The sequence below is a fragment of the Camelus dromedarius genome, chromosome 19, assembly GCF_036321535.1.
Source record: "Camelus dromedarius isolate mCamDro1 chromosome 19, mCamDro1.pat, whole genome shotgun sequence".
Taxonomy (NCBI): Eukaryota; Metazoa; Chordata; class Mammalia; order Artiodactyla; family Camelidae; genus Camelus; species Camelus dromedarius.
Genome location: NC_087454.1, coordinates 6867601 through 7444316, shown reverse-complemented (window position 1 = coordinate 7444316; position 576716 = coordinate 6867601). Strand labels below are relative to the sequence as shown.

At 41.7% G+C, this 576716-nt stretch overlaps 3 protein-coding genes and 2 long non-coding RNA genes across 6 annotated transcripts in view; 2 read left to right on the top strand and 3 right to left on the bottom strand.

Moving 5' to 3' along the window:
* Positions 1-4083, bottom strand: part of LOC135318575 (uncharacterized) — a 6544-nt gene extending 2461 nt beyond the window's left edge. The window contains exon 1 of the long non-coding RNA XR_010376739.1: positions 4037-4083. This is a non-coding gene — a long non-coding RNA (uncharacterized LOC135318575). The remainder of the gene's footprint in view (positions 1-4036) is intronic.
* A 79458-nt stretch (positions 4084-83541) lies between these two features.
* ADTRP (androgen dependent TFPI regulating protein) lies at positions 83542-147773 on the top strand. The gene is given in 8 exon segments (XM_064476074.1): positions 83542-83698; positions 90367-90378; positions 98908-98945; positions 100119-100253; positions 101801-101902; positions 124309-124424; positions 135361-135512; positions 147022-147773. Coding segments are annotated over 8 exon segments (747 nt in total). The 3' UTR covers positions 147057-147773.
* A 42993-nt stretch (positions 147774-190766) lies between these two features.
* LOC135318574 (uncharacterized) lies at positions 190767-209838 on the bottom strand. Its single transcript, XR_010376738.1, has 4 exons — positions 209749-209838; positions 205281-205332; positions 191880-191963; positions 190767-191214 (listed from the first exon to the last, which is right to left on the bottom strand). It is a non-coding gene; the product is annotated as an uncharacterized LOC135318574 (long non-coding RNA).
* Positions 209839-259964: 50126 nt separating this feature from the next.
* Positions 259965-288842, bottom strand: TMEM170B (transmembrane protein 170B). The gene is made up of 3 exons (XM_031435196.2): positions 288180-288842; positions 274799-274969; positions 259965-267938 (listed from the first exon to the last, which is right to left on the bottom strand). Exons 1-3 carry the CDS (start codon positions 288490-288492, stop codon positions 267808-267810), a joined length of 615 nt encoding a protein of 204 aa, XP_031291056.2. The 5' UTR covers positions 288493-288842; the 3' UTR covers positions 259965-267807.
* A 362-nt stretch (positions 288843-289204) lies between these two features.
* Positions 289205-553322, top strand: NEDD9 (neural precursor cell expressed, developmentally down-regulated 9). Of its 2 annotated transcripts, XM_010995812.3 has the most exons (13): positions 289205-289304; positions 324580-324634; positions 327011-327127; positions 365755-365835; positions 365959-366097; positions 385285-385631; positions 445896-446083; positions 524150-524596; positions 544092-544193; positions 544672-544773; positions 545556-546803; positions 548123-548212; positions 551013-553322. In XM_010995812.3, exons 7-13 carry the CDS (start codon positions 446072-446074, stop codon positions 551520-551522), a joined length of 2511 nt encoding a protein of 836 aa, XP_010994114.1. In that variant the 5' UTR covers positions 289205-289304; positions 324580-324634; positions 327011-327127; positions 365755-365835; positions 365959-366097; positions 385285-385631; positions 445896-446071; the 3' UTR covers positions 551523-553322. The 2 variants fall into 2 exon arrangements, with proteins under 2 accessions (XP_010994114.1, XP_010994039.1); XM_010995737.3 differs by lacking the exons at positions 289205-289304; positions 324580-324634; positions 327011-327127; ... (2 more) ...; positions 385285-385631; positions 445896-446083 and adding an exon at positions 505606-505788.
* Positions 553323-576716: the final 23394 nt, after the last annotated feature.

Below are 576716 nucleotides of genomic sequence, written 5' to 3'. Positions count from 1 at the left end.
TCATTATCATCATCTCTGAATGGAGGTGTAATCATAAGAACCCTTTCAAATTCCTCAGCCTCATTTGTGCTCACATACAGTTTATCATATTCTTTTCTTTTTAAAAGCTTTATTGTTTTTGAAAAATTGCTGAATGTTCGTTGTTAAAATTCAAGCAACATGGAAATAACATAAAGTAAAAATCACCCTAGATTCTGCCATTCAGAGGAAACCATTATTAAAATTTCAATGAACATCCTTTCAGACATTTCCCTATTTTATATACACATGTAGATACATGCATATCATTTTGTATAAATGGAGTGTAACTATTTATACTGTTCTATGTATTTTATTTATAGTCACTATTGAACTTTTTTCCATGTCAGTTTATAATTTATTCCTCATTTTAATGTTTTCATAGATCCTTACAGACATGTCCCATATATAACCCTTTGCTGTAAATATTTATGTTGTTCTGCAATTTTTTCTAATCTAAACAATGATATAGTGAAGACTCTTGTGCATATAATATTTTGCACTATGACGTATCTCCTTGGGGTAAATTCCTAGAAGTGAAAATAACTGGTGTCAAAGGATTCACACAATAATATATTTTCATACATATTTTGATACTCATGACAACTGGCTGTAATCAATTCACACTGACAGCGCAGGAGAGTTTTCTACTTTGTCTTCCGTCATAACATCATCACCGAGCCTGAGAATATTTTGGCGGGGTGGGGGTGGGGGGGCTGCTAATTCCCGAGCTGAGTGAATAATAAATTAGCAGCAGTTTTTAGACATTGCTTTCTTGTCAGCATTGTGGAGGTTATCACCTTCATTTCTCTTGTCACTATTCTGCTCCTTTGTTTTCATCATCTGAATGAGATGATTTCACTGAATTATCACACACAAGGATTTTATGACAGTCAATTTATATGAGCACCTGAACCCATTATACAGCATAATTCATACTTGATATGACGTGACAGTTGCTAGCTGACTGCACTGGCATTCCTTTAGAGAAGACAATTGCTCAACAGGAATCATTCTGAATCAATTAATCGAGCCACAGTTCAGCTGTAATGCTGTGACAGTCTGTCACCAGGAAAAAGGAAGTACTAGAACATTCGGCCCCATACCTGTGCCCACATAGTTTTACACTGCTGAGCTCATGAAGGCCATTAGGTCGACAGGAATGTTATCCATCTAACACCCTCAGCCTCCCACAGTGGATTTGGGAAAAGCAGGCTCTTTTCCTTTGATTTTTATCTGCTAGAGTGGGTATAGTGAATTTAAATACATACATCTATATATATTTCTGTGGTAAGAATATAATTGGATGAGTGTATAGCAATTCATGAAAAATAAAAAATTGATTTCTGGTGTGACTATGACCTTGGGAAATTAGAATATGTTAATTAGCTATGAAATCTGCCTTAAGGGTCTCAGAAAAATGAGATTTGAAAAGGTATACAGGAATAAAGAGATATTTTAGAAATGATGGTGGGGACTTCAGTAAAGGACACAGACCAGGTCTCAAAAATTTAATGGATTTTTCTCCTATGTCAGATCCAGCGTCTTCTTAATCACTGGCTTTGCCTCTACAGCCTTGAAAATAATCTTCTCTGTGGTCTTAATCAAGCCAACTCAGACTCATGGGCCATCCATAATCCCAGTACTAATGTCTGAGTCCCACCCTTGGAGATTCTGAATTCCCTTTCTGGAATGTGGCCTGTGCAGCAGCATTTTAAAAAAGTGACATGAAGTCAAAATTACAAAAAAACTGATTTGGATGAAGAAAGACATTCAATATGAATGATCAAATGCAAAGTATTTTTGAAACTCCTTCAGTTTTTTTCTGTATCTCATTCAATCCAACCAGTTAAAAATCCTCCCGTTACTCTAAGTACTTACATATCTTTTACATTTAAAAGCAGCTACATTACCCATGAATTAAGAGAACAGACTTTTTACAGTGAAAGGATACCGTACAGGTAATTTTCCTATTGCTACTCCTGACAGGGTAAATCTAGAGTAGGAGTTCTCAAACATCACTATGCATATGAACCACCTGGGGAGTTTATTAAAACTGAGATTACCAAATCAAACTCCTAGAGATTAGGATTTCAAGGCTGGGAGGAAGCCTGGTAATCTGCTTTTGCATTGTGCACCCCAGTGATTCCGAATTCAAGGGATTATGAACCACACTTTGCAAACACTGAATTGTAGGGTCTAGACCTGCTATAAACTGGATCGTGGTTCCCCATTTAGCAGACTTTCTGAAGACCTGGAAGAGCAATTTAAGAAATGTGAAAATGACTGTAGCATGCTTTCTTTTGTTTCCAACAAACAGGCTCATATATAAATTCTCACTTATCCTTACTAGCCTTCAGATAGCTGCCTGAAGTTCACTGTCAAGGAAGAAATGCATAGAAGGGAAAACAATCATATACAGCTCAAAGTTTAAAAGGGTAAAGGGTATGAGAATGAAGGAAACGATGCAAATAAATGTGGGACATGTAAATTGACTAGAAGAGATACAGAGAAACAGAAAACAAACTTTTGTTTTATCTGCCAATGGCAGGCAGGAAGGTAAAATAAAATCTAACTCGGGATATTTCAGGTAGCACACAATTGATGAAACACCCATTCAAAACTGGCTTAAGCCAAAATCAATGTATTGACTCAATTACTAGGAAGACTAATAATGGGCAAGGGTAGCTTCAGGCATTACCTTCTTTAGGCTTTAAGTATATTGTCCTTTTGCTCCTTTCTATGGCACTCTCACCTTTGAATTAGTCCTAATCCAGGTAGCGTGTGTTGCTGTCAGTAGATCCAGACTTTCTCCAGATGGTCCAAGCAGCTACAAGTGTTAAATCTTCATGTCATTAAAACTAGTGGAAAAGAAAGTCTGGTTCTCTACCTTTCCCAGTTGGCTCCCTAAAACCTATTATTGGCTGTGAATATGAACCAATCATTATGGCCAGGGCATGGGATTTACTTACTGGCCTAAAGACCAAGGTGACCCCATTGCTGGGGCTGGCAGTGGACTCAACTCTATCTGGAGGCACATGGACTGATGAGGGAGTGGCGTGATTTTCCAGAGGAAAGTCTGTTAGCAAAGAGCAGGCAATGTATGTGGTCTACTTAGTGACTAAAAACCTTGACTGTCCGTTGGAAGTAATGTTCACTGAAAATCATCTTCTCCACGGCAGTCAGTTTGCTTCAGAGCACATCGAAACATCTTTGAGAACTTAAGGAGTAAGAGCTACTTCAAGATTTTTTCCTGTACAAAAAAGGATGAGGCCTGAAGCAAAGGATTATGGGCTGACAACTTGGTTTTGACCCCCCTGAGCAAATGTGGGATTAATTTAAATTTAACAAAAGACAGAACTTAATAACTAAAGGTTTCCTGTTCCTCAAACCCCAGAAAATATAAATTGGCATTTCTGTTGACATTTTGAAGCATGAAATGTGCACAGAAGAGTGAGAAGTGATTCCTGTGTCAAAGAGAAGTTTACAGAATTTCCATACATTCCCCGCTCCCTCAGCCTCCCAACTTCCAAAGCATGTCTAGAAGACAATTCAAAATAACACATCTTCCTAAAAAGTAGCCATAGCCCAAATAAGCACATTTTTATGAGTTTCTTCATCTATTTCAGCTGTCATTTAAGGGCCTTTATCTCCATCTTGTCTGCATTACTTCTTGTTGGTTTAAAAATGTCCCTTTTCTGACAAATTCTACAGTTATTTGTTAAATTCTATTATTACTTGTTCTAAAAATGATTTATAGAGACGTACAGAATATGTAATTATTTATATCTTAATACATTAAGACATAAGATAAAAATAAAAGAGAGTGATCTAGTAAAATAAAAATAAGTACCGGGAAAATCAAATCAAATCAAAGGAGATGTTAGTCTACAATAGGTGGGCCACTAAGAAGGGCACAGCTTTCAGAAAACCACGGATATGACATGACTGTGAACTTTCCAGTAGCCAACAAAAAAAGAGGAGATGCAATTATTTATCTGATTCATAAAATACTTACAAGGTCAAGACATAACTTTTCCTGCTACTATGTGCTAAAAGAATTTCTTTCCACGGGTCCTTGGCAAGAAGAACCTGTATAATGATTCAGTGGATGGAGTCCTTGGTTAGATCAAGAAAGCATGTCCAACACCAAACTTCACAGGTTTGTTTCTCACAATGCACGTAAAAGCAGGCTGATACTATAATCACAAAAAAAAAAAAAAAAAAAAAAAGGACTATTAAAAGAAGTTCTATGGTGCTAAACAGAAAAGAGCAGAGTTCAACCTGATGGTCTGGCTTAATCCTGGAGAAAGTTTAAATTACTCAGAGGAGTAAACTGCATGTATATCAGGCAACCCTCAGTAAATATTATTTCTCTTTCTGGACTCTTAACAACATTGAGTAGCAGTAATTTTGAGGTTAGCTATATTGTTAATCTCCTCACAGAAGTCCTGGAATGTCTTAATTATTAAATATAAATCTATGTACTTTAAAAGTCAGCCTAGTTGAGGGGTGGGCTGCTATCACTTACGAACTTTCAGAAGTCTATTGGAAAGCTAGCTACCTTCAGCCTACTTTTGTGAGCCTGAATACTCCTTGAAAAATATTTTGGAAGTCAAGTTTCTTTCTACTGATACGAACTTTCTGATAAACTTAAAAAGAAAATTTGCACACAATTCATGGGCTTTAAAATCAGTTTACAAATCTTATTCTATTTCAGAAGTCTAGCAAATTTTATCAGTTACTTTCAAGGGATTTTCGAATTCAGTTTGGTTATGTTTATACATTTAGCCAAAATGTTTAAACCTTCAAACATTGCATTTATAAATTTGACATGTTTAATTCTGTCTTAAAATACATGTATTTCAATTGTCCCCAAAATTGATACTGGACAGATGAGACTGATAGCAGTTTTTAGTCCCACACACTCACAGACTGAGGGAGAATATTGCACACCATGCAGGGCTACCAGGGGGTTGCACATGGGAACAGAGTGAACCACCAAGGGCTGGAGGCAGGCATTGCAGTATCAAGAGGACGGGTGCCCCCTGGTTCCCACAGGATAATGTGATTGGTTTGTTTGAATAATTCCACAGCTGGCAGGGAACTGAAACCTACTACTCAGGGATATGCAAGAACTACAGCTGTTCCTCTTGGTAAGAAGGGTTGTTTGGCTAGGGGACCTTATTAACAATAGTAGAGTGGGGAAGGGAACTTGTGGTTAGGCCAGATGAGGCCTTCTCAACTTCACCAGATGTTAAGTCAGCACATAATATTGGTCCTTAATCTAGGTGTCACACCACATTTTGATTATTTTAAATTTACCGAGGTTGTATTATGACTCAGGATGTGGTCTATCTTGGTCTGTGTTCCATGGACACTTGAAAAGTGTATTCTGCTGTTAGATGAAATGTTCTATAGATGTCAAATAGATTCTGCTGGTTAATAGTATTGTTCAGTATTTCAATATCCATGTTGATTTTTCTATTTGTACTATAAATTGTTGAAATAGAGATGTTAAACCTCCAAATAATTGTGGATTTGTCTCTTTCTCCTTTCAATTCTATCATTTTTTGCTTTATAAATTTTACAGCTTTATTGTTTGGTGTGTACACATTTAGGATTATTCTGGCTTCTTGGTGAAACTTTTATTATAAATAACCCTTCCTGTCTGATACTCTTCTTTGTTCTACAGTTTACTTTATCTGACATTTACATAGCCATTCCTGATTGTTTTTTGATTAATGTTTGCATAATATATATATTTTCCATTCTTTTTACTTTTAACATGACTTAGATCACTACATTTGAAATGCCTTTCTTACAGACAGCATAGAGTTGGGTCAAGCTTTTTTCTTTTTTATCCATTCTGTCAAGCTTTGCCTTTTAATTGGTGTATTTAGACCATTTACATTTACTATAATTATTGATTTGTTAGGCTTCAGTCTGCCATTTTTAATTTTGTTTTCTTTTTGTTCCCTTTGCTTTCATTACTTTTTCTTGACTCTGGGTGTTAACTGTACATTTTTAGAATTCATTTCTATTGATTTATAGCATTTATGACGGTATCTCTTTGCAAAAAACTTAAGTGGTTGCTCAAGGTATAAAATTATACACACATGACACATTTCACAGTCTACTGGCATTACCATTTTATCAGTTTGAGTGAAGTGCAGAAACCTTACCTTCCTTTACATTCTCTTACCCTCCCCCATTTATAATATAATTGTCTTAAAACTTCCTCTACCTTCTTTTAGAGCCATATGAAACAGTGTCGTAATTTTTGTTTTAGTCCTCAAACATGATTTAAAGGACTTGAAAGAAGAAAAGTCTATGGTATTTGCCTGTATTTTTGCTTACTGTATTCTTTCTTTCTTCCTGATATTCCATGATTCATTCTTTTATTGTTTGCCTGTTTAGAGAGTTTCTTTTGGCCATTCTTTTAGGGTAGGTTTGCTGGCAACAAATTCTCTTAGTTCTTCTTCAGCTGAGAATGCATTAATTTACCCTTCATTCCTTAAGGATATTTTCACTGAAGATAGGATGCTGAGTTGACAGTTTTTTTAATTTCAGCACTTAAAAAATTGTGGCATTCCTTCTGACCTCTTTGGTTTATGATGAGAACTCCACTATCCTTTGAATTGTTCTTTCCCTACAGGTAAGGAGTTGTTTCTTTCTTCCTACTTTTAACATTCTTCTGTGTTTTTAGCTTCCAGAAGTTTGACTATATGTTTCGGTATGTATCTCTTTGAGTTCATCTTGTTTAGAATCCACTCAGCTTCTTCAAGTTGTAGGTTTATGTCTTTTGCCAAAGTTTGAACATTTTTAGCTATTATTCCTTTGAGTATTTTTTTCAGTCCCACCTTCCTTCTCCTCTCCTTTCAGGACTCCAATGACATAGACATTAGATCTCCGGTTAATAATCCTACAGATCCTTGAGATTTGTTCATCTTTTTCTCAGTCCATTTTCACTCTTTTGTTAAGACTGTATAATTCCTTCTCTATCTTCAAGTTTACTTCATTCCTTCTTATATTTCCTCCATTCTTCTTTTGAGCCCATCCATTGAGTTTTTAATTTTAGTCACTGTATTTTCAGTTCTAAAATTCCCATTTGGTTCTACATTATAGCTCCTATTTCTTTGCTGAAACTTTCTACTTCTTAGCTGAGATGCTTTTTTTTTTTTCATTTCTTGAAGGATTTTTATGATAGTTCCTTTATAATCTTTGTCAAAACATTCTAACATGTCTGTCATCTCAGTGTTGGCATCTATTAATTGTATTTTTAATTCAGTATGAGATCTTCCTGTTTCTAGGTATGAGTGATTTTAAACTGAAACTGAACTGTGTGAGTATTATGAGATTTTTTGGATCTCATTTAAGTCTTTTCTTTTAGCAAGATTTTTCTGACACCACTTTGGGAGAAGATTCAAAGAGACCTGTTATTGCAGGTGGGTGGAGAAGTCCAGGTTCTTCACTCAGCCTCTGTTGACATCCAAGGGAGGGGACTCCTCATTATTGCTGGATTGGTGGGTGTTCTGGCTTCCCCTAGGCCTCCACACATACCTTTGTGAGTACTTCTGAGAAGGGGAGGATTGTATTACTGCTCCACATGTGATCTTCACTGACAGCCTGGTGGAGGGTGGCCTCATTACCACTGGGTGGTGGTCAAAGTCCTGATTCTTCTCTGTGCTTCCTCAGATATCACCCCATCAGGAAGCAGGAGAAGTGCCTTACTATAGAATGGAAGTGAGATTCCAGAATCTCCACTTGGTCTATACTGATACTCAAGGGAGGCACACATCACTGCCCATTGGGGATGGAAGTCCTGGGTTCCTGCTCAACCTTCTCTGCCATCACCCTTGGAAGGAGGTTGGGGCATCTCATTACAGCTTGACAAAGATAGAAGTCTAGGTTCTCAACTTAGCCTTTGCTGGTGTGGGTGGGGTATGGCCACAGATTTTTTTTCCACTTGTGGTATTTGACTATAGTAGAGTGCTTTTTTTCTAAAAGTTTTTGGTCTTGCTAGACTGCCCCTTTTCTGGTCCTTTGGCTCAAGAGACCAGACTTTTGTAGGGGCTTTTAAAAATTCTGCGTTTGTTGATATTTCTGGGTTGTTGACTTCTTTACCACCCAGTTTGGAATATACGGAGCAAAAAGAAAATGTAGGGAACTTACCACAATGTCAATCCTTGGGAGCTGAGGTTACTAGCTGTTCTACCTTCTTCTCTCCACCTTTTAGAGTCTTCTGCTTATATTTATTTCATATATAATGTACAGGGTTTTTAGTTGTACTTAGTGGGAAAAATAGGGAAAAGTATGTCTACTCCATCGTTCTGTAAGTGGAAGTGCCCCATCAAGTCCTTTTGATTGTACCCCTTAATTAGAGGAAATCCTTGGTTTTCATAAGTATTGGGTTCCCATGTAAGAAGTCCCTAATTCCTGAATACACACTAATTATAAATATAGCATACCATAAAATATATCTCATATTTTCAATATATTTTACAGTAGTATGTATTGTATACACAAAATACTATAGAACAGATTAGATTTTATCACATACACACACATATATATGTATGTGTGGGTGTATATATATACACACATACATACATACATACATATATATATATGTATATATGTTATTAATAATACAAAATATACTCTGTGGAAGCAATGAGGTGCTGATGAGGTTTCCTGCCATGGGGAGAATAATGTGTGATGGCTCCAGCTGCCATCCCTTGGATCCACCATCACATTCACACTAAGTCCATGCTTCCTGTGGGCTGCTCCCAGCTAATGACTGAGCACAATAGGGATACTAACACAAGCCCATTCCTGAGATCTTGGGGCTCCTCTGATTGGTGACATTGATTCAAAGACTCCTCAACAGTCTGACTGAACCTTTCTTGGAACTCTGCTACATTCCAAGACTCTTTCTACTCAATCTGCCTTTCTTTTTCCCTCCTCCATGAGTGTCAGATCTGCACTGCGGTCTGAAGGCTTTGCCTGTACACTCTGGTTCTCTCCTTTCTTCCTCACAGGCATTTTCCTCATGTACAGCCAGTCTCACCTTAACGTATACTTTTTGGAGGACCCAAGCTAATACAATCATCCAGTGTTTTATATATCTAGATCTAAATCTTTGATCTAGATCCAGATATAAGTATAGATCTAGATGATCTAGTGTTACAGTACATAACACTATATAACAGATAAAACTATGAATATAAATACATGTGTCAAACAGGACAATTTGACAACTACCAATATCACTGATGTGACAGTTTTATCTGTTATGTGTAAGGTATACAACAGGGATAATGTAGCTTATCAACATGTCAACCCACATGCCCAAACATGGTTCAAATTCATGCCCCATAAACATTAGATTCTTATGTCATCAAACTTTACAGTTAATCATAGATTTCTAAAAAACAAAGGTCTATACAGTATTGTCTAATAGAACTTTCTATAAATGTTGATATGTCTTATATCTTCGCTGTCCAATAAAGTAGACATTAGCTAAGTGTGACTATTGAACACATGAAATACGGTCAGTGTGACTATGCAATTTTTAATAATACTTAAATTTTTAATGATATTTACTTTTAATTAATTAAAATTAAAATTTAAGTAGCCACATTTAAATTTAAATATGGTAGCTAGTGGCTACCATATTGAGTGTGGGCCGTAGTAGTTCACAAATCCTTACCCTACCTCCATCCCAAGGATCACTGACTGAGTCAGGCCTTCATGCTCACATATCTGGACTATTACATACAATAGCTTTCTAAATCTTTTCCATGTTTACCATTTGGCCTTTAAGTTGCCACCAGGATGTTTGCTCTAAAATACAAAATCATGTCAATTCCCTTAAAAAGAAAAAGCATCCCAGAATCTTGGGACTGTGACTTACTCACTTGCTGTATTCTCTCCATTTCCCCTACACCTGGCACCATACATACCTGGCAGCTTTTAGGCCTAATAAATGTCTATTGGGAGAAAAATGAACATATTTTGACAGTAAGGCATTCTCAGGATAGCTTGCCTTAAATTACCCTATTTTGGAGGGTTTAAGGCCTTTTGGCAAGGTAATGAAAGATTAATTTGGGGAGGTAACCTAAACAGATGTCTATCCTCCACTTCCCCACCTCCACTCCCCAAAGCATAATCTTTATGAGACTTATTACATGCTGGTGAGCGGAACTTCTTTTCAAGCATCCATCACAGTGTATTACCAACACAGTGGTAAGGGGAAGAAATGTATTTCTGTACCTCTCCCAAAATGGCCCTTTGTGAAACACCACCATGGAACCATGGGTAAATGCTAAGAAAATACAGTTTTCAAGAAGGGAAAATCACATTTGCAAAACATATATGCAATTTTTTAAGCCCAGTAAATCATTTCACTAATAAATCTATTGTTTTCCTTAGTAAAGCTTTCCCTGTTCTTCATAAGGCAAAACATGACGCAAAGGACTACTGTCAATAGCAAAGCTTATTTAGCTTAAACGTGACCCCCTCCCCCCATATATTTTTAGTATTAGCAGTAATTCCACGTCTCAGGGACAAACACACACACACAAACACACACACACACACACACACACCCCAGCCATGAGTGTATATTTGAATACAGAAGGTCTTCAGATGAGCACATGGAGTTTTCTCTCTGCCTCCCCTCCAGCTACCTCCTGTTTTCATCCCATCAGTGGGTCTTCCCATAAGACAACATCCCCTCTCTGCAATCACAGTCTTCTCTATAGGAGATGCACTTGGTTTCTCAGCTCAGTGAACTCACCGTGTTTCAGGGAGGAGGATTTAATTGCAGGGTTTCACATTTTCAAAGAAAATGTTTAGACTGGGAGGGATCAGCCATATTAGAGAAATGTGGCTTGCTCAAAAATGAGTGGCATAAATCCCCTGCTTTTTGCTAGCAGGGATCTCAGGGAGAAACTCTCTGGCTTTTATTGAAATAATCCATATTTGATTACTTTTTTTTTCAAACAAGTGCTTGATTTACTTGGAATCCAGTTGTGAGGTCTGATGCACAGTCAGATAAGTCTGCAACTGCACATGTGGTTCATGTGCACGTGATGGGATAATCCTATAACTTACTGCAAAGCTGGCTCCTAAATATTTTTGCACACAGCAATAACATTTAATTATTTTGTAACTTGCAATTATGACTCTGACTGTTCTAAATCCTTTGCCTTGCTTCACCATTAGTGACAAAGTTGTACTGTTTTAATTCAGCTCAGGCATGAAAGATGATATTATTACTATTATCATCATCATCATCCTTTACTTGACCAGAGGCTAAGGAAGACATTTGTCTAATAAAGCCAACAGCAAATGGCAGGAAGCAAAATGTCACCCACAGGGGCCTGTTTATTGGAAGCACACTAACGTAAAGTGGGAAGAAACAGCACCACCTGCAATTATACATCAAGCTCTCATTTTCCATTCTGGTGCATCAACATTCAGCCAGTAAGTCTCACTTTCTTGTGCATCTCACTAGCTTTATGCTTCAGTTCAGACAGCAGAATTCCCCAACTTGGCCTCCCACCATCCTTTAACTTTTTGTCATAACTGCATAGCAAAGCTGTTATTATCTTCCTCCTTTAAAAAGGCCCAGTGGAAGTTCCTTACCCCATCTGTTAGAAACCGGATGTGCTTATTGGCAGACTGACGCATATAATGCTGCCATGTATACATTTATTTCCATTGTGAATGTCTTTACTTGACACATTTTGAGGAGAGCAAACTGTTACACTGGGGCAGATTAATGATTTCCTTGTCAATGGGACAGTGATGTAAGGTTGTAATAAGGACATATTTGTAAAATCTCTGCATGCTTGAAAAAGGCCAGATACAAAAGAGTATATACTATCTGATTCCTCCTGTACAGAGTTCAAAAAAAAAAAAAAAAAAAAGCAGAAAAAGAAAACAGGTGTTAGAAGTTAGGGTAGTGATTACTCCTGAGGGGCCAGACTGGGAAAGAGCATGAGAGGGGCTTCTGGGTGCTGAGCATGTCCTGTTTCTTGATCTGAATAATAGTTACATGGGTGTGGTCCCTTTGTGAAGATGTATGGAGCTGTACACTTAGGATATGTGCACTTTTGGCTTGTATGATATACTTCAACCAGAGGTTGACATTTACACTAAACCATACTAAAAATATGCTAAAAAATGTTCTCCATACAGGTCGTCAGAATAGTAAGTATTTGAGGGTTTGGATCTAAGGGAATCTGCATATAGAACACAGGATGTTCTTGCTGTTTTTTGTCTTTACCATGTCTTATGACTATTAAACACCAAAACAAGACACTCTAAGTGACCAGTCACAGTCCTTTTTCTGAGACCATAAGCCAATTGCTTACTTTCCAGGTATAAAAACATGAATAAAATGCAATAAATTTTCTAAAAAGTACTCTACGGCCGAGGGAGCTCCAGGAATAAACGCCAGGGCCTCTACCCATCCAGAGAGCCATTTTAAAGAATACTTCCAGCCACCCTCAACCCAACTGCCACCAAATGGTTGAGCTGAAGGGGAAAAATCCATGCGTACTGCAAAACCCGAGAGCAGGAAGTCAGAAAGCATGGGTAATGATATTTACTCAGAGCCGGATTCACATCCTACTTAACTCCACAGGAATTCTCAACAGTTGGTCTCAACAACTCCAGCAATTCTGAGCCTCATTAACCTATTTGCAGGTGCTCTGCTTTCTGAGCTGCCTGTGTTCAGAGGAAAAAACATTTTCAAAATCCTCTGATGCAGCCTGCCGCCTCAGTTCTGAGGTAATCATGACGTTTTTCAGGGCTCTTAGATAGGAAATGAAAGCTTTGGGTGATTCTAAAGTGGCAAGTTTTAAAATTAGTAATCCAATCAAACATTTAATGTGAAACACACTGTAACTGGAGAGAGACATGCTAAGTAAACAGTCTTCTTGAATGGGTGGGCAAACCTGCCTAGGCTACTATTTATGAAATTAAGCTGTGCTAAAACTCTCAAATATCTAAACCATTGAGGACAGACAAGAGAGAATGAGAGCATTTCCTCATGTCCTTCCTTTATTTCTTAGGACATATGTCTGTATTTTTCTGCTGAATCTCCAACTGGGATTCCTGAGTTAAACTGCTCTGTCCAATGAGGCTAAACCCTAGGGAGCTGGGCAACTCTTGTTCAGTGAATTCTATTATGGGTTGCCTTAGAGAATCACATTATTTCTAAAGTGCAAGAACTGCAAAATGTTTTGCTGGGTACACTTCTTTTTGAGACATTTTAGGATTTGCAAATTTCCCTCTTTTCCTCTGTAAAAGATTTAGTCTTGAATTCACCCTTTATAGTGGGGTCTCTGCTATACCATAACTTTGTTATAACAAGGTCTTTCCCAGAATTTGCAGGAATGAATTTCTTGGACACAGGTCAAGACCATCCTGCCGTATGCTAACTTCTATGCTGCCCAAAAAGGGGTTGGAGACAGTCTGTTGGCTATTAATCACCATTCTGCTCTAGTTTCTAAATATGTCCTTACTAAGAGTCACCTTACAAATAACCTCTCTCAGGAATATTTAAGAACTAACTCTTTTGATATCTTAAAATCTGAAGCTTTCCCTGAGAGTGTTTAGGTAGAAGCTTAGACAATCCAGGGGAAATGACTCGACCATATTTTTGTGGACTTGGAAGGAGGGTGGTCAATCATACTCTGTTTTCTTGGAGGAAATATGGGTTCTAGTTCTTAGCAGAGCAAGGGTTGGGACACAGGTCTGTGGATTCTTATTCCAGAGATGCTACCACTAGATCAGACCCCATCTTGTCATGTATTTATTGTTGCAAAACCAACCTATACCGATCTTCTGGAAGCTGGAGTAAATAATCTGCAAATTCTTGGCAGTCACAGGATTACAGGATTAAATATAGAGACAGGTAGCACTGCACAGAGACTTGGCGTTTTTCTGCCAATACCCTGCACAGATTCCTTGTTGGATTGAAAGAACCACTGAAAAGTTAGGAGACTATTCTTTGCTGCTATGCCTTCATATTGGTCTCTTAGTGCTACTTTATTCACATAACACTGACCCTACATCCTGTAAACAGCTTTCAATATATTTAGTAGTACTGAGTAAAGCAAAACTAGATGGAGAAATGTTTACCTCACCAAAAGAAATAGCCTTTGTTTTGTTCGAAAGGACAGTCTGAAGTAGATTTCATCAGTTTTGCATCTGAAGGAATATAACTTGACTTTGATGGTTCAGATGTAGCTTCCATTAAGAGGAGTAAAGTTCAGGCTTCATGCTGAGGAGAAAATAACTATGTATATCTGAGGCTGCTTTGCCTAGAAAGAGGAGAGAAATGAGTTAGGTGATACTGTGATTGAAGACTGTACACCAAGGAAGATGACTGCCTACCTAACTGATGAAAGACACGTGTGGCTGAGTGAATCAGCTTTTGCCATCGACCTGAGCTAACTGCTTCATCTGTGGTGTGAACTACAACTTTTGGGTCTTTGGCCACTTGTAACATAAACTGATTATGATCTATCTGTTGGATCCACTGAATATTTAGACGTATCTAAAGTAACTGTACTGTGAAATAAAAGGTAAATTAATCATTGCCTTCAGTGAAACAACTTTAGTTTGAAGCTCAGATAAAACCTTTCAGCTCATCTCAGCATACAAACCAATCCTCATGAAGGCCTACAAACGGCACACAATCTGGCCCAGGCGACAGCTTGCACCACCCTCTTCCTTGCTTACTCTGTCCTGGCAGTCACAGCCCCGCAGGGTCACTGAACACCCCAAGTGTGCACCCCTCTTCCTCAGGGTCCTATTGTCCTAGTTGCTCCTTTTGCATGGACCATCCCCCCAAACTCCCATACTTACCTGGCTCACCTTTTCACTTCCTTCTTTCTTCACTCAAATGTAACCTCAGCGAGGCCTACTCTGCCCACTCGTTTAAAATGACACACACTTCTGCTTCCCCCTCCTACTGAATACGGAATTGACTGCACTCATCTCCGCAACCACAGTCTGCTTGAATTTTTCCCCAATGCACTCTCACTATTCTAAAAAGTTATAATACTCATTTAGTCACTGTGTTGACTTTAGATTGTCTCCTTTTTCTCCACTAGAATTTAAGTTGTCAAAGCAACAGGGATTTTTATTTGTTTTGTCCACAGATGAATCTGAAGAAGCTTGAACGATGCCCAACACAGAGCAGTCACTCAGTATATATTTGCTGAATAAATGAATGAACAGTTGAATCTGTTTGAACATTGGTAAAGAACTGGGTGCACAGAAAACTAAGCAGTAAAAATGTGAGTTGATCACTACCACCTTTAGAAAAAACCAAAAAGTTGTCTGAGAAAGGAAATACAAGCTTAGTTCAGAAATGAACAGTATTTATATGATCAAAATAAGTGCTGAATATTGATTAAATAAACATTTTAGCTTTATTGGGAAGGTGAAGAGAGAGGAGGGAAAGGTGATACTGATGTGAAAGAGCTAAATCCTGACTTACTAAACAGAAAATAAACAAATAATGTCTAAAATTAATAACTGAGAAATCTCAGAGAAATTATGTTAATTTAGAAAAATGGATGTAAATACCAGAGATACAATGAAAATGTCAAAGTATTGTTTCCAGGAGAGTGGGGAGGAGTGGAGTTAGGGACTGATGTTTTTTGTTATAAAATACATTACTGTTTGAGTGTGTGCATACTACCTTGATAGAAATAAAAATAAGCATTTCCTACAAGTACCTTTTTCAGAAGGTACTACATTTCTTTCCATATTCTTTTTAACTTTTCTCTTAAAAGAATACTTTTAGATAATTATTTCTATTTATTCTATAAAATGTAATATTAGATATCAAAGTATTAAATTACTAGATTAGTGAAAACCTATTTAAATTGTTTTAAGTACATCTCAGAGACAATGGCTAACTATTTTCAATGTTGGCTGGATGTTAAGATTTTTAAAATAATGTGTTTGCAGGGTTAAGTTTCAATTTGCTATTATTAGCAAAGATGTAGCTTAATATCCAAAAAAGGAGAAAGTAAATTGAAGAAAAACAAATAAGTGAGTTCAGAAAATGTGAGGATTTTCTTTTGGCTGAAAGTTACAATGTCATTTAAGCCAGTCAATGACTCATTCTGGACATACCGCTATATGTCATGAGTGAACTTTATTTAAAACAAACAAAAAATAGCAACAATAAAAGTCACTAAACACACACATATGTATAAATATAAATAAATGATAGATGTATATAAAAATTATTTTTCTGGCATATTGATTCCAAGCACAGAAAATTAAGCCTCATATTCCAACATCCAGAAAATGTCTCCATGTATCATGAAAAGACTTTGAAAGACCCATCCAGAATGTCTGATTACCTGCAAGTGCACTTTGAGTATGCTCTCAGAATTGTGAGCCATCTAACAAATAGCATATTACCATCAACTGAATCATTTAAAGTGATCTTCAAAGGAGCATGTTATATATTTACCTACTTATAATAATCTCTATATGTATGTTTTGAGATAGTTGGATTGCTTTCTGAATATTAAGGTAAACACACACTTGTGTAGACAGATACAGATATGTGGACACAATTACATGGACACCACACACACATGTGTATAGAGATATGTGTACATGAGTGTATTACTTTTAGTTATTACCTAGCAACAGGTTGGCATGTGATAAAGCTTTTAATGTAATATAAAGCTTTTAATTCAATCAGCTTGTGGACATAATTCATAGATGTACATAACACAGAATGTAAATTATTTAAGGTAATAAATTATTTATGATGATTTCAATAGGTAGTTATACTTTATTTTGTTATAAAATTAACATTTTTATATTTTACCTTAAAAGGTATGATGAGGTCTTTCAAAATACAGCTGTGTGCTTACTCCTAGCATAGCAGTCATTGCCTAATATTGTGATTGACTGCTTTCTCAGTGCCTGATTCATAGTTGTAATTCAATTTGTGCAAAGAAAGGGAAGGAAGAAAGGGAGGGAGTAAAGAAGAGAGAGAGAAGGAAAGAAAGAGAGAAAAGAAAGAAATGAGGTACATCCCCAGAGTGAATAATTTGGGTGTCTTATTTAATAAAGGTGAGAGTCACATGGCTAATACAAAACAAAAAGCTATTACCTTATTGTTACTTTTGAGCAGCAAATTTTCCAGGCTGTGTTGTGAGTGGAAAACTCAAGTGAAAAACACTATGTTCTTCTGGAGACTTACAGACTGACTCCTGCATTAAACAGAGAGTACACAGAGAATCAAATTAGAGTGATCCAAGGAAGGCCAAACAATCTCTAAGAGGACTATAAGAGTTCTAGAGGGACAGTGTAAAGCATGACTTTAATTTAATGGGACAACAAACTGGTGAGCACTGTGGCATCAGGCAAACAAATCTGGTACAAGATGGGCACCATGTGTTGAAAAGGGATTGCTGAGTTTTTGGTTCCATCCTTGTACAGTGGTTTCTACTTAACATTACTATACTGTGTCAAGTGACTGGACAGAATAAAGCCAGGTGACCCAGTCTGGCACTTCACATATACAAGATGCATTCACTCAAAATTAGATGAGTAAGACCACCGGAGTCTTTCAGGAATTGGGAAGATAAGGCAGTTTTCACAGACCAAAGGAGGCATATCCTGGGTCCAAAGGCTAGTGTGGCAGTGCTGAAGAATGCAGGCAAAGCCCCTGGGATAAAAGTCAGGAACCCGGCAGATGTGAGCAAAGGGAAGCAACAGCAAGACTCCACTGTGAGACAGAACCAGAGCCTCTCAGTACCTTCAGGAATCCTCTTGTGCTCTTGATGGTGCATAAGATGGACTCTTTCTGTGAAGGCAAAGAGGCCCACGTGGCCAATGAACAGCGAGAGCAACAGGGAAAAGCTCTTCCGAAAACTGTACTGTTGGGATCATCTCTCATGGTGAAGATGGGGGAGCTGTAGAAACAAGGGGAAATTAAGCTGCTTTTAAATTTGTAAACTTTTTTCAGTCTGTTTTCAACCCAGAACTAGTAAGAGGTAGACTGTTCCATGGTTGTAGAGAAGCTGAACCAGATGCAGCCCCAGGCCCATAATTCCACTTCTTCATAACAGCTCTCTTGCTTTATACCTGGTCCAGCAATGAGACTTGTGGAAAATAGACCATCTAGTTCTCCCCCCTATTAATAGAAAGTCCTCCTTCTAGTGTCCACCTTCAGCTCTTTAAGATGTGTGCTGGCAACCCCATTAGCGTACAGGACAAATCCCACTGCAGCAAATTCTCAATGTCCTAAAATCTGGCTGCATTGAATATTGCTTGAAATGAGAGGCCTGAAGATCAAGAACATTCTTATGACGATGGTATCTATCATAATGTTACTTGACCTGTGTTAATATTGGTGCTTAGGTAGAGAAAACCTTGAAGATTATATTTTATGCCATCTTTTATTGAACCCGGCTAGATTTAACTTTATTCTTCCTGCATTTAGGGCTGGCACTTTGGCTTCAGATCAGATTTTCTTCCCAGTTTTTCAAGCACTGACTCTGTGCTATAGTGTTTGGGTTGCAAATATTGCAAGGGAAGGCTAAACACAAACAAAATGTCTCACCGATTAAATGTCAGAGTATGGTTTGCTTCCTGAAACTCAGCGAGAGGAGCCAGAGGCCTGGGCTCTGTGCCCAACTCTTCCCGCGACATTCAAGGTGACCTTGGGGGGAAATGATTTAACTGTTTCCTGCCTTACAGGCTGTGACACTTGGGGACATTGTAAACATACCGTTGAAGTTTGTGGGTTCTTTGCAGATTTTCAGCCAGTGACAGCATGGCGTTACATGGACTTCTCCCTTTCCTCTGTCCACATGTCAAAATGGGTGCTAGATACTAGGCAGTTCTGGTATTAATGGTATCAATGACAGCATTATCTTTCAGAAGTAAAAGTAATGAGTGCTTTTTCTTGTACTAATTTTTAAAAATATTTATTTTTCCTGGACTAAGCCCAGCATGCCTACCATTGGTAAAAAGCACAACTTCTCCATCCCCTGTATTATCACACAGTGAACTGGATAAGAACTTGAACTAGAGTCTGACTGCCTGTGTGACCCTACTTTGGCAGATTACTTAACATCTTGTGCCTCAGTTTCTTTCTCTTCAGTTCAAACTGTAAAAACAACAACAACGAAAGCTGTATCCATCTCACAGGCTTGCTGTGAGGACAAATTAGTTCACACATTTAAAGTGCTTGGAACCATGCCTGACACTTAGTAAGCATTTGATAAATGCTAACCCTCACTGTTGTCATTCTTGTTATTATTATGATTAACCCTCGGAGAGAGAACATGATGCTAAATTTAGAAAATAAGGAATTGGTTGTCCAAGGTGGAATGAGAAAGAAAGTCAGTTATAAAAAAGAAAAGTGTTGCTTTAAGACAGAAAGTGGGAAGAGGCAATGGATCTTTGTCAGTCAGTGGAGCAGGAACCAACCCATGGTTAGATGCCCTCCAAGAATCGTAAGGACAGTGTTAAACACTTCATGACACATTTGACCTCATCCTGTACCCAAGGCAGCAGGTGTCTCCTCCTTTGTTGAAAGCAGGAAATTCAGCTTCAACCAGGAGAAAAGGTTTAATTCAGACTGGGGCTGTAGCCTAATCAGGCAGGTGCCTTACATGTAGTGAGCCAGGCCCACTGCCATCAGATCTCTGTGCAGCTGTGTCCAGTCAATGATCGAATGTGTGCTATGTTCCACTTAGAGCAGGATCTTGCTCCGCAGTACAGCTGTTCTCACCTTCACTAGGACTAACCAGGCCTGCCTTTGATGCAGGGCTCAGATTCCATCCTCAGATTTGCCACAGGTTGACCCATAACCCTAAAGATCCCTTTCTGTGACTAACACTGATCATGTCTCAGGGAAATAGCTCCATCATACGTCCTTGAAGCAGTAGGTAGGTGTATCTGACTGCTGAGGAGATTTGGGGGATGCCCTGCTATTGACAGAGACAAATACGACTTCAGAGTGTAGGGAGAGTTTAAGGGGTGGAATCATTTGGAGGAGAGAAAAGACAAATTAATGAACTTGTCAAATTCTTCTATTCTTGGACAATAAAACATTGCTTCCCGGGGTTGCCCAGTATCCATTTTCTTACTTCTCTTCCTGCTCCAATTTGTGGTTCTCGAAGCACTCAGGAATTAGCAAAGCCTTTTAATCAGTTGCACATAGTGGCTATAAGACATTCTGCTATGTTAAATGGTTCATATTTATTTATATAGAAACAGGTATAAATTTATGTAGGTCTAGATGTAACCTGGGTGCTATCAACTCTTTATGCTGGCAACTTGGATGAATACCGAAAGCTAGAATTATAAGTAGTTTTTATAAAAATACTTAATATATTTAAAAGGTCAAGTTTATTTAAATACTTTTTATTTTAAAAATTGATATTGATTAATCATAATTTCTATTTAAATAATTTTAATTATTCATTTAGATTTTATAAATCGTAAGTTTTATTTTCTTTTAATTTTGGCAGATAATTTAAATTATTTTAGAAGAAAAATAATAAAATATATGAAAATAATTTTCATTTTTCTACTTAAAAATTTATTTTAATTTGTTTTTAGATAAAATATATTGATATTTTGCATATACTACACACATTTAATTTTTAATACAGTTTTAATCCTTTGGTTTATTCCTGACCATAGAACAAATTATATGAATATCTTTATTGTAACAACATTATTGGTGTCTTTGCTAAAATGAAGTCAAGAAAAAAAAACCATATAGAATAGATATATAATAATGCACAAATTATGTATGTCTTTACTGCTTATCCAAACATTGCCAGCCTATCTGTAGGACATCAAGATATCCACAATAATATGAATTTTGTTTTCTTTGATATTTCTTTTGATATTTTAAATAAGAATTCTTAGGTATTTAAAAACCATTGCTTTGCATATCTTCTTTCATTATGTCATTATGAATGGGTATTTATTAGGGTAGGACGTTAGTACCATCGATTCTCATTATTTGTGGTAGTTTTTTGTCCTATGAAGTCCCCTAGAACACTGAGTTAGTGAATACCAAACTATTGCCCTAAGGGAAATAGATGGTTAGGTACCTGTGAGCCTCTGGTTACAAAATTTTCATCAACCAATCAATATATAACTTTGTTTTATGTGTGTTTCTGTTTAAAGACACTTTATTTAACATATTTTGTTGACTCATTAACATTGAACAGCCCTATAACTCATGCTTGAAAGAAGTTCATCTTACACACTTTTTAAAGGCCCATCACAGCCTTCTTGCACTGAGGAACAATAGACAGCACTTCACCACTATGCTTGGAAGCCATTTTAAATAGTGAAATTACCAAATTGCATAAAAATGTGAAAAACATGGCACTAAATAAACAATGAAAAGGACATTTGTTTACAGTCTGAGAGCTGAAACAAGATGGCAGAGCACTGCCTTGTTCAACCTCAGCTGGGAATGTACACTTTAGGCAACTCAAATCTTCAAATATCTGATAAGGAATTAACACATAGAATATACAGAGAACCCCTACAACTCAAAAACAACAACAAAACAACCTGATTTTAAAAACTGACAAAGGGCTTTTAGGCATTTCTCCAAAGAAGATATTCAAATGGCCAGCAGCATGTAAAAACATCACTAATCACCAGAGAAATGCAAATCAAACCGATGATATCATCACACACTCATCAGAAAGACTATACATAAAAAAACACTCATAAAATAACAAATGTTGGTGAGACAGAATGCTTGTGCACAGTTGATGGGAATGCAAGCTGGTGCAACCATTATGGAAAACAGTATGTTAGTTCCTCAAAAAATTAAACAAGAATTATCATATGACCCAGAAACCTACTTCTAGGTATATACTAAAAAGAACTGAAAGGATCTTTAAGAGATATTTGCACACCCATTTTCATTGCAACATTATTCACAATAGTCAAGAGGTGGGAATGACTTTGATGTCTACTGACAGACAAAAGAATAAACAAAATATGGTGTGTGTATATATATATATATATATATATATACACACACACACAATGGAATACTATTCAGCTTTTAAAAGGGAAGACAATCCTGTCATATACTACATGTTGGATGAACCTTGAGGACATAAGGCTAAGTGAAATAAGCTGTTACAAACAGACAAATACTGTCTGATTCCATTTATATGGGGTATCTAAAGTAGTTAAACTCATAAAAACAGAAAGTAGAATAGAGACTGCCAGGGTCTGAGGGGAGGGGAAAATGGAGAGTTGTTAAAAATAAAGGTTATTTTTTATTTTGTTATTAAAATAAAAGCATTATGTAAAAAAGATACAAGTCTTCTGTAAATGAGTAGATAGTACTGGCTAGCCTTCCATCCTAATCTTTATAAAATGAAATACATCTACAGAAATCTCATTGACCCTTAGGAAAACTTTCCTTACATGAAGTAAGAAAATGTTTCAGTCAATATAATGAAGACCTGAGCTGTTGTTTACCAGGGATGATTAAAAACAGGCTAAAAGATCAGTTAGTAGGAAACTTGTAAGAGGGATTTAGTCATGAATGGATAATGAAGATACAGAGTCTTCAAGATCAACATCATTATTATCTATAAAAATTTCAACTTTCTCTTCATTTTTGGTTTAGTTTTCAGAAGTTATCTTAATACTAACTTATTTTTCATAATGCCTCCAGGAAAATATCAAGAATAATAGTTAAAAGGGATTTGTATCAAGTTCTGTAATTCTGTATTTCTTGAATTACCTTTTTTGGACAGTATCTATTGACATCTATTGTGAAAATTAAGGCTTTTGCTTCAACATATTATCTTGCTTACATGCACCATTTCATGACTATCTTTTCATTAGTCATAGATCTTTTACTGCCAAAGTTTGTAACATTTCAATTCAATTAGTAACCTTTAATTAATTAATTAATCACATGCTTTGTTAGATATTTATTCTAAAGGAGATCCTGTGCCACTAATTTTGCTGCTCTGAAGAGAATGTCCAATGGACAACTATTTGATTCTTTTAAAATCTGTTTCCAGCCTCGCTCACCTCGTCTAGGTCACATTTCATTGTTACTGTCTTGTGTCTCATGTTATTCTTTTTTGAAAATACCTTTATTTCTAGAGTATCCCTTCAGATAGTATTTTCATCTGAGATGTATGAGCAGTGCATTTTTTGTGTCACTGCATATCAGGAAATGTTTTTATTTGACCATTGTACTTTAATGATTATTTGGCTGGGTAGAGAATTCAAGGACCGAGGTCAGTTTCCATCAGAACTTTGAATGTTTTGCCACCTCGGCTTTTAGAGCCCCTAGTGTTGCTAATGGAAAGCCTGATACCAATTTGATTTTCATCTCTTGGCACGTGGCCAGTTTTCCTTCCTCTCTTGGGAAGTTTTTAGGCTTTTCTATTAGTTCTTTGGAATTCTGACATTGCTTATCAATTTGGATCCGGGGTATATTTTTGCTATTTTTGTTCATCCAACTGCTTAACCCTCAGTAGACGGTTTTCATATGAAGACTTCTATCTTTTTCCAACTCAAAACAACTATGTGAAGTATGACTATCATTCTCAATTTACAAATTAGGTTTAGAGAGATAAACCAATCTGCCCCAGGTCACTGCCTGTTTTCTCCACTGTGCTATATACTCTTAGTGACTTAAAATAAACCCGAAGGCCACACTTAAGATTACTTTTGGTCAAAAATATAGAACACTTTGATTTTAGATTTAGAAAGTTGAATAGTTGTTGCCTTGAAATTTTGGTGTTCATATCAATAATGATTAGTAAGTTGATGAGTTCATATTTACAAGTTCTACTATTTAAAAAAATGAGAACTACTTGAATAGTTACACCCTCATGGGACCGACCCCTCTCTGACTATACCTCAAGCAAATCACTTCTTTTGTAGGGCCTTAAGGGTAGGAATGAAGTAGAAGTAGTGGAAATAGGATTTTCTGGAGGAAGCAAGAGTAGAATTTGGGGTTCATCCTCTAATCAAAACTTCCCTGTTAGTAGAGGGAAAAGGTAGGCTAAAATATATATTTATATAGCTATAGATACAGATATGTAAAGAATTCATAGCTTATTTTTAAAAAGCAAATGAAATAATAAATTGATAGAGGCAAGACCATGTGCCCTCAACATGAGACAGATCATCAAGAATTTATTATGACTCATAATATTTTTAAGCCAGGGATTTCCCTAAGGTCATGTTGCAAACCAGTGGTAGAGTAAATAATAAGTATTTTTTAAAAGATATCAAATTCCTTTCCCATCATATCAACTGAAGACATATTTCCTTGCCTCATTTCTCCATAGGCAGTCAGGAAAGTTGCCACGACTAACAAGGAAAGCACCAAATTCTCTCTTATCATATTGAGCTTTTTGAGCCATGAGTAATATGAGCTGGAGTCTCCCACTCAAACTGGTGGTCAGTTCTTTGACTAGACACACACAGAAATGGGGGGACGTTGTGTATTCAGAACAAAAGGATCATAAGTCGAAAGGCCATTGGTAATTGTTCTGGTCTATTATGGGTGGAATTCTCTGTTGAACAGAATAAAACGTAGTGTTGTGATACATAACCAAGATACTCTTTATCAGGGTCTCTCAGCCTTGGCACTACTGAAATTTGGAACCAGGTAACTGTTTTCTGCGGGAGGCTGTCCCGGGTATTACAGAATGTTTTGCAATGCCCCTGGCCTTACTCACTAGATGCCAGTTGTGAGATTGACAAGTGTCTTTCAGACACCACCAACTGTCCCCCTCTGGGGTGGAAAACTGACCCCGGTTGGGGACCATTGTTCTACACAGATTTAATAGAAAACATTTTTTAGTAAATAACTCTGGAAAATACATAACAAGTTTTCTAAAATACATTCTGCTTTTCACACTGAAGTCTTTGCAGAGTATGTGTTAAAACATAAACATTTCAGGCTCTGGAAAGAAGCAAAGAATCTTTGTATAAATACAGTGAACCACTGGGACCATCAGATAGCAATACTGAAATATACAAAGTAAAATTCCGTGTGTGGCATGAGAAATAATTTTCTGAGAAGATTATTAATCTTAGCCTTGTGTTACTAATAACACAAATACAGCAATTTATTTCTCTGTTCATGTCTTTATGCTACATAATGTCTAAACATGATTTGAAAAAACATATTCTTACTTTGAAAACAGAACAACTATTTGTAAAGATGATTCCATCAGCAGGATGCTCTGGTTGGCGCTCCCTAACTTCTATTTTTGCTGATAGGAGTGGCTGCCTTGAAAAAGAGACACTGAACTTTAGAATGTGTTGAATCTCTTTTGCTGCACATTTTTGCCTGGATAAATTTGTTTAATGGTCATAACTTATGCCCTGAAAGATAATCTAGTGCCAAATGTTTGGAAGGTAAATGAATTACTCAGTCTAACAAGGAGGCTGAAATAGACAGTTTCCAAAAAAGTATTTGAATTTTTTGATTGTGGCCTAATACTGACATTTCTTACTTCAGTTTACTATATGGACAGTGGAATGTTGCCTAAGTTGCCTATAAAAGGAATTTTCTGTTATTTTAACACTGACCCAATCTCTCTTTCCTCGACAGGGATCTAGGGGTGGTGAGAATGTAATAAAATGTAAAAAGTTTCTAGTGAAAGAAAGGGAATTTTAAGTGAAAATGGCTATTTGTAAGTCCAAAGTGTTTTTCTACATTAAGTTTTTAAATGGCGTTAGATCCTTATATATAAATAAATAAATGTATGTGCATATAAATGAATGTATCTGCACATATTTTATATGTGTAATACATATTATACTTTTTAAAAATATATATACATATATATATAATACACACACACGTATGTATATGTGTATATATCTGGTCTCTTTAACAACATGTAGTCCTGAAAAACCACTATTACAGAGCCTCATGGAAGATGGATATTGTTTAATTTGTGGGGTGGTGGGATTAGGAGTAAAATTGTTCCATTTATTAGTATTTCAATAACACTTCCATAAAGCTATCTACGAAGTCAGTTGTTCAATCAATTCATCAATCAGCCAGTCAGTCTCAGGGGGCCTGCAGGTCTACAGGAGGATAAAGTTCCTGAGCTTCCTGAAGGAACATGTGTCCAAAGCTTATATGGGGAAAAAACCCACCAACCCAGGAATCAAGATTAAAAGTCTCTTCTTTGGCCAGCATTTCTTAATATTTAGAGACTCTTATTTAGAGGAGGGATAAACAAGGAATATGTATATCCCCCAACAGAGTAGAGAAAACACAAAAAGCATGTTGCTAATAGCAGGACAAAGATGAGAAGCAAAGTAAGGAAGAAAGCTAACATAAAATGAAAGGAGGGTGTGCCTGACAGAAGTTCAAGGCTTTGATAAACTCCAAAGAATCCCTTTTCAGGCCTCTGCCCTGCCTAACCTATAAGAAAGGGAAAGGGCGTCCTTTCCTTTCTCTGGGCTCAGAAAATAGAAAATTCAATAGAAAACTTGAAATGAAGAAGCAGCAAAGGTTATGCTGCTTCTTTCATAATAGAGAGTAGCTTCAAATGAAGCCTTGTGGAGAAAATCCAGAAATATTCCTAAAAATACATAAATAACATTTCCTTGAGATGCTCTTGCACCAAGGAAAGCAAACAAAGGAACTAGTGTGTTTCATATCGGGCTTTCAAACTAGAGCTGTTTGAGAACCCATCAGCTGTCTTCTGCAAGCCACGGAAGGGAGAGCAGCTTACTTCCCCTGCAGGGGAGGGGGGCGGGGGTGGGGTGGGGAGGGAGATTCACTTCTACCTTTTAACACTGCTCCCTCCTCTCCTTCACACTCGCTCAGCACTGCTGCAGTGAAATAGAAGGAACTTGATGCTCTCTGGAAACCCCAAGTAAAATGCATCTGTTTTACACACCTCTAACATTCTACGTGTGAAATACTGGCTATAAATATATGAAGCAACGGACTTAAAATGTTTTTTAAACCAAAATGTGTTATGCAAAGTGGAGTTATTAATATCAGGAATAATAACCCATCTAAAGACCTGATAACCAAAAGTTTAAAGCTAACTCTACTGTTAGTAGGAAATGTTTCTGAAAGAAACACAAAGGTTCAGCATAACATATTCTGTGTGTTCATGTCTTTGGTGATTGTTTTCATTCATGCAGTCATTTGTACATTCAACCATGTAATCAATTATCCATGTCTGTAAATAACTATTAAGAATCTTTAGGTCAACAAAATTCTCTCTGGTCCTCCCACATTTCCCACCACTTCCACCGTATCTCCATCCACCACTTTCTCTACACTATTAGGGTAAAAGTAGATTCCAGCTTGGACTAAAAAAAGAACTGCTCAGATTCCCTCTTGAAAAGACTTTGTGAAACAAACAAACAAATATTTCAGGAAAAACAGAGTACAGAGTACAGTCTATGATGTACCAGTTTCTACTGTGTTTTAAGTCCTCCTAAAACTTAGTGGCTTAAAACAACAACCACTCATTAGCTAATGATTCTGACACAGCAATCTGGACTGGGCTCAGCAGAGCAGTTATGCTGGTCTCGTCTGGGCTGACTCCGTCACCTTTGGTCAGTGGGCAGGTGGTTGAGAGGCTGCTTAGTCTAGGAGGGCCTTACTCACCTGTTTGCTTACTGGTGCTCACTGTGGGCTGGAGTGAGAAGTGTCACTGGGCCAAGTGTCTCCAACAAAATAGCCCAGGCTTATAGTGTATGTATATAGATATGAGCTTTATATGTATATATATAAAAAGATAGCCCAGGTTCTGGCAACTTCAGGATTCCCAGGGGCAGCAATAGAGAAAACTCTGACAGGCAAGTACTTTTCAAGTCTCTGCTTTGGTTAAAGGAACATCTATAGCTATGCCCAATCAAGAGGCTGAGAAATAAACTCTCGATGGGAGATGCTCCCAAATCATACTGCAAAAGAGTGTGCATAAAAGAATGGGAGAAGTATCGGGGCACTTTTTTGCAACTTACCATATATGGCTACTGGTATATTTTTCAAATGGAGGTTAGGAGGCACATTAGTGAAGTTCATTCAGGCCAATCTCCCATCATAAGATTGAATCAACACCATATTCTAAGTGGTTTTCCAATCATTGCTGTGATTATTTAAATCCCTTGCTTATAATAAAATGGGATTGTATTCACGTAACTTTCATCTACTGGTGTCAGCACTACCTGTGAGCTCAGACACACAGACTTTCTGATGTGTAAGATGGTGGCCTTGCCCCTTGGGCCATCCCTTCTACAGGCTGTTCATTTCAGGTCCTTCCACTTTAATTCATTAGATATGGTTGCAACACCTTCAGTGTTCTACTTGCTCTCCTCCACCTTTGCCCCAACTTGAAAATCTGATGCCAACTTGAGCCAAAAGCAATATTCCAGGTGTGATCCACCAGCATCCAACCCATATTCTTTACTTCCATTAAGGAAGCCTTGGATCGCTCTGTTAACTAGGATTATATATGCAGCCACAAATTTCCCCAACTTATACAAAGATATTGTTGTGGAAGAAGATACAAATCCTTATATTCTTGTTAAATTTTATTTTACAATATTGATCCCATTTTTCCCTATTGCTGAGTCCTTTCAGGATCCTTACATTGGCTTGCAAAGTATTTTGATGACACAGATGTAAGCCATGAATTCAGTCAATGTGCTTTCTGGATCTTCATTCAAGTGTTGGATAAACTACTGAACAAGACAGGGCTGAGATCAAAATTCTAGGGCAGGCCACTAGGAACTTACTTTCCAACTAACTGGTACCAAGACAACTGGTCCAATGATACCGCCATCTTGTGTCTATCTTTTATGTGTCTACCTCACTCAAGGATGGAGGAGTGGAAACTTTGTCAAATTCATCACTAAAATCTAGGTGCATGGTGTCTATTTCATTCTTTTCATTCACCAGACTGGTTAACTTGCCTCACAAGAAGTAAGATTAGAGTGATTCCTGGTGAAAACAACTTCCTTTTACCAAATCTTCATAAGATATCCCTAAATGTTTCTGAGACTGACATTAATCTAACCAGTCTACGTTAAAAACCAGAGTGCTTCTCTTATCTGATTTCCTTGTACTTTTTCTGTGTTCTACTGTTTATTTCCCAAAGAACATTGACAGTAGGTTCAGGTGAATATTCAGTAAGCTCTCTCTGCCTCTCCTGGGATATTATTCCCCTAGGCTAATAAACCCACTCATTAGGCAGCTGCATATGCCTTTTGCTTACCTCAGGTATCAAAATGCACATACAAATTCATTCCTCCATCCAACCCGTATTTATTAAACACCTACTATGTCTTAGGCACTGGAGCCTTTAGCTAGAGGGCTGTCTGTGAATGAGCATGTCTAGAAATAAAACCAAAGAATTGTTGTTTACGCCATGCTTTGGAGTTTGGTATTCTTCTATACACAGCAGAGATCTGTTGACTATTATCAAAGCAGGAAAGTGATATAATCAAATCTGTAGATGAAACAGATTGCTCTAGAAGAAGTTTAGAGGCTGATGTACAGGTGCAAGTTAGGAGACTCTTGTAGTAAAACAAGAGACAAATAGTGAAGAGCTAAATTAAAACAGTGGTAGTGAAGACAAAAATGAGACACATTTAAAAATGGAATACATTTAGGAATGGAAAGATCTTAGCAACTGATTGAATAGGATGGGAGTGAGAAACAAGGTCCTAGGATAACTATCCTTAGTTTATGGCTCAATTAGTTGGATGGATGGTTGGAAATTTACTGAGAAAGGGAATAGGTTATTGATTTTATGTTACTATTTCCAGGGCTACACATATTTTATTAAATCTAAATTATGTTGAGAATTTCCTAGGGAGTCACCATCATTTTCCAGGTCTCTTTTCTCTTTCTTATTACTTGATGTCTATTGTGATTGTATAATCAGGCAAAAATATTCTAGAATATCCAAAAACTCTTGAATTGCTTGCCCCCTTTAGTATTTCATTTGGTTGATATACCTTAATATTTTTCTTAGAAATTTTAAAATCAGTCTTTCATTTGACCATGTTCTACCTTCCTCACTCTGGTTACCAAGAATTCACTCTCTCTTAAAGTTCCCATCACATCACTTTACCAGTAAATTTCTCTGAATCTGAAAAAGATCTAGATTACTTTGTTTACCTTTTGGGACATAAAATGATCAGCAGCCAGTCTGGAATTTCTCTGCTTTTTTGCTGAATGAGATTTAGAGCTGATATCTTGATGCTTAAAGTCCATCATTGCTCACTTATGTTTCTTGCTTTTGTGTCAATTTTATGATTTGTTTCAAAAGCACAGTTATCTATTTCCTACACCTGGCCAAGAAGTCTGTGGAATACAATTCTATCACTTACGTATCTGAGGAAGACACTGGATCAGACTTGTAGAAATTTCAAGCCTAGAAAGGACTGGAGATCCCACCTAATGCTCCCTTTACAGTTAAAGTAAACCAAAGTCCAGGAAGATTATGTGATTTGTGTAAGCTCACACAACTGGTTAGTTAGGGGCATAGCCAGGGCTAGAACATATGTCTCCTGACGTTTAGTCAAGATATGTATTATGTTTTTCCCTTGGCAGGAATTCAGACACTAGGACTTAAGAAAAGAATTCAGGGTATTCTACTTCTAGCACTGCAGGAGCCCAACGACACACTAAGAATATAACATAAAAGTGTATTATTCTGTGACGCTGCGAAGATGTCCTTATATAGTAATAGGTAGATTCTTGGGTACTGATGCAACCAGCTACATTTTTCAATCTAAAGAGCCCACATAGCTCTTTGACCCAATAGCTTTCTTACTCCTAGGAAGTTACACTGACCACTGGAGAGACCTCTGTGAAAACCCATGACAGCATCAAGAGTGTCCACTCACTGTGTCATTGATCATTTCTGTTTCCTTTTGTACTGCTTTATCTGGTTCAGTAGCAAACTAAAAGAAAGTGACATTTAAGCAAGCCCAAGTTGTTATTCTTGTTCATCTCTAAACTTGAACCAGTGCCTTGTGGTCATGTCTATTTCAGGGGAGTTCCAGAAAGTCCCCTTTCACCAGTGTTCCCTGTAAGCAGGGTACCAACTATATCTAACAAAAAGAAAAACATAGTAAAATAAATAAAGAAAAATAGCTCCAACAGAGAGAGGGGTCACACACAGCCTTTGCCTGTAAAAGCTCTGTTTAGAAGCCATTGAGTCTGAGCAGATGGAGGTGACTCAAAAGATGACCCATGTGCCATGCTCTAGCCTGTCGTTGGTTGCACTATGAGTACTGCCAGATGAGCTATCACACCTAACTAGACTGCAAGGGTGGCTTCCAACAACTGTTCCTGAGCAGAAAGAGCCCCATCTGGAAGATATCAGCCCACCTGCCTGATGGAGATGTTGTAACTGACTCTGAGGGGAGAACTCTGAGTTGGCCATGCCATTGGAGACCTTGGACCCTAGACGGCCAAGAAATAATGTGAGGATCCAGCATCAGAGTGTGGTGCCAGGCTCACACAGCTTGCCCTTGGTTAAAGCTCCTTTCCTCTGGGACATCGGAGTATTCTTGTTGGACCAGAAAATACTACAGATAAAATGGCATTTCCATATGCTGTCTGCAAAACAGACAGCAGCCACTGAATTTCCATCCTTTTCATTCTACTTCCTTAGGACAACTGAAATGAAACAACCTCGGCTCTAATATGAAGAACACTCAAGTTTGGAAAGGGAGGAATGTGGCACCTCCACCACTTTACCCCCACCCTCATCCCAATTATTAACCTAAGATGTTCTTTCTATAAGTGATTTGTTATTAGGGCCAGTAATCTGAAAGTGAGAGTGAAAGCTGGAGGCTAGAGTCCTCAAATCTTATTTCCTGCTCTGTTTTGGCTTATTGTCCCATCAGAGGTTCCCTGACAAAGACATCTGAATACAGATGCCACAAGTCACTTGCCCATTGATAAAGGGTTGCAATACAATACTGCTTCTTTTTAAAGTGAATACATTTTTTTTAATGTTGAAGAGAAGAGATAAAAGTTTATATTATTCATCCTTCTACCTTATAATAGCATTTTAGTTCTTTTGAAAGACATAATATGACAACACTATACACATTGCTAATTTATTTCTTCAAGCTTACTTTGATCTCTTAAAGAACTATGAGCCACCTGAGATATACCAGCAAGTTGCCCAAGGTCTATGTCCACATAACCTGAATCCGTGAGAGTATTACATTCTTTCGCTCTTTCTCAATAGAACTGGTCCTGCAAGTCAAGTTCTTTGGGAATTGGAGAACAATGCATCCACAGTTCACATAACTTTAAAATGAAAATTGGTTTAGAATATCCATGGAAATGTGTGGTAGGACAATAATTTTCCATCTCATTGTCAATTTGGGTTTTAATCCTTCTCTTCTTGGGGTATACAGGGTATTTTAAATTCTGCCAAGGTAATATCTTAGGGTCCTAGGGAAAAAAACCTGAGCTCAAGTGACACAACCTTTCTTTGTTCACCTAGCACTTGAACTTTCCCCTAAAATAATCAGATTAGATGATCTCGGTGTCAAGTACTTATATTGGCTAGTTGATGCCAACCATCTACCTATAAAGTGGTAGATCTCCTCAAAGTTAGTGACTTTGGCAGGACATCAGTTCTCATCCAATTCTAATCAGCTGTGTCCAGAGAAAACACAGTAACAGATTTTACTTCCCGAGCCAAGGATCCTGTGCAAGTCAGAATCAATGAGACAGGACAAAGGATTTAGGGCCAATTCTTAGAAGGGTGTGTGTCATGCAGGCACATATGACTTCATGAACTCTTCCTTATTGTATCTATTATCCCTGCACCCCTGTGACCACCAACTCACTCAAGTCCAGCTACTATTTAAAATCACCTAAGCCTAGACTGCAGAAGAGATTTCTATGATTGCAACACCTGATCTTGCTACACATTTTGAAAAGAAGGTCATCAAAGGATTTACCCATTAGAGCACCCCTCTGAAGCCCAGCAGAGAAAGTTTCAAGTGGCCTTGTGATTTCCCAGATAAAAGGGATGACAGAAGTGCAAATTATTGGCATTAAATGGGAAAGAACACTGGAAGATCAAGTGTAGTTTGGGAGAAATTAAAACTGAGAACAAAGGAAAGGAAATTAAATTCAGGTCTGTTCCTTAAAAGGATGGATTCTGATTTTGATCTCGAAAAAAAAAGTTTTCGAGGAAAGGCTGTTTCCAATACTATCCATCTTCTAACCTTTTATAATGTCTTTCATCTATTGAATGATTTGGAGAGAAGGAGGGAGTTGATGGCGATGAAGCAATTATTAGACTTAATATTTTAAAATAATAGCTTGTTCATATAAAATAATGGCAGTTCTACAAACCTGTCTCAAATATCTAGGTCAGTGCGAATAAAGAGCAAAAAATATTAACTTGCAGAAGTAAAACAAAACAGCAGCAACAAATTTATCATTATTATTCTAATATGACTCTCTTGCTTTTTATCTCCCTCATAGTGGTATCATGTTTCATTTCAGGTAGGAAACATAAACTATGTAGACACCAGAAGGGGCGGTATTGTCATAACTGAACTCTTTCAAGAATTACTGTGTGGCTCTCCCTCCTTTCCTCTTCTTTTCAGCCTCTCTGGGGAATTCCAGGAGGGACACTGTCAGTCAGATTGACAGTTAGACGTAATGTAGCAACAGTTTAGACTGCAAGCTCGGTTTGCAAGTGTTGTAGTCAATGCCCTCATTAATAAAATTTGAGACTATTTCTCCCAAAGCAACTGCCTAGAATAAACAAAATATTTTTAAAAATTCAACATTAGTCTTAATGAACAGAGTTTTCAAAAACACAGTTTTCCCTAGTGGTCAGGGCACAGAGTTGTGAGGCCAAGGACCACCTCCTCTGCTTCAGTTTCTCCAACAGTAATGGAGATAAAATCATCTGCCCTGGCTCTCTATAAGGTGCAAAGAAATTAAATAAGGTAAAAGATGTGATGATTCTCTGGAAAATTCTAATTCATAAACATTTAGGAAGGGTGCAGCACCCATAATACTTTTGTGTCCATATGGCTGTAATCTGTAATGAAGAAACCCACTGTAGATGTTAGAATGATTACAAGCAGTACCAGCCTTAGACAAAGTGGGAAGTAATGAGGCATTATTTTGGGTACCACTTCTTCAAGGCTTCCTAGTGAAAACCAGTTTTCTTCACTCTGCTCCACCAAACGCAGATACAACAGTATTCCCCACTCATTGTCCCCCACTTGTCCTTGTTGCCCTTTAAAGCATTTTTTATGTCATGACTCTTCAAAGCAATTCAGGATGCTGTGATAATGGTTTCATATGCCATTCTCACCCAGGTCTTTTTAGCATTTTAACATGGAACAGTATCTTAATCCACAGGAATGACTCTAAGGACAGAGGTCTTGGGTTCCTATTAATTCACTCATTACTGTGTTCTTCAAGCTTCTGATCACTGATTCAACAAATATTTACTGAGTGTTGACTATATGCCAGGCAATGAGCTAAAATTGGAAATGCAACTGAGAACAAGGGGAACATGGTCTGGGCCCTCATTAAGCTGACTTGGAAACAGGCATCCCATCCAAATAGAGATGAGGTCCCTTCATGTGATGAGGGCTCTGATGGAGCAGCCTCTGACACTGTGGGAGGCTTCTAAGTCTTGGGACAGGCTATTTGGGAGACTCTGACACAGTGTGTAGGTTTGATGCCTACTACCTAAGAGAGTGATGTCTTTCTTAATCTATAAATGAGGCCAGGTCTGCTCAGAAGAAACTAATTGGAAAAGGAGAAACAGTACTGGATTGGGAGTCAAACACCAAAAGTGGAGTCTCAGTTCTGCTTGAACAGTTATGTGTCTCTGGAGAATTCACTCAACTTCTCTGAGACTCAACTTCCTCCTCTGCAAAAAAACCAGGGCAGAATAGGTGATTTTTGTGGTCTTCATCAGCTTTATACTTTTATATCAAAGTGTTTTTCTAATATCTAAATTAACCCTTTCAAGTCTAAGGTCCAAAATACAGTTCTCTTTGAATATTTACAAAGGGTAAAGTTCATCATCTACCTATTTTTTTTCAGTGAAGTTATTTCTTGGCCACTGTTCATTGCTGTACCTGTAACTTTCTTGGAAAATCTGATGTATGGGCCTTGCTCAAGTGAGTGATAAGCCTGTGTTCTCTGTTGCTTTCCCACAGTCACTGAAGAAGAGTCTGATAACCAACCTGGAAAGCTTAACAAAGCCTGGTTCTTCCTGTCAGATGTCTTATTACGTCAGGATCAGAATGCCTAGATCCACTGCACACGGCAAATGTAATGAACCTAGACAGAGGGGGTAATGGGAAACATTAAAGGAAATAATAATTCTAAAACAGATAAGTACACATTGTCATGCAAACTTTCCTTATTGTCTGGCTTTAAAAAACACGATCCTAATAGAACCAAATTAAAATGACAACTTTTCTTAGGCCAATAATTATAAAAAATGAAAGGCATTCTAAATGGCACTTGAGCCAATGCCTGCACTTTAGAGATGAGGAAATTGAGGATCAGATAGGATAAAATGTTTTGGCCAAGAACCCACAGCTGGTTGGAAGCAGGCCAAGACCAGAATTCAGATTTTCTGATTCCCAGGCTCCGGGGTTCTTTGTCTCCCTTACCTTGCTACCTACCTGAGATTGTACCATTTGTCTTTAAGCGGTAGGTATTCCAAAGTGACCACAGTCTCTCTTGCAGTCTGTTCTGGTTCCTCACTTCTGGAGAGGAAGGAGGATTTCCTTATTCATCCTTAAATTTGCCACCAAGTCTTCAGATCATTCAGCACTCATTCTGTGGGTGGCTGGCCTCTGTTCCTGGCCTCTGGAAATCCCATTTCCTTTATTGTCTGTTTTCTTCATGGTCTAACAGTGCCCCTACTTTCAACCAAATGCATCCAAGTTCAACACAGAGCAAGAGTGCTGAAGAACCAGTTAGGAGAGTTGTTTCCCCACCATATGTTATTTTTTGTGTTTTCAGGCATCTCTTAAAATTTGGATGCCGTCTCTGTGGAACAAATGCCAGAGCCATGTGTAGAACCATGAAGGCCAGAGACAGTTCCCCGTGCCAGGTCGGTAATGCCTCTGGTTGCGTTGGGGCCTGGCCCAGCCCTTTTAATGTTCCCTTGCTCTTCAGAGGGCATGCTGAAAGACAGGCCTGGAAGGTGACCAGTTCCACAGCCTGAGCTACAGCACCTGTTTCCTCCTCTACCAGTGAATGGTCTACCCACAGGAGGGAAAATGAATGCTGTGCCAACTTTCTTTTCCGAGTATGAGGGACATAGGTTTTAATTAAAATGATATTTTGGAAATTCACCTTCATTTTCTCTGAGAGAGGAAATGTGCCCCTGTTCTGCATTCTCTTTAAGATGAATCAGCAAATACTTGGCACATACATTACAGGAAAAAAGTCAATAAACCACAACAAGAACAAGATAAATGGATGGTCATACTGACCCAAGTAGAACAAAGACTGTTTCAACCCCCACCCCCAACACATACTTACCTTCAGGAGTTTTTAACTATGTGAATGGCACTACATTAGCAGTTTTTGTGATATCTGAATTCCAAAATTAGGGCGGATTTACACATAGAAAATATAGTGCTATCTAAGCAAGAGGAGAAAAAGCAAGCAGTAATGTATCCTATGCCTGGTCTGACACAGTGCTTCCAAAGGCCAGGTCACCCACCTGTCAGTTATTTTAGGAAGAGAGATGCTGGCAGCAGCTGGGACTCTGCCATAAATAACCTGCCCACCAGTGTTCTAACACTGAGCCCTTCTTGTCACATCTTCCTCTCTAAGAGAGCTTGATTTTGGACGTACTGCAGGTGACCAACGATGAAGGCTGCCATCTTCTTACCGCCCCTTCCACTCGCAAGCTGGCTGCTGGCTGCAAAGGACTTCCCACTGTTGCAGAGTCAAAGGCGCAGCAAATGCAAATAATCACCATGACTGTGGAGGCCACTGATAATCCATTAAATGATTAAACCCACTCATGTTTCAAAATCTTCCAGTAACTCACTACCATCAATTTTAACCTAAAAAATCCCAATGTTGGTTTCTGTAGCTCCCAAAGTTCCCAGCCTTCCCATGATTCGGCCTCCTGCCTCCTACAGCTGCGTTGGCTCCTTCTTGATTGTATCTGATTCTTGATCCACCAACCAATGGCTTTCCTATTACAGGAAGAGCTCAGCATCCTCCTCCTCCCCAAAGGCCTCCCTATCACACAAACTGGAAGACTCTTAACCTGGGATGTGCATTATACATAAGTGTGTACAGGTACGCATGCATTTTCTGTGCCATGGCCATTTGTAGGTAGGCTCACCTGCACAGTGCTAAAGAAAATTCAAGTCATTCAAAATCATGACATGAATGAATTTACCCTCAAGACTGGCATCAAAACGGCAACACAAACACACACCCTGATCCAAGTGATAGCTTCAGCTGCTGCCCTAAAGAGTCTTTCAAAAGTCAGCAAAAGAAGGTTCCTTCACAAGGAGGCTCAAGTATCTTTTATATATCTTACCTTTTTTTTTGAGACATAATTGACATATAACATTAGTTTCAAGTATACAACATAATGATTTGATATTTGTATGTATTCCAAAATGACCACCACAAAACATCCACCACTACACAAAGTTGCAAATTTTTTTTCTTTTGATGAGAACTTTTAAGATCTGTATTAGCAACTTTCAAATATACAATATAATATTAATAACTGAGCCACCATGATGTACAGTGTGTCCTCATGACTTAGTTATTTTATAACTGCAACTTTGTACCTCTGACCACCTTCAACCATTTCACCCACCACTCTGCCTCTGGCAACCACCAATCTGTTCTCTGTATCAGAGTTCAGTCTTTTTTTTTTTTAATTCCACATATAAGTGAGATCATAAGATATTTGTCTTTCTCAGAAGTCTGATTTATTTCACTTAGCATAATGCCCTCTATACTAAATTGCTTAGCTCTCAGAGTTGCATAACTTTTGTTGCTAGAGCCCTTTCAGACACAAAAAAAGTGTCAGTGAACAACAATTTGGGGGCTTTGATTGACATTGTTTCTCCCAATATGGACATCTGCAGATAAAAGAACCACAGACAGAAATGTCTTTATATATGAGATCAAGCACCATTTTTACTCCACTTCTGTGGATAATATTTAATCACTGTATACAAAATCTGCAATAAGATTCACATCATCTTTAAATTATCCTACTACAGAGTCTTGTCCTTAAGAGGGTACTCAATAAATGCTTGTTGAAGCAGCCATGGAGAATTTAGTTTGCAAGAAATCTAAGTGATTGTCAACAAGCTCAGCAGACCTCAGTGGGAACCTGTACTAGCTATCTGATTTCCCAATAGGAATTAAATATTCAACCTCACCTTGGCTTTCTTTTCTATAGATTTCAAGAAGATCTTAATGGCTTTGGAGTTTCAGGGTCAGCCTTTCCTTAAATTGCTTTTCTTTTATGCTGAGCATTTATAGCTTTAAAAGATACTAAGCATATTCACATAACCATTCTATTTGACTTTATAAGAAGAGAGTTATGGTCATGGAAGTTTTTTTTTTTTTCCTATTAACAGAATGTAAGGGAGGATTTTCTGATAATTGTCTAGTTAACTAAGGGTCAGTGAAATGGATTAAACATGCCATTGACTTTTGACATCGCAGAAACATGTATACTTCTGAACTGGTGTCCTACATCCTTTCCTTCTAGGAGCAAACAACTAATTTCCAAAACTGGTTTAAAGTAGTATTTAACAATGATAGTCATTATTTTTAGGCAGAATTTTTGATGTTGTTTTCAATTAGTTCAAGTTATGTTTATCTATTTCTTGAGTGGAAGATAAAACTCCATGAATGAGTAACAGTGATGAGTGTCAGTTAGTTTGAGCATTTATTTGGCAATCAAGTAAGAATCCCATGAAAATTTGTCATTAGACCATAAGCACCATATCCCGTTCCTGTGCTTCCAATGTCTCTTCCAGACACAGACACATGTGTTAATGGGCTTCTACATGACACTTGCGGAAAGGGTGGATCCATGGAGTGCTGGGCTTTTAGCAATTCAGGGAGGCAGAATGTAAATAGAATCGCCAGTTTGGCTGTACCCATTTAATAGTTTTGAGTAGCTGCTGTGAGAGTTGTACAGACCCACCAAGTGTAGAGGAGGCAGTGAGGACAGTGACCACATCCCTGTGTGACCTTCTGCCACATGCAGAACTCTTAATAGGCAGAAACCTCCAAGATAACTCTCCGCTTTGTGTCAGTCCTCCTGACCTCCATGAAGTAGAGGTCCTTGTGTCTACCTGAACAACAGAGATCACCGGCAGGACCAGGGCAGTTACTCAACTCAGTGCAGTTAAAAAGTCAGTTTACTGAAATATCCAGATCAGCAACTCACACTCCCACGCCACTGATTCTACTGAACTACACAAGGACAGTGTCTTTCTTATCCAAGACTGTACTTTAGCACCCAGTACAATGGCTGCCACAGAACAGGCATTCAGCAGATTTCAACTGGATGACTTGCACGAGCTGTTGGGTAGGAGTAAAGAAACTCCAGTATCTTATTTCCACAACTGCTAAAGTTCACAGCTGTCAGGCCCTTAAGCTCCAAGGTCAGCCCTGGAAGGGCAGCTGTTAGAGGCTGCAGCATTCACCCAGGCTTATGCTTAATCTTTGACCATTCCCTCTAAGCCCATTGCTGAATGGGGCTCCTTCTAATATCTTCCACGACATCAGTGTGGTCAGAATTGCCCAGCGCTTTCTGCTAAAGCTAGTGTTCTTTGGCTAATGCTGGAGTGTGTCTTGGCTTGGACTGATGTCTATGCCTAATGTGATAACGTGCTTAAATGCCGGCTCACGTTTTCTTTTCATCTTAATATTACTCAGAACTCTCTTGGGAGTTTACTCTTTTGTGACTGTGCAACAGCTAGTTGATTTTTCTCTCTTTCTACATTAGTGGTGAAAAGGAGATGTTTTCTCATTCACACCACTTAAGCCAGGGAAAAATACTCATTTTTGGTTGTGTATTAAAGTTACACTATTAGTACAAGTCTAGAAAAAATTTAAAGTCAAAATATGTCTCTAATATTATATGAAAGTATATGTGAGGAATTTATATGAGAAATACTATAGCACATCTACCTAGTGGTTAAGTCAGAGAACAGAAATCAGAGACCTATGCAGGACATCTATACATAATAGGATAGCTGGTGATCGCTGGCACATCAGCTAGCCTCCCTGTAACTTTTTGTTGCAAAGGTGACTAACCCTTTACTCATTCGTCTGGTTAGTAGACTAAGACTACCCCCTGCCCACCTGAGAGCTCTGCTCTGAAGAGATGCCATCGTTCTGCGCCCCAACCCGTCAGGCTCTATGAAGACAGGAGCACGTCTGCCCTCCTGATTAGTGGGAACACAGCACCTGTTCCCTGGCCTGGTGCTCAAGGAATATCTGTTGAATCCGTTTAATGAATGCTTGCAATGCCAAATATGCCTGACAAATCTTTCCTTACTCTAGACAGAGTTACAAGTTTGTTCTACTCAAATAAGTTTGTTATGGATTCTGTAGGAAGGAAAACAGTATCAGTTCAATAGTCCCCTCACCCCTACCTCCGCCTTGGTGAATAAGGAAAAAAAATTTTTCGTAGTGTAAATAGGCAAATATAGACATTAAACATTATTAAAATTCAATTGTTCCTAATTGAGTTCAATAAAATTGTTTCTCACTTTAAAAATCAGAGAACATTTCTTACTTACTTGGCAGTCACTTTCAACACTTCAGAATAAAGTACTGGATTGATACAAAGAATCTTAGAGAAACATATGGAAATTAAATAATTGAACACCGTCATATCAAACTGACTGACTTAAAGAAACTAGTGCCTATTCTTTTCCACACTGTGCTAATTTACTATTCTAATCACCTAGAGTGTGCATTCAACAAATATCATAGCTTCATGTGTCACAAGCTTCATTTTCCCCGACACTGACCTTGGATTAACCCTTCACCTTTCACTTACAGCTAATTAAATCCAGTGACATGTCCGTGAGTCACTCTTCACTGAAATATTTAGTGAGGGTCTTAAATTCCTTCATACTTGTCCCAACCGCTATGCCTACTTCCCCATCATACATCTGCTTCAGTGTCACAATATTTTGTCAAAAAACTACCTCACTGCCATGGTAACATCATAAACCCTCCCTTGCCCTCCTCTTCAAGGAGTTTATAAAAATCCAGCTGTAAAAGTTGGCCATCGGCTGTGTAAGCTCGTTGTTTTATGTGTGGTAGTTAACCTCTTTTTCCCTTTCTTTCCTCACTGCTCAGACTCCTAAACCACTCATTTAAAAATATTTACAAAGTAATTTAACATTTATTTAGCCATCAAAGAGGAAACTGGAGTTGAGCTCAAGTTGACTTTTCTTACTACCATACTGCTTTCTAAGGTTAAAATTGTCACTTTTTTTTTTCTTTTTACCATCTGGGTGAGCTCAGCTGAAATCAGGAGTTCATTTTTCATCCCCCTCTCATTTCCGCTTGCTTGGAAGTCTTCACTTCCCTGAGTTCCTTTTGAATTCAGTGAGAGCCCCATATATAGGAAAAATACAGAAGCATTCATGGGAAAGGGGGCAGGCGTGGGAGGAACAAATCATTCCAACACAGTTAATTGCCATTTTACTGGAACCCACTTAACTCCACTTGCAATGGGGTGAAGTTGTTCCTTTTATTATTTTTTTCAAAGAAGTTACCTAAGGTATCTGTTTCTCCATTATTCTTAACAGTTTTTTCTTTTCACTGGTTTGGGCACTTGTATGGAATTCCCATTTATCCTTATCCTAAATTTAGATAAGGTTGAGTGAGGTTATACCACTCACAGTACACAGAGTTGACAAAGGGACATCTCCTAAAGAAAGGAAGATTTTAAAGTTTTTTTTTTCTTAAATAAAATCAGATTTGTCAGGTGAAGAGAGAAAAATCCAAGAAACAGTCAACCAATATCTAGTGGACTTATTTTGAGTTAGTCTTTGAAAGCATATAAATATATAAGTACAGAAATGTTAATTATATGAGATTTGATAAGTTAGATGCCCTTGAGCAAAATTCAGTGGGAGGTTTTGATACAATTATCACTTAGGCTAGTATACTTCAGGACAAACACAGAATGTGTATAACTAAATAGTTCCTAGTGAAAGGAGCCTGAATGGTCAGAATTGCATCTCTAAGTCAACAGTGGAGGTGGGCTGCCTTTGGGCAAATATACACAGGGTCTATTCTGAGGTTGGCAAGCTAAGGTGTGTGTGTTCAAGATGCATATGGAGTGATTCTCAGTGGAATGAACAAGCAGCCCAGGCACAGTCACAACACTGGTGAGGTCCATGAGCTTGTCTTGGAACGTTCCAGTCTTCCATTACCCCTGTCTCTCTCCCTTGCTTATTAGCACAACACTCGATACCTAGAGTAGATGCTCAAAGTATGTATTCTTTGCAAATGATTTGATTTTACCGCTTTCATTTCTAATTAGTAATAATTAGTAATGTATTATCTCAGAACTGTATAATTACATCTAAAATCTAGACAGTTGCAGTATCTTGAAACTGTTCACCATAGCTCAATAAATGAACAACTCACCTCAGACTGAAAAAAAAATTCCCCTCTCCTACACTAGCAGTGTGTGGTAATAACATCAAGAGTCCTTAATCATAAAATGACAGAGTCTCAGAATGCTTGCAATAGAGATGGTTATCAGTTAACTTTAAAAGATTATTTTCATGCACTCTGCAGCTTGGAATTCCCCCCCTTCCCCTGCCACCTTGATGTCAAGAGGAGCTATACATGTGGGTCAGCTCTGTAAAGGGCCACACAAGTTAATCTGAGATTACCCTGGAAATTCCCTCCTATGGGTGCGGTGGTACAGCGGAATGACAGGTGATTTTTATGGGGTAAATATGTTTCAATACAACAAACATTCTAAACAAGAAAAAAATTAGCACCAACACCATATACTTCTCAAGGTCTGTTATATTTCAGGCAGAGGCAAGTGCATGGAGAAGTCAAGTCAACACTTTTGATCTACTGATAAAAAACTGAGAGTTTTCTGTGTATTAGTGGGATGAAGTTATGTGGGTGGATGAGCTCACATAGAAAGAATATGGAGTGAGAAAGGAAGATCAAGGTCAAAGTCTTAAGGAACTCCAGCATTTGACTGTTGGAGAGTAAAAGATAAGCTTGAAACTAGGTCTCCAAAAAGTGGTCAGAGGAGGAGGAGAAAAATTAGGAACACGTGTGGGTTGCAGAAACCCAGAAAAGGGTTTCAAGAAGATAAGTGTGACTAATACTCTTGAATTCTCATGTATGGTCAAGTAAAATAAACAAAGGAAAAAATTATTTAGCATATTATGGACTGAGGTTATGTTCCCCCAAATTCAAATGTGGAAGCCCTACTGCCCTATGCAATTGTTTTTGGAGAGAGGGCCTTTAAAGATATATTTAAAGTTAAATGAGTCACAAGGGCGGGGCCTTATCCAATATGCCTGGTGTCCTTGTAGGAAGAGGAAGAGACTCAGGGATGCATACACATAGAGTAAAGGCCATGTGAGGACACAGGGAGAAGGTGGCCGAGTATAAGCCATGCAGAGAGGCCTCAGGAGAAAACAAACTTGCTGGCACCTTGATGTTGGATTTTCAGCCTTCCAGAACTGTAAGAAAATACATTTCTGTTGTTTAAGCCACTTAGGTCTTTTGTTATGGCAGCCCTAGCAGACTAATACAAGCAACAGTGGTCTTAAATGATCTATGATAAAGTTGTTTTGGGGAGAGATGGAGGTGAAAAACAGGAGATGAGTAAAGAGAGACAGGGATCAGAGCTAACTTTTCAAGAAATTTGAATGTGAAGAGAATAAGAGAGGGTGATAAGCTGGAGAAACGTGCGGTTTCTAAACTTCAACATTAGCAAATAATGAATGAGCTCATCTATGCAAAAGTCACATTAAAAACACAAAATATTTCTCTGATTAAAGAGCAGAATTAGAATATAGTCATAAGAGAAACAATACTAAAGGTGGTAAGTCAAGAACAGTATCACTTATTGAGCAATTTATATAAGCCAAGTTATGAGTGTCATGCTTTATAGATTTTATATAGTTTTATCTTCACAGCATAGTGCCTGCAATCTACCAGGTATTCAATACACATTTACTACTAAATAACAAAGACTCTGTAAAATAGATATTATTATTATTCCCAATTTACTGCCCATTTATATATGAGGAAATTAAGACTCACATAGTTTAAATAACTTATCCAAGGTTTATGTGGCTCTAAGGCCTAATCAATGATGTAGACATGTCCAAAGGAAAATGCTTTAATACAAAATGAGAGGTCAGAAAGGCAAAAACTGAGTGTACTTTTATACTGCTGTCCAGGAGAAAGGATACAGGTCCGTGGCGCTATTGGCCTTGGAGAGCACAATCAGCTCTTGGAAAAAGGAGCAGGAGGCTCCAGGCTTCTGGTGATGGAAGGCCATACCACCATTCACCCCCTACCCAGGATCTGGGGACCAGACTGTGAACCTTGTAGACTCCTATAAGAACTCCCAGGAAGAAGGAAAGCTATTGGAGGGTTCTAAGCAGAGGAATTTTACCATCTCATAAAAGTTTGCTAGGGCTGCCAAAACAAAATATCACAGACTGGGTGGTTTAAACCACAGAAATGTATTTTCTTACAGTTCTGGAGGCTGGAAGTCCAAAAGCAAGGTGCCAGCAGGGTTGGCTTCTCTTGAGACCTCTCTCCTTGGCTTGCAGATGGCTGCCTTCTTCCTGTGTCCTCACATGGTCATCCCACTGTGTACTGTCTTTGTCCTAATCTCTTCTCTTTAGAAGGGTGCCAATAATATCGGATTAGGGCCCACCCTCAGTTCTAAAATGAATTAAAATACTGAACTATAAAGACCCCATCTCTAAATACAGACATTTTTCGGAGGTAATGAGGCTTAGGGCTTCAACATATGAATTTTAGGGGGACACAATTTAGTTCATAACACCTCACATGTTTAACATGAACTGGGCTGCTGGGATGAGAACAGACTATGGAGCTGTAGGGACACAAGGATGCAAGAAGGGAGAGCAGTGGTGGTTGTTCAGTCTGAGGTGACAGCATAGCTGACGTGGTAATAAGAGTTTGCACTTGGGAAATATCTTAAGAGCTGAGCTGAAAGAAACTGCTTTTGAATTGAGTACAGACTACAAAAGAAAGAAGTTCAAGAAAATCTCCAGGGCTTTTGGCCTGAGTAGCTAGAAGGATGAAGTTGCCATTCCCAGAGATGGGCAGATTATGGAGCAAGTAGACTGAGGTGGGAGGATTAGGGATTCTGTTTAGGACATTAAGTCTGAGATGCCTATTGGACATCTAAATAAAGATGTCAAGCAGGTATTTGAACACGAGCCTGGAATTTGCAGTAGAGGTGTAGGCTGGAGAAAAATTTTGGAGTCATTACTATATATATATATATATATAGTGTTAAAAAAAAAACAAGAGGCTGTATGAAACTGCTGAGGGGAGTAGATAGAAAAAAAAAAAGTCCAAGAGTTGAGTTCTGGAGCACAGCAATGATAAGAGGTCAAATGCATGAGGAAGAACAAGCAAGAGAGACAAAGAACGAATGGCCAGGGAGGTAAGAGGAAACCCAGTCTTGTGGTGCTTGGAAGCCAGGTGATGTCATTGTTTCTGGAGCAGAGGAAGTGTTTGCCAATTGCTATGGATAGTTCAGTAAGATGAGGACTGAGATCTGACCACTAGATTCAGCAATGTGGAGGTCTCTGGTGACTTTGAATACTTGTTTGCTTAATGTGAGTCATTGCTTAAGAGCTTAATCAACTCTGGGGCCCTTAAAAGTTGAGTTTGTGGATCAAACTGCAGAGGGCCTGATGCTAAGGAAAATGTAATCCTCATGGCCTGACTACATGTCCAGCTGCCCTCTCTAGGTACTCTGCTGCCTCTTTCCCATTCAAACCACAACAACTGCTCTGTGTCTCAAAGATAAGATTGGACATACAGTCAACACAACTTGGTTTTTAAGGTCTCTGAAGTCTCAAGTTTTTATTTCTGTTGTCATTAAATGCTATTACAGTGCTTGGCACATAGCAGACAATCCATAAATACCAAATGAATGGATTAAAAATGAAAGTTGTTGGGTAAATAGATATTAACCAACAAATGATTAGTTTTCTTCCTCTACTCTGTGTTAATCCAAACCCTCCAACAAGAGACCCCAGGATGAGGTTTTCCAAAGGGAGATGTCTTTGGGAGAAAGATAGGGATGGAGGCAGAAAAGGCTGGAAGAGCCACCCTACCTTGGAGAAGAGAAGGAAGGTGAGTAGAAGCACCTTAGACTGCAGTGCAGTTTTAAGAAAGCACTGGCAAAGTTACTGGAGGAATCCTTGAGCCACAGATGCCCATCAGAAGAGTCTTCGTCTTCCAGGAAGGGGCCTGACTTGTAACTCTGTCTACCTCAATCACTGGCTGGGAGCAGCCCATGGGAAGCATGGCCTTGGTACCAAAGTGGTGGTGTATTTCTGAGTATGTAGCTGGGGCTGTTGGTCAATTATGTCACCTATAGCAAAGATCAGAGAGACATTTTTCAAAGCCACTTCCTATCCCATATTTATGTGTACCTTCCTACTCAATATTTTATATAAATGAGTGGATATAAATAAAATTCCAAAGGAAATTTGAAAAATTGTCTTTTTCAGAGTCTCTAGTCAACTACCCGAATATCCATAACATTACTCAGTTAAATAAGTCAACTAATGACAACAAACTGTAATTCAGGCAACTGAGGATGGGTATACAATTAATCTTTGATCATAAATGTCTAAAACACTGCCACTGCCTCATAAAATGATGATTTCATATCCTTTAGTAGAAGATAAGGTAAATGAAAAAGACAAAGAACACACTCTCTGTTCTGCTTCCCATTTATCCTGTTAGTTACTAGCCTTGAATTAGCTCAGACCCCAGCTTGCCTCTTCCTCTTCCATTCCAGTCCTCTTCCCACGCAGAAGTTCCTGTCAAGGTGACTTCTTGGATTGCTGCTCAGCATCTTCCCCAGAAAATCAAACAAAGCCAATTGTTCTGAATCTATTTTTCAAAGGAAACCTTCCATCCATGAATGCACACTTGTGTTTTTATAAAAATGTGATTCAATAACCACGTACTAAGAACATATTTCTTACAAGATAGGTATTGATGAGTCAAAAGTTAATGATTTTTTTTAATACAGGGAAGTCTGAAGGAGAACATCTGGCCTGCTCTTCTCAACACTGTGCACTGTTCATTTTCCAAAGAAGTAAACTGAGTCACGGGATAAAGAATGATTTCGTTTTCACATTTTCTTTTGAATTGATATCAAAGTCAGAAAACTCAGATTTTCTAATCCTGCACTACACTTGACTGCTGCACTGAGACTGCACCACTTCTACAGGCCAAGCACACCTGAGAATCAGGCATTGTGCATGATAGGATAAAGAACTGTACTTCCGAAACTGAATATTGATTCTTCGTGGTCTGTCATATTAGACACACCATTTCATTTAAATGAAGCAATTTCCTTTCAGTGTTGCAGAAGGAAAAAAAATAGGTACAGGACGGATTTTCTGTCTCCATTACTTATGTGAGAACTTTATTTTTAATTTACCAGTAACCATGTTAGTCTCAGCTTTTATCATTCTCCCTAGGAATATCTGTGCATTTAGGATTTAAGGTGGGAAGGAAAGAGAATCACAGATCAGGGAAAAACTGGATTTTTTTCTTAGGGTGAAGAAAGCCAAGAATTAATAACTACATAATGGATTTTGTCATTAGCCTTTTTTTCCCTAAGAATTGAAAACTCAACTGTCCCTATACAGGTAGCATTGACACCAACATCTACTGTTTCTAAAGATGAAATAAAAACTGTATAGAACCTCATTTACTTCATTAAAGTGTTCATTTACTGGGAATTTTCATTATTCCATGCTAAGAGTGATCCAGAGGGGTTAAAACAATTTTCTCACGTCTTCGTAAGACCATTCCTATTTTGGAGCTTCAAGGTCATAGACTCACAGTCTTAGGAAGGTCCCTAAGATGTATCACCTGCTATTTTGTTCAATACTGAAATGGTCAAAACACAGCTTGGAGATAACAATCAGATCCTTAGGTCAAGATTGCTGCAGCAAGTTTGAAAATGGCTACTCTAAACTGTGGTGATTAGATGTTATACTATGTTCTTTAAAAGACTTGATACAAAACTAACACACACAGATATATGAATCCTGAAAAAAAAAATCTGTCAATTTTATTTCATGCAATAAATTACTATTCTTTTAAATGTGGCCTCTGCTCAGTAACACTAGTGAATTCTGGTTCACATCCTTATTTAGATTGGCCACACTTATTGGAATTCTATGGGCAGAATTAAACCTAGATTTCCTGTACAGATGAAAATCTGTATAATCTTTCGTCTAGTTTACAAAGACCTCAGAAAGAGAGATAATGGAAGTTTTGTTCCAGAAAGTTGTTCCTCCATTTTTCCTTCTTTTCAGTGATTCTTATTTCCTTAAAAGTGTTTGTTTGTTTTTTTGCTTTTTAACAAACTTACATGAGTGCCTTGATTAGGGAGCTTCTCCACCAACTTTCCAGGCTGCAATAATCATCATCTTATGGTTTACACAAAGATCTTATATTGCAGACTTAAATAACCTGAAAGGTTCTCTTCTTATTTATTCATGTAATATATTAGGTCAGTATCCACCTCAGGCGAGGCCCAAACTCGGTGCTGTGGAGAAGGCCTGCAATTGATGCAGGTCGAGAGTCTCTCGGGCAGTAGTGGCACATGGCCTCAAACTGCAGGACACTCCTCTGTGCTTGTTTCAGCTTGACGCTCCTCTCTTATGTTTGCTTAATTCTCCTCACATTGATAGCAAAGAACAGAAAGAAAGGAGTGGGGAAGGCCTTCCCCTGACTCTTTCTTCAGTCTTTCTTTAAGAAAACTTTTTAGAAGCCAGGAAACTTTTCCTAGAAGCCCTCCAGAGCTTTCCCCTATTTTTTGAATAGCCAGAATTTGGTTCTAAGATCACTGCTAAAACTATCACTGGTAAAAGAATGGGATTACAATGTTTGGCTTAGACGAACCATTTCAGATGAAGAAGCTATTGAGAAATCAACCAGAAGAGCTAAAGCAGGTATGTAAACAAGTCATAAAGTGCAAGATAGAAAGGGCTGAACCATCAGAGAGACACAATTAAAATGTTTTGGATGTTAAACCTGGAGAATTTATTTCCATCTGGGGATTAAGAAAAAACTGCCTTCTGAATTGAAGACGGGAATTAGGCACAAGAGAATGAAAAAAGCATTTTAATTTGCAGTCAAGAGATGGCAATGGGAAAGAACGAAACATATATAAAGTTACAAGATACATCTGGCTGAGATAAAAGGTATATGAAGGTATATCAGTTAAAAGGTATTTCAGTTAGATTTTGCTATGATAACAAATAAGCCCCACATCTCAGAAGTTTATAACCACAACAATTTTTGTCTTGCTCACAGATCTGCCGGTTGTCTGTAGCTTTGTTTGGCCCTGCTTCAGGTGTCTTCCTATTCTGGGAACCAGACTGAACCTCTATCAGAAATATGCTCCTCTTGTGGCAGAGGGTAGAAATCCAAACCTACAGTGAAGTCTCAGGGGCCCAGCGGGCTAGGGGATGTTGAGTTACTCCCTCGGGATGAAGCTGACGTCACATCGTCTTGTGCCTCTTACCACTGAGAGGAACAAGGGCTGGCGGGAATCTTTGGATTCTGGAGGTAGCACACTCCACAGTAAGTTTCTGTTCTAATCAATTTAGTGAGGTATTATCAACTTAGTAAGCCAGACAGTTTTGCCAGGGGTTGAAAGCAAGAGAAGGACCTGCAACATACCCAGATTACTACATAAGCTGCTCTAGAACTTGGATGCTTTGATCTAGTAGATCAGATGGTCAATGAAGTGTCTGAGATGCCAGACAGAGTATGTGAAAACCTGGACAGGACAATCACTATGCAGACCTTTAGGAGCTGGATAAATAGCTATGTCCTCTTTTGTAGACCAACCACTACTCTTCTTGTGAAAAACAGCTCCTGGCTTGCTACCGGTAAAGAACGAATGTTTGACCATGGAAACCAAATTACCATCAATCAGACTGTAACTGCCTCCACAAAATAATGGCCTCTCCTTCTCCCTTATAAATCTTGTGCAAATAATTCACGTTGGCAAACTGTAACCTGGAGAAATATGGAATAAAGTTTTGAAGAAATGTTATCCCTGGCGTCTCTATAATGCAGAGGCCCCAGGAAGGATGGTAGTGATGCTGGATTGGCAAAGGGAGATGAGACTGGAAAGACAGACTGACTCAATCACAGAGGGCCTAGAGGGCCTTAAATGCTATACCTAGAGAAAAAGCAATAGGGAGTCTTTTAAGGTTTTGGGTAAAAGCGTGGCACAATCAGGGATGCACTCTGAAGCTCTTTCAAGTTCTCTGTACACAGAAATGTCACAGGGGGACCCAACAGAGTCCTAACACCTACCCCTTATCTGTGATCTTCTGTGCCTGACACTGAAATATATCATTTTATTTAATCTTTAGACTTAAATCCTTTTAGTCCTTTATATATTATTCTTGCAAGGTAGACTTTATCATCTCTATTTCTAAGACAAGGAAACTGAGACTCACGACAGGTTAAGGAACTCGCTCTTCTTCCCCCAGCTAATCAGATGTAGAACCTGGTACCTAAGCAGGTTTTCCTGATTTTGGCATCTGAATGTGTCCACTATGTAAGACTGTCTCTCCCTGTGGACTAAGGCATGGAGATAGGAGCCCTACAGCCAGAAAAAGTTCAGGGCAGGCAAGTCTGAGGGGCTGACAGCTCCTTTTTGCCTTCATTCATTAATTTATTCCTCCATTCAACACATCACTAGGGATTACAGGTTAGTCAATTTAGAAGAGAGCTGAAGGGCACTATTTTAGCAGGCCTTAAACTGTGGCTCTTCTGATGTTGTGTTTAACTTGGGTCCAAGTGAATTAAACCCAATTATGACTACTGATTAACTATCACCTCCATTACAGTTTAAACTCCAAGAGGGTACAACTATGTCTATTGTGTTTCCAGTGCCTAGCACATAGCAATTTCTCATTAAAGATTTGACGAGTAAATGTGGGAGTGACTGTGTAACTGGCTGAATGAATCAGAACCACAGAGAATTTACTTCTGTGGTGGTCGTGGGAATCAGCTGGTAGTCTTTCTCTCGCTGATGAGACTGGTTATTTAAACCCGGGGCATGAGCTCTCCCTCACACCCTCCAGATTAAGAGCTAAAAATGCCTAATAACTCTTTTCCGGCCTCAGAGTTCCTGCTAATACCTAGCCAGAAGCAAAACAGACACTTCAGTCATCGTGGTATTCTCCCAATGACAAACCTCCGAAGATCCTCCATTTGACGCCGAACTTTAGCATAACATATAAGGCCTCTTTGAGAGTCTGTCTTCAGACCATCTTTGCAGCTTTCTTTCCATCACTTACCTCCAGCTCCCCAACCCTCCGGATACTACACTCCATCCATAGGGGACTATCTGCAATTCCTTACGGACTCTGGGCCCTCCTCCATTTCTCCACCAAAACGCCAACTTACCCTTCAAGACACAGCAGCTGAAAAACCGTCTTGATCGTCACACCTCGTTTAGAGCTGTCGCACCTTCTGAGATCAATGACACTTCGTTTATAGCTCTCTTCCCCTACTGCATTCGGATTAGGTATTTCCACGTTTATGGCTCCCCAAACATCAGAGGGCTCTGAAGTGAGGCTTTGTTTTTGCAGATGATTCCTAGAGAGGCAGCCAGCACGTCATAGGTGTTCAGCAAATGGTAGTTGGACGAATAAGATTACGGAGTGAGTGATTAGAGGTTTCTGCGCGGCCACCAGGCTTCAGTCCAGGCTTCTTTGCCTGGGTGTTCATGCTGGTTACAGATGGTTCCATGGACTTGTGTCTGCCACTGCAAGCAAAGGAGAAACTTTCCATAAATGCCCAGTGTTTAGGTTGTATCTTTTCTGTCACAGAACCATCCTCCGCTGGTGCTGGTAACCTGGGGTGGTATGTCGGAGTTTCCCCAGGAGATCATCCTCCGGAAGAGACAGCAGTTTAAATCTGAGATGCTAGCCTTTGGATCAACCTGACCCGCTTTCACCCTGGCTTTGTTGTTCTGACTAACTTGCCCTGGTGTGCAGGCTAATTTATGAAAAGAGAAAACACACAGCTGATGATTATGTAAAACTGGTAACTGCATGCCATCACATCAAGGCACGTTCTAAAAGGGGGCAGCAATGATGTTCTTGTTTTTTGAAGTCCAATAATGTTGAGGATATGACCAGACATGCTCCCTTTCAGCTGAGAAATATTCCCCTCTCCTTTGCAGCAAGCAGGAGGATGACCGCAAACTTTCATCTTCCCTGACAAGATAACTCGGACATTTTCCTCAGGGAAAGGCAATTGATCATTTGGTTCTGCTCAAGGGTAACATGAAGTGTATAAAAGCACTCACAGGCCCCACTCTCTAGAGCCGCCTCCTTTGAACACAGTTGAGAACAGACAGGATGCTGTTCATTAGACAAGGAACCCACTTGTGATTTTTATTCCTAAAGACTCTTGAGTACTGGGAGCTATGACAAGAGGCCATTTCTGCTCTGTAATGCAGACCAAAAGCGCTCTTCTCAGGCCCCAGATGTGCCTCTAACCTAACCACTCTGCTCAATATTCATCTCTCTCCTCTCTGAACTTTTAAAAGCTCGTTCTGCCTGAAGCGTGCTGTAGAACATTTATTATAGATTACACTGGGTCATGCACTCTCCTCTTATGTTTCATGTTGTTTCAGGTAGATTTAAAACTTCTGAAGGACAGAGGATCCACCATATGCTTCTCTGGTAACTGCTAGAGTGTCTAATACAATGCTGAGTACATACATCATGCTCAATAAATAATTTGATTGATATATTCCCAAACACAAGATATAAAAAGGATTATGTGAGAGAAGATTAATCATACTATGTCAACTTATTTTTAGGCAACTTCATAAGACGCTATCACCAATTCCTAACTCAACAGTATTTCTTTTTGTAACCTAGATAACAAGCAATGTTCTGTGATCAATGACAGTTTCCTGTCAATCTGAAGCTGGTTCCCTCACTTGTGCTAACGAGACTGTTTTTTAATAATAAGATTAACATAGCACCACATTCTTGACCCTAACCGAGATACAGCTAGCTACCTGAGGAATCCTGCATGTCATTCTGCTGTCACACTTTAAAAATAGTTACTGAGAGCCAGAGGGACCTGCAGGAAAGCATTTGAAAGAGTAAAGTGATTGGATGCATTGTTTTAGGAAAACCAATACTACAATTCTTTACTCAGACTACAAAAAGGATAATAACAGATACAAAGTTTATATAATCACAAAGATGAAAACAGAGTGACCACAGAATTAGCTACTAAAAGCTGTAATTTTACCACCTAAAGACATCTGACAAACAGCAGGCTTGGAGAACCCCTCATGTAGTGATCATATGATTAAAAATATAAATAGATCTTAGAAGACTGGAATCAACTAATGGTACATAGAACAACAATATATTATTTAAGCAAATCAGGAACACTTGAGGTTCTTGTGCAAAAGACTAAATAAATTACCATGTCTTCTTGCAAAAATCTTACTTAACAGCCTTCTTAGACACGTAATATTGAAGGGATGAGCGGATTATGTTTCCCTATAATATGTTTTAAATTCTTATCCCCAGTTCAAAACTTTTTTTCTTCTCCTTGGATTCCTACAGAAGTTTATCTGTACCAAGAATATAGTAAATAATCTGTATATTTTCTGCCTTCTAGTATAATATGGATGTTATTTATCTTACTAGGTTTAGAGGTCCTTAATGACAGAAATAATGATAACGATAATGATATAACAAAAGCTAACATTTATTATACTTTTACTTTCTGCTGCGCTTTGGTGGGCTTCATCAATTCAGATTCGTTTAATTGCAATGCACTCATTTTTGTATGTCCATTAGGCCTAACAGCATTGGAATAAGAGTACCTGTGAAATCAACAAATGATAAGTAAGTTCAATGGTTTATTTTCCCTTTGAGTAACCTGGGAACATGGGCAGATCTTACTGAGATCCAAATACATGACTGGCTTCTCTCTTCCTTTAAAATTTTCAGAAGCCTCTTCTATCAGGCAGGAAATGTCACATCTTCTGATGTCACATTTTCCTTCCAGTCCCTAGTGCAGTGGTAGCTACCTAATAGGTTCTAGGAAAATGCCCATTGATTTAAATATTCCACAGCACCAATTATGAAAAGTGACTTAGCATAAGAAATGATGATAGCCTAAGAACATTGCCGTGGGTATATAAAACTATATATAATATAATTCACATGTTTCAAATAAGCCCTGTAATGAGTTTGAGAGGTCCTGTGTGTTTCTAACTAATTTGACTAAATCTTTGAAAGTGGGTGGGCTCTAAAATGCCTGGTTCTGAAACATTTTAATACCATGAAAATAGTAAAAGAGAAACTGTTACTATTAACACTCTAAAAGGCTTAAAAATAAGTCACAAACATCCTAAAGAAACTCCCAGTCTTGGGGAAATTATTAACTTGTGAGTAATGTGAAGACATTCTCAATAGATTCCCAGCTACATATCCCATTGTCTCCACTGTTTACTCTTTAATTTAAGTGAATCCATCCCATATTTCTCATGGACTCCCAAATACATAGAATGGCCCCATTAAAAACAATTCTTCTTCCTACTCTCCTCTCTGTCCTGCCCCTCACCCCTTCTAGCACCAGTGTGGCACTTTCCTGGGGTTACAGTCTCCTAAGGGAACTTGCCCTGGGGAATGGAGGTTGTGAGCAAGGGGGCTGGGTAGTACGAAGCAAGGAAACCATGGCAAGTTTGAGCTCCCTCACTACCCTGAAAAGTTCTGAAATGGCCTATCTTCATAACAATTTATGGAAGTTGCCCCAAAGAGGAAGGTGAAGAGTTTTCTCCTTTTCTGATGAGGGGAATCTTAAATACTGGTCTCAGAGTTTGCCTGTTTTTCTTTTTTTTTTTTTTTGGTGGTGGGCGTTAAGTCAAGATGGCTGAATTCCCAAACTTTCTGGATTTACGTGAAAGTTCTCAGCCTCTACCCAAGCTTTTTCTCTGCCAAGTGGTGTGATAAAACTTGTGAGAACAGGTTTTCCTTGTGAGGTAGCTGATGCATCTGCACCCATTTCTGGCAGGAAACCAAAGTAAAAAAGGATTTGTAGAAACCTTACAAATATCGTAAGGATCTTGATACGAATTTGCTTTAGGAGTTGAATGATCAAGGGAACGTGATTTTTGTTTGACCTTTATCCAAGCAGTTTCTCCCTATCACAGCACTCACACTTAGCTGTAATTCAGCTTATCCAGCCAGGACCCAGGCAAACCACTTTTATTTAGATGAATTGTAAGACTTTTACCAATTCAACATGATCAGCATGTGGCCTAGGAGGTGTTTTTCAACAATGAAATTCCATAATAACAAAGCCTTAGAACTGTGTAAGCAACAGAGATTTCAAAGGCCTTTGATATAAGTTACCACTTTTAATACTAGGAGAGAACTGCTCCAACTGTTTAATAAATTCATTGATCCTAATGTCTCAGTAGAAGAAACATTTTCTATTTTCCATCCTTTCTCTTTAATAAGAAAAAGAATCAAAGGGAAAATACATATTCTTGTCTTTCCTTCACAAATGAATAGAGGACACAGCTAGGTGTTGTACCCTCCAAAGGGCTAAGGTCTCAACTGGCCCTTGGTAGTGTCACCATGATCAGTTTTAACTCTTGCTTAACCCTCCAATCAGACCCATGGGAGCAGCCAGGAGGGCTGTCCGTCACTGAGAAGCTGGGTTCCCCACACCTTCCTCTTCTCGGTTCTGCTGTGAAAAGCCCACAGCTATCCAATATACCCTTGGTGGAGAATCCAAGCAAGCCTCAAGATCACCAACCAATGTAAACTTGTAAAGTGCTTTACTGGTTATCTCACTGAACTCTTAAAACAGTAGTTTTGGGGGAAAATATAATTACTTGCCAGTTTATAGATAAAAAGTCAGAATTTTAGTGAGATTAAAATAATTCACACAAAGTCAGGTAGAACTTGGATTGAACCCATGTCTCTTGGCTCATTGACAATGGAATAAATTCACCTTGCTATTCAAAGCATGGTCTGCGGACCAGGAGCATCAGCATCACCTGAGCGTTTGGTAGAAGCGCAGAGCCTTAGGCACTCCCCAGATCTACTGAATCAGCATTTTATCTAGATCCAAGGTGGTTTGTATGCACACTAATGTGTGACAAGTACTGCTCTACAATATAACTATCTCCAGCCAAGGGTAAGTTCAGCTGTGGCCCCAAATGCAGAGGGACCTAATGAGACGGATGTGTCCCTAGGAGGAATCTTACAGCAAGCTCACTCTAATTTTGTATTCTTCATTTACACTTAACCCCAAAATTGTAATCCCTCCAACTCATCCAAGTCTAGTGAAACAGAATCTCAACCTGTATGGAGCAGATGGACCTCTGTTCAATGCCTCTGCTTTGGGGAGGAGAGCGCTACTTTCATATGAATCTTTTTGCAGGCTCCTAATGAAAAACGGCTCATCATTCCTGTTAATGTTGGGGTCCTAGCTGATGTTGCTTTTGAGAAAACTCATTTAGCTTGAATACTATTGGAGATATTCATAGATAAGCAACATTGATTTTTGCCTGAACAAAAGATAACTGGTAGTTGTAAGGGATGGGAAAGAGTTGGGGAGGAGAGGGCTGTAAAGACACCCAAGGCTACCTCTGACTTCATTCCCCTGATCACTGAGCATCTCCTACAAGAGAGGGCTGAAAAGGCCACTCAGGGCCTATTTAAGGTGTCATAACCCAAATTAAAGTGTTTCTGGATTCTTTTCACCTTCTACTCTTCCCACGTTCCCATAGAAGCAGTCAGTAAACCAAATGGCATGATTTCAGAGATTGGGAAAGTTCAGTTATCCAAAATGTACCTCATACCCTTACCAACATCTGTCCTCCAATTACAGGAATTTCCATTAGTTAGTGTTTCTGCTCAAGGTTTTTTATTTTTTACAATTGGGACAGTACTCCTTTGCATGATGTAGCCTGGGGTGTTGGGACAGCTAGAAAATTCAAAATGCTAACTGATGCTGGTGGCTGTCTGGGAGCTCAACTGGGCTACTAGCTGGGAGCTTCAGTTATCCTTCATCTGGGCCTGTCCATGTATCTGCCCTGGCTTCCTAACAGTATGGTGGCTGGATTCCAAGAAGGAGCCTTGCAAAAAGTAAAGGCAAGTAAAAGTTAAGACCTTGCGTTGAAAACACACAGTGTAATTACATAACATTTTATTAGTCAAGAGAGGTCACTGGGCCAGCCTAGATCCAAAGGGGTTAAGAAGGAAATAAGCTCCAACTTCTTATGAGAGATTGGCAAGATCATAGCACAAGAGGGCTGCAGAATGAGAAATATTGTTGTAGACACCTTGAAAACATAACCTACCATAGGGCATAGCCCTCTTGCATGGTATTTGAACTATTTTAAAAAGCAGGAAAAAGATTATGATATCTCCTTAATAAAACAGAGGGTGAGATGCCTGAAATTTTGATAGCTCTCCTATTATAGAGGTACATTTCTACTCAATGGATCCAACACATTCCTCATCAGGGTATAGGGTGGAGAAAGGTCAGGATTTGTTTTCACTACTAGATTGAAATTATCAATTGGTACTGCCAACTAACAGAGCATCCCAGTGATTACCCTATGGCAATACATTTTGTGCATTCCCCATTGCTAGCACTAGACTAGATATGGTGGGTTACACAGGAAGAAAAGAGCTAGTCCTTACCCTCCAGCACTTGCATACTTAGATGTATGTTTGAAATGAGAATCCCATTAGAATTGAGTTTCCAAAAGTCTACCTAGTCACATACATCTGAGAGTTATGGGAAATTTGCTTGAACCTATCAAGAGCTTAACAAACTCTTGAATCACTTAGGGAACAAACTAGGAATCACTTCTGGTCTTGCTACAATGCTTTAAAAGGGAGCAGTTAGTAGAACCTGATCTAGGGTGAGGTACAGACCACTCTTGTAGGAGAATGAGTCATAGGAGCAAAATCAAATTAAAATTGGAGGCTACATGGGGAGTGGAAAGGTTCAGAGAGAGAAGGTAGAATCCTGAGGATGTTGTCCAGGCATGTGACTTTCAGTTGCCTGGCCTCTTGCTACAATCAAGTGTAGTGTCAGAAGCTTTGTTGGATAATCTGAACCTGGACAAAAAGAATATTTTCAAGTACTTTATTATGATAAACTCTGGCAAGAGAAGAGCTGGCACTCTGTAAAATAATCTGGACATTTTTATCAAAGTGAGAGACAATAATATGATTTGTCTGTTGGCATAATATAAAATCTAGTCATTTTTTAAAATAAAAAAGTACTTAATTATGTAAGTGTCTTTATGGTAAGCATTCTTCCAAGATAGGGAAATGCTCAATGTCTCCAGATTTCTGGATAATCTTATACAGATTTATGACAATGATGAGATTTGACCTTCCCCTTCCCAACATGAAGTGTCTAGTACAAGCTTTCTATGTGGATTGACTGGTCACCCTTGGGTGTCCTAACTTGTGCAGGAGCAGCAAACATATAGTAGGCATTCAGCAATAGCTACTGAATGGATAATTGCATGATTGGAACAGACATAACAGATTAATTGGGTTTTCCAAGCCTCCCCATCTGCTCCCAGCTCCCAACTTACACACACACACACACCTACCATTTGAGTTGCCTTCAACGACCCAAGAGATTATAACTGGTTTCAGATCCTGAGGTATTTCAAACCAAAAGCATAGTAAATATCCCTAAATCAAAACCACACAGGCTGCATTCATTCAGTCTACTACTTTGGAAAAGTTGCTTTCCATAGCAAGACACTCAGCAGTTGTAAGGGCTCAAGTGGAAAATATTTGTAAAGGGAACAAAAAGCAAATGGTGTTGTGTTCGCCAATGACATCTTGGAGAACCAGTGGGTATTTAAAAGAGGGAAAACAAAGAGGCCTGATATTATAATATGCCTTTCTTTCAAGCACACACATACACACAACCAAAATGAGGCAAGCCCCTTTCAAGCGGACCACTTCTGGCAGAAATAATTGCTCTATACTTACTGCTGCTGGAGTTGTGGCCCAACAGGGGAATAGAAGGTACAAGGCAATGAAGTAAAGCTGCAAGGGGGACCAATGGGCACTGAACAATTTACAAAAGGCTCAGTTTGTTCTACCTGGAGAGACGAGTGTATATTTTAAAATATCACATTTAATTAACACTTGAAGAGAGGAACCTAATGGTGTGAACCTAATCACACCAGTGATTCCAGGCAGCTTTTGTATGAAACAGATGAAGGGGAAAAAACCTGATTAGGCACTGGCCTTAAGCACAGTTTCCTTGGATTTCCTTTTTCTTCTTTACCATATAATAACATGGCTGAAAATTAGTTCTGACAGCTAATCAGAGTGAGTGGCTCTTTCTTTTCCTGGAGTGGTTAACAAGCACTGTGCATTGTGCCAACACACCATACTGCTGAATGAATGTAGGAAGGAAAGAAATGATTAGTTATTTCACTGCAGGCAGTGCTGTACCTCCTTTCGGTTGAATCAGAGGGATTCTGTTATGTGTCTGAGGGCAATCTGAGAATGTCAGAATCCATCTCTGCTAATATGGTGGCTCCCCCTCCTACCTCCTGGCCCTTATGTACCGCCCCTGCCTCCCTGCACCCATCCCTCTCCAAAACCTCCCACTCGTAGTCACTTTTGCTTCTGATGGCACATTGGAAATCTGTACTATAAGGATGGAGTGTTGAACTAAATTTAGGTTGTTAAATGATAAAGGAGGAATTAGCTAAAGACAAAAGAACAAAATCAAACCCAACTCTCTAAGAGAAGAGCTTGAGACCCACAAGGTTGGCTAAAAACAGGACAAGTATTTGTGTGTAATGAGCCGATGTGAGTTAAGGCCATCCTAGGTGAGTGGGCAGGAGCTTCCTTCTCCAAAGAGTTTCCTTTACTTGGCTGAAGGGAGTTTGTGTGCCTTACCAAGAATTTTGTTTTTATAGTTTGGAATGCAAAAGAATGATTATTGCTAAAAGGACTGTGAAGGAATGGAATGGAGGTAAAGAGCTTTCAGATTCTCCACATAAAAGCTGTGAAAAGGGGTACAATGATTGCCCCAGCAATTAAAAATAACAGCAACAGCAAAAATGACCAAAAGGGAGGTATCTGGGCCAAACACAGCCCCCGGGATTTCAAAACCTGCCTTGAGCTGGGTCTCATTTGAAATCCCAAGGAATATCCCTGAGACTACAGTTCCTGGCATGCCCCCTTCCTAGGGAAGGACCCAGGGGAAAAGGCTCTGAGCTTATTAGGGCAACATACAAACCAAGACCTGAACTGTGGCAGCTCCCATTAAGCCGAGAGTAGCCATGTCCCAGAGAACAAGCTGGGGTGTTTGCTCATGTCCCAATTAGGCTCTTGGTTAGGCTCCTGGAAAGTTTCCCTTTTAAACTGTCCTTTGAGGGAGGAATGGGCACTCATATTCTCCAGTCCAGTTCTCGTTGGCCTTCTGGAGGGGGTTAAGCCCCTGAAACAAGAATGAACCTTTTTGAGCACAGATGTCCTGGCATTTTAGGGCTGTGTTTTACTATATCTATGCAAGAAGTTCAAAGAAAAAAAGAAAACCAAGTCTTCAAAATCAGTTTTAAAATGCACAGGCTGTATTTTGGCTGGATAACATTTGTTCTATCCTTTTTTAAAAAATTATTGTTATTTTGTGGTAAAATACACATAATAGAAAACTTGTATTTTAATCATTTAGAAGGGTCCAATCCAGTGGCATCAAGTAGATTCATAATGCTGCTCAACCGTCACCACTATCTAGTTCTAGAACTTTTTCACCACCGCAATAGGAATCTTGTACCCACTGGTAGTCACTCCATCATTTCCACCTCCCCCAGCACCTGGCATTCACCTGGCATTGATTTCTGTCTCTATAGACTTGCCTCTTCCTATATTTCATATAAATAGAATCATACAACATTTAGCCTTTTGTATCTGATTTCTTTCACTTTGTACAACGTTTTCGAGGTTCATCCTTGTTTCGGCATGGATCAGTACTTCATTCCTTCTATGGATGAATAATATTCCATTCTATGGATATACCCCATTTGGTTTATCCACCCATCGGCTGATGGACATTTGGGTAGTTTCCACCTTCTGCATATTGTGAATAATGCTGCTATGAACATTTGTGTACAAGTTTTTGTTTGAACACTTGTTTTCATTTCCTTTAAGTATATACCTTTGAGTGGAATTGATAGGTCCATAGGACAATTCCATATTTAACTTTTTAAGGGATTACTAATAACTATTTTCCATCAGGGCTATAGTATTTTACATTCCCACCAACAATGTATGAAATTTCCAATTTCTCAACATTCTCACCAACACTCGTTATTTTTCTGTGAATATGAAGTGGTATCTAATTGTGGTTTTGATTTCCGTTTCCTTAATGACTAAGGAGGTTGAGCATGTTTTCAAGTGCTTCTTGGCCATTGGTATCTCTTCTTTGGAGAAACAGTCATTCAAATAACTCTTGCTTATTTCAAAATTGGGTTCTTTTGCCTTTTTGTTGTTGATCTGTTTGTTGAAAATATTTAAATATTTTCTCCCATTTGGTAGGCTGTCTACTTACTCTTCATTGTCCTGTTTTTAAAGAGAAGATACCAAACAAAGCATCCACATGCTTTTAAGAGAGGAGTGCCAAATAGGACAGTAATAGCCATAAGAGTTCTGAGCTAAGGGAAGTCTCCTTGCTGTCACTTTTTTCTTTCCTGGCCTCTAGCGGGTAGTCCACATCCCAGTGTCTCCCTGAAATACTACAGCAACAGTAAATTGTGTAAAGACTCCACGTGCCAGACGGGGTGCCAAGTGCTTTAACTGCATTTTCTCCTCCCTGCGGCTACCCTGCAACCTAAGTGTTATTACTCCTATTTTATGGATAAGGAAGCTGAGGTGCAGAGGTATTAATGAATAACCAAATGTCTCAATGCTCCAAAGTAGCAGAGTCAGAATCCAAATTCAGGTCTGCCAGACCTCTTCCTACTCACAGGTTTGTTAACTTTTGTTCTGGGGAGCTTTAGGGCCTTCATGTAGGTGTCTCTCGGGCCTTCCTGGACATAGGAGGATCAGTGGAGAGTTTAGGTCTCTAGGACCAGCACCCACTCCAACCAGAGAAGATCTGCTTTGATCTCTTTTGTAATCTGGGGCTCAGGTGTAGGAATCTGAAAAAAAAAAGCAGCTTCCGGTGCTTTAAAAAAAAGTTTGAAAACCACTGCTAAATCATGCTGCTTCATGGGAGGTAAACCTAAAGCTCTTGTAACTTCTTGTGAAATAGAAGTTTAGTTAAAGGAAAATCAGTTCTAAATGGGAGTTGTTGTTTAATGGATATAAAGTTTCAGTCACGCTAAATTAATGAGTTCTATGCTATACAACATATGCCTACTGTTAACAGTACAGTGTTGTGTACTTAACATTTTGTTAAGACAGTAGATCTCATGTTAAGTGTTCTTACCACAAAAAAGCAATTTTTGTGTGTGTGTCTATTCATGGCTTGATAGCTCATTTCTTTTTTTCCCCCAACATTTTTTATTGAGTTATAGTCATTTTACAATGTTGTGTCCAATTCCAGTGTAGAGCACAATTTTTCAGTTATACATGAACATATGTATATTCACTGTCACATTGTTTTTTGCTGTGAGCTACCACAAGATCTTGTATATATTTCCCTGGGCTATACAGTATAATCTTGTTTATCTATTCTACATATGCCTGTCAGTATCTACAAATTTTGAACTCCCAGTCTATCCCTTCCCACCCTCCGCCCCCTTGGCAACCACAAGTTTGTATTCTATGTCTATGAGTCTGTTTCTGTTTTGTATTTATGTTCTTTTTTTTTTTTTTTTTTTTAAGATTCCACATATGAGCGATCTCATATGGTATTTTTCTTTCTCTTTCTGGCTTACTTCACTTAGAATGACATTCTCCTGGGACATCCATGTTGCTGCAAATGGCGTTATGTTGTCATTTTTATGGCTGAATAGTATTCCATTGTATAAATAGACCACATCTTCCTTATCCAGTCATCTGTTGATGGACATTCAGACTGTTTCCATGTCTTGGCTATTATAAATAGTGTTGCTATGAATATTGGGGTGCAGGTGTCTTTTTGAAGTAGGACTTCTTCGGGATATAAGCCCAGGAGCGGGATTCCTGGGTCATATGGTAAGTCTATTCCTAGTCTTTTGAGGAATCTCCATACTGTTTTCCACAGTGGCTGTACCAAACTGCAATCCCACCAGCAGTGTAGGAGGGTTCCCTTTTCTCCACAGCCTCTCCAGCATTTCTGACTGATGTAAGGTGATACCTCATTGTAATTTTGATTTGCATTTCTAAAAAAAACAATTTTTAGAAAGCCTAATGGACACAAGGAAAAGTTGGAAGGTGTTGGAAATGTCTATCATCTTGATTGTAGTGATGGTACCACAGGTGTTTGCATGTGTCTGAATTCATCAAATTGCACACATTAGTTATGTGCAGTTGTATATTGATTATAATGCAATAAAGCTTTTTTTTTTTTTTAAAAAAAGGAAAACCAGTTCTTAGCTTCATTGATAGCTGTTGTGTTGTGTTCACACCCCCCCCCAAAGACGTACACATTCTCCCTCCATTCCCTATTCCTATAAATTTCTACTTCAAGTGGATGATGCCAGCTCTAGAAGGAGTTGTCTCTGAACTCCCACACACACACACACACAAAAGTGGCTCTTGCCAGAGACTGCCCATACTTCCTGGCAGCCATGACTGTCACCATTCATCCATCAGGTATGCTGCCTGCTCACTTTGACAGCATTCTCTCAGCCAACCGGCCTCAGAGACCCTCCAAACCAGACCCTTTTTTCTTTTTTTCTTTTGCAGCCAGCAAAATGAGTTACCACCAACCTGCAAGGGAGACTTAGCACAATGACCGATGACGGTACTTAGGAAGAGAGCCATTCTGTAAAAATCACACAAGGTGAGGCCAAATCTTAAGAAAAACAGCTTGCAGGTGAGCATCCTCCTTGGAGAGGGCTGCATGGCCAGGTGAGGGCCGAAGGGCCTGCCCATTCCCAAGCAGCATTTCTGCTCTTTGGGGCAGAGCGGTCCCAGCAGGGTGGAGCTCTGGGCCAGAAATCCCCTGTACACAGGAAGTTGGGCTTGGTCTCGAGCTCCCTCCCTTCCCCCTTTAGGAAACCCCAGCAGCCTGAGGTGAGTTCCACAGACGTTAGAGTTGGCATCTGAGCTTCACTGCTGTGTGAAAATGAACAGTTGCTGAGAGGGTGAGGGGCCTTGCAGTGAGTAGGCAGGGACGTGGATTTGTGCTGCTTGCTTCTCAGAACTGCAACTTGGGTTTCTGAACATTTATTCTCTGTGCCAAGGAAGTGCTGCCAGATGTCTGCTCAATTACAGTTTCAGTGTGAAATCACACAGAGAGGTTTAATGTCATTTACTGCTTTGGTCAGAGATGACAAAGAGCTGATGGAGACCCTTCCTGGCCTCTAGATAAACTGAGATCTAAGAGCAGAATACCTTTTCATTCTCCACTTTTAGTTTCCTCAAACTTAAAACACTATGCAGGGCATCTTGTTTCCTTATGTTCTCAAAAGTTACCTAACTGATGGTGGGTATTTAATATCAAACTCCTATAAGGTAAATGATGCCTCCTGCCCCCTTAGGTCCTGACCATGACAGTTTGGGCCCAAACAAGCTGCAGACAGAAACTGCAGAGCAGTTGTCAGTAGGATGTCAGCATGATGTGTTTTCCAAAGCACTGAAAGACTTTCCTCACCTCTAAACCTTCCCCAGTGGCTTGCTCAAGCACCACTCCCCCTTCTGTAATCTAGCAAAATCTTTCTTAAAGTTCAAACCACTGAAGTCACTAGTAGGTTAGCCCACCAATATGGGACTGTTGCTGCCAGAGGGCCCCTGGTAAAGCACACACAGCACTGCAGACTCAGCTGCCGAGCGACCCCTCCCCGGAAGACCTAGGCCACATGAACTCCGTGGATTTGATTTAGAATGATCCCCAGTGTACTGTTCTCTCAGGACTGACAAGATTTCAATGAGCAGCAAATAAAAGATTATGCTTAAGAACATGCCTTATGTGAAGTCAGGAAACAAGAAACCCTCCTTTCTCACACCATAAGGGTCTCCCTAAAGCCCTCCTGCAACTCTGAACCTTCAAAACATAAACTGCAGGCAGCAGTTCAAAGCGATCACAGGGCACAATTGTATACAGTGGGTTAGATACACAAAATATGGGTAGTGCAAACATACTTGCTGAATTAACCATGGCTTGCCAAATTAATTTCTATAAGCAAAGAAAAGAAAGAAATTTTCTGACTAATTATGCTTATTGATTCTTCAAGGTCATGCCTCAAAACAAAGAAAAAAATGGTAGTTTGAAAACTGTAATAAGACTTTATGAAGAGCCTGTATCTGAAATGATGTTTTATTTCTATTCCAAAAATCACTACCATTCTCTTTATCAGTTAGCATATTTAGGATCCTACCTTCAGAACAACACCCTGTGTTCATGCTGGATACAGACAGGTTTGGATATGCTTAGGGTACGGAGAGCAGGTTCACCTAATTAGGGTCTATTTGCTGGGGCTGAAAAGGCTTCTAGGAAATAAAGCATTCATCTTCCTCTGCCTTCCCAATTTCATAACTCATGTGCAGCAAATAGCAAAATGTATAGTTGGAAGTCATATGCTGTTTGCGTTCTTTTGGTTTCCCAGTAATAAGCTTACCTCAGGACCAAGATTCACACCTGACCTAAATCTCATTATTAACTATGAATCAAGATGTCCAATTTAAACAATTGTCTTTTTGAAGGGGAGAAATGGCACAGTTGTTAATGAGATATGAATTTACAAATAATTCTTTGGAGGTATAAGATTAAAAAGGTATGATTTCTAAAGGATTTAATTTATCAAAGATGGATACATTCAAAACAAGTTTCCTCTTTGAGAGAAAGAAAACCAGTTCTAAGTGTTTAGCCTCATAGACAGAAACCTGGTGCTGCATCTGCTCACATCTACACACACATTCACACACTCCCTCCCTCCATTTCTCCATTCCTAGCAACTCTGTGACAAAGATCATGCTTCTGAGCAGTTGTCACCATGTAATAAAGTAGAGATTTTTTTACTCACTACTGAGGGTGCATTGGTGATCACCCATTCCCACTGTCTCCTCCAATATTTCTGGAGATATGAATAAGGTCCGATTGTAGACTGCCTGCATGGGGTGTGAGTCTTATTACAAATGCTGATTCTTCCCAAACCTATTGAAACAGAATCTCCTGGGGTGGAATCAGGAATTTGGTAACAAGATTCCCAACTAATTCTTATGCACAATGAAGTTTGGTAACCACTGACAGCAAGACTGCAAATAAACTGGTTCATAAAGGAACCAGACCTAAGGCCTTGATTTCATTCTAATATTTATCTCAGCAACTGTAGCTTTAGTCTTCACCATCATCCTCCAATGACCCAATGACAAGAAAAAGAAATGCCCAAGAGTGGATTAAATAAAAATCTAAGTAATAAATGCTAGAATGCTGAGATAGGGTAATTTTTAACTCTCCTTAATGACACAAAGACACCCAAGATATCATTACTTTTAAGGCCACTGTGATTCAGGTAACCAGTATGACTGACATTAAAAATACATTTTAATACGGATGCCAGTTTAGGTCAAATGAACTAGAGATATGAGAAAAGCAAATAAAATAAAACAAAATAAAAAGTGGACTTCTTCAAAACATAAAAACATGTTTTATCAAAATGTATGGAAACAGTAATTACCAATAAATATACATATGCTGGGGACACAGCTCAACATTTTTGCTGATACAGATACACAATCAAAAGTGTCTGGAGACCACTGCTTTATTTCATTCCTTCAGCATCTTGATAGTTGAGATCAATCAGGAAAACTTAAAAATTATAATATGATGCTAATATATGGTCCTATGTGACCTCTCTTAGAATTATCTGTATTTTAATAAAGCATAGTGTTTACCCTAGAGGAATTCAATTCACTGGTGAGTTTCAGGCACTCTGGTTGGCAGGTAGATAAGATGTTGGGGTAGAGAAGCCTTTCCCAGGAGAAGCAGATCCAAGAAAAAACTTCTAAGGGTTCTTAACTGCACTCTTACCTGGAAGAGGAAGTCAAGGCAGTTGTGATTTTTCGTGAACTCACCAGTTATCTTCCACTTTCCCACGTGAGTGGGATTCAAAATATTGTCATCAGGTTACTGGTATTTTCCTACAGTAGTTTGAGGATGAGTGTCTTGTTGGTGTGTTCTATATTTATATTTTTATTGCAGTTTTAAATTGACTACTTCAGTTTTAAGAATCAACTCTGTTATCTCATCAATTCATTCATTTGAAACAATATTTTACTTGAATTTTGCTTGGGAAGGAAAAAATCTCAGTTCTTTATATTGCCTCTCCATTTCTCTCCCTTTGACTCTACACTATGACTAGCACATGTATAATTCTCACTTCCAAAAATGCCAAACATATTTTACATACAAAAGGATCTATTTTAGGGTGACTAGCTGTCCTAGTTTGCCTGGGATTGTCTTGTTTTAACAATGAAAGTCCTGCATCCCAGGAAGCCCCTCAGTCCTGAGCAAACCAGGACAGTTGTTCACCCAGAGCTGCACTACCCAATATGGTGGCCACTAGCCACGTGAGGCTAGTCAAATCTCAATTAAGTTAAAATAAATAAAACAATTCCTCAGTTGCACTACCCATATTTCAAGGGCTTAATAACTACATGTGGCTTGTGGCTATCTTACTGGACAGCAGAGATATAAAAACCTCCATCACTGCAGAAGTTTTGTTGGATAGTGCTGAGCTAGAGGGTATTTCCAGCAATTACCTAGAACTAACATCTTTTAAAACAGTACCCTCGTCAATCACCAGTTGGTTGAGCAAACTCACGTGATGGGGCCTGCCATCTCAGTGAATACACAGAGTATGCTGGCTCAGCAAAGCCTCAGTGAAAACTTGTTTTTCAGAGTTCGCATTTCCTGATGCATCAGGCTTCTGGAACTATGCCCGCAATCTTCCTAACTCCCAGGAATTTAAAAACAGTTGTTGGCATTTAGTGAAAATGGGGACATGGCATAAGAAACATTTAACATGCCAGCAAGAAAAGACAATTTGACCCCTTTTAAATTGTGTCCATAAAGCATGCAGGTCACACTAATTTTGTTCTCATTTGTAGATTTTCCCTTGATGTGCAGCACAGCAGAGAGGATAGCTGAGTTAGAGCTGAAGGATGATATATGCATGAGGAAAACTATGTTTGGAATGGGTCGCATCCGTACCCCCAGCACCAGTTGGATGGAGCAACAGGACTTCTCTTACAAAGTGGGCAAGAGTCATGGAGAGCACAGCACTTTGGCAACATTCCTTTCCCCCCAAGGCAAAGGCGAATTCGAAACAGAAACAGAAACAAATTCCCTGTCAGTTTGAAGATTCACTGCGGAAAGATCTAATTGTGAGCACAGGGACTTGTTTTATAAAATGTTACTGAGCACCTAATGTGGTCGCTACTCTTGAGCCATTCATGGTCTAGTAGGGGAGATGAATATGCTCACTGATGTTTAAAAGGTAATGTAACAATGATTATTTGTGAAGATAGTGATAGTGATGATGATGATGATGATGATGATGATGATGATGATGACGATGATGATGATGACGATGACGACTAATATTTACTGGGAGCTTTCCAGGTGGCAAGCTCTGAGTGCTTTACATGAAGAAGTACAAGAAAAATACTTTGGGAATATAGATGATGGAATGATCCCCAGGTGAAAATATAACACATTATTTTTCAAAATTTCTGGGAAATTTAGCATACAAACAAAGCAAAACTCTCATACATTATTTGAAATAGTAGCACAGTAGAGCAATTTTGATAATGGGTTTTTTTTAAATAATCTTTTTATTTTGGAATGATTTTAGATTCAAGGAATAGTTGCAAGGCAAGTACACAGAGTCCCCATATGATAATGGGTTTCTGAGTTAGACAGAAATGGCTTCAAGTCCCCAGTTTGTTATTTATTATTGTGTCCTTGGATAATTATTTAACCACTCATACCCTCAGGTGTGGCTTCCTGAATTGTAAAATGGCACAACAGTACTTGCTTTAGAGGGTTGTAGGGAAGAAAAAATTGAGAGAATATGTGCAAAGTGCTTTGGTCATGCATGGGCCATTTATGTGCTTAATACACATTAGCACATCATTGTTTATGTGCATGATATATCTGTTTTAACAAATTAATGAAAATCATGTTATAGTAATTTTAAATGGCCAATGTCTAATAATTACAGTTTTAGTTCTTCAGAGGGTAAGTTCCATTTCCTTCCTTATCTTGTTCCTTTTCTTAGGCAGTTGAAGGTGCTCTCAGTTCTAATCCTCACCCAGGCTCAGTGCATACCAGGCCAAATGGATCTACCATCATTTGGTCTCACATGGTCAACATGTCTCTTCCCACTTAAAGAAGTGGAGGGAAGATGGAGTGTGTATACCCACTGTCTTAGACAGCTTAGGCTTTTATAACAGAAATACCATAGACTGGGTGGAGAAATTTGTTTTGGAGGCTGGAAGTCCAAGATTGAGGTGTCAACAGATCCAGTGTCCAGTAAGAACCCACTTCCTGGCTTGCAGATAGCTGTCTTCTCATTGTATCCTTACAAGGCAGAGAGAGAGAGAGAGAGGAAGCCAACTCTCTCCTGTCTCTTCTTATAAGAGCAGTAATTCCATCGTGAGGGCTCTATCCTCATGACCTATTTACACCCCAAAAGCCCCCATCTCCAAATACCATCAAACTGGGGACGTGAATTTTGTGAGGACACAAACATTCAGTCCATAGCATCCATCCAGGATGGGGAGCTGAAACGTTCTGCTCTGACTATTTAATGCAAGCTCACTGAGGGCTCCCAGAGCACCTCCTCAGAAGCTATAGGCCTGAGTACAGGGACTCCCTCTTCTGTAGAGTTTGTGAATGAGCTGTAACTCAGCATCCCTTTGTCTCCCTGCTGAGCTGGGGATGGGAGTGGAAGGGCAGAGAAAATGGGAGACGAAAGGACTTCTTCCCCTTTCTTTCTGTTTTATGATCTCAGAGGTACTGAGGGTTGTTCCCCTACTTCCCAAACACAGAGAACTCCTAGGATATTTGGGCCTCTGTGTGGTCCATTAGAGTCATGCACACTTACCTCCATCACTGATTAACAATCACTCTGGTATCTGATTTCTTAAGAAGAAAATATTTCTAATTAGACAGTATTTGCTTTATGCATTCAAATTAGTTTTCTGAGGCTTCAAAATTTGGTAACCAGTTGAACACACTTTAATTTTTCCATATTTCTCTCTGTTACCAGAAGGCACTTTTAATGATCACTCAGCATCCCCCTGGATCAAAACAAAGATACCAGCCAACTCCACAATGAGTGTTTGCTCTTCTTCCTACCCACCCTTGCTTACATAAACCTGCCCCCATACATACACACACACGCACACAAAGACACACAGACACAGACACACACACAAAAAGAGGTGATGATAATCCACAAACCTTGGACTTTAGGTCTATTTCAGTTGGTCTTTTCAATTCCTAAGAAACTTAGCAGGGGGCAGTGGGGAATTCTGAGTTGTTACAGTCTTAGTGGAAATCCCCAGGTCAAGAGAAATAACTTTTCTTTTCAGTTTAAAGCTAACTTTGGCCTTAAGAGAACTCTGAAATATGTTTCAAAATTGTTCCCATCAAATGTTTTCTGGAAAGAATTCAAGCTGCTTACAATGAAGAGTCTACTGATATATTTAGCACCCAAACCATGCCATTCTCCAGGGACACTGCAAAAGTTGTTCCTATAACCATACTTCCCAGTTGATTAGGTACTTGTTGAGAGTCAGGCAAGCATTCTGATCAGGTGGTGGCTGTGAGGAGTGACAGGCTGTGAGTACTCCCTATCATAAAACCTAAGGCTTATTGAGAACGTATGACCTTAAAGATCTATCCTCAGCACTTCACATGTCCTGTCTCATTCTATCTGCATCACCATGCTATGAGTTCGGCACTATTATTATCACCATTTTACAGTTGAAGAAACCAAGCACAGAGTTTCATTAACTTGCCCATGGTCACACAGGTGTGGAGAAGTGAAACTAGGATTTGAAGCAGGGTACACGACTTTGGAGCCCACACTCTTGGCCACTTTGCCTCTTTTCACTTTGGAGTCCATGCTTCTTTAGAAGCCAACATTTAATTGCAAACCAGATACCTCACCAAACGGGAAGCAATCTGAGGGCCACTCAAATCATCCACAATCCAAACATTTCCTCAGTCATCTTCTCTCTCATAGTATCCCCATAAAGATGCCACTGATGGTAGAAAAATGGCATAGCCAGGACTGAGGGCTGGGTTTTCCTACTTGGCACTTTGCCCAGTGGCTTCTAGGCCAAGTGTGTTCTGTCTTAGCTCCTGAGCCAGTGCTCACTTTGAAAGCTACAGCCAGATTGATGGAAACAGGGATGCTCACACTGACTCCACTAAAAAGCCAAAAACGATGTGAAAACTGTTTTATGTTATTACCACAATAAGGAGGGAATCATTAGGCTTACAGTGAAACATTCACTGTTTCCAAGAACACAAAAAAAGTCAGTTCCCCAGAACTTCAAGTAAGTTCACTGGCAAGGAAGTCTCACGATTTGAGGATAATCTTGAGGACAAGTGGCCAGGCTTCAGTTACTCCCTATGTAGGCCTTTTCCAAATCATTTTAACATCATTTCCTCTGAATCTTGGAAGGTGGGCAGAGAAGGGGAAAAGGCAGAATAACATGGGAAAAAAATTTGACGTCTTTAAAAACAAATATATAAAGGGTTGGTACTGGATCAGATGGTCAGGAAGAGACATTCCCTCTAACCAGCTGAGAAGCAGCTGTACTTCTGTCTCCAGGAGCTCACAATCTATAAAACATTCTTATCCTGAGCAGGCCAGGTTTCAAAGAAATCTACTGTTGTTGAAGGTAAGAGAGACATGCTGAAGTTACTCTGTATTGGCATGTGATTTATTAGGTACCAATAAAAACTGGAGTCACATTGAGTAGCCCAAAATGCTATGAATGGTCTAGAGGAGAACAGTGGAAAATGCACCTCAACCAACCAGATAATGTGAAGCAATTCTAGATGAATACTTAATATGTAATGATTCAGACTTGCTTGGCAGGCAGAAAATGCCAAGGAGGCCAACATATTTGACCTTAAACTTTAGTCATTTTGCAAACAAATGTTCTGTGAAGTTTCATTTCATTTTCATGCAGGTTGAGGATGGCATTTCTATTCAGAGGGCAGTCAAGTAAATGATTAACCAAAACAACTCCTTTTGGCCAAATGAGTCAACTCTGCAATAAACAATCTGGCAGTTCATATAGTTTTTTTTTGTTTGTTTGTTTTGTTTTTTGGGTTTTTTTTAGGAGTTTTTTTTTTGTTGTTGTTTTGTTTTGTTTTTGTTTGTTTGCTTGTTTTTTTTTTTTTTCAGAGCACAGCAATCTTCTTGCTTTTCTGAAACACTGTCCTATGTTTCCAGGCAGAAAAGCAAAAACTTTCAAAAGGTCATATGATGTCATTTCAGCAATGCAGAAATAAGAAGAAAACCAACTAACAGGAAAAAAGATGTATCTGATAACAATCTTTGGCAGATGTCTTAAAGCAGAATATATAAACATGCATACTATATATGCAATGCTAAGAGGATTTCACATTGAAACTTGATAGCTGCAATTCTTTAATAAAGACCACTTGTTTGTCAAGGGCTAGATTAACCTCTGAGCTGAGTTATACTGGAAATCAAATTCTGTTTCACTGTTAGAGCCATTATCAATATCCTCCCTGAATACAGGTTTGGGATGTAGTAAGAGGTAAATAAGGCTTTTCTTCATCTCAACCCAAATGAATTAGTGCATGTATACACAGACTGGGATCCTAAAGTGCTTCCATAAGGCTTTAGGGAAGAATATATTCCCCAATCCCCACAGGTCTATGGCCTATTCTACACGGAAGACATCAAATTCTGGTTTCTATAGATTAATGGTCCTTACCTGGGGGTGATCTTATTCCTAGGGATTTTGGGTAGTGTCTGGAGATATTTTTGGTCATCATATTGAAAGTCTCAGTGGCACTGAATAAACAAAGCAATCAAGGTAGATCACAAGGTTTAGGAAATTAAATTGTCATTGGAACCATAGCATACAAAAGTCATGCCAGGACCTGTAGGCTAACCTTAAACAGGGTAACTGATTGCTAAAATAAAAAGTCTCTGAGTCCTATTTATCTCTTTAAGAGAATAATCAAAATGTCTAGGATACAACTGTAGATCCTGGCCATACCAAGAACAATAAAAAGCACAGCTTGAATAAAAAAAGATAACTGCCACCAACACAAAAATGAATCAGATATTGGAATTATCTGACATAGATTTTAAGGAAGTTATTATAAAAATGCTTTAATGAACAATTGCAAATTCTCTTGAAACAAATGAAAAATAGAAAATATCAACAAAGAAACAGAAGCTATAAAAAGAACCAAATTGAAACTATAGAACTGAAAGATACAGTAACAGAAATAAAACCTTACTGGATGAGCTCAATAGTAGAGTGGAGATAACAGAAGATAGAATCAACAAATTTCATGAGCAATTTGCTCAAGTTGAAAACCAGAGAGAAAACAGACTGAAAAAAACATTAACAGAGCCTCAGGGAACTGTGGGACAACAATTAAAGGTCCAAAATTCGTATCATTAGAATCCCAGAAGGAGAGCAGAAAAAGAGTTAGATTGAAAGAGTACTCAAAAAACTGGCTGAAAATTTCTCAAATTTCGTGAAAGATGTAAATCTACAGATTTAAGAAACTGCACAATCTTCAAATATGATAAACCAAAGAAATTCAAGCCAGAACACAGCATAAATAAACTTCTGAAAACTAAAAACAGCCTTTAAAGCAACAAGAGAGAAATGACACATTAACCATAAGGGAACACAAATTCAAATAAAAGCACATTTCTTATCTGAAACCATGGAGGCCAGAAGGAAATTACACAGTATTTTTCAAGTGCTGAGAGAAAAGAACTGTCAACAGTGAATTCTATATCTCACAAAACTATTCTTCAGGAATGAAAGGGAAATAAAGACATTCTCAGATGAAGGAAAACTTAAAGAATTTTGTTACTAGCAGACTTGCCCTTAAAAAATGGCTAAAGGAGATACAGTCAGCCCTCTATATCTATGGGCTCCACATCTGCAGATTCAACTGCAAATCGAAAGTATTTGAAAAAAAATTCCAGAAAGTTCCAAAAACCAAAACTTGAATTTGCCACACAGCAATTATTTACATAACATTTACATTGTATTTACAACTATTTACAGGCATATCTCATTTTATTGCACTTTGCTTCATTGCACTTTGCACATTTTTTACAAATTGAAGATTTATGGCAACCCTGCATCAAGCAAGTCTGTCAGTGCCGTTTTCCCAAGAGCACTTGCTCACTTGGTGTATCTGTGTCACATCTTGATAATTCTCACAATATTTCTCATTATTGTTGTATTTGTTTGGTGATCTGTGATCAGTAATTTTTGAGTTTCTACTGCAATTCACTGAAGGCTCTAATGATGGTTAGTATTTTTAGCAATAAAGTATTTTTTATTTATGGTATGTACATTCTTTCAGAAATAATGCTATTGCACACTAAATAAACTATAGTATAGTACAAACATAACTTTTACATGCACTGGGAAAACAAAAAAAAACAGCATGTGATTCACTGTATTATGATATTTCCGTTATTGTGGTGGTCTGAAACTGAACACACAATATGTCCAAGGTGTGCCTGTACATAGCATTTATATTGTTTTAGGTGTTATGAGTAATCCAGAGAAGATTTAAAGTCTACAAAATGATGTACATAGGTTATATGCAAATACTACACCATTTTATATAAGAAACTTGAGTATCCTTGGATTTTGGTATCTGTAGGAGTCTTGGAACCAATGCCCCAAAGATCCTGAGGGATGATTGTAATTCAGACTGAAAGACAATGATAACAGATTGAAACTTGAAGCATTGGAAGGGATAAAAGGATAATGTAAAGAGCAGAAGTATGGTACATACAATAGACTAACTCTTCTCATGAGTTTTATAAATCATATTTAATGAGTAGAACAAAAATTATAACACCATCTGATTCTCAAGATTATGATATTTAAAAGTAGGAAAAGTAAAAGACTAAAATGGAAGTAAGGAGTCCACACTTCAATTGAAGTGGTAAATTGTTAATGCCAGTAGGCTTAATAAGTCACATGTATATTGTCATACCCAGAGCAATCACTAAGAAAACTATACAAAGAGGTACACTCAAAAATACTATAACTAAACCAAAGTGGAATCCTGAGAAGTGTTAATTACTTTTACAATTAATTAATTAGTTAATTAATTACAATTAATATACAGTAGACAAGAAAAGAGAACAGAAGTACAAAAAAACAAAACAAAACCAGAAGAAACAAAGAGAAAACAAATAATGAAATGAAATATTTAAGTCCTAATATATTAAACAACTACCGTAAGTGTAAATATCTAAATACAACAATTAAAAGGCAGAGACTGGGACAGTGGCTTAATAAAACCTCACAAGTCATCCAAGCTCTTTGTAAGAAACTCACCTTAATTTCAACAAAATATGTAGACTGACAGTAAAAAGATTAAAAAAAATGTACCATGTAAACATTAATTTAAAAAATAAGGAAAAATAATATTAATATTAGATAAGGTAGACTCTATCTGAGCAAATAAACTTACTAGAGACAAAGAGAAGTGCTGCATAATGTGTTAAGAGGATTAATCACCAGGAAGACACAATAATCCTAAATACATAAGTACCAAATAACAGTCTCAAATATGTAAATTAAAAACTGATAGAGCTGAAAGGAGAGACAGTCTAATCCATAATTATTGTTAGGGAATTCAATGCTGCCCTTTCAGCAAATTATAATTATTAGAAAGTCAGAAAATCAGAGTATAGTTTACGAATATAGATGACTCATAAATGGTACTATACAGGCTGCTAAAACAAGGTAACCCCCTGGTCTTCTTGCAGTGAATTTCCCAGGGAAACAGGCATTTATATGAGAGTTTCAGAAGACTGAAAATGGAATGTGCTGATTGAATCTGTACTGAAGACATTTTTTAACCTTGCTGATCAATTCAACATATAAAATCTATCTGAAATATCTGAGTTATGACAAAACTTACGCATTTCTGATTAACACAGCATTTTCAAAATGTGAAATCTGATGTAGAATCTAAAAAAGGCTTTCTTAGGTAGACAGTTTCTCTTTAATAACTTCATCAGATCTTACACAATCAAATATGCACAAACTAATTCAAGCAAGATATATTCATCTGAAAATTCTGGAACTTGGTATAAAACAAAGCAATTCAAGAAACAGTGAAAGCTCACTGGCTTGCCTGTTAAGAGACTTGTTTTCTGGTCATTGCTCTCCTGCAAACATCTGTGTGATTTGGGGCAAGTCCCTTAACCTCTATGAGCTTTAATTTTTCTCATTTGAAAGATGAAGAGGTTGAATTAACTGGCCTGAAAGGGTTCTTTCCTGCTTTAAACTTTTAAAACAATGTGAGTCAGTTTCATGCTTGTAAACAGGAAAAGTTCTTTGGCCTCCCAACTGAAAATGCACCATCAAAACTACCAACGGAGAACTCTGCTCCTCTGAGTGAGTACGAGAAGATCAACACAGAACATCGCATTCCACTGTGAAAGCAGAGCTAAAGATCCAAGAAAAGGCAGATCTGAATCAGGTTTCCCAATGCAACAAGCAAAGTGATGGGCCAGGAAAGTTCTCATTGATTAAATTAAAAAAAAAAAAAAAAAAAAAAAAAGGTTTGAATGCCTTTCCGAGTTGGCTTGGTTTGGTGGCTGTTCTCACCAAACAGACTTCAGATCAGAACCTTTAATAAATGTTCTAGTTTTTCAAAAGCAGGGCAGCCACAGTGACCTCTGAGAAAAACAAGTGCTCTTAGATGTTGTATAAACAATCCAATGAGTGAAACACTTCATTCTGTATGTACAACAATGGACAAGGGCTCCTAGGGATGCAAAGTCCACTGGAATGCAGTCTCCCTGATTCTTGGCTTCAACTGGGAATCACACACATTTAATTATTTCCAGAATCACCTACCTTTTATTGGGGAGAGAGCCTTTAGAAGACAGTGGGGATGATATTGACTTAGAAGCAGCAGGGCTTCTACAGAAATATGTACAGCACTGGGCGATGAGAGTGGTAACCCGGTGTCAGGAAACCCAAGGGTTAGAGAACCCCCACCCCAGGTAGATATTCGGAATACAATACCAGAACTGATCTATGCAAACAAATCTTTATTAGCATCTGGAATTTACCTGCTACCATAAATAGTGCTGAGGGTCCAGAGGTGTATCAGATAGATCCTGGAGGAGCTCACAGTCTGACTGGCTCCATCAGTTAGAGTTCCAGCAGGAAAAGGTAGCCCCACTCAGCTGGGAATTTAATAATGGGACAATTTACCAAAGGGAGGGTAAATCTAAGGGAGTCTACAAGGGCTGTAAATGGTACATATCAGCTCTAAAGGGAATGAGCCATCTCAAAATAGTTCTATTTAGATTAAGAGGGTAAGTGGAGTACTGATAAGTCCCATCAACATGTCTTGTATTGAAGTTTAAAATGAATAGGCCTTACTGGCTAGTTTGTTTAGCACCATTAGCTGGAGGAGGCCTCTACTTTGTTCCAGAATGAAACAATCCTCCCTCAACCTTTTCACTATACCCTCAAGAATTCTGAGCTCCACCATCCTCAATTCTTTCTCACCACTGTGCTACCTGCAGCCATCACTGTGGAGAGGGTCTTCCAACACCTTCCACTACGGTTGGCTTCAGGATATGTGTGGGAGTGGCTGTTTATCTCTGTGGGCTTGGGACTTCCTTCTAGGCTCTACAGAGGCCAGTCCTCATCAATTACTCCTTTAGTCCAGAAGATGTCCTGGCTTTAGGATGTGAGACAAATGCCACTCCAGATTTCCCAAGCCCTATTTCACACTTAAGGGAACTAACACTCCAGTGAGGCTGGTATCTGACCAGCTCAAGGTCATGGAATAGACTCAAGCCCAGGTTTGAGCCCCTGCTCTTTGTACCTCATCATTCTGTGACTGGCCTAGGAATGGGTTACAGTCTCTATCAGGTAAAACTGTTACCTGTGCTGGTGGCCATGACAACTTTACTCAGTGAGATTACATTAATTCTTATATTCTCCTACATGACATCTAGAGTCTCCCATGATTTACTCATTGCATTCATTTTTAACCCCATCTTCTGCATATTTAGAATGACAGAGTAATTTGCAGGATAATTTAGGCTCCATTAGTACGTTATGCATACCTCTATTATAGTACTTATCATGTCGTGCCATAATTTTTTGTTTACATATCTGTCACTGTCACTTGACTATGAATTCCTACAGGAATTAACCTATGTCTTACTCATCTTAGAATTCTTTCTCCTCCCCAGAACCCAGCAGCTGAACATTTTGAACATAGTGGGTTTTTAATGAATGAGCTGGCTTTATAGCAAGGCTCAGTAGTCAAGTACACCCAATTTGCACATACTCATTTATGCAACAGATATTTATTAAGTTCTCACTGTGTGCCTAGCACTATGCTAACCTCTAGGAATTCAAACACACCACCTGTGAACCCAGGGAGATAATGGCACACAAAAAAATTAATTCCTAGTTGTTGTAGACTGTTTCTCCAAAATTCATGAATTGAAACCTTAACCCCCAAAGTGATAGTATTAAGAGGTGGGAACTTATGAAGATGATTAGGTCATGAGACTGGAGCACTCATGATGGGATTAGGGCCTTTACAGAAGAGGCCCCAGAGAGATCTTTGGCCTTTTCTCACATGTGAGGACAACACAAGAAGATGACTGCCTACGAAGGAGGCTCTCTCCAGAAAGAATCTACTGGCAGGATAATCTGCAGGATAATTTAGGCTCCATTAGTGCGTTTGTTGTTTATGAGCTACTCAGTATATAGTATTTTTGTTACAGAACCCTTAATGGACCAAGGCACTTATCATCATGTAATTTGCAGAGATGCATGGGGTGTTAACGAAGACTAGAAGTGACTGTTTAATATAGCCTTGTTGAGGAGAGAGTCAGGGAAGGGTTCCTAGAGAAGGAAACTGATGAGGTGCATTTCAGAGTATGGTTATGAGATAACCAGTCAAAGACATGTTGAGAGGAGGCCACCAGGGAGAAGAAACAGTAGGAGTAAAGGCACTAGGACGTGACATAGCCAGGTATGGTTAGAAAACTACCAATCTGATGTTATAGGAGGAACATCAAGTAGGAGACAAGAGTGAGACTGGAAAGAGTACCAAAGCTAGATGGGAGTGGGCTCTTTCTCAAAAGTTATGGAACTTGGATGTTACTCTGTGACATTGATGCAGTAAAGGGACTTAAACTGGGGAGAGATGTGGTAAGACTGGTATTTTGGGTAGAATCACTCCCCGACCTGGTGAAGAACAGAGTTACAGAGTTGGAGGATAAGACTAGAATTAGGAAAACCAATCAGAAGACAGTTACTATAGTACTGGAAAGATATGGAGAAGATGTGACCTAGGGAAGTTGTGGAAGGGATGGAAAGAAGAGGACTGACTTGAGCTTGATTTGGGAGATGAACTTGGCAGGATTTGGTGGTTAGTTGGATTTGGAGAGTAAAGGAGAGAGAGGAAACAAGGAAGATTCCCAGGTGGAAGATGGGGCCATCCTCACAGACAGAGAACAGAGATGAATAGTCAGGTTTGGGGCAAGTTAGTGAGTTCATTTTAGACATCCCAAGTTTGAGGTGCATCTAACTAATTCAGGAAATGTCAAACAAGTAGTCAAAAATATGTCTGAAGCTTGATGAGGACAGGGAGAGGGCTGGGACAAGAGATATGAAAATTGTGATCATAAACTAGAAAGCAGTGGTAGAAACCATGTCACCAAAATCACTACAGTGAGTATGTCGTGTGCGATGGACAAAAGGTTGGACCAGTTCCCTGGGAAATACCAGCACATGAGGATCTGGCCAAGGAAAAGAACCTCACAAAAGAGACTGAGAAGGACAGTCAGAGCATGCTGGGAGTGTGGGGATTACCAGCCTTGCTCACACATGGCTTCCTCAGGGCCAGCTTCCCTGACCTCCTGACCACCCCAGGTCTGGTACTGGTACCCAATAAGTCCCTTGTGTTTGTCCTTCACAGAAGCTATGGTACATGTAAATTAATACCTGATAGTGTTATTATTTAATGTCTGCCCACCCGCACCCCTCGCTAGAATAATAAACTCTATGAGAGCAGGAATTAGATCTCTCTTAATACCTAGGAAATCCTAGAGACTAGCAAGTGCTTGGCAATTAGTAGTTGACTGATAGATACTTGTGAAATTAAAGAATGGTATTTCATACTCGAGAAGGTAGAGATTTTCAAAGAATGTCACTTTTAATAATCAAGTTATCTAGATACTGTTCAATGCCAAATGTAAAATGTGCTTGTTTTATATTTGTACTATTTCCCATGTAGCAAAATTAAATTTTTGTCAGTTTTTTCTTTAAGGTAATGAACATTTTTCTCCCATTTCTCCTGGAGATAATAGGAGGTCTCCAAATACTTGGGAGAATGGAGAAAGGTGGGATAATGGTAGAATTGTATTAGTTTGTAATATTGTGACACTGTCATTGTTCCCCAAAGCTACACCTGGTCTCAGAGTAGAAGACAGATGGCCAAAATGCTTCATAGAAATTTATCTGGTTATTCACCAGGGACAGAAATTATGATGTGAATATGGTCACAATTCAGAATTTCCTTTATGCAGTACTTTTGTGGAAAATTTTATAAGAAAATATATTGAATTAAGATATAACCTATTTTCTATTACAAATCCATATATATATAATATATACACATAAATGTATGTATATAACATACGTTATTACTTATTAAAGTGCTAACAGTTGGATTCCAGTGTCAAACAACTCTCTTACAAACACATTTAAATAATTGTATCAATATTTATGAGAGGCTTCATCTATAGGTATTAAGACCAATGCTCCCCCCCAAAAAATCCAAGTGTCAAAAGGCCAATATCTAGTTTTAGACACATAGATTTCAGAGATATAGGTCTTTGTCTCTTTCTTTTCCCATTTTTCCTCAAATCCTTACCCATCTGAAGAACTATGCTTGAGATTTTGTATAAAGGGATTAAAACCCCCTAAATTCTTAATGATGTTTACCATGAAAACACCCTGAAAGACATAGCACAATAACTCATATGTGCACCAAGTTTCAAAACATATCTGATCCTTTCCTGAGAGTTTTCTGATGGGAGAGATAAAGGAATAAAAGGGGCTCAGCAGAGAGTGGAGAAATACTGCAAAAGGAGTCTGAGGGTATGCAGGGCCAATGTTGTTTCATTGTGGTCAGGCACACTGGTTAGAGTGCAGACTGCAGCTCTGCCTGCCTCTTACTAGTTTTTGAATGCATCTATTTAGCAGCTTGGGCTTCAATCTCCTCATTTGAAAATGAGGGTCATAATAGCACTTACTTCATAGTGATGTTTAGAGTATTAAATGAGTCAATATGTGCAAAGCACTCAGAACAATGCTTGCCGTATAGTAAGTACTGTAACAGTATTAGCTCCTATTGTTATTTACCATTTTAACTTAGGCCATGGAGTTGTGTACAGGGTTTTATGCTTCCCATTTCGCAGATCACCCTCTCGTTTGGGAATGGTTACAATTCAGACTCCACATTACTGGCTCAGGCTTGATCTACCCCCATTTATAATTCCTGATGTTTGGGATCCAATGACTCTGAGGAAATAGGTTTGTTTTTGTTTTATACCCCATGCATAGCCTGCAGTTCTTTCTTCCAGTACTTATAAGCCCTGGTTAAAAATCACTGAACAGCACCAACTGCCGACTTATGTAACTGCATCAGGAGCATTTTCCTTAGGGGTTTGCTCAGAACCCTCTGAGTCAGTTACCCAGGGAAACGAGCTGGTGACGTCACAAGGTATCACATTTCCAGCTCTCTCAGGTCCCTTCTGTAGAGTGTGAGGCAGAGCCTCAGTTCTGAAAGCTTTGCCCAGCCTAAGCAAATTCTTGCCTTCTCCAAGGCAATGTAGAGACCCTCATTCTCTCCCAGCAATGTCTAAACCCAGGTATGTTGGGGAAGTGACCACACATCTTTTTCTGATTCTCTGACCACAGATCTCTTGCTTTGCTTCTTTCCTTCCAGGGAATAGAGATGCCTATGCAAGTGGAGTGTCCAGGACAGCTCTCCATAACTCTTGGTTCTCTAGGATATAGATAAAAAAATTGAAAAAAGAAAAAAAAAACCCCAAAAACCTAAACCCTGGGGCTGCTCCTTGGAGAATCAAGGGTTGTTTCAGGTTTTACAAGGCCTTGGAGGCCAAAGGAATAAGTTACAACACGCTTTTTCCTTCTATTTACTTCCCTCCATGAGCTAAACATGCCCACAAACTCTCCCTTCTGGTTTGTCAACCTGCTTTTCACTCTCTCAAGATACATTATGGCAACTTCTTTGTTCCGCCCAAATGAAAAGAAAATATGGCCATGATGGTATTTCATTAGAGTTTACTGGTGTTTAATGATAAGGTCATTTAGTCTTGTCTCCAACCCAGTCAAACAGTGCAAAGTACATTTCTTGCATTGCTCCCTGCCCTTTTCAAAGCCTATCATACTGATACTTATGCAAATCTGTGGATTACCTACTATTATCTAAATGAAGGCATCTGATAATCAGCAACAATCCTGTCTCCCAAGTTTATGAGGAAAGGAGCCTATGAGAGAAGCAAAATTCAGTCATGTTGAAACTCTCAGTCCCAGAAGGGCGTGTTTTACAGCTCTCTTCTGCTTTAGGACTTCAGCTGTGACCTGCAGAGGTATGCCAGAGAGAAGCTACTTGAGACATTTACAGTTCCCTGGTCAGAGCTAGCCATGACGCGGACTTCTACGTGCATATACCACTTTCTTGTTTTTAGCTGGTATGTCTTCCTCAATTTTCATATCTCACAACAAGTAGGGGATCCGCGGAAATCCAAACTCTTTATAAATGGTGGACAATGGAAGTACCTGACATTCCTGAATCTGGTAAGTTCATATGGCTGTATTGGGAAGCAATCTATTTGTCTATAATATCAGTGCCTCTACACATAGCAGCTTGATTTTATTAAATACAAAATTCCTTGTCTTTCTTCTTTGTCTGTGAGCTTTGGCTTTCTCTTTTATTTCACAACTTGCTCTGAAGAACCCAATTCAGGAGTTACTCATACCTACCTTTTGTACTGGCTAACTATTAAATGCTCTTTTGGAAAGAATCTTATCTTGAAGTTCTTCTCAAATGAGCCCAAATTGGGGACTAAATTAATGGTTTCACCATGGGATTGACTACAAAGGCAGAAAGGATTTTGAACTTTGCTTGGGGAAGTCTGGGGGGGGGGGGGAGCAGAGTGGTGTATGTTGCGTAGGAAGTGCAATTTCCAATGGAGGAATAATGCCATTTTACAGCACACACACAGTGACAGATTTACCTAAGAAATGCAAATACATTTTTCCATGTTCAGATCCCGCATCAAGTTTTTGTAGGCTCAGGTTTCATCTTAAGGACAAATCACCCGACCAAATGGCAAGTACACATTTTCAACTATTTACAAACCAATCACATCACTTGATCCCTTCTTGTTTTCCTAGCCCAGCTGACCACAATCTGATGAATGAAGTGATAAAGTGTGAATGAATGGGAGAAAAACAGATTTTTTAAAAATGTTTTGAGAATATTTTAAATTATTTTTAGAGTTAAAAGTTAAAAATGGTGCATCTTTGGGGATGCTAATTAATGTTTGAGACTTTTTTAACTTAAATGTAAGGTATCATATAAACATCTGATTTCAGAAACTGGACAAAATATTCCAATCCTATAGAATCATAATGCTAGGCAGAGGTAATGCCTAGGATTATGATTGATTGATTGATTGATTGATTGATTGATTGATTTATTAACATTTTTTATTGATTTATAATCATTTTACAATGTTGTGTCAAATTCCAGTGTTCAGCACAATTTTTCAGTTATTCATGGACATATACACACTCATTGTCACATTTTTTTCTCTGTGAGTTATCATAACATTTTGTGTATATTTCCCTGTACTATACAGTGTAATCTTGTTTATCTATTCTACAATTTTGAAATCCCAGGCTATCCCTTCCCACCCTCCACCCCCCTGGTAACCACAAGTCTGTATTCTCTGTCTGTGAGTCTATTTCTGTCCTGTATTTACGCTTTGTTTTTGTTTTTTAGATTCCACATATGAGCGATCTCATATGGTATTTTTCTTTCTCTTTCTGGCTTACTTCACTTAGAATGACATTCTCCAGGAGCATCCATGTTGCTGCAAATGGCATTATGTTGTCGGTTTTTATGGCTGAGTAGTATTCCATTGTATAAATATACCACCTCTTCTTTATCCAGTCACCTGTTGATGGACATTTAGGCTGTTTCCATGTTTTGGCTATTGTAAATAGTACTGCTATGAACATTGGGGTGCAGGTGTCATCCTGAAGTAGATTTCCTTCTGGATACAAGCCCAGGAGTGGGATTCCTGGGTCATATGGTAAGTCTATTCCTAGTCTTTTGAGGAATCTCCACACTGTTTTCCATAGTGGCTGCACCAAACTGCATTCCCACCAGCAGTGTAGGAGGGTTCCCATTTCTCCACAGCCTCTCCAGCATTTGTCATTTGTGGATTTTTGAATGACGGCCATTCTGACTGGTGTGAGGTGATACCTCATTGTAGTTTTGATTTGCATTTCTCTGATAATTAGTGATATTGAGCATTTTTTCATGTGCTTTTTGATCATTTGTATGTCTTCCTTGGAGAACTGCTTGTTTAGGTCTTCTGCCCATTTTTGGATCGGGTTGTTTATTTTTTTCTTATTGAGTCGTATGAGCTGCTTATATATTCTGGAGATCAAGCCTTTGTCGGTTTCAGTTGCAAAAATTTTCTCCCATTCCGTAGGTTTTCTTCTTGTTTTACTTCTGGTTTCCTCTGCTGTGCAGAAGCTTGTAAGTTTCATTAGGTCCCATTTGTTTATTCTTGCTTTTATTTCTTCTAGGAGAAAATTTTTTAAATGTATGTCAGATAATGTTTTGCCTATGTTTTCCTCTAGGAGGTTTATTGTATCTTGTCTTATGTTTAAGTCTTTAATCCATTTTGAGTTGATTTTTGTATATGGTGTAAGGGAGTGTTCTAGCTTCATTGTTTTACATGCTGCTGTCCAGTTTTCCCAACACCATTTGCTGAAGAGACTGTCTTTATTCCAATGTATATTCTTGCCTCCTTTGTCAAAGATGAGTTGACCAAAAGTTTGTGGGTTCATTTCTGGGCTCTCTATTCTGTTCCATTGGTCTATATGTAAGTTTTGGTACCAATACCATGCTGTCTTGATGACTGTAGCTCTATAGTATTGTCTGAAGTCTGGGAGAGTTATTCCTCCAGCCTCTTTCTTTCTCTTCAGTAATGCTTTGGCAATTCTAGGTCTTTGATGGTTCCATATGAATTTTATTATGATTTGTTCTAGTTCTGTGAAATATGTCCTGGGTAATTGGATAGGGATTGCATTAAATCTGTAGATTGCCTTGGGCAGTGTGACCATTTTAACAATATTGATTCTTCCAATCCAAGAGCATGGAATATCTTTCCATTTTTTAAAGTCTTCTTTAATTTCCTTCATCAATGGTTTATAGTTTTCTGTGTATAATTCTTTCACCTCCTTGGTTAGATTTATTCCCAGATATTTTATTACTTTGGGTGCTATTTTAAAGGGGATTGTTTCCTTACTTTCTTCTTCTGTTGATTTATCGTTAGTGTAAAGAAATGCAACTGATTTTTGAACGTTAATTTTGTAACCTGCTACCTTGCTGAATTCTTCAATCAGCTCTAGTAGCTTTTGTGTGGACCTTTTAGGGTTTTCTATATATAGTAACATGTCATCAGCATATAATGACGCTTTTACCTCTTCTTTTCCAATTTGGATCCCTTTTATTTCTTTCTCTTGCCTGACTGCTGTGGCTAGGACTTCCAGGACTATGTTGAATAGGAGTGGTGATAGTGGGCATCCTTGTCTTGTCCCAGATTTTAGTGGGAAGCTTTTGAGTTTTTCACCGTTGAGTACTATGCTGGCTGTAGGTTTGTCATATATAGCTTTTATTATGTTGAGATATGTTCCCTCTATACCCACTTTGGCGAGAGTTTTTATCATAAATGGGTGTTGAATTTTATCAAATGCTTTTTCTGCATCGATGGAGATGATCATGTGGTTTTTGTCCTTTCTCTTGTTGATGTGATGTATTACACTGATTGATTTGCGTATGTTGAACCAGCCTTGTGTCCCTGGGATGAACCCCACTTGGTCATGATGTATAATCTTTTTTGTGTGTTGTTGGGTTCTATTTGCTAAAATTTTGGTGAGGATTTTGGCGTCTATGTTCATCAGTGATATTGGCCTATAATTCTCTTTTTTTGTAGTGTCTTTGCCTGGTTTTGGTATCAGGGTGATGGTGGCTTCATAGAATGAGTTTGGGAGTATTCCCTCCTTTTCAATCGTCTGGAAGAGTTTGAGAAGGACTGGTATGAGTTCTTCTTTGTATGTTTGGTAGAATTCCCCGGTGAAGCCGTCCGGTCCTGGACTTTTATTTGTAGGGAGGTTTTTAATTGCTACTTCTATTTCCTTTCTAGTGATCGGATTGTTCAAGTGTTCAGATTCTTCTTGATTCAGTTTTGGTGGACAGTATGTCTCCAGAAACTTGTCCATCTCCTCTAGGTTATCCAGTTTGGTTCCATATAGTTTTTCATAATGTTCTCGTATGATATTCTGTATTTCTATTTTGTTTGTTGTAATTTCTCCATTTTCCTTTCTTATTTTGCTAATTTGTGCTCTCTCTTTTTTCTTCTTTGTGAGTTTGGCCAGAGGTTTGTCGATTTTATTTACTTTTTCAAAAAACCAGCTTTTGGTTTGGTTGATTTTTTCTATGGTCTTGTTAATCTCTATTGTATTTAATTCCTCTCTGATCTTTATTATTTCCTTCCTTCTGCTGCTTTTTGGGGCTTTTTGTTCTTCTTTTTCTAATTCATTCAGGTGGTGGGTTAAATTGTTTATTTGAGATTGTTCTTCTTTTTTGAAGAAGGCCTGTAACGCTATAAACTTCCCTCTTAGCACTGCCTTTGCTGTGTCCCACAGGTTTTGAGTGGTTGTGCTTTCATTATCATTTGTCTCAAGGTATTTTTTAATTTCAGCTTTGATTTCCTCATTGATCCATTGTTTTTTCAATAACATATTGTTTAATCTCCATGCTTTCCTTTTTTTCTCCTTTGTTTCTCTGTTGTTGATTTCCAGTTTCATGGCATTGTGGTCAGTAAAGATGCTTGAGATAATTTCTATCTTCTTAAAATTGTTGAGGTTTCTTTTGTGCCAAAGTACATGATCGATCCTGGAAAATGTTCCATGTGCACTTGAAAAGAATGTATATCCTATTTTGGGGGGGTGTAATGCTCTGAAAATATCCACCAAATCTAGTTTTTCTATTGTAGTATTTAATTTCTCTGTTGCCTTGTTTATTTTCTGTCTGGAAGATCTGTCTAGTGATGTTAATGCAGTGTGAAAATCTCCAACTATGATTGTATTCCCATCAATATCCCCCTTTATCTCTGTCAGTAATTCTTGTATGTACTTAGGTGCTCCTATATTGGGTGCATATATATTAACGAGTGTGATATCCTCATCTTGTATCACTCCTTTAAATCATTATAAAATGTCCTTCTTTATCTTTCTTTACGGCCTTTGTTTTAAAGTCTATTTTGTCTGAAATCAGTACTGCAACACCTGCTTTTTTGGCTTTTCCATTTGCATGGAATATCCTTTTCCATTCTTTCACTCTCAATCTATATGTGTCCTTCTCCCTAAAGTGGGTCTCTTGTATGCAGCATATTGAAGGTTCTTGCTTTATTATCCAGTCTGCCACTCTGTGTCTTTTGACTGGAGCATATAGTCCATTAACATTTACAGTAATTAATGATAGATGTGTGTTTATTGCCATTTTGAACTTATCTTTGCAGTTGAATTGGTATATCCTCTTTGTTCCTTTCTTCTTCCTTTTGTGGTTTGGTAATTTTCCTTTGTATTATCATGGACTTTATTTAATTTTTGTGACTCCTTTGTAAATTTTTGGCTTGTGGTTACCCTTTTTTGTAAATCTATCAACCCATTACTATAACTGTTTTTATTAAACTGATAGTAACATGATCTCAAACCCATCCTACTGTTAAAAAAAATTTTTAAAAAGAAAAAAAAAATATTCTATATTTCCCTGCCTCCCTCTCCCACTCTCAGTGATTTGTATGTCTTCTTTTATAATTTCATGTTTACTTTATTTGTAATTCATGAGTTATCACCTTTCCAGTTGTGTGTTTCTCATTTCTGTAGCATCCTGCTGCTTTTCTATTTAGAATAGCCCTTTCAATATTTCTTTTAGCATGGGTTTAGTATTGCTAAACTCCTGCAGCTTTTTTTTGTCTGTGAAACTCTTTATTTCTCCTTCTATCCTCAAGGATAGCCTTGCTGGATAAAGGATCCTAGGCTGCATCTTTTTTTCATTCAGGGCTTTGAATATATCTTGCCACTCCCTTCTGGCCTGTAGTGTTTGTGTAGAGAAATCAGCTGAGAGCCTTATGGGGGTTCCCTTGTAACTTACTCTTTGCTTTTCTCTTGCTGCCTTTAGAATCATTTCTTTATCCTTGACTCTGGCCATCTTGATTATGATATGTCTTGGTGTGGGTCTATTTGGGTTCTTCCTGTTTGGGACCCTCTGAGCTTCCTGTACTTGGATATCTGATTCCTTCTTTAAGTTTGGGAAGTTTTCAGTCATGATTTCTTCAAAAACCTTTTCAATCCCCTTTGATCTTTCTTCTCCTTCTGGGACCCCTATTATGCGAAGATTGGGACGCTTTATATTATCCCATAGGTCCCTTATGCTATTTTCATTATTTTTTATTTGCTTCTCTTGTAGTTCTTCTGAATGGGTGCTTTCTATTGCCCTGTCTTCTAGATCACTAATTTGTTCTTCTGCATTATCTAGTCGGCTTTGCACAGCTATTAGATCATTCCTCATCTCTGTCAATGAGTTTACCCATTCTACTTGGCTCTTCTTTATAGCTTCAATTTCATTTTTGACATATTTTATATCTCTAAACACTATCTCTTTTAATTCCTTCAGCAATTCGATCACTCCTTTTTTGAAATCTTGATCTAGTAGGCTATCGATGTCTATTTCGTTGATCTTTCTTTCAGGGGATTTCTCTTGTTCTTTTAATTGGGAAAGGTTTTTCTGCTGCTTCATCTTGCTCATACCTCTTTGGCACTGTGGTTTATGGAGTATCAGTTGTTTATTTTGGTCCTTAAGGATTTTATCTACCTGATGCCTATTTAGGAATAGAACTTAGGAAAAAAAGAAAAATAAATAAGAGAGAGAGAGAAAGAATTTTAAAAGAAGGGAGAAAGAGGGTTTGAAAACAGTGTATAATGAATAATAGAAGAGTGAGTTGAAGCAGAGTATTAATCGGGTTGAGACGTCCTTTTAAAACCTTTACAAAAAAAGGGGGGGGAGATGAATAGATGTATTTGAAACCTGTGTCTAATCAATAGCAGGACATCAAAACCCAAGAGAAATAGAAATGAATTAAGAAGTAAAGATTAAGAGAGTAATAGAAAATAGAACAGGTAAAAACAGATTTAAAAAAAAAAGGGGGGGGGGGGTTTGTCGGTGTTCTCCTGGAGTCTGTGTGCTTTTAATGTGAAGTCTTTCTGTCTTCGTCCTGTTTTAGAAGCTCAGCTTGCTGTTTTCAGAGGCCCTCCATTGGCGCCCTCTTCTGTGCTGCTCCCAGCACCTGTCGGCAAGCAGATCGCGCCTCCTCCTAACACTGGGTCAGGTGCAGCTCTCTGCTGTGGGCGGGCGGGTCGCTGCCCCTCCGGATGCCGCAGTCAGATGTTGCAGACTGGCCAGGTAGGAGGGCGGGTCGTGCCCCCTCCCAGCACCTCGGTCAGGGGCTGTGTTCCTGCCCCAAAGGCGGGGGGGGGGGGGCCGCTCTCCCTCTACCTGCACCGCCGGTAGTTCCGCTCTCTGTGCGGCTGCGCGCTCCGCCCTGGTCGGCGCTCCGCGGGTGGGCTCGGGGAAGACCGAGGGACAGCCCTGTCCCTGCTCCGAGCCAGAACCCAGCTCCTTGTTTGTCTTTGTGGAGCAAGTTCTCTGAGGGACCAGGATGGAAGGATCCTATCTGCCCCAGGCTGCAGGCCAGTCTCAGTCTGGCCTTTGAGGCTGCTAAGCCCTTCGGTGAGGATGTAGGTTTCGCCCCCACCCCCGCCTGAGTGCTCAGCGCGGAGGATATGGCGGCTGTGCCTGAGCCCCGCCTCTCTTCCCCTGAAAACTTTCCGCGGGTTTTCAGAGATGGGGGTGTGCACCCTTCCCCCGAGAGCACATCAACCTTGCTGTTTTATGGAGGGCCCAGGTTGTTCTGCCCTGTGCACCCACAGCCACGGCGCGCAGCCCCTTGCGTTCCCCCCGGGGCTGCCTCCGTGCAGCCACTTCCGTCCTCCGGCCGGCTTGTGCAGCCTGGCCCTGCCCGCCGCTGCCGGCCCGCATCTCAGGCTGGGTGTCGGGGGGACGCTCTGTGCCCGTTTAACTTAGTTCTGTTAGTCAAGGGCTGCTCTGTACAGATCCGAGCCTCGGAGGCTCCCCCTCCGTCCCTCTGGCCTCTCAGTTGGAGAGGGGAGACCCAGCGAGCGAGCGCCAGTCCTCCTTTGCCGCTCCCTCCCCGCGGGACCCGTCCCGCGCTGCTTTGCCTTTTGTTCTTTCTTTTTTCCTTTTCTCCTACCAGATTTTTGGCGTCTTTATCTTTTGAAGAGGGCGATGTTCTGTCGGAGATCCACAGGTGTTCTGGTTGGCTGAGTGGGTCTGTAGATGTGGGTCTTGGTGTATTTGTGGGAGAGGGTGACCTGCGAGCGTCCTTCTACTCCGCCATCTTCTCCGTCTCCTGATTTATTTATTATAAGAAAAAAATGACGCTCTGAAATGCTAAGGAGAGGAAATTCAGAAAGTTCAAATCAAAGAGGCCTGGAGGTTCTGCTTCCTCCTCTCTGGTACTTTGCTGGTCTTTGATTTTGGCCTGAAAGATCTGAGCCCTGAACCTAGCTCTACTGTGCTTGAAAAATATCAAGATGACTGCTTGTTTAAATCATAGAATTTAATGAAAACACAAACTAAAAATAGAAATAGTAACAAAAAATTTTTGTAGAATTAGAATAATACTGTAAAAATCTCAGCTTTATGTACCTATTAGCTTCATGTTCAGAAGAGTCAACTTAAAGTCATCAGTGTCTGTAGCCAGGATTGATGGTCTAATCAAACCCAGATTCTAGTATGGATGTCCCACCTCACTCACACTAAGCATGGGTAAGACAGATTCATCACCTACCCCAACAAACCAGCTCTCTTGACTTCTTAATTCTAGCTCAGTTACAGTCTCAGAGACACTCATCTGTCAAAGACATTGTTATTTCCTAGTGATAATCCCCTTTTTGTTCCCTGATTAATCAGCCACCAAATCCTATGTTTTTCCTTTTGCTAGGTTCATCCCTTTTCCCCCAATCCTACTTCCCCCTCGTTGCAGGCTCTTATTAATTTGTACCTAGATGATCAGATCATCTCTTCATTTTCCTCTCATTATCAATCCATCCAACTACCACTCAGATTTCAGATTAATCTTCCCAAAGCACTGTTTTTGGTTTTTTGTTTTAAACATCATGAGCCTGCTTGAGAAGTGTGATCTGCTACTCAAGAAACTGCAGTGGCTCCCTTCTACCTTATGAGACCAATTCCAGACTTTTGATTTAAGAGCTTACCTGCCTACCTAGCCTTCTGGCACTCCTCTCCCCAGGAAGGCTGCTCTGTTCTCCAGGAAGGCTTGTGTCTTCTCCAGTGTTGGTCCCTAGGCTTTTTCTGTCACTGCTCTATGCATATTACACTTTCCTTGAACGAAGGGCCTACCTGCTTCTCCAGTTTTCTGCTTTCATAGACCACTTGAAATCACATATTCTTAAACATCTCTGATTACCAACTCTAGCCCAAATTGGTTTTTCCTTTCTCTGAGGTTTTATAGCATCTCTCAGTCACTGTTTATGTGTAGTATTGTCTTCTTATTTCTACTCACACATGAATCTTAACATTGTAACCAAATTGTAAATGACTCCAAAACAGGAGTTTTCATCTCCTGGGTCCTTGCCAACCCTAGCATTCTACAATTTTTACATTGTATTTGATACAGTGGCTGGCAAAGATTACCCTCATAATAAAAACTGAGTGACCTGGTATGTTGACTGGACTTGACCTCAGATTCTTCTGCATTCCTGAGCAGTATAGTCTCTTCTGCCATCTTCTGGCCCCTGAAATGGGCAGAGAGGGCTTACCTGGGGCTGTTTCCTTTCTGCTCTCTGTTAGGTGCCATTTTGAAAGTGTGACTTAATGCAACATTTTCCAATTAGTGAATTTGGGATGAATGTGTTTTAGAGAATCAATTTAAGGACAGACTTCAAATAAGTTACTTTATGTGAAATATTGGGCCTTAAAATTTCTAACTCTTGAGGTCTTCTGGGCTGACTAATAGTTGTGTTTCTTAATGATTAATTAGTGTAATTAATTATTAACTAGTTAATGGTTGCATTTATAAAATCATAGAGATTTCAAAACTTGCTGTAACACTCAACTTTATATACGCTTATTGAAATCAGAATCCCATCCTGATTTCCAGGAAATTTATACCCCTCTTCTTTTAACAGCTTTAATTTCTAGTTGGCTGAATATCAGTTACAGCCCCTAAAAACAAAATCCACCTCAATGCAAGTCAGCATTCTAAATGTGCCCATTTCCTCCTGAAGCTACTCCAGGAGATTCAAAGGATTGATGCTTGGGGGTGGGATGAGCTGGTGTGATGGGGTGCCACTGAAAACTGGTCATGGTGACCAAGTCCTGCATAGTGCCTAAGGAGAATAAAGGAAGGAGAGGGGAGATGTGAGTCTCTGCCTAATGAGGGAGTAAACTGACCCCAGGGAAGAGGCAGCTAGTTCTCTGTTGGAAGGGGAAGACAATGTAACCTAGCAGTTATAAGCATGAGCTCTAGGATCATCAGCTCTCTGGGATGGTACCTCAGCTCCACCTGTACTGACACTGAGACAGGTATTTCTTTGTATCTTCTATTTCCAAATCTGTCAAATGGAAATAAAAACAGTGAATAGCCACAGAGTGACCATAAGGGATTAATGACCTGACATGAGGGAAGCATTCAGAATGGTGTAAGCAGTGGACGATGGAAAGAGAAGATGGGAGGGTGCTGGTGAGCTTCTAATCATCTCATCTTTGAGTAGAGCAGAGGCAGTGCAGAAGGGAAGGTGATTTTTGGGGACATCAGCTTCTCACTGAGCTCCATGGTTACTGGGTCATGGATCCAGGCAAGGATCACCCACCTGCTTCATTGCTTAAGTATCTCCCTCTGCAGGCTTCATGCTCCAACTTCCCAGCTAGAGGAGGATTGCTATGCAGCCATTGTTTTCCCTGTATAATAGCTGCCCAGGTGGATGCCCTCAGGCACTGGAGAAGTCCCAGAGGCAGACTGCAGGCTCAGGCAGAGGGCAGTGAATCCTCTGAATGAGGCAGCTCCCAGAAGCTGGTATGGAGACAAGGCAGTGCTGTGGACACCCTCAGGGTGCTCGTGCTGGCTCAGACTCCCAGTGCCTGTGTCTTCCACAAATGTTGTGGTCCCTCTTTTCTAACCACTCCACTTCTGTCCAGGGACAGTCCCTGACTCTGGGGAATGCAAGCTACGGGGAGGAGATGGAGGGAATTTTCAGCTGCAATTTAAACTGGCCTGCAGAATTCATACAGTTTGCAGGGTTTTTCTCTTTTTAAAAATAAATTTCCCTCTGAGACATGGTTAGAGGTGGTGCTTCATAACTGGGATCTCCAGGGGAGATGCTGGGTGGGCCCCTCCCTGTTTCCCTCACCCCACTTCACCAACATAGGCACAACCTTTCCTTTCCCTCTTTACAAAGGTGCCCAAGCCTCAGGCAGCTCTGACCTCATTTTCTTCAAGTTCTCAGGATGACAACAGCAACCTCATTACATAGGTCCTCAGGGATGGCAAGCAGGGCCAGGGGTAGAGAGATCCTTGAGGATGTTCCATTGTCCAAACTCCAAGGTAGCCCATGAACGTGAGAAGGCAGGGATCCATTTACAGTATTCAACACCCACTTCAGTATTTGGGGCTAACCTTTCATTTCCATCATTGGGTTAATATATTACTTTGTGGAACTCTTCAGCTCAGCAGAGTCAGAAATACACTTAACTGTCTATTCCACAAAAATGCTTAAGACCACTGTTTTTAGCTCTCAGATAGCTGAAAGAATGAGAGCTGACAGAAAAGAAGAGTCACTACCAGCACCCAAAATAAAATAGCTGTAATTTATTGAGCAACCATGATATAGCATTTTGGTAGGTTCTTTGCACACAGTATAGAGATAAGTGATTGAAGACCTAGCTTCTGAAGCCAGACTGCCTGGGTGCCACTTACCTACCGCGTGATCTTGAGTGAGTTACCTAACTTCTCTGTGCCTCAGTTTCCCCATATGTAGTGGGTACCGTCGTGTGGCACACAGATGCCCTCATCTCCCCAGTATGGAGTTACTCATTCCTTAGTTCCTGGAGAAGGAGTGTTGGCCACTGATGACCCACAGTTGAGCTCTTGTCCCAGAATTGTCCTCAGCAAAAGGTAGCTACCCAGACCAAGGCTTAGAGCCCTCCCTGGGGTTGCTACAACCAATGACTGGCTGATCTGGGGTACAAAGGCCAGGCTCCAGGACAATTCTGAAGGGGCAGCTCAGCTCCAGAGCTCCTTTGGGGATTAGCTAATCTCATGCAACTACACTGCCTTTCTGGATTTCCTGCTGCTCAGTCCTTCTCTCTGCCTCCCTCCTTTCTTCCCACAGATGTTCTGAGAGCATTTCTCAATGAACACTCTGCAGGCAGATCTCAGAATCTCAGATTCTGTTTGCCAAGGAACTTGACCTACATAATGTAAAATAGTAAATGTACAGAAAATGTTCCTCCTCCGCCTCTTTCTTCTTCCTAATAAAAACATATTAACATAGAGCCTGCTCTGGCCTGTACTGTGTCTAATTTCTCGCACCTAATAGGCATTCTGTGAATGCTGGCTGCATAAATAAATGATCAGAACATGATTCTAACTGGTAAGAGCCAATTTCTAGAAAACCCCACCCCACATGTCATGTAGACATGTAAGACAGTCTACCCCATGGCCATTCTACTGCTACCTTGAAGCCTGCTGTCATCAGCTACACAACACTGGCCAAGCATTCTTACAAATCTTCCTCCCAGCCCATCCCTCAATGTTCTTACTTTCTTCTCTTTTTTTCTTCATCATTCCAGCTTGTTCTTCATATCATTTCTTCACCTATGTTCTTTATTTCATTCTTTTATCTCTTTCATAAGCTAAGTGCACATGAATGATGGCTGAAATAGTATATGACATATAATACAGAATTATTTGGCAAGTCTTCCTCTACCTACACCAAATACCACCACCCTTACCACCACAGTCCCCTTGTACAGAATACTCATCACAATTAGTCCCCATGTGCTGTTTTATTCTGGATTAGTCTCCATGGCAAGTATTGCATCATTTCAAAGACAAGACCTGAGAAAGTCCCAGCCTGTCTGAGTCAGGCACGGAGAGCTGAGCTAGGCGCTGGATGACTTGACTCATCCAGTAAGAGTTGTAATATCTTGCTCAGGAAACTTGCGGAATCTCCCTCTCTGGAATTATTTTTTAAATGAAGAAATTCTCATTTCCTGGGATAGTTTAAGAGGGTTGTAGCTTAAAGCAAGGAAAATAAACTTGACAACTTAGAAAGGTTAAGCTTCTGTGATTTCAAGATTTTTGTGAGGACAGAAATGTAAAAACTAAATATTCTTTAGCTGTGGTTTCTTAAATTGCACTAATTATAAAAAAATTTAAATTCAGCTCTCCCAGGTGGTGAGTTTGTCAGCTAGTAACAAAAATGGAAGACAGCTAACAAACTTAGTTCAGCAGTATTTCAGAACAAGGCATAAAAGAACAAACAGAATGAGGGAAGAACTGGTAGAAAAGACAAATTGGAGAACAACAACACTGAAGTAACCCTTGCCCAGTAGATACCATTAGCTCTTCTTTTTTGAGCAGCCAAATTAGTTGAGAAATGTGAACACCTGTAATTTTATTGTAAGAGTCATAAAAGATGACCAGTTGTTACTGTCTTATTTTAATGTTGCTGCGTCAGTTTGCTGGGGCTGCCATGCCACAGACTGGGCGGCTTAAACAACAGAATTAATTTCCTCACAGTTCTGGAGGCCAGAAGTCCAAGATCAAGATGCTAGCAGGACTGATTTCTATGAGCCTCTCTCCTTGGCTTGTAGACACTACCTTCTCCTTGTGTCTGTGTGGGTCTGTGTCCCAATCTCCTCTTATAAGGACACCAGTCCTATAGGATTAGGGCCCATCCTACTGTCCTCATTTTAACTTAATCACCTCTCTAAAGATCCTATCCCCTATACAACCACTTTCTGAAGTACTGAGGGTCATAACTTCAACATATGAATTTTGGGGGGGATATAATTCAGTCCCTAACAGCTGCCATTTTCCCCCTTGGCTGTTCTTTCTGTGCATGTCTTATAAACACTCCAGTGTATTGTCCTTAGAGAATGAGCAGACCACTGTACAGTTTGATGAGCTGATCCAAATCTGTAGTTGAGACCCTCCAGGAAGCCTCCCCATTGAGTGAGTCAACGCTGGCTCCCTCTCCTTGCTCCCCAGATCTGCTGTGGTTTCAATGGGCCCCAGTTCTTGCCTATTTATTTTCTTCGCAACACCCTAGCCCCTCCTTCCTGAGCTCCAATGGGGGCGGGGGCTCCATAAATATTCCTTGTTGATACAGATGATGGCATGTCAGTATGGATTAAGATCAATGGAGACAAGGCTGCTTCATTCACACAGCTGGCATCTTTCCAATGTGGCATATGCCTGTGAAATAGTGTGTGAGCTGAGGGTGGAGGGGGAGATGTGATTGGCAAGTCTGTGGTGTGGAGCAAATTTCTATCGGTGAAGGAGAAGCCACGGAGGCTCTGAGTAATGTGTTCTTTTCCCCAGTCCAATTTCCACATTCTGTGACTGGGAAAGGCAAGAGAAAGTCAGGACAAGCTTGACTCATGTTGATGCTAGGAAGCTCTCATGAAGGAAAGTGGTCACATAGACTTCACATGCTGGGTGGAGGCAGCCTCTCCTCAAGGATGGAAAACCCAGCAGATGCTCAGTGCTCAGTGCGTGATTAATTGCTGTGTTGATACGACAGTGCAGGCCTCTTCATCCTAGGCCCAGGCCCCTTGCCTGTCCTTCCTAACTATAGCTGCTGCCTGTGGTGGCCTCAGGGGTGAGGTGAGAGCTTCTGGGGGAGAAGGGAGGAGGCAACTTCTTCTACCATCCATGTGCAAAGATTGCACTCCAAATTCTACAGCCCTTAGGGGCTGAGTGGCAAAAGTAAATGACAAGTATTGGGGTGGCAGCCTCTTTATGCGTTGAAAGCTGTTGCCCCCTCCCTGGGACACCCCTTTCTGGCTTAAAGCCTCCTCCTCCCTCAGGGGCCATGGGGTTCTTGAACACTTCTAGTTTTCCACCATCTGATCATTCTTTGCTATATTGCTTATTGCTGCCCGCTTAGCCCCTCTATCCCCTAGATGAGGGTATTTTCCCAGCATTTGCTTCTCATTTCTCTCCTCTCTGTCCTCTCTTCATTAATCTCATCCCACCACGGGGTTCACTCCCTGGATCTGCACGCCCCACCTCCTAGGTCTGCATTTCCAAATGGAAGTTCCTCTAGGCAAGTGGTTCTCAACCTTGGCTGCCCTGATTAGAATCACCTGAGAGAATTTTTAAAACTCCTGATGTCTAGGCTACACCTCAAGACCCATTAAATTAGAATCAAGGAGTCTGAGAATCAGGCATCAGTATTTTTTAAAATAATATTAAATTCTCCCACTTGGAGATAATGGTCTCTCTTCTGACCTGTGCTTTGTCTTTATTCTTAGAAACCTTGTTTTGTTTTGTTCTGTTTTGAAGTCTGGCTCAAGAAGCAGCCTCTGGGTTTCAAATCCTGGCTTTGACATTTATCAAACATGAGACTGTAGGCAAGTCTGTTCATCTCTCTGTGCCCTAGTTTACTCACCTGTAAAATGGGAAATGGAGAGGCAATAATAGGATTTAATCTCATAAAATTATTATAAGAAATTAAAAGCTTAGATCTTGTTAATGCCTGGCACATAACAAATAGAATTGAGTAGTCATTAAGATTTTTAAGTAATAAATTTATGTCTAATCCGGTGGCTCTAGAATTTTAGCATATATCAGGCTCACCTGGAGACTTTGGTACAAAATAAGTTCCTGGGCCCAATTCCTGGAGATTCTGATTCCATAGTCTGGGGGGCGGCACTTCGAACGCGCTTTGGGGTGCTGCTGGTGCTGCTGGTCTGAGGACCCAGCTGGGAGTACTGCTGGCCTAATCCATCTCTGAGTTCTCTTCTACCCACCCTTTCAGCCCTAGGAGATGCAGGAGGCTGGCTCTGCTAGAGCTTTGCTAGGGTTCAGAGCTCAGAGTTGGTTCCCCAGCAGCCAACTTTGCTAGTCATTAGTCCAGCCCTCCAGGTTCCAGAACTTGCCTGACTCATACTCTCAGAGCAGAGTCCAGGCTGTTACTTTTGTAGCAATCCAGAGCTTTCAAGAAACAGGACAGATTATGATGCAGTAACTCAAAACCAACCTTAACTCTGTATTGTTATGACCCTTGGCACAGAATGACAAGATGCCATTTTGTGCATCTCCCTCAGGAGAGCACAGAGCTCCTCCATGGTGCTCTTGATCCTGATTCTGGCTTCTCTAATGAGATTGCAGCACTAAGCATTAAAAAAATTTTTCTTCCTAGGAAGAGGCCAGAATATATCCACCATTGTGTCTGGATCTTTGCTCTTGGGCTGTTTATTTGGTTTTTCCCACCTCTGGGCTGCCAAGGTATCTATCTCATTACATTCTCTTTTTAAGCTATTTTGTTTCCATTTTAGCTCTACTCCATTACACTAAATACTGTACACATTATTATCCCCTAAACAACTTTACTCAATCAGTTTTAGCAAGCAAGGTCAGGGCCCAGTGAGCTGCAAGACCAGCCTTTGAATTGGCTCCCAACCAAAACAGCCAGCAGCCCCCTCCTTCTCAAATCAATATTGCTCCTGAGGGATAGTGCTTTACGTCAGTGAAGAATGTATTAATTAAAACAAATGAAAATGCCCTCATTTGTTGTAATGAATTTAGCTCTTGCAGGCCATTTTCTATGGGGTCGCCTGCCTGGAAGATGTGCTGAAAATAACTACAGGAAAAAAAGACATTAAGTTCGTAACTGCCTTCAGAGACCTGCTTTTCACCACACTGGTTTTTCCAATATCCACAGTAAGTGATAGAGATGTGCAAGTAATATACTACACAGAGCACATGGATGGACCCTTCTTCTGGGCTGTTTGGGACCCCTTTATTGTAATCAGGGCAACTGCATTTGCAAAACTGGACTGTCTGAGGACTGTTTCACATTGCCCAGTGTCTTCTGGAAATAAGGCACATTACTGACAAGATTTATCATTATCTTTTGTATTTTTGTGAATATTTGATATAAGATCTTTATTGATGTCTAACAGGGAAGACTGAAGACCCTTCTTAATCAAAATACAACTGCGATAACCTTGGTTCCATCAGGGTGATGGGAATGGAGGGTGCCGAGGAGGGAGATGACTCATTTCCCCTTATATACAGCTTGTTTTACTTGCTGCAATAAACATTTGTTACTTCTGCAAGTGGAAATCATAGAAAAAAAAAGGCATGAGAATCTTTAAAGTTGGCACATGGAAAAGACACCTGAGGAGAGGCAGATAGTCTACCTGAAATATCTGGTGTGGCACTCACAGTAGGTTCCCGATTCATTTCGTTAAATGAATGGACATTGGAAAGAAGCAAGACATATGCAAGGGACAGTAGGCTTGTTGCTGATACTGTCCACATTTCTATGGCATTGTTCAGTTCATGCTTTCATTCGTTAGTTAGAATGGCAACAAACAGATCAGGCACGCCAGCTGCCCAGCGGGGCTTATAATGAGAAATGACTACCTCTTTACACCTGCCATTGTTCTGTTTCCTACAGTATTGAGACATCAAACTTAAACCCAAGACAAAACTCTCCAAACGCTGATGAGTACTCAGAGAACAGAGTAAAGACTGGCATTCCAGCCTTACTTTTCAGGATGCCTCCTCCTCCGTGCCCATAAATCTTCTAAAGGCCAAGTTTTTATAACAATGGAGTTTACTCATTTTTTTAAAGCTTAGAAATTGTGCCTTTGGAATTTAAGAAGATAGGAAGATCAAAAGATTAATAGTTATTTCTATCTTGACTTTGACTTTGTAGCATAGAAGACAGACATTTTGAAAAGACAGCCAAGGGGTACAAGAGGATGGGAATCAATCCAAAATTCTGAGCAATAAAGAGATACAACTCTCAGTTAAGTAGGTTGTGAATTATCCTGGACACCTTTCACTTCTCTCCCCCAGCCTTCCTGCTTCCCCTTGCCACGCCTATTTAGAGAGTGGGTATGGAAAGTGTAAGACTCAAGCCACTCCATTTGGCTGCTCACAGCACTCCTGGTGAAAGCTTAGGGAGGAGAGAAGTCATTGGTTAAAATGAAATGACCTAATGGTCTACGAATCCTGTTTATCTATATTTTCTCTGCCTGCCCCGATGACAAATAAGTGATCCCTCTTTGGAATCCCCAGAGAGACTGGATGTTGTGCTTTTACAATAGTTTTTTTCCTTCATTTTACATTTCTATAATGTATATATAAGATGTTCTTAAGGCTGTTATCTTTTTATTTTGCTATGTTTCCTTGATTATCTTAAAAACCACTGATTGAAAATAAACCTAATGATGCTATTTTTGTGTTCTATTTTCCAGTTTGTATTTCTGTCATTCTGGAGCCTCTTTCTCTATGATCGAGAACTCGTGTACCCTAAGGCCCTGGATGATATCTTTCCAGTATGGTTGAATCATGCACTGGTGAGTGAGAGAAAAATTTAGTGACTATAGAAAGGTAATAGCCTCTATACTGAGAACTCCAAAGTGCCTTATTTATGTTTCCAAACTTCTCCTTAACCCCTCACATCCCATTCACTACCCTGTCTCCGTCCTGTCACTATTTATTTAAAGAGCACACTGAGAATACAAAATGAAGAAAAAGTGGTGCTGTAATTGGAATCACTGAGAACAGACCAGATGTCCAGGCAAGACTATCTGGCTGGTTGCTTATGAAGTCATTCAAAAGACATGAAACCATAAGGGCAGGCAACTTCTTGGAGGCTGCAGTCCTGAAAGAGAAGCAACTTCACCAAACAGCGTGGAATGAAATTTTGATCTAGGAATGGAATCAAGCAAGCTTTAAAAATAATCCACCCTGGATATTAACTAGACTTTTTGTGGTAATCATTTCACAATATATACAAATACCAAATCATTACGTTGTACACCTGAAACTCATACTCTATATGTCAATTAGATAAAAAAAAAAAAACAAAACCCACCTAAATGTCCAAAGCATATCTCATAGCTGAGAAGTAGCCTCTTAGCTAATGCTTGATCAGGACTATTTATCACAAATGGTTTACATATTCCTATGAATATGTTCCCATTTGGTTCCTTTATTCATGCATTTACTTTTGAGGGGCCAAAGAGTAAACAGAACCTGTTCTGAGATACTTGGATCGCTATACCTGAATACCACTAACAGTGACTTGAACAAGCAGAGTTGGAGCAAGGTTGTCTAGGTCTTGGATAAAGGAGGGGGTCTGAGTTACTGGCACTACATTCAAAGTACTTGCTCAGCTTCTCAATATTTACCAATGTATTTCCACATTAGTCAGGACTTCAGAAGTAGGTCTGAGAGTCTGTGAAGCAAATGACATTTAAAAACCAGGGGGAAATCACAAGGGCTCCTCAGGTTTACAGACTTTCTTCTACTCCCAACTTTTCCATTGTCTTAAAACACACAATTACCAATTTGGAAAAGCAGCTCAGTCCACTAATTTTGCTCCACCACATGCCCTCCCCCCAGAAAAACATACTTTCATTTTAAATATGTGTTCAGTGAGGTACTGATTATTAACTAAGGTATATAAGTTCTGATCTAGAGTTCAGAACAAAAACTATGTATTAAATAAGTCCCTTTCTCAGAGAACCCTCCTACTACCCTCTTTTTACCAGATCACCTCATCACTTTCCCAATTTCCAGTTAACATTAATCTGAGACCCATACATAGGGAATTTTCTGACCTTTTTATGGCACTTCACACTGTATTAAGCATGTTCCTCAAATATGAGCCAATTTAACTCACACAACCTAACTTAGACAACAACTACAACCCTGATTTTTCCAAATTAAAAAGATAAAAGCTCAGAAAGGTTAAGTGGTTTGCCTGGAGCCACTGAACTCATAAATGGGACAGTTAGGATTTACATTCAAAGCTCTTCCTTGCCTTATATAAAGTACAGAATTTGTTGTTCGATCTGGTTTCATAATTAACCAGGCAATCAAAAGGATGTCATTTCACTTGATTAACACAGCGAAGTGAGAATTCTCACTTAAAAAAAAATCCAGACTCCCCATCTGTATGCTAATAAGCCAAAACTATACTTCAGAAAATGAAGTAATTTGGGACAACTGATCAAGCTAGATGTTGCTAAAATAAAAAGGCAGAGTACTGAAAGTGTCTTTTATTTGGAGCCAAACACATACAACAAACACCTTTTCAAGGCTTTGTGAATTCATCTAGTAGTTTTCCTACAGCTATTACAAACTTCCTATCTCTTTGGGGTTCCATTTTCCATGTGGAAGTAGTTTTCTTCCAAATAGTTATAATGGTGATGCCTAGCATTTGTGACCTTGCTGAACAGTCACATATGAATTTTTGGTAATTTTGGAAGCAGACAGCTAGATAATGTACATCATAGCCATGAGCTAATAAGCAAGGCAGAAACTATACAACAGAGAACATAAAATATTTGTGTGCCTTTACAACCTAGGGGTTTCTTTTGACCCTATTCTTGTCTTTTGGTCAATCAAATAACCTGAATCTCTTAGAGACAAGGGGCCAGGGTCAAAGGAGGTGGGACAATGGTGAAAAAGAGATAAGAAGAGGAAGCAACCTGCCTTGGGTCAGACCCAGATTCTTCCATGATTCTGTTAATTTCATTGGAGAAACTCCCAACAGAACCATTTCTGGGGAAAATGTTGGCATCAGCAAAACCATCATTGGGTGTTCCCAGTATGGTTATTCCCCAAACTTCCACGTTTGCTTTTGGTGTCTGCTGCAAATCCAGTGTCCTCATGACTGCATCACATCCCTCTCTCCCAAATTGTGTCCCTTAATCTGGACATTTTCTTTTCTCGCTATTAAATACTCCTGGTCTATTACCTCAAGGAATGCTCTCTGTTAACATCTTAAATACTAGTATAAAAGTATATGGAAATGGTTGTTATTGGGTTAATTTACTAACACTTTCTACATTTTAACTGTGTCTTTCCATGACAACTCAAATGAGTAAATACTCGCAAACCAAAGTGGCAGCCAAAGTGATGATGGGCGGTCAGACAGGACACTTGGTAATAGATGCCTCCAAGGGGACCTGCTTTTAAAAGGAAACATTTCCTGTAATGTTCCTTTTTCTCTTTCACAATATAAGAATTCTTGCTGTACAAAGCCACAGTCATGCTTTCCTGAAAGGTTCTTTCATGTCACAACAGTCCTTATGTTTTCCTATTCTAGTCTTAGCTTTGGACTACTCTCCCTATTCCCATTTGTAATGCTGCCCTGGGTTTTATGAGTAGTATGTCAAATTAAGAAACACCTCTCTCCCCTTTAGCACAGTGTAGTTCTAAAACCTTCATGAGTCATCAAGTCTTTCAACTCCTCCCTGCCCAACCCTTCTAACCCATTAAAGACTTGCCACTGCAGTTTACACCATTCAAAGATCACTATCATCTCTAATGGACATTTTTCTATCCTTGCTTTGTATTCAAACCAAATAGTAACATCGGTGAAATATTTGCATCGACCATAGACAGACTGACTTATTCAAAGTAGATTAACCTGACTGTTTCATTGCTAAGCAGTTCTCCAGTCTTCATGAACAAAGAAAAAGAACAGCAAAGTATTCCTCCAGGTTTTGCCAGGAAAACATTAACTCCTCAGGTATTATCTAAATGACTACTAAAGATAGAACCAGAGCAGACAGATTTAAATAGCAGGAAAAGGACTCAGTAACCGAGGAAAATATCAGATCCTAACCTGAAGGGAGCTGGAAATCTTATTTCTCCAGAAATCAACCTGAATTGTTCAGAATGCCCCAAAGGAGGGGTGCAATAGACATGAGAACCCCCTCTACATTTGAAAATAGTACATGATTATTGAGCATATGTATACAAGCACCTTATTAACTATAAAGGACTGCACAGATAGTTATTATCATGTAAGACACTCAATCCATGATCACAGAGTTTTAGAACTGAAAAGGCTTTGTTTATATTCATGGAAATTTTAAAACCATCTGCTCTTAAGAGACAAGTCTTACCCTGAATCTTTAAATTGGAGCAAATACTAAATACAGCTACTTAGTTATTTAATGTGTTGTCATTTATTCACTTGAAAAAATAATTATTAAGTACCTACTATGTGGGTAACACCAGGATCAATATTTGACAAGGGTTTTGACTTCTGGCACCCTTAAATCTGGTTGAACCTAGTATACATGCACAAAGTTGAAATAATCAAAACATTGGTTAATACTAATACAAGACATTGGCATAGGTGGTCATGCAGCAGTATGTGATTACTGCCCAATGAACGACATAGAAGGAGGGCTGTATGTCCCTCGTGTCCTCGCCTGACTGTGACTGACATGTGGGTCATGACTGAACAATCTGGAAGGCCTTTGAGCCCTCTATAAGAGCATGCTGGGGAGTCAGAGTATCGAGGGAGTGAAACTCTAAACCTTCCAATTTCTTCTTCATGCATAGCATGCAAGATGTTGTCCACCACTAAATTCAGGCCCAGTCTCAGATTTTTCTCTCATACCTGTAAGCTTGCTGGGAAATTGTCAGGCTACTAGGTAGAAGGTAGGTGAGTCCTGATGACTAAAGGAGGTCACCTGTGTGCACATCAGCACCAGATGGCTGCCCTTTGCCCTCAAACATTACAAATCTCTCACTCATGCTTTCCTGGTTCCTCATCCCAGTACTTCTGGGCAGAGGAGACCCACAATCTACACATCTCTCAATAGCACAGTGGTTTTCAGCTTTTAGGAAATAGACCTCCTTGTGAATCTGAAGAAATCTATGAACCATTTCCTACAGAAAAAAACAAGTGCCCATAAAGTTTGCGTACAATTTTAGAAGGTTTATGGACCCTCAAAATTCCATTTATGGGCCTCAGGTTAAAACCTCATGACATACTGAGCATATACTTGAAAAGTGGGCCTCCGGATGAGTTCTAATGTTGAGTTCAAATAAGAGACAAAAATCAAGAATTATTCATGGGGGTGACAAGAGAAATATGAGGTATGGTTTCTAATCTCAAGAAATTTATAGTTACACCTATTCACAGACCTATTCCCACCCAGCCTTTTAACTTGCTAAAAGTAGAGGCTGTGTTCTGTAGCATCACTGGAAGAACATTTATGACAGCTAAAAAAGAAAAACAACCCCCTCCTCTCCGAAAGTCCATGTCTGAAAAGAAAGAAGGACCTAGTCAGGGTTCCTGTGGGGGACTCTGCCTCCCATGTACTTCTATTTCTATATGATGTAAGACATTAGCCAGAGTATGTTCTGCTGATACAGCAGCACTCTGGCCCATGTCACGCAGAGGCTGGTAAGTGAGATCCTTTGGAGGCTTGGACTAAGGGCATGGCAGTGGACTTGACGTGCTTGTGTTCAGTTCAGATCTTGAATATAGAGCCATCAGGATTCACTAAATTGTGGCAAAAAAGAAAAAAAAAAGAGAGAGAGAGATAAGATCATTAGCCTAAAACACAGGGAGGGGTATAGAGATGCTAGGGGAGGTCCAAGGATTGTGGAGGGGAAAACTGTTTCATTTGGACATATTTGAGATGCCTATTAGACTCAAAGTTTCCATGCAGAATAGGCAGTTGGACATATAAGTTTAGGGGAAATTTTTGGGTTGTTGACATAAATTTGGTTATCTTCACTGTAAATACTGTTTTTAAAGTTAAATAAGAACACCTAGGGAGTAAGGATGGTTAGAGGAGATAGCCCAGGACTAAGCCTTAGAACATTCCAACTTTCAGGGCTGGGGAGAAAAAGCAGCAGAATTCAACAAAAGGGGTTAAGAAGGAGGTGCCAATGAATTAGGAGGAAATCCAATGCAGTTTAGTCTCCTGCAAGTCAAGTATAAAAATGTTTCAAGAAAGGGGAAGTATTTCATGTCAAAAGCTGCTGAGAGGTCAAGAAGAACAACATTGTAAGATGAGTTGAGTTAAAAATTTCCATTGAATTCGGCAATATTAAACTCTCTAGTACAAAAACACTTTGATGAAGTGGTGGGGGAAGGTAGAGCCTTGGGAATAGTATTAGTTTCCTGATGCTGTTGTAACACAAACTTACTGGCTTAAAACAACACAAATTTATTATCTTATAGGTCTAGAGGTCAGAAGTTCAAAATAGGTCTTGTGGGATAAAAATCAATGTATCAGCAGAGCATTACTCCCTCTGGAAGATCTATAAGAAAAGTTTCATTACCTTTTCCACCTACAGTCTGTCTACATTCCTTGATTCGTGGCCTCTTCCTCCTTTCTCAACTCTGTTGTAAATTCTAAAATCTTCTCTGGCAATTTTCTACTCTAGACCAAGTCCACATTAGAAAGAGAAAATATGACTGCCAACAATGACCAGAAAATGGTGTTAGCAAATAACCTGTCATGTGAGGGAGGGAAGAGCTGCCCTAGTTAAGCCAATGACTGGATGCATCAACGGTGTAGCACACCAAAGATCCCTTTTCAGGGCATTGTTCCTAAAGTTCCTGAGAAAGAATGAAAATAGAATCATTCACCAAACCCTGATATTTACTTGGATTTTTTTTTTTCAAGGTTAATCACTACAGTGTTATTTATGAGTTGTCCTCTTGTTTTAAAACACTTTATTCATTCCATTCACTTCCTAATCTAAGGCAGGTTAGACTCTCTAAGGCATTTACTTGGGAAACACTGAGAAGTTAAAACTCAGCAGTGAAATCAGAAGCTAAACTGGGATTAGGAAGCAGAGTTAGCTGAGTAAGGACAATAAAGCCATCCTGCCCCTCAGGAAGTCTTAAGGTAAATAGAGGAGATTCTGATAATGAACTGCCAAAGGATTACCAGTCCACTTAAGGTTTTATATAACTTAGAACCAAGCAATCATAGCACCTGCTTTCTTCATCTCCTGAGAACAGGAACCAAAATGGTGAAATTGTATCTTTTTTTTTTTAATCCCAATTCAGAGAACTTCCAATGTGTGCTGAAGAGTAGCTTGCTTTTACAGTTTCATTATCCAGTGATGCTCTACCAATGGATTCTTTTTTAAATAGAAGAAAACAGCAGAAAATATATCCCTATTTCAAAATCAAAGTCAAAGGTTTCAATAATCAATCAAAAAAATTTTACATGTCTCCTAAGAAGTTACTGGGAATTTGAAAAACTGAAATCATTCGGTGCCCTTGAGGGTTTGCTAGCAGGTCTCCCCTCTGATGTAATTAATCCCCACTTGCATGGCAACCATGTGTAACATTACCAAGGGAAAGAATAACTGCACTGGAAAATAACCAGAATGTAGAAACTCACAACAGAGATCCGAAAACTCTCGAAATACCAAAAGAAATAAATAAAATCTAAGCGGATAAGGAAGAGCTAAAGTCCTATGATCTCAGAACAGAAGTGAAAATGCCCAAGAGCAACCTAGAGGTGGGCGAGATAGCCTTCTCTGTCAGATTCGAGTGGACATCCCCTTCCTGATTAGAGAGCCATCACAGAAAAGCCACTTTCACACTTCTAGTTGCTTCATAACCCCACAGACAGACACCAACAGCTGCAGAGTCCTGACCTGGAACAGGGAGCTGCTGACAGGCTCTCAACCAGCCCCCACAACTCCTTCCCTGGTCTCTTTATCTTCTCTGCCTATAAAGCAATCACTTGTGCCTAACTGGGAATTTCAGTTTGTCCAAGTCCTTATCTCACTCTCACCTCCAGGTCCTTGGATTACCAGCCAGCAGATGATTTCTGCAGGACATTATCTAGTCTACTTGATGGTCATTCCACTAGCCCACATATTACCCACCATCACATGGATTCCTAGCTCTCACATCCTATCTTAAGTTTTGAATCCTCAGCCCTGCCCTTCATTCCCATCTCTCAATCCACTGGGCACATTCATTTATATACTGGTACTTGCTTTGCCAACTGCTTCCTAAATCTCACCAACTCTTCCAACCTCCTACCAGTCTTACTTACATACCAGCTTCGTCCTGTTCCCATCACCTTCATGTATTCACTAGATCATCTATTTTCTCTAAAAGTTTATACTTAGAGCAAAGCTGAAGAGCGAGAACATGGGAACAAGAAAGAGCTCTTTCTCTATGGAGCTCACAACACTGAGCTGTGGGAGACTGGGGTGACTGCCAGAGTCTGTGAGAATGTGAGTAAAAAGTGAAGATCTTGCTCCTGTGCTCAGTGATTCTACACTAATCGCTTAGTATATACTTGCAGTCTTTTAACAACAGAGTGACATGTAAAAGGGCCCAGATGCCATTAAAGATTACCTCCACTAACACAAAGATCTATAGACATGTTGGCGCACACTACACTGATTCACTCAAAGAACCAGCTATCTAATTATGAATGTTCAAAAACAGAATAAAAAGCTGATGTTAGAAACAAGCCTGCTGATCAAGGGCAAGAGGGCAAAGCCATTGCTTGGAAGTGCTGTTTTTGCTATTGTCTTAGCACTTATGACTAACAGACAACAATACAGTGATATTTCCCTTCTTACCCAATTCATACTTGACAATAAATATTCTTTTGTAGCAATGATTGGCAGAGATACTAAACTTATCAAATAGTATTTAATAAAAGTCTTTTGTCACCAATCAACCCAGGGAGTTTAGTTTAAGGCTTATATGTGGGAACATTTTAATTAATATGCATACTTTTTTCTGAGATATTTTAAAATACTTTGCTAACCTAATAATGTCAGAGTTAGTGGCATTAAAATATCATAATGATCACAGAAATTGTAAGCCTAGCAAAAAAAAGTGCTTAATATTTGTTGAATGATATTTGACAACTGGAATATTAAGTTGCATATCCAATGATAATGACACTTGATCTTAGTGGGGTTTTTTTTGAGGTGGTGACTTTTACAGCATGGTTCAGACAGTCCAAGACATCTCCAGGTACAGGTCACCAGGAAATGGACTATCTGGTGAACCATATTCTATCTTCACAAATGTCCTTTCACATCTGTTAAGGTTTTTCTTGGGCTAAAAAGTTGGAAGGGATAAATTATTATGAAGAAAGGTATTGGAACTGGATCCCTCAAAATTAGATTGGGATGAGGGGAAGCAAAATTTCTTATCTCTGTGTCTCAGTTGTAAAAATGATTGATCTCAGCTGTTTTCTAAGAGCTAATTTTTGATTCCATGAAAATAATTGACTTAAGAACCAGGAAACGTCAATTCTGGCCCCATTTCCGCTATTGTCTTGCTTCGTGGTTTTAGAAAAGCTAATAGACCTACTCTGGGTATTGGTTCCTTAAAATAGGTGTGTTTACTGTTCTTAATTCTCAATGATGTTATTAAGAGCAAATAAAATAACATGTGTGCAACATAAAGTGCCGTCAGTGATATGTAACAACCTCTGCCACGTGTTGTCAGCTTGGAATCACCAACACCCCTTCTCTATTCTCTGTGTAACAGGGGATATGCCGAACCAACATACAGCTCCTAGAATTCCTTTCTCCATATGGTTCCAGGTGAGAGTCAGCCGATGAGAGGCACTCTCTTGAGACATGAAAGTGAGGAAGCAGTTTTTCCTAGTGGCAGCTGAGAACAGATGTGTGGGAAGATTGCAAACATGAGGTTAGCATTAGTTGCTGGACAAGCACCCAGGAATCACAGGCTTTACTACGAGCAGCAGAGTTCAAGGGAGGCAGCCCCTGGAGACTTGAGATTTGCCACTGCTTCTTGGCCAGCTCCCCCGAATCACCCCCTTCTAGCAGAAGTTTCCCTGACTTTTATTGCCCTACCCTTTCTAACAGCTGCCAAAGCTTCTAAAACCTTCATCCTTGGAATCCTTCAATGGGTTTCTGTGTTCCTGATGGGATCCTGGCTGATAACATAAATTCCTGCATCCTTCCAAATCATGCCCACAACTCTTAACATGAGGAGAAAGTTATCCATCTAAAGGAAACAAGGTCCTGAGTGACTTTCGTTTCTGGCTACAGAAAGCAACAGTAGCCTAAAACAAACAAACATACAAACATTACAAGACATGCAAAATGTTGAATAAAATATTTTTAAATGTTTAACTTACTGACAAAAAAAAAAAAAAAAGGAAATTCCCCAAAGGTAAAATAAAACAGAAGAGCTGAGAAAGAGAGTGAGGTTTAGGCAATATTTGAAGAGAGGAGCAGTGATTCTTTCTTGGAATATATGAAAAATTAATCTTCAAATTCAAGAAGTGCCAAAAGCGGGGAGGGTATAGCTCAGTGGTAGAACACATGCTTGGCATGCATGAGGTCATGGGTTTGATCCTCAGTGCCTCCATTAAATGAAAAATAATAATAATAAATAAGTAAACCTAATTACCTTCCCCCCAAACAAATAAAAAACAAAAATAAAAAAAAAGTGCCCCCAAAATGACACACAGGACACAGGGGAGACATATAGCCATTTGTATGACATCACAGACACCTTAAACAAAAAGATCCTAGAAGCAGCCAGGTTAATAAAACTGATTTCCCAAAAAGAAACTACTGTTAGACTGATAGCTGATTTCTCTATAGCAACATAGAAGCCAAGAGAAGTGGTATAACAACTTCAAAGTACTGAAGAAAAAGACTGCCACCCTATTTACTCTCTGAAAGTATTTTCTGAAACAGGGACAAAATAAAGTCATTTTCAGACACACTAAAACAGACATTATCACCCACAGACCCTCAGTAATGGGAAATGCTAAAGGCTGTACTTTAGGAAGAAGGAAAATGATCTCAAAAGGGAGGGATGAGATACCAAAAGCAATGGCAAGCAATTTGTTCAGTTTATGGTGATTTTTAACAAGAATGAATTAAAATCCTGGATGAAAACAGAATGTAAGTTGGGAGAGGGCTGACTGGAATTAAGGCATTCTAAAGCCCCCTGGATTGCTGGTGGGGAGGGGTTAGAAATAATGACTTACGTTAGCTGTAACCAAGTTAAATAAGCATGTTACGATGTCTAGAATAAGCACACAGAAATGGACTTTATGACTTCTGCAACAGTAGACGAGGAAATAATGAATAGGAAAAAAAAAACTGACAAAAATTCGAATCCACGGTCAGAAGCTGCTCTAGTGGAGAAAAGCATGGGACAGGACCTGGAAGGACATAGATTCAAATACATGAATACAGAAGTGGTTTATGGTGGAAGGATTAAGTTTGTGCAGGATTAAGTTACCTCCCTTCACCCCCTGGAAGCATTTCCAGTGTTCTTGAAGGCACACATCTCTAAATTATGCAACCAACCCCTAATTGAGCAATTCCAGTTACCATTCCATGTAGTCAGATATGGTGGGGGTGGGGAGGCAGTATGGGAAGGTCAGGATACACTTGAGAGGAAAATGCAGTTTCTAAAATACTCATTATAAAGGGGTAGGCATAAGCAAAAGTGGAGAACTAATGATTAAATCATCCTTTTTGTTCATCCCTTTATTAGGGACAAGAGGCCTGTTCCCTAAGGCTTATTCCACAGTTTGCTATTTAATAATACTAAATTGTGATTATAGATCAGTTTGGTGGCGTGTTCTCCTTTCTAATCCTGGCAGCTGTCCCTGGAGAGGAGGCCCTTAGTGTTTTCCAGCAATTAAGAAAAGGCTCTTGATCATAAAGTGATCTCTGGAGGTGACCACACTGCCTGCCTTCCATACCAGGCAATGCAACAATTAAGCACAAATTTGTATTATCTTATATTGTGCTGCATGCTGTGTACTATTCTCTGGTGAGAGGGAATTTTGTGACTTTTTGAGAAATTTTGTTTTATTTTTCCTAAGACCACGTTAAGGAAGTAAGCCACATTTCTGGGCAACAGGAAGACTTCTCAATGCCCCAGGCTTGCATTCCCAGGAGTGCAAAGGGTTCACTGAGCAAGCAGACTTGTCATCAATTTGTCTCACATGTAGGTTCCCAAATTTTACACTTACAAACTTGTCCAGATTTCCACCCACTCTTAGAGATTGTGGGACAGATGGCAATGGCAGTCATGGAGATATCTCAGTGTTAACTTTCTCCCAGAGCCCAGGGACTCCAAGGTGCAAGTCTAAAAATACTATGAACAGGAGGTTGAAACCCAAAGATACAGGAGACTGGACAAGGAACATGGGAGTCAGACTAGAAGGAAGAAGGAGTAATTTGAGACACGAGAGCAAGCTCTGTGCTCACCACATGTTCTTGACTCAAAACCAGGGGCACTGGTGTTCACATCTTAATACCTTTCCTTGACCTCTGACACATGTGATTACATATTTTTCTCAAAATATCCTCTTTCCTCTTTTACCTTACCTCCAGACTTTGTGACCACATCTCGTCAACTACCTTTGAAAGATGCTCTTCTTTTGCGCATCACTTAAATCAAGGATTCGCAAATGGGATTCATTTTGTTCTCCAGAGGACACATGGAAATATCTGGAGATAGTTTTGACTGTCACAACTGGGGGCAGGTAGGGGCTGCTGGCATCTAGTGAGTAGAAGCCAAGGATGCTGCCACCCATCCTACACTGCAGAGGCAGCCCTCCACAATAAAGAATTATCTATTCTTCAACATTAGTAGTTCAGAGATTGAGAAACCCTGGCTTAGCTATTGCTGTTCCACAGTGTTTACTTCTAGATCCTTTATCATTCTTCTCACTCAAACACTCTCTTTGGGTCCTCTCACCTACTGACACTAAAAAAACGTTCTGCACTCCGATGGCTCCTAAATCTCCATCTCCAGCTAGATTTCTCTTCTGAGCACCAAACTTGTGCATCTACCATCCTATAGGACTTCTTCAGTTTGATATCCTACAGGCAGCCCTTTTGTTTTCATTCTGTTTCACTTTTTGATTCTCAGAAAGAAAAATAATTGTTCATAATTTCAAAAGTAGTCTGTGATTATAGTTACCTGCTGTTAATAAAAGAAAATTATAATTTACTTTTATTTTGAAATAACCAAGCACAGCTTAAGTAGCATTCAATGAGATGAGACGACAGAGTTTGGGATGCCACAAAAGCTGCTGAAGAGAGCTCTTGAGTCTCTTCGGTGGGAAGGATTTTCACCTAGTGCACAAAGGAGAAGCAGGTCTTTGTGGTAAACAAGAACTTGTTCTCTTCCACTGTGGACTCCAAGGGCTCAACCCAGTGCTGCCTACTGCTGCCTAACACTTTCAGAGCCCCCACTACATAATGCTTTAGAACTAGCCTAGCATGTAACCTGTAGAGTTACAATATATATAAGTTGAAATTCATTAATTTTTTCTTTGCGTTCCAAGACCATATCTTAAAGACCTTTTAATTGCTTGGAGTGCTGAAACATAACTGCTTCTCATGAGATATTTGATGGACATCAAATGAGGGCATTTTCTGAGAAAACTTTTCCATTTCTTTTACTTCTAGGCCCCATTCCCAGCCATCTTCTCCCCTACTGGGAAGACCCCTACAGGGAGCTCATATGCCCCTCATACAAACTAACATACAGGCTAAATGCATTTGGGAAAATCTCCAGTGAGCAACCGCCATTCTTGCAGAACAGCTGGTGAATCCCTTTAGGAATAATATCCTGATGGGTCAGCAAGGGAAGGCCAGAGGCAGGAAGAAGAAAGTGTGGAAACTGGCCCACCACGGGATCAGTCACATGAAGAGTCTAGAACGTATGCCCTGGTGCGTATGCTTATAGGGTGCTTTCCTGAATCACTGTTCTCTCCTAGGGAAACCAGCTGCCTACACGTTCTGAATCCTTTATTGAAATCAAGATGAGGTATCTGAGAGGAACGGATGGTGCCCTGAGAGATGGTGGCTCTAAAGTAAAAGCAAATCCCTATGCTTCCAAAACTTTCTCTTTCTTGAAAAGAACAGTCTCTTTCCTCCAACTTGGAGCAGCTTTCCAGAGAGCTGCCCATCTGTCTATGTCTTAAAAACAAGTCTTCATGTGTGTGCTCTGTGGAGCCAGGCGCAGAAGCATGGAAGGATGGATTACAGATTGACATAAAGGAGGATATACAAAGAAGATATTGAGCAAAACTTGAGGAGTTTCAATCTGGCCCAATCTCAGAATGGAGGGCCATAGGCCAATGGGTCCCAAACAAAGAAAAGCCTTCACTGGCCAACTGTTTCCTAACTTCCTGCTTACTCCTGCAGGGCTGCAGGGTGGTGACATCCCTTTAGCAAGTCTACAGTTTAGTTGCCGGGATGTTGCCATGAGGCTGTTCTCAAGAGTCTCATTTTCTCACAGGTTTCCCTGTGACTCACAACACCCATTTTCAGGATTTGCGGTGCCATCTACAGCTATGGCTAAGGGTAAAGGTGACTAGCCTGAAGTGGGATTGACACTGCGGCCCTGCTAACCACTGGCACACCCTGATAATGCCAGTTGAGTCTGGCCTGCAGCTGTTATCCTGTCACTCCAGGATGCTGACTGTCTCCCAAGGCTATGTGAAAGAACTCTTCTTCCTCTTCTGCTCCACTCCACTGTTGCACTGATTCATTCATTAATGCCACAGAAATTAATTGGCCAGAGAGTTAAGCGCTGTGTTAGGAACTAGAGATGAAATGGTGGCAGCCCGGGCACCTGCCAGGAGGCAGTGATGTCTACGCTGAGTCCTGTAAAGTAAGAAGAAGGTGGAGGGGGCTCAAGGAAGGGAGGCGTAAGTGTGCACTGTATCAGTGATGTGAGAGAGGGAACTGTGGGTGGAGCGCAAAGTAATCTGGGAGTAAGGATAGGGTGAAGGTTGTAGGAGCAGGCAGCATGGTGTGGAAGTAAGATAGGACAGGTAACCAGACTACAAGGGACTTTGCAGGCCATATTAAAGGCTTAATTCTATTTTGTAACACATAGGTTCAAATGAAGAAAATCAGTCAAAAAGTATTCATTAATCAGAGGGTGGAGAGGAGTCCTGGAAAAATAGGAAATGAGAGCTTTGATCTCAAATTGTTTACAATCTAACTGAGAATAGAAAAGAAAAATACATGAAATTGAGACTAGAAAAATTAAAACTAAATGTAATTAAGCACTGAAGCATCTAGTGCAAATCAAAAGAGCCTGGAAGGACAGGAGAGAGTGAGCATCTCATGCAAAGGCAGGATGTGACATGGGTGTGTCATGCATGTGACACAGGCCCCAGAGATTGCAGAAAGGGCTGTGCATTCAGCTCTGAGAGACAGGGTGGTTCCCTTGGTCAGGCTTCTTATTTACAATAAAAGAATGTCAACATCACCGACTCTGAATTCCTCCAAGCATTTAGATCTCTGTATCATCAACAGTGTATAACACCTACACTCTCGGCTCTGAACAGAATAAAACGCTGGCTATTGTCTGACTCACAATTGGAACAAAAACAAACAATACCACCCATGGGGGAAATGGTATTTTTGGAGTCTCCCTACTGCTCTGATCATCAGAAGCTTACATGATTATAAAATATTATCTCCATACAGGCAGAATCCCCTTCAATAGATTGTGTTTTACTATTTTGCCTTCAAATTTTATCAGACTTTATCATTTTATGGAACTTAGATCTCTGAAATGTCTTGTTATAAGGACACTGTTGAGAGCACTGTCTACTGTTATTTAGTGTTCTCTAAATTAAATGCAATGGCAGGAATTTCTTTGAGGTCTAATTACTAGTGGAAAAACTTAATTTTCCCTAAAATAAGGAACTGTACACATTCAATCTCTCTTTTCACTCTGGTTGTCTGGAAAAGAATTGCTAAACTGGAATTTAAGCAGCAGCCCTGCAAACCTCTGGCTGGCACGTTCCTGTTTCAGAGTTCTCCTGGGTCCTGATTTCTTTCACATCTTCTCATGTCAATGTGTGTGCTTTTGGCTGGAAGGCATCTCAAAAGTGTGTGGATCTGGCTGGGAGAGAAGAATTAAAGAAAAGTTAGGTAAATGAAAAGAGGGAGGAATTATAGGCAGGCAAACAGAATGAAACACAATGAAGAGAACGGATTGAGCTGAAGGGAGGAAGCATGTTGAGATACTGTGGGAAATGGGAGAAAGGTGAGATCACATGAGTAGATAGTAGACTGAGTCAAAAGGGAGCCACAGAAGGTTTTGGGGGGGAATAGTAACTTGAAATTTGTTTTGTGAAGGTTGATCTGATTGCAATGTTGAGTAAATACCAAAATAGGAAAAAGCTATGGAGGTAATGCTGGGGAAGATAAAAGAACAGGCAGCTATGGGAAGTACCTGAGGGGGAAAGTGAATCAAGTTCGGATACGAGAAGGAAAGGAATGAGCCACTGATTATAACTGGTGTCTAGGGTGTTATTAGTGCTGGAGAGAGTTATACTAGAGGAAGGGATTCGAGTGCTTTAGAGAAGCAGGGAGAGAGGGGAGGAGAACAGAACGGGAAGAGGCAGATTTATTCCTCACTGTAGGGTCTTAAGATCCCAGATCTTTCTTTTGACTTAGTCTCAACTGGCTAGAATGTAAATGGCTACTTCTTCACCAAGCTGGACACCACCAAAGCTGACTAGCTTCCTAGAAGAATGATGCTTTGAAATGCTGGCTAAACTACATATTAACCAAAAGGACAACAGTGTAGTAAGTAAAAATCACTTAGAAACTCCCCTTAGAAGGTTAAGGAAGTTATCATTTAACCACCTGTTCAATTCACATACAAGTTCATAAATAATGCCATGGGTTTTCTTTATCAGCTCAATGGAGCATTCATTTCTCTTTTCAGGTCAGTAAAGATTATTCACATTTCTCTCAATATTTTTTTAGGCAAATTTTCAGACATAAAGCACAGTTGAAAGAATTTTACAGTGGCCACCTGTATTACCTGCCACTCAGGTTCTGCTATTAATAGTTCACTGTATTTGCTTTATCACAAGTCTGTGCATCTATCCGTCCAACAATTCATCTTACTTCTGGTGCATATCAGAGTAAATTGCAATCATTACTACTTTCCCACAGTAAATAAGACTATTGGTTTTTAACTTCTGTTCTCTGAATTTGTACCTAACCGGGCTGTGTCAGCCCACCTAAGTAGACTATGGAGATCAAAGAGAAGACTTTGGCTCTTTCCTGTGGTGGTTTATCTTCCCAATCCCTCATCCCCAGGCATTTGAACATTGACTCTTTAATTATAGTAGTGTCTTCTCTGTGCACTTGAGTTCCTAGAAAGTAGAAAAGGGAATTTTTACAAATCCAATTATCTTCCAAACTCTAGTATTTGAGATGAAAAAAGATTCCTGCAGGTGGTGCAGGTGGAAGAGTGAAAAAAAATCAGCCCCCTAGAAATGTAAGCAATATAGTGTATGTCTACATAGCCAGATTACCATATATTAGATTGACTTAAAGCAGAATTGCACCTTGAATAACACAGAGGCCACAGAGAATACAGATGGTGCCTGCTTTTGGATATAAAATATTCCCAGAAAGACAATCACCACTGAACCAAACTGCAGGAGTTAGAGGCAGAAAGTGCAGTGAGGGAAGTTGGTGAGGAGTGAGGTAAAATTTTTTAGCTGGCAAATGAGTATTATCAAAACCAGAGATCGCCCTACTAGGATTTACAAAACAATGATTACTGCGTGGTTTTACTGTGTGTAGTTTTCAAGCTCAAGGAATATGATCCAGCAGTGTAATAACAAGCCTGAGTGTAGTGGCATTCTGTTAAGGTTTGTTTTGCCTCCATTTAATGTCTGTTGTTGTATTTATGTTTAAGTTTTAATTGATGTTTTGACCATGTGTTTGCCCTAAGGAGATTTTGTGAAGGCTTTCATTTTTTAAATAAAAATTTTAAATGATATATTTAATATATAGTAAGCAAAAGTATACTCCTTAATGTACCCAGACATTAAGACAGCAAGAAAACTTGCTGGTATACTAAAACTTCATTTTAAAATATCTATCGATTAGCACCATAAACAAACCAAAGACATTATCTTAGAGACTTGGGGAAAAGAACCTGTTTGGGAAGAACCAATGTTAAGGAATTAATTCTCGGATCCAAGTGTTGCTTGAACAGAGGAAGGGAGGAGAAGACAAGCAACTTTGAAGTGGACAGTGTTCTATAAGCTCATTAGTAGAAACAGTATATGAAGGAGAAAGCCTCTTAATGACCAGTCAAAAGGTAGAAGCTGGCCTATTTATCTTGGGCAACTCAACACAAGAGGTAGTGCAATAAGGAAATGAAACAGAGGAAAGAGGCAGGGAGATTATTTTTAAATGTTATCATCTGATTTTTAAAAAGTAGCCTCTAAATTTCTTTCACTGGAGAAAATTAGCTGCTCTTGGACCCCCAAGAATCTTAGAGAGAGGAGTGTGACCATCCTTGCCTTCTGGAGTCAGTCTTTGGAGCCTGTATGACAAGGATGAAGAACTACTGGCTCCTTGGGTTATCTCAGTGATTGAAGCTTGCCTCTTTCTCAAGTCGGGCAAATGCATCCCATCATAAGTTTAGCTTCAGACACAGGGAAGCTGTTTATAGAAACTACTTATCTACTGGTATGAGACAAGTAAAAATAACTGCTCATTACTTTCCATGTCGCCACTCATGTAACCTTGTAGGAATTCTCTATGGGCTGGTAAATTTTAACACTTATTTACAAGGCTATTTTGCAACCAAGGAATCTAAAGTGCAATGATTATACTAATACTTAAATCAATCTTTCATGTTTATAGTTCTGTCTCCTAGACATTCAGATGAAAGTAGGCATCACACTGAGGACAAGAGGAAAAGGAGTAATTTGTAAAAAGGATGGGAAAAGAACAACACTGTCCTTTTAACCAGTGCTTTGGAATGAGGTATTTAAAGAAAAATCAAACAAAGTGATGGCTTAATTGACAAGGAAAGATAGTTTCCTTCCATCCCCTCTATTTACACATACTATTGTTTCAGCCTATGATGTTTTGTTTACTTTGGAAAGAAATATTTTACCCTCTTTGAGATAATTAATTTTTGTCAGCTTCACTGTTTATAAGGGAAACTGAGAAACTGTTAATTGAAATACAGAGTGAGTCACTGTTTTCAGTAATTTTTGGCAGCATTCTAATTTGTGTCAATCCCAGCCTAATTATTAGAGTTTTTTGGAAGCAGAAAGCATATTTGATTTTTTTACTAAATTTTTTTTCTTTTTAAAAAAATACGTGCTGCCTGACAAAGGTTATACAATTTATATCAACATAAGGTGAAATACCAGGAGGTTTACTGAGTCCCACCTGACTCTTCACAGTAGCTCCATGTTTAGAAAGCTCACAGAATGTAGCCTTCCTCCTTTTCTCATTCCCACCCCAAGCCCTGATCAAAAAAAAAAAAAAAAAGAAGTGATTCTTTTAAAGGTCTTTTAGCTGGTATTAAGCCACAGTATATGGCCCATCACTAATGACATCACTGAAGTAAACTTCTCAGAAGCCATCAGGGAGAATTCATTTGGAAATCCAATTGAATGTCACTTGCAAAGGGCAGGCTCCTAGAAGAGGTAACCAGTCATGCATTCCTGAGTTATTTGTTGTAAAAGCATTAATCACTGTGAACTCATCCGCTCCTAATGCAAACGCACTACACTATTCCACAAGAATTCTGTTCCAAATGGTCATTAATGTAAAGAACAGAAGTTGCTGACTGTGAGCAGGGATAATAAAATTTGTTAGATCAATGGCCAGTATAATGGGACTGCTAATGGTTCCTAGTACAAGTTGGATCCTCCTGGCTGTGGCCGAGTGAAGGCGGACTGAGAGGCAGGCAGCTATACTGGGCAGACAGCTGTGGCCTCTTGAAGTGACCTCTGGGTGAAAAGAACAATATTAATCCCAGAATATTGCTAGGGCTCCGAGGTGGCAATGGTTAGGAGCGTAGGCACTAGCTGTGGGCTGGGGAGGGAGCCGTGGGGCAGCCATGGGAATGGCCTTGCTATCACACTCCATCTGCCTGCAGGCCACAGGCCAGAGTGCATCTGGGCACCTGACGCTGTGGACATCCCACAACCTTGCCTCACCCCACTTCACTCCAGGCCACCAATGAGACAAGGGATGACAATCACAAGGCTAATGGTGACAGTCATAGCTAATGCTCACTGGAAGCTCTCCTGAGCTAAGGACTAAGCCCTTTACACACACTTATCTTAGTCCTCGGAGCGGTACTTCTATGACATGTGTACTATCTGTTGTCCCATTTTACAACTGAGGGAGCTGAAGTTCAAGACAGATTCAGTAACTAGTTTAAGGTCAGATTCGAAAATGTGTATCCCTAAACACCATGCTTTTTTCCTGGAAGGAGACACATAGAAACTGTAGCCTAAAATTAGACCAAAGAAATATGCAGGGTGTCACAGTGGGCCTGGAAGTCTTTACATATGTATGGCCAACCAGTAAGTATGTTTAGAGCCAACCTTGGACAAAGTCTATAAAAGCTGTGGTTTGTCTGCAATGCTGTTTCTCTAGGCTTTTCTATCAAAATGTGGGTGCCCAGGGCCTTTAAGAGGCCTAATTGCTCTGTGCCACCCAACTGCAGGTGTGACAGGGCCCTAGGAGGCTCCCCCTACCCAGTAATGTCCTATATTTAAGGCTTGTTCCTTCTCATCCCATCCCTGCTCCATCAAAACTTGTCACATTTCGATTTGCATTTCTCTGATAATTAGTGATATTGAACATATTTTTACGTGCCTATTGATCATTTGTATTTCTTCCTTGGAGAATTGCTTGTTTAGGTCTTTGGCCCATTTTTGGATTGGGTTGTTTGTTTTTTACTTATTAAGTCATATGAGCTGCTTATATATTCTGGAGATCAAGCCTTCGTCAGTTTCATTTATCTCACACCAGTCAGAATGGCCATCATTCAAAAATCCACAAATGACAAACGCTGGAGAGGCTGTGGAGAAAAGGGAACCCTCCTACACTGCTGGTGGGAATGCAGTTTGGTGCAGCCACCGTGGAAAACAGTATGGAGATTCCTCAAAAGACTAGGAATAGACTTACCATATGACCCAGGAATCCCATTCCTGGGCCTATATCCAGAAGGAACCCTACTTCAAAATGACACCTGCACTCCAATGTTCATGGCAGCACTATTTACAATAGCCAAGACTTGGAAACAGCCTAAATGTCCATCAGCAGATGACTGGATAAAGAAGATGTGGTCTATTTATACAATGGAATACTATTCAGCCATAAAAACAGACAACATAACGCCATTTGCAGCAACATGGGTGCTCCTGGAGAATGTCATTCTAAGTGAAGTAAGCCAGAAAGAGAAAGAAAAATACCATATGAGATCACTCATATGTGGAGTCTAAAAAAAAATAAGCCATAAATACAAAACAGAAACAGACTCATAGACATAGAATACAAACTTGTAGTTGTCAAGGGGGCAGGGGGTGGGGAGGGACAGATGGGATTTCAAAATGTAGAATAGATAAACAAGATTATACTGTATAGCACAGGGAAATATATACAAGATCTTATGGTAGCTCACAGAGAAAAAAATGTGACAATAAATATATACATATTCATGTATAACTGAAAAATTGTGCTCTACACTGGAATTTGACACAACATTGTAAAATAATTATAAATCAACAAAAAATGTTTAAAAAAAAAACTTGTCACATTTCTTGTCATTGAAAGGTGCTGATCTCCTGACTGCACCTTCGCTAGCTCACGTGGGAAGCTACTGGCTCCTGGGGATGCCTCTGAGTATAAAACTGGTATGAATGGCAGCAAAGGATGCCCAGAGCCAGTGCCCAGGGTTCCAGCAGCACAGCTTGGCATCGGAGCATGTCGACACGAACACTGTGACATTCCTAAGTCCCAGCCTATTGTAACTTAAGTGCTGACACAGCTGCCTCGGGGCTCAGGAAAAAGGATGGGAAGGAGCTTGCAGGTGGAGGCTATGGATGCAAGAGCCTGCCAAGAGCTGAGCAAACTGGGGAGCAGGAATGAAAGAGGAATGATAGCTATAAATGTAGAGAGGGTAAAATATTAACACTATGAGTTGTTACCAGTAAGTCAGAGTATGGCAGAGGGGACTTAAAAAATGTGTTTAATAAGTGAAAGGACATTGCACATAGATTCAAGTCACCTTTCTCAGACCAGTTCCCATCACCAGGAGAAGAATGGAACTCAGCAGCCTTTGCATCCAAAAACACCGCTATTCCTAAAGACTTTAGTTTCTTGATTATGTCATTTTTAAAACTCCAGTGTCAAGGGTTTGAAAGATGTGAGAAAAGAAATGGTTATGAAGCAGGGGATGAGGCAGGGAAGGAGTGGGGAGGACACTGAGGTTTCAGAGGGAGGTTCTCCCACAGCACCCACCACCTGTCAACAGGACAGTTAGGCAGTGTCACATGCAATGAAGGATGCAGAGATAGGCTATGTATGTTCTCAGCCCCTCCCTTGCAGAGTTTACGAATACACACCACAAGTGTTAGACTACACAGCACAAGGTATAAATGCAGCAGAACTGAGTGAGAGAAAGCAGCAAGAGGAGAAAATTCAGAGACAGCATCATGGAAGACTGCACTGGCTGCGAAGAACACGAACGATATAAATACAGGGGGAGAAGACACATTCCACACAGAGAGTTAAGGCGTGAGCAAAAGTGTGAGGATGAGAGCAAGCATGCTGAGTGCAAAGAATGAAGGAAACAGCCATGTTCTACGAAGGAGAGTGTGCATGTGCGTGAGTGCGTGTGAGTGTGGCCGTGTCAGAGTGGTGCATGTGTGTTAGGAGAGGGGAGCAGCGGGCAATAAGTAGGACCAGAGAGGGTGACAGCACATTACAAAGAACCTGGGTAGTCAGACAGAGGAGTTGGGGCCAGTATTGTAGGTGGTAGGTCCTTGGGCATCTAAGGAGTATGATCCGAGCCAAGTTTTGGAAAGTTGCTCTGGTATCTGCTTAAGAAGGTGGACTGGAGGGGGAAGAGTCAGCGGCACTGTATCATAACCGATACTATGACTTGTCATCTTTTTCCTTGCAGCACACATTCATATTGCCCTTCTCACTGGTCGAGGTCATCCTCAGGCCCCACTGCTATCCACTGAAGAAGAAAGGACTCACCTTGTTGACTGCTGCTATCGTTGCTTATGTCAGCAGGTAAGAAGTGCAGAGAGAATATCAACTTAGACTTGTCATTCTAGACTCTGAGGACTATTCCAGAAGAAGCATACTATTCTGTAGGAGTGCCTTTGTCTTGAGTTAACAGGGATTTTACCATCTTTAAATTTTCAGGAAAGAAGGTGTCTTATTGTTTGCTTTTGATACTCATGGAAACATCACATGTACAAGAATACGCAGGTGTGCGTGCATATACACACACAGAAAGTCACGAGTTCCCCTCTCCCTCTCATGAAAAATTAATCATTGTAAAGCTACACGTGTTACTTTCCCCAGGAAAACATTAATCTTTGGTTCCATTTGTAATTAAAACATCTTAATGGCTGAATGATCTCAGGCATCTAAATATATTCCATCTAAAAAGACATTTGACAGGTTGAGCATGTGAGGTTTGGTCCATTCCTGTTGCCTGTATCATTATGGGCCTATTTGAATCAACATCTGGCACTAGAGCACCCAGAGGGCATTTGAGCAATTGTCCAGGGGCCTGCAGAACAGCCTAGCTGGAGGCGTGAGAGATAATTTAAGTAGCTGGCCTAGATTTCATCATTCAGCCACCTGGCGACACTAATTCTCAGAAATGCTGCCCAATGTCTGTAATCAAGGGAGAGTGTGTGGCCTTCCACCCAGTGACTGGAAAACCCCTTTTCCATTCTATGGCCTTCTCACCCACGGCCATGCTCTTGCTCTACTGAGAGGAGCATGCCAAGCATAACACCTGCCGACTGGAAACTAGTCATGATGTTCCTTCTCTAGCCTAGACTCACATAAGCTTTTCAGGTCTGACAATCCGGGTAAGCCCCCAATCCCTATGTGGGGGGAAGTTTAACTCAGGGCAGTGCTCTGCCAGAGACAGAAGCCAGATAGCACATTGCAAAGGACCTAGGTTCTAGCAGGGCCTGCTTCATGGGCTTCCCTAGCCTTTGTCATAGAGCCAGTAACCTCTGTGATCAGAACTCAAGTGACGGTTCCTCCCCTAGCCTTTCCTTCCCTTCTGTGAGGTATGTTCCTCCTACCCTTCTGCACCTCTCTTTCCCTGAGTACCCAAAGTCTGTCTTGTTTCTCCTGTCTCGAAAAAAGCACTTGCTCAGTAAATCTACCCCAAGGCTCCAGTGATCTACACTGTTCTCTAGCCTGGGGCTTCTGCATCTTAACAAAGGACACTTTTAGAGAATAAGGTATAAGCTGGGGACCTACTGGTAGTTAAGGACTGGAGCACTGTGTTGAGAAGGATTCTGAGGCCCTACCAAAAGAGCTGTGCTATCGTTTAGCAATATCTGCCAATAGCATGTGAATGGAGATTGGTGGGATATGTGCCATGTATATTCCAAGTCTGACTTAACCCGAAGGAATAAATCCCTAAAGACAGAATATCTAGGACCTGGGGTGGGGTAAGAGTGTATACATAAAGATACTTCTTTCCATTGTATTTGTTGAGGAGAAGCAGTGTGGTAGTTGGTTGATTACGCACACGAATTTCCATACTCTGTTCTTAGGTGGACTTTGATTTACTCTTTCTAAGTATAAATTTTGGAGTTCATATATAAGATAGCACTTTTGGCCTATTAATTTTTTTCTACCTAAGGACTTGGAGGTTGATCATCAATCCTCATTGCTAACCTTTTTTGCTCTTTTTCTCCTCAGAAACCAAGAAGGTAAATAAAAGAGTATCTAACACTGCTGGTATTTGGCTGAAATTGTGGTGGCCATAAAGATGAGAAGCAGTGGTCAAGATGACTTGGCTCGCTGGCACATAGGCATCTGTTCTGACAGTGCAGGGAACCAGAGGGGTTAGAGAGAGGAGGGCCAACACCAAGCTCAGGAGGGACACATCATATGTCCATTCAGTTATTCACAGTGCCAGGCACTTGTACTGAGGATACAAGCCACTGGGCTGCTGTTAGGGTCTGTCTGGGAGGGAGGAAAGTACAGTAACAGAGGGAAGATGGGGTGATGAGACTGTAATAGGGATAAGCACAGGGTACTGTGGGATGTTGGAGGATTGCCTTCTTAAAGGAAGTGGTGTCTAAGCTGACACCCAAAGAACAAGTAAGAATAAGCTGAAAGAAACATGGAAAAGACCTTTATGCAGAGGGAACAGCATCTGCTAAAGGCTGGAGGAGCTAAGGGCATGCCTGAACTGAAGGACAGGGAAAATCTAGATCAAGAATTCACATCAGTGAGTTTGGACTTTTAAACTGAGGGCTAAGTTTTAGGCAGAGAAGTGAAATGATTTGGCTTCTGTAAGAAAGATTATTAAAAAGATGATTCTGGATGAAGTGTGGAAATTAGAGATGAACACGACAGGAAGGCCAGTTGGTGGCATATATAGTAACTCAGAAAAGTTGACATTAGCCCAAAGATGACAATGTCCATCAATCTGCAAACACAATCAGAGAGGGTGGACGGTGGAAGGAAACTTAGAGATCAACCAGCATTGAGAACCCGAAGCCTCAACGGGTTAAATGACATGTCCAAGGGCATGTGGCTGGGGAAAATAAAAACAGAGACCTAAACCAAGGACTTCTATCACCAAATTCAGTTCTGTTTCCAGTGCATTCAGATGGCCAGATATTTGTTCAGCTCCCTGCTTGTGTAGAGGGGTGAGTGTGAAGAAAGCTACCAATATCTCTACAGTGTAAAAGCTTTCATGATGTTATTGCTCCCAGCTCTGTGCTTAGGGTGGATGTTAAAAAGTGATGTAATGGAGCAAATGAAGGGAAGGGATGGAGACCTAGCACCAGTAGGAATGTGACTGGGTGGACCCTGGCAGGGAGCTAAAGTGGTTCACGATTTGGACCTTCTTATCATTAATGAAATAGTATACCAGCATTTTGACTATTAGGCCCCATTTTTGTTAGAATGAAACAAATAAACCTGTATGTGGGCATTTTATGCCGCCCATTGACTGAAACTTCCCTGTCTCTGTCTGTTTCATCATCAGGAGAGCTCAGACTCCTTCTGCTGACTGTCTCCACCCTTATGCAACACTCTGGGGCCCATGGGCCTTCACGGACACAGATGGCCAACAGCAAGTTCCACAAACTGTGGATATCCATGGAGATATTTTAGGGAAGTGGCTATGGGTCAGCTGTTAGGCGTGCCAGTTTGGACACTCAAATAGGGAAACAGCATAGCAGGAATGAGGTAAAGAATACGGTCCCAGACCAGAGAGAGCGTGAGAAACAAACATGAGTCAGAAAAATGGCAATAACCCTTTGCTGGAGAAGCTTTTCACTGCCAAAACCACGTTATAATGACCTAAAAATAGCCACGGAGAACATGGGGACTGCCTCATATATGGCACTTGCTTTTTGTTATTTTTCAGATTGCAAAATTGTAGGGCTGGCCCCTAAGTGGGAAAATAAAGCTTTGCAAAGTAGTAATAACTGTAGATCTTTCATTTCCTTTGGAAAGCATTAGTCATCTATAAATATGGTAGTTCACTCACTCCTCCCTTCTCTCTCAGCCCAGAACACATCACCTAGCTCTCTCTGAAGAAGTACTGAGGAGCAGAAAAATAGAAATGTTCCTAGTGCTGGTTCTTATTCATTCTTTTATTGAACAAATATTTCCCCTAACACAGGGCTGGTCCTGCTGGGAAAAGCAGTTATATAAGGCCAAGTCTCAGCCTGTAGGGGGCTTGTACTTAACAAGTGGAGATGAGCCACACATACAAATTACAAGAATACAAGACAGGAAGTGATAAAATGTCGTAACAAATACAAGAAGCCAACAGGAAGATGAGGAGGAAGCAGTTATGTTTGGCCACACAGTGCAGGAAGTACTTCATGAAAGGTGTCTTTGGATCTGGGCCCTGAAGATCCTGGGCTGGATGTGAGCAGCAAAAAAATGAGAGAAAGTGAACAACATAGCACAGTCTCAAAGCCAAGAGGGCACAGGTCACGTCAGAGCAATAGCCAGCAATCTGCTTTAGACAGACCTACTAGTGAAAGAGACTAACGGGAAATAACCCTGGAATTGCCGGCTCACAGAGGCTTGTGGATGGCAGGCTGGAGGAGGCCAAACACAGTATCAACAATGAGATTCAGTTGTTGCTGTTGTTTGTTTGGCATGGAGGTAGGAGTGAGAATTATTAGTAACACAGCCAGAGAGTTATGATTTTAAAAGGCTATCTTGTATCTTAACAATACTGCTTAAAATGGACTGAAGTGGCAAGATTTGGGAAGCAAAAGAGAATAAAGCAATATACAAATAAAGGTTAGTCAGAATATTCTTAAGCCATCTAATTCAGTCACAATGTTTTATTCTTCATCCATAGTTGTTTCACTGTTTCAGTGTCATCCCATGTCTGGGTGCTTGGAACACCCTTCTGCCTGGCCCAGTTCTCCAAGACCTCCATCTCTAAAGAGTTTTAATAATCCAGTGAGTGTTCACACACACCCATGTTGTACACTGTCCTGAGCATTGCTCTGCCACACAGACTGTAAAGCCACCATACCCCTCCTCCTGGACCAACACCTCGACCTGGCTCTGCTTTAAAGTTAGCATGCTGTCCTCAGTGCTGCCACTGCCCATTAGTCCCCAGTGTTGGTCGAAGCAGAACAGTGCTACTGGCCACTACAACAGCCCCAGCTGGCTTGTAGTGTACCACCCCCTTGCTCTTGGTAGACAAGAAATCTGCTGATGCTGTTCGTGTCACTGATAGTGTATAAGGTGTTGCATGCCAAGTGCAAGTGTCCCATAGATATGCAGCTATAACCCAGCCTGGAGGGAGTTATTTGTAAAATCACTTCTCAACGGCAGTTCCTATGGGGTGAGAGAGGTGATTCCTTTCTTCTATACTATACTCACTCAGGTGAGGTCCCACAGCAAAGTTGTCTGGACTCCCCCAGGTATAATTACCCTCTAAATTCATGCACCCATTTACACATACACACTTACACAAAGAGACATCTTACCCCTAGAAGACATTAAAAACTGCCAGGGGGTTAGACTAAGCTAAGTTCCAGGATTAGCCGCCTATTAAACCCAGCATCAACGATCCTCTCCTACTCCCCACTAGAGCACTATGTGAATTCCCTTCCAGAGCCACTGTTACCCTTTCCTGAAATATGACCTTCATCTGGAACCATCTAGAAGCACCATGGTTTTATAACCTAGAATCTTAGTGGGGATCAGAATCCCAGCCCGATTTTCCTGCTCAGCCCTCGTACAAATAATACATGAAAATAAATATGAAGACACCATGCAACTCCCCTTCTTATCAACATGTAGGGTCCAGGCCAGCCAGCATGCAAACTGAAGAGGGGTGGATGTGGAGAGTTAGGAGTATAAATGGTTACCTTCTTGTCCAAACCTCAGCCCCTGCTCACCCAAAATGCCTGTTACAGAAACGAGAAATAAGAACAACCTGAAGAAAGATTCAGCTGTACAATTAGGAATGAGGGACATACCTGAGACACTGAGACACACTGTTGATACAACAGGATAGGTTTTGTGGATTAACTGGCATGCAGTGAGCAAACAAAAAGGAAAAATCAAGGATAATTCTAAGAATTTTCAGCTGGTGGACTGGGAAGATGGTGATTCCATTAACAGATCTAGAGAAGTTAGGAAAGAAATGGTTTGGGGTATAACTAAAAAAGTCAGTTTAAAATCCCATACCTGGTCCCATTCCAAATGATCCTGAATAATGGGTTCAAGATACATCCTGGGCATCAGAATTTTTAAAGCCTCCAGGGCTATTTAATTTTTAGCCAAGGTTGAGAACCACTTGCCTAGAGAAACTTCCATTTGTAAATGCAGACCTGGCAGTCTCAAGGGAGGTGGAGCTGTGGAGATCCAGGGGATGAACCTAGTGATAAGATGACATTGTTGAAGAGAGGACAGAGGGAAGAGAAACAGGAAGCAAATGCTGGGGAAATGCCCTCATCTAAGGGATGGAGGGAGTAAGGAGGCAGCAAAATAGCAAAGAATAATCAGATGGTAGAAAACCAGGAATGTGCAAGAACCCTATGGTTCCTGAGAGAGGAGGAAGCTACCAGCCAGAATGGAGCATTCCAGGGAGAGTGGGCAACAGTTTTAAACACATGAAGAGGCTGCCATTCCAACAACTCTCAATATTGCTAATATTTCCAACATCCAGGTAAACTAACACTCTAGCTTCACAGTTTCTTTTCACTCCTTTTAAAAATTAATTTATTAATTTATACTTATTTTTTGTTTCACATAAAATTAATTTGAAAGTAAATCATGCTAGGAATTCATTTTTTAAGACAATGGTAGAAATTCACAACTTAATATCAAAAAGTCAGATTTAATTTTTGTAGCTTCTAAAGCTAGATGTTTTTAAATCTATTATTTGCACTTGATTAGGAGCAGTTTGCAGGGAGAAAGAGAAAATCCTGGAAGGCAGGTGAACTGGAGTGGGAGTTTCAAAAGCAGCACCAGGCTCAAGACCCACACTAAGGATTCACTCGGTTACTTTCAGTGTCAGAAGTCTTCTGCTAACTTGTTGAATTCATTTGCAAAATGTAAACGCAGGTAGTGCTTGCCCTCTGGCATCAAACGTAACTCACAGGGTTATTCATGAAGTCAGCATGAAAACATGGAACCAGAGGGTCCTTTTATTCTGCTTATTTTGCTGGACTAGAGAGATATGACAAGGATTAGCACTAAGAATTACATGCCTAAAGCTGACAAAACCCCTAGTTACCTACTAATCTTTAACCCACAGACTTCCACTATTTCCCTACTGATGAGACATAGCAAATACAAATTTCATGATAATCATTCGATGCTACAAAATTTAGGATGAGGAGATTACAAAAGATTAATTTTTGGCTACCAATTGGTGCCTGCCCAGCCTGACTCACATAGATGCATACTTGCAGACAGCTCCACATGTAATATTAACTGCTGAACTGAAGGTCAGAATCACTGGCCTCTTCAAAGTATTAATAAAGCGAGCATCCGGTTAACTAAAACTTGGAAGGCTACTGGTGACACTTGCCAGTTTTCAGAGGCTGTGGAGTTCTTGGTGGGTCAGGCAGCTGAGACCTATTTATATTGTAGCCACAGTGAACAGCAGTTAAAAGGAAACTTAGGTGCTGCTAGAGCCACCAAACAGCCATTCATTTAAAAATATAAAGAACTTGCCATGTTTCCAGCATTTGGGAAATGGATGCACATGATACGTAAAATCCTTGACCTAGCAGAGCTTCCAGGTTATGGAGAAAGACAGTCAAATATGCAACAAGGGTAAATTCATGGTAAGGGAAGCACATGGCATAAGAACCTAACTGAATGGGGGTGGGGGAAGGTACCTTTTCTAGAGAAATTAACTTTCAAGCTGAAATTCAAAGCATAAGTAAAATTCAGCCAGGGACAGAACAAGCAGTATGTCCCAGGAAGCAAAAAGGTCAGAGGTGTTCCAAGTAGACATGATAGCATGGGTGACAGCCCAGAAGCTGCAGAGCTTGGCCCATTCAAGAAATAGAAAGGGGTCCAAAATGGCTGGACTACAGATCTGAGGGTGGACAGGTGTTCAGGTGGGCAGGGCAGGTGGCCTGATAGGCCAGGTAAAGGAGTTTGAGTATCTTTCTAAAACAGTGGGGATCCACCGGGAGCAGGGGAGCACCATGAACAGATTTTGTTTTTTAGAAAGAACACTGGAGGACTGGTGACCTACTGGCCTGCTGTGTAGAAACACGGTTGACAGGAGCAAGAAAGCCCAGTGAGTAGACTATTACAGAAACCTAGGCGAGTTGGAGAAGCCTGGATTGAGATCATGAAATGAGTGCACAGCCAGAAATATTTAAATATGATTTCATGGGTTCCTATATGGGAGCTAGGGAAGAGCTGACATTGACTGAGATGAAGGACAGTGATAATTCAGTTGCAGAAGTGCTGAGTGCCTTTCCCTCCCTCACTCCCTTTCTTCCTTCCTCCCAATCCTCTTCCTTCTCTCCTTCCCTCCTTACCACCTGCTTCCCCTTTTCCTCCTCTCCATCTCTCCCCTTTTAGCATATATTCAGGCAAGCTATCCAGAGGTGACAGAACCTGAGCATGACTATCTCCTCACTCAGGCCTCTCTACTGACTGCCCTTCATTAAATGACTGCAATCTTGCCTGACACTCTGTGCTTACATTACTTTTCCCACTGTCAGTTAACATATCTATAACTTTCCTTGCACTTTATCTGTGAAAGTACAGACTTCAGACCTACCTCAGGAACTTCCCTTTACAAACCTTATGGAGGAAACAAAATGAAGTAAATAAACAGAAACTTTCCAGGCCTCCAGGGGAATGTCCTTATTTGTAGACTATCTTACATAAATGTGCATGGAAACTAGGAAGCCCTAATTTCAAGTCTATAAAGTAAACAAAGTGAACTAATTAATGCAACCAATTTGGAGTGTATTTAGATCTTCTCACTGACCCCAAACTCCTGGCCCTAGTTACTTGATATTCACGTTCTGTCCCTTATACTTTCCCCATCCTGTCATGAGAAGCAGCAATGCAGGAAACAAGTCTTGTGGATAGCCTTCTAAAATGCGTCCACGGGATACACAACTTTTAGAATTCCAGTATTAGTAACAATGATAATAATTATTACTTGTTTTCAATCTAGTATAATTTCGAATATATGAGTAGCATCTAGACAAATTTGGGGCAGCAGAGTGATACCAGCAGGGCCAGGATACCAAGGGCCAATCCTACATATGCACAACCCTAAGACTGATGCCTCCTTAAATTTTTTTACTATGGGAAAATACACATAACATAAAATTTACTATTTTTAAGTATACAGTTTAGTGGCTTTAAGGACATTCATGTTGTTGTGCAGCCATCACCACTATGCACCTCCAGAATGTTTTTCTTCCCAAATTGAAATTCTGTACCCCTTAAATATAAAAACTCCCTATTTCCCCCTTTTCCCTAGCCCCTGGCAACCATCATGCCACTTTCCATCTCTATGAATTTGATGATTCTAAGTATTTCATATAAGTGGAATCAAACAATATTTGTTCTTCTGTGACGCTTATTTCATCCAACATGTCCTCAAGGTTCATTCATATTGTAGCATGTGTCAGGATTTCCTTCCTTTCAAGTGCATAATATTCCACTGTGTGTATATACCTGTATCACATTTTATTTATCTGTTCATCCTTAGATGCTTCCATGTTTTAACTATTGTGAATGATGCTACTATGAACATTGGTATACAAATATCTCTTTGAGTCTTTGCTTTCAATTCTTTTGAGTATGTACCCAGAAATGGAATTGCAGTCACACCACTTTACATTTCCACCAACAGTGCACAAGGGTTCCAATTTCTCCACATCCTCTTCAACACTTGATATTTTCTGGATCTTTTTTTTATAGAAGATATTCTAATGGTTGTGAAGTGGTATCTCGTTGTTTTGATTTGCATTTCCCTAATGATTAGTGACATTGAGTATCTTTTCATGTGTTTATTGGCCATTTGTATATCTTCTTTAGAGAACTGTCTATTCAAGTCCTTTGTCCATTTTTAAGTGGATTGTTTATTTTTTCGTTGTTGAGTTCCAGGATTTGTTTATATATTCTGGATAATAATCCCTTATCAGATGTATGATTTGCAAATATTTTTCCCATTCTGTAAACTGCCTTTTTATTCTGTTGATTGTGTCATTTGATGTACAGAAATGGTCTTTTAAATTTTATGCTGTAGGTGCCTTCGTTGCTTCCCCCTAGTCCTAGCCTTGATATTAGCCCTTCTATCTTCCAATAAAGCATTTGACAGACTTAAAGTATTTGAAACAACCAAGATCTCACTTGGGTTCTGAAAGTTTCATTAAGCACAGAATTTCGTTCTTCCATCTGAACTCCTTTGACAACACAGGGTATTCAAATATGAATGTTGTTTCTAGGCTATCCTAATTGTTACAAGAGATGAACAGCCTCTGCTGACACAACTCCCATTGTATCATTCCTCAGAGAAGTTTTTAAAACGCTTATTAAGTGATTACAATGTGCCAGGCACTGTTCTATGTAATTTACGTGTGTTAAATTAAGTCCCTTAATGTTTACAATAGACTTGTAAGGTGTATGCTCTTTGCATTCCACAGTATACACCACAGTAGGGGGACAGAAAAGTTGAACACATTGGTGAAGGTAACATAGCTAGTAGGTAGCAGAACTAGAATTTGAATCACAGAAGACAAGTTCCACATTCTGTACTCTTTAGCAATAATAAACTGTAGCTGATACATCATCTTCCCCATATTTAATTTTAAAAGTTATTTCAGACTCTGGCATCTTCTGGTGCAGTTTGTTTCCAGAAAACTACATTTTAAGGCTTCATTTAGACATCATGGCTCCTCTCCTAGCATTGCTTTTCCTTCTCTTGGCTTACAGAAATGACTTACAATCTATCCTCACATGAGCAAGATGTGAGCCTTCTGTAGATCTATCCATTTCTAATTAACACTCTATCCATGGCTATATGCGTGAGCTAAAATCTGGGCCAATAATTAAACACCAGGCCTATTATATCAGAGTAATAATATTCACTCTCTGCCCCTCCTACCCCAACAGGCATGGAGAGCTAATGGAAAGCTACACTTAACTCTTAGGTACAGAAAAGCAAACCCCACTTGTCTGGCTGACAGTGAGCAAATGGCACCATCTTAGCAGGTTCAATGTCTCAGCAGGTCATAACTCTCAGGGAAAGAATAATTCATGTTCTTACATTGTTTGGCTAATGATATGTTCAATGTTCTCCCATATTCTTTCACCACCATTGAATTTTAATGGATTAGGTAAAAATAGTCAAGCCCAGTGCATGAAACAAATGTATGCTGTGTCTGTTTTTCATCTGCCTGGGCTTCAGAACTCCGCTGATCTTGAGGAGACTATGGCTTTTTCCCCTACTGTCCTAATCACTGTGACTTGTCATTTTCTGCAGGGTTCTATGGATCTACTCTGAGACGGGCACGTGGGTATATCCTGTGTTTGCCAAACTCAGTCTGATGGGTCTAGCAGCCTTCTTCTCTCTCAGCTACATCTTTATTGTCGGCATCTACCTATTTGGAGAGAAGCTCAACCACTGGAAATGGGGTCAGTTCACTTCTCTTTTACCTACAGAAACGCTTCTTAGTTATGCTCTCTCTACTCCTCCTGGACACAGAAGAATCTAGTCCAAAGCAGAAAACAGTGATGTTTGATGCCTTTGTCCAAAGTAGGTAAAGGAAAAGTCTAGGGGAAGTTCGTACTTTCCCAAAGGACCCCATCAAATTATCTTCTCCATTTCACCAACAACACCTTGTTTAACTTTAAGGCTAAAAATCATCTTGTTTAGAGAGCTTAGGACCCTGAGAGCAAGGTGTCACCATTCCCAGCATGAAAAAATGGACTCAGGGTCTCCCTCCCTTAAGTGAGGGACACAAGCTGTTAAATGTCAAAATTTCCTCTGAAAGAAATGTGTTCAGATGACCCTCTCAGCTCTTCCAACCCCAGCAGTGCCTTCCCTGATGAGTTCCCACTCGTCTCCCATTAGGCTGCTTCTCAACTTTCAGTAAACTGTTTACTAGGTAAAAGCACACCCTTACTTGAGATTGGAATTCTCACTTGGGGTTTCAGGCAATAGGAATATGTCAGTAAGCTAAGCTTTCTAATTATAGGTGGGCAGAACCACGTTGCTTCTTCATAAGAAAAATCTTAACTTAGTTGACTTTAAAATGCAAGATTTTACTCTCCTCTCTGCTTCCCCCACTAATCCTACTCCCAGAATATTTTTTGTTGGAAAAGTAACCACCAGAAAGTCAGGTTTCAAAATAACCATGATTTTTTTTACCTACCTAGGAGACATGCAGGAACCCCTCTCTGTTTTTGTACCTAAGGAAGGCAAGAGTCACATACAGTCCCCCACATCACACGCCCACATGCCATTCTGTTCTATCAAAATAGAAGTGGTATCTTCCGCCCAATCTATGAACTGGTGTGAAAACATAAGCCTGTGTATGAAAAAAAAGAAAAAGAGAGACAGTTTCAGAAGGTTCAGTACAAGAACCTTCTGAAACTGTCTCTCTTTTTCTTTTTTTTGTATATTTCTGAGAGGAGACTGAGATCCTGGAGAAATAAGCATGCAACTTGGCTTTTTCACATATTTTCTACTCTTAGAGAATTTAACTGGTTAAGAAAGTCTCAAAGGCAATATCCTCCTTGAAAGCAAACACTTTAAAAATGGAATACTAAAAATTACTCAAAAAAAATCAAGATTCCAAATCACAGGAAATTATCCAGAAAAAAAATGTGTTGACATTTCAGATGTGTTGACATCTAATTCCAACTAGTTTTGGCTCTGTGAAGTTCTGGGTAGATTTTTGATGCTTTCCCCAAATCTATATTTTTTAAAAAGGAAGCAAGAAACTAATCCATTTGAAACTTGGAAGAAAATGTGCTGAGAAAAATGGGATTACTCAGAGCTTAGAGAACAATAACTTTTTAAATCAATTGTATTGAGTTTGATAATTATTAATGTTTAAATTGATATTCTACAATGACTTTCAAACATCTACTGAATTAAAAAACAAAATTTTCACTATATTAATATATTGAGATCACTATTTTTTAATACTTTTTATTGATTTATAATCATTTTACAATGTTGTGTCAAATTCCAGTGTAGAGTACAATTTTTCAGTTATACATGAACATATATATATATATATATATTCATTGTCACATTTTTTTCTCTGTGAGCTACCATAACATCTTGTATACATTTCCCTGTGCTATACAGTATAATCTTGTTTATCTATTCTACAATTTTGAAATCCCAGTCTATCCCTTCCCACGCTCTGCCCCCTTGGCAACCACAAGTTTGTATCCTATGTCTGTGAGTCTGTTTCTGTTATGTATTTATGGTTTTTTTTTTTAGACTTCGCATATGAGCGATCTCATATGGTATTTTTCTTTCTCTTTCTGGCTTACTTCACTTAGAATGACATTCTCCAGGAGCACCCATGTTGCTGCAAATGGCGTTATGTTGTCTGTTTTTATGGCTGAATAGTATTCCATTGTATAAATAGACCACATCTTCTTTATCCAGTCATCTGCTGATGGACATTTAGGCTGTTTCCAAGTCTTGGCTATTGTAAATAGTGCTGCCATGAACATTGGAGTGCAGGTGTCATTTTGAAGTAGGGTTCCTTCTGGATATAGGCCCAGGAATGGGATTCCTGGGTCATATGGTAAGTCTATTCCTAGTCTTTTGAGGAATCTCCATACTGTTTTCCACAGTGGCTGCACCAAACTGCATTCTCACCAGCAGTGTAGGAGGGTTCCCTTTTCTCAACAGCCTCTCCAGCATTTGTCATTTGTAAATCAAAACTACAATGAAGTATCACCTCTCACCAGTCAGAATGGCTATCATTCAAAAATCCACAAATGAGATCACTATTTTCAACATGAAGCTCTGTTTAATATGCCTCATTGTTTAAGTACTATATCCAATTTTCCACTCCAATTAAGTCCCAAAGAGCAAACAGGCCGGCATCAACATGTGGACCTTCCTTTGCATCATGCGCATGTGAATGTTCATGTGAGTGACAGATACTACTATAAGTGGCTATGTGTCTCTCTCCTGTCTCTTGATTTTTAACTCCTTAAGATAGAATAGGTAAAAAGTCCTACACAGCATCAGAATAGGATCATAAATGTGTTAAATTTTGAAGATCTTAATTATAAATAGTTGAATACAAAATTAAAAGAGAAATTAGATCACTTAAAATTCCAATGGTAGTAAACACTTCAATTGCCTAAAACTAAACAGAACTATATATGTGCACACATTTTCTCATGTCCTTTTCTGGGAAAATACTGTAAGGCTTTCCTCAAATTACAGATGAAAATCTAAGCCTTTGAAATGGCACATAAGGGTCTCTGTGACTCAGTCCCTGTCTTGACTCTTGCTCTCCTTCTTCTAAACGAGTGCCCCAGCAACACCTAACTGCTTGTTTTCCCTACACATTGATGCTGTGGCTCCCCTCTATGGGCTCTGTCTCACTTTCCCCAGTCTCTGGCTGTCTCACACCATACACTCATTTCAACTCACCTCTTCCAGGAAGACTTCCCTAGTCTGCCTAGAAATTTGGTTTTACACTAAACCCTGAGTTTCTTAAGGGGTAGATCTTTAAATTCCCATTTCCATTGTCTTACCCAATGGATTAATCAATGCAAACAGAAGACAATCAAGGCCTCTTCTCTCTAGGTATTAAATGGAATTTTGTGCAAAAGTGTTCTGGAGACTGGTCAAGGAGTGACTCTAATAGCTGGAGATTAAAGGACTGGACAGGGAGTTTAAGGAGCATAGGAGGGTGATACCATGGTATAATGGTTTGAAAGTTGTTGAAAAAGAGATGAGAGAGATGAAACAGGGGGAAGAGCATTGGAATCAGAATTTTAAAAAACTAGGGTATGTCCCTCACCTGGCCATGAACCAACTATGTATCCTGTGTCAGTACACTTCAACTCCTCAGTGAAAGGATGATCTCTAAGAAGGGCAAACACATATCTTAGCTTGCCTAGGACAGTCCCGGTCAATGCCTGCTGTGCCAGTGTACATAGAGTGTAACACTATCCAGGCTTAGACAAGAAACTGTGTGCTCCCTCTATCTCTGATCCCTCTCCAAATCGTCTGTTCTGGATCTACAAATCTTTGGAAACACGTAAGTTGCCACCTACTCTGTCCAAATGCAGGGCTAACTCTATCTTCTCACCTTTTCCCACAGCCTGAGCTTCCTTGGATGAGTGCAGAAATTCAAAGGAGTGCTTTGGTGATGCAGTGGGAGGCAGTGGTTAAAGAGAAAAGTTCTGTGCCTGATTTGCCTGGATTCCACCCTTGGGCTTACTATTTATAGACCTGTGACCCTGGGCAAGGCACTCGATGTCTTTGTGTTCCAGTTTTCTCTTACACATCATGGAGACAATATTGGTTCTCTCCCCCTAGGATTCTGGAGGACCATAAATGATGGGATTTGTCAAATGTGAAGAACAGGGCCTAGCACATAGGGTTAGTCAATACTAATTTCATTCTCCTCTAGCAAAAATCAGTAGTTTCCTTTTCTATGTGGATATTCCAATCCTCCCCTTCAACTTTATGGATAAATTACCAGTTTTCCCAGCTGAAGGTGATTAAAAGTAACAACTACCTAACTGAATGCAAATTGACAGAGATGATGCAGTTCCTGAAGAACTAACAGAGTAAAATAGGAGGTCAGGGTATTTGAAGCTAGAATTAATTGGAATCTCTGCTTCTGAAATCCTGGTACACAGTGTGGCCCAGCTGGGAGTCACCAGCCAAATACCAAATGGTCAAGAAGTGTTAGTCAAGACCCATCTAATATATGGGTACCTCTCTAGTAGTAGTACTGGACCCTAACTGCACATCACAGAATCACTGGGGGAGTTCTAAGAATACTTACTCCCAGGTCCACACAAGACCAGTTAAATCTGTCTATGGAGATGGGCACTCAGCATGGGTATTTTTTAAAGGCTTCCCAGTTATTTTAATTTGCAGTCAGGGTCAAGAACCACTCACTGTAGAAGAATAGTGCTTCTCAAACTTGTATGTGTCTGCAAATCTTGTTAAAATGAGGATCACGTTAAAATGTAGATTCTCATTCAGTAGATATGGAGGGCAGCTTAGGATTTTGCTCTTCCCACATGTGCCCTAGAGAGGCTGATGCTTCCAGACTCCTCCCAGTTTAGATAATTATGTCTAAGCATCCTTGTCCAACGTGGTGTTCTCCCAAGCCACCTGCTGGGCTGAGAAGGGTGTTGGTTATGATGGTGACAGTTGCTGAATGTCTGCCTTCTACCTCCTCGTATGTCACAGCAGTGGGTGAAAATGAAGAGGACAGTGAGAAGGGAATAGGGAGTGATACGAAGAATCAAATATAAACTTGGAAAAGTGTGTGACATTCTCCAGGAGTACATAGATGCAGAGAGCTGGCCCTCTACACTGGGGAGACAAATGTTGTCAGGCCTGCAGGAAGGTCCTGCTGCCCTACAAGAAAGTGTTTGGCTCAAAAAGCTCTCAAGAAGTTCCAGACGGCCATCCTGCTTGACTTCTCATCATCTTATTCTCTGACCTTTGCTACCTTTTATGTGTCATGGGATGGAGGGCTGGACAAGCACTCAGTTATTGGGACCAGATACCCACTAGGAAAGAGTTAATTTCTACTTTTCATGTAGAGTTAGGTGGGACATTGATTTCAAACAATGATGGAAGCCAACAGGGAGAAGCAGTCTCTGGCAGATCACTGCAAACTTGACCCACCATGTCTAAGCATACAGGGATACTCCAGACAGATTATTTCCACCCTAATAGGGAGAAAGGGGCTGTCAAGGGATCTCAACATAGGCCCCCTTCTCTGCCACTTAAGTACTTAACTTTCTTTTTTGTTCATGATAAGACACAAGGATGCTGACACCAGGACACAAGGCCATCAGCAAGAAAAACCCAACCCACAAGATATAAACCCAAAAGATACATCAGGCACTGAAAGCGGCTAAGCCTCCATGCCAAACTGGAGAGCCTCTTATATGCAGGTGTAGCCAGAGAGGCAGTCAGCTTACCTGTAGTCCTTGAATCCTCTCCTTACATTCACATGAGGGATACATGCCAGGGGTCAAGCTATCCTTTGTCAGGGCCCAAGACAATAGATACTTTTCCTCCTAAGGATAGTTTATAAGCTGAAAAATCCCAATCTGGCCAAGTGACCTTGTGATGGTGCCTTGGGCAGAATTACATCAAAACCTTCCTTTAATACTATTTCAAGACCAAATTTTTTAAAGGAGATTTTATTGTTGAAAGCTGCTTAGAGGCCATCTAGTCTACCACCTTGGTTTTATCCATGAAAAAATTTGTTATAAGGTCTGTTTATTGCATGTTGTCCCTGATCAGTTCGTAACAAAAGAATATTACCATGAATTGATTCCACATGTATTTACAAAGCATGGTCCCACTGGGCAGCATTTAGTCAAGAACAAAAAAATATCTCCCTTTTGCCTTTCCTGTCCTAACTTCATCTTCCTAAACTCAACGAGAGTCCACTCAGGATTATTACCTCTCCCTCTTCCTCAGCCTCTTGTCCCACCAGGGTTTCTCCAGCCAGCCATCAACTACTCCTACTTCTGCACTGTGACTTGTGCTCATCAATGCTTAAATCTCATTCTTCTAACACCTTATATCCCCCCAAAATCTGCCTTCTTACCCTTTTCCAAGCCAAGACTCTAAAATTAGGCAGATGGTCTTCAAATTTTCAGTTCAAAGCTGAGCAGTAGCTTTTGTGACTGTAGAAACATAGGTGTAAATCTTTTTGAATAATATTTTTTCACTTATCCTGTGTTCCAACTATTGAAATAATAAGGTATATAATTACATATGCTGATGTTGATTAAAAGAATAGTTTCCCTTACTATGCCAGCAGAAAATGTTTGGATCCTGCACAAGAGGAACATTAAACGTTTGGCTTAAAATATCTTTGGTACTAACAGAGGATAAAGAAAGGACTACGATAAATCAGTGTAGGAGGAAGTCAAGATGGGATGACACTGGGTTCATCTCTCTTCATGAACACATCAATACTACAACTAATTACAGAGTGACTCTTGCTGAAATCGACCTGGGGACCAGCAAAATAGCTATTCTACAACCAAGACTGTAAGAAAGATCCACATGGAGTTGGATAGGAGGGGAGGAGAAGGATCTAGTCAGGACCCACACCCCTAGTGGGAGAAACAAAAAAGGAGGGGGATTATCAGGGATCCTCCCTAGGGAGCAAGGGGTTCGAGCCATGTATTAGGCACCTCAGCCCTGAGGTCAGACACTGGGAAGATAAGCCCCCTTAGCTTGTCTGGAAACCAGTGGGGCTTACTGAGGGCTATAAGAAACTGAGACTCTGCTCTTGAAGAGCACATGCACAGATTTGCTTACTTCCAATCACAACATAGACTGAAAACTGCCTAGGGACCGCCCCAGTGTGCCATGCCCCTCAGCCTATACCAGGCTCCTGCTCCAGCCCCTCTTGCTCCAGCGCTGCTCTCCTTTAAGGCAGAGGCTGCTGTTGCCAACAAGGGTGTGCACACTAGGAGAGAATGGAGGGGGCTTGGACTCCAGCCCTGCCTCTGACTAGGAAGGAGGCAACCATTACCAGCTCACGAATCTCTGCCCACAGTCTGGAGGGAGAGTACCGCCGCTGGAGTGTACATCCCTGTGCACACTATGGAGGGCATGAGGCCAGATCAGAGGCATGGTCCCAACCCAACCTCTAACCAAAGGTGCACACTGGGGAAAAAGTAAAACCAGCACAGAAGTGCAGCCCCAAGCCCTCAAGCCCCAGCCATGTCCTAAACCAAGATGGAGACTGCCATCATATCTAGGAGAAACCCAGCTCTCTCGGAGCTCCTGCTCCAGCCCTCTGCCCTGACTCCATTCCCAATAGAGCCACTGAGTATAGGAGAAGCCCCAGGCCATGCTCACTTCAAATCCAGCTGTCCCACCAAAGCCACTGGACTCACATAGACTGCACAGGGATGCTCCCACACAAGGACATGACATCAAGACCAGGATAGGCAACTGTTTCATCTGATTTCATACAGACAGAGAAAGTTAAACAAAATGGGAAGACAGAAGCATAAGTTTCTGATGAAAGAGACAAATAATTTACCTGATAAAGAGTTCAAAGCAATAGTAATGAATGCTATGTGAACTGGGGAAAAGAATAGATAAACACAGAATTTCAACAAAGAACTTGAAAATACAGAAAAGAACCAGTCAGAGCTGAAGAATACAATAAATGAAATGAAAAATACACTAAAGGGAATTACCAGCAGATTAGGTGATACAGAACAATGCATAAGCAATCTGGAAAATAGAATAATGGAAATCACCCAATCCAAACAACAAAAAGGAAAACAAATTTTAAAAAATTAGAACAGTCTAAGGAACCTCTGGGACAATACTGATAGTACTAACATTCACATTATAGGGATCCCAAAGCTACATCATACTGACACAAAAACAGACACATAGTTCAATGGAGCAGAATAGAGCCTAGAAAAAAACCCATGCACATAGAGTCAATTCATCTATGACAAAGGAGGAAAAAATATGCAATGGGGAAAAGACAGTCTATTCAATAAGTAGTCCTGGGGAAACTGGACAGCTAGATGTAAAAGAATGAAATTAGAGTATTTTCTCACACCATACAGAAAAATAAACTCAAGAGGGATTAAAGACTTAAATATAAGACCAGAAACCATAAAACTCCTAGAAGAAAACATATGCAGTACATTCTTTGACATAAATCTTAGCAATATTTTTCTGGATCTGTCTCCTCAGGCAAGGGAAACAAAAGTAAAAATAAACAAATGAGACTACATCAGATTAAACTTAAAAGCTTTGGCACAGTGAAGGAAACCATTAACAACATGAAAAGACAAACACAACATTATAAATCAATTATGCTTCAATTTAAAAAAATTGAAAAGACAACCTACTGAATAGAATATATTTGCAAATATTATATCTGATAAGGGGTTAATATCCAAAACATATTAAGAGTTCATAGAAATCAGTATCAAGAAAACAAACAACTCAATTTAAAAATGGACAGAAGACCTGAAAAGACATTTTGTCAAAGAAGAATTACAGGTGGCCAACAAGCACATGAAAAAATGCTCAATATCACTCACTAATCATCAGGGAAATTCAAATCAAAACTATACTGAGATATCACCTCACACCTATTAGAACAGCTATCATCAAAAAAGACAACAAATAATAAATGTTGATGAGGATGTGGAGAGAAGGAAACCCTAGTTCACATTGGTGGGAATGTAAATTGATTCCCCCCAAAATTAAAAATTGAACTACCAGCAATTTCACTCCTGGGTATATATCTGAAGAAAATTAAAACACTAATTTGAAAAGATATATGAATCCCAATATTTATAGTAGCATTATTTAAAACAGCGAAGATATGGAAGCAACCTAAGTTTCCACCAGCAGATGAATGGATAAAAAAGATGTGATACACACACACACTGCAATATTACTTAGTTATAAAAGAGAATTAAAATTTCCCATTTACAACAACAAGGGACAGACCTGGAGGGTATTATGCCTAGTAAAGTAAGCCAAAAAAAGAAAGACAAATACTGTATCTTTTCACTTATATGTGAACTCTAAAAAACAAACAAACAAACAAACAAAAAATAACAAAACAGGAAAAGACTCATAGATACAGAAAACAAATTAGTAGTTACCAGTGGGGAAAGGGGTGGAAGGAGGGGCTAAGATAGGGAAGGGGATTAAGGGGTACAGACTATTAGGTATAAAATAAGACACAAAGATACATAGCACAGAGAATATAACCAGTATTTCATAATTTTAAGTGGAGTATAATCTATAGAAATACTGAATCACTATTTTGTATACTTGAAGCTAACATAACACTGTAAATCAAGTAGACTTCAATAAAACAAAAACTAAAATATACAGAAGGAATCAGGGTGGACCTAACTCCCTAACCACCAACTAGAAGGGATTTCACCTGGAAAGACTCCCTTCAATGAGGAAAAGAGTGATGATAACAAGCAACACTATTTCCCAATCAGAGTTTGAAATCCATTTTGTGGATTTTGTTCAGGTAAGATAATATATTCAATTATTAAGTCAACACTTCCCTTATCTCCAGCCATACACTATGGAAACATGGTCTGAGATAAATTCTGAAGACTCAAAGAAGCCTAGAGACTGTTCAGCCCCATGAGAATTCAGGACTAAGGACCTATCCCCACCTGCTAGAAACAAAAGAAAAATATGATTTCTGTAGTATTCACACCATATACATCTTAACAGAATTAAATGACTGTTGGAGCTCCACACACAACCCATTTGGGGACGGTGTTCTCCAGCAAATTGGTGGGCATGTGGGAATGTCTTAGTGCTCCATCTAGCTGCGCGGTGCTGGACATGGGAGACTACAATCCAGTGGAAGGAGCTACCTGCTCTCCTCTCCCAGAGGAACTTCCCACCACCACTTCTGCTCCTGCTTCTGCTGTTCTCTCTAAGCCATTGTGTTCTGTTATTTCTTAACTGGAAAAAGGAATCTCCAATCCTTGGCACCTGGGGTTGGATAATTGAGGTCTGGATTACAGTTAGACCTGAAGTGCTCGTGGGGCTGATAACAACATGGATAAACAAAGTTTTAGGTGGCCTCAGAATGACTACAAGGGGAGCAAATATGAGAAGTTTGTACTGACCAAGCTTCTTGAACAGAAGGAAATGACTGTGTTATCTGAAAACTGATTCATTAAAGGCCCTAAGTGTATACTTCAGAAAAGAGAAGATACTGCACTTGTACTCAGAGACCTAATGTAGAGAAGACCTAACTGGGGAAAAGAGAATTCACATCAAAAATTTAAAAAAATAAGTAGAAGCATACATGAAAAGAACATGAAGCACGTAAAGCTGGATGAATCAGCAAGGCTTCAGTGAAGTGACTGGACGTAGTATGGATTGATGAGGAGTAGAAGAAGAAAGGAAAGGACTGTGCTTAAAAATTTTGAGAGACATGAATACAAGGGTGGCCATGAGGGCTGTGTAGTTAGGAGCTGACTGTCAAAGTTCATGTGATGAAGGGGTCACAGTAGGATTTGAGATCATCAGCACCATCTGAGAAGGGGAGCCCAGCAAAATAAAATTAGAAGATATTTAAAGTTTACTATCAAGGATATAACTGATGGAGCAGGCAGGGTCCGAAGGGTAAAGCATGGAACTGGGAGCATGAGACTGCTGTGGTAATACCAAGCCAAGACTACAGGGCTCTAGCGTCCAGAATGGATGAGATGAGGCAGAGCTGAAATAGTTTCAAAGTAGGATTGACTATGTTTGGCAATAGACAGGAAGGATAGAGTTTTAATGAAGTTTTAGAAGTTTTAAAGCTTATGCAAAGATTTATGATCATTAAATATGGAGATACCAATTGTTGGCTAAATGGAAGTCATTCTAGAAATTTAATGCTATGATTTCAGTAGAATAAACCCCTCTAATAAGCTTATTAAAAAACTAATCAATATGCCAGTATATAACTTTTCTAGCCAGGCTGATGAGCTGGTTTGGTGAGAGGTCACAGAATGGTTCCTAATTAGGTGAATACGCACTCTTCCACTCTCCTACTTTCTAATTTGATCTGCTTTCCTTAATTCCATCTGCAGAGTCTCAGAGTTTGTTGATGGACTGTGTTCAGCTTGCAAACAAACACATGGCCAAAAGCAACAGCCATCAGTGGCTCACATAAGATACTCAGATGCAAACAGCACTGTTGGTCAGCTGGTCAGCTGGCCAGCTGTGAGCCAAGCACCAAGTGGGGCAGCAGAGGTGTTCCTTCTTGCCCTTGTGGCAGTGCTTGTGGTTTTTCAGAACTCTTTAAAGTACATTTTCTTGCCTTGGGAAAAGTGTCCTCATCTTTCCACTGTTCTAAGTCAGGGTGAATGTCTGCCCACACAAGAATACCCATTAGGGAAGGCTGAGGTCTCTCTGTTCTTGTTTGTGCAGGTGACATGATGCAGCTGAGGAATAAGAGGAAGTGATTAGAAGCCATTTTCCAAGAACTGAGGACGAAGAAAACACAACAGTTTTTTTCATCTTTTCTTTTTTTTCTGGTGGGAGGGGGTAGAAGCAACATAGGAAGGTATAAAGGACAGGGAATGATATTTTAAATTTAATAAGAAGGTTATAAAGGTAGCTTAATTTGAGGACTCTTGGTTCTTTGAAGCTTTTACTGGACGTGCCCAAAACAACTCCTGCTGTCTCAGAATTTGTTACGTTTGTCTGACCTCTGTGGAGGATGGTCTGAGGTCAAATTCTGGCCAAAGAAACTCACAAAATGTGGTGTTAGAGAAAGTTTAGAGAGAAAAAGGAACTTAGGATCATCTAAATTCTTCACTTTACAGAGGAGAGTGCTGAGGACCTTGATGAGAAGTTACCTGCATGAGGCCAAAGAGTTAGTGTCAGAACCAAGACAACAGCTTTTGTCTCCCAGATCTTCTAACTCCCAGTCCTGTACCATTTTTGAAAAAATCCCAATTTTCCTAAAATCAAACACTTTCATAAGTTAGTTATTTTTCATGGATTGCTCATATATATTTTTTCCTCAGTCTAGACGGAAATGTAGGAAGATGGATGCTACTAAAGTTGTCTGTCTACCTAGTATAACAGCAAATTAGCTGGGGCAGTGAAAAAATAAATCCCAGAAAATATTGGGAAATCTGTTCTTCTTGTGAGCAAGCATTTGAGGAAAGTAAACAATGAACATAGTGACGCTGTCAAAGTCTCTTCCACTTTAATATAGATTACTTCATCAAATAAATGTTGCACATTTTACTTGGGGAGTGATCTGGATGGGAACTAATATGATTATGAGGACTGCTGAGACTGCTTTGGCACAAAGCACTGTGCTGAGTTAGTCTATGGTTTAACAAAGCTGATTGTCAGGTGATAATAACAAGTACATTCATAAACCCTGCTTTGATTTTCCTAGAAGATTCTTCTAGATTTTCATTTACAGACACATTGTGTAAAAAGCACAAATGACTAGTGGTAGGTAAAAATGTTCAGGTCCACTGATACGTCAACAGTCCCATGTGGGCTGGGGTGTGGGCACTGGAGTAAAATGTACTTGGGCTTCCCAACCTAACATTACACAGGAGAAATCTGGTTAAAACGGACACAAAGGTCAGTCCTTGGAAAGAAAGCAGAATATCCCAAAAGGGAAGGCAGTCTCAGGGAAGACTAAGACAGTCACCAAGAAACCTGCTCAATCCTCTACTCCTTTTCTATGATTATATAAATATGAACCTCAGGTCTTTTTGGATTGAGTTGGAATGCCACCTCTATTCCCACACCTGCTGCTTCTTGACTGCTCCAAGCACCTGGTCTCAGCAGGAGCCCAGAAGCAGCTGTCACAATGGAAATTCCCCAAATGTGAAGCCCGCAGGGGATCACCCAAATTTTCCACACCCCAAAGATGACTCGGCTGCACACTTCTCAGAGATATAGTAAGCTCTTGGCTGGGATGAGCCTGCAGATTTCTATTTGTGGCTTCACTGTCCCTAGGACCAAATTAAACCTTGATTGCTGCATGACTGGCCACCGTGCAATATCTATTCCAACACCAGAAATACCTCAGAACCATTTCCCGCTGAACACACACACATAAGCACACACTGCTTCCTTGGTGTTGCTGTAGCTTAAGAAAGGAGAAGCAACAAAACACTTGTAATGAACACTGACTAAACATTCATTAAAAAGGAGATGGTAATAGCTGCCTATCTAAGACTATGTGGTTAGAAAACAACAATACAAACCAAATGATGAAAAAACCAACAATAATATTTGTACTGTGTCATGTAATTTACAGTCATTCTGACCTCCATGACTTTATTTTATCCTCACAGAAGTGTTGTAAGTAAAAAATGTATATGTCCTAATTTTTCACATGGGCAAACAGTTTCTGATACTGGTGTGCTATTAACGTTTAAAATCCAACTCTCTGGAAAAAAGAAAAATTTAAGGCCCTGATTTATAGTGTTTGCCCATTGCCATGGTATAAACACTCCAACATGGTCTTTTTCACAATACCAACATATCACTGTCTGCAGAGTTAGGAAGAGAGACATACAACCACTGGATCCTCAAGAGTCTGTACAAGCTCACTCCAGCACACCACTGGGTTCAGAGGAAGGGAAATGACTGATTCAAGGTCACACAGATGGTTGATTCCCGAGACCATCTTCATTCCTCTTTATTAAAGACCTGGAAGGAACTGAGCATCCGAAAGCCTTTATTTAAAAAAGCAAAAATGTATGTATATCTTCAAGGCTAGACAAAAAAAGGGAGTAGGGGACCTTAACTTTGTGGAAACTCTCAGCCATACAGACAGGGGCAGGAACACCACCACTGCCTCATGGACTGGTCTATACCTGTGCTTATGTTCCAGACTTGCTATCTCACATGTGACGCCAATTTTGAATTTGAAGAGAAGACTTACCTTTTTTCCCTAAATAATACACAGCCCCATACTCCCTGCAAATGGGGCATACATTCTTAAGCTATTTTCAGCTCCTCTGCACCTACTCACTTGCAATACTTGTCATAACAGGAAGTCAGTTTCATATACTGTAATCCCCAAACATGTTGCGCCGGCATGTGGGGGGCACAAGGGGGATGAGGAAAGTATGGGGAGGCTGGGCCTCCCAGAAGGCCATCTGGGTAAGCACTGAACCTATCCTTAATCTGGGCATCCCCCCTCTGAGGGCACAAAGTGTCAGAAACCAGAATCCAAATATAGACACTGTTATCCTTTCTCATGCAGTCGGTGATTCCTTTTATTTTTTTTTAAATAAAACATTTGAGTAGGCAGCAAAGCCAGTAAGAACTGTTTATTTATAGCTGTGGATTTTCAATGCTGTATAAATTAGAAATCATTGCTGAATGAGGCCTGCGCCCACTCACACACGCAGGGCCGCTATCTGAGTCCTTTCACGCAGTTTGACTGTACACAGTCTAAAATGGGAGAAAATGACATGCTCCGAGTCAAATGATGGAGTCACAGCTAAACTGCAAAGCAGAAAACCAGCAATTATTTTTCCTCAGCACAATATGGGGAGTACGACAGGTACAATTATCCAATATTATTTAACGGCACCGGTTTGTGGTGTAGAAAGAAAATAAAGGTTTCTGTGTCTTGAAGAGAAAAAAAAAAGAGAAAGAACCTGCCTCCCGGCTCCTGTTTCTGTGGATTAAACTGTGTTATGTAAATTGAAACTGGCCTGGATTCCAAAAACAGAAGGAAGAACCACCTGGCTTCCTTGCCCTTGCTCCCCGGAAGCTTGCCACTTGCATCACCAGGGACTTCTGAGAAAGACCCCTCACCTTGGGGACCCTGAATATGCTCCTCAGAGGCAGTGGCTCCAGGTAAGACTGAGGGAAAGGCCGTGTTTCCTGAGCTCCTGTTCCTTAGAGGGAAACCTCTCCTGCATTGGCTCCCTCTCTCTCAGCTGAATTAAAATGAGGTGAAAGAGAGGGTGGCCCACAAGGAATAACTTCATTCCCTTGATTCAGGTCTCCCCTCTTTTGGCCTCTATAACATTTTTATTCCTACTCCCAAGCCCTTCCTTTACTGGTCATCCTACCTGGAAAGACCTCTCTTCTTCCAGCTACTATCAAATAAGTTGTCTTCCATGGCTTCAGACCCAACTTGAGTGCCACTTCCCAGTTCTCCTAAAAAGTTTTCTCTTACTTCCAGGTCATTGGGCTCTTCCCTTCTGTAAACTCCCATAGCAGGCCACATCAGCCCCAAACAGCATTCTATCACTTTCTTCTTCACCTCTCCTCCTTGGCTTTTATTTCCACAACAGAATGGAATGCTGAAAAGAACATAAGCTTCTGAACTAGACCAGATCTGAATTTAAATCCTGACTCCACCACTCACTATATTTATATAGAACGCGGGGAGAACAGTTTATTTTCCTGAGTCTTGGTTCCTTAAAGTCATAAGATAATACCTACTATGATTAAATAAGGTTACTTAAAGTGATAAACGCAAGTGCTTGGCATCCAAGATTTCCCATCCCACCTTGCTTGACTGCAAACTCCTTGAGAGCAGGGTCCACGTCTAGTTGTCTGTATCCAAGTAAAGCCTAAGTACCATTGGAAAGTACTGAAAGTACATACAGATTGACTTGAGGATTACTTATAAATTCTTACTCTTATAGGCGTCATCTCCAAATAGCTTCCTCCTTTCCCAGAAGCTGAGATTCCCAACATGAGACTCATTATCATTTACGATACTATCTCTATTTTAAATCCCAGACTACTATTAACAATGACAATCAAATTATAGTTTCACGTGATCTGGCAGTAGAAAGCTTATTGGTACAATGAGACACAGGACAAATAATTTTTGATAAAGAAAAAAAGGAGATGAGGGATGGCCTGAAAAAGACTGCATGCAGGTGACACTCCAGATAGGACTATAGGAATGACCTCGATTACCCCAAGGAGAACCCATGGGGTACTGGGGTCCAAGTTAGGGAGACCGATCTTTAAAACAGAGTGGGGGCGGGGAGGGGCACCAAAACCAAATCTTGTTTAGATCTGAATTTATTTTCCTTTAGGTGCCTGCTTACCCCTTCCTTACAGATGATATCTGCTGTCACTGAGGTCTGGTCTAGTATGACTCTCATTTCATCATAACCAAGGCTTCAGCCACTTCCATGGTATATGAGTAGAAGAAAGGGCCTCTACTGCCACCCAAAATATCTTGCCAATGTACCAAAATATAAAATTCTTCACTAGGAATAAAAAAGCCTTTCATTTTACATGGAGAGACAAATTTAACATGTAAATACTTATGAAAGAGGTGACCTATGGTCTTGTACTCATTCATGTTCAATCATCAATGAAGGATATTTGATGATTTAAAAGCAAGTTTTAACATGAGAGGAGGCATGCTTGGTAGACTAAAAATAGGGATATTGTGAGAAAAAGAATGGTACAGAAAGGATCAGCTACAGACTCAGAGGACAAACTTTGCCTAGTTCACAATGTTTTACCATATGTGCTGCCAAAAAGCGAACTGGGTATGTGTGTTTGACTCTCACCCCTCCCTGAGAGAACTAATCTATGGTTAGAGTACCCCCAAATAGAGTAGACAGTGATCCTGGCCACTGATGGGTCAGCAAAATTCTGTATGCCTTTGAAGGAGTGGAAAGAGGAGGCACAGCTGTGACATACCACATTTTATGATTTCAGTCTTGACTGGCTGGCACTAGAGGAATTCAGACTTGCTTTATGGCTGGGGAGAGAAGTTAGTGTTGGGTTGTCACCACTCTTAAGAAGAGAGGAGACAGCAAAGAGAAAAATGGATTCCATTGGCTCCTGAAGAAACTTCAGGCAGGGTGGAACTTCCCCAAAATTCCTTCTTACCCAAACATCTCATCAACCAGTCCCAAAGACCCTGAAGTGTTAACTAGAGACTGAAACTTATTAAGAACACACTGTGTTCTTTCTTGAGGGCAAGGAGTCTATCTTATTCATCACTGTATCCCACACACAAAGAACAGTGCATAATATAAAGTTAATTTTAAATACACATTTGACGCCCAGACAGATTTAAGTAACAGCCTCACTCTCTCATGATAGCATCAAAATTCAAACCCAGATCTATCCAACCCAAAAGCATCAATAGTTTCTACTCATTCAGTGGCTTTTAATATTTCCTGACTGATGCTTTCAGAAATATATTTTACATCATAGCTCAGTAGAAATACACACACAACATATGCACACACACTGTTAATACGTGTGATAGACCATTTTATTTTCTATCCTGTTATTTGCTATTCTATTATTTGAAAGATATCATGATAATTAAATTGATTTCTTAATCCAACAATAAGATTCCAACCAATAAGTTGAACAACACTGCACTCCAATGTATTGTAGGATTCATTCATTCATTGAACAAGTAATTGTAAAGTGCCTACTATGGTTTGGACCTGGCCATATGCACACCATGGCCTGAGAACAGGGACACGGTTGCCATTGCCCTGGCCATTTGTATTAGAGTTTAGGGCTTGCCTCCTTTTACCCTGCAGCACCTTTGGGAATGTAGAACTAAGCCTTGTTTTTCCAGCTCACTCTGTTAGCAGCTGCTCTACTAGACTCAGCTCCTCTGAGATGCTGACAGGAAGAAGAGAAAAAAACGCTTCCACTACAAGAGCTTACAAAACCTTCCGCTGAGGCTTAAGTGTGGCCTGAGCCAATATATTTGGTTACACTTTAGGGATTTGTTTTCACTCAACACCTAATTTTATTAAGATTCAAATTATGAAGTTAGATGATGTAGAGTTAGGAAAACAAATACTATATGACTTTTACTTTGCCAGGAATCTGGTACACGATTCTGAAAACTCTCAATCTGGGTGTGTTTTATTCCATTTGAAAATTTTTCTAACTAAATTCTAAAAGCACTCATGTTGACATTTTATGTAATGCATTAACTCAACTTTGCCAATTTTTCAAGTCACAGGGTTAAATAAAATTCTTGTAACTGTAAAATAGATTGCATTGGCACTGCCTATATTTTCTTCTACTAGATTTCCTGCCATCGTGAACTTTCAGTGTCCTCATATCACCAAACTAAGAGAAAGAGGCCAAGAGATGCCTGCAACCAATTCAGTCATAGCCTTCCTGCTCAGCAATGTGGATTTCTGGGTAAACCTCACATCAAGGAAAATAAAAGACCTTTTGCAAAATATCCTTCCAACTTACAGACGAACCTCTCTTGGGCCTGTCTGGGAGCCATCTTAGACCCTGGGCGTGGAACACAGGGATTACTTGTGTGACTGTATCAACAATGATAAAGGGAGACTGCTGTACATTCTAGTGGGTTTAATGAAAACGTCACGTGCACATGAATCTTGGTTCATAGATGCTTATGAGAGAGATTGAAAGCACAAATTCAGGGGAGGGTGTCCAAGGATGATAGCCAGGAAAGCTCTAAGCTATTTGTGTGTGCTTGTGTTTATGTGCATGTTACAAGGGGTCGTGCTTGTGTGGTTGAGATCAAAGGACAAGCAGTCCTTTCTTCCTGGTTGGTAGGTTGAGGTGCCAAGAGCAGGCAACACTTTGATTTTGACCTGCTGCCTTACTACCTCTCACCTTGCCCACTTCTGCACTCAGCACCTGCCATTTCACTTCATCTTTCACACAGTCACCTTTGAAAGGCCCTCAAAGTGCCAGGAACCCTGGGTCCTAGCACACAATATTATCAGACTAGGCTTTTTATCCAGGAAATAGAGCTGACCCCTGAACAATGCAGGGGTAGGGATGTCAACCCTCCACACAGTGCAAAATCTGTATCAATCAACCCTCCATATACAAGGTTCCTCTGTATTCATGGTTCTACATGCACAGATTCAAACCACAGCAGAACATGTGGTACTGTAGCAGTTACTATTGAAAAAAAAATCTGTGTAAAAGTCGACCCATGCAGTTCCAACTAGTATTATTCAAGGGCTAACTGTAGTCCAAAGAGCAGCTAGAGTGTATACAGCAGAGCTATTCAGTACTGCCTGCATACCTGGAGTCACCTGGGGAGCTTAGATCCCTCCTCCAGAGATTCTGAATTGTTCTAGGCTATGGATTAGGTACTGGGAATTTCAAAAACACTTCTAGGTCATTCAAATGTGTAGCTAAAGTTGGAAACACTGATATATGGGAATTCGGCTTGAAAATCACTTGGAAATGACAGCAGCTGAGGTCTGATTGAATGTATAAGTTTAGGTTGTTTTAAACATCACCTGGGAGAGCCACCTCCCTCTATCTTAGCTGCCTTCTGGAGCCCTGCCATCCGAGCACTTGGCAGCTGGTGGCATGATTGATGGTCTACTCCCTTCAGATGCAGTATCGGAGGTGACTTTGAGGCAGCGTATGGAGCTGGGCTCTGAGAATGGTTTGCAGTCCTCTCCAGAGCTTTCTGGTTGGGCTTTCTCACATCTACCTTCAGATCTCAGTGCAGCTCCCCAGCGGTGAAAGAGCCTGGACTACCAGAGCTCAGCGGAGGCTCCTGTGGGAATTCTGCCAGCAGACATCCTTTGGATTTGAAATGCAGCACTGTCTCTCCTGGATCTCCAGCCTCTAGCCCACTCTGCAGATTGAGGCTTGCCAACCTCCACAACAGTGTAAGCCAATTCCTTAAAACCTCTCTCTCTCCTTCCCTCCTCCTTTCTCTACACACACGCGCACACACACACACACACCACACCCTACTGGTTTTGTTTCTCTGAAGAATCCTGGCTAATACACTCCTCTACCTCTCCTTTTCCCTGGCCTTGCCTTCCCCCTGTCTGCACTGTACCCCAACCCAGGCCCTTGCTCCATGCCCACCCCTCACTCACTCACCCTTCTCCAGATCACTTGCCTGCAATCCCTGTGACTCACAGGTCTATAATAAGCCCTCAGCTTCTGTTTTGCCAAACTCTCTCTCTCCTCTTCATTCAAGAGTCTCCCAAAATCCCACATCATCCAGTCAAGGAAACAACCGTCTGTCCTCCCTCATGAGTCCATTCAGTGGAACAGATTTCAGAAAAAAAATCTAATGTATGAGTGTTGCTTTGAAAATTAACATCTGAGTCTGTTCCACATGTGACTGTAAGGGGACTTGGTGTTTCACAATGCTCTGCTTTAGAGGCTGGGCTGCAAGGGGGTGGGCCTGTACTGCACAGATTAGTATTTGGTACATGTGCTTATGATGCTCACAAGGCCATGATCTTGGGGTGTGGCTTCCTGATTGAGGTACTAAAGGCCACCGCCCTCCACGGCTACAGATTTTACAACCAACCTCACCCTACCATCCTGTTCATATGACACTGCTTACTAGGTAAACTGGGTAAGAATGTATGAAGGGGTCAGGGCAAATCCATAAGCTTATGTCCTCTTGCCTTCCTCCTGGGGGCAAAGCCCATTCTCATACAAGTTCAATGCAAATGATCAATATATCCAATCACTGCTCTGGGGGCTCCTCAACCCTGCCTATGTTTAGCTGCAGACCATCCCACAGTCAGAGGCCAGTAGTATCCGGAATGAGGATAGTAGCCATGGCCAAACCATGGCAGTTACTACAGAAGACCGGCAAGGGTCTCATCACTGCCCTCTACACTGTGGTTGACTGAGGGCTGGGGGGCACTCTGCCTTCTCCCACTGCACATGGGGAGGGGCCTTGTGATGTTGCTGCAGCCACCATTACACGACACTCTAAGTAGACATTTCAGGGGCTATAAAACATATTGTCTTATAGCTCCACCAATGAGCTACAGTTCCAAAGACCCCTGAATGGCTTGGGGAAAGGAATCTTTAGGTAGTCAAAGGATAAAGATAACCCAAAATATAAGCTCATATTATGGGTGCTACTGCAATGTCAGAAAGAAGATGACCTTCAATAGGCAGGCTAAATTCAGTTAGTCCACAGCATTTATTATCTTGGGTGACTCATTCAACCTTTCAGATCTGGGTTTCCTCCTATACAAATTAGGGGAGCAATACTTGTGCTAGAGTTCCTGTAGGGATGGACTATAATAATGAACCTAGAACACAGGCCAGTGGGTGGTACTCAATAATCCTTCATTTTCATCTCTGCTCTCTTAACTCAAAGACTCTGTTAATCCAATGAGGGATATATTTACAGGTTAACACTTGTGATCTTGGTGGATTTAGTGTTAAATCACAGAGCACAAAGCAGCCAGTCGAGCTAACAGGGGTAAAAAGATTTTAATGGGAGGGACACTAGCCTATTGTCTGCATAATTTCACAAAATGAACAAAAGGATCCAAATCATTCCCTGATTTCAGGTACAAATAGGAGAGCATTACATATAACCTAACAGAATAAAAATGGGAAAAGGCAATGAAAAATTGTAAATGCCACAGACTTCAGCAATCCCAGTTTTTAGAATCCTCTAAGTCTTCATTAAGCACTAAAATTTCAGCAAACATCACCACTTCAGGTAGTAACTCCCTCCTTCTTTCCACCGAACCAACATATGGGAATGCAGCCTAAGCAGTGCCTGCATTATTTATAGGGATTAGAGATAAATTCACTTTTTAACTAACGAAAGACAAAGAGGCCCTCCCTGACATTTGGAAATCGAGTATTTAAAGTACATTTTAAAATTCCAATTCTCTTATCTTGCAATATGATGATTTGGCAGGATATCCTTACAATGATAGTATAAAGTTAACGGAGTAGGAAAGGATATATATATATTCTCTTTTGCTCTTCAACTGTGCCTTTTTCTATCTCATGAACAGTTCTAGGTATACAATTAAATGGAATGATGAGAGCCCCCTGGTGGCTGAATAAACCCTTCCCTTTTCTTAGAGATATTAAAACAAATTATCTTAGGTTCTGAAAGTCCTATGCATTGTTCTGATTAACAACTTGCTGCACGAACTTCATCTTTTCTCCATCTGTGCTCCCTCACCCTCAGGTAAAAAGATGATGAGATATTTTATTTTCAGTATCTTTGATGCTCACACTCTGCAAATATCTGGGCAAATATTTAATACCCCTTCTGAAAAGATAAAAATAAATTTTCAGAAATTACTTTCAGACATTTATCTAACAAATATCTACTGGGCATCTATAACAAGTCAGACACCATACTATGTACTGTAAGAGACACAGGGAAATTTAAAATATAATCTCTAATTGCAAGAACCTTATGAAACAATACAGGAAAGAATAGCCTTGAGATTTTTAAAATGTGGTATCTCTATAAGACTTAATTATCTTATCAAATACATACATTTTCTTCTAAGAGATATACTCTTAGGTTCTCTATCTTTTATCTACTTGTGTGCCTATAGCAGGAATCTGAGCATCATTCTGGACACTTCTTCTCCCATTCACCACTCCAATTACTTACCGTGTCCTGCCAATTTTACTTCTCTTAGCTTAGGGCACCATCATTTCAGGTTGTTATAATACGCTTTTTAAAAATATTTTCATTATTTTTGAGTGGTTAATGCATGCACATATTATAAAATTCAAAAAGTATAAGAAGAATGCATAAAAAGTAAGTCTCTCTCATACCATTAATTCCCTAACCACCCAGTTCCCCTCAACAAAAGCAACTATAATTCCTATCTCTTGCATATGCTTCTAGAGATACTATACTCATGCACAAGCACATACATGTATCTTTTTCTCACAAATGATGACATGCTGTTCTGCACCTTGGTTTCACATCTTTCAGCTCACATTGGAGAAAATCCTAAATGTATGTATGTATGTATGTAAAGAGGGCTACCTCATTATTTTTTAAGTGATTCATAGAATTCTATTATATGTATATTACCATAATTTATGTAATCAGTTCCCTATTGATGGAGATTCAGATGGTTTCCAATCTTTTGTTATTGTAAGCTAATGCTGCAATAAAGATCTCCATACAGACATCATCTTGCATGTGTGCATGTATTTAGGATAAACTCCTAGAAGTGGAATTGTTGGATTAAAGGAAATGTGTGGGTTTTTTTTTTTTTTACTATTAATAGTTATTGTCAAATGACTCTTCATAGAGGTTTTACCAATGTCTATACTCACTGATAAGATATGAAGCCCTGTTTCTCCAAATCCTCAACAACACAGTGGGTTATACAATATTATGGATAGAAATCCTATCTCAAAGTAGTTTTAATTTACATTATTCTTATTCTGAGTGAAGTTGAGCATCTTTTTATGTCTTAGATGTATTTTAGTATGTATAATTTATATGTACTTCTATGAACAGACTTTTATATCTTCTTTCTATTTTTCTGTTTTGAGGGCCTCTTTTTCCTTATTAAACTGTAGGCACTTGTAGCAGGTAGCCTCCAAGACAGGCCCAGGTGACCCCCACCTCTGGTATTCACACCTTTGTGTAGTCCCCTCCCATGTTGTTCCAGGGTTGGTCTGAGTGAAATAATATTATATGGCAGAAGTGATGGTGTGTCATGTTCAAGATTAGCTTGTAAAAGTCACTGTACGTCTCTCTTGGTGGCTCTCTATTTTGGGTTCCTTACTCTGAAGGAAACCAGCTGCCATCTCAGCCAGCAGCTGAAGAAGAAGGCCAGTATTGAGGAATCGAGGCATCCAGCAAGTGGCCAGTGATGAACTGAGGTTTCCCGCCAAGAGTCACAAGAATGACCTTAGAAGTGGGTCCTGTAGCCCTAGTTGAGCTTTTAGATGAGACTGTAGCCCCAGCCAACAGCTCTACTGCAGTCTCATGAGAGACTCTGAGCCAGAGCCACCCAGTTAACCTGCTCCCGGATTCCTGACCCTCAAGAACTGAGAGATAATAACTGTTTGATGTTCTAAGCTATTAAGTTCTGAAGTGATTTATTGCACATCAATCAATAATAATGTAGAGCTCTAAGTATATTTTAAAAATCAGTCCTTTCTTTCCTTTGAGCTTTTTATATGAGTTTCAAATATTTCTCCCCATTTGTTGAATGTCTACTGGCTTTCTTTGTGATTTCTTTTTTATTTTTCTTTCTTGCCATGCAGAATTTTAAAAATTCACTATGTAAACATATGTAAATGTAGTGAAACTTACCAATTTAGGGGAATACTTTTATTTTTATACTTAGAAATGGTGAAATAGAGACTATTTAAAAATGTTCCAAATTTCATTTTCCTCCTTTTCCAGTAATAAAGGGCTGGGCCATTTGCACCAACCCTCCTGCCAAAATCAACTAAAAATTGATAAAATAATTTTCAAATCTCCTTTAAACCATCAAAGGAATGACAAGATAATGAGGAATTACCAGATGAATTTCTAAGAAACTCCAAGAACCCAGAAAGGCAAGAAAAGCAACCAAAGACTTTTGCTTTGAGGACATATGCTGGGGGACTTATGCTACTATTTTGAAGACCTCATAGAGGAAGAGAGACAGAAGGCAAAGCCTAGGGTCCACCCAGGTTGACACGTTACTATTAGACACCACCACTTATGTTAACCTAGACTCCCAAAGGAAGAACCCACAGGATAAAGGTAAGCCAGAAGTAAAATTACCTACCCTTCACTCCCTACCTTCAAAAAAAAAAAAGGAAAAAAGAAACAAAAAACCAGTCCAAAGATAGAGATGTCTTAATAGAGCAAAGAAGGGAAACACACACACACACACACACACACACACAATCTGTCCTTAAGTAGTTCCATCCAGAGATAAGCACCCCCCTGAGACTTTATAGCACAAATTGAAAACCCAGAAGTCATTCAGAAAACTTCAAGCCATGACTTTAATTTGAACTGGTTACAGAGAGGTAGGGCCCCTAAATGTCTGGAGAGGCAAATGCAAAACTTAGAAAGGCTCCTTCACCCAAGTCACAGGAATCACTAAAACTACGTCCCAGGAAACGTAAGAAGTGAGAAGTCAATGGCAACCAAGCCACAAGGAAAAAAGTTATGATGAGAAAGAAACAGCAGCCAAAGAAAAATACAGAACTATATAAACAGACCCTGAAAGACTTCAGGCAGGTCCTGGAATAACTGGAAGCAAATTATAAATTATCTATGTTCAAAAAAATAAAGACTTAAAATCTGCAGTTAATAGGAATTTGAAAAAAATGACCTAGTGTGTTTGAAAAGGAACCAAGTAGAACATATAGAAATGAGAAATACAAAAACATAAATTAAAAACTCCACTGATGGGTTTGAGAGCATAATCGACAAAGCTTGAGAGAAACAGACTACAGATCAAAAAAATTATCCTAACTTTAAAACAGAAAGACAAAAACAGAAAACATAAGGCGTTAGTTAAGGGAAATGGAAGATTAAAGGAGGTCCACCATATATAGAATCCAGAGAAAATTATATAAAAAACCCACTACCAGAACTAATTAATGAATTTATCAATATTAGAAGACATAAGGTCAACGTGCAAAAATCAATTATCTTGCTATTTAATAATAGCAAAATATGGAAAATAAAACGTTCAAAAATACTATTTACAGTGGTATAAAAACATAAAACATTTACTTTTTAAAAATTAAGGTAGAATTTATATACAGTGAAGCGCACTCATCTTAAATGTTCAGTCTGATGAGTTCTAACGAATGAGTACACCTGAATATGCACATCTCCCGCCCCCAATCAGGATACGAAACATTTTTATCACTGCAGACAGCTCCCTCCTGCCCCTTTCAGGTCAATCCGTGTTCCACCTCCAACCCCAGGCAATCACTTTTCCGACTCCTTTCATCATAGATTAGTGTTGTCTATTACAGAATTTCATATTATATTAGATAGGATGTGTTCTTTTGTGTCTGGCTTCTTTCCCTCAGCATGCACATGATGTTTTTGAGGTTATCCATGTTTTTGCATCCATGTTTCAGCCTTTTTATTGCTTTTGCTATGTATGGATATACCATAATCTGTTTTTCCATTCTCCTACTATACACATTTGGTCAACATCAGTTTGAGTTATAAATAAAGTTGCTATGAACTGTCTTATACAAGTACTTTTGTAAATATATGTTCCGTTTTCTCTTAGGAAAATATTTAGAAGTGGAACTATAAGGTTAAAATGTACTCACCACACCACATTGGCATTATCCACATAAATGGCTGCCTTCTTGAACTGCAAGCTCTTTGAAAATAGGACCAGGTTTGGTTCATTGGCTTATCTCTAATGTCTTGCATTGTAAAGGGCACACAGAAGGCATTAATCATATAGTTGCTGAGTCAATATATTGAGGAAAAAATATTTAAAAATGCAAAATATATAAGCAGACAATATATTTTCAATCCAGCTTGTCTTGGTTATACCATGGTACTGTTTGAAGGATAGGACACCTTATTAAAAAGTTCTTTTGACAATTTTGTGAAATAGATCCCATGAAAAAGGCCCAAGGAATTTTCAACTTGCAGTGATAACTGTTTTGAAATAGCTAATATTTACTGAACTCTAATAACACTAAACAATTTACAATAATCATCACATTCATTCCTTGTACTCCAAAAAGTAGGTTTAAAGGACTAAGGCTTACAGAAATTAAGTAACTTTCTTAATGTCACACAGCTAAAAACTGGTGAATCTGCAATTAATATGAAGGAGGAATTTTGACTTATTATTTTAATAAATATTACTTTTGAAAACAGTTTTAGTCCAAATTTTTCTACACAAAAAATGGAATGATGATAATAAAACTGCATCACCTATGTACTACAGGGATCCAATGAGACTATTTATTTAATAGGAATTCATTCTCTAAACAGAAAAGCATGATAAACAGTAAGATCTTATCTTCATTGTCATCATCATTATCATCATCATTAGTCCATTTACTAACTGTGTGTCCTTAGGTATATTACTGTTAAGTTGTAAAAAGGGGATAATAATCCCTACCATCTTACTGCGACAATTAGAAGACATAACTGGCATAATCGCTCAATACAGAGCTGCTGCTGCTGCTGCTGCCCTTCTTGGCTTGTTCACATCATGGTTATTGTTCATATTTTCATTCCTGGCCAACTCATCACTCCCTAGTAGGTAGAAGGGCTCCTAATCAGGCTCCATTATTCTCCCTCTCACAGCCATACCAAAGCCTTGATCAAAGTAACCAATCAGAATATCCATTAGAGAAGTGCCTGTTATCAATCACATCAGGTTCCAGTAATAACCCAAGTATTTGTAAACATCAGTGTCCTTGTTCTCTCATGACCTTTTGTTAAACTAATATGAATAAAATGAACCCTGAGTGTAAATCAGTGATCAATTTTTCTAAACATAAAGCACCCCACTTACAGACCCATCCGTTTTTATATAAACCAAGGAATAAAATTTAAACTTTGTTTACCTATTTGTTATCTTTTGAACCTTGAAATACTGACATTATATTATCCTTAATTGGAAGCATCACTTTCATAGAAAATGTAAATGCTACAAGATCTCCCTAAATCACAGGCCATGTTCATAAATGTAAACTAAAGGGACAGAGGCATAGCTCTTCTGACCTCATATTAACCAAAGGGTTTGATTGCCAGGTTGATTCTGCTGCATCAGCTGGTACACAACCATTATTCCCAGCCAAGCCTATGCCTGTGAAATAAAACAGCCACATAGATGCCATGGGACTCCAAACACTGCCAAGTCCCTTGGCCACCCTCTGCCTTCTCCCATGCCTTCTCCCATTAGTGTCGAGTCAGTATAAGGAATCTCAGAGTAACAGGTTCCTCCAGGATAGATATGGCCAGCCGATAGCCAGGCCTGGGGCAGCCTCCAGACTGATCCTCTCTAGCTGCCGCCCACCCAGTCTGGGTCTGATGCCAGTGAGGTCAGAGGGCAGGCTTTCTGTCCCTGCTCTGCTTCTCCACAGCTGCTACTTTTACCACCAGTGCACTCTGTGCCCCACCACCAACACCAACTGTCACTTGGCTGCTGGCTTTCTGGTGCGCTCACCATTTCTGTCCCAGGAGTTACAGGTAAACTGCTACCTGAGGTACCTATATTTATTCACTTTTACAGCTTTCTCTATTGAGGTCATGTTGGCAGCTTTTTCTCTATTAAGAAACTTAAATAAAGTCATCTGGTTGTTATATGGGGGAAGATATTCAGCAAAGCACCACACAGCAGCATAACTCCTCTTCTCCCTACCAAGTTCTCTGTGCTCTAAAGAGAACTCTTGTTCTCCGACTGCCTCCAGCCCCAAGTAGGCCTTCTACTTCACAGAGTTCTCTTGCCATGGGTTGGTGGCAAAAACCTCACTTCCCCTTGCTGGAGACTAGATGCAAATGCTATGAGTGGAGAAGGTCATGATTATAGTCTTTTCCCTTAAAATGCAGGGGCTTTTCTGTATAAAGGGTTTCCAGAGCCCCAGTGGCCATATGCAAACTAACCCAATGGTCCTGGGTTTAGACAGTCAAAACAAATAGATGAGGCATAAAGTGCCCTTAAACTTTTTATAGCCTCAAAACCACAACATGTAAATCTAAGAGCAAGCACTGAGTGTGTTTAGCTGCCCAAACTCCTAACGCCCTGAGGTGGCTCTGATAAACGCAGTGGTTTCTTTAAACCGTGTTTTTCAATCATATATTTTCAAAGATGATGCTTGCCACTGCATTTATCCCTATTCTGCACCTTGTAGTAGCAGGGATATAAGAAGTCTGTGAAGATACGTACAGACTTGTGGTTCACTGCAAATGAAGATGTGAATCCTAGATACGAATCTCAACAAACTGGAATACATGTTCCTAAGACTCAAGCCCATTCAGAAGAACAGTCAAGAAAGTATCTTCCTTGGAGATCCTCCAAGTAGCAGGCACATGTATTCTAAATGGGTTAAGGCAGGCAGAGATTGCTCTGTTTGACCTCTGAGTTTGACTAAAGGCATGTCCTTAAACCTAAATAATCTTCAAACTCCCAGGAAATGGTCCCTCTTATGAGTCCCTAAATGTGATGACTCAATTTTTCTGCTAATAGTCTCATTTTCACACACTTACATATTACTTCTATTTAATTTTTTTTTAGAGTAAAGGTACATTGATTTATTGGAATAGCAGCATACAGAATGACACCAAGAAATTATAACAGCTCAGAGAGAGCCTAAAGTCATATATGTATGTCTGAAGGAAAATGAAAGCAGAGAAACAATGTAAATGGTAGCTATGTTTATACTATTTGTCACAGTTTACAAAGTAATTTTACATATATGGTCTATAATAATCCAAATTCTTGGTGGCAAATAACAGAAGCTATTTCTGGCTAATTGCAGTGAAAATAAAGCTCCACACAGAAACTACTAGAGCTGATAAAAGAATATGGCAAAGTAGCAGGATACAAGATTAACATACAGAAATCAGTTCCATTTCTTTACACTAACAATGAAATAGCAGGAAAAGAAAGTAAAGAAATAATTCCTTTTAAAATTGCATCCAAAACAATAAAATACTTAGGAATAAATTTGACCTAGGAGGTGAAAGACATATACATGGAGAACTACAAAACACTGATTAAGGAAAGTAAAGATGATTTAAAGAAATGGAAAGATATCTCATGCTCTTGGATTGGAAGAATCTATAATGTTAAAATGGCCATACTGCCCAAGGCATTCTAGAGATTTAATGTGATCCCTATCAAATTACCCATGACATTTTTCACAGAACTAGAACAAATACATAGGATCACAAAAGACCCAGAATTGCCAAAGCAATATTGAAGAAAAAGAACAAAGCTCGAAGAATAACCCTCCCAGACCTCAGACAATACTACAGAGCTATAGTAATCAGAACAGCATGGTATTGGCCTAAAAACAGACATATAGGTCAATGGAACAAAACAGAGAGCCCAGAAATAAACCCAGAGACCTATGGTCAATTAATCTTTCACCAAGGAGGCAAGAATAATATACAATGGGGAAAAGACAGTCTTTTCAGCAAGTGATGCTGGGAAAACTGGATAGCAGCAGTAAATCAATGAATTTAGAACACTCCCTCACATGATACATAAAAATAAACTCAAAATGGCTTAAAGACTTAAATATAAGACAAGACATGATAAACCTCTTAGATGAAAACAGGCAAAACTTCTCTGACATAAATGTTCACAATGTTCTCCTAGGGCAGTCTACCCAAGCAATAGAAATAAAAGCAAAAGTAAACAAATGGGACCTAATTAAACTTATAAGCTTTTGCACAGCAAAAGAAATCATAAGCAAAACAAAAAGACAGCCTATAGAATGGGAGAAAACATTTGCAAATGATGTGACTGACAAAGGTTTAATTTCCAGAATATATAAAGAGCTCATACAACTTAATAACAAAAACACAAACAACCCAATCAAAAAATGGGCAGAAGAATTGAATAAGCAATTCTCCAATGAAGATATATAAATGGCCAACAGGCACATAGAAAATGCTCAATATCACTAATTATCAGAGAAATGCAAATCAAAACTACTTAGCCACTCTATATAGAAATAGATATCAAAAATTTCTTCTGTATAGCACAGGGAACTATATTCAATATCTTGTAATAACCTTTAATGAAAAAGAATATGAAAACAAATATATGTATGTATATGCATGACTAGGATATTGTGTTGTACACCAGAAACTGACACATTGTAACTGCCTGTACTTCAATTAAAAAAAAAAGTATTGGAAGAATAATGGATAGTTCACAGATAGTTTACATAAACACCAAAGTATGGAGAACAGTCAGGAACTTAAGGGACTTTGTGGCACTACCAAATTCATGCCATAGTCATTGCTGGTCTGAAAGCTGCCCCAGACTCTGGCACCATGGCTGCCATCCTCTGGGGTTGATCTCTAATGGCGCCTGAGTATTTGTGTCCTTCCCTCCAGATGCAGAGGTGCAGGTGGACACATCTAATTGGCCAAGCCTGTGGCCTAGCTGTTACGGGGGTAATAAAAGAAAATATCCATTTCCTTTACCCCTCACCTCTTGATGTTCAGTACTGAGTAACTGTATTAGTTCTTTTGCTGCATAATAAATTACCACAGATTTAGCAGTGTTAAATTACACAAATTGACTATCTCACAGTTTCTGTGGGCCAGGAATTCTGGCATAGCTTCAGCTGTGCTTTCTGTTCACAGTCTCATCGGGCTGTAATCAAGATGTCAGCTAAGCTGCATTCTTATCTGGAGGCTCAACTGGGGTGGAACTGTTTCCAAGCTCCCTCAGGTGGTAGCAAAATTCATTCATTTGTGGCTGTATGTCTAAGGTCCCTGATTTCTTTTCAGCGTCAGCTGGGGACCATTCTCAGCTCTTACAGGCCACACTTAAATCTTTGCCACATCCACAGGTCCATCCCTCATGGGCAGTTCACAGCAAGGCTGTTTGCTTCTTTAGGGCCATCAGGGTGTCTCTGGCTTCATATCTCCCAGTAAGGCCCCAGTTTCTCTTTTAAGGGTTCACTTGATTAGGTCAAGCCCACCCAGAATAACCTCTCTTTCGATTAACTCACAGTCAACTGATTATTAACCCATCCACAGGAGTAAAATCCCATCGAATTCACAGGTGTCACTTACTCTGAAGCGGAGGAGGTTACACAGGGTATGTATACCAGGAGTGGGAATCTCGGGCTCCATCTGCTTACCACTGAAAAAAAACACTTACCAGTAAATGACAAGAACCATCCCTACTTCATCTTATTGGAGCAGCAGATCAGGTATAAATTTCCCAATTTTATAGAGGAAAAAAATAAGACTCAGAGAAGTCAGGTGATTTGGTTGTAGCCACAGAATTTAAAAGTAGCTGAACTGGAATCTGACATTAGAACTTCTGACAATACTCTATCTAAAGACAAATGAGAATAATAGTAGTAAATTTAAGCATTCATGAAAATAGGTAATTTGACAACTGATGTTACAAATTCTGATGGAAGTAAGAAAGGAAGAGTAAAGATGGAAAATTGTGACTAATGAGCCCAAGGCATGCTAGGGTAAGCCGTTCTTGAGCTATAGGAAACAATGCCAACAAAGAACATGAGCTGTCTGTTTGATGTTAGAGAGAATGACATGCATCTGTGACATGACTGCTATTTTTATAAGCAGCAATTCAGAGCAAGTTTCAAAGGTGAATATTCAAGGTGACAAAGGTCTCCAGAAAAGACCAAGCAGGAGCTTGAGACATCACTGCCAGGGCCCTGCAGTTTTCACTAGCTCTCCGCCTCTTTGTGCTCTATGCTTCCTGTTCTCCCCTTCACGGTTCAGAGACCACTCTGTGTTCTAACGAACCACCTTTGGCAGGATTATCAAAGAGAACTTAAGCTTATGTCAAGCTAACCATATTATTTCCTTCATCATCATCGTGAAAGGTTCCCAAAGAAGCTTTTGAAAGACAGGATTTAGAAAGATAAAAGAGGTAAGGTTCTCAAAGATTTAGTTTGTATTCTACAAATGACAAATTGTTGTTGTCTAAGGATATATAAGTAAAAGTTTAATAAGTCTTCGAACCCATGTCTGTGTATGAAAAACCTAAGTGTATAGTAGAGACAGCAGAGTTTTAAAAAATATATTCAAACAAGTCTGAACACATAATAACATATTTAACCTCTTCTATTTCTATGTATAACACATGCAATGAGTAACAATAAAGTTACTGGAAAATCTGTGTTAAGTTGGGCCTTGCCACTGTCCAGCTATGTGACCTTGGAGATATAAGTTAGTTTTACCTAGGCCTCAATTTTCTACTGTAAAAATAAGTCACTAGAAAATTTCGTTTCTAAAAGCCCTTCCAACTTTAAAATTCAGTAATTCTTCAATTGGCTAGATAATGTGCAATAATCAATATTCAGTAAGACCATCCTCCTCCCTCATCTTTAGCTGGGCGAGTGTCTGTTCACTTTAATCACAGGTGACTATGAACTTGGTTACATTTTGGATTACATTCAGCTAAGAATATTATGCAGCCCCGATGGTTATTTTCGGATATTTGCCTACTGTAGAACTACTTACCACAGCCAAATATCTAGCTATCTAGAATCTTTCTCTCTCTCTCACACACACACGCACATACATGCAAGAAATACAAAGACAGTATAGTGACTAGATTAACAGAGCGTAAGAGAGGAGGAGCTGAGTCAGCAGAGGCCTGCAGGAAGAGAGAAGAATAGAAGAAATAGTACTCACACAGCTTTCACAAATTAACATTATCCATATGCATCACCAATAATCATAATAGTCATCTCCATCTACAACAAGCACACAGTTGACTCTATGTCTATGCTTTACTTATATTTTTTAGCATTTCTTTTCTCCTTTATTTCCTCCCTTAGGCTGTTAATTAACAGTGAAAGATAAGAGGTCTTCATCATGTGGTCTTTTTGGCCTATTTTTGCTCCCTAATATCTTGGACTCCCAACACTTTTACACACAAGAGTACATTTTAGCATGATCATCAAGATAGCCAGCCCTCTTCTCTTCTCTTAACCCCTCACATTTTTTTTTTTTTTTTTACTGCTGAAAAGCAATTTTTATTGCTGAAGAGCAAGGCACAGGAAGACTAGACCAGAATCTAGAACCCAGGTAAAACACAAGTGGAATATCTGGGACTCATGCCCATTTAATTTCTCTAATCTATGCAAGACAAATGCTTAGTCTTGATATGACCTTCTTAAAAGCCAACTGCATTCTCTTCCAGAGAGATATGGAAACACACTTTTTGAGGAAAGAAAAGAAGAATTTCCATTTTGTTGCCATGTCTGCTTCACATATCCCTCTAACCAATATAAACTGAATATCCTATAAAATAGCCTTTTTCACAGAGGTAACTTCTTAACAAATGGTATTTCAACTTTATTTATAATTCAAATTCCAATGACCCGCCCTCCCCCCCCCCCCAATTTGTCTACTATCTTTACAGCCAGAAATTACCTACAAATCGTCTTACTCAGTGGGCACGGTGCTTTCATTACTTAACCTGAGGTCAAGCTACTGTTAAGCACCCCCTCCTTTGTGAAATTCTCTCCTCCTTTATATTCTGTGCCTTCTCCTTCTTTTCCTTCCTCCCACTCTGACCACTCCTTTTCTGTCTTTTGAGGGGCTTTCTTCCTCTGCCTGCTTGAAAAATGTAGGCATTCTTCACAGCTCCATCCCTCAGCCCTCTGTTCCCTTCATTCTTTACACTTTTCAGGATTTCATCCAAATTCATGGTTTTCCTTACTACCCATGCAACAACTACATCTAAATCTATTTCTCCAACAAAGGCCTCCCTTCTGGAGTCTAGAAATACGTACTGCAATACCTACTAGAAATCACTATTAAGGTGCTCCCCAGATCCTTCACACTCAACTGGGCTGTCTTAGAGTTCTCAGGCTGTCGTAACAAAACACCATAGAATAGGTGACTTAAAACAACAGAAATTTATTTCTCACAGTTCTGGAGGATGGGAAGTCTAAGATCCAGGTGCCACCTGATTCAGTTCCTAGTGAGTCCCCTTCTTGGCTGGCAGATGGCACCTCTTGCTGTAAGCTCACATGGCCTTGGTGCCTGCGTGATGTGTGTGTGTGTGTGTGTGTGTGCGCTTGCATGTGCACACGTGTGTGTGGAGAGAGAGAGAAAAAGAAAGGAGACTTCTTCGTCTTCTGTTAAAACCACTAATCTCTTCACACCCTCACGACCTCATGTAACCCTAATCACATCCCATTGGCCCCAACTCTAAATACCATCACATTGGGGATGAGAGCTTCAACATATGAATTTAGGGGGGACATAAACATTCAGTCTATAACATGGGCCAAAACCAAATGCCTTATCCTCCCCTCTTTAATCTGTTCCACTTTGGCCATGCCTCAGCTCAGTGGAGGACAGCACCACTCATCCAGTTGCCTAATTGGTGACTAGAAGGCCACCTTCCAAGTTTTCCACATCTGTTTTTCTCATCTATAAAATAAGAATACTAACAGTATCTGCTTCACAGAGAACAAGATTAAATGAGTCAATTTACGTAAAATGCTAATAAAACGCAAGACACAAAATAAGTTATCAGTAATACAGCCTATCACATTTTTTCTTCAATGTCTTCTTTTCTCTAACCCCAGAAAAAATGCTTTAGATCTTACCTTACATAGTATTCTTGGACTTGCAAACTTTCCTCTACCTGTCCCTACTACTTTGGTTTTGGGCATCTCACTGCACACACGGTATACTGTAATTGTCTCCTAACTAGTTTTTCTGCTTTCTCTCAGCTGTCTAATCCTTTCTACACACAGGTATGTAAGTAATCTTTTCAAATTATAGTTTCATCACAGTCCTCTGGTCAGAAGTCTTCAGCGGCTCTTCATGCTTTCAGACAAAGTTCACACGCTTTAGCACTGCCTAAAATGCCCTACTTGGTATAGCTCCTGCTTAACTCTCTAGCCTGTGTTGGAAGAGACAGTCCACCACGGGTGCTAAGTGTCTCTGCCCTCCTGCTGAGTGTGCGAGACTGCAAGATTCGTCCATCTCCTGAGACTGAGCAGTTTGTGTAGCCAGGCACCTAAGTAGATCAAGGTAACCACAGCATGACTACTATGTAACTGCTCACTCCATTGGAAGGGGAGACAGGAGAACTGGCTCTTGCACAAAAAGTGCTGTGCCGTTGGCTCAGTTCCTCAGCTGCAACGCAAACCCACTGAATGTGTAGCATCCAACTGGGTCCATCACATCACCCTTGTGGGACTTGGGGGAAAGGGAAACTGATGCAAATCTGATGCTCATGTTGCCTGCTATACCATTAATAATGAAGTCCTTTGTTTTCAACCTAGGAGTCTCATGTCATCTGGCAGCATCCATGAAACAGTGCCAAGTTAACTAGTTAGTTTGCAAATAGGAGGAAATTCCATACCCTTCAGTTTTTGACAGCCCCACCTCATCCTGTCCCTTGCTTTCTCTCTCATCCTATGCTATAGTTGTACTGAACTGTTTTCTGTTCCTGTGCCTTAAAAGATGGTCATCTCTCTTCCCCAAATTATATTTCCTTTATTTGCAACCAGCTAAAAGCACTATTTCCTCCAGGAAGCCTTCTAGACTTTTAGGGTGATTTTGAATCCTTGGTCTCTTCTCCCACAGCACCCTGTGCACATCTCTATAGAGCTCTTGACACACTGTACTGTGGCTTATTTCACTCATGCAGCATCTCCACTGAACAGAAAGCTCCTTGAGCTGGTAAGGATCATGTCTATTTGTCTTTTTATGTCTGGTGTCTAGAGACTTTGTATCCTGTAACACTTGGCATGTAAATGTTCAATAAAAAGTATACATGCCTGAATGAATGACTGGCCCCTAATAGGTTTGACTCTTTCTGAAGGATGAGCTTAGAAATAAATTACCCTCTATCTCTCTCTTTGCCTGCCACACTTTTTTCTCTTTTTACCTTCCTATCTCTTCTTTTTCTGTTCTAAGCCACACCCTACTCTGTGTGCTTAGCTAGATGCAAATAGACTTAAGTGAGGCAGAAGTATGACTGCAAAGCAGTGAGGTGGATTCCATGCACCATATGGGAGAATTAATTTCACCTTATATAATCAGTGCCTAAAAAGAGCGGGCTCAAAATTCTTTCCCTCTCCCAAACTTCCTGAGAGATTGCAAAAACGTATTAAATAGCAAGGATGAGGTAGTGTTTCTATTTTTTTTAATATTTAAAAATTTCTCTCTTCCTTTCTCTCTCTCTCCCTGTCCCTTATACACACCACTCCTTCTAGTGATAAAGAATAGACCATAGTAAAAAAAAAAAATTGCCTAGGACCTCAGCTGGCTTCAGACAAATTTGCTACTGCCACAGTGGAAAACTCATCTTAACTTTAAATGAGCCTTTTTTTTCTGTCTACAGAATCCCCGGGCAGCAACACCATAAACCTACAAGGTACATCTTGACATGTGTTAAATGCATGAGCTAATAATGTTCATAGTATAAATGAGTATCCCTATGGAAGTTACTTAAAAAATAACATTTTCATAGGGAAACTAATAATATTTTCTTTCCTAGGGTAAGTATAAGTCCTCTCCTATCTGCCTAATTACCATTCTGACTTCTGACCATGTCTTACAAGCATACTAAATGATAAATGGTTCAGACTTCATCTTAGAGCATTTTATCAGTGACCCAGATATTAAGCTATTCTCTCTCCACTTCAAATCCATTCTTCCATACTTGGCTTTGGGATCCTGGCACTGACTCTGCAAATTCCATTTCTGCTCTGCCATTCCCTCCGTGTTTGCCTCTTCCATTAGAAGTTGATAGAAAAAGAAAGAACTGACTTGTTTGTTTACCATTGTTGTCAGTGTCACCAGCCTTACTTTGTCATAATTCTGAAGAACCTCACTTTTTTCCCATAAATGGCAAAGAGCCACCCCCAGCATCTTCATTGAGTTTATTTCTGCCTGCCTTCCTGCTCACTTCTGCTTGCTAACAGCACTCACGTAGACTCTGCTCTCCCTCCAGTCACGTCACCATGCTGCCTCTTCCCTTTCTTCTCTCCCATTTACAGCACCCTGTGAGATCACAGCACTGTATTTATAGGACAACTGCTAAAACAGCAACTGAGGTGAGACTGAAAACTAGCAGCCAAGAAATAAATATTTGTGCTTATGTGCTTAAAAATAACCAATCTGGAATGACATAATAGGAAAAATCCAGAGAAAATCACCTTTGCCTTGCTCTGAAGTCACAAATGGCTTTACTGCTGGATGCACTTTTTCCCATTTGTACCACAAATATTTAAAAGTAAAAATAGTCTCCTGCATTCCTTAATCTTTCTTCTCTCCAAAACATACTAAGGAATTGAAATTTTTCTTTTAGTGTCCAGCATTACTTTTTCCATTTGAAAGAGGAATAAACTGAGGTGCCAGCAATTTTAGTGAGATCTCATAATTTTTAGCTCAACTAAAAACTTAAAGCTTCATTAATTTCTTGAAGAGATTATGCAGCTTGGGTGGGGTGTGTAAAGAAAAAAGAAAAAGCAGCAGCGACTACCACTGCTGCCACCCCAAACTCTGTGGTCAGTCGCTTATCAGGTAGATAAGCTCTGTGCTCTCCTCCCCCACCACCCTTCTGTGCTCTAGAAGTAGATGGAAAACTGATGAACAACTTACAGAATGCTGATCAGCAGCCTCATTGTTGCCCCCAGAGTTGTCTGAGAAATCTACCCTAGGGTGCTTATCAATTTTTCAGGAGTAAATGACTTGAATAAAGGTGTCAACAATGTGCCAAGCAAATTGTAAATGGCAGTTGATAAAAATGCTAGCTAAAACTTTCCACGGGCAAATCAGGGTCCAAAAACGTCTCAACAAGCAGACCAACAAGATTAATTAGGACATTTAGGTCCAAACTTATGTATTAGATAAGGGAAGGCTGGCATGCGGTGGAGGTGAAGCAGTTTTACTGACTGAAGATTCAATATGAATCATTCATGTGACATGGTTATTTATATGACCACACACAGCTGCATTAGGGACCCCTGCCGCATGTTCTCTTAGCTGTCCTCCCTATGTTCTACTACAATGCCTGTAACATAGTACTGCAATTGTCTATCTTCTCTACTACACTATAAGCTCTCAGAGGGCAGGGACTGTGTCTTTTTCTTTCTTTCTTTTATTATCCACATGTCTAGCATAATATATAACCCACTGTGGAAACTTCATGTCCATTCTCAAAATGAAGTAGACTATAGCTTTTAACTATAAAACTCAATACCATTTATACTATACCAAAATGAAGTTATTTGAAGATTGCAATACTACCTGTATTGTATTGAGATGAAGTTATATGAGACAGTATAGTGATTAAGGCTAGTGTTCTGGAATTAGATGGCCTTGGTGCTAGTCCTGTCTCTGCAACTTAATGGCTGAACAACCTCGGTCAATTTCCTTAGGCCTTTCTATACTGTAGTTTTTGTATCTATAAAATGGGGATGTATAATAAGCACCAATTTCACAGGGATGTTATGAGAATTAAATGAGATAGTACACATACAGTACTTAAGCAGGCCTGACACAAAGTAAGCACTCAATATATTTTGACTATATTGTTATCAGTAGTAATATTAAAATGATGATGATGATAATGACAATAACTCAGTAATTGAAGTTACAAGACAGTGACAGACTGGGAAATAATGTCTGCAACATATAAAACAAAGGAGCAGCATACAGAATATATATAAAGCACTTAAAACTCAATTAAAAAATAGTATCAAAAAATTAGGAAAAGAAATAAAAGGCAAGTCACTGCAGTAGAAACTCAAATGGCCAACAAATATTTAAGCCCAAGCTTATTAATAATTTGGAAACTATAAAGTAAAATCCACGAAATAACATTTCTCACCTATAACATTGGCAAAAATTTCAAAGTCTGATGATACCAAATGTTGACAAGTATCTACGGTGATGGGAATGCCCATGCACAGGTGGTGCAAGTGTAAATTTGCCAAACACCTTGGAGGGCAATTTGGCAATATTTACTAAAATTGAACATATGCATATCCAAGAATCTGGTGGTCTTCACACCAGGCTTTCAAGGGGTTCATGAAGATGGAGAGTTTTACTGATTTGACCTAAAAGCCTACTTGTGTTCACAAAAGCCCTTTCTACACCCATCCCAAACCCTACAATTCAGTGTACTGTTCCTGAGTTGAAAAACCTTTAGGTAACTAAACAAAAGAGACGCCTCCTTCAATGATTACTCAGGGCACCATAAAGTCATTGGTCTTCTAGTCTTCCCTATATTACACACATTTAGGTTAAGAGAGAAGTTCTGGGTTAAAATGAAATGTTCAGTCATGTGGTAGAGAGAGGTGGAAGAGATAACCTCTAATGCCTTTTACTCTGTTATTTTGCCTCTATTATTCCTAGACTAATGTCAAAAATTGCAACTCTACTGGTAGTAGAGTGGGGGCAGTTCATGAGTACAAATCATGGGTAAAGTATTTTTAATACTCTATGACTTTTTTCATGTATTTACATGTAGGCAATTCCTTTAGGCTACCCTCAATATTTATGTCTAAAATGTACCACTCGTTGGAAAGAAAAGCAGCTTTGACTAGCCAAAGGAGTATATGTCAGTGACTCTGATTTTTTTATTCAAATGTACCTAAAATGTTTTTCTATAACTATCAAACTGCCCAAAGTAAACTGGATAAAATCCACAAGTAAAACATAGGCTTATAATTTCTTTCTGATTTGGTGTGTGCTTTTCAATAAAGCAGTTAAAATGCACATGATAAAAGCATATCATTAAACATCTATTCCAGCTGAAGTTAATTCTCACCTAATTTCATTTATAAAACACTTAATGCTTTCTATTCTTGTTAACAAAAAATAATAAAGTTATATGTTTGCTTCTAGGAGTTTTAGCAGTAGGTAGCTTTTTCTTCCTTTAAATACTAGGAAAAGTTTTACCTGAGGTCTAGAAATAAATAATGTTATTTATGATATTTATACTTGGTTCCAATTTAATTATTCCTCATAGCAGAATATTAATAATCAATATGTGTACACAAACACATCTGCTAAAGAAACACCATCACTTAAAAAAAATTCACAATTTCTGTTAAATAGTATGTTACATTATTATAAATTAAATAATGAGAAACATCTCTATTCATTTTCTTGTTTGTATAACAAATTAATTATACTACTCGTGCATCACTTAAACCTCTAGAATATATATTCTGAAATATTTCTTAGTAGTTTTAGTAGGATTTAATGTTTACTCAATATTAAATACAAATTAAATTCAAGGAATAATTAATGAGATTTTTGAATCCAGTATTAACACTTGAATTAAAAACAAAGTTAAACTATGTCTGTCAGAAAATAAGTCTTATTTTGCTGATAGCTTTAACATGAGTATTGTTTTGTTTATACAGGGAGGGTTTTTTTTTAATAAATTAAATGAGATAAATCTGCAGCTTCAGACTTTGATAAAAATATTTTAAAACATGGTAAGATAAATATTTTTATCAGTAACAAAATCAACAATTTTTTTTTTAGTTTTTCAGCTATTACAGACAGTGATATGCCACTGTATATCCTAATGCCCCAGCCCTGAGTTTACTGCATCTTCTAGTGCTAAGGGCCCAAGTCTTTCTGCTTCCCAGCAGTTACTGCTATAAAAATGGAGTGGGGACAGGAATAAAATCAATAAGGAAATCTGTATTGTTCTAGCATTAAGCCATTCATTAACAGGTACATGAACTAATTGGAGAGAGCAGCACCATTTCAAGAGAAGTATTTTTAATTGTATTTTATTTTTTCTATTTAACAAATTACAATGTAATAATTATTTTGTAATAAAATGTTGTCTTGATCAATTGTGTAACAATAACAATTGTAACAACTCAATCTACAAGAAAGTTTAAATGCACCCTTATGATCTAGGAAATAAAACAAATTTTAAAATTTCAAATTCCTCCAGAATTTTTGATAGGGTGGTTCACAAAGAGACTTTCTGGCATGAAAATATATTACATGAAGATAAAATTCTTTGGAAGAATTGGAATGGAATGGAGAAAATGGAAAGAAAGAAACTTTCCACAGGAAATTGTGCATGCATTTTTTCATAATGGATTGTGGTTATTGAGTCAAATTGTTGTGGTATTTAGATTCCTTTGGATACACTTAAAAGGGTAACCATTTTAAAGTGTTAATATTTACAAAATGACAGAAATTTTATTCCTTGCAACGGTTTAAACCTATGATTTAAATCCTTAAATGTCAATGCTAAACTATGTGAGGGCACATAATTATTTCAAATTCTTTTAAGGGTTATACAAAATATAAATCTGAATTATGAATTATAGGTGGAATTATGTCCCCCCCAAATTCATGCATTGAAGTCCTAACCCCAGTACCTCAGAATTTAACCTTATTTGAAGATATGGCCTTTACCGAGGTAATCAAGTTAAAATTAGGTCATTAGGGTGAGCTCTAATCCAATATGATTGGTGTCCTTATAAAAAGGGAAATCTGGATACAGAAACAGACAGGAAAGACAATGTGAAGAGACACAGGGAGAAGACAGCCAACCACAGGCCAGGGGGAAAGGCCTAGAACAGATTTTCCCTCCCAAACCTCAGAGGGAACCAACCCTGCTAACACCTCGAAGGCAATGAATTAAAAGACTCAAGATGTCAATTCTCCCCAAATTGACATGCATATTTAACACAATTTCTATCAAAATCTCAGCAAGAGTTTTTTGTAGATGTAGACAAGATTATTCTAAGATGTTCATGGAAAGGCAAAGGAACTTTGAAGACATGCTTCCTGTATCCAAAACTGGCAAATGCTCTTCTATTCTTTTCAGATGTCCTAAAGACATGCATGCCTTGACCACAGTTTCCTTCAGATTCTTTCCATGCAATTGTGTGGCAATCTTTGAGGCTGCAGTGATATTTTTGACACACTTAATAATGTCAAAGGACTTCCACCAGTTCCAAAATCGGAGGCTAATTTTTATCCTTCTCATTTTCTTATTGTGCCCTTTCCCCTACATCTATAAAACTTGGATTTTAAAATCCAGCATGATTCTCTTCCTTTGTTTCTTTGCAGAAAATCTGGTTCTATTTCCTCTTATGTTATGGGACAAAACTGGCAGAATCTAAAGTAAATAAAAGAATCCCTCCCTCCCAAAAAAGTGGACTGATGAGACAGATGGAAAAATGGATAGACAGACAAGTATGTGACAGTGACTGTAGTAAAAGACCAACTGACCAAGTGCAGAATCGGTGCTGGGGGTATATATTAAAAACTATTATGAAAACTCAAAACTTCAACTTTGCTGTATGTTTGCAAATTCCCATAATAAAATATTGGAAAACAATGAAAAAAACAAATGGGAGACAGAATGGCTACAGCACAGAGTAAACAGCACACATTACAGAACCAAGGTTGACATCAACTGTGATGCCACGTTGATAATATGTGTCCTTGATACGATGTGATGAGAATAGCACTTTACCTCTGGGATTTTCTTACCACAAACAGAAAACCCCAGTGTGATTATGAGAAAATATGAGACAAATTCCAACTGAGGGACCATCTACAAAATATCTGACCAGTGAAACTTAAAACTGTTAAGGTCACTGAAAATAAGGGAAGTCTGAGAAACTGCCCCAGCTTAGAGGAATCTAAGGAGGTATGAGGACAAAATACTGAGATTAGCTAATCATACTGAGATTAGTTAACAACAGGAGATGCTGGGTGTAGAGTAAACAGGAACTCTCTGTTCTATCTTCACAATTTTTCTGTAGTCCTAAAGCTGTTCTAAAATAAAAAGTTTATTTAAAAAAAACACATAGCAAATAACTACCTAAAGTAATTAATGTTGCTTTGTTATTATTATATTATAGGTGCTGTTAGATATATAACCCTCTAAGTGCAGTTTCAAGGTCTTTATCTGTGTGTCCCTATAGAATAAACGCTTTTATTTCCAATGTTGACCATTGTAGTAGAAGGTAAAAGCAAGGCTAACACGGGAGTTGTGTGTGGAATTAAAGTATCCAGTCAGATCAGTTGGTATCATCAACTTTGTATTTCTGTGTTTTTGGTTTTGCTTTTTTTTTGAGGATGGGAATGCAAGATGATGCCAAAAGATAATATAGAACAAACAACTAAATTAAAATAGAAGTGATGGCATTTTCCCAGATTTGAGTCGGTAATATGTGTTATACATGTATAAACACATTAAAATAAAAATACTTTATGAGAATGCCAAGAGTATTCTTATTCAATTTATTTACAGTAGGCATGTATAAGATTTCAAAGTGTATGAATGTATTAACTGTAATGCTTTTGCTAAGACACCCATCTTTATTCTATTTTAAAGCAAGAGAAATAGCTTTAGAAGGATGTCCTTCAGGGAGTCAGCTTTCCCTGTCCCTTCCTCTCTTTTGGGCCCTCTGCTAGTTGCTTTACAACCTGCTATCTAGGCCTTTCTCTTCTAGAGTCTCCTACTGTTTGTTCACTGGGCCTTCTCCTTCAGCCATTTAACGCTCACTTATTCCTTTAAAAAGCATTTTGTTGGCCCCCAAAAAAGTTTCAGTTCCAAAGGTTTTAAAAAGTAACATTTACATTACACTGAAAATTATAAAGTGTTTCCACATATCTGATTTCATTTCATTGTCACAGAAATCTTAAGAAATACCCCTTTCTTAGCTAAGGGCACTGGGACATCGAGGGTAAGTTTAAGGGCATCCCTGACTCTGGATGTTGACTGTTCTTCCTCTTACCTATCCAGTATCCAATTATCCTTGCAGCATGTGTAGAATCCTTCATCTTACAAGGTAAACATGCACATTCGCAGCCTCTGTTTCAGAGTGCACCCGTTTTGTCTGACTTTTGTCACCCAGCATAATTATTTTGAGATTTAGCTTGCTGCAAGTATAACTAGTTAATTCCTTTTTATTGCTAAATAATACTCCATTGTATAGACAGGCAACAATTCATCTATTCATCTGCTGATGGGCATTTGGGTTGTTTCCAGATTTTGGCTATTACAAATAAAGCTGCTATGAAGAATCTGTTATAAGTCTCTATATGGACATATATTTCATTTTCTCTGAGTACATACCTAGGGTGGAATGGCTGGATAATATGGTAGGTAAAGTTTAGCTTAAGAAACTTCTAAGAATTTTCCAAAGTGATTGTACCATTTTACATTCCTGCCAGCAATATTCTCTGCAATACTTGGTATGATAAGTCTTGTTAGCCTTTCTAATAGGTATTCAATGATATCTCATTGTGGTTTAATTTGTATTTCCCTAATGACTAACGATGTTGAATATCTTTTCACGTGCATATTTACAATCCGTATATATTCTTTGCTAAAATATCTGTTCAAATCTTTTGCCCATTTTTATTCAGTTGTTTGCTTTATTATTGAGTTTTGAGAGCTCTTTACCTATTCAGGATATAAATATTTTCACTTTTTTTCCAGCTTGTGGCTTGCCTTTTTAATCTCTTAAGAATTTTTTTAAAATCAGAATTTATTAATTTTGATGAAGTTCACCTTATCATTTTTTTCCATTATGAACTGCTTTTAGTATCACACCTAAGAAATCTCTGCCTAACTCAAGGTCACAAAGATTTTCTCCTATGTTAACTTCTAAAAGTTTTACAATTTCAGGTTTTGCATTTAGCTCTATAATCCATTTGGAATTAATTTCTGAATTATGGTTTGGATATGTATTGAAGTTCTTGTGTGTGTGTTCAAGTATTTGGGCATCTGATTGTTCTAGTACCATTTGTTGAAAACACTATTCTTTCTCCTTTCGTCTTTACTGAAAATCAGGTGTCTAAATATGTGTGGGTCCAATTCTGGACTCTATTCTGTTCCACTGACATTTTAAATCTATCTCCATGCCAATTTTTATTACTCTAGATTTAAAGTAAGTAAAGATCTTTCTTTTTACTTCTATAGGCATTTAGTACTATAACTTTCCCTTCAAGTAGTACCTACAGTGGCACCCTACTAATTTTGATATGTTGCATTTTCATTTTAATCCAGTTTAACACACTAATTTTTATTTTGATTTTTTTTCTCTTTGGCTCATGGGTTACTTAGAAGTACTATTTTATTTCTGAAAATTTGGGCACTTTTCTTGTTGATTTCTAATTTAATTCTGTTGAGCAAAATAACATACTTTGCATTACTTGAATCCTCTGAAATGTGCTGGCACTTGTTTTATGGCCCAGAATATTGCCTATCTTGGTAGATTCCATATGCAGTTAAAAAGGATGTCTATTCTACTGTTGTTGTATATTTGGTTTTCTATCAATGTCAAATAAATTAAGTGGTTTGATAGTGGTTTTCTTACCTTCTGTATTCTTAATGATTATTTCTCTTCTTGTTCCATCAAATACTGAGAGATGGGTCTTGAAATCTGCAACTAAAAAATGTGAATTTATCTACTTCTCCTTGTTTATATATTTTCAAATTTTGTTATTATGGGCATAAAAATTTAGGATAACTATCTACTCTTGATAAACTGACATTTTTTCCATTGTAAAATGACTTTTTATCCCTTGTAATATTCTTTGCTTTCAAATCTACTTTATCTGACATTAATATTGTCACTCCAGCTTTCTTTTAATTAATATTAGCATGGTATATCTTTTTCCATGCTTTTATTTTTCATCTATTTATATCATTATATTTAATGTGGTTTCTTGTAAGCAGTATAAAGTTGGACAATTTCTGTTTTTAAACTGAGGTATTAAGACAGTTAATGTAATCATTGATATGATTAGGTTTAAAGCTATCATCTTGTTCTTTGTTTTCTATCTGTTCTTTGTTACATGGTCCCTCTTTTTCTGTGCTCCTTTGCATTAATTGAACATTTTTATGAGTCTACATTATTTCTTGTATTTGTTTAACTAGATCTGTTTTGTTAGTTTAGCATTTACAGTATATAGTACAATCTTTAACTTACCACAGTCTACTTTTTTAGTCATTTAGTCTAGGGCTAATTATTTTCCTCATTACTGAGTTAAGACACTTTTAAGTAATCTAAGTAATTCAATGACCCATTTTCCAGTCAGTGCACAGGCACTATGTGTGGCCTTGTGTGAGCTATAGATACTGTTCCCTCTAACCACCCTTAACCTTTCAGGAGTTTATTCTCTGGTCTCAGGTAGTTTTGTATCCATGAGTGTTGCTCAGTACTCATCTGAATACTCAAGGGGGCCCTCATGTATATCTCCAGAGTTATCTTTTGCTGCAGCTCTCTCCTCTCTGGTACTGCAACCTAAAAACTCTAGCTGCCTTGAATTAACTCCCTGGGGGCTCCACCTCCTCAATTCAAGGTGTCCAGCTGGCTCCTCCTGGGTTTACCCTCCCTGCACTGTGACCTAGAAACTCTCTCAAGGCAGCAAGCTGGAGTATCTTTAAGGCTTATTTCATATTTTCTTTTTATCATCCCTTAAGGAAAACTGTCCTTCACTGCTTAACGTCTAGTGTCTTAAAATCCATTGCTTAATATATTTTCTCTAGTTTCTTAGTTGTTTCAGGCAGAAGGGAAAATCTGGTCCCTATTACTCCATTTGTCTCTAAGTAGAACTTCTGTCTGCCAATACCCTTCTTACCAATTCCCTTCAACTTAAATAAGACAGAGTTAATATCAACTGTTTGCAAATAAGAGTTCTAACACATACATGCGTACCTCTCCCTTATCTCATATATTCAATTTATCTCCCAGTCCTGTCAGTTTATCACTTAAAGATCTTTTGAATAGTAACAGTACAAGTTTATATATATGTACATTTATATATACATGCATGTGTGTATGTGTGTATCTATGTACATATACATACATATATGTGTAGTGTGTGACTATTATATACCAGGCACTTTTCTAAGTATTTTATTTCTGGTAACTTAACTTAATCCTCTCAATAACCCTATGATGTAGAAACCATTATTATAATTCACTTTACACATGAGGAAACTGAGGCACAGAGAGATAAATTAAGTTTTCAATGTCACAGGACTAAGTGGCTGAAAACTGATAGTCTGTACCGGATTCCACAGAAGCACCATGGTCTCTTCACCACTTCCTATGTCTCCACACTTTCACCATAGTTCAAGCCATTATCATTTTTTGTCTTACCTACTATCTACTTTCAAACTATTCTTTTCATTGTAGTTAGAATGATCTTTCAAAACCTAAAGCTGATTATATCACTGCAGTGCTTAACACCTATCAGTGGCTTTCCCCTGCTATTAGGATGAGACAAACACCTTAAAATGCCTGCAGTGCTCCCCAAGGCCTTGCCCTTCCTCACCCAGCTTCAATCCTGCCTGTCCCTTCCTTTGCCACCCAGCTAAAAGTGGCCTTTTTTCAGAACTCTTGCTCTCTTCTGCCAAAGGCCCTTCTTCATACTGTCCCTGCCAGCTAAAGCACTACTCCTTACCCACTGTGGTCAATTATTTATTTTAACTCAACATAAGATACCCAGCACCTGGTATAGAGTTGAACACAAGAAGACACTCCGTATTTTTTCAAAAATGAATGAATGAGTGAATGAGTGAGGTTAAGTTCCTTGACTAAAGCGGCACAGCAGTAAGGTGGGAAACTGAAACTGGGCTTCTGATTCTCAGCCTAATCATAGGTTTCGTGTGGCATTGAATTAAAAGCTTAAAAGAACTTTTCACCTGCCGTCTGCCTCCCATATCCATTTTGGAAATGTTAGTAATGGACCCAGTCTGTAAATCTCTTGAAGAGTCAGTCCCTCCATGCCCCATGATTGGTTGCTGGTGCATTTAATCTAAAGAAATTTTACACTCTGAAGTTATTTATGGATGCCTATAGTCTTTTGGAATTTCAGTTAATCCAGTAATTGGTCTAAGCATTAGTTTTTGATGATTTAGCTGTGTTCCTTGTAAATTAATGATGACTAATGACAGGGATTTAGAACTGACACCCCCAGGTACTCAGCTGTTTTGAACAGCACATTAAGCAATATAACACTTAAAGTTTATATGCCTTAAAAAATATTTTATGAAAAGCCATGAGACGAACTATAAGTGTTGTATTAGTTGCATTAAGAACTAATTTTATAGATCCAGAGGTGGAACCAGAAGCAGATTCTTTTTCCTCTAAATCAATGTTCCCTTCTCTAAGAACACAGGCTCATGATGACGGAATAGTATACACATTCCAGCTCCCAAGCTTCTAAGGCCCAGTGCCTAAAAGGGAGAAAAGCATACAAAACTGAATTTAACCATGAGGAAATAATCAGAAAAACTCAAATTGAAAGACAAGTCTCAAAAGTATCAAGGTCATGAAAGACAAAAAGACACTGAGAAACTGTCCCAGACTGAAGTCATGACAACTAAATGCAATTCTTGATGCTGGCTTGGACCCTAGATCATAGAAAGAACTTTAGTGTGACTGACAACTGGCAAAATTTGAATAAGGTCTGTCAACTAATTAAAGGTATTGTGTGTACTGTTTTTACTTTCCTGGTTTTGGTCATTATACTGTGGTCACATATGTGGCAGCTAGAGGAAAACTTTTGGGGCTATTTTTACAACTTGGTTATTAGACTGAAATTATTTTATGGTAAAATGTTTAAAACATCCCTAAAATAAATTAATAAACAAACAAACAAAAAAACACAAACAGATGAGTATACCCAAAGAGAGAGAGACAATTTCTATGCAAAGAACACTGTAAAGATTTAAAATTTCAGGCAGGGTTCAAAGCACAAAAACAAGATAAAGGGGAAAACGGAATTGATCCTCTTGAGCCTATAGCTCCTAAAAAAACTGAGTTCTTCTTTATATAACAGAAGAAAAACCGTGCTACCACCACTGATCTCAGCAGATGCAATGGCAGTAGCACAGAACAGACACCTGACCTACTGCCTCAGGCTGCCCTGAAGAGAGGAGCCTAGAAGCCTTAATTCTTATGGGGCCTGATGGGTATAGGCTAATTTTTTTTCTCTTTAGAATTGTTAGATATTCTAGTTCCTTTGTCTTTCCACAAACATTTTAGAATAATCTTGTCTATACCTACAAAAAAATCTTGCTTGGATTTTGATAGAAATTGTATTAAATATGTATATCAATTAGAGGAGAACTGACATCTTGAGTCTTTCAATTCATCATCATGGAATATCTCTCCATTTATTTAGATTTCCTTTGATTTCTTTCATCATTGTCTGGTAGTTTTCAGCATACAAATCCTGTACATGTCTTGTTAGATTTACATCTAAGTATTTCTTTTTTTTAGTAACTGTAAATAGTATTATATTTTTAATTTCAATTTCTACATGTTAATTGCTAGTGTACAGAAATAGTTGTTCTTTTATATTTATCTTGTATCCATACCGAACTCACTAAATAGTTGTAGGAGTTCTGTACATTCCTTGGGATCACTATGTGGAACAACATGTAGTCTGAAAGTAGGGACAGCTTTTTTTCCTTCTTTTCAATCCATTTGCCTTTTAGTTCCTTAACTTCCTTACTGCACTCGGTAGAACTTCTAGTTCTGTGGAACAGCAGTAGTGAGAGTAGATATCCTCTCTTGTTCCCTGTACTAGGGGGAAAGCATTCAGCTTTTCACCATTAAGTCTGATGTTAGCTATAGGGACTGTGGCTTTCTTAGTTTCCATTGTAACCCCCTTATCTGGTAAACAGAAAGCATCTAAATGTTTGTTAGATGAATGCATCAAAATCTAAGCAGAAGGGTAACCAAAGGCACATATGTGGAAAAAGTGGATTCAGTGTGGTTGTCCTGGGAGACAAAGCTCAAAGGGCAGGGCTTTGATTTTCAGATGCAAAGAGTGCTTTGGCTTCTAGACAAAGGGGAGCCACTGGCTTCTGGACAGAGAAGGCACCTGAACTCGTTATCAATTGTTATAAACTTATATATGCCTTAATATTTAACCTCTTTTCTCCCATGTTTATCTCTGTAAGATGATCTTTAAGTAACAAATACACTTAATACTCATGTATATGTAAGTGTATAAATTGATTTGATCTTCAGGATCAGCCTCCAGAAACAAAAAGGCAACTAACAAAACACTTTGGTGATTTGTCAAAGTTAAGATCACAAACTACATTTCAAAATTTTGCTAATGACTTTGAAAAGCCAAATAAAAGATCTTTTTAAACCTTCTATGTCCTTTCACTTAGCTGTACTTTATTCTGACGGTATCTCTTTTCCTTATCTTCTATGATTCAACCCTTTCCTAAGACTGCTGTCATCTTTTGTTCCACTCCATCCTTTCTGTCTTTCCCATCTCCTAATCACAGGCCTCCCCCAGTGTTCTGGCCCTCGCCTTTGCCTCTCCCCACTTTTTCCCTCCTGAATGAAAACCTCTTCACCCAGCATCCCTGTGGGGATAACTCCCCCACTGACCGCTTTTAATGATCATGACCTCCAAGATCACTGGAGAGGGGTCAAGTTCAGCAGCTGGTTTAAGGGCTCCAGGATCTCCCAATTCTTTATATTCAGAATCTTCCCTCAGTCTGCTCTAGTAACATAGGATTGGATAAAGAAATCCCTGGGCCATGTCATATGTGGATGTAAGATTTTATTGCTATTAATTCCCCATAAAATCTTTTCCTGAAGAAATGGAGATGCGTCCCAAACAAAATGAGTATAATTCAGCTCAACCTCTGAGAATGAGCTATATTCTTCTCCCCCAATAATGAGGATCCTGAGAAAACAATTCACATTTCCCTAAGAAAATAAATCTCGGTTCAAGCTCAGAAGCATTTAACCACAGGTTTATCGTAAGCATTAAAAAGATATTGATTACTCAACTCTCCAGTGAAGACATACAAATGGCCAAGAGGCACAAGAAAAAAAGTTCAATATCAAAAAGATATTGATTACCCAAATAATAGCAATATCCATTTCTCTACAGTTACCCAGTACTCCACTGATGCAAGGGAATGTACATATTATAATAACTACTCTGTGACCTCCAAGCGACATTTCTCATTACCTCCTTATTGCAAGATTAGCTAAAATAGGGGTGTGTGTGTGTGTGTGTGTATGACTCAGAAACTTTTTTAAAGGTTCCAACTGCTCTTGGTTGCTCTCTTAAATCTCACCTTTGTTTTTCTCTCCAGAAAATACATAAGTTTCCTGTACATGTGTCAGAAACTCCAAAAATTTGCATTTTTAGCCTTGACTTCACTCCAGAACTCTACCCCCAAATTTCTATCTGCTTGAGAGACCTCTATACTTGAAAATTAATTTTGACTTCCTTGAAAGCAGGAGCAATGTCAGATTTAATTTTACATCCTCCATGCCCAGTACAGAATAGACACTCATAGATATTAAAGAAACAAATGGATTTTACGTAAGATTATAAGATTATGGAATAACGTCTATGGAAAGAACTTAATAGTCAAATATATTGGTATGGGTTACTATTAATTTTTTTTAAATAACAAGAATAACAACCAACATTTGCCTTACACTTGAAGATATGTTAAGACTGAAGTAATGGCTTAATACCTTAAAGTTGATTTATCACCATCCTACTCAATGTGGCTGCAAATTTAGCTCCTACTCTCACTCCTACAAACTAGTAAAATTACTGTAATCACTGTCTCTGGAACATATTATCTTTATTTCTTTGCTTCTGTAATCCCTTTCCTCTAAAATTAGATTCCTATTTACCCTTATGTAAATTTTCTTCAAGGTCCATCTCAAATTCCACCTCCAGGATAAAGCGTTCCCTCTGCCTTCAAGCCAACATATCTCTCTTTATCTTCTGAATTCATAAAACTCACGGTCTAACCTCCTAATGGAGAATCAAGATACACCTGTAAGTCTAAATTCCAGCTCTATCACATTCTATGAAAACTTTCTCAGTTACTTAACCTTCCTGAATTTTGTTTCCTGATCTATGGAGAAAAAGTACTAATATCTACCTTTCAAGATTTTTAAGGGTTGCATGAAATAATGTTTAAAAAGAACTTAGCCAGCAAGCCTTAAGTATTCAATGAAGAGAAGCCAAAGTGTTATTATGGCACATACGATTTGACATCTTATTTTGTTACCTACTTTTAATGTATATATCATAATCTCCTAGATTGGAGGTATTTCTTTGTAATTCTTAATCATCAAGAGCTGTGCCTTATTGAATTGCTTGCTGATTTATTTAATCATGATTGTTATTGTTGTTATCATGACTATTATACCTCAGGCTTGTATAATACTTTACAGTTTACAAAGCACTTTCATGTACATGACCTCACTCCATCTTCATAACCATCTAATGAAATAGGCAAGGCAAGTATTATTAGAACCTGTGATTTATTGAATAAGACACAGAGGACTTTCACTTCCATTCAAATTGAATTATCTAATACTACACTTGTTCTTAGACAAAATGCATAAAACAACTGTTTTTTAGTTACTGGAAAATAAGCAGTGCAAAACTGTAACCACTGAAAGAACAAAAGCAAGCAATGTGAGCACTACAATTGGGCCAGCTTTCTTCCTGTAGAAAGTTTCTGGACCTTGATACAGGATGAGGGAACCCAAGCAGAGCATGGCAGTCTCACTGAATTGAGAATACAGACATCTCGATCCAAGGAGGCTAAAGTGGTTAGAATGTATGAAACAAAGTACTGGAGAAGAGGGAACTACACAGAGAAAATGCTTCAGAAATTTGAATAGGGCTACCCTTGAATTTTTTATGACTATTAAGGGGTATATACAGAGAGTGAAATTCCACAAAGCCAGGCATAAAACAACTACCATAGATTACAAAGCTGAACAATTCCTAGAGCTCATCCTGGGGGTAGGAACATTTGCATTCCAACCAGCCGTGCTGGAGAGAACACGCTCAACACCAGGGCTTTAGCAGATGCCCCATAAGAGCCATACTTCAGAAGTAGAGCTACATTAACCCTAAAATAAAGGCCACCCTTGGCCTGCCTTCAAAACATAAAAGCAGCCTATAAAGGACCAACTGATCCACAAATATCTTAAATACCTGCCAAAACGAAATTCAAACTCATTAAAGGAAGACAAAAACATGCAGCCCCTCAACAACGTAATATTCACATCCTCCATCATCTCAGCAATAATCCTTAGACCTACCAAGGGAGCAGGGAAACGGAAAATCAAGGGGAAAATCAGTACATCAAAACACAGAAATGACAAAGATGAGGGAATGATCAGAAAAAAATGTTAAAACAGCTATTATAAATATGTTCAACTATTTAAAGAAAAGCGTGAGTAATGAGGAGACAAAAAAATATTAAAAAGAACCAAATGGGACTTTAGAAGTGAAAAATCTCATAGCTAAAAAAAATATTTTGGGGGCGTTGGTAAAACAAGTTACCATTTCATGCTGCTTGAAAAGTTGTTTCTTGAAAGACGGGTGCCCTTCACTGGGAAGGGCCAGCTGAGCCACCTGCGCCCCTCGCACAGCCCCCAGCCCGACAGACAGATGGTGGGAAACAAGAGACCCCGGGACCTCTTCCCAGGAGGGCAGGACGGCGAAGGGGTGCGTGCGGCCGGCGAGGCGCCCGGGCGCTGCCCCTACCTTGACAGGGCCGCGCCGTCCTTCACCCGACGGCCGCCGGGAAGGTCTCAACGAGCCGGCCGTTCCTCCTCAGGGATGAGGGGCGTCAGGCCCAGCAGCGGGAACTCGCGGCTGTACCCACAGAGTTGCCGCAGGTGGATAAGGAACTTGTGGTGGACGGCGACCCGGCCAGTGTCCTTGAGTCGCAGTGCGCAAACCGCCCGAGCTCCATGACCACAGCTCGTGCACGCCCGCCTGCATTTAGTTCGGCGGCGCGCGGATCCTGTCGCCGTCGTCGGCGTGAGGCGTGAGGCGTGAGGTGCGCGGCGCACGGCATGGGCGAGACCCGGCTGCGCGCGCACATTCGGCGCCGGCAGCGCTGGCCTCCGCTCGCTGCATCCCTGTGCCCGCTTCTGTGGAGACTCCGTCGCTTTGTGACAGGGCAGGTGGTGGGCGGTGTGGAGGCCCTGACGAATGTGTCTCTGTCCAGCACGTCGTCGATGGGATTTGCGCATCCACAAGCCCAAGACTTGGTTCTCGGCGCCCAGATCCCTAGGCAGCCGGCCTCCCCAGGCCCCGCTCAGCTCAGGGAGCCCTGGGGAGGCCCCTGGAACTTTCCATACGCAGACTCTGTCTGGAGGAAATGCCACGGTCCTGGGCTGTTTTCAGGCCCACCAGGTGCAAGGCGTCACACCGGAAGTAGGAGATGGCGGCCGTGTGGTGGATGCGGAACCCGGATGGGGACCCTCCCCCCACCCCCAGCTCTCCAGGCCTGCCCAATGTTGTAGGCGGACAGGCTGGTCACAGCGTCGTGATGGTGGGGCAGGTGTCAGGAGCTGGAGGACTCTCTTTGGATGTCCCTGAGGTGCAGGATTTCATTCCTCCTGGAGGCATTCAGGGATCCTGGCTGGACGTCTACTGATGTAAGTACTTCGCCTCCTCCTCCTCCATACAGTCTCTCTGTCACCTTCTCCTGGGCTTTCATCTCCACCCTTTTCACCTTTAGGGACACTCACTGAAATGGTGACACAGTTCCAGGCTCCATGCCCTTCCTACCTGCCTCTTTATGCCTCTTGCCTGTCGTTTCGTACAGCCTTGCATCTAAATTGAGTGACCTTTCGTATAAATTGTGTGGATCAAATTTTCATGGATTAACCCTGTTTTAATTTCAGGTTTTATCCTGGTCATAGAGAGGAAGACGTTGGGCTTTATTATGAGGAGAGTTATTTTTACAGCTTATATGCAAAAGACAGTAGAGTAATTTGCATGTTTGGTAGTTTATTAAGTTAAAAGCTCCACATTTTAGGAGTTCTGTACTGTTTTGCTTTTCATTTTATTTTAGTCGTCAGTTTAATCTATTTCTGGGCATAATAAAACCAACACCCTTATGCACACAAACAACATTTTTGGTAACAATTTAAGAAAGTATTCTTACATATGATGATATGGATACATTTATATAAATAAAATTTACCCTGCTGTCCAAGAGTAGAAACCTTTCCTAAGCCAACATGCTACAAAGCAAAAAGCAATTACCTTAAGCACATCTTGCTAATGGATGCACAGAATAAATCAAGATAAAGTACAGATGCTCACAGACACAGTTCAAAGCTATGGCAGCTTGATGCTGAGTGCGGTTCCTGGGGATGGAGCTTGGTAATACCACTCTCCATGCTTGGGATGTGTGCCATGTCTATAATGGCTTGCTGCAAAACAAACAAACAAAGCTATTTGCACTTTTTGTCTCTTTTTCATAAAAGTGAAAATCCTCTTGGATTTCTTTCATTTAGCCAAATCAGGTACTAATGTAGGTCTTTCATAAAAGCAAAGTGGCATACAGAAAACTTTTGAAAAGTGGGAGATTATAAATAATAACATTTATCATGGTAAATTTCAAATTTTTCCTGAACACTTTCTTCTCTGAAACAAATGATGTGTTAATATATGTTTGTCACTAAAACTGAACTACCAAATATCTCAAAGTTGTTTAAGGAAATAGTATGAATCTATACATTTTGATTTTATTTAATGGGATAGCATGCATGGTTTCCTCTTCCACTGAAGTCCTCCAATAATCAAATCTAGAAAACTGAGAAAGGATGAGGTACTATTTGAATAAGTCAGGCCACTGAATACTCAACATTGTCTAAACATAATGCAAATAACTAAATGTCATGCAGTTTTTCAAATTCTGAATTCTTCATTACATTTAAAGGTGTGTGTATGGAGGAATTGATGAAAAGCCAAAATAGGATAAACATCTAGAGAATTCAGATTCTGAGGGTCAGCTATTATCCCTAATATAAGACTTGAGCCAAGTCTAGGACTATCAGGATCTCTCTTGTATACTTAAGATTGGCTTAATACTAACCTGTAATTCAGCTGTCATCTGTTAAAATGGTTCTGCATAGAAGCCATTGAAGACGTAGGTACAGAAATTATCCAAACTAAAGCACTGAGATAAAGATTGAAAAAAAAAATAAATAGAGCCTTAGTAGTATGTGAGATGACATTAAGCAATCTAACATTGTATAAGTGGAGTCCCAGAAAATAAAAAGGGGAAGTGGAAATAATTTTTAAAGTTCTAATGGATAAAAAATTTCTAAACTTGATGGAAACTGTAAACTCATGAATACAAGAAGCTCAGTGAAACCCCAAGCAGGGTGAATACAACGTACATAATAATTGAACTGCTCAAAAGCTAGTGCGAAAAAGAAAGCCTTAAAAGCAGCCAGAGGGAAAAATATGACACATTATACATGAAGAATGAAAATAAGTATTACCAAGGGCCTCTTGTCAGAAACAACGTGAGCTAGAAGATACTGGAAGAAAATCGTTAAAGTATTGAAAGAAAGAAAAACTGTCAGCATATAATTTTATATCCAGAAGAAATATCCTTCAAATATGAAGGTAAACTAAGATTTTTATCAGTGAAACAGAAGCTGAGACAATTTATCACCAGCAAATCTGTAAAATAAAAAATGTTAAAGAAGTTTCTTCAGGCAGAAACAAAATACTAACAAATGGAAACTCATCTCTGTACAAGGATATGAAAAATGTCACAAATGGTAAATATGTGAGTAAATGTGGCCAAAACTTGTGTATTATAAGTGAAATGACAGTATTATTTCAATATATTCTGTGATGCTTTTAAAATTCATACTGTAAATTTTAGAGCAATCACTAAAAAAGAAAGCAAAGAGTTACAACTAACAAACCAATAGAGGAATTGAAATGGGAAAGTAAAAAGTAATTGATGGATGAGAAGTCAGGAAAAGAGGAAAAGGAACAAAGAACACATGGGACATATAGAAAAATACTGAGGTGATAGACTTAAACCCAGCTGTATTGATAATTACATTAAATGTGTAGAGTCTAAGCACACAAATTGAAAGACAGAGCTTGTCACAGTGGGTCACAAAGCAAGATCCTACTATTTTCAGTTTACATAAAATCATTTTACTATAAAGATACAGACAGGTTAAAAGTAGGAAGAGAAAAAAATGCATCATGAAAACACATACACACACAAAAAAAATCACTAAGTATTAGAAAACATAATCAACCCTTCTGATTTAATTAACAGTTACAGGCCACTAGACCTAACAACTACAGAATGCATATCTTTTTCTAGTGCACATTGAACATCCACCAAGTCACACAATATACTGGGCCATAATGCATATCTCAATGAATTTGAAAGGATTGAAACCATAATAAGAATGTTCTCTGACTATGACAGGGTTTAATTAGTTATTAGTAACAAAAGATATCTGGAAAATGTCCACATATTTGGTCATCAAACAATAAATTACAAAATTACCCAAAACTGAAAAGGGAAATTAGAAAATATTTTATCTGAATTAAAATGAAAACACAAATATCAAAACTTGTGGGATGCAGCTAAAGCAGTACTTAAGTACTTAAGGGGAAATACACAGGTTTGAATGCTTAAAGTAGAAAAAAATCTGGAGTCAATGATATATGCTCCAACATTAATAACTTAGAAAAAGAAGAGCAAGTTAAACTCAAAGTAAGTAGAATAAAGGAATAGTAAAGATAAAAGTGGAAGTAACAAAAAAGAAAATGGATAAGCAATAGGAAAAAAAATCGATAAAAAACAAATCTTTTAAAAGAACTATTTCAGAATAAAATCGATAACCTCTAGCTAAAGAGAGAAGACACAAATTACCAATATATAGAATGCAAAAGGAGGCATCACTGAAGATCCTGCAGACATTGGTAACATAATAGGAAAATATTATGAATGATTTTCTGCCAATAAATTTGATAGCAGAGGTGACATAGACAAATTAATTGAAAAGCACAAATTGTCAAACCTTACTCAAGAATAATTAAATAACCATTATAGCTTTATATATGATAAATTAGGGCTGATGGAAAAGTCATATACCTTGATTACAGTAAACATATCCATTTATCAAACTTTATCAACTGTACACTTAAAATGGGTATATTTATTGTATGTAAATTGTACTTCAATAAAATTGATTTAAAAAGAAGGAAGGGAAAAAGGAAGCTCAGAAGATTCACTCAACTCACTGAAGACCAGGGCCCAAACCAAGGTCCTCTGATTCCCAATACACAGCTTTCCCCACCAGACCACATTGCCTCTGGATTACCATGGGGGAAATTTAATCATTACACTCTTTTAGAGGAGCAAATGTAATCACATCTTTTCAGAAGTTGCCACTGGTCACCTATTTCTAATCAAATTTCCAAAATTTTAATTCATTCTGCATTTCTGATCTCTGCCTAGGGCAACACACACATCAACCTGGTGAATGACCCTAGGCTGGGGCTGACCTGATGGCTGCCTTGGGAGTGATTTGTGACTAAGTAGGGCATGTGCTCAGAACCTCTTCTTTGCCTCTCCTTATTTTTCTGCACCACGCTCCTCTCCTTCCTGCCAGAGATGGAGCTTGGACTCTGCTCTCCCAGTTCATGGTCCAGGGCTTTTGCTGAAGCATTAGATAAAGCTAGAAGCATTATCTATTGTGAATTAGTAGTGTTCAGCCCTGTACTCACAGTTTATATGGATGTATGTTTTAGAGATACTGGACTGAAATGGACATCTGATTCGCTCCACAGCTTCAAGGCAGAGAAGACCTGCTGCTGCTTTATCCTTCTCCCATTAACATATATATTAAGCAGATTAGCAAGCTATCAGCACTCAGTCCTGAGAGCCTGGGTAGTTCATTCAGTGCAGTTCACAGACTCCTGACTGTGCATTTCAGTGAGAGCAAAGAAAGCTGAAAATAGGGAAGGAAAGAGAGTTGATGTAGGGCACTGGCAAGGAGATGCATACCAGGCTGAGATAGCTTAGGATCTGAGCAACATGGGAGCCAGGCATCTAAGAGAGTGCACCCAAAATCAGGGGAAAGAAAAACACCTAGAGCACAGTTACTGACTCTAATATTTCCCTTAGAACTTGGGACAGTGCAGTTTGATGGAAAGTACATGACTTTCAAAATCAGACAAATCTTGGTTTGAGTGTTATTTAGTTTCTGAGTGAACTTGGGCAAGTGACTGAACCTCTCTAAACTTCAACTTCCTCATTACGCAATGAAAATAATAAAGTCTTCTCCTTGGTATTATTAGAATTAAAGGGTCATAACACACGAGAAAGCCACAATACATATTTTGTTCCTCCTTTTCTTCTTTTCCTCCACCCCCTCTTTCTACCTCCCTTGATTTGTAAAATGGCAGAAATAGAAGAGACCCTAAAATCCTTTAGTGCAACACCCTTCTCAAACAGTAAGAGAAGCAACAGACTTGCTTGTGATCCCACCCCTGGCCACTGGCAATGCTGAGATCTCCTGAGTAGTGTGATCTCTCCACCATCCTGTAGGGGTGGGGTGACATCTAGCTGAATTAGGACTTCTAAATGCCTGTTTCCAAAATGTATATGTGCATGAACTTAAAGGTCCAAATCCAAGGGGATATCAAAAAGGACATCTCTCTTACCTCACGTTTTTCTCTCAAAAAAAGCACTGAACTAGACTGTCGCCTATTTTTAAAGCTGCTCTGATGAATAGTTTATAAACCTCTGGTAGACTTTAATAACCCAAGACATATTTGATGTCTCCCACAAGCACCTCTGAGTAAATTCTACTTTCTGGAAGGAGGCAATATCAGGCGTTTCCAAGATCGAACCCTCAAACTCCTCAAGGTCCACAACTGTTCAGAACACCTAGACCTCCTTCAGATTTTGAGAGGAGGACTCTATTTTGTGAGTCTTAGGGGAAAGCTGGACTCTGACAGCTACAGCAGAAGGGGAAGGGGGCAGGTGTTCCCTATCCCCACCCCTACAACTAGAACTGGGTCATGTGATATATACTCTGTCTATCAGATACTCCCATCAGACCGTGATCCTTAAGAAGGTGATGCTGTGATTAGAATTCCAGGCAGCACCATCAGGGGCAGCAGTATATCATTCATGGCACTGTGTCTAGAACTGTGTGTCTTGACCATTTTTTCATTATTGCTCTACTAAGGAGGCCTTTTAGACACTTTTTCCCTAAATTTCTTCCCACCATATAATTTTAAGACAACAGATACACAGTATATCTTCTTATGTACTGTATTTATACACAAAGAGAAGAGTTTATGTACTTTGCCCCTTCGGGGGTGATATCACTCCTGTGGAGAATGCATGGTATAGAAGATGTGGTGTCTGGCAGGGGCATCCCAACCAGACGTTCCCATGAATCAAGAATGGCAGTGTATCTTATTCCTTGGCATCTCTTGTCCCCTATTCATCTTCATCCATCTGTGAGTTACCTGGGATTTTTCCAGTAAGGTCCTTTCTTGGTTTGGATTTGCCTGGAAATAGACCCTGAGGCAAGAATTCAAGTGCAAGTAGTTTATTTGGGAGGTGATCCCAGAACACCAGCAGGACAGCTGGGGAGTGAAAGAGGGAGAAGGAAGCCAAGCAATTACCAAGCCAGTTACCACCACGAGCAACTGGAGCTCGAGCCCATGGGGTGCTCTAGGTGAGAGAGTAAGGTGTGTGCCAGAAGCATCCCACCCAAGGGACAAGGCAGCTGTAGTGCTTGTACACCAGTCCCCACCAGTCACTGGCTGAGTGCTGCTGCCAAGGGTGCTCCTTCGCTGTCCTTCCAGTCTGCCATGTGTGCACTGAAGTGAAAAGGGCCAAAGGGGCTCAGTCGGGGGTACTGACGTTGAAAGACAGATGAAAAGCATAAAGCCATGGACTTTAACCAAGAATTTCAGTGACTGTGCCAAAAAAAATGGGGCTGGGGTAGCTGGAAACCAAAGGCAAAGTTTAAGCTTACTGAGTTACATTGTCTGCTGAACTCATATCTTCATGATGTTTCTTTTGTATGTGTAAGGAAATTGATCACAAGAGAGCTGGAATGGGGATGTATGGGATGATATAGAGATGTCCAGTTTTCTCGACCCTCAGCCCCCTCTTAGCCCCTCTTGCCTCCCTTAGCATCCTCTTCTTCCTTGTCTGATTAGGCTCTTCATGTCTGGCCTGAGGACACTGCTACATTCTCCCAGAGGCCATTATTACCTTGGAAGAGGGAGCAGAGTTTCTTCATGCTCTATCCCCACCCCATACACACTGATTCTTGATACCCCAAGACCTGTAACTAAAGTCACAGCCCAACATTTTCCAGGAGAGGAGGGGTATTTACAATGTTAACCCAGCAGGAGATTTACCCACTGGGAGATTTACCCACTGGGAGATATACCCACTGATAGATTTACAGGACTTTACTCAATTATACTGGCGAAGATCTGAAAATATATGAGGAAAGGGATCCTGAGGACTACTGATCACAGAGGAAGGAACATCATTTTATTCACGGTAAATTTGGACGCCCTTAGCAATGATTCTGGATGTAGTGATGCTAACTTGAGCAGCTGAGAGTGGTTCTGATAGTTCGAGTGCTGGCTAAAGGAAACTTGAGATCAGTTGGAGGTATAGTTTAGAGAAAGTTGAGATACTGGAAATGGTGAGGCTTAATTGGAGAGAAGAATTCAAATATGTCAAGAGATAGGAATGTGGCTGTATATTTAGCCCTATAGATGATCTCATCAAGGCCTGAGACAGACATGGGTGAGGGAAATACCAGCATCTTTGAAAAGCAGTGTAGTGGCTACTCTCTGTGGACTTGGGATGCTAGTAGAAACAGGACTCTGATTACAATGAACATGAGAAAGTCCGAAGGTGGCAAAGGGCAAGTAGTTACGCTAGAACAGTCACAAAGTGTATGGTTACCTTAATAGACATCAGGGCTCATCAGAAGACAGACCTGCTGGGATTTTAGGGTGTGGCAGATTGGTCATGGAGATTGTAGCCCAGCCAGATGTATACAACTGAAAAAATTTCAGGTCTGTCGAACCAAGACTACCACCATGTCTGGAAGTTGAGACCATTTCTAAATCCCAGTCAGTTCAGGGAGTCACATCCTCTAATGACAGGGGGAAGAGAATGCTTAAGGAATCACATTCTACTAATATTGCAAGTGTATTCTGCAAATTTTCTTCCTTGTCTTCCCCAAAGGCACTTGTGTCTGTTTCTGTAAGTCACTGTGCTGGGGAAAGGAAAGTGCCCAAACTTTTCAGAAATATTTGAACACGGGCTTCAAACCAACAATACTATAAAAGCAGGGGACTAGTAAGGATCAAGTGATTAACAGAGTTTTAGAATGTGTGTGCTAGCCATTTTTTTTTTTTTTTTTTTTTGGTGGAGGGGAGATAAACACTCAGAAGAGTGCCAAAATCATGATGAGTTTTCACTCCTGTAACAGCATCCATTCTCTCTTTCCATCGCTGAGCTCCTTCTCCACCTGCAGCTCCGTGTCTCAAACTCTCCCTTCTCCCTCCCATCCCAGGGTCTTTGAAATTGCTACTGTCTGGTCTGAACATTCTTCCCAGCTCCTCCCACGCTTTCACCTAACTAATTCCTCCACATCCTTCAAATCTCAGCTCAGGTAGGGTTACTTCTAGGAAACCTTGACTGCTTCCATCTCCCCTAGAATCTTGGTCTGCTTCCTTGGTTCAACAGCATCATGGGACAGTGTTTCTTTCCTTCAAAGCACTTTCCTCAGTTTGTTTCTGTGCATTCATGTGTGTGATTTGATTAGTATCTGGTTCTTCCACTAGATGACAAGCACTCCCAAGAGCAGAAACCGCATGTTTTTCTTCGTCACTGTATCCCTGGCTCTTTAGTACAATGCCCAGCATGGTGGATACTCAATTAATATTTTTCAGATAAATAAATGAATAAATGCATGTACATTCCTTTTATTTTTTTAAGTCTATAAGAATTAAAATTTGGCATAAATTTCCCAATATTTTCAGGATCTTAAGTATGCCAGCATTTTCTTCTGGAATCTCTCAACGGAGGCAGAAAAATATCCCCCTCACCACACACACCTGAAGGTGTAGGTGTACCCCTCCAAAACAGAGCCTGAATCAGTAATGTCACTTTATGATACTCTTTTCTAAGCAGAACAAAATTTTAACTAGACCGTAAAAGCTGGCTTGGGGTCTGAAAAAAATAAGATTGCACTGCAAGTGACTGAAAGGGAAAACTGAAGCATCCACCATCTCACTGTCCTTTGTTTCGGCATCCTATGTCCTCACAGTCCTAGAAAGGGCTGTTGGAAGGGTTTGTAGGCTGGTAGATTGGACTTTAATTGGTTGGCAAAACTCTAATAAAGCTTTGTTTCGAGTCTTTCATTTCACCATACTTCCCTTTTAACGAACTTTAAGGAAATAACTCACCCTGAACTACAACGGTGCGCTGCCAGAGAGCTACCAAATAGAAAGGCACATGTTTCCTGAGTTTGAGTAAATGAACCACAACACTCACTTAAAAGGCTTTTTTACTAGCAGGGAGGACGCACAGGAGGTTTTCCTTCACAATGTTATTTTTCTAATGAAAACATTTGGTGCCACCTGCTGGCAAAACCCACACTGACCTCTTAGCATTCATAGTGTAAATTTGTCTTTCAAAAGAACTAGATGTGAAAAACCTGATACAACTTATTTGGTATATTTTTCGGACTATCGAGAATTTAAGTTGCTTACTGAAAAACATTCCCATCTGAGATACCTCACCACTTGAGGCAGTTTTTGTTCCTGCAGAAGTGACTTTTTCTAAGTGAAAATTTTCTTTAAAGTAGTATATTTTATGCAGAGTTCATTTTTGAGCTAAAAGGCGGACAAGTGAGAGAAGGAAAAGGAATTACCCAGAAATCCTTTAGGCTCCTTCCAATCTCTAATATGCTAGGATTCCAACAAGGCTTGAGGAGACTTCTGATACTAACACTTGGCCCGAGCAAACTCATTTAGTTTGTCAGCTTTCCCTTGGAGAAAAGATTTACATTCCACACCCTCAGATCAAGCATGAATAGACACAGTTAGTCCCTCTGATGTTTTAGGAAATTGTACCTACCATTCATTCCTGCATATGAGAAAAACAAGAATAGTGGTATTTAATGTTTTAACAAGCTCATGCCAGGATACCAAATTTAACCAGCTGACATAATTAGCGCAAATTATGTTTCGGGGAAATCTACCCCCTTATAAATCACTGTTTTAAAATTTGCACATGCACTAGCCATGTGTATGAATAACAAGGAGAAAAAAATAATTTTCCTGGAAATGTGTAGGCTGATTAGCAGAGGCAAGCCCTGTCTGCCTTGTGCTCTAGAGGAGCATTCATAGTAAAGGCATTATTTAGTGTGCTGGCCATAGGAAATTTGGTCCTAAGTGTCAGCCAGGACAGAAGAACATCTACAAGACTTAGCAGAGTGGTAGTGTTTTGTGCACTGAACGGCTCATCACCAGAATTTAAGTCAGCCCTTGAGAGAGAACAGCCTCTGAAAGAGCCTGAAGTCTCTGGAAGATCTTTCAGTTCAAGCCTCTCTTTTTACAGACAAGTAAATGGAGGTGCCACGAGTTTAGATGACTCTTCCATGGGCCCTTATCAAGTTAAAGAAGACCCAGAGATAGACGTGAGTTCTCCCGATTCTGCACTTTCTTCTTCTCTCTCCTCATCACGCTTGCACTAACCAATGTCCTCCTTTAGGGTGATGCAAAGTACAAAGATGACAGGAGAGGTGGCAAAAGCCACTCTTGAGTATACATAGTATACATCACTTAGACTGAATGTCTTTCTCCTTTAAAGAAATAAAGCCCTTAATATAAAATAAGGGAGAAGGGAGGAGATGCTGTCTCTAGGCAGAGGGCACGCAGCAGAGTGGACACTGTCGCCCATGTTGTTAAGCATCTACTGTGTATCCAGGTACTTTTCACACATCGTCTTCAAGTCTCATAAAGACCTTTTCAGTTTTGTGTGATTATGTCCATTTCATAGGCGAGTAGACTAATGCTCAGATGCATAAATTACCCACCACTGTGTGGGAATAAAGGGCAGAACCCACACATGAAACCAAGACTCCCTGACACCAAACCTTGTCATCTGTTCACTTCACCAGGCTGCCTTCTCTTAGCACCTACAGCTGCACCCACTCTTGGGTGAGCCCTGGCTAAGGAAGGGGGCAGAGGCACTGAACATCCACTTAAGAATGTCCTGCTTCAAGAACCTAAGGAGGTGCTATTTCTACTAAGCCAAATTAATATAAAGAGCTTCCACAAGCAGTATAACCTTCTGTAGATGTTGAGCTCAGCATTTGCATTTAAAATGAGAATTATTGACTCAGGGTGAAGACTTCAGTTCAAGCATGAGTCATGCAGCCTAGTTTGTTTTTAGCCAAGTGTCGGGAGAGTGTGTTCATCAGCAAAGCATGTCACAGAGGATGTAGACACACACATACACTCATCTGCCTGTCACAGCTGCCCCAGGCATCTCTCTCCTGACAGAATAGGGACTGTTTCTGACCCCTACACATCCTTAAGGAATGTGATCTTTGCAGAGATCATGGACAGGAAATGACCTTGAGGAAAGCTGCTTGATGTCATTCCTTGAATGTCTTCTGTCAGCTCCCAAAACTGTCAGGAATGAGGTAGTGACTGTCTCCTTCAGCTGTACAAACAGGGGCCACCAAAGGATTTCAGGAAAGAAAAAAGCTGGTAATCATGGTAATTCACATTGGGACCAAATAAGGCAGCACCAGTAGGAGGCTGCTTGCTCTTGTGATTCAAACTCGAGCTCAAACCCTACAGCTGCCGTTTTACAGGATAGGCCATTGAACAGCATATATAATATCTCCGTTTTCCCGTCTTCTTGGTGGGCCTCAAAGCATGATAGAAATAGTCCCTGATAAATACTGCTTCTCAGTCTTTATCTCTCCAAATCCCATGATGCAGTTAGAAATCACTGGTGCCCACCCAAACCGAGAACTGTGGCTCATACAAAGGCCTCACCAGCCCCGCTTCCCTGCCATCGAGGTCACACTGATGCTAGAAAAGAGCAAATCAGCAAGCTCGGCATTTAATACAGTAGTGCCTATGTCAGATTCTCAGAAGGGTTCATTTCCCCCAGAACATTTAAGAATCACTACCATAAATTCTTCCCCGTAGCTCCCAAAACCGTTCCATCTTCTCTTGCTAACTGTCATCACTTCAGTTCGAGGCCGCATCATCTCCCCCCAAATGCTGCAGCAGGTCCGTCCTCCCCGTCTCCCTGCCTTCAGTCTGCCCCCGCCACCCCACTCTCTGCACTGCTGCCGGAGCCAGCTCTCTGACATGTCAGTCCAAGGCATTGGATATTATCTCCCAACATTATTCTCCTGTCTCCTTTCAAACAAAGCCTGGACTTTATTCAGGTATCCATAACTCTCCGTTTTGCCTTGTGTGGAGGAACGCTGTCCCTCCTCCCATCTCTTTAAGTGGACCTGACTGGTCTAAGAGTCAGCCCAGTTGCCGTAGCAGGCTGGTTTAGCATTGGTCCACATCTCAATTCTGAGCAATGATATGTGAGGAAAGGTTTTTGGCTGTTTCTTGAAATGTTTTTCATCACTCTTATCTGTAGGCTATGAAATATGCATAACTCTGTCATGATACAATCCCACTGCCTTGTTCATTGGCATGTTTTGGTCCCCACTGAGATTGTAAGCTCATGGAGTAGACCTTTTCTTATGCTAGTTTTCAACCCATTCCTAATACAATACCTGGTATAGTAGGCCCTAATAGATAAAGAGACAAAGATCCTAGTTTCCAACAACAACAAAGATTATCCACTTGGTGATATGTTTGGCTGCAGACTCTCATCTGTTGTAACTGTCTTCCAGAATAAGATGCCAGGTCAGATTTCAACCTTCTTTCTTTATTAGGAAATGGCTCCTAAGTGATATATACAAGGAAGCCTCTCTACAGGATGTTATGGTCACAACAAATCAAGGTTTTAGGACATCAAAGACAGTGAGACTTGAAACACTGTCTTCTCAGCAGAAACAATATCACATACTAGCCTGAGTCATCAAAATCAACAAGACAGATAGTCGGAAGGGATCTTTCTCCTCCTGTGGCAATACCTGCAGGAGGATGAAGTAGATATAAGGTATAAGGTCTACTCCTCTAATCACCAAAATCATTTAATTAAAAATCCAGCCTGTCCCTGTAAAGTCCAGAGGACAAATTAGCAGTGTTGTATACAGACCACTATGGAATCATTTGCAATTAAGAGCAGTAATTTAGCTTCTGTTCCTGTAATTACAACTTCTCCTGTGTGGACAGACAGATCCCTCATTGTGTCTGGAACAATTGCAGCATTCCAAACACACAGCAAGCCAAAGCAGCATACCCCAGGGCCGGCTCTTTCAACAATCTGTCGCTCAACAGCTCCACACTGCAGCCAGCTTGAGGACCCGGTTTCCTGCCATTGTTAGCACAGTGAGCCTGGAATTCCATCCAAATGGATTTGACCCCTTTACTGAACAGCAGTGCATATTTCCCTGATTAGTATATTCCTGTGTTTAGACGGGAAGTGGCAGGATTGGGGGAGGTGAAGGGAGAAAGACAAGAAAAATAACAAGGAAAAAAAACCCAACTTCATTCTATTTATGCTAAAATGATAACAACCTGGAACTCTGGCTTCATCCACAAGTGTAATAAAAACGCTCACCCATACGTAAATACACATACATCTACCAGAAACCCTGTGTTGTATGTATGCAGTAAAGTAACTGGACTGAGAATGAGCGAGCACACCTGGCTTCATGGATAAACAGTTATTGCTGTGGGAGCTCTGTTTATTCTAAACAGAAGAATGCAGAAATTTTTAAACTATAATCTCTTGTGATTGTCCTTACCTGCATGAGTTCTGTTCCCTAAGGATATTATTTCTTCTCATGATGACACTGCTTAGGGGCCTTTTGGTATTAGACAATTAGAGTGAGCCCTACTCATACAAGACTGCAAAGGCCCTTCTCCACAAAACACCTCAAGCTCTACACCCTATTTTTTTTTTTTTTTGCTGTTTCCTCTAATACTGAAGCTTCTATCCATTTTATTGCCCTTTATATCTAGTTGAAACTACATCATGTAGATCCATACACTCTATGTTCTTCAGCAAATAGTTAATTACCACATATATTATAAGGTCTATTTGAAATGATCCAAAGATGGAGAAAATATAATTCACCATTTAAAAGCCTATGAAGTTATCAAATTTTAAAATTTATGTGCCTTAAAAGACACCATCAAGAAGGTAAAAAGACAACCCACAGAAGGGGAGAAAAGTTTTGCACATCATGTATCTGATAAGGGACTTGTATCTAGAATTTATAAGCTGTTACAACTCAAGACAAGTAACTTAATTAAAAATGGGAAAGAATCTGAATAGACATTTCTCCAAAGAAGATACACAAATGGCCAACAGGCACATAAAAAAGATGCTTAACATCGCTAGTCATCAGAGAAATGCAAATCAAAACCATAGTGAGTTACCACTGCACATCCACTAAGATGGCCACAATAAAAAGGACAGATAATAACAAGTGTTGGTGAGAATGTGGAAAACCTGGAAGCCCTATACACTGTTAATGGGAATGTAAAATGGTGCTGATACTTTGGAAAACAATCTAGCAGTTCCTTAAACAGTTAAACATAGAGTTAACTTATGATTCGGCAATTCCACTCACAGGTATATACCCAAGAGAAATGAAAATATATATCCACACAAAAACTTGTACATGAATGTATATAGCAGCATTATATAGCCCCAAAGTGGAAACAACCCAGTGTCCAACAACTGATGAATGGATAAATAAAACACAGTATAGCCAGACAACAGAATATTACTCAACAATAAAACAAAACAAAGTATTGATACATGCTGCAACATGGGTGAATCTTGAAAATATACTAAATAAAAGAAGCCAGTTTCAAAAGACCACATTTTTTATGACTTCATTTAATGAAATGTCCAGAACTGATGAATGATAGAGAAAGTAGACTAGTAGCTGCCGAGGGCTGAAGGGGCAACATACCTGAATAGAAATTTCTCCAAAGAAAATGCAGAAATGGCCAAATAGAGATATTTGGGACTGACAGCTAAGGGGCTTGGGGTTTCTCTTTAGGGTAATGAAAATATTCTAAAATCAATTGTGGTGATGGATATACAACTCTGTGAATATACTAAAGGCTGTCAGTATGTACTGTTTGAATTAGTGAATTGTATGTTAGGAGAATTGCGTTTTAACAAAAATTAAAAAAAAACAACCTGTGAGCTTTATAAATACTCATAATTTGCTAACAGATTTCATTGAAAGATCATGAATCTTTGCAGTCTTGTCCGAATACTGACCTTACTCTAAACAGCTGAGTCATCAGGCATGTTCCGACCTCTGTGTCCTCACCTGTAAATGAGTAGAGTGGACAAATGCTCTCTGAGGACCTTCTCATTCCTAATGCTTTCAGAAAACAGCGACGTCCCAAACAATTGTGCTGATAAAATGGTCTGACTGTTCTTTGAACTCTCTAAAGTTATCATATTCTTTTCCTTGGTTTTTAAAATTCCACCACGGACTCCACTGGGTAGTTAAAATAATAAGTTAATTGTGTTTGATTTCAATGAAAGCAAAGTGTTCTAAATTAGCATGATTTGTTTACATGCTGATTAACAGCCTTTTCCTGTGTGCTGGGTTTGGGGGGTAAACTAGCAAAATCTGCTTAGGTAGGACCAGGCTCTGTGGGTGCCCAGCTGAGAACCTGGGAAGCCCCTTCCTTCTCACTCTAAGTAGGACTCCTGAGTTCTCCTTGTTTCTCCCATGCTCATTCTTGTTTCTCAGTCCCCTTCCTGTATGATTTTGAGCCTGTTAGGTCACCAGCTTAGTATCACATAGACTTGCAGATTATTCCTTGCCTGTGGGTAAATCAGATCATGGCCTGATATTTTTTGTATATGAGTTTTGTTGTTACAGTTTTGACTTTTTTTTACTCGGTGGTGGACACAGGGCACTCTCTTCCCCAGGCTGCCACGTAAGTCACAGGCCTGCTTGACACTGCATAATTCAGCCAAGACTGGCTGCAGAGAGTGGGGAACAGGGCCCTTTGTGTCCCAAGCCCTCATACTTACAGGTGGCACAACTGTACTGCTGTAGAGGACTGCTTGCTTTCCCTCTTCCCCATGCCAGGCCCCTTTGCTCTGTTCCAAAGATTCTCTTTCCCCCATCAAAACAAATATTTATGTTTTTAAACTACAACTTCAGTTCAAATCCTATCTTCTTTTTAAAGCCTTTTTGTCTACCTGCACTGGTCTCTTTCTCAAAATTCCATTACAATAATGGTCATGAGCACAAAGTACACAGAATGGGTCTCCAGTTATTTAATGCCTGTGAAATGGGCATCTTCAACCAGCTGTTGTGGTCAAAACTAGCTCGAGTGTTTCTCCACTTTCCCACTCAGTGCCTACCGTAGTCACAATAGACCTTGAATAAACGTTTAATTGGCTTTGATAAACACAGAACTCAGGAAATCCTTACAAAGAGGTGGTCCATGGCAGTGTCCTGAGACAAGTAAAATGCTCACAGTTCTTAAACAGATTTCTGAAAACGGAAGTAGAAAGTTTTCAGAAATATTATGGTCATACCCTACTTATCATCCAGTTAGAACTTTTCTTGTGGTACATTTAAGCGTTTCTGGAAATAACAAAGTTGTCACTTGTTTCTCTAACTTTTCTACTGGGGGCAGGGGAGGGGTAGTACATCTGTTCATTGTTTCCATTCATTCCATTGAGAGATGAGTTCTCCGTCCCTCCATGCCCTACCCCTTCCCCGATTGATGCTTTAGAGCAGATCTTCATCTATACTCTGAAAACCTTCCTTAGGCTCTCTTCTTAGACCTGCCCTTTTACCCTTTCTTCCACATCTCACTAAATTCTCCTCAGTGGTAGCCTTTTTCCTTACCCTATTTTTGGAGTAATAAAAATGTTTGAATCCTTGTAGGTAAATTTTACATTACATATAAAATTTGCAAGCCTCTGAAAAAATAGAATTATCAGAAATAATTCAGTTTGGTCATGGACAACTTTTGGAGTTTGGTTTGGTTTGCTTTGGTTTGGTAGATCACAGTAGCCCTCAAAAACATTTGAGTGGGCAATAGTTATCTTTCCTCTGCAACCTCATTAGCAAGCCATAAACAGAGCAAGTCTTTGGCCAAATCCTCATATACAAATGGACACTTATTTGATAAACATTCATTAACAAAGCAGTCTCAGAAAAGTTCATCAACTGGTTCTCTAAACTTGATCAAGTCTCAGATCTCTGTTCCTTTAGGTGCTCCAAACATGTCCTGTTAAACGTTTGCTCACAGCAGACACAGAAATATCCTTGGGCAAGAGTCAAAATATCGTAATTGACATCATCTCATCTCTTAAATCAGTGACTGGATGTAGCACCAAATAGGGCTGAAGCTAAGAAAATATCTCCAAAGAGTAGTCCATCACTGAGTCAATTCTTAGGTCCCATTCATTCACAGCGAAGGAGCATCTTTGAGCTCTAATCTAGACATCTTGAATCCTTTTAATTTCACCAATGAGAAGTAATTAACAAGACTCTAGTTTCATCAATAAAAACCCATGGTTGATTCCTAATGTAAAAATTAGCAAAGCCATGGTAGTTGAACAAGGAGGCCTTGTAAAAGATGTGAATGGCCTTTTTTGGTATAACCCTGGCTGGCCACCTCCTAACTAGGTCTTCTTGGTTAGCACCTGAGATTAACCTAAAGTAACACACATGGAGTGTCACTCTCATTATCCTTAAGTATTTCTAAAAAACTATACAGACATCATAGCAAGCCCATAAATTAACATTTTATAAATTGAACCTCTTTGAAAACATACTTTGCATCATTATGTAAAGAATTGCCTCCATCCTCATATGTATCTTTTAAATGATTTTTTAATCTAGTTTTATTAAAGTTAGGCTTACATATGACAAAGTGCTGGTACTATACCAGACTCACTGTACCTGTGAGCATTTGAAGGGTCTTCTGAATGAATAATGAAGACGGAAGATGGATTTCCACCTAGTGGCATTTCCTGCTGCCTGAGGAAGAGTCCTTTAATCAAAGTTGGAAGTAGAAGGACTGCAACTCCCAGCCTGACTCCCCACTTCACTTGTGGGCCCCTGTTTCTTCCCAGAAGGGTTGTGTTTGGTGATTTTTTTTCTACACCACTACAGTTACACACTGAAAAGCCTGAAGGTATTAAAGTTTTGTGGTTCAAGAACCACTTTGAGAATGTAGTGAAAAACTCATCAGTAAAAATGCTTGTATGCACGTGCAAAAAATAAATTTAAATACCATTGTAGAGAGTTTACAGACTCCAGCACTACCACCACTAATAGACCACCGCCACCGCTACTAGCACCACCACCATCACCAACATCATCACCATCACAACCACCACCATCGTCACTATCACCACCACTGCCACCACCATCACCACCACTACTAGCTTCATCTTCTAATCTCCCAGAAATTCACTGAGGTTTTCAATAGGCCACCTCTGACATTATGACATCAGGAAAACCAGTTAACCTCCCTGAGCCTCCAAGTTTCATCTTCCCTATAATCTGCTGTCATAATATCCCATCCTACTCCATCACAATACTCCAAGGAGGAAGATAAATCGTAATTATGGAAGCACATTTGAATTGCAGGTCACTGTGTAAATACACAGTGATTCTGTTAATGAAATTGCAACCCACAGTGAGGACAGACTTCTGTCCTCTGTGCCTTCCCTTGGACACGCAAGATGTTCCCTGGCACCAAGTCTCCTCACGCTCTTCTGTGTTTTATCAGAACCAGACAAGCAACATTGTTTTCTACGACTTCTTTCTGCAATAATAAGTGAATCTTACCTTGAGTTTCTTCTCCCTTCTTAAAACATTGCCCCATTCTTTTAACCTCTCAGTTTTCCATCCCTGACCGTCCTCACTCAGAGCTCACATAGGGCCCTGAACTGCTGAGTTAATTCACACGGAAGTCATGTGCAGTGTTTACCCCAGCAGTATTTCATATTTTAAGGGCAAGCTGCACTGTTAGGATTACAATCAATGCTAAAGAATGAATCTCCAATATTGAAATTCTGATAATTACAGCACTTATCTGGGGAAGCTGGTTTTTAAGAAAGATCCTCCAGCCAATCAGGTAGGCTATCATATTTCCTTATAAGCTGGAAGACTACATTTGCTATTTGCTTGATAATTTTAGGGAGATAAGGATATTCTCCTGTATGTAGGCAGGAGTATTTCAAAAGGGATAAGTGAAGAATTCTACCCATCTTTCTATAAGAGTACAACTTTTCCCTAAAAAGAAGGGGAGGATCAGGTCTCAGTCAGTAATTGTGGTATCAGAACCCAAGTCAGATGACAGTGGTTATCCCAAGGACCTCCATTTCTGCTGGTCCTGGAGTAAGCTAGCCCTCCTGCCCACCCTGAGTTCACAGCACAGGTTCTGGAAATGTGTTGGAGGATCACCAAGGGGTCACTCTGGGTTGGAAGACCCTCCCCATTACCCCACCTCTTACCTAAAAATCACTTGAAAGACTCAAAGCCAAGAACCTCATTTACCTGCTCCCACCTGGCCCTTTTTCCCTCACCCCTCCCAAACACACATCAGGAGCAAATCTAGGCCCAGACCCCTCCATGACAGCTCTTGCCTCACCCAGTTATTTTGTCTTACTTCAGAACAGCAGCCTGGCCCTTGCTGTTCTTCCTCCCATACCATGTTTTCCCCATCCATGACTTCTCCTTGTCTGGGATCCTGCTTACCTAATCAAGTCCTGGCTTGAATCTATCCGAGAGCCTCCAGGTCCAACTCACAACCCTAGTTCTGAAGAGGAGAAGCGAGGCTCTCCCAGGCTCAGGTCCACTGAGCATACAGCCAGCTCTGCCAATTTTAAACCAGAAACTTACATTCCAAAGGAGAAAGTTACACATTCATACCCTTTCCTAGAAGTCAATGATGATGGTGCAGTCTTCTAATGCAATCATTTCATTAAAGAAAACCTGAGTCGGCATTAATTTCATTTTTCATGTAATCCATACAAGAATCCTAGACCCTGTATTTCCTATCTACCTTCTATTTCCATTTTGTGTTGCTTCTCTGCCCGAGTTTGAATGGCTCAGCTGGAGTTGAGACTGTATTTGCTCCTCATGTTTGAACACTTAGGTTCTGTAAAAATATTTGCCTCCCAAATTGCCAATGACGGACAGATGTCCTCGCTCATTGCTGTTGTTAAGTATCTTGGCAGGGAGAGAATTGGCTTCATATTTCAAAGAATCCCTTTTCTACTAAAAAGTTTTGTTACCACCATACAAAAACATTTACAATGTGCACTCACGAAGTGGAGCCACCAGGACCCTCTTAAAAAGAAAAGGCAATGCTTCATTTTCTCTCAAGGCCCACTAATTAACTTGGTGACCTCAGGCTTAACCTCTCCAGGCCTTGGTTTCCTCATTTGTAAATGGGGGATTTGTTTGATTTCCAAGGTTTCTTCCAGCCATTGACCGTCTATGATTCTATCAAAGCAGGTCATAGCAAAGGAAACCATAATTTTACTCTGGGCATAGAGATTTTCAGGAGAATGTTACAAATTTACAAATAGAGTTTAAGATGTCATCAGTCTCCCTTTGCTAGCAAAATGCGTTTCCATTTGCTCCTGCTGTGCGGTTTCACTGAGTAATTGGAATTGGCCCTGAGGGGTAAAGATTTGATGGGCCTCTCGGACAGCAGGGTTCATTCTCCTGCCTTTAGACTCTGTAGTTCAAAAACTGTTGAAGCCATTTCCTCTCACCAGGCCAGATCCAGCAGCAGCCATCTCTGTTGGGTCCATCTCAATGTCAAATGCAATGAGTATGAACACATGTTTTCATAAATGGGACAAATGTGAGAAGGACCCCTGGCTCAGCTTTCTCATTCCTTGTTTGTTTCACTGGCAGGGCAAGTTTCCCCTTCTGGAATTGGAAGAAGTAGAGAAAATCCCTGATCTGTTGCAGCTTCCTTCGACATGCATCCACTCAATCATTTGTTCACTGAGTTAGGGCTACACTGGAGTTCTGGAGTTGAGGGTGTGGGTGAATGGGGAGTGGAGGAAACAGAGTTGCCAATCATCTGATGATTTCTCCTGAGCCATGCTGTAGGTTGATTAACAGAGCTACAACTGTCCATTTGCTCCTACAGCCCCTGATTTCTGAAATTCCTCTGCATAGGAAAGGGCGACTCAGTGAAATTGTCCCTGATCATTCTAAGTACATCATGAGTCTGATAAAGGCTGAGGAGTGAGAAAGCACTTAGCTGCAGAAATCTGGCCTGCTTCCTGGAGGTTATTTGGCCTTTTCTCTCCCCTAATTCCCTAGATACTGTGTCTGTCACTGTACTGTTCCTTCGGGCTCTTATTCCAAGCCACAGGCTTTGTTTCTATGAAGAAATACTAAATGGAGATCTAAGATGTCAGCTTCATGCACCAATCAAGAAAATTGCCAGTCTGAGCCTTGTCCTCTTACAGAGTTGCAGTCACACAGGAATATTTTTGGCTCACAGTTCAGTCCTCAACCTCCACTCCTCCACGTACCTCTTTTCTAATGAAAGACAGTCTGGGGAAAAAAAATATACATACACAACTAGCTGCATCTTCATTTTATTTATTGTTTTCTGGGAACAAAAATAGAGCTTTTCATTTCTTCCCACTAAGCACATGGTTGTATGTAAGGAGAATGGGTTGGAAGAGGCTATATCATGTTCAAGATTTCATATTTCTTTAAAAATATTTGCTGTTAGGATTTAGAATCCTCTCTACCATCTATGAGTTCAGGGAGATCAGGAAAAATATTCATTGCCAATGAGTCAGTTTATAAAGATCTAGGGAAATATTCCATATGGGGAAAAATAAGGCCAAGCAAGGAGGAAAATGGAACCTTCCTCTACCAAAATAGGGAAGGGGCCCTGCAAGAACCAAGTTACAAGAACGTCTCAAAAGAAAAGCACTCCCAGGCAGCAGAGGCATATGTGCGTGCGCCCGTGCACACACACACACACACACACACACATGCATGTATACATTAGCACATAAATACACACATATACACATGTAAATCTGGACCTGATGGGTTGGTGTAACCATGCTTATGTTTCATGGGTTCCTTTGGTGCTTTGTCCACAATAAACCGGAAATCTCTAAATTCTGCTGCAGATGTTAAGTTCCGTAAAGGTAAAACATGACGCTATAGTTGTTTTTTTTTTTTAAACATAGAAACCCCTGACTATGTATCTGATGGCTTCCTGTCAGAGATGACTACTCATTTATTCAACAAATACAGTTCTTGGTGAAAGTGTACCATCCTCTAGGCACGTGCAGCAGAGAACACTGGCCTTGATTTATGGCACACTTGTCTGGTGAGTGCGATGTCATGGAAAGAGATAATTAGAATAAAAATGTTTGGTATGAAGGAGAATGTCCACCACATGTGGGAACACAGATAAAGGAATGACTAACTCTGCTTAGAGAAACATTTGTGCTGACTCTAGAAGGATGAGCAGGGGCTCAGTAAGGAAGCAGGAAGGGCATAATGAGCAAAGGGAAGAGCATGGGTAACAACAGAGGAGAGACAGTGTGGGGTGTTCCGCAGACAACAGGAGAGCCCATGCGGTTGGAGTCTAGGAGATGATTCAGATTTTGAAAGACACTACCACGATAAGCGATTTTAGCTTTATAACATAAGCAGTATGGTGGCATAAAGGGATCCTCTTTCCCTCTCTCCTACCCCTGACAAGCATCACTGTTCATTTAGGGATTTGTTGAGTCTTTGCTGCTCTTGGATGGCTTTGGCAGTAAGTGAGAAGAAAGGACAGGAGGTGAAACAGGGAAGTTAGTTCAGAGGCTGTGGCAATACTCTTAAGAGCTGATGAAGGAAGCTCTGACTTGGGAAGTAAGAATAGAGAGGATTCACAGGTACAGGCTGGGGATGACCCAGACTGTCCTGTGTCCTTGCTCTCCTAGATTCCTTGCTCCTGGGGGCATCTGTCTCCTTCCAGGCCCCGTGAGCACAGCATGCTCCATGACTCTTCTGGGAATGGCTGCCAAACCCATGGCAGAGGGGCTGAAGCACCAAGCTCTTCATTTTACCCAGGTCCCCTGCATGACCAGAACCAGGTTCAGAGTGTGGGGAGTGCAAGCATCCTTCTCAAACAACCTTCAGTCTGGTTCATTATGAGACTGAAGCTGAAGGTTTGACTCACCACTGAAATCAGTTTTAGAAATAAAGAATCTGTTTCCTGGGTTATCGGCTTAGTACTGAAGATGAGAGGTGCACATGCTTCTTCACAGCTCTTTCGTTCTGCACCAGGCTCTCCCTCACCTTGAACACTGTCACTTCACAGTTTACAACAAGGAGACCCAGTTAGGGACAGATGAGAAAATACCAGACAGGTTGTCCCACAATTAGAAGTGGGATGGCAGCAGGGACGAGGGAGCCTTCTGTGGGAATGAGCACGAGGGAGGGTTGAGGTTCATGGTACTCCTGAAAGCAGATTCAGCAAAGTAAAGTGGATGGTGCAGACCAGGTGCCCTGCAGAGCCACCAACACCCACAGCAACTGCAAATAGGGAAGCCCAGTTAAAGGAGAGTGAAGAAGGATGACTGACTTCCCATATTTACTTTTTCTTTTAAGCCTCAAACATGGCATATTGTTGGTGCTCAATAAATGCCTTTTGAGTAAATGAGAAGGTAGGACCACACAAGTGGTTTTCAAACTGGGCTTTGCTGGGGCCTCGGATTTTCCCAGAGAAGCCCCAGGATCTGCTGTAGGGAAATGTGCATTGGTGCCCAGCAGAGCTGTTTTCCCGTGACAGTCCATATCTTCTTTGATTTTAAGATAAGTTTCCATAAGTAAGACAAGGTAATTGCTAAAATCCTCCCATTCCTAAAATATCCTTTGGATCCTATGCAGCGGTAAGACCTCAGTGAACTGATTGCCAGTGCTCAGTGTATTCTAGCAAATCATGTTGAATGTATTTTTAATTCATTGATAACAAATAAAAACCAGCTCTCTTCCCTTACATTTGAGGAAAAAGGGTTTCTAGAAATAGCCCAGTTTAAGAGGAATGAGGCTGCCATCGTGAGGTTTGCCCAGCTTGCTTTGTAAACATTATTCTGCCCTGGTCTCCAGTTTTTCAGACAGTTGGTGATACCAATGTGGCTTAAAATGACCAACTCTTGCTGCTCTGTAACCCTCACTAGTTACCTCCAAACCTCTCTAGGGAAAGCTGGACTTCCAAACCAGAATGACTTCCTCCCTATCAAGCAATCAGGCCTGGATTTTTCTCCTCTTAGGGTGTCTTGCTAACTTGTTATTTCTATAATTAGCTTTAATGACCCTCCTCTTCTTCTCTTTCTTTCCAAACAACACACATTCTCATTCTTTGTGGGGGTGGCAGACCTCCAAGCTTTTGGCAGCTCTCCCTTTGACTGAGGTCTCAGGGAAGAATTTCAGAAAGTCAGTTGAGGGCATCTAGGACAGCTGCATGAAGCATGAGTCTTACAGGAAGAGGAGGGGGTTGAGGAAGGGGAGTAGAGAGGAAAACATAACTTTACAGTGGGAAAAGGAATCAGAGAACATGTTTTTCAAGCCCCATTTCACAGATGGGAAAGCTGAGACCCTGTGAGGTGAAGCAGCTTGCAAGGATGCCATGGTGAGGTCTTGGGGGACATCAGACTATCAAAGCTAGGGGGCAGGGTTGAAACTGAGACTGTCCTTTGTTGGCTTAGGTGGTGACCTGAACTTCTTGTACTTTTCCTAGTGAAATGTGGCAGCAGCAGGGTCCAGATTTTTCTGGAAACTCCAGTTTATGTCTCAACATCTAAGGCATTTATTTGGCCAGGCCTCTTTCATATACGCAGCCATATCTCTCTGCTGGCCATTCCGCAGCTCTCTCTGCCGAAATGCTCAGGGTCCCCATGACCCCAGGTCCCAGGCAACAGGAGACGAGGAATCTCCTTGTGTAGAGCAGGGGGTTCACCAGCATAGCAGACAACTCCCCACTTCCCCTATGGTCTCCTCTCTCCCACATTCCTAAGCTGACCACGTTTCACATGTGTGTTTTTGAACATAATCTCTCATACACTCATTTGTGAATCTTAGATTAGTCGGACAAATAAACAGCATTCCCTGTGTGCTGCCAGGGGCCCTGATCCCCCCAGCCTCCCAGCCTGGGACATGCTCCCAGCCAAGGCTTGCTGAGGGAAAGCAACAGAATGTATTCCCTCAGGCTACAGGGACCGGAACGGCAGTGCCCACAGTAGCCAGAGGAAAAGATGGAGGGAGGCTGGACAGTGGACAGAGAGGGTCCAGGGGAGAAAAAAGAAGGGCTTTGTCACACAGGTTTGGTTGGCATAGTAACTTCATAACTGGATAGTAAAGAGACAGGAGGCAATGAGATACTCTTAAGATTTCCCTGGAGAATAGAAAGGTTAGTTGAGGTCTGTAAATCTAGAAAGAACTTAGAAAGCATGACTCCGTAAAACTAAAGATATGGGAAAGGGAGGAATGAAGTAATTTGTCTGCTGGAAGTAAACAGTCTTGCAAGGGACATTGGGGAGCCAGGGAGTTCAGCACCAAGATGAAGCCTAATGTGGGGGTAACAGCCCCGTGCGGCCCAAACCCAGAAAGGAATGTTCTTAAATTTCTCTTAAACTCTTCTTCAGCAGAAGTGGCCAGCCTTTCCTCAGAAAGCACACTGGACGGCATGACATAGAATAAAGAATGACACAGAAAGTTCACAGTACCTGTGTTTATTACAAAGTAATTATACAATACAAATAATTTATTACAAAGTAATACGGTATGGGCTCATTTTGTTAAAAGCAAACACACACACACACTCACACACACTTGTACGCACACATGTATAAAACGCCCACATTTCCCTAAACCACTGAGCCTCTGGGAAGAAACAGAATCACTTTAACCAGTTACTGAAATTTCTGACCTTGTGCTTCCTTTGCTAATGTGGAACTCCCAGCCCTCTGAAGGCACCTCGAAGAAGTTGTGGAGTTCCTTAGGGTGTCCTTAATCTAGTTCATCGTTAAGTCTCGGTGCCAGTTCTTCCCTGCTTCAGTGAGGTCTGAGCAGCGTGAAAACAGTGAGGATAGAGTAAGAGGCAAACTGAGCACAGGGTGACCCCAGGCCCAGCAGCACCTGCCTCAGCACAACTAACTCTTCTAGCGAGTCGAATGCACATCTCAGCCTGTCCTGTCCTCCTTTCAATGAGTGTGTACCTATTTTGTTCCTCATGCAAGCAGGCATCTGGTAAACCTCTCTCACCTAGCTCAGCCAATTCCTCTTAAAGTCAACGTGAGACCCAAGAAAAATAGACATAGAGACACACAGGCAGGGGCACAAAATTGCACATGTACACACACATCACAGAGAAAAGTAGAGAAAGCAGGAAAGAATTGCTTTATGTGTGGGGGCAATATTTCTTCTCTTGGTTTATCTCTTGTCCTAAATTTTTCTCAGGTTCTTTTGAATTACTAGTTAGATTTAAATATCTAATAATAAAAATGAATGTTATTTTAAAACTTTTGTGAAAAATAAGTTAAATAGGCACGGTCTCTGCTTCATTATGCTTTATTCATTCAACAAACATTGCTTTTCACGTTGTTTGCACTTAATGCTAAGGATCAGAAGAGGACTAATAAGTTATTTTTGTTCTCAATCTATCACTTACCAAGGAAAAAATTGAAGACATTGGTGCAAATAAATTGTGCAAAACCAATCCTGATATTAAAATATGACTACATAAGATTGCTTAGCACCAGTAAATGATCAGTGTGAAATATTCTCTCCCAAGAGAAGTTTCCAGCTCAACCAAAGAGTACCTCAGGGCAGAAAGATAATGGGGTTTGATCTGTGTAAGTTGTGACTATTTAGGTAATGAGGCTCAGCTTTTGTCTGTTCTCCAACACACCAGAACTTCTGTCTCCAAATAAGTGGTGTCCTTCAGAGTAGTCACCGCAGAAGACTATGCACACATTCTAATCATATTCTCATTGCTCAGATTGTTTTTAGAACCGTTCTTTTGGAACCTTGCTTATGACCAGTTTATCAGCCACATGGGAAAAGTGGTCACTTTTTTGGTAGTCTGCTTTAGAATTCATATTAAAAGGAAGTGGGGAGGTGAGGTGTTGGGAGTGTCACTGGGTGATCAGGACACATAAGATGCCAAGTGTAATGTAGAAAATAGCCCAGACAGTGAACTCTCTGAGGGCACCCGCACTGCCTCCACTGGTGTCTAGCACAGGGCCTAACAGACAGTTGGCAATTAATAGGTACAGCTTGAAAGAGAAAAAAATGAAGGAAGGAAGAAATGAGGCAACATTATGACAAATTATAGTCAAATTGATAATCCCAGCATGCCATGCTCACCAGTGGTCTGGACCAGCCAGGACTCCTCACTGTGGATGGGCTACCACTACTGAAATTCAAAGGAAAATTCTCTTTCCACCTTCATTTCTAAAGATGGTGCAGGGTTAGGCTTTAACTAAAAATTTTGTCCGTTTTCAAAACCACATACTTGACACAAAGGCTGAGGGATGCCAGAATCCTCATAATAGCCAAAGACGGGGCAGTTAAGAACCAAACATTTCACGCTCAGGCCGAGGCCCGCAGATCCAGACAGGCTCTCGTGGTGACCAGAGGCCTTGCCCGCCCTGTCTGTTTCCATCATGAGGCCAAAGTGAAAAGTCAGAGTTAGAGCAGAGAAAGATTTATTGCAGGGCCGAGCAAGAAGGACGGGGTGGCTCATGCCCAAGAAAACCCTGAACTCCTCGAAGGGTTTCAGCAAAAACATATTTAAAGGCCAGGTAAAGGAGGAGGGTTGCACGTTCCGGGATCATCTCATGCACAGTTAGTTCTCTGATTGGTTGATGGTGAAGTAACAGGGCAGTCAACACTGTCAACCCCTAGGCCCAGAAGGTCTGTGGGCCGTGGGCTGTCAATCATCAGGTAGTTAATTTCTTCCCTTTGGTGGTGGTTTTTAGCATCTGAAAAACTCAGGAAATGTATATGAGATACTCTGATCTGGGTACTTAAGAGAGGAGCTACAGCAGAGGATATGGGGGACGGGTCTGTCCCTGGAAGGCCCCACAGGGTCCTGCTCGGTTACATGCCTTTCATGCCGGCCCCCTTGCTCAGGTTCAGGGCTTTGGGGTGATGTCAACTGATGACAGCCAGGTCACTGGGCACTGGCCCTGCCCTCTGGGCAAGGCAGACACCTGTCTGTGGAGGCGCCCTGTTTGGCTCCTGCCTGACATTCCATGAATTTAGCCGAGGCCTGTGGAAGCCCTACTTGGTACCTATCTGCTGGGGTCTCTGGAGTTCATGGCTCTCCAGGCTTGGGGCTCCTGGCCAGGGCCAGCAGAAGCCAATAGCCCTCTCCAGCTTTTTCTCTAAAAGAAAAGGCATTTCAAAAGCTATCCCTCCCTGGGGTGAGTCAGGAGTGCTGGGAGTGGATAAGAGGGTGAGCTTTGTCCAGATAATCAAGATCTGCTGCTGTACTTCAGTTCCCCCAGAACATGAAACAGAAACGCATTTCCCCCCTCCATTCAAATTGCAAGCACCTTAAAATAAAACAATGGCCTGCAAGCATGTCATCCAGTAGCCAGCTGATTTTTGTACCCCTGGAAATCTCTGGAATGAGCAAGCCAGTGCTATCTGGCTCCATCAAGAAAATCTTACATCAATTAGGAAAACCCCTGAGTGGCCCTCTCCTTCACTGTGCCCTCCCTTGAGCATATTATAATTTTTATTACTAATCAGATCACATAAGTGTTAATTATGTTACTGACTACATTCTACTAATGGCTTACCATATGACCAGTCATGTTCTTAAAGTCAGTTAGCTCATCTAATCTTCGTGGAAATTATACAGAATGGGGTTTGTTCCAATTTTATAGAAATAAAAATATGGTATGTAGGCGGCACCCCAAATAGAATAACAAATCCACAACAGGATGGTGCTACTGATGTGAGTAATGCATATTGTTACAGGTTATTTTTCAGAGTTCCCTGGGAATTGTTTTTTCTCTGTGTTGTGATAGATGAAAGACAATAATGCTACCTGAGCAAAATATAAGACCTATGCAGGCACAGAGCATACAGTTTTGATCAGATAAACTTCAGAAACCAGGTTAAGTTGACACCTGAAGCCAGTCACAACCACAGCTTGGCTGCAGGATACTTGAGTGTGAACTGTATAGGAAGGAAGTCACCACACATAAGCTTTCTCTACTTAAACTTCTAACCCCTTGTAACATCCAGCCTCTCATTTTCCAGCCCAGCCTTCCACTTCTGGCTTATCTGAGACTGGCCTGCCTCAGACTGACTCCAAGGCATCCTGTGATCTAGAAAGTTGTAAGACCAAAGTGATATTTGCAGTCCGATTAACTGGGACATAGCATATACCTGGCACATAATAGATTCTCAACAAATACCTGCTGACTTACTGATTCTTTGCCAGAAACTCTTATTGGCCAAGTGGGAGCAGCCCCACTCCATCTCCCTGTGTTCCTGAGTTGGGCTTTCTCAAGAGACCCTTGATTCTGTGGCTGTCAGATGGTTCCTGAGTTGTCATCTCCAGCTGAGTCCACCAGAAAAGCCAAGCATGATGCACATGGGTGCATGTGCTGATCTCCACTGATTTTTCCCACTCCCAGGCCTGACCGAAGGCTTTTTTTTGCTAGGGTTGGAGGCTTTCAGAATATGAACCTGGACCTTTCAAAGATGAGAGGCCACTCAGGACTGGTCCTGGACATTTGTGGAGCAAGCATTTATCTTTGCTGCTGCCTGCCCTCCTCTCTGTTCCTAATATTCTTGGTGTCTGGTGTTTCATTCTTTTAAATATCCCACCAAGGCATTAATTGATAACTAAAGTAGAATATTTATATTTAAAAGCAGGACTCATACTGGAAAACTCTCATAACCTAAGGAAGACAGCTATGATTAGGAGACAATCAGTGAGTCTGGGATAGGTGAGGTCAAGAATCCTTGCCTAATTTCTCTAAAAATCACACATTGGCAGCTATTAATTGGAACAGCTGCTCAAAAGGCTGGTGCTGCCCACATTCTATGACAGACTGTGTATAAGGAGGTCCCCATTATAACAGCCTCACCTGAGAGTTACCAGGGTGTGTCAGCATCCTTTTTTATACCATCTGTTTGAGGAGAAGATTGAGCAGAGAGAGAGTAGGAGAAAGGGAGGTAGAAATAGGGAGAGGTGTTTAGCAAATAGTTTCAGGACCTACTGTTTACCAGCTACTCTGCTGAGCCCTGGTTCTGGGCACAAAGAAGGATTAATGCCCTCAAGTAGCTCGTGAAACATAAGCATAATATACTGTCAATATCATGTACCCAGTCTCATGAAACCAACAGGATCAGGGAACACATGAATAGACAACCCACCCCTCGCCAGAGATTTCAAAGAAGTTTCCCCAGAGAGACTTCACTCACATTAAAAGACATATTTGGCTTGGTTTCCAGTAATTTAATGCAAGAGATTTGCTCCACCTGGCTCTCCTTCATCCCCTCCCTTCATAGAGCAGCTGACTGTGCCTCAAGCCCCTCTAGCAGGAGAGCACCCCAATTCAGCTAGAGGACTGACTGCCTGTCCTGCCTGGCCAGTGAGCTTCAGGCCCATGAAGGAGAGGAATGCCAAGTGTCAAGGGCCAAAGGTGTGAGGGGTGGAAAAAGCAAATGTTAGCTGAATCTTAGGAAATGCTAGTCAACAATGTCAACCCAGAGGCCAGGGCTGTTTTGGACCCTGGAGTTCAGACAGTTTGAGAGACCTCTTTGATAAAAAGAATTTGAAAAAATTCCTTCCATAAATTGTCAAAGACATCTGACCTATGAACACTTTGGGTGGGTCCTTTGCTTAAAGGGGTGCCTTTGCCAGTGAGGGGCCCTAGAGCTTAAGCTTCATGGATTTCACGGCAAACCTACATGTACTCAGAGACCAAGAAATGGTCCTTCTCTGGAGGAAAGAATGGGGATCCACCTATCTTCTCATAACTTAACCATCTTTGAAGTGCAAATGCAGAGTGGCAGGTTGCCTCGGACACAGAGAGGGGACTTCCTCTGCCTGTTCCTGTGGGTCTCCAGAAAGATGTGATGCTATTTTTGGAGCACAGACTTTCTTCAGCATTTCAGTTTGGCTTCTTGGAATTTTCACAGCAAAACAAATTACAGTACTGGGTGGAAACAAAACAGGTTTCATATTGCTTTTTGTTGTTACTCTAATGAGCCAAGGACAGAAGATATTAATTTTTAAAAAACATATCAAAAATATTTGCCCTTAATGCCCTTCTTTCATTTCTTTTCTTTCTTCCTTCCTCCCTCCCTTCTTCCTTCCTTCCTTTTTCTTTTCTTTCCTTCCTTCCTCCCTCCCTTCTTCCTTCCTCTCTTCCTTCTTTTCTTTTTTTCTTTTTTCTTCTTTTTCTTTCTTTCTTTCTCTTTCTTTCTTTCTTTCTTTCTTTCTTTCTTTCTTTCTTTCTTTCTTTCTTTCTTTCCTTCCTTCCTTCCTTCCTTCCTTCCTTCCTTCCTTCCTTCCTTCCTTCCTCCTACCCTCCCTCCCTTCCTTTCTTTCCTTTTTTCCTTTCTTCCTTTTTTTTGAAGATTACAAAGGTCAGAAGTTCAAACATCTTGTATTAATGGCAGCACCATACTTATTTGTTTTCCTCTAACAGACAGCATTGCTAAAGATTAGGGGGAAAAAAAGTCTCCTGAGCAGATGTATATTGATAACTCTTAGCATCATTTTTTATTATTGTTACCACACCTATTACTAATACTAATTAATAATAATAGTAACCAGCTCTCTCCCTAAGACTTCACAAGTGAAATGAATAATGAATGAATTCATCAAGTATCAATCTAAGCAGAATCTAGGAAACAAAGAGTACTGGAAATGCTGGTCCAATTGAGGTTTCAATCCCAATCTCCACCCAAGAAGCCTTTCCTGATACTATGGGCCATGAAGCACTTCCTCTTCTAAATTCAGCCCAATGCTTTGAATAGGGTTAAGGCAGCTGGCTAGCTCTTTAGCAAAATCCACCCCTCCCTCCCCAACTTTCCACCTTAAGGAAGCCATGTACCATGTGACACAATCCTGGCTGGTGATATGCAGGCAGAAGCCACTAGGGAGAAGGAGCCTCTGTAAGAGGAAGCTCTTCATTCTGTGGCCTTCATTACCCCTCTTTTCCCCCTTCCCATCTCCCTACAGCCTGGAGTTGCAACTGCCATACTGGAAAAAAAGGATGGCAAGTATGAGGACCCTTCCTATGTGCTAAGCATGACGCTATGGAAATACAGAAGGTTCCAGTCCCTGGGGCATGGGGAGCCCTGATCTGGCCTCCTCAGACTACCATTTTGTAAGATGAACAAATGCTTTTTTTCTTAAAGCCACAACTAGTGGCTATATTTGATACTTCTTGCCAAATACATTCCTAATTGATGCAAGAGAAAGAAATAATCTGACCCCCTCTGATTCCATCATAAATGTATTAGCAAATAATGGAACAAATGTAATAGTCCTATGTTCTCTAAGTTTCAGTCTTCTCTAGGGTAGAATAAGTTACTGTCCTTGGCTTCCCTCCTCATTGAGCTCCTTTGAGGATAAAATAACACACAGGCAGACCTCAGAGATTTTGTAGGTTCACTTCCAGACCACTGCAATAAAGTGAGACATGAATTTTTTGATTTCACAGTGCATATAAAAGTTATGTTTACATTATACTGTAGTCTAATAAGTGTGCAATAGCATTATGTCTTAAAAAAACTGTGTACATATCTTAATTTAAAAATACTTTATTATTAAAAAATGCTAACCATCATTTGAGCCTTCAGCAAGTCATAATTTTTTTTGCAATAGTAACATCAAAGATAACTGATCACCAATCTCCATAACAAATACAACAATAATGAAAAGTTCGAAATATTGTAAGAGTTACCCACATGTGACACAAAGACACAAAGGGACCAGATGCTATTGAAAAAATGGCACTGATAGACTTGCTCGAAGCAAGATTGCCACGTAAACCTTCAATTTGTAAAAAAAGCAGTATCTAAGAAGTAGAATGGAGTGAAGTGCAATAAAATGAGGTACGTCTGTATGTGAGAGCACTATGAAAATTGTAAATTGTGGGTTATTTACTGTAGCAGGCACCATGCTAGGAGCCTCTTCTGGGAGCCCGCCTACCTGAAGGTTTTAGGGTCAGCCAACAAGATACCTATTTTGTAAGTCTTCCTAAAGCTACACCAGAGAGTAAAGGGTCAGCTAACAAGACCTACAGAAAGTAGCAATAAAAATTAGAGTGGGGGAGTCCTGGTGCCCCATTAGCAGTGCCAGAAGGAACACAGACCCCGGATGATCAGGATTTTTCAGGTGCAAGCCTGCATTAGCTTCCCAAGGCTTCTGCACCAAATTGCCACAAACTAGGTAGCTGAAGCCAGCAGGAATTTATTTCTCACACAGTTCTGGAGGCCAGATATCTGAAGCCAGAGTGTCTAGCACTGTTGTTTGCTTCTGGAGGCTCTGAGGGAGAATCTGTTCCATGCTTCTCTCCCAGCTTCTGGTGGCTTCTGATGATCCTTGGTTTGTAAATTGCATTATTCCAATCTCTGCCTCCATCTTCGCATAGTATTCTCCTCTCTGTGTTTCTGTGTCTGCTCCTTTTCTAACTTGTAATAGCACTCTGTGTTGGATTTAGGAATCACCCTAAATCAGGTTGATCTCAGTTTGAGTTCTTTACCTTAATTACATTACCTTAATTATCTTAATTATAGTAAGACACATACCAAATGAGGTCACAGTCTAAAATTCCAATGGGCATATCTTTTGGGGGCTACAATATAAACTCCAATAGTGTCCCTCAAATGCTCTCAGAGCAGGGTACTAGGTAACTGGCCCACATTCTTGCAAAAAAGGGGAGTCTGAGATCCCCTCTTTGAAAATGAAGAATTTAGTGCCTGGTGCTGTTGGTCCCTTTTGGGAATTAACTTGCTAAAGAGAGTCACACACCAGAGGTCACTCCCCCTTCTGGAACATCACCCATCCAGTAGGTGGCTGACTCAGGGTATAAATGCCGGGTCGTTCTCCCCAACTCAGGACATCTCTGAAGGGCCATCCCTGCTTCAGAGACCCTCCCACCCTTGGGGTTAGCTGAGACCTTGTGATGACTACATAGTCGCCCAGCTTCTCACTCTGTCCCCACAGGCCTTGATCCTGAGAGTGCTCTCCAGTCCTGTCCCTGGAGGCACGTCTCAGAGTCTGCTTTCCTGGAAGCCAAGCTGCAGAGAATTGTCCTAATTACAAAATGTGAAAAGGAGAAATCTCAGCCTGCGCTTAGCAATCTAAAGTGCTCCCATTAAGACATTCTCATTTTTACAAGAAAGTAACTTTTTTTCCCTTTTCAACAATCAAGTTATAAAATAGTTTTGTAAAAATAGCATTAACACTAAGCGAGATCTTATGTAGTATCCCATACTGGCTTAACAAGGGCCTGAAGTGATTTCTTAGCCTACCATGGGTTGGTTCTTTTAACTTTTTAACACTTGGCTTAAATGTTAACAACACATTGTCTGATTTTTATGGACTTTTAAACACTGTGGCCAAGCCTGCTGGAAAAGATCTGGTTTTGTCAGCAATTCAGGCGTGAATATTGGAATTTGAAAACAAATCAAAAAGATCCAGTAAGCTCATGGGACTTATACTTCCAGAGAAAAATAGTTCCCATATATAAACACTCCCCTGCAAAGCCATGTGTGCTCACCCTTCTACAATCATAGGTGTATTGTCAACCAGATGCAATTCTGTTTAAGACTAGAGTAATCATGTATAATTTAGATAAAATGACTTTGTGCCAGTATTTGAGTCATGGAGCCATGAATTTGAATTCCATACCACCCAGGTGGGCTGGGAACTCTGGGTAGTCATAGGAAAGAACTGTAAAAATATATAAGAATTTTACAAAGAACTATGAGCTCGAAGAAAAATGAGAAAACTTTATGAGCTTAGTACAGAGGACTTGAGCATGGGAAATATGATCCTAGGAGGACTGAGTTTGATTCAGGGAAATTTCATGAGCTAAGTCCTAAGAAGTCACTGAGTTTCAGTTTGAGCAATTGCAGCCCAGAGGAGGCAATCTACAGGAAAGATCCTGGTCTCAGAATGGAGTGTAGAAAAGGTCTTAGAGAAAGATTTTGTTGTCATGATAAATAGAACAGGAAACAGCTATGAAAGTTGTGGTTATTCATGCCAATCTTGAGATTTTTCTCACATTGTATTGAATAGCAGAGTATCTTAGCTGAAGAGGACAAAATGGGCAAGTGCTATGTCAGTGACAGGTGGGAAAGAGCAGTGCCTCAGGGACCTGGGCAGAGGTAGAGGAACCCTCAAAACCCCACATGGAGGTGGGAATCGCTCCTCCAAGTGTCCCCTGAGTTGGAGAGCAGGCCTGAAGGCAGGTGGCTTGGCCTCCCTGTTGTCAGCAGTTCTTCCCTTTCACGCACATCACCACACCACACCAACCACTCCACTTCTGTGAACAGAAAGCCCAGTTCTGTCCACAAATTTCAAGAAACAAGAGGCCTTACTTCCCTGTGCAGAAGGACAGCCTGTCCATTGACACATATGGATTTTCTTTTTGGTCAGAGCTAGCTCAGACATGCTGGCTTCCCCATGCCCATGAGATAGCCTTCCCCAAAACTAGGAGCCAGGAGACATTCTGTTGATTACACAGAATGTCACATAATAATCCTTGGCAAGGTAGTCATTCAGGGAACAATCTGTTTTAAGCTGAATTGTGTCCCTCTAAAATTTGTATGGTGAAGTCCTAACCCCCAGAACCTCAGAATCTGTCTGCATTTGGAGACAGGGCCTTTGAAAGGGTGAGTAAGGTTAAATGAGGTCATATGGTGAGTCTTACTTGAGTATGACTGCATCCTTAGAAGAAGAGGAGTTAAGAGGATTTAGGACACACTCACACAGAGGCAAGATGATGTGAGGACACAGGGAGAAGCCAGCCATCTACAAAACATGGAGAGAGACCTCAGGAGAAGCTAATACTGCCAACACCCTGATCTTGAACTTCCAGCCTCCAGAACCATGAAGAAATAAATTTCTGTTGTTTAAGCCCCCTAGTCTGTGATACTTTGTTGTGGAGTCCTAGCAGACCAACACACCATCTGTCAGGGTTTTAAGACGCACCTGCGTGTGCTCATGGTGGAGGGACTGTGTCTGTCTTGTTTACCCTGTGCCCCAGGGCCATGCCCAGAGCCTGTCCTACGAGATAGTCAATCAGTGTTTGTGGAATAAGTGAAAGACCCAGAATCAACTTTTCTGGAATTGAAACTTTACAGGTGGTCTCACTTGGCCAGCGAGTCTTATCTGAGTGGCTGCCAGGAATCTTGCTCTGTCCCAAGGGGCTGTAAATGCATAGCAGTAGTAACCTGTCAAGGAGAACAAGCCTTTGGGGAGGGAAAGGCGCTAACCCTTTTTAGTTTGCTTTTCTTCCGCCCTCTGCACGATTGCCTTAGGCAGGGCAGTGCTTATTTAGTATTTCTTTTGATGGTACTGTCCCATGGGCTGGTACCATAGAGTCCATGTTTAGTAATACTAGTGTTATCCCCAAAATTTCCCCTTATGTACTCATTGCTCCAGGACTGATTCCTTTTTATTTCTCCCCACGTCTGTCAATGGTATCCCCATTCTCTCATGGCTCAGACTCAAACCCTTGGAGTCAGAGTTGATTCTTCCTAATGCTGGAATCCCTAAGTCCCATCAGTAACAAAATCTTTTCCATTTTTCCTCTCACTCCCTATCTCTCCGTCTCCAGGCTCATCACCATCACAACCCGCCTCATGATAGGGGAATCCTCACTGATCTCCCCGCCCCTAACCTTTCCTCTCCATTACATGATATGTTCTGCTGCCAGACTCTTCTTTGTTAGGCCTCAGAAACTCTTTTGAGGGGCCCTGGATAGATAGTAAAAAAGTTAGTCCCCGTCATTCAATGCCTGGCAGCGATTGCTAAAAAGTTTGAAGAAGGAGGGGGAGTAGGAGGCTAGTAAAATTGCTGGAAATAATCTGCTGCGCTAATCCACAACCATTGCTGTAGGGTCTTCCGGAATCAGAAACCCCATTTCCAGCTGCTACTATATAAAATATACATAACCAGATTCACCTTAGGTTGTTGGCTACAAGAACTCAGCTTTTACAACATAGCAGAGTTCATATGTAAACTGTTAATTATACGATCTTTCCTGTTCGTTTATTTTTGCAAGAATTGTTATATGTTGGGGCAGGGTTGGGGGTGGGAGGTGACATGTGGAGGCCAGAGGGACATGGGGAGAGAAGACTGCTCCCAGGAACACAGAGTAATGCCAAGAACTATAATTCTAACCTTCGCCCTACATGGTCCAGTGGCTTGTGGGCTGGAAGAAGGAAAGTGACATTTGTGATTGAGTCCATATGAGATGCTTGACCTCCCCAGCTTCATGCTCCAACAGGCTCAGTGTGGGGCTGAGGCCAGCAAACAGAGCAGGAAGTGCAGAGCAGGGGAATGTTGACAGAAAAAACATTTATTTGTTCTTCTCTGGATGCTAATTACTGAAAGCCTATCCTCTATAGGCTGTTTCGTGGTAGATTTTCTGCTTATGTAAATTTTTAAAGCAAATTAGTCTGTTTGGTTTGGTTAGCCATGGAAGGATGACTTCCTGAACACTTGACACAAAGCACCTTCCTCTGTCCTGCATTTTTCCTAAGACCACGTTCCTGCATGTGTCACAGAAGTTTCTGTAGCTGAGAGTAATGGCCCATGGCTGACCCTCACTCTGGGCCTAGGATCTCCATGCTTGACATGCAAAGGTGGTTTTGAATTAATAAAGGACTTGTAAAAAAACAGGAATTGTTTTTTCTTGTTAATTGTTACAAGTCTAGGCAGAGGCAAACCATCCCTGACATGTCCACCAAAATCACTGAATCCTGGATTCACTCCCTCACTCTGCCTCCCCTGTCTCCCCCAGAGCTTTGACTACCCTGTTCTTGCAGATACCCATAACCTTTGAACCCTAAGGGCTGAAACTTTGGGGAAAACTGCAGTAAGGCATCTCCAAGAGGATCTGTCTTGGATTGTCCAAAAAGAAGGATTCAGAGCTTTTCTTATTTTTTTATTCTTCTTTATTTTATTTTACTTTATTTTATTGAGTTATAGTCAGTTTACAATGTTGTGTCAATTTCCAGTGTAGAGCACAATTTTTCAGTCATAGATGAACATACATACATTCATTGTCACATTTTTTTTCACTGTGAGCTATCACAAAATCTTGTATATATTTCTCTGTGCTATACAGTATAAACTTGTTTATCTATTCTATACGGAGTTTTTCTTATTGAGTCAATTCTGTCTCCTCATCTGGCAAATGGAAAAATATTCTGGCTGATGTAGGATCTCTTCTAGCACACAGATCTGTGATTTTAAAATATTGCTCTTTTAAGCATTATTAAACTACTAATGCTAACAAGTATTAGCTTTTCTTCATATAGCTAATTGATTACTTATTTTAATTGACTCTTTAACACACAAAATATATGTGCTGGCAACAGTGGTAAGCTGGGAAACCGGGTCTTCAAGGGAAAACTCTTGCAGATTTGCAGAGTGTGAATAGCCCTACCACGGGCAGTTTCAAGCTGCAGACCTGACATTACTGAGCAACCAAACAGGGACTTGGCAAGACATGAGTACAGGCCAGCTCCAACACACCAACAGTTGGGTATAGCCTAAGAAATGTCAAGATTGGCTGGAATTGGTTTACATTCTTATATTATGGCTTTATTTTCTATTTTCTCCTTAGAACACACAAAAATTTACGACAGGTGAGTCTAGCCTGACAATGAACAGACACGTATTTTGAAACTGAACTTCCATGGGATTGGAGAATAAGAGGTAAAAATACTGAAACCCAGTTGAGGTCCAGTCATCTTGAGACAGGAATGGGGCAGGGCACTGCCATTCAAGGAATGATACAGCAATTAACATCAAAATGGTGGAAGATTCAACCCCCAATAGGCCTTGAGGCTCAGGATGGTGGGAGATTTGACTTCTAGCAGATCTTGAGCTTCATTATACACCCATTGTAATGTAGTAACTTAGTAAATAGCATGCCCACAAGCGCCATGACAATCCCAAGGCTAACCACAAAAGGTCAAAGAGTGGGAATGGCCAACTTCCTGGGAATCCCAGCCGCTTCCCCAGGCTAGTTAGACTGGTCCTTCCACTTACTAGCATATGAAGCCACCAAGCCCATAAAAACTGGCAACACGGTGCCTCGCCACCGCCCTCTCTGTCTCCCCCGTTGGAGATGGCCCGCACTCTGCCTGTGGAGTATATACCTACTTTTACTCTAATCTGAGCACTCAACCCCCACACCTCATGGCCTTTCTCTTGCCTTTCAATGTATCTCTCTAAATCTACCTTGACTCAACTGTGGCTTGCTCTTCAATTCTTTTCTGCGTGAAGCCAAGGACCCACACTTGGCAGGGCATGTCCTACAGGCTCAACTGAAGCCTGGGACATGGCCCTCCTCATGCCCCACATCCGCTTTTCCTGAATCATATCTTTGGCGCCCAACATGGGGCATTTACGTAAAGAAACGGGGCTCAAAGGGCATAATCTCGATCCACCTATTGGGCTACGGCTCCCCTATCTTCAGAGGGTGGCAGGGAGTTTCTCCCGTGCCGTGCAGATTCAAGTAGCCCTTTAGGTGGCAGCTGACGCTGCCTGCAGGATCTGGCAGAGACCAGTTCTCTAGCTGTGAAGGAGCCCACTGAGCCCAAGGCTTTTCTCCCCTCAACCTTTTCTCATTCTCTCCTTTATCACTCTATCTCTTTGTACTCAAGAAGATCCACCAAGGAGACCACTCAGACATCCAGACTAAGACCATGTGGCAAGTAATTGGCAACCTGACTGGGTGAGATCCCCCTCCGTGGTTCCTTGAGCCCAATTCCTCTTCTCTACACGGTCTTGGTCTGGTTCCAGGACACCGGAACTGCAAAAGGGGGCCCCAATTAGGGGACTCCGGGAGTTCCCCTTTAAAAATTTGCGGCCCGGCCCTCCCCGAGTGCCCTCGGGTTGCACAGCCTCATTGCATCCGTAGGCGGGAATTGCGTGTGGGCACTCCCCTTGTGGATCACGGGTTTTGTACCGCTGAACAAGAGTTGCCGGCAAGTGCTCTCTTCACGGGTCACAGGTTTTCGAGCCCTTGGTGGTGTCACAGGCTTTAGCACCTCCTCACGCCCCACATCCGTTTTTCTTGCATCAATCTGGCTCTTCTGCAGGTCAGAGAATAATGGAAGTAGTTAGACCATGAAGTGCTCCTTATCACTTTAAGCCACTTGACCTCTTACCTACTGGAGTAGCACAGGCCGGCGGCAGCCCCATTTCCACCAGACTTTTAATGAGCTGTGTACCAGGAAACCAGCTCAACCCCCAGCCTGTGATAGGTATTTAATCAAAGTAAATCAAATATGGATGTATTCTTTAACAGGGTCTTAATTCCAACCGTAAGGACACTATACAGTTTCAGTTTTGATCAAAGTTAAGCAGATACAACAGGCTGCCGGCCAATTAAGTGGGGAAGGAAAGTAATGAGTGAGTGAGTGAGTGAATCCGCCGGAAAGGAAGATAAACCCTATCCTCTCTCATGATGCTGGACTCATTCTGCTGATGTTCTAGGTTCGACTAAGTTTACCAACAGTGGAGAGTTTCTGGGAAATCTGTAAATACACTTCCTTCAGGGAATGTAAGTCTAGTTATTAAAAACTACATTCAGAAACAGCATCTCTACTGGTAAGTAGTGGTCCCTGAGCACTGACCTAGGACGGAAGCTGTACAAACAGCCCATAATACTTGTACAATCAGTTTTTTCATCTCTAAAGCAAAGAACCCAATGCTTGTTGTTCTGACCCATTGTGCAGATTAAATGAGATAACATGTGCAGAGTACCTAGCACTATGCTTAGAACATAGATGTTCAGTAAATAATAGATATTTGATGATTAATACATTCTCTCAAGCTTCCACATCCCTTTTTTATACATTTTTCCTTTTTCATGTAGACTCTATCCTAGTAAAAACACACCCCAGAGGTCTATCAAAAATATTATTCTGCCTCTCCCTCTCTGAGGCGTCTGGGAATTGTCATGTGGTATGATTCCAAGCAGCTCAAGCTATATGCAATAAGTAAAATTCCACCTAAGCTGATGGAACATGCTGAGAGGTCACAGTTTAAGTATTTTTGCCTTTTGGGCTGTGGTAGACAGAATAAAGTCCCCCTAAGGATGTCCACATCCTAATCCCCAGAACATAGGACTACTATCTTACACATGGCGAAGGGACTTAGCAGATGCGATTAAGTTAAGGATGAAATCATGAAGGTCCTTATGAGAGAGAGGGTCAGAATCAGAGGTGTGATGATGGAAGCAGAGATTCAAGTGAGCAGCTAGGAGCCAGGGAATCCTGGCAGCCTCTAGAAGCTGAAAGAGGCAAAGAATGGATTCTCCTCTGGAACGTCCAGGAGGAACCAGCCCTCCTGACAGTTGGACTTCAGCCCAATGAGACAGATTTGGACTTCTGACCTCCAGAACTATAAGATAACAAATCATTGCTTTAAGTCACTATGTTTATGTTAATTTGTCACAGCAGCAATAGGAAACCAATACACAGACAAAGAAAGAAACGGGTCAGAAGGGAAGCAATCCTTTCTCTCCAAACCCCACACGTGAGAAGAAAAGATACAGTCTCCTTGGCCTATGACTGTGTTATTTCCTCAGATGAGATTTCTTCAGAGCAGGAAAGTACTGGTTACCAGCGGGCCCCAAACTTTCCAAGAACATAAAAGAAATAAAATTTAAGTCAAGGAATATAAAAGGAAGAAGGGAAATGGGTGGAGGTTTAGTGTGTAAGAAAGTTGTAAGCTATCAGGATTGTTGAATTCAGGTGGTGTGTGTATATATGGAGGTTTTTTTGTTTTGTTTTTTTGTTTTTTTTTAATTTTAGAGGGGCTCAGAGCAATGACATTGTAAGTGGGTCAAGGAAACTAAGTGAAGAATTTTCCTAATAAATATTAGAGAAGAATTCAAAAATGATGACCTCAACTGAATTATGGCCTAGTCTTCCAAGAAGGAATAAAAGCTCCAGCTTAGAACACATTAAGAATGTTGTCAAGCAATTGGAAACTATTTGTTAAGAAACAATCGCCTCCTCGCAGGAGTCTTGGAGCTCTTTCATGACTTTGCGGGGTGTGTAGCCTGAACCTCATAGTCTTTGTTGGCCCCACCGTCCCTCCAAATGTGAGCCACATTTATAAATTCCAGAAGGACACGGGTCGTTGGAGAGAGTCCTGTGTGTTCTGTGCAGTTGGCAGGGAGACCTGAAGAAAACAGAAAGGAAAGCTGGGGGCGCTGTCTGGCTGGCTGACACCCGGGACTCCCATTTGGTTTGTGTTGTCCTACTTTGCAGAAGGCCCCCCTGCTGTCCTCTCTTTCAGCAAAATGCTTTTCACACAGAGCTGCTGCTTTAAATGGAAGACTTTTCAGTGCGCTCCATCTAATATGTTTTAATTGTGCTAGCTCAGAAAGCATATGGAACAATAATCATTAAGAATGGTTTACATTATATGTACATGTATATTCTCAAACATATAAGCACAGGTGTATGTTGGGTAGGATACAAGTGAAACTGGTTAGCAGTGTATACTTTGGTGAGTGGAATTAAAAAAGCAATAGGGCACTTACATTTATTTGTTCATGTTGTTGAGTGGCGATATCATGAGTGCTTTTCCTTTTTTTTTGGTTTCATTTTGGCTTATTTTCCCAAATACATTTCTTTTAATAGAAAAGAAAATTCTCCTTTTGGCTGAAAAAAGTGGTAACACTTCAGAACAGAAAACAGGTAAAGTTCTGATTGTGCCCACTGAATTTCCTGAATTTAGGCTTTTCTTCTTACATCCAAACTATCGTGGACCATTGCAGTGGCAGATCTGTCTCATGGATGTGCATCTATTTCAGGTATTCTAGCACAGGGCTTCTCAACCCGAAACGTGCAAGTGAATCGCCCCAGGGTCTTGTTAAAGTGTAGATCTGATTCAGTAAGTCCAAGGTGGGGCTGAGAGTCTGCATTTCTAACAGCTCCCAGGGGATGCGGATGTTGCTGGTCCATGGACCAGCTGTGGGTTGCCAGGGCCCACCCAGACCATTGTCAGACAAGCTATCAAGTCATGTGTTCCAATTTAGGAATCTGAACACAGAGCAAACCAGCAAATCAGAAGCTTCCCAAAGCTAGGACCAAAGTCTGCCCAAAACCAGACAGTGGATTCCAAAACCAAATTGATAACTAATGGTCAAAGTCCCAGGGCCTCCGAAGTTGGAGGCAGTTTCTTGAGGCCCACTGATGTCAACACTGGAGCACCTTGCAAGTGCGACCACAAGCACAAAATGCCTAGGTTTAAACATTGGCTCCTTTACTGTCTTTTACCATAAATGGAAGGGCTTTCCCTGGGAGGTCCGCAGGGATTTTTACACTGCAGTGTGGTCACTGCTGTTATCCCTGATATTACAGTAAGGACTGTGATGCCAATGAGCTGGAATGTTTGTTCCAAACACCAGGATGTCCAGTTCTTTGTGCTTATCCTTCAATGAGAACTTCTGGTATTTTGAAACTGGCACACTTACGAAAAAAGTTAAATACTAGATGATCAGCTAGAATCTTGAGGGAATTTCCCACCCTGAATTGCACATGCCGGAACTAACCTTTTTTATTGCTGGCACGCAAGCAGTACAAGCACCATAGTTTATGCTGGAAATATGGTATCAGCACTTACCAAAACAGAAGACCAAAGTGGGCTTTGTTCTAGGACTTCTGTTCTGTGGCCAGGGAGTTCATGAAGGATTTCTGCTTGTGGATCCTTGGAGTGCAAACTGAATTCCTTTAAGTCCCCACTAGGCTTGTTCCTGTAACTCAGATATTAATAAAGACTTGGCTGCCTGATGTTGTCTATGCCATTGCTTCTCTGTAATTCTGGCCATAAAAAGGCATTTCCTATGGTGGGGGTTTCTCTTCTTGTTGAAATGACAGGGGACAAATCTCTGCCTCCATATGTCTGTGGGCCCCTTACAGTCTCTTAGGGCCATTCAGATTCAGAATCATAGAATCAGATTTTTAATACGTTTCAGAAGTCATCAAACACAGTCTCTTCAATTTAAAGATGAAACCCAGGGCCAAGAATAGTGAAGTGCCCAACGTCATCTTGCCAGTTTGTGCCAGCACCAGAGCCAGAGTCTGTCTTCTAACCCCAAACCCATGGGTCCACTGCCCTCCCGCTGCCTTCAGATCATGGCTGACACCAAGGGGGTCTCCCATCCCACACATTCCAAAGCCTCCTTCAAAATCAAATCCACCCACAGGGCATGGACACCATCGCCAGAGTCACTAACTGAGAATCTGAATATCTAAACAGTATCTAAGTATCTAATCTGTCAGATTAATAGGCAAAAAACCTCAGTGTGTCTAAGAGCTGAGTTTACTTCTAACACTGAGTACTTTTGTGGTTGATTCAGTATTTCCTAGGTCATATTTTCCTAATACATAAAATGATATGAGCAGTAGGTCCTCTCCTGCTTCCCAAGGTTGTTAGGAAGGTCATTGGAAGGAGGCATTAGTCTAACAATCATTGCATAGTTGGGTTTGATTTCCACACACACGTTTGGTTCTTGTTTACTGGAGGCTTTGGACAAATTATTTAACTACTGTGGTCATCAATTTTCACATCTCTGAAAATGAGATGAAGACTTCTATCTCATAACTTTGTGAAGGTAGACAGTAAATTGGGTGCAAAGCATGGTGCCTGGCACTTACTAAGCATTCAAAGATGCAACCTCCCACTCTTCCCTCATCATTGTCTTTACGTATCTGGTTTTCCTCAACTAGACTTCAGCTTCCCCACAGGTTTGGTTCCTTGAAGTGAAAGGTTGGCACAGAGGAGGCACTCCATGAATGCTTCCAGTTCATTTCAAAAGCAGGAGAGAACATGATGCTGGCTCTTGAGGAACTTTTGCTGTCTGGAGAAAAACAGGGAGATGAGCTAACATGTGCAGCATGTAATGTGTGCTGAGCACTTTGCATGAGTTCTTTCTTTTAATCCTATGGCATCTCCATAACACACACAATGTCACGAAGCTCATTTTACAATTGCAGGTACCGAGGCACCAAGAGAGTATTTTACCCATGTGCACAAATATACTAAGTGGCAGAGATGACCTTCAGAGCTCTTCCCACCTGGAGCCAGGTGCAGACTTGCCACCTTTCATGCCCTCATGCTGTGATCCCACATCATTTCTTCCAGGGTCCACTTCTTTTGTTCCTACAGCAAGAATAAAATGTATTTCTTGCTTTCGTCACAGTGTTCAGGATCAAGTGCTTTCCTGAGCATTTCTGCTCCAAGTGGAGGTTCGAATCTGGAGAGGAACTGGTTTCATGGCTGGTGCTCTTCATTCCTTTGTATAGACCCAGCTTTTTATTTAGTATCATTTTCCTTCTGCTTGTAGAGTTTCCTTTAACATTTCTTATAATGCAGGTGTTCCAGTGATGAATTCTCTCAACTCTCATATGTTTAAAAGAGTCTCTATTTTTACCTTTGCTTTTGAAAATTGATTTTGCTGGGTATAGAATTCTAGATTGACAGTTGTTTGTTTTTTCTTTTAGCACTTTAAAATGTTGCTCCACTGTCTTCTAACTTGCATTGTTTTCAAAGAGAAGTCTTCTAAAATTCTTATCTTTGTTCCTATGTATATAGCGCTTATTTTTTCCCTCTGGTTACTTTTAAGATTTTTCTCCTTAATATGACTTTAAAAAATTTAAATCTAAAATTAGAAAAATTTTTTTCATAGACTTGATCCCCACCAGCATTTTTACTCCAGTTTGAATTTGATTATAATGTGCCTTGGAGTCATTTTCTTCACAGTTTGTCTGCTTGATTTTTGTTGAGTTTCTTTGATCTGTGAGTTTCTAGTTTTCTACAATTTTAGGAAATTTTCAGCTATTGCTTCTTCAAATATTTTTTTCTGTCCCCACCTTTCACAACTCCAGTTACACAATAAATGGGGCTACTGGGGGTTGTCCCACAGTTCACTGATACTCTGTTGATGTCCATTAGTCTTTTTTCCTTTGTGTGATTCATTTTGAATAGTTTCTATTGCTAAGTCCTCAAGTTTACCAGTATTTTCCTCCACAGTGTCTAATCTGCTGTCAGTGCCATCCAGTGTAATTTTATCTCAGACACTGTTTTTTCATATCAAAATAGTTGACTCAGGTCTTTTTATTTTGAACTAGATTTCATACTTTCCCTCAGTATGTTCATGATTTCTTCTGTCTTCTTAAACTTGTAAATTGTATTGTATTTATTTATTTATTATTGATGTATAGTCAGTTATAATGTGTCAGCTTCTGCTATACAGCATAGTATCCCAGTCATGCATATACATACATATGTTTGTTTTCATATTCTTTTTCATTAAAAGTTATTATAAGATATTGAGTATAGTTCTCTGTGCTATACTCTTGTGTATTTGAAGAAATCTGTTTTTTTAATCTATTTTTATATATAGTGCTTATCATTTGCAAATCTCAAACTCCCAAATTTATCCCTTCCCACCCCCCTTCCCCCAGTAACCATAAGATTGTTTACTGTGTCTGTGAGCCTGTTTCTGTTTTGTAGATGAGCTTATTTGTGTCCTCCTTTTTCTTTAGATTCCACATATGAGTGATATCATATGGTATTTTTCTTTCTCTTTCTGGCTTACTTCACTTAAAATGATGATCTCTAGGTCCATCCATGTTGCTCCAAATGGTGTTATTTTATTCTTTTTTATGGCTAAGTAATATTCCATTGTATAAATATACTACAACTTCTTTATCCAGTCATCTGTTGATGGACATTTAGGTTGCTTCCATGTGTTGGCTATTGTAAATAGGGCTGCTGTGAACATTGGGGTACATGTATCTTTTTGAATTAGAGGTTCCTCTAGATATATGCCCACGAGTGGGATTGCTAGATCATAGGTTAAGTATATTTTTAGTTTTTTGAGGCATCTCCATACTGTTTTCCATAATGGCTGTACCAAACTATATTCCCACCAGCAGTGTAGGAGGGTTCTCTTTTCTCCACAGCCTTTCCATCATTTATCATTTTTAATTCTGGCCATTCTGACTGATAAATTATATTTATATTAATATTTTCTATACCTCTTGCTTGGTATGCCAGCACTGCAAGGCTCTGTTACTCTTTGCCCAGGCAATCTCTCAAAGTTGTTTTTGCATCTGTTGACCTTGATAAATGACAACACTTCTCCCTGAACAAGGAGCAAGTCAGCTTACTGCTTGTAGCAGGTCCCCCAAGTTTAGTGTCATTTATAATGCAAACCCACAGAGTGACTGGCATCCATCTGGGCCACACTGTGTTTCTGTGGTGAGAGGTGGCATATACTGCTTGCTGTGCCGTGAGTACTAGAGTCCTTTTTCTCTGACCCAAGAGTCTTATAGCTTCTGCCCATAGACCTGAACTATACAAATCATTTATCAGGATTGAACCCAACAACCATGTGAGTTGTTTCTGCAGACATCTGGATTCATCACCAGCTACATATTTTGTGGGGTTTAGGGCAAAATGAAAATCGTTTAAAAACAGAGGGAAAAGTGTTGTTGAAGGTGATAAAATAGACAGCATTTTCCTTCCTCCCAACTCACCATTGTATTTTTTTCACTTGCTATTTACTATCATTCTAAGTTTTAAAAAAGGTTTAATTATTAGCATGATTTTACCATTCATCTTTACATTGTGCAACCCCAATTTTTAAAAAAATTTTTTTCATACTTTTTTTAAAATTAAAGTACAGTCCATTTACAATGTTGTGTCAATCTCTGGTGTACAGCATAATAGTTCAGTTATATATATATATATATATATATACACACACATATATTCCTTTTCATATTCTTTCCCATGATATGTTACTATAGGATATTGAATATAGTTCCCTGTACTCTACAGAGAACTTTGGGTTTTTTTTTTATTGAGTTATAGTCATTTTACAATGTTGTGTCAAATTCCAGTGTAGAACACAATTTTTCAGTTATACATGAACATGTATATATTTATTGTCACATTTTTTCTCTGTGAGCTACCATAAGATCTTGTATATATTTCCCTGTGCTATACAGTATAATCTTGTTTATCTATTCTACATTTTGAAATCCCAGTCTGTCCCTTCCCACCCTCTGCCCCCTTGGCAACCACAAGTTTGTATTCTGAGTCTATGAGTCTGTTTCTGTTTTGTATTTATTTATTTATTTTAGATTCCACATATGAGCAATCTCATATGGTATTTTTCTTTCTCTTTCTGGCTTACTTCACTTAGAATGACATTCTCCAGGAACATCCATGTTGCTGCAAATGGTGTTATGTTGTCAGTTTTTATGGCTGAATAGTATTCCATTGTATAAATATACCACTTCTTTATCCAGTCATCTGTCGATGGACATTTAGGCTGTTTCCATGTCTTGGCTATTGTAAGTAGTGCTGCTAATGAACATTGGGGTGCAGGTGTCTTTTTGAAGTAGGGGTGTAACCCCAATTTTAAATGCAAATATAAGAGCATGTAACTAATATGCAGACTCATCAAAATTACCTAATTCATATTTTGTAGCCCATGGACATATATATATTTTGTTTTTATGAAAGAGTGGAAATGCTGCACAAAACTAACTCACCTATTTTTATTTTACTTCTTGACATACATACATTCTACTAACAGTCTCTTCCTTTGGTTTACTGATGAGTAAGTGCTGAAGAGCTAAAAAAAAAAATCTTTGTTACCTTCTATATCATCATTTTCAGCATAAGCATCTAGCTAATACAGGGAAATAATGAGAGTAAGAAAGGACATGATGGGGTACCAGTCATTTGTGTTTCTTAGGAAACACATGCCTTCTTTCTGCGTGCCAAGCATGTTCTGCTTCCAATGGAAAGGGTGCCCTCCTGGGACTGTCAGTCCCCCTCCTCCTTTCCCATCCCCACCTTAGTCATAGATGTGCTTCCCTTGTATCTGCTTGGAGTCTTCCTTGAACTCTGTCACATCACGGGTCCTGTGGAATTCTGTGCTCATGGGGCCTCACAAACGCTACCCCAGAATGGGCAGCAAGGAGCAGGGGACACTCGTGCCACTTGTAACAATTCAGATCACATGCATGCTCTGCCAGCCCATCGGACTTCATTTACAAATACGAATTCAAAGATAACGTGATTAAGGATTTCCAAATGGCAACAGCCAGGTGTGGGTTAAACCAAGTGTGGATCCCTTTGGACAGCTGCAGTGCTCACCCGCTAGCCCACATCACCAGGCCACAGAGAGAGGGAATGCGGGCACATGGAACACGATTCTGTGGTGAGAATCACGATTCTGCATTACAAACCGTGCTTTACCCAGTGGGATGAGCAGGGGCAAGGCACTGAACTCCTTTGCCATCAGAGTCCTTATGAAATGAGTGTCTTGTACATGGTATTTATAAAGGTCTTATTTCTAAATTGGTATCATCTGACCAGAGTGAGATGGCTCCTTAAAGTTCTTTGTCATATTTGAGCAGGTCTTACTGAAGACCTAGGAAGAGTTTGAAGGACATGCCTGCCCCTTTCTTTGGGGTTCCCTTGCTCTCACTGGCACCACTTAGAAAAGTGAAAAAAGCCCCACTGCTTTAGAACACATTTGGCAGAAGCATAATTCTTTCTAGATGTTAAGATAAATTCCATGCTTATTTTTCTCTTAAATGCCAAAGGTTTTGTAGGCTTTCGTAGAGTAGGATTTAAGCCTGAGTATTGCCACAGACACACACACCTTCGGCTTCATCTGGGTGCTCACATCCACGCGGTATGGTCACTCAAGCTGCTGTGCCCCTGGACGTGGCCTGTCGTGCTCTCTGGTTTCCAGCTGTGTTTGCTGTGCCTGCCTTTACCTCTGTTCTGCACGTTGCTGGAATGTCTGCTGGTTTTTCCGTATCAAGCCTGTGGAGGAACATAAACATTTCGCCTTTTCTGAACAAGACTTCCAGTGAGTGAGTGAGTGAGTGTGTGTGTATGTGTGTGTGTGTAACTTCCTAGAAACCAAGGCTGTTTTCTCTTGCCAGGCGCCACAGCAGGCCTTCCTGTGCAGGAGGTCATTTCAATAAGGACTCAGAGCTTAGTAAACGGAGAAAAGAAGGTCATTCTCAGACAGGATGTTGGGAGGACGCCCTGAGTGAGCCTTGCTGGGCAAGAGACGCCAATAGGACCAAGAATGTGGGCCAGTCCCCCAGGAAGTTATTCATGAGCCTGAGCTGTATGATAAACAGGCAGCTGAAGCTTTTTCTAAACAACAAAAATCACAATGCTCCAAATTCCAGAAAATCCTCAAACAATGACTGGACATTCCACATCCCCCATTTGCTTATTTGTGCACCATGTACTTTCAAAGAAACCAGAAACTGGAGTCCCGACTGGGGTTTCAGAGCAGGAATGAGAAATGCGTTAGCAGTGGCCGTGCCCCCCAGTGTCATTCCTCCTTTAAGGTGAGCCTGAGTCTCCGCTCACTGTGCCAGCTCTGTTGTCCAGAATCCCTTCTGCTCCCAATAGCCATCTTGGGCTGAAGGCCAGCGTGAAGCGGCTGTAAGCCTGATCAGCAGGGCCGGGTCAAAAGGCAGGAGATGCTTCTGTGGTTCATGTTACCAGGAGATGTAAATTGGTCAGGTTAGAAGGTTCTTCCTGAATAAACAAAGAGACTCTTTGGGAAATTTCCTGTATAATCAGCCTGACTTGAAAGAGATATCAAAACTCCTTGAAAGTACATATTTTTAAATTAAATTGTAGTGTACATATGATTTTATATGTGTGTGTGTGTGTGTGTACATATACACTATATAATTACATTCTAAAGATTATTTTATAAATATACTTATTTGCAGAAAATAAAACATAATTCTGCAGATAGTGATATATGAGATATATATATATATATATATATCAGTATCCCAATACTTCTTAATTGGCAAGACCAGTTCTTCATAAGAAGGAATAGAACCACTCGTTTGTCATTTTTCTCAGTCGTTCAGTAAAGTTGCACTTGAAAATTTTATTACAGTCTTCCCTTCCCCACTCCACCTGCACACCAGATGTCCCTTTACCTATTCTATTTTTTTCTATAGTATTTATAACTTCTAATATGCCCTGCAATTTATTGTTTATTGTTTACCATCTGTCTTCCACACTCCCCTTCCTCTCTTATAATGTAAGCTTTCAAGACAGCAGTTTTTGTTGTTCCTTTATGTATCCCAAGTACACAGAACAGTGATTGGCATACACTAAACACTCAAAATTAATTTTTGAATGAATAAATGAATCTGTCTCATGTCCAAAATTCAAAAGCATCAGGTATTCACACAGAACCAATGAATACTTCTGGTCAGTGTGCATCTAAATGGAAGACTAGGTAGGTATTTGGGTAGAAGTACTTACCGGAGGCTAGGTGGCTCAAACTCACAGACACATAATTAAGATTGGACAAAAGAGGTGTCAGAGAGGGTGCAGGTCAAACAGGATAGATTTTAATAGGATCAATGGAAGAAACTGAGACCACCTGTAACAAACCACAGAAATGAGCCCCCAGAAAGCCTGTGGGGTCCCCACTTTCAGATAGCTTTGAAGCCACTTATCTGGAGGGACCAAAAGTTTCCAGGGAGTCTGCTTGTAGGACACAGGCTGCACAGAAAGGCTCTTCATAGGCTTCCCATGCTCTCTTTTTCTGAGATTGTGTGGATTTCTTGGTCCATTCTAGGGGCAGGAATTCTCACCACATCAAACCTTCTGACAATGCTGGCAGCGTGACTGGTGTGAAAGGGATTCTGGACTTGGATCAAGGAGAGATAGAGGAGGGTGAGCTCGAGTTCAAAAACGCAGCTGAGCAACCTGGGGAGAGAGCTGGGTGAGAGCTGGCTTTGCTCTGCTTACTTGCTCCGGTTTCCACAAAGCACAAGTTAGTTCTGCAGTGCTTTCAGCAAGCCTTTTCTGGCAGCATTCAGATCATCTCCAAAATCAACACTACGAATTCTGCAGCTCCATCTGTAGACTGTAATGTAGGGATGGAGGCCTTAGGGAACCTCAGGACTCAAGGGCGGGAGCCAGATCATGAGACTGGGTCCACGGGGAGCAAGACAGGATGCCTTTGGGGTAAGACCTTAATTCCATACAATTTACTAAATCCCCATTCCATTTGCCCACCTGACAAGGCCAGAACTGATGCAAACTACCTTATCTAGTCCTTCTTCTCTCCACTCCTTAGGTTGTCTGTTTTAATAAGGCCAGTGAGATCCTTAAACTACCTTTGGGTTCCCTAAATAAGATGTACCTCTGTGGGGTTGTGGATGTGGATTCGTTTCATGCTACAAAGATACACGGGAGGGCTTCCTTTGGCATTTCTGATTGGGACAGAACAGACTATATGTATTTTGTCTTTAAGACAGTAATCTTAAGAATGAGAATTAATTAAATCATTAATCACCATCCCCATCAATAGCAACAAAAGGCAATACAAGTTTATTTATAGGCAGAGATAGCTTGGAATTAAATTTGGAATTGAATTTGAGGAGGAGGGTCATTTTTGGCTTTCAAGGCAAGATCAGAATGAGGCAGTCCCACTTCCTGTTGCAGGGCACTTTCCACCTTGAAAGTGAACGTTAAGTGGACGTGGGTAGATGAGAGGTGTTTAAAATTTAAACCACTTTGATCTTGACATTCAACCCCGACAACTGATCATGCGGTTCTGAGCTTGAGTATCTAGATGAGGACTTTTGTTTGGAAAAGTTCGCAGCGGACCCAAGACCCTCCTGTAGGCCCAATGGCTTAATTCTTACTTTAGTCAGAGGCTGAGGGTTCTTAAAAGGCTGCTTCCTTTCCCCCTTTTTTTTTACCCAGCTGGCTGGCTGCGCTCACAGCTGATAGTTCTCAGTGCAGTTCAGTGGCAGCCTCTGTCCTGACAGGGCAGGTGGCCAACTGGATCTTAAATCATCCAGTGGCCTGTAAACAAGATGTATTCGAATTCCAGGAGTGTGGAGGGAAGTGCCTACCGGGGGAGGAACTGAGCACGGGTGCAGAGTCATTAACTCCAAGGTTAACTACCCATTGAAATGCAGTCAAAACTGAGACCTGACCTTGCTTCAGCAGGTTTTCATTAGCTGCTTGATCTGCAAGGGAATACAGATACTGCACAGGATAAGGGCCAGGGAGAGCCCACTTTGGTTCACTGGGTTCTGGCAAGCTTGCCAAAAATCTGAAGTGGGTGAGGGGGGAGCATCTGCTTTTTAAAAAGGATCTTAAATGTAAAATTAAGATACCATAGCTTGTTTTAGACACATGCACGTCGCAGCAGCTCTGCCATCATCTTTCTGTCTGAACAGTTAGCATGGCTCATGTCAGAGGCCTACCTCACCCTCCCACCAGCCCAGCTCCACGGCCTTCAACCAGGGTAGCTTCCCAATAAGCCCTTTGCCCAAGTTCAGGGTGCCTTGCTCAGAGCAGAAACTGACTTCTCTCCTCTCCATCCAATGACATTACTCGACGTGGATTTTCAAGTTTCACTTTCACACCAACTCTACCCGTGTTTGTTTTCCTGGGAGGTTCAGGATTTCTTTGCAGATTACTCACTGGGAGGACTCCACTCTTTCCCCAGCTCTGATTGCATTATATTCTATTTTCAGCCTCTGCACACGATAACCCTTTTGTTCTCTTCGGAGCGCTCATGCTGACATGGCATCCTTCCTCCTTTATAATGTCTGTCTTTCTATGTGTTTATCTCTGCAGGAATGTAGCTCCAAAGAAAAAAAACTCAACTACACATTGATTCGCTGGAGCCTAGTTAGCTGTTTATGTCCGTACAGAGCACACACTCCAGAAAGGAACATGTACAGCTCTAGGCAGCCCAGAAAACAAACCACCCCAACATCAGGTAACTGAGTCTGGCACACAGGGAACTCACAACACATCTATTTTTCCCTTTGTATGAGAACAAACAGTGCCCGGGAGTGCCCGAACTTGAGTGGGAAAAAGGCGGGTGTTAGGAGAAACAAGACAAATGGTGTTGCAATCCGTTTTCTTCATTTCCCAGGGCTCCTGCACCCGCCCCCAGGGCAGCCAGGCCAAGAACAGGCGTTGACTCTTGACTGGAAGGCTCCAAATGAGACTCCTGAAGGTTCTGCCCCGGGATTCCGGGAGATGGTGGTTTGTGTGGATCTAGAAGTCCTATTTGGCTTCTGATGGGTCCTCTGTAGTTATGTTACCCATTCCAAGTTCCTAAAATAAAAGCGATTAACAGATGATTCCAAAAGGAAACCTCTGCAAGCTGATAAAATTTGACTGCATTAGGTTCAGAGGAAGAAATCAGTTTTTATGCTGTTGTGTTCTTCCACAGAGTCTTGTAAATGGACATGATGAAATTTTAAAAGCCAAGGAAGGTGTAGGGATGTGATGGTGAAAGATGCTGGGGCTCTCCTGCCTTGACCCACTCTGATCACGACAAATCAAATGAAGCGCAAACGCTGAACCGCCTGTCCTCCTCTTCCCACATCTTTCCCTCCTTCCCACTTTCTTGGCAATCAAAAGCTTAAGGTCTAGAACTTACAATCAAAACCTCTAAATCGTCTGGCACTCACAGCACAGCTGCCCTGGGAGAAAGCACTATCTCAGCCATAAGGCCAGTCCCTTGCTACCTGAGTGACGTCCTGAGGCTGAGCCATCACCTGTCTTGTGTAGACAGTCTGTCCAACTCCAGACACAGTGTCCTCCGTGGTCAGGTCCGTCACTGTACATTACAGTTTGTTTGTCCGAGGGTCACAGTCAGCCTCTTCTGGCACCAGAAAAAACAGCATTAGCTGACTGGCTGTTGCTACTGGAACTCACATAGGCACCCCCAGAGTAGCTAAACACTGCACCTATGTTCACGTAAGTGCAGCAGTGATATGGCCAAGGCCTCCCACAGCAATAGTCCTGATGCAGTTGAATTTAGTAACATTTATCTAATGCCTGTTACATGCAAGATAGTTCAGCCATCACTAAAGGGAGTGAAAAACCAACTGTTCCAGTGATGTAGATAAATACTATACACAAATAACTACAATAAAGGGCAGAGTGCTTATGAATAACAATGTGTGATTACAGACCCAACCAAAGTGCTGTGGGAGCACAAATAAGGAAGTGACTTCCATTGGGAGTGGGAAGCAGAAAGAGGGAGGTGGGTGAGATTTCCTTCACCTGGGACTTGTGGGCAGGGTCTTGAAGGGAGTTTTACTCCATGAGCCAAATAAAAAGTCTGTCAGGGAGCTGTTTCTCATGGCTCCAGAATTCCTCCTCTCTTGTACTGCTGTGAGTTTGAAGCACCTTGAGAAAGTGTTACCAAACTCAGGTTCTTCTGCTCGCTGCACAGAAGCTAATAATTCAAGAGGCAAGTGTCAGTTGAAAGGAAAGTTTCTTTAATCAGAAAAGTTGGCAATCTGGGGAGAAGGTAGACTCCTGTCCAGAGACCATCTCCAAAGATTCTGCTCAGCCATGACAATTGTTATTTTACTTAATTTTTTATTGATGTATAGTCTGTTTACAATGTTGTGTTAATTTCTGGTGCACAGCATGACAGTTTTTAAAGGGAAAAAAGGGGGGAAGAATCTTAGTGAATCATCGAGGCAGGAGGTTGGGTTCTGCACCCTTCTCGACTGTGTGCAGACCAGCTGACTCTCTTCAGATGTTATCCTGGCTGCGTGATCTGCCTGCAGGATTGCTAAGGGGCTTTTGGAGGTAGAGAGCTAGTCATTCTTTAACTACTTAATTCTTCACTCTTACTTTTTTTTTTTTAATCTAGGAAATGAATCAATAGGTTAAGCAAGGCATAGTGTGCATTTAGGAGAGCATAAGTCAGGAGTTAGTTTCAACTACTTAGTGATCTTACTCCTATAATTAGGTTGTTTTAAGGTTAGAGGGGGACAGAAATGGGCAAACAGGAAAAGGGCCAAAGAACTGCTTTCAAAAGCCCCCCCAGGCAGGACTGATATCCTAAATAGCAAAAAACCAGTAAGGCACAGGCACTTAGCAGTGGGAATGGACATACTGTAAACGCTAGGCTGGTGCCTGATGCCATCCCCACTTCCAGGGGTGCAGCTGGTAGGGGAGGTGAGAGCAGACGACGCTAAGGACGTTTGGGAGTAGGGAAAGGTTTGGGGACGGGCCGTGGCAGCCTCACAGCCACTCCAGGGCCTGGTGGTTTCCTTCCTTCCTTTCTTTTTTTTAAAGAGAAACTTTGAATTTGTTTTAATAGGTATCTCTTGTTTTTATCACCTATCATAATAAAGATACAAAAATCATCTACTAATTTTTGAAGAATATAAAGGTTTTGAAAGGAGACTGTGGAAGCACTTCACACCCATTAGGATGGCTACTGTCAAAACAAAAAAAGAAAGAAAAGGCAAATAGAAAGGAGTGTTAGAGAGGATGTGGAGGCATTGGAACCCTTGTACATTCTTTTTTGGGAATGTAAAATGGTATAGTTACTATGGAAAACAATATGATTGTTTCTCAAAAAATTAAAAAGTAGAATTACCACATGAGCCAGCATCTCACTTCTGGATATATACGTAAAAGAACTGAAAGCAAAGAAACTTGAGGATATTATGCTAGGTGAAACGAACCAGTCACAAAAGGACAAATACTGCATAGTTCCACTTATATGAGGTTCCTAGAGTAGTCAATGGAGGCAGAAAGAAAGTAAAAGACTGGTTTCCAGGGTCTGGGGAAGGGGGATGGGGAGTTGGTGCTTAACGGGTGTGAGTTCCAGGTGCAGAAGGTGAAAAAGAGTTCTGTGGACAGATGGTAGTTATGGCTGGACAAAAAGGGAATGTACTTAATGCCACTAAACTCTACACTTTAAAATGGTTACGACAGTAAATTTTGTTATATATATTTTGCCATAATTTTTAAAAAGACCATGAAAGAGAGGGTATTCCAGGAGGGAAGACTGTTTATGCAAATTCTGGCGACAGAGAAGCAGTGAGCATGTCTGATCCCTCATGGCAGCCACGTGGCTTGGCCTGGACCTTACCCTGGAGATGAGTCATGAGGGACAGAAGTTACAATATTTGGTGGAGTCAAATGGTAGAAGTACATGATGCCAGAGCTGGATATGTTATTTTACGGTGATTTGAGAGTTTTTGAGGAAGAGAGTGGTACAATTCAAATATATTTCAGGAAAATATCTAAAAGCAGAAGTATGTGGACAACAATGAGGAAGAGATTGGAGGTCCCAGCTAAGATAGAAGGGCTAAAAGAACAAGGGACTTTGGATGGAATGGCAGAAGGAGAAGGAGAGACAGACGTTGCAAAGGTGGAACCAACGGAAGAGGGGAGCAAACCTGAGACGGCAGCATGGAGAGAATGAGACGAGGTAACACGTTCGGTGTGAAACCTGTCAGTGCAAAGTGTCTGTCACAAGATGCCTGGGAAGGTGGGGATCTGATTGCTAGAATGAGTGAGGGAGGATGAGGTGGCCCAAGGGCACCAGCCCCGCCCAGAACACGGCCCCCACCCTTCCGGCTCCACCTGCTCCTCCCCCCATCTTCACATCCTCTCCTAAAGGCGCTTCCTCTGGGAACGCCTTTCCTCTCCTCCCCACTCCCATTCTGATTTGGTGCCCCTGCTGGGTGCACCCACAGTATCCTATCCCTCCCACTGCCCAGCGCTTCCCACGCTTTATTGTAATTGCTGTTTTAATTTTATGGTACACTAGCTGGCTCCCTGAAGAGTCTCAATGAATAGCTATTGAACAAATTAGAAGGGAGGGCGGGAGAGAAAGAAGAAATAGGAGGGAAGGAAGGAAAGAAGAAAGGAAGGAAAGAAGGATGAAAGGGAGGGAGGTGAGGCCTAAAAGTGCCAATTTACACGTTATTCAGAGATGAAGTCAGAGAAAGGAAGAGAAGAGACAAAAGTGTATCTGGAAGCACAGGGAAATATACACAAGATCTTATGGTAGCTCACAAAGAAAAAAATGTGACAATAAATATATATATGTTAATGTATAACTGAAAAATTGTACTCTACACTGGAATTTGACACAACATTGTAAAATGATTATAAATCAATAAAAAATGTTAAAAAAAAAAGAAAAAGGAAAAGGAAAAAAAAGTGTATCTGGAGAAATGGGCTGTGGGCCTGGAGAACCTGTGCATCTAGAAAGGAGGAGGTAGAGAGGGGAAGAAGGGAGAAGAGGACACAGTACAGGAAACACAAAGACTTGAAGTGTCCGAGAAAAATCCAGACAGAGAAGGACCACTGCGGTGGGGAAACAGATTTCAAGAAGGGGATATTACAGTGGAGCAGGGAACATGAGGCTAGTGACTGGGAAAGAGGGTTTTGGCCTGGACACGCGGGAAGCCTGGGTAGGAGGAGTCCGAGAGAGGGAGGATGGACCTGTGCACGGGTGGAGGTCCTGGGAGGGAGCCCTGGGAGGGAGGAGGGAGGAGGTAGATGTGCCGGCAGCTGCGAGGAAGAACTGGGCGTAGATGCATCTCCACTCAAGGAGACTAGAGATGGGAGGCTGTTCATCACCTATGGGGAGACAGTCACAGGACCAGAAAGAGAAGCCACAGGTGGTAGAGGAAAGTCAGTGGGTTTGTAGGAGGACTCAAAGTCGGTTGGGAGCCTTGGAGAGGAAGATGGGGCAGGAAGGAGGGAAGGATAGGTGAGGAAAGCAGGCAGGTGAGAGAAGTGGAGGCCCCTCAGATGAGCCCAGGTCATGTGCAGAGTGAGGGGATTAGGGAGGAGGAGGACAGAGGTGGGACTGGGTCTTGGCAGGGGTGAAAACGATTTGGAAATCTCCTTCTGGTTAAATAGGAAAGAATGTTAGTAGATGCAGGAGGTCTGGACCCCACAGAGCCCCTAACATAACAGCAGACCCTGGGGTGTCACTTCTTTCCAGCAGCCCCTGGCGTCAGGGAGACTTTCTGAGGAAAGGGAAAGCCTTGGTGCGGTTGGTAGAAGAGCCGGGAGGACCGCGTGCTTCCTGCGGGTTGTGGCTCACTCCACCTCCTCTGGTGGGCGCCCTCGCGGCTGGCTTACCCTACATACAACTCACCTCAGCAGACGGTCTCCTGAGACTTGGTTTCTCCAAGCTCCTGCCTTTCTCCCGAGAACTCAGTTTTACAGAGGGCATGTGTTTCGTGCCCTATCATTTAATCATCCCAACTACCCTGCAAGGCGGGCACCATTACTCTTCCCATCACACAGATGGTGAAACTGAGGCCCAGAGAAAGTATGTACCTTGTCCAAGGTCACTCATAGCGTAGGTAGCAGAGTCCAGACTCAGATTCAGGCCAACAGGACTGAAATCTGTGCTCTTAACTGGAAGCCTCACCAGCTCCCAGCTGCTGCTTTTTCCTGGATGCAGTGAGGAAAATGAGAAGGAAGAAAGGAAAGAAAGGAGGGAAGGAAGAAGGGAGGGAGAAGAAGGAAGGAAGGGAAGGAGGAAGCTGTATGGGAACATTTTGAGAGTTAAGAAATGACACATTCCAACAGGCAAGGGATGCAGTTTTAGCAAGAGCGAAGCTCTGGTACCATCCGGCCCAGAAAGATGAGCTGCTGGGCACTCAAGCCTCTAAAATATGTACCACAAACTTGGATATTTTTACCTCTGGCTTATCCTCCCAACCTCCTGCCTCCCTCCAAGTATTAGTAACATAACATTCTTTTGATAATTTTTCCTTTTAAAGGAGATACTAGTCTTACTAAAAGGTCAACCAGCTAAAAATATTTTGCTCTGATTTTCCATGCGCTTTTCTTCGTGATTTCTCTGCTTCAAGTCTTGCCTGGGAGAAACAACTGGAACATTTTCCACCCACGGAGAGCCGTTTTCCAGGCGCTGGTGCCAGGGTTTCTCTTCCCCTTGCTCCTTCCCTGCTTTCCCCACTGTAGTCTATCAGTAACTTTCAGAGGAGCCAAAAGAAAGATTTTATTTTTTAGGAGAGAAACATTGCTTTGATATTTAAAGCCAAAGGGCCCAAGTTCCTTTTTAGTAAATCCCTTTACAAAAGCAAAGGCAGGGCACAGTTGAACGTGAGTTACTGAAATGAGAGTTTCCCTCGGGGCAGGGCCTCCCAGTGCACCTGCCTGTGGACAGCTCAGCAGCCGTGCGCCAGGTGGAGAGATTTGAGAGGTGCGGTCTCCCCCTCTCTCAGCAAGTAGAGTGTTCCTATGAAACCTTTCATAATCTCAAATGGCATAAAGCAAAGGAGCAATGACCTCAGGACACATCTCACAAACGGACGCACAAAATAAATTGAGATAAAGCACCGATGCTACTCTCACTTTTCACTTTTGTTCTTAAAAGCAAAAATCCTCTTCAGGTTTCTCTCACTTTGCAAAAACAGGTACAGGCGTACCTCGGAGACCTTGTGGGTCCCGTTCCAGACCATCTCAGTAAAGCGAGCCACAGGTTGGTTGTTTTCCTGTGCTTTTCTTTCCTGTAAAAGTGATGGTTATGCGCTACTGTAGTCTATTAGGTGTGCAATAATAGCATTGTGTCTGAAAACAATGTACATATCTTAATTTAAAAATACCTTCTTGCTAAAAAACGCTGTCATCTTATCCTTCAGTGAGTCGTAGTAATATCAAAGATTACTGATCACAGATCCCCACGACAAATATAATAATAATGAAAAGTTTGAAGCAGTGTGAGAATTTACCAGAATGTGACACAAAGACACGAAGTGAGCAAATGCTGTTGGTGCCGACAGACCTGCTCCCCACTGCAATCGTCCCCACACTTGCCCTACGGGTTCCCTCCGGATGGTGGCAGCCACACATTCTTAACAGGTGTTGTGAATATGTTTTCATGAACATATTCTCTCACGAAACCCAGGGCATTGACGGGAGGCTGGTGGGGCAAGGGGACATGGACTGCAGGTGCTCTGGCCACCTGAGGCTGTGGGTGCTGAGGGAGGGTAGGGGCCCGCTAAAGACTAGGCTCACCCACAGCCCAGCTATGCCTGCCCTGCCCCTTGCACTGGAGGTGTCAAATTCTCCTCATAGCCAATTAAACTTTCAACGTGTTACTGCTTCCTAGGCAAGAAGGGTTTTGTTTCTGGTTTTGGTTTTGGTTTGTCATTTTAAAAATTTCAATTTAAATACAGAAAGCAGTCTGCCTCTTTTGGTTTCAAGGTCTTAGATGTTTTGAGAATCTCTTTCAGGCCCAAAACAGTCCCCATGGGAAATTCTTGTAAGATTTGGAAACTTGAAAGACCAGGAGCAAATGGTAGAAAGTGGAGGTGCCCAGGGTAGGGAGAAAGTAAAAGATGAGTTCTGTTTGTTTTTAGGCTGTTTCCCTTGGGATCATCTCCTCCCTTGAGCTTCCTGTTAACATAATACTCGTCTCAGAGTTTCCAGAACTGGGTAAAGATCCTCTGATCCGTCCTGGACATGACAAAGTTTTACAAGCAAAAAGAAAAAAGGCCACAGAGGCTGAGATGGGGGGGAAGATATTTGCTGAAAGTTCAAGGAACAAGATCAGGACAGGAATTTCCAGGTCTTAACTCTCAGCTCTGGGCAGAGCTCAGCAAAGCAAGGCAGAGCACAGTGCTCTGACTTAAAAGAAGCTGTTAACTTGTCCAAGGATTTTTTTTAGAATTGAAGTATAGTTGATTTATAGTATTGTGTTAGTTTCAGGTGTACAGCATAGTGATTCAGTCTTTTTTCCCAGATTATATTCCATTATAGGTTATTAGAAGATATTAAATATAGTTCCCTGTGCTATACAGTAAATCCTTGTTGCTAATCTATTTTGTGTATAGTAGTTTGTATCTGTCACTCCCAGGACTTTTTCATCAGTTCACCTTGTTTGAATCCTGAGGGTCTAAAGATTTGTTTATGCAGGCATTCTTGTGTAGAAACAACCTAGTGGTTGTATTTGGCAATTTGCAAATAAAGCCACTTAGCTGGCACTTTATAGCTGCTGGGAAAGGAGCTCCCGCTAGTTCTCTCTCTCTGATAATCAGGTAGCACAGTGAGCCATGGAAGGCAGACGTCAGCTCATGGTGGGAAACCAGAGAAATCACTCTCAGGGCTCCTGCATTTCCTGGCATGCCTGGTAGGGAGGCAGCCACCCTATATGGAGTGCAGATTACAAATACACCTGAAACTAGAATCACCTGACTCACTCACCTTATTTCATGAAAATAGCAGCTGGAGCCATCTCAGTCTAAAGGTCAAATTCAAAATGTGGATATATTATATATGTGTATTATAAACATACACAGATACATACAGTCGGCCCCCTGGGTCCTCGGGCTCTGCATCCTGAGAGTCGACCATTAGCAGCCTACTCAAGTCTTGCCCCAGGAGCCAAGTCCAGGTACAGCTCCACTGAGCAAGCAGGCTGCCACGGTGGGTGTTGTGCCTGTGGCGAGGGGGAGCCGGCAAGGTCAGAGACAAGGGGCTACATGGGCACAAGATGAGGGAGCTACCCCATGAGGAGAAAGTGAGGCCTTCAGTCCAGAAGGAGAGTCTGGGTGGAGGGGAGGAAGTTAACATTAATTTTATAAAATCCCAGCATGTAGAGAGAGGGTAGGGAGAAAAGCAGTACATCAAAGGACAGAAATACATCTCTGGCTAGTGATAGCTATTTGCTGAATATCTTATGGTTTAAAACAAATTTGTACACATAAGAGGTTATTCTTACTTATTTGCAGTGCCTTGAGCCCCAGGTAGTGTCCAGATAAGAGACATCACAAAGAATTCTCACCAGGCATTCCCTCCCCCAATTAACTAACTCTAAAAAGAAAAAAGGGAGAAGCTACAAAGGGAATTTTAGTTTTCCAGCTCTAGGCAGAAACTGCCGGCTTGGGGTCAATGGGTTTCACCTCCTTCTGACGCTCTGACTGGCTTCTTTGCAAGGGAGGTAATTGGGTGGATTGGGTTTCAAGAAGTCATACTCCCTGAGCCTGTCCAGGTGGCTGCCTCTGTGTGTTGCTGATAGCAGATGCTAGTGCTAATGAGGACAACAGAGAAATAAGGGCCTCCACGGGAACCAAAATAAAGCAGCAACTTAGTTAAGAAGGTAAAATATGGTAGAGGCATGGTTCTCCCTGTTGTGGGCAGCGTGGGCTCAGGGGTCCCGCGAGAGACAAGCAGCTGAGCAGCCAGCGTTGCTGGAAAGCTGCAGGTCAGAATGATTGCCAAGTGCACGGCTTTACTAAGCAAGTCTGCAGTCGTGTTTTGTTCCAACAGCACTGTCACCTGACAAGTACCGTACTGTTTAAGCCTCACAACCTGAGGTGGCTTTCAGAATCATTTTGTGCGTGAGGAAACTGAGGTTCCGAGAGATTAAGTCACTTTCTCAGGCTCCTAAGTAGCCATAATAGATGGGACTAGATCGAGGATTCTGATTCAAAAATCCTTGTTCTTTCCCACTAATACGTAGGGAGCAGACACAACGATGACAAAGCAGCAGCAGTGACACCCCATCACTCTCCTTCCGATGACTTCAGGTGCAGGTGCACTTTTCCTTCTGAAAAAGTTGCAACGGTTTTCCTTCATCTCTAGGATAAAATTCAAGTTCATGTGCCTGGCTTAGGGCCCTTACATCTGGTGTGTGTTTACCTTTTAATCTTACCTCCCACTGTCTCCCACTTCAGCCTCACCTGTGTCTAAAATTCACTTCACATATCCTGATCCCTGACCTGGGTTTCTGTTCTCCCATCTGAACTGTCCTCATCTACCCTTTCTCCTCTTCACTGTGGGCCACCATTTCTGCCTTTAGAAACATCTTTCAAGGCCTGTCCTGTTGCCAAGTCATCTGTGAAGCTGCCCCTGCCCTTCCCAGCCCCCAGGGGTCTGTTCCTTGGCTGAAATGCTGTGACATTCAGCCTGCACTTCTCCCTGGACACTTGCCAGGTGCAACCTTGGATTTTATATGAGGGTCCCACTAACTATGACTAACATGAGCCTGGGCCATAAAGAGCAAGTGCCATCCAGGGAGCTTGGGCCCAGAAGCCCCAGATGGATGTCAGGAAGCATCTGTCACAGACCTGCCAAACATGACATCACAGGGCTGGGAAGGTACCGGAGTCCGGAGGCCAAGTGAAGGAGGAGGAGCCAGGAAGCAGATGTTGGAGGCCAGAGAGGAGCAACACTGGGCAGTGGGCATTAAAACCTCAAGTTAAAGCTCAGATACTAAAACCCTGCTTCAGATTTCATGTGATTGAGCCAGAGATCTTTGGGATGGGGACGCCAGGTAGAACTTTAAAATGTGCTTGGAAATGCTTTCCAGAAGACCATAGAATCAGCTAATGAGATTTCTCTTCTTGTGATAGGTATTTTTCATATAATTCATGGCAATTAAACAAAGCCAGATAGGGCTCTTGGCTCAAACCTTTTCAAAGTCTTGAATATAGTTGTGTGAGCTGTGAATCTCTAAGGCGGGAATATAGAAGGCTAGTTTTATCACACTTGCTTGGCCACGGAGTTCTTTTTCTCAAGAGCCTTTGCCAGTGAGTGCTCTTTAGAACACACTTAGTACATGCTAACTATGTAGACTGACCCATGTTTCATTGTGGCTTAAAAAGTGGTAGAACTGGGAAATTTTAGAGAGATTGGGTCTTTTTTTAAACCAAACTGATCAGTATATAAAAAGCCGTAATTATTGGTAGCTTTGGAGAAGAGGGTGAGCCCAGACTGGATGGGTAACCCCAGATAACCATAGAATTGTTTGAGGTACATCACACAACTGAAACGTCACCAAGTGACCTGATACACTTCTCAAGTTGATATTTGATATTTTCCAGTATTCAAGACACCGAATGTATATTTAAGAAAAACAAATTTAGTTATTTTTAGCTTGATGCTCCTCATTTTAACTTATGGGAAAAGCTCTGCTTTAGTGACAGAACCTATTTCAAGGGCTTATTTTGTTAACTTTCTGGACTATTTTTTTAAGTCTCTCCCCTCATAGTTTCATTTTATGGTTGTGCATATGTTATAAAGGAAAAATCTTGTCTACTTGATCCCGTTTAATCCTCCATCTGCTCTGCATGTAAAGAAACCCTTTGACTCTTGACCACCTCTGCCCCCTTCTGGAAATGGTGAGTGAAGACAAGGTTTATGTCTATGTGAGAAAGAAGCCCTTTAAAATATAAAGAGATAATGTAAAGTGGTACAAATTTCAATGTCAGGCAAAAATTCTTTTGGAGTGACTCACCAGTTTATTATCTCTGCATCCTGTCCCTTCCATTGTGGAGGGATTGACATAACATTGAGCTGGTCTTTATTTATGGGCAGTGCTGTAATCACCAATTTTTGTTCAAGCTTTTCATAGTTCCCCCAACACAGTTCCATATACCACAGACAGGCTCCTGGTGTCACGGGTGGATGTGTTTTCACCGGGTCCTGATTCTGAGGTTAAGCGGCATGCTGTTCCATTTTTTCCGCCATAGCCAACAAACCTGCTACTGACGTATTGCAGGCCCCACACTACAGACATAAAACACCTTCCCATTTCTGTAGCACCAAAATTACACTTTTTTCTGTCAGTCTGTTTTGGATTCCAAATGTCCAGGAAGACTTCAAGTTTTTGGCTTTGACTTGGCAACTTTTCCTGTCCAGATAATTGGTGGTGTGCATAGCCAGTTAAGGTGACACGCAAGTCTCTGCAAATCATGCTGTTTTATGTGTGGAAGAAATAATCTGCTTAGTTAAGCAAAATCTTGGAAAACAAATACGGTGACACCTTTGCTGATGTGAGCATTCTATCAACACCAGCATGTAACTCTGGTGACTGAGATGTCCATCACAAGTAAGATATTCCTGATAGAAGAAAACAGGTTAACGTCCCAAATAAGATCTTGTGTGAACACATTTGGGCCTTTGTGCATCCTTTCTTTGAAAGTCTTAAGGCAAAGCATTTGAGGCAGGAGAATGAGCCAGTCAGGTGTTACCCAGAAAGTGATCTGTTTCCAAGGGGATCTCTTCAGGATTCTGAGGCTCACCTGTCCCCTCTTATTATTCAGGTCTGCTCTTATTATTAGCATTTGTCCAAATAGCTGCCCTGATCTCATGAAAAGACCTGTGTTTAACCAGCAAAACGGCTTTAATTTTTTTAAAAGGATTTTTATCTTTCCTCCAAATAAGAACAATTTGTGAGGATAAAATAAGATTATAGATGTGAAAATGGTTTGAGAGTGAAAGTTGAATACCAACATTAATATAAGGGTTACCTTATCAATAATACAGGCTTTGCATAATTCCTCCAGGTACTTATTAAAGAATACAACAGAAGTTTATACTTTAGATTTGAAATGTTCATCCCTTTTCAGGCACATTGCAAAAAGTCTCCAAGTTTCAAATAAGAAATCTAAAGATGGACTAAAGCTTAAACCTATAATAGATATGGCAGATGTCAAGTTCAAGTTGCCAAACTGGTCCAATCTAAAAAAAAAATCCAAGAGTAACAGACCTATACTGATGTTGTCCCATTGAAAGTTTCAACCTGCATTTAAGAGAAAACAAAAAAAGGTCATCTATTTCTGTGTTTATTGCAGAAGAAACTGTCACAGAGAAATTAAGTCTGATATGAGGTCTCCTGTGCACAAGGGGTCAGAACGAGGGAGAAGACCCAGATCTGACACTTTCCCACTCAGTTAACATGCACAGGGCTTTCCAAAGTCTGAAGTCTCTCAAAATCGTTTCCTCAGCCCTACAATGTCTCCCACTCATCTCTGTACCTTCTCCTATTTTATACATCAAAGATAACACAAGTGTCTTCTTGGGTCATATCTTGGAGTCACCCACCAATACCAATTCCCACAAAAAATAAGCAAAAGGGACAGGAGAGGTGTCATTTTATGAAAATCTGTTTGGTCCCTTCTCTGGTTCCTTAAGTTCAGTCCTGATTTCTTTAAGACTGGGAGTGCTTGTTTGATTCCAAGGCTGCTACAGACCACACTTTGTGATGAGACTTGTGCTTTTAAGGTCAGAAACTTTGGAGCTGAAGAGACCAACGCTTCTCTGTGTTTGAACTGCAGGCTGTCTCTGCAGAACAATAAACAAACCCACAAAAGCCCATTTGCAACAGGATCTGAGGTGGCTGATGACTATGTGCACAGCTGACAGGCGAGTCACAACCATCTTTCGGGGGATTTATGTTGGCTGCTTTGGCTTCCTTGTCTTGTACATATTTGGTTTACAGAATGCAAGGAATCCGCTAGCTGAGCAAGTTTATCCGTTCTGTTTTCTAACCAGACTCTTTTCCACTGAGGTATGTTTCTGAAAAATTCCCTCAGTCAACTCTGCTGCCAACGAAGCACATGGTTCAATGGGAAAGTTTAAACCTGAAACAAATCCTCTGTAAAACTGCAATGCGCACTATATGGAAACAGACTTTGAAACAGTTATTTGAACTCACTATCAAGACTGATGGCAAAGTATAGAACTACATCATCCTTCTCTGTGCATGTGATATAAAAGAGGAAGAAGCCAGTGGGATGGAGTATTTGCTGAGCACACTGCATGCAACATGAGCTATTATCCTCATTTACTGATGAGAAAACTGAAGATCACAGGAGCAAAACAACTCGGACAAGTTAAAATCCTAAGTGGCAGAGCAGAAATTTAAAACCAAGTCTCATGGTACAAGACCAATTGTGATATGTTGGTGTATTTCCTTTTATCCCAACAAGTTGACCAACTGTGCAACTAAAATCACTATAGACTATTAAATTAGATAAAGACCATTATGTATTGAGTTGGAACACATATTTATGAAAAATACATAAAGCAAGGTCCAGACTACGACTTGCCAAAATCATAAAATGTGATTTTCTAATTTGTCAATAACCCCTGAACATTGTATCTTAACATTTTTTTAAACATTTTTTATTGATTTATAATCATTTTACAATGTTGTGTCAAATTCCAGTGTAGAGCACAAATTTTCAGTTACACATGAATATATATTCATTGTCACATTCCTTTCTCTGTGAGCTACCATATTAACATTCTTTAAAATTAAAATTAAATTTAAAATTAAATGTTAGTGATAACATAGTGATTTTAATTATATTTAATTTCCTCACGTGTTTTTTAATCAGAAAAAATTAACATAGATGTATCCTATGCAAATGAGTCCAAAAGTACAAACTGATCTAATTAGGGCTGGTTCACAGATAAGAATGGCCAAAAACAAAGGAAAAGTAAAATAGAACCACTACACCATCTAGTGATGAAACTTGATTTGCAAGAAAGCCACCTGATGGAATTCCATTTTGCAGATCAGTCCCCAGAACTCTGGACCTGAAGAATATTCATAAAATTGGCCAAAAGGAAGTCTGACAGTGATGAATAATGGAAGGTTAAGAGCAGATCAAGAACAACAGTGGAATGGGAGACTCTTCTGTTAAGATTCCATTAGAAGCTGGAGGTGAGGGCTGAGAGGTGAGCCCAAATTCTACTCCTCAAAGATCTGCCATTGGTCCTGTTTTTTTTCTTTATACCCTAATACTTCAGGTACTATTTTATGAATTAACAAGAGTTCGACTTCAGAACATAAATGACGTAAGTACCTATTTGGTAAGTCTGAGATAGTCTTCCTTCACAACACAAGAACTCATTCTTCATCAGAAAGCTCAGTGTAAGACCTGATCATCTTTCTTTTAGACCACCTTTTCCTCTGGTCTTGTTCTACAAAGGTGGCAATAAATCTGAAATTCAGTGTTTTCTTTTAGTGCTTGGTGAATATCAAAATACCCAGAGATAGCTTACCCATTACAAAAACATTATAAAACTATTACCTCAAGAACCAAAAAGAATAAAATCAAAACAGAAAATTTCTTTTAAATCTCAAGATTTATATTTTATTCAAGAACTTTTTAAAACTCATGGTCAGGAAGGAAATATATTTAATAATTTGATTATTCTTGTGGTTGAAGTTATCTAGAAAAAAGAAAATACATTTCAATGTAGTAATTACATGAAATATATGTCAGTATATGTGAAAAAAATGTTTACTTCCACTTTCCTTGCACAATTTTTAAAGTTAAACAAGTTTTATTCCAGCAGAGTTTTTAACAATTACAAACAGTTGGGCTCTGCCAGTCCCAATCTCTTCTCAAGCAGGATAGTGGAGTCTAACTGGGTACCTAGTATCATATCTTAAAAACCTCTAACAAAAATTCATAGTATGCATAAATTTGGCAATAATCCTAAATTGATCATTTTTCAAATCCCCATAATGCCACCTGGTCTTTGTCAATAATGAGATCTTATCTCATGACAGGTAAGAGCTCCCAGAACACTTTGTAGAAACTAACACAGCACTGTGAGGAAAGACATAGGTAACAGAGTAAGAAAATCCCAGCTCAGCATTATTAGCTGTGTGGCCTTGAGAAGTTCCTCACCTTCTCTGAACTTCGAATGCGTCTTATTTGTAAAGTGAAGGATTACCTTCATAATCCTCAGTAATCGCTGTAATTTGAAAGGTTACCATGTTATAGAATACCTATGAAGTGTCTAGCAGATACTAAGCACTCAATATATGGTAGTCATTTATTAAAAGTTCTTTAGAACAGTAACTCTTAGAAGTAGATGCTTATGTAGCCTAGCACTGGTGCTAGGCAAAACTACAAACCAGGTCAAGTTCATCTCATAGATTTCTTACTTACCTTTTCAGTGCTGCCTCCCAAATCCAATGTAAAACTGGCCCAGAAAAACTGACAAAAGGGCCAGAGGAAACATTTGAGTCTACAGTGAATGAGCTGCAAAGATATGTCATCAAGAGTCAAATTCCCCATAAAGCTTTTAAGACAGGTTTATTTATATATAAGTGCATGAAATTGAATACAGAAACTTTATTAAAATATTGTATATTACAAATTTTTAATCCAATAAATTCTGTGTAATGACATTTAAGTGCTGGGTTCACTTTTAACAGTTGTTTTGTGTGTATCAGTAAAGAGTTCACCCTGTATATTACAAAGAGGAGAGACACATGTGGACCTCAGAAATGGTCCTGAGATTAGACAGTGGATGATATTAATTGTGCATCTTTTCTTTAAAGCAATGAATTGGAACCTAGATCTTGTCTTTGCAGACCAACTTTCTAAATCAAACATAACTTGCATATATTTATTGCTGCCCCTTGAAGAAAATGAGTGGTGAAAAATAATTTAAAATAAAGATCAACATTTCTAAGGCTAACCTGATGCTTACCACAATTAAATAATTAAAATTCACTGCAAAATTTGTGTTCTCCAGGAAATTTATGCTATATACACAATGAGCTTTACACACGAATTGGAAATAAAAAATTGCTTATATAAAATTAAAAATCAATAGTATACAATATTTACAGCTTGTTAGGTATTATAAATAAACATACTTTTTAAATAACCCTCCAAAATTAAACTGTATTATGTAAACATGCAGTACACATACTCATACAGGGTAGTTTATAGTCTTAACAGAAGGGGGAAAACTGTGTTCACATAATGTAGGATACTTCATCACATATGCCTTTGTTTTTGTGCGTTACCCCTCCATTGTTTCTTCTTCCTGTCTTTAAGCTTCACAGTACATTATTTCTATAGTTAAAAAAAAAATCCCTGATGGTAAACATATTCCTAAAAGTTACGTGAAGTGTCTCCCTTGTACCACAATATAAAGCTCACACTGTTCACACTAGAATCTCTAGTTTACAACCAAACCAAATTTTAAAATCCCACATTTAACTGTCTTGACTACATTTCCCATTTCAAACTTACTTAGAAAAAGAAAAAAATAGACAAATACCACATCATGAAAATGTAATGCAAACAGTTGTCATCTGTCATAGTCAATGGCGAAAGGACTAATTTTTTTATTAAACCACAAAGAGCTCATGTAACTACAGCGTTCCTCAGCTTTGAATCCTCAGCAACAGGTGTACCAATTCTGAACCTTGCTAAAATCACTCTGCAAAAAGTATCTTAACTTCCAAGGCACTAAGGCATCATTTAGCTTTTGAAACCTGCACTGTGGTTTACTAAATGATTCATCAGTGGTCTGAGAATTAACACAATTTGTAAGTGAGTTTTTAATACTTACCAGGTAAACTATATTTTTGCTATATAAATAAAAACATTTTAATTGATTAAGATAAAGTTGATCCCCTCATTCTAGAATGACTTGAGACAGGAGTTAATACTTTATGGTAGAATCCTATGAATTTTACCAAGTTATTTGACTAAAATGAAAAATACTGTGGAATTTTATATTGTTCATCTAAATCTGTAGTTTGTGTGTCCATGTCTGTGTTTGGGACAGGGCCAGAACTTTCAAAATTCCTCCACCATTAATGCATCTAGTATCACAGATACTAAGAAAGTGTCCACAAGCAGACTATCAAGCCATCCAGTATTAAAAGTAAATAGATCATTTTTTATTACTACTCAAACAAGTGCCTGTATTTTGCCTTCTATGGAGAAAACTTTAAAATGTTCCTTCCCAAAGATACTTAGTGATGATATATAAATACTTCAAAAACAAGGAAACTTTTCACCATCAATAGTACTATCAAGTTACCATTCATTTACACAGGGCTCTAAAAAAGGGGATGATTTTTAGAAATTACCAATATATACTACATTTAGGAGAAAAAGTGTTACAGTTACAGTGATTATGTATTTTAGTTCCTCTTTCTATGTATTTACGTTACACTGCTTTCCAGTTTCAGTTACATTCCTAAATACAGTCCCCCAAAGGGGACAGTCATGTCACCATTGAGGGGAGATATATATGGGTGCAGGATATAATCTAAAAAAAAACATGTAGGAGGGCCATGCTTTCTTGACTTGCTCATAGTATTTACTTTTCAGCAAGATTATAGCTGCATAACCATAAGCTGTTAAGAACATTCTATTCTAAACCAGCACTTCTGAGTCTATCAACAAACTGTACATCTGTTTAAACTATACCATGTGACATCTGTCTGGAAGGAGGAGGAATATTTTTAAGAAAGTGCTAAATTAGTTCTTAGAATCAAGGAAGGGTTATTATGTAAGTTCAACATACATGCAGTGAATGTAAAGAATGTGAAAACGAGTCCCCTAAACTTGGGGGAGGAGACAGTTCCAGCTCATAGCTTAGTGTGCTCAGAAATTTAGGTGTTTCCACTAATTAATAAAGTATTAACTGGTATATTTCCACAGTTACTCAAAATAGTTTCTACAGTAAGCATCACTTCCTCTTAACAAGTTCACTGACAACATTTTTAGATAACTTCAGCAACCTCCTCAAAAACACTGTATTGCCTACACTGAACAGAGATCCTTAAGTTAGAAGGGCAAACCTACCACCACACACAAAAATGTAGTATTATTTCAGGATGCTTTGTGGTAAGTTTAGTCTCACATATAAAGAAACACCGCGTTCTGTAAGCAGTAAACATACTCAGTGTATATAGTCTTAACAGGTTAAGGGGAAGCTGCATTCACCTAATAGAGGTGCTTCACCAAGTGTGTCTTTGTTTTTGTGCGTTACCCCTCCAACGTTTCTGCCTATGTTTAAACTTCCCTCCGCTATAAATGCTATAACATGTTTTAAAAAAATTTATCATTTTTTAATCAAATAATGTCCTTTTTATGCTATTAGAGTCTTCCTCCACGATGTTATAAAAGGATAAGAAGGGAAATTACTAGTCAATTTTAACCACTGAGATTTTAACCCCTGATTATTAAAAGAAATAATCATTTGCCTATTTACCCAGGTGTTGCTAAACTTCTCTGCAATCTAGGTCACTAGAATTTCTTCAGTAACTTTCCACATTCTTCACATCTTAAAAACAAGTAGCCACTCTTTGAAGAATTCTGATTAAGACTTTCTCAGAGAAACATTTGTAACAGTAAGAGTACCTTAAGAATATTTCAGAAAGTACTCTGAGCATCTTATCACTTCTTGAATTATAAAATAGACATAAATTAAAAATAAAAGTATTTCCCTTTAAGTTAAAAACAAACAAACAAGAAGTAGGGCTAAAGCACCTTTGGTCCATAGAAGGAGGGACATGGTAGACACCGCAGCCCAGTTCTGTTCTCCCACAGAATTGGCACTACACAGGGAAGCCACACACGGGGGTGGCGGGAGAGAGGTGGACAGAGGGAGGAATCACTTTTCCATCCCTAAAACAAGGATAGTAAGTTGCATATAGTAGAGACTCAATTAATATTGGTTGAATGAATCCAAAAGCAGCAAGCAAGCTAAAGTAAGGAGTAGATCCTGGCCACGTCTCCCTTCTCCTTTTGTAACTCACGGTAAACACAACCTGGTATTAAATCCCACCTGCCCTGGCCATTTCCATCACCACCAATTCCCAAAAGTGCTCTTAGATAAATATGTGATTTAAAAAATAAAGAGGTGGAGAGGAGGTAAAGGAGGCAACATTATAAAAGAATTTTTTTAGCTTCTTTCTTAAAATATATGTAGGAAAAATGTGGAAATGGAAGAAATGAATTTTACAAAATAATGTATTTGATCAGTACTCCAAAATGTAGTTTTTTTAAAAATTATGACTAGCCATTGATCACTTACTGCAAAATATTTATTAGTCTCTTAGTATCCGCAGGGGAGTGATCTCTGTGGATACCAAAATTCAAGGATGCTCAAGTCCCTTACAGAAAATAGTGTAGTATTTGCATATAACCTGTGCACATCCTCCCATATACTTTAAGTCATCTGATTACTTACAACGTTCTTATACAGTGTAAATGCTATGTAAATACAATGCAGATTCTTTGTGAATAGTTGCCGGAGTGGGGCAAATGTACGTTTTGCTTTTTGGAACTTTCTGGAATTTTTTTTCCTGCATATGTCAATCCAAGTTGTTTGAATCCTTCAGTGCAGAACCACAGATATGAAGGGCCGACTATACTGCTTTTCTATTCTTCTTGTTGAAGAAGTCAACAAGTGACAGGGCCTGGATTCCAATCTATGTCCCTGGCTTAAATTCTAGCATTCTCTTCACTATGTCACATAATATCTCAGTTACTAAAATTCCATTTGGTGGATAAACTGAGAAAAATCAGAATTGGGGGAAAACAGAACTTAAATTGTCAACTAGAAGCAAAATGTCCTCCCAGCTGCTTTAGGATTTAAAGCATCTTGGTAGCTCTTGGTAAACTGAGGGCAGAAATCCCATCTTGGTCATCCCTGTACTTACTATAGAAAATACTAGATACAGCACTTTGTACACAGTAGATCCACCAAAAATGTTTACAAAATTGAATTAGTTGGTGTGTAAGTGCCACCTTGGGCACGTTAACATGGTGGCTCCACCCTCCTCATATTAATTACAGAGATTCTCTAAAGATGTCTTCCAGAACATTTAAAAAATTCTTCCTGTTCCTTACATCACAAATATATGATACACAGGGCAGCTCATCTGTTTATTTCTCACTTAAAGTAAAAATACAACTCTTACACTTTTGGGGGACAGAGGAAATGTATGCTGCAGATACTAAGAAAGTACCACGGGTGACAAACGGTAACACTGTGAACACTAAGGTCTAAAGAAAGAAGAACTAACCTGCAAGCACTGAGCATGGCCGCCACCTGGGACTCATTCCAGTGGAACTGTCCCGCGGGGCAGACCGCTTGCGCCTCCCTCATTTAAAAGGTTTAAGCGTTACTTGTAGCTTAGATGAGGCCCCTGACTAACTCCGCTCTATGGCATTTTTAATCAGTGTGTTAACTGATTAGCAGTTAGTTTGGGCAGGCACACAGGAGTCTCTTCTTTGGGGAACTGATTTCACTGTCAGCAATATTTTATTTAGCATTTTTTAAAATAAAGAAGTATAAACTACAGAGGATTTTCCTCTTTCCTCCTGAATTTATCACAAAGAAAATTTACCAAGTCACATACAAATTTTAAGAAGGTTTAACCCAAATACATACATGAGGGCTTTTGTCGTATCACAAACAAGGATCTCCAGCACTATTAAACCAAGAAAAATTTCCCCAAATTCAAAAATCTCAAACTTCCTCAAACCTATTTAAAAGATCATTCAACTGAACAAATATATCAAATTTTCCACTACAACATAAAAGTGTTCATTGAACAAAAGCTTTCCAATTAAGACTATATTCATATGTAGCAGCTTTACATATATATGTATATAATGATATATATGTGTGTAGATATATACCATTAAACGTTTCTTATCTCTATAGGAAAACCAGTAACATTTAAAAAATCTTGGCATAGAAATAGCTATTAAGACATTTCATCAATTCACACTATTCAACTGCATTTCAAAAGATCAAAAACGTAACAGTTGCACAAAGTTCCAATGGAAGTAACTAAAAACAGCAAAGAAACCGAAGATTCCCCCAAAAGTTAAAAACGTCCCTGTGCGCGCACGTGCACACACACACACTTCATAACATAAAGCAACCTGATAATGAGATAACTGCAGGACACTCTACAAACTGATCCACCTCCTTACACTTTCATTCTAGAGTAAAAACAGGAGTTTCAGTCTCTTTGGTCTATGCAGCCATACACTTAATGTGTCCAAGTTATTTTTCTGGCTAATTTCAGGTTCTGAATCATGTGCTCCATGTTACCTTGCTGTGATAGCTCTCTGAAATCATACAATAACCGTATGTTAAAATAAATATTCATTTCTGTAGATCTAAAACAATTTCAACATGTTATTCATAACTCCTCCCAAAGAACAGGGACACTTTAAATTACTGGAGAATAACCAAAGTAAAGGAAGAACACAATTCAAGTCTAACAGAAAAGGGAAACTCCAATAGAGTTGGAAGATTTATGCCTAAATTTAATTTAGGAAAACATCTGGAATATAAAGAATACATGAAAATGACTTCAGCCTTGTACATAACAAAAAATAATCAATTTTAAGATTTACTTCAAAGATCTTTAAGAATGCATAGTTGCTTCTTGGCTTTTTAAAAACAAATTTCCAAGCCACAGTGTTATAAACCCCCAAAACTGGCTTCCATACTGGCAAAATACCCCCAACTCCTCATCGCTGAGTTGTTGATATAGCCTGCTTTTTGGTGGAGAAAAGGTGCCGTGGGTAAGAAAGTTCTTAAATTTGAATAAGAACTAATAGAAACTTAATTGTTACCAAATTAGGTTATAAAACAGTGAGGGTAAAGTATGCAGATTTGGACTGTCCTTAACTTCATATTTTCTGCAGTTGGCTCTTCCTTTGAGTTAGCATATATGTAATTGTATCTGGTGTTTTTAAAAGTCTCAGTCGGAGACAAACTCAGCCAGGTTCTGTGTTTCCCTTACTTCTTATCCTCTTAAAAACAATTGCATATTTCCAAAACCTCTTAAAATGTTTTATACTAAGGACTTTTTCATTCTAATAAATGTCATCACAGATGCTAGTAAACTTAAATAACAGCATAAATAAAGAGCTGGAGAACTGAAATGAAACACTCAAGTATAGTTCAATACTGCACTGATACGCTGAGATTAACTGCCGAATTTTAAAGTTATTTACTATACTCCAATTTTTACTTAGAGAAATTGTTACCATACACCCAAAGTAAGATAATTACTCTTCCTATATGACTTGTTACTTATCTACAAATGAAGCTTCTTGTTTTCACAGCCTAATTTAGGCCACTCTTTAAATATAGTTAATACTCCAGAATGAAAGACTGTTTATGTTTTGTCAAAAATTAAGACATATGAAAAAGTAATATAATTCCACTGAGATACGAATTATAAAGATGTTTTCTCCATGAGATACATGGCAAAAACTTTCTTTAGAAGGGCGAAAAATGCAACATGCATTTCAGACTTATTTTCTTACAAAATTTATAAGAAATTTCTCAAATTGTATTTTTATGACACACAAACTACAATCAATGTGTGACCCATGTTTTTAAATTCATATCAGTAGAATGTTTGTGTCCGAGGGAAACTATTAAGAGTGTTATTTAAGTGGGTGAAAAGGATGCACCCTACAGACCTACTTTGAATCCTTAAAAGAGTTTAGCAGTTTTCCACTAAGTATTACTTTCCACATGAACTAAATAACAATAATGCCTAATTTATATGAAAGCCCTCAATCCCAGAAACGCTCAACAGTAAAAATCAAACAATTTGTCTCATATTAAATGATTCAGTACGCAACATTCATACGGGATTTAGCATTATAAAACAAAAAATCTCACCACATCACCTGAACTCATGTCAAATATGTTCACAGCACTCATCTACATCTACACTTGCAAATTTCACATGATCAATGTTTAAAAAAGAAGAGTTTGGCACATATATCGATTCTTCAAAACGTCCCTGTAACCTAACACAACACTGTTAAGAATGATGATTCAACACCAATGTTAACCTGATTGGCAGCTAAACAAGGTGCTTTTTCTTGTAGCTTCACAGAGTGTAATGCGCCTTGCCCGGGTCGGAGGCACGTAAGGTGCAGTGCGGTAGTGCAATCACTTGAACACCAGAGGGCGATCTCTCCACACAGCTCAAGGCCTTATGTTCTGACCTGCTCCTTCCACATTCTTGTACAATTTCATTCCCACTTGCTAATAATGCCGTTTTCAGAGAATCTGTATATCTGTTTCCTTATTTGAAGTAAGACATTCCCACAGAAACCTCAAAGTGTGGCGAGTATCCTTGAAAAGGAGATGATTAATGTCAGTACAGTCTGTCCAACGCCCCACACGAGGGCTTCCAATGGGGCCATGTTCTTCCCTGCTACTCTGTAAATGCCAGCTACAGCCGCACCTAGGTGAGGAAGTGAGAGACAGACAAACAACACAGTCATTCATTTTGTAACACGCTGCATGGTTGTAACTTACAATCTCTTTTCATTTTAGTCAAACATAATAAGTTATCAATCATTCCCATTTTATAATTTTCTATGAAAGAGTTTCCATGTGATTGGTAACAGTTACACTCTAACATACCACATTTACCCACAGTTGTAAAACAGGCTTTTCTATTCACCTGCAAAATACGTATTTATGGTACATGCTGCACTTAACAACAAATATGTTCATAAAAGAATAATTTTCACTATTGTAATCGCTCAGCTGGGTATTGAACGGGCCCAACCTCATCAGCACTTTTATAAACACACAATACAGTTTATTAATAATTATAAACAATAATACAGAAAACTACACAATATGTCTAAATTAGTCAAGAAAAATTTAGTATTAAAGGAATTATTTCTTTCAGTAAAATGAATTCTTAAATCTTAAAATACCAGAATAGTTGACTAATGTATTTGACAGTCTACCATATAAAATAGTTTATTAAGTGTTTTAATAAAGCATACAACTGTAAAGTTACTTGGAGACTAGCATCTTGACATCTAATAGAAGTGGAAGATGAACCTGACATCTGTTCTGGGAAAATTTAGATAATGTGCACTTCTGAGAATGAAAGAATCTCGGGGTCACAAAGGAGCCTCAGAGCCCTGCCTGAGACTCTGGTCCAACATTTCATCTTATTGGTATAGTATATATAATGATATATGGTATCATATATACAATGGTATAGTAAATATGATAAATGGTATCTAAGTGGCTGATTTTGAAAGTATATTCAGAAATCATAAAAGGAGGAAACATTTACATTGTAGTTATGCCACCTCAAAGGTTGAGGCAGCCTGAAAACTTCTCTAGAAAAAAACTGTCTACATATTCTAGAATGGTCAAATAAAAAGAACAGAAATACATTATTTGAAGACACTGAATTATAATTATTTGAGATAGAAATCTACTCATAAAAATTAGCTAAGAATTAACTCCATAGTTTACTTAAATTTTCCAAATAAAAATTATTATATTCCTCTACAGAAGATATAAATAGGAAAAGTAAATTATTAATCTAAGTCAAGGGCTTTCATATACATATTTTTAAGAAGAAAATTAAAATATGTAATACATTTATAGCATACTGTGTATCTTGCTAGGAACTTTATAAATATCATCTTAAATATCATACCACCCCTGAGTATTATTATCTAATTTAAAGAGGGAAAAACAGAGGTTCAGAGAGCTTCAATCACTAGCCCAAGTAAATACAGTACGTAGAGAGCTGGAGTTTCAATCCAGGCTAGTCTGGCTATAAATCTCCAAATCATTCTATCATTTCACATTTACAACAAGTGAAAAAGAGAATAGGAACTCAGAAAATAATAAAGTACCTGATAATTATCTCAATATTAAATAAAACTCTTAGTAGCATCAACATGTACTTAATCAAGTAATAAACTTCACTAATACAACTGGTCAGATCTTCAAATTTTAGAATTGGATGATATTCTTTAAAAATTTTAAAGATCTTAAACCTTCTTTACCATCAGAAATTATATTTAAATAAACCTGGAAAATACTGTTTTTGTTTGGATTTACCCTAGATTTCCATGACTATCTTCAGTTTTAAAAAAACACAATTTGGCCTCCATTTCTCCAGCACTATGTTTTCAAAAATGATCCAAGAAGTGAAAAATCTTAAGCAATTACTAGCTCAGGCTGCCTGGAAAGGGACAAATCTGTTAATTCAAACATCCTATGCTTATATAAGGTTAAGAGCATGGATTTTAGAGCTAGACTTGTGGGTTAAAATCCAAAATCCAGTTACACTGAGCAATCACTTAACCCCTCTGTGCCTTATTTCCTCAGCTGCAAAATGGGGGATATGACGATTAAGAGAAAATACTTACAAAGGGCTTAGAATAGTGTCTGGTACTAGTATATGCTCCAAAATTTGATTAGTAGTTGTCATAGTAAATGAGAAAGGTATCTCCAATCAGTGATTCACCATTCAACAAATGGTGTGGAACAACTGGTAGCCATTTGGAAGAAATAAATTTAGGTCCCTACTTCATACTATTCCCTCAAATCAATTTCAGATGGTTTAAAAAACTAGATGTTAAAAATAAGTTAAACATTTCACTTTCAAAGGCCATACTGTTTGAGGAAAAACAAGTAAAACTGCTAAATAACCCACTTTTCTTTATAATCTTTCAAGGAACAGAGGATAAGATCTTCGAGCCTATAATGATGAAGGCAGAAAAATGAATGAAAAAGTATAACTACTGTAAAACTCCAGAGTTTCCACAATCAAGGTAGACATTTATAGCATTATACAGAAAATAAAACAAACTACCATTTTCCTCCTAGTGGACAATCAGGAACTAATTTGTAAGTTACAACTTCCCTCCGAAAGCAGCAGATTTACAATAGTTCCCATTGCACCATCTCTTTCACAGCCCAGAAGCACCACTCAGAAAAGACTGTTCCGGTGGAACTCTAAATCTAAAAGAGCTGAAAGAAAACAATTGTGTGTGCCTATTAAATAATTCTGGAAACATTGCTATTAAATATTGAGCAGTTATGAAGGAATATTTATAAAAATATATGTATATTATAAAAATAATAACAAATTCCCAAGTACCACCATCCAAATGAAGAAAAGAACACTGCTATTTCCTTTGAGGTTCCTGTGGACTCCCCTCAATCACATCCATTCCCTCCTGAATTTGGTTTTTATCATTTCTTTGCTTTTCATCAGCCTTACTACCTGCCTAAACCTGAAATATATATTATTTAGTTTCTGAAATAAATTAATTTTATATAAACTGATACTGTAAGTATTTTGAATTTTTGGCTCAATATTATTATCCATGTCGTTGTACATGGCTACAATTCACACATTTCCACAGATGTACACAATTCCAAGTATGAATATACACAGCTTACTGATCCACCCTACTGTGGATGATATCTGTTTCTAACTCTTAAAAATGACAATCCCTGTTTCTGTGAACATCCCTGAACATGACTGCTGGCATGCATACGCAGTCAAGAGCTTCTCTGCAACACGTGGGAAAAGGTAGAACTGTTCAGCCCTAGGTTATTCATCTTATGATCTTTCCAGAAAATCAAATTTTGCTTTGTTATTAATTTTCATAAACTCAACTTATAAAATTTAACAGCATTTCTTTACCCTGCTAAAACTAAATGATGTAATCAAAAAGACACCATGCACAACAACCATAACATGAGTTTAGGTATTGATCAAAAATATGCAACCCTCCTATTGAGAAGAACATTTTTAAACTCTAACAAAAGACACAGAAGACAATCTGAACAAATGGAGATATATTACATGCTCTTGGGTGGGATAGTTTAATATGTCAGTTCTTCCCAAAGTAACCTCTACATTCAATTAAATCCCCATAGAAATCACAGTTACACTTTTTGAGGAACTCAGTAGATATATTCTAAAACTTATATAAAAGAATAAAGGTCCACCAATAGTTATGTAAACTTTGAGAAAGAAAAGAAATGAGAGACCTAGCCCTACCAGAAGAAATACTGCAAAACAATAGAGACAGAAATGAGGACTTGCTGCAAGAATAGATAAAAAGACTAACAAATCAGAGCAGAGTTCAGAGACAGAGCCACATACCTTAAGAACATAATGCACAAAAAAAGGTGAATCAATGGATGCATTAGTGAATGGTGTGATAAAAAACTGATTTACTGTATGGGAGGAAAAAAATATACCTGGAATCCTATCTAATTCCAAACACAAAGATGAACTCTAAACCAGAAGGCAAATTATGACCTGAATGTCAGACATCTATTTTTGTAAATAAAGTTTTATTGGAAAAAGCCATATCTATTCATTTACCTATGTCTATGGCTGCTTTTATGCCTTCATGGCAGAGTTGAATAGTTGTGACAGAGACCATCTGGCCTGCAACGTTTAAAATAGTTACCATCTGGCCTTTTAAGAAAATGGCTGCTCAGTCCTGTTCTAGGTAAATTAGAGACCTTAAAGATAAAACTATAAAATTAACAAAAGAAAATATATCAGAATATCTTTTAACCTTGGTGTAGGGGAGAACTTCTTAACTAAAATTCTACATTATAAACTATAGGCAAAAAACTCTTTAAGCTGATTACATAGAAATGAAGGATTTCTGCTCATTAAATAACATCATGGATGACGGTACTGAAAAAAGAGAAAGGTGATTTGCAAAGTTCAAAACCAACATGACATCAATATCTCTAAGAAACACCTATCATTTAATAAGGAACAAGAACCCCCAAAGAAAGGCACAGAATTTAAAGAAGCAATTTGCAAAAAGAAATCTAAATATATAATAAGAATAGAAAGAGATGCTTGAATTTATTAGTAATCAGAGAAAGGCAAATTAAACCAACACAGAGATGTCACTTAACCCTCAGACTTGCTAAAATTAGATACCTATATAATGTCAAATAATAGCATTATATACAAAGCCATTTTTTCCCAATTCTGGTATTAACTAAAATGAAAAATCACTCCATTCTGGAAATAAAAATCTAAGAAGTAGTAAAATATAATAGTAGTAAAACAGAACCATCATTTGCTGAATTGAACATACAGCTATGAGTGTGCTAGCACTCACAAAATGCATTACGAAAATAAATGTAATTAAAAATTTACAGTGGCTAGTTTTAATTCAAGTGTTTGCAGGTCAGAAAATTAGCCAGAAAGGTTTAAATGTCTTATTGTTAACTTGTACAAATTTTCACTTGAAATTTTGTCAGACATATTAGTAAGAATTTTTAAATATAACACTGTAATTTCTAAAATCATTGGCTTATTTTATTCTTGACTGAATATACATACACATCATTAGAAATAAATAGTAGAATCATGCTCTCTTTAAAGTTTTACAATGATTTATGCCAATAAATACACATACTACTATCGACTTCTGAACAAACTGTTCCTTCTTCCTTCCTCCTCTGTCACGGTTCCACAGTTACAGCAGTGGCCCACATCAAAAACATTAGCAGTTCCTTTCATGTCTCTCTGTATGTCACCAGTGAATAACAACTAATTTGGATTTTTCCCTTTTGCCATAGTCCTTACATCAACTCCTTTTCCAACCCACTGCCACCAGTCTAGTTCAGATCCAGGCTCAAATTCAGATTACAGTTAATGCATCAATTCCTCTTCTTTCCTGTTTTTCCTCCATTCTCTCCCACCCTCTTTCCTCCTTTCTTCTGCTCTTCCTCCTTCACTATATCCATCCATCTAACCAGTATTTTCTGAGTATCTGCTATGTTCCAAGTACTATTTTATTGCTGGAGATACAGCAGTGATGAAGACAGACCAGGTCCCCACTCTTTCAGAGTCTTCTCTTGGTTCTCTATTCACATATATTCTATATTCAGCTATGAAACAAATTTTTCTATTGAACTGCCTTGCCCCTTGCCAACCCCATTCAAAATTATCTACTTGTTTCCCATGGCCTACAGAATAAAGTTCAAACTGTGGCTGGCCTTCCAAGGTCCTTGAGGACCTGGCTCTATCTTTCCAGCTGAAGCTCCTACTACTCCACTCAGCACGCCTGGTGCTTCAGCTAAACCCTATCTATAGCAGAATGAATGCAGCACCATACGATAAAGTTATGGGTTGAATGTAGCAACAACAAAAACCTAACGCAAGAGAACACACAAAAACCAAATAGTAACTCAAGAAAGGATGAAAAAACAGCCTACTATTTCCCACAATTATTTTATGACTGTCTTATTCGTGCCACAGGACATACCCAGAGACATGGGAACAGGGCTTTCCACTCAAGGCAAGGTATCACTCTGGGAAAAGGTGACTGTGGGACACAAAAGGAGGGAGGCCTTCAAACTACAGAAGAAATGGACTTCCTCTCACCTTGGGGGCTAAGAACCAACTTAGAAAGGAAGAAGCCCTAGCTGAAGAGTCTTGATAGAGCTGGGGTGGCAGCAAGCTGCCTGAGCCTCACGGAAGCAGGCCGGCGTCAAGGGCAACAGAAGCTCTGTGCCCGGCGGCGACGGGACCGACGACAGCAGAGAAGCAAGCAGCCAGTGTAGAGCAGGCCACGTGAAGGAGGCAGCTGAGGCCCCCCGAGGCTCAACAGGACGCATCCAAGTTCTGGCTTAACCAGCATGGTAGAAACTGCAACTAACTTTGAACCCAAAGCTGGAGTTGAGGCCTAAGTATTGTCAGTGCGGAAGGCCGGAGGACATGAACCTGAGGACCTTTACAACAGGCACAGAAGGCAGCACAGTTGAAACTTGCAAGGAGCTAGAATACTCTGTAAAGTGGCTAATTTCTAGTAGCCCAGGGGAGACTTATGTCTTAATAATTTGCGTTCAAGAAGCAAGTGCACTTTTACTTTGTGGTCACAAGCAGCTGACATCGAGGACCTAAGGGCTGTATTTTCACTTTAATGACAAGTATCACTGTCATATTTGTGTGCCTACCTCTCCCTTACCACACAGTGAGCTCCTTTGAAGCAGGAACTACATCCACTTTAAGATATATTTTCCCACAAACTGCTCTGCCTCTTGCCAATTTTTACAAGTTTCTCTATTTCCCCCAAAACCTTGCATGAGTATTCATATAGCAAAAATACAAAAACTATCTGTTCAATAAATAAATGAGCTGATCTTTACCTTCTAGATGAAGTGTGATTAGTGCTGAAAAACATTTTACGTGCAAGATGACACTGTTATATTTACAATTAGAATAAAGGTACCCAAACTGTAAATGCATATACAATTACGTCCTTAAACAAAACAACATCAACTTACTAGTGATCATCGCTCCGGTTACGGAAGCCAGAAATCCAATGCTGACTGCAATGACAGAGATTACCCTCCCCTGCCGGTGCCTCTGCAGCATCACGAACATCAACACTCCCGCAGCACCGTGGACAAACAGAGAGGAGAAGAGAGCCCAGAGAAAGATCCAGTACCACATCTCTGAAAGGAAAGGCAAAGTATTAACTATTCTGTTGAAAAACGTCTTAGAAAACCCAATTTAACAAACAGTGAGCACCCATAGTTTGGAGGACGGTTACATGAGACAATGGATAAAAACATGCATAGTACAGTGCTTGATACATAGTAGCACTAAGTAAATTTTAATGGTTATCATGATCACTAATGCTTGATGGGGAAATAACTCCATGACTACAGGTCAAGGCCACACTCTAAGTTCCTCGCAGTGTCCCCATTGTATAGCTATCATCTGTTCGTTTGTTTAATAAGCCTGAATACATTTGCAAATCTCTTGTAATAAATTATATAATTAATTACTGTTTGATACATAATTTTCTATTTTCTACACTAAGTGTCCAGACGTTTTTTTCTTTTATGATTTTAAGAATTTCAGGCAATTCCCCTCTTGGTTCTCAACTTAAAGAATCAGTCAGAATTTTAAAAAATTCTTTGTCTCAGGTCATTTAATAGTCCTGACCCAGAACTCTTCAAGCTCTATTCCTCTTTCTTCAATGTATCCTCAGTTACTGTTCACTGAAGCCCAGTTTACAGACGGTTGATGAGCAAGCCTTTTATTCTCTCTAGTATCCATTCCCTGTCCTCTTGGTCCCTGCCCACTCTGTCAATGCACACAGTACCTGGGATGTTGCCTGTCCCTGCACTGACTCCATCTCCTTAATCATGCCTGTGGTGCGATACAGCAGGGCAGGCTACTGATCCAAACTGGGCCAATCACTCCCTTCCCCTAGGAATTCTGTACTGGGACCAACTGAGCACCTCAGTCTTTGAGTGGATGAAGCTGAAAGGCTCAGGATTTGTGAACAGCCATTTCATCATCACGTGACAAAAAACACAATACAGGATAAAAGAAAAATAGGTTCATCAAAGGTAAGAGACAACATCTCACTCCAGTGATATCTAAGGGCCTACCACATTAATACCCTTAGACCAATGCAGTTTCCTTGTAATAAAATCCTTCTTTTTAATTAGCCCAAGTAAGGTTTCTGTTACTTGTAGCTGAAAGAACTGACTCTAAAATGTTTATATGTCACCTTGAAGTGACACGTACACATGCTATAAAGCAAAACGTCTCATCTACTACTCGTGCAAGTATTCACTCTATCAAGTGGGAAAGAAAGGTCAATAAAGTCACGATTAAAGAGAACAAAATGGATGAATCAAAATTTATTTATCCAAACATCACTGAAGTACAGATACATACTATTGATAGGAGTGTAAAATGGTGCAGCAGCTATGGAAAACAGTGTGGTGGTGCCTCAAAAATTTAAAAAAAAAATTACCATATGATCCAGCAACTTCACCTGTTGGTATCTTTCCAAGAATGAAAAGCAAGACCATGAAGAGTATTTGTGCAACCATGTTCACAGTGGCATTATTCGCAATAGCCAAGAGGTGGAAGCAACTCAAATGTCTATCAATGGATGAATTAACAAACAATATGGTTTATACATACAATGGAGAAGTATTCATTGGAAGAAATTTCTGTCACATGCTACAACATATATGAATCTTGAAGACATATTAAGTAAAGTAAGTCAGTCACAGAAAGACAAATACTGACAAATTGCACTTATACAAGGTACATAAAGCAGTCAAATGAATGGAAATAGAAAACAGAATGGTGGTTGCCAGGGACTTGGGGAAGGGGAAATGGGGACTTGTTTCATAATGGGTACAAAGTTTCCACGTTACAAGATGAAAAGGATGTGGAGATCTTCTGCACAACAATGTGAATATACTTAACACTATTGAACTGTACACTTAAATATGGTTAAGAGGTTAAATTTTATGTTATTTTTTAACCACACTTAAAAATTAAATAAGTAAAACTTTAAAATTATGTGTACAAATTTAAAAGATAATTACTTTGTCATGACCATCAGTAACATTTAAAAACAAGGCAAAAAAACTCTCTAGAAAGAAAGGAGGGTGTGATTATAAAAGGGTAACACCACATCTTTGTGGCAGGGGAACTGTGCTGTATTTTGACTGTGGTGATGGATACATACAGGAGTGATAATGCTATCAGAACTAAACACTCACAAATGAGTACAAGTATACAAGAAAATTCTGGTGAAATCTGTAAAGGTTGGTAGATCGTATCAATGTCAATATCCTGGATTTGATATTATACAGTGGTTTTCAAAGATGTTCCCATTGGGTAAATGGAATTAAGGGCACACATGTTCTTTCTGTATTATTTCTTACAACTGCAGGTGAATCTACAATTATCTCAAAATGAAAACTTTAATTTAGAAAAAGGGAGAATATATAGAAAAACATTTTTAAAAACATCAGTTTCACCCTGCCAAATTTTTAAGAATTGACACTTAGAATGTACTCATAATTTAAAATCACTTCAAGGAAGAGATATTTGATATATTTTCCAATGTGTGTTAAAGTACCATGCATGCTTCTCAGTGGCGTAACAGAGAGATGCTGGCGATTAAGGAAATCAGACAAAGTTTGCCTTTTAGAGGTTTTTCTCTTCTAGCTTTCAGGGAAATAGTGCTTTAATGCTGTCGCTCTCAAACAAATGCCTTCAATTGATAATAAATGAATTAAAGACAAAAAAGCTTAACTTGCCCAGAAGATATTTATATTTTAAAAGATATAATTTTCCAGAGTGAAGCTAACAAAGTGACAATATAAGGGAGTAACAAGGAGAGGGGGCATTTTCACCAAGGGAGCTCTGAGATGAGGAAAGGCTCTGTAACAGGAGAGCCCCTGAGCCCTGGAGAGAGGAAGGTGCTAAGAACAGGAGAGGAATATCACTGCCTTTTCTTAAACTGTGCAGGACGTACAGCTAACATGAACACCCAGAGGCCCAGTTTTCTCTTTCCATCCATATCCTGCCTAACCCAAGTTTCTAGCAACTGAGCAACAATGAAAGGAGGAAGCCAGAGGGAGACTTTGCTAATGCTAAACAAAACACAAAACAAAAACTTAAAAATACACTGTACAAAACTTTAAAGCATTCCATCCATGGAATCACCTTAATTCCCTGAAAGGAAACAGTCCATCTTCCTGGGCACATCTCATAAAGTCCTTTCATTATTTTTCCCTTTTCAAGGCTGTCCACAGTCTTCTCTTAAACTCATTTTGCCTGAATTGTTGCAGTGTGTTTGTTTACTTTTAGTGGCATAAGAGGCAGCAGAGCTGTGATTTGTTCCAGCCTCCAAACAATACTAGAAACAGCCCTGCTCCCAATCTGTATCTCTCATCAGCCCTGGTTGCCAAGCCACCGAAAATTATCTTCCATGCTTCTGTTTTTAATCCTTGGACAAAACTGTTTATGAGAAATGAATTTCTCTAGATATCAAGAATATATTAACTAAGTAAAAAACAAGTCAAAGAATGGTACACATTGTATGATCCTATTTGTTCAAAAATTCAGTGTTTGTTTATGCACAGAGAAATGCATAAACAAACAGAAAACAATGGCTATCTTTTAAAGATAAGATAGGAGATGAGTGATACTATTTTATATATGATTTACTGATTATTTTTTTAGCAAACAGCCTGAAGTATTTTTTTTTAACTTACTGCAGATATGCTGTCTTTAAGAAATAGTTTTTGATGGGAAAAAAAAAGAATTTTTCATTCTAGAACTCACCAAAGGAGAAGATGCTCTACAAGGCCAATGCTTCCCAACTCAGGCTGCTCACAAGAATGACCCACAGAGCAACCAAAACAATCTCTAAAGGTGGGACCTAAACATTTTCATCAACTCTGCCAGATACTCATGACGTGCAATAAAGATGGAAGTCACTACTCCAGGCTAAGCTTACATAAGACGTACTTAAAATCAAAAAAAATAAAAGTCATAAAAACAACAAAATCTATCTCATTGGACAAATGCTAAACATATTTTTTAATCCTATGTAGCATACTAGCCGTTCTAATAAAATCATTAGCAAGTAGATACTGAACACTTGTTATGTACTCAACATACTCTAAACCTCAAGCTGAAAATAACATGCCAGTAAGACTAAATCTGGAGGCTGTTCAAAATTTCTATCTTCTTTCCTCATTATATGTTTACATAATCTGTGTTCAAATTCAGTTATCTCAAGCTTTGTTTCCATTCCATCAAATCTAAGGTGTGGCCATTGTTCCCCTTGGCTTCTGACACCAGTGACTTCTCAGTTTGTGAGAAGGCACATAGGCAGCTTACTAGACTCTCAGAGAGACGACGCATTTACAATCTGAAATAGTCCCCGACATCAGGGGTCGGCAAAGTACGGCCCACGAGGCCTGTTTGGCCACCACCTGTTTCTGCGCAGTCTGCAAGCTAAAAATGGTTTTTACATTTTGAAATGGTTGAAAAAAATCAGAACAATATTTCATGACACATAGAAAGTACACAGAATTCAAAGTTCAATGGCAGTTGGGTCTCACTGGAACACAGCCATACTCATTTATATTGTCGATGGCTACTTTCACACTATGATGGCAAAATCGAGTAGTTATGACAGAGGCCCTGTGGCCCGCAAAGCTGAAGATACTTCCTGCAGTTACTATATGCTGCATATGTTTAGTACTGGTCCTTTAGAGAAAAAGCTTGATGACTCCTGGTTCTATATCATTTTGACATATATTCCAGGGGTCTGGGTTGTCACCCTACAGCCCAATGGAAATTAGTCATGGTACTTTCATATTATATCAAGACCTGACACGTGAGGGTTTAATTAATGGTGCTTCAATGGCATATTCTAATACCTCAGGTTCTTCAGAGCACAATATGCAGCCCATGCCACGGGGCACATGTACCCAAAGGCACGTAGAGAGCGGAATGTCAGGAAAGATCCCAAGAGAAGCCACTGTCCCCTAAATTCTTAAAAACAGACAGGATTTAACAGAATGATAAACACTGGAGATGGAATGAGGGTGAGGAATGGGGAATGGGGCACTCTAAGCCAATGCTTCTCAGCCGTGACTAGATGTTAAGAGTTACTTGGGATAGCCTAAAAGAAATACCACCCTCACAAACTGACTTAATTGGGCATCAGAATTTTTCTAAGATTCCCAAGTGATTCTTATGTACAGTAAAGAATGAAAAACTGCTCTAAGACAAAATGATCTAATCATAGGATTATGTACAATGAAGAATATGAACTTGCAAAAATTCTGGTTTGGCTAAAGCCAAGAAATATGGAGAGGAGAGGCTGCAGATTATAGAGATGGGCTGGAGCCAGAGTAGCTTTTGTGGGAGAGGGGAGGCTACTTACAGACCCTGAAAATGTGGACTTTATACTGAAGGTCGAAGGTTCTGAGGAGCCAATGAAAGGCTTTAAATAAGGAAGTGATACAATCACATTTACCTTTAAAAAAATTAATTATCCTGTTAGATATGGGGAAGTGATACTGGAAGGAGATGAGAGACTATCAGAATATTTCAAGAGTCCAAAGAGTTATTAAGGCCTGCACTTAGGCACTGGCTTTAGGATTGAAAAGAATTTGAAATATTTAGGATTTGCTGATGACCTGGATGACAGAGGTGAGGGACATACGATGTCTGGCCTCCCAGATTTCTGCTACGACCAGCGGAATAGATGACAATGCTAACTGATTTGGAAGCACAGGAAAATATGTTCAGTACATCTGCAATACTGTTCAAATGCTGGTGAGAAGCAAGGAGTAAAGAAGCTAAAAGCAAGAAAATGTCAAGTAGAAAAATGTGAAGATTACCTATACATTTATATTATGGGCCATGTTTTTAAAAGCAGGAAATCTCAAGTTTGAGAGTCTCCAATCTTGTTAAATGCATGATTTATTTTGTCAGATTTTAAATCTATAATTATTACAAAGTTCTGTTGTCAGATTTAAATTTGAATCAAATTTAGGACATAGAAAACTGTAACGAATGTCACTCTAACCCCAACAATGAAAAAAAAATAAACTACCAAATCATAACTTTTCTTTAGCCCATCAGTCAAGTGACACTGCAAGATAACAAACTAACCTGAATTCCAAAGACAGACAAGAACCTCCAAGGAGAGAGACATATATACAATGTCACCTGTGGCAAAGCACAGGAATGAGAAATGGGCCCCATACAAGTGGGTAAGAAGAAATCAGCTAAAATTATAACCAACTGTAAGTCCAAGTGGGGTCGCTTAACCTGCCAGCCTGGAGTAACACAGGGAAAGTGCACAGTCACCTGCGAGCTCTTTTCCTTGGGTCACTACTGGGCACTCCCTGGAAAAATGGACTCCGAGGCAGGAGACTGGACAGCACCACCCCTGGTGATGCATGTCAGCCTATGGGAGGTGATCAGCAGCAGCTAAGAGAAACACAGACAACCCTGCCTGCTTCCTGGAACCCTTCTTCTCAAAACAAGCCTTAGCCATTGCAGGAGGGCAGCAAATCCTGTCACCCTAAGGGAACAAAACCCACTGCAGGTCCAGCTTGGGGAAAAGTAGAAGGAAAAGTCCTCCCCCTCTGGGGAGGGGCAGGCAACCATCCAGAACCCAGGATCCTATTTTAAGCGGAGTCAGTTACTGCTGAGTGAAGGACTGGAGACTCCTGCCCAAGACCAATCACAGATACGAAGGAGAGTGTGGCCACTGTGGCTCAGAAAGGTAAGAACGTGGACAGCCCCACCCAGATACCCCACTACACAGAGCCTGCCAAAGACTAAAACTGGACCAGGACAGTAGAAAAATTCCCCTGCCCCCTCTATGAGCCTAACAGCAAGGAATGAGCTTCAGAAGTCTGTGCCTGGGGGAAGGCAAGTATGTGGACAGACACCTCTTCCATGGTGCAGGCATGCAGATGACTACGAGCTGACGATGCAGCATTAACACTGAGAATAACACTGCAGCACCCAGTCCCCATCCTAAGAACAAGGCAACAACACCAACACCTTCTAGAGAATTTGAAGCCTGTGGTGCACTGAGGGTAACCATAACAAGAAAACTCACACCATGCTCACTCCTGAGTAAATTAAATCAGTCTTCACTGTACCAGGCTAACAGAAGCAGCCCATTTCCAGGCATAAATATTATGTACCTCGGTCACTACTGTTATACATACAAAGTCCTGAATTCAATTAAAAAAATGAGACACTCTCAAAAGCAGGGAAAACAATCTATTGTCAAGAAATAAAGCAATCAGACTCACTGGTGACCCAGATTTTAGAATAGACAAGGACTTAAAAATAACTATAATTAACATGTCAAGGACTCTCAAGGAAAAGGTGGACAACTTACATGAACAGAGAATTTCTACAGAGAGATGGAAAGTCCAAGAAAAAGTCAAATGGAAATGCTTAAAATTAAAAAAAAAAAAGACAAACCCAACAACAACAACAAAACAGAAAAACATCCACGACATCAGAGATGAAGAATTCCTTTAATTGGCTCCCCAGTAGATTTGACATAGGTAAGCAAAGAATTAGTGAACTTAAAAGGTGGACCAACAAACTATTCAAACTGAAAAATAAGAGAAAAAAGTGGGAAAAAAAGGAGGAGTAGGAGGGAAAAGAGGAAGTATCCAAGAGCTATGGGACAATTTCAAATAGTTTAACATAAATGTAATCTGGAGTCCCAGAAGGGGAAGAAAGAAAGAATGGAGAAAAAAAAATTTAAATAGACAGTGGCTGAAAATTTCTAAAAATAATGAAAGATATCAAACCACTAATCTAAGACTCTCCCAAGCAAGATAAAGACCTCCCAAAAGAACCAAAAAACAAAACAAAATAAACCACACACACATATTTACTCATAAATCATAGTGAAATGACTAAAAACCAAAGATAAAAGGAAAATATTGAAGAAGAAATAAGGAAAAGGCAGGGGGCAGAGAAAAAAAGACATCTTATACACAGAGGGACAAAGGATAGCAAACTTCTCATCAAAAACAATCAAACCAGAAGACAAGAGAGTAAGATTCTGAAAGACTGAAAGGGGGAAAAAAAAGAAAACCTCCAAAGCCAGAACCTATATATTCAGGAGAAATATTTTTCAAAACTGAAGGTGAAATGAAGTTTTTTTCCTAAAAACTGGGGGGAATTAACTGCCAGCAGGCCTGTGCTACAACATATTAAAGGAAGCTCTCAAGACAGGAATGTAATGCTAGATGGAAACTTAACTCTCCACAAAGAAATGAGCAACAAAGAAAGTTAAAATGAAGGTAAACCTTATGTTTTTCTTATTTTTAATCACTCTAATATTTTAGCCAGCTTTAAAAATTAGTTGCTGTATTTGTTCACCTAAAACCTCACTTAACATAGGGAGAAGTTAAAACTATTATAGATATTTAATAGTTGTCTACTTTCGCTTCTTAAAAGAGCAAAAACATTAGTTTAATTTAACTGTGACACCTTCAAGAGCTGCTTTAATATACTGCCTCTCTCAAAGCTTATGGCAATACTGTTCATTACCCACTTAAACTAAATAGCCCTTTAACCAACTAATTATATAATTTCAAACTATAAATTATAGTACTCATCATTGAAGAGAAAAAGAAAATTCTCAGAAAAACAAGTTTTTAATTTAAAACAATCAGAATATCATTTGCTTTAAAAAAAAATCAGGTTAAGGCTACTCAAAACAGTTGAAAAGTTGCTCTATACTTAAGACATAGCACTATCTTCCTAAAAGATGCCATTCAATTCGTTCTTCCTCATAACTGATTAGTTTCTCAGTGATAAAAGTATAAGGATTAAATGTCAAAATCTGAATCTATTATGAAATTTATGAGAGCAATATACAATAGTTTTGTTACTTGTATGCCCTTGAACATCTTAAATTATACATGTCCTACCAAAAAAATGTTGCCAGTAATAACATATTTGTTTGAATCAGTCACTGATCTAAAAAAAAAAAAAATCTTTTCAGTGATTGATAAAATGTTTTATAATCTCATGATACAGTATTTCCAAAGAATATTTACACTGAATATTGAAAAATGAACTTTTTACATCAATGAGCATAACTTACAATGAAATTCCTAATATAACAAATTCCTAAAATTAAATCTAAAAAAGAGACCAAATGAATGACAGATCAAAAAATAAGAGACCAAGCAGGGAAACTTAAGTAACGCACATGCATGGTCAGAACAGCCACACCTGGGACATCACTGATAGTAATCTTAAGGCAGCAGTAATGCTGCGGTGGGATTAACAAACAAACAAAAAACAATTTCAGAACTGGAAGGGATCTTCAGGTATTGAATCCAGAGTTTCCCAAACTAAGTTTTAAGAAGGCCTAATTCTAAGAACTATTAAATGGTGGTCAGAGAACAAAGATTTTCTAGGACCCAAACCTCACCCTACAAATTAGTATAGTAAAGGTCTGAAGCCTCATTAAAAAAAGAAAATTTCTTGATTTTAAAGCTAAAAGAAAAAAGTTTATATGCAAATGAGTAAATGTTTTTCTTAACATGTATCTCTAAACTTTTTTCTTAACTCATTAAAAACTTTACATCAGCTTTACTTTAACATCAGTGTGAAAATTATTGGCATTAGATTGTCTTACAGATGAGGAAACCAAGGCCAGTAAGTATGTGGCTTTTCTGAAGTACAAGAGCCAATTAATAGCATTCAAGGATAAAACTCAGTGTCTTGACTCACAAATTCAAGGGTCCTACTGTCTGTAGACTTTTTACTTGCATACAGAAATCTACTAGAACCAAATTTATCCTAGTAGGGAGAAGTTCCAATAACTGCCCAGTATATAAGTATTTACATAAACATTGTTAATGTTTCATTTTCCCCTATATTTCAGATTAAATATAACTAAACTGTTTAGAATTTTTAAAATACTACCATTTACTAGGAATTTTTCTCTATAGCTAATGGCTAATATAAAGAAAACATTTTTAAAAGATAAATTCTAATATAATCCTCTAATGTCAAAAGATAGTCACTTTAAAAAAAACTGGGTTATAGCTTCCTCTTGGAAATAAATGAGTCATTTATATTGGAATTTTAATTAAGTCCTTAGCCATACTGAACACTCTATATTAACTTGCATTATATATCACAACATAGTTACAAAGAGATCATCAAAAAATTAATTTTTAAAAATCTCGTTTTCCCAACTCTTGAGTTCTCAATAATAAAATCACCTTAATAGCTAGTTAAAAATGTACCTTCCTAGGCCCTGGTCTCAAAGATTCTAATTCCATAGATACGGACTGGGGCCACGGGCCCCTTAACCAGCCCCATGTGATTCTGATATGTAGCAAGATTTGGAAACCATGTTGGATTACCTGTTTCATTTCCAAGTTTATGATGATGACAAAAATGCCTTCTAACTTAATATGTTATCATAATCTGAAAAAAGTAATTTTTCACTTATTAGCTATTAGATCTAAGCAAGTTACTCTTTGCTTCAATGTCTGAATCTGTAAAATAAGATTAAACACTAATCCCTCTCAAGATAGTTGAAAAGATAAAATAAAATACATGCAAGGATGGTAACGAGCACAAAAAAAGTACATTCAATAAGCACCTCTGTTTTAAACGTATGATAATTATCCATAAAAGTTGCTTAAACACCTCATGTCCTATTAACAGCATATTCACTCCAATAAGTGCAGCTGAAAAATAATGCAACTAGAATGTTTTAATCTTGCAACTAAGTACTGTTTTAAAAGTTCAATTCAATAAATATGTATTGAGCATATACTATTTGCCAGGTACATACTAGGGTTCCATAATTCCATGATTAAAACAATGACCTGACCCTCAAAAAGCTCACAGACTAGAAGACAAATAAAAATTATAATGTAACTGAAAATACAATAATAAAAGCACATACAAGGAGCATAAGCAGCAGGATGAAGCGAGTAATTGCTTCTGTTTCAAGAGGATAGAGAAGAAATAGCTAAAACAGCTTGGAAAAGGGGAGAGAGTAGTTCTGCTCGCAAAGACTGGACTTAAAGCCTAGCACAACCGTTTTTGAGCTATTTGCTGTGGGCCAACTTAACTTACCTCTCTGAGCTTCCTTGTAACTCTACTTTGGAGAGTTATTCTGAAGATTAAAAATAATGTATGTCAAGCGCCTAACACACAGCAGGCATTCAATAAGTAGGAGTTATCTTATTTCAGAAGTGTGTGTTTGTTTTTAATAGACTAAGTTCTAAATGGCACTGTAGGCAGCATCTCTTAACTAATGGCTAAGCTACATCACGAAGGTCACCAGCATGGAGAAGGTCAAAATAAACCACATCAGAATGTTACCACTTACAGAGTACACTTTTTAGAAGTGATGTGGTTCCTAATATGTGATACACTCAGCTGCTGGTGAAGCATACTTCTAAATCTGTTTTCCTCCATTTTTACCCTGACAAACAGAATTTTGTATACTCAGACTCTGCTTCTTTCTTAGAAGAGGTTCCTATGCTCCTCATTCCAACCTCAGTCCTAGTTTTGGGTGTTCACCATATCCTTCATAAAATGGCCAAGTCCAATGAGCAACTGAAGACTATATTAGGAGATAATCAGAGCTAACTCTGGATTTAAACTACTATTGTTAACCTAATGGTTGGCCAAAGGAAACTGGAAGCCACTATAATGATTTAGAATCTTAAAATAAATATTTTAAAATGTTGTTAAATCTGGCCAAGAGGTAAGCTACTTTTACACTTACTCTGTGGTTCCCAGAGCTAATTTTTTTTAAATACCCATTGATGAGCTAAGCTAGTCATTAACAGATACAAATATATATTCTTAAATCCTTATTTTTCATTTTACTGCAATAAACATAATTGATACAACATTTTGAAATATTAACAGTGGATAAATACAAGGAAAGTCATAAGCAAGATAAAGGGGTCTATCTCAAAATTCAACTGAATTCTGAAATGGTCTTTATGTCAGTGTAGGTTTTCAGAACTAAAAACATGTTCCTGACCTGCAACCATCATGTAAGGTCAGTCTGCTCCAAGTTAAATGACCACAGATTAAAACTGAAGACACCATAAATCAATACAGAATCTCTATTAATTTTATAGTTTCCACATTCAAGGTAACCAGTGTCTTTAAAGTCAACCTTGTGGTATAAAATCTCCCTATATTTTTTTCTATGAATATCTGAATTCCATATAATACCAGATTTTATAATATCTTTGTATTATATATACACGTATGTATGTAACATAACAAGACAGGTTATATTTGTAAAATACTCTTCATACTCTTAACCAGTTTGACATAATGTATTTTGAAATACTAATGTTCTGTCAAAATTAGGTGTCTTATACATTTTCAAGAATTAAACCCTAAGAGTTTTTTAGTTTTTTTCCCTGAGAAGCAGGCGCTGAAGAGTCACCAAAATGTAACTGAAATCTTTTTCTTGTAAACACTAATCTTTAAAGAGTATTTTTAAAATTCAGAACTCAAGGTATAAGCATGTCCACATTAACCAAACCGGAAGTTTCTTCACAAAGCAAACCAACAAATTTGATTAAAAAGTATGAGTATTATTGCTTTTTATAAACAGAAATTGATATTATAATGTAGTTAAGTCAGATTCCCTCTTGATAGCCTTGACATACGAAGGGAAGTACACAAAATTATCAAATGTCACAGAAGCGGCGGCTTGAGGCCAGAGGGTGGGAAGGAGACAGACAAAAGGAAATAGCAAAGGGAGGACAAACACGGTTAAAGCAAAAAATGCTTAGAATGCACTTGGTCCAGCCGGTGACCTACTGTCATCTACTTAATAAAGCCAAAAAAAATTTAACAGTTGAAGCAAACAGGGGATTCAAGCCCTGCATTCGATGTGAGGTCTGCCAGAAAGAAAAAGAGCTAAACCAGAAAAAGATCTAAACAGCAAATAGCAGGGTGCGTGCGTGTGTATGGGGGGGGTGGGGTAGGGAATTAAGGCTAACTGTACTCAAGTCTCAGCACTAAAGCAATTCCGCGCGTACTACAGAAGCAGGGCAGTCGCAGAGAGGGAAGCGGGGGTCATGGATTCTCCCCCAGCGATTCAGGAGCCTCGGAGCGCCGGGGGGCTCGGGTGACCGGCGTCGCGCCCCTAGAACAGGCACGGAGCGGATCCTATTAACACTCTCTGGGCCGGGACTTGGGACCTCGAGCTCCCGAGAGGAGCGCGCACGGAGGTGAGGCGGAGAGGAGCGCTCCCCTCCGCGGGAGGGCGAAGGGAGGCGAGGGGCGGCACCGCATCCCGGTCCCCACCCCAGGCGCATCAATTACCCGTGAGGTTCCTCAGCACCGTCCCATGGGCCCAGAGGCTCAGGACCTGCTGCACCGACAGGTTGATCATGGAGTGGTCGCCACCCTCCGCCTTCATCTTCCCCGGGGGTCGCCCGCCGCCCTCTCCTCGGGCGCCGGGCGGCGGCTGCGAGGCTCCGCGGCCGGCGGCGGGTGCTCGGTTCCTCCAGGCCGCCGCCGCCGCCAGGGGAGGCTTCGGGGCACCGGGCTGGGCGCTGCTGTTGCCGCCGACGGGCCTCCGGGGGGGGCCGCTCAGCGCGTCTCCCAGGCAGCCCCCTCCCCGCCGGGGAGACATTGAGGACGGCGGACGGGGGAGGGGAGGGGGCCGGGCGCTGTCCTCGCGCGGCCCCCGAGCGAGGACTCGGGGCGGAGGAGGCAGCTGCCGCTCCCTCTCAGGGGAAGCACGGCGACGCGGGGACCGGGCACGCGAGGCGGCCGAGGTCACGCCGGGAGGCCCGGGGTGATGGGCAGCCGGCAGGTGCCGCCCCCGACGGGGCCCAGCTCATCACCACGAGAGGACGAGAAGACCCAGGACTCCGAAGAGGTTGCGGCGGAGGCGGCGGCGGCGGAACCTGCCGCCAACCTGCCCACCCTCCAGCCACCGACACTCGAGGAACCGCCCCCTCCACCCGCGGCCGCCGGCGGGCCGCTTGTGCGCGCGCGCGCGCGCGCACGATCCCCCGCCTTCCCCCAAATCCACGGAGCCGCTGCGCATGCTCACTCTACCCCATCCTGCGACCCGTCGCCCTCCGACAGCCGGCCGGCCCCAAGCCCTCCTCCTCCCTCTCCTCTCGCGCGCGAGCTCGCGCGGCTGACGGTGCCGAGCGTCGGCCCGCAGTGGGGCGGAGGAAAGCGCGGCCTACGTCACTAGCGCCACCGCCGGGCTTCGCTTTTGATTGGGTGCTCCGAGGGACCCACCTCCACGCTCTCTCCTCCCTCCCGCCCCCAGGCCGGGGGCGCGCGCCCGGCGGGGGGTTGGGTAGCGGGGCTCGCTGGCGTCCGACGGGGCGGAAGCTCGAGGACTGAAAGTGCTGAAGAGAGGTGCAAAACTCTGTCAGATGGATTCTTTGACAGTTCAAATCTTTGGCTTCGAAGGAAATACTTGGGGTAAAGAGGTTTGAATACAACTTGTTTTTTAAAGGTGTAAATATCTCAACATTTTACATTTATCAGTTTTCGGGGTTGGGTCTTTTGGTTTTTTGGTTGTTTTTTTTTTTTGACTCAGACGACCTAGCACTACTTGCAAAATATATTTGAAAGACATTAAAACGGAAATAGACCCGCTTTATCCATCCAGTCCTTCCCACAGCAAGAACTTGGGCCTCCCGTGGTCCCAGCGTACGAAGTCACCTGGAGACCCAGGGCTCTGCAGGCGTCCTATACCCCAGGGCCATCTCTGTGTCCAGCCCTTTTTTCGTTGCAGTACTCTTTTTGTCTAAATTGTAGAAGTCTTCGTTATTTCCCCCCCTAGGGCTTAAACTAGATCTCTCTTCCCGTGGTTTGCTGCCCTTTATGTCCAGCGTTAGCCCCAGGAGCTGTCTAAAATCTAACCACAACTCCTCCTTGGAGAGTGAGACCTTTTATCTTGAAAAATAAAAATTAAGTTTTGGCAATAACAAAATAAGCACCAGTCAGCGCTCCCCCCCCCCCATCCTTTTTCAACCTCTTTACCATCTGAAAAGAAAATCTGCAGAGGGCAGCGAAGTTCATGCTGTAGCTAAATTATCAGGTACATTTGGCAAAATGCAAAAGGGTTGAATCACCTGTAAAACCTTGCTCTTGGTGACCACCTTAAAAATAACTATATATACACAAATATATGCATTTATATATGTATGTATTGTCTGACGGCACAACACAGAGGGAAAGGGAAAACTTTGTATCATTAATAGGAACTGAGTCAAAACTGGTAATGTGGGGCTTATTTTCCTCCTAGGACATAGAATTAATTAGATCTTAATTTAAGATTATAGAATAGCAGACTTAAAAGAGGCTTTACCATTTGTGGTCTGAAAATAAATGTATATGTAACTTGTGGGTTGTGAGTTAGGTTTTATTTGGGGGTAAAATGAGGACTATAGCCGGGTAGACCAAGTCTCAGGTTGCTCTGAGGAACTGCTTGGAGGAGGCAGGGGAGAATCAGTATCATACATGATTTTAGTGAAGGGGGAATACGTGTACTCAAGCACACGTTTTGGTAGAGGCTTGCTGCTAGTCTTGAGGAGCAGGTGTCTCCCTTTATGATTTTACTGCTTTTCTAGATATGAGAAGAGGCAAGAAATTGGGCTCATAAAATCTTCTGAAAGTACTTATCTGAAAGCCTGTTTTGCTAGTTTTTCCCAGATTGCAGAGTGCCTCATTCCTCACCTCCTCCGTGAACTCCTTTCAAGGTGTGTTGAAGGTCAGCGAATGCAGTGGCTAGTGACTTCATTCTGGCGCCACATGGCAAGCAACAATTTTTAGTTGGCACATTTTTCTAATTAATTTTATTTTACAGATAGGGGAAAATGTACAAAATTAAGTGATTTGACGCAGGTGACACCACTTCAGAGCCCAATTTCTGAATTGCTGGTTCTGGATAGAGAGAAGTAGGTTACCTAATGATTACCAATGGGAGATTTGACATGATATTAGTGTTATTAGAGAATATGACTACATTCAATGAAGATTGCATAGTAAACTCTCTGAGCAGCAGCTCATTAAACTCTTGCTCAGGAACTTTTAGTTTACCTGGAATTATTGGGGTTTGTATCATTACACACTTCTATTTAAAACATGATAGCCTACATTTAAAATATTCAGAACCTGGGACAGAGCTTAGCACATGGTGTTCAACAAATATTTGTTGAAGGAATAATTGAGTAAACTTTATAGAAAAGTCAGCATTTTTCTTGTTTCACGTAATTTTTTAAAAAATGGGACCTAAGTGTTGATTTCTCAGGAAACAGTAAGACACAGCAAGGAAGTCCCAAGTTGATAATGCACTTTAAAAAAAATTTTATTTTGAAGTATAGCTGATTTACAGTGTTGTGTTAGTTTCTGGTGTATAGCATAGTGATTCAGTTCTTTTTCATATTCTTTTCCATTACGGTTTATTACAGGATATTGAATATAGTTCCCTGTGCTTTACAGTAGGACCTTGTTGTTTACCTATTTTTATATATAGTAGATTGAATCTGCAAATCTCAAACTCCAAATTTATACCTCCCCACTCCGGTTCCCCTTTGGCAACCCTGTTTGTTTTCTGTCTGTGAGTCTGTTTCTGGTTTGTAAATAAGTTCATTTGTATCGTATTTTAGATTCCACATATAAGTGATACCTTATGATATTTGTCTTTTTCTTTTTGACTTACTTCATTCACTTAGTATGATAATCCAATAATGCACTTTGATAACCAGACAACTTTTTCCCAGCTTTTCAGTTCAGTTCAATAAGCATTTATTTGGCATCTATTATCCGTAATAAAGTTCTATGTCAGATGTTATCTACAGGATTTGAAGATTAGTAATCTCTACTCTCTAGGCTAATACTTTGCAAAGTTTGCCTTGAAAAAGCAAATGAACCCATTGTGTTGGAAGCCTTTATTCTTAAGTGGATTGAACATTTCTCAGCAGCCAGTTAAGAAACCTCAAAATGAATTAATGTGGGTGGAGTTTGTGTAATTTTTTTCCTTGCAGATTTTTGATATTGAGTTAATACACCAATCATATTCTTACCAGAAATCAGAGAACACCCCAAATAAATCTGAGGTCTCTTTCAGCCCTGTGTCCTTGATTTTGAAACAACAGTTCACAAAGAGTTCCTGACTTGTTTCTTCCACACAAGTGTGGGAACACCCGTAAGTCTTAGGAATCCTATTAATTGTGCAAAGAGGGCCCACAAGAAAGCTTTTAAAATCAATTAGAATATAAAATGATATTGATCCTTTGAGAAAAACATTAACTATTGAGGACATCTTTTCCTCCACTTTATCATCTTTCTTTCTTGCTGTATGGTACTTTATCAGAGTCACATTACATAGACAACCTAATTTCATCTTGCTACACATTGCAGCAGTTTCAAACCCTGAGTGGCGGGGTAGGTTCAATAGATTCATTGTCTGAAAAATATGATTTGAATACTGCTTCCATTACTTAACTAGCTTTTAAATGGGGATAATAATAGTACCTTTTCAGATTTTTGATGTCCTTGAAACAATAGTAATAATCAACACAAAGCTCTTTCCTCCTGTGAGACCTTGTGCCAAGTACTATATATCAGCTCATTTAATTTTCACAAGGATGGGCTGAAACTCCACAACACTGTTAGACTAATTTTTCTTCAAAATCCATGCACAAAACCACACTTCTGCCCAAATCTTGTTTGTATAAACACATACACACAGACATACAGGCACACATACATACACAAAGAAAATGAAAGCACTGTTGGTTGTTTTTTGATGAAGAAAATAAAATTCGGTTGGAGGAAATGACAGAAATGAAAGGAAGAAAGAGTCATATATATTACTTTCAATTATGTACTGCTTTGAAACTTACATGCCGAAGTGTTTTACCGAACACCTATTAGAGTCAAGGGACATTTCCACCACGGTGAATCAGAGAAACCAGGTATGTCATGTTTTGTCTCCCAGTAAGACATGGCACACCTAGGGCCCAAGCTACCATTATGGGGCTGCTGGGGGATCCAGCCCTGCCCAAGAGGGCGGGGTGCTGCTCTCTATTGGCAGTGGGATGTGACCTCCACCCACAGTCACAGAGGTCGGGGCATGTTTGAGATTGAAGGACAAATAGGTAACTGCCAGTGCCTCCAGCTCCAATTTCCACCATATTCTTGTTGCTTTCCCTCTACCTGTGCATACAAACCACCCACCTCCCAATTTCCGCTAGCTACTGCCCCCCATAATGTAACTCCTTGTTTATTATCCCAAACCTTAAAAAAAAAAAGAATACATGACATTTGAACTCTAAGAATTTATACTTTGAAACCTGAATGTGAGTGTGAAGAAAAAGTCTCTGCTAAAATCACACACACACACACACACACACACACACACACACACACACACACACACAAAATCCTGTATTTGGCAATTTAGGAGACTCAGTTTTCCCCCTAAAACCCAGTGTCTGAAAATCTCCCTGCGTCCAATCTCTTCATGTTATGGATGAACAGCCAAATACAAAACACATAAAATAGTGTGTTGATTAAATGCCTCTTGTAGCTTCATGGTACAGTCCATGCTAAATTCAGTTCTTAAAGTATTTAGTTGTTGAACTAAACATCAAGAAACATTATGTGTCGAGCAAAATTTGGGAAATGGTATTTCATTGTATTTTTGTTAGCAATTTTCTGATTATAAGTGAGGTTACACAATTTTTTCAGTGTGTAGGAACATTTGGATCACCTTTTACAGGGACTTTTGCCCATTTTTCTTTTGGGTAATTTATCTTTCAAAAACTTACATGTAAGAGCTTTTAAGTATTTAACAAATTAACGATTTGTGACATGCATTGTGTAAATCTTTTCCAGTTTGTCAGTAGCTTTTTAGCTTGAACAAAACTTTTTGGTCATGTAGAAATTTCTAATATTTATGTTGTCAGTCTTTTCTTTTATGGTATCTAAGTCTTCTTCCAGGCTTTAAAATGTCTTTCCCTCTCTCAGATTTTTTTTTAAGTCTAATATCTTTTCTAAAAATTTTATGGATGTTTTTGTTTACACCTTTAGTCCACTTGGAATTTTTTTTAATGTAAGGCGTTTAGTAGAAATCTAATTTTGTTTTCCCAGATGGCTACTGAGTTGTCCCAAAACATTTATTGAATAATCCATCATTTTCCCACTGACCTAAAGTACCAGCTATATCATGTACAAAATTTCTATATATACTGGGATTTATTTCTGGACTTTCATTTCTTCTCCATCTATCTGTCCACATGTCAGCACCACACTCTTTATTTTCCTTAACTGTACAGTATGCTTCAGTAACTGCTGAGATAGGTCTCCCTTTTTTTATTCCTCATTTTCAGTTTTCTTCCTGATTAATCTTGAATGTATATTGTTACAGAGGAGCTTTAAAATCAGCTTCCTAATTCTAAAAATATTACTGGTTATATTTTCACAGAACTCATGTTACATTTATAAATAAATTTAGAGGATATTGAGAACTTGCAATGTCTTATTTTATTAAGAAATTTGGTTTTGAAAAGTTGTTGAATATAAGTCTTTTTAACACCTATGGGTATGACCATGTGATTCTTTGTTTTGTTCTAGATACATGGAAATTATATTCAAATATTTCCTAATACATTTTCTTTGAGTTCCTGGAGTTAATGCCACTTGGCCATGATCTCTTATTCTTTTAATATACTACTTGACCCCACATCTCAATCTTTTGTTAGAATTGTGTCATCAATATTGTGAGTTGCAGTGAAGGGGCGTTTGACTGAAAAGGGACAGCTCAGGGAGGTTTGGGGAGTAAATGGAATTGTTCTGTATTTTCATTGTGGTGATGCGCACATGAATGTATATATGCATTAAAATTCATTAAAATGTACACAAAAAGTTCAATTTGAGCAAATGTTAAAATACAATTTTTTAAATTAATGAAACTGAGGAGTTTCAGGTATTTCTCATTTATCCTATAGTTGACTGTGGCTGAGAGTGGCCGTCTTTCTTGGTTTTATAGGTACCTGATATTTTCTCTTGGGTGCCCAAAGAATTATTTCATCTGTGATTTTACTAGGATGCATTTCGGAATTGACCGTTTTGAATCAGTATTTTTCCTGACATGTTATAGGTTTAACTCTTCGTTTATTCCTCCAAAGTCCATTCTTCAAATTGTCTTTTTGAGTATTTTTCCCCTTCCATTTGTTTTGGTCTCTTCTTCAGAGACACTAAGTGAATATGTATTGGATCTTATTTGTCGATCATCCTTAACTGTCATTTCTTTTTAACAGTCTATTTAGACTGTTTGGGCTTCAGTTTGCTCACTAATTAATCAATTATAGGACATTGATCCTGCCCTTCGTGCCGTTCCCTGTGTTTGCAGAAGAGTCCATTGTCCTTTATGCCACTTCCGCTGGCCCTTCACTTTGGATTTCTCTTCTTCTTTCCAAATTCTGCCGGCTCATGTGTCCTCTCCTTCTGTTGTCTTGACAAACATTCTCCAAGCTCTTATAGCTCCACTTCAAGCTCTATGTATCATCAGTTTTTTAGAGTCCAGGTCTATATTATTATGTCAGGAAGACCGTTTATCAGCAGGTCACCCTGTCTCTCTCTGAAGTCCCCACCATTATATAATATATGTGCGTACTCAGTAAACATATTACATATATACATATGGATATATACACATACACACAATGTAAGTGTGCACTCAGTTACAAACATGTATATATATGTTCCATTAATGATGAGGAAATTAAAAGAATAGGATAGGATGATTCAGAGCCTTCCTCATAGCCAAGGTCATGTGACCCAATTCCAAGTTTGAGAAAAGGTTGTACCAACTAGGGCACGCAGCTCCTTCTCTTAGTTTCTTCATCACTCCTGATAACCAGCGGAATGGAAGACAGTGTCTTAAAATTGAATTAACAGATATTGATTGAGCGAGGACTGAGTTGAGCAGTGGTTGAACAGATGTCATCTCTCAGGAATAGGCCCAGAACTCTGTGCAACCAACAAATTGCACAACAAAATGCAACTTCCTCTCTGCAACCAGGGTGCATTTCTTGCCTCTCAGAGTCTGGCCTCCAAGGGAGCCTCCTCTTTTATTTCAACCTCCTTATATTTGTCCTGGATTTCCAAGCTCAAATAAAGTGCAGATTAGTATTTCACTGTGAAATACAGTACAAAAATGCAGTAGAAGGATGAATAAAGACTAATTTAGTCCAGGGTGAATATTAGGCAGTGAAAAAATTCACAGTTCATGTGTACTAAGAGGCCCATTTAAAAAGATCTCATTTTAAGCGAAGTGCCTTTTTGTTAATGATCCCCCTTTTTTGTCGGTCTGGAAAGTCTGAGAAAGTTAAAGTGGGGACAAATTAAAGATGACCTTTTTTCCCTTTGTCCTTCTTCCTTTCTGAAAGTCTGAACGTGATGTAAATAGATTATTAATCACTTTGAAATCATTGTTTATGCCTTTCTATTCTTTTAAGTATTTGAAAAACAAGGCCATTTCCTTCTCATGCATACTGAGTTCTAAGATATGAGGAGGGAAAAATAAAGCCATGTATTTAAATGTACTTACTTAGAAATTGCTAAGAGGACCTCAGTTGGAAATTCACCAGTAAAAATTCCATCATTGGTTCACTGAGTAGCCAGTTAGGGCTTAACTGTTTGAATATCTGGGAAAAGACTGATATATAATACATAATTCAAAAAACTTTTGTCAAAAGGCTTGCCTCATTTGAAGTCATCAAGCATTTATGCCAATAAGATTGATGTTCTGTTTGAAATAAGAATGTTTTCTTTCACATTGGGTATTTAAGACTTCTTTGATAAGTATTTAGCACACTTTTTAAAAATGCCCTCAGTGATGCTGATGTTTATAATTTAAGGGTGGATTTGGCATTTGGAAATAGTCAGGAATTGCTTGGTGTCATGTCAGTTGAGCGACCACCCAGGGAAGCTATGACTTTTGATCAAAAATGAGGTGTGTCCTAAGTGGTAAAACCTTTGTGTAGTTTGGAACTCTCTGGTTTGGGAGAAAATTAAAATGTATTTGAAATAATGGCAACACCATTAGAATAAGAATCTACCTTCCAGAGCATACCCTTCTCTGAAGGGTGATATCAATTTGGAATTATAAATGGTAGTAAGTCTTTGAAGTATGTAGTCTATTACTTTATGGTCACATCTCTCAAAATCTTTCATTTGCACTGGATTTGGTCTTTGATGAAGATGTATATCATCTCCAAATTCTTTAATCTCCCTCTCTCTCTGGAGATTTTATTTATTTGCTATGTTTAAGTATGCACACAAAACTCCTATTTAAAAAGAAACAATAACAACAACATTTACTTCACCATATGCATGGTTTATCTAGGATCATCTTTCCTTTCTTCCACACCAAATTGTTAAAAGAAAAACATAATATATGGCAACATGTAACTGAGCTCTTCCAATGGGGCGGACATTATGCTAAGCATTTTTCATGCCATAATGCTAAGCACTGCCCCCACATAAAGAGAGTGTTAGTATCCTCACTTTAAAGATGAGGTGACCAAGAATATTAGTTTGCTGGAACTGCCATAACAAAGTACCACGAACTGGGTGGCTTAAAACAACAGAAATGATTTCTCACAGTTCTGGAGGCTATAAGTCCAAAATCAAGGTGTCTGCAGGGCTGTACTCTCTCAGGGTTCTAGGAGAAAATCTGTTGTGTGCCTGTCTCTTAACTTATGGTATTGCCAGTCATCCTTAGCTTTCCTTGGTTGAAACCGCATAATAACCCCAGTCTCTGACTGCATCTTCACATGGGCATCTTCCCTGTGTGTGTCTCTCTCTGTGTCCTTTCCTCTTCTTATTAAGGACATCAGTCATACTGGATTAAGGGCCCACCCTGCTGTAGTGTAACCTCGTCTTCACTAATTACATCTGCAACAACCCTATTTCTAAATTAGGTCACACTCTGAGGTTCTCGGAAGGATGTGAACTTGGGGAGTTGCTATTCAATCCAGTGCATGGAGACGAAGGTCAACTTCTGTGCGTTAAGTTGTCAAGTCTGGGTGGAGCCAGGGTTCAGGTCATGTTGCCGTCAGAGCCTGTCCTCCTAACCACTGCGTGATTCTGCACGTGTCCACCGGCCTATCACCTCATGGCTCCTTCCCTCCATTACCTCTGTGACCTGGTTTCTAGTCCCACATCACTGTTAACGCATCTCCTAAAGATCCTCATCATCTTGCTTATGCAGCTTCTTTTGGTACTGGTGACAGCCTCCTCCTCCTTAACCACTCTGCTGCCTTAATTCTCTGGCCACACTATGTCTCACTTACATCCCAGGCCGCATGTTCCCTCTTGCACTGGCTCATTTTACTAGTGCTATGCCCTCAATGTTGGTGCTTCTCAGGTCTCATTTCTCTGTTCTTTCCTCCACATTCCTTCTTTCAGGAATCACCCTCATTCTCTTGGCTTCAGCTGTAACTTCTGTGTCATTGACTAAGTCCACATCAGCCTACTTCTCCTGGCTGCCCTCTTCCCTAAGCTCCAGCCTCATACCTCCCAACTCCTTTAGCCGGAAGTTCTGCCATCCCTCTAGCTCAGCTTGCTCAAGATAGTTTTCTGCCTTGAAAAGCTCTTATCCATCCTCCCTATTTGAGATGATGCTGTCCCAGTCCATGCCCTCATTGTCTCCTGGAAGGATCACTACAGCAATGCCTAGTTACCTTGCCAGGCTTCAGTCTCCACCCATCCAATGCATCTTTCACAACCTTGCATAACTAATCTCCCCAAACCCAGTTTTCATCCTGTAATTCCTCTACTCAGCTATTCCCTGTGTTCTTCATGTTTAAAATCCTTTGCTCTTTTTCCACCACGCTCACCCAGTATCATTTCCTATGGCTTCTAATGCTAGTAAGATGAATTGCTTCTCTGCAAAACTGGGTGTATTCTCATCTCCATACTTTGGCTTATGTTGTCTCCTTAGCCATTTATCCTTTCAAATGCCATCTCTTCCTTCAGGTCCCAAATCAAATCCCACCTCTTCAGGAAGTTCTCTCTGACCATCTCAGCTTCAGTTCATTCCAGTGGAGCCCCAAGAAGAGAATGACAGAAAAGTTGTCAGAAATGCAAGCTGTTCTCTCTCTCTCCCTCTCTCTCTCTCTCTCTCTCTGTCTCCTCTGTTCTTAGCTTCTTTGTTTACTTCTTTTCCATTGTTCTCTCCCCCATCTCAGAACTTCTAAAAACCAGCACACACATTACTCCACACTGTCTTGCTTTATTACTGTTGCCTTATATCTCTTCCCAACTACTTTACCAGGCAAAGAAGGGCAAAGGCCACATCTCATCCCATCTTGTTTTTTTTTCTTGAACAGCTGTAGCACCTAGCACAATGTTGGATGTTTATTGAATAATTTTTACTTGATTCACTTAATAAAATCACAATAATTTGAGAGTGTGAAGGAATCAAGTTTCTAAAACCTAGTATGTTCTACAGACTGGTTTTCTAAGATAAAAATATTTCACCCAAGATAGACAGAATCTGTGATATGAATTATAAAGATAATTTTTAAGTCATGTGATGTGATGAAAAATTACTATCAGGACATTTTAGAGTTGAGTTAATTCTCTGCTATCTTTGGTTTTCTAGACATATCCTTAGAGCCACACTAACCAATACACATTATTGGTAATACTGGAACTTTTTTATTTAACAATGGGAGTGAATTTTGTCTTAGTCACTAAAAATATGTCATGTAAATTTATACTTCACCCAAGGCAAATTTCTGAAAACAGAACTTACTGACATTTAGAAGCTAAAATAACTCAAGTGTTTTGTTCTCACAGTATTAAAATTATTGACTACCTTGGAAATAATAGTAAGACAAAACTTGATTTCCTTTCTAAGAACAACACAAAGGGATTAGAATTAAAAACTCATCTGAAGCAGTCACTGAATATCAAATCCTATGCATTTTCTGACAATGTAATCTCTCAGATCAGGAAAATATATACAGAAGTTTGACACTGATGCTTCAGCAGAGCAGAGATGATCTGGGTAACTCTACAGTCAGTACCTCAGTGACTGAGCAAGGAGCACTGTAAGTTTACAGCTAACATGGACTCTCAGATTAAGGGAGTAGATCAGAGACCCTCTTCTGGGCAAAGCCGGAGGATATACTGATCATGAATACGGTTGTTTGTTTACGGGAGAGGACCTCCCACAATCCATATTCATTTTTGTATTATTTGGGCCTCTTTAACAAACTTGATTTGACAAAAACAATTAGAATTTGGATACTGCAATGATTGAGGGGTTTCACAGAACCCAAAGACAAGAATGTAAGTGCAGTTCTGGAAGGAAGTGAAACCAGCAATTGACAGCTGACAGAATCCAGGAAATGCTCTTGGTCCATATCTGCTTCCTTTTGTACTTCCTCCTGTCTTCTTTCTCTTGAAGACTCCGTTTCTCTGGTGTTCACTCCACAAAGTGGGATATCATTGCAGGCAAACTTTACTCTGGACTTAATTTTGAAATTCCTGGGTAAGAGCATAGTTGGCCCATTTCGTTCAGGTTGCCAGAACTTTAACAGTTGATTGTGGCCTTGAACAGATTATCTGCTGTAAATTTGGCTGCCTAAAGATTGCGTCTGTGGTTTCTCTTGTAACAGGATACTAAAATATAATTTTGAAATGCTCAGTTTTGTGACCTGCCCTAAATTTCATCAGGGGCAAGAGAAGAACTAAACATACAAAATAAATTTAAAATAACAGTTTAAATTTAAAATGAAATTTGTCCCATGGTTGCTTCCCTGAGTCATGCTTGTTCAGTAGCACAGTTGCATTTTGGATAGGGGATTGTGAAATGGGCAGTTTCCATGGAATAAGTGTCGTTATGAGTTTGGCAGATACTCTAGACATTGATGTTGATTAGAAGTGCAATTTGGATATAGCTTGCAGTTAAAATTTATGCTTTCAGGAAATGCAATTACAAGTGTCATAAAAATATGTTGAAATGAAAGCTAATATTGTCATTACATGCAAACAAAAATAATAAAAACTGAGAGCCTTGAAATAAGAAAATTACATGCAAAATAATATCAAGTTAAAATGTATTATATAATTTTTATAATATCATATACAGAGGATTAGAAAGACTAACCCAAAAGGTCATTTTGTTTGAATTCTGGGTTGTATGATCATGGGTAATTTTTGTTTACTTTATACTTTAACATTGAAATTGTCATTAATGAAAAACTATTGCTTTGTAACTTAAAAATGTTATTTTTATAAAAAGAAAAAGACTATTCCTGAGTAGTCTTTTTCCACTACTCTAATAGCAGAAACATTGCTTTGATTAGCTGGTACTACATTACTAATGTGTAAATAGAAAAGAACAACACATCAGATTAGTGTATTGAACAAGAGCAATGGTGAACATCCAGGTTCCTTTCAGGTAAGTATTTCCCACTTGAAAATACAATTATTCCAGTACCTTTCCTTGAAAAGATCTTCCTTGCCCCCCAGTGTATTGCTTTGGTGCCTTTGTTGAAAATTAATTGATTGTATGAGTGTGAATCTTTTCTGGCCTCTCTGTCCTGTTCCACTGATACTTCTTAGTCTTGATTAGTGTAGCCTTAGTAAATTTTGAGTTCAGAGTTGTAAATCCTCCGACTTTGTTCTTCTTTTTCAAATTTACTTGAGTTTTCTAATACATAAACATGGTATTTTTGTCCATTTATTTGGGTTTTCCTTAATCTCTCTCAGCAGTATTTTGTAATTTTTAGTGGAGAGGTCTTGCATGTTTTTATTCAATTTATTTCTAAATATTTTGTCTTTATATTTTATGTCTTTCTATAACAAATAAAAAATTTTAATTTTATTATCATCAAACCAGTAAAATATAAAAGAAAAATTGACTTTAAAATATTGACTTTGTATCCTGTAACATTTTAAAATTTGCTTATTAGTTCTAGTAGTTGTTTATAGGTTCCCTAGAATTTTCATACAAACACATTATGCTCTTTATTTCATTTTCTTGCCCTATTCCTCTGGCTAGGGCCTCCATTACAACATTAAGAGGGAAGATATTTGCCCTGTGTCCAGTCTTAGAGGAAAAACACTTATTCTTTCACCAATGAGCATTATATTAACTGTAAAATTTTCATAAATATTCTTTATCAGGTGGAGGAAGTTCCCTTCTATTTCTGGTTTACTTAGAGTTTTTTAAATATTATTAATTTTTTTTTAAATTTGTCAAGTGCTTTTTATGCATCTATTGAGAAGATCCTACGGTTTTAGTCTGCCAATATGATGAGTAGTATTGATTGACTTTTGAATGTGAAATTAACCTTGCATTCCTGGGATAAACCCTACTTTGTCATTGTATATCATTCTTTTAATATATGGCTGAATTCCATTTGTGAATATTTCGTTAAGGAGTTTTGCATCTATGGTTATAAAGAATTGTTTCATAATTTTAAAAAATAAAATTTACATTTTATTTAGATTATAATACATTGTACAAAATTTTTCTCACCAAAATAGCAGCAATAATTTCTGTATTACTCTGTATGTAAACAACAAAATTCCCATTTTTCCCAGGTAATTTTTATAAATCACGACGAGGCAGTATATGGTCATGAAAAAAGCAATCAAAGAGATGGTCAGTAGTCTTGGCCTCTGATTCTGTCTTGACTGTGAAACAAATGTTCAGTGTGTATCTCTAGAAAGCTTACAACCCAGTTAAGGTATAAATTCAACAAAGGATTGTAAATAACAATCAAAAGTAGAACCCCAGTGGATTGCTTTTTAGTCAGACTTCAATTTTCTCTTTACACTCACTTAATGGGGACAAAATCTATACTGAAATCTCTGTTTGTTGAGCTCACAGTTTCTTCTACTTGTTGGTAATTTCCTTAACTGCCCATTACAGACTTTGAACAACATACTAAAACACCAACTAGTCAATGGTCCTGAGCTCTATTGCAGTATTTTATGAAATACATTCCTTCTCCCCACAACTCCCCAACATTTACTTCTTCAAAGAACTAATACGTGATAATTAAATTCATGGCAATAATAATGTTCTGTTCAAAATGGCATAACTAAAATGTCTCCAGATTACCACCAACAGAAATCACACAGAAATGAAATGTTCTTTCAATGTTGTCTTCTGAAATGAGAGGTCTTCAAAGAATGAAAGTTTAAACAGTGGCCATTTAACAGGTAGTTTATCAGTGTTTAATGCATTCAATGGAAGGCCCAGAAGCAAATATTCAGTGATTAAGTAGCCTACATACACTTAAGCTTTTCCTCCAAATATCAAACATAAGGATAAAACCTATTTTCAAACTTTCTCTTAGATATTTTCAGTGTTTTTTTTTAAAGTACTTTTAGGAAACTGTGGCTTAAATGTGTAGTTTGATATATGTGTCTATTATTAAATTAAAATCATATTTTATATCAAGATTTATGTTAAGAAAGTTATTTGACCTCTGTTCTATTGAAATATTTCTTTGTTATGCTTAAGATGTTTTTATCTAATTTCATTGCTCTCATTCTCAAACTTCATCAAGGAAGAGTACACAGGACCTTCGGCAAGGCATAGACATTAAGAAAAAACTTGAAGTGAGACAAATAGGGAGCTTTGTACATAGCGAATGGAAGCTCTGTGTCTTTTCCTCTGTGTTTGGTTTGATCCTCCAACAGTGAAGGTTGGCAGAGTGTGTGGGGGTTGGATAACTCACTTTGGTACATGTTGGCATGGTGTTGAATGTGAGCTGTTCTGTAAATGAGGCTACAAGAGATAAGCATTTAAGAGATGTGAAATGGTATTCTAAGAAAATATCCTTAAGGTCCTGAATGATGTGTTTCATTGTTGGAGCACTGAGTATTTGTTTATAATAATTCTCTGAGCCCAAAGGGAATTCCTAGGAAGTTCCATTTAAATATCAAGTTTGGTGCTGAATCATGCCTTTCTCAAATCAAAATTTATGATAAACAAATATTTTTCCATCTCTGCATATAATACAACTCTGCAGTCAAGCTTGTGCTGCAAAGAAAACATCAGAGGTGTGACCCTGGACATTTTTCCCAAAGGTTATTCTAAAACATCAGACATTTTTATGAACAACAATGATAATTAAAACAAAATCTGTTAATGCACCCCAGAGAAAAAAAGCTCAGACAGCTCTGAAGTTATTCTATGTAACATTTGTATCATTATTTAAACCATCTAAACATAAAACAAATATTTGCAGGAATTCTACAAAACTCTCAAAAGCATCATACCTGCCTATTCAATGAAAATGGCAAATTTCCTTCAGTTCGTTTGCCTTTTATCCTTCACTGTTCTGAAAGAGGACAGAAATTACATTGAGTTCTAAAGCAGTTTTGATCAACAGAAGAAAGAACAAACATCTTTAATTGCTCCCAAAGCAAGAGATACTCCCGCGACAGACACTGCTTTTGACAACTATGTATTTAAAGCAGAGAAAGAAGAGACTATATAGATACCTTGGGGTTGCTTTTCTCAGAGTCTAGTCACCGTGACTTGTGTTTGGGAGAAGGTCCACTAGACATAGTCTAAGTCAGACCACGTCAGTGCTTCATGTTTGTCCCCTACTCTTCCATCATCACATTGTGAAATGTCATAGCCAAAATTTTTGCATCAGCTTCAGAAGGTAGAAAGCCCATACTCCTCTCTCTGCCTTTAGGTTCATTGATGAACCTCACCAGTACAGGTGATTGCCCATACCCTGCTATGTCCATCTTATTAGTGATAATGGTGAAGAGGTGAGTCTCTCACGTCCGTGTTTCTTTCCACTGGAGCTCTTGCAGTCTGTTTCTGCTACGTTTTCAAAAGCACTGATGTGTCAACTGCTATTGTCTCAAAGACTTTCTCATGACTGCCGCACCAGAATATCCCCTGCACTCCAGCAGTGCTGGAACATTCTCAGGAGAAAAAAGGTCTCTTGAGATTTTGTCAGCTTCGCGTGAACCCAGACATGCACTTCATAAGAATTAAACTTCAAATAAAATTTTAGGTACTCTTTGTTTTCATTCTCTGCAAAGTTTAAAGATAAAATACCTTCATCTAGTTCTTTACCCTCTTCCTCTGCGTTGGAACTCTGGGCATTGCTATTTTCTTTATTTCTGTGTTTGTTCCTGTTCAGAAGTTTCATCTTTTTTTTCTCTGTTTGTGTTCTGATCTCATGATCACTCAATTATTTTATTTATTTTCATTGTCTACCATGTGGATTGTTCAGATGACTGCTGAAATCAACTACGCTGGCATAGCATAATCTCAGAGAGCTCTGATGAGTACTAGTTCTACAGACCATAGTTTTCTCAAAGTATTTGGCCATAATATTTGCTTAGCAGACAAGGCGTTTTATCTTCCAAGTCACTTATCTTACATTTCTTCACCCACTCTGGCTTCTGTCCAGATCTTGGAGGAATCTGAAGAAAGTCAGATTGGATTGCATTATCTTCCACATTCAGTTGGGGGCTGTACAAAAGTTTAATATTGTAGGCCCTTTTTCAGCTCCCAGCCTGCCCTGCCCTGCCCCACCCCTCCAGTTAGGGAAGCTTGTTTGCCTGTTGGTAGTGGGGAGAGGAACCCAAACCAGGTGGCCAGTTTGACATGACTGGTGTTTTAGTTTTCTTTCTTTGAAATGTCTTTATCAGATTTAGTATCAGGCAGGGTCATGCTGGCCTCATAAAACTCATTGTGAAGTGTTTCCTTCTCTTCTGTTTTAGAAAGCCATATGTGTAAGTTTGATCTCTTTTCTTACCTAAATGTTTAACAGCATTCACCAGTGAAACCATCTGACCCTGATGTTGTATTTGAGCAAACAATTTCAATAACAAATTAAATTTATTTGATACAGGGCTAGTAAAATTTCCTATTTCATCTTGTGTCTGTTTTGGTAAGTTGTATTGTTCAAGAATTTCATCTCATTGTTGAATTTATTAACATAAAGTTGTTGATAATACCAGTAGCATGTGTAGTATATTCATACATTTATTCCTAACATTGGTAATTTTTCTTATTTTTTTCTTGATCAGCCTATGTAGGGCTTATCAACTTTGTTATCCTTTCAAAAGGAAAAAAATTGTATATGTGTTAATTTTCTCTATCATTAATCTGTTTTCTGTTTCATAGATTTCTCCTCTTTACTCTCTCCTTCACTTTGGATATACAGATCTTCCTCACTTACAAAGGGATTTTGTCCCGATAAGCCCATGAGGAATTGAAAATACCATAGGTCGAAAATGCATTTAATATACCTGATCTACCAAACATCATAGCCTAACCTAGCTTACCATAAACATGCTCAGAACACTTAACATTAGCCTACAGTTGAGCAAAGTCATGCAACACAAAGCCTATTTTATAATAAAGTGTTGAATATCTCATGTAATTGATTGCAAACTATACTGAAAGTAACAGAATGGTTGTAAGTATATCAGTTGTTCAGCCTTGTGATTGTGGGGCTGCTGGAAGCTGCAGCTGGCTGCCACTGCCCAGCATCATAAGACAGTATCATGCTGCCTATCACTAGCCTGGAAAAAGATCAAAATTGAAACTTCAAAGTACAGCTCCTACTGAATGCACATTTCTTTCACACCATCGTAAAGTTAAAAAATTGTAAGTTGAACCATTGTAAGTTGGGGACCATCTGTACTTTGCTGTACTTTTTCTAGGTCTTGCCGTAGAATCTTAGGTCATTGATTTTATACCTTTATCCTTTCCTAATCTAGACATTTAAAAGCTATAAATTTCCATTTAGCTGTATCTCGCAGATTTTAATATACTATATTTTCGTTATAATTCAGTTTGAAATATTTTGTAATGTATCTTGTCATTTTTTATTTACCCTTGGGTTTTTGACAAGTGTGACATGTGTGTTGTTTAATTTCCAAATATTTGGGTTTTATCCCTCCTCCATATCTTAATGTTACTGGTTTCTAATTAATTGCATTGTGGTTAGAAAACATAGTCTGTATTATTTCAGTCCATTTAAATATATTGACTTGTTTATGGCCCACCATATGCTTTAGCTTGGTTAACATGCCAGGTGCACTTGAAAAGAATGTTTATCCTGCAATTGTTAGGTGTAGTGTTCTGCAAATGTCAATTAGGTGAAGGAAGTCATAGTGTGATTCAGATCTTTTATCTGTTGGTTCTGTCACTTGCTGAGAGAAAACTCCAACTATCATTGTAGATTTGTCTCTTTCTCCCTTGAATTATGTTACTTTTTCATCTAATGTATTTGAACCTCTTTTATTAGGTATATACATGTATGATTCTTATGTCTTTTTATAAATTTATCCTTTTATTCTAGTATGCCTCTCTCTATCTCTGGTAATACTGTTTGCCTTGGCATCTATTATATCTCATGCTGATATGGCTACTCCAACCTTCTTAGGTTTACTGTTTGCATGATTCATCTTTTAATATCATTTACTTTCAACCTATTTACATTTTTATACTTAAAGTTCATCTTTTATGGAGAGATTATGTTGGGTCTTGCTTTATCTATTCTGACTACTATGAATTTTTGACTGCTCTTTGTAGTGTTTAGTACATTTATATTTAATCCAATTATTGATATGGTTGAGTTTAGACCAACCATTTTATTAGCTTTTTTCCATTGGTTTATCTGGTTTTGTATTTGTTATTTTGGTTCTCTGCTCCTACTTTCTTAGTTTCTTTTGATTTAATTGGGTCTTTGTGAATCCCCTTTTAATGGGTTTTGGCTTTTAAGTTATATCATTTTGCATTATTTCAAGTAGGTTGCTCTAGGGACCACAATATACATCCTTAATTTTTCACATATTTCTTAAATTTAATATTAGACCGTTTCATACAAAGTATAATAATCTTTCAAAAATATAGATATTTAAACTCCTTTATTTTTTAGTTGTCATATGTATTTCATCTACAATATTATAAATTCCACAGTAAAATGTTATAATTTTTGCTTTAAACAGTCATACATATTTCTAAAAAATTGGGAAAAAGAAAAATCTTGTATTTAGCCACACATCTATCGTGTTTGGTACTTCATTCTCCTCTGAAGATTTGAATGTCCCTTTGGCATCAGTTCTCACCTGAAGAACTTCTACATTTTTTTGTACTGTAAGTTTGCTGATAAAAATTCTCTTAGTTTTCATCTGTCTGAAAATGTCTTTATTTTGTTTTCATTCTTGAAGGTTATTTTCACTGCACGAAACTGACTTTTCTTCTTTCAGCATTTTAAAGATGTCGCTCCATTATCCTCTTGTGTCCATTGTTTCTGACAAGAAATCATTGTTAATGCGTATCATTCCACTGCATGTCATCAGGTAATCTGTGGCTAGTCTGCAGTTGCTTTCAAGAGTTTCTTTTAAATCATGGTTTTCAGAAGTTTGACTCTGATGTGCCTAGATATGATTTTCTTTGTATTTTTCCTGCTTGGGGTTTAATAGACTTGTTATATGTGTAAAATTTTGCCTTTTACCAAATTTGGGGAAACTGTCACCATCATTTCCTCAAATATTTTTTCTCTCTCTTCTCTTGTTCTAAGACAATTTTACTTACTTAATTATATTCAAAAGAGCATGTATTTTTCTTTATCTTTTTCGTAAGAAAAAGAACAACTCCAGACATAACTCAGAAGCAACTGCCTAATCAAATTTCCATTTAGCCTCTCCCTTTGCCAAGATAGTGATATTGAAAAAATATGTCTGTCAATAGATTTGATTACACACTGCTTTTAGACAACTGAAAATAATAAATTTCAGGTGTCAGAATATCAATCAGGAGCTACAAAAAAGTTCTCTATTAAGTTTTGGACAGGTAACATATATTTACTTTTAAATATCTTGTTAAAACTGAAGGCCTTACTATATAAATAGAGTGGTAGTAATTTGTACCACCCACCAATTTCAAAGGCTGCATAAATGATTAAAAGAGTTTCATGTCTTTGTAAAGAGTTCTAAGAATATAATGATTTATTAGCATTCCAACTGCTGTCTTTTTTTTTTTTTTCCTTTCATGTCTTGACTGTTCTTACCAAATATGTCTTACTGGTGATTTAGTAGAAGTAGTAAGCAGATCTTAACTTTAAAAATTACACAACTCCCTTATTTAAAGCTGCATGCTGTTAGTTCCAATACCATTTTACTTATTTAGCAAACTTTTATTGATACCTTGCTATATACCATATATTGTTTGAAAGTCAGGGCCCAGAAATGAAGAGGCATAATCTCTTTCTTTAGTGAGTTCATAGTCTAGTGATTAGAGAAATAATTACAGTAAGTTTTGTAATAGAGAGATGTTCAAGTTGCATGTGGAGGCTAGCCTAGGCAGTCTTCAAAGAAGAGGTTAAATTTCAGTGTGATATTAGGAGCATGTAAATTTTTAAAGCTCATTAAATTGAACATTTAGTATTTATGCATTTCAATGTATCTAAATTTTACCTAAAAAAAACTGTAGCGAGATATTCAGCTCTAGTTAATAGGATTGCTTTATACAGGGGGATGGGTTGGCAATTCTGAGAAGTCTTTCTGTGTATTGTAGGCTTAATTATATATATATAGTATATATGATATAGGTATACAAATATATTCTTAATGTTAAGCTTATTTATTTTGATAAATATACTATTGTTTATAAGGACAAATCCTCACAAAATAATCATTAAAGTATTTAGGGTAAAAGATACAATGACTCCAACCAATTCTCAAATAATACGTAAGATATATAAAAATAGATGTAGATAGATAAATATATATAAAATATATATATATATAGATAAATATATATAAAATAGATGCAGAGAGAATGATAAAGCAAATGAGGCAAATATAAATGATGAATCTGGATAAAGGTTATTTGGTTATTCTCTTACTATTTTTGCAATTTCTATCTAAATTTTAAATTACAGCAAAATTGAAAATTATATTAAGTTCCATTTATCCTTAAGATAAGGAAAACTATACCTTAGAAAGAAAACATCACTTCCACCATAATAACAAGAAAATGCAAGGTAAACCGTAATATCACAACTCTTTTTGAACCCATTGGAGAATTAAGATTGCTGGACAGCCAAGAAGTCTGAAATTTAAAGAAGATAGGCCCTTCTGAGGATGTAAGCACTGTCATACCTAGGTCAAAGCATGAGAGGAAGACAGGTTAAATGCCATACAAGCAAAAGAAAAGAGAAAGAATGGGACAGACAATATTTGAAGAGCTAACAAAAATAATAAATGACTTCAAAATGCATGTCCAAGAAGTACAGGAAACCCTAAGCAGCATAAATGACAGAAAAAGAAATGCACCTAAACAAATAATATTCAAACTGCTGGAAACCAAAGATTAAGAGAAAATCTTGAAGGCAGTCCAAATAAAATTACAGATTTCTCATTAGAACATATACAACCCAGAAGGCAATGGAATAATACCTTTAAAATACTGAAAGAAAAAAAAAAAAGAACTACCAACTCAGAATTCCACATCTTTCAAAAATGAAGTCAAATTTTGATTTGAACAAATAAAAGCTGAGAGAATTCATTACCGGCAGACCTGTGCTAAAAAGAAAAGTTAATGAAGTACTTTAGCAGAAGGACTATAATACTAGGAACTTAGTTGTACACAAAGAAATGAAGGCTACAGAAATGCTAAAAAGTAAGGTGTTAACTAGGCTGAGCCAAAGAGTGCCAGATTATTTCTGGGTGTGCTTGTAAGGGTGTTTCTGGATGAGATTAGCATTTGAATGGGTGGATTCAGTAATACTTCACATTGTCCTTCTCAGTTTGTCTGGTCATCCTTCAATCCATTGAGGGCCTGACCAGAACAGAAGGCTGAGGAAGAAATTTGCCCCTTTTGCTTCTTACCTGCATGCTTGAGGATGAAAAGAATGCTGAAATAAGATTACAAATTAGATTGAAACTGATCAATGCCCTATAAAGCAATAAAACCACGGTCTGTAGGATTTATATTTTCTACTGGACAGGAATAAATTGCAACAGATAGATCTTCTATAAATGAACATTAACTTTACAGAGTCTGGCCTAATCAATAGTAAATAATCAAAGTTACTTTCCCCTAAAACAGTGGTTCTCAGTGGGGCCACAGTTGCACCCCATCCCCTGAGATATTTGACAATGTCTGGAGACAGTTTTAGTTATCACAGCTCAGGGGAGGGAGAGGATGCTCTTGGCATCGGGTGGGTGGAGGCCAGGGATGCTGCTGAACAGTGTCCAATACAACTAATTACCTGGCCCAGAAAGACAGCTCTCACAACAAATAATTACCTGGCTCAGTCTGTCAGTAGTGCCGAGCCTGAAAGCCATGTACAGCTAACACTTCACTTGGCTCACTAGACAATGCTCTAGTATGACGTTGAAAGGACATATGAAGCAAAGTTTTATGTCTCGACCTCATTCCCTTAACTGTAAAATTGGAGGGGAGGTGGGGATAGCTCAGTGGTAGAGTGCATGCTTAGTGTGCAGGAGGTCCTGGGTTCAATCCCAAGTACCTCCCTTAAAAAAAAATTCTTAACTGTAAAATTAGGAGAATGATAATAACAACCTCGTTGGATTTGGAGAGAATTAAATAAAGCAAATAATTATTGATTGTATTTTTAAAAAATCGCCACACAAATATATATATATATATCCCATCCCAGGTGGAGGCTACAGTCCCTCCCCTTGAACATGGGTGGACCTCTGTTACTGCCTCTTTCTGTAGAGCACAGCAGAGGTGATGCTGCAGGACTTCTGAGTCTAGCTCATAAAAAAGCAATACCACTTCCTCCCCGCTCACCTCTTTGGGACACTGCCTTGGCATCCCTAAGCCAACCTGAAAGAAGTCTGGCTATGCTGGGGAACCAGTGGAGGGACTAGAGAGAGACAGGGAGAGGCTGGTTGTTCCTGCCCCGGGTCCTCTTACCAGTTAAGCCACCAGACACGTGAGCAAACAAGGCTTTGAGATGCCCCAGTCACTATATGACTGCAGTCTCGTGAAGAACCTCCATCCTGAAACATCTGACGGAGCTGCTTCTCAATTCCTGGCTCACAGAAACCGTGGGAGATAATGAACGATTATTGTTTAAGCTACTGCCTTTGGGAATGATGTGTACCAACCACAGCAATGGACACCCAAAGCACCAGTACTCTACGGGCCTTAGCACGATGCTTGGCTCGTAGTTAGGGCAGGGCATAATTGGTCACTTTTTTCCCTGTAGTTTTAGGATTTTGTAGTTTTACTCTTTTTCATGAGTATTTAATTGGTAATTAGCATTGAATTTGTAGCTTTACTCTGCTTCTATGCACTAGAGGGCACTCTTACCGTTTCTAGAGGGTCTCACACATGCAGGTGCAATTCTCCAAATACGGCACCAGGGGGGGCCAACACCCTAATTTTTCAACACTTTTTTGGGAGGTGAACTTGACAAAGTGAAAAAAGGTTTCAAAACCAATAAATTAGCATACATAAGGAATATGTTTCAGTGAACCCTCATAAACACATTCTAATAAACAGGAAAAATTATTTTGATGTAGAACACTGCCCCCAGACTGGATGTGCAAATAAAAGACAAGAAAATCGCCCCCCATGCATGATTTTTTGTCCATTTAAAATGTGATAGAGCAGGTTGTATTTTCTGTAATCCCTGAAAAGCAGAAGGGATCAGCAAGCCTATGATTTCTAAACAATGTTGCACCTAATTTTTACCATATCTAAAAACATGGCAAAAGCAGTCTCTGTCGCAGTTAGCTTTTGAAGGCCAGAGGGTAATTCTGAATACTGTTTCACAGTGTCCCAAATAACATTTGTACCACCACTTTAACTTACAAATTTGAAAGCTCCTTTTTTTTCTATTTTATATACACAGGATTTGATAATCTAGTGACTGTGAAAATGGATCGTGATTATGATGCAGGAAATTTGGGGACTAAAGCCCTCAAAATGAATTGCCTGAACCAAATACATTGTTCCGACAAATTGTTCCCCCTTTCCAACAAATTCAAAGCAGACTTTACCCATAATCATTGATAGTAACCTCAGAAGGTGGGCAGGCTGCACTGGTGATAAACAAGTCTGCCAGGAGTAACTCTTGAAGTCTGGCCCTACCCTGAGATGGCTCAAGTATCACTGGGGCTTCACTGGAGCAACGTCTTCAGAGTAAGGATTTGTGGTGAGCCTCGCTGATGAGAGCATTACGCTGTGAGGTCAGGATTCTGCAGCCCGGTAGAGCATAATTCAGAGGGGGCTGGGGTGGGAGAGCACTGAACTCTGAAGAGCTGATTCTTTGAGGGAGTTTGGAACTCTGACTCAACCCCAACTCCAGCAGATCTGCCAACTTGCTGATCAACCACAAGGAGATTTGATCAACTCAAACCCTTTTGTTTTGTTTTGAGCCTCATCCTAGGGATTCAAACGAAACCAAACACAAATGCATAGTAAAGTTAGTAGAATGATGTTTCTACCTTACACGTGTCTGTAAATGATGAGATTGCTTTTCAGGTATAATTTATGGCAATGTCTCATCACTTTGTGTTCACAGGATGTGTATGTAACATACTTTTCTATAACATACTAGTAATAGCTGCTCTCTTCAATTTAACCACAAATTGTGGACTTTAAGAGCCTCGGGGCATCTCTAATCAGTCCCAGCTAGCAATGGAAATTTCCAGAGAGTTTCTTACACACTTTCCTAAGAAGCCCTCTTGGCTCCCCAAAACCACCTTGTGGTGGCAGCAGTGGCACGCCCACTGCACTCTTTAGAGGCTGCGTGGCTGGGCCCCCAGGTTACTGATTCTAGTTGCGAAGATCAGATCACCTCTGAGATGGCCCTTACTACTGCCCATCAATGGCCGGTACTTCATTCTGTGCCCTCAGATCCCGTCAGTACAGTGACTGGACTGTGCTGAGGTGGAGGAACATCCTGTGCCCCTACAGCTGTTACCCCATTCCTAAGCCACCTTCTAGAGCTCGTCCTCAAGGATGCTTGCTCTTCCTCAAGACTGTGAGGGACTGGCTGGGTGTCCAGAGAGGAGCCACGCATAACCCCCAGCTCCTCCAAAAATGAAGAAAAAATGTATTCTGTGACCCAAATCTTACACTGCTGTCTGGGATGACTTTCTTCCCATAAGCCATTCCCTTCTCAGGCAAATAAAACCCCACCAGAAGTGCCCCCCCACCCCACCCCCCGCTGATATGCTCGGATAGATTAGACTTTTCAATGGGCAAGAGTGCTTTGGCATCTTGGGTTCATAGGTGAAGGACTAAATAATTACCCTTTGGGTTTTTGGTTTTTTTTTTTTTTTTTTTTTTTTGCTATAGTTTAATCTGAACTGGATTTATGCAGGCTTTAGAATCTTCAAGCAGGGTAGAATTTTTTCAGAAAAGCATGTTTACAAGGGATGGAGTCATTGCGTGGAGCTTTCCAGTGTGATGGCCCTTCCGGGGTGGAGACGGCTTACTGAGATTGGGAAGGGATGGGCAAAGCAGAAGCCCTGCTCCAAGGCCAGTGAATTTAGGTCTCTGCCCCTTTCTGTAACCAGGTAGCCTGTTTCACACTCCTTCCCCTCCCCTTGCAAATGTAAGAATGTCCTTAAAGGCCAGCCAACGTAGTGTCTTTCTGCACATCCTGACTACCACTCAACTCCCTGAGCTTTGTGCCCTCCTGCAAAAAGGAGTCTTCCAAAATTGTCCAGTCAGACATGGCATTTTTTGACATAACAGAGGATGCTAATGACTCAGATCAGATAGTGACCTCCTAGAGGCAGTTTCCCCAAAGGCACTGCAGTCATCTTTTCCTTGTCTGACCCCTTTTCTCACACTCTTTCCCTTTAAAATCATAATCAAACTTTGCTTCATTGTGGTTTGGTAAAGCTGGGTGTGTTGTGTATCACTTTTCATTAGACCTGCTCAGATAGCCCTTTCAAATCCTAATGGTGTAAGATTGGCTCTAGTGGGGGAGAATACATTTAATATTTCCCCCCTGATGCTTGAAAGGTCAAATGCTGACAGCAGCGGAGGAGGAAAAACTGAACTTGGTGGCATTAATTAGAAAGATCTGTTGTCTGTGCTTGTAATTATAAAGAGATGCTGGGGGAGGTTTGCTAGACCGTATGTAAATACTAACCAAGTACTGAAGTAACTCTATCAGAAACACAGAAATTCAAGTGATTTTATTTACAACCAGGAACCCTGTCTGTTTTGTGTGTTCGTCCAAGAGGGACCATTTTCCTGTCTTTGTAGACCAAAGTGGTGGTAAAGGGATAGAACAGAGTGAGGAGTTCTGCCCACATCAGCACCCCTGAACCTCTGCCTCCTGCTTACAGATGCATTTTGATGATCACCATCCAGAGAGAAGGTTCCTTTCTTCGTTGCCTAATCAGTAGATCCAGTAGTTGGAATCCCAGGTAGGAATTCTCTGAGGAGGGATGGCAGACATGTTTGGAGATGGTGTGGTTGCGGTGTCTCTCAGACCACCCTGGACAGGCCGCTCTGACATTTCCTCTGTTCCGTGCTGCCCCTTTCCCAGTTTTATTTCACAATTTTGGAGGAAACGTCTATGAGGCCCCAATCCCATACCCAGTCTCTCGGCATACTGCCTTCCCTCCCTGCACCAGGGGCTCACTGCCGCCCACACCAGGGCTCTGCCTCTTCTCATTCCCAGATCAACCTTGGATTGTTTAAGCAACTGGAAACCTCAAACCTACAAACCTAGTGTGTGACTCAGGATTCTATGAGTGAGTGACGACCCTGGTTCCTGGCTGTTACGTTACAGCCTTAGGTGTGTCCTTGCTGTAACTTTGGCCTGGGGTAGGGTATCCCAGAGCTATCTTCCGAAATCCTCTATCCATGGTGGTAGCACCCCTCCTCTGGGCACTCCTTTCATCCTCACATCGGTCCTTGAGTTGGGCACTTTTACCATCTCCATCTTAAGGATGAAAATTCTGGGGCCCAAGAGAGGTTGCATAAGTGAGTGTCAGGCTGTATAACGATGGAATGGTCCAAATACAAGCTGTGCAGTATGGCGGCCGCCAGGTGCATGTGGCTGTGAAGCACTTGGAACACAGCTAGTGCATCTAAGGAGCTGATTAAAGTGGCCGGGTGTGGCTCACGACCACCACATCAAGTAGTGCCTTTCCAGGCAATGGAAAATGACGTGGTCGGTGGTGTCCCCTGCCCTGTGGAGGACTTTAACTTAAATGGACTAAGACTACAGACAGCCTAAACACGCAACTTCGGTTCCTTGAAGTCTATAAAAAGAGAGGCTGAATCTCTCCACGTGAGAATAGGGAAGATAAGTGAAGGAAAAGTCAGTACTTGAGAGAGAAAAGAAATCAGAGAACTCTAGAACTGAAAGGAAGCTTGGAGACTGTTCTGAGCTGAATTATGTTCCCCCAAAATTTGCCTGCTGGAGTTCTAGCTCCCAGTACCTCAGAATGTGACTATATGTGGAGGTAGGACCTTTAAAGAGGTGATGAAGGTAAAATGAAGTCATATGGGTTGGCCCTAGTCCAATATGACTGGTGTTCTTTTAAGAAGAGAAGATTAGAACTCAGACAGGCACACAGACGGAAGACCATGTGAGGGCACAGAGAGAAGACAGCCATCTGCAAGCTAAGGGGAGAGACTTCAGAAGAAACCAAAGCAGCCAATGTCTAGATCTTGGACTTCCAGCCTCCAGAACTGTGAGAACATACATTTCTGGTGTTTAAGCTGCCCCGTCTGTGGTACTTCATTATGGCGGCCCTAGCAGACCATCTCGTCTAACTCTTTCCCTCTACTTCTGAAGAATCTGAGGTCCAGCGTCACACAGCTTGTATCAGTGCTAGGTCCGGGCCCCAGGGGTCCTCATTCGCAGCCCAGAGGACTTTCACCAACCATACCCTTGAATTTGATTCGTGTGGGTTTCCAGAAAGGAGACCGAAGGGCGATGGAAAGAGCAATGAACAGAGTTGGAATCCAGTCCATCGTGTGGGATGGATGGGAAAATGATTTGCTGATTTAATAGCTTCTTATAAAATCCTGTGACTCTTGGGCTACCTGACTAATGACTTTTTGTTGTTTTGTATTCTTATTCCCATTCTGAGCTTTGTTCCTAGCTGGGAAAAATAATTGGTGTAGACATTCCAAAGTGACTTCAGCGTAATTTTTAAATACGTGAAACCATGTTGGATGAATGGGCCCACGTGTAACCAAGGAAATCTTATTCTTTCCTTCAGTGTTTACGTCTCTGATTTGTTGATTGTCTTCCAGAACCTCCTTTGATGAGAAAAAGCTGGGACAGCTGGGGGATTTGTGGTGGGAGAGTTTAAGTGATTTGTAATTCAATTTTTTTTTTCATTTTAGTTTCTGTTGTTTTTTAAAGCATGTGTACCTTTTAGTTTTTTTTTTTTTTTTTAACGCAATGGCCTCCGAATACCGACTAATTTTCTCTCTCAATCCCCTGTTGGTTTTAGATGACAACGTCTTAAAAGCACAGCTTGTTAGTTTTAGGGAGCCTAAAGACTCATTGTCCTGTAGCCTTCCTGTCCCCTGCTGCACCCTCGTTGTTGCCATGTCTCAGGGTGTTCTAAATCTCTGGTTTCCCTCTTTGAGTGGTTGTCTCTCATTTATTTTACTTACAGATAAGGCTAAGCTTTTGTATCTGAATGAAGCCTAGCTAACTGAGCTTAGTCTATTGGGAAGTATCCCTGGATAATCCTGATGTTAAAAAAAAAAATGAAGGGGAAATTCCTACAGCCTATTTCTCAGAAAACCCATCGTTCTCTCCACACTTGTAGAGCTGAAATTCAACCTTCCCCTCCTGATCCCACTGACTGGGGGGATTGACGCAGTGCCAGGCATTGTGTTGTGAACCTGGTGGCTGGTGGCCTGGACTGCCGGTCACAAACACCAATGTATGCAGCCAAGACTCCTGACCAAGTCTGCGCGGACTATCTGCGATGACTCCGCTCACAAATGCTCCAGATCAGAAGGTGGGGGGCCATGAAAACTGTGCTTTACGTTTGTTTTCAGCAAATGGAGAGGAGATAAAAACAGGCCTAATTCACAGGGACCAGTAAGTGACACAAAAGGTAGTGGATCCAAAGCAAACATCCTAATCAAGGATTTGATGTTGGCACCATAAAATAGCTTAACTGCCAAAAAAGATGTATTAGGAAACAAAAGTTTAGTTTTAATTGGTGTTTTTTTGGTTTTTTTGTTTGTTCTTAACAAACATTTAGAGCATGTTTTAAGTTCTGGCCTCTGAAAATTTTGCTTAGTTATGTGGTTACCAGCAAATGATACGTAAATTAGTTACTATTAAGCCTCTCAGCTTAGCTTTTTAGCAATGATATGCAAATGCATTTTGTTCCGATTGAAAATAGAAACTCTTCATACTGAATTTCTTCTATAGTAACTAGATCCAGATGCAAAACCAACCTCTTCCACTTAATTCCTTATTAATCCGCTGCTTCCCCATCCCACCCCACCCCACCCCCAGTAAAGTGAAGTTACAAATCAGAGGAAGAACCTGTCTTCCTTGGATGTGATTAATCGCAGGCCTTTTGGGCAAGACAGGCTCAGCTCTTGCTGTTACTATTTTCCATCACTTAAACCTCTTTGGAGAAGTTTCTTCAATGCGTGGCTCAACTATTTGGAACTCTGGTGAGCTTTCAGAGAAAGAGAGCGCAAGTGATAAATAGTTTGGAAATGAAGATCAAAAAGAAAGCATTGGGGGAACTGGAAATGTTTAGTCTAGAGAAAAGGAGGAGTCGAGTTGTGCTTTTCCTAACTGTCATAAACAGGGCAAGCGTGGTTCTTTTCCACCAAGGAGTCAGGAAGAGCAAGTGAATATAGGCAGAAGTAAAGGATTTAAGTAACAAACTTCTTTTCTTTTTTTTTTTTTTTAAATATAGATAATAATGGAATGCTTAGGAACTCAGGAAGTTATCCTAGAATCGTTTCAGAATGTTATTCCACCGGTCATTCTGGAGATTAATTAAAAGTGTAGCAATACCCACTAAGAGGAGTGGAGAATTCATGTTATTCATGTAGCAGAGTACTTTCCAGTGATAATTGAAGTAATAGTGCTGTTTACTTCCAACAGGGGTTTCACACGCATCGCTCACTGAGCAAAGGCACTGAAGAATTCAGGATAGCTAGCACTTGCAGAATGCTTGGTATATGGGTACTATTCTAAGTGCTTTGCATGTGGGAATTAATTCACTTTTCACAGCAGCCATATGAAGTTGGTGCTATTTTTTCCCATTTTTTGCAAGTGAGGAAACGGAGACAAAAAATAAAAATGAACTATTTGCCCAAAGTCACCTCTTGAGGTTATAAAATGAAAGAGCCAGGGTTTGACCCTGTATCCACGTGGGTTGTTAGAGAACAAATGCCAAGGTGACATTAGACATGGGTGAGGTTTCTTAGGGGAAGCACCCATGAAGGATGAAGAAGGAGGAGCGGGTGGGGACAGGCTTCAGACCGAGGTCTGAGGCGTGGTATCTGTGACAGGAGAGAAAGAAGGAAGGACAGGGAGGAGGAGCCTCAGCCTGCTGTGCAGATCTGGGGAAGCCTCAGATTGATGGACCGGGAGACCCCGGGTCAAAGCGAGGGAATCCCTCATCCAGATGATGGCCGAGTTTAATAGCCCGGGTCGCTCAGGCATGGCTAAGAGGAGTCTAAGAGAAGTGAGGTCTGCCACCAGTGCTGCAGGGGATCCAAAGAGCCCTCGAGGGCTCTGCCCCTCTCTTTTGAAGGGAGATCTGAGTGGGAGACTACAGAATCCATGCTGTCTGGCACCAGAGCCCAGGCTCTTACTCTGTTATGCTGCCTTCCTCAGACTTTGAGGGTGTGCAGTGAAGGATGTAACCCTGTTGCAATGAAAGGTCTCAGTAGGAAAAGGGGACACTTCATTACAACATTCTGGGGCCTGCACGCATGCAAAGGGCAGCGGCAGCAGGGCCCTGAGGTCGTGCAGAGAGCCATGGCTCTGGTAGTAAGCTACCAGTGCTGGTAGCTGCACAGTCGTTGTCCAGTCCAGACACACTGTAAGTTTTGCTCTGAAATAGACACCTTCATCTCATAAAATCTCACACAACTTTTCAGCCAATATTTACATATTCAACACTTACTAAATACAAGGCACTGTGTTAAGTACAACAGGAAGTACTAAGATCTAAAAACCCAAATACTCCCATCCAGGGTTTACCCCAGAGGAAAGATGCCATTCCTATAAATCACTATATACACATGAGTACAAGTAGAAAGCACCACAAGGGGAAGTGTTATGGTGCTTTGGAAGTTTAGGGAAGAGAGAGATTACTTCCTGTTGGAAAGACTGGGAAAGATTTCATGAAGGAAAAAGCAATGGTATTGGTTTCTCAAATGAAAATATGAAATTAGAAATTTGAACCTGTCTTTGAAATCTGTATCTATCTGGCCCATACCCTCCCCCCAAACACTGGTCTTTGGGAACTGGTGGGGACATCTAACGTAGGTTAGAAAATGGGGTTCAGATGATAAGATTGAGAACAGGGATATTCTGGTGGTGGTGGAAGGTTGGTGAGAGACCAGAGATGGAAGTGCAAACTTATCAGTGTGACTGTCCTTTTTTTTTTTTTTTTTTGGTAGCAGTGTCTAATCTTTGAATCCATTTCAATCTCCTAATTACACTTAAAGTTCCAAGTTTTGTATTCACTGTATCCAAATTGCAGCATAAACATACAATTTTCTTTGTACTCTTTTGTCTCCATACAACACATTTGCTTTTATATGTTGTCCTGATGGCTCAATGGGACTTTTCCAGATTCATGTCTCTCTCTTACTTGTATGGTGGAATCATGATTTGAAATTACACTATTAATTTGCCAGAAGTTTTTCAATAATTGTTCTAAAAATGTCATCCTTCTACCTTGCATTTTATTCGCTTTTTGTTTTTTGTTTCCTCAGCTAAATAAGTTCATGTTAAATCATTATCTACACTTTGAGCCATTTTATTTGAGAAAATAAAGTTCTTTTATTTTTGGACATTTCCCAAGGAAAGAGGGAGACCTGGGGTCTGGGGAATGTGCTTGGGTTAGGCTTTGAAAATGCTTCAGTAAGTTTTAGATTCTTGCCTGATTAAAAGCTGCTACAAATAATAAGTGGAAGAAACAGAAACGGAAGCTAGACAGTTACAAATACAAGTGTTAAAGATTCTTCTTTATATCTCTGCTCTGCGATTTTCCAAACCTAAGAAAACAAATTGTGGCTGTTTTACTCAGACTTTACATTTTTATTACAGAAGTCAAAAGATTTGTCTTAGAATCCGTGTTTCTGGCCTGACCACACCCTAGGTGTGCTGGTGCCTGCTTTCGCGTGGGCAGTGGGTCATAAGGGCTGGCCTCGCTCCCACGAGTGCTTTCTGTGTCAGCAGGCTGCGGCCCTCTGACACAACCCGCTCTGGAATGGGGGGATCACTCGCCTGTCTCTCATCTTAAAACAAAGCAAAACATACCAACAAAACCCCTACTTTGGCCCCACATCCCCTTCCAGCTTCTGCTTGTTTTCTCTTCTCCCTTTCCTAGAAAAATTCTCAACAGAGTCATTTATGGTCTCTGTAGCCACTTCCTCACCCTCCTAGGGTTCTTTCTGAGACATTCTTGTCCACATTTCGGATAACTTCCATGTTGCCAAATCCAAGACTCTACTCAAGGTCCTCAGTGTCTTTGACCACAGCTGACCCCTTCCTTTACTGGAACCTCTCGCTTAGTCTGTGTTTACCCGGTTTCCCTCCTACCTCTCTGGCAGTTCTCTGTGTCCTCTCTGATGGATTCCCCTTTTCAGCTTAGTCTCTATCGTGTTGGAAGGGCCCCAGGGCATTAGGTCTAAGCCCTCTTCTCTATCTACATCGTCTCTCTAGAGAAGTGATCTTATCCCAAGTCTTGAGCTGTGATTGATACACCACAACTCACAGATTCTCATTTTCACTCCTGACCTCTCTCATAAGCTCCAAACTTGGATATCCAACTTTGTACTCATTACCTCCATCGCACTAAGAGACACGACAAATATAAAGTTCATTTTCTCCTACTATCCATTCTATTCCTTCTGAGTCCTCCCAGTCTTAGATAATGTCCTCTCTACCCACTTAGGAGTTTAAGGCTTGATTTTTTTTCCAATCCATCAGTGAGTCTGATAGCTTTATCTTCAAAATGGACCTCAAATCCATCCACTTCACCTTATCTTCGTTGCTTTCATGCTAACCCAACCCATCATCATCACTTGATGAGTGCAGTTGCCTCTGAATGTCTCCCTGCTTCCACTTCCCCCGACCCCCACCAACAATCCATTCCCACACAGCAGAGAGATGTTTTTAAGACATAAATCAGAGCATGTCATTTCCATGCTTCAAACCATCCAGGTATTTCCTTTCCAAAAGCACTCAGAATAAAATGCCCCTCTCCCCCAGTTTCCAAGACTCCAGTTGAGTTGGCCCCTACTAACTCCTTGTCACTGTGTACCGTTTTCTCCCTTACTCCCTCTCTTCTAGCCATGTTAGCCATCTTCTTGCTCCTCCAAGGTGCCAGAATGCTTTCCCTTTATTCCTTTGCATAGCTGGCTCCTTCATATTTGTCAGGCCTTAATTTATACGTTACAGGTAGCTCCTTACATCAGACCTCCCTGATGACTCTACAAAGAAAGTGCTCTCTCTCAGTACACCCAGTTCATTCCCATTAAAGCCCTTACTACAGGTTATAATTACAGGCTTGTCTGTTTTCTCATTTGCTGTCATTCATCTCCTGCAGGAATGCAAGCTTCATAAGAGTAAGGACTTGCTGCATTTTATTCCTACCTTTATCACTGCTGTCTAGAACAATGTCTGTCCACAAGAGATGTTCAATAAGTATTTGCTGAGTGAATGAGTCAGCTTTTAGATTATTTAAGTCATTTGTTTTCCTTTGATTGTCTGCCAGTCTACTCCTTGGTAAAGTATCTGACCCTTAGAATAAGAAACATGTTTCATTTTCAACTTCTATTCAACGAGGACGTGGAACTTTAACAGATTAGAAGGAGATCCTAGCTTTTAAGTCTTAGCTTTTAAGCAGTATATCCCTTAACGATGGCCAAAAGTCTAAAATTAAGTTATGAGAGCTATCAGACTTTCACTAGCAAGATTTATTTATCGTAGCTATGGAAGCTGTTGCTTGTATGTGATTTTCAATTATTGAAATTCTAAAAATGCTACAAAATTAACATTCTTGTTTATTTCAAGTACACTGATTCCAAGACTAACTCTTCTTCACAAAATAAAGATGCTGATGTGGAATTCATTGCAACAACTCCTTGGGATATGAAATTGTATCTATAAAACACTGATGTAATGCTATGAGCTCATAATATAAATGGATACTAAACCATCTGTGTTTTGTGACACATTGTATGATCAAAATTTTTTGTGTGTAACTCTAAAGTAAAAAATAAAACAAATTAGCAGCTAACAGGTGTGTTGCTTCAAACATACAACTCAGTAATTCTAAATCCTGACTTGAGAAAATGCCGGCAAAAGGGATCTGAGGGGCAGGTCATGGTGTCATATTTAACACTCTAGAAAATGTCAGAGAAGTACCTCTAAAATGTATAAAAAAAATGATAAATAATAAAACATTGCAGATCAAGATAAAAGAGTCAATGTAAAATACCTTTTTGTACTGGAAGAAAAGAAGAAAAAAAGGGAAGAAGTGAGGCAAGGAACTGAAGAGGGAACATTCCTGAGCTGATCTGACCTCTTGGACCAGATCTCTTAGGCTGTGCAATCGAAAACATGCTGTTCAGTACTTACCTCCATGTATTTGGGATTTCCCCATTGTGCAGTGCGTCTCAGCCTTGAAAAGTGTGAAACCATGGCGAGCACAATCGGGGCAGTCCGAGCCCAGCAAGAGGCTAAAGGTCAGCGAGGACTGGAGAAGTCTCGAGTCCCTCTATGGAAGGGGTTGGACTGTCGCTAAACCTTGTTGGGTGCACTGGATTTTGACAGAGAAATACGTGAACACCGAGGAGAGAGTATGGAGAGAGACACATCCATAAAGACAAAAATGAAATTAGGAAAATAAGTTAGACTTCTCTATCCCTAGGAAGGCGTTTTAAACGGCGTCCTGATTGAAACAGGAACATTTAGCATAGTTGTAAAAAATGAATGGAATGGAGCCACTGTGGGTTTTGAACTCCAGGCTGCAGGTGAGTAGGGGACGAGAAGCTAGTGAAAGCCTCAAGCAAGGGTGACATGAAGGAAGTGATGTTTCCAGATGGGAAAGGCTTGACAGCATCAGGCAAGATGGGAACAAGCTCGTGGTCGTACCAAGATGCCGTGTCTGCCGTAAAGGTGTAAAATTTAATGAATAAAAAGATCTGCACCCTGATGGTGGTAGTTTTAGTAGAGACAGAGGAGTAATTCCAAGAAGCAGTTTGAAGAGAACAGAAACAGACATTCATCAGGGGTTACATGCTCTGTACTTTCCATACATTACTCAGTTCTCATAACAACCCTTCCAAATAGGCATTATCATTCCAACTTAGAGATAATTGAGTCCCAGTGACGTATTAAACAACTTCCTCAAGGTGAGACAGTGGAACCAGAGTTGAGAACCAGCAGATTGGATGGGTGGTGGATTAGGACGAATCAAAGCATTTTCCTGTGTTTGTTTTATAAAGCTGTATTTCTACTTTTTACCCCCCTCCTAGGTCTGGGAGCCTAACATTCACGTGTGTTTGATTGCATTTCAAAGACAAGAGCTGAGTAAGTAGTGCCCAAAGAGGAGCGTGATGGCCAGATTTGTTTTAGTTTTGTTTCTTCATCCTTAAAACTAGCATTTGGTTTTAGATAAATGAAAGATGAGTTCCTGATGATAAACATCAGTCTAATGAAGACTTATGATGAGGGATCACCAGCTGGTTAAGGCAAGCAGCCTTCACCAGGTTTACTCTCAAGATGTTCCTTTAAGTAGCTGTGACCCTGAGCTGAAAAGGAGCCACAGAGACAAGGCCCCTGGCAAAGGGAGGCCAGCCTACATGCATTCCAGCCAATATCTCGGTACTGAGTAGAACCAGAGTGACCTGCCTGGGCAACTTAGAAGCAGCATAAAATAAACTTGCAACACCAGGGTTAGAGAAGAAGATGGGCTCAGAGTCGAAGATACAGCTCAACTTTTAGATTCAGATTTTAAAACCTGGAAAACTCTCTTTCTAAAGAAAAACAGAAGTTTGCAATCGCATTTCATTACCCACCAGTGCTTTTGAGCCATGAACTTTCCCCCACTTCAGAAACTTCTCTGGAAAATTCATTTCATGCTTGTCTACTCCAGTAAAACCCTTGCCTGAGTTTTTACAAAACAGGAGACTTGGCTGAGGGAAAGTGAGAAATCACCCGGCTCAGCACAGCCAGCTGGCATCCTTGGGAGCCGTGTGTGCCTCCGACCTTTGGTTTACCTGTCCTCCTGGACTGGGACCCTCTCCCCCTCTCCCAGTGGAGGGGGTGTCCTGATTGTTCCTGTGCCAGGTGACTGGGAAGCGGTCACAGCACATGCATTATGTTCTTTGACACACTGAAGAGTCTCTCAGGATGAGGGGGGCTGTGGCTGTCCTGACCTCAGGACTCTGCACTCACCAGTGTGTGAGGAAGTCTTAGGAGACTTCTTGGTAACTCTTGAATCTCTGAAATCCACAACTTAGATTTTTTTTTCTCTTATAAGGGTGCGCCGGCGTCATTACCTTCTCAGTGAATGCTGCTCTTAACCTAATGTGATAGAACATCTTTGTCTCCTCAAGTGCAGATTTTACCCAGCAATCCTTATGCAGATCCTCAGCCAGCCACCTTCTCATACTCCAGCACGGTTGTTTCTGAACTTAACTTCTTTTCTCAAGTTCTCACCCTATTCTTACCCCTTCACTCTCAGAAAATGATCTAAGTTCTTCTTTCCTCAAGAAAAGGAAGTATTTTCAACAAGAATTCATTGAGTACCTGCTATGAAGTGGGAATCATGCTAAGTCTTAAATACAAAAACAGGGCATGATCTCCGTCCTGGAGGGGCTCACAGCTGGGTAGAGGGAGACAGGAGAACAGGTAAGGGTGGTCAGACCATGTAGGTGAATTAATGCATTGATATATAGAGCAAAGGGAACGCAGGGGAAGAGTCATTCATTCCACTTAGAAAGCAGGAAAAACTTCCCAAAGACTGCCTGTGATGAACTTCGTAATTCCCTTTCCTCTGCTTCCCAGGTCATCTATGGCTGTAGATATTCTTACCATCTGTCTTCTGATCTTAAAAGTGGTGTCTACTCTTTTCTAAGGATAATCCTTCACATGGCTCTTAAAAATAAACTTTGTCTTCCGATATAAAAGTGAGGTAAAAGAATGACCAAAATGTTATAAAACAACAACATAGAAAAATTAAGAAAGAGAAAAAATCTCCCATAGCCCAGCCAGTTTCTTACCGTTGCTGTCAACAGTCACATTTGTGTATTTTAATCTCCTTGTCCTCTGCATGTTTAAACAGTTGTAACCATAACCCTTTGTGTCCATCTCTATCCTCTACCCCCTCCGCTCAGCTCTGACTCCTTTGGGTTCTACACCTTGACCTTCTTTCACACTGGAAAGTCCCATTTACTTCCATACTCACTTAAATCTCAACCGTCCTGCAGCGCAGGATGCCGATCATTTCCTTAGCCGAGGTAGAGCGAGACTGCTCTTGCAAATTCTTCGGTGACCTGTTAAGGAAGTCAAGTCACTTACCCCAGAATATTTGAGAGTAAGTTCAGCACATTAATGATGTTTTAAAATCAGATCTCAGGTACTCAGAATTCGCTGAGTTCAGATCTTGATTCATGATTCAACGCACAGGCTCCAAACACGCATCTGGGAGAACAAGACTCACTTTATTCTGGGTTAGCCTGGTTCTGGGACAAGGAATTACCCTCTTGACTAGTTCTATTATCTCTGGGGTCTCTGTCCTTGTCCCAGAAATTAAGGTTCTTCAAAAGACCAAAGAACATTATGGACGAAGTGATCTGCTATAGTATTGGAGCCTTGGGCAAATTGCTAAGGTACTTTGGAGCAGAGTTGGGACATCCCATCCTGCTGTTCTGTGGTTGTAACATTTTAAATTTCCTCTCACAGGCAAGCTTATGCGTCAGAATCTTTCTGGTTCTACCAAGCCCAGCTACCAACTTACATAGAGAAGACTAAATAAATTGAAATGAAGCGTTCTCTGCACCACTGAATTGGAGTCTGAAGGTAAGTCTGCTGAATAATTTTTAAAAGGTAGTAAAATATTTGTAAGTGAAATATTCTCGATACTGACAATGAAATTTTTTATGATTCAGATGGACAGTATTGTGTCAGCTTACAGTTTGTCTCAGAAAGTCAGAAAGGTTCTCATTTGAAGAACCATTGCAATAAGTTTGTATTACTGGAGTGGACTGGAAATCAGAAAGTTAATACAACTGTTTTCCTGGAAGTTTAAATTTTGTAAATAACATTTAACTGTAATTTGTAGGAATTTTTAAATTCTAAAATTCTTTCCTGTGTCACCAAGCTCAGTGATCAACCTGATCCTCAGGGACCTTAAACAATAAGGTATTTGTATGTTTTGTGTATTGGGTGCTGCTGGGGCTCTCCCCCTCCCCCACCCACGTGCCCTTTGCAGGGATGTGCACACGCCACGTGTGTGTGTACAAGGGTGTACATCCACGCCCACCACAGCTGGTCTGTCCACAACCTGGGTCTAAAAAAAAACTCTGACTTTTCATGTTGCTGTTTTCTTTTTCCTTTAAGTCATGATCTTACTGTTGAATCCAAAACTCAAACAAACATGATGTCAGGGTACAGGCACAGCAGGGTAGCTTGCAGAGATTAGATTTCTTTAAATTACAAAAACAGCGAGAGCAGGAGTTTCTGGAAGTCAACATTTCGTACCCTGAGTCATGCTCGTGTCTTTGCTCCTTTGCTTAGAAAAACAAGATCTCAGAGTTGACCTAAAACCTGGCTAGCGGTACATGACCCAGTTGGAGAGGAGTGTGCAAATACTGAGTAGCATCTACAGAAGGGTCCTCCTTCCCTTTGGACCCGTGCCTAGGCTGAAAGTTCTGAGCCTCTCGAGAAGAATCATTTTCTTCACTCAGAAAAACATTTAAATAAGAACAGTGTATTTATTTATTTCAAGGCTTATTGTAATTTTCACTCTTCTGAACCCTAAAAATGAGCATAGGTAAATAGACCTGCCACCAACCCTCTACTGGCAAAACTGTCTCTTAACTATTTGAAGTTCAGCTGAACACTGTGGTTCTCAAAATGTGGCCCCCAGGCCAGCAGCCGCAGCATCACTCCAGAACTTACTAGAAAAACAAATTCTCAGGCCCCACCCTAGACTTGCTGAATCAGAACTCTGGGGGTGGGGTCCAGCTACGGGTGTTTTAACTGCCCCTCTGGGTGATTCTGATGCAGACTCAAGTTGACTCTGGCTTCATACAATTCATGCTGTGAAGGACCAACAGGTGTTGAATATAAGCCAGCTAACTGTATGGCCTTTCTTACTGATGACATGGATAAACCAGTAGGCTCTCTAGAGCATCTGAGCCTTATTCCGAACATTTTTCTCATATTGAAGAAAAGAGAGTAATGCAAGGATGAAGACATTGTTTTTCCAATCCAAGGACCATTGATCAATTGAGTGTCACATAAAGATACAAAAAATAAACCCACTAGATTATCTTTTTGTTCCTTACAAAAAGAAATATATTCAATTCTTTTTTTTTTTTTCAATTAACAATGAGAAACACAAGACAAAGCCAGGAAAAATAATGGTTCTCTATTATGGTTAATTAAAGGAGAGATACCAGATTCTAGAGCTGATTTTCTTGATGGGCAAAGACTTTCCCTATATTTCTTTCAGTACCTAGCCCACTCCTTGATCTGAAATAAGGAAAGGTAAATGGGGGTGGGGTGGGGGAGAAAGAAAAACAGAAAAATAGAAAAACACTGCAGGGAAAAATATGAACGTGAGAGACAGAGAAAAAGATAGAAATATATTCAAGAGAAGGAAGACACCAGGCAGAAAACAGAAGAAAATGAGAGAGATAAAAAGCAAAGAAATGATACCCTGAGAAACAGAGAACTAAACTGATTTATAAATTATCAGTAAGGCTCATGAACCTCAAATTCAGTGATCTAGCTACAAAGGCATGTACCATTTCCCCTTTAAAAATTTATTTCTAAAACCCTTTGTCCCAAAATGCTGGCCAGCTTTCAAGGGCCGGAAGGCAGACTCTTAGGGACACGGAGTTCTACCTAACAGAAGGAGCACCTCTGGTCGAGAGGTACTTGGATCTGAGCTGAGTTGCTTGTGAGGCAGCCAGCACCCTGTCACAAGGTATTCGGGCCAGGAGGACAGGTAGCTGTGAGGACTGTGACAATTTCTGTATCGAAAGAAGAGGGGGAAGGGAGAGGTTGGTTCTTTTAAAGTCTTCAGCTTTACTGAGAATATTTCTCAGAGTTTCAGCTCACAGCTGCTGTTTCACAGATATGTAAGCATGGGAAACATGGCTCAGTGCACCAAAGCCTGTGAATTCTCACCTTGAACCAAAATGCATCTTAACCTCTTAACCAGTCACTGCCCTATCTCACACTTGGCTTCATCTCTGCAGTGAGAATATGGCCTCATACCATACAGTGCAGATAACCAAGAAAAGTGGTCCTGAGAACGTAAAAATGCAAATGCTCAGTAATTACCCTTTAAAATGTGTGAACAGTGTTTTATCGAAGTATTTGAATAGTTCAAGGACAGTGTAAGCAGAGTTGGCCTAAGGGAAAAACATGATCTGAGCTAAGTGTTGGCCAGAGACGGTCCACCCACTCCCCAGGAGGTCCCTCCTTGTTCAAGGAAAGATGTCAGAAATTGTGAACTATCACAGCACACAAAAACAGACACAAGTCAGAGACGATGATCAAATTCTGGAAAAGAGTAGTTTTTCCACTTAATCCTTCCATTCAGGAAAGCACCAGCCCTCCATACACCTTAACTGGGGACTGGGCTTCCAATGTTTCATCCCAGGCAATAAACAAGAGAGAGCAATGAGGAAAAACAACCCACGCTTCCACTGTCATTAGACATCATACATTCACATCAGTATACATTCGTTCCAGCCCATAGGAGGTGCAACACCAAAAGTGAACCCTAATGCGAACCTTGGTCTCTGGGTGATAATGATGTGTCAGTGTAGGTTCATCAGTAGTAACAAATGTAGCACTCTGGTGGGGGATGCTGACCGTGGGGGCGTCTGTGCGTGTAGCACTCTGGTGGGGGATGCTGACCGTGGGGGAGCCTGTACATGTAGCACTCTGGTGGGGGATGCTGACCGTGGGGGCGTCTGTGCGTGTAGCACTCTGGTGGGGGATGCTGACCATGGGGCAGCCTGTGCATGTGTATGTTATGTGGCATACCTCTGTATCTTCCTCTCAGTTTTGCTGTGAACCTTAAACCTCTCTAAAATAATAGTCTTTAAAAATTTTTTTGGTTTTTGAACTTAGTCATATGTTTTTATCTGTCAGAAGGCTGGAACCTCCAGTAGTGTGGATAAGATGTTTATTGCACAAGTGGGAAAACAGAATCCATTTTACAGACAGTTCCAAATTTCTTATGCTTGTTTGAACTTGCCATTCATTTGGTATTTGACTTAATGGCATTCAATCCCTAATAATCATGCAATGATAATGAATGAGGGAGTTAAACTTTTTGTTCAAGGAAAAACATTACAAGGAAAAGAAAACGGTTTCATGAGAAACCACACGAATCATATATTTGATTTATATATGTGTGTAAAGATGCAGATATGTCCATGTAGAGACATATGCTATCTTTCAATCCCTATGGAGAAACTCCTTCTCTGCTGTCAGGAAAGTCATCTTTAGAGAGCCGCAGGCCTGAATACATTTGTGTATTTGTCCCCTTGGTGCCTCACTGTGCATGTCTTCAAAGCCAAGCATATTGGGGCAACTTGAAGAAATCTTTTCCCTTGTGCACCACTGTCCTACCAAGTGTGATCATTCTTGAATCAACTGAGCTATCTGGACAAGTAATATCTTGGCTTCCATGTGTGTATTGTTTTATCAATAAAATAGAAGATTGATAGCATGTTCTATTAATCAAATTGTTTCACCATTTTAAAAAATCAAATCAAGGGAAGAGGCAAGACTTTGACCATATGGCAGCCAAGACACTATTACACAACAATGGCCTTGGGTCAAGACTGAGAGGCAGCTCTTCCTGTGCTGGCACCAAAGGCTGATTTATGATAAGTGCTCAAAGTCATGGTATTCTGGAGCAAAGGGAAGGAGGATACAGGTATAATCCATTAGTGCTGACCCTGATCCTGCCATTTGGAGCTTTTTCCCCACTTAAAAAAAAATACGGGGTTGATTTTATCAGGACCTACTATTAGGTATCTAACATAAAGTGTTTGTTGTACACTGGCTGTAGCAGAATGCAAGAGAGAGAGGAGGCAGTCTAATTCTTAAGTGTCCTTGTACATAGAAAAATAAAGTGGTAATGAATGTGTTTATGCAGTGCAAGTTGTTATAAAAACACGTATCTGTTTTTTGAGATCACATTTTTCTTTTGCCTCATAAGAGTTAAGAAACTAGCATTTATTGAGTACCTACCAGCAGCTAAGTATTTTACAGACATTATTTTCTTAAATGTTTACAACTAACGCAAGAAGATATTATTATCCCCAGTCTCAGATGAGGAAACTGAGGCCAAGAGGATAAAACACTTGGTTAATGTTACCAGACAGCTGGTGGGAGGGTTGGGATTCAACCTAATTGTGTTCCGTTACAAAACTAGAGTATTTTCTATCGTATGTTGTCACACCATTTTCTAGAAATATCAGTTTGAAGTTCTAACATGTCTTCTTTCGTTGCTGGTTGTCAAAAATAACAATTATACACATGCGCCCACTCACATCTACCCTTGTATGTGAGAAAATGAAGTACAGTGTAGTGTGGCAGTAAAGTGCATGAGTTTTGTAGCAAAACTACTGGGGTTCAAATACCTGAGTAGTGTTTTCCATTGGGCCAGGTGCTTTGCCCTTCTCTGGCTCATTTTCCCACTTGTACAACAGGTATACTGAGGTGTCCTAGCCAAGAATGGTGTCTGGAACATTTTACGCACTGACAACTATTGGCCAAGACTGTTACATCCGTAAGGGTAGAACTCTTGAGTAATAGTTCTCATTCAGTGTATCTTGGCTGAAACAGTTTTGACAATGAAAATTTAGTGCTAAGGAGACTACAATTAAAATTTAGATAGATTTGTAGACCAGTTCGCTTCATTTCTGCTCCATGCCCACAGATTTCCTAACCGCCCACCTCAGCCATATTAGTGAGGATCACAGGTCAAAAGGGCTTCCTGAAATAGAAAAATTTTACCCTGTCTACAAAATTCAACTTCTTGAGGATCAGATGGCAAGTTAGTCATGAAATGGAGTATGAGCCTTTTACTGTTGTAATTAAAAACATGGGTTTCATACACCCATGTTTATAGCAGCATTATCCACATCAGCCAAAAGATGGACGCGATCCAAGTGTTCACAGTCAGATGAATGGATAAACAAAATGGGGTATATACGTAAATGGAACACTATTTAGCCTTAAAAAGGAAGGAAATTCTTCTTTTATCATTTAAATAATTCTTTACTTTATCTGAATAATCATTCATCTTGGTGAAAAGGTCTTATTTTTTTTTAACTAAAGTAGTCAGTCAGGAAGGAAATGCCGACACACGCTCTAACACAGATGAACCTTGAGGACGTAATGCTAAGTGGAATAAGCCCATCCCAAATGGACAAACACTGTGTGATTCCACTTACGTAAGACACCTAGCGTGGTCACATTCAGAGACAGATGGTGGAATGATGGTTTCCAGTGGGTGGGAGCTCGGAGAGAGAGGAAATGAGGAGTTACTGCTTAATGGGTGTAGAGTTTCTGTTTTGCAAGATGACAAGAATTCTGGAGATTGGTTGCACAACAGTGTGAGCGTACTTAAAACTGCTGACCTCTACACGAAAAATTGATTATCACGGTAAATTTGATGTCATATGTATTTTTGCACATTTAAATTTTTTTAAAATATTGATTTCAATCAAACCAACTATAGCTACCCTGGTGGTCACCAATTAGGGGCAGGGTGTTCTGCTATTACTGACCTGTAAGATCTGGTGAAATTGTCAGTCCTTTCCCCTGTCAGCAGCCAGTCTCCGGGACAGGCTGCAGCTGCTGCCTGTGCTCTCCAGTCCAAACAAGACTCTGGGCCACCCACCCTTGGCCTCTGATTCTTTCCTGGGGGAGCTGCAAGTACGACTTTTGAGTTAAAAACGTGCATGTGTGGAAAATGCATATGTGTACCCCTAGGGGGGCACCGTGCTGCATCCGTTTACATGTGGGAGAGTAAGGGGCAGCGCTAAAATCTTGGGCATGCGTCAGCTGTGCTGGCTCACACGGTGGTCAGCTGTAACGTTTGTGCTTCTGATGTCATTGCTGGGACATCCCAGGGCCTCTGTGTTGGAACCATGTTCTGGCGCGGTGTAGGAATGGCAGGTCTGCAGTCTGGAACTCAGAGCAGGGAATGCTTGAGTCCCTTCGTCTGTTGGGACCATTTAGATTTCTGTGAGCAGTGGTTTCAGTGGGCATCTTTCAGGTCAGATTTGCTGCCTATCGATTCTTTTAAAACGTGTCTGAGTTTCACAAGTACGTGTGAATTGTGTGTCTTCTATTTTTCCTAGCTGGGAGGAGGCTAGAGGACAAGCATGTCATGTTTCAACACAAATGAGAGCCACTTTCAAGCCTAGCCTAGTCACTACCTAACAGATGATTACCCTTCATAACAGCAGTGTGGTGTCAACAGAATTCTGTTTCTTTTAGTAATAATTATAATAAATTCTTTATGCTTCCCTCTCTGACTACCTACATGCTTCCACACGTGTGTACGTGTGTGTGAGACAAAATGTGTGTGTGGTACATCTAAACGTGGCCCCCTGAAATGCAATTTGAAACAAGGACAACTCACTATTGAAAAAGCAGAGACTTTATTTCTGAGTCCTATGACACCTGTTCCTCCTTTCAAAAGGCCAGCTGCCAAACAACTTATAGAAAATACACTTTGCAGAAAATAAAAAGCAACATGACAGTGTTTTACCCTGAATGTCTCTTGATTCAAACCCTCTTGAAAAAGTAGAGGCCACTCTGAAGAGCAAGGGCCACCTGTTACTGAAACGGGCCAGATGACCTCTGACTGGACTGCCACCGGGGAGGTTTGGCCACATCTGTGATTTCCATCAGCATCCACCTTCCTTGGCCCATGAAGAGACAAGGGCAGAACTTGGTTAAGGAGGGGGAGTTGCTTTCAAAAGACTGAGATAAATGAACCCCTGGAATCAAGTGATTGTTACAGTGACTGATTCTCTTCTGCCCAGTCCTAAGAACTGGCCTGTCCTTGGCCTTCCAAAATGTTGCTTCCAGAAAATCAACCTGTCAGGCCCTGGAGAGAAGCCACAGCAAATGGTGAGACCGCCGGGTGTGTTCAGTGGGTCTTGGTGGCAAAAACAAAGTGACTCTGCCTCTCTTTCAGCCCCTGGACTCTCAGGTCTGGGAGGACACTGTCAAGACTGAGCCTGTGCCTGGAGAGAACGTGGATGGCCTGGATACAAAACCAAAGGTGGCCTTGACAGGAACTATCCTAGCAGGGATCACAGACTTTTAAAAGAAGGGGAAGCAGAAGTTTTAAACCAGGTTTCCCTTTTGCATTCCACCAAGAACAGGTGTTTGCTTTGCTCAAAGAGAGATTCCACAGAGTGATTTCATGCACAGCTAAGATCAGCAGTAGGATTTTTCGGCTGTCAGAGCTGGGATTGACTTACATCATCAGAGCATTATCACTCCAGTGGCTTTTTACGAATATGACATTAAACATACAGGTCTCTGCGCACACACGTGTGTGTGTGTACACAATGCCTAAACCTGATAAAATCACCACCCACCATGTCCCCAGCATTTTGGAGAATGTTTTCAGTATTAGGGAAACTCTCTTATCCTCTGGTTATAGTAACACAAGTACTTTATTCACAACATCTTTGATTTTCATCACAATGCTATGAGATAGGCATTATGTCTCCACTATATAGATGGGAAAATCGCTGCTTAAAGAGGTTGAAAACGTGCTCAGTTGGGATCACCAGGAAGTGACAGAGGTGGGATTTGCACTGAGCTCCTAATCATGCTCCCACAAGATAAGTGGCACACATTCTGTCAGCTACACAAAGTCACTAAAGAATCCTGGGTGACAATCTGCAAAGCGTGGAAGTGTGGCCTTGCCTCCCCCGCCACCTCACCCAGTGTCCCTCTGCTTGTGCTGCTTGCAGTCCTTTCCGGGACTAGCATTTGACCTACCTTCTTTCCGTGACCCCGGTGGCCAGCACTGTCCTAAATAATAGAATCAGGCGCATAGTCCTTGCCTGTCCTTCCTGGTAGAATGGCTCTCCCTCTGTGGACTTCCAGAGATGCAGCATTTATGCAGCAACAGTGCAGTCTCCTCTTTAGCCAGAATTCCACAATATCAGATCCTCTTGACAGCTACACATGAAGGAGGAAAAAGTCAGTTTAGCTGGTAATCAACTGTCTCTTTCTACTGTTACCCAGATTTCTTTATCCTTTCTCTTCTAGCTCTTCAACTGTCTGGATTCTCTGAGAAGCTGCACTGTGTTGCTGTGTTCAAGATGATAGATAGATAGATAGATAGATAGATAGATAGATAGATAGATAGATTGATTGATTAGTGGGTGGGCGGGTGCGTGGAGAGATAGATGATCAATAGATAGGGATATAAATAGATGGAATGTAGATAGATCAGGGTATGGAAATGTCTTGTATGCATATGTATATTATTGATTTGGTTTCCCCCAGAAGCAGACCCTGAGATAAGGATCCACATGCAGGAAACACTAGTAGGAGAATGAAGACATGAGAAACCAGGAAGCAAAGAAAACTAAAAGAGAATAATCAAGCAGATGAACTTAATTCCTCTGGGGATCCTGGGAGAATGTAAAGCTTCCTACTCCAAGTGGATTATCAGCATTAGCTCAAGCTCCACCCAAATCTACGGGATCAGAATGTTTAAACAGTATCCCCAAGTGATAAAGTTCATAGAATACTGGAGCAGAATATGCATCAAAGTTAAAGTAACTACGGGGCAAGAAAGTTGTGAGATTTATCCCTTAACTCCCCATTTGACACTGGTTGTGGGCTATTTCTGAGGATTTTAATTCTCTGGCACTTCTGGCTTGGCCTTTGTGTAGGCAGAGCGTTCATACTCCAGAGGCCAGAAAGAAAGTCCTCAGACAGAAAATTAAAGGTATGAGCAGTAAGCAGCCCTTGGCACATACAGCTACTACAAGCCCAGCTATGGTGCAGCTATATAGAAATAGGATATTAAAGCTGAGGTTGACTGTAATGACAATAGCTACCACGACTGTGTTACTGACTCAGTGTTAACGATGCATTAGGTAGATTGAAGTAAGCAGGATTTCATCTGGGCTTTTACTCTAAATAAAGCTGTTAATTTACCTAACAGAAATACCATTATCACAATTAACTTTACAGCATTAGGATAAATATACATTATTTTTTTCTCAGTAGTTAAATCAGGCTTTCTCAAGTGGGACAAGAATGAGGTCATGAAATGGACTCCATATTTCATTTACTTATTATAATTCCTAATATTAACCCTTAGGAGGTATTAGGAGGCACGCAACCAACATTCTTCATTACAATGTCAAACAGTGCTCCACACAGATTCTGGAGTACATTCAAGAGCTGAAATTATGGTGGAAAAAAAAAAACTTCTATTTTAACATTAAACACTGGTGAAGACATTTGGATAACATCCAGAAAAATCCATCACTGTTCCCAGACAGAAGGTAACTACAATAGAGTAATTTCAGGGAAAATGTTAGTTCTGTTACCCATCACTTGCATTTTTAAAGGGGTACTAGGGTATTCCATATCACACAAGGAACAAATTCAGAAAAATTCAAGATGCATCAAAAGTTTCTAAATCAGCTTGGAAAAAGATTTAACAGAATAGTAACCTCCTAGAAACATCAAACTTAAAAAAGTCCTAAATAAGATTTTTATTTTTAAACAATAGGATTATAGAAAGATATGAATCCAAAATTTTTATGTATGACAAGATATATTAGTAATGAGCTCAGATTATAATTTCAACACAAACTTCATTAAATAAAATTTACCATCTAAATGAATCAGCTATATATCCTTTTCTACATTTTTTTCTCAATACCACACCAAATTTTAAAATACTCTAAAATTACGCTTACAATTCATTTATTAACCAAGTGCCAAAATCGAAAAACTTTTTGTTTAGAAAATAAAAAGTTAATATGTGTGGTATATCCTTAACATTCTTAAGTAATGAAATCCTACAGAATATATATTTTTTTAATTGAAGTACCATCAGTTTCAGTGTGTCAGTTTCTGGGGTACAGCAAAATGTCCCCATCATGCATGTACATACATATCCTGTGGAATATATTCTTATGCCCTCTTCTCTCCCCTCTGTCCTCTGTCTCTCTGCCCCTTAGTTTTCAGCAGCAAAAACAATGTTATACCTGTTGAATAAGCCTCTCCTGAGTGCACTGAGCACGGCGTTTTCTGTGCACTTCCTCTCACTACAAATTTAGAATAAATTCTAGAATAACTGCCTTATTTAGAATAAAGTCTAGTGAAATCCTGCTTTTGCTGACGTCTTCTCTTTCTCTTTATGAGTAGTTCCTACTCTGGCCAAGACACTGAGGAAGACATCAGTGGCTTTAAATCACATGCATTTATTTATAGTATGGTTGGCAGACTCACTGGTGAAACATTCTGCCAAATTTGACAATTCACTCCTTACTCAAATCTAAATTTCAGTTTAAACACACACATGCACGCGCGCACACGCACACACACACACACACACACACACACACACACACACACACACACACACACACAGTTTGGAATGTCAGCTTGAACTGGGGAGGCGGATATTGGTCTCAAAGAAAGAAAATAATTTCCCCTTTCCCCAAAGTCTGTGTAGGAGACAACTTGCAGAGGGATTGAGGTGGGACTGCTGGGGGTAGGCTGGGCTCACCCACCAACAAAGGACTCACTTCTGAGACTAAAGTTATGAAGGTGCAAACTGTGATGAGTCTGTGGGATGAGAATAGATCTGAGAACACCAAAGGCCCAAAACTAAATGGGTTTGTGTCAAAAACCAACAGGGTTCTGGACCAGCTGTGTCTAATAGAGATGTAACGCGAGCCATGAGAACAAGCCACATTTGCGATTCTAAGTGGTCTGTAGCCTCATTAAAAAGGTGGAAAGAAACAAAGTTCATTTAAATAGCATGTGTTTAACACAGTATGTACAGAATGCCATCATTATCAATATTGGTGATGTATGTAACAGTCTTTCATCCTAAGTCTTCAAAATCAAGTGTGAATGTTACCCTCACAGCACATTTCAAGGGCCCCAAAACCACCTGTGACTGGTTGCCACCGGGCTGGTCAGCCCAGATGCAAACAGTCTGAACCAAACTGCTTTTAAAATACTTGCAGGATCTTCTAAGAGCCAGATCAAAAGCACTAGGTGCAATCATGAAGCCAACTGCTCTCTTATTATAGTGCGGCCGACCTCTTTCACTTATCCTTAGAACTCCAGCTACCCGAGAGACTTTTCTCTAGAGGTTATTTTGTCATCCAGCTCAATTGCACATACTCTCATTCATTCTAAACACATGTTATGAGCAGCTTCCCTTCCACACATACAACCTGCAGTAGCCTACCCTTTAACCCCTGGGAATTGCCTTAAATTAGGAAAATACTTTAATTCTGATTCTCTTTTTAGTACAAGAAGCAGTGTCATTATGTTCTACTTAGACATGTGATCTGCCTAGGGTTCAGAAAAACCCTTCCGTCAAAGCTTCATACGTTTTTGTGTGGCCAGAGGAAGGACATCAAGAAGCAAATAGTTCTGTTGCTTGAAAACGTTACATATGCTAGGGCTCATTTTTAATGTGCATTGGGCCTCTGGTCAAGTTATGGAATTAGGAAGGGGGCAGAAGGCCAACCTGTCACTTCAGCGCATCATAATGCGTATTACCAACCTCTCAGAGGAGCAGTCTGAGCACACTCTGCTGTAATTAGAAAAGTGTTTCTCATCCTTAATATGGATTTTGATTGTGATGTTCCTGAAATGTAATGTGTCTCCTGAGAGAAGAGTTACTTCCGAGATGACTCAGAAATAATAAGGCATATTACCAGGGAAATCTCAAAGAGCCTTGCACTTGGAGAGCCAGCATTTATCCTGGACTGTCTTCAGGAAGCCCCCTACCTCCCAGTGAGAGTCTGGCTTAACTTGAGAAATGTCTTGCAAGTGATTGTCCTAGGAATTGCAGTGGTTGAGGTGTGGAAATGGGTGGGAAGGGAATTCTGGGACATAACTGCTACCTGTGAGTAGGGGACAGGTTTCTCCAAGGAAAGATGAAGATTCACACTGTTGGTTTGAAGAAGGAAGCTTTCCTTACAGAGAGATGAAACCTGAGGGTCAGGGGCCAGGGCTGGGTACACCGTGTATCTGTGAAGTTTAACTCTCTGAGTGATTCTGTCTTGGGTTATTGGAATAGTTTTGTGAAGGACACACTAATAGTTTCTCCTCTTATTCTTTTACAGCTTTTAAAAAATTTTTTGAGTAATTAGGTTTATTTACTTATTACTTAATTGAGGTACTGGGAATTGAATCCAGGACCTTGTGCATATTAAGCACGCACTCTACCACTCTACCACTCTACCACCCTCTTTTACAACTTTTTGATAAAAGTTTTGTGTGATAGGGTAAAAGCAGAAATAGCTACATAATTGAAAGGCAAGTGCAAAGGAAAATGAAGAAACCCCTGTTCAGAAATTAAGAATTTCAACAAAATGTGGTATACACATATAATGGAATATTATTCAGTTTTAGAAAGGAAGGAAATTCTGACAGGGTCAGTAGCCAGCAGCAGGATACTAAAGACAAAGGGAAAAATTTAAAGCAATCAGAATAAGAAGTAAATTACAAAGGAATAACAATTAGACTAGCAGCAAAATTCTCATTAGCATTCCTATAGGCCAGAAAACAAAAGAATAATGACTTTTAAGTATTGGGAGAAAATAGTTGTCAACCTGGAAGGTTCCATCTAGCTAAATTATTATCCAAGAGTAAGGGTGAAATAAAGACAATTTCAAACAAATTGAGCCTGACAGAGTTCGTAACTCATGGCCTTTCCTTCACTGAAAGAACTACAAAAGGATGTACATCAGTAGGAAGAAACTAAATTCGGATTGAAGGACTGGCATGCAAGAAGTATTTTTTAGTTTCTTCCTTTATCTGCATGTCTTTTTTTTTAACTTTTTGTATTTTCTGTTCCCTTTTTTTCTCTGTGTGGCAGTCTGAATAATTTCTTCAAATTTTTCTAGTTTATTAATTCTCTATTTATTGAGTTGCTGATTATTTTCTGTGAGTGTTAAGATTAAGTTCAGGTAAAGTAATAGAAAAATCCAATATAGCCATGGCTTTAAAAAAAAAAAGAAGGAGAAATTCAGTTTTCAGTCAAGATAGAGTAACAGGGCCTGCATTTCTCCTCCTGTCTGGGAAAAAAATAGGAGAACAAATTTAAGAATCAACAATTTTCAAGATACCGGACATACAGGAAATAGCGATCCTGATGAGAAGCAAATAAGTGAAGTCCTGTAATTGCTCAAGCTGGCTGCTACTTTTCATTTTCAGTCTATGTCACTGGGAGAAGGGACCCAAAAGGAGCCTACTGATCTCTTTGAGTTGAGGAGATGGGGCTGGGAGTCTCAGAAGAGCAAGACAGATAGAGTTCACAGGGAATGCTGAAGAGAAGAGAAGGCCCCAGGGATCTGCAGAAGGGTGGCCATCAGGAATCCGTTGAGTAATCAGCAGTGCACGTGTGTGAAGAAACTATCTGAAGCTAGAGAAAGAACCACCCAAAATGATGAGAGGAAACAATACCAGAGTTCACCCAGGGCCAAGAATGGTGCCCATTTCTACGAGTTACACTAATGATCATTTCTACGAGTTACATTAATGATTAGTCAGGCATGGGGTAGAGTGCACAGTGACAGGGATCAAGGGAGCTAAAATGTACAAACTTCCGGTTATAAGAGAAGTAAGTCCTGGAGATGTAATGTATAGCACAGTGACTACAGTTAACAATGCTGTAGTGCACATTTGATGGTTGCTGGACAGTAAATCTTTAAAGTTCTCATCACAAGAAAAGTAATTGTAACTCTGAGTGATGATGGATGTTAACTAAACTTATTGCAGTAATTATTTTGTAATATATATATATGTATATTAAATCATTATGTTGCAAACCTAAAACTAATCAATGTTATATGTCAATTATCTCCCTTTTTTTTTATAAAGAAGAAGTAGACCTGAATATTCCTACATCTGTGAAAGAAATTAATCTCTGAGGTTTATATAAGGAATGCAAGTTTAGTTTAATATTTTAAATATATCGATGTAATTGACCATAATAACAAACAAACGAACAAAAAAACATATGATCATCTCTGTAGACAAAGAAGAAGCATTGTTGACAAATCCAGCATCCCTTTTTGTCAACATTTATTTGTCACCTAAGAATAGAAGGGAGCTTCCTCAACCTGATAAACACCGTCTACGAAAAAATCTATATAATCATTGTTAAATTTAATGGTAAAAGACAATGTTTTCTCCAACATGGAGCAAAAGACAAGGTTGCTTGCTCTCACTACTTCTATTCAACATTGTATTGGAGGTTCTGGCCAGTATAATTAGGCAAGAGGAAGAAATGAAAGGCATCAAGATTGAAAATGAAGAAAAGCTTTTCTTTTGCAGGCAGCATGATAGTCTATATAGAAAATTAAGTGTAATCTACAAGAAGGTTACTAGAATCAGTAAGTTTGGTCAGGTTTCAGGATATGAGATCAACATACAAAAATTAATTGTATTTCTATAAACTAGTAATAACAATTAAAAGTTGAAAATTTACAATGTTATTTCCAATAATAGCATAAATATATGGAAGACTTAGGGATAAATCTGACAAAGGATATACCCTGAAAGCTATGAAACTTTGCTAAGAGAAATTGAAGAGGCATGAAATAAATGGAGAGATATGCTTTGTTTGTGCATCAAAGGATTCAACATTGTTAACACATCAATTTTTCCCAAATATTTCTGTAAAATCAATGCAATCCCAATCAAAATCCCAGAAAGGGCTTTTTTTTTTTTTGTAGAAAAAGAAAGCTGATTTGGAAATTCAGATGACCTAGGATATCCAAAGCAAATGTGGAAATGAATAAAATTAAATGAATAAAGTTAAAGGCCATTGTTTGATTTTAAAATAGAGGGCATTCAAGACAGGGTAAGAATAAGAACAAAGTATCGATAGTAAGCTTGCTCGAAGTGTCTTCAAACCAAAAAGTGTAAAACATTTATTGTGTTGGGATGTAGTAAATAACAAAACAGATTGGTGTGGCGTTATATAGACAGCAAATTATCATGCAAACTGAGTCCAATAAATACTTGCTGGATGCAATTAAAATCAATTGGACAGTGAAGAATCTTGAAGCCTGGGACCCGTTAGAAATAAGCTGCTTTCAAACTTGATAAATAAGGTTTTATTCACTTACATGTTATTTTTAGTTCACTCACTTCTCTTTTTTGTAATTTTTAAAAATTGAGGTGTAGCTGATGTATAACATTAGTTTGGTGTACAATGTGGTGATTCAATATTTGTATGTATTGCAAAATGATCACTATAATAACTCTAGTTAACATCCATCACTCTACAGTTACAATTTTTTTCTCTTGTGATGAGAACTTTTAAGACTTAGCTACTTTGAAATATGCAATACAGTATTATTAACTATAGTCACCATACTGTACATCCCCATGTCTTATTTATTTTATAACTGGAAATTTGCACCTTTTGACCCTCTTCACCCATTTCACCCACCCTCCCCACCCCCTGCAATCTGGCAACCACCAATCTGTTCTCTATAACTATGAGCTTGGTTTTTTGTGTATTTACATTCCACATATAAATGAGATCATACAGATTTGTTTTTCTCTGTCTGACTTATTTCACTAAGCATAATATCCTTAAGGTCCATCCACATTGTTGCAAATGGTAGTATTTCATTCTTTTTATAGCCAAGTAATATTCTGTTGTATATATATTTCATATCTTTTTCTATTCATTTGTTGGTGGACCCTTGGGTTATTTCCATGTCTTGGCTGTTATAAACAATGCGATGATGAACCTGAAGGTGCATATATATTTTCAAATCAGTGTTTTCATTTTCTTTAGATAAATACCCAGAAGTGGAATTGATGGATCATATTGTGGTTCTATTTTTAATTTTTTGAGGAACCTCCATACTACTTTCCTTAGTGGCTGCAACAGTTTACATTCCCACCAGCTGTGCACAAGAATTCCCTTTCCTTTACATCCTCGCCAACCCGTTATTTTTTGTCTTTTTGATAACACCCATACTGTCAGGTGGGAGGTGATATCTCATTGTGGTTTTTATTTGCATTTCCCTGGTGATAAGTGATGTTAATCAACTTTTCATTTACCTGTTGGCCATCTGTATGTCTTCTATGGAAAAATGTATAATCAGATTCTCTGTCCATTTTTCAGTTGGATTGTTTGTTTTGTTTTGTTTTTTTGCTGTTGAGTTGTATGAATTCTTTATATGTTTTGGCTGTTAGCCTCTTATCAGATATATGATTTGCAAATATTTTCTCTCATTTGGCAGGTTGCCTCTTCATTTTGTTGATTGGTTTTCTCTTTTGTGCAGAAGCTTTTTAGTTTGATGTCATCTCACTTTTTTAAACTTTTTTTATTGAGTTATAGTCATTTTACAATGTTGTGTCAAATTCCAGTGTAGAGCACAATTTTTCAGTTATACATGAACATATATATATTCATTGTCACATTTTTTTTCGCTGTGAGCTACCACAAGATCTTGTATATATTTCCCTGTGCTATACAGTATAAACTTGTTTATCTATTCTACATATGCCTGTCAGTATCTACAAATTTTGAAATTCCATTCTGTCCCTTCCCACCCCCCGTCTCCTCGGCAACCACAAGTTTGTATTCTATGTCTATGAATCTGTTTCTGGTTTCTTTTTTTTTAGATTCCACATATGGGCGATCTCATATTGTATTTTTCTTTCTATTTCTGTCTTACTTCACTTAGAATGACATTCTCCAGGAACATCCATGTTGCTGCAAATGGTGTTATGTTGTCAGTTTTTATGGCTGAATAGTATTCCATTGTATAAAGCATTACTGAAGAAAAAGAAAGAGGCTGGAGGAATAACTCTCCCAGACTTCAGACAATGCTATAGAGCTACAGTAATCAGGATAGCATGGTATTGGTATAAAAACAGACATATAGACCAATGGAACAGAATAGAGAGCCCAGAAATGAACCCACAAACTTTTGGTCAACTAATCTTCGACGAAGGAGGCAAGAATATACAATGGAATAAAGATAGTCTCCTCAGCAAATGGTGTTGGGAAAACTGGACAGCAGCATGTAAATCAGTGAAGCTAGAACACTCCCTTACACCATACACAAAAATAAATTCAAAATGGATCAAAGACTTAAACATAAGACAAAATACAATAAACCTCTTAGAAGAAAATATAGTCAAAACATTATCCCATTTGTTTATTTCTATTTTTATTTCCTTCACTTTTAATGTCAAATCCAAAGAATCATCGCCAAGACTGATGTCAAGGAGCTTATCACCTATGTTTTCTTCTAGGAGTTTTATGGTTTCAGGTCTTACATTCATGTCTTTAATCCATTTTGAGTTAACTTTTGTGCATGGTGTAAGTAGCGGTCCACTTTCATTCTTTGCGTATGGCTGTTGTTTTCCCAACACCATTTATTGAAGACCCACCTATGTCTTTAAAAGACTTGAAGTAGCTAGTAATTACCTAGGAAAATAGCCAAAGATTTATTACCTGACATATATATTTTATACCCTTGTGTACTTCCCCAATTTTCCTTCAATTAGAGGGAGATTATTGAGTGACTTACGCTCCACAGTACTAAATAATGGGGAAAGAAACCATAGACCTTATATATGGTTTCCACTGTCTAGACTTGCTTATTTTAGATCCATCTAATGCATGAAGGATAATGGGACGTTTTCCAAGGCTAGGAAAAGCAACGTGTAAGTGGAGCTGACGTCATATTCCTTCTTGTGTTAGGAAATTTCCCTTCATTGTTCCAAGGAGGCAAACACTTGGGAACCACACTGCAGGAAATGTATGGTTTCATATAAACGATCATTTGCCACGCAGTCTGCAGTGTCGTAAAGTGTGTTATAATGATGGCCTCTCCTACTCAGTGTCTTCCCTTCCTGAGGAAAGTTTGATTTTTTTTTTTTTTTTTTTAGAGAAGAAATTGGCGACTGGGGATTTAAATTTTCTCTTGGAGAGAAATTTTTCTCCACATTTGTGAAAAATTATACGAATAATAAATGATGCTTAACATTAGGGGTTAGGCTGATATTTCCAGTGCACTACTGCTTTTGATAGGAATCAGGAAAGTCTTATACATGAAATGAAGATGCTGTGTTGAGGAGGGGCAGTTTCTGAGTCCATGTGTCTGAAGTATACTTCTTTGGGATAGTGAAGAGGACTTCCCGTTTAAATTTTTAAAATAATAATAAAGGAGGCAAACCCCATGCACTCTCATCCAAACAGGCAAGATAAGCATCCTTATTTTTTTCAGAGTCTGGATTTTGGAAAATTAAGGGCTGCTTGCATTTGAATTCTGTTCTCATTTTTATGCTGCCTATAATGGCCTTTCTATGTATAGACAACATTCCTTTTTGCTTCCCATTAACTATTGTTCAAACTCCCTTCTGTGTTTCCCTAGGACCTTCATGATCTGGCCCCTGCTTACTTCTCCAGCTCCATTTTTTATCCTTCAGAAACACACACATATGCACGTGCTAACTTCCCTCCATCACCCCAGCCCAACCTCCCTGACAAGGCACTGCTCACACTGCATGACAGCCGTATGGAAATTATTTCAGTTCCATATATGGCCTAGGGTCCTGCCAGACTCTGCACCTTTGCCCATATTGTTTTATTTGCTTAAAATACTGTTTCACACATAGTCTTTGTTATGGACTGCATGTCTGGCCCCCAAATTCATATGTTTAAACTCTAACCCCCAATGGATGGGTCCTCTGGAAGGTGATTAGGTTATGAAGGTAGAGCCTTGGTATGGAATTAGCGTCCCTGTAAGACGGGGAAGAGAGTAGACCCCTCTCTCTGCCATGTGAGGGTACAACGAGAAGGTCTGTAAACCAGAAAGAAGACCCTCGCCAGAGCCTGATCACGCTGGTGCCCTGACCTGAGACTTCTGGCCCCCAGTACTGTGAGAAATAAGTGTCTGTTGTTTAAGCCACCCAGCCTATGGTAATTTGTTTTAGCAGCCTGAACTAAGACAGTCCAGCTAACTTCCACTGACCTTCAATTTCAGCTTAGTAGCACCTCCTCTGAAAAATTACTGGTTAACACTACCAGTCAAGATTAGGTCCCCTTGTATGTTCTCCTCTCTTCCCCGACCGTAGTGCTTATTTCACTGTATTTTTGGTAGACTATGTTTTCTAAAGATGGCCACCACTGTATCTCCTATCCCACACGCTCTCACCTGGTTCTCCTTCATCAAGAAGTTGGGAGCAGAGGTTGAAGGAGTCTAATTCTCCTTCCCTGGAACTAGGCTGGCCTTAGTAACCAGTAGAAGGTGGTCGAAGTGATGACCCATGACTTCCAAGGTTGGTTCAGAGAAGGCCCTGAGCTTTTGTCTGTTTTGTTGAGACTCTTGCTCTAGGGGAGGCTAGTGGCCATGTGAGAGATCTTCCCTAAGACCGTCATAGTAGAGATGACACAAGGCGGTGTTCCAGGCAGTAGGTCCCAGGTGACAGCTAAGCAAGAACTGCCAGCCACGTGAGTGAAGACATCTTCAGACAATTCCAGCGCCCGGCTGTTGTCACCCTCAACCATTGAGTCTTCTCAGCTGAGGCCCAGACATCATGGAATCCTCTACCCTATTCAGATTCCTGAGCTGCAGAGCCACGAGCATAATAAACTGGTTGGTTTAAGCTGTTAGATTTTGAGATAGTTTGTTACATAGCACTGGTAACAGAAACATTATTGTATAAATGGATGTTCACTTATCTAGGCTGTTAAGGTCCCACGCCAGATTCTACAAGCATGAGGGCAGGGTCTAGATCTGATTTTTTTGCTCTTACAGCCTCAGTTTATGGCTTGATGTCTGGCACATGATGGGTATTTAGTAAATAATCTTAACTAAATGAACAGACAAATGGATGAGTGCTTGCTTTCTCTAGCTTTGTGGTTACCCACTTCTTTCTCACACCTTAAGTCTGGGGATCTACTTGCAGAGTTGGTTTGCCCAAGACACTGTTTTTCTTGTCTGTCAAGTTCTGTATCATTAATTCCGACCGTGTTCCTCTTGACCATTCTTTGTGTTTGGAATAATGAAGCAGCCAAGTGAAAGGCGTTGTACCACGTGGGTCACGACCAAGCAACTCCTGTCTCCCCCCCCCCCCCGCCCCCAGTGTCTCTGGCTTTTTTTTTTTTTTCTATCACCTGGTTGCCTCATCACAGCCAGAAGAGAGACTTCATGTCCCCCATCTGTCTTCAGAGCAGAAGAGCCTGGACACAGGAAGAGTGGGCTCTCAGGTTCCTGCCTGGAAGGGTTGGCTCAGTGCCCTCAACCCTGCTCCCCTACTGCATTCCAGTTTGGTGGAATCTTGCTCTGGAATATTCACCCCTGTCCTCTGCAGGCCATAGGACTGGTTTGACAATGAGCAGTAGCTGCTCTGCAAACATGAAAAAGAGGCAGCTGTGTTTGTGGTTTCAGCCAGGCGCTCAGCCTTTAACAGCCCACGTGCAGCTCAGGCTATGTGCACTTAAGCATTTAATAATGTGGCCCTACTTTCCCCAGAAGGGGGCTGGAGCAGAGTGAAACATGACCAGAAGCCAGCAACCCTCTGAAGCCCATGAGCTTGAGAGTGGTCTTCGTGAGCGTGCAGAACCATCCGTTAGAAAGATGCTGTCTCTCTCTTTCCACACACCCTCCTAGGGAATGGGGATTGGAGAGACTGCAGAGTTACAGTCATGTCAAAACAGCGTATCATCAACTCTGGCTCAAGGAGTGTTAGCTGTCGGGGGTTTGAGGAGGTTGAAGGAAAGGAGTAAGGAATTCAGGCACTGGGCTGTATGAAATAACATCTTTGCCTTAAAAAACTCTATCACCTTTCCCTGCCACCCAAACACTTTCCCTGCTTTTATACATGCACCCACGTGTGCACGCATACACACACATGCACAAACACACAAAAAACACAGGAGGCCAGCAGGAGGTCCAGCATCCTGAATCACACTTGGTTCTGTGCAGGATGGGTGCAGCCTTCCATTGCTATTTTCTCCAGTTATAGACAGAATAAAAATTATAAGAAAAATAGGAAAAGGAAAGGTGGGAGAAAGAATGGTTGCCTTTTGTTTGGTATTTGCTGTATGCCATGAATTGTAATAAGAACTTTTTTTGATATAATCCCATTTAATCTGAAATAACAACTCACACAATAGGTATAATTTCTAATTTTTAGATAAGGAAACTAACACTCAAAAAGTTTAAGTAGTGTACTCAAGATCACATAGCAAACGTTGGAGCCAGAATTTAGCCACATCTGGCTGCCTCTAAATTCCATGTTCTCTTCATCCAACTAGACTATCAGTGGTCCTGTTATCACCTAAGAGTATCTGAATAGCCCACAGGGAGCAGTGTTCAAACAGGATCATGACGTGGGGATACTTTGATTCTGACTCTGCAAAGAACCGGGCATCCTATTATAACACCTGTTTGAATTCCACTGCCTCTCATATGACTACCTGGGTGCCTAAGCACAGCCAGGAATTCCTAACTGACCTGGAGAACAACGCCCTGGCCACACCTTGAGGATCAAGGAGTCAGGGAGTGGGATCTGAACACAGTGCATTGCACCATAGAGAAGACGATTGAGAAATCCAGATAATGGCCTCAAGCCATACATTTATGCCTAAGAGTGCATTTCCATTTCCCATCCTGGTTGACCACATGAGCTATTCTGATCATCGCAGCCACTGTGAGCTGAGTTGGTTTTATTAATTCCCCATTATACAGTGCATGTATAAGCTCTGTTTGCTAAGGCAACACAGGATCAGTCATTTCCTCAAAGTTTACAGTAAATGATAAGAAAATGAAAGACCAGAATCTAGTGCCTGGGCTCTGGATCAAGTTACTCAGAGGTCTCAAGGAATTCCCCAAAGTTCAAGGGAAGCAGGAGGGAAAAGTCTCTTCCAACAGACAGCTACAGATTTGATTTTGATCAAGGGTTTGCTCCTTTAGTTTGATTCATTTCAACCTTTGAAGTCTCATTGTGAGCTAGACATTAAGCCACAGAGCAGAAATAAGTGGCCCCATGTCCTGAGTTTAACTAGCTCACGCTACCTTGTGATTATAGAAGTTACATATTTCAACAGATTGCTTTGTCATTTACTACTCTTTGGTGGGTCAGAGTATAATCGCTCATAACATACACATGCTGATTTTTGGTTCTCAATGTCAGAATATATGGTCCAATATGTAATTATAATAGATGATAACTTACATATGCTATAGTGCCAATAAGTGGTATCTAGATCCTTCGGTTTTAATATACTTCACATGACCACTTTCTCCCACGTGGGGGAAAAATACAGAGTTTCTCTCTACCAATCCCACTTTTTAGAATATGATGAAGTTGAATTTTACCCTCAGACCTGTTTGGCTGAGCGGCATTTATTCTCAGGGTGGAAAACTCTGGACTTTTCAGTGGTGATGGTTTCCAATAACTCCAGAAGAAAAAAGGGGAAAGTTAGAGCAACTGAGAAAGAATTAAAAGGAAACAGAACTTTAACTCCAGACGAAAAGACAGGAAGTTCGGGAATTTAGAAAGAGGAAAGAAAGTAAAAGAAAAGATAGACCAAACACTGTTAGGAAAAAAATTTTTAATCTGAATAGCAGGCTGATTTACTATGATGCACCATTTCTTTGCTTATGCACCCAAAATAGGATTCAATTTAGCTTCAAGCAAATGACCTCAAACACCAAAAGCAACAAATGACTCATAGCTTAGAAAATGAGTTGAATGAGCTATAAAAGTGGATCCAAGTTTATTTTTTAGAATTTAATAGAGCAGTTTCATTTTCTTCTAATAACATGACAGAATATATAATGGCATTGTCTAGGGTCTAAGAAAGTACATTTAGAGACATTGTTAATTCTATCTTAACATGGTACTCTCCTCTTGTTTTTTGGGTTTTTTTTAGTTAAATCCGTAGAACATTACAAAAGCCCTCACAAAGTATCTAACCATGATGCTTGAGAAAGAGGAATGAGGTATAATTGTGTTTGATAGCAGAATGAATTATGGAATTAGAGCAGTAAAAATGGTATTAGAGATGGTACTTCTTACCTTAGTACCGTGGTATTTTCCCAGTCTTCGAGAGTTCATTGTCAACATCCCCAGTTGTGGTCCATTGTAATGGTGGTCACAGTTTTAAATGGGCCCTATTTTATTGAGTCTAGGTTTCATTTCTCCACCAGTGCCTTTCTCACTTGACTTTTGGCTCGTAGTCATTCACCACATAAAAATACCAGAACTAATAAGATGATTGGATGAAAATGCAGAATAACAACCATGTAATATGAAATATGCCATAAATGTGGTGTACACATATTATATATTATGGCAAAACCTTGGTAATTGCCTGTCTGGTTTAATTTTCAGCTGAGTAAAGGGAAAAAATTCTGAGGCTGTGCTATCTTTTGCCCTACCATTATTATTATTACAAATATCTGTATTGGTCAGGGAACCACATAAATCCATCACTCCGGTTTTATAGTTTTCAAAGTGCCTAGAATTGGAAACTAACCTAAGGTAAAACATTTACCCAAGCACAGCTTTCCAAAGTTTTCTTACTTTTCTCATCCGAAATGAATTTCAAGTTAACCTTTAAATAATAAGAAACAAGAGTTCCCTATGCAATTGTGGGGTAGCTAAACTCCAGGGTAGGAACTGGGGGCAGGACACAGTGGCGGGTGATGTGAGAACATGGCGGGGACACCATGTTCTCACTCATCCTTGTTAGCAGATGGCTTGAAACACGAATGGTCTTCTTAGATCTTGGAGCCTTGCTGGAGTCCTCCAACCTAAAGTCTGAGGAAAGCTTGCCTTAGAGGGCACTTCAGGCCCCTATCATGGTGAATTAATCTTCAGATTTCTGCAAACGTGTATAGAGAATATGCCAGATGCTAGAGATTCGGGGATAAATAACCCCAAGTCCCCATCTGTGGGTAATTCAGAGTCTAGTGGAGAAGTCTGTAGTAGCTTCCTAGGACTGTCGTTAACAAAATGCCACCAGCGGGGCAGCTTAAACAGCAGAAGTTTATTTTCTCACAGTTTTGGAGTCTAGAAGCCGAGATCAAGGTCTCTGCAGGGTCAGTTCCTTCCAGAGACGGGGAGGGAGACTCTGCTCTGTTCTTTTCTCCCAGCCTCTGGCAGCCTCAGGCACTTCGTGGCTTGTGTGTGTTTTTTTTTTTTTTTTAACTGTTGTTGTTGTTGATATTGTTGATTTTGTTATTCATTCTGCTACTCAATAACTGAATTTTTTTAATTGAACTATAGTCAGTTTACCAATGTTGTGTCAATTTCTGGTGTACAGCATAATAGTTCAGTCATACATATACATACATATATTCGCTTTTCTATTCTTTTTCACTCTAAGTTACTACAAGATATTGAATATAGTTCCCTGTGCTATACAGTATAAACTTGTTATTTATCTGTCTTATATAGTTCCTTGGCATTCTCCCGGTGTCTTCACATCATCTCCCTTTATGTGTATGTGTCTCTGTGTCCAAATGTCCCCTTTTTATAAGGACACCAGTCATACTGGATTAGGACCCAAGCTAATGACCTCATCTTAACTTCTCATCTGCAAAGATCCTATTTCCAAATAAGGTCACATTTGCGGGTACTAGGGGTTAGGACTCTAACATCTTTTGAGGGGACACAATTTAACCCATAAAGAATTGCTGTTCAAATGGGTAAAAATTCTACAGTCTCCGACCCTCCGTTTTGAACTTTATCTCTTCCTGAGATACCGCATGCTGAGCATCTACAACCCAGTTCCATTACAGACTCCTCTGTCACCTCACTGCTCTCGTCTCAACAACTCCAGCAACACTTGAGGCCGCATTCTGACTTGAAAGTTCATACTACACTCCAGGCTGCTCCCTAGTCCACGCCCGGCACATCTCCCCTCGCTCCTTCCCTGCACGCTGACACTGCTTTGGGTCAACGACTTAAATCTCTGCTCCACGTGTTTCACTGAAGAGCGTCTTTCACCCAACAAGCATCCTCTGTGCCTACTGCTCTGGGTTCTACTCCTGGGGCTTGGCACATACTCTTGCCTTCAGTGAGAAACTCAGTCTAGCGAAGGACAGCATAAAGTAAAACACAGAGGAACAGAGGTTTTGGTAGAAGCCACCGTTGGGTGCTAATGGGAGTGTGTAGAATCAGCCCTGAATCCACGCTGGGGGTGAAGGAGAGGCAGGCAGGGAAGGCTTCAGGTAGGAGGGGACACTTGAGCTGAGTCTTGACATACAGTGCAGTAAGATTTATCCAGATAATGATGTAAAAGCAGAAAAGATAGGCAGTGAGGTGGAAAAGGAGACTCGGACAGATGAAAAGATAAAAGGAGAGTATGTAAAAAGATGCTAATTAAATACTACAATTATTAAGTGAATAAAGAGAAAAGAGGGTAGGGTGTTTAGAAGAGTTGAGTGTAAGCAGATTTCCTTTCTACGAGTATAGGTGGCTTGTCTTCCTCCATCAGCAGGGGCTGCTGTCACAAAATACCCCAGACTGTGCGGCTTAAACAATAGACACTTACTTTTCACTGTTCTGGAGGCTGGGAAGTCCAAGATGAAGTTGTTGGCGGGTTTGGAGTCTACTGGGGCTCTCTTCCCAGCTTGCAGGTGGCTGCCTTCTTACTGTGTCTTCACATGATGGAGAAATAGTCTCTTCTTCTTATAAGGGCACTGATCCCATCATGGGGGCCCCCGCCTCGTGACTTCATCTAAACCAAACTACCTCTTAAGGCCCCGGCTCCAAATACTATCACCTTAGGGATTAGGGATTCAACCTATAAATTTGGAGGCGCACAGACATTTAGCTTTTGCTGATATTAAGAGGAGAGAGGAGTGCCTGGTGCAGACGAACTGACTGACAGGTTCTTCCAGCCTGCCCCCAGGGCCCATGGACTTGATCGCTGTATACCACAGGACCGCTCTTTAGTCAATCAAGCCTATGGTCAGTTAGCAGGGCTCTAATAATGGCTCATCACACGGTATATGTATCGACTTTTCCAAGACGGTCTTTCACTATTTAGCCCTACAAACAGAGTTTTCCCCAGAAACCCGTAGGTTTGCCCAGCTCAGGGCTACAGAAGGGTGACACAGCTCTTCCCCAGCCTGGGCGTTAACGATCTCAGCCAGACGGCGGGGTTGTTCGGTTTCCTCCCCAGCCGTCGTGTGATTCGTGGGCTGCTATTGCTCCGCCACTCTGGCCACCGGATGTCATGGGGTCCCCCAGAAGCCTATGATCTGGTGCTAACTTAGGACAGGAAGCCTATGCCATGTAGCCTCCTTCACCCCAGCATGGAACTCCTCATGCCCAGACACCTTAAAATGCAGAGGCAACCTTTAGGTAAGTGTGCAAGTTCCCCAGAGTGTCCAACCATAAGGCTTAAGGAAGATTATATGGGGGCGGAAAATTTTAATTGAGTCTGTAATAAACGAAATATGGTGAGAATATAGATCTCATTGATTATGTAACCATCAGTGTATTTTTTTAAATGAAACTTCAGTGTTCTTTAGTGTAGTTGTCAGGAAGGAAACAGCTGATGTCATTTATTTTTTTTTTAAGGCATCAAGAGTCTTGACTGGGTCTTAAGCTGTAGAAAAATGCCAGTGTACGTGCTGTTTGCCATCTTTTAGTGTAAACTGTGTTAGTGGGAAGAAGGAACTGGTTAGAAAAAGACACAGTGCACACATGAGAATATATGTTTCAAAGAACAAGGTCAATAATGAAGCAATGTGTCTAACCATAATTCGGCTTCTAGGATCCAGATTCTGGGCTACCGAGCAATTGTGTTCCTTTCCTCTGAGTCCTGTCTATTTTTTTCAAACCCACTGCTAGTGGTTTGTGGGCTGAGCTAACTCCCAGTCCTGCACTGGGCATCACCCAGAGGGTCTAAACACACAAATACCCTCGGGGCTTAGCTTCCATCCTGCAGGAGGGAGAAGAGAACTGGTATTTCACAGGTCAGGCTCTGAAATTCCACAGTCTCTGAGCAGGAAGAGGAGATGTTTACAAATTCTGTCTGGTTTGGGGGCTGGGGTGTTTCTCTGAGATGTGTTTGATAAAACCCAAATTCTACATTTGATACAGAAAATAATCACGTGATGTTTTTAATAGGAATGAAATGGATTCCTCTTCTTTCCACATTCAGCTTTGATTATTCATAAGGCTCATTTATAGTGTTGACTCAAACTCTGTCTGGCATTGGAAGGAAGGAAGGGAGGAAGATAGGAAGAAAAAGAATTCATTAGTTAATTAGTTCAGTACTTTGAACTACATTCTTCCTACCTTCTGGGGATACAAAGAACTGTTAAACCCAGGCTTTTCCTACAAAGAACCTACAAGCAGTCTGTGAACCAACGACAGGACAGGACGCTTTGTGTTTTGCTCTTTTTGTTTGGGTGATGGCTGTATCTCCCACACGGAGCTCTGTGTTTATTTAGTGCGTACTAGCTGTTCAGCAAATATTTGTCAAATAAATGAATGAGATCAGCACCCCTTGAGGACAGTGAGTCCTCTCCAAGCCGAGAAGTGAGCAGTCCTGGCTCAGGTGATTGTGAATAAGATGGAATTCCAGCAGTGCTTTCAGGAAGGGGTAGGACTCCGTGCAGTGGGTGGAGGGATGACAGAAGGGAGTTACTCCTTCAGGTAAGGGGACAAAGGTGAGTCAAGCCAGGAGACTGGGAGGCCCAGAGCATTTTCAGGAGGGGAAATAGCTGGAGTGCAAGAGGCCAGGCAGGGGGAGAAGAGCCTGAGAAGCATGACAGCTTAGAGTCAGGGCAGGAGCGAGGGGGCTGGGTGAGGAGGGCATCTGGAATCGCCTCTGAATTGACTCCCAGGTAGTAGAGAGGTGGACCATGGATACACTGGGAGCTGTGGGAGGGAAGGGTACACATACCACGTATCCCAGCGGGGCCCAGTGGAAGCATGCTCTGCTCCTTCCTGCCGTAAATTGAACCTTTAGAAAAAGATAATTTAAAAAAGAAAAAACCCTGACTTCCTATGTACTTTCCAAGTGAGTCATAAGGATTATTATGTTCCTAGTCAATTTTGATGTTAATAGAATAGAATGAATAGATGAATAGAAATGTGGGCAGATCCCAGAGCGCCCCTACTAGGCTGCTTTTAGACATAAATGTACTGGGGGGAGAAACAGCCACCCAGTGTCCCTTCTCCCCGTGGTGGCTGTGTTATGGGATGGAAGACCGCAAGGCACCTCGTAAGCCTGGGTCATTGTATTTTAGGACCTCCCAAGCACAAAGAGGTGTGGTGTGTGTGTGGTGTGTGTATGGGTCTGGAGACGCTGAAAGGGTTTGGGAGGAAAGCAAAAGTGACATGGGGCTTGGGTTATACCAGGTTCCTCCTGAGCAGGCCCTGTGTGTGACAGACTCGATGACAGTTGAACACACGCACAAACACACCACCCAGAAAAATAAGTTAGTCAGGAAAGGGACCAAAGAAACAAAACCCATGAGATTAGGTTTCTCAATAAAATAGTTACAGGAAATTGTTTCTACTCCAGGAGAGAGGAATTTTTTTCTGTAATTAGCTTTCACATCAGTGTTGCAATCATCCTATTCATCTAAATTGGAGCTATCACCACCCCCTGCCTCGGCCACCGCGCTCTGCACCATCTGCGTTTATCTTCTCTTGCTTCCTGTCAGGCTGTGACCCCCCAGGTGGTGGGAACTAATTCAGTTATGTAGAACATTGCTTGGCACAGAGTAGGTGCTCAAAGAATTTTCTGACTGCATGGCATCTGGGAGAGGCTTTGAAGTACAGTCTTCTTGGGGGGTCTCCAGAGTGAGCCACGGAAGGAGGGCTTGCTGATTACACACACAGCACACACGCACGAAAACATCCTCCAAAAACAGCCATTGCTTTTTGAAATCATGTGATCTACTATCAAGATCCAGGAAGAAGCAAGTTTTCTGAGTACGGCCTAACCCACTCCACACTAATACAGGGTAATTCTATTCTGTGGAATTCTTGCTTTACATCGATGTACTGAAAAGTGTCATGTCATCGCCCCGCCTCCTCACCTGCAACTCTGCTCACCCTCAGAGGGACTCCAGGCTGCCCTCTGGACCCCTGACTTCTGCTTAAGAAACCCCCTATCAGTCAGGACAGACCAGTCAGACGGCTGCAGGCAGCCCTACAGAAGCTCTGAAATGCTGCCTTTCTGTCCTCTTGGTCACATCCTTGTCCAAGGGAGGCATCTTGGAGACCTTCCATCAAGAAGAGGGACTGTGAGGATTTATGACCCTCTGGGCAAGAACCACTCCCCTCAGCCCCTGCCTCGTTGGGGGTGGGGAGCAGTGAGGGGAGCAGAGTGAAGGGACTGGTTTATTCCACTCATCCAGTTACGGAATCCAGACTTCCAGTTATAAAAGTGGGATCGCACACACCCGTCCCAGACCTTTACGGCAAGTAGAATGTAGATCACCGTGAAATGCTTAGGGAGTTCTCCAGCCTCTGGAGCTAGAGCCCCTGATTTGGGTAGGTGGGAGAGCGTAGGGGGCCAGGAGGGCAGGCATTCCCAGCATCCCTGCCTGGAGGGTCAGCTGCAGCAGGAGCTGGGAGTGAGCAGAGTCGGTAGGGTCAGGGCTCCCTCCACAGAACTGCTCTGTCCAGGAGTCCAGAGAGAATGAGAGCCTTGCAAAGGCAGTGTGCATGCACGTGGGTGTGTGTGTGTGCCTGTTTGTGTGCACATGTGTACAGGCACACTCATGCATGCACAGATGTGGTTTTTAAAAAAATATTTTTGTTTTTTGGGCAGGAGGTAATCAGGTTATTTATTTATTTATTTAGATGGAGGTACTGGGGACTGAACCCAGGACCTCATGAATGCTAAGCGCGCACTCTACCACTGAGCTATGCCCTCCCCCCACTGCACATATGTGTTTTAATAGATATCTTTATTTGCATGCCCTGTCTCTGAAATCCTTTCACCTCCCTTTTCTTAATCTGAAAAATCCACCCTGCGTATTAGTAATAATAACAACATCTCGCAGGCGTAAAAGTGCAGACAACCCAGAAGTGGCTTTTCACATCTCTGTCTCATTTATCACATTATATCATTAGCTCTCATTTGAAGTGCTCCTACCTCTACCCACTCCGGGAGCTTTCAGAAATGCTTATCAGTTTAATGTTGCATTTTTGCAATGCCACTTATTTAAAATGACTGGTAAAGTGTTCTTTCTGTGCTTTGAGAAGCAGATAAGATTTCATGCACTCAACACTTACTGTCAGAGGTATGCCTCCTCCGTGAGGGCCTGGGGAGGAGAAGCAGGAATGCCCCAGAATCTCTTCTTTCCAAAGATGAGGGGTCGGGCTGTGAGTCAGCTGATGCCACCCTAACTCTGCTATTTTAGCACCAGGGCTGGGAAGGAGCTAGTCAACGGGAGTTAGGAATAACCCCTGCCCCAGCCTTGGTAACTACCCCTGCCCCAGCCCCACCAGAGGGGGCTGAGCCAGATGTTGCCCCTTCTGTCTGTTGAAAGCCACATGCTGTGGGGTATTATGAGCCGCTCCCCTTCTCAGCAGCTGTCCTCACTGGGCTGGGGTATGAAGCCAGCCTCTGGCCCCCGTGTGTGGAACAAGGTATTCTTGAAGACTGTGTTGAGATTTGCCAGAAAACACCTAAATGTTTTCTGCTGCCCTAGAGCCCCTAGGACTGGGGGCAGGCCCAGGTCTCTGCCCCATCCTTGAAGAAATGTGACTTTGCCCTGAGGCTTAAACCTCTGTGGTTGAAATGAGGGTTCTGAGTTCTATTAACTTTCTGAGTTGGAAACCACTGGAACAGTAGTTTATTTTTTCCCAAATAGCCACCCTCTGTTGAGTGCTTACTGCAGGCCAGGTCCTGGGCTTGGCTGAGCGTTTTATATCGTCTAATCCTCAATCAACCTGTAAGGTAGATATTATTGCTCCATTTCATACCTGAAATGCCTGAAGGCTAAAGAATTTGCTCAAGATCTCACAGCTCACAAACTGTAGTGCTGCTATGATCTCAGTCTAGGTTTCTCTAACTCCACTTAACCATCTGAAGGAAGGCACATTGCCCTAGGGAACCAGCGCCACTGGGAACAATAAACCAAGGTAACTGAGACAGAAAGAGCTGGGGGTGGGGCAGTGCCACTTACTGCTTACGTAGGAGATGACACATTCCTGATGCTCAGACACAAAAATACTTCCCATTATGTCAAGAACCATTTCTAAATTCCTGGAACCTGTCCTGTCCAGCTGTGATGACAGCATGTTGGCTCCCCAGCCAGTATAAGAGGAATCCCTGCCAAATAGGTACATTTCAGCTCATTGGACTTTGGGTCAGGATGGAAATGTTACAGCACAGATGGACTGAATGACACGGGTAAGATTCAGTCCCATCCTGGCCTCACCCCTCACTGCCCTGATTGGGAACTAATTCCCTCCCCCTCTTTCTTCACAAGGACTTTTTGAAAACCGACCCCCCACGAAACAAATCTGGAAACTATTTGGAGATTCCAAAGAGAAAAAGGCTATGTACCAATATGATTACCGGCATTGTTCTCATTAAATACGACATGATTGGGAATTACTGGGGAAAGGAGATTCAAAAGATGTGACAAATTAGCATGTCTGAAGATTGGCTGTAAAATCAGGAGGCTGATGAACTAGCAATGTTTCTAAGCTGTAAAAATAAACAGTTTTATAAAGGGGTATGATTTAGAGATCTTGAGAGAAGGTAGTCCCTTGCTTTAGAAAACAAGTGATTTAATAATGTAACCATGTACTCTGAAAGGCTTACTTGCCCTAGAAGTAGCAAGATTTGTTAATACCTGGGTCGGAGACAAGTTCTTGCATCTGAAGAGATCTATCTAGCTGCCTGGGATACCTGGGATGTCAGACTAAACAGCCTGTCCAAATCATCGTTAGAGCACTCAAAAAACCAAATATCCTTTGTCTAAGGGGAATTGAAAATTAATCATAACTGAAAAAAATCCATATAAACCTATGAACTATCACTTCTGACTCCATTCTGATTCTTATCAATACCTTCAAATGTTTTTTGGTAGTAAATTGAGTTTAAAGTCAATTAAATTAACTTCTTAATTTACGCATTAGGTATTTAAATTTTCTCATGTTGTGTCGTCAGAAGAAATGAAAACTCTGATTTATCAGAAACCAGTTTTTCAAGACTGAAAGCCTAAATGGCCTTATTTCTATTGTAAATTTGTACACATAAGACTTTTCACTATCTTTTCCCTCAGTTTAGAGAAAGAAGCAAAGGAGAGTTCTCCAAACATACTAGCATTGTCATGACAGGTAGAACATACAGGACGGTATAGCTTTTGAGGCCATTTAATTTTGGCCTCTGTGCATCTTAATTACTCAATAAAATTCTTGGACCAAAAACTTTTTAAAAGTCCAAAGTGGTGGTAATTAAACTTACAATCACTTTATAGATACTATAAATCTTCATCATCCAATATGGGGCCACTAACCATATGGGGCTGCTGAGCATTTGAATCGTGGCTCCTCTGAATTGAGATGTGTTGTAAGTATAAAATATACACTAAATTTCAAAGAATTAGTATAAAAAATAAACTATCTTATTAATAATTTTATACTGATTTTATTTTTAAATGATAATATGCTGGATATATTCGGTTAACTAAAATATGAAAGTTAATTTTACCTATTTAAAAAATGTTTTTCGTATAGCTGCTAGAAAATTTAAAAATATATGTGTGGCTTGTATTTTACTGGACAATACTGCTCTGAAATTTAAGAAAGCATTAAGAAAGTGTTTATTTCAGTTGGACTCAAAGTATTTTTCAAGCAATTTGCAAATTGTATTTAAGCAAGAATCAGCCTAAGGCAGCACTGAGATTATATTAGTAAGTACATGCTTTGTACACCCACTCTTCCCACTTCAAGTAAGCACAATGACAGGCAAAGTATAAATAAGGATATAAGCAGGTTCAAAACACAGTAAGCGCCTACATGGACCAGGTACACAGACCAAAGCAAGTCAATCAGTAGCTTTTGGTACAAAGATCTGGTTCTGCTTCTGGGGCAGGAAGCAAGCGAAGACATCTGGGAGTTTCGCTCGTCTGAGTTTACGGTAACTAAAATTACTGTGTGTGAAGTGGCAACAGGACTCAAGCTGGAAACTGGGCAGGAACTCGCCCTTATTGAAAATAATAATAATAGTAAGAGTAGGAGTAGTAATATAAAGGCTGAGAAAACCTCTGCTAATCGTTGCCTGGGAATATTGCCTCTGAATTGGTAGAAGATAAAAACAACCTCATCTCCAGGACCTGAAAGGAGCTAACTGCTGGCTCTATGACCAGACTGCCATAAACGTTAATCCTTGAGGCCATAATCCTTAAGGTATGTGAGCTCCAGACCAGTAACATAAGACTTGTTTGGTCGACAAGCCCCAAGAAGCCAGATGGAGGCAATCATAAAAATGACTAGAGAGAGAGGGATATGCAGAGAAGGAAAAAACCAAAAAGAAAAAATTAATTCCGTCTCAGAATGAGCCTAGAAACCATGATACCCAAAACAAAGTAACGCTAAGACAGAGAGCCAATATAAATCACCAAGAAGAATACACGTTAGCCAAGCAAAATTAAAGTACAAGAATAACCCGACAGAGACCCTTGGGGTGATAATAAGTGAAAAAATTTAACAACCACTAAAAATAGAACAGAATTGGCAAGCAAAAGCAAGAATAAATTAAATAAAATAGGTATATCTAAAAGAAACAGTGTAAAAAATTTAGACATGAAAACCATATTTGTTGAAAAAAGTTTTGATAGCAGCTAGACAGTACAGAACGAGGGAGCTGGAAGATAGCCCTGAGGATTTTACTAGACTGCATCACAAAAAGACAGAGAAAGAAAAACATGACAGAAAGTTAAAGATTTTAGAGGATAAATGGAAATACCTAATTTATTTATTTAACAGAATTTTCCAGAAAGGTAAAAAAGCAACATTTGAAGAGGTATTTGCTAATGTTTTTCTGGAACTGAAAAAATACACCCTCAGAGTAAAAATTAAGTCTAAGGACCCAGAGGGATAAATAAATATTAATTACCACAAGGTAACACATATAATGAGACTGCAAATCATACAGAACAAAGGGAGGGGGAAAATCTTTTTAAAAAGATTGAAAAGAAGTTAAAAAGTGTAAAAAGACAGAGTACTTACAAAGGACTGACAAACTGACAGCAACAGTAGATACTAGGAGATAAAAGAGTAATATCCTCAAAACGCTAAGTGAAATTATTTCAGTCTAAACTTTCATACCCCGACAAACTATCGTTTTTTAAAAAAGGAAGAGAAATAAAGGTGCTATTAGATTTATAAAGAGCAAGAGAGTTTACCATCAGCTGATGGTCAGGAGTGTAAATATTAAAGGATGTATTTAAGTTTAAAAAACTGGACCCAGAGAGAGGGCATGGGATACAAGAAAATAATGGTAAATGCATTATTAACAAAACATGTCGATTAATTTAATATAGTATCAACTATTTAAAAAGCTATGTTAGCAATTTGGGAGAAAACTCTGAAAACTCCAGGAAGCGGTTGTTTAATAAGTAGTTAAATATGCCCGGGGAGCATGTAACCTTCCAAAGTTTCTTGAATAAATTTAGACTTTGGAAAAAATATTATAGTCCAAGGTTGGATATGGTAATTAAAATAATAGAAATAATAAAATTAACATAATAGAAATGCTTCCAAACCACAGAGAGAAAAGACATGTGGACAATATTTTAAAAATATCAGCAACAGGGCAGAGGATGGGAAGGGACAGACTGGGATTTCAAAATTGTAGAACAGATAAACAAGATTATACCGTATAGCACAGGGAAATGTATACAAGACCTTATGGTAGCTCATAGAGAAAAAAAATGTGACAATGAATATATATATGTTCATGTATAACTGAAAAATTGTGCTCTACACTGGAATTTGACACAACATTGTAAAATGATTATAAATGAATAAAAAATGTTAAAAAAAAATCAGCAACAATAACAAAAGCAAAACACAACAACCTTATCCAAAAAAAGCATGGAAGTATATATATATTTTTAAATCCAATAAAAATAAGTAGTAAAAAAATCAGGTAGTAGAAATAAGTGCAAATATATCAGTGATTTTAACTGAAAACAGAATAAACTTTCCTGCTAAATGACAGAGATTAACAGATTGAATTTTTTTTAACCCAGCTATTTGTGGTTTATAAAAAATGCTAAACAAAATCGAAAACGCAATCACAGAGAAAGGTTGAAAGTTGTAGGAAAAGTGGGATCATTCAATTAATAACCAAAGAAATTTTGTGTAACTATCAATATTAGACAAAATAGAATTTCAGGAATAACACATTAATAATAATAAATATGGGCCCTACATAATAATAACAATAAACCCATCAAGCAATAGTAAACACAAACATGTTTTTTGTTTGTTTCTTCTTGTTTTGGTGGGAGAGGGTAATTAGATTTAATTATTTATTTAATTAATGGAGGTACTAGGGATTGAACCCAGGACCTTGTGCATGCCAGGCATGCTCTTTATCACTGAGCTATACCCTGCCCCTACAAACACATATTTAAAAAACACATGTGCTTCTAAGTAAGTCATAGGAAAAACAAATCACAGTAGACATTGCAGAATGTTCATATATTTTATGTATTTGGAAGCTATAATTTTAGCGACATAGAAACGTATGACAATTACAAAATATTTACAACAGAATAAATGTATTACTTTAAAGATTGTTAGATGTAGCTAAAATGTTTTTAATGTATAACTTTAAGTAAACTAATTAAAAATTGAAAATGAATAAACTTGCAACTTAATAAGCTAGAAAAAAAGAGCAAACCTAAAGAAATTAAAAAGGAGGAAAAAAAGCAGAAATTAAAAATATACTGAAAACAAAGACTCAAAATGATGAGAAGAATCAATGCCTGTTTCTTAAACAGCTTTACTAAAATATAATTCCCATACCATGGAGTTCACTCACTCAAAGTGAACAATTCAGTGTTTTCAGTATTTTCACACAGTTGTGCCACCATCACCACAATCTAATTTTAGAATATTTTCATCACCCTAAAATGAAACCCTCCTCCGCTTAGCAGTTACTAGGCAATCAGCCACTACCTGGTGGTCATCAGACAACCACTGATCTGCTTTCTTTTTCTCTGCAATGTAGTAATCAAAAAACTTTCCACAATGAAAAGCTCGGGTCCGGTGGCATCACTGATATGTTCTACCAAATGTTTAAAGAAGAGTACCTATCCTTCATAAACCTTCCCCCCAAATAAAAGATAAGGGAACACTTTCCAGCTCACGGTACTAAAGCCAGAATTACCCTGATAGCAACACAGAGACATCACAAGAAAAGAAAACTCTGTGTGCAAACTCTACAACTTGACAGGGATCATCGCTCCACGTCGAAATTCCAATCTGTAACTGGCAGCAAGAAAGTGAGCCATGAAAATTGCGTGAGAGACACAAATGCTTCAGAGCTCTGAAAAGAAGTCACTGTGATTTGCCCACATTGACAGAGATTGGAGATGCCCGCAGAGCGGGCCTCCAGAGATGAGAGCTGGCCTTGGGTTCCAGGGCAATGTGTACCCCATTCCTAGTTACAGAAGAGTTTGGCATCTCCTCCTTTTGAAGGAATTGTGCTCGTTTCATGACTGAGAACAAGGCCAGCCCATGCACAGCTGTTGAATTAAGCAAAGTCAGGATTTATTCCTTTCCACCCTCAGCAAATCTTTCCTCATTACCACCCAATATCACTAAGTAACCCAGCTTTCCTCTCCACTCTAAGTCACAGCCTCTCAGAATCTTCATTCACATTAAAGTTGAAATGAATAATAATAATATAAAAATGTTTCAATTAGACTATGTGCATTTTAGCAGAGATTTGAGCTTACACTCAAAAACTAGAAATTGATAACTTCAGTCATCAGAAAGTATAGGGAATAATTTAAGGGGCAAGAGCATGTGAGTCCAGAAGGCTCTGGATTTTCCTAGCCCCTAAAAGCAATACATATGCTAAGGATCTACTTTAACTCTGATGTCCACTTCTAGGCTGCTACAAACACAAAGAAGGAAGCACTGTAAGTATGCCTGTTTGCATAGAGTTCCTGATATTTGTCTAGGACATACACAGTAGAGGTTCTGTAAAAAAGTAAACAGACACTAAGGAAACATATCTATATCCATGTTTTGCTTTCTAGAAGTAAATGTCTTTTCTTCCAATGACATATATGGCCAAGATTGTTGAAAACCTCTGTAGCTGCAACCTCAGAAATAATAAATGACTTTAAAACTCATTAATTTCAATAACATGGGACCATCAAGCAGACCTTTAAATCCTTTAATGATTTAGAAGATGTTTCTAGTATCTGATAACCAGTCACTTTGAATCATGAGTATTTGGTCCCATAATCACTGGGGAATGTGTGGCCAGGCCTCAGAAAGCCCTATTTCCCTCTTTTACCTCTGAGATTAAGAGCATCCAAAAGACAGGCATTGTGTTTGCTCTGGGACCATGCAGTCCCTTAATTCCCATTGGCACCATCTGGACTAATTCCATTTTAAGACCAAGTAGGTGAGGTCTTCTAATCACTGGCCCATCTCTTATCACAGCGTCAGATCTCTGTAACTACCAGTGGCTTAATCCTTCCCTTGCAATGCCATATAAAGTGTTAGTCCTCAGCTTTTTCGTTAGAAATCTGATGAATCATAAGGGTGAGCTCATGGGTTAAAAACAGGGACAATGAAAATACTAAATGAATGGTGGAAAGAACTTACATTTCTATCAATGTCTTTAGGTTACAAAAGTAGGGCATATAAAAAAAAAGAGGAGGGCTCATATGAAGACAAACATGAAGATGGAAGCAGAAAAAAGGAAATTTCAATTGAGAAATGCTTCCAAGAGACGGCACTGGGAGACGGCTCATTTTATTTTATTGTGTAATAAAAAGGAAAAATGGAGATTTTTTTTTTTTTCTTGCAGGATCAAGCCAAAGGAGTTTTTAGCATGTGTTATGAACTCATTCACAGAGGCACCAACATATTTTAGGGCAAAGTTGTCTAAAAATAACTTGCTTCATCAGTTCTGGGACATTTTTTCAGTCATTTGCCAAGAATCCAATTAATGTGTTTTTTTTTTCTTTCAGGCAATTTTATGCGGCTTTTGTATCTCATATTCTTCTGTAAAGAAAATTCATACACCCAAGTGGATGTGAATAATATGATATGTGAGTAGCTAAGATGCTAAGGCTCATAATACAATTACTTGATTCCCTCTGGCCCAGGACATTTATAAAGAGCAATTAACTCAGTTAAGCTACCCTTAAAGCTCCCTTCCTCTCTATCCCCAGGTTCCATCATATTTCACTTGTGCAGAGAGCTGGCACTCAGACTCTGCCTCTATGAAGCTGGCAGGGAGCGGGCAAGTGAAAAAAGACTAGGAAATAGAAGCCAGCCAGGGACGCTCAGCCTTGCTCGGAGCTTACGCAGGTAACTATATGGAAATATTTAAGTCTAAAGGATGTTGCTGGCCTATCTTCCTGGAGCATCCTTAACAATAGTCATGTCAAATATATTAAGGAATAGGATGCACATGAACTTGTAAGGTAAAACACAGCAGACTTCTGAAACATTTCGTAATTGTTTTCTTTCTACGTAGACCACTTCAGGCTGAACCTCCAGCCTCCTGGAAGCCTCTCACCACACAATGTAAAGCATAATTTCAGGAAACCGCTGTGATGGGCTACTCATTTGGGGGCGTACTGCTATCAGTCTAACAAAACATTCAAGACCGATCATTAGCTGTTGATTTTACTGTTGGAGCAAATTTTAAAGATAATCTGGCCTAACATTATTTTAAAGATGAAATTGAGAGCAAAGATAAAAGGTAGAGAAAGGTCTTCAATGGGTTTTCCTTTCTTCCTAGCAGAATTCAGGACTAAAATTTTCCATAAGCTGAGTTACTGACCACTCTTTAAACACACCATGTGTGTTGGTTTACAGTCTCCTTTTGCATGCAATACCTTCTTCCTTTGGAAAAGTTTTACTTCCTCTTTAAGACCCAGCTCAACATTATCTCCTTGGGGAAACCTTTTCCTACTAACCCAAGCAGAGTTACCTGCTTTCTCCTCTGTGCTCTAATAGATCTTTAAATATAATTTTGTTTTAGTGCCTCTCATCTTTAAAAAAAAAAAAAGGTAAACAATATCCCTCTCTGATCTTCTCTAGTGATGTCCCACCCATTTCCTCCCCTTTGCAGCTATGATTCTCAAAAGAACTGTTTCAGGCTTTTCTTCCTCACCTCTGTTTCCTCCTCAGTCCACTGCAGCTGGTTTCTGGCCCCTCCATTTCACTGAGCTTATTCTTGGTAAAGGCACCAGTGACCTCTATGCTGCCCAATCCCACGGCTGCTTTTCACTTCTTACCATACTTGTCCTCCTGGGACATTCTACATAGTTGATCACCACCTCTTTTAAACACCCTTGGCCTCTGGGATACCACCGTCTACTGGTTGCCTCTGATGACTTGGGGCGTGTCTCTCAGCCTCCTTGGGAGTTCATCCAACTCTTTGTCTTCAGTGTTAGAGTTCCTCAGAGCTTAGACGTCAGTACTCTTCTCTCTCTTTCCTTTCTTTCTTGGTGAACCTGTCCACTTCCTGACTTCAAATTCTGTAAAGTCTCAACAAAATGTCTTCAGGCAAGATGTCACCTTACGAGTTCTAGCTTGTCAATCCAACCGTTTACTTACATCGCTAGCACTGTCATGATTATAAGTGATAAAATCCCACCCACGACTAGCTTCAGATAAAACAGAAAGAGAGACAGATAGACAAAGAAACAGAAAGAGAGAGAGAGAGAAAACTAGAGAGAGATTAGCAGATAGATACAGACTCTTAACTCATGTAACCAAACCAGGGGCAGAAGCAAGAGGACTCCATTACTCTCAGGACTCTTTCTCTCTGACTCCTCTCTCTCTGCATGTTATCGTCATTCTTTTAAACCCACATAATCCCCTTCGAGGGGACATAATCATTAACAGCTCTGAACATAAACCCTCACAGCTCTACAACCAGAGTGTAAAAAATCCCTCTTCTCTCCACTCAGACTGAGAGAAGGAACTTGATTGGTCCATTGAGGCTCACATAATTTTCTATGAATCAGTCACTGTAGCCTGGGAGTCAAGATATTGTGATTGATTTAGATTGGGTCACATGCACACTTCATAGTTACTAGAGGAATAACGTTGGGCCAGGCAGTCACACAATGTGTATCAGTTAAACTATTCAACATTTCCATGTGGATCGCTCACAAGTGTCTCAAGGTGATAGTATCCAAAATCTAACTAGTAATGTTCCTCCAAAAACCATGATTCTCCTCCAGTATTTTCAGTCTCAGAAAATGACACCCACATTTATGGGATTGATAGGAAGTGTGTTTGACAATCCCTCTTCTTTACTGTCACCACCACCCCACCCACAATCCAATGATCATGGCCTGTTGATTCTACAGACAAGATATATTTTGGATCCATCCACTTTTTTCTGTCTCCAGTGTCACCCTCCTAGTTCAAGTCAATGTCATCTCATACCTAGATTACTGCAGTAGCACCCTAATTGGTCTCCTACTGTCCATTTTGATATCCCATTCTATATCTCAAAGCAGGGTGAGTTTCTAAAAATTAAAACTCACCATACCTTGCTCTTGCTTAAAATCTTAGAAAAGCTTCTCACTGCTCTTGAGATAAGCCCTGACTCCTTAACTTGCCATCCACACCCTGCTGATCCAATCTCTGCTTTCTTTCTAGCCTTGTTTCTTTCCACTCTCCCCTTGCCCCTACTCAAAGTGTTTCAGCCATATCAGTCTTACAGTTTTTCAAAAGTAATTTGAGCTTTATTGAGCTACAGGGCTTTCTTATGATCCAGGTATCATGTTTTATGTTTTGGTATCATGTTTTTATGTTTTATGCCAGGTAGCATGTTTTATGCTCTCTAGACCCTACAATTCTTCACATTATGTATCACAACTCTGATACTTATTTGTGTAAAATTTTAACCGTAAAGTTCATAAGGTTAAGACTGCATCTGTCTTGTTTGACATAGTACACGTAGCACTTAGGACATATTCAATCAATATTTATTGAATGAATGGTCATCCTACTTTATCAAGATTCTTTATATATCTGTCTTTTCAGTCAAGATATGAATTCATTCTTTTATTTCACAAATATTTATTGAGTTCTTGCCTTATGCTAAGGAGTTAAGTGTTTGGGATAGAATCATGAAGAAGATAGTTGGGGTTCTTGCCTTTGAAAATTTAGTCTTTTTACTCTGCAGAAACTGTGTTTTTCCTTTCTGTACCTCAATTCCTGGCAGATACCAGCTATGTCATGCTTGCTGAATAAATGAATGAATTAATTGATGGATACTCTGAAGTTGATCATCAGCTATTCCCTTTCTTGTCACTGTTCCTAATTCTGTGTGTTTGGAATGACCAAAACGCTGATGGCAGAGAAAAATGGGCTACAAGCCACAGGTTTTCTTGCTGGCAGTGACCAGGACCAAACATAACAATCGCGGTAGAAGTGAGATAAGGTCCAAGATGGGATATTAGCACAAGGGAGGAAGGAAGGTTCTAGATACATGGCATCTGGGAGCCCTGGGGCAAAAGGATGGGAGAAAAATTACAATGTCAATGGAGTAAGGAAGGAAAAAGGCCAATGCCCATTTTTCACTGAAGTTTCTTATTTAACGTTTGTCTCCTACTCTGTGTTGTGAGCTCTGTGGCAATAGGAACAATGTCTCGGTTATCAGATCATCCCCAGTGCCAATCAAAGCAGCCATGCTTACTCGATGACCGAATGATTGAATGCTCTGGTAGAGTAGGCTCAATGCCTCAGAATCACAGGTCCAAGAAGATACTGAGGCCAGGACACTTGTTCCTACATCTCACATCACCCAGCGAACACTTCTGGTAGTTGGTTCTGGAGCTTGCCCTCTCCAAAGAAGCAGGAAACCCTTGAGCGGAAGTTCTTACACATGGCCGTTCCAGCCTGTCTCCAGCCCAAGACAGCCCAAAGCCATAGTCAGGAAACAAATGGATCCTTTATCACGGAGTTGATAGCTGAAAATTCTCAGAAGGAAAAAAAAAAACTACTCTCTTTAGTAGTTAGAGATAAAAAGTCCCAAAATGCATTTATGCCTGAAAGGTATAGATAGCATTAGTATGAAAGAGTAAATTATACTGTATAATTTTTTTCAGGAAAGAGATAGTGGTGGTCGTGGCGTTTACAATATAGGACAGCTTATAGGTAACTTAGGTGAAGAGAGGATGCCTTTAAGGAGAAAACAGAGGCAAAAATTAAGGAACCCGAAGACCTCAGACATAAACTTAGGGGGAAATTATACCCAGAGTAGGTGCAATTTTGTGCCTTTCCTGTCTCATTAAAAGGTGATACCCCATAATGGCTAAACAGGTGATCTCAAGAATCTGGTGGCCTGAGTTTGAATCACTTAGAGTCACAAGTCACTTAGAATCTCTAGGGTTCAGTTATTTTATCTGGAAATGAGTATATGAATGAGAACCATCACTTAAGGTGCCGAGAGTGCTGAATGACGGAATTCCTGTAGAGCCCCTGGCATGTGTCACATGCTCGATAAACACTGGTTATTACTAATACTCAGATAAACGACCTCACAGGAGGTGTGTTCACCATTTGGGCTGATCTCTGATACTGGAGATTCTGAGGAGAACCAGAGGAAAATTAGGAGCCTCTGAGAGAACCTTCGAGAGATGTGTCCAAGCAGACCTGGGCACACGGCTGGCACTCAGTGAGTGATGACTTTCCTTCCTTCCACTTCCGCCATGCCCCGGTTTCTGTGAAATCGAATGTCAAGTGCACAGTACTCCCTGCTCTGCCTTATCACTCCCCTGTGTCCGTGAAACCCTTTCCGGTTTGGAGATGGCTGAACCCAGCCCAGCAGCAACGCGAAGGGAAAGTGGTCAAAATGCAGATCAGAGGTTCCCTTTTAAAGAAATGCATGTTTGGGGGAGGGGGGGAAATAAGTTTGTTTGTTTGTTTGTTTATTATTTTTAGTGGAGGTACTGGGGACTGAACCCAGGACCTCATGCATGCTAGGCATGCAGTCTACCACTGAGCTATACCCTCCCTGCAAGAGATGCATATTTTAAGGTAACCATCCAGGTGCACAGTTTACATGAGAATCTAATCAAGCACAGATAATGCAAACTTATAAAACCAGTTTTTGTTTCTTCTTCTTTATTGAGCATTTTAGGAGCCCTGTGCTCAGGAAGGGGGTGGGTGGTTGCTTCCTGGCTCCGAGCACACATGGGGAGGAAGTGAAGTTCAGTGCCCTTGTGCCGCCTCCTCCCCCTTCCCCATTCTACTCCCCAAGTCTTTTGCCCCCAACTCTGGGCCCAGAACCGTCCATAGTTTCCCAGCCAAAATTTCCTCTCAAGAGGGATCTGAAACTCATTTACATTGAAATACAAATGAGGATTGCAGCTGAGGGCACTGCAGCAGCGTTTGCCTTTACCTTACAACCCCAGCAGCACTCCACACCCACCCCAGCAAGCAGGAGAAGCCCTTCAGGAGCAGACTCCTTAGTCTTGCTCTCTGGTACTTTCCAGGCGCACTCATCCTGGAATTCCTGAAATCTCACTACTTAGGTTGTAAGTTACTCAGCAGAGTTTAAAGAAAAACTCGAAGGTTTAGGGAGAGCTACTGTACTTAAAAACCGGTAAGCATCTTCATTCCTTTTGACAGAAGGAGGTGGGGCACCATAATTCAACCTCCCCTGAATTTAAAATCACCTGAAACACTTAGGAACTGACAACCAGATGTCCCTGGATCTCTCTTTCAATAGGCCTGGGTTAAAACCTCAGAAACTGACTTTTGTAACCGGCATTGTGGGGTTGTAGAGACGATTAAACGAGGTAGTTAATGGGAAAGTCCTAGCTTAAGAGTGTCGAGTACTATTTGAATCTCTCATCTCACCTCCTGTAGCCTCATTTGGATGTCTGATTTCCTCAGTTCATGCTCTCCTTAACTGTGCACATTTCTGAAGAGCATCTCTCTCTTCTCTGAGCTATCTTATATGTCGCTGACAGATTCATCTTTCTGAAGTACAGTTCTGAGCATGTCCAAGGAATCCACACTCTACTCAACCTTGAAAACATACCAACAACACAATCTCCACCCAGTAGCAAAAGTTATCTTTAAAAAATTGGATTATTTCATTCCCACGTTAAAATGAAATGCAAATTCTTGATCGCAGCTTTCAAAGCTCTAACACTACTTAGCTTTCCTTCCCCCGTTCATCTTCCCGACCCCATCTCAGACCCTTTCCCTCTTCTCACTAGCCTCTAGTCACACTGATTTGATTGATCCTCTTGCCTCACTGCTCACTCCTCCCTCAAGGCCACCACCCTGCTGTTCCCTCTGCCCAGAATGCTCTTCCCCCAGATCCTTGCAGGACTGGCTCCGTTGCATGCTTAAGCACTTGGCTGAAGAGCTGCTCCCACTAGAGTAGTGACCCGCAGCCTCAACCACATGAACCCTTTTTCTTTTCTTTATAGCACGTCCACAATCTAAAATTTCCTTGTTCATTTGTTTTCTTACTATGACCTGTCTAACCCCTCCAGCATGTCCCCTCCCTGAGGACAGGTTCCTGGATTTCCTTGTTCACTCTTCACTGCGTTATCTCCCCTTTTGAGACAGAAATTGACACATGGTTGACTTTCAGTCATGGCTGACTTTCAAGCATTTTGCAGTTGAGCCATGTTATCCTCTGTTCAAACCCTTTCATATACTATATGAATTCTATACTATATAGTATATGAGTTCTATATACTTCTCAGAATCAAGAACACACTGGTCTGCCAGTGAAAAATCTCCATGGTTTTGCCTTAATCCGTATGCTGACCTCTGTTAACGTAGCTTCCTTATTATTGTAACAATTGACACATTAAATTGAAATGACCTGCATGGTTTTCTGTCTCCTAAAGTTTGCTCCTCAAAGTGAGGTTTGTGAACCTCTATTGTTGGCACGATCTGGAAGTCCCCAGGAGCCCCAGGTGAACTGGATGTACCTCGGCCACATGGATGCCTCCAAGTTACCAAAGAAATAATCAGTCAGCCGCCCAATGTGTATCCACTAAACTACTCACCACACCCAATCGGCTCTCTCACAGATATCTCCAGTTGATAACATTCAAACTGAACTAATAATGGTCCTTGAAAAACATGATTCTCCTCCAGTGTTTTCAACCTCAGAAAATAAGAAATATTGTCATACAAGAGTTTATGAACTATTTAAAGTCTTTATTATTCTGCTTTGGAAACTGGGGCCACAAGAGTGACAGTCACTGAAGTAGGGAGAGTAGGATGATGGCTGGAGGTGGGCGGAGAGAGAATGACTTTAATTTCCCCCCCGAGGAAGCCAGGGGATAGAAGTCAGTAGGTAGCTAGATATATGAGTTTGGAGCTCAGGAGAGATATCAGGGCTCAAAAATAGATTTTGGAGCCAACATGCAGTAGTCAGCGCTGATTCAGTGACCCTACCACATTTCCCTCATTCATTTACTCTTCAATTTGACCACCTTACAGCCTGCCTTTCTCCTCAAAACTCCATCACCTCCCCCCCAGACTTCAGCCTTGGCTGGTGACCTTATTTTCTACTTCACATAAAAATAGCAGGGTCAGCAGAGGTCATGCCTCCACTCACACCCCTATACCTGTAGTCTGTCTGCCCTTTCTCTTCGTAAGAAGCTATTAATGACTTTTAATATTCACATTTGTTAAGGGAAGCACAGGTTGTGGGATGGTGACTGAGGTTCAACAAAAGACCACAAGAGAAATTGAAGTAGATTAATTACTGACTGGTCCTGGAGGAAATACAGGGCATGCTGCCAGGGCCTTGAGGGAAGATCAAGGCAGGGTGCAGGCTGAGAGTGACCGGACCCCAGGCACATGCCTTTATTAGGGCCAGGGGTGGAGTGCTTTGGGGTTCCCAGGCTAAGGTCAGATTGGTCAACTCAATCCAAAATGAGTGTGGTTTTGGTGAACTCCCCGGGGTCTTATCTAAGGGGTGCACAGGTGGAAGGCCCGGGGAGCCAGGGGAGCCTTTGACACAAGAGCTGCTGGGGAGGTTATATCAAGAGCTTACATTTGCTTGTGACTCTGCAGGTACTGCCTGGGGCTTGTGCCTGCATGAGGGGCTAGTGTCAGCCTAAGGCCCCTGCAGGCCACCTGGCTGCACAACACGAATGCCAAGGGAGCCATGCCGTGCAGCAGTTTAACTGCACTCTTAACAGAAGCCAACTTCTCCACTGTTCCCTATATCCCATCCCCTTCCCCTTTTCAAGGACCTAATTCCAACAATTCACTGCTCTCTCCCCTGTGTCCTAAAATTTCCCCTATTAGATTGTCAGTTACTCAAGCACATTAAATCTCTTATCTTAAAAACAGACAAAACCTTCCTCGACTCTGTGCCCTTCTTCCGCTGTCACCTCATTCTTCTGCTTTACTGCTGAGCAGTTGCTTGAAGAACTGCTTAAAGAATCGTCTGCACTGCCGCCCTCAGATTCTCCTCCCATTCCCTCCCACTCACAACTGAAACTGCTCTGTCAGGGTCACCGGTGACCTCTGCGTCCCCGAATCCATTGGCAGTCCTCGGCCTGCATCATACTTCCCCTTTCAGCAGTTGACACACTTCACGTCCCCCGCAGACACTCTTCGTGGGCTTTCTGGGACACCACCCACTGGTGGTGGGCCTTCCTCTCAGGCCACGCCTCAGTCTCCTTTGTTGGTGGCCATCCTCTCCCCGACCTCTCCACGTCGCCTCCCACGCCCACTCGTCACTTGCTTCCCATCCTGCGCACACTCCCTTAATGACCTCACCTAGTGTCAGTGCTTCAAATGTCACCCTCCATGCTGATGACTCCCGCAGTTCCATCGCCAGACCTCTCCCTGACTTCCACATTCATATATACAGTTTCCTTCTCAACAGCCACACGTCAGTGTCAAAGAACCACGTGGAACTTAACCTGAGGGCTTTGAGGTAGGAAATGGCATTTATTGAGTAATTCCTATGGGCCACACATGGTCCCAGGTATTTTACATACACTAATATATTTGATCCTCACTGTAACCCAGTGAGATAGGAATGACTTCCCATTTTACATATGCAGAAATTAAAGTTCCAAGAGGTTTACTTGAGATCTTGTAACTACTAAGTAACAAAGTGGACACTGGCACTTTTGTCTGTCGGACTCCTTACGAAACACATGTATGTTAGGGAGTGTTTTTCCCGTCCCTCCTGTGTCATCTGGAAGTTCCACACTGAGGCAGACTTGCTGGTTTCTTGTCCAATAGCTAATCCTTTTTTCCTGCTAACAGAACTGGATTTTCTCTGTGCATGGGGCAAACTCAGTGCTTCAGCAATGACCGAGTCCTTTCCTAATCCTGGGGGGCAAAGTTTGACTAGTCTAAGCAAATTATGACCATCTCATTTGTCTTGCTGTTGACTGACTCAGGAACAGGCTTGTGATGCAGTTCTGCCTCCCAAGACTTGAGGGCGTCTCTGCTGGGGAGCAGGACCCAAAATGAGGAGTGTTTTCATTTTGGCTTTATTTATTTATGTATTTGTTTGCATTTGGATGTGGTTGAGAATGTACTGTCTAGAGCTTTTGCAGCCATTTTGCAGTTATGAGGGACTTTTTGCTTGGTGAGGCAATGAGTATTTATTGTTCAAGCCACTTTAAATTCTATTTTTACATCATTTGTAGCCAAAGCATCCCATATACACAATACACTATATATGTTTTTACCCACTGGTTTATCCACAGCTCCTAATATAGTGGTAATTACTCAAAAAATATGTTTTGATTGTCTGCATGAAGAATGTTGTGTATTTCAGAGTAAAACTGAATGATTCAGTGAATTATTACAAGGTATGGAAGATTGAGGCGACAACATGCCATTGGCATTCTCTCTAAAAGCACAAGAGGAGAAGAAAAAAGATCATAGCACATAGAAAAAGCCTGAGTTGTGTGTAACATGGCAGCATCCCAGGACTCGGCCACCAGGGAAAAATATTTATGCAAAGACCTCTGTCTGTCAGATGGCCATTTCCTCCCATGTCATTAATTGACATTTGAAATCAATTTTTGTCCCTGGTTAACTGAAATTCAGACTGAAAACAGCCTAGATTGTGTTCTTCGTCAGGAGGTGGCTGTGTTTGAGACTTGTGTTGGCATCTTTGAGCTGTGACCACAGTGCACATTTTTGTGGGGAATCGCAGATGAAACTTCTACGGCAACATTCTTCCATTAGGAAGGGGTGGGGGGTGGGGAGTGGGGGGGGGTGGCAGGGTTCAGCATGCCCGAGAGCTTTTCTCCTTCTGAAACATGTTTAGACTCATTCTTTCCAAGTTAATGAGGCCACTTTCCCCTCTCAGAGCAAATTTAGCTGGAGAAACAAATGGGTGAAAATTTAGAAACATCAGGGGCCCCTTTCCAAAGCCTTATTTCACAAGGCCCTGTGTGGTTTGTGGGAGCAACTTGAGGTCCCGGTTACTGATAAATATGATATAATTTTAGAACTTTCATAAGCCTGTGTGGCCTCTTTGTTAAAGATCAGCAATTAGGGTCTTAAAGTACTGAAAACAATTACCTGAACCATTTTCAGAATGTCCATACACTGTGTCGGTTCTGGGCACTGTTCTCTTCCTCTTGTCCGGCCCCTGCTGGTGCTCATTCATCCAGCTAGCCTCTTCCGGTTGAGGTCCCAGATGCGGCTCAGCTGCAGCACATGCAGGGGTTCCCGGGTGTGCCCTGGCCTGGCCTTTGGAGAAGCGTCTCTCTGTGCCCACTCGCTCTCAGCCCTATACTCGGGACGTGACCCGAAGTGCTTTCTTACCCACAGACTGTCACTTTGACCCCTTGATCCTGGCTGATGGAACCAGGAAGCAACAGTTATTTCTTAAGGTGACCATCCATAGGCTGACCAGCAGGCAGTAAGATAACCTGGTGGGGGCCCTGTCTGTGTGTCCGTCCAGTGCCCTGTGGTGACTAACGGACTCCACCAGATCCTTTCTCTTAGGAAGCATGGAAGTGGCCCAGACAGAGAAATAACTGACAGAGGGTCCAAAAACGAAGAGACTCGTGGAGAGGAGGCAGCAGGTTAAAGCCATGAATCGGTAGCATTTAAGATTAGGAAGCTAAGCAGGACACTGAAGGGCACTAGAAAGGGTACAAGACATGTGGGAGTGACACAGAAACAGGCAGTGGCCCCATCTGGTGCCGTGGGCGGCTGCTGCTGAGAGGTCAGCAAGGTCATGGCGTATATAGACTGCGGATGGCGTGACGGTTCCCGGGAGGGAGGCTTGGTCCCACATTTATGCAAACTCTTTGCAGTTCTCCCTTATATCCCTTTATCGTAAATCTCTACTAGTTCAGAATCCGACTGTGTCAAACTCTTACAATTTGAAAGAGTTTAACTACTAGGTTCAATATTTACAAGCTGTGCGATCTTGGGGACATCAGTGAACCTCCGTGAGCATTGGTGGTTCAGTCTCTATGTGTGACAGGCAGAGTAACATATCCATGTCCTAACTCTGAGAACCTAAGAATTTTACTCTACATGGCAAAACGGATTTTGTGTGAAGTTAGAGACTTTGGGTTGGGCTCCTGTATTATCCAGGTGAGTCCAAACTGATCACATGGGTCCTTAAAATCAAATAGGAGAACTTTTCCCAGCTGAAGTTGGGGGTGATGTAACTACAGAATGGTCACAGAGAGTCAACATGACTGACTGTGAAGATGGAAAAAGGGGCCAGGAGCCACAGAATATGGGCAATATCTAGACGCAGGAAAAGGTAAGGAAACAGATTCTCCACTAGCCCCTCCAGAAGAAGGCAGCCCTACCTACACACTGACTAGCTCAGGAGGCCTGTATGGTTTCTACAGAACTGTAAGATAATAAATGTGTTTGGTCTTAAGCTATTAATTTTGTGGTAATTTGTTACAGCAACCATAGTAAACTAACCTGCTAGAACATCACTCTACATATATATGGAAAAACATTTAAAAGAATATATACGCCAGCATAACATTAGCTATGTTGTCGTTTTGAATTACTTATTTTTTCTGATTTGAACGATGAATGTATGTTACTTGTGTAATAAATAATGGAACTATTAAAGGATGAGTAATACATATTAAGATAAATTAGACCACCTCTAAGGCTCAGCCCAGCTGTGACATCATCTGAATTTTCTAGGAGATAGCTTAATTGTCAGTCTGCATCCTGCCTCTTCTTGAGCACAATAATCAGGTCTCCATTCCTCCAACAAGGACTGCCAACTTTAAATCACTCCCCATGCTTTTTTTTTCTTTTCCACCTCTAAGATACATATGTTTGTATTCAACAGCTTAATGGTATTTGTGTGTTTCTCCACTTGTATGTACTTTTGGAAAGATTTAGTTATTTGGTAAATAATGAATCCAACAAATATTTGTTGAAGGTACTTTGTGTGGTCCTGAGATCATTTAGGTAATGCATATGTTTTAGTCTTGTTGGGCCTGGTCTGGTGCATCGTGACAGATCTCAAGTTCATGTTGATAGAGCTCAAAATCTACCGAAGAAATTTTAAAAGGACATTTTAGAGACCTTGTGGCTTCCCAAGTCCATCAGCCTCACCTAAAGTCTGAAAACTCTTAGGCCCATTCACAACTCCCCCAGTGTCAACAGGGGAGGAATTAACTGATATTTGAGTTCCCAATACTGGTGATAAGTACAGCAAATGAGACAGTGAAACTCCTTTGAAGGTACTTGTGAACCATTTAAGCTTAAGAACTTGGCTTTGGTGAGTTAAAAATGCAGAGCACGCCCACACCACCAGTTCTTACTTGAGCAAGAATTTGTAAGTTCTTATCATGACCAACCATCTTCAAGGTTTTGAATGGCCCTAAACCTAATTTGGCATTTGGACAGGACAATAGGTGCATTGCATGACTTGATTAGAGAAAAATGCAAAGCTGTTTCCCGTTAGGTCACTTAGATTCAAGACTGAGCCAAATTCCCTGGACCTGTCTCCCCCCAAAACATAACCCAGAGGAATGGAGGAAATCGAACAGATTTTTCAGGAGTAGAGACCTGAGCACTTTTCATCATGTCCTTATTCATCAAATATTTGTCGAATACTGTGACTGCGTTCCCAGATGCCCACGTACATCAGAATTACCTGGAAGTGTTCCGGTCCCCAGAGAAACTGATTCAGCAAACCAAGGGCGGGGCCTGGGGATCTATATTTAACCGCTTTGTGGGTGATTTTGACGCAGGACCACTTTGTAAAATGTTTAGTTTGGTCTCTAGAATGAATAAGCAACAGTTCCTTGCCATCAGGAGCCTCAAAGTTCAAGGCAGGAAGACAGGCTATTGTAATATGTGATCAGCACAATAATAGAAGTTTTGGTGACAGTGAAAGGAAGAAAAGGTACTCTGTCCCGAGGAGTGCAGTCTTGAAGGATGTTGCCAAAAAGAGAAGGAGGAAGGACATTCTAGGTGGGAGATGAGCCTTTGTAATCCCATAGTCATGAGAAGACATGAAATACTAGGGAAGAGTGAGCTGTCCAGGGCGATGGGAAGGTGAGGGGCGCTCTAGGCGTGGATAAGCAGGAGAGAATCCAAGAAGATAGCTTGATTCACCAACCCAGTCGTTTTGCTTCATTCTGTAGGCAACAGGGAGTTGGTGGAAGTTTTTAAACAGAGACATGAGGAGATTTGAAATTTGTCTGTGAGAACATCTAGTATTGTGGAGATGCTCATTCAGCTAGTATCTCCTGAGGACATGCCCTGTGCCCTGTCACAGTCAGAAACTGTTGTGACAGCTCAGGCAATGAGTCTAAACTAAGATAGTAGCAGTGGCTATGTATTGAATCGGGCAACAAGACTGAAGAATTAACTTTTTAAATAACAGGACTTGGTGACGGGTTAGATTTAAGAAGCACAGAAAAGGTTCGTTATGTTTTAGGGCAGAGAGGCTGCTGCGGACTGGATGTTTATGTCCCCCCCAAATTCACATGTTGAAGCCTAATCCCCAGCATGATGGTTTTAGGAGAGGGGACTTTGGGGAGGCAGTTAGGTCATGAGGATAGAGCCCTCATGCGTGGGATGGTGTCCTTCTGAGAAGAGACAGAAGGGTCATCTCTCCCCACCACATGAGGATACAGCAAGAAGGCAGACAGCTGCAAACCAGGAGGAGGACCCTCACCAAAACCCCGACTGTGTTGACATCCTAATTTCAGACTTCTAGCCTCCAGAACTGTGAAAAATAAATGATTGGTTGTTTAAGCCATCCAGTCCATGGTATTTTGTTAAAGCAGCCAGAACTGGCTAAGACCGAGACTGAAATATGGTATGACATAAATGGCGAGTACGAGAGAAGGCTTGCCCCAGACCTGAATGGGAGTAGACAAGCCCACCCAGAGAGAAGTAGAGAGAAGATGTGTGCAGTCCAGGGGTGAAGCATGGGCAGCGATAAGTGGAGGAGGTGCAGTGAACCATGAAGGAGATGAGCTGGGCTGAGTGGGTCCCTCAAAGAAAGAGGGAGGCGTCTGAGAAGAAAGGCGTGATCAGTCATTGTAAATGCAACAGAGGCAAGTCTTTGTCATGTCCACTGGCTTCTCCATCTAGGATGCCGTGGCTGACATTAACAGGGGCTACGGCATGCAGAGCTGGAGGTCGGAGCCGAATGTCAGATGGAAGGAACGCAGTTAGAAAGAAGGGATCGGAGGGTGTGGGAGTAGAGGCACAGAGTGCAGGCGACTCTTTCAGAAAAGCTGAGCATGAAAAGAAGAAAGAAGGAGGCAGAGAAGAGTGGATAGAACCAAGTCACTGAGTCTTAGGGTTTCCACAAACATGTGGACACAAGGCTTTTGCTTATATAATAGGAAAAGTTGTGGTGAAAATAGAGGAGGGGTACATAGGATTTCCTTTTTAAATTTCTATTGTCTTAGAGTAAAATTATCACATGAAAACTAAAGAGAAAGAACAGAGAATGCTGGGGTACCAGGAACTAGTGAAAACATTTCTAGATCGGTAGAGTAGGAATCTGTCAATGTGGGATTGTGAAATGGAGGCTGCCCTGAGTCAAAAGGAGGAAATGTTCAAGGGAAAGGAAAGATAAAGCACCAGACATTGTGAAGGGAAAAAGGGCTGTAAATGATCGTGACACTTGGCAGTCCCTCCCTGGGACTGGGTCACGGTCAGGGCAGCAGACCTACCTCAGGGGAGGCACAATTTGACTTGATTTTTTGGGGAAGTGATTGTGTCGGCAAAAAAGGAAAAATCTAGAAAAAAAATCACTTTATCAAATGACTAATGGACCTTTGGTATTTGATCTGGGAATCTCTATTCAGAGGCAAAACAGGTGGATGTAAATCCACATTTTTATATATTTAGAAAACAAATGATCAGAAGTCAAAGAGGAGTCTAATCTCTTCAACCACCAAACACAGCAGTGTAGTTTTATGTGTTGGATTCTCATGAATAAGATGTTGTTTTCAAATTCCAGTTTCATGTGAAACCAGAACAGCAGTTTATACAGTTCCCTCAGAAACCGAGCATCGTGTCATGGTTTCAGTCTTGTGTTCTGTCTGTGCTCACCAGCACACTCACGGGTGAGGTTGCACATGCACACAACTGCTGGTGGACAGTGGGTACCTGTATTCATATAAATGCCTAGAAAACGTCTGGGAAGAATCCACGCCAAACCGCTAGCAGGGGTGCCCTGTGGGCAAAGCAGGGAAGGGAACTGAAATTAGGGATAATGGTTAGAAGGCACTTGAGTTTTACCTGCAATATTAATTTTTTGCAATATAAATGTATTAATTGTATATTTTAAATTTTAATTTAAAAATTATGAAAAAAATCAGTAGTAGGTTGCTAATTATTTTCTGGGAAGTCAAAGAAGGTTATCGTCTGGCAGAGGGATGGGTGAACAGGATATAAGTAATGGAGAAATCAGTGTGTGGTGTTTGTCAGATGCTTAAATGCAATGAATGCCTCCAATAAATCAGAATCCTTTATATTTGTCCTCAGTTCTCTCTTGAAAAGAATTCACTCTTCCTTTTGCTCTTCTTGGTACCTGTGTTTCTTCAAACAGCTGTTCTGTGAGCTAGAAGAACGGTCTCATCTTTGAAAGGGTCATTTTCCTCCTAATGATAAACATCAAAATGGTAGCCTTTCCTATTTTTATTAATCAAATGGTAACGCATGAAGCTGTAATTCAGAGGACTGAAGAATGAGCGGAGAATGAGGAGTGGGTTGGATGGAAGGGTGAAATTCTCCGGAGGTCCTGAGAGAGGCTACAAGGGCTCACTTGGGCAGCTCTGACCTGGGCATGGCGTGAGGGGAGGGCTGGGCTCAGAGCTTCAGGAGGGTGAGAAAAGTAGTCTGGAAGGAAGACTTGGCAGGTAGTCAGTTGGTGAGAGACGAGTAAGAAGATTCCTGAGCAGCAGAAAGATCTCAGTTGAGGTTATCAGGAGAGAATTTGCCAGGAATCAGTTTGGTCTTTGTTGACTTTCCCCAGTGCGCCTGGGTAGCTCAGAAGCATGAGAGGAAGTCACCTTCCCCCTGGGGCTGGAAACGGGTGAACCCCCAGCAGGATAAGAGCAGGGAGATGAACATCAGCACGCCGCTGGCGCAGCTTGCCGGCGGCTCTGGCGGTGGAGGAGCGCGCCACTCCAGGGCTTGGCTGACGGACCGGGAGAAGACGAGAGAGGAGAACGAGGATGTCCTGTTACAAGAGAGAAAGGAGGGCTGTGAGCAGCAACAGAACAAAGGAGGAAGGTGAAGAAGGTTCATTTTGCCATGCCTACTAGGCTGTAATTTCTCTGAAGGGAGGAGCTGATTGGCATTCTTTTTTTTATTTATCACAGCACTTGTTCAATAGATTCTTTTACCAATGAATGGGAACAGTGATCTCACTAGGTAATCTCCCCACTAAGCTTTGAATTTCTTGAGGGCAGGTCCTGTGTCTTGCAGACTGATGTATCAAAACTGTGCAGGGAAGCTGAGAGGAGTTTGCAGGTCCGCAGTAGTTACTGAATGCACAAACAGATCTTTTTGAGCTCTGATTTCTTCATCTAAAATGAAATTTCTTTTCTAAAATGAAAACCACAGTACTGACTCCCATTCCCGAGAAGAGAGGAAGCGTACCTTGGAATACTAGACAAGACTGCTCTTAAAACGTGCCAAACCAACTCTTGAGCGTATTCGTTTAAATTCCTCAGTGGGCAGCTGACTCCCCGTGGCTAATACTGTCTTCACTCGTAGAGGGAAATGAGTCAAGCAAACGGAATCGAAAATACACACACACACACACACACACACACACACACACACAAAACTTGGCCATAGATTTAAAAAAAAAATCTTTTAATCTTCTCAAATTCTCCTTTATCTTCTCAAATTCTCCTCACTTCTTTCGTCTTCACCCCTCAGCCTCCAGTCCATACAACAGTCCCTCCTTTGACCCAACATCCATGACAGATTCAAAACAGTTGCACCCTGGGGGTTGGCTACTGCTTAACAGGTAGTTATAAGCCATTCTGTGGTGCTCAGATTCCAGCTAGCTGAGATGGCATGAAGAAGCTAATTAAAGCAGCCAAGAAGACTGTTTAAAGATGAAAATGTAAACACCATCTTCATTGGATAGTGATTAGAAATTATACTTGTTTGTTTTTTTTGTAAGAACCATCCGTGGTTTGTCAAAATTTTGACATGTGGCATAACCTGCCGCTAATCAAAAAGAGGAAAACAAACCAAAAAAAAAAAAAAAGAATAAAATTTAAGACTGTGAGTAGGAAAACAGACATAGAAAACTTCCAACTTTCCAAGCGGGAGAAATATTTAACTTGTTTTTCTAAAACAAATCTGATCTGTTTTTTGGACAAAGTCTGAGCGCCTTAGTTTGCCTTGACAGATATGCTCTCTCTCCATTCGGAAGAACTCAGCAGTGGGAGGTCCAGGCAGCTCAAAGTGGGAAAAGGAGCCATGAGGATGTAGATGAAACAGCAGAGTTAAGGATAATCAAGTTGCCACACTCAAGTACTTTGTTGAAAAGAAGCCCACGCTTAGTTTTTTTTAGTGTATCTAGGGAGTCATTGACTTACGGAAACAAACTGATGGCATTAATCTTCAGGTTATACTATATAACTGTAAATTATTTTTTCTAAAATGTATGCATTTAAATGTACACTGTCTAAACATCTAATGAAGAAAATAATATTTTATTAATGTGATATTTTACTAATATGGGAAATGCATAGAGGGGCATTTTGAAAAAAATATTTACTGTCTGTACTTCTCCTCTACTGCTATTGATTTATTTTGAATACTCTGCACTAAAAAAATAAAAACTTAGAAGCAGAACAATTCTCCCTCAAATCTGGAATGGTTCCTGATACATAACATGTACTCAAGAATAGTTATACAAGGAGAGAAAGAGAGAAGGAAAAACTGGAGTATCTTAATGATGTTTCCACCATGAATGTTGCTAATTCTGTATGTGGATAATGATTGGTATGGAAGTTCTTATTGCTGATGTCGTCTTAAGTCCCAGCGGCACAAGGCATTGAGCTGAGCATTGGTGTCTTTGTTTACATGGAGCATCTGCTTCTGGGCAGAGTATTCCTTAGCAGGATTCAGGCCAGCTCAACACTTAAAAAAAAATTGACATGAATCTGAGTTTCAGAGAAGTATTACAGGGAATTAAAACAAAACAAAATAACAAAAACAGAAGTCACAAGAGTGCGACATGCGACATGAGCAGAGAGTAAAGACGAGGGAGGGACGAGGGCATTGCTGTGCTTGTCTTGGTGATGGGGCAGGCAGGACAACAAACATCAGGCACCACTGCATCTTTGGAGCATCAGTTATTCAACCCATCTCCCTCTCTCAATCCTCTGTGCCCCCAAGTCATTTCCTAGGCACCAGAAAGGGGTGGGAGGTGGTACAAAAAAGGAGAAAAAGCAAAGGACTGAACTTACAAAGTTCACCACTAATAATAATAGGAAACACCCACATACTGCTTACTTACTGTGCCGGGCACTCTGAGTTCTCTACCTGTACCAGCTAATTTAATTCTCACAGCAGCCCTACAGTTATTCCCACTGCACAGATGAGGAAGCTGAGGCACAAAAAGATCAAAAGTATTTAAGGAGCAGAACCATAATTTGAACCCAGGTGGTCGACCTCAGAGCACACCCCCTTGTCTGCTACTCAGATGTGCAGCTGGAAGACGACAGGGATTTGGAATTAAATACTTTCAAATTCCCTTTCACGTAATCAAATCTAGGCTTCTACCTCACAGTTTGGAATGTGATCTGTGTGGAGACCCAGCCCCTAGCAGGGTGCCTGTCCCTGTGTACAGTCTCGGTAAATACTTGTCAAAGGAAAGGATGTTTCATGTCAATTTGTTGTAGAACTCTTTGGAACGTATTGAGCTCACAAAACCACAAAATCCTAAACTGATGGAGGTTAAATAGCCTAATTTTTGCCTCAGTGCAGCCTGAGAAGGTGATTGTGCCGCTTAGAAAGTACATCCCACAGAATTTCATGGTAATAATAACTGAAAGATCTCCTCTCTTTCTCAGAATAGCAGACGGTGCTGATGAGAACCCGGTGGTTTACCTGTCCCTAAACAACAAACCATCCGCAGAAGGTCTGACAGAAAGGGGAAAAAAAAAAAAGACTGAGGCACAGAGAGGAAACGAACCAAGGCAACATCACTTCACAGCAACCGGAAGGAAAAACACGCACACACGCCACTCAGTCTACGTGTGCGGTTGCTCAGTAAGGAAATGCTCACGGCTGCCTTCAGAAGCAAGTCCGGAGGAGAGAGAAGCACAGGACTGAGCTGCCACCTCCTGCCTGCCTTCCCAGAGGGAGGGCACGGACACCAGGGAGACCAGATGACCCAGCAGCAGTGGTTCCGCCCTGGGTGAGTCTCTGACGTTTGCTGTGGGCTCAGGGAGGGGCCGGGGAGGCTCACTCAGACTCTGCCGTCCTGAGTTGGTGTCAGACATCTGGTGGTGTTTCCCTCTGTGAACACCCTTATCTGAAGCTGGAAGAGACTTAACGTGCCCGAAAGGAGGAAAGAGTGACTCCAGGTTTCCTTCAAGTTGACCTGGAGGCACTGGCTTCAGTGCAACCTAAAACCTCTGCTGTTTCTACATTTCAAATCTTCCTGGGTAGGTGCTTCCTGGTGTGCAAAGTACATGGCCCCTCCCCCTCCAACCGTCCTCGGAGAGCTTACCTGGGGTGACCCCGAGCTTTTACTTTACCTAAATTATTTCAGAACTTCAGAGTATGGGCTACCACTTATACTTTATGGTGGATTAGAATCATTTATCATGTTGTTTTCAGCCTCCCCGAGAATGACTAAGGGGCAAGAAATGGGGGTTGAGAACTAGACCAGGGTACGTCCAGTCTCTGCAGAGGAGGGGTCATCGGTATCCCCACTGTTCTGCGTGTCCACACTGGGCCCCCCCCAACGGCTCCATCCTACTTTTCTCTATGTTTATTAATTCATTTAATTTGTTCATTCATTCAATTGCCTTTCTGCGGCAAAGGACTTGAGGCAACCTTTTTATCCCAATGACATTACTTCAAAATGAAGAACATACAGTTTAAAGGGGGAAAGCCCTTCTGAAAGGGGTAGACACTGCTGAAAGCTGCCTGGAGACTGGTGAGCAGCCTCGACCCTGTGCTAGTGATGGTGAGGGTAGGGGCTCTGGCCTCCTCAGCTCCTTGGAGAGCCCATCCTGTCCCCACTAGAAGCTGGGTTCCCACCCAGAAGTGGGAGTAAAGAACATCTGAGATCCCTGGGAACCAGCCAAGTGATTTTCCTCCCTATTTCTGTTACCTCCCAAGTTTGCTTATTTCCAAGGACATTCCTGTTCTGAGAATGGGGGGAAATGGGGCCATGGAAAGGTTGGGATATGAAATCAGCTCCACCACTTCTCATTAATGAGTTCGTTAAATTATTGAACAAGTGTCTAGTGAGTATGCCCGGTATGGTGGCCACTTTTAAATCAAAATTTATGTAAGATGGAGCAAAAGTGACATTGCCCTGCCCTACCCCCCAAAAGCTTACAGTCCAGGGGAGAGGCAGACATTAATTAATAATTACGCAAATGTGATGAGGACCAGAGCACATTGCAGGGGAGCCGGATCTGTCTGGGAGTCAGGGAGGTTTCCGTAAGGATGGCAATGATGAGAACTGGGGAAGGAGTAGGAGTTCACAAGGCAAAGGGCTGACTAGGGCCAGGCGGAGGGAGCAGCTTGTGGCAGGTCCTGAGGTGGGAGACTCGAATTGTCCAGCTGGATTAAGGCCAGTGTGGTCAGAAGGAAGAGGTGTGGGATGGCTCATGATGAGCCTGGAGAAGAGTCAGCATTGAACATGCTGCTTATTCTCAATTCAGTAGAGAAGCTTGGGGTTGTTGTGGTCTGATCTGCATTTTTAAGGAATCCCTTCTGCTATGGTGGAGAATGGATGGGAGGGTCATACCTGCTGATGAGGAGACCAGTCAGAAGGCTGATGAAGTCAGCGGAGCAAGGATATCAGTGGAGCACAGATAAGACAAGGGTGGTAGATAGAAGTAGGCAGACGAAAGAGTCACCTAGAAAGGAAAGTCGACAGGACTTGGTGGTAGACAGGGGAGGAGGTCAAGGGGGAAGTACTGAAGAGGATCCCATTTCCTGGTTTGGGCATCCAGCTGGATGTTGATGCTGCTTGCTGGTCACGGAGACTAGAATCGTTGGCGAAAGACCAGGACTGGTGTGAGTTCGGTTCTGGAATTGATGACTTTGGAGGGCCTTGAACACATCCAGAGGCGAATGTCAGCCAAGCAGTGGACGTGCTGGTCTAGAGTTCAGAGCAGAGGTCTGGGTGTCCTCAGCCTGTAGATGCTGACTGGTGCTGTGGGCGTGGATGCAGCACCCTGGAGAGAGAATATCAGATGAGAAAAGTGGCGGCGGGGAGTGGTTTGGCTGAGGATTGAACCTCACATTTAAATCCTAACATTTAAATAAATGGAGAGGAGAATGGGCTCTCCAAGACCAGGATAGTTTCCTGAAAAGTTAAACACAGAGTTACCACATGACCCAGCAATTCCACTCCTAGTTAGACACCCCAAAGGACTGAAAACTGGGGCTCAGATGAGTATGTGCGATGCGTTCATAGTGGCCCTAATCACAGCCACCAAAAAGGAGAAACAGCTTAAATGTCCATCCACAGATGAATGGATAAGTAAATTGCAGTATATTCACGCGATAGAATATGACTCAACCACAGAAAGAATGAAGTACTGATACATTCTACAACACGTACGAACCTCAAAAAACATTGTACTAAGCTCGAGAAACGAGGCCCCAGAAGTATACGATTCCGTTTATATGAAATACCCAGAATGGGTCAGTCAACAGAAGGAGAATGCAGACCGGGGGCTGGGAGCAGGGAGCTGTGGGGAACAACTGCTTAATGGATATGGGGTTTCCCTTTGGTGTGAAAACATGTTTAGAACTAGATGGAGGTGGTGGGTGTGCAGCATTGTGAATCTATTGAACATCACTGAATTGTTCTCTTTAAATTGGCTATTTTATGTTATATGAATTTCACTTCAATATTTAAGAAAAAAAAAAAAAGGAAAAAGACGACTAGAAAGGTGCAGCCAGAGGGGCAGGAGAACACATACTATGTGACTTTGGTCAGATGGCGTAAGTTCTGGTGCCTCTTCCTCTCTTTGCAAATAAGGGAAATCAATCTCTATCTTGAAGGGCTGTGGTCAGGATTAAACGTTACAATAATTTTCCTAAGTATCTAGCAGAGAAGGTGTAGTAAGGAGAAGCAGTCAGTCCCACCTGCATCCTTCAGGCCTCGCCAGGACTGGGCTGACTTCTAAGGGTCTGACTCTTCATGTCCTGAGCTGAGGGCTTTCTCCAGGCCGGGGAGGGCTACTGTAATCGCCCTGGGCCCGGGCCTTAACTCTCAGTGGGCTGTAAATGCCGCAGCTCCCCCTGGGCTGAGTGGAAAAACTCTAAGACAGGTCTTTTACCTTTTCTTAACGTTCCACCCGGGTTTGGCTCCAGTCTCCCACAGTGGTAGCTGATTTGGTGATGTGCCCTTTACAGCTCTCCTCTGTCCTCTTGTCACTCCCCTCCCCCGCCCCATTCAAGGGCTGTGTGCAGGAGGAGCCTTCTCACCCCCTTAGGGAATGTCCCTTGGAGAAAGGACTCAGGCACCAACTAGCACAGGGGATGCTCCTTTAGACTTGCCATGTTCTGTGCAAAGCTGCGCTACATGAAGACACATGACTGCAAACCCCCTCCACTTTCCCTCTGCTTCTCTGTCTCCCCATAACTCATGTGATCAAAATCTCCAAAGTGTGGGACACAATATGATAATTTGATATGGTACTCGATACACAGATGTGTCATTTAATCACGATGAGTCACTAGACTTTGTCATAAGGAGAAAACGTTTCCATTTCACTCTTTAGAGCCTTTGATTTAGGCCTGATCTAAAGACCCCTAACCTGTGGCCGTTTACCTTTTTCACAAGGAGAAAGTAGACCTCAAGCTTTCAGCCATCAGCAGGCAGCGGTAGCGCGCTAAACTTGAGTAGCGCAGCTTCGTCTTCCTGTATTTATTTTTTTATGATTACCTTCTGTTAACAACAATGGCACTGGTTTTTTATTTGGCATGAAAGCTTTTTTTTTTTTTTTACTATACATGTCTTTAAGTTAAAAAAAAAGTGAGTCTATTTCCTTCTTTTCCTTTGTGTGTGTGTGTGTGTTCTTCCAGTTTTGCTGAGGAATAATTGACAGAGCACTGAGTAAGTTTAAGGGGTACGGCATAATGATCTGACTTACACACAGCATAAAATGATGACCGCAGTAGATGGAGTGAATGCCCATCACCTCATGTAGATACAACGTTAAAGAAATAGAAAAAAAACTATTTTTTCCCTAAGATGAGAACTCCTAGGATTTACTCTCTGAAAATCTTTCACTTATAATGTAGAGCAGTGTTAATTACATTTATCATGCTGTACATTACATCGCCAGTACTTTTATCTTATGACTGGATGTCTGTACATTTTGACCACCTTCATCCAACTTCCCCTCCCCTCACCACCCTAAAAGTGAGTTCATTTAAAGAAAACAATCATATTACTCATGGTACTGGCCACACCCTTGATGTGGAAGCCCTGGCAGGTGGGACCTGACTGAGAGAAGACTGGGCAGAGCACCACAGAGCAGGTGCCCCTCAAGGGCACGGCTGCCTCCCATCCCACCCAGTGCCTGCCTGGTGTGCCCCACAGGGCCAGGAATGGCGCGACGTCCTGGGCAGGGCATGTCCAAGCCATCCCTGTGTGCTGCAGGCTTTCTTGGTCATCGTGATAAACAATCTCACAGTGCCCACGTGGCTCCCAAATGTCCAGGCAGTGATGGGCAAGACTGCTCGAAATGGACACACCCCAGACTCCACTGTTGGTGGTTCTGCCCTAAGCACGAATTCTGGGGGCTCAGGAGTAGCTCAGCTGTGGTGAAATGAGGTGAAGGTGGCGGCACCAACGCACCGACATTCCTTTTCTCGTTCACGTCGGAGGAGAAGCCTTGGCCAGAGGAGGGCTGTAACTCAGCTAACTCTCTGCGTAATTTCTCTAAGCGGCTGTTCTTCCCTAAGCCCCTCCCTCCACTTTCCCAGGTGATAGATGAGGGTTAATAATCCAGGTAAATGTCACCTTAGAAACTTTTAAAATAATGTGTAACATTTCACACTACAAAGAGGTATGTGTAATGTATACGTACACTTCCAAACAATAGTAAAAATAAGAAAACAAATACATGTTTACTCACTGCCCACCCTCCCAACCCTTGAAGGGAACTGCTGTCTTAAACTGTGTGTTAGTCACAGTCCATCACTTTTCTTTTCAGATTGGCCTCTTGTGTCTACATGGAAATATACGTACATATGTGCTTTTGCGATTTACATATATATTCACTGATATATAGCTTATATGTAAATGCTGTTTCTTTTCACCTGTTTGGGAATTTTAAACACAGGTCATCACACAGTGTGCATCCTTCTGTAACTGGCTCTGTGGTGCAGCGTTGATTTTGAGGGTTACCCATGTTGATACAAACAGGTTGGTGGTTCATTTTCGCGGCTGTACAGCATTCTATTGTGCAAACATATGACGATCTATTTAGCGTTTCTGTCAATCGACAGGGCCAGGTAATTGCCAAAGATGAAGGCTCGGAGTATGATTGCCGGAAGGCACAGCACCTCCCAAGTTTCTCCCTCTCTCATACGCAAAATCCTACTGGCAGAGGCGTGGCACTTCGCCTCCTGTTAGAAACGGGTTTTAACTAGGATTAAAAGGTGAATGAATTAGGCACCTGAGAGCCAGAAGGAAAAAGACATCAAAGAATGAATGAAGCCTTCAGTGGAGGGAAAGAAGAAATAAAAAAGACTCGCTGAGATAAATGACACTCCTGAACGGAGAACTGTGCTGGTTGTGAGTACGCTGGGGAAGGCTTTCGCTCTCACTGTCCACTTCCCCTACCGCAGAAACCCTCAGTGCGAGGATCTCAGAAGCATCCTCCCAGGAGTCAGCAAGCCGAGTACTAACCACATTGTTCCATCCTGAAGGGTCCACATTTCATGCAACACATCCCTGGAGCCTTCCCACTGGTGTATTTTTAGATTCATCTTTTCCTTAGAGTATATGGGACTAATTAGCACGCAGTCATCAAATGGTACAGCGTCTGTGAACCTTTCATAACCATTTGACTATTTCCATGACTCTGAAATTCCCCGCCCACAGCTTCACTCGTAAAGAGTGGAAATATTTAGAGGAAGTGATACTATCAGTGGCTCAGCACAACGCTGGGAAGTATTTTCCCCTAAAAGCACAGTAGTAAGCCTGCGTGCCACAGCGTGGCTTTAGCACGTTCAGTGTTCTCTCAGCATCTGTTTCTCTAGAGGGAAAATGTACTTTGCTTCCCCAAAAAAACCAAAACGTTAAGGAGATAATGCTCTCTGTCCCTGCACCAGAGTGGAGAGTTGAGGTCTGTAGCTAGTGGCAGGGATTGTGTCACTAGTCTGGCTTTGGTGACTGCAGGGCCTTGGTGGGTGAGATTACCTCTTGGTAAATGACATGTATATTGACTAACTCGTTGAGAGAGTAAATGACTAAGGGATACTACATCATTCCGGGTTCTTCAGAGAAACAGAACCAACAGGATGTGTGTATGTACATATAAAGATTTATTTTAAGCAATTGGCTCATGCATTTATGGAAGCTGGCAAATTCAAAATCCGCAGAGTAGGCTGCAGGCTGGAGACCCAGGCAAGATCTGATTTTGCAGTCAAGTGCAGAGTCAGTCTGCTGGCAGAACTCTTGGTCAGAGAGGAAGTCAGTCTTTTTTCTCTTAAAGACTTCATCTGATTAGGTGAGGCCCACTCACAGTACAGAGTGTTATCACTTTACTCAGAGTTTACGGACTTACATGTAAATCTTACTTAAAAAATAACTTCACAGCAACATTAAAGTAATGTTTGACCAAATATCGGGGTATCTTGGCTTGGTCAGGGTGACACATGAAATTAACCATCACAGATAACATCTCATTTTAGAAAATAATTTAGTAGTTATTTATTCAACAATGGTTAAGGGCCCAGTGTGGGCCAAGCACTGTGCAAGGTGTTGAGGACTTAAGAGTGAAGCCAAGAAGATAAAGTCCCCATCCTCGAGGAGCTCATAGGTGGGAGGTGGTCAACTAATTAAATCATTTGCAGTAGGTTTCATGCCTTCGAGAAACACTCCAAATACACCCTCGAGTCAATCAAATCCAATTTTCCTTATAAAATGTTATTGGGATTTAGTGAGTTGTACCTTCATGGATGTTATGGTCGACATGGGACCTCAGATGTGAATTACGCAATGGCCATAAACACATTTCAACAATTATACCTGACATACTATCCATTATACAGCTTTCAAATCACATGTAACTCAGTTATAAATGACAACGAGGATTAACAAAACTGCCTACAATTGTATTTAAAATAAAATAACCAGGATATGTAGTACATAGTTCTTTGATTTTTTCACAGTGCCTTTATTTTTATGACAAGACGCATAAAAGAACCACTTGACTAAGGCATCACGATTTCGGAAGGATTGCTTTAGGAAGGCTTGGGACTAGCAGGTGGTGTTTGCTTGTTTCTTTGGTTGCTTTAAGTTGCTTGCTTTATTGGTTTCCTTTTTTCATGGCATTTTTGGTTTCTGTCTGAAGCAAGGACAGGCTCTATGAATAAAGGCATTACTTCATTTCGTCTAGAACCGAGAATCTGTTTTCTTAAAACTTAAAAAAAAATGAGAGTGTCTGTGCCAGCTTGCTAAGTGCTATGTGTGGCCACGGGCATAGAGTGCCACACTCTAAGAACATCAGTATCTTATTAGGATATTTGAGTGCCACAAGCTACAGGCAGTAATCCAATCAAAGCTTTAGGTGAGGGCTGGAGGGGGCACAAGGATGTATACTACAAACTGCTGTACCTCAAATACTGGAATTTTATTAAAGCATCATTAGAATTTATTATCTATTATCTCCAACATAGAGCCCCCATTCTCAAGAATCTTACATTTGAGTTGAGGAGACAGCGTATATTTTTTTAAAAAAAAAGATCACATTTAAAAAGTAGCTAAATGTCCTCCTTGATGTTCCTCCAAAAGAGCAAGCATGTGCCCAACTCAAGGCTTTTAAGCTAGAAGGACCTTCCAGGAGACACCTGCCTGCCAGGCTCCTCCCTTTCCTCATTCAGCTCTCCGGGCCACGTCACCTTCTCACGCAGCCCTCCCCTTCCATGCTTTATAAAATCACCACATCCCACCTTGCACACCCACTCCATTACCTTAGCTTATTATCACCTGGCCTAGAAGTACCTGTGTATTTGCTTATTGTCTGTCTCCTCCCCTGGAATGCCAGCCCCATGGGTGCAGGACTTTGTTTTGTTCACTGTTGTATCTGGCACTTGGTAGGTGCTCAGCAAATGTGTTATGAATGAATGAACGTCCTGGTGAGTGTTAGGGACGAGTGCTGCCGTGTGTGGGAAGAAGAGCTACATAAGCCAGGACACCTGCACAGGTGAGGGGGTCTCTGGATGGTCCTCTCAGAATAGGGAAGGTATAGAAAAGCACGAGGAGATTGTGATAGGGGAAGGAAAGGTGGTCAGAGCAGAGAAGCAGGGCAGCTGGGCGCCAGTGCGCTTCCAGGACCTGTGAGCCGATCCCTCTGACCAGAGTGCAGGTCGTGGGAGGGCAGAACGGAAGCCACCCCGTCCCACCCCAGCCCCGGTGGAAGCCGCCGCCGCCGCTGGACGAGGGGTAGCAGGACTGGCAATCCGTTATGAAAACAAGAAGCCCGACCTCTTGGTCTGCACTCACTGCAGGCAAGACAGACTTCTCCAGGAAAGCAAATTTGAATCTGCTCTAGTATTTTAATAACAGCGTGATTGAAAAACAGAGCTCCATTTAATATAGCAGAGCAAAGCCTACTTTTGGCCTGAGCTTCAGCCATGGGAAAACTTCAGTAATGCTTTTGTGTAATATCTTGCTCTAAGCAGGCCTGTGATTCAGGGACTGGTCCTCCTGTGTTCCTGCCAGGATGATTTAGCAGAAAGATATGTCAGTTTTATAGGTAAACAAAGCCTTGCATAGGGAAACTATTTCTCACATATGCCAATCGACATTAACACCAGTAGTGATGTGCCTTGCCTGCCCAGCTGGAGAAGTGTTGGTCTCTCCTCTGTCGTATTTTCTCTCGACTGAATCATTTATTTCCTAACAGCATAGAAGATCTTGGCCCAGTGCTCTCTATTTGAGTTCAGCACAGGTTTCTTTCTTTTGAGCCTATTTGAGATGAAATTGTGCGTGTTATTGAAAATATGAACACAACCGGGAAGTCCATCGGTGGCGTCCTTATTATAATTTGGCGAGCCGCACTTTGAAATACTGTGATACTGTTACAGAAGAATAAAGCTGATCTATACGCCAAGACATGACAAAATGTGAACTAAATTCAAAGCAACAAATAAGATAGAACGTATAGTATAAACCCATTTTTAATAAAATGATCATTATTACCTATCTCCTTGTTTAAAAAAAAAAGTGACCACTGGAGTTGAGGAAACGGGCAGATCCTACTGCCTGGGTTAAAACCCCACCTCTACCACCCACCTGCTGTGTACTCTTGAGCGAGGTGCTTTACTTTTCTGTTTCTCAGTGTCTTATCTGCAGAAAAAGGAGGTAATGGCAGTCCTACCTCACTGTGTGCTTTTGAAGGTCTTATGAGTCAGTACATGGTGTTGAGTGTTCTGTAAGTCAATACACACCAAGGACCCAAAGCAGCATCTGACACCTTAAATGCTCTGTACACGGTAGCTGGTAGGAGGAAGAGGAGGAGAGAGAATAAGGTTTCAAAAAGGAGAAGGAGCCTAAAGAATGAGTAGGGTGTGACAAGAAAAGAGAATTCCAGAAGAGGAAACCATGGAAATACAGATATTAAAATGTCTTCTAGGATGCATGAAACAATCCAATTAAATTCAGTTCAGCCTCTGTAAAAGAAAGTCAGAATGGTACATATTTCATTACCCAGGTGGTAAACAGGATCACATAGGTGCAAGTATTAAGATGAAATGTAAGAAGCATTTTTTAAAGTTAGCTTTCCTTTGTTATCATGTGGACCAACCTCCTTATCAGTCATCAGTCAACAAATATTGATGGAGGTCCTACAGGGTGCTGGGCACCTCGGAGAACACGACCAACAGTCCCAGCCAGCGCGGAACTTTTTTCTAAGTGGGTTTAAAGTCGGAAACCTACTGGGATCAATTGTTTCATCGTGTATTGATTTGTGCTGTACCCAAGTGTTATAATAGTTACCTCCAAGTAACCCATTGATCAAACAAACAAACAAAATCATTGTATTACCTTTAGAGCACAGACAACTCCTGATTTTCTGTGCTGATGAAGAATCACAGGAATGTAGTCAACAAATTATGTTTAGTTTATCTGTAAGTTAAGTAAATCGTCATTGTTTAAACTCTTAAGTTTAAAACCTTTCTTCATCCGTTTGGATTTCTGGTTCTGCTCCATCCCCATCTCTCCTTCTCAATTTGCAAATGGCCATGCAGACCCAGGGGACGGGGAGAAGAAGCTGGCAGATTATCCACAGTAAGTTCTAACCAGCCCCTCGATCACTGTGGCAAACACCTTATCACCTTCTCCCAGCAAAGTAAATGCAGGTGGGTCCCTGGCACGCTGAGGCTTCTGCCTACTGTCCCTGCCCACACTGAAGAGGCTTTGTGAGAGCCAAGATCCTGTCTTGTAAATCTTTAATTGTTCAGACAGAAAAGCCAGACATTTCCCAGTTTGGCAGGATTCATTTGCGAGGGGTGCTGTGTGGAAGGTGCCGAAACAGCGAGTAGCTAAAGTTAAGAAATCACAGTAATTAGTTGGTCCAAAAGGGTATCGTTCTGTCTTAGAATCGCACTGCCAAGAGTTGAGCTGGGGAGTTTGGTCTCCAGGGAAGAGTTAAAAATCAGACGAGAACCGTACAAAAATTTCCACTGAAAAATCAGCTCCTTGGAGGAGAAGCTGAGACACTTGCTAATTGCAGCTTACTCTCAGCCTAATGACAGCCTACAGCGTTTGCGAAGAAAGCATAGGACGTTTGAATGATGGTGAGGGGAGAGGGGACTCCAAGCAGATGGATCCTGAATCCAGCAGGCGGGATGAAGCCTTTAGAACAATGGTCCACTTTAGAGTGAGCTTCTTGGGGAGGTGAGTCAAGTTTGCGTTCTCCAAGATTTTTACCAACAGTAAAGATTGATATAACACATTGTGCTGCTGTGTTTTTCAAAAGTTCAGCCATATAATAACTTTAGCAGGCACATCAGACTACGCTGCCTAAATTTCAAACATATCCTTGATGTAGGATGATCACAATAGAAAGGAATGTTATTCTTCTCTAGCCATTGGTAAGATTCTGTCTTCCTTAATCCCAGAAACTAAATCACTGGCTACCTCAGAGGCTCTGACCTAAATTTTAATAGATGCCCATTGCCTTTTTCGACCACTGTGTGTGATTTTAACCAGACAAACCCAGGAGAAAGGTTTACGGTGGCTACAACGGGGAAAGGCTCATATTTTGACCAGTCATCCAAAGAGTGTATTGCCACACCCTTTCTGTTTATAATTGAACTCTATGAGGCTCTCCTCTTGAGGTCACCCTCCTTTCTTAATGTCCAATACAGTGAAAACTAGGTTTTTGTGTTATGTTATGTGTTATGTCTTCAATCATAGTGCTAGTTAACATCATTGGATCAAAATATTAATAGCTAACATTTAGGTACTAATTTACAATCCCAATGGCACATGGACCCACACCAACTTATTTCATGTTCACAGTGGTCCTGGGGAGCATTATTACATCCTCCACTCTACAGATAATGAAACTGAGGAGACCGAGGTGTATAGATAAAGTGACTTATATCAAGTCAGGCAAATGATCTAACGACACTGCTAGAACTGAAACCTGGGTCTTTTAACTAAGTCATTTGCCTAAAGACGTTCATCTAATGACTGAGCAACTCCTTGTGGTGGATCCTTACAGCATAGATGCCTTTGCTCTGAAGACATTAAATTTTTCTTCGCTGAAAATGCATTTATTTAAAGATAGGAGGTTACTTTTTTTATTTCCAACTCCCCCATATTGTTTTTAAAGTGTTGACTGCCCAGAGCCAAGATTTCCCATGGGAAAAATCTGTTATATTCGTGAAATGATCCTTAGGTACCATGAGTTTTTCTTTCTAAATCCCATTTCCTTTTTCTGGCACTTACTATGACCAAGTCCTCTTTTCAAACACCTGATATCCGTGGGCTCCTTCCAATTTTAGTTTTATCAAAATGTGCTTGTAGGCAAGGATTTGATCTCATTGATATCAGTTGGTGGAACTCCAGCTGTTACTCTCCTGCTAATTATGTTTTAAGTCATACTTCTTCCAATGATATAAGAAGTTTGCTTCTCTGGTAAAGACGATTTCGGGGAGTAGACAGAGATGAAGTTTTAAAATAGGGACCTCTTCCTTTACCTCAGAATCCTACTAGGTAGATACACTGGGCTTTAGCCGACTCCAGCTAGGACACCTTGATCCACCAACTAGGGCATCATAGCAACTTGCTGGACATTTGCTGTGACATATAGAAAGCAGACATTTAGCAGAAAGCTGTTTTTCTTTGAAAGCAATGCACGCATAGATCTGTGGAATACTGGGGTCATTTAGTTTCCTCAGTGGAAAGAAGCAGGATGTTTCTGCATTAATTAGAGGTTTGAAAGGTAGGAAGGAATGAGGGTGATTGAGATATAACTTCAGGAAACAGAAGGCTCCTGTGACACAGTGTGTTCCATTTGGGGAACAGGTGGTAGAAAATATGGTTACCATAATGGAAGGGGCTTAGCTAAAACCGCCCACCCTTTCCAGTTCTGCTCCAGTTCCTAAACACTCATCTGCTGGCCTGATTCCCTCACCGTCTCCAGCACCTCCAGGCTGGACACGAGGAGACCACAGAAGAGGTGAGGAAAGAGGAGAGAAGGTGCAGAGGCTCCATTTGGCTTGTAAGGAAAAATTATTATGATAAATATTATTGTTAAAAAGATAGTGAGATGAGTTCCATACCACTCCCCTCCCTTTTCTCTCCTCATAGGTGTTTCCACTTGTTGGAGACATTCTACTCATTACTGAGCTGTGAGAAATATGTGCTAGATTTCCTGGTGAGCAGGCGGAAAGGACAGAGGGATGGTGCCTAATAATATAATTTATTGAGCACTTGGTGTGTGGTGAGCAAATGCACCTCCTTCCACTCACAACCACCCAGTGAAGGAGGTATTATTACTGTAATTCTATAACAAGGGTCTAGAACCAACCTGCCTGGGTTTGAATCCTGGTTATGCCATGTGCTTACTGTATGACCTTAAGAGAGTTACTTAATCTCTCCATGAATCAGCTTCCTCGCCTTTAAAAGTGAGAGAATAATAATGTCACACATCTGTGTCAGGGTCCCCGGGCCCACCCCCAGTTTGGATGACTCACTCTGAGGAGTCACAGGACTCAGCATATAATCATACCCACAGCTAAGACCTACTCCATCAAATGGATACAAATCAAAATCAGCAAAAAGAAGCGCACACAGGGCCACGTCCAGAGGAAACCAGGCAGGAGCTACCAAGATTCATCCCCCAGTGGAGGCACAGAGGACATGCTTACTTCGTTCTGCAGCGAGTTATGACAGGTGTGAAGTAGGTCTAGCAAGGAAGCTCATTAGGGACTCAGTCCCAGGGTTCTGACTAAGGGCTGGCCACTTAGGCACCCTCTGTGTGGGACATGCCAAAATTCCAGACCTGTTGAAGGGAGCAGGTGTTCAGCATAAACCCCATTGTTTGTACAAAGAGTTAGGTACAGTGAGTGGTTCTTACCAGGGCATGGTAAGAATCCTCTTGAAATCCAAGTTCGCAGATGCTCGCTAAGGGTCAACTTTGCAAGCCAGGGTTTCAAAGGTTAGCATCCTCAGGTCAGCTATGTTAACTCTTTTTTTCAGATCGCCTCATTGGATGTGAAATTAGATGTCGTAATACACACCCACTGCTTGCAACGGTGCTTCTGGGAAGCCCTAAAATTTTTTTAGCCATTACTATTAAATCAAAACAATTACTGGGGTGTAGAATGACTACAGAGCCAAGATTGGCCCACCTGGAATCTGAATTCACATCTCCCTAACTAAAAAGTATCCATGCGTTTATTCACTTCACTCAAGCAGAAACAAAACAGTGTCCATCAGACCTCAACTAGGAGAAGAGATGGTGGTTCCTTCCCACCTCAGACTTGTAGCTGGTAGAGCCTCTAAGGGTAGACTTAGCTTCCTCCAGCTACAAGTATCATCGCACTGTCATGCACAACCTTCATTGATTAAACCTCCTCCTAGAGTGTAGACATGCTCTAGTACCTTAACGCCCTCAATGTGAGCATACTTTGGATTTACTACAATCTTTGCCTCCTCAGTTAGGCAGGCTTTGTTGATGTCTCTCAGTTTTCAGCATATGTGTCCATAATGTTCTAAAAATTTTGTTTTGTAAGATCTGGATAGTGAATCATCACTTGATACTTGAAATCATCTAATTGTAAATCATTTTGAGGCTTAAAAAAATTCTGACAAAAGAAATTTCTCCTGCCCACCTCCTCCCAAGGCAAATTAATCTCTTTAAATCAGAGTTGATTAGTCTCTTTAAATCACGGAATTCCCCCTACTTCATCTTTCACCAGGTTTTTGTGTCTTGGGCTACATCAGTGGGATGCGTAACAGACATATCCATCAACCAGCTGAGAAGGCACTGTAGATAACTGTGGCACAAGTTAATTCAGTGCCAGAGGAATCTGTGTTGAGTTGGAGTCCTTGACTGCAGCCAATTGAGAGGGATCTTTTAGTTAAAAAAAAAAAAAAAAAAAGATTTATAAATGGGACAGGGCTAGCAGAATTCTTTGAATTTTTTCTCGGTTCAATTCTATAAGAGAAACTTTGCAAGGAAAGAAATTTAAGTTTAAAAAACATGCACAATCAGTGGTGACTACAGTTGATCGTACAGTGTGATGAAACAAAGAGCCTTAGAGCGATCGTTTATTTCAGCATTAGCATAGGTCATGGTTATGCATCTGCCTCTTCCAATAAACGAAGCTATTTGTAAGCTGTTTAGTCATTTCTGTCCCCTGTGGAGCCTTGTATAGAATTTACACATGGTAAATGGTCAGTAAAGGTCTGTTCCTTTAATATTCAATTCCTAATGTATTGCCAGTTAGTAAAAGAGCTCTGGGCTTGGTGGTTTACAGCATATCCTGCATATATATGCAGGTAGGTATTTCCTGGATGGTGATAGTCAGCCCAGTGCCGGGGTTTTACACCTACACAAACCTTTTCCTCCAGTGAGAGATCAAACTGAGAAGAGAACTTAAGTGAAAGAATATTGTGTCTGGGGTTGTGTAATATAATTTGGGGAATAAATAATAGGATCTAGAAAAGAAGTGAAGCTCATAGAATATGGAGGTCAAAGTATTCATTGCGGCTCTGGCTGCTAGTGGCTGGGCTCAAGGTGCTACTGAATGGCTTAATACACACAAAGGAGAAGCACAAGGCAGAGCACACAAGACAGGGAGAGAGAAAAAGAGAAAGCTTAAGATGGAAGAACGCCAGCGTAGCATGATTCACCAAGACTTCATCTTTCCCTCTGCAATCTCCCCAATATTCCTGGAATATCTATGCCTCTGCCATTGTTCAGACAAATTTCTCCTTCCTATCCATGTACCAGGGTCATGTTTAGATTTTATACAGACGCACACACACATGCATATAGCTGCAAGAAAAACACCCAGTTTCCTGCTAGAGTGACTTGACTCTCCAAATGGAGAGTCAATACTTTAAAAAAATCCTCAGTTTTATTTATTATCTAACATGGTATTTTCCCATCAGCCTGGTTCAGAGATGTTTCCTGAAACACACGTATCAGGAGCACAACACCAGAAAGGTTCTGGAACATTCCAGGGCACACGTGGTCAAGCCTCCCAGACCAGTTTGGACTAGTTTGCATGCACGTCTGCCATGGACGGCGTCAGAGGAGAGGCTTTGTTCCTGTGGTGCTGTCGACGTTACGAAGCCGCAGAGTGATGGCTCCTATGGTCGCTGACTAGTCGGCTCTGGAGGCGGGACCCACAGTGACCGCCTGGGGACGGGCTTTTGCTCACTGCCACAGACGTGGCCACTGAGCTAGGCTGTCGTTGCAGAGCTGCTCTAGAAGACTTATTTCTCCCCAATAGGCTCTGATCAGAACCAAACCCCCTTTCCAGGGAGGAGGTGGGAAGGCCCTCTGTTTCCTGCTCAATTGGACACTCACCCCGTTTTCTCAGGTGTAATGAGACTATATACCAACTAAGCAACTGTTTGCAGTGTTCTCACAGAAATAGGAGTCTGAAAAAAGGAGAGGAAATCTTTAAGTTCCATTATTATTATCATTATTATTTGTGTCTTTCTGGCTGCTGGTTTTTATTTCAAGCACTTACATCAAAGTTACAAAGCCACTTAAACATCAGCTGAAGTTTCCTGCAGATCTTGGACAGGATGCTCCCCTATTTAGTGACTAATAATGGTCAGTGGCTTCTCTTCCTTTCAACTTTGTCTGGGGCGTGTCTGGGTTGAGGTCTGGGTTGAGGTCTGGGTTGAGGCAGTGCGCAGGTCTCTGTAGTCCAAGAAACACTTCTTGTACTAATGGAGATGTGTGGGGAGACAGCGCCAAGGTGCCTGCCGCTGTGCCAGCACCAGCCGAGAACAGACACAGGCCAAAGGATGTGGGGCTGACCAGGGGCCCCACACAGCCTGAACAGAGATCAGAATACTCATTCTTGGGCTTCCAGGTGGGTAATAACAAGTTTACCCACGGGAATAAAATGTTTGAGCCACCAGAATACGTCCTGGCAAGTCAATTTAAAAACTTAAATATAACGACAAGCTAAAGAAAGCCAGAAAGGATTTAGTGGGTGAAAAAGAAATCGGCCAGGCTTAGAAAGTGACAAACAGCGAAATGGAGTCTTTGAGAGAGTCGTGGATGTGGCTGGAGGCCCCAGGACAGATGCAGCAGTCACTTCATTGTATTCTACACAAAGCCCCTAAAGCTGAGAGCAGGAAATCCTGTTGTTCCCACCCATGTCCTCGGCTGAGGTCCCATGATACAGTCAGTATTCCTTAGATAACCAGCAGAAACCTTTCTGACACGCTAAGGGTGCAAGACATAGCATTCTTTAGGAAGTTGGCCGGAAGGTCACTGTTGCTGAGGCCAATAAAACATTTATCTACACATTCATTTATCAGTAATTAACGGAGTACTATCCTTGGGGGAGATGAAAGAGTTAGAATGATGACAAAGATTAAGACCAGACGAGACACGCAACTGAGCTCTCAGTCTGCAAAGATGTTGCTGAAGGTAACTGATGATCCCCTGGGAGTGTCTTAGAAATGCAAATGCCCTGTCACCCCAGCCCCACAGCAGCAGAAACCCTGAGGGTGGGGCCCAGCGAGCTGTTTTCACAAGCCCTCCTGGTGCACGGAAAGTTTAAGGTAAACTAGAACACGGTGTCTCAAACAATGGTGCGTCTTAACCATTGGTGAGATGTATGCAAAGTGATTTATTATTAATGAGAGTTAACATACTGACATTTGTGAATAATTTATATGTATGTTGCCTGCAAAGATTTTTTAAAATACAGATCTCTGGCTCCGCCTGATTCCATCTGAGTCGGAACCTCCAGGGGTGGTAGCCAGGAATGTATAGTGTTTTAAATTTCCCCAAGTGACTCTTAGGATCAGCCAGGTGTGGGAACCACTGGTCTATAAGAGCCAATTTGTCCTGTAAAAAAAATAATTAAATCATGGAATTCAAGAGGGAGTCCCTCAGAGAGCAGATTTCCCTACCCCACAGCGGATCTCTGACTCTTAAAACACATAGAAGAGAAACTTCGATGACCAAAGCAAAAGAGGTCACTTAGCATTACTTCCCCTTCTGCAGGGGCTGCCATGACTCTGTAAAAACCTGGAGCTACCCCCAGACATGGCATGACTGACCATCCAGGTTTGCCTGGGACTAAAGGGGTCCCAGGAGCACGGGACTTCAGTTTTAAAGCAGGGTCACACCCATGGGACAAAGCTGGGTGAGTTGGTACTCGAGGTCAGAGCCTAGACAAAACCCATACTTCTTGCCTTTGGGAGGGGATGGTGAAGATGATGATGCCAGATTACTGCAAGGATTCGGATGACCGTGTTTTCTTTTTAAACTTGTCTTTATTCCCTAACTCCAGAAGGATTTAAAGAAATAATACCATCATTTTATGTTTTAAAATATTCTGGTAACCATTCCTGTGTTTATATCTTTTCTGTTTTACAAGCCCTCAGGTCCAGTATGCCGTGTGCATACAGACTGAATCTTCTCCCTGGCTTCCGTATATTTTTGTGGTATTTGCTGCGGTCCTGTTGTGTCTTGCTGAGGTCTGGGTATTAATCAGAACTCTTTAGGTTGCCAGTAAAAGAAACCTCACTGCTAATGGCTTAAGAAAACAGAAGGATGGAGCGTTTTGGCTCATGTAACAGAAAAGAGTTTTAGGCACAGCTGGATACAGGGGCTCGTTCACATCAGGACTGTGTGTCTCTGAACTCACCCAGGCTGGCTCTTCCAGCGTGATAGCAAGGTGGCCCCCAGTAGCTGCAGGTGCTCCCCCTCTCCTCTCAGCAACCCGCCTCACTGCATCTCATTCCCCGCAGTTTTTGTACAAGTTCCCCCAGATTTACTCTCTTTGGGCTGACGCATGCCCTGTGCCCATTTCTAAGCCGATACTGTGGCTAGGACAGTGGAATGTCCTGATTGGCCAGCTGTGGGCATAGGCCTGCCCCCTTCTGATCTGACCATGCTGTCAATAGTGTGTACCCGTTTCCTCCTCCACCCCTACTCAGCTGAGATCTAAGTACTGTTTTGCCCTGAAACACCAGGCTGCATGAATCCAAGGTCATTATAGTCTGTTTTAATTTTCAAGACCTACACACATTTGGCAGAAGCTGGCAGCAGCCCCAGAACCAAGGGGACTCTGTCGAGCCTTTGCTGGGCTCCCAAATACGGAGCTGCTGAAAGTTGGGAGCTGGTGACTCAGGCCCCTTTGGCCCCACCTGGGCCCATGTTTTCCAGCTGCGTCTGTGACATGTGATTTGGTCTTTTCTTCAGTGTGCTCCATAGAAAAGGAATAAATAGCCTTAGAGCTCTTTCTTTTTCTTCCTTCCTTTCTTCCTGTAATTCATACGCGGGCCAACTTGGCTTTGTTCAAACCACAGCATCTCATGCTGCCCTGCAAGTTCTGACACAGCTGCTTGCTTTATTCTTTTAGTCTTCTGTTAAGCCAGGAATAAAGTTGTACCTTGTGGCTAATTTTTGGTCTGTAAACCATATCTCTTCATAAGCTGAAACCTTAGATTAAATGAGCACAAAAATGCCAGCTCCCCGGAGACCCTGAACTGTGACCTCCTGTTCCTCTTCGTGCCCTGACACTCATGTGAGACCCCCCAACTTTGACAGAAAGTCGCTTTCTCTTATCCATCAGTAAGGTGGTGTTTTGAGACTTCTTAAGCGGTTTTTCCCCCTTCTTGATCAGCCTAACCCTACTTCATTGGATCCATTTTATGTTATACATAATCACATAATATATCCCTAATTTAGGTAAACAATTAGTTAATACTAAAGGTGGGCTTTAGGAATGTTTATTTCATGAATGAATAAACCTCTGAGTCGTGGAGACTCAAACTAGCAATGCAGCCAATGTGTTCGTTTCCTAGGGCTGTGTGGCAAAGCACCACTAGCTGGGTGGCTTGAAATAACAAAAATGGATCCTTTCACAGTTCTGGAGACCAGAAACCAAGGTGTTGGTAAGCCTGCGCACTCTTCCTTGCCTCTTCCAGCTTCTGGTAGCTCCCCGTGTTCCTTGGCTTGTGGTGACAAAACTCCAGCCTCCCTCCATCTTCCCACTGCTGACTTCTCCCTGTGTGTCTCTGTCTCCACGTGGCTTCTCCTCTTGTCAGGACAGCAGTCCTGTTGGATTAGAGCCCACCCTGACAACCTCGGCTTAACTTAATTAAATATGCAAGCACTCTATTTCCAAACAAGGTCTTCCCAAACCCAGCGCCCTGCAGGTGGAAGCGCGGGCCGGCTGGTGAGGACGGGGCTGGGCCACGTGCTTGTGGATGGCAGCTTTGGCCTTCATTTGAACACACGTTGGGCTCACAAGCTGACCTGCTTCACAGTGGGGTGAATGATCTCCCAGGGGCCCATTGAAGAAATCTCACAATTCACCTCATGTCCTCTAATGACCGTGCCGTTTAAAACCTTGAGTCCCCTTGCTGTCTTTGGGTTGGAGTCCTGGCTCCTCACAGGGTCCAGGAGGCCCCTCAGGGCCTCAGGCTTCCTGCTCCAGCCGCATCCCCTGGCTCCTCACCCAGGCCCGGCAGCTCCCTAGACGTGCGAGGAGCTGGGCCACATCCCGCCTCCCTGGCCCTCCCTCACTCCTCCACTTCGCTCTCACAGTCTCTCCTTGCTCTCTTCTTCCTCTCTTCTCTGGCCTCTGTGCCCTGCACAGGCTGTAGACTCCACCTGGAGCGTCTTTCCTTCCGCCCTTGGATCATCTTTGGGCTCACTCCTCTTCTTCCTTCAAGACTCCACCCCTCCCTGAAGCCTTTCTGATTCTCCCGAGCCTGGGTGACATCCCCTCCCCCCCACGAGCCCTCTGGGCATACAGCTACACTCTGTTCCTCTGTGCATCCCAACTGCTTGTCTGCTTGCCTGCCTCCCTCCCGTGGGGTTACTGATAGCATCTTGTTCAGCATCTTGGTCACAACCCACCAGCACCCACTGTAGCGTCTGTCACAGAGTAGGTGCTCAGTAAGCATGTTGACTGACTGATGACATTGAGGGCCATCAGACCTGCCGACCTCTGAGTTCCCACCTGCCCCGAGAGCCTGTGAGCCTCTGTCTCTGCTCCCACAGTCAGCCACAGAGGACAGGAAGTTGCCAAAGCCAGATGATAAGACTTCTGTTTGGGGTTGCCCAGGTCTGTCTAGTCTTTGCAATTTGTGATCAGAGTATTTAAAAGAGAAACTGAACCAAGAGAAAAACATCGTTTTGATGAGGCAAGAGTTGCAAAATAACTAGTTGTGTAACAGAGACAGTGGCGTCTAAACCATCTTTGGCCCTGTCCACATTATAGGAGACCTTGTGGGGGTCAGCCTTGTGTGGGCCACGAGGACAGTTGTCAAAACTGTGAGTTGAGTGTTCAAAAGCCCCTTCTCCCTTGGAGGCATTGCCTCTAGAGGTCAGCCTGCCACCTGAAATCCTCACCTTAAATGCTTTCTCCTTAAGACTGGATGTACATGAAGAGATTGGACATAAATGAAAATGTTACCCAAATCGTGTGTAACCCTCGAAGCCCCTTTGGCCATTAAGAGCCAATTGTAAATTCGTTTATTTTGTAGTATATTAAACTGTGTTGCCCAGACTAGCTCCTGGGGAACCGTAAACTGCGAACTTCTCAGCTCAGAAGGTTGGATAAGACCTTGTTTGTATACCATCCATCATCTCTTTTGAACCTAGAAATATTCTGAGTCAGATAGATAGGGGATTTTTATCATAGATTTACAAAGAAGAAAAAACTGAGTCCTGGAGACATGTGACTGGCCCAAAGTTGCAGCTCCTAAGGAGGAAAAAGTGGCGGGTCACCCCAGTCCTAGTCCCCAGGGCCCCTCTTCGTGTGGCACCTCCTGGCCCCCCTCTTTGGTGGAGAAGTGGGCATTCTGAATTGAGGCTGGGGAGCGGAGGGCGAGGCGGAGTGGGGGCTGGGGTACAACGCTGTGCCACGGTGGCCCCTTTGCCCAGTGGGGATCCATGAAGGCCAGGGGGGAAGGGGCTGGGGCGTGGAAAGGCTGTTGTAAGGAGGGGCAGCAGGGAAGACCGGCTGACCCGTCACACTGCAGCTTTGGGCCAGCCCTGACGCGGTAGCTCTGGGCTGAAGCCGGCTGTGTGTGCACTCCCACTGAGAGAAGAGATTTTCACACCCTCTCTAAGTGGGGCCTGAAAACTGGACCCTATGGCGCACACACCCAGGGCTGCTGCCTGCGGCAGCTACGGGCTGAGTGATTAAAGTGAGTCAAGGAGGCTGGAAAAGCTGAGCTGGTAGCGGCTGTCAGCAGCCAGCCCAGACCCTGTGCCCCGCTACCGCTCCCAGCCCTAACTCCTCCCCGGCGAGAGCCCGCCGGAACTCGGGAGCTCAGTCAAAGACAGGCCAAGCCCTCTCGGCCTGCGAATTCTAGTGTGTGCATCTTAATAAGGTTTCTTCTACCCTATTCTACAGCAAACAGAAGGGACTTTGAACTCACCTGGGGGCCTCTGAGCCTTCTTCTGACCACACAGCAGAAGTGAACTGCAGATATGTGCTTCCTCAATAAAGAGCAGTGCTCTTGGGCTGGGTCTTTAACACCTCACGCTGGCCCCCTTGTTCTCTTGTCTTTTGAGGACTTGTCATCACGGTGGGGAATGGTAGGGCTGGGGGCTCTGCTGAATCAGTACCGAGCCCAGAAAAATGCTTTCTACACAACATGAAAGGTACAAATACTACACCAACGGGCATGTGTATTCGTTCAGTGAGCACTTCTGTGCGCCAGACTCTGCCCTCAGTGAGGGAGGCGACGGACAAGGGCCCTGTTCTCGTGGAGCCTGTATTCCAGTGGTGGAGACCAAGTGCAAGCCAGGCAAAGAAACAGATAAACTGGGTTGCACCAGATGGGGCTCAGTGTCATCAAGAAGTGAAAGTAGGGGATGTGGCATAGGAGACGCTTCAGACAGAGAGGCCTCTGGAGCTGTCCTCCTGGAGGGTCAGGGGTCAGGGGCTTTGGGCAAAGAGGACAGGTGCAGAGGTCGTGTTTGAGGAACAGCAAGAGGCCAGTGGGGCTGGAGGGTAGGAGCTGGGGAAGGTGACACGAGATGAGCTTGAGAATTGTTTACACCTCCTTCTGTCACCCTGACTTGGCCTTTTGATCTCAGCTAAAAATACCTTTCACTGGCGCGTCCTTGCTGCTTCGCTGACTACTCTGTGTTTGTATTTACAGGCATTGCATGATGTGTTGTGTATTTTCAACTCAGAGATGAGCCCCCTACAAGTGTTTATGGGGTTGAGAAGAAGATCATTTCTCCTCCAGAAAGTCTCTTTGGAAACTTGGGGGCAGGGGACAGGGCACATTCAATCTTGGGCAGCCTGAGGTTCCCTCGTGGGCGAAGCCAGAGTCCTCTGTGGCCAGGGTTCTTGCTCTACACACAGGGCTGAAGTTGGCAGGAGGAGTCTCCTTTAAGGTCTTCAAATGCAGCATGCGCGCGCGCACACACACACACACACACACACACACACACACTTGGACACACATGCACACCCACACACCTGCTACTTTGGTATCCACTTTTCCATCTCCTCCACCGCGGTCCTGCACACCAAGATAATCAAGATAACATCACAAGTAACTCGAAACCCTGAAATTCCCTCACACTGTCCCAAACTGCATACTGTTGAAATAAGTCATCTTATTCCATGGTGTCTCGTTGCTCAAGACAAGCTTCCTTGACTTGATTTGGAGCACCAACTAGCTCATCTTCCCCGTTGATCGTCCCCACTCCCAGCAACTCCCTGTGGAATCTTGCATGTTCCCTCAGTGGTTTTCTTCCCCCTCTCCCTTCTCTCAGAATCTCCAACTTTACTTCCATGCTCACTCTCTTCCCAACCTGCCTCTCCCTGGCCCCTCTTTCCAGGCCCCCTTCCCCGTCACCCTGTTCCAGACAAAATCTTTGACATGATGTCTTTTCTTTTTTGACATCTTCTCTGCTTTTACAAGAATGCTCCCCGATTCCTTTTCTTTCCATTGGAAGGGCCGACTCCTGGCATTTATAACTTTAACAGTCAGAAGGACATGGAATGGGAAGTATGACCCCCGAGTTTCTTTAAATATTCTCTAATGGGGGTGGGGGGACAGGGGTAGGGGAAAGGAGAAGGATGAAAAGGAAGAGAAGAAAGCTGTTGTTTTTTAAATGATAAGAATAAACAAAGTAGGAGACAAAGTACCTGTTTTATGAACTTTGGAGCTCGAGAGGCTGATATTCACAATGGGTGGGGGTGGGGCCAGACTGGCTAACAGCCGGGGACAATACCCAGCAGAATGTGGTCACTGGCACGTGCGCTGCGTAACCTGAGTGCCGCAGAAGTCCAGGAGAGGCCGCAGTTTGCCTTGCAGGGGATGAGGCCACGTACTTCAGAGACACATGGGTGGCTCCGTCTGTTGAAATCTCATTTTAGCACCTATGACCTGGAATAAACATGCCCTTATCTGAAACTGGGTGTCCGGCTTGCTTTTTTCATTGGAAAGTGTGACACGTAGGGCAGGAGCATGACGCTGTTTGTGTTGTGTGCCCACCCCCCTTCTAAACTTCTCCTACCCTGTTGAGTTCCCTCTCTTCAAGGTAAATATCTTCAATCAGGTGGACCTTCCCGTAGGCTGGACCAGGTGGATTTTTCTCAGTTGTCTGGAATTTGATGCTAAATGAAATGCCTAACTCTTTGGAATTGAGGTCACACTCGTATTCTACGATTATGTCTCTCACGAGTGCTTATCAGCACTTTTTATAACCAGAGATGTGCCAGGCCCAGGTGTCTCAATATCTATACACTTTAGAGAGAGTTTATTCTGAAAGAACCAAAAAGGGGCCTCGAAGAGGGGGTAGGTCTCAGGATGACAAACCACAGCCCACCCACCTGTATCTCTTGCCAACTAAAGCCCCACTTCCCTCCCCCTTAGTAGCTTAACTCCCAAGTTACACCTCTGTCTTCTAGTGGGTAAAGTACAAAAGCAAATCCGAGGTTATATTTATTGTAAACATTCATCGTTCACCTGAGAGCCTGGGTAAAGGAGCTCACATAACACGCCAACTGTTTGCAGAAGGATTTAGTCCGCGTGTGATACATTTTTACTCAAGTTTCTTGCCTTTTAACTTTGAGTGTCTTGAGTTTCATGGTGTTTTAGTATAGCTTTATTTTAGCCTATCTACTCAATCTTACATTTGATAACAGTAAAGAAAGTCAGTTCATTCACTCATTTATTCATCCATTTATTCATTCATTCATTCAACATTTACTGGGCAGGTATCATGTGCCAGTACTGTTGGTACTGTTCACAGGAATGAAAGAAATGGGCAAAAGCCCTTGCCCACGTGGAAGTTACATTCTAGAAGGGAAGACAAAATAAGATAAATAAAATATACAGTATGTTAGTGATATGTACTAGGGAGAAAACTGAAAATAAGGAGTCTTGGAGTATAGTTTTAAACAGGGAGGAAAGCCTTCGTGAGAAGGTAGCTTAAAAAGATTTCAACCCACCTTAAGATACAACTTATCTGCTGTAAAATTCACACATTGTAAGTGTATGGGTTGATGACTTTTGACCAAAGTACACACCCACTACCCTAATCACACCATAGAAAATTCCCACTGCTCCAGAAAGTCTCGCCTCACTGTGTGATAGTCATTTTCCTAGCTCCACCCCAAGACACCATGGATTTTACTTATATCTGTCTAGATTAGTTTTTCCCGTTTTAGAATTTCACATCAGTGGAATCACATAGCGTGAAGTCTTTTGTCTGTGGCTCCTTTTGGTCAGCTTAATCCATGTTACTGCATTTATCAATAGTTACTGCTCTTTGTGGCTGAGTGTTAGTCCGTTGTATGAATATACCACAGTTTGTGTATTTGATCATTTGTTATTTCTCCTCCTTTTCATTCTTTCTGTGGTTTCCATCTGGTACTACTTCCCTTTGGACTGAAGGACAGCGTGGTCTGCTGGTGATGAATTTTCTCAGATTTTGTTTATTTAAGAATGTGTTTATTTCACCTTCAATTTTGAAGAATAGTTTTAATTTAGAATTCTTGGTGGACAGGATTTTTCATCCAGTACTTTAAAATGTTTCATTGTCTTCTAGTCTCTATTGTTTCCGATTAAAAATTAGCAATAATTTTTTCCTTTTTCAGTTTTATTTGGTAGAATTATTACAGTCCAACTGCACATACACATTATATTGCACGTAAATACATATATACAGTATACTGCACTTTTTTTAGTTTACATGTATGTACTGATTATTGTTTCTCAGAACAGATTAGTTACATAGTTATCAAAGGAATAAAGCCAACCACAAAATAAGAATCAACAGAATGCGGTAATCCAATCATAAGGACAGTCAAATGTGCTTACACATAATCAAAAAATCAGTCATCTAAGTTGTGTAAGTAGTTCATTTGTGTCCTTATTATTATTACTTTTTTTTTTAGATTCCTCATATAAATGATGTCATATGGCATTTTTCTTTCTCTTTCCAGCCCACTTCACTTAGAATGACAATCTTCAGGTCCATCCATTATTGCTGCAAATGGCATTATTTTATTCTTTTTTATGGCTGAGTAGTGTTCCATTGTATATATGTACCACATCTTCTTTATCCAGTCATCTGTTGGTGGACATTTGGGTTGTTTCCATGTTTGGCTATTGTAAATGGTGCTGCTATGAACGTTGGGGGTGCATGTGTCTTTTTGAATTTTATTTCTCTCCAGATATATGCCCAGGAGTGGGATTGCTGGATCACATGGTAAGTCTATTTTCAGTTTTTTAAGGAACCTCCATACTGTCCTCCATAGTGGCTGCACCAATCTACACTCCCACCAGCAGTGTAGGAGAGTTCCCTTTTCTCCACACCCTCTCCAGCATCTATCATTTGTAGACTTTGTAATGATGGCCATTCTGGCTAGTGTGAGGTGATATCTCATTGTAGTTTTGATCTGCATTTCTCTGACAATTAGCGATGCTGAGCATTTTTTCACGTGCCTATTGGCCATTTGTGTGTCTTCATTGGAGAATTGCTTGTTTAGGTCTTCTGTCCGAAAAATTAGCAATAATTTTTAACTTTGTTCCCCTGTATGTATTTTGTCTGTTTTCTCTGGCTGCTTTCAAAGTTTTGTCTTTCTGTTCAGTGTTCAGTAGTTTGACTATGGTGTACCTGTGTAGGATTTTCCTTATCTTTATTCTTGAGCTTCTTGGATTTGTAAGTCATTTTTCAAAAAATCTGGGACCTTCTTGGCCACTGTTGCTTCAGATATTTTTTTCTGTCCTTACTCTCTTCTCTTTCTGGGACACTGATCACACATGTGTTAAACTGTTTGAGACTCTTCCACAGGTCCCTTAATATTCTTTCCCTCTTTAATAATTTCAACTGATCTGTTTCCAACTTCACCAAGTCTTTCTTCTACCTTCTTCACTCTGTTAGAAAGCCCCTCCAATGAATGACTCACTTCAGATATTGCAGGATTCTAGAATTTCCATGTGATTCCTTTCATGATGTCAATTTCCCTGCTAAGATTCCTTACCCATTAACTCATTCACTCTTTAAAAAGTTAATAAATATATTTTAATGTTTAATTCTTTGAATATATATTGTAAAACACATATGCTTTAAAGTCTTTATCTTCTAAGTTCAACATTTGGTCCATCTTAGAATCAGTTTTTTTTTTTTACTGCTTTTTTTTTTTACTGCAGATTGCACAATCCTGATTTGTCTGGGTCTTTGCACATTTAGTGACTTATGATTGCTGGACATTGTTCCAGAGAAGGGAACATGAGCACAAAGGGGTGAGGCAGAATCATCCCTGACTTGTTAGTAGAAGAGCCCGGAGGCCGTGTGGCTGGAATATGTGAACAAATGAGGTCAGAGAGCTTGTGGGGGGTGGGAAGAGATATTGTTTGGCTTCATAGGCCATTATAAGGACTCTGGCTTTTACTCCAGTGAAATGGAAAGACACTGGAAAGTCCTGGGACCAAGAATTGATTTGAGTTATAACAGCATCGCACTGTCTGTTGAGAATAGACATCTAGGACAAAAGCAAGGGAATGGGGACAAGAGTCAGGAGCTGAACTAGATGCCATCAAATAATTAATTGACAGAACTTTCAAATTAATTAAAATTCTATATTATACAAATTTGATGGCTAGGTTTTTATCAGTTTTGTAGACTTTGGGGCTCACTGAGAGACAGGCATCTTATTGTCTAAGAATACATCATCTAAAGCCAATGTAGCTGGATGACTTTAGGCAAGGGGCTTAAAATTCTCTTTATTTCTGTAAAATGGAGATAATAATATCACATAAAGGATATTATGGCAAATAAATGAGATAATTAAGGTAAAATTCTTTAAATGCTATCTTACATGTATATAGAATGTGTTCTATAAATGTTAACGATTGCTCTCTGATAATCTGAATGTGTGATGATCATCTCTTTACCCAATGGACACTGACTGGTCTACCCTGTGAATGAGAGGCACAGACACCCAGCTCTTGTCCTCATGGCATATGAGTGGCTTAGGAAAGGAAGTCGGCGTGGAAACAACGTCTTACACAACACTGAAAGAACTAAGAGCTAAGTAGTTCCTCTTGAATAAGGATGGAAAGCTATTCATTCAGGGGAGGTCTTTGAAGACTTCTGGGGGTAATCAGACACTGAAGGATGAATGAGATACAGGTACTTTGAAAAGGAAGGAAACTTACGTCATGCACACATGCTGCCTGGCCTATATGAAAATCACAGATCCACTAGGGACGATGCTCCAGGCAAATACAGCTTCTGAAGGTCACCTGAATTTGTGGCCATGGCTAATGTTTAAGGAGCTCTTTAGATTCAAGGTGAAGATTAATGCAGTAGACGTGGCCATTATCTCCTTAAGCTCACGCTCAGAATCAACCATATGAAGTAGCATGTAGTTATATTACAGTTAAATGGCTTATTCACTTATTTGGGGAAATTAGTTAATGAATGCAAGTGCAGTCTTGTTGAACCAGAAGCATTTACCGATTGTCTCTGTGAAAATTTAGGAGGGACTCAAGAAATGCAAGCAGAGAGAAGTCAGGTGAGTCCTGAAATCCCTGTGCAGTGGCATTTGGGAAATGAATGATGGCCAGCGGCCACAGGAAGGTGGTGGATACATTACTCAAAGGTTTTGATTAATGAATGTGGTCTCACATTTCATCTGGCCCAACATGTAACTAATTGGTCATTTCTAGCAGAGCCCACGGGTGATGAAAAACTTGATGAAACAAGATCCAGTGAGCCAAGGTGGGCCAGTCCCTCACCAAATGTAAACTGCTCTGCTTTGGCAAAACCTCTATAAAACACGAGGAAAGCCAGCTCTCATGGGGTTTAAAACATGTCTAACAACCTATGGTGACAAAGAAAGTATCCATCTCTTTAATAGGATAAGAGCCGGGGACAGGCTCAGCCCTGTCCAGGCTACAAAGAGGACTTTGGGAATGCCTTCTGTTTGTTTTGGTTAAGAAGAGTCACCTGAGAATTTATTAAGAACAGGCAAAAAATATCCATCAAAGAAACACTATGCTCTCCTCAAAATGAATGAAGCGTGTTTGTGTATTCTAATAGAGAAATATCTCCAACATTTACAACTAAGGGATCAAATCAAGGTACAGACAGAATGATGCTTAGGGTATATATAGATCATTTGTGTAAAAAATGAAATCTGCATTATGCACAGACATAAAAGAGGTTGCCTCCGGGGAGGGGAGCTGAGTAGCTGAGAGTTAAGCAGGGGACTCATTTTCAGTCTATCTTTTAATTTTTTTGAATTTATTTCTACATGTAGTTGAATTCAGACAGGTTGTTTTTCTCGGTCGGAAATATTTAATAAAAGTTCAGGAAAAACAGAAAATAACACCCATAATGAAATTTTCAAAAGAGCGAGAATAGGTCCTTCCCTTTTCCATTTGTGAAATGAGTCACAGTCATGCCAGGTGCTGGGACCAAAACGAGAGGTCACCAGTAGTGGCTCAGGGGAAAGTGCTCCTTTCTGATATTTCACTCAAGGGTCCCCGAGTGTATTTTTTGCTAGGATTGCTGTAGAAAAAAGTACCATAAACCAAGTGTCTTAAACAACAGAAATTTATGACCTCACAGCTCTGGAGGCTTAAAGTCTGAGATTAAGATGTCAGCAGGTGGTTCCTTCTGAGAGCTCTGAGCAGAATCGATGCCTCTCCCCTAGCTTCTAGTGATTTTCTGGCAATTCCTGGTATTTCTTGGCTTATAGAAGCATCACCTCCATCTCTGCCTTGACTTCACATGGTGTTCTCCCTCTGTGTGTGTATGTCCAAATTTCCCCCTTCTAGAAGGACTTCAGTCATATTGTATTAGGAAATCCACGCTAATGACCTCATTTAACTCAACTAATTACATCTGCAACAACCCTAGTTCCAAATAAGGTCACATTCTGAGGTTCTGAGAATTAGGACTTCAACATATGAATTTAGGAGAGGACGCGATTCAACCCATAACACCAAGTAACATTCACTTATCCAGAATTACACTGCTACGGCGGGGAGGTATTCTGCAGTGTGTATATAAAGTATAGCTCACAAAATACATCGCCTCATGCTGCCATGTGTAAAGTGGGTAAATGGCTGAATACCTTAAAATTTTCAAGTGCATTACCATTCTCTGAGGAAAGAGCGAGCCTAAACTTGGTTAATGAAGAATTAACAGTTTATATAATCAGAGAAATAAATCAATAAAATTGATTCCCTCTCTCCTCCTTCTCTCATCAATGCCAGCGAAAGGTTTACTCATTCAATAATGTCTATTAAACACCTACTGGTACCTGGCACTGCTCTGGGAGCTGAGCACAGAGTTGGACAGAGCATCCTCCTTCCCTTCAGATGGAGGAAAGAGGCAAAGCGTAATAAGGATGCGATGTTGTAAGTGCTAATATAGAGATATGAACAAAGGGGAAAAACCCCTAATTCCAGGCAAGGAAGGCCTCCCATGGGAGGTGACACAAGAGCTGACTCTTGGGGAAGGGCAGAGCTCAGTGTAGAGCACGTGCTCAGCATGCATGAGGTCCTGAGTTCAATCCCCAGTACCTCCTCTAAAAATAAATGAATAAATAAACCTAATTACCTCCCCTCCAGAAAAAAAAAGTTAAAAAATATTTTTTAGAAAGAGCTGATTCTTGAAGGTCGAATCAGAGATAAATGAGGCAGGTGAGGCCAGGGAGAGGTGAGAAGGAGGAGAAGGGGGTCCCAGGGGCTTTTCTGTTCAAAGCAGGAGAGACCCGGACAGCCTTCCAGTGACCCAGGATGGAGACATGGGAGTTAGAGTTGAGCCTCAGGTGCTGATGAGCTTCTGAAACATTTGAATCTTGAGCCTGAGGACTTGAGACTTCTTTATCCTACAGGAAACTCTGGAGGATTTAGGGGAGCTATTTGGTCAGATTTGCTTTACAGGAAGACCTTTATGAGAGGGAATGAATAAGGTGGGAGAGATTAAAGAGAGGCTGACATGCAGGAAGATTTTTTGGAGGTAAGGGGAAAAATGCGCCATAAACCTCGGTGGTGATGACAGGAGCAGAGGGGCTGGGGAATACTTACTTTCCCCTATTTGCCGGCCTTCATTTCACCTTCTTAAAATTTGGTATGATTTTTCAGGTTATAAAAGTTACTGCAAGCTCATTGGAAAAACATTTTTAAATACATACAGAATAAAATAAAATGACCCTTCATTCCACTCCCAGAATAAGCCTAGTTTCTTTTCAAAATCATAGCCACATACATATGTAGTCATTTACTCAAATTATTTTGTAACCTGCTTTTTCCATGGTATGTATTGTATTTCCCTATTCCATTAAGTGACTTGGTACAACTTGGTTTGTAATTGTTTGTTTTGGCAGGGGTAATTTTTAAAAATTTTTTTTAAAATTTGTTTTAATGGAGGTACTGTGGATGGAACCTCGTGCGCGCTAAGCACGCACTTTACCACTGAGCTATACCCTCCCTCCTTGGTTTGTCATTGATGTGCCCTGTTTATTTAGCCAATCTAGGGGCCAGATTTGAAAACTGGTAAAGGATTATAAAGAGTAGCCAGAGGTGATGGATGAGCTGCTGAGGTCTGAGGGAAAGGGAGGAAACCGGGCAACCCCGACTTCTGAGCTGAAGCCGTTCTCCCTACAGCTGTCGTCCTGTTCAGGTCTGAAACGTGTCCGAGGGAAAGGACATGCAGAAGGATACATGAATGTGTGTCCTTGTCAGTCTCAGCAATGGTGAAAACAATCACTCTTCAGGGCATGCAGATACATCCCTGTGCTCAGAAACTGTCAGAGCATTCATTAAAGTCGATAAAGATGGCCTGCCCTGAAATCCTCAAAGGATGTGGGAGATAAAACAAATGCACTCCTAAACACAGCTGCGGGCTGCCGGAATCCCAGCCGCACCTGATGAGCAATCTCCGAGCGAAGCAAGCAGAGACAGCCTTCTCTGCCAGGAGGGAAAACCTCTCCAGGCTGTGTGGCCGGCCCAGCCCTGCACCTGTCACTCACCTGATGTCTTCCCCGCATCCTGGGAGGCCTGCTGGCCCTAGCACTCCCTCTTCACAGTGCTTTGTCTGTCGCTGCAGTTAGAGGAGGAGGGGAGGGAGTGGCTCTTTCCAAGAGACGCATCAGCACCTGGGAGGCACAGTAAGTCCAGCGGAGGCGAGTAATAAAGCTTATTCATTCCCCAAAAATGAAAAGCGGAGGTACTGGGAAATAAACAGACTAACTAATCAGGTGCTCATTGTTAGTGCCGCCTGGTTTCCATTGTCTAATGCAGCTCCTGCACTGCTGAGCTTCTTGAGAAAAGTTTACGACTGAAATACAACTTGTGGCTTTTGATCAACTGGGACCTGAAAGACGTTTCTCTTTTAATCTCATGGGTGGAAATGTAATCAATGTCAGTCACTTTCTTTTTTGTGTCCATTGACAAGCATCAGAGCAAAATAAAAGTAATCTCTTTTCTTGTACCTGAGGTAGACTTTCAGAAGCAAAGCCCTCCCTCCCTCCCTTCCTTCCTTCCTTTTTCTTCTGAAGTATATGAACTATTTCTGCCCTTACTTTTTCTTTTCATTTATCTTAAGGGAAACCGTGGGGTTTAGAATATATCTTTTGTCTGTGTGGCACTGATAGGAAGGTCTTCTCATAGTAGCATTTATTGCTCTATTGCTCTTATTTAACTCTTCTATTAGCATTTATTCTGCCAAAGAGAACATACAGGATGTGCCACTGTCAGAAAGCTCTCCATCATTTATAGTTCACTGAAACTCACCCATTCCATCATTAAGTATGTTTTGGCCTGCTACTGCCTTTGTGCCTGGCACTGTGCTGTACATTGGGAGAGCAGAGATGACTGCAACTTAGCACCTGCCCCCTGGCCTCAAGAATCACAAAGTTGAGTTGGGAGGTAATTCCAGTATGATGTGATGGGTGCTATAATGAAGTTAAGCACAGAGTGCAGAGGAGAATGTAATTCAAGGCTTGTCGAGGTTGGTTTCACAGAGAAGATGTATGTGATTCTGAAGGAACAGCATGTGCAAGGGTATGAGTTACAAGGGATGTGAAGCACCCGAGTACTGAAAGTATCTCTGTGTGATGGGAGTGAAGGCGAGGGTGTACGTACTAACAAGGAGACCCCGCCCCCCCCCCCCATCCTGGAGGTAATGGGGATCCTCTGATGAATTTTAAGGATTTTAAAAAGAGGCATGATGTGGTCAAATTTTCACTTAGTGAAGTGCTCCTTGAGCCACTGTTCACTGCACCACTCTGGATGAGTGTCATCGTCTTATTAAGCTAAAAGCTGAAAGTCTCATTGGAAACCCTACCCTCCAGTACTTATCATGGAGATGTGAATGTAACTCTCCGTTTACAAACTGGGTTGAGAAAAGATCAAGGACATTTCATAGACCTTATTGCCTTACTTCTTCTCTTAGAGCAAAACACACATAAAAAAGACCCTCAACTGGTGTTCACTGTTCCCAACATTTTCCTTCTTAATCTTACATCTTTCATCCTAAATGCTCATGAAAGACATGTTGCTTCTGGTTCAAACTTGGGCCAATGACAAAGCTTTTCATGTTTGTTGACCCAACAATCAGCCATTGCACTCAGAGACTTAAAGTGGATCAGCTTAAAACCAGCTGTTAGTGCATTTGAACTGCAGCCCCCCCCCCCGCCCCCGTACGTCTGGACTTGCTGCTGCCGCAGGGGAGCGCCCCCTTCTTCCCAGGAAGTACTGTGCTTCTCAGCCTGTTTTAACACTCACCTGTGATTGCCGCTTGTGTCCAATCTGGGTAAATGGCAAACACGCTTATGAGGTTGGCTCACTTCTATTCCATGACCAGAGTGGCTAGGTGAGCTAAGCCCGGACTTGTGGCAGGACTGGTCTAGTGTCCTGTTTTGGAGAACGGCACAGGGGTCATTATGGGAAGGCGATTCAGCACCTCTCTTTGCTTATCTCAAGAGATTAGCTTTAAACACCCTAGTTTCTTCTCATCAAGAGTTCATTGTGGAACTGTCATTTTCCATCTGAACATCCTTGACCTCTTTATTTCTGCATCCTTTGGCATTGGGATAAAGGGCTCTTAAATCACCTCCCTTCCCCCCTCCTCCCACTACTACACTGTATTAAGTAATGGCCATAGGATGAACGTTCGTGCCCCCACTGTCCCCTACCATTCATAGGTTGAAACCTAATCTTCCATGTGATGGTGTTAGGAAGTGGGGCCTTTGGGGATGACTAGGTCATGAGGGTGGAGCCCTCATGAATGGGACTAGTGCTCCTTTAAGAAACCCCCAAGAGCTCCCTTGTCCCTTGTGCATCTGGGGACACAGCAAGAGGAAGGCTGTCTGTGAACCAGGAAGAGGGCTCTTACCAGACACCAAATCTACTGACACCTTGATCTTGAATTGCCAGCCTCCAGGACTGTGGGAAATAAATGTTTATAAGCTGCCCAGCCTATGACATTTCTGTTATAGCAGCCCGAACAGACTAAGGCAGAAACTGCTACTGAGAAGCGGGGTGCTGTTGTAACAGAGACCTAAAAATGTGGAAGCATCAGAACCGGGTAATGGGTAGGGGCTGGAAGAGTTTTGAGGTGCATGCTAGAAAGATCCTCCATTGCCATAAATGGACAGTTAAGGGCGACTCTGGCGGGAGCTCAGAAAGAAAGAGAGCCTTAGAGAAAGCCTCCGTCTTAGAGAATCCCTCACTAGTCACGAATGGAAGGAACGCCGGTAGAAATACTGACAGTAAAAGCCATTTTGATGAGATCTCAAATGAAAATGAGGATCGTGTTATTGGAAACTGGAGGAAAATCCATCCTTGTTAAAATTGGCAAAGAACTTGGCTGAGTTGTGTCTGTGCTTTAGTGTTTTGTGGAAGGTGGAACTAGTGACTGTAGCTGAAGCTCTTTCTAAGCAAAGTGTAGAAGGTGCGTCTTGGCTCCTCCTGACTGCTTATAGCAAAAGTCGAGGAGTGAGAAAAAACTGAAAGATGGAATTGCTAAACAAAAAGAAAGCAGAACTTCAAGACTTGGAAAACTCTCAGCCTGTCCACGTGGTAACAAACGAGAACACAAGGAGTGTGGCCAGGCGATGTTTATGGTCTGCCATCTCAGGCCAGGTGCTGCTCTTCAAGACATTGACCCTGAAGGCGGTTCAGAGGCCATCAGACATACCCCTCCTATCACAGGCCCAGGGAGCAAGGGCCTAGGGGACAGAGGGATTGCAGACTGAGGCCACCTTTCTATGTCAGGTGAGGCAAGATGCCCCCGCAGTGCTTCAGGGGTGGGGTCCCTGCAGAGAGAGCCCCAACTTGGGCTGCCTCCAGTGGGACCGTGGCATGAAGAAGGCTGCCTGGGAGAGCCACAGGGCCCCAGCAGAGAACCATGGTGGGGCAGAGATGAGGTCCTAGCAGAGAGCCACTACCAAGTCATCCCACTGAGATGTGAGGTGACATTGCCACCCCAGTTGGCCTGGCAGGCCGAGGATTGAGCCAAAGAGGAAGATTCTTGGGCTTTAAGGATTAATGCTGTTTATCCTGTTAGGTCTTGGGACACCCCTGTCTTCTTCCCTGCTTCTACATGATGTCTATCCTATGCCTGTCCTGTCACTGTATTTTAGAAGCACGTAACTTGTCTGGTTTCAGAGATTCACAACTGGAAAGGAATTTGCCGAAGGATGACTCACACACCTTGACTCTCTCCCATATCTGATTTAGATGATATTTAGATGAGACCTTGGACTTAAGACTTCTGAACTGCTGCTAAACTAAGTTAAGACTTTGAGAGCTATTGAGATGAAAGGAAGGCATTTTTGTATGCAAGAAGGATGTGAATTTCAGGGGGACCAAGGCAGAGTGCTATAGACTGAATGTCTGTGTCTCCCTAAAAGTCATATACTGAAACCTGATCAGCCATGTGATGGTATTTGGAGGTGGGGCCCTTGGAAGGTTGTTAGGCCATGAGAGGGTGGAGCCCTCATGAATGTATTTAATGCCCTTATAAAAGTGACCACGGGGAACTCTCTTGTCCCCTCCTTCATGTGAGGATGCAGTGATAGAATGTCTATAAACCAGGGAGTGAGCCCTCATCAGACACCAAGTCTGCTGGTGCCTTGATCTGGGACTTCCCTGCCCCCGGAACAGAGAGAAATAAGCTTCTGTTGTTTATAAGCACCCAGCCTATGGTATTTTTGTTATAGCAACCTGAGTAGACTAAGACTTGCTTCCTGTGACTGTCCTAAATTTACCTGCCTTCCCCTCCACACCCCTCACCCCTGCCATGTTCAGACCAACTATGATTTCTGAAATAGTCGCGGCTCGCAAATCTCTCTTCTCTGTCACATGTCTCTCAGCTGTGTCTTTCTGGGCAGAGGCACTCTCGTCTTTTTAACTCTCCTTATATCATAGTTCCCCACCCCTGTCATCATTTTGGTGGGCTGACTCATTCCGTTCAATCTCCATTGTTCCTCACTGGAATGACCCACACTGATGCCACCAGGAGCTCCCTAAGAACACTTAGGGAGAGAGGGTTTAAGTTTGGTTTGGTTTGGTGACTGTTCTTTTCCTCATCTCAAGAAACATGGATAGATGTAACCCACCAAGTGAGGCTGGTGACTTCCTTCTCTAGAAATCTTTAAAGTTGAATACGGAATACTTCGTCAAGGAAAATCTGTGCAATAAGTGAGCTAGGCAGTGGATTATGGAGAAATAGGCCCGAAAACCCAGACCCCAAGGCAGAGCCAGGCTAAGAAGGAGGCGCTCACCTGCTTAGGGCACCAGCAGAAACCACAGCCATATGGCTTTGATGAACTGATCCAGAATTTCATAACCAGATCACAGGGCAAACTATTCGGTGCGTTGTGTGTGGTTTACTATTGCTTTTATTTGGGCTGCACGTTGTGGGGGGCACCAGATAGTTCAGTGCTCGGAGACTTGGCCTAAGAGCTAAAGGCAGATAGAGAAGGAGCAGGAAACAGGCTCGCCTTTGTGATGTACTTGGTCTTTTCTGCCTCCCTTTGGCTCTAGTTTTCTCAGAGGGTGTGTCTGAATGGGAATCCTGAGTGCAAGGGTTCCACCTCTGTGAGTCCTGCCTCCCCAGGCCAACTCTACTACAGCGTCTTATATAAGGGGCTTGAGGTTCTGCAGATTTTGATATTTGTGGAGGATACCAGAGCCAGTCCCCTGCGGATGCTAAAGGACGACTGTATCTGGCTTCTGTTCTCAGCAGAGTTTGTATGATTAAAGTAAGCACAGGTCACCACCTCCTCCATTTTCCTCTAGATGCGCCCCCTCCCCAAGTCCCCCATCTCATGGTGGCCTCTCCTTCACTTCAGGGCCCCCAGTGCTCCCTGCTCCTGTTGAAATATCTTCCAGACCCATAAATCATTTTAAATTAGCACCAGTTCTTGATAAATTAAAGGTCATCTCCCTCCCAGGGTAATATCATATCAATATGGATCAAAGTGTTAGCTAAAGAAGGAATGTCTAACTGTGGAATTTTAATTATAAGCCAGTGGAGTAGATAAGCAGCCAGGGCAGGCTATCCCAGTGCATCTAACCTCCCATTATACAGACCTGCACTGTCCAAAACAGTAGTCACTAGCTAGCCGCATGGAATGATTAAAATTTAATTAATTAAAAGTAAATAAAATTTAAAAATCCAGTTCTTTAGTCACACTGACCATGTTTCAAGTGCTAAATAACCTCATGTGTCTCCTGACTGACATATTGGACAGCGCAAATACTAAACATTTCCCTGATCAAAGCAAGTTCCATCAGACAGCACAGGTTTAGACAATTGCTTCCTTGGCCTATCCAGAGGTGGTCTACCCTTGCCCCAGTGCAGGGTTCCTCAACCCTGGCACCAGTGACATTTTGGACTGGATCCTTCTTCGTTGTGGGGGTTTGTCCTGTGCGTTGTACGATGTTTAGAAGCATCTCTGGCCTCTATCCCCTACATGCTAATAACACCTTCCATCCAGTTGTGATCATCAAAAATGTCTCTAGATATTGCCAAATGTCCCCTAGGGGACAAGACTGCTCCCAGTTGAGAACCACGCTGATGTCTTGGGGTCAGAGATGACAGCTTGTAAGCACGCTCATAAGCAAGATAGGTTCAGGGAGGTGTGAGGTCTTGGAGGACGGAGACTCTGCAGGGGCAGACCATGCACGTTTCACGTGCTCTGGAAACATTACAGATGGGAAGAATTTCAGAGTGACGTTTATAGCCAAGAAAGACATCCTTCCCCGGGTCTTGGGAATTCCCTTGATGCTAAAGTGTCACGTGTGTCAAAGCTCCGCAGAACTTCAGGGAGGGCTGTAAATCAAAGGCAGGCAGAGAAAAGGCCCAAGGGGCAGGTGGTGGGGTGAGTAAACTTACCCCAGCATGGGCGAACGGGGTTGCCCCCACTTCACTCGGAGATTTCCAGCCTGGTGTGCTAAGCCCCCTGCTCCCAAAGTGGCCATTCGTGCACTGAGTGGCCATGACTGCCTCAGCAGCAGCCTGTCAGCTGTAAATCCTAATCCCGGGCCGGGTCTCGCTTCCCAGGACCGAAGTCATAAAGATGCTTGCCCTTGCAAGGCTCTTTGACATGCGCGAGGCCGCATCTGTAGGCTTGTCTCAGGGCCCTCTCCAGAGCTTAGCACGGGCGAGGCTTTAAGTGCCGAGCGTTCCTCCCGACTGTGATGTCACGCCTGTGCCTCGCCGTGGAATTCTGAAGCAAGACATGGGAGATTGAATCCAAAGATTGGGGGACTTAAAAGTCTTAAACAAGCAAATGTTTTCCATTATTTAAGATTTTAAGGAAACCAAATTCTGAAATATTTATGGCCACAGCCTGCTTTGTGGGTTGTCAACGACCTCTTCCCTTTCAGGAGACATCTCACGGGATCGGGGTGGCGGGGGGAGCCCTTGCCTGCCGCCCCCACCCCGGGGGCCAGTAACTCACAGCAGAGCTGAGTCAACCATTCGCCGGGCAGACTGGGGGAGTTTCTCCCCCACACACTTCTAGCTGAAATGAGCGAAACCAAACTCAGGAGAAGTCCAGGCGTACATGGAAGGCAAAGCAGAGAACAAGGACCGCCCTGCTGGCTGCGTACTTGCGTTTGGGGTTCAGCTCAAGTTGCTTTTCTGTTTGGAGGGACGATGTCAATCCTCTCATAAGTAAATGAAGACAATGATTCAGCCGCTCTGTCAACATGGAGAGAAAAGAGAGAAGCTGGCAAAATGCTTTGTGTACTTTAGCCTGGGGTGGGGGTGAGTTACACACTGTCTGCTGCTGTGACCTCTGCTCCTGCCTTTCGCCCAGGGCCTATCAGAACTAACCGGCTCCAGCTGGAAGTTCTGCCCGGTGGCCTGGCACCATAGGAAGCTGGCCGGTGTGATTTGAGCCCTCTTTCTAGAGTCTAAATAATGCTTTACATGTGCCCATCCTTACACTCAGTGTTTCTCGGTGGGGATGCTTTCAGCACTTGGGGTGGGGTGACTCGATTACGTGAGTGTCTCTGGCTTACAGCAGGGCATTTAGCATCCCCAACTTCTGGGCACAAAATGCTAGTGGTGTCTACCTTCAGTCATCGTCACAACCAGCCACCCCCTAACCACCCTCATTTCCCCATAACAGTTGGTGGCTGGCATTCCCCACACTAAGCACCTTGCAAGCGTATTGCTTTAGAATCCAGAATATTATTAGCAAGACCCATGGAGTATTTAGGTAGCCGACTTATCCTTTATTTATTTTACCAGCTGATTCTGCAGACCTCAGATCTGAAGCCCACTTTGACAGATCTGCGGAGGGGTGTTGACTGCCCCGTTTCTTCCCCTAGAGTGAAATGGTATGAGTGGGAAATGGGAGAAGAGAGTGACCAGCTGCTCAGTCATTCTGTTCCTGCTCCCTGTTGATCTCCTAAGGTTGTGAATACACGCTATGACGACTCTCTCCCAGGTGTGGAGCGGGAGGCCCTAAGTTGGGAGCAAATTTGCCCCAGGGCAAAGGATTTCTTTTCCCGCTGTGGGAACTTTGGCCAGATGCCCTGAGATAAGGGGATCCCCTCCCCAACTAACATCCTCACACAGCTTCCCTACCTAGACGCCCATGAACAGCCAGCAGCTTCAGGTCCTAGCCGCCCCTCTTTTATTTTCCATCTTCTCTCTCTCTCTGTATTTCACAGAGGGAGGCACTAAAGTTATCAGGTGATCAGAGAAAGAGCTGGAGAGGAGCGAACAGATCATCCAATCAAGTAGTTTTCAATCTACCGGTCTCTGTTGATTATGAAGACACCAGAGGGCTCCACGAGCTATTATTTTCAAAAAGTGGTGTCAGAACTCTTTCATTTCCTGTAAATAAGACTCACAGGTATATTAAAATATCAAGGTCTTTTTTCCCCTTCCTTTTGCCTAAGACTGCATTAATGTGGTGCGGTAACTGATTATTTCATGCTGATTAAAAATGCTGATTGACAGAAGGTCTATTCATATATGACTCAGCATCACTTGACATGATCCTCCTGAAAACATGGAGTTTGTGGGGAGAATTAGAGAAGCGGCCCTTCATGGAAAAAGGCTGGGGAGACTGAGGATGTCTCTTTCTTGAAAGGAAGTTGAGGCCCAGAGATATTCAGTGACTTGCTGAAGGTTAGACAGCTAGTTGGTGTCCTAGAACTATGGTGACCATGCCACACCAGGACCATCCCTGTGTGTGCGTGTTCTCAATAGGACTCTCTCTCATCCTCACAAGAGCTCCAGTTCAGATAATAAATGATTTGATCACCCTACCTAAAACCCAGATCTCTCTAACTGTCAATTTATCACTTTCCCCACCTCACAACCCTTCCTCTTTCTCTTTTTTATGGTTCTCAAAACTTTTCCCCCTATCTGATTCCATTTCTTATGTTTTCGTAACTCCATCATCCTCAAAATTTGGGTGGCTGTAAATTACAACTCCAAGTCCAGACAGCCAGCACTATGGGGCCTGTGGTTCCTAAGTGGACGAAGAAGCAAGACACCCCAGGAACAGGATCACTGGGCCCCAGGCAAGCCCTCAGCCTTGACCAAGACTTGTGGAGTCACCCACGTTCTCCCTCATCCTCAGTGACCAAGGCTGGAGGCAGATAGGGGCAGGGGAGCTAGTCAATTTCTGTGATTTAAAAAAAAAAAAATGAATCCACGCTGAATTCAAAAGAAATTCAATATAAAACATCACTCATTAGGCCATGAAAGTCCAGTATGTCCAGATGACTCAAGCATAGTGTTCATATTCTTGAGCAATACTCTAAAATCCTTCATGAACAATGAAAGTTAAATATAACCGAGAAAGTGTTTCTCATAACAAAATAAAATCCCTTTTCCTTGTCTGCCCCATGGGGCCAAAAATACCAGCGTCTTTAATTGGTACGTTGGTACCACCCTCAAGAATTTCCTACGTGCCGTAAACGCACAGTGCAGTCTTGGTGGGGTCCTGCGGCGGGCTGTGACCAGGAGCTGGGAGGAGCCTGGTTCTGCAGCTGCGCTTGGTTTCTTTACCACTTTTAATTTGCAGCAGAACTAAATATCTGAGTAACAAGGCCTTCTGATACCAAAGCTCGGTGAACATTGGTTCCACATAGAGCTGGGAGAGAAAAGAGGCTTTGATGGAAGGAACTTTGCTACACCGTTTAATTGACAGGCCGCTGTACAGACAAGTCTGTCTTTCTAATGAGCGCTCTTCCTGACAGCCTTGTAAATACCTCTTCACCGACTTCATTTTTTTTCACGGTGAAAAACACAGGCTCTGGGTTTCTACAGTGAGGGAAGCTATGTGATCTGAGGGTAGATCTTACTCAACCCTTCCTCAGCCTCAGTTTCCCCAACTGTAAAACGAGGATCCCAGTGCCCTCCTCATAGATACTAACTGTGTTGACCAGAAGAAGGAAGACAGTGGTGCCTGTGAAGCGCTCAGCCTGGGGCCTGGGTCAGAGAGCTGCCCTGTGGTTATGTAATAAACGCTTCTGAGATCAGCTCTATGACAAGCGTTGTGCAAAGCTGTGGGGCTTCAAAGATGAAGAAGATAAAGATTCTGATTTGAAGTCCTTATATCCTAAGGGGCATGGCAACTGTACACAAATACATGGGGATACGATGCGGCCTGGGAAGGACAGACTACTGACCCTGTGCTGCGTTTGGAAGAAGGGATAAAAATTCTCCAGGCAGAGAAGGTGAAAAGGCTTTCCAAGACTGTGAGGTTAAGGAACCCTGTACCTGGGTGAGCAGGAAAAGATAATACGACTTTTGTTCCGGTACCAGCCCAAGTTTTACAGAATAGATTATGACCGATTTGAACAGGTGAAACAAAGCTGGTTGTTTGTAAGGTTTAGTCTCCTTTCGCCCAGCCAAGCAAGCAGAGCTGGGGGCACTGTGACATCAGGAGGCTCTTTAGGTAAATAGAGCCCATTTCCCTGAGATCCAAGCCATCTGCTCTTCCCTCGCCGGGGGCTTGGCCTGGATCTGCCCAGAGCTCTGCTTGGTGGCGGCGCCACCCATGATGAGCCACTCTTTAAAGTACCTTCTAAATTCCTTCTCCCCTGCACAAAAAGATTTTTGCATAAAAAGTTTCAACATAACCTTAAAACTCAACGTTTCTAGAAGACGCCTTTGGAAATGTCCACAGTGTTAGGCTTCCTACCCTGCAAGCTGATTGCCATCTACCACTGACACCTCACAAAAAACAGTGACCTTGGCAGAGAAGGGTCACAGAGCTGAGAAGGACGGGTGAGTTCTTTCAGCGCACTCAAATGTTTCAGCTGGCTGGGCCCAGATTTCAAGAGCTATGGCCATGGTGGTTCAGGTCAACGAAAGTGATCGTTTCAGAAATCTCCCTGGGGAAAAACTGGCAAGGAGTGAGGAAGTGGGACCACAAGCAAAAAAGTACACACTGCTGAGAATGAAGTCGGATAGAGGGTAAGTTGGATCAGTCCCACCGGGGAGCTTGGAGTTGGTCCCTGCCGCATCCCAAGGCTGTGCCTAAGGGGCAACACAGGAGCTGGGGCCTTGATACCCCCCATTCTGCCGGTCATTGGTTCAGTGCTGCTTCCCAGGGACATCGGTTCCCGGGCACTGTCTGTGCACACAGGCTAATGGATTCCTACAGCCCGAGGACGGTCCACTGTGGCTGCAGGAAAAGCAAAATTATACAGCCAGGGCCCGGTGCAAAATGAAAATGTGAGAGCTCTTTTTTAAAAAGCAGGAGGAAGGTGCCATTAGAGGTACTAAAATAAAGCCTTTTCCTTTCTTCCACAGTTTCTTTCTTCGCTTGTCATGTTGTTTTTTTTTTTTTAATGACACCATTGAATGCTACTCTAAGTAAAGGCAAATTAAAATTTAAAATTGTTAGCATAAATTTTCCCCTTTCATCACTATATCGTGCGATGCCTGTTTTAAATGCAAATATAAGAGCATTTAACTCATATGCTAATAGCCAAAATTACACAATTTGCATGTTTCATTCTTACCCTAACAGTGGAAAGGCTATTCAAAACCAACTCATCTGCTTTTATTTCGTTTCTTGATGCATGCACATTTTACCAAGTCCCTACCTTTAGCTTGCTGATGAGTGAGGAAGGATTAAGAGGAAAAAAACTATGGGTTAAAAAAAAAAACCCAAAAACTATGGGTGGCCTTATCTTTCCCTTTCCTTCTCTGTCATCATTTTCATCATCAGTCAAGTCATCAGCTCGTGCAGGGAAGTAACAAGAGTAAGAAAACATGATAGGGCTCTTTGGTCGTCCGTGTTTCTTAGAAAACCACTACCTTTCTGGGTTAGAAGTAAGTTTTGGTTCAGATGGAAAATGTGGCTTCTTGGGGCTGTTGGCACCCCTCCCCCTCCCCAGCTAACTCAGCTGTAGACAAAACACACTTACCTTGTACTCGCTTTGAGTCTCTGCGAACTCCCACACATTGAGGGTGCCCTGGAATGCGTGCTATGGCCAGCATTCTGTAAGGATGGGGCAGTAAGAAAGGGCAGACGCACAGACCGTATGCATCTCTTCTGTTCTTGTACATGCTCTGTTGTCCCATCAGAATTCACTTACAAAATACAATTTCAAAGGAAAAACGTTTCAGAAGTTTAAGATGGTGTCAGCAGAGCATTAAACTGAGTGCGGGGACCTTCTGACCATGAAGTCCTGGTGACCACACAGGTCACACGCCATGATGCTGGCCCTGCACACAGGAGGGCAGTGGGCATGAAAGCGGTAAAGAGGTCCCAAGGGATGTGGGTGAAGTCCTGAGAAAGAAACTGGGAAGCCAGCTCTGCACACGGAGTCTGTGCAGGAGCCCAGGGCACCCAAAGCTCATCCTCAGAGCTCAAGCCATGCCAGGAAAGAGGTGACAAGAAGAGACAGGGGACCAAGTGGAGGGAGAAAGCCAGAGAGCTGGTTAACCAAACACTGATGTGGAAGCTTTGGGGAAGATCCATGAAGTGCAGCCAAGAATCATAGCAGGAAGTAAGATGCTAGCAAAGGATCGTCGTAAACCAACAGCCTTTTGGATCAGATCCCAGTCCTGAGCACCCTCCACGACATCCCTCCCTCTAAGCCCAGAAGCCCCACTCCATGTGCCTGGACATGGCTCCTTAGAGGGGCAAACCCTATTGAATCACACGGCCCCCCCAGTCCCTTCTTAGTGCTCTACCCTCCTAGTAAAAAAACGAGACCATTGCCTCCTCCCTCTCCTGCAGAGAGCCACATTTCTGCTTTTCCAAAGCTCTAGGAATGCCTTCCCTGATTGTTTCATTGTGGAAACAAATAGGACTGGCTACATTGAACACGTGAAGTGGGAAGAGGTTAGTGGCGGTCTGCCAGCTTGCCGGACACTGGGTCCCCTTGTTCATCTGTGAGACTTTGCAACGCAGCAGCAGGAGGCTGTGACTCGGGAGGTTTTGAACCACCCGGAGGCCTCCTTCCATCACCCAGGACTCAGTCTCCCGCGCTCACTTGGAGCGTGGGTTCTCAGCCTCGGCGCTGTTCACATTGTGAGCCAGGTAATTCTCTGTTATGGGAAACTGTCCTCTGCACTGGCTGCAGGATGTTCAGCACCATCCCTGGCCTCTGCCCATTAGATGCCATAGAACCCCCAGTTATGAGCATCAAAAATGTCTCCAGACTTTGCCCGCTGTCCCCTGGAGGACGTAATCGCCCTTGGTGAGAATCAGTGACTTAGAGCGTGTGCGTCCCTGCTCTACGCCTGTAGAAGACACTGCTTTTACCCTCTGCCCTTAGCCGGATGTATTATTCCATTTTTGTATTAGCTTGGGTCTGCTTTTCCGAAAGCATCTCTTTATTACCTTGCCTTCCTTGTAGCACTGTATCCCCCTGTCCTGGGTGTGTTAGGCTTTGGTGGGTCGTCAAGTCACTTGGTGAGTATCTCCATGCTCGTTGTCCATCCAAAAAGAGTTGTATGTGCCTTTGAAAATTGCTACAAATATATATATATACATCCTGAGGCCTACGAAGATTTTCATTAGTTGACCATCTCCTTTCTACCTCTCTTAGAGTCCTGGGTACTGAAATCCAGCAAGAGCTCAGTATTTGCCATCCTTGTCCAATGTATTATCTCACTGAGTCCTCTGAGAGAAAAAAATCAGTCCTATAAAATAGCATATCCATGTTTTCAGGTGAGGAAGTGAGGCTGGGAGGGAATAAATGACTTTCCCAAGACCATCCAGATAGTAGATGGATTTGAACTCAGGTTTTTGGGCTGCAAATCAGAGACCATTTTACTCCTATTGATGCTTCTCAACCTTACTGCATGAGAGAATCACCCAGGGATGTTTGTGAGCAATGCAGGTTCCCAAGCCTCCCCTGCAGAGACTCAGGGGGTAGGTCTCCACCAGGCCTCCAGAACTGGGATGATAAAGGAGTGTTTCCAGTGAGTCTGATGTGGGCGGCCTGTGCATGTCACCTGAGAAACACTGAACTCCCTCCTGCTCCATTAGGCCATGATTTCTGGTGAGCTGCTGCAGGTGGGGTGAGGGGAGAGGAGTAGACAGGGGAAAGGCTGGGAGAGATTAAAAGCACCCTGGGTTCCTCCCACATCCCCACAGGCTTGGCCAGGTGTCTGCCTGGCAATACTGTGTCCAAAAATCCAGTCCCCGCTGGATGCCCCTTGACTTCACCTGTTTCTCTGCAGCCAAAGAGCATTTGAATGGCTGGCGGGTTCCCCCAGCTCTGGCCTCAGGTGCCAGGACCCAGGCCACAGTCAGCCTACCTGCCACTAATCCACAAGGCACTTCATCAGCTCAGCCGGGTTAGAATTCGCCCCAGAATATTGCATCTGTTTGTCCACAGATACTTTCAGAACTCCTTGGCCTTCCCAGGAGACTTTTCCTGGAATCTTTGCCTGCCCTGGCTTGATCATGAAAAGCCTGGATCAGCCCGGAAGTTGGATGTCTGCTCACTTGGGCTTTCAAATAGTCTGGCAAAGGAAGGGGTCCAAGACATCTTGGTATGATGTGTTTCCAGCAAAAAAATATTAGCCCAACATAATAAGAATAATATTTGGTGCACTCAGTTCCCAGTAGAATTCAGCAAATAAAGCAGGAGATCTCCTGAGATTCAGATCTAGTTTAAGGGAAAATAATGACCGAGGCAGGCTTGAGTTTCAGACTTGGGTTTCTCCCAGTTCCCTCAAGAGACCAAAGAGAAAACCTGCAGAGAAACACAAAACGCTGCTCATTGTACCTGCGACTTGTTTGCAGGCAATTGTGTGTCTGCCCTAAAAACCCCGCTGGGTTCACCACCCTTTGAAATCAGTCTGCGATGTAGCACACCCAGCTCTTCACCCACCCTGTGGGCAGGGTTTGCCGTCCGAGTCACGACTTCAGGGGTTGCCCTTCTCTTCTTAAATCATGGCTGCTGGTGGCTTTAGCTTTTATTTGGTGAGCTGCAGCTCATCTAGCACGACTGTTGTCTTTAACTGTTCTTCCCCCAGCCTGTCTTTTCCAGAAAGCCAAACCCTATTCATGACTATGCCTCTAGTCCTTTGGACCATTCAGAAGTTAGGCTGTCAGCTCACTGAGTTAGAACCGGGGAGGGCAGAGGTTCAGAGAAGACAGGCCTATCATTCATGGGGTTTACACATCTCCTCCGTCCTGGGGAGGTGGGGCACTGGGACCTATGTTCACTGTCATTATGTGTGTTGTAATCCCAGAGTTGGCCGTACACATGGACTGCATGTAACCCAAGGGCATGCATTCCAAGAGGTCTTCTCAAGTATGAGAGTTTTCTCTTTGATGTTGGAGGAAATCTGAGCCGTACTGCATGAGCATGATCTGCGCCTTGACCCAGTGAAGGGCAGATAAAGAGCTGACATCTCTGAGGACAGCCTCACTGCCTTCTCAGGTGGGGGATCACAGGCAAGACGTGAGCAGGCCACCTCATAATGAGAAAGATGGTCTCTGCTGCGGGGAGGATGTTTCACCAGACCAACCATCCCCCGCTCAGACGACACAGCCGCCATGGTGGTCCACTACCTTCAAGGCTCGCCAGATACCTTGACTCTTGGCAGGGGCTGCCTCAGACCATATTCTGGTTATTAGAAGGGGATTTTTTTTTGACTCAATACAGTGTCATTCTGTCTTTTTAAGTCATGAGAGTGGGCAGTCCAGGTGAGAAAATTTGGGAGGACAGCACAAATCCATATTTCCTGTTAGAAACACAAAGTCTATCAAATGTCGTTCTGTTGGTAGCCGTAAGCTTCACCCGTCCAAGGGAAGAGGGTATCCGTGCCACGTCTGTGGGACAGGGAGCAGTAACAGAAGGCTGGATGGCGTCCATCTGATAGATCAGGAGGTGGGTAGGCGTCAGGGCATCTGATTGGTTCTTGGATGATGGGGTGTGTGGTCATCATTTCCTTGGAATGACAGACAAATGGACCCTCCCACTTGTGACTTAAACCTTGGAGGCCAGAGCTGCTACTCGGGCAGGCCAGTCCCTGGGACCTGGCTTGATGGATTTAGCAAAATAAAAATATAGGCCACCCAGTTAAGTTCGAATTTCAGATAAACAGCAAACAAGTTTTTGTATGGTTTAGTGTATAATTCTAGTATGCAAGTTATTTGTTGTTTCTCTGGAATTCAGATTTAACTAGGTGTCCCGTTTTTATCTGCCGGCACTGCCTGGGGCAGTGCCGCAAGCCCGGAAGTTGCTGCTTCAGGCCTTCTCGTCAATAATGAGGCTGAGTAATCCTCCTTTTCAAGGAAAAGTGCAAGTTAAGATGACTTACCTTAGTGTGAGTTTTGAGTCACTCTTTTCTCTCTCTCAGACGTGTAACATTTTCAGCATGCTTTCCACTGTGGAATATGAGGCATAGTAGACTTTGTCCCCAGGGAAGGAACGTCCAGTCTCACTCCTATAAAGCTTCATGGAGTTGTGGGTTCCCCTCGCTCATCCAGGAGAAGGCTGTCTCTGGCTGAGGTGGCCATAGCTGGAGATGGTAGAGGTTCTAGGTCTGCCGTGATTCCTGCCCCTTAGGGGCGACTCAGACACAACCCCGTCTGTGGCCAGAGCTGTGCCCGGTTCACGAGTGTCAGTGTTTCTCCTGCTCAGGGGAAAGCAGTGTCAGGTATTTTCTTTACCAGGAATAATCAACAGATTCCATTAAAGCAAAGGTATCATTTTTGTTAAGAGCCATTGATTCCTCTCTCTCCCCTTTCCTTCCTTTTTTCCGTCCTTCTTTTTTCTCTCCCTCTCTTCTCTCTCTCTTTCTGTCCCTCTCTATCTCCCTCTCTCACTTTGTTTTGAATGGTTGACAACACACTGTATGGCATTGCTTAAAACCTCTTAAGAGATATATGGCAAAGCCTCCTTCCTACTCTCATCTTCTAGCTAAGCTCCCCCCCACAGCTCCCTGCCCCCCACACAGTCATAGACACAAGTGAACTACTGCTCTTTGTTTGTTTGTCTCACTTTCCAGAGTCCTTTTTCAATGTATATATAGAAGCAAATTTGAATAGATATCCGTATCCCTCAATGATAGCCCGTCTCGCACCATGCTCTTTTCTCAGACCTTGTTCACCCTTTTTCACAGCATCACAGTACTTACTCCAGTTGTGTGGATTTGTATAATTTATTTAGCCCGTTCTGCGTTAATAGAAATGTAGACTGTTTCTGATATTTTGCTCTCATCAACAATGCTTTACCAAGTAACCTTCCACAATGTCTTTTTTGTACCTATCCAATTATGTATATCTGTGTACTTCTTTTTTCACCTGTACAAGCGTATCTGTAACATACATTCCTGCAAATGGCCTTGCTGTGGCAACAGGTAGATACATGTGTGATCCTGGTGGATTCAGACACATCACCTGTCATAGGCCACATTTCCTTCAGTCCCTTTTGTGACAAGTTCCTGAGGCTTTCTTGGGATGAGGTAGGGGTTAGAGAGTATGGTGGTTGTTCGGTGAGAACACTGGGTGCCCCATCCCACTGTTCCCAGCTGTTGCCATTGAAATTCTTATACAACCTAAGAAGGGAAAGTTTTTATTTATTTTTTTTATTATAACTAAATAAATTAGGACTCTTTTGGCTGCAAGTAATAAAACACAGTTCAAGTCAGCTCAGCTGGGGGTGGGGTAGTGAGAGAGGAAGAGAGGTGGTCATTGTAAGGACAGGATATATCTCATGGTACCAGAGGCAAAGATGCAGCCATGCTCCCAAGTTCACACTTGGAGAAGGATTGTGTGAGTGACTCAGTGTGTGTGTGAAGGACTTTGACTCTGAACTTAGGTCAGGCATCTACGCCAGGTCTAGGCAGCTGTGAACAGAAAAGCATCATGTTGTCCAAACTGAAATCTGGAGCTGACCACTCGGTGAGAGCAGAGCAACTGGGCAGATACTCCAAATGGCATCTGCTACAACCATAAATAAAGTGATTTCTCTTTGTCGCTGTAATATTACAACAAAAAAGATTATAGAAATAGAGCAGACACAAAATGAATCTTAAGCACACAATAACTCTCTCATTTAAATCCCCCTAATCGTTTCTGAGGTTACCATATCACTTAGGCAAAAATGAATTGGGTGTGAGCTGGACAGATTCTCACCTCTGCTGCTGTTTCTGTTCAGCAGGTAGTTTCCTAAACACTGGGTTATCAGAGAAGCATTTTAGAGTAAAATTTTTTAAAAATTAAAACTTTTTTTTTAAAACAAAAGCTTCTCTTCCATGAGTATCAAGAAAGAAAAGAAAGAAAGAAAGAGAGAAAGAGAGAAAGAGAGAAAGAGAGAAAGAGAGAAAGAAAGAAAGAAAGAAAGAAAGAAAGAAAGAAAGAAAGAAAGAAAGAAAGAAAGAAAGAAAGAAAGAAAGAAAGAAAGAAAGAAAGAAAGAGAAAGGAAGAAAGGAAGAAAAAGAAAGAAAGAAACCATAGATTTCAGGGCTGGGCTATAGAGCATATTTCAAAGTGATGTGTGATGTCACTTTAGGAGAGTGAACTGTTTCTCTTTCAACCTAAAGACAAAATGGCAAGGGAGAAAGCAGCCAAGTCTCTGAGTAATCTGATTGAGGGTTCAATTTTCTAAGTATGACCTTACGCTAGCAACAGCTCCTAAGTAACAAGAAAACAAGCCAAACTAGGAAGTCCTGCTTCTACAAGACAAGAAACTCCAAGACAGCAAAGTCTGAAGGTGAATTCTAATTACATAACAGGAATGAGTCATCAATGCCATCAGAGATTACAGGCGGCTAAACAGTCACCCACCCTCTCCCTACATTCTTGAAGCACGTAGGCTCTCATGAACCTCATCCATCCCATCCCACGCCTTCCCTTCACTCTCCCTTCCTTTCTTATTTCCTCTTTTTCCCCTTTTCTTTTCCATGCTGTGCTGTATTAGTGAGGATTCTGCATAGAAACAGAAGCAATAACATGGTGGTATATACATATGATTTATTGTAAGGAAGTGGCTCATGGAATCGTAGAGATGGGCAAGTCCTAAGATCTGCAGGGTGAGTAGCCATGCTGGAGACTGAGGAGAGCCAATGATCTAACCCAGTCCCAGTCTGAAGACCCGAGAACTAGGAGAACTGATGGTGTAGTCTGAAGCAGGTCCAAAAGCTCACGGGCCCAGTAACAGCCAATGTCTCACTTGAGTCAAGAAGCAGCAAAATGCCAGTGTCCCAGTTCAAAGACACTCAGGCAGCAGGAATTTTCTCCTACTCAGGGAGAGTCAGTCTTTTTGCTCTATTCAGGCCTTCAACTGATTGGATAGGGCTCACCCACAATAGGGAGGGCAATCTGCTTTACTCAGTCTACTTATTTAAATCATATAACTGTTAATCTTATCCAAAAACACTCTCACAGGAACACCCAGAATAGTATTTGATCAAATATCTGGGCACCCCTTGGCCCAGTCAAGATGACACATATAATAACCTTCATAGATTCCTTTCTGTTCTCTTGTGCACTGGCCACATGGGCCTAAGACCACAATCTCTCATGTCATCACTTCTGTATCCCATTTCCTCTCTTGTCTTTATGGTAATGTTTCTAGAAAGAGGAATCTAGACTCACTATCTGAAATTTTTCACCTCTCATTGTTCAACTCAGTGGCATTTGGCTTCTGTCCCCATCATTCCACTGAAATTAACTTCCTTAAGAACATCCATAATCTAATTGTCAAATTCTTTCTTCTCTTGATTTCTGTAACAACACAGCATCCTGAATTTCCTACCTCTCAGCCCCTCCCCTCTGTGGTATCCTCAGGGGCCCACAATCTTCCTTTCTTACTTTATAAGCTGTGTCCACTGGTGTCATGTATTCCCTTGCTTTAACTACCAGCTATAAGCTCATGACTCAGAATCTGTATTTTCAACATGCACCTCTCTCTGAATCCCAGACTCAAGTATGTAACTGCTCACGAATTCTCTCCTCACGTGACATTCCTCACATGAAACTGGAACTCAACATGTCACATTAAATTCATCATTTTCTTAAGTACCTCTTTATTCTTTTTTTTTTTTAATTGAAGTACGGTCAGTTACAATGTGCCAATTTCTGGTGTACAGCATAATGTCCCAGTCATGCATATATATACAAATATTCATTTTCATATTCTTTTTCATTAAAGGGTATTACAAGATACTGAATGTGGTTCCTACATCTTTATTCTTAATTTTAAATTACCTCTTTCTCCTAATGAGACTATCGCCCACCCGATCTCCTAAGCTTCTACCTGGGAGACACTTATGACAGACACTCCCTCTCCCTTGCCTTCTAATTCCCATCAGTTACTTACTGTGCCCTATCCGTTCTACTTCCTAAATACCCACTTCCCCTCCTTCCCATCGTCTCTGTCATGGCCTTAATCCAGATTCTTCACTCCTCATCTAGACTCTAGCACAGCTTTGTCACAGATTTCTTTCCACCACCATCCCAGCTGCCTTTCCAACTCATCCACTAAATTCAGTGTGATTTTTGTGACAAGGAAATATGATCAAGTTACTTCCCAGTTAAAACTTTTCCAAGTCTTTCCCATTGTTTTGAGGATGAACTGTGAAGACAGTGAGAGCAGTCCAGGAGAGAGGCAGTGGCAACTGAGATGGAGAGATGGGGGAGGGAGGAGGGAGCTGGAGGTGCTAAGGAGCTAGAAAGGACAAGATCCCATTACTGATTAGATGTGGGGACTGGGAATAATGGGAGAGCTAAAGAAAATGCTCCATTTCTGACTTGGATGATTGAGTGATCATGGCCTAGTCCTTTGAGACTGAGGACCGAGACTGCCTTTCCCCATGGACAACAGCAAGTTGAGTTACCCGGGTGGGGCACCACGTCTGGGAAAACAAGGCCTGCAGGAAACCTGACGGTCTGGGCAAAGATGAGTCAGAGCCTGATCAAGAAGAAGAAATAAAAATGAATACCAGATGGGAGAAGGAGGCAGCTGAAAGTACCTATACAGAGTCAGCATCTAAGAACTCTGGAGGAGTGGAAGGTGTAGCGAACAGTGTGCTCTCTTCTGCCAGGAGGTTCCTAAGAATCTACTGGCAAAGACCAGGAAAAGAACCAGGGCCATGCGCTCAGCAAGACATTACCTAAGTGCAAAAGGGTTTAAAGGACTTATAACTCTGACTTATATCCTCATTTATTTTGAGACCGTTGCCATTCCCTTTTTCTTGGTCAGGGTTTTGGCTGTAGTTTGGAGTATCTTGCTGTTTGCAGAAAATTTGAAAACATGAATTATTCTGTTGCTCTGCCTCCAGGGTGCACATGTGGTTGTGCACAGAGATGAGCTAATGGACAGCTCTTGTCCTCTCGTTCTCTTTACCGAGTCTTAACTAAAACAAAGGAGAGGCTTGTTTGGGAGATCTTCAAAAACATACCTGAACATTTCCAATTCACTTAAAAGCCAGTATTCTCCAGGAATCGTTCTGAAAGAACCAAGGTCATTTGAATATCTAAACACTAACAATATTTAAGCTGGTTAAATTGAGCCAAAATCACCCAATTTGGCTGTTTAGCCAAATTCAAGTATGAATCCTCATGGAAAAACAGATATACCATAACTAAGAAGAAGTTTTCATAGGTTACCTGGTTAGAATTCTGAATGGGACCCAAGAGAAGGTTGAAGAACACAGTCTTTCTGCCAAAGAGCAGCGAAAAAATCTGATTTTTTGCTCTGCAAGTAGGTGGCTGATGGCCTGCTGAATGAAGAGTTTAACTGTGTCCTTCTGTCTTAGTGACCTACCAAAATAAATCGCAAATCCCAGCATGGTAGAAGGGCTCCATCATCAGCTGGCAAGCAGCATCTCAGCAAGGCTCCACAGCCTAGGCGACTAAAATTTTACTAAGGAAGACAAGTTAGTAAGTGTGTAGTTTCAAGAGGCCCCTAGTTCAGGCACTGTCAGTGGCCTGACAGTGAACAGCCAGGCGGCTCTGCTGGTTGATGAGTCCTGGGCCCCGAGTTGCCCTCAGAGCCATAAAAGGGGCCCAGGTGGTTTCAGCCCCTGGGCTCTGCCCCTCGTTCTCTTGGTGTTGTCCTTTAGGAAACATTGCCTGGCCCCATGATGGGGGTCTTTCTGACACCTTTACCCATAAATCTGCCCCAGGTTAAGCCCCCTCCCCTCAGGAAACTACCCAGGTGGCGAAAGAGTAACCAGAGAAATGCATCAATGTATGATGTTCACTACCGATAAATGTGCACCTCCTGTGCCTTTTAATTAAATAGCACTACGTTTTCACCATTGTCTCCGAGGCCTTATCGCAAAGGCACAAGCAAAGTGGAAAAGCCATACCGTGTGACAGGGCTAGAGACAGAGAGTCAGAGACAGAGAGAAAGAGGAAGAGAGATACTCTCTTTGGTCAATAATACCTTCCCTGGTATCCCACCAATTATATGTCCAAATGATAACCTAAATAAGACGCAAAATTGAGGACACATTTTCATCTGAGCCCTTCATCTCGCACATGTGGAAAATGGGGCCTAGAAATGGCCGAGGTCCCCTGATTTCAGGCCGCTGCCCTTCCTGCCATGATCATCCTACCACATTCCAGTTGCGTATGGCCAAATGAGAAATGAAAATGGCTGGAGAACCTGGCTTATCTTGGTAACTACCCATGTGCCTTCCTATCAAGGACCTTAAATATAAGGATCAGATACCAGACATGGGAAATACCCAAGGAGAAATGGGGAAAATGTAGACTCAGTGGTCCACTGATCTCAGTGTGGGAAATGAAATGGATCGCCAGGAAACCAGGAGCTTAGGCAGACTGTCCTGAGGGAGCCATAAGAGCTGCCTTCCTCAATTGAATACCCCATCCCACAGAAATAGTCATCCTAGAGCAGAAGCCATTTTCACCCATGCCGAGGTCAAGAGCGCTGCCCCTCTTCCGGATTCTGCCACCTTTCCGGATTCCTCTCCACACATGCCTTCCTTTAGAAAGAAGTTCTTTCTCTTTCCTACCACAAGAATGCTCACAGAGCTCCAGGGAAAGGGTCTACTTCATCATACGTCCTCATTCAACAAACATTTATTGAGCAACTACTTTGTGCTGGGTACTGCAGTAGGCCCTGTGGGAACAAAGATGGAACAGACGCAGTCATACTTCTTAAGGGCTTATCATCTGAAGGTCCTATCTGCATGCAAGTGCTCGCTTGCACATAGGTCCAACAACCCCACGTGGACAGTGAGAATATTTCTAAAACCTCAAATCCTAACATATGGTCCAAAAAAAATTGCTTTTCTAATCTGTGACTGTTCTATATGAATGTCTTCAAAAGGCTTAAAAATTAAATTGCTTTTGTAAGTCCTTTAACAAATTTCCTTTACTGAAAAGAAAAATTTTATTAAATAAGGCTTTTTTTTGAGAAAAATCTGTGCTATATGTTCATCAAACCCATTATGTTTTAAGCTGTAAAACCTTGTAATCATAGGCTATTGCCATTGGAAAGGATCCGAGATATCACCTAGCCCAGCAGATTTATATTTTTTATTTTAATTTTTAAACAATGAAACTTCTTAAAAGTCAAATATTACCAAAAGTTCCCAACTATAAAACAGTGAAAACTGGACCTGGTTTTGTCAAAGGAGAGATGGAGAGCTCAGAGCCCTCTCTCCTAAACTCCCTCTCCCATCCGGCCACCTCTGCTCCCACAGAGTTTGGAATTGCAAATGGCACTTCACAAAAGTGACTATCCAACTACTCTTCATGTCCCTAAGGGGGACACTGAGGTCCAAAGAGAGTATAACCTCATTGTTAACAAACTACGTATGCAGGAATTCTTATCTCCAAATAGAGCTTGTCTTATAATAGAATAAGGTCACATTCTGAGATACTGGGGGTTAGGACTTCAACATATGAATTGGGGATCGAGGGGGAAGGACACAGTTTTACCCATAGCACTACGTCCTGCCCTGTTTAGAAGAAGGCCTTGGTCAAGCCAAGGAAGTCCCTGACACCAGGCCCTTAAGGGAAAGACATGACCCTGCTTGACCACTGCTGGAAAGAAATCAGGAGAGAGAGCAGGTGCATAAAGAGATATTCCTGAGAAGGCAAGAGAGGATGGCCCAGAGGTCAGGTGGAGGGATCAGCTTGAGCACAAGGAGAGACACTTCCTTTATTGTCACAAGGAGGCATGAAGGAGAAAGGGATGAGGAAGGGTTAAAGTTAAGGGAGTTGCTTCAGATGGCCCCAGCTTTCTTTGTGAAGCAGGAAGAGAGATCGCCTATTGAGGGTGACAGTAGAGTTTGGGGTTGGGACTCAGTAGATGGACAGAAAATAAAACCAGAGCCATAAGGAGAGCAGAGAAAGTTTGAAACAACCCTGTGCATAACAGACAACAGCCAGCTCTGTCTTGAATAGGCATGCACTGCATTATTACAGAAGAAGATCTGTTATCATTGTACTAGAAAAATGCAAGAGTGGGAGGTAAGCTGACCAGGGGACCAGAGGAGGGCTGCCTGACAGTAACAAGGGCCCAGATGGCGTTGGTGACCTTAAGTTTATAGTGGCACCATCTGCAGGGTGTGAGGTTTTTCCAGCAATGCTCAACAGCTGGGAGATGGATGTAGAGAAAGTAAACAGCTGAGTTCATCCAGGGCTGGGCCTTGCCCAGGCAGGTGCACTAAAAGAACAAAGGGGCAAAGAGGCTAAGGGTGTTGGCAAGAAGGTGAAGTGAGGAAGCTCAGGGGCCCAAGTAGGTGGGAAAGGAAGTGGGCAGTGAGCAGACTGCATATTTCTGCTGAAGAGCCTTACACACGTCTCTTGCTTCCTGTTGACCAGAGCGCGTGGTTATGGCTTCCTCCTGGAGGAAGAGATGCTGTCAGATGCGGCACAATAATGAGCTGTATGCTGATGGGCTCCCCTAGCTGATCCTCCTTCTCTAAGGTAGTCCTGACTGGCCCCAGCTGGGTAACTCAGCGATCTGTACCCAGTGCCACCACAACTATCAGGGCCTGCTCTGGGGACACACGTAGCCCTCCGAAAGGACGAGGTCAACACCGACTGCATGTCTGGCATGTTGGTTCACCCTCTACGTCAGTTTCCTAATCCGTGTGTTATTTTTAAATGCTGTGTGGGCCAGTCTTGCTTATTTGGATTTTATTACTGTGACTCTTCCAAGGTCACAGATCTTCTCTTAATATACATCTACTGACATTATGAGCAGTCAACTCAGAACTCCACAAGTTACTAGAATCATTTTAAGTATCTTCAGATACAAAATGATGGGAAAAAAGAAACTCTTTAGTGGCATACTAAGAAATACTCCTAGTACAGAATGATTAAAATTAAATACAAATACCAGACATTGTCAGGAGCAATGGAAATTCTCATACCCTGCTGGTGAGAATAGGAATTGGTACAACCACTTTGGAAAATACTTTGGTATTTTCCATTAAAGTTGAAGATGTGCATACCTATCATCCAGCAATTCCATTCCTAGGTATGTGCACCACAGAAATAGATCATGATCTATGTAGCATTAATTATTCATAATGGTCTAATATTGGAGACAACGCAGTTGTCCATCAGCATTAAAATGGAAGGATATCCATGCAGTGGAATACTATACAGCAATGAAATTTACAAGCTACAACATAGATGAATTTCACAAACATAATGCTGAGTGGAAGAAGCCAACATAAAAGAATACATACTGTATGATCTGTTTATTCAGAGTTCAAAAATGGGGAAAAGTGGCTAGTAGATAGGAACGCAGACTTAAGTGGGTAAAGTATAAAGAAAGGCAAGGTGGAGATTAGATTATCATGGTAGTCAGGATAGTTGCCTTTTGACAGGCTTCCAGCTAACATTTGTGGGGCTTAAATGGAGAACTGTGTATACGTAGCCCGAAATATTTAACAGTTGTTAAATTAAATTAACAAGCTATTAAATAAAAGACGTTTTGTTGCCCTACCTCAACAAATACATCTATCTTCATGGCAACCTGGAAGACCAGGTTGGACCTTAGAATTATTGGACTGATCAAGTCGGACCTTAGAATTCTTGGACTGCTGAAAGCTTCTCTCTGGAATATGTGACACAGAAGAGTCCCCTAGACCCTCAGGCCATCCACCTTCTCCTTTCACCCCTGCTCCACCCCATACCTCAAGGCTCCTGTGCTCAAGTATGTGTAGCACCTAACCTTCATCCATAGCATCCTACAAATATCTGCCCCTAAGCCACCCCCTCAGGAAGGTGGACCCAAGGAAGAGCCCCAGGAAGATTTGGAAATGGACCTGGAATCATTTGGACAGGGAATCCCAACTCCCCAGTGCTTGGTGCCTTGTCCAGAAAGGGAGGCATGGGTTCCAAGTGGACGTGACCTCTTGGCCCCACAGACTCCTCTCCCCTTGGAAAGGGGCATGGCTGGAGGAGAGCTCGAAGCCCCAAAGCACAGGCCCAACACAGAGCCCCCGCGCGGGGCTTGGCGCAGTACGACCTTTAAAGGAAGAAGAAGGTTGTATTGGGAAAGGCACTGGAAAACTTCTTGGATTCTGGCAGTATTCTGTGCCTTGACCTGGGTGGCAGTTACATTTACAGCAATTTACTAAACTCTACATTTGTTTTATACAGTTTTCTGTATGTGTGTTATATTTCACAAGAAAGAATTAATGAAATCTCTCTATATATTTTATTCCTGGTGCTGCAGTTTATGGGATCCCCGTAGACAGATCAGCTCTGAGAGGCTGCCTTTCAGCTCAGACACTTTGGGCAGTTAAAATACCTCAAGGTGTGAAGACCTAAGGGGGAAATGGACAGACGCTGGAAACACAGTACCTCTCACTGCTGTTCTCTCCACCGTCCAGACCGAGGTCCCTGAGTGACCAGGGACGGACGCAGGCAGAGTAGATGAGTCACGGGCCCATGTTCTTTCGCCTCGCCACTGCAAGTGCCCCAGCCCCAGGGGGAATTTCTTTTCCTCCCTCTTAACCAATGTTATATATACTGTGTTTATCAAACCGAAATTACAGGAGGCTGTTTCCATCCTAACAGAAGTGAAGGAGACCAACTCCCAATTATCCTCCATTTGGAAAGCAGTTCTAGGAAGCCCTCTCTCCTCTCCAGAAAGGCACCCGGATGGGCTCCTTACACAGTGTGCTGAGCCTCTGCCGTGTCCTGGACACGGCCCTTACTTTCCTGCTCCACATTTTAAAACATCCTGTTCATTTTGGTTTTTCATTCTTGATAGGAAAACCACTTTCCTATTACAAAGATTCAGCTTGCTGATTCTCAAAAAGATTTCCAAGTGCCCCGCATGGTTTACATATCAGGGTTTTTCTAAGAATATATATTTCAACTACTGTCCATAAAAATTCACACACACACACCCCCTCATCCCCAAACTGAACTTTACGGCTGAGAGACAATGAAAGGGAAGTGAAAAACTGGCCAGGAGTAACCAACCAAAAGCCAGGCAATTTTTTTCCCTGAAAAATCAAATTCTGGGCTTTGCATCTAAGCTATTTAAAAGCCACATTGCCAAAGTACCAGTTTCTTCATTTGGGGGAAACAAGAAAAGCATACGGCTTCAGGGAACTTCACCAGCCACTGCTGGGTAGAGCCAGACATTCGGTGCCTTTAGAATCATCAAAGCAGCGACGCAATAGATTTCGCTTAAAGGGGGCTGATGGGACCCTTGGGTAGAGGAGTGGAAAGACAAATTTCATCAATGACAGGTCTAAAGTTGTAGATTTTAGACAATGAAGGGTCACACTTCTGCCATTTTGCCCCAGTAAGAACCATCGGACAAACATCTACCCATCGCTCAAGACTCCACCCAGAGTTCACCTTCCCCTCCTTCGGGCCCTCACCAGACCCGCTTCTTGTGCCACCAGAGCAGCTGTGACATTTTACCGCACTGGACTGTTTGGGTTGCCCTCCTAGACTGTGCGATCCTTGAGCACAAGACCATAGTTTATGCCTCTTTGAAGTTCCAGCTCCATAAATGTTATCTTTGATTGCATGATCAAATGATGGATTCCACCCATGAGACTATGGATCTGATTCTTCCAACCGCTAGGATGCCATCCTTAAGAGATGAAAAGCATCTCGGCCTCTGCCAGAGTTCACCCATGTTCATGTCTTCAATTTCTCTTCTCAGGCTCAGGAAGTTGTGAACTCATTCACGTCGTACACGGGCCTGAGAACACTGTGTGTTCTTTAAGCAGAGTTATGAAAACGAAGGACCTGGTCAGCCGGATAAAACACTGCAGTTGTCCTTTTCAAGACCCAGAGCTCCAGCATTCCTTGGCTTAACAGAGAGAAGCACCTGGGAGAATGTGGGCAAGGGTGAGTAGTGATGCAAAAAACATGCATTTCATGCGTATCCTTTTTGTCCAACTAAACACAGACGATTTTTTTTGACATAATGATGCCAGTGGCATTCAGGATGGCAACTAATGCTCGAAATTGAAAGGTTGGTTTTAGGCCACTGGATTTTGCTCAGCTAGGGGAATCTTTTTACATAGATATGCTGATGTCTACAGGAAATCCTCTTCCATCCAGAGATCTCAGGGGAAGCAGTCTTCTGGGATATGGGTAAGAATATTCCATCTGGTATAACCAGTCCCCAGGCAGGTCTGGTTATACTTCTGAACTATTCAGAAGCTGGTCACCTAGGTTACTGATTGGCCAGCTCTCTGGTGCCTCCTTTCTCTGTCCGCTAATCACCTCTGAACCATTCCTTTTCTGGTCAGCCATTCCACAAGAAAGTCACCGTGGCCTGGGTTGGGGGTTAGGGTTAAAGTAGTCAATTCTCCTATCTCACCAAGGCTTCCTAAAGGTTCTACGGGAACTAAGTAGAAGAAGTGACGTGTGATAGTACCTATTCATTGACTTCTAAGGGAGTCAGGCACATGGCATGGTGGGGTGCCCCTGGGGGCAGACCTGGATTTAAGCCTCACTCTTCTGTGACCCTGAGTCACTTCCTTGAGCCTTTTGAATCTCTGTTTTCAAATTTATGAAATAGTGATAGAAGGATTGTCTTGAGGATGAAATGAGAAAACGCACTTAAAGTAACTTGTGCTCAAAAGAAAAAAGGTTAATTCCCTTACGTGTTGAGATCAGTAATCTGTTGTCTGTGTCACATGGAGAACTCACCAACAACACAAATAAGAAAGCACCGGGCAGCCACCTCAATCCAAAGAGGGCCCTGTTTCATTTATAGGAGAGAAGATATAAGTTAAGAAAAATTATATATGTTTTCTTAAGACATTTTGGTAAGTAATGAAAGGATTTCCCTGGAAGTCCTTAAACACCAATTAGATTGTCATGTCACAGTGATGTTTTAAAGTAAAGTAGTGACCTCTTAAATATTCCCCCTCATCCTAGGATTCTATGACACAAATCTGTCACAGAACTGGACACTTTGAAGCTTTAGCCAAACCAAAGTATGAATTCAAACTGGAGCAAATTACATTTATGTGTGATCCCTCAAGTCATTCAGTGTTAATACTAACCTCTTAATGAAGAATGAAACAAGAATCACCTCTTCTCACTTTTTTATACCTACTCAGCCAATTTTATTAAACTGAGACAAAAAGAGAGGAAGAAAAGAAGAAGGAAGAAAGGGAGAGAGAAAGGGAGAGAAAAAGAGAGAGGATGGAAGGAAGGAAGGAAGGAAGGAAGGAAAGAAGAAAAGGAAAGGACGGAGGGAGGGTGATCAGCAGTCTCTAAAGCAAGCCAATATTTCATTTCTTTGCAGTCCCTGCAATGAATATTAGCCCTGGGGTATTTCAAATACACATGTTGCTTCTCAACTTTTGGTATCTTAAACCTGAAAGCCAGACAGTTCTACCACCTGGAATCCTAAATTTGTTTTAAAATTATCTATGTTCAGAGTCCAAAGATCCTTTGAGTTCATTTATTCCATCGCTTCTGGGTGATGGGATTTTTTTCTCATCATTGAACTTTATTTCAATATTCCATACACACACACACACAATATTAGACTAAGTAGAATGTAAATATTTGGCAGTTATTAGTATCACCTAATAAAAAGGAGCATTTGTTCTCTGTTGTCAATGCTTCCTAAGGGTACATTCCTACTGCTTTTGAGGGGGCACTGCGTTGGTTAAAAATAGGGACGTGAAGCCATACTGCCTGAATTGAATCCCAGCCCTGCCACTGACAAGTAGTAAGACTTTGAACAAGTTACTTAACCTCTTTGTGCCTCAGTTTCTTCATCCATAAAATGGGGGTAAGAATAGCACTTACCTCGAGGGGTTGTTTGGATGATTAAGTATGTAGATTGCTTAGCATTGTGTTTGGCACACACCAAGCTCTCCACAGATGCTTCCCGTGAAACCCAGAGGTCTTCCACCTGGAAGAAATAAAGTCTGTGCGGCTGCACGACCACAAAGAGGGACGACGCGAGGGGCAGAGCGTAAGGGAAGGCCCGGTGAGAAAGGGCCTCCAGGAGTCCGGCGTGGGCTGGGGCGGCTGTGTCCCTGAGCCCGCCTTGGGCTGCCATTTTCTGGCTCCAGGAGCAACAGTGAAGCCAGTGGGAGGACAGGGCCAGAAAAATTGGGGAAACCTGTGCCGAACTCGTAAAGACACTTGATAGGAAGCCCCTTACGAAAAAGCTCAGCAAACAGCAGGAAGCCCTGAGGTCACCGCGCAAATGTCGGCGCGAGGGGACAGGGGAGGGCGCGGCGGCCGCCTCCTGCCTCCGCGGGGCCCCCGTGTGCGCGGGGGCAGCTGGTTCCGGCCCCCCGGCCCGCTGTGCCCTCACCTCGGCGGCGCGGGACCGCCACCCACAGTGCGGGTACCGGCACCCGGGAATCGGCCGAGGCGGCGACTCAAGGCTGCTTCACGGTGTCTCAGTTTCAGAGAGCTGGTAGCTAAACCTCCCCCAGCGCACCGCTGCGGGAGGTGCAAAGGCTGGCTGGGAACAACCTGGAAGAAAAATCTTTTAAACTGCAAAGTGTTTTCTTGAGCGTTCCTTACTCTTTCCCCCTGTGTGAAGGCAGGAAGCTGGCAGTTGGACATGTTCTGTTACGGTTTATCTAACGAAGAAAAGCCAGACTGAACTCTTGCTCAGAGGGCCGGGAAAGTGTTGATTGACAGACCTTGAAAAGGCTATCCTTTTTTTCTCATTAAATACAAGTTCACTGCAGGTCCAAAATAGTTGTCAGACTGTGGATTTATAGGTTTGTGATGAATGGCCTAAAAAGGAAGATGCAATGAAGTGGGGTAGCTCACATACTCTTTTTCTCACCCCTTTAAAAATATGATTGTTTTGACATATTTTAGAGAATATGAAAACTGCCTTTGGAGAATTATTTCCTTACCTCCTTACACCTAAAAGACAATTTAAGCTGTTCAGATTTCTAGGTTGTTCCTTGAGAGTAAAGATGAAAGAACAGGGACTGAAATGAAGAAGTACTTGAAATCTGCCTTTATTAGTCCCCGGGGGCTGCCACTACAGACTGCCACAGCCTGGGCGACTGAAGCAGAAGAAATGTATGTTCTCTGTTCTGGAGGCTGTGTGTGCCTGTGTCCTAATCTCTCCTTATGAGGACCCCAGCCCTACTGGGTTAGGGTCTATGCTGATGACCTCATTTTACCTGAATCACCTCTTTAAAGACCTTAGATCCAAGCACAGTCACATTCTGAGACATGGGGAGTTGGGACTTCAACATACGAGTTTGGAGAGGGACACGAGCCCGTTACACTGCCTGAACAGAAGCATTGTTGATCCACAGGGAACATTTGATTTAATAACCTCACAGGTCGAATTCCCCGAGAAGCAAACTCTGGAAAGACGGAGAGTGGTGTGCAGGAGTTTATGGGGATGCTCTCAGGGATACGTACAAGGGGTGGAGGAAGCAGGATTAGGCAGAGGGAGAGCTGGACTGCTGTGCAGTAAAATAAAGGCCCCCGCTAATCACACGGACCCTCTGAAGCTCGGGTGGTCCTTCAGGGTTGCCTGGAACTGAGGCAAGAGGATGGGCCTGCCCCAGTGAGGAGGCATGATGTGCCTGAGAGGATCTCGTCAGCTGAGGACAATCTCAGGGGAACTCGTTGGAGAGCTGCCAGTGGCCAAGTCTTCAGGCGCTGACAGAATGATTGCTTGGTCTCCAGTGGGGCCCCTGGTCAGCACACTGCAGTGTCCACAGCGACACAAGTAAACAGAAGCCTTCCAAGAGAGGGGAAGGATTTGCCATGATCTCCTTAAGAAATTTCTCATAATGTCTCCCAGGGGGTTAAAAGGTGACCTGTTATGAACCCTAAAACACTGAGCCCAATTCTGGGCAAACAGAGTATGCCCAGCAGGATGGTCAGTGAGTGGCTTAGTGCAAAAAGGATGCTCTTTGGGGCCAGAAAGATCTGGGTTCACATCTCTGCCCACCCCCACATTCATGAGCATTTCTTACCCCTTCTGAGCCTCCAATTTCTCCTCTACAAAATGAGGCCAATAATACCAAATTTGTTAGACTGTGGAAAGATTGGTTGGTTGATTGATTGATTATCACACTCGCTCCCACCTCAAAACCTTTGGTCTTATTGTTCTCTCTGCCTAGAATGTCTTCCCCCAGATGTTCCCTTCACTGGATTCTTCTTGGCATTCAGAGCTCAGCTAAGCTATCACCATTTCAGAGAGGCCCCCCTAACTGCACAACAGTAGTTGCCCCCGGGGTTGGGGTTAGAGCCAACATCAAAATAACTCTCTATTAGTAACTATTTTATTTTTACCATAGTTCTTGTCACGATTTGTCTTAGTTCATTTGGGCTGCTGTAACAGAATACCATAGACTGGGTGGATGGATTAAAAACCAGAAATTTATCTCTCACAGTTCTAAAGGCTGGAAATTCCAAGGTCAAGGGGCCAGCAGATTTGGTGTGCAGTGGCTCTGCTTCCCAGTTCGCAGATGACTGTCTTCTTGCTATGTCCTCACATGGCGAAAGGGGAGACTGTGGAAAGATTTAAGTAACAAATATGTACTTAGAGCATCTAGCACAATGACTGACATGAAGAAGGCATCCAGAAAGCACAGTTGCCTTCCCTTTCTTTGAGCAAATAGTTAATTGGTGGTATCTGATTACAAACCAGAAAGAGAGGTTTGAGCTCCTAACTTGAAGGAAGGTGTTTCTCAAAGTCTGATGTGAACTAAGAGGCCTGAGGACATTTCTTCCCGATGCCTCACTGACATTCGTTCTCTGGATGTGCATACACACATCACACACCTCTTCCCCTTGCATGAATGCCGAGTGTATTCCAAAGCTAAGACATGCATAGATTATGTCAGTTATACAATCAAACCAATTCTCCTTTTCAAGACATAGTTTTATGGAGGTATAAATCACTACTACAAGGCAATTTAGTGCAGACAGGAATTTTATTGAGGGATGCAGATCCCCTGAGCTTGTCTGGAAAATGGGAAGCATATTCCAAGATGAAGTGTCCTACAGGCGTAAGAGTCACAACACATCTGGACAGAGATTTAACTTTCTCATCTAAATCAAGTAAAATTGAGCTCCCCTGGATGAGATCGCTGAAGGCTTACTGTGTTTGATTATGGATCACAAGGGCCCAGCTGCACTGCAGAAATTGCACTGTCAAAGAGACACCTGACCACAGTCCAGAAAGTAAACAGGAGCTGCAACACTGAAAGTGACCCCTGAGCTTGGACAAGCTTTTTTCTCCCTACCAGATGCTTCCCCTGATTTGACACAGGGCCACGTGGTTTCCCAGAGTCTTCTGTGGCTGCCTTTTCCCACAGAGAAGCCTCATTTATTCTAAAATATGGAGCTTTGGGGGTTTCTTGAAAATGGTACTTTTCCTTAGTAAAAATAAGTCAAGATGAAAACGCTATCTGTGGGAATCCATTCTGAAAAATGATTAAACTAAGAACATGCAAAGAACAGTCTGTTTTCTCCAAATGATCAGTGGCTACCCAGACCTAATCACTTTCCCAATGACTAAAATAAAATAAAATAAAATCCAGAAGCAGCAGAAGGAAAATATCATAATCACTGAGAAGTCTGGGGTGGCATTATACCCACCATCTCAATACAAACATCACAAATGCTGGAATCAGTGAGTTTTTGGTCCTTAGACATCTTCTGAGTTCTCTTACTGATGAAAAAGATTTCTGATGTCATTTTCCCACAATTTCCCTTTATTCTTTTTTTAAAAAGATTTCTCCAGGTTTGACCATGGCCTTGTAACACACCCAGAGTCACCGTTACTAAAGAACCATGTGTCCTCGTCCTTTAAATATTGTCCAGAGCCCCCCCTTTCCACTGGCTCACTGAGAGCAGCAGCTTTGACACCCAAGTAAACAGTAAGTTTACGTCTAGTGCTTCCTTCCTATGTTCAGATCTCTTTCTACCTCTGTCTTGCACCTGTCTTTCCTTAGACACAAAACTTTAGAGCCAGAAGGACACACTAGTCAGCATAATGTTGCAGGGAGCTGCAGTAACAAGGACACCCTATAACCTTGGTGATTTAGCGCAGTACAGTGCAGTCCTCACTCCTGAGACAGTGGCTCTCTTGGGCAGCTATCCTCAGGAATTTGGGTTTTCCATCTTGTGGCCCCACCATCTCAGGGTCCCTCACTTCCAGTAGCATAAGAAGAAGAGAGAGGGTACCGGGCATTTTAGGGAACAGGCCAGGAAAGTGAAGTAGATCACTCCCATCAGCATCCTGTTGGCCCCAAGGAGGCTGAAAAATCAGAAGTGCAAAGATGATAATAGTGTTTGCCTCAGAGAGTCCTTAAATGCCCCTTGCCTTCAATCCCTTCAAGTTTTGTTTTGTTTTGTTTTGTTTTTCCAGTTGAGGCAATAAAGACCCAGAGAACATAAGTTACATGCAGCTAATCAGTGACAGCTCAGTTCAGTGCTGGCCAAGAGGCCTCTTGTCCATTCATATTACTTCCAATTAATGTGTAAAGGGGCTCATAAAGTCTCAAGGTACAGTAGAAGCGTTGTTTCTAGAACCTTCTATCGAGAACTTCAGGGTGAGGAGACTATGACTGCCCTGCTCTGAACTTCACAATTCCAGCACAGTCCTCTCAGTCTGAGAGCAGGACAGTTGACTTTCAAGAAGCAAGTGCCAGTAGCAAACCCTAATAACAGGAAATGCTTCTTGGCTCCTAAGGGATATAAAATTTCTTTGTGGAAAGTCAAGAAAAATAGAAACAGAATACCCTGTAATGCTTTATTCACAGGCCAAAGTCACCTATTAAGGCTTGTGTTTTGTGCTTGATTCTGTCAAGTTAGCTTAAAGGATGGAGACAGAGTTTATAGGGAGAGAAATTCTGGATGGTGTCAGCTTGGTTTTCTATCATTACGTTGGCTCACGGAAAAGACGCCTTGAAAGACTGTTCTTTTTAGAGCTGAGATCAAATGTGAGAGGAAACAGAGGCTTCCAAAAATTACCTGATAAAGAATGAGAAAGTGGGTGCAGGTTCTGAAGGCTGTCTGGAGAGCAGTGCTTCACTCATGGAAGAAGGTTCTATATCTGAATTTTTTTGCCTGCATTTTAACATTTTCATCTGGAGATCTGACATTGAGTAGTTAAAGGCTGCACATTAATTCTCTTAAAGATCTTAGTCAAACTATTTCACATCCTGAGGTCTCCCCTCCACCACCACAACAGCGAGGGAGGGAAAAGAAATAAAAATAATAACTGCCACTTGGCTGGAACTTAAGGGGCTGATTTAATCTAAACATTATCACATAAAATCAAGTAACAGTAATAATAGAAATTAGATTTATAGCAGTGCTAAATTATATTACTTTATTTAGTTAAAATAGTCATATTTCCAGATTTACAAATCAGATATTAAAAATAGTACAGAATTTAATTACATGTGCCTTCCTTTTTCATTTTTTCTACCTTATTTTCTTCTTTCCATGCTCACTGCTCCCGCTCCCCCTCTTTAAAAAAAAATTAGTCTTGTGAGTTGGGGAAATATCATGGCCACCTTACTATGTCAGTGAGATGAATGGATTCGCTGATCACAGGTCAGTTTAGGGCAAAGCTTGAACTCAAATCAATAGTCGGTTTGAGGAGCAGGAGAGACAGAGGCAGGCTGGTTAGATATCTTTAAAGAACTTGGAAGTAAAATCGCTTTCAGAGTTAAACTAGTAAAGTGCATAGGTAAAGTGCATACAAACTAGTAAGACAGAATGGCTATAACTAGCCACTTGTGAAAGTAAGCCAAGAGGCTATCCAACTATAATTAAGATAGAAGAGTATGGGAGCCTCTCGAATGTCAGCCTCATGGATCTGGGGGTGCAGTAATGAGGAGGACGTACATGTGACTGTAAGTTAGTGAGTAGAAAATTAAGTGGCTGCATCATACCTGTTTGGATGACAGCTATGTGAACAGGAGTTGGTTAGCCAAGGAAGCAGTGAAAAGAATCACAGGGTCTTGGTTACATTTCTCTGACAATTAGCGATATTGATCTATTTTTTTCACTGAGTACCTGTTGGCCATTTGTATGTCTTCGTTGGAGAAATGCTTGTTTAGGTATGTCCATGTGTGATTGAAACATGATGCTGTACACCGGAAATTGACACAACATTGTAAACTGACTATTCTTCAATTTAAAAAAGAAAGAAAATGTGCAGTCAAGAAAAACTCAAGAAAAAAAAAAAAAGAATCAGAGTGTCATAGAGGCCATTTGGATGGCAAGAGTCCATCAACATGGAAGCATCTGGGAAAGTACAGGCTTGTCAGTGTTGATCAAAGCATAATGGTTCCCTTGGTGGGACTATCCCTATTGTGGGCAAGAGTGCCTCAAGCCATTGACAGTAACATTCTGAGATCAAGTAAGAGCCTTTTTGTATAATCCTGTAGACACCAACCCACCTTTGATAATTTGACTCCTTACATAGTGAGCTTATTGATGGAGCTGCTTCAAACTTTCTGGTCTACTTGCCAGTTCTATTTATTATTTTAAATTACTGTAACTATATCTGATGCTTGAGTTGGTTCCATCTTGAGTATGCCAACAAAATCACTTTTATGAACCTAACAGACCTTAGACCACAGTGTATTATTCAAGGTAAACACCACCGCATGGGGTACACCTGGGCAGGCAGTAACATTACCCAGCAACAGCTCAGGCTCACGCTACAGTCTTCTTGAGCTGCAGCTGAACCAGCCCCATGCAATTTTGACCACACTGTATATAAAGTCAAGATCAGGATGTTCTAATAATGTGACTGCCTTTAATGATCTGACAAAACAATTACCATATTGTAAGTCAGAAGCAGTCCACAGAATGAAGGAATGGAATAAAGGGAACCATTTTAACAGGTCACGCACTGATTTTCTATGGCATCCAGGACCTCACCACAGACAGCTTGATCAGAGATACCAAGGTAGTTGACAGGTAATGTTTTCCAGGTTTTTTCACACCTTATCCAGTTGCAGTCATTGTTAGGTGATAAATACAGTGACAGCTCATTACAAAATTCAGCTTCCAGAAACTGAAAGGTCTAAGTAGCACCTCTCACCTGCTGGGTGATAGGTTAGCATCTGACCCCTGTCCCTTCTCTGCTCTCCACCCCACAACTGTCTGAAATCTTGTGCACTCAAGGCTTTAGATTTCACACAAAACCTGTTGAAGGGAAAATAAAGTCAGAAGGATCTACGACAGAACCTCAGGAATATACACAAGAATTCATGAGAGCAAGGATGGAGGGATGAAGAATATGGCCTAAAAACTCAAGAGCAGTCTCCCTAGTCTCTACAAGTTTTTTGATACGTGTGTGTCTGTCTGCCTGTCTGTCTCCCTGTGTGTCTAGGGAAAAGGTTTTGTATACTCTGTGACCTCACGTCAGCTTGTCACACATATATAAGCGTATGTCCACAGAAGTTAACTACTTATTTTTTTTATCAGCTTTACTGAAGTAAAATTGGCATACAATAAACTGCACATGTTTAAACTGTAAGTTTTGCTAATGCTGACGTACATATACACCTCCAAAGCCATCACCACAGCTAAGATGATAAACATATCCATCACCACCCCCCCAAATTTCCTCATACTCCTTTATAATCCCACCTTCTTCCCCTTCCTACTCCCATCCCATCCCCGGGAAAACATTGATCTCCTTTCCGCCACTATACATTAGTTTGCAATTCCTAGAAATTTATATAAATGAAACATGTGGTATATACCCTTTTTTTCTGTCTCCTTTTACTCAGCAAGATTAACAGTCACATTTATGGACATGTGTTTTCTTTTCTTTTGAGTAAATAAGCACCTAGGAATGGATGAGTAGGTCATAAGGTAGGTGTATGCCTAACTTTCTAAGACACTGATGAACTGGGTTCCAAAGTGGTTGTACCATTTTACATTCCCATCAGCAGTATACGGGAGTCCCAGTCCCTCCACGTCCTTGCCGTCACTTGGTATGGTCAGATTTTTCTTTTAATTGTAGCCATTCAGGCAGGTGTATAGTGGTACCTTCCTGTGTTTTTACCTAGCACTCCCCTAGTGACTGGTGATGAGCATCTCTTCATGTGCTTATTTGCCATCTACATGCCTCCTTTAATAAAATGTCTGTTCATATATTATGTCAATTTTAATGGGTTGTTTTCTTATTATTAAGTTTTGAGTTTCTTATCAATTCTGATTGTAATTATTTTGTCAGATACATGTATTGTAAACATTTCCTTCCAGGCTCTGGCTTTTCATTCTGTTAACATTGTCTTTGGAAGACCAGCCAATTTTTAATTTTGATGAAGTCCTATTTATTGGTTTGTTCTTTGGGGGGTTGTGCTTTTGGTGTGGTATCTAAGAAATCTTTACCTAACCCAAGGTCGCAAACATTTTCTCCTACATCCTTGTTCAGAAGTTTTATAGTTTTTGGTGTTATGTTTCTCTCTGATCCATTTTGAGTTAATATTTCTATGATGAAAGGTATGGCTTGAAGGTCATTATTTTATATGGATATCCTGTCGTCCCAACACTATTTGTTGGAAGGCCCTGTTTCCCCACTAAATTTTCTTTGCACTTTTATCAAAAATCAGTTGTCTGTATATTTATTTCTGTTCCATTGATCTATCTATCTTTAAGCCAGTACCCACTGTCTTGATTAGTGTAGTTTTATAAGTCTTGAAATCAAGTAGCATTAGTCCTCCAACTTTCTTCCTCTTTTATAATGTTTTTTTTAATTTTTTGTTTGTTTGTTTTTTGCTGTTCTGAGTCCTTTATGTTTCCACATGAAGTTTGGAATCAGTTTGTCAATTTCCACAAAAAAGCCCATTGAGATTTCGATGAGGATGGTGCTTAATCTCTAAATCAATTTAAGGAGAGCACAAGTGTGCCGTTCAAAACCGCACAGGCCACAGGTCAGACTGTCTGGGTTCAAATTCCAGCTCCATCACTTATGGCTGAACAGTCTTAGGAAATTCACAATCCCTCTAGAACTCAGTTTTCTGATCAGCAAAATGCATAAAATACTAGCGCCTTTCTTATACGGGTTCTCATGAAGGTCCGGTGAGCTTGTTCAACACTTAAAAATATGTGTGTCATGTAATAAGCAACAAATAAATGTTAGCAATGGGTGTTGATTTTATCACCAGTAGCACTTAAACAGCATGTGGAACAGTACGCACCCAGTAACGGGTGGATTGTATCATTAGCTTGTATAGCAAACTAGGCTACCTGGTTTGCACCTTCAGGTGTGCTTCTCGTCTGATTTGCATATCCCAGACTGAACTGAATTTGCTGGAAGGAGGTTTGTTCTTAAAAGATCTGACCCTGATACTGAACACAGACTGTCCATTCTGCAGCTTGGATGTTGCATTTCATTTTCTCTCATTGGTCTCGAAATCCTTAGAAAGCTGACTCCTTCATGAAGAGGCATCTACTCTGCCCCTTGCTCTTGGGATAAAGAAGGGCCCAGGTTACATACGAGACTTGTTTTATGGTGTGATATGATTTTCAAGCGCAGGAAGGCTCTGTGGACTTCTTGTCACCCAGCACCACGCCCCTCCACCCCTACACACACACACACACACACACACACACACACAATCTCCTTCCTAGTTTGCTGACACAGACTGCCCAGTTGGAAACCCATTTCTGTGCCGGATGACTTTGTTCCCCATAAAATCACAAACTACCTTTGAAGGAAAAATAATCCCTAATTAATTCATGTAGGTGACAGTATAAAGCAGTAGATAGAGCCCTGGACCAGAAGAGGAAAGGTTTGGGTTCTAATCGCAGCTGCCTTTTTCCCCTCTCGGCAGCCTAAGATTCCACGTAAGCTCCCTGCTGTACAATAAAGGGGCGACGGGTTTAAGCCATTCATTCGTTCATTCAGCCGCCCCCGGCCAGGTGTTAAACGCAGGAGGCGCGGCAGTGAACAAAACAAAATCCCTGCTCCCACAGAGCTTAGGTTCAGGTCAGAGAGACAGAGAATAAGCACACAAACACATAAGGAATCGACTGTCAAGGAGTGGTGCCTTATAAGAATAAAAACAAAGCAGCAGAGAGAGTTGGCCAATGAAAAGAAATGCTAGTTCAGGAGGAGTGTTACAGGAAGTTCTTTCTGAGGTAGTCGCGGTCCAGCAGAGGCCTGAAGAAAGTGAGTGGCGTCAGACCCAGGGAATAAACTCGTGGCTACAAGTGGGAAGGGGGGAGGGGCAAGGTAAAGGTAGGGGATTAAGAGGCACAAACTGCTATGTGTAAAATAAATCAGCTGCAAGGGTATCTTGTATGAGACAAGGAATAGAGCCAGTACTTTATGGTAGCTCTAAATGGAGTGTAATCTACAAAATTTTTGGATCACTATGTTGTACACCTGAAACTTATATAATATTGTAAATTAACTATACGTCAATGAAAAAAAAAAAGTGAGTGAAGTGACACGAGCCTGGCTGGTAGAAGGACATCCCCAACGTGGGGAGCGGTAGGTGCAAAGGTCATGAGGTGGATGTGTGCTGGAGGGAAAGAAAACACGTTCAAGGAAAATTAAAGAGGCCCATATGGTTGCAGTAAAGAGATAGCTGCAGAAGGGACTAGGGACCCAATCACATGGGGGCATCACAGGCCAGCGTAAGGACTTCTGAGTGTCTTCTAAGTGAGATGGGGAGCCATACCAGGGTTTGAGCAGAGGAATAACAAAGATCTGAATTATTTTAGAAAAATCACTGGGGCTGATACGCTGAGGGCAGACCATACAGTGGCCAGAGAAGAAGCAAGAAAAGCCAGAAGGAGCGGTTGCTATAGTGTGGGAGAGAGAGATTTGGGCTTAGACTAGCAGTGTGAAAGAGGTAAGAAGTTAATGTTTGGATATAGGGCATGGGTTCCATATTGTGGACTAAGAAGGGAGTAAAGGATGACTCCAGTATTTTGGTCTCTGTAAAAAGAGGATGCCATTTACTGGATGTAGGAGCCTAGAGAAGAGGAAGGTTTGAGGTGGTACACCAAGAGTTTGTTTTGGACATGTGACATTGGGTTGTCTGTTAGATATCCAAGGAGCAGGCCAAGTAGACAGTTGTATATACAGGACTGTACGACAGGGGAGCAGTCAGGGCTAGAGGTTTACTAGTGGAGCCATCAGTGTGTGCATGGTCATGAAATTGATGGCTCCTGGTGAGGGCACCCATGTGGTAACTATCGCTAGAAAAAGAGAAGTTCCAAAGAGAAGAGGAGAATCCAGGGAGAGTGAGATGGGGCAGAGAGAAAAGCTGGAGAGCACGGTAACACGGAAACCAGCTTTAAAAAGCGTTTCAAGGAGGGAGTGAGCAAAAAGCTGCTGAGAGGTTTAAGATGACACTTTTAATCTCTATAGTTCATTATGGGATTAAATGAGATGAACTCCTGGTTTGGTTTGTGTTGCTGGCAAAGTACCAGAAATCTCAAGTAAAAGTAGCTTGAACAATAAGAACATTTATTATGTCACAAAATATAATTCTGGAAGAAGAGTAGTTCTAAGTTTGGTTAATTGGTTGACTCAAAGATGTCATCAAGGACCAAGATCCCTTCATCTTTGGGCTCCACTGTCCTCATGATGGTAAGATGGCTGCTGCAGCTCTGAATGTCGCACCCCTTGCACTGTCTAGAGGTGGGATGAAGGGAAGAGCCTTTTATTGTGTCTCTTTAAGGGTGAGGAAAGTTGATCAGTAGCCCCGCTGAAGAACCCCCTTTCCCGTGAAACAAGAGTGTGTCACACACCCATGCCCAAAAGCATCTTAGCAGGAGAGTGAAGTAAATCAGTATTCACACTGTGGGGCGGAGGGACAGCCCAGTGTCTCTTAAAGGACATAGCCACTCCAAGGAGGGTGAAATTGATCAGGATTCTGTGCGAGAAAGAAGGGTCTCAAGGGGTGATTCTTGGGTCAGAGCCCAGTACTGTCTGCAACGCAAGTGCTTGGTTTCCTAAGTTGGCCTCTTTCTTTCATGTCACAGACACGAGTGTGGAAGGTTATGAATAAATATGCATTATCTCTAAGCGAAGGCGAAGAGATTTTTCTCCTCAAGTGACTGTTGGATCTCTCACGTGTGCCTGCCATAGTATTACAGATGTGTTGGGAGAGACCTTGAGAGTCCATGTACCCTCCATATAAAGTGCCCGTGACTTTGTGTGCTAGTCAAGGTCCCAGCAAGAAATATATGATATACCCAGATTATTCTAATTTAACAGGAACACAGAGAATTTGATGCCAGGACCAGCTACGAGTGAGGGCTGGGCACAGCAAAACCACAAGTTAGTGCGGCCACCAGGGTCGGTCAGCCAACTGTGACCTTGCAGGATGAGGGAACGTGGGGAATAAATGCCCTGCCCTCACCTCCTCCCTCCCTCCAACTGGATGCTCATCCCTGGGGTCCATACAGGTGAGATTCAGGGCACAGAGAAGGAGTAGGGGAAAGGTGGAGATGGTTCTGGAAGAGCAAATAGAAGGTATCCAGCCTGCTCCATTAGGGGAGACCAGCCACTCCCACGCCACTCATTTCCCCTTGGGACACCTCTGACTGCTGGACAGTTCCAGTCACCTGGGGGCTTGTACAGAACAGGGCCAATTTCTCATCTCCATGGCAATGCTTTAAATAGAGGACAACAGCCTGCACATCTCACAGCCAAGTGCTGGTGAAAAGGTCATTGAGACTTTAGTTTAGTCCTTGACCCCAGAGTCCAGTGGAAATTGAAAGTTAGGGACTCCATATGTGGCTCTCAACCAGGGGTGATGTTGCCCCCCAGAGATATTGGCAATGTCTGGAGACATTTTTTCATTGTCACAACCTGGGGGAAGGGATGCTGCTAGCATCTCTCTGGTGGGTAGAGGCCAGGGTGCTGCAAACATCCTACAACACACAGGACAGGCCCCTCAGTGAAGAATGATGTAGCCCCAATGTCACTAGTGCCGAGGAGGAGACACTCAGCAGGAACTGTCTGTGTGAGGCTGTCACTGTAAGACAGTCCCCAGGGGCCACACCCCAAAAATCCCTCGTGCACCCCAGGCTGAATCTTTGTTTTCAGGGTGAGCTACTGAAAAAAGAGCACCAGGGCCCTTTGAGAGCAGGGAGAGGCGCAGCGGGGGGAGAGGCGCAGCAGGGGGAGAGCCGCAGGAATGAGGCGGGAGGAAGAGAAGAGGGGCGCTTTGCTGGCATTTGGAATGGCCATTGTTGACTTACCCTCTGGTCAGCGCCCCTGCTTCTGAGCTCCCGTGGGGGGCGGGGGAGAAGCGAGCGGTCGGGGTGCAGCCAGCGAGCCATCACCATGTCCCAGCGCTGCGCAGGCAAGCATGTAAACAAGCAGAGCAGCCACGAGAAATATCAGAAAGAAATAAAAGCTGTTTGGTCTGCCGTCAGGAACAGATTGTTGGAATATTCCAACCCCAGCACTAAAGGAACAACCAACAATAACAACTAGGAGACCGCATCCGATATTTAGACACACGGAGCCCGCGTGTTCCTTGTGCCGGACCATTTCCAAGAGAACCAGCCACTGGCACTGTCCTCTGTTTTCACCGAGGCCTGGTGAGCACTGGTGAATCACCCACGTTAGGACCGAAAAGTATACAAATGTCAACTGTGACCATGAGGAGCAGGTGAACCTAGCTTCTGCTGAAGGTCAGCGAGTGTGAATATTCTGATAAACATTTCCTATCAAACAGCAATTCCTTATCTATTTGGCATCTATAGATCAATCAGAAATATTGTATTTGAAGTGCATCTTCTAGATACCTGACATTACCTTATTTAAGAATAACCCTACCTATGTAATCTTTGGGGGGTAAAACGTTTTTGAAAGGTATACATTTCCTTTGCGCCAATAAACAAAGTGCATTGACAATAATTCTTTTTAAATGACTCAGGACAGTTACTATAATGTAATAGCAAGAAAAAGATAAGATGCCCTCAGACCTAGGCGATTTGCCCAGGCATTAAATGAACCCAGATCATGCTTTTTTTTTTTTTTTTTTTTTTTGGTTCTTGTGCAAGCTCTCCATGGTTCCTCATCAGCCTCCATCTGTATAGCTGCCAGCTGTTACCCTTTATTTATATCACCAGGCCTGTCCACTCATAATCCCTGCCTTCCAGTAATTGCTGCTGTGGGCTAGGACAGAGCTTCTCAATTTGGGGCAGCAGGCTGAAATTTCCTGGGAGCTTAAAAAATTATCCATGCCTGGGTCCCCTCTTCAGAGTTGTGATATCAGTAGTCTGGGGAGTGATGTGGGTACAGAGATAGTTTAAAATTCCTCAGATGATTCTGTTGTGCAACGAAGCCTGCAAACCACAGGGATGGGGAATTTGATAGCCTATCCTGTTGTAATGAGGCATAAAATAAGAGTTAATTGTGATCTAAGAGATTTCACTATGAATAAGCTTGAGAATATGAACCTTTGGGACATGTATTTCAGAGGGCTTTGGGTCCCACTTTCTCATTCTTTGCTGTGCTCCAGGGAAGTGACTCAAGCTAGGAAAGAGGTAGGACAGGTCAGTGTTTAAGTACCCAGAGTCCAGAGTTCAAATACCTGGGCTCAAACTTGACTCTGCCACTTGCTGTGTGACCTTGGGAAAATGGCTTAACCTTCCTGGGCCTTAGCTTCATCAGTGCCATTTAGAAGGATTAAATGAGTCAATGCACACAGAGGACAAAGAATAGAGCCTGTAGTAACCCTCCACAAAGTTCACGTTATGCGTTCAGGGTTTGGCAGGAAACAATTTACTGCAGCCGGTCAAGGTGGAGAGACAGAGGTGTGGGAGAGGCAAAGGGAGCAAACCAGGGGTGCGGTGGCACCCAGAGACCAGCCGCAGCGGGAAGCTGTGACTAGCCTCGTCTGGAGCGGAAGGAGAAGCAGTGGTGGTACTGTAATCTAGCAAAGGCTGAGGCCGTGGTGCACGGCAACTGGGCAAGGTGAGGTGCCGAAGCGGGGAGGGGGAAGGGAAGAAATACCACGACCTCTTTCTCTTTCGACCTCTGAACCCCGTGAGAAGCCAGGGAGACGAGGGAGCAGCCCCCAGGGCTCAGCCTCTCTGGGCACAGAGCTAAGCAGGCAAGGGGGGAGGGATGAATCCGAATGGATGGGGAGGCGAACAGAGAACAACCAGCACGCATAGCAATTATTAATCATCACACGAGCGGCAAAGTCACCAGGGAAAGTCCTTGTTGCCCTGGAGTGGGTGAACCTGACATGGCAATGGCTGGAGAATCAGAAAGAGAATCGCCCCTCAGACCACACTCATTCTGGAAGGAAGGCGTCATCGCCACAGACCTTAGCAGCAAACTGAGATGGTTCAACGTGGCTGTGGGCAAAAGTCCAGTTTTTTGAAAAATGCCCAAAGCTCCTTGGGTATTTCAGGGCTCATCTTGATGCCCTGCCTCCCCCTGAACCAGTTCATGCTGCTGTCTGAGCCCCTTTCTCACTTGCTTACCCCAGTCTCCTTTCCACCCCCCACACGAGTGCTTCAGCAAGCGGGGCTCCTGGCTCGCTTCCTTTGCTAATTGAAACACATTCCTGGGCCAGACTTGCAGCATACTTTGGAATTTCTTCCTCCATCACTTCCCCACCCCCAAACACCACCTCTTTCTTTTCACTCACGAAAGTTGACCTTTTGTCCAATAAAGACCTCAGTCTTCCAACTGCCCACTTTCTACTTAAGTAGCCATTCTCGGGCGTGTTTACATTTGACCAGCAAAACAGCCCTCGGAGCCTCACTACCTGTGAGTGCCTAGCTGCTCAAGTGGAAGCAGAAGCCCCCATCTTCCAGCAGCTTCCGTTGGAAGCATAAGGGGTAAGAAAAGCCAGTGCTCAGGGTGACAGGTGGCTTTCCCTGTAGACATCAATGCAGTGTGACAGCTTCCTCTCCATATTTTGCCGCTGCACCATGTTGCAAATGAGAATGATTAGCTTGTAGACCCATGCCTGGGTGCGTCTGGAACGTCCTCATACGGGGCCGATACACGGCTTGGTTGCACTGGAGTCCTTGCCATGACCCTCTCTTTGTTTCCATCATCAGATTTTTTCCAGATCCTATAACTAGATATTCTTTTACTGGATTTAATTGAACTATTCATCCTCATTACTCCATTATGTTCATTCCAAATTCCCTTGGATTCATGCTTTCCATCACATACACATTGTGCTATAATAACAGCCACTGTTTGGCTCTGTTCCCTCTGGGGAGCCTGGCAGATGTTACTACTGGGCTCTCCTGAGTAAGGAGAGAAGATGAAACCCATCCTGGTCCTCTCCTTTCCCAGTATGTGAGTGCCCTTAAGCAAAAGCGTACATGGTGCCAGTGTCCCCAGGAAGAGCCAGGGATTGAAGTTAAAACAGGCCTGCTGAGATTTGGATGAGCATTAGTAGCAGAAATAGCAGGGATTCAATAAATCCTTACCCTTAAGGAGCTTACATTTCAGGTAAGGAGGAAAGACACAGCACAGACACACACACACACACACACACACACACACACACACACACACACTCCTAATAATGCAGGCTAGCACAGGATGAATACCAATTAAATAGTATACAAATAATAATAATTGAATTGCACTTTAAAAATCTGTAATGCAGGCAGGTCCCTTAATCAAGACACATTGTCTACCTGGGTACTATCCATTTCACTTGGTACAGGTGGGATTTTTACTGTACATCTCAATCCAACTCTGTTTTTATAGGCATCACTTTGGGGGCTGAAAGATGTCTCCTGTTTCCAAATCTAGTTTATTGATTGATGTTTTGAATTCATGACACATCCACGGATTTACTAAAGATGTATCCATCAGTACCTGAAGACTTGTTTTGTGATTATTTCAAGGTTAGAATACTTTCAGGTAGAAATTATTGAACGATAACTTCCTGTTTGAGTGAGTTGAGGTATATGTTTTGTATCTTCAATTCTCTTTTTTTTCAAGGTGGGCACTAGTTTAGCAAAGCCAGTAACTCCAAGAACATCCCCCCTCCATTTGCCCATGTGTCAGTAGGAACAACAAGGTCCAATACTGAGTAATATGAGTGATTCTTTTTCATTGTTTTTTTTAATTGAAGTATAGTCAGTTTATGACATTGTATCAATTTCTGGTGTATAGCATAATAGTTCAGTCATACATATGTATATGTATATTCATTTTACATGCTTTTTCATTATAGGTTACTACAAGATATTGAATATAGTTCCATGTGCTATACAGTATAAACTTGCTTATTCATTGTTTGTTTTAATTGAAGTATAGTTGATTTACAACGCTGTGTTAATTTCTGGTGTACAGCATAGTGATTCATTTATATATATATATTTATATATGTATATTCCTTTTCGTATTCTTTTTCATTATAGGCCATTGTAAGCTATTAAACATAGCTCCCTGTGCTATACAGTAGGACTCTGTTGTTTATCTATTTTATATATAGCAGTTAGTATCTGCAAATCCTGACCTCCCAATTTACCCCTCCCTGCCTGCTTTCCCCTCTGGTAACCCATAAGTTTGTTTTCTATGTCTGTGAGTCTCTTTCTGTTTTGTAAATAAATTCATTTGTATAATTTTTTCAGATTCCACATATAAGTGATATTATATGATATTTGTCTTTCTCTGCCCGAATTATTTCACTTACTATGGTAATATCCAGGTCCATCTATGTTGCTACAAATGGCATTATTTCATTCTTTTTTAATGACTGAGTAGTATTCTATTGTATAAATATATCACATCTTCCTTATCTAGTCATCTGTGACATTTAAGTTGCTTCCGTGTCTTGCACTATTGTAAATAGTGCTGCTATGAACATTGAGGTGCACATGTCTTTTCAAATCAGAATTTCCTCCAGATATATGCCCAGGAGTGGAGGTCAGCTTGTCCAGATGGACAGAGTAATCATCCAGGGAACAACCCCACACTGAATGCCGTGCTGAGAACTACAGGCAGGAGTGTTACAGGTCATGAGGTGTCCCTCCTGCCTCCAGCTGTAGGAACGGTTCTTAGAGTCATTCAGGCCTTGATAACCTTCACGCGAATGAAGTCACACTGAGTCACTGGCACAGTGGAATTTGGCAACAGGAAAGGAGCAGCGGGTTGATGGTGGGTGAGGACCATGTCCCAGGCAGTACAAGTGAACGCATGCAGGGGACTCACACCTCGGCCTCGGAAGCTCTGTGTGACACATAGCACGATTCAGGTTGCCCTTGCTTTGAGCAGATTCAACCTTTGGTGTATTTGTTTTTTACAGAAACTGAATTAGAGAAGGGTAACTCCTTTACAAACTACTTTTTCATTTCACTGGGGTTTTAACACCTGAACTAGTAGTTATAATAATTTTTTTAAACTTCAACCTAAACACCCTTTTTCAAGAATGTATCTATTATAAAAGCCACTCATATAAGGGAAGGTAGATGGGTAATCTTATGGCTGTTTAATTCACAGTGTCATCTCAGACTCCCCTTTCAACTACCCTTCACCTCGCCTGCCCCGAAGAAGCCACTCCCTTGACTGGGTTAAATTAGGCAACAATTAAGCAGCAGGGATATCTTTCATCCCCCAGCACAAAGCCAGCAGTCCTTCTGATGATCTGTTGGTAAGGAAGACGGGAAAACCTGGAGCGCTGTGTGACAGCTCATCATTCCCCAGGCCCCAGGGCCGTGGGAGTCAGCGTGTTGGCTGGGACAGACCAGTGGTTTCAAGGTCAAGACAGAAGTGATTTCAAACTGGGAGGGAGGAGAAATGAAAATCAAGCAGACAGTTATGAAGACCATGTAAGAAGCACAACAATCCAGTCTCTGTGCGGAGAAACAGTGCTCTCCCTTGCACACGGCAGAACGGGCAACCAAGTGTGAATGGGATGGGGCTGGACGGGAGGAGACGGTGCTTTCAACAGCAGTTCCCAGGCACGGCTCTTCTCTCCTTAACTTGGGCAACACCCCCACCCCAACCCCAAGGCCTCATTTCACGGCTCTCCACCTGGATCACACACCTCCAGGGTCTGTGGAGGCCAAGGCCAGTGCCAGGGGAGGAGAGGGGGAGGGAGGGAGGAAACACACCTTCTGCCATTCATGAAAAATGGCATTTTCCCAGTTCATGATCTCAAAGTAAACTCATGACAATGATGTTCTCCTCCCGTTTTCAACCCGGGGCTCACACGCCCTCCCTTAATTTAAAACACTGCAGACGAAGAAGGCAAACCTAGGTCAACCTGCACTCATTCGTACTTGGAGCAAGAGACCTTAAAAATGGGAGGTAATCATTTTGTTTCATTTTATTTACAACAGTCATAGCTTTTGTGAAGTGCTGAATGTGAAAAGGGCATCTTACTGTCAGTACCCACTTCCTTCCTTCCGCGGGGGCCTCGGCAGGTGGGAGGAGCCACAGTGGTGACCAGCGAAGAAGACGTGAGGATGGAGGGAGTGACCACATCTGAGTTGTTATCTTCGCATAAGGAGCATCGTGAGATGTGGAGGTCCTGTATCTTCAACTTCAGGGAAGGAGGGTAAACTGAGTCTCCGGGCTGTGCAAGGGAGCAGAGGGGAGAGTGTCCCTATCAGACTCGGCAGATCATCACTGCGCCAACCTTCAAGATGACAGCTGTTTTCTGCGGTGGAGCCACCTAAGATGTGCTCGGGGAAACATCTCAATACGAGAACCAGACGGAAATATGCTTTAAGGGAAGGGATGCGTCTTGTTGCTCATTGTGGTTTTACGATGCACGAGCCTGGTTTACATAGCAGCGGCACGAATGCAGCTTGTGTAACATTGTCATTCTCCAGCTATGCGCCTGTTTATTATGTCCTTACCAACAACAGCTGGCGAAGATGGCTAAGTGAGACTGGGGAGGAGGGAAGGAGGATGCAGGGAGAATCCTGTTGTAGGATGATCGACAACTTCCTTGACGAGCAAAGCTCCAGATTCAGTCGTGTGTCATTGGTGTCAAAGTGTCATGACTCTGCACTTTTCCTTCCAAACACAGAAGAAGTAAGGGTGGACATAAAACAGAACTGAAAATAAAGTAGATGACTTTTTACCTTGATTACATAAAATTCTAGGGTGTAGTTACCCTCTCCACATTGGGCCTTTTTTTCTTTTTGCAGGTACAGTTTTTTTAACTGCTTACAGTGCACCTATTGGGCCTTTTCTCGGAGAGCAGTTGTCTTCCATGAAGTACAGGAGTTCAGATTGCACCTGCTAACTGTTAAGACCTAGATCCAGCCATGCAACTAAATCACTTTGCAACCTGGGACAGGCCCTCACTGCCTGAGCAGGGTTCCAATGCAGGGAACACGGATCAGTAAAGGATTCTGAACTCTCAGGAACGTCAACCACGAGTGCCACTCACTGGCTGTTTCTCAGCAGCTTGTCTTTGCTCCTGCCATCACCTCGGCTGGGAACGCACTCTCCCACCCTCTACCCGCCCACCCCAGTTCCCTTCCGGCCTCTCATTCCTCTTTTATTGCCAATACTCAGCTAAGGTGTTACCGCCTCCTGGAAGCCTTCCCTGAAGTCCCCCAGCGGCTCCCTTTCACTGACACCCCTCTTTGGATTCCTAAGTATCTCCTTGGGTTTGTCTGTCCAGCTAGACTGAGAACCCTCTGGAGGCAGGAGCAATGTTCTCATCTTTGTGTTTCCAAAACTAATGACCAAGGTCGTAGGCGCTCAGCTAATGAATAAGTGAGTAACATTAATATATACCTGTAGCCACTTCATTGAACAGTGATGCCAACGGGGGCAAAGTCTGTATTCACCTATTGGTCACTTAGTCACAGAGCTGCCAACTGGATACTGGGCCCAAGCCAGGTCTCACAAAATACATACAATATTCAGAAGGGGAGACAGAGCAATAGAAGGTAGAAAGATCACTGTCACCTCAGTTTCACTGTTGGAAAGTATAATAAGTGTTTTGTCCCATTCGTAATGTGTCAGTAGCATCCCCTTTGGGTGAATGGCAAGATCCAAGTTCATGTCATATACATACGCTGTTACAAAGCTTGAGTCCTGCACCAGCCTCGCCTGGGTCCCCTAAAAGACTGGGGGCATCAAAGACCTCGTAGACGTCAGGTTACATTTCCCTGCTCCTAAGAGTCCAGCAGGTTGTTACGTTGGCGTTGTACATGAGTACTTTAAGGACCCCTCCAGAGCCACTTCTTTCAGTGTCTCTTGAGTTTGATTGGGAATTTCAGCAGAGAAATACGTCATACCTTACTGGTTAAGAGTGACAACAAAATGCAAAGAGGCAGATGGACTGTGCATGCTCAGTTCAGAGTTACACAGACACTGGCCCTCTCACAAGGGATAACGAGATAACCTCATTAAGAGGGAATGGACCCTAAGCTCAAGTTACCTGGCCTCATGGAGTCTCTAGGATGCTTCCAGCTCGTGAATGCAGATGTGACACACTAAGGATGTTACTGTTTCAGTATTTTTAAGTTAACAGCTCAAGACTTTCCTGGCTTCGCAGCTGCGTCCCTGGAGGCTGATAAGCCGTGGCCAAGACCGTTCAAGGTCTCCAGCTGTCCTGAAAGTGTCTGCTTGTTTATTTTAGGTAGATAAGTGTTGCTGTAATTCCTGGGAAGGTAGGAAATGCCGGGGGCTGGGGATCACTGGTGACTTTTTAAATTAGAACAGTGTGAAGATACGTTGGAATCCCTGGCACATTAAAAGGGGGGAGGGGGAGAGAGCGCATACTCAGCGTTTGGTGGTACCTAATTACAGCCTGCCTAGGACAGCTAACAACCACTTACCATGTAACTTCGGGGTAACGAATGCTGCAGCTTTGCTGGTTAATTGATGTTGACGGAAGGCTAGAAGGAGCCTGGCGGCACACCTCTTACATAAGGGGAGTGTTTTCTCTTTGTTTATCAATAGGGAGTCTTTGTTTATTTTTTATGGCTTACTCTAGGTATAAATCAGAGGAAGAGATTGTAAAGAGATTATTCTCAGGAAAATCTTTGGGGGAAAAGTCCAGTTTTGTCGTGAGCACTATCTCAGCCCTTAACCTGGCACAAAACAATAGTAGGCGATCCATTTTGCTCTCATAAGCTGAACATGTGATATCCTGGGGATAAAAACAAACCAAAATAAGTAAGACAGCTACGACTCTCTCATTCTTCTTCCCAGGGGTCTCACCAACTCTCTACACAGCCTAAGACATCAGAGATGGTCAGAAACTAGTTGTTCAAGTTGTCCCAGCAGCGAGAATGCCCCATGACCCAACCAAACAGAGCGCAGGACAGAGTTGTAGGAGCAGAGCTTCCAGAAAGTCTATCCCGCAACGTTATCCCCAGCTTTCTCCTCAGGCCCCGAACCTTCATCAGAGACCTAGTTTGTAATAACTGATGGTTAGATTCACTGCATACAGTTAAATTCAGGTCTTAGGGCTCACCTTAAATATTTTAAAGCTAGACGAGAACAGCACATTTGCACCAGAAGGCATCTTGGGAATTTGGGCCTTTTCTTTAAGTTCACTAATTCTAATTTTAATTTTCAACTTTATTGAATTGTCTCATAAACAAGTAAAATTTCTCTTCCTAATTTCAAACGGATTTAAATATCTCTGAAACTAGGTTAAGGAACTAAGATGAAATAAAAATAAAAATAAATGTAGCTCTTTTTTCCAAACACTGGAAAATATTATTATTAAATATTAAATATTATTAAATATAATTAAATATTAAATAATATTATTAAATATCATTAAATATTAAATAATATTATTAAATATTAAATAAAATATTATTATTAAAAGCCATCAGCTTTAACTTAATTTTGTGTATCTGCTCTTCAGTTACTCTTGTGCTAGCAAGTAAATGCCTTTTACAAACATAGTGACTTTATTGTTTACCTTGATTGACACACATTCAGTATTAAAATTGCTACCTTATAGTTTATAAATCAGAGAATAATTCACTGTAAATTAACTGAAGATCTACTTTCACTTAATGTCCCTTCTTTTTTTCATTTGCCAAATGGTTCAGTTAGAGGTCAGAACAGTAGAGCTGCTAACGCGGCGAGAACAGCCAGGCAAGGAAGCTGCTTGCCCCCTGTTCCCGGGGGTCCTCCCCACGTCCCAGGAGGCGCTCCTAGATAAATAAATAAATTCTGTCTTTGTTCCAGAACTAATCAGGATGGATAAATGGAGGAGAGATTGATGTACAACCTAGAGGACTCAGATGAAAAAGAGTAAATGGGAAAGTCAGGTTGAGCCTGGGTGGGCAGCACCCCACGGGTTGGTACTTCTAGAAGGTAGTTCCATCCTGGGAGCTTCGTGCTCTGCTTTGGAATCCCAGAAACTTGCTCTTATCTACATCCAGGGGTAACATCAACCAGAATGCAGATATGCTGAGGGTATCCCCGAGAATGCCTAATCTGTTCAAAATACAGTGGGTTGGACTAAGCTATCGTGTGGGCGTGAGTCCCTCCCTGTACTCAGGCCACATGGGAAGCTCTGTCCTAATCAGGAGCCACTCTGCTGGTTCATCGTGAGATACTATTCTCATAAGAAACAGAATGCTGGCATTTCATGAGATCCCTTCCTGAAGACTTACAGGGAAAGCCAAGTCATAACCAGAAGGCAATGTCGTGCAGGTATACTGTCAGCTCAGTTTTTCTGTCAAATTTTTCAAAGGCTTAGGCCAAGTATCTCTCCAAGCCTGAATTCAAGTCCATTTTCCCTAACTCCATACATATTCCTGGTACTTGGTTCTGCCGCCCACACAACCTGTTCTGAAAAGGGGTGTCCCGAACAGGAAACAAGTCACTGAGAAGAATAAATGCATCATTTATTCCTTAGTACATGTGGAAGCTCCTGAACGGTGCCCTAGAATAGCTGGGAAATTGGAAAAATAAGATTTCCACTTGAGAGTTAAATTGTAAGATGAATATATAGCATACTTCAAAGTAGGTTTATTTCTGTGTTCTCCAGAGACTCACAAGAATAGTTTGAAGATGGCATATAAGATTGCCTTTTTCTCCAGCTGCCAGGGAACGGAGCTAGAAGAGGGGGTGACTGTCTAATCCCAGGGCAGGTTTGCCTGGGACACACACCAGGGCTGATGGCGGGAACGAGGGGTCTCTTCTGCCTCCTCCCCGACTTCCTTGCACCTGGATACAGAATCAGGTAACAAAAAGGCCTGCCTGTGAAAATCATTCAGAAACAATGCAGTGCTATTCAAGTGTAGTAGAACTGATGATAACTGAAGTCTTTTTATTGATAATTTAGAACACCTAAGGTTCCAAATATTATAAATGCTTTACATCCTTAGCATTAAACTAACATTTCTTTGAGAGCTGATCAGGCCATAGAGGACGATGGTAAATGAATCCAAATTAAGGATAAAATCAGGAAAGTTGATTTTAGAAAACCTAGTGAAAATCAGCACAAAATACACAGATCATCCAAGACCAGAAATAACCATTTTTGAGATGTTCTGGAAATGTGTGCTAAGGAAGACGCAGGAAACACCTAAGCCCCTGTCAAGAAAGCATCATTTTGCAGTTGTTTGCAATTACATTGCAACTTGCATGGGGAAAGGCTAGTCTGCAAAAGATTGGGAGACCACGTAGGGGCCAGACAAAGAGAGCAAAAGAATGTGTCCCTGCCACACACGGGAGAGGGGAGGACACCAGCCCAGGAGAAAGGGCGCCCTAAGGATTTGTCTTAAGCTTCTTCTCTGAAGTATGACTGGGGGACACAATCCTAGTCGTTCTCAAATTTTCGAAGTTAAGGGGAAGACTTTCAAGGGAGGAGGGACTTTATTTTAAGATGGAAGAAAGTGCTAAGATTCTCCCACCTGTAATATAACTTGTTCCTAAAAATTTGTATGCAAAATTCCCAACATTAGACTTGCTGAAGCCAGACTGCTGTGGTCAAAGGCATTGCAAGGGGAAGCCGCAGGGGTCAGTGGGTTCCCTTTTTACATTTCTCTACTTAAATTCAATCTATTTTTATGCCATATGCTTAGAAATAAACCTTATTATAAGCCTTAGCTATAACATTCGAATATAATGCGTTTATGGAAAACTGAAGAAAGATAAATATCTCGCTAGACATGATAACAGCTTTATGTTTTTTCTTTTCATACTAGTTCATTAGTGCTACACCTCTACATCCCCTCACTCTTTCCGTCTAGGGTCCCTGTTGTAAATTAATAATATATGCAGCAATCACCATATTTAGCCGAAAGCCAATGCCTCTAAGCCCTGGGTACTTAGGTTGCTCTCCAGAATCAAAAGATTCTCTACTACCATAAGGCCAATTCTTCGTTTCTTAAGATATACACATTAGAGTCAAGTCAAAGTCCAAGTCTTAAGGCACTATAAAAAGATATGTGGGAACTATACCCCTGTAGCCAAGTAAGTGGTAGCTTTTTATTTTTGCAGAGACATCTGGCCTCATCAAAGCAGACCAGGAATTCAGTTCGTCAGTTCATCTGGCATCTAATAAGCATAAGAGTCATTTGTTCTTGGCATGATAAAGTCAGATGGCATGTCACAAGCCATTTCCAGGTTTATTTTTCTTGAAAAGACACATTTGCAGGAAGCATTGCCAAAGAAAAATGATGGTGCCTGAAATGAAAGAACTGACATCAAGAGATACTGACTTCAGAAAGAGCTGCTGAAAGCAGCAGCCAGAGATGCTGAGATGTTCGTACGAAGGCTGTTTGTAATCATAAGCCAGACAGGTAATTCCAGCATATGTAGATTCTCTTTGGCATGGGTGCTGTAAAGACTGTTGGCCTGAGAGCAAAACCTCTAGTCTGCTGAAGCCATCCCACTTCTATCTGTTGATATGCTGCTTCCGATTCACAGTGATGGATGGTCCTTATGGTGCATGAGGGGAGAGTCATTCATTCCATACACACATGTGTACCAAGTCCAGTCTTCCTACATTAACTTCCTGCTTAATGCAACGGATCCGGACCATCAGCTAGTTTCCCAGAGACTTCAAATAGCCTGGCTGGCTTGAAGGATTGAGATCAGGGACCAGCTCAGTCGAGGTACCACTGGAAACTACATCGGCCCTTGGTTAGACTTAGACCACTGATTCCAATGGCATTTTTTCATCCCTCAGTGACACATGAATCAACACTGTAGCTGGGGACTAATTAGAGACCAATAAAAAGCAGAAGTTCTGTTTTTAATAAATGCATTTGGCTAAAAATCCTAGTGGCCAGAGAGAATAAACTCAGCTTCTTAGAGAGCTTTCATCTCTAAAATAGGATCCTCTGCCTCCAGGCTTACTCTTGTGAGTGAATTAATTGTCTCTACAATGGTTTCTATTCCAAGACTTCAGGGCAGGGTTTCCCAGCACTTGCACTGTTAATATCTGGGGCCAGATAGTTCTTTGTTGTGAGGGCTGTCCTTTGCATTTAACATGTTTGGCAGCATCTTTGGACCCCACCCATTAGAAGCCACTAGCACTTTCCCCACCCCAGTCGTGACAATCAAAAATGTCCCCAGACATGGCCAAATGTCCCCTGGAGGGGATAGGGTGCAAAATCACCCCCAGCTGAGAACTACTGGTTTAGGCATTATTTAATAAACCCATTGCCATTTCATCTATACCAATGACACCTCTCCCCAGTCCCCACTCCCAAGCCCTACAAAAGAATGGCCCCTTGTTCTGTAGAAAGAGGACCAGCTCTAGTTTATACAACTTTCCCACCAATATGACTGTTCACGGGGATCATACATTGATTGATTCCATTGTTATGCCAGGATAGAGTTCTTAGAGAAGTGTTTCCATTCACACATCCTAGAAAATTAAAATTAAAAACTCAAAGTGTAGATTTGTTGAAAGAGTAAAATAAATTAAAGCCCAGCAAATACTCTTGAAAAACTAACATGGTAGAGAATTTTTTTAAAATAACATTTAAAAATCACCCAAAGCTCACCATGCAGAAATAACCATTACTGACATTTGGTGAGCCTTCTTCCAGACCTCTCTCCAGGTACACAGACAGATATAAAGCCTGATTCTACACAGAAGTTCTACCAAATAGCCCAGGGTTAATCATCCCACGATTTCATATTGTAATTTACAAAAATGAGATTACACGCACGCAGTTTTAAATTAAAAGAATTATATTTAATTCTCAAATGAGAAAGAAACAAACCTGGAGAAACTGATGCATTTCAAATAAATGTTTCTTCACCATTACAGAGTCTGGTTCTTAAAAAATCTCCCTAAACTGAGAAAATGTTTATGCAAAATTTTAAGAGCTGAAGTTACTTTTATTTTTAAACTCTCTTTCAACATTAAACTCCCTAACAGGAAAAAATGAGGAAGTTAGTTAGCTTATAATTTCTCCTACCCCTGTCCCTCCCATCCCCAATTTGATTAGTTATAATATTTACATGTGACCTTTAAGTTTTCTTCCTAAGCCATACTTCCTACAGTAGTTGTGTCTCAGTTCCATTTTAAATGAATCCACAGACTCTCAGTTCCTGAATTCTTTATTTTGACTCTTTTTTTTTTTTTTGGCTGGATTGGTTTTTAAGACACAGTTTTTATTTGCAAAAAGGACCCATCCATGCTGTATTTCTTGAGCTCTAGAATCCTTGATAATAGCTGTCTGCTGCTTTCATACTCCAAGCACAGCTTGGCTGGAGATGCAATTCTTGAGTGACTGTTTCTTGCCGTTAAGCTTCAGAGACGCCGCTCCAGGATCTTGCTGGAGTCGATGGCCGGTTTCCACTGCTGTGACCTCTGAGCCCACGGATACTGGGCACTTGGCTCCACAGGGCTTCCCGGTTCCTCCTCCCTGGGACAGCACTTACCGAGGCCACATCTTGGCCCGCTCCCATCACCTGAAGGCCGTGGCTGCCCTTCAGAGGGTGGAGGGCTGGCTCCTCCTGCCTCTCCGCCCTGTGCTGGGTGCAGACTTGCCGCTTCTCTCCCAGTGCCCCCTCCCTCATCCAGGAACTCTGGTGCCTACTCTCTCCCTTCTAACACTCGCTTCCCATCAGGTCTGGAAGGTGCAGAACCATCGCTTTCTCCCCCTTCCCTGAATAAGCCACCATCTCTCTCTCTCCAGTCTTTTTTCTGCTTAATTTTCCCACTTAAGATCTGCAATTGAGTTCTGCCATTTGGGGTCACCTAGTTATTCTAGTACTTAGTGGGTACCGAAAAGGTCTCCTTACATACTCCTAATATCCTCACTCCTTCCCAAAATGTCCATATGAAATAACCAAAGGTTACTTCCCCATGATTCTATAATGACATTCTAGTATTAAGTACTTATCTTCCCTTCAAGGCAAGTAAATCCTCAACTTCTTTGAGCGTCACTCAGTTTACTCTCACATACCCTCTCCCTTGTGAATGTTGACTGCATTTTAAATCTTCTATACACATCTTAGCACATGAAAAGTCCAGACTATGAATAGTTCTTTTTAGATTGTGTCAAGAAGCCTCTCAAAACAGAATACTCTACCCGTAAAGTATTCAGTTGATAAAGGGGATGTATTGAGAATTCCAGTAACATGCTTCAGGGCTCAGGGGAAAAAAGGATCCATAAGAGAATAGCAAAATAAGTGAAAGATCAGGATCTAGAATTTAATAATAGTAATAATAATAATAATAATAAGAAGAAGAAGAAGAAGAAGAAGAAGAAGAAGTAACAGAGTGTACATGGCACTACTATGTACGTGGCACTACTTTAAGTTGTTTGCAGATGTGGTCTCCTCCTTCCATCTTTACAACGACCTTAGGAGAAAGGTATTATTAATGACCCTGCTTTTAAAACAAAAAAACTGAGACAGAGAGGAGTTAAGAAATTTGCCCACATCACTCAGCTAATAAACTTTAGAATATAAACCTGAACCCAGCAAGACTAGGAGATGCTCTACATGGATTCTTATGAGGAAAATGGACTGTCCTCCACCTTGACTTAGGTGTGCAAAGATACTGGATTAATGAAGCAGAAATTAAAATTTCTAAAGTTTAAAATTGAAATTAAAGTTAGGACTAAGGAAATTCCTTTCTGGGAGAATGGTGGGGCTCAAGAAGCCCCAAGAAGTTACAAGCTCCCTGGGTCAGTGTCCCAGACAAAAATGACACCTACCCATGTGTGACCTTAACACGCACTCTTCCATTCCAACCAAACGATGACCTCATGATGTCCAAGGCCAGGAATGTGAGTTGAGGAGGAGAAAATAACAGCTTGCTTTCACTTTCCAGGCACAAGTACTGCCAGCCCGGGACGGCTGTCTCTGCCACGCACTCTCCACAGCTCAGGAGGGCCGTCGCTGTGCCAGACAGATTGAACACTCCGGGAATTTGATACAGTCCCTCTGGGGAAGGGTTTTTTCCACTACTCTCTAATCCAGTGAAGCCCGGGCTGGCAAAGGCAGTTGAACTGAGAGAGTGACTAAATATGCAGGGTCCTTGGAGGTTAGAATACAGTCTGTCTACAAAGGGAAGGCATTTTGTCTTCAGTCTGTCTGGATTTCTAATATCTACTGCAGACTATTAATCATGCAGACCAGACTCCTGAACTTCTTTGAACTGTTTTACATTTAATCACAATCACCACCCTCGCCCTCTCAAAAAAGCTACAAAATCCTGCCTGGTTATTTGATTTAAATGATTTTAAACATTTAAACAATGGTTTACCTGGAATACGTACCCAACCTGGAACGTATGCTGATTACCTTTAAGTGGACTCAGGCAAAACCAAAAATGCAACTGCTGTACAGATCATGAAATCATGAGAATTAAAAATTAGCCACAAACGTATTGTTCATTTCCTCTAGATTTCCTGTTAAAACATTGGTTAACCTAGATTTCATAGAAATGATACCGAAAAATAGAAGAACTCATTTTCTAAAGGCCCATTTTGATCTAATTTTATGAGGTGAGAATTTGGCCCAGAGCTTACACTTTAATATATAATTCTGAGTGTTAAAATGTCACCTGATTTTATTTTTGTGTGACCTTCACAGAAAGCCCATATCATGATTGACAAAACCACACTTACCTGAAGCCCAGGAGCATCTCTCCTTCCTCCTCCTCCACAAGCATATTTCCCATGTATTTGCTGGGCTGTCACTTACTTTATTCTTTTAATAAATCTATATTGTGTTTAAGTCAGGGTTTTCTATTTCAGTTTTCTGGGCTCTGTGGATGGAAAGCCTTTTCTCTAAGAACCCTATCCTGGGATAACAACTGAAGCCAAATTGGGAATGTGGAGTGGTATGCTGGTTCCAGAATCTTCAAAACTCCCCATTCAACCACACATAAATTCCTAAACTTGCTCCAAGCAGGGACTCCGGGTAGTGAGCAAAGTCTATGTGCGCCTTCTTCTGCACCCAGAAGGTTGCGTGTTTCCACCTTCGGGCAGGGAGGGTATCCAGACTCATATGCTCTTGGTTGCACAATCCGGGAGGGAAAAAAGAGCAAACATTTACCTAGGCCAGAAGAATGTTGCCACACATCTGTCACCAAAATAGCCACCAGAGTTTTTCAAGGTGCAGAAGAAAGGAAATCTTTAAAGCAAAGCCTCTTTGGTGCTTTCTTTCTGAAAGTTACTTGTTAATTTCCTCTTGCCTGAGAGCTGGAGTTTCTTTTTTTCTTTTTTTTTCTTTCTTTTTTTTTTTTTTTGTGGTTAAAGTTCTTCCTTTCTTTTTCATTGAAGTACAGTTTACAGTGTGTCAATTTCTGGTGCACAGCATAATAGTTCAGTCATACATATACATACATTTATTCATTTTCATTTTCTTTGTCATTATAGGTTACTACAAGATATTGAATACAGTTCCCTGTGCTATACAGTAAAATCTTGTTTATCTATTTTATATATAGTAGTTAGTATCTGCAAATCTCTAACTCCCAATTTATCCCTTCCCACCCTCTTCCCCTCCAGTAACTGCAAGTTTGTTTTCTATGTCTGTGAGTCTCTGTTTTGTAAATAAGTTCATTTGTCTTTTTTTTTTTTTTTTAGATTTCACATATAAGTGCTATCATATGGTATTTTTATTTTTTTTTCTGGCTTACTTCACTTAGAATGACAGTCTCCAGGTACATCCATGTTGCTGCAAATGGCATTGTTTTATTCTTTTTTATGGCTAAGTAGTATTCCATTGTAGAAATATACCACAACTTCTTTATCTAGTCATCTGTCGATGGACATTTAGGTTGTTTCCATGTCGTGGCTATTATAGTGCTGTTATGAAGATTGGGGTGCATGTATCTTTTCGAATTAAAGTTCCCTCCAGATGTATGCCCAGGAGTGGGATTGCTGGATCATATGGTAAGTCTATTTTTACTCTTTTTAGGAATCTCCATACTGTTTTCCATAGTGGCTACACCAAACTACATTCCCACCAACAGTGTAGGAGGGTTCCCTTTTCTCCACACTCTCTCTGGGAGCTGGAGTTTCTGCACCAGGAGCTCCCAGCAAATAGAACCTGGGGCAGGAGGCTACAAGACAAAAGGCCTCATCAAAGCACAGCCCTTGGCAAATCTAGTCTGGACACATGTTTGGCCCCAAAATTCCACACTGGGGAATATTCCAGAATACTTAAGGCTGTTGATTTGTCTGTTTCTTTAAAAGATAATGCTTCAAAGTCAGATGAAGTTGAGAAATTTGGGAGGTAGTTAAGGTGGAGGTTTCTTCCAAGGAGGTCAGTTCCAAATTCAACATCCTTGGGGTAAGACAGGAATCCAACACATCCCAGCAATGACTGTGTGGTGGTCTGCAATCTTCACTGCTGGGCTGGTGTGATCTTTCACTGCCCAGACTCCACCCACTAAGGGTTTTAGTGGAGCAAAAATAAGGGAAAGCAGAGAAAATGAGGCACAGACAAGGTATAAGTTGTCAACAACCATTACACATCCTGGATTTTCCATCACCTCTGTTCATATCATCTCTCTGGTTGTTCCCATGCAGGTAGTCATACTTGCCAGGTGGTATGTCTCCGTTTTTAATTAGGAAAATTATAAACCAAGTACAGTTTATAAAAGACAGGATACAGTTTGCCCTTTGAGGGCAATAATTGTGACATATTTATCTTTGGATTTCTAATGCCTTATATGACACGTGGCAAATAAAAAGGGTTCTGTGTATATGGAATGAATGAATCAATTGAAAAATGAAAAAGCTGATGAAAATCAAGATAAATTTGTGTGTGTGTGTGTGTGTGTGTGTGTGTGTGTTTTAAAGGGGCAGTCACTGAACTCCTAACAACATCATTTAAGCGTCTGTCTGACCTGATCTCATAGTTTCGATGTTATTGCTGTGGCCCTCAATGTCCTTGTCCTGGAAGTAAAAACAGCTGGTTAATATTAGTATTTGGGCAATCTTAAAGCAATATCTACCTCTGCTATTAGGAGAATCAGAAACTATGCCGCTTTTTCCTAAAGACCTGACTTGTCCTTCTAACCTTCCGGGGAAGGTGAGGGAGTAAGTTTCAGGCCACTTGTGTCTGTGTGTTATTTTTGCAGAGTGTCATTTTTTTTTGCTTCAAATAAGAGCATCCAAAGAAAACTCCATTGTATAAACAGTCAGTTTCGCTAATAACAGCACACGCCTAGAGCGCTAAGATTAAATTATTACACATACTCATAAAATTGTCCCCGGAGGCACCCCTTTGTCATGGTGGTTCGGGGGGACAAGACTAAGACTCATCTTCAAAATCGTGATACCAGGTTTTCTTCGGGCCCTGCTCTTTTCAAGGGTATGACCAGATGCTTCGTTTATAGAAATCTAAACCATGATTTGCCTTTTAACAAACCTGGGATTTGTCATTTCTGCCCCTCTTTCGAGGTAGCCTTTGGAGATGAAAGATCTTTCAGCTCAGGTTAACTGGAAAATGTTTCTGAATAACCAGGTTCCAGGTGGAGAGTGCCTTCCGGGAATACCTCTACTTGCAGAAACAGCACTCCCTGCAAGGTTATCAGAGCAAAGGCCAGGGGAGGAGCCCTCATCCCAGCAGAGGGGCTTATTTTGTAAGCCTCTTCAGCTTGCCCGGGATCACTGGGTGAGGAGAGGAAGGAACGCCCACCTGGTGTAGCACAGGGCCCAAGTATGCTTCCCTCCTGACCTCGAAGCCGTGCCCGGGTCCACCACATGAACTGCCCAGAGCTGGCTCATGTTTCCAGGTCCCGCTCTTTCCTGCACAAGGAGACGCCCCTGGACCCCCAGGAGAAACAGCAGCAGCGCCGAGTGCCGGCAGAGAGAAATGAGGTGTGCGTGTTCTGTTTTCACACTGCAGCTCTTCCCAGCTTCTCTTACGACAGAAATGACATTTGCAATGATGCCAGAAGCCCATGAAGTAATAACCTTTCCCCAGACGCTCACCAGCTTTGCCTTGCTTTGAGACACAATCAGTCCCCAAGAGTTTATGACTTCGTGGCCTTCCACCTGAATAGACGGTACCCCTTCGGAGGGTGTAACGACCTCGCCCAGCTCACATGCACTCCAGGAGGGCTGTGTGGGCACGGTTACCCACGGGCTGTCACGACTTGTGTAGCTTCAGATGGTTCAGAACCTACCACCTTCAGTCCAGATTCCAGGGGAAGAGTGCAGATGATCAACTGGCTTTCGAAGCAGATCAGATAACAAAAGTGCTACTTCAGACCAATAAGTGAGTGACCCAAAACTTAAATGTAAAAATGCATGAAAACCCACAAAACCACTTCCCTTCAAGTTCTTGATAGCAATCATGTTAGATCATTAAGTAAGCAAAGTTCAAAGGAGAGCATTCACACCTCCTGCAGCAGAGCGTCCGGGTGCTGGGGCCCAGCTCTCACACTGTTCTCCTGCGAGGAAAAGGCTGGTGTCCAAACAGTGAGGGGTGGGCTAAGCACATGAACCGCCCTTGTAGGCACGTGCCCCACTCAGAACATTGCACAGCCTACTGCTCGAGTCTTGTGAAAATGTAGTTAAATGCCAGATAATTGTTGTGTGTGCTGTAAGATCCTATGGTGACTGTTGAGTTTGTCTGCACTCAGACAAACTCTTTGGACTTTGGACTTTGGCTTTTGATGATTCATTTAGAAAACGGTCCAAACTTAGGTGCCACAAAAGTGCCATCAGTCCCATAGTTGTAACAGAGCCTCATCCATCTGGCCTTTGCCTCTTTCAGGATATGCCAACGCTGCAGGAAGTTATCATTTGTGGTTATTATCAGTTATTCACATCTTGGTGTGAAGGAAGGCTGTGAGAGTCAGGTTTTAAAGCAACAGATAGACCTAGGACATTTGTCCATGAGCGATCTAATCACTCGACTAGGGATTAATCACTAGAACAGGAGACCAGGAAGAAAAAATAGATAACCTTTTATACGACTCAGTTAAAATACACACACACGATCATCTGCACTGTGCCAGGAGCTGGCCCTGTGGGTTCTTACCCTGTTTAGAGTTTTGCCTGAAACCCACTCTTCTATTGGCTGGGAATTCGACTTTGCACATCTCTTAAGGCTTCCAGGCAGGCCTCAGGAGCAAGAGGACCAAGAAAGGAGAAATCAGAGCAACAGGGAAGGGTAGAAAGCAGTGTCCAGCAGGAGGATGGTGACAGAAAGAAGCAAATGTCAGAAAAATGGCCTGTTTTGGGGGCTGTGGAGACAGACCCAGACTAGGAGTCCAGAGACCCGAGGGCTAGTTCCACATTGTCCCCGTGGAATCGTGGGCCGTGAAGAAGCATCCTTCCTTCTCCAGGTCCTAGTTTTCTCACTAGATTAAAGAGGAGCATGCAGTGCACCAGGGCTTCTCAAGCAGGGGCCGTTATGCCCTCTTAGGGGATATTTGTCAACGTCTAGAGACATTTTTGGCTGTCAGAAAGGAAGAGGTGGCTGCTACTGGCATCCAGTGTGTAGGGACAGGGATGCTGCAAGCATCCTGTGATACACAGGACAGCCCCGCAAGGAAGAGTTATCCTGGCCAGAACGCCAACAGTGGCAATGGTGGAAACCTCTGGGCTGCCCCATTTGAAGGGCCCATTACCCTCTAATAAGATCCATGTGGTTGATGGCCCCTTCAAAGAGGATTGGTCTGGAACCAAGACTCCAACGGCCATACTTTGCATTTTTCTCAGGACCACAGAGCCAACGTGACCCATTATACTTAGAGATTGTGCCTTGTTTCTGGCATTCGTGAGCATGTGTCCCGCACACTCAGAGGCTGACCTCAGCTGCTCAAAGGGAGGTTTGGTCTGCAGGGAGGTTGGAAGGTGCATGAAAGTGGAAGTCAGCAAATTCGCCATCCACGTGGGGGCTGCTCTGCGTTTACACGATGTGTGGTGCCCCCAGAATCAGTTCATACTCATTGACCTTAAAAGGCTCCTGCAAGGGCTCTTTTGAATCCACAGAGTTTAGAACAAGTAGATACATTATATAAGAATGAAATATCAAAGGAGACTATGAAAGAGCTGCCACCTACACTTCTTGGCAGTTGTTTGGTGAGTACAGCCAACAAGAGGAAAGGGGCCCCTGTGGCTTTTGAGTGGGCTGGAGAGGTTTCAAGAATTTGCCAAGAGTTTTGGAACCATTCTGCCCTCCTGCTGCAGGCACGCCTGGCAGGAGAGGAACCCATGAGAGAAGAGAAGTGGTAACTCCCTGAAGGGCTCCACAGGGGGACCTCTGCCTAAGCAGCTGAGGCTATGCCTTATCAGGTGCTTGGCCTGGGAAAGGTGGTTCTGAACAACCAAGGCCAGTGGACTCGTGAGTCTGCCTGCATCCACTGCCCCTCGGAGGTCTGAAGCCCCTTGCACTCTGCCTGCACTTCCTCCCAGTCACGAGACCGCGTGCCCTGCCACCCTCTAGCAATAACCACACAGTGAGATAGGAAATCCTTCTCACTTTGCTGGGCCATCAAGACCCAAATGCTCTGTGCTGTGCTGGTTGGAGGTCTGGTGGTGCTCTTCCCAGACCCTCTGGAAATGTAGCCAAAAAAAAAAAAGAAAAAAAATCATCAGGAGAGGTGGAGAATATAGGTTTCCTTCAACTCCTGCCCAAATTACTGAAGTCCCCTCCTAACTGGTCTCCTCACAGCCATCTGGTTCCAGTCCAGTCTCTTCTCAGCAGTGCAGTCAGAGTGAGTCCTGCCAGTTCAAAACTAATTGTCTTGTGCTCCTACTTAGAATGTCACTGTAGTGCTCTGGAGATTAAGACAGAATCCCTTTACAACTCTCACAAGGACTTGCGTGGACCCAGCTGCATCCTGCCTCTCTAGCGTGATATCCCACCACGTTCTCTGTGCTCCAAACACATGGGCTTCCTGCTTACTTCTGCCACAGGGCCTTTGCACATACTATTTCATCTGCCTTATAGCCTCTTCCTCCCAGGCCCTCACTCTTGTCACCTGGTTAATTGTATCCTCCCTTCAGAGCTCCTCTCATTCATTGCCTCCCTCACAAAGGCCTTGTCCAGCCTCCCTCACTGGGTCACGACACCATGTGCCTCTTCCTCAAAGCTCTTTAGACAACTGCAGTGTTACACTGACGTGTGCACAGGTGCTTAGTAAGTATCTACTGAACAAACAGGTGAATGAACCATTCCCCGCTGGGTGGGAATACTCTCTCTGACCACACAGTCTTCTTTCTGCCTCTTTGGCGGTTCCATCCTCCGAGCCTGGGAGGCTGTTGGCTTGTGTCTCCTCACCGAGAATTCGCCTTCCCTGACAAGCCCAGCACACCCACTCTTTCCTCTGTAAACTCTTCTCTCGCCTCCCACTGCTCCCTGAACGTATGCGTCCCTCTCTGTGATCCTGCTGCTCTTTATTTGTATCTTTCAATTTAACTATTAAATGTATGCTTTAATTAGCATCCATCGTAGACATGTTAGTCTTCCCCTTTGAATTCTATACTCCTCAAGAAAAGAGACTCAGCCTAGCATACTGTTCTTCTGCAAAGTTGTATGTGCTTAATAAATACTGGTTACACCGAAATGTCACTCGTGAAAGCTCCGGTGAGAGGCATAACCTCAAACGGCTAAGATGTCACTAATACCAGTGACATTCCACCCACCTGAGCTTCTCAGAGAGGGTAGAGAATGCAGATGGGAAGAGGTGCTTTGTTCACAGGGGGAGAGAAATTAGGTATATTGTGAGAATCTTGTAATTAATGGTAAGTTATTGTCACCGTTGGGACTTCTCTTGTTCCAGATGGCGGTCAGGGCAGTAACACTGTTTCTCTGTATGTCAGGTTGTCAGATTGAGCAAATAAAATACAAGACTCCTGGTTAAACTTGAATTTCAGATAAATAAGCATTTTCTTGTGTAAATATGTCCCAAATCTTTCATACTTACTAAAAATAATAGTCATTGCTTAGCTGAAATTGAAATGTAACTTACCCTGTGTTTTATCTAACAAACTTAACCACACGCTTTTAATGTATGGCTCAAGATGCTGTAATACAAACAAATAACAATACACACACACACACACACACACACACACACACAAAGAATGCCAGTACAAAATGATCCCATGAATGGAATTCTTCAGCAGTGTTTACTGGTCTGTCTATATGGTTGTCATATCACTGCCTGAATCATCGCTATCTTCAAGGGCGGTGCTGGATCTGCGTTATTGTTTGTATACGATCCCAAGATGACGTTATATTCACATGTGCACTTAAAGCCTATTATGTTCAGGAAGAAGGAATGGACTTTTGTTGGTAGTTTTCATAACATTTCCACATATTTAGAGTTAGATTCCGAAATAAGACCATAGTTCCCATACATAAAGTTTTACATTAAAAAAATAGAAAGGCAGAAACCAATTTTGAATATATTACATAAGTTAACTTGAAAGTTCAGGATTTAACTCACAGTCAAATCTCAGTTTGTCCCAGGGCGTGGGGTTGGGCAGAGAAAGGAAAAAGCACATACTCTCCAGCAGTTTTCCTGGAGACTTCTGCCTTTTCGAGGAGGAGGAAATAAAAGTGAGGAATGAGACAGACTGATCAGATTTTCCCTTCAGAAATAACAAGTACAGCGCTGACTCCCTGTAACCTCGATGGAGGAGGCCAGATTCCTACAACTGGGGAGGCTGTGTTTGATTTCATTATATCTTTTCCTCCCTTATAATCTTGCAAGGTGAGACTTTTTTTATTAATATTATTATTAACAAGAATTAAAACTGAGTTTGATCTGACGAGTTTTTGTGAGTCAAGGGACCATGAGCACGCATGAACATGGTAAAACCGATACAGAATGTTGCCTTGAGAACCTGTTAGGCCTACAGTCTCTGCATTTTCTTTTGACCATAACCCGATCCTTGTCTAGAGATTCTTGAAAGAATATGTCCTGGCTTCCTTGGGACTCGGCTGTTTGCAAGAATCTCAGATTATTAAGACAAACTTAAACAGTCCTATGTCCCTGCTATTTCCCCAGAAGATAATGTTTTGTTCCTAGGCGACCATCATTAAGCATCAGAAACACCTAGCTCATGCCCAGTTTTCCAAAAGAACGCTTTCTGTGTTGAAATGGAGGGAGGGGGTGGGTGCATACCTATCATCTCTCTCTGTCTCATTTTTATTTCTTTTTTTTTTTTTTTTTTTTGGTAAAGATATATTGACCCTAGGATGTGAAACCAATTTATACACAAAAATAAACCGTGTATTTGAGAGACAGCGCTTTTTCTGGGAAAACTGAACTACGTCTGATTAGGCATGAGCTCCTCTCCAGTATTCACCGCTTCTGACTTTGCGTATGAAGGCAGCAGTGCATTGCGCGTGCAGGAGCCTCTGTGTGATCAAATAGTGTAAGTGACGTGGAACAAAGATGTCGATTTCCTAGCAGCTCCTCTCTGATCTCTGTAGTGTTTCTTGGACCAAGGAAGGGGGTGCTGCCAGGAGGCCTGGGAAAAGGTCAGCTATAATTTCCAGGGTCTTTAACGCCAATCAGCAGTGAATCATGTTTTAGTGTGTATCTGTGACTGGCTGTGTGTACGGGGTGGGGGCCAGGGGTGCGTGTGTGCACATGTTAATGTGTTTTGCTCTCTTTAAAGCAAAGGAAGGGCCCGTGCAGACCCACAGAGAGTTATATTAGCACAAGGTTTGCTGAGGCATTCCAAGCAGAGGTAAACAGGGACATGAGAGCTAGTTGGGCTATTTCAATGGGAACCTCCTGTTCCTTCACATGATTGGCACCTCCTTAGAGCGTCCCAAGCCCTTTTTTGATTTTTGTCTTCATCTGTGTTCTCAGCTGCCAGTGGGCCGGAAAGTTCATGTCATGCTCAGGCTGGTAGAAAATGAGAATCCCAGTTGTTTCTGGAGAGGCCCTCGCTGCCACGGCTGAGCCCAAGGAGAGGCTTGAAATGAAGAGCCAGCAGAGGTAGAGTTACAGCACCTGGGACTGAAGACTAGGCTGCTTGTGTGCACGTGATGGTTCACGGCGGCGGGGGAGCAAGATACAGTCTGTGATTGACAGGCGTCAGATAACCTAGCCTCAGACCACGGGCAGGGCGGAAGCACAGGGGTCGGTGGAGACATGCTTATGTGAAGGCAAAGCAGGGGGTAAGGGGGGAATTCTGCCCTTCACCACCCAACACACACGCACGCGCACACGCCGGCTCGGGCTGCGGTGTGGAGCAGCACAGGGCCCACAACGAACGCACCCTGGGACTGACCCACAGAGAAATTAGGCAAAGACTCTGAGGCAGCTGGAGTCCAGGAGGTATTTCTTTGTAGAGACCCCCAGAAAAGAACCACATTCCTCGGTAAACCGTGCCTGTTCCCGGCTTTGCTTCCTTCCCCCTCCTGGCCCGTTTCCTCGGGCCCCAGAGCTCTTGAGTGCCTGTCTCTGAGACTCTCACAGGTCGCTGGAGGCAAACCTGGCCAGTGGCTGGAGCTGGATTCCAGTGAGGAGACCTGGAGTCGGGCTGCGCTGGCTTGGCTGCCAGGGCCAGTCACTTCCACCGAAAATGAGCAGGCCTCAGCCTTTTCCTCCAGAACTGAGCTCCTAACGTGGGTCCTGCCCACCTGAGAGGGGATAGAGAATCGGGAACATTGATGGTGCGTCTGGACGTGAGTTCTTCGTGAGGAAGGCTATTTTCCTCTACAGTGTGGATTTGAGCCTCTTACTTAACTACCCTGGACTCCAATATCCCTCTCTGTTTAATACTAACCCCCCTGAGATGTCCCTCAGAGGTGTCCCATTAATAGAAGGCAAGAGACCTAGAAAGGTGATTTTTTTTCTTTTTTCTTTTGATTTACAATGTTGTGTTGTGGTAGTTTCTGGTGTACAGTATACCGAGTGATTCAGTTATACACATATATATATATACATTCTTTTTCATTACAGGTTACTACAAGCCGTTGAATATAGTTCTCTGTGCTATACAGGAGGACCTTGTTGTTTATTATGTATATAGTAGTTTGTATGAGCCAATCCCAAACTCCCAGTTTATCCCTACCTCCCCCCATCCCCCCCCAGTAACCATTAGTTTGTTTTCTATGTCTATGAGTCTCTACCAGAAAGGTGATTTAAACAAAACAACCACCACCACAACAAAATATCTTTTTTTTCCCTTTTTTTTTAATTGAGTTATAGTCATTTTACAATGTGGTGTCAAATTCCAGTGTAGAGCACAATTTTTCAGTTATACATGAACATACATATATTCACTGTCACATTTTTTTTCACTGTGAGCTACAAAGTATCTTTATTATTCCCTAAAACCTTTATCGTCCCTGAAATGTTAGAATGGGGCCGACCAATGTAGTTAAGTTTGGATTAACGTTTCCCTGTTGAGAGACTTAAGATCAAGAGAGTAAAATAATAGCCAACTAGTATTTATAGGGCTTTATTTTTTTCTAGGATGGCATTTATTCTTGCCATTGTAGGTTATATTCCCTTAAAACCCAAATTAAACAGCCAGGTTTCCCATACTCCGTCATCTCCTTAGGTCTCCCATAGCAGCAGAATTCTGGACACATCTCCACAGGTGGAAAATGCAGGCACGGTACGTAGTGAAATTAAAACACGGTTCACTGACCCGCAGTTAAAGATTACAGCTAAAGGTAGCGAGGAATTTGCAGGTGTGTGGTTTTATTCCTCACTGCAGTCACAAGAACCGTTTTAATGTTGTTAACCACGGGGTTCCGCCTGGAGCCTTGTTAAATTGATTTGCAAATGAGAACTTGGAAACCGGCGGGATGGTGAATTTTAAAGGAGCTTTAGTGCTCAGAGGAATGGGAGGGGGTTGCTGGGCCCACTTATGGAATCTCAGAGCTGAGGTCACAGGGCATCCTCAGCACCTTTACCCCAAGGGAATAATCACAGTCAAGCTCAAAAACCCGTCGCTGGACCCAGCTAACAGGTCTCTCTGGGATCTGGGGAGCAAGATCCCTCTACCGGCTGCAGGTCAGCACGTGGGGAGGGTCACGGGAGCCCTCTGTGTCCCAGGACTGTCAGCCAAAATCTCCTCGGGAAGAGGAAGCAGAGCGGGATTCTGCGCACTTAGCAGCCTCTCTCCTCCTGGGGGTTAAGGACTCTGAGGGATGTTCTCCCTTTGCATTTATGACGCTGAGGAGAGGAGAGATGTTGGGAGCCACCCCGAGGAGGAAACTAGTGGAGGGTGACGTGTAGGGATTCCAGCAAGGCTAGCACACAATGGTCTCATTTTCATGGTGTGTCAAATTAAATTTAGCCTCTGTCCACCGTGCTTGTCATGGGCTCTAACTCATGCAGAGCCAGCATTTCACAAAATTTTATGACTTCGCACTGTCATTGACCTCTAAGGACAATGGCCAGTTGGGAGGAAGACCAACAGGGGCTCTTTTCTCTCCTATCCCAGCTTTTCCCTCCCTCCTGCTCTCTGAAACACATGCTGGGCGGGTGCTTGGTTCTGCCTTGGCCAAAGCCATCCATTCGCACATCTCTTCATGTTGGGTGATAGGAAGAGCGAGGGCTTGTAGCCCAGACACCTCTGCCGGTTGGAGAGAGCTGGGAAAGACCTGGTCCTGGCAGGAGCCTCTCGGAGCCCCTTCACCAGGACCTCTACACTTAGTACCTCGTGCACCAGACCAGCGGCAGAGGCTGGAGAAAACTCACGCCAGCAGACAGCGTAACCTCTGGGCGGGAGGTGGGAAAACTCAGTATATAACCTACTGACCCAGTATGACTGTCTGCCTTGAGCAGAGGGCTGTCCTGACCGGCAGACCAAGCCTGATGTGTGTACACTCAGCAGTTTGTTATCCAGCACCTGCTCTACTCAGTTACACTGTTTACACTGTAGGTACTCGACACTACCAGTCATCCCGGAGTACTAGTTCTCTTCTGGACGTGAGTTGTCCGTGAGGAAGGCTATTTTCCTCTGCAGTATGGATTTGAGCCCTGGAAGATTTGCTTCTAAAGAATTGGCTTCTGTGTTAATGGAAGGCTGGCATGGCCAAAATCTGATGGGGGAGGCCAGCAGCCTGGAGACTTAGGAAAGAGTTGCAGTTCAAGTTCAAAAGCAATCTGCTGATGAACCAGGGAAAGCAAGCATTGCAGGTATGTTACAGAGGCCGTCTTCAGAATCCCCTCTTGCTCAGAACAGGTCAGCTTTCTGTTCTATTCAGGCCTCCAACTGATTGGATGAGGCCCACTCACAAACAGGGACAATCTCCTTTACTCAAAGTCCACCAGTTGAAATGTAAATCTCATCCAGAGCACCCTCACAGAACCACCCAGAATAGAGTCTGAACAGATATCTAGGCGTGGTGGCCCAGCCACGTTGACTTGTATACAAAGTTAACCATCAAGAGGTCATTGGCATGTGAGTAAGTGACTTTGGAAGCACTCGAGTGGGTGACCTGGCCTGGAGAGAGAGAAGGAGGGAGGGCCGCGTGCTCCGCGGGTAGGAAAGAGCAGGTGTCAGCAGAAGGCACTGCAGAGACCTGGCCGCATCCTCAGAGATCAGCCCAGCGGCGGTGGGAAGACCTGTGTGCAGCTGGCGGGGCTCCCCGGGGGGCGAGGCGGGGCCTCGGAACTGAAGAAGGTCAGAGTAGCTCTGGCATTCCGGAGGCTTACTGCCACCCAGAGAGTTGACCTTGACAATTCTGCTTCTAGACCAGACTGGCCTGGAGGATGGGATAAACCAGAGGCTCTGGTGGTTTCCGGGGTGACGAGCGGAGGCCCGGGACCCAGGGAACGTGAGTGGCCTCACAGAGCAGCCAAGGCCCTCTCCTGTCCAGACCGGGAGCGTGTTTGTTATGCCTGCCTCTGTCTTCTGGCTGTTTTCCAGAGAACAGCAAATTCTTCTTTGGGGTACTTTTCTGGCATCAGCTCAAGGACCTGTAGAACCTCAGCATTGAAAGGGAATAACGGGTTATTAAGAGCTTGAGATTTGGAGCCAGACAAGCCTGGGTTAAACCCTTGCTATGTGACTCTGGGCAAGACATTCGCCTCTCCGAGCATCAGGTCCCTCATCTAGAGTAGGAACACTAACCCCTGCCTTGTTGTTACAGAGATTAGATAATACGCTTGGCTGTATCTGGCGGTGGTAAGATCTCTGGGTGGCAAATACAAAGAGAATAAGCTCCTTGTCTCTCGGGAAAACTTATTTCTCCTGTCTAAAGACTTCACTCCCCAACTCTCTCCAACATTTCCCAACTTTTGCTTTTTCCTCTCTACATTTAATTACCAGGTTTTTTTGGTGGTTATCACGCCACACTCCCTCACGAGTACTAAATGTATCCATGTGTTCATACAACCGACGCCATCCTTCTAAATGCATACAAAAAATTCCATAGTCAGTCTCATGTTTGTGTCAGCCTTCGGAATTGCACGAGAAATAACGGCATGAAGTCAGTTACAAATTGTTATTGCTAGACAAAAATGAGAATGGTGGTTATGGTTGCCGAGGATTTGGGGGTAAGGATGAGGGGAGGAAAGGGGAGGGCCTGCTAATGGGCGTGGGGTTTCTTTTTGGGGTGGTGGAAGTGCTCTGGAGTGAGATAGTGATGATGGTGGTACAACTCTGTGAATATCCTAAAAACCACTGAATAGTACACTTAAAAATGGTGAATCGCATATATGTGAACTGTATCTCAGTGAAAACAAACTGCTATTGCCTGGGTCAGATAGAGGATCGCCTACTTCCAAGATCACCCATTACGCGAACCTGCAAACGTGAGGCACTTGCCCCACACGAGGCACAGTTAGGGACTGGCAAGTGACGGACAAGGGCACCAGGACCCCAGCGTGCGGCAGGGTGGATTGGTCAGTGAGCAGAGCGCGAGTTCAGGAAAAGGACTCAGCAGTAGGGGCTGGTGCACATCTCCAGGAGAAGCCGAGACTTAAGCTGGAGATGAGGGAAGAATGGATGAACTTGGAGAGGTGAAATAAGAGACTTTCCAAAGAAGAATTCAGAAGGAGTAAGAGATCGTGGTGTTTTACTTTCTTCCTGTTGTCTTGTTTATTTCATTTCTTCTTACAGTGCTTCCAAAGGGAGATGGGAAGACGGGTCTCCCGGGCAGGGGAGTTGGGGGAACAGATCTGGGGCAGACAGGGAGGAAGAGACAGTTTATTGATGATCAGGCCTTGCTTTGTATGGGAGGACGCAGGACGTGGTCACCTGGAGCCCCTGAGCCAGGCCAGACAGTTCCTCATCACTCTTCCAGGTGCCTTTGAGCACCTGAATCCTGCGTCCTATAACCTGATGTGAAGGTGGCTTGTTGGGATGAAAACATTTGACTGGCCTGGCCTTTGCAGTTTTTCGTTACAAGAGCTGTCTGAACTCTGAAGGAAACGAGGTTTCTTTGCTGTAAAGAAGAGCAGTGCTGCCAGGTGTGGGGGGTTCCTAGGCTGCCATCTTACGTTATGTGGGTGTGAAATGAAAACCCTCTCATTTTTTGTAAGTCAACAGAAACTGGGGTAAAGCAGGAACAAAGGGAACACGCACTGGCTTTAAATACTACCTTAAAAATTCAGGGCAGGTTTTGTTGGCTAAACCACAGCACGTCTGGGAGGTTTCAATGAGGAGGTTGGCACGAGGCCTTGATTTTTCTGTAAAATGCCATGGGGTGGTCACCAGACTGCCAAGCCAGGTAAGCCGGTCGAACCCAGGGCCTGGAAAGCCACAGGGGGTGGCTCACTGCTGGGCCCCGGGAAGAGCTACCTTTGCCTCTTCCATGGAACTGTGACACCAGTGGGTGGGCATGTCAGGGACAGTGGGTGGGATGGCACAGCCTGGTACCGCCCTCAACCCGAGGCAGATGGTGGGCTCCTGGGCCCGGAGCCACTGACACAAACGGTGCAGATGTCCAGATTCTTAGACTCCATTTCACTGGAATATTTTGCAAGTTCCCTCCTGGAGGTGATGGAAGTCTGCGTCTTTGGCATTCCTTTATTCTTTGGTATTCACGTTATTATTTCGTTAGCAGGGTAGCAGAGTATGACTGCTATTTAAATATCTCTCCCTCGCCCCAGAGTACTTGCCTGCCATGAAAAGAAGTGGTTTAGCATAAAGTGGAGTTTTTTTAAACATCCATTTTCCAGATGGACTGCTCTGTTAAATTTACACATACACACACACACACACACACACAGAAAAAGCTAAACCATGTGGAATGCTCCTCGGTGAATATTATTGTTTACTAGACTTCTTATTCCATCTTACGGCGTTTTATACTAAAATATCAGCAAGCTCGTAAAGAGGGCTTTTTTTAAAGGTCCGTAATCTTTCTAACCATAACAAAAGGGCGGTAAATATATTGTACAAGAGTGCGATGGAAAAACGTGCTAAAGTATTTCCATAAATCAAATGTAGCACTTTGGCTTTGACTCTAAAGCATTAAATTTAGTAAATTAGAACCAGATGATTTTAAAATAGAAACTTACATAACTTTACGGTGGGATTTTTTTTTTTTTCCTGCACAAGTTTATCTTCCTGAAGTCCCTTTGGCTGCTACCGTAATGGGTATTTCAGAAGTGAGGGCAGTATCTGAGTGTTACACATCCTTGTAACTCTCACGGTGCCCAGCATTCTGTTGGGCAGTTAGTTAAGTACTGGTGGACGGAGGAATGAAATCTCAGCAGCGATTAACAAGTACACGTTAATTGGCAAGGAAATGTAATATAAATATTTATACGGATCTATAGGTAGACAGAGCACTGCTAGCCTGCACTTAACAGTAAAACTATGCCTTGCTCTTCCTTTCATTGTTAAATCTGTGCATCCAAACCAATGAATTTGAAATAAAAGGGTAGATCTGCTTCTCATTTGGGTCACCAAATTCCCACCTGGAACTTTCCTAATACGTAAGTCTCCGTATTATTTTTGCCTTCTTAGGAGCTGCAGAAAATGCTCCTTCCTGTCATTTCTCTCTCTCCCCTCACATGCAATTTCATAACATAGCTGGTACCTTAAAGTCGAGCTGGGAATTCAGTGCAGCATGTAGTCCTAAAAGATCCTAAATGTGGTGCTACAGGGGATACAAATAAATGAGGCGTAGTCTTTGCCCTTTAGGAGAATACTTCTGGTGCAGGGACAGTCAGGACACTGTAGCTGCAAGTTCAATAAGCTCAGCCCCAGCTAGGTTAAGCAGAAAAGTGTGCTTATTGCTTTAGGAATTGGATTAAGCAGAGACTTCAGGTATGGCTGGATCCGGACGCTCAGACAACAGGATCAGGCTTCCTTCCGTTCCTCCACTCCAAATAACTTTGCTTCTTTTGTGTGTGAACTCATTCTTCCTTGCTACGGACACTCTCTACAATGAGGAAAAGATGTTTGCTGCCAAGCAGACATTTACAGTTTATGATCCAAAGAAAGAGAGGCCCTCTCTCTCCCAAGCTTCATTTACAAAAATCTCAAAGAAGGTCTCAGAGTCACTCTGTCTGGCTCACATGCCAAGTTCTTGGGCCAATCGCTGTGGAGAATGTGGGAATACAGTCTGTGACAGACCAGGCCTGACAACCGGCGGTTGGAGATCTCCCCTGGTGAATGAATGGAAAGGGGGTATTTATGCCATAAATACTGAGGGTATAGGGTTGACATGGCTGATCAGATGTGGGAAGAGGAGGGAAGAAGAAACAAAAGATCAGTTTGAACTTCTGATTCTAGGTACCTGGGACAATGGCAGCATCACAGACAGAACAGCTAGAAGTAGACACTGTTTCAGTGGGAAGTTCAAACGAGAATGAGCCAGGGTTCTCCAAAGAATTGGAACCAATAGGCCAATAGGATGTGTGAGTGTGTGTGTTTATGTACACAGAGATTGATTTAAGGAATTGACTCACATGATGGTGCAAGCTAGAAGTCCAAAATCTGCAGGGCAGGCTAGCAGGCTTTTGACCCAGAGAAGAACTGATGGTGCAGCTCGAGTCCAGAGGCCTCCTGGAGCAGTTTTCTTCTTTCTGGAAGCACATCAGTCTTTTTTCTCTTAAGACCTTCAACTGACTAGATGGGCCCACCCACATGATGGAGGTTAACTGCTTTACAAAGTCTACCAATTTAAATGTTTTTCTCATTGAAAAAATATCTCCACAGCATGTCTAGACTAGTATTTGACCAAATAACTGGGTACTGTGGCCTAGCCAGGTTGACACATAAAATTAACCATTACAAGATGTGACTGTGAGGAGTTTATGGGGAGCCTCTGGAGTATCTGGGTGTAGGAGGAAATGAGAGCTGAGATCTCAGAACACAAGCCAGGGGATGTGATTTTCATCAACATAAAATTGAGAGTAGAAGTCGTTGGAGGGGATAAGATGGATAAAGGAGAAAAGAGAGACAAAAAAGGGCTGAGGATGCAAACTCGGGGAAAGGCAGCCTGAAAAGAAGGCTGATTTGCAGTGGTCTGTGGGTGTCCGTAGCGAGATTGGTTCCAGGACCTCCCTACCCACCCCACCCCACAGATATCAAAATCCTCAGTGCTCTAGTCCCACCCAGTCTACCCTCTATATGTGCGGGTCCCGAATTTTTGGAGTCAATCACTGGTGGGTAGAAAATACTACACCATCCGTGGTTGGTTGAACCCGTGGATTCGGAACCCGTGGGTACGGAGGGCGGGAGTGCCGACTGTATTGGTGGGACAGGTTAAAGACCAGGAAGAGCCCACTGCTGCCGAAGCCAAGGAGGCTGTTTCAAGACAGGTGATGGAGAATGTCAGAGGCTGGGGGACACAAGGGACTGAGGACAGACCCCACCTTGGACAAGAGGGGCCTCAAGATGCAATATGCAGACCCACACCAGGTCACACACCGCCCAGGACCGCGGTGGTTGAATTCGGTAATAATAACAACAGACCAGGCTTGTATTTCCTATGTCCATTTTTCTAGTAACTTACTTTTTTTTTTTTAAATGGCAATATTAGGGAGTGAACCCAGAACTTCCTATATGTTAAGCATGTGCTCTACCACTGAGCTATACCCACCCCTCTAGTCATGTGTTTTTAAGTGGTTCATGATGGCTTGAGAATGGAAGACACTGGTACTTCACAGCGGAGAGCTGGGGAGGCGCTGGCCTGCGTGGCGGTGGGTGGAGTGCATGGCAGAGGCAGAGGCGAGGAGGACAGAATGGGAGGCCAGGACGGGATGGCTCACTGGTGGTGGCAAGTGAAAGACGGACAGAGCAGAGCGCTTGGTGTGGTGCTGGGGGAAGGAGAGGTGGCAGAGGCGGGTCCTGAGGAACTGGAGGCTGTCAGTGGTCCGTGCTGGTTCATCCACGATTACAAAGTATAAAAATCTAGAGTTCTTTTATACTTCATTTGGCGGCAAAACCTGACCTGGACTGGCCCCAGGTGTACATATTCTTTTGCCTGCCTTGGTGTGAATGTTCGTACGTCTGCCGAAATGTGAATGACTCTGTGTTCCGGACGCAGGCCCGCGGCCCATTGGAGGTTTCGTAGCATGCCACATAGATGCTAAGTCTGTTTCTAAAAGCTGAAATACTCTGAATTCCACGACTCGTCTGGCCTCCAGGTTTTTGAACAAGGAACCATGGATCTGTGTTTTGGATGAGGAAGGCGTGCAGGTCCTTGTAGAAAGCGGGATGTGGAAGATCAGGGGACAAGGTGGGGAGCCGAGTCCCGCAGTGGGCTTGAGAGGGGAGGATAAAAAGCGCACAACCATCGGGTAACGAGGGAAAGCTTTTTTTCCCTGGTGACCAGAATTGCATAGAAATTGGCTTTTAAAGATAGAAAGCGATTTTGAGATGGGGAAATCTAAAGGTGAGGAGCACGTGGCCTCCACCTTCTAGAGACGGGAGAGCCGTGGCTTTGCCCTTTCTCCCAACTCTCCGCCCTCCTGAAGGCCAGAAGCTCCACAGGCTGCTTGGAGCATGAGTCATGAGAACCCGCAGGCATCGAAGTTCAAGAAAACCCTTGCGGCCTCCCTCCCTTGTCTACATCCTTTGGTCTGAAATCACAGGGTGCCAGGACTTAAGCAAATGAAGGGCACTTGCACTGAGCATCTGTAAACCTCAGTGGTGTGAGTAATTGAGCCTTAAAGTCTGGTGCCTGCTCCTCGTTAGCCGGCTCCTCTCTGGCTTCTCTGACAAAGAAGAGAGCTGCTCTTTACTTCCCGGCTTCAGTGGGCAGAAAGGAATGCGCCGTCCACACGCGCCGGCCAGTCAAGGGTGGACACGGGTGTCTCTGCCGCCGCCTCGTCTCTGGCCCACGCTGGAAAGGCACTCCTCCAGCAGACGAAATAAAAGATTGCTGATAGCTGGAGTGCTTTGTTTGCTTTCTAAAATGAATCAAGCTCTTCAAAAGCTTAGATTGGACAGTGCGGGGCCGCACGCTGGTCCCTCGGCCACATTCCTCTCATCCTGCCCTCCCCCTCCGCCTCCCCTCCCCCAGGCCCTGCATCACTCAGATTCCTAGTACTCACTCATCAGCGCCAGCTGGCGGCCACCGGGGCTGGCCAGACGGACCAGGTGCCCTGGGGCAGGGCCTGTGGGACAGTCACAGGCCTCAGCTGATGAGGGCAGGGAGGAACGGGAGGCAGGGGTTCTTGAAGGACAGAGTCAGCCAGGCTCTCTTCTGCCCGGCAGGGGGTGGGGGGCTGTGAGGGGTGGGGGTGAGGGTGGCGGGAAATGCAATCCCAACCCTAAAGAAATGGTTTATTCTGTGCTGCCAGTTGAGTGTCTATTTGATGTTTAAAGCACCCACCCCATGTCCCCCGCAGTTCTTCCCCACCCATCTCCATCCTGGAGTCATGCTGGATGTGGGATGTGGAGGGTGCCTTTTAGCAGCTGTGTGTCTGGAGAATGGCAAAGCTCAGGAGTGGATTGGAAACAGAACATCCAGCCCCAGCCAGGATTTGAGGGCACGCAGTCTGTAAAGCTCTGTGCTTACTTTACCTAGATGGTAGCAAAGTGTGGAGGATGGGGAGGGTTTGCAGAGCCCCAGCTTATCACGCCACGTTATCAGGTCCTAGCATATAGACAGTGATGATATGTGTGCGAGGAGGGGTCAGGAAGAATCTTCAGCTATAAGAATATGTAAAAGGAGAACAAGAGTTACCAAGAAGGAGACATGGTGCCTTTGTCCCTTTTGATTTAATACACATTATGCAGCAATGTCACTGTGTTGGACCATTTCTTCAGAAGAGGAGGGGCCATCCTCTGTCTAGTCATGGAACTCCTGTCTCTTTGGTCTTGGCAGATCACCTGGACCTTGGTGAAAACACGCAGTCGAAGTTTCTACCAGCCAAAGAGATTTCTAGGACAGTTTCACCTAACACATTGTTTACTTGGACCAAGTAAAGCGTGCGGTAACATAACACCTCGGGGCTGGAGTCTGCGCAGGCTTACTGCTAAACTCCTTGTGCTCCACTAAACTCCGTTCCTTTGCCCAGATGGATACATATAAACAGTAGAGATGTAAGCCTTTGCACACTTAGGAAGTTAAAGCAACCTAAATCTTTATTATGTGTTTCTAACTTTTCTTATCATTTCACCCCGAAGTTATCGCCCCCAAATCCTTCATGTGAAGAAAATACTAAATGTTAAAATTCAGTCTCACAAATGCTTGTCATATTTCACTAGAGTTGAGTGAATTTACTAAACATATAATTTAATCTCCTTTTTTTAGTTCTTTCAGAGAAAAAAGGTAGTAATCAAGTATTCCAAATTTATAATAACACTATTAATGTGTGTGTGTATATAGATGTATGTATATATCTAAAACATTAGAAACTTTACAGTCGTACAAGTTTTTCAAAAATCAGGTCAATCACCCCATTTACAGGAGTCTCTGTAGTTTTTTAGTAACACCTTAGTGACATGGTGTTACATGTATTCTTTCAGGGTTTATCAAGGACTGAGAAGGGCCCGAGACTCTCAATTTTAGCACTTTGCCCTTGAGAAAGTTAAAAGCCACCTCAAGGAGTCTGGGATGGAAGGCAGAGGGCAGTGGCGAGTGGGGTGGGGGAAAGAGGGTGGTGGATTTTTAAAAGGATGGTGACAATGACACACTCATAAACTTGACCGAGTGAAAAGGGGCAGTCAGACCTTGTAAAGTCTTCACAGTGTGGGAATCCACCATGTCATGCGGTGAAGTGAGATCTGGAGGAAACATTTCTAATCTGTTCAGAGCCCCACCCCACCCCAGGTGGCTCGTCACTGAGCGAAAATAAGAAATAAGTTAGGGAGGAACCAAATCAGAAGTAATTCGGGGACCGTGAGTCAACAAGCCTTTTTGGTGAACACCACTGGCCATCTGCAGAAACGAGTGTGTTCAAGCAGTGCTTTTAACGACTCTTTCAGAAAACAGAGCTTCTTTACAGGACGCTGCTGTGAAAAGAGGGGAAGACGGGTGGGGTTCGGGTGACTTTCAGGAGGTCTCTTGTGCCAAGATATTAGTGGAGGGAAAGTGAATGAAAGCTCCACCCACAGCACATGAGGCAGGAAGCCCTGGAGACTGGGCTGAGTGTCTCTCTAATAATAAACTTGCATTCATGCCAAGAGCTTGACCAACTCGACAGATAGAAGTGAGCTTTTGCCCCGAGTGAGAGGTGTTCTTTCCCCCGCCTGCTCCAAGGTGACTTATTTCCTTCACAGTGACATCGATGAAGGCCGGGTGCCTGGACGGGACATAGGGCTTTGAGAAGACCTAAGATGAGATGCAGTTACCCAGCAGGTGCAGAATGGGCTATGGCTGAAGGGAAAACAGGATCCTCTTCCACGAGTCACTTAAAATCTCTTTATGGAGGAGAATCTCACACTGAACCCAGGATCCTTCGAAGACCTTTTTCACGTGTAGATTCCAAGGCCTCACACCAGGTCTACTGAATCCAACTTAAAGGGGAGAAGTTGGGGCATTCATAGCCAGGTCTTAAGGGAGGCCAGATGTGGGAAGCACTGACCTAGGCCATAGGTGATGAAAGACACAGGGAGGTCAGGGAAGATCAAAAATGGAGAGATTTTAAAGGCTCCATGAGGGAGATGGAGTGCAAACTGGGGGAAAGATGGGATCTAAATCAGATGAGGAAAGGAAGGCAGTCTAGGCAAGAGGGACTACACACACACACACGCCTGAAAGTACACTGATTGAGGTGTGTGTTTGCGTGCACACAACCAGCCTTAGTCATCACTCGAGAACAACACCTGTTGCTCAGATAGGCTTAGCCCCACTAGGGTGGAGGCGCTGCTTTGCTGAACCGACAAGAGGGGGCTCAGATAACGAAGGCACCCAGAGGGAGCCTGGCCGCCGTATCAGCTGGCCCAGGAGCCAGACCTGCCGCCCTCGCCTGTGCCTGTGTGCAAGCTGGAGAACCTCCCCGAGTATCAGTTACATGGAAAACCAGAGCACGACGACCCACCTCATAGGGTTTTATTTTAATTGTAGACATTGAAATTTGAATTCGACACTATTTTTTTTCAGCTCTCATGGAATATGATCCTCCTTTTGATTTTGTTCCAACCATTTAAACATGTAAAATCTATTCTTAGCTCATAGGTCATATAAAAACAGGCGGGCCACAAAACTTTGTTATTGGACTGATCCCCACCCAAGGGTCAGAGCTGGCAGCAGGCCTCGAGCTGGTCCTGAAGAGGTGCAGCCCAGCTCCACGTCCAGAAAACGTAAACGGCAGGACTGCCCTCAGACACGGGTTTCCCCGCTCCCTTCCCGGACACCGGGCGGAACCTCAGGATCACACACATTCTTTTAAGTTGTGTTGTCCTCTTATTCATTCAGCAAGCATTTAAGCTCCTATTAGATATAAGCCTACAGGGGACACAGAGTTGAATAAGATGCCAGCTCACCTGGAAGTTGGGGAAACATTCATCAATAAAGCATCATGATACAATGTGGAAGAGCCTTCTAATAGGGCCGTGTTCCAAGGACAATGGGGGCATAGTAAAAGGAGGGCGGAATTAGTTCTGAAAGGGCGAGGTGGGCCGGGTGGGGGCTATAGACAAGGAAGCACAAAGGAGTTAGTGTTGGGACCAGGCTTGAGAGCAGAAGAGTGAAGGGAGGCTGTTCTGGGCAGAGGGACCCATCTGTGCAAAGTCAGGAGAGGACAAGCAGGTCTCGGAATCTGTGAGTCCCCCCTTCCTCCCAACGAATGTGTGGCTGGAGTGTGGGATGTGGGGTGAGGGGATGGTGGGAGCTGAGGCCAGAAAGGGAGAGGGCTCTGATTATAGTTCGTGCCAAAGTGCAGGTTTTGCTTTTTAAGGCATTGGAATGTTCCCAGAGGTTTTTTTTGTTTGTTTGTTTGTTTTAAATGTAGTAGTAATGTGATCGGCTCTGTATTCTAGAAATTAAGCAGGTAGCGACGTGGACTATAGATTAGAGCGGAGGAAGTTTCAGGCAGGGAGACTAAAAGGAATGACTGGAATAAATCAGACAGGAGATACAGCAGACTGACCTAAAGCACTGACTGTTGTTATGAACCAAACGGGTGGCCTCTGGGCAGGGTACCCCCAGAGCAGCAGCTTCATCCTCTCTACCAGGGGCTGGACTGAGTGATTCCCGAGGTCAGTTCCTGCCCTCACATGCTCTGACTTTGCCCTTGCCTCTTAGAGAGTAGCCACATTGCCTCCTCCCAAGCTGTGGACAGAATAATCTCTTCCCTCTAGCATCCCCTCTGAGTTTTTGCTGTATCCACGCCAGTGCCCAGTGGCAGCTGGAAAACCGTTTGGATGTCATCAGTGCCATTTCCCTTGCTCGTGCCTGCACGAGCATCTGGGGAGATAAAGCCCTTGGCAGGCAACCGGCAGGTGGCAGGGCTGACAGGCTGAGAGTGTGCTGGTGAACACAGGTTAATGTCCGAGCCCCGGTGTCCTGGCCCATTTTAGGAGGCTACCCTCAGGAGCAGTAGGGTGGCTGCATAATTTAAGTACAGTGTTTATATAGAACAGTTTAAACAGTACCTTTGCATCCAAAATCTCAGGTAATAGATGGGGACGGGGTTGTTTCTCTATTCATTGAATTTGTGTTTCCCCAAAAGGTTTTGAAGGGAACATACTAGATGACACTAATAAAGTCACAGCCATCAGCATGATGTAAGCTGCGCTCAGAATGTGATCAGTGTTTTAATTAGTAGTCTGCTACCCCTGATGTTTAAACAAAGAGTAAAAACAGAGAGAAACAGATCATACCATTCCCTGTTCAGAATGCTCCCATGACTGCCACACTCGGGAGAAAATCCCAGTGGCTCCCACTCCGTCTCGGAGCTCGCCTTCCCTGCCCCTCCCTTGGGCACCCCTCTGCCGGCATCCTGGACTGCTTGCTGTTCTTAAACACACCAGGCTCATTCATATCTTGGGCCCTTTCCATGGGACACTTCCTCTGTCTGGAATGTTCTTTCCCCTGATCTCTGAGTGGATTCCTCATATTATTTAGATTTTTGCTTCACTGTTAACCTCCTTAGAGTGGCTTACACAACAGCTCTCTGTAAAATAAGAACCCCTTATGCACCCTGCTCTAATAGTTTTCCTGCTTAATTTTTCTTCATGGCATTCACCCCTCCAAAATTGTACTATATATTCGTTTAATTGTTGTCCTCCACGCCCACTGGACTATCAGCTCCATGAGGGTAAGAGCTTTCTCTGGACTGCTGTATCCTCCCCACCTGGAACTCCACCTGGCACATGGCAGGTGATGAACTGATATCTGTTAAATGAGAAAGCTGCCCTATGAGAGGACAGCACAGAGATGAGGGGATTCAGCCACCGTTTTCTAAATGCCCACCACACTTAAGATATCAGTAACAGTCTAATAGTGATACAGTTATAATTAACATAATAATTAAATAAAATAATGTATATATTTATAAAATACATATTAACATGTATTTAACTTATAGTGTTATGTGATATAATAATAAAATATATCATAAATTTAATATTAAAATAAGAATAATGGTAATAATACTAATAGCAACCATTTATTAAGGTCTTACTATGCACCAGACACTATTAACGTCTATCCACGTGATCTCATTTAATCTTCATTATAACCCTAGCAGGCTGGTATTATTATTTTCTCTATTTCACACTTCAGGACACCAGAATGAGGAAGTTAGAAAGTCTAACACAGGTTTACGTGACTCCAACACCCTCTTGCTTTTCTTTCTATAACTAACAATGCAATGACCCAAACCATCTTGAAATGAACTTCAGGTAGATTTTCAGGTATATTTCTGTACAGGATAGAAATAGGCAAGCAGGAGGGCCACTTGGTGTGAATTAAGCTTTTTTTTTACCAAGAGAATAGAAAAAAACCCTAGCATATGCTTGGGGGAACTGTTTGAAAGCATTAAAATAGGGTTAGCTAGTGTTTGCTCCTTAATAGCAGTCAAAACAGAAGGCAGATTCAGCTTTACTGCTTAGGAAGCTGAAGGAATGTTATCTAGATCTCCTGTAGGCCACAAGACTCATCTTACAGATGAGAAGGACTTTGGCTGATCCAGGCAGACACCAAAAACAATTTCCTGCAAGCTAATGACTCTCCCATAAGTCTGTGGGACTATTCGGAACATCCAGACAATGCAGTATGTCCTGTATTTACTGTGTGTTCAGAAAGATCTTGCAGAATCACTCAGGTTAATTTTCACTCTAAGGCTAAATGAGGGAAGGAGGCCGAGTAGAGGCCCCAAACCAGTGTGTCAACCTCATTATGACTGCCTAGGGGGCCTGTCCAGGGAATCCGTGCCACATTAAACCATGATCTAAACTATGAGCCTTGTATCTAGAAACCACTTTTGTAGGACAGCTGCTCTCCTGTTCTTTTTACTTAGATCGTAAAAGTAAATTTTAATCCATTGGGAATTGGGAGCAGGTGAAAAATCAAACTGATACTGATCCAACTTGGTCAGAAAAAATGTAAGGGCTGATTTTTCCATACAAGTCATGTAGTCTGGTTGGAGTCCATCCCATTCAGGGACAGCTATTGTCTGCACTCACCAAGTCTCAATCCTGAGGCCCCATGAAAAGGAATTTTCCCCTCACTGCTCTGTCCCCCAGAAGAGCTGCTGAAGGTGACCATTTCTGTACTCTCCTGGGTGATGGCTCTCTCTATAGAAAGCATGAGGCTGAACCGAATGTTCTGTGCTTCACTAGAAAAAGACTGGTCTTTTTAACCAGGCTCATCAAACAGTGGGCATTTTTTTTGTTCCCCGGATAATAAGTGTTGGTGGGTTAATGGGTCATCTTCAGGAGAGAGGTCAGAAGGAAAAACAGCAGTGTTCAAAGCTGGAGCTAGAAATCCCAGCCATCAAAGAGCACAGTACTTGGTGAGCAGTGATAATATATAGGGCATGCACTAGCCACCCCATCCGAGAGGTCACATCTAACCTTTATCCTCAGCAAAGCCAGAGAAGGTCACTGAATGCGGTAGACAGAGCTCTGTGAGGCCCTCATGAGAAGCCAGCCAGGGAATCCCTGGTGCCAGTGCTAGGGAGTTCCTTTTCACTGAGGGAGAATTGTATTCTGGCTCCTTGCAGACTGACACTGCAAGTACTTTGAACATTGAAAAGAACAAAAAAAGCAAACAGCCACAAGAAAGGGGAGGGGAGGGAGGAGAGAAAGAGAGAGAGAGATATCAGCAGGGGTAGTTAGTAAAAAGGGACCCGGAGACAGAAAACCTTTTGTTCCCCGAGTTCGTTTCATGTAGAGATTGTGAGGTGAATGGCTTTGAAATGAAATGGGTTTATGAAGGAGTTGCCAGGTCACAGGAAGCGCGACTGTCAGACTGCTTTGTGAATTCGATTTCTTTAAAACTTAGGTTAATCTTAAAAAGAATATATCTCCTTTTCCCGGTTTCTTTTTCTTTTCTTTCTTTCTTTTTTTTTTTTTTTTTTTTTTTTTTTGGTGGGGGCGGGGGGTGGAGTAAGGTTCGGGACGGTTCCCCGCTTTATTTTCCACCCTTTCTGACAATGTAAAAAGAAATGATCACATTACAAGTTCTTTGTCAGTTTTCGGGAGTTAAGGGTGGGCGGAGCATCCGCGTTACCTTGGCCCACTAGCCAATGGGGAATCGGGATGCAAATGAGGCCCGCGCTCCGCCCGCCTCGAGCAAAACAGTGAGTTAAGAGGCTTGGCGGGCGTAGGTGCGCCAGAGCTCCGCGCACTGCGACTGACCAGCGGCCGAGTCCAGGCGGTTCTCTCATTTAGCCCAGCGCTCGATGGAGGGACGGACTCGTCAGTGCTTAATGCAGTGTAACTAGTGTAGGAAAACGGCTCAATTCCCCGCTGCCGAGATGAAGTATAAGGTAGGAGGGCTCCTTTTACAAAAGGTTTCCGTGTGTGTGTGTGTGTGTGTCCGTGTCCGTGTCCCACTGTGACAACTCCTCTGCGGGGACCTCTGCTGTGCCCGAGAGGGTTCTGAGATGGGGCTCAGTCACTGAGGTTGGCATACAAGCAGGCAGGCAGAGACCCGGTCTCTTAAGACCCACGCCGGGAGCTACGGCACACCCGGGGCCACCTCCCCTGAAAGTTGCGGGGAGTTGGTCTTAGAGCCAGGATGCAGCAGCCGCTGTAGATCAGCGGGTGTCTAACTTGAAGCCGAGCGCGCCTTAACTCAAGTCTCCGCGGCTTCCCGGGGCCTGGCCTCCACTGTCCCGGGAACTGTAATAAGAGAGGAATCAGAACTGCTGAGTCTCTCACACTGGTTGTTAAAGCTGTTTTCAGCCTTGGCTTTGGCGCGTTTGCTTTGGGAAGCACCTTGCCATATGTACTTTTGGTGGGAGACCTTAAAAGTCCCAGGTACTGTTACACAGCTGATGGTGGAGAATTTTGACATCCATAAATGATGCTGGATTAAGAACAAATGAGTATTTGCCATTTCTTGAAAGCATTTTATTGGCGTTTGAATCGACTGAGGGTCTGAAGGCTCCAGCAAGCTTATGTCCCTGAAACTCAGTGTCATAGCACTCAGTGTTATTTTCCCATGCATTTCACTCCTCCTTGTGTTTATTCTTGGCAAAAGGATTATGACTTGCTTAGAATACCCCATTTTGTTGAACTTGCCCCCATCTAACCAGGCAAGCAGCTTCCACAGACCCTATTCAGAGCAGATTGCAATGAACTGGATGTGAATTTTCCTTGGAAGAGGAATACTTCTGAATAGGTGCAATGCTAGTGCGTTTAAACAAACAGGCTATTAAAAAGAATTTAGGCAGGTGGTTGTGCTTTTGGATTGGCAATTCGCATCACCATCACCTGTCTGACCTTCAGGATTGTGGTAGCTGGGAGCTACTTTGCTTTCTTTCTGAATTACCTAGCTTCTGGCTCATCCTTTTTTAATATGAGGTTGTAAATACTTAGTTCTGGCTAATAGCCACTGGCTAACCTCAGTGATTAATCTTTTATTCAAAAGCTATAAATCTTCTTCAGTAGCTCTAAATCTAAATGTCGAAAGTCTTTATTGTAGTGCATGAGTTATAGTTCTCCTTGAAAAGGTGAGACCTCTCTGAAGACACAGGTATCAGTTATCACTGTACTATCAGCTTTCCATTTTCTGCCTCAATAGGAAAGATCAGGGGAGTGGATAATCCTGAAGATTCTTAATATGTTTGACTTGATGCAACCAGGAAAAAAGCTTTCTACCTGGCAGGAAAGCTTGCTTTCTTGAAGCAGTTCACCCCATTTTTCCACAGTTCCCTTATTTAGAACAGTGATAGGAATTACTATTATCTCATTTCCAGATACTACTTAATGACTCTTTGTCCTTCTCCCCATTGCTGAACACCTTGAGTTTCATAAAAACCAGCTGGAAGGGTCAAAAAAGAGAAAATACGTTCATACATTTATTATTCAAAAGTATAAATGGCTGTTTTCAATGTTGAGTGCTGCGATCTGGCAAGTGACAAAGTCTAAAGTCACTTTTATCCAGTGACCTCATCCTGTTTAGTCTTACTTTTGTGGAAAGAAAATGTCATGGCAACTGACGATGTGAACCGTGATTGGCGTTCTTGGGGAAAACCTGCCTCTTCGCCAGGTCTTAGCAGTGTCAAACATCCTGCCAGGTGATGTAAATAGATGATTTTTATTAGCTTGTGGACAACTTCACCAGCAAAACTACTGACTTCTCCCTCCGACAAACCAAATGACAGATTGACACCTTGTGGTGATTCTAAAAGGAACCAATAGCTGAAGCAATCTACTTTCCCTTTCTTATAAAGCTTATTTTCTCTCTAGTTAATAATGGACAATTTTATCTCAGGAGATTTTGTAAGTTTGAGTAGGGGGAATGACACAAAGGTAGAAGAGTGATAAATAACAGTTCTTAAGACTCACCATGACAATGCAGGATTGTCGTATTTAACTCTCCCAATTAACTCCATGAGGTAATGTTAATACTTTATACTCATTTTCAAATGTGGAAATTGTGGCACAGAGAGGCTAAGTAATTTGTCCAAAGCCACACAGCTAAAAAGTGGTGGAGCTGGGATTTGAACCAAGGTGATCTGGCTCTGGAACTTGTGACTTTAAATCACCATTAAAGAAAGAGAAAGAACCTACCTGTGACCTCCCTCAAATGTCCTGTGTGACTGTGTCTTCTCCCAGGAAGTTTAAGACTCTATTTCATCCAAAGTCTTTCTGCAGGATAGATTTTTTTTTTTAAGACAATAACTCTACAAAGCAAAATACAACGCGCGTTTGGCAGTTATGTGTTTAATTTGAGCAACCTAGGGAGTAAAATCAGATAATTAGTAGATTGTAAAATCCTGGAGACAGGAAAGGTCTTTTAGACGCTGTTTGCTCTAAACACTATGAATTTAGCACCGTCAGACTTAAAAATGTTCACTGAGAGATTTATAATCCAGCCACTATAAGATTTTTTTTTTTTTAACCAGATTATCTGGTTTGGCTACCTCAGGGATCATAACTAGAGAACAACTGAGCCTCCCCTCATCTTGAACTTCCACACAGCTCCAGGTCGGCCAGCTAAGTATTTACAGTAATCTTGAGAACTGTGGAATGTAAGCTGTTACTTTGGTGAACTTTTTTTTTTTTTTTTTTTTTTTTTTGGTTGGCATCTATCTAGTCTATTTTTATCTCATTGTACGTGTCTTCATTTCTTCATAGGAAGGCTCCAGTCGCTCTGGTCTGTAGTTAGTGTTCCACTTACGTTTGAAGGATTCCATCTGAGCTTCTCTGATAGTAAATTGCGGGGCCTCATTTAGGAAGCGTTTTCCAAACGCTCCTCTGCCTCTGCAGAGCATGCTCTGAAATGGGGCGGGGGCGGGGGCAGGGGCTGCCCCCCCCCCCCGCCCCCTTGGCTGTGACTTGCTTGTGAAGGCTTCCCTCCTGAGGGTCTGTAGGTGGATGGTTGCTGCTGATGGCCAGGAAGGTAATTGAAGGGCCCATGCACAGCTGTGTTTGAGCAGAGGCCCGAGACCCCGCCCACTCTGTGCAGGCCCGGGCCTGGTCAGTGCCTCCCAGGCATTGCCTGTTTGATCTCTAATAACTGAGCAACTTTTGTGGCTTTGCCAAATTTCTATACCCTTTGTGCCTACGTGAAAATTCTACATTATCTATCTAGTCTACAGTTCAACAAATTCATTCTTAAACATTTTGAAGAACTAGAACTTAACAAATAAGGAAACTATATTCTGAAATTCAGAGTCCTATGTTCTGGCTTAATGTGGGTCAAGGAGCTTAGGGAAACCAGGAAGTGTGTATTATTAAAAGCTTTTGAGGGGCTTTGAAAAATACTTTTATTTTCTCAAAGTAGCTTGAGAACACATGGTCGAGTGTCTTTGATTTAGTTAGTATGGCCATTTATAACCTGTATCATTCCTGATTCCTTGTTTCGATGTTTTGGTTTTAAATTTTTTATTCTCTTCTAAATGGTGTGTTGCTGCACACTTCAAATTAGAGACACCTGCCCCCTGCCTCCCTTTTAAAATTTCTGCATGATCTAAAAATTTTAAAGGACCAAAAGATGCTTTGAAAAATATTAACTATTTATTTATGTATTTATTTATTGAGCAAGCCCATTTTCAGAGCTAATGACTTACCTACACAAAGTCTTGGTAGAATGAAGGTGTTCTGAGAACACCAAATCTAGCAAGTTGCACAGCAACAGAGATTCCTTCAGCATCCTCTCCTTGCTGGAATATCCATCAGCTCTCTTCTGAGAATTCACCAGTGGCTTCCTGCCTGCTTCCCCCCCACCCTCACTTCTGGAAAAAAAAAAAAAAAAACAAAACAAAAAAAAAACCTCTCTACTTTCCAAGCCTCTTGGCAAATTCCCTCCTCTTTTGTGCCCTTATGACCTCATCGTCTCTCATTTTTTTCATTCAAGCATTCTTTATGCTCCTCTAATACCAGACTTCTGTAGGGCTTGCCCCCTGCCTGCCACCCACACAGACATGACACACTTAAAGCACGCCCAGTACTCCCTCCCTCCCTCCTCTCTTTGGACTCTGCTGTCCCTGGCTGCTTCCATTCATTTGCCCTGTCTCTTTGTGCCTGTGTGACTTGGTTAGTCTGTCACATCCCAGGAGTCGAGTCTCCTCATCCATCTACTCCGTAGAACAACCCAAAGCCTAAACCTTCATCTCCTTGACTGTCCTGTGATTCCTACGACAGGCTTTCTGTTTTTCACCTCTGCCCTGCTCCGTTAGCAGTTCCTTACTCGTTAATCCCTTTCCATCAGATCACTATCCAGATAACACCTGTAACTCACTTAGGTTGCCCACTGGGGCCGTCCAGTTTTAGGAAAGCCCCACTGAATACGAGAGATTCACCCTTTATTTGTATGTAGAGGCAGACCGATAGACAAGTCCTTGAATAAAAAGTCTGATCCAGAGTCTGTTATGGCCTTGGGGTGGGGGGGCAGGGACTTGGTCTTCTGTGTCCTTACAGCACAGATAGAGTGTGGGGTTTGGGAAAAGGCCTTTCTGTTTCCTATGACTTAATGCTCTGTAACCTTGGGCAAAATAAGCTCTCTGAGCCTCAGTTTTCTTATCTGTAAAATAAGGATAATAACTGCCCACAGGATCGTTGTAAGGCCTAGACAAGACTGTTGCCATGGTAGGGCATTTACCATGGCCCCTGCGTATGGAAGTGGACGGCGCTGGTCAGCCCAGCTCTGCTTGTGTGAGTAGATGCCCAATAGATGTTGAAAGGACAGTGCGGACTCAAGACTTGGTGACAGGATTGTGCCAAAAGCCCAGTCACTAGATTAAGCTGGCTGAATCTTGCTGACTGTTCCATGGGTCTGGACGTGTCTTGTAGAAATGCAGATGCCAGACACAGGAGTTACCAGCACACCTACGTCCCCACTTGCTGATATATGAGTGACTTGCTATCTTCATTGTTGTTAATAAGATTTGACATTCCTGAAATTACAGGACCTTGCTCAGAGTAGGTGCTCAACAAATATCGAACTGAATGTTGGATTTCATAAAGTACTTACACAAATACCTCTTGAAAGAGTCTTGCTGTGTGGCACAGTGGAAAGAATATGGATTTTGTTTCAAATCCCACTTTTGTTACTTTCTAACAGTATAATTTTAGGCAAGCTACTTCAGGCCCCATTTCCTCATTTATAAAACACGAGTCACAATACCTGTCTCATCAGACAGTTGTAAGGAGATAATATATGAAAGTCATCAGTTCCTAGCACACAGTAGGCATTTTTAAATGGCAGCTAGTATATGATGTGTTATAAGATAGATATAATACATATACTCAGACAGATATAGAAGCATTATGTAGATAAAAATGTCAGAGGAAACATTGGCTAGAATTGTTTATCCATAGCAAACCATATTCAATACCTTGTAGTAACCTAGAAGGAAAAGGAATATATGTATGTACATGTATGACTGAAATATGATGCTGTATGCTGGAAGCTGACACAACATTGTAAATTGGCTACATTTCAATTAAAAAATAAATAAATAAAATAAAAAATATGTGTGAGGAAAAGAGAAACTCATGAATGTAGCAAATGAGAGGTGAAGTCCAAAGTTAGTGAATGGGGCTCATACCCTCATCCTACTGCAGTCAGAGTGACGGAGATGAAAAATCAGAGGTCTTGGTGATCTATTTTTAGGTCATTTTAGGGTTAGAAAGAAACCTAAACAAATTGGTTTGAAATCCCAGCCCCCTGGGACCATGGAATTACTCTGCAGTAACATATAGACTTAATTACCAAGCCTCTTTGCCAAGATAAACAAAACGGCCACTGGGAAGAAATCCTCTATTTCCAACTTAAAATGCAAAGCATAGCTGCCGGTTACCTAGGCAATGGATGATTGCAAAGAGTGTGGACTCCCCTCCCCCCCCCAAATAACCCTGTTTATAGTTCGTCAGCAGTACCCTCCTCCATCTTATTTACTTTGAACATTCCAGTCATCTCCCCGAGGGAATTCTTACTGGTTAATGAGGACTCCGCACGCCTGGGGACCATTACAGCTTAGCTGCAAAAGACTGTCTTCCAGAGGAATCTTCCTTTTAAGATAAATCCCTTGTTGGTGACGTTTTCCACCCTCCACTGGAAAGAGTGATTCTTTCAGAAGGTAGACAATGAAATCTAGATGAATTGAGGAGTATGTTTTGAGGAGGCTGGAACAAGCACTCCAGAAAATGCCAGCAGTGATGGTGTGAGAGTGATTTTTCATGGTCAAGGTGGTGGCGCGTTGTGGGGACAGCTGATCATGGAGATGGTAAAATTGCCAGTGGAATGTTTTCAAATACATGTGGCTGGGCCCCATCAGGGAGTGCTAAATACCAATTTATTCTTATTAAAAAAAAAAAAAAAAGCTGGTCCCTTTCCCGAACCTCTCCCTCAACCGTTAATTGTGCTAAATGGTATTTAAGTAGGTGGTTCATGATCCTTATTCAAAGGCTGGGTTCATTGTTCAGGAGAGGTCTTATTTCTTTGGAGATGAGAATTTTTCCTGATATTTCTAATATGTCAAAGCAGTAGTTGTAAGATGTTACCAAACGTGTTCCTTATGTGGAACGATGTTTATGTTTACCAGAAATAAAGATTGTGCAACCATGAAAATGTAAAAGTACAAGCTCTGCACAAAAATGTCTGGCAGCTCCTTTTGAATTTAAGTTGAGTTCCTTTCTTTGCTCTGTGTGTGTGTGTTGGGAGTGGGGGTTTCAATATTTGTGAAACTCAATAGAAAGTTGCAGCCACCAAAAGGCATATAACGCTAAGATTTGAACCAGATCTTTCTATTTAATTAAAGCAATATATATTTAGACAGTATGATATACCATTACTATTTTTCCTAATTTCTTTTAGTTATGGGGACACCCTATGCTGCCTCTTGTATAAATTAACCTTAACCTCACTTCACTTGCAGGAGTCAGTTTGTTACCCTTAATTTAGCACCTCCCTCCCACAGGAGGTGGGGCTGACTCCGGGGCCTCTGCCCCAGGCTCTGTGCTCTCCTGGCAGAACGAGCTCGGGTTCCAGCCCTTGGCCCCCAGTAACCGTAACAAGCAAAGTCAGCACACAGGGAAGGCAATAAGGTGGACTTATCTAGACAGTCTGGCCGCCTTGGAGTTCAGAGTCTTACTATCCAACAGGACGTGTCTCTGGTCTGTCGATGAATTGGTGATTGTTGTTTTCTGTTTTCTGTGACTAATCGTTTGTAACATGACTCAGAGGGAGCAGGAAGTGGGTGGGAGGACCAGCAGTGCTCCTGGCCATCATGTCAGCACCAGCAGAGCAAGACTCTGAAGTCCTCTGCCCCCCCAAGTGCTCCTCTGGGATAGAGCACCCGTTATATTCTGTGATTCTCCAGCTTTTTCACTCGGAGCTGTGATGAGCATCCCCTTAACTAGGGGCAGAGGGGAGGAGGACGATAGAACAGTCAGCCCAACAGCGTGCACTGCGAAGCTGGCCCCTTGCCCTTGGAGAGGATCTCGTTTCCTTAGAAGGATCACGTTGTCAACTAGAGACATGCCCACTGACTCAGTCTCAGACTTTCATCAGTACCCATCTTTTTTTCCTCCCAAATCCCAAATTCAGTCAAGGCAGACACAGTAGCAAGATAGATACTTGGAGGCCTATCTTTTATTTTTAATTTAAAATATATATCATTTCTTTGGGTATATATCCATGTTTCACAGACCCCAAGATGGGGCAGATGGTCTGCCAATAGGAAGGACATTTGAAACGGGACTGTCTTGGAAAGTTTAGGGACACATGGTCGCTCTAGACTGTCAACATGAGCGGCTCCAGAGATCAATGAGCTGGCAAAGGCATTGTCCCTTCTGCCTAACGCCAGCCTTTCTTCTGACTTTTTTCAGCTTTTTATCAGGAGATCATCCAAGAGACTTTTTTAAAGCGGATTCAGGCAAATTTTGCATGTTTGCTTGTAAATAATATTTGCAGCATAACACTTACTTGTAAATAAGAAGGTAGTCCCTTTCTTTCTCCTCGCAGAAACAGGCATCTGTAGAAATGAAGGAAAGCCCATTGGGAAATCTGGACTGTACGGAGGACACCTGAGAGCCTGAAGCAGGGAGGGGGCTTGGATTTCAGTCGTTCTTGTTGAAACCTGGCTCAACAGCTCTGCACTTCACAGCCCGCAGCGTCTACATCAAGCCTCCTGCCTCCCTTATTAAGATCTTAATTACAGACGCAGCTTACTTCACTGCTGGAGGGGAAGAATTTCGTTTCTCTGTACTGTGTCTGTTTTGTTGGTATGGCAGGTGTCATCGTGATGAGCTCATTTCTGGTTTGTTTTCTTTCCCCAGAGGAATTTTTTTTTTCTTGAGGGGGAGGAGTACAGTTCTTCAGACACAATTTCATGAGCTCATGATAGTGCAGTAATCATAACTGTGCTTTGATTTTATAGAGACCCTTCTGAAGAAATCAGAGGGTCTCACATATAAAATTTCATGACGCCATGATTTTATTATAAAGAACATGTTCATTATCCTCATTTTGCAGATGGGGAAACAGAGGCACAGAAGGCAGTGATTTCATCGTGTTTAGTCTTACGAGGCGAGGGCTGAGATTAGACTCTGTTAGCAGTTTAGTGTCCGGCCTTCCATCCAGGGTTTCTGCACTTCAGACCACTGACGTTGGGGCTGGATAAATCTTTGCCGTGGGGCCTGTGCCCTGGAGGCTGTTTGGCAGCACCCCTGGTCTCTAGCCACTAGCTTACCAGTCACGTGCACATACACAACATGACAACCAAAAATGTCTCTAAACATTGCCAAAGGGCACTGAAGAATCACAGGTCTAATCTCCCCTCCTTCCTTCTGCTTAAAAATAACTGCCTTACTGCTTTTATGTAATAGAAGCACAAAAATGCAAGCATAGAACTGTTTGTCATAATTTTATCACAACTCAGATTGGGCTTAATGTAACAGGTGTTAACCAAAAGCAAGCTTCCTCTTAAATGCTCAGCCCCAGTTCGAGTAAATACCACAAAATACTAAGAAGCGGGGGGTCTCACGAGGTTGCATGTCGAACCATCAGACCATCTCCAGTGCCGCCTGAATTCTCTGAAGGCTTCCTTTGGCTTTATCTTTGATCTTCCTGTTAGGTATATTACGTACACGATAACGGAACGTGCATTTAGAACCGGGCCTTGAAGAAAACTGTTTTATTCTCGGAAAGTGGTATATCACGTGTGCACGTGGGAGCCTGTCTGTACACCTCGCCACCCAACAACGTCATCACTTCCATTTTGAGCTTTTCTTCTCTTCCCTTTGCTCCTGCCATCCCTCCTCCCTCTTGGAGCAGAGAAGCTGCCGCAACTAAAGGTTTTCCTGGGACGACTCTGCAGTTGTCGTGCCAACAGTATTTGATGGTACACAACCTCGCAGCCAAGTGTACGGATCCACTTTTTAAAAACTCTTTGAGGACCTTGCAAGTTAAGTGGGATAATACCAGTCCAGCCCCAAACCTAGGTCAGGCGTCATCTAAAAGAGTTCCAGTGAGGGGTGGCATCCACGTTACATGCACTGGGTTCTGACTGGGAGGTGGAAGAGGGTGGCTGGTTCGTGTGCATATTGGCATCCGTGGGTCTGGATATAACTTCATACCTTGGGGGCTGCAGACCTTGGTGTAGGAAGACAAGATGCAAGGAAATGTAAAAATAGGAAGATCTTTCCCTTCTTTCAAATCCTTTATTAGATGCTACAACTCGTGTATTTTTGACCATTGAGAAGTAATACAGTTTGGGGAAACAGAGTAATATCTGTGGACTAGGGTCTCCTACTCCTTTATAACTTAATTCTCACTTCACTCCCCCAAGTACCTGGATGTTGCAGGGAGTTGTCTAGACAGGCAGATAGATGTGAGCCGGTGCCACACTATTGGCTGAAATCCAGATGGTTGTTTTATTGTTAGTAAAACCTATCTTTTGGGTGAGTGGGTGTCAGGCCTTCATCACTATATAACGCCTCTCAGATTTATGTAGGGACAGACCCTGAAAAGTGTGCCTGCCCCGTGTTTTGATCCTTTGCCAATACACTATACTTACATCTAGCAAAACCAGGCAACCTGGGACAAGTGCTTATAAATTCCAAGACTTAATAGGAACAGTAGTAAATTTTAAGATGGAGAAGGTTCTCGAGAAACATAGCCTAGTCCAGTGGAAAAAAAATCCTAGATTAAGAGGGGAACCAGTTGTGAGTTCTGGCTCCGCTGCTAATCTAATAGGAGACCCTCTGGTCTGTAAAACAAGAAGACTGGGTGAGAGCGATCTCTAGGCTCTGTTCTTGGTCTGAAATCCCAGCCTAGTTGGTTCTGATCAAGCAGTAGGTGACTTCTGATGCTGAATACCCACAGAAACCAGGCTGTTCTCTCACTATCTCTCAGACCCTCGGGAGCTGCTCAAGAAAATCTCAAAGACCACAGAAGAGTAGAAAATTAAGGTCTTAAAGGTCTGATGATCAGACTTGGGAGGAAAAGCTAAATTGTTTTTCACAAATACTGTCAGCAATCAAATCCATCCTCCATAACTGGCCAAGAAGTAATAGAAGTTGGCTGTAAAGTCACACACGTACACACATGCATGCCACGAACAAACCGCTTGTCATTTTTCTTGTATGAAACAGTTTATTCTAGGCTTTTATTGGTTTCTTGGCAAACAAATCCCAGCATGAATTTTTCTGTTCTGCATGGACCTTAAATTAAGGGTGAATATATGGCATTCATTCTAAGCAGGAACCCAGCACTTGAAGAATCGCTTTTTAAATCTCCCAGTTTATACAATGTTACCAAATCTGATCAGATGGAAAATTCTGAGATTCAAATATCGAAATTTGCAGTGAGCATCAGATCTTCTCACCAACTTTGAAGAAGTAGTATCACTTTGATATATGAACCACCGAAGTAACTCTGAGTTCTGAATGATCCCTCGTCACACAGGAACAGGCCAATATGAAAGGGACAGGAAGCGTCCCCAACCTGGGAGCTCTCTGGGCAGCCATCAGAGGGCACAGCCCCCCATGTACATCAGGCTGCTGCAATGTCAAAGATGATGGGAGATGGGTGTCTAGTGTCACATTTCTTGGAGCATCTCCCATTCAGGAATGCTCAAAAGACAATGCTAGAGCTAAACTTCACAAAGCTGGAAAATCTGAAAAGATGTGAGGACCTGGGACAGAGTAAATGCCACGAACATTCAGAGAGAGCCCAAGATACTCATAGGAGTTGGAAGAACCTTCCAGAAAGTGAAAATCATTGGCTGAAATGTGGTCTAGGTACTAGAGGACTCTCTGGTGGCATGTGCTAGGGTCAGAAGTGTGACTAGGGGGCCTCCCAGGATCTCATGCTGCCTTCTGGTGGCTAGTTCAGATCACAGAATGAAAAGTGTGTCAGTCGCAGGCGACAGATATCTCTGAGAAAAGACTTGGATGTGCTCTGCCGAGTATCTTCTGACTCCTGGACCTGATAGCTTTGTGTCTGCTACTTAACAATCCCCAGAGGATTCAACTCTTTAAAAAATTCAACATTCCAGATCATCTGATGAAAGAACCCAGGTGTAAACCAGATATTCCAAGAATCAAAATCCAGACACTTGTAGATATCTGTGTGTGCCTTCGATGGCTGCTTACGTCTTTGGGGAAATCCTACATCCCCCTGTATCCTACAGGCGATGGTGGGAGGAAGCCAGACTGTTTCGACAGCCCTCAGACCTGAGCTGATGTTTTTGAATTAAGTATAGTTGATTTACGATATTGGTTATTTTCAGGTGTACAGCAGTGATTCAGTTTTATATATATATATTCTTTCTATTCTTTTCCATTGTGGTTTATTGCAAGATACTATATCCAATATCTTGGATGGATACCATGGAAAAGACCTGAGCTGATCTTTGTCGGCAGACACAGAAACACAGGGTCCTTTCCTTCTCTTCTCCACTGTGTCCAGAGACTGACCTTGATGATGCTCATTCCTCAGCCACTTCCTTTAGGACCGATTTCCTTGACAATGGCTGTTTCCTCCTTGACTGTGTGTGTGTGTGTGTGTGTGTGTGTGTGTGTGTGTCCCTGCCAGAGTCCAGGGCTAAAGTTTTTGGGGTTGGGCCCAGGAAGGTCACGTTGTCGAGAACCTGGCAGCCCCAAGGCCTTGGCGGGAGCTCTGCACGATAAATATAGAATGAAGTCAAATAATGAGAGGAAGTGGGGCCACTGATGATACTATCAGTCCGGGGGGTGGGGTGGGGAGGGAGGGCGACAGCAGCCATTGTGTCTCATTTCTCTTCAAAGAACAGCATGAATCGTCATGGAAATTATAAATCACACCTCTCCGTATTTGGAATAGCAGATAGTTTCCCTGGCAGCCGGCCTAATAAGCTTTCTTGGCATTTTGATAACAGTGGGGGGGGGGCAAGGAAGAGTGGGGCGACCATGTGACCTGGGGCTCTCTATGCTTGCTGTCATACTGTACAGCGTTTTCCTCCCAGTCCTCGGGCTTAGCTTGGGAACCCGGAACAGCAGAGGCCAAACATTCTGGCAAAGCACGAATGGTCCTCAGTCACCTGCCACCAGATGGAGGCGGCTACACCGAAGGGAGAAAAGGCTCTCGCAGAGGCCACTGTGTTTAATCCGACTGGGATGCTCGGCTCCTCCTGGCCCTCCTGTTTGCTTAGTGGCGTAGACGCTGGGGGCAGGCCCCCCATCTGCGTCATCATCCTGTTTTCACAGGGCGGGGCGGGCCCTTTCCTGCCCCCCCCCCCCCCCCCCCCGCCGTCTCCCACACTCTCTGGCTGTGAGGCTTAATGACTGGGACACGCCATGTACCTTTCTGGTTCTGTTCATCTTCCTGCATCCATCTGAAAATTTTAACCAAGTATCTGGTGACATCTCTAGAAAACAATTTCACCCTCTCTGTAGAGAACCAGGAAATCAGAGTCCAGAATCTGTTTCAAGTTAGCAAACATTTAATGAGTGTGTATTTTATTTTAGACACTGGGGTGAAGTTCTGGAAATGCCAAAAGAGTAACAGCCTCCCTGAATGTAAGGAGTTGACTGTCTTGAGTGGTATAATACAATGATACTGTGAGAAATACTATTACAGAGAACTGGAAAGGGAAATAATGAGATCGGTTCAGGGGAGATAACTCCGCTGGTTATGTGGAAGATGGGTTTTAAAGTGGGAAGAGGCTGAATGCAGGAAAACCAGTTGGGAAGCAGTTGCTATACCCACCCACCTTCCCCCCAGAAAAGTTGCTGAGGGCCTGAGCAAGGAGTGACTGTGAGGAGGGTGAGCAGGACGGACCCCAGCTGGTTGGGGTTCAGGTTGTGAAGTGACTCAGCAAACCGCTGAGGCTCCGATCTCGGGCAGCTGTGTGCATGCTATTAACTGAGAGCAGGAGAAAGGGGTTTTTGCTCTTGTCGAGTTAAAGGTGAAGATACCCATTACACAATCGGAAATAAGGGACTGGTGCGCAGAAGAAACAGCTAGGCTGGGGCTGTGGAGCTCAGTGTTACCTGCGTGTTCAGATGCCATCGGCCTAGATGAGATTTCCTGCAGGGAGTGAGCTCACAGAGAAGGGAAAGGTGCAAAGGAGAGATCCCTTGGGAGCATGATTACTAAAGAGATGGGGGGAACATCAGTCTGTGAAGGAGAAGGAAGATGAGAGGTCACGAGAACCAGAGGGAGAAGCAAGAAGTGTCATCATGGGAACCAGAAGATGGCGTCAAGGAAGATCGGGTGGGGACCGGTGCTCAAGGCTGGTAGTTAGGTTCCTCAAGTAGGACTGTTGGCTCTCAATGCAGATTTCCAATCCCAGTTAGAAGCACAGCGTTGGTAACACGTGCATCTGTCCAATCCTGGAGCTGGAGGCAGGAGGCCCGGATTCTTAGCTCTGGGACCTTCTTGCCAGGTGACTTGGCAGATCATTAACTTCTTGGGCCTCACTGTTCTCAGTTGCAACATGAAAGAGTTGGGCTATAATTGTCTGAAGTTCCTCTGGCTTTCAGGTTCTGTGCCCCGACTGTTTTGGTGCTTTGCCGAGCTCTGGCTGCATTTCTAACTGCCAGCCTCCGGGGGCGGAGCCTCCAACTGAACATAGAATTGCAGAGCTGTCTTATCTCTCCTTGATGTGTTTCTGTGTTGACCTTTCCTGCCCTGGAGATAAATATCCCAGGGAGGGTGGGAGAAAGAGGAGGCCTTGAACAGACAAACTGCCTCTCCTGGGTTTTTCTAAGATGTTCAGATAATCACCTTATGCCTTTGTGGCCTTAAGGAGTCACAACTCTACATGAAGGAGAGGGTCCTTCCACCTTCTCCTGGCCAGAGAAATTCACTCTTGATCTGACTGTTAATGATTGCCTGTGCGCTTTTAAATGAGATGGTTTGTGCTCTGGCTGAAGTTAACTTTGCTGTTAGCTTCTAACCGAACTTTTGCCCCAACTCACCAGGTAGTTTCAAAAGCCAAGCGCCTCACCCGTGTTCCTCCCCACTTTTGATGGACTGTACTCTGCTGGACTCTAATGAGATTCATCCGTAATTTGTCCAGTAATATTATTAATTATTATTATTTTGTCTCAGAAGATCTTTTGAGTACAACCAATAATTGCATTATTGCTGTTTGTAGGCAAATACTTGACAAGAGGTTGCAATGACCAGAACTCATTAGTAATTCAGAGAAATATTGCTTCAAGATACAGTTCTCCTGAAATACAATTGTGAGCAAGAGAAATATCAGATGTGTATAAAGATACATAATAGCATCATTAGAACAGGACCGACCCCTGACCGAGAACCAAGGAGGTAAACTGGTAGGAAGCTTAAGGCCAAAGTGCCATCAACACATTAAATACAAAATCATACCGTCTCCCGAAGCCTCCGGCAGTGTTAAAGTCCTTGACTTGAATTAACTCTCTGAATCCTCACTGCAGACCTGTGAGGCAGGTATATGTTATCCTGATTCTCATTTTACAGATGAGAACGTTAAGGTGCAAAGGGGAGAAGTAATCAGCCCAAGTCACACGGCCAGGACCCCAAACCCCAAGAACCTATTTTATCCATAGACATGACAGAAATACTTGTCCTCTTCAGAACTTTACTGGAAAATGGAATTGAGCCCAGTAAGGAGACACTGTGCAGGAGAGCTAAGGTGGCTTAGAGTTCTGGAAGGAGAAACTGAGCCAGGAGGCCACGGTTCAGCCCCGTCTCTGATTCCAACAGTGTGGCCTTGCGCAGATGATCCCTGGCCCCCCAGACCTGTTTCCTCCTCTGTGAAACAGGGAGGTCGGGTCCAGTTGTTTTCTGAAGGTCTCTGGACCATAAGCTTCTGTGCGGGAGAGTGGCTGGGTGTGGACACTGGCTCCCTGTAGCCAGCACAGATACGAAATAACTTATTCCCGTTCAGCCGGGGCCGAGAATAACTATCAGCGTGAGGGGTCGGGCTGGCACTGGGTGCCTCCACTAGCAACCGTGCCAAGCTCTCTTTCTAAATCCCCATCGCCACACATTACTATATATAAAGTAGACAACAAGGACCTACTGTATAGCACAGGGAACTATATTCATTTCCTTGTAATAAGCTATAATGGAAAAGAATCTAAAAATATATATACATATGTATGTACATGCACAACTGAGTCACTGTGCTGTACACCTGAAATTAACATTGTGAATCAACTACACGTCAATAAAAAAGAAAAACTTTTTTTAAAAAAAGGGGAAAAAAAAGGAACAGAGAGAAAAATCCATCCATCCATCTATCCATCCGTCCATCCCAGTCTCTGGGGGCAGCGGGGAGGACCGCTGGGAAATGGTGGACAGCCAGTCAGGAGACGCCCCTCCATGGCGCCTGCACAAGAGGGTCTCCAGGTTTTCCCAGAGAAGCAGCTCCTGAGGCCTGTCTAGAAACGTCAGCGTGCTGCTGACAGGAGGTGGGAAGGGCACTGGACAGGAGACAAGGCCGTCCAGAACAACTGTCACACAGGGACTTCTGTCTGCCCTGAGTCAAGCGTGGCTCAGGGCTGGATTTCAGCGTTCCACGGAGCTCCACGGCCGTGACCCAGCTCCGGATGCCTCAACCTTATTTATGCTGAGGAGGCCTGGAGTCCTTAGCCCTTCTGCTGCTTCTGTTTCTCTTCTTTCCCTTCTTCGTAGCCAACGTAACTGCACAGCTCTCTGCCCCCAGCTCCCGCAGAACTGGCCCCCACCCTCCCACTTCTGATTGTGTCTTGGGGCTTCCTCACCAGCCATCCCCAGTTGTTGAATGGGCCCCAGAGAAAGGGGCAGAGGCCGGAGTGGTCCGCTCTCTTCCTGCTCCATCATCTGCGCGGGAGTAATTTCCTTCAGATCACTTAGCTACAAGGACCAGAATCTTGTCTTCTTTAACTGTGACTTTTCTTTCAATAACGGAACACCCAAAAGATGGAAGAAGAGAAACATAAGGGATTTTAGGATTCCAAAATATCCTTAACGTGGTTCCTCAAGCCAGGATACAATGTTGCATGGCTTTATCTTTACGTACGTGAACTTTTAATTGTTAGAAGGAACCCGGAGCTTCTTACAATAGAAATACTGAGTAAAAACCTTCACCTGGAACACACACCCATCAGTTTCCCCTTAGCTTGCCTCACTGCTCACCTGCCTGCGTCACAGACTTCCTAGATCAGAAAACTGTCAAGAGCAAGGGCTGCAACCTTATTCTTAAAGAGTTTCCCCAGGCTTCTTGGGTACTGACCTCTAGGGCTTTAGCTCCTTGCCTCATGTTAAGGAGCTGCGCTAAGAGGAGTGTGGTTAGCAGAGTGAAAGGAGGACCCTCCCCAGCCACTGACCACACAACACAGCCACCGCACAGAGAGAACCAGCGCCAGGGCAGGACTCGCGGATATTGGGGCACAGTAAGGGGGAGATGATTAATGTATGTCGGTGACAAAGGAATGAAAAGCACTAGGCTGAAAGATCAAATCCATATTTTTAGAGAATAAAACAGGGGGCAGAAGTCCAAACAACAGCAGCCCCAAATTCCACGAGTGAGTAGTCGCAACAGCATGCCCCATCCAGCCGGCAGCCCTTTCCCCCGGGAACCGTCATCTCAGGGACATCGAGTGCACCCCAGCACTGTACTGGAGCACTCAAGAGATCGCTCTGAGTTTTCCAACAGCTCGTGATGACTTTACAACGTTCCCTGACTCCTCTGTGTGCCGGGAAGGAGCAGGCATGGGGTGACGGCTGCTATGGTGCCGCGGAACATTCCTAACGCCAAGAAATGAAATCTTCAGAGCCTTTGAAAGGCTTCCAAGAATGTCAGCACGTACTGCCTGCCCGCTCTCTGCTGAATGCCTACTTTGGCTGCCTGCTAAGTACTGGATGTGCCAGACAGGCCTTCACACAAAGAGAGAAAGTGTTTGGGGCCCATGAAAGGGGAAGGCAGAGCCTTTCCGATGTGAATGGCGAGATTCAAGAAGAAGGAAATGAAGTGGCAGGGTGAGGGGGGCCCTCAGGAAAAGGTAGGAATAAAAAAAACAGAGAGGGAGAGATGGCATCTGCCCACGTGGGGTTACTTCTCTGAAGCGCCCCGCCCTCAGATCTGGAGATGGAGACTACTGTCATGCTGCCCTCCATCCTCGAAGACCATGGGGAGAACGCTTGCTTGTCGGTTCTCCCTGTATCCAAGGACCTCTTGATCAACTGAGAGTAAGAATCCTTAAGGCCTGCCAAGGCACAGATCATTGCACTTCTGTTTCCATTTTAACACGGAATATCAATGCCATTTGTGCTGTTTATTCCCGGCATTTTCTTTGACTCTTTCTTCCTCCAATATGGGGGCGGGGGGAGGAGAGAGAGAGGGAACTGTCTCTCGTAGCACATTTGAATACCTGGGGGTATTTTATTCCTTCCACTAGGTTTAAGAAAGGAAGTAGCACGCTCTCTGACTCCTTACCAGTGCTACTCAGAATTCCTTGGCACGGCGTCTGTGGCCGGAGGGAAGGACCCTCGTGGTGTTTGGAGCTTTTCCGAGGAGGCAGTCTGATGTCATTGGTGGCAGACGCCGGACGTATGTATCTGCCTTGCGTCTGCACCATCTGCTCTTCTCCTTACAGGCTATTGTCCAGATTCTTCTCTTCTTTCCAGGAAGTGTGCCTCCCGTAAGCGCGTGGGCTTTAGGTGTTAAAGGGACTGAGCTGAGACGCTAACAAGATTTCCCTCTGTTCTTTCCTTCCTAGAATCTTATGGCAAGAGCCTTATACGACAATGTCCCAGAGTGTGCTGAGGAGCTGGCCTTTCGCAAGGGAGACATCCTGACTGTCATAGAGCAGAACACAGGAGGGCTGGAAGGATGGTGGCTCTGCTCCTTACACGGTCGGCAAGGCATTGTCCCCGGCAACCGGGTGAAGCTTCTGATTGGCCCTGTGCAGGAGACCTCCTCCAGTCAGGACCAGCCGACTTCTGGACTGATGCCCCAGGCCTTTGGCCCACAGAAGCTCTATCAAGTGCCAAACCCACAGGGCGGCCCTCGAGACACCATCTACCAAGTGCCACCTTCCTACCAAAATCAGGGAATTTACCAAGTACCCACTGGCCATGGTACCCAGGAACAAGATGTGTATCAAGTACCACCATCAGTGCAGAGAGGCATTGGTGGGGCTAATGGTCCCCACTTAAGTAAAAAGGTGAGTGAATAACGGACTGGATTTTTGTTCCTGCTTATTTTTTCCACTGCACTCAGTGTGTGTGTGTGTGTGTTCCTAAAATAAGAAAATAAGAAGCTTCCAAGAAGTAAGTATGTCTTGCAAGAAGTAAGTATACCTAAGTACCCTAGCTTGGACATTATTTTTGCATTGCTTCTTCATTCATTGATCAGCAAGACTTTCTTGAACTCCCACCACGTGCCAAGTCCTGTTGATCGACAGGCGTAACAGGTTCCTGAGTCGTTCCGGGTCACGCTGCATCATCAGGTTGTTTCTCTCCATCTCTCTGATAGCTCTGCTTTTAGACCTAGGTTCTGTACTCAAATAGTTTCCAGTCTTTACTCTTTCTCCCTGGAGTGGTACAAGGCACCAAATTTTGCAGCATGAGTTCAGTGATGCCAGCAAGGACTTTACTTCTGTCAAAAGCCAAAAGCTAAATCCTGCCCCCACTGGCCTGGCTGCACAAAGAACTCACCAGAAGTAGAGGCAGCAAGGAAGCTGGGAGGGGGTCATGTCAACCAGCTGATTCTGTAGGGGTTATGAGCTTCAAGGTGACTCACTGAAAACACACAGACCAGTGAATTTAGACAGGAGCCATCCTCTTGTCCTTCAGGCAATTCCTATAATGATGCCTGAGGTGGTGGGTGGAAATAGTGAAACTAGGGTATTTAGGAAGGCATCATGTTATATTAAAAAAAAAAAAAAAGGCGGGGAAGGGCCTTTTCAGCAATCTATTCCAAATACCGTCACAATTTGAGATACGCAGAAAAGCGAATGCATTTGAATCATCTCGCATGTTTGTGATGCTGGTGATGCAGTGATGGATGAAAGAGTGGATGTAACCTCCGTGATGCTTACACCAGAGTAGGGCATCCAAGCAAACGCTGAATGTCAGGTGGGGCAACGCGCTGTGAGGAATATAACGTCAGTGGACTCGGGGAGGGTAACAGCCAACACGAAGCCGATGCCAGTGGGAGCCTGGCAAGGGAGAGCTTTTCTCTTCCATTTGCTGGCAAATTCCAGGGGGCTCCAATGGGTCCTGTGAGGTTTGGTATTAAGAAGGAACCAATTTAACAGCAAGAAAAGATCCCTGAATTAAAAGAGGAAAGATGCAGTTAGACATCAGAAAGATCTTGTTGACTCTTAGAAGATGCTGTAGACATGGGCCCTGCCTTGAGAAAACCTAATACAGAGTCTGAATTTACAGACCCTTGTAAATTATGGAATATCGACCTGCATGATAATGGAATCCTCTGTTGGGGAGGAAAAAGCGGGGGTTGGGGAGGGGTGAGATTTACTGTTGGATTCCTTAAATAACAGGGCCATAGATGTATTTTCAAATCACCTTTTATACAAAATGTACGTTTTACAAAGCTCCGCCCAGGCGCACCGGTGCCGCACAAGCTGCGTGTACGTCCGTTAGGAGGAATTCCGCAAGAAGGGAACAGTTCTGCTCGTATCACCCGGGACAGGGATCCCTGTGTGGAGACCACAGAAGTCGCGCTTAGTCCAGGGGTTTGAGATTCAAAGGGAAAGCCAGATCAGGCCTCTATCCCCAGAGGGGAAAAATGAACAGTTGAAAGGTGTAACTATAAATAAATAACCTCGCTCATCCTTAGTCCTGATTGTTTGCACCTTAAAAATAGCCCTGCCTCGCAGGAGCCAGTGTGAGGCAGGCAGACGGGGGAGGCCGGTACAGGAAGTGCCTGGCTGAGAGATGGTGGGGTTGAAGCTTTCATCACAGTTTATTTTGGCAGGAAGGTGACGTGTTTTCCTTTTTAGACTCAACCTTTTTAGTTCCAAGTCTGAAAAGTCTAAAACTTCAGCCGTCTTCCCATTTTGTTTGCTGTAACTGTACAGCGTGTTCGCTCCCAGCCTCCATCCCCTCAGAGGGGAGAGACTTTGACACGCCGTCGCCTGGATGGAGGTTGGGGTGCTGGGGTTACCCTCGGGCACTTGAACTCAGTGTTTTGATTGTTTATTTTTACTTCTAAAATCAGTGGAATGTTTCATGTTTAGTAAGAGTTAGGTGATTCCTGTAGAAGGAAGACAAATTCCGGAAAGGACGTCTGCCGGCCCTTCAGGGGATGCGCAGACGTGGGGGAGACTTAACCAGAGCTCAGGAGCAGACAGAGCCCGGAGCGCGGAGCTTCGAGCCGTTGGGATCTGAGGTGGTTACTGGCGAGGATGCGGAGGGCAGGAGGAATGGTCCTAGCTCTTCCCTGCCAAACGCCAAACGCTCCCCGGGACACCTGACCTCACCTTGAAAGTCACCTTAGTGACACTGGTTCTCTCGCTGCCACTTCCATCCTGTCCACTGGATCATTGGCTCACACCCCCATGGGAGTGCGTTTGCCCTTCTCTTCCCTTTCTCCTCCCTTCTTCCCTCCTTCCTTCTTTCCATCCTTTCTTCGTAGTGGAGATGGCTTGGCTGCTAATGGGTGATTTTTACCTTCTTGATGACAGAATCTGCTTTAAAAACTTCTATCAACATGCCCTCGGTGAGGTTCCTGACTCCTGACTCCAGATCTTCTCAGTGCGTGAGAATCGTACTGATGACTTAACCCAAGGTCCCAGGAGTTAATCCCAGTACAAGGGGGATGAGGCAGGTTTTGGGGTTGGTTTTTTTTTTTTTTTGAGTTTTCCTTGTAGTAGTTTTGCTGACTTGCTATGTAGCCCTGTTCCCATTTTTCTCTTTGAATTTCCTATCTGTAAAATGGTGATAAACCCAGCAGCAGGCATTCCTGGTGGTTTTAGCTACAGTCCTTAAAAGCAATGGAAGGAGAGAAAGAGGAGGCAGTGGAATCTAGTGCTGAACCACTAAGCTATGGTTTTTAAATTTTAGGAAAATTTACCCTACCAGAGAGGTAGGGAAGGTGTTAAAATGCAGGTGCCCAGGCCTCCCCCAGACTCGAATCCTAGCCCGTGGGAATCTGCATTTCAGTAGCTCCTTGGCTAGTTCTGGGGGAGGTGGTCCAGGACTGCACTTTGAGAAGCACTGTGACGGGGCCACGATGGGGGATGGACATGTTCCAATCTGATGGTGACTCGGGACTTTCCACAGTTAAAGATTCCCTTGATGTCGCTGCAGACTGTGGGCTTCAGAAGTTTTATCCACCACAGTTTTTTTTTTATTCCTACTAATGAATCACTTAGGGGAAAAAAACAGACAGCGAATTCTGCCTTGTATCACTTTGCTCTCTGGGAAATTCCAGCCCCTACCCACCCTCTTGCCTCCCATCCACATACAGTGACATTCATCACTTATTAAATCAGTGGTTAGAGAAAGAAAGAAAGTCATATAACCCCCACCCTTTCACAAAACAAGAAGACTTATCTGTACTGTGACAAGAGCCCAGGCTCTGGGGTGAGGCCGGTTCCTCGTTCTGTTTCTCTGTAGCTGTAAATCCCTTGGCAAGTTACTGAACTTCTTTAGGCTTTGGTTTTCTTGTCTGTAAAATGGGACTAATCATAACTACCTCCTAGGGTTGCTGTGAGAATTAAATGAAACACTATGTAGAAAGGACCTGGCACAGAGTTTCACAGTGCAGGGGTTTAAAAAAAACTTAGTGCCTCTCGCCTTGTGTTTTTCTTTCCTTTCTCAGAGTTTATTTTGAACTGATCAGCCATGTTTGTGTTTCAGACTCTGCACCAAATATGCAAATATCTTATTGCTGGCACGTATGATACTCCCTTTGAGTCTGTGGCTCTCTCTTTGGTTCTACAGAAATTTTGCACAGGGTGGAAAGAACTCTCAAAGTTATCTGGAAACCATATACATGACACCTTGGCTTAATTTCATTGTTTTTTTTTTTTTTTTTCACTCTGGGTTTTGTGTGTAGGGCCGTTTTATCCATTAGGCACTGTGGGCAGAATGCCTGGGGTCTACGAGAATGTTGGAGCACTGAATAAAAAATTTTGGCTCTGAAATACGAAACACAAAAACTGCAAAACAGAAATTAATAAACGTTTAGACAAATGGGTGGGAAACAACACAGTGTCAACCTCATTAATTGTTACATTTAGATGTCATAATTATTTCATTACATTTGAAAACAATCTGTAGGTTAGATTTTTCTCACTTTTCAAAGACTTCTAAATCTGCCCTGTGATTGCCAAGAACTCACAGGCAATTCTAAATTAAATGAGTTACTCATAGTCTAATAATTTGAGAAGCTGAATTGTATTTTTTTTTATGTGTCCTCGATTTTTAAAGGCAAAAATTGTACTTAATATGGGACTACCCAAACTTCAAAAGCTTAAGGTCCACAGAGGTCTGAGAGTTTCGTTTCTCTCCTTCAGAGATCAGTAAAACTGCTACCCGAGTTCATCCATTTCATCCCTGATCTTCACAAGGAATTATCTGTGTCTCACTGATTATTCTTTGTAAACATCACTTATATTCTAACTGGTAAAATAGATGTGCTTTGCATCCTTCTGAAGATCAGTTCTGGGCTAACTTATAAACTCCATTAAGGCAGGCAGGGGACACGGGTGTCTCTTTACTGCTGCAGGCCAAGCTCGCAGCAAACCATCATTATACAGATAACAGCCAATGAGTGAGTGCGCAGGCAGAAGCAAGAAACAAAGCATTTAATTTGAGTTGACCTTTAAATAAGCTGAAAAGTGGTTCTGATCTTATCACCCATCTACCGTCACACACAATTCAAATCCCGTGTCCAGTGCATTAGACTGTTATGACATATGTCAGGTTATACACGGTCATTTTCCCCTAGAAGGGTCTTGGAGAATGTGACCATCTGTTTTCTGTAGTCATAACTGTCTGTTCATGACAAATGAGCATCCAAAGCATGACTGATGTCAAGTTCAGCTTTTCTGAGGGCCTAACTTTCATGCATTTTGCCAAATTTAGGCAAGATCAGTTAACACTTGATAGTCACCTAAAAAGGAGAACCACACTTTTTCTACTGAGGAGCAGAGCTTCCTTTGCCTGTGCTATTATTTATCTACTGCCTTTCCTCCTCTAGTTTACCTTGAACTCCTATTCATACTTTAAAACCCATTTCAAAGTTCATCTCCTCTTTAACTTAATTTTTATATATATATATATATATATTTATTGAAGTATAGTCAGTTTATAATGTATCAATTTCTGGTGTACAGCATAATGCTTCAGTCATACATGAACATACATATATTCATTTTCATATTCTTTTTCACCATAAGTTACTACAAGATATTGAATATAGTTCCCTGTGCTATACAGTATGAACTTGTTTTATCTATTATATATATATATTAGTATCTGCAAATCTCAAACTCCCAATTTATCCCTTCCCACCCTCTTCCCCCCAGGTAACCATAAGTTTGTTTTCTATGTCTGTGAGTCTGTTTCTGTTTTGTAAATAAGTTTGTCTTTTTTTTTTTTAAGATTCCACATATAAGTGATATCGCATGGTATTTTCTTTCTCTTTCTGGCCTACTTCTCTTAGAATGACATTCTCCAGGCCCATCCATGTTGCTACAAATGGCATTATTTTTTATGGTTGAGTAGTATTCCATTGTAGAAATATACCACAACTTCTTTATCCAGTCATCAGCTGATGGACATTTAGGTTGTATCCATGTCTTGGCTATTGTAAATAGTGCTGCTATGAAGATTGGGGTGCATATATCTTTTTCGATAAGGTTCCCTCTGGATATATGCCCAGGAGTGGGATTGCTGGATCCTATGGTAAGTCTATTTTTAGTCTTTTGAGGAATCTCCATACTGTTTTCCATACCCTCTCTAGCATTTATTGTTTCTGGACTTTTTAATACTGGCCATTCTGACAGGTGTGAGGTGACACCTCTTGGTAGTTTTGATTTGCATTTTTCTGATTGATAATTAGTGATACTGAGCATTTTTTCATGTGCCTATTGGCCATTTATATGTCTTCATTGGAAAATTGCTTGTTTAGGTCTTCTGTGCATTTTTGGATTGGATTGTTTGTTTTTTTTTATTATTAAGTTACATGAGCTGTTTATATATTCTGGAAATTAAACCCTTGTCAGTCTCATCTTTTGCAAATATTTTCTCCCATTCCATAGGTTGTCCTTTTGTTTCGCTTATGGTTTCCTTTGCTGTGCAAAATCTTATAAGTTTAATTTGGCCCCATTTGTTTATGTTTGCTTTTGCCTGGGTAGACTGCCCTAGGAGAACATTGCCAAGATTTTTGCCAGATAATGCTTTGCCTGTGTTTTCTTCTACGAGGTTTATAGTGTCTTGTCTTATATTTAAATCTTTAAGCCATTTTGAGTTTACTTTTAGTTCATCTTCTCTAGAAGCTTTCTCTGCACCCCAGCAGTTTCTCTCTCCACTCCGGTCCCAAAATCTGTTGTAAATTTCGCTTCATCTCAAGAGAGCTCATGGGCTTATTAAAATGTAAAGGCCCACCACTCTAATGTGTATGATAGACTAGACAGGGGTAAGTACTGCTTCGGGGGTAGCTCTTGGAAAACTCAAGTAATATTAAGATTTATACAGACCCCATGACATCATCTTTCAAGACTGTTTCCTACCTTCCAAAGTGAGACATAGCCAAATATTGGCAGGAAATGATTCAAAGATTTTAGCCAGGCTTCCGGGCCCTATCCTTGAAAGGTAATATAAGAACCATAAACAGCTTAAGCTTCAATCTTTGTACCTTCGTAGACGTAGACGCTGAGTCATCATAAGTTACACACACGCACACACCCAAAGCCACTGGTTGGGGAACGGAGGACTTCCCTCATTGGGATGTGAGGCATTGTGAAATCTGGTTGCCCAGAGCAACACTCAAGATACCAGTCAACTAACTGCTATATATTAGCAGTGTAATTTGTCCACCAACGAGTAAAAATAGATTAAGAGGAAATGAAAGCTCCCAGAAAAGATAAAGCCTGATTTCACATCACTTTCCTTTGTTCCCTTCTTATACACACACACACACACACACAGCCATATATATATACACCCTAAAAAAATACTGGGAAGAATCAGAGTTTGACAGGGCAGAGGATATCTCCAGTTTCTTCACTTATAAACTCAATAAAATATGACCACGTTCCAGCATTGTGCATTTCTATGTAAAGGTAGTCCTAATTTAAATGATTTTTTCCTTCAGTACATGGCTTTTGGGGCTATGCAGAGAAGTGAACTTTCACCTAAAATCTCTACCCTCAAGAGTCAAGGTAAAATTTAAATCTTACACAAAATTGAAGGTCCTTGAGCATTTCAAGGGCTCTATGACTTCACTTTAAAAATGAAGTTTCTCCTCCCAGTCAAGTCACCCATGCCAGAGGAATGAGCAAACTGTAACACCTCTGTGAAAATGAACAATGGTCTTTTTTGTTTGGTCAATGCCAAGGTCTTCAAACTCAGTTGCAATTGGTTATAAAGCTCATAGATAATGCCTGTTTCTAAGAGTGATTTAGTAACTTTTTGTAAAGTCACACCAAAGCAAACAGAGGTAATCGTCTTTCCTTCCTCAGTGATCTCATGCTAAATGACTGCCTATCAGAGACAACAGGTCAGCCATCATACACAGTATCATGTCTGTGCAGTGGATAACGCTGTTTGTGAGGGAGAAGAAATAATGTATTAATCTTGTTGATTTGGTGGTAAAACTGAAATGTAATATTGGTTGAATGCATCTTTATGAGCAGATTTGTTTGAGGATATCATGCAAGATGCAGAGTGAGACACCATCAGAAATGCACTTGGTTCTAACTAGCTGTGCCGTAAACTTTGTTGTCCAGGGCTACTTCTAGGGAGGTGCTCTCGCTGCTCAGTTTGGGAGGTTACAGGTGTGGCTCACTTAGGACAGTATATCTTCCTTCAAAGTTGTAACTCCAGTGACGTGTAGAGTGCCAAAGTGTCCCCTCTTTGAAGGGACCCCACATTTGATCAGTTTTTGAAGCAACAATTTTCTTTAGCAAGGCCACAATAACGACTGATTTATTCGAATAATTTTTGTAATTTTTGGTTTTCTTAAAGCATGGTGTGCTTAAACCAGTTATTGCTCAGAATAGTTATTTGTTTTCACATTTACCGCCATTGACTAACTTTTAGCATGTTATTAAGTTACTAATTTTTTTTAGGATAGTTTTAGATCTAAAGCAGGGTGACCCACAGGTGCCTTTTAGCTTTGGTTGCGTGTTAAGGATATTAGGTACACTGTCTCATCTTATCCTCCCAACACCCTCATAAGGTGTTCGTCATCACCTCTGTTTTACAGGGGAGGGATCTGGGGTCTGGGAAGTTAACTTGCTGAAGGACATACCTCGCGTGACTAAGAGGCAGGATTGATATTTGATCCCACGTCTGTCTGACTCTGAAGCTAATGATTTTTACATCCTAGCTAATGGCTGATGTTGCCAAGCTTTAAAATAAGAAGGCAAATTTAAATACTTGGTGAGCAATTCCAGCTCACCAGAATCCTGGGTGCTAAAAAGCATCCTGTTAGCCAGGAAGAACTAAAGTCACTTCCAGGGGGGAGGTGTACCTCAAGTGGTAGAGTGCATGCTTAGCATATACAAGGTCCTGGGTTCAATCCCCAGTGATTTCTCTAAAAATAAAATAAAATAAGTAAACCTAATTACCTTCCTCCCCACCAGAATGAAAATAAAATAAAATAAAACAAATTTTTAAAAGTCACCTCCAAAGGCTCCCACCTCAGATCCAGAGAGTAGCGCTGCAGGCTGAAGGGGCCTGAGGTGAGGCAAAGACCACGGTACCGCTGGGAACCCTGCTGTGTTGGCTTCCTCTGCCATTGGAAATACTGTCTTTTCAAATGACTTCAAATTGCTCCAAGTGGATAACCTCATTTAGCCAGATAGAATCAAATCTCCCTGAACTGGCCTGCCAGTGTTGGCACCCCCAAAACATAAGGAATCCAGACTTCAAATTTTGCTTCTCGAATAAGGAAGTCATTTCCTTTGGGACTATTGGTTTGTGAAATTAGAGAAGTAGTGAATTTCTCATCAGTCCCGTGAGGCAGTCTTCACGGTAGACTCTGTAGCCAGCAGGACATCGAGGGAAGAAGTGCTGGGCTGCTGGACCCAGCAAACCAAGGTTCTCCTCCCTGTCCCTGTCATCAGCGAGCAGAATAACCTCTCTGAACTTCAGTTCCCTCAGCTGTGAAATGGGGAGTAGGGTTGGATTATCGCTAATGGTCTTGGCTAAAATTTTATGACCCAGATATCGTTATCTGATTCTTTCCCAGAGTCGCTTGCAAAGAACATGAGCTGGCCTCCAGAGTCTTGGGAAAAAAAAAAAAAAAAAAGACAAGACACTCAGGCATTGATGTAAATTTCAGTTGACCCCTGCGTTTTGGCATATCATCCTAATACCCTCCTCTAGGGTCCCATCCGCCTTCCTATCTGGAAACCACAGTCTCCTCTAGAAGATTGAACCGTGTCTTAGAAAGCAAGGAGCAAGCAGGAGCATGGAGGGAGGGCTGGGGGTGCTGAGCCGGGGGCAGCACAGTTTGCAGACCTGGTGCCATACATGAGAGCACTTCCGGAGAGCGCCTCCTCAAGGAGAACTCTCATCCCTGCTCTGTTACAAAGAGCTGAGAAAGTGCATCATCCTGGAACTCCTTTCCGCCCATTTTCCTCAGTTTAATCCTCTCGGCTTCACAAAGGCTCTTGGTGGGTCTGATGCCTCTTGAAGTGACAGCCCTGGGCCAGCCCCCTTCAGAACTGGCACCAAGTTCTGCCATGTGAGCCATTTGCCCCATCAGCCATCATGACTTTTCTCCTACTTAAGTCACGGCGTCCTTCCTCCGCCTGTTTAGGAGGAAACGACATCTCGGCATTCAGGTGCAGAAATTCCCATCCCTTTCCTCTTTCTGCAATCACATCCGCTAAATATTTAGGGCAGTCTGCGAGCACCTCTCTAAAATCCATTTTGAAATTTCGATTTAGTGCTTAGCTAAATTTATTTGGACAACCAAAGAACCAAAATGCTTGTGCCTTTTATAGTTTTCATTCAAGGAACATTTCGGTCCACGGGGCAGGAAAAATGGCTTGGCTCTGCCCAGCTCTGTCACACGGACCGTGTTCGGCTTTGTCCAGAGAAAGACCTCAACCACTTGCAGAATCCAGACATCATCTCTCATCATGTCCTTTCACGTTTAAATGCTTCTCACTGCTCTTTGGCGCCTGGTCAGTCCATAACTAAATATTGCTTTAGCACTTGCTGCACAAAGAGCTTCCTGAAAGCAGCAGGGGAGACGTGCTAGGGGCCTAACAATCAGGGCACTGTTCGCGTGGAGTGGTTTGCCGTCCAAATGCCATGTCAAAGGAAAGTGACCCAAGAGCCCCGTTCCACGTCAGAGCTTTCAGTTGTGACTTTCTCCTCACTTGGAAAAAGAGGCCGGCCGTGATTTATACGTGGTTAGCCAAAGGCTTCGTTCTAGCATCCAACCAGGTTCAAACCATCTTCGAGGGAAAGTAAATCACCTCCCAAGAATAGAGGAGGGGATCTTGAGGAGCACGAAAGGAGCATTAGGAAGAGCTAGCCTTGGACGTGGCCTGTTAGGGTGTATTTCTAGATTCCGTTTTCATTATATTGTTGCTATGCAAGTAAATAAATGAGCTCACTGCTACACCCAAGCTGGGCAGAGAGAATTTATAGAGAATTAATAAACAGGCAACATGTGGCTTTTCCTCCGGTCAGAGGAAAGCAACTAGTAATCTTGGATTTTCAACAGACAAACCTCTTAGCAGTTTCTGAAAATGGGATCCCAGTTTTAATGAGCAGGCACTGATAATAGTGATGTTTCTTTTCCAAGGATTTTCTCTAAAGGGAAAGGGTCACCCAGTTCATGGGCTTTAAGACAAAGAGGTTATTATAAGATCGAATAAATACTGTGGTGACTCTGTTAATGCTTCTGAAGGGCACTGAAGGGAAATCAGTCCTTTCCAACAGGCAGCTTGAGAAATCAAAATACTCTTGTTAATGCATGAATCCCAGAGATAGTGTAAGTAAAACAGGGTCTTGGGGGATTAAAGACAGATCGGAAGCAATCTAATTTTGCTTTCCATTCATGTCAAGAAAAATGCAGATCGATGACTGCTAATCAGTGAGGGTGACTTTTTTTTTAATTGAAGTTTAGTCAGTTACAGTGTGTCAGTTTCTGGTGTACAGTACAGTGTCCCAGTCATGCATATACATACTTATATTCATTTTCTTTTCTTTTCATTAAAGGTTATTACAAGATATTGAATATAGTTCCCTGTGCTATACAGAAGAAATTTGTTTTTTAAAATCTATTTTTATATATAGTGGTTAACCTTTGAAAATCTCAAACTCCCAAATTTACCCCTTCCCACTCCCTTCCCCCAAGTAACCATAAAATTGTTTACTATGTCTGTGAGTCTGTTTCCGTTTTGTAGATGAGTTCATTAGTGTCTTCTTTTTTCTTTTTTTTCTTTTTTTTTAGATTCCACATATGAGTGATATCATATGGTATTTTTCTTTCTCTTTCTGGCTTACTTCACTTAGAATGATGATCTCCAGGTCCATCCATGTTGCTGCAAGTGGCATTATTTTATTCTTTTTATGGCTGAGTGGTATTCCATTGTATAAATGTACCACAACTTCTTTATCCAGTCATCTGTCGATGGACATTTAGGTTGTTTCCATGTCTTGGCTGTTGTAAATAGTGCTGCTATGAACACTCACTAGAGTGTGTGTATCTTTTCAAATTAAAGTTCCCTCTCAATATATGCCCAGGAGTGGGATTGCTGGATCATATGGTGAGTCTATTTTTAGTCTTTTGAGGAATCTCCATACTGTCTTCCATAGTGGCTGCACCAAATTACATTCCCACCAGCAGTATAGGAGGGTTCCCTTTTCTCCACAGCCTCTCCAGCATTTATTGTTTGTGGACTTTTTAATGACGGCCATTCTGACTGGTGTGAGGTGATACTTCATTGTGGTTTTGATTTGCATTTCTCTAATAATGATACTGAGCATTTTTTTTCATGTGCCTATTGGCCATTTATATGTCTTAATTGGAGAACTGCTTGTTTAGGTCTTCTGCCCGTTTTCGGATTGGGTCGTTTGTTTTTTGAATTCAGACAATCATAGGTGCTATTAATGTGAAGTTATAAATCTGCTCTAATCACTATGACACAGTGGCACCTTTTAACTTCTCATCAGTTACCCAGTACTTTTCCGGAGCACCACCTGGGTTGCCTAGTTCTTGCTGGGCCTTGGGGCAGAACACCAGGAGGTGGTTACACACATTCCTGCTCTGCTAGATTCTTGGGGAAGCTCCACGGGTCCATTATCGAGGCATGATCTAGCTCTCAGAAGCTGAGGATTGTGTAATTCACATCATTCCTAATGTTGCTTTGGACTGCAGGGACTTAGACACAGAATTAAATCATGGGACACAGATTTCCTTGGGCACAGACACAGAAACTAAAACAGTTACAAAAGACTCCTCCCTACCCCTCCAAGTGGGATTTCTTCTTATTTTCTAAAATTTGATTAAAATTATATTTTTTTGATTTCATAATGTGTGATACATCCACTGTAGAACCATGAATAATAATAATAGTAGTAGTAGTAATAATAATAATAACAACAATAATAATAACACTAGAACAGGACCCATGTGGCTGCAGTGCCCTGTGTTCCTCCCCATCCCATCTCGGTCTCTCATCCACTGTAGCCAATTCTCTCTAACACTCAGTAGGATTTTTCTGCATCCTTTTTACTGCTGTTGTTCCTCCCCAGGGTTGCCAGTAGCAAGGAAGGAGGGAAAGAGTCAAAACAGGGGCGAGAGCTGGAGGAGGGAGATGAGAAGCAGTAGGTGAGGGCAGGGCTGGCACCAGGGAACATGGTGGGACCTGAGACCCTATTAACTGGCTTCCACAGGGTTCAAGGTGGGGTGCTTGACAAGGAGGATCTGCCTTCATGAATGGCACAGCCTGTTCCCTTCCCACTTCCCTCAGTGGGCCACTGAACTGGCAGCCTCTGGCTGAAGCTCCCTGGACCGCAGGGCCTTTGCTCCTGCTATGCCCCATCCCAGGTGCCCACCAGCAATGCTTGAAGGAGGCAAAGTAGGTGCCCAAGGAAAGTGACCCCCCCGAGTAGACTTGCTGAGACCTCGGCACAAGTGATACCACGTGAACAGAAGTTGTCTTGAGAGAAAGTGTTTTGCTCCTAGACATTTGTGATGGGGGTGTGCCCTTCTTCTTGGTGAGATCCTGTTGACAAATCTCACTCATGATCTTCCACTGAGAAGATCCTCGTCTGCGGAGAAATGCAACACAGTCTCTTGGGTTTGGAACTTCATCTTTCTCTTGGATCAGTATCTTTGTCTCTTGTGTTTTCTCCTGGTGTGTCTTGTGCTGTTATGGTGATAACTGTGATAATGGCAACACTGATATGACCAGAGTAAAACTATAACCCACGTAAATCCACTAATGGTCACCAAGAGCCAAAGTCTCTTGTCATGTACTGCTTGGATCTGAAATTCCCATTGCCTTGTAGACCTTGCTAGGAAAACTTTATACATTTGTGAAGATTGTTTCTTTCTATGTGACTTAAATCTGAGAATGATTAAACTTTGTTTTCTCCCATGGTTTAATCATGAAATATTTGAGAGCAAACAGCCTTTACATCTGTGATCACTAAGACACAGACAACATCCTCATCATGTTTGGAAGAAAGCAAGAATTGGCTGAGGTTTTCTCGTTTCTGTTGACTGGTGTCCTGCATTCCTGGTTATCTTTGGTTGTGTGTTGGACATCGTAAAATATTTGTAGAAACAATTTAAGGCCTGTAAAGATGTTCTCCACTTCTGGAGAGGTTTTACTTCCTTCTGCTAGCCTCACAAGCACACATAAATCTAATTTCAGGCTTTGAGACATTCTTGCCAACTCTGATGACTTAAAACCTAGCTTCAGCCTGTGCACAGGTAGGGCCACTTCCAGTTAATCCTTACTTTGGTGTGCAGCCCTGAGGTTCCCAACCCAAAGTAGGGGATAGTTATTAGGGTCCCTACCTTGGTGAGCCCTAGAGGCCAGTGTTCCCCTTCAGTCATAGAAACTGTGAAAAACACAATGTAGCCTCTCAGATACCTGTTTTAGATCAGCAAATGCCCCCCAGAGAAAAAGCAGCCTCAAAATTTGGGCTTCTCTCTATGAATTCCTTCTCTACACTTCACTTTTGACCTGATAATTCTTTCCTATCTTGTAACTTTTGATGCTAAAGATTTTTAATATTTTCAGTTCACTTTTTAAAAATCTGTCTTCAGTAGGATGGTTTATCTGAATTACCTAGTCCACAATTTAAGCCCAAAAGTAAAATCTGCATAACCTAGGTAACAATTACGATAAAAGTAACTAAGGTTTAAGCATTTACACTGGGCCAGGTATTTTATGTGCTTGATCTCATTTAATACTCCTAATATCCTGTAAGTACATTATTTCCATGTTACTAATGAGGAAACAATCTTAGAATGGACAAATGCCTAGGTCATGTCCTCCCAGCTACTAGTGGTAGAGCCAGGATTTAGATCCAGTTCTGCCTGGGTCCCGCTTATTTTCTCAACCACCCCCCTCATCAGACCTAATCCTTTCAATGAGTCAAAGACCCAGTGTGGCCGTGGCCTCTGGTACAAGGCTTCCCGTGACACGGGCCTGTCACATCACATAGTTTTAGAACCAGAGAAAGCGTGACTCCGGTTCCTTTCTATTGTACTTTCCTTCTGATGTTAAGGTTAAAAGCAGCATTTGTTTTCATTTCTTTTTGCAAAGCTCCCGCATATGTTTCTGGCTGGAGGCTGAGAAGCACGCAGGTGTTAGTGTCACATGCAGGCTCCAGGCTGGGGAAAAGAAAACCATCTAGTGGCCCTTCTTGGCCTCCATCCAATAGTGGTTTGCAGCATACAGTGGTGCAGGTAAAAATTCTAACATGGTTTCTTAGCTCTACCTGACATTCCCCCGGCCTTCTTGGTTCCCCTACTTGCTCATGCATGGCTGATATGATGCTCTTCCGCCCCTTCTCCCAGGGGTCCCCCTCATCCCAGAGCTGACTTACCTGGAAACCAACCTTATCCTATGCAGGCAGACCTGTCAGTATCCTCTCCACATCCACACCATTTTGCTTAAGAAAAGCCTTGAGTTTTCCTTGAGTTCATTAATATATTCAGTCAATACATTTATCCAAGACCACTATATTCAAGGCACTGCGCTAGGCCCTGCTGTTTATATTCAGATGCGGAAGAAATGGTCTCTGACTCCACCATGCTAAGAGATGGACAGGCTGAAACAGCCGACCCTCAGGTGACAAGCCCTGTGAGAGACGTACGGATAACGCACGCGGGAGGGTCCAAGGAGGGAGAGTTTATGTCTGGTCTGGGAAAGGCTTTGTGGCAGAGCAGCACTCAGCTTGGCCCTGAAAATCGAATAAACTCCGCCTCAGAGGAAAGGAAGAAGAGCATCTCAGACAAAGACATGCGTGAGTGAAGGCGCAGAGGCGCGGCAGGCAGGGCGTCTATGAAACTCGGAGTCGGTCAGCCTTGCCAAGGCGCGGAGCTGTGAGGAGCTTTCGGGTCCTGCCCTGAGACTGAGGGAGGAGGGAAGAAACACCCAGATGGCGAGGCCCAGCACCCTGGGGGCCAGAGACACGTGTAGCTTGGCCCAGATGCTGTTTGAAATATTGGATCCCATTTTGAGAAATCAGGCTTCACATGGAAATCCAGATTTCTGGCTTCTTGTGAAAATGTGAAAGATCTGGCAGCCCAGGGAGTACTCTTCCAGGATGGGGGCTGGCGGGAGCTGAGGAAAGGCTGCCACCTTTCAACAGGGGGCGAGCTCTGTGTCCCCAGCACCGGGTCCCCGTTTGTTTCTCCCTCCCCAACCTGCTCAGCCCCACAGGCATCTACGCGTAAGGCCCTTGCTCTGATCCAGGTGCAAACCAGGCCAAGCGAATGTGGAGACATGAATGACAGACCCCCAGGGCCTCCTCACTGACTCACACCTGTTGGTTCTCAATGCTCCCTAGCTCTCGCTGCTACCCTAGACAGACTCCCCTTCTTTAAAATTTCTGCATGCATGGCTCTCAAATTATGAGAGACGGAAGTCTTAACAGCATCTCTAAAAATGCTCACGCTTCCTATGATCTGAGGCTCAAAATCATGTAAATCCAATGCATCAAAGTAGAGGGCGGTGCAAGCCATGTTTTTTTGTTTGTTTAGTTGAAATGTGGTTGATTTACAGTGTTAGTTTCAGGTGCACAGCCAAGTAATTTAGTTATACATACACATACGTATTTTTTTTTCAGATTCTTTTCCATTATATGTTATTGTAAGAAATTGAATATAGTTTCCTGGGCTATACAGTAGGTCCTTGTTGTTTATCTAAATAACAAGTTTTTTTTTTTTATTTACATGGTGGTACTATGGATTGAACCCAGGATCTTGTGCATGCTAAGCACACGCTCTACCAGTGAGCTATACCCACGGGAGGCAAGCCATGTTTGCTTGTTCCTATACAAGCCGAGTTAGTAGAGAGCCCACATAACCCTAGACTTCTGATCCTACCCTGCCGGGCTCCAGCCTCAGAGATTTATTAAATGGACTCTTCCTTTTCTAAACTTCTACAGTCTGCCTTTCTCTGCTTCATAGCTCTCCTCAAAGTGTCTGCCTTCAGGCTCTTACATTAGTTGACAAGAATGGTTGATTAACATCCGAGGAAGGTTGGATTTCTCATCTAGACAGAAAACCCATGTTTGGAAAATGCAGGTTCTCTGCAGGGTAACCAGGAAAGTAGCTGATGGGACAGTCAGTCCTAGAGCCCTGGGAAGCCCACAGTTCAGCCCCCTTTTGTGGCAATGCTGAGGAACTAGGAGGTCATTTTGGTTAATCCCTAAGGTTAAGTCTTGTAACTATAAATAAACACGCAGAATGAAAGGAATGCAGGAAAGAAAAACGAAGGAAGGAAAAAAGGAAATGAAAAACCTGACTCGATTTCATTGAGAAAATTAGATTCTAAAATGCCCAGTGTGTAGCAATTCCATCAATGCCTTGCAAATTCCCAGGAGATTTCTTCTAAAATGTCCATCCCCTTGGCTAGACCTTGGTGTTCCTCCTGGGCTGAGGTACAGTAATTCTGGGAGAGTAGAAAGGCTTTTGGATACCGTGTCAAGCAGGAAGAAAAGGCCTTACAAACCACAAAACTGGATACTTTGTAAGGTACAGAACAGTCAGCAGTTCCTCTGAGGAGAGAACACGAAGTTGGCATGAATGTGACCCAAGCGACGGGGTGAGGAGGAGGATTCCAAACACAGAAGGCGTCCAGCCCTTGGTTCTCTCAGGCGTCACAAAGAGGGTCACTCTGTGTCCTGCCTGCGTCTGGCCAGATGCAAAACACTGGTCCCATTTCCATGCCATCCGTGGACCACCGTGCATTCTATGGGTACGTCAGGAGCGCTGGAGTCGGGGAAGGTGGTATTTTGCTGGCTTTTTCCCCTTGTGGTTTTCACCATCTGTTTCTTCTAATGCATAAACAAGGCAAATGACTGGTTTGGAATGCAAAGTTTTTAAAAAACCAGATGACCACAGGCATCCTCCAAATGAGAAGGAGAGAGCACGCTGGGGTTCTGTGACATTTGTCAGGAAGGGAGACGTTAAGTCCTGGGAAGCGTTAACGCTCTCTGCCAGGGACGATTCCCAAAGGCAAGGCAGAGCCTGGTCCCCAACCCGCCTTTCTGGAGCCGTGCTTTCTGTTTACATGTCACCAAGGGCTATTTTCAGATGCCAACACCACCCCCTCTACCTCTCGGCCACCCTCCCTTTTTTAAACTAAAGATGAAACCCTTCAGCTGGCCTTCAGCATAGCCAGCCTTGGTTTTCCATTAGCATCATGACTAACTTGGCAACTGGGGATAGAATCCACTCTTAGAAGCTTGTAGACTGAACAAAAGCCGTGTTGTGAGCAGGTTCTATTAAACAGCCAAAGGAGAGAGCTATAAATAGAGGAGCTGATGAGAGAGACTAAGAGAAGACATGTCATTTCTCTCCTGGACAATAGCGAGTGAAAAAAAAAATTATATAAGGGCATTGGGAACACAGTGTATCTCCCCTGAGCAAAGAGTACCCTGCTTTAAAAAGGAAGATTTGCTCTGCATAGCACAGTGGTCACCCTGTAAGTGATGCTGTGCACTCCACGCCAACAAACCTTAAAACAAGAGATTCCTTTTTTAAACCCGAGGCAGGGGAGAGATTTGATGGTATGGTGACTGCATGCTAATCTCTTTTACCTTCATTGCAAGAAATAATCAGCTGCAAGCACCAGGGATTTAAAAGCAAATTGAACCCGGGCATTTAGAGCCCCTGGAGAGAAGGGCATTGGTGCATTTGGCTGAGTTCCACCCATTTCGGGGTAGGACGGATGTGAGCATTTTTCACATAGTTTTGTAGGCAGCCTGACGCCAGAGTTTTCACATTAGAGAAAGGATAAAAGATGATGGTTTCTTAGGGAACAACCAGTCTTCCTAACCTACAATGTCTGTTCTTACAGATGTCGGGGGCAACATGGAGGTGGACGCCATTAGCATGCAGGGACTGGGTTAGGTAGAAACAAGACCCCAGTCATTCAGAAGCTCTTGGCAGATTAAATATATTTCCAAGGAGTTTAAGTTCCAGTAATTTCTCTGCCTGTACTTAGGACACAGTGAAGTGTGTCGATGTGAAAATACGAGCCGGTTGGGTGAGATCTGTTTCCCTGACGTTGGTTCCAGATGCTTGAGTTGTGATGAGGGTGTTTGACTTCTGACGTCACTTGAATGTAGGCACCGTCTGGATGTTTGCTTCCCTGGTGGAAATGGGACAATAATTAGAGACCTGAACTCTGTTCCTGGTCGGCTCCTGGCCTTGGTATTTCATGTGTGTCAGTCGTTAGGACAAAAGCTCCTGGAGGCTCCTAAGGGCAGCACTGTGTGAGCTTTAACTCCATCGAAGTACTCCAGTGGCCTATGGAATTTTAGTTATGATCATAATAATGTCAGATGAAGAGGCTTCCCGGGGAAGGTATGAGAGGAATTTTAAGTGACTGAACTCTATTTGCATTATTCACTTTACAAATAGTTTCAGAGCCTTTAAAAAAATTTTTTTTTTCATTATGCTGTGCTTTTGATCTTCCAAAGGGAGGAGCTAGGACTTTAATAATTGAAGAATGATTTTCCCTTAAAGCACCCTTTGGGAATTGAGCCTTTATCTGACCAACTTTGAGGTGATTTTGTTACCGTGAGGGAGGCGGACAGAGATATTTCCAGGACTGGTTCTTCATTGGGACTCAAGAGGGATTTAAAAGTTTATGGGCCTGATGTCTCCTTGTCTCCTTCCTTTTATCTCTTCCCTCTTTCTTTTTTTTCTTTCTTGTTAGCTGGGTAGAGTCCAGGGAGGCGTGTCGGATTAGAAGGTTAGGAGACAGAACTCAGCTTGGAATTTGACCCCTGTCTCCTTGTCCACAGGTGATCACGCCAGTGAGGACAGGCAATGGCTACGTGTACGAGTACCCATCCCGATACCAAAAGGACGTCTACGACATCCCCCCCTCCCACACTGCTCAAGGGGTGCGTGCCGGGAACGTGGTCCCCAGGGACAGGGCCACCTCAGGGCCACGGAGGAAAAGAGTCCACACAATGTGCATATTCCACGTGAAGCTTGACTTAGGTTGTCTATCCAGGGGCTGTTTTAGCCAATGTTATTTAAGTTATGTTTTCTGGACCTGCTGTATCAGGAAAGCCTAGGCTCTGATCTAATAAAGCTTTTGGTGCTTGTCATTTTACCAGGAAGCATAAAATTTAAACTACAATTTAAAGTACAGACAGTGTAGATATTTCACCAAAGATCATTTTTATATTCAACCTAAGCCAAAGAATGCAAAATTTAAAGGGAGAGATTCCATCAGCCCCTTATTACACAGAATTCAGCTAAAGAGCAAGGGAGTACGTAACTTGGTAGATAAACCCGTCATTAAAAGCTTCGTGGCATAAAAAATGACCCGTATACAGACGATTCCACGCCAGTAACTCAGGTGTGTCTCCTCAGGTCTATGACATCCCTCCTTCGTCCGTGAAAGGCCCGGTGTTTTCGGTTCCGGTGGGAGAGAGAAACCCTCAGGGGGTCTATGACATCCCTCCTTCCAAAGGGGTAAGTGAGCTACTGCAGGGCAGCTGGGGAAAAAAAACAAGGTGTGTGTGTACTGAGATGAAACAAGAAGGAAAAGCTAGCTTTGTGGGAGAGTACAGGGAAGGAAAGAGGGCAGGAGGAAGAAAACACAATAATTAAAGATAACTCTAGGGATTCCATATTTAGGGGACCCACTAAAAAAATGGGACGGTCATTGAGGAGAGCCAATAAAAAGGTAAAATAATCAATTCCCTTTGGCAAGCCTTAGCACGGCTCACGGCGCTCGCGCTTACATAGGGTGTTGGAGCATCCTCAGGCCGTATATACACATATGGGTTAATGCATTGGACTCATTCCGGGGGATGCCTGCACGGGAAGTACAGTTATCCTTGTTTCGCGGATGAGGGAACTGTGTCTCAGGCTATTAAAGCAACTTACTCAGCATCACACAGCTGACAGATCCGGGAGAGACCTCAGGGCTTCTGTCCCTAGTCCGGTGTATTAATGCATCACCAGCAGCCGCCGCGGGGGGGTACCCAGGAGCTGGTCAGAAACGTGGGACTGGGACCCGGGAGGGCGACTCAGCCAGGAGGGGTCCACGCCTAAGACAGCGTGGAAGCCAGGGAAGGACGCGCTGGTCAGAGGGTGGGCAGTGGGAGAGAGCCTGGGTGGCACCGCTGTGTGGGGGCGGAGGGTGGGGAGGCCGATCCGTGTGGGGCTGGGAACCCCGACCCTCCCTTTACCGCGCCGCTCATGGGAGCCGACCCAACACTAAATAGCTTCGTTTTCTGCTTACTTTTCAGGTCTACGCCAGCCCACCCTCCGCTTGCCGAGACGAAGCAGGGCTGAGGGAGAAAGAGTATGATTTCCCCCCTCCGATGAGGCACCCTGGGAAGCCGGACGCCAGACCCGAGGGCGTTTATGACATCCCCCCACCCAGCACCAAGCCCGTGGGGAAGGACCTTCACCTGAAATATAACTGTGACGCCCCGGGAGCTGCCGACCTGGCGCTGCGAAGACAGCAAAGCATCTCCCTGAGCCACCCGCCCCCGCAGCTGGGACCGCCCGTGAGCGCCCAGAACGACGCCTACGACATCCCCCGGGGCGTTCAGTTTCTCGAGCCGCCTGCAGAGACTAGCGAGAAAGCAAACCTGGAAGAAAGAGATGGGCTCGGTGTTTACGACGTCCCGCTGCACAACCCGCCGGAGGCCAAAGGCGCGCAGGACGTGGTCGACGGCATCAACCGCTTATCCTTCTCCAGCACGGGCAGCACCAGGAGTAACATGTCCACATCTTCCACCACCTCGAAGGAATCCTCCTTGTCGGCCTCCCCATCTCAGGACAAAAGGCTCTTCCTGGATCCGGACACAGCCATCGAGAGACTCCATTGGCTCCAGCAGACCCTGGAGCTGGGGGTCTCCGGCCTCACGGCGCTGGTCACCACCGACTGGCGATGCTACGGGTACATGGAACGGCACCTCAACGAGATCCGCGCCGCCGTGGACAAGGTGGAGCTGTGCCTGAGGGACTACCTCCACTTTGCCAAGGGAGCTGTGGCAAACGCTTCCTGCCTCCCGGATCTCACCCTCCACAACAAGATGAAGCGGGAGCTCCAGAGAGTGGACGACTCCCTCCAGATTCTGAGCCAGACCAGCCATGACTTAAATGAGTGCAGCTGGTCCTTGAATATCCTGGCCACCAACAAGCTCCAGAACAAGTGTGATGACCTGGACCGGTTTGTGATGGTGGCAAAGACAGTGCCGGACGATGCCAAGCAGCTCACCACGACCATCAACACCAACGCAGAGGCCCTCTTCAGACCGGGCCCCGGCAGCTCGCATGGGAAGAATGGGCCTGAGAACATCATGAACTCCACCGAGTACCCACACGCTGGATCCCAGATGCAGCTGCTGCATCCCGGGGACCACAAGGCCCAAGCCCTCAACAAGCCATTGCCCCCCAGCCTGGGCAAGGTCCAGCCCCCTGACTGCAGCAGCAGTGATGGCTCTGAAAGGAGCTGGATGGATGATTATGACTACGTCCACCTACAGGTAAAGAACCAGGCTCATAAAGCACCAGTGCCCACCTGCAGGGTGTCTGGGGCCACGGCCTGTGAGGCTGCTGGGCTTGCGGGTGGCGAATGGCCCTGAAACATGAGCAGTGGTTCACAAACGGGGCAATGTCGTACAGTAGGAAAAACACTGGCCTGAGAGTCCTGAGTCCTCTAGAACTTTCCCTGGTGCTAACTGTGTCACCAACTTATGTAACCTCGCCTAATTTCCTCATATGCAAAATGAATGAAGCCCAGGGTTGGATTAGATCCCATTGCTATGGGCAAGCTGGAGGAGACCCCCAGTAGGATAGTGGGCCCTTGAATAATCATACCAACTCCATTTCTGTTTCAGGATATATACAGTTCTGCATGATATTTTATTTGAAAAAAAGGGGTGGTTCACTGTTAAGAAAACAATTTGAAAGACTCCGTACTAGATAATTACTAAGCTCTACTGTGTGTGTGTGTGTGTGTGTAGTTACAGAGAAACTTAACCCCACCACAGACTTACCTTGAAGACCACAAGGCATTTGCCAATTGACCTAGAACTTAACCTGCGTATGGGTCATTGGGCAGTGACAGTCTGCCTCTTCTAAATGGAAATTCCACCAGGTAGACCTAGATCCCGCCAGTTTGCCCTTTCACTTTGGGGATTAAAAGTACACCAAGATCCATTAGTTAGAATTTGGCTTACTATCTTACTCTGCCGTTCTTTTTACTTGGATCACAGCCACGGATTACCCTGAGAATTATGAAACTACAGTTCCTTTGTGCGCAACTGGGAAAGGGGGAAGAGAGCCGCACCGAGTACTGAAGACAAGTGTGGGGAGAGAGAGGATGGAGGCGTTAAACATTTTACCTGGCTGGCCGTCCAGCTCTGCATTTTGAGACAGACTAATTTGGCGTAGAGTGGCAGATGGTTTGAAGAAACTAGAACTGCAGCATAGACCACATTTAGACCCGTGTTAGGAGGTTTGTGGGTTTGCAGATAATCTATTAGAAAAGAACTGAGACAGCCCTGCTGAAGGACGTCTGAAGAGGGTCACAGGTAGCCCTCCAAAATGGTAAAGTGGTGCAGAGGGCATGTGCCCCACATGGAAACGGGTTTTAGTTTTTAGTCCTGATCTACACAGTGACTGGCAGTCTGGCCGGGAACTGGTCATCCCTGTCTGGGGTTCCCAGGGCCTAATTGGGCATTCAGGGAAATTGCCAAGGCAGTGGGAAATCAAAGAGTATTTACGTGTTTGTCAATGAAATTGTTAGCATCAGTGAATCACAATGGTGATTTAATGTTTTCTTTATGTCGAAAAATAACAGGGTAAAGAGGAGTTTGAGAGGCAGCAGAAAGAGCTGTTGGAGAAGGAAAACATCATCAAACAGAACAAGATGCAGCTGGAGCACCATCAGGTGTGTGCAATCAGAACAAAAACTATTTGGTACTGAAGAGATTTCCCACTTAACAAGGAAGGTATAACTTCACAAAGTCATGCCTTTGATCCTTCTAGTACACTCTGGCATAAACAAGCTCCAAGGCATATAATAGGGTGAAGAAAGAACAAAGAGAAGGTTTCTGGCTTTAGTCATCCAGCCCGGTGTGCCTGGACTGTATCCAAACAGCAGTTTCTCCAGGCTGAGCCTGTTTGGGTCAAGGCTGTGATCTCAAGGAGCAGGACCCACTCATCCTGGCCCAAGCGGACAGGGTTTATAGTCAGGTTGTAATAGGGGAATTCAAGAACAGAAAATGAAGATCTAATACCCAAGTCTGGAAGAGCTAGGACTGCCAATTCCCTCTCCTTCTCGTACTTTCTTTGCTTTTCTCTAAATTGACTTCCTTCTCCTCTTTTTTCTGGCAGTTTCCTCTGCTTATCTACTCATTTGGCTCCCCTGTAACTTACAGAACCCACAAATGGCCACTCACTCTTTTTTCTATAGATAGCTTTTCATCTCCACTTCCTCCGCTGACAGTCAGCTCCTTCTGTGGTTCATCAAATTCCTAAAAAAAAAAAAAAAAAAAAAACTGGGCCATATCTCTGTCTGTCTGTCTGTCTGTCTGTCTACCTGTCTACCTAACTCTTCTCTCTTCCCTATGGCTTGGCTGTTCTTGGTCCAGTCTAAGGGTAGGAGGGCAGGAGCCAATATTTTTGGAACATATTCAAGTCCATTTACTAAGGGTTTTGGTTGGGTAGGGCAGTTTCATTCAAAAGTTGGGCATAAGTGAGGCAGATAATGATGCGTGTTGCCAGTATAAGGGCATAAAAATAAAAAGAAATGGATGGAGGATTTATAAGCCTTGTAAGATGCAATGAAATGGCATGCACAGATGTGAAGTGGCACATGGCACTCGGGAAACCAGAGTTTTAATCTCTGACTAACCAACTGTGTGACCTTAGGCAAGTCACTAAACCACCCTGAACTTCAGTTACTTCTCTAAACAATGAGAAAATCCCTCTCTCCAGCTAGTAAGGTGATTTATTTATGAACATATTTGAAAAAGGCATAAGCTAAATATCTTGAAGCATCACTCTGTATCTATTTATGTTTGCTTTGGTGTTTGGCCGAGTAAGACAGCAGGGCTTTAGGGAACTTGTTGAAATCATAATAATTGCTAAGAAGACAACAGAGTCTACAGAAAAGGAAAGTTTGCTGTGCATTTCTTAGGGGAGAAGCTGAGTGAGGTTAACCCTGCTCTGACTCAGCCCTACCTCGGGGCAGAAGATTAACGGAGTCCTAAATCTGGTCACAGATAGACAGTCCTTGCCTGTAGAAGAGAGTCTCTCCTGAGAGTTGGTGTAATAGTTGGAAATTATTATTACTGCAATTTAAATAATAAATGATATGATCCAGCAATCCCACTCCTGGGCATGTATCTAGAGGAAACTCTAATTCAAAAAAATACATGCATCCCAATGTTCATAGCAGCACTGTTTACAATAGCCAAGACACGGGTGCAGCCTAAATGTCCATCAACAGATGACTGGATAAAGAAGTTGTGGTATCTATCTATCTATCTATCTATCTATCTATCTATCTATCTATCTCATGGAATACTACTCAGCCATAAAAAAGAATGAAATTATACTATTTCCAGCAACATGGGTGGACCTGGAGATTGTCATACTAAATGAAGTAAGCTAGAAAGAGGAAGAAAAATACCAAATGATATCACTTATATATGGAATCTTAAAAAAAAAAAAAAGAACTTATTTACAAAACTGAGGCAGACTCACAGACACAGAAAACAAACTTATGGTTACCAGGAGGGGAAGGGGAGAGTGGGAGGGATAAGTTGGGAGTTTGGGATTTGTAGCTACTAATTACTACATACTGTATAAAATAAACAACAAGGTCCTACGTATAGCACAGGGAACTATATTCAGTACCTTGTAATAGTCTATAATGAAAAGGAATTTATGTATAAATGAATCGCTATGCTGTACACCAGAAATTAACATGACACTGTAAACCAGCTATACTTCAATTTAAAAAAATTAGCTCTAAATTACCAAACTAAATAAATACTACACCAGCAGGGGGCAGAGAGGAGAGAAGGAAGAAAGCTAACACTCACTGAGTCTGATTCTATGTGAGATCCTTTTCTTTCCACAACTCTGGGCAGCTAAGTGTTATGATGCAGTCAGTACTGAGATTCCCTTGGAGGTGTTCTTTTCCATAACGCACATATATTTATGTCATGAATTGTCAGTCATGGATTGTCATTTATCTAAGTGTCTCGAAGGGACAGAGTCAAGCCTTTCCTAGAGAAGGAGCAAACTGTCAGTGACTGACTTGCCAAAGAGATCCCTACATTTGCTTTTCCTTTGCCACCACTCAGTGTCTAATAAACATTTACATAGGGCCTGCAATATACCAAACACTGTTCTAAGCACTTTGCAAATATTAACTCATTTAACCTTCATAGCGGCGCAGGAAACAGAGCTGGGTTTTGCCATCCAGCTTGAGCGTAGAAGAGCCCAACCATCCCATCATAGAAGTCGGAGCTGGAGGATTCCTTAGGGATCATCTTTCTCAACCCCTACATTTTACAGTTTAGGAAAGCAAGGGGACTTGACAAGGCCTCACATCTGATAAGCCCCTGACCCTGATGGGAGATGAAAACCCCTGCCTTTTAACTCCAAGCCCTGGTTCATTTCTATGACAGCACACCACCGGATCCTTAACCGAAACTGGCTTTTTTTCTCCCTTGCAGCTGAGTCAGTTCCAGTTGCTGGAACAAGAAATTACAAAGCCGGTGGAGAACGACATCTCCAAGTGGAAGCCCTCCCAGAGCCTGCCGACCCCCAGCGGCGGCGTGGGCGCCCAGGACAGGCAGCTGCTCTGCTTCTACTACGACCAGTGTGAGACCCACTACATCTCCCTGCTCAACGCCATCGACGCGCTCTTCAGCTGCGTCAGCTCGGCGCAGCCCCCGCGGATCTTCGTGGCGCACAGCAAGTTTGTCATCCTCAGCGCGCACAAGCTGGTGTTCATCGGAGACACGCTGACCAGGCAGGTGGCTGCCCAGGACGTTCGCAACAAAGTGATGAACTCCAGCAACCAGCTGTGCGAGCAGCTCAAGACGATCGTGCTGGCGACCAAGACGGCGGCGCTGCACTACCCCAGCACCCCGGCGCTGCAGGAGATGGTCCACCACGTGACCGACCTGTCCCGGAATGCGCAGCTCTTCAAGCGCTCCCTGCTGGAGATGGCCACCTTCTGAGAAGGGCAGCAGCGGAGGGGGACGCAGGGGTCACCCAGGAAAACTGGAAATATGCTCTGGTTTTTGTAAATCTTATCTATTTTTGTAGATATTTTATATGAAAATATTTTAATGTTTTAATGGGTTAGAGGACATTCAGGGAGCTCCCGGGGGACTTTTTTCCTGTGTGGTTCTTGTGTACACAGGGAAGCATCTAAGACATAAACTGCACAGAATCATGTCCGTGGGCGTGTGTCTGACTGCGTACCCATGTTCGTTTGTAGGTGTCTGATACATTCCATTAAAAACCATGAATTAAGAAGCACCTTAGTAAACACTTCCTAATGCTGCATTTTTTTAAAAAAAGAAAACATACCAGCTGGTTGTAACCTTGCTTTGCCTAGACCAGCGATCATTCGGAGCCTGTCAATGCCAGGTCTGGGAAGCACAATAGATTTACAAGTGTTCACCTCCCAATAAGGAAGCATGGAATGCCTTGTTTTTGTTTTGAAACCCCTTCCAAAATTGACCGTTTTGAGCACATTGTGGCAAAATGCCTCACTTCTGGCTGAAAAATGCCCTCTCAGAAAGTTTCAGAAAGAATATGTTAATCCAAACTCTGATATGTTAGGTGCTGGAAGACTGACTGACACTGTATCTAGAGGCCACGTCTCCAGGTAGGGCTGGATTGTTTCAACATGGCGAGGACAATGTCCCAATAAAAGGAGAGCACGTGGTTCCCCAGGGCGTTATGGTCAGCTGCCTCTGTGTGTGATTTGGCCGTGAGGTTTTCCAGAGGATGATTGATTTTAGATTTGTAAAAACTGTATTATTTGCAGCAGGAATTCATAAAGACACATCAGACTATTATCGTCCACAAAAAGAGGGATGGTTTCATCTGCTAGTTGTAAGTAGGGGCCTTTCTGACTCTCAATCTGCACCCATCACCTGAGGGAAGCTGGCCAGTTCCTTGGCCACCTAAACGTTAACGCCACCAGGCCACATCCTACTGTAAGAGAATCACTTGTACCCGCCTTAAAAACATGCGTGTGCAGACCCAACACTCAGCAGCTGTATGGAGCCCCTGGAAGTTTCACAGCTCTGGCCAATGGACCTGCGTACACAGCCCCCCGCCGTCTCACAGCTCGTCACAGCAGCCATTCCACAGCCTGGCCTCTCGTAACCTCTGGGGTCGGCCCAGCACAATCACTCCACAAGCCGTAAGAGTCATCATGGGACAAATGAAACACTTCCTACCTGGTGGGGAAGTGTCTCCACATTTTACCAAGTCAAGAAGCATGTTATCCACAGTGTCTCAGTCCAGTTTTTATGTAATGGTTCTTTTCCAGCCAATTTGGAAACACTTTGATTTGCAACATATGCCTTGACTTACTTAAGCGTTCTTGTTTTAAACAACCAAGTCACGGGAACAGGAAAAGAGGAGAGAGGGATGTGTGATCTAAGTGAGATTTTTTTTTTTAAAAATTAGTGAAATTTATAGAGGTGCATTTCAAAATAGCCACTATTGTAGTTCTTAATGTTCTGCTCTACCAAAATAATAAGTTATATTGTTCTGTGACAAGTAAGTGTGCAGAGGAAGGCTACTGCTGAAAATCAACAAAGAGGAGGTGGACAAGTGTCCTTGTAGATTTCACCGTACAATGTATATTTCTTAGGGGAAAACAGATTTGTTCTAAGCTAAGTGGTGACATTTCACATTTTCAAAACCAAAATGTTGAATCTGTATTACTCTCGTTCCCACATTGTATGTATTTAATGATTTAAAATCATTAAAATTTTAGACATCTGTTTTCATAGGCACTGGGTTTTCTTTTCCTATATTTCTTTATCACAGAATTAAATGTTGGCTTATTTTGGAACTCGTAATATAGAAAGTTAAATTATAATTATTTTATTAATACTACAGATCTGGATTTTTGAGTAGAATTGAGAGCTTTTTTTTTTTTTTTTCATTTTGCATCACTTCAGGGTGTATTTGCATTTGAGGAAAATTCTGGAATATATGAACGTTATAAAACCCAAATATCTGGAATAAGACTTCTCTTCACCAGAAAGCCTACACATTAAAATGATGGGTAGGATAATTTCTGGTGTCATAATGTAGATGTTACTATTCATGTAGTTGAAGAGTCAAAGGGAATTGCTCAATTCATCCTGGAATGGACATCAAGAAATACTGAAAAGAAAACTACATTTGATGAAAATCAGAGAGTCATAACCACATAAATTTTTACTGCTTTTCCTACTCTCTCTCTCAGGTATCCTACTGAGAGTTACAGATAAAGTATTTGAATATACCTTGAATATACCTTTTCCCACATCTATGAACATTTTCAAGGAAAGTGTCAAGGCACTTCTTGGGGAATGGAGTCTTTTGAAAAAACGGTGCTGGGACAACTACATCTCTCCATGGAAAAAAATGAACATTTACTATTTATATTTACCCTGCACAAAAATTAACTCAAATGGATCATAGACCCAAATGTAAAACATAAAACTCTAATATTTCTAGAAGAAAACACAGGAGGAAACCTTTGTGATCCTAGGTAGATAAAGGTTCCTTAGATAGAACAAAAAAAAAAAAAACCCCATAAATCATAAAAAAATGACAAATTGGACCTTATCAAAATTTTAAACTTCTATCTTCTAAGACGATGATCAAGAAAACAAGAAGGCAACCCATAGCCAGGAATAAAAACTTGTAGCACATACATCAGCCAAGGACATGTATTAAAATAAGAAGACTACTAAATTTTTTAACTGGGCAAAAATTTTGAAGAGAAACCTCACAAAAGAAGACATATGAATAGACAATAGGTAAATGAAATATAAACCCACCAAACAGAATCATTAAAATTAAAAAGATAAGCCAGGCCAACTGTTGATGAGAAAGGGGAGCAGAGTTCTCATACCCGCTGGGGAGAACGCAAAATGGTACACTTTGAAAAACAGATTGACAATTTCTTGAAAAATTAAATGCATACCTGCCATACAAACCTAGGAATTCATCTCTTAGGTATTTACCCAAGACAAATAAAAGCGCATGTCCATACAAAGACTTATACCAGAATGTTAATAGCAGCTATGTTTGTAATAAGCAAAATTTAGAAACAACCCAGATGTCTATGTGAATGAATGTCCATTATTGCACATCCACACAATGGAATACTACACAGAAACAGAGAAAAAAAGGGAAGCAGAAACCAACATGGATGAACTTCAAAATCATTATGATGCATAAAAGAAGCCAGACATTTAAACAAAATTCTAGCAAATGCAAACTATAGTATCAGAAAGCAGATCAGTGGTTGCCGGGGAAGAGGGGTTGGGGGAGGAATGGATTACCGAGGAGCTCAGGGAAACTTTGGGGAATGATGAAAATGCCCATTTTCTTGATCGTTGTGATGACTTCACAGGTATATGCGTGTCAAAACTCATCAAATTGTACACTTGAAATGCATACAGTTTATTCTTTGTCAATTATTTTTTAATAATTACTAAACATTACAATTAAAAGTCAGAGGTTCTCAGGCTGGACTTTTTTTAAAGGCAAGACTAAATTATATGCTATTTAAAAGACATCCACTTTTTTTTTTAACACCTTTATTATGGTATGTTTCCTGTATAGTAAACTACACATATTTCGGATGTACAATCTGATGAATTTTGATAGATGTACACACCCTTGAAACCACTACCACAATCAAGATAGCTAACATTTCCATCACTCCCAAAGAGGTGCAATTTTCGAATTCCCAACTTGTCCCTTCCCACCCCCTTTACCCACTGGTAACCATAAGTTTGTTCTCTACGTCTGTGAGTCTGCCTCTGTTTCGTAGATAAGTTCATTTGTAAAAGACACCCATACATATACACCGATAAGTTAAAAGCTAAGAGAAGCGTACCATGCACATTCTAATTTAAAAAAACAAAAGCTGGAGTGGCTATACCAGCAGACAAAGTAGAATTCAGAACTTGGGCAGACGGGCACATCATGGTAAAAGCATCAAGCCATAAAGAAGACAAAACATTCCGAAATGCGTACGGACCTAATCACAAAGTTTCAAAATATATGAAACAAAAACTGATAGAACTGAAAGGAGAAATGGAAAATCTGTATTTATAGGTGGAAATTTAAATACTCTCTCTCAGTAATTAACAGAGCAAGTCAGCAAAAAAACTGGTAGAATTGGTAATAACTGGAGTTCTCTGGAAACCCATGCATTGCTGACAGGAATGCAAAACAGTACAACCATTTTGGAAGATAGTTTAGCGGCTTCTCATAAAGCTACATACCCACTTACCACATAACTCAGCAGTTCCGAACATAGGGATTTAGGCAAGAGAAATGAAAATATGTCCATATAAAAAGCAAACTGCCTTACTCATCATAGTCCCCAAATGGAAACAATCCAAACGGCCTCAACAGGTGAGTGGATTCACAGTGTGGTCTGTCCAGACCACGGAGTACTGTCAAAAAGGAGTGAACTAATTACATATGTAACAGCATGAACAGACCCCCTTTAGAAACCTTATGCTGAGAAGCAGCCAGGTAAATAAAGAGCACATATACACGAAGCTCTAGGAGACACGAATCTAATGTGTAATAAAAAGCCAAATCAGAGATTTCCCGAAGTCAGGGTTGGGAATTGGGTATTATCTGGAAAAAAGCACAAAGGAACTTTTTTGGGGGGGAGGCGTATATAGCACTGATACAAAACATGTATTTGTAATTTGCACTGTCCAACACAGTAGCCAATAATCACACGTGGCCACTGAGCACTTGAAATGTGATGAAACACACATTTTAAAACTGAATGAGGAACTGTTTTGAATTTTAGTTAATTTAAATAACCACGTGTGATCAGTGGTTAGTGGCTACCGTATTGGACAGCACCATATGCATATGTTGATGTTAGGGTAATTATGTGAATGCATATATTTGTCAAAATTATCATAACATACACTTAATGGGTGCATTTTATTGTATGTCACACCTTAGTAAGGTTGATTTTTTGAAGAGGTAAAAATATTTCCCAACTAATTCTAATGTTCCATTGTTTTCAAATCAATATTATCATCCATCAATCCACAGAAACCCTCCAGGGCCCTAGGAAGGGCCAGTCAGAAAGTTCAGCTTTCTAAAGAGCCCATCCTGGGCTAGTTTCGAACCCACCAGCAAGACAAACGTGCTTTTCCTCCTCCCCTAGTCAGAAAAAGTCCGTCTGGGCTTCAGATGTGTCCCCATTAACCACATCCACATTCTTCATAGTGTTTGAGGAATCAGGACAAAAGAAATGTTGCCATTAACCAGAGGACATGGAAAACAAGGATTCATTTGTTCACTGAATGTTTCCTGCCTGGCTGGCCAGATCCGCCTCATCATCAATAAGGCGGCAGCCGTCCCAGCCCCGGAGCCGCCCAGCCTCGCAGCCAGTGTCTCTGCTCAGCAACAGGTTGTGCACCAAAGGGACAGGAGGGGGAGGGGCTGCTCTCTGCTTGTCTTTGTTTGGGACCAAAAGTAAACCTGCCTTTTAAACAATTTGAGACAGGTGAAAGACGAATGCCCAACTGAAAGCTCGGGCAAAGACTTCAGGAGAAGAGACGAAGAAAATCAAAGTGATGCAGGAGGGGCAGAAACAGACGCATACAAAGGGCGGGGCCGAAGAGACTGATGGCAAAGGAAGGGCCACCTGGATGGACGGAGGCAGAGGGAACCCGGCTGAAGCTGGCAGTCAGTCCAACAAGCAGGGCAGACGTGCGGTGGGGAGGGTGAGCAGCTGGCTAGGATTCTCCCTCCCAAGGACCGGGGCTCTGCACTGGGCACCCTCGGAGAACTACTGAGCTCGGAACAGGCAGACGCCACATCCTTTCAAACCAGAGAAAGGAAACCAACAGGAGGAGGGGGCAGGATGAGACGAAAGATGAGAAAGACCATGAAGTCTGTAAAAGGATAAAAGGGGGAGTGTGGAGCAAGGATGGGAGAATGGGGCAGCGAGAGGGGAGGAGGTAGAGGAAGAAAGACACAAGACATGGGACTTGGAAGAAGGTCTCAAACACTGGGAGCAAACAGCGACTTCAAGAGATGTATATTCTAAAGCAATACTTTAGTTTCCTCGATATTTCAGGTTCTCGAGGTATTATTGTGAGAAATAAATCGTGAGTACATATGCGGTTGTCTTGTCATTTTGGAAGACACCACAGAATATGTGGCTCTCCTGGAGAGACCTAACACCCAGGAGCAGAACAGAGGACCTACAGAGTCTTCTAATAGAGAAACCTGTCTTGTCTACCCTTTCCCAAAACTTTCTTGACCCTAAGATCTGTTCTCTCTCTTAACACGTATGGAAATCTCATCTCAGGGATTCAGTTTGTCTTTGTTTCCCTGCCCCGTCAAAAGGATGAGGACCACTAATGAGATCCGTCTCCCCGAGATGGCGCTGGTCTCACCCATGCTTTCAAAGTCAAGACCTCTCCCTGTAACAGCTCTTTAGAACCAACAGTTTAGGGGGCAGCATCTGCCTTGACCTCTGGCACCTGTTCTCCCGAATCCATGCAAGGCACCAACAGAAGTACACAAACATACTTTGTTTCCTCGATCCATTTCACATCACCTGAATGCCTTAGAATAAAAATGGAGAAAGCAAACCAATGATTCATTTGGATGAACTTCCCCAAATAATCAGCTCCTTTGGACTAGGAATTTATTTTATAGAAATGCTATGAGAAGGTCAATTATACGATGAGTTCTAAAATAAAAGTACTTTTCAGATGGGAACCAAGAAAGTGAAAGAAACCCCACACCGGTCATAATGGCGATCATTAGAAAGCCCACAAATGATAAATGCTGGAGAGTGTGTGGAGAAAAGGGAACCCTCCTACACTGTTGGTGGGAATATAATTTGGTGCAGTCACTAAGGAAAACAGTATGGAGATTCGTTAAAAGACTAAAAATAAGAGTCACCATATGATCTACCAATCCCACTCCTGGGCATATATCTGGAGAAAAGTACAATTCAAAAAGACACATGCACCCCAACATTCATAGCAGCACTATTTACAATAGCCAAGACATGAAAGCAACCTAAATGTCCATCGACAAATGATTGGATAAAGAAGTTATGGTATATATGTAGTGAAATACTACTCAGCCAGTAAAAGAATGAAACAATGCCATTTGCAGCAACATAGACGGACCTAGAGATTATCATACTAAGTGGAGTAAGACAGAGAAAGGCAGATATCATATATCACTTATATGTGGAATCTAAAAAAAAACACTAATTAATTTATTTACGAAACAGAAACAGACTCACAGATACAGGAAACAAATTTATGGTTACCAAAGGGGAAGCAGGGGTAGGGATAAATTGGGAGTTTGGGATTAACAGATAGAAACTACTACATACAGAACAGATAAACACAACAAGGTCCTACTGTATAGCACAGGGAACTATGCTCAGTATCTTATCATAAGCTATGATGAAAAAGAATATATATATATATTTTTTACATATGTATAACTGAATTACTGGCTGTACACCAGACACTAACACAAAATTGTAAATCAACTATACTTCAGTAAAAAAAAAAAATCTAATGGAATAATAAGCCATATTCATAGATGGGAACACACAAAAAAAGTGAAAGAAAAATAAAATACATATAGATGGGGAAAGAAATACAGTCAGAAACAGATTAAAAGGTGCTTTAATACATGGGAAGGCTTCTTGAAAAGGTCCAATAATGACATAGACAAATCCATGCTCCGTTCTGCAGGGAGCACTCTGAAGTGTGGAAAAGTGGTGAGGAGGGGCCTTGCAGATCCTAACAGCTGTCTGGAAGCTCTCTTGTCAGTTCTAGGAGAAAGGGAAGACAGCCTGGATTAACAGGGAGGAGGAAGGGGAAAGATTCCAGGTATGTTGGCAGGGAGTCAGCATGATCGGTGTTGAACTGGATGTGGTGGAGGGAGCCAGGCTGGGGGTACCTGTTGGGGCCATCTGGATGGATGTGCATCCCCTCTGGGCAAGGAAGCACCAGAAGTTCGACAGCCCCGTGGAACCAGCCTGTGTGACCTGCGCACTGCCTCCTGCAGCCCTGACGGGCACTGAACTGCGTACAGCGCGAGGGAAGGAATCAACCCCGCCGTGTGCCCTGGGAGGGGCTCTGTGATCCCACCTTCCTGCTTCCCAGGGCCTGAACAAGCAGGAACAAGAAAGGAAAGAAAAACAACCTGGAGAGGGTTTCAATGAGTAGAAGCTAACATGCAGGGAAGAAACCTCTAAGCGGGGGCACCTGAAAAAAAAACTGAGCACACAGACTTCATCTCAGAGTTTACGATCACCGGGCTCTAAAACAAACTCCTCTACAGCAGGGAGAGAAAAAGAACCCCCTCGCACAACAGGATTGAAGCCACCTCCCCACAACTGTAATTAAGAAAACGGAGTTAACAGAAAGGGCACCTTATCTTGTCTCCTGACAGACAATTTTCCAAGGAGACAGGAGTCAGCAAGAAAGGATGTTCAGTGAAGACACACTGCTCGTTCCCCTCGGCTGACCTGGCAGCAAGGATCCGTCAGACACCAGACACCATCAGCCCCGCCCCAGCGGTGGCATCCAAAAGCCATTTATGAGTCTCCTTTAAGACCCAGGGAGCGTAAGATGGGTTTTTCAGAACCTCCTGGGCCCTTTGTGACCAAATCCCTATGAAAGAAGTTGACTCCTCTAAGGAGAACAGCTGTGAATGGGACATTGTAAACACTGGTTAAGACGCTACATGTTCCTGAGTCTTGCACAATGTTCAAATAGCAAGACAAAAGACGGTGCAGGTGTATTTTTAGGAGGATGTGAAAATGTAAATGGACCACTTGGTTAATGCTGACCTTGCCCTTGGGCATTTATTTCTACCTGTCTGTCTAGACATCCAGTCAACATTATAAAAGGCCCACGATTTGACAAAAGAAGGTTTCAGTTGAATAATGGTGCCCTTATCTTGTTTGCCAAAGGAAAAATCAACAAGCAAGAAAACAAAAGGGGTCCAGGGCTCGATAAGAGGAGGCCTGTAGGGGCCTGTCGTGTGGAGGAAGGCTTTCTAGAGGAAAGTCACCAAAAAGGAGTGGACTCGTGAGTGTCCCAGGCAGCTGCCCTTGTTGGAAGGGGCCCCCAGTTTGTCCTCTCTATCAGGGCAAACTGCCAGCACCTACTCGTTCCAAAGCTTTCGAAGCTTTTCATTATTGTGTCCACATTTAGCAGATCTAAAGCAGAGTTCCCTTGGGGCCCCTCAGGGTAGCCTCACGCAGCACCCCCTTCTGGTCTGGGGGCAAAACAAAAGGCCTAAGAGGACAATTTGGTTTTTATGATGGATTCCACCACCACCCGGCCTGTGAAATGCGGATACTAGTGCAGACTTTGCTCGACGCTGTGAGTATAAGCTTTTAAGATAATTCCTCAGCGCTCGACAAACACGTTGCAGCACTAGTATTTCTTTGCCTGTACATCTCCCTATTCTGGTGTACATTTCAGACCTTGGGGCATCTTGAGTTCATCTTCTCCATCTCATGGCCTGGCCCACACAAGGAGCTCAAGTTATGTTTGTTGACTGGCTAACTGACCAAATGAATGACTCCACCCATCCCTTGCCCCATACCCCCCATTAATCCCACCCTGGAGGAGCCCTTTGAAACAAAAGGTCTTTGCAGGATCCTTGAAGATAATAAAAACTGAAATCTCTCCAAAGGGCAGGATTTCAAGTGTCCATACGTTCCTGTTACATTATGTAAGTTACATTATGTAAGTAGTTTCCCATCATTTACTTTAGTGCCTTTTCTGTCCCTGTTGGACTGCTGTGATTTCTCTGCTACAAGTCCCTGAGGTTGGAGATCTTGTTTCATAGCTCCCTGTGGGTGCGGCTCCAACGCACCCCCTTGCAACACTGTTATAACTAGACCCAACCCTCAGTCCCTGGATTGAGAACCCATGGTTTTGGATAACTGCGATGTTACATCACCCCATGTGCTCTCTCAAAATGACTCAACACTTTAGTTACCTCCCCATCCTGATACTCGGGTCTTCAGCACATCACAGCACTTACAGACCTTTCCACCAGGGTGCCCACAAGTAAAACTCAGTTACAGAGAAAATTGACAAAAGGCTCAATGGAAGAAAAGCCTTATTCCCAGTAAGCAAATTACAGGCAGACGTATTCATATTTAAGCACTGGAGAATGTTTTCTTTCTCCTGAGTAACCGACAGGCTTTTTCTCATGGAAGGGAGATTTCTATAACTAACTGATGTTTTCGTTTTTGCCTTTACTACCAAGAAAGTTAAAGACAAATGTGTGAACCAATGTCAGCAACTGTTTAGTAACCTGTGGCTTGAGTATCTGGGTTCTAACTTTTCATCTAATCTTTTCTCCCTAAATTATGCTGTCCTCTCAGCCACTATCTTTAATATCACATATGTTCATGTGAAATATTTGACCATGTAAGAGCTTGGATGCTCATGGGGGTGGGGGGTATAAAAAGCCTAGATTCTGCTTCTCCATCTGTGGGGTCAGGATGTTCCAGAGGATGGACTGGCCTGCCCTGTGGGGCCCGCAGCCAGTTCTCCTCTACAGAGAGCCACTGCCGGGGGCTGGGGTGGGGCACGGCCCACCCCGGGCTACCCTCATGCCCTAAGTCAGTCGTTCACTGCAACTTCTCACCTGCTTGGGTGGGAAACCAGCCCCAGATGTCCACCTCCCCTACTATGGCTCTTCCCTTGGGGAACTAATGCCCTTTCTGAGAGCTGGCCTCAGACAGGTACTCTGCCATCCACGAGTATCCCTTCATGAAGACCCCCTGAGAAATTTCTCTTGTGTCTCAGGCCTAGAAAAGCTAAGCTTTCCCAAATGCTGTTTTGGCTGTTGGAACCCCGGGGCTCGGTCCGCTGCCCCCCTTCTCGTCTCGCTACAGGATCTCACTGGGTCTCACCAGCCTCATCCGAGCTGTGGTCGTCCCTCTCCTCGATGGCAGCACGTGCCCCCAGACTGGCTCCCCGTTTCCGCATTGGCTCGTCTACAGAGCAGATACCACACAGAAGACCACCTTTCAAAGACATCGATGACATCCTGGTACCCGCTCTCCCAGCGCCTCCTCTTTGCCCTTTGACTCAAACCTTGACTTGCGAAGGCTGTCGTGATCACTGCTGACCTCTGACCTCAGTTCAGCCTGTGCTCGCCCCCCCCTTCCAACCACAGAAGCCTCTCTTCTGTTTCTCAGATCAGCCAAAGTCATTCATTTGCACCAGCGGCCCCTGCCCTGAGGCTCCCCGCCCAGAAGGTCAAGGTCGGGCTGTTCATCACCACCCAGACCTCCCTATCCAGGGCTGCCTCCTGGCCACCTTCCAGCACATCCCCTTCTCTTCATTCTCCCAGGACCCTGATTACCAGCTCTTATACTTTCTGCCCTTTTTTCCTCAGTCTGCTTCCACCTAAAATGTGATCTTGTGTGAGAAGTAATCCTTCTGTCTCATCCGTGCTGTGTCCTCAGAGGCAAAACAGTGCCTGGAATAGACATGAGCCCAACAGACATGCACTGAAGGGGCCGAAGGCCTTGGTAGACTTCGCAGCCACGAGGGTCCTTCTCACTCCTACGATCCCAGGGCTCCCAGAGTCGAAGCCCAGGCCGCCTTCTGCTTGCACCAGACCTTACAACGTGCATTTCAGGGAAACGGCCTTTGCTCAGCTGGCCTTTCTTATGTTTCTTTCCTAATTTTCCTCTTATGTTGATTTGCTCATCTTAAAAAGCAGTTACAAAGGGCCGAATGGACAGCTAAACCTTCCTCAACCCCTAATAGAATGTGATGGTGTGCAAATGAATTGCACGGGTGGCCTTTTGCTAAATATTTCAAGGTAGAGTTCCATGGGGGACAAGAGCAATCAATCCCCCATGTGATTTACCAACTAGAAGTTGTGAGAGAGAAACCCAAGCCCCCCCCCCATGAGTCAGTGCTGGGCGCGGGGGGCCAGGTAACAAGTCATTCTGTTCCTTCAGGCCCCACAGTCAATGAGTGATCAAGAGCGATCGAATTCTGCCTCTAATATCGTAAGTCTGTCCACTCTTCACCTCTCCTGTGGCCATTCCCTCAGTACCAGTTACAGCACTGTCAGTGAGACCATTGCTAGGGCTGCCTACCTGCTCACCCCGATGCACGCCACTCTTCCCCCCCATTCTCCATCCTGCATTCAGGGTGACCCTCCTCCAATTCCAGTGTGATATGCCACACCGCAGGGGCGCTCCAGTGTCTTCCTTGGTGGCTTTCCCCGTCTCCCGCATCCTGTCCTGCCCACAATCACTTCAGCCATGCGTAAAGCCCCCTCTCCGTGCAGCAGCCATTTCACACCTTCCTAACTTTCTCACGCTATTTCTCCTTCTGACACACAATTACCATGGTTCTTCATGGGCCTAAGTCTTCTTCGTCATCCAGGAGTGACCTCACACTTTGGTCCAGCTGCTAAACCCAGGCACTCTCCTCCCATGCGCCCTCCCCAGCACTAGGGCGCTCCTTCATCCTCCTCCTGCGGGGCTTGGGGGCATTGTTTCCCTCTGTAGGTTCCCACAGGCATGCTGGGTTCCTCAGGCATGTTCTCAGGGTACAAGGTCACATTCTCCACCCTCCCCGCCTCCTTTTCCATGTTAAGTGGCCATTCCATTGTGAAGCAGAACCTAGGAACTTCTCAAAAGCCCCAGTGTTGAGCTCGGGTAACTTATAAACAAATGCACTTGGAGGAATGTTTAAATGTGAATTATAGGTACAAAAGAAACAATAAACAGTTTAAACTAGTGAAGGACTGCCCGGCTGTATGCCCCTGTTTTATGCAAGGATCCGTGCATGAGGGCTGAGCTACAGAACAGTAAAGACGGCCGTTCAGTTCTGTGGTGGCGGGAACCACAAGCGCTCAGGTCACAGACTGCATCCCATTTTCAGTAGTTTACGAAAAATTACCCTCTCTGTCTGAGGCCTTCTTTGTGGAAGCTCAAATTTCATTTTGGAAGTTCTGAACCAGCTCTCTTCAATTAAAATGAATCACTTCTCGACGTTATAAAAAAAAAATCTTAAATGTTTTTCAACAAAGTTGGTTGAACTTGGAGAACTGGTTGGTCAAAAAGGAAGGAGACTGGTCAAATAATACAAATAATAAAGATTTGGGGTAAGTGGGGTGACAGTTTTAAAGGAAAGATGTTCTGTGTTCAGAAAGGAACAAAAAAGGTATTCCCTTTTTGAATAGCAGGGTTAGCAAATGGGAATCTGGATAATCCTAGGTTCAAATAGGAATAAAAGAAGAGAAACATGGTCTTTCATATTTCTTAAAGTTTTCATAAAGAGACATCTTTTTAATTTACAAGACTAACGACAATCTTCTTTTCTCTCTTGTATACCTAACGTCATATTCTCATGTGCAAGCTCTCAGACTGATTCCTTAAATAAGACGCCATAATTAATACAGTACCATAGTTGGAATTTGGAAATAATGCTTTCAGTTCTCTTGAGGAGGCATCTATCTTTACATTCATATTTAAATAAAGAACAACATCCAAAACATAATTATAAATTAAGGAACTAAACTAAATTAACTAGTTTTCACTCAGAAATTTAAAAAAAAGACCAAGTGTAACAAAATGAAGTAGAAAAAGAGGATTAGTAGAGCTGAAAAGCAAAAAAAAAAAAAAATCATACATTAGAAAACACAAAAAGTAGAATTAATAAATAAAGTCAAGATTTTTCTTGTAAAAGTCCAACAAAAAAGACAAATCCCTGGCAACTGTATGCAGGAAAGGAGAGGAAACAAAAACATGGATCTGTATCATTAGAAATGAAAAGAGAAGTGGCCACAGCATAGAGGAAGGGCCTCTGTATACAACTCTGTTAACACCTTTGAAATTCTGGATGAAGTGGGACAGTTCCTAGAAAATGTAAAGTATCACAGTAAAATCAGGAAGAGAGAGAAACCTGCCTGGGAAATCATCCTCAGGGGAAAAACTGAAAATGTTACAAAGAATTACCCCCAAAATAAGACATTAGATTCAGATGGATTTTAAAGAGAGTCCTATTAAGGACTTACATGTGTTAAACTATTCCAGAATACAGAAAAAGATGAAGCGTTTCTAATTCCTCTTAGAAGGACTGCATAATCTTGCAAAAAAAAAAAAAAAAGAAAAGAAAAGAAAAGAAAAGAAATATATCCAAACTAATGAAACAGATGCAAAGATTTTAAACAGGATATTAGTAAATTAAAAGAGTAACACATCTCAGCGCATTAAGAGAATAATGTACCATAACTGAATAAGATTTTTTCCAAGCAGATAAGTCTAGTATAATAGTAGTGAATCAGTTAATATAACTCACCATGAAAACAAGTTGACCAAAAAAAAAAAAAAATCCATATGACCATCTCTATAAATACCAGTAGGATATTTAATAAAATTACCCATCCATTCCTAACATTCAAAAACTCTTTGTATATCGGAATAGAAAGATGCTTCCATGATCTGAAACCAAAAGCTAACAGCATACATATTAATGAAGCTATAGTGTCATTTCCACAAAGGTCTAAAGCAAGAGAAAGATGACTTGTCTAACCAGTGCAATACAGTAATAAAAAGAAATTGGTTTTGGCTTTTTAAGAATCCTCTATAAAAAAAAGCTTAAGTGAAGGGGAATTCATTACAAAGATTTAAAGAACCAAAGAATAGGAAATGCTGCTGGAGATTACAAGGGACTAAACCTGGGACCTGAAAAAAAATCTCAGGTTACAAGGCAGCTAGCTACTGTCTTTAAGTCTCTGCCTCTGTCTCTCTGGAAGCAGCATAATCCCAACTATGATTCATTCTTTTTCCTCAGAAAATCTGCTAATCATCCACTTACATATGACCAACCACGCTTACCCAAAACGGCAGCCTCAGTCCCTAAAGCTATATGACCTTCCAACCATTATCTTTCGGACTGTTGCTATGCCCTGTTCTCTCTCGCCACTCCTTCTGGGGCACTAATTAAATGCATGCTAGACCTTTTCACTTGATCATATATGTATCCTACCCTCTGGCAGATACTTCTCACGTTTTCGTCTCTCTGCTTCATTCTTCTGACTTACTGTTCAATTTGTTAATTCTCTCTTCAGCTTTATCTAAACTGCTATATAGTTTTTAATTTCAGGGTTTTTTTTTTTCAGTTCTATAATTTCAAGTTAGTTTTTCTTGTGAATCTGAAATATAGTTATTTTTTCAGTTCCTTATTGAAATTACTTTTTCAATTATTCTTGAGGTTTGCAATATGAATTATTTTTGCAATTTGAATTATTCATGAGGTTTGCAATATGCAAGAATGTTCTAATTCTACTTTTCTTTCTGCCTTTATTAGTCACAGTCCTTCCATAATGAACAGTTTTCCCTCATCAACTATTTTGGAATGCAGTTTGAAAGGAAAAGCAGGGAAAATGCTTGATTCTTCCCAGCATGATAGTTGGAGCCTTTGCAATCTCCAGCAGTAATCAGTCAACATTCATTTACATTTACCCATATATTTGTCTTTTCTATAGCTCTTCATTCCTTCCTGTATTGCTGAATTTCCATCTGGGACTATTTTCCTTGTGCCTAATGCACTCCTTAAAAAAAAATATTGACTTTTTGGTGCACAATTCTATGAATCCTAATACATGTATAAATTTATTTAAGCACCCACCACAATCATGATGCAAAACATGAAAACTCCACTTAATATTTCTTCAAATGTAAGTCTACTGGTGACATGTGATATATAACCTCGGTTTTTGTTTTTCTGGCAATATCTTTATTTTCACTGGCTACAGAATTTCTAAACTGGCTGCTATTTCCTTTCAGCCTTTTAAAGCTGTCATTTCATCATTTGGTTTCCATAATTTCTGCTGAGAAGTTAGCTTTTAGCCTTATTGTTGCTCCTTTGAAAGTAATGCATCTGTTTTCTCTACTTCTGTTATGACTTCTTCTTCTGATTTGGTTATAATGTGCCAGTGCGTAATACTTGCTTGCCTTTATCCCTTTTGGAAAATTCTTGACCATTATCTCTTCAAATATTCCTTCTGCTACAATCTCTCTTTCTTCCCTTCTTGAACTTCAATTACCTTTGTTAGAATGTCTCGTATGATAGATCATGTCACACATGTCTCTCACACTCTTTTCTACATTTTCCATCCTTTCTATTTTCTGTCCTTCAGTCAGGATATTTTCTATTGCCTTCTCTCCAGCTCACCAGTCCTCTCTTCAGCTGTATCCAATCTGCTGGAAAACTTAGTTCAAGATTTGATTATATATTTTTCAGTTTTAGAATTTCTACTTGCTTTTTTGAAAGTATAGATTCCAGTTCTCTAGTAAAAAGTCTTCATTTTGTTTGTTTGTTTGATCACTTTAATTACAAATGTTTTTAAATCTGTGTCTGATAACTGCAATAATCTGGGACATCTGTGAGTCTATTTCTATTACACTTTTTTCTCTTGGCTCTCTTTCTTGGGTCCTAGTAGTTTGGGATGGAATGCTGAGCCCTGTGCCTGAAAGAGGGATCCAGATAAAGTTATTTTCCTCCAGAGACGATTCACTCTGTGGTCTGGCAGGCAGCTAGAGGAGGGGCAGTTTATCTCAATCCAGTCAGGGACTAAGGTGACTCAAGACTGAGGGAGCTGTAGTGAGGCTTGCCCTACCACAGTGCACCCCCTCTCAAGGGTCCCAGCTTAAAGCCTACAGCATTTACAGCGCACAGCCTCCTGGCCAGTTCCTGATTTCCAGTTTTCATCTCCACAACAGCAAAAGACTGCCAAAAATTCCACTCTGTTTTCCAGCTGCTTTTCTTGGCTTCTTAGCCTTTTACTTTATGTGACTAAGATTCACCAAGAACTTCAAAGAGAGAACCATCAAATGTCAGTCTAACTTCTTGGTACCTCCCTTTGTTCTGGAACCTTGGCTTCTTGAATCCTGGCTGATTTGGAAGTCCCACACTCCAAGTTCTATTTCCTCAGACCTATAAGACTGCCCAGAGCTCTGGTACTTCTCTGCTTCTACCAAGTCACTCACCTCTTTCTCAGAGCCAAGAATTACCAAATGCCAAGAGGAGAAAAGCGGCTTTCAGAATGCTGGGCTCACTTCAGTGCGATCCCTTTCTCCCTGGGATCTTGACCCTTCACCTCCAGGCTGTTGCAGTGGCTCTCTGAAAACTTGAAGCAGATCCATTTTAGTTGTATCCATCTTTTTTTGGTGGTTCTCAGTGGAAGCAGCAGTTTTCAGCTAACTACTCCATCATAGGAACTGGGGTTATCTCTTTGTTTCTTTTAACAACTTTGTAGTACTTTACTGCCTGGATATTCTATAGCTTATTTAACTGATTTTCTACTGAGAAACATTTGGGTTGTTCCAGACTTTTGCTGTAATAAATCAGGCCATGGCAAATAGGCTTCTGCATGTCTTCATGTATCTGCAACTGAATATTTGAGATAGAATCTAGAGGTATGACTGCTGGGTCAAAGAGTAAGTGAATGCATATGTAATTTTGCTAATGTATTGCCAATTTGACTTCACAGAAATTGTACCATTTTGTGTTCCCACCTGCGGTGTATAAAAGTGCCTGTCCTTTACATAGCCTTGCTAAAATTCACGTTGTCAAACTTTGGCAATTTTTTTTTTAATCTAATAGATGAGAGATGGAATCTCAGTAGTTTCTCATACATTTCTTTTATTGTGAATGAGGGTTATTCATGCACCTTTTCTATGAATTCTCTAGTCATATCTTTGCTTATTTTTTTAAAAAGCAGGTTGTGAATCTTTTTCTTTTCAGTTTTTAGGAAATCCTTATTACATTAAGTATATGAGTACTTTGTGGTATAAGCTGCAAAATCTTTCCCAATTTGTAATCATCTTGTGACTTTTCTTATCTTGTTATTTGCAGTGTTGTCAAATTTATTTTATTGTCTGGATTTTTAAAATCATTTAGAAATTTCCACTCTTTGGCTATAAAAATAAAATTCACCCATGTTCTCTTCTAGTATTTGTATATTTTTCTGTTTCTGTTTAATTTTCATTTAGAGCCCTAATACACTTGTAATTTCTCCTGGAATACATTGTGAGAAAAAGGTCCAATTTAAAAATTTTTTCTTTATAGCTATCCATTTGGCCCAACACTATTTAATTTCCCCCTCTAATTTCAATGCTACTTTTGTTATATGCTAAATTTTCCCTGTGTGTATTTCTAGGCATTCTATTCTGAGCCATTAGTTTATAAGTCTTTTCCTGAGCCAGTTCCTCACTGCTTTAATTGAGAGGATGTTAAATGTTTTACTAACTCTAATAGGATTACCCATGCATTAAATAGTCTTCCTAAATATTTCCTGGCTATTCTCAGTTGTTTATTCTTCCATATAAACTTTATCATCAACTTGACTAATTCCAGAAAAAAAAAAACTGAGGAAATTTTTATTGAGGTTGCATTAAATTTGTAAAACTAATTTCTGGAGAAATAACATTTTTATGATGTTGAGTTTTCCTATTCAAAATTATGGGTTGTTTTTTTTTTTCAATTTGTTCAAAGCTATTTTTATATCTTTCATGAGTGTCTGGCAGTGTTCCTATTATTTTTGCATATTTTTTAGTAGGTTTATGTCTAGGTATTTAAATTTTCGTTATTGTATACAGGGTCTTTTCTTCTACTATATCGTCAAATTGCTTATAGTGTATATGGATGAAGGCTAATGATTTCAATATGCTAATTTTATGTCCTGTTACTGCATTATCTTATGGCTTGCAGTACTTTTCCATTGATTCTTTTGGTTTTTTTCCAGATATGCAACTACATTATCAACAGAGAGTTTACGTCTTCCTTTCTGATCCTTATGAGTCTAATTGTCTTCTCTTGTTTAATTGCATTAGCTAACATTCCAATGCAATGTTAAATCATCATAGAGGCTGCAGACATCCTTGTCTTGCTCCTGACTTGAAGGAAGTGCCTTCCTAAAAGTGTTTGACATTTGAGAGTCAAATAAGAAGCTGGGTTTTGGACTGATACACAAACACACACACACACACACAGGTAGACATACAATTTTATTAGGTCAAAAAAATTTCAAAACAACGACTGAGAATTTTCCAGAAAGACCTAAGAAGCACCACAACTCCCAGACAACTTTAACAAAACCAATCTACCCCTAGAAACATGGTGGTAGACCAGAGGATGGCAAAGTAACCAATGTGTGTGTTACAGTTGGGGGTGGAGGAGGTGCGCAGAGCTCACAAAGGGGCCATAGTTGACAGCTTTCCTAATTTCTCATCAGCAATAATATGGGCCAGAAAACAATGGAATAATAATTTCAAAGTGCTAAGGAAAAATTGCTGCGATCTAAAATTCTATATCCAGGCTCATCTCACGGGCGAGGGCAAGGCAAGGACCGAAGGTCACCAGGTGACAACCTTCACCAAATGAACTCCTAAAGGATGTACTTTGGTGAAAAGGAAACTGAAGGCAGAGGGAAGAGCTGGACTACAAGGAACAATGGAGAGCAAAGAAATCCATAAATACATTGGTTTAACTGAAGAAGCACAAACTCTCAAGACTATAATAATAGTGACTAGTTAATGACTAATAATTACTTGATTAAAATTAAGGTAGAACAAAAATTCTCAACCCTAATAAGATGAAAGATGGATAAAGCAGAACACTTACTATCCCATAAGGTCCTGGCATTGACAAGGGAACACTACTGTCTTTAGATTTAAAACAAGGATGCTTGCTCAACAAAAACAGAAAAGAGAAAAAGAAAACAAACGTCCACCCATGACAACTGGACATTTTAGTCACTGGCAACAGAAACCACCTGGTGCTGATGAAAGGAGGAAAGAGATGAATTCAGAGGCCATCGGTAGCTTGCCGATCTCAGGAAGGGCTAGCCCCGAGCTCCAGGGCAGCGCCGCCAGGACCCACGCCGGGCTCGGGCCGAGCCCGGCTGCCCTCGCAGCGCGCGCCGCCGGCTCCGGGGCATTACACCGCCGCCCTGGAGCCCCCGCCGGAGCCTCCCGGAGAACCTCACCGCTTCGCTGCAGCCGCCACCGCTGACCCCGAGCGAGGGCGCCCTCCCCGGGGCACGAGCTCCCACCCTGGGTGACGCGCTAGCCCAGGAAAGCTGCACGGGGAGGGAGAGAGAGGGAGGCTCAGCCTCCCGAAGACACTCGAGGTAGGGAATAGCCCCAAAGAGGTCAACCACCGGACCGCTAAAACGTGTACGTGTGTGCACCAGAACAGATTTCTTCCTATTCAAAGCGATTTGAATAGGAAGTATAACTTCCTGTAGAGAAAAAGGAGAAATAAAAATAACTTTGGACAATAGGTTTAAAAAAAATGGGGGCGGGGCGGGGGGGTGTTTGTTTCCTAGGGCTGAAGAAACAAGATTATATAAACTGAGAGGCTGGAAATGGCACAAATGTATGCATTCTCTCAGTCCCGAGGCCAGGAGACGGGGACCAGGTGTCGGCAGGCTTGACTGCTATTTGGAGGCTGGGAGGGAGCATCGGTCCCATGCCTCTCTCCCAGCTCCCGGTAGCTGGCGGCAATCCTTGGCGTTCTTGGGCTTCTAAGTGCCCAAGACTGCCGTCCAGTCCTGGCCTCCACCCTCACACAGCACTGCCTCCCTGTGTCTGAACCTCCTTTTTCTTCCAAGGACACCAGTCACTGGATCAGGGCCCAACCTCATCCAGAATGACCTCAGGTTAGCCTGCAAAGATCCTATTTCCAAAGAAGGCCCTATTTACACGTCCCAGGTGGACAGGAATTTTGGAGGGGTGCTGTTCAACCCAGTGCTGGTGGGTAACAACAACAAAGGATCAGAATCACCTGGGAGGAAAAGTGTTAAAAACTCAGATTTTAGTGCTGACCTGCCTGAGATTCTGAGTCAGTCGGCTGAAATAAGGACCGGCCCAAAGCCTGCATTTAGCACCCAGGTGACTGCAAATCGAGGGCACTGAGCCAGCAGCACAGGTAAGCAGGCCGTGCTCTGCCTGAGGTACCAGCACAAAGCCGCAGGAGCAAGGGGGTGGGGGTACAGCGAAGGCTGTGGGCACAGGGCTCTTGAGGGGGAATTCAAGGTGAGAGGAGGTCCCGGCGCTCAGCTCTACCAGAGGGCCCAGCATGCAAGATGGGAAGGAGGAAGGCAAGAAAGGCCTGGCTCTCAGGTTTCTCTTCCTGGAAAGGTCTGGGCAGGAGCTCTAAGAGCTTGTTTTTATATGTAATCATTAGAGAGTATGAATTAACTTGACAACTCTCCATGCAAGACTTGTGTTTTGTTTTGCATTGTTTTGTCTAAACCAAATTAACTGTGACTCTGAGCCTCTCCTCCACGGTTAGTGAGACATTCACTGTTAGTCATTACTGGCCAACCCATCTCCCTCGCTGACAGTCCACAGGCTCCTACACAATCCAGGAAAGTCAGCAAAAGCCTTTGCTCTCCAGTCCATCAGGGCTGCCTTTGAGATGCTCACCGTCAGGCCCCGTGAGATCCACTCACAGCATCACTCCCTGGGCCTGGTGTTGTCCCAGAAAACCTGGCTGCACTTTCCAAAGCCAGAGCTTAGCCTTCGGATCCCCGGTACCCACAGGTCATCTCCGCCCCAAGGCCTGCCACCTCACATGGCTGTGAGAACAGGATGCAGGTTCTGCTTTCAGTCCTTGGGAACCCAACTGCCTGCCCCGCAGGCCACTAGGTCACTTTCCCCAAGTGTCCCTTCCCTCCTGACATGTTGCAGGTCCTTCTCACTGTTGGACAATCGGGTTTAGAACCCCACTGGGCCCAAGCTGCTGAGCCCCTCCTGGAGTGAGGGAGGACCAGCACTACAGGACACACAGGCTGGATGCCGTTAGTGGGGCTCGAAGGAAACAAAAGGAAAGAAACACTGCGACTTTCTCCATTAGTTTACCCCTCCATGCGTGCTCATTTGAGTCAGGGCTGCATCTTGTGTCTGCATTGGAACGTGTACTTATTTTCCTTTGTGTTGAATGACATAAGATGATTTGGACACTTTAAATAAAAAAGAAATTATTTCCCTTCTCTAGGCAACAAGGGGTTGGCACTATCATGTCCACGGCCAAGCTGCTTTTCCTCCTTGAACCTTGATTTCTTTATCGGAGGGATAGCATTTTCCCTGCCTTCCTCACGCCTCACCCGGCTGTCGGGTTGGAGGAAGGCAATATATTAAAAAGGACTTTGCAAATCAAAGGCACTGTCTGTCAACACATTCTCCTCACTATTCTGTGACATCTCACCCAAGGCAGGGATCCTGCTCCCACAAGTAGACACAGCCTCTCAGCACTCATCTTCCAAAACGGACTCATTTCTGGAGTCATACACTTGGAGGCGGCGTTCAGATGCCGTTTGGGAGGGCTCCTCTTTCTCTGACTTCAAGCCCTCATCAGTAGGAATCAGAGGGACCGTAAATACTCTTGTCTGGCTCAGTCAGCTTTAGATGGAGCGAAGGGCTGTCCTGGGGTGGCCAGAACAGCCCTGGTTTATAGCTGTCCTGGCCCAGTGATGAATAATCCCCTCGCCCCTTCCAGTTTGATCAATGACTAGCTGCTTTAGGTAAAGAGGATTAGGCTAAATACCTATGACGCCAAACAGGGCACCATATAATTACCAAAGCCATCAACAGCCTTTTAAAGGAACACACCCCTGACTGGAATAGCAAGGCTCACCTGCTAATTCTTGAAATCTGTCGCCATCTTGTGGTCAAAGCTGCTGTCCTGACAGTTTCTGACAGCATCTTTGGAGCTTTTTAGAAGGGATGGAGTAATGGACGCAGACTACACAGAAAAAATTAAAGGCTTGCAAAATAAGCATTTCATTAACATATACTTTTGTGTTTGTGGATTAAAGAAGACGGTAAACATATTCAGGAGATGCTGATAAGGCAGGAATTAAGCCTCTCAGATTAGACTTAGATTCCAGCCAAAAGATTGAATATATGCAGTTTGCGGGTTACAACGTTATTTTGATATAAGTTCTGCTTTATACTGATACACTAGGTTAATTCAACAGAGAGAATGATGGTGCTTCATCAAACAGCTCCACCAAGAAGTGTTTAATTCTTGTCTGAAGGAGAGGAGGACTATTGTATGAAACAAAGGCACTGCCTGGAAAGGGGTCGGGGGTGGAGTTCAAAGACGCTTCCCTGAGAAAGTGACTTTGGGCTGCAATCTGATGAATGACTAGGAGAAGGGGGGGAGGCGGGGGTGGAGCAGGGGGAAGGGCCAGTGCAGGGACCCCGTGACAGGGTGCAGGGGAGTGTCGCCTATTTGTGTAGTGGGGAGAGGGCTGTGGTCCAAGATGAGGCTGGACAGGTTGGTGAATGACATCCTGGAGCAGGTCCCTGGGCATGTAAAGGATTTCCCACCTTTGCTCCAGGAGCAGTGGGAGACCACTCACACAATATAAGCAAGGAGCCAACAGGGTCATATTTGAGTTTCAAAAGGAGCATTCTGGTGATGAGGAGGAGAAAAGACTGGAGGGGGCTGCAACGGATCTGAGACGCCCACCACGGTAGCCCTGAGGGGAGCAGGGATACCCCACACACTGGCCACTATTCTCATCACTTCATGTATGTTCACGCATTTAATCTTTACAGAAACCGTGAGATAGGTACTGGTATTACACCCACTTTACAGATGAACAGTGAGGCAACAGAAGTCTAGTTCCAAAGGCCACCCTCGTGACAACTACACTTCATTGCCTACAGATGGTAATAAGAAAGTGGAGAAAAGTGGAGGTTTCAAGAACGATTTCAGAAGTAAAATCAACAAGACTTGATGTGTTGAATATGGGACCTGAAAGAGAGGCCAAGAGAGGCACCTAGGTTGTCCACTTCAGCAAGGTGCGGCAGGGACACTGGTATGACACTGGTTCGGAGGGGATAATAAATGTGACCCTGCAGGTGCTGGGTGTGACCACAGTTAAGACAACCCAGAGATATTGAGATGGTACTGGCTTAAGAGACAGGAATGTGGCCCCACTGGTGAAGAGCTGGCAGGTGAAGTCACGATCGGGATTGCCAGAGGAGACAGCGGAGGGAAGAGGGGGCTGGAACCCAGCCCAAAGGACCTCTGACACTTCACTGCCCCATAAGCCTGCAAATGAGAGGAAGGTGTGTCCAGCCAGGACTAAAACCAGTAAAGCCAGAATTTAGTGTCATTAAAGTCAAAGCAGATGAATGTTTCAAGGAACAAGGAAGGGATGAGCAACCACACAAATGCTGCTGGGAAGTCAGGCAAAGTTGAAGACTGGAAAATGTCCTTCAGATTTTGTACCAAGATCAGGGAAGCATCTGCTTGAGGAAGTCTGGTGTGCGGTAGAGAGGGAAGGGAGGCCGGCAGCTGAGGAGACAGAGACGATGAGGCCCTTCTTTCTTTCTTTCAAGATAAGAGTATGTTTATTGAGTATGTTTAAATGTTGAAGAGAATGACCCAGTTGACAGAGAAAGAGTGAGTATAGAGAAGAAATCATTGACGGTGTTAATTTGCTAAAAATGTAGACGAGGACCCAAAGCACAGGAGGCGAAATTCCCTTCAGACAGGCAGAGGGGTCTGTCCTCTGACGCAGGAGGGACGGAGAGGGTCGGAAGAGATACAGACAGGTATGAAGGCTCCAGGGAGGGTAAGCAGATTCCAGGCTTCAATTTGCTCTGTGAACTGAGATGCACAGTCCCCGCCTTGGTGGGGTACCTCATTTAAGAACAGAGGATTAGTCCCATTTCTGGGATACATGCTGTGGGAGCCCATGATTGGGTTAACAAATTGTAACAGACCCCAGCCCCTTGTCTTCTTAAAGAAGAGCAAATGTGCTTAGTAACTGCCTTGCTTGCATAGTTGAGGTTTTAGATAGCACTCTGCTCCTTGCAAAGCAACGACCCAGGCCCCTCGGATATAAGCGCTGGGCGTGCCTGCTGTTAGATAGTCTTCTGTCCCCAAAGCAAGGAGCTGGCTGGGCTGGTGGTCTGCTTTAACATATCTATAAGAATGTACCTTGCTCCCCTCTTCCCATGACTTCCCTAAAGGTAAACTGTAGGCCCCCAAAGGAACGAGTCTTGGGCTGGAATGGTAAACAAGTTATAAAAGCTGCAGACTCAGAGGAGAGAAGGCTGGTTAGCCAATGGCGGGTAAGAC

What these genes read in the sequence shown, in the direction of transcription:
- TMEM170B (XM_031435196.2), bottom strand. Translation starts at nt 288,492, where the DNA reads ATGTCTCCCCGGCGGGGAGGGGGCTGCCTGGGAGACGCGCTGAGCGGC. An exon ending in GGTGCTGAGGAACCTCACGG is followed by an intron (nt 274,970 to 288,179) that starts GTAATTGATGCG and finishes CTTTCCTTTCAG; the next exon opens with AGATGTGGTACTGGATCTTT. An exon ending in AACCGGAGCGATGATCACTA is followed by an intron (nt 267,939 to 274,798) that starts GTAAGTTGATGT and finishes TTCCTCACCTAG; the next exon opens with GTGCGGCTGTAGCTGGCATT.
- NEDD9 (XM_010995812.3), top strand. An exon ending in GTCCCCACTTAAGTAAAAAG is followed by an intron (nt 524,597 to 544,091) that starts GTGAGTGAATAA and finishes CCTTGTCCACAG; the next exon opens with GTGATCACGCCAGTGAGGAC. An exon ending in CCTCCCACACTGCTCAAGGG is followed by an intron (nt 544,194 to 544,671) that starts GTGCGTGCCGGG and finishes GTGTCTCCTCAG; the next exon opens with GTCTATGACATCCCTCCTTC.